The 491,983-nt window shown below is 38.4% G+C and overlaps 8 protein-coding genes and 3 pseudogenes across 15 annotated transcripts in view; 6 read left to right on the top strand and 5 right to left on the bottom strand.

The window, feature by feature from the left end:
* CASR (calcium sensing receptor) overlaps positions 1 to 26,024 on the top strand; it is a 27,472-nt gene extending 1,448 nt beyond the window's left edge. Inside the window, exons 2-6 of the mRNA XM_077117560.1 lie at positions 1,398 to 1,704; positions 8,230 to 9,114; positions 18,943 to 19,173; positions 22,113 to 22,236; positions 24,191 to 26,024. Coding sequence (XP_076973675.1) covers positions 1,398 to 1,704; positions 8,230 to 9,114; positions 18,943 to 19,173; positions 22,113 to 22,236; positions 24,191 to 25,704 — 3,061 coding nt within the window. The 3' untranslated portion in view covers positions 25,705 to 26,024. The remainder of the gene's footprint in view (positions 1 to 1,397; positions 1,705 to 8,229; positions 9,115 to 18,942; positions 19,174 to 22,112; positions 22,237 to 24,190) is intronic.
* LOC143647835 (V-type proton ATPase subunit E 1 pseudogene) lies at positions 15,354 to 16,043 on the bottom strand (annotated as a pseudogene).
* A 33,360-nt stretch (positions 26,025 to 59,384) lies between the features above and the next one.
* LOC143647834 (V-type proton ATPase subunit D pseudogene) lies at positions 59,385 to 59,964 on the top strand (annotated as a pseudogene).
* A 36,867-nt stretch (positions 59,965 to 96,831) lies between these two features.
* CSTA (cystatin A) lies at positions 96,832 to 109,354 on the top strand. Its single transcript, XM_077117558.1, has 3 exons — positions 96,832 to 96,960; positions 105,398 to 105,499; positions 109,120 to 109,354. The coding sequence occupies exons 1-3, from the start codon at positions 96,895 to 96,897 to the stop codon at positions 109,246 to 109,248; spliced, it is 297 nt and encodes a 98-aa protein (XP_076973673.1). The 5' UTR covers positions 96,832 to 96,894; the 3' UTR covers positions 109,249 to 109,354.
* A 43,227-nt stretch (positions 109,355 to 152,581) lies between these two features.
* Positions 152,582 to 182,864, bottom strand: MIX23 (mitochondrial matrix import factor 23). Of its 4 annotated transcripts, none has more exons than XM_077118161.1 (6): positions 182,748 to 182,821; positions 172,565 to 172,721; positions 171,669 to 171,794; positions 166,930 to 167,076; positions 161,678 to 161,737; positions 152,582 to 152,888 (listed from the first exon to the last, which is right to left on the bottom strand). In XM_077118161.1, exons 3-6 carry the CDS (start codon positions 171,777 to 171,779, stop codon positions 152,838 to 152,840), a joined length of 369 nt encoding a protein of 122 aa, XP_076974276.1. In that variant the 5' UTR covers positions 171,780 to 171,794; positions 172,565 to 172,721; positions 182,748 to 182,821; the 3' UTR covers positions 152,582 to 152,837. The 4 variants fall into 4 exon arrangements, with proteins under 4 accessions (XP_076974276.1, XP_076974274.1, XP_076974275.1 ...); XM_077118159.1 differs by having other exon boundaries at positions 172,569 to 172,721; XM_077118160.1 differs by lacking the exon at positions 172,565 to 172,721 and having other exon boundaries at positions 182,748 to 182,864.
* Positions 182,865 to 183,691: 827 nt separating this feature from the next.
* FAM162A (family with sequence similarity 162 member A) lies at positions 183,692 to 222,044 on the top strand. 2 transcript variants are annotated; one of them, XM_077118157.1, is made up of 6 exons: positions 183,692 to 183,815; positions 192,936 to 192,985; positions 212,596 to 212,718; positions 216,265 to 216,373; positions 219,395 to 219,503; positions 221,772 to 222,044. In XM_077118157.1, exons 2-6 carry the CDS (start codon positions 192,976 to 192,978, stop codon positions 221,862 to 221,864), a joined length of 444 nt encoding a protein of 147 aa, XP_076974272.1. In that variant the 5' UTR covers positions 183,692 to 183,815; positions 192,936 to 192,975; the 3' UTR covers positions 221,865 to 222,044. The 2 variants fall into 2 exon arrangements, with proteins under 2 accessions (XP_076974272.1, XP_076974271.1); XM_077118156.1 differs by lacking the exon at positions 192,936 to 192,985.
* A 56-nt stretch (positions 222,045 to 222,100) lies between these two features.
* WDR5B (WD repeat domain 5B) lies at positions 222,101 to 235,872 on the bottom strand. Its single transcript, XM_077118155.1, has one exon. It carries the CDS (start codon positions 225,567 to 225,569, stop codon positions 224,577 to 224,579), a length of 993 nt encoding a protein of 330 aa, XP_076974270.1. The 5' UTR covers positions 225,570 to 235,872; the 3' UTR covers positions 222,101 to 224,576.
* Positions 235,873 to 237,895: 2,023 nt separating this feature from the next.
* On the bottom strand, positions 237,896 to 387,147 carry KPNA1 (karyopherin subunit alpha 1). 3 transcript variants are annotated; one of them, XM_077118153.1, is made up of 15 exons: positions 382,242 to 382,257; positions 381,600 to 381,684; positions 363,821 to 363,954; positions 316,323 to 316,430; positions 287,394 to 287,493; positions 285,303 to 285,397; positions 278,477 to 278,608; positions 275,730 to 275,818; positions 275,197 to 275,296; positions 274,574 to 274,737; positions 273,685 to 273,763; positions 269,499 to 269,624; positions 261,928 to 262,055; positions 239,679 to 239,857; positions 237,896 to 238,300 (listed from the first exon to the last, which is right to left on the bottom strand). In XM_077118153.1, exons 3-15 carry the CDS (start codon positions 363,947 to 363,949, stop codon positions 238,113 to 238,115), a joined length of 1,617 nt encoding a protein of 538 aa, XP_076974268.1. In that variant the 5' UTR covers positions 363,950 to 363,954; positions 381,600 to 381,684; positions 382,242 to 382,257; the 3' UTR covers positions 237,896 to 238,112. The 3 variants fall into 3 exon arrangements, with proteins under 3 accessions (XP_076974268.1, XP_076974267.1, XP_076974269.1); XM_077118152.1 differs by lacking the exons at positions 381,600 to 381,684; positions 382,242 to 382,257 and adding an exon at positions 386,960 to 387,147; XM_077118154.1 differs by lacking the exon at positions 382,242 to 382,257 and having other exon boundaries at positions 381,600 to 381,698.
* LOC143648324 (large ribosomal subunit protein uL6 pseudogene) lies at positions 354,115 to 354,696 on the top strand (annotated as a pseudogene).
* Positions 387,148 to 394,984: 7,837 nt separating the features above from the next.
* On the bottom strand, positions 394,985 to 433,699 carry PARP9 (poly(ADP-ribose) polymerase family member 9). 2 transcript variants are annotated; one of them, XM_077118149.1, is made up of 11 exons: positions 432,569 to 432,769; positions 428,782 to 428,885; positions 427,113 to 427,149; positions 424,010 to 424,857; positions 421,449 to 421,676; positions 419,843 to 420,061; positions 414,914 to 414,974; positions 411,201 to 411,581; positions 407,631 to 407,770; positions 406,840 to 407,014; positions 394,992 to 400,872 (listed from the first exon to the last, which is right to left on the bottom strand). In XM_077118149.1, exons 2-11 carry the CDS (start codon positions 428,794 to 428,796, stop codon positions 400,571 to 400,573), a joined length of 2,406 nt encoding a protein of 801 aa, XP_076974264.1. In that variant the 5' UTR covers positions 428,797 to 428,885; positions 432,569 to 432,769; the 3' UTR covers positions 394,992 to 400,570. The 2 variants fall into 2 exon arrangements, with proteins under 2 accessions (XP_076974266.1, XP_076974264.1); XM_077118151.1 differs by lacking the exons at positions 427,113 to 427,149; positions 428,782 to 428,885; positions 432,569 to 432,769 and adding exons at positions 427,005 to 427,080; positions 433,155 to 433,699 and having other exon boundaries at positions 394,985 to 400,872.
* On the top strand, positions 433,051 to 442,179 carry DTX3L (deltex E3 ubiquitin ligase 3L). The gene is made up of 5 exons (XM_077118148.1): positions 433,051 to 433,522; positions 434,455 to 434,666; positions 436,707 to 438,449; positions 438,874 to 439,091; positions 439,959 to 442,179. Exons 1-5 carry the CDS (start codon positions 433,339 to 433,341, stop codon positions 440,026 to 440,028), a joined length of 2,427 nt encoding a protein of 808 aa, XP_076974263.1. The 5' UTR covers positions 433,051 to 433,338; the 3' UTR covers positions 440,029 to 442,179.
* The last annotated feature ends 49,804 nt before the right edge of the window (positions 442,180 to 491,983 follow it).

Here is a 491,983-nt window from a genome sequence, read left to right as displayed (position 1 = left end):
CAAAACTTCCAGAAGGGGTCTAGCACTTTTCCTCAGTCTTCCTGATGACTGGAAAAATGAAAATGAATACTAGGGTTGTTCCAACAAAACTGGACTTCTGTTCATGTTCTAATGAGAGCTTGCCAATTTGACATTTTTTCTCATGAATGCGGAGAAACTAAGTGCAGAATTTCACTGATGTTGATTATATCTTCCACATAACCCATGTTATGTGGACAAACATCCTTTTTGTTGCACCATTCTGGACAGTGTTGAGGATGTGCCACATATACCTAAGACCAAGCAAGAAGCTTGCTCTGAAATAATACCTTTTAAAAAATTATATTTTAAAAAAGATGAAATTATTTTAGTAGTACAGATGATGTAAAGCAAAATCCTGTATTATCTTTGAATATCTTTGCAGATTTAAAATAAAATCAAACAAATAAACAAAAGAAACATGAAGAAATACTAGAAAAGATGACTAAGGGGAAGTGTCATTCTAAAAGTCAGAACAGGGCCGTTAAGAACCTGAATAATCTAACGGAGTATAACAGATCACATTTCTTACCTCCTGTCATTGCATCCAAGAATGGAATCCCACAATCTAAAGGGAGAACCTGAGGAGTTATGTTTTCTCCTTTGGGTGCTGCTACACTGATAACACACATTTATTGAGCCCTCACACTGAGCCAAGCCCCAGGCTAGTGAGAACCAGTCACTGACCCATTTCTCTTTGCTAATTTGCTTAACTTCATTTAAAAAAAAAAAAATTGTTTTCTTTGAAAACCAATGCATGTTCATTCTTTAAAAAAAAGAAGTGAATAAACTGGAAGTACACAATTTTAAAACTCATCATTCCACCACCCAAAAATAAACAGGAAATAATAGCTTTCCTATGAGTATTTGGTTTGGTTTGTCTTTAAAAATGAGATTTCTCATCTACCTCTCCCCTTTGACCTCCAGGCATGTCATAGTCTAAATTTGTGATTCTACAAATCTGAGGTTGTTTTTGGGCTCCCACATATTGAAATCCTAATCAAATTTGTATTTTCCTTGGTCCTTTTTTTTTTCTTTTTTAAATTCGAGTACCTGCCATTAGCTACTTCAGATTCTTTACTAGCTGAGGCAGATATTAGTTTTTGATGGTATTACTAGTAACAGCTTTCATTATTATTGCTCCGGAATTCTAAGAGAGGTTCCATGCTGAGAATGGACGTAATCGCCTCATGTCATCTTCCGCACAGCCACCCTCTGAGGTAGGTGCTATCCCCACTCTGCAGAGAGGACCTTGAGACTCAAAGAGCATAACATCATGAAACCAGGGAGTAATTGAGCCAGGGTTCACCCCCAGCTTTGCCCTGTCCTTACTCTAAAATCATTGACCACCATTTTGTTCAATTTCTTCTTTCTTCCAGGTATAACTTCCGTGGGTTTCGCTGGTTACAAGCCATGATATTTGCCATAGAGGAGATAAACAGCAGCCCAGCCCTTCTTCCAAACATGACACTGGGATACAGGATATTCGACACTTGCAACACCGTTTCTAAGGCCTTGGAGGCCACTCTGAGTTTTGTTGCACAGAACAAAATCGATTCTTTGAACCTCGACGAGTTCTGCAACTGCTCTGAGCATATCCCCTCAACTATCGCCGTGGTGGGTGCAACAGGCTCGGGCATCTCCACGGCGGTGGCAAACCTGCTGGGGCTCTTCTACATTCCCCAGGTACCCACCCCTGCTCAGATGGGACCCTGGGGGCGGGGGCGGGGGCGCAGGAGAGGAAGGCCTGCAGGGGGAGGGCCACCAGGGCCCATGCATTTTGATATTTTTCCATGTCTGGCTTTAAATTGGCTCAAAAGACTTTTTGGAAATGGGATTTCATCAGTGCACTGAATCATGACCATCTGGGATTTTCAAGCCAAGTACGACATGAGTAGTTCTAAAGGTCTTGTGCTACCACATAGCCAAAGCTATAAAGCTATAAATTCACACAACTGAACATGTTTTTTACCTAACTCACTTTTGTAACCCCATTAATTTGTGTATATAACCAAGTCAGTTTATTGGATTTTAAGTAAATTTTTCATTTTAGAACAGTTTTAGATTAACAGAATTATTGCAAAGACAGTATAGAGAGTTCCCATATACCAACAACCAGTTTTCCCATTAACATCTTACTTTGGTATGGTTTTTGCCACGATTAATGAACCAGTATTGATACGTTATTATTATTTTATTCATTCAGATTTCCTCAGCTTTCTCTAGTGTCCTTTTTCTGTTCTGATCCCATCCAAGATACCACATAACGTTTAATCATCTTATCTCCTTAGGCTTTTGTCGTGGTCTGACAGTACCGTAGACTCTCCTTGTTTTTGATGACCGTAACAGTTTGAGCTCTACTGATCAGGTAGTTTGTAGGACATTCCTCAGTTGGAATTTTTCTAAGGTTTTTCTCATGGTTGCACCAGGATAATATGTTTTGGGAGGAAGAGATCTGATCACATCAAATCAGATCTGATCACATCAAATCAAAGAGACATACTATCATTATGACCTTGCCATTGATGTTAACCTTGGTTGCCTGGCTTGATGGAGTGATTATCAGTCTTCTCTACTGCAAAAATTGCTCCTGTTTTTTCTCCTTTTCCATACTGCACTCTTTGAAAGCAAGTCACTTGACTTCTATCATCCACCATCCACGTAGGTAGTTGCTCAATTCTAGTACAGATGACAGCAGAGCCCACACCCCCGTGGGAAATAATTGTTTCAACTAGAGAATACAGTTATTATGTGTAATTCCTTTAATTCCCTGTTCATTAGTCTTACAGCCAAGTTACTTAGGTCAACTCCTTACTCTCCTCCCCACCCCCACTCCATTTCAGTGAGGTTGTTTCATATATTTAGTTTCTTTTGTCACATTCTGTATTCCATCCAGCCACCCCCCACCCCAACCTCCAAAATGATTTTTTTTTAATTTGCATTCATGAAAGTTTACTATTTGTGATGTAAAGCTCTGTGGGTTTTGAAAAATGCTTAATGCCTTGTATTCAAATTAGAATACCATACAAAATGATTTCATCACCCTAAAAAAGTCCCTGAACTTCAGCTATTCAATCCTCCCCTCCCCAACAATCCCAGCTCCTGGGAACCTATTTACCCTCTCTACAGATTTGATTATAATCAGTCACTATGTAGCTTTTGCAAGCTGGCTTCTTTGACTTAGCGATATGTATTTAGGGTTTATTCGTGTTTTTCATGACTTGATAGCTCATTTCCTTTTATCACTGACTAATATTTTATTGGATCCTTTTATATTTAAAGACACGGGTATAATTCATTGAAAAGCGGTTGTTGGTATTTTATGGGCTTGATTGCTTAAGACACAGGTTTTTTTAGCTAACGTAGGTTTTTATTCATTTAGCAAGCAGATACTATGCCTATACCACCAGATAAATGAGTAAACTCACCAATGATTGTTTTAACTTCTTAAAAAGTGACTTTAAAGTCATATAAACCCAGTTCAATGTCAACAACGTCGACTAGACTTTCACTACTCTTCCAAAATTCTTTTAAACATAGCTGTTATAAAACTTTGTATTCAGCTATTTATTTCTTACACCATTCCTTTGGTAAGTGAGTTTTCTTCTGCTTTTACTAAAAAGGAATGAGACCACATTGTTACCAGACAGAGACAGTAGATTCTTTGCCTGATGTGCTCAGTGACCAATTCCTGAGACGCTAACATTTTAAAGAGAGAGTTTATAGCCAGGCCTTTCAACCCCAAAATCTGTCTCCCTGAACTGCAGTAATTCTGATAGTTTTATAGTATCAAAAGATGGGCAGATTTTAGATCTTGAGCACAATGGCTCCAGAAAATATAATTAGAGGTGATCTAATTATTGAGCATGCATAGGTTAATTACATGCTTAGTCACCAAACATATGTAAGAAAATGGCAGCCTTAAAATGATAATGGGTGTGATTTTGTAGTATTATATTGAGACATAGGTGATTTATAGGTTAAAGTCTAAGCTACTGTGCATGTCAGCCAGGCCCATTTGGGTTAGATCCAGCTATGGTTATCAAGATCACTTTGGATTTGGGATGGATTAGTTCTGAGCTGACACAGGGCCCTTCATTAATAAACATTAGGGGCTGTCTTTAGTGATCACAAGACTCCAAAGTTGAAAAACCAGAGAAAATGGGTACAAGTGAGGGTCAGCCACAAGATTTCTACAATCACAAGGGCACAAGCCTAGACTATCATCAGAGATATAGAGGCTATACTCCCATCAGAGATCAAGGCAGCTGGATTACAGTTCGGAGATTTCAGGTATTGCCCCCTGTCAACTCCAATATACCCGCAAGAATAAAAGGAATATCTATATAATGATTCAGAAATTATAATCATCCCTTAAATCCTAACTTCTTGGTTACAACATAATGTAAATCCCACCTTTCAAAACCAAAATATCATGTTCTGATCCTATTTCCTTAAAGGACTCCGCCTCTCTAACATCTGGTTCAAAGTTCACCTCAAGAAGGAAGCAAAGCATATTTTCTCACAAAACGGGAACTTAATAAATCATTGTCATGCATGTTCTAGAAATGGAGAATATTCTATTTCATTCAACAAATGCTTATTAAGCATATATGAATAGGCAGTCTCCACCCTGTGGGAACTCAGCCTTGGTGGAAAAATGGTTGCGTTTTCAGATATTAGCAGTTCACCTGCTAATATCTGAAATGTTTTAAAGCACTTTATAAGTGCTTTAAGAAACATTTGTTCAAAGTTGCATATTATTTTCACCAAAAATAAAAAAAAAACAGCAAACTCTACATGCCATTTCAAAACCTGATCCACCCCCACCCCCAACACCAAAGCAAACCTTTTTTCATGTTAATGTTTATGGATGCATGACATCATTTTATAATACTGAAAAATTGGAAACAACCTAACTGTCCATAATGGGGGATCAACTCAATTGTGATACATCCCTGAAATCAAATTTTAAATTACATTTAGAAGCACCTTCGAAATCTTTTTTCAATGATTAATATTTAAAAGTCATGAGTACATTTGATGAATTCACATTTTTATGTTGAGAAGTCTGTTTCATGGGTCGTAGATGTCATCCCTTTACATACCCATGACTGACAACGGAGAACATCTTGTCATCGTTTCCCGGATCCTCACTTCAGGGAATTAAAGGTGCTTCCCATGGGGAAGCCCCCGCTCTGTCACTTTTGTGCTAAGGCGATCTGACAAAGTCCACATTCATAAATGTGAAGGGCATCTTTTAAATTTGACACATTGTGCAGTATTATTTTAAATACACACTTAAAATAAGCCGTTGTTACCCCAAGGCCAACAGGCACAAGATGTCATTGTCATCAGGGGAAGCAAGAGCATGAAGGGGAGGGTTTTGGTTCTTTGTGTTGAGACCTTGTCTACTGATTATCAGTCAAACCGATGTCAGTTTATCTACAGCACTGTTTCTCTGCCATGGTTGCTTGTTGGAATCGCTCCAAGAATTTTAAAAATGCGAATGCCTGAGGTCCACCGCCACCTGCAAAGATTCTGATTTAATTGGTCTGAGAGGCAGCCTTAGCCTCTGAGGTTTCAGCAGCTCCCTAGGTGATTCTAAGGTGTAGTCCTGGTTGGAAACTTCTGCCCTGAAGGGTGCGGGCCAAGGCCCACTGATGTTTCTTATGCCAGTTTCGCCACCTTGTGGATGGAATAAGCATACCACTTAGAACCAGTGTGGTTAGAACAATTTTCTGAATCATTCATAAAATTCTCCCCACTTACATTTAAAAAGTGTTTGTGAGCATTTAAGGTGTTTTTTTTTTTAAGTAGGGATGGACACCACTGTATTTGTCACACTTTTCTAGTTTATTTTCTTTTTTAAAAACTAGACAAATGTTATATTCTTTAAAAGAACCTATCCATGAGAGAAATTTTTGTTTTTAATTTGTAATTCCTTTAACACCCTTTTCGATCCATTTTTCAAAAGAAGATAAGGGAGCAAGTGATAGTGGATGGATTTACAGAATGCCCAGGTAAGACTTGCATTTGCTAAAACCTCATTCGACTTGTCAACAAACTATAACGTCTAAATCAATTACATAATTTGACCACCTGCTTCATGAACTTCCATGGTAGACTAAGAAGGTGCTTATCCTTATTCTGATAAAGGGACATTTTTACAATATAGTGTCCAAAATCAGAGCTCTCAAGAGAAAAGCCATGCTCGCCCTCAGCAAACTTGGCCCATTTGTTTTCATTGGCCAATGCCTTTACATGTTAATGTAGAAATTATTCATTGATAAGCAGAAACATTTTGGAAAAATTCATTTTAGAACACTGTACATAGAAAACTACTTGTTTCAAATGGTGAGAATTATTAGAAAGGCATTGCAGTCCATTCTTCCAAATTTCTTCAACCTGTTTTTTATGAGTTCAAAACCTCTCCAACAAACTGGAGAACAAGAGATATTAAGCACTCTTCATGACATAGCAGAAATTCCACTTAGCATAAAATCGTTCTGACTTTAGTTTTTCAGAAGAAATTGTCCAGTAACTTGGAAATTCCTAACTGGGGAACCACAATTCAGTGGACTATTGCAAATGGATGGGCCAAAACCTGCCAGGACACTGATCACCTCAAACTCTGGGGGGTCAGGAGGAAGCGGGGTGATCATAACACCCCTACAGGGTTGATCAACCCCTTCCATTTTACCCCATTTTCTACATATGCATGGTGTAAAATAGTCTGAGAAACTTAGCACTAACTGAAGCTTTACACCATATGTGGCTACTTCTTATTATCAAAGGGAAGGCTTCCTTCCCCTTGGGAAGAGTGGTCCCTGCCCATGCTTAGATGTAGAACTGGCCAGATTTTAATAAGTGGAAGCCAGCCAAGACAGCTTCTCCAGGGCTCCTGTTCAGCCTCTGTAAGGTTTTGAGATCCACATAAAAGCCTGTCAAGCGGACCTAGCCGTCACCTGAAATGAGACAGCAGAAGGCTGGGTGCTGGTTGAACACACTGAAAAGCCATGAGAGGAAAAGATGTTTTCCTGTTGCTGTTTATTGAGGTACACCATTGTTATTGTGGTGCATGGGAATTGAGCCTAATGGGTCCAAATGGCTAATTGAGCTTAAATGATAAACATTTCTCAGAAATGACTGCAATTGAGGTTACTTTTATCTAAAGCACATAGGAGGTGAGGGCTAGCAGCGGGGAGGGGGAGTAGATGGAGGGCAGGAAGAGAGAAATTAGGCAGAATAGGAAAAGGAAACTCCTGGGGCTCTCTGAAGAAGAGAGAGTTGTGGGTTATGGACCTAATTCCCGATTCCTCCCCGAGATGAGTAATGGACAAAGTGTGCATCACAGGAAAGGGGAAGTCAGTATGCTCAGACCAGAATCTGGGCTCAAAAGCAGATCCTGAATATGTGGAAATATTATAACCAACAAGGCAGCATAGAGAAGATGAGAAGAAACTAGAGAACCGTGTAGCAGTTCTCTTCTTGAAAGGAGACATTGATCCTACTGTGGGTGGGTTGATTTTATGGCCAGGCCCATTTTTGAAGGTAGAATTGTGAAGAAAAATCTAAAAGAGTTTATATGTGGGAACATATATTCGTGCATTCCCTAGGAATTTAGACATCCCTTGCACCCTTTATGCTAGATAACAGCCACTGTGATTTATTGAGCACTGCCATTTTGAGTCCGGCACTGTGCACATACTTTGTTACTTAATATTCATGAGAGTACTGCAAGGTAAGTATTAATATCCCCCATTTGATATTACAGATGAGAAAATGAGGCTTTTAGTGTTTGGGCAGATTATTCAAGGTCAATTCTATAAGTGGCAGAGCTGAGATTCAACCTCAAATCTGTTCTGCTTTGAAAGTCTAGCAGTTTTTCTCCTTGCATACTGCCTCCCTGTAGGGTTCCCCCTGGAGTACGTGCCCCTGCCCACTTTCTTACTTACACACATGTGCACAATGGGGTGGGCCTCTTGCCCTATCCCAACTCACATTAGGAATTAGAATCCTCCCCGTTGAACTGACAGTTGCTTGAGGGAGCAGAAGAGATTTTGATTGCCCTCACCCTTTCACCGTGTTTGCAGTGGACGCTGTGTTTGATCAATTAGATTCACAGATGTCCGGAAAGCAATCTCCACAACAGCCTTGGCGCTCCTCTGGCATCTCACTAGCTCAGTCTGTGTTCTTGGGTCCTTCCAGGTCAGCTATGCCTCCTCCAGCAGACTCCTCAGCAACAAGAATCAGTTCAAGTCCTTCCTCCGCACCATCCCCAATGATGAACATCAGGCCACCGCCATGGCAGACATCATCGAGTACTTTCGCTGGAACTGGGTGGGCACAATCGCAGCTGATGATGACTATGGCCGGCCGGGCATTGAGAAGTTCCGAGAAGAAGCTGAGGAAAGGGACATCTGCATCGACTTCAGCGAACTCATCTCCCAGTACTCTGATGAGGAAGAGATCCAGCAGGTGGTAGAGGTGATCCAGAATTCCACGGCCAAAGTCATCGTAGTTTTCTCCAGTGGCCCGGACCTGGAGCCCCTCATCAAGGAGATCGTCCGACGCAACATCACGGGTAGGATCTGGCTGGCCAGCGAGGCCTGGGCAAGCTCCTCTTTGATAGCCATGCCTGAGTACTTCCATGTAGTCGGAGACACCATTGGATTTGCTCTGAAGGCAGGGCAGATCCCAGGATTCCGGGAATTCCTGCAGAAAGTACATCCCAGGAAGTCTGTCCACAATGGGTTTGCCAAGGAGTTTTGGGAAGAAACATTTAACTGCCACCTTCAAGAAGGTGCTAAAGGACCCTTGCCAGTGGACGCCTCCCTGAGAGGTCACGAAGAAGGTGGTGGCAGGTTAAGCAACAGCTCCACTGCCTTCCGCCCTCTCTGTACCGGGGATGAGAACATCAGCAGCGTCGAGACCCCTTACATGGATTACACACATTTACGAATATCCTACAACGTGTACCTGGCGGTCTACTCCATTGCTCATGCCCTGCAAGATATATACACCTGCCTACCTGGGAGAGGGCTCTTCACCAATGGCTCCTGTGCGGACATCAAGAAAGTTGAGGCTTGGCAGGTAAGCCTGTAACCTTGAGAGTGTGCTCCGTGTAATGAAACAGAGTTGGACTAATTGAAGCAAGAAAAAAAAAACAGTTATCTCAAAAAAGCAGTATCTAAATGAGGCCACTAAAGGTAGCCTTTGGTTCAAATTGCCTTTTCAACTATCTGCACAATTGACTTTTGCCTAACCCCTTCTGAAAATAATTTGATAATGGATATTTCCAAAGAAGCGCTGAAATCGTTATCATAGAATAAGTGATGTAAGGCAAAACAAAAAACAGAAAGAAAAACAAAACAAAACAGGCATGCCTGGTGATAGAGCCTTATCAGAAGTCAAGTGGAGTTGAACTTTCCAGGAGTTGCTGGTACTGCTTTATGTTAGGGGCAGCTGAATTGGGTGCGAGTCAGTGGACATGGCAGGGAGATAAAATAATGTCGCTGAGGCCAGAGAAGAGAATAAGCCCTGAATCTTCCCTATACTCTCAGCACAGGATGTGGGCGAGAAACAGTAGGCTCGTTATCTGTATCCCGTGTTATCTGTGTGCACTAGGTCCTTTGTGCACTTTATTTTCCCTCTGTACTAAGAAGCTGTGTCACATGTAAGAGCTGAAAGTCCTAGACAAGAGGGGGGTTTCTAGTCTCTGCTCTTTGACTTAATTCAGCTGGTCCTCAGAGTGTGTGCCAAAGGGTGGTTCCCATTTGTGCTTATAATTAGTCACCATATGACTTTAAAATTCTTTAGAGGAAATACCCTAAAAGGCCAGAAGATGGGAATATTACCACATAAAAGGGAATGTCACCATCTATGTGTGTGCATATTATATGTACTTGCCCCTCTTTCCAGATAAAATGTCTTCATCAGTGTTTATTTTTCTTTGTGAGCCTGCAGTTCTCTTTGAGTCTATATATCAGGTTCTATATTACTTTCTATCAGCTTTTTTCCTCTCTCTTCCCCTTCATTGGTACCTCCATCTCTTCATATCCCTCCCTAAATAAAATAAATTGAAAGCAAATTATAATGAATTGTAATCTCAAGTAAAATTTTATATTCTCTTTTTTGATGGAAGTATTAGTTCCCACTTTTAAAATTCTAAAAGCAGAAGAGTGCTCTCTCTGGGGGGAAAGACCTAAACTATCTTTTAACTTGGGTTTCTTTTTTGCGGATAAGTGGTGATCAATTTAAATATTCCCATGCTTACTTTTAAGGATAAATGGTTTACACATCCACCCAGTTATGTGAATTGAAAGCAAGGAAGGTATTCGGCAGAAAATAAGGTATTCAGATGCTAAACTTACACGGCAACAGGCTAAAGGAAATATTAAACATACTTACAGAAATGGCTTAGTAAGCAAATAATTGGCTATTAAAGGAACAGGTACAATTTTTAAAACCCTAATATTTCAAATGATATCTACTTTCAACTATACAATTCAGTGGTATTAATTACATTCATAATGTTGTGTCACCATCACCACCAACCATCACCAGAATTTTTTTCATCTCTTCAAACAGAAATTACATAGCAATTAAGCATTAACTCCTCATTCGCTACCCCCACCCAGACCTTGGGTAATCTAGATTCTGGTTTCTCACTTTATGAGTTTGCATATTCTAATTATTTCATATTGGTGAGGTCCTACAATATTTTTCTTTCTGTATCTAGCTTATTTCACTCAATATGATGTCTTCAAGTTTCATCCATATTGTAGCATGCATCGGAACTTCATTCCTTTTTTTTTCTTGCCACGGGCAGGCACCTGGAAATGAACTCAGGTCTCCCGCATGGCAGGTGAGAACTCTGCTACTGAGCCACCGTGGCCCACCCAGAACTTCATTCCTTTTTTATGGCTGAATAATATTCCCTTGTATGTATATACCACATTTTTGTAATCCATTCATCTGTGGATGGACATTGGGGTGTTTGCAACTTTTGGCAATTGTGAATAATGTCTCTATGAACATTAGTGTTCAAATATTTGTTTGAGTTCCTGCTTTCAATTTTGGGGATATATACCTAGAAGTGGGATTGCCAAATCATGTAGTAATTCTATACCAAACTTTCTGAAGATCCAACAAACTATTTTCCTCAGCAGCTGCATCATTTTACATTCCCACCAACAATGAATGAGTGTTCTTATTTCTCCACATCCTCTCCAACACTTATTTTCCTTTATTTTGTAGTTGCCATTCTAGTGCATGTGAAAGTTTATCTCATTGTAGTTTTGATTTGCATTTCCCTAATGTCTAATGATGTAGATATCTTTGTACATACTATTGGCAATTTGTACATCTTCTTTGGAGAAATGCTCATTTCATTGAATTGTCTGTCTTTTTGTTGTTGAGTTGTACAAGGTGCAAATTTTGACTAGAAAATATTTCATGCTCAAGTCACTTTATTTACACACCTACTGTGAGGATGAAGCACTGTGCTGCTGTGAGGGTTAGGATTTGAAGCAAGGCAGAAAATAAAAGGTGTCATTTAAGACAAACCTTGAAGGGCAGGTAGCATTCATGGACATGGGGAAGGGCTATTCCTTGAAGAAAATGTCAAACACAAAGGTGGACACACACCATAAGGTACATGAATGTCAAAAACATGCTGAGCAAAAGGATCAGACTGAGTGGTGCATACTATGTGATTCCGTTTATATGACATTTATCTCTAGAGATGAAAACCAGACCAGGGGTTGCCTGAGGTTAGGAGTAGGGGTGAGGATTGCCTGGTAAGAGGTACTCGGGAACATTTTCAGATGATGCTAGTGGTGATTACATGATATTTACACTTGTCAGAAATCAGAACTATGCAACTTACTGCTCTTTTCGAGCAACTTCCAGCTATTACTCTGATGTCATTGCACTGTGATGATTCAAACTTCCCTTTTCCTCAGGAAAGTAGTGGAATTTTCATAATCAGTTTGTCCCATGGTTTTAATGTTTACTGAGTGTTAAATGTATTTCTACAACTGAAAACATGACATGCAAAGTCTATTCAGTTACAGCTTTCAAAGGACATATTTCCCCAGAAAGATCCAAGACCCTCCTTTTTCCTTTACAAAAAGTTAACATTTTATCCTGTGAAAACTATAGTGCTTCTAAAATGTCTTCCTTTCCACTCTTAAGTAAATCTTTTAGCCCATCTTAAAATAAATTACGCTATTGTTTCCTCGTTTGTTTGTTTTAATCTAGAAGGTACTTTTTCTTTTTTAATCAGAACACAAAAACATAAGTTACAGTTACACCTCTGTAACTGTACAACACAGAAGGAGAAACTGTGTTGGCCATGGTTCCATAGTGACAATTTTTAGGATTTCTTACTTTTTATATATAAGTGTAAGTTCCCACCAGTTATATAAAAGCTTTAATTTTTGTGGTCCTTAGTGAGAAGTCTTTGAAAATGTGAGTCCTAAGCTTTTTACTTTATCTGAAAGTTCTCATTGCTTGTTTGTTTGCTTATTTTTTGTTTGAATATAGAACTTAGATCTTCCTGTTTTCAGCCTGAATCAGCATAACTCAACCTGTTTGCATTGGCTAGAACTTCCAAGAGAATGTTGAATTAGTCCCTGTCTTGACTCTGATTTTAGAGGGAAAGTATTTGTCTTTCACCATTAAATACGATGTTAACTTCAGGTTTTTCATTGATGCCTTTCATTAGGTTGAGAAAGTTGTCTTCCATCCCTAGATTGCTGAGAGTTTTATCAGGAATGGAGGTTGGATGTTATCAAATACTTTTTCTATTATCTATTGAGATGACATATGTTTTCTCTTTTGTAGTGTGTTAATGTAGCCGAATGTAGAACAACCTTGAATTCCTGGGATTAAACCTCACTGGATCATGATTTATTTTCTTTTTTGTATATGGATGGATTCTATTTGCTAAAATTTGGTTAAGAATTTTTGCTTCTATGTCCATGAGGGAAATTGGGCTGCAGTTTTATTTTCTTGTGATATCTTTGGTTTTGGTCCAAATAAGGCTGGTATCATAGAGTAAATTGAGAAGCATTGCTTGCTCTTCAATTTTCTGGAAGAGTTTGTGTAGAATTGATAGTACTTCTTTTTTAAATGTTTGGCAGAATTCATCATTGAAACCATCTGGACCAGTTTTCTTTTGGGGACAATTTTGGACTACAAATTCAATTTCTTCAGTAGCTACAGGGCTTTCCAATGATCTATAAGTCAGCTTTGATAGTTTCTGTCCTTCAAGACTTTTTCCACATCATCTACATTGTGTGGAATTGGCTACAGTTCCATTAATTTTATTGAGCTTCCCAAAGAATCAGTTTTTAGTTTAGTGATTTTCTTTATTATTTTTCTGTTTTCTATTTCATTGATTTCTGTTCTGATCTTTATTGTTTCCTTGTTTCCACTTTGAGTTTAATTTGCTCTTCCATTTTTAGCTTCTTAACTTTGAAACTAAGGTCACTTATTTGAGACCTTTCTTCTTTTCTAATGTGGATATTAGTGCTATAAATTTCCCTCTAAATATTGCTTTAAAAAAGCAATATTTAAAAAATATTGCTTTAAAGTTGCATCCCACAAATTTTGATATGCTATGTTTTCATTTTCATTCAGTTAAAAAATATGTTCTTTCTTTTTCATTTCTTCTTCAACTGATGGATTATTTAGAAGGGTATTACTAGTTTCCAGTACCTGGAGATTTTCCAAATATCTTTCTGTTATTAATTTCTAATTTAATTTCAATCGAGTCAAAAAAAAACATACTTTTTATGATTCAAATATTTTTAAATTTACTGCAACTTGTCTTATGACCCAGAATATGATTTATCTTGATAAATATTCTGTATGCCCTTGGAAAATATATGTGTATTCTGCTATTATTAGGTTGAGTGTTCTATAAATGTCAGTTAGGTCAAGTTGATTGATAGTGTTGTTCACGTCTGTTTTTTTTTTTAATTACATCGGGGGGATTTTTTTCTTCATTAGAGAATTTATGCATTACAGAACAATCATGCATAATATACAGGATTCCCATACACCATCCTATTATTAACACTTAGCATTGGTATAGAACCTTTGTTGCAATTGATGATAACACATTTTCACCATAATGGTACTATTAACTATAGTCCATGGTTTAACTTAGGATTTGCTGTTTGTGTTGTGCAGTAAATCCACCACTGAATTTTGAGTCTTGAGTCTATCACTAAATAATTGGACCATCTTAAAGAACTGAATTTGCTGTAACAGAGTTTTTCTTTTGCACCTCAATTCCTTCCCCGATGAGGCTGCTCTAGAGAGAAATCACGTCCCACAAGAGGGGTCAAGTCTATTAACAAAATGCCTGATCCAGAAGTTATGGGCATTAGTCCCCACCTAACCTAAAATTCAGATTAAGGAGGAAGAAGATGGTACTAAGATAGTGGCCTCTTTCTCTGGTAAAATGAGACAGAGTCAGACAGACCCAAATTAAAATTCTAGTTCTGTCATGTATAAACTGCAAGACCTTGGGCAGCCCCTAGCAGTTATGTGAGGAAAAAATAAATGGGGATTGGAGAAAGAAAAGGCGCTTGTGAAAAGAATTAGGCTTAGCACGCAGTAACTTCCCCAAGCCCTTAGTTTCCTTTCTTCGTTGACTCTGCTTAAGCTAATAAAATACTATCTCAATTAAGTTGTAAATTTTTGTAGAAGACAGATAATGGAAAATGGGTCTTTTCTCAGTATCTCAGTAAGGACTTTTGTCTTTAAACCATTAACTTGTAATGCCTTGCAAAAAAAAAAAATAGATCCACATAAACTTTTTGTTTTAATAAACAAAGCTCATTTTCATGACTTTGATTTTAAATCAGGTTTACACATAAAGAAAACTTCTAAGCTCAGAAGGGTTAACAGTGAAGTTACTACAGCTAAAAAGGATGCATGCCCCACAGGAGTTTTAAACATAAAGACAAAATTCCAGATATATCTCTAGACTAGATTATAAGAGCTAGAGAAGAGTGGAAGACTCGGGCAAGTTCATGTAATCTCCAACCAATTCCTTCACCTCCATGCTGCAGGACAAACTGAGAGTTGTATTAGTTTTAAATGAGCTAGAGGTAAGGTCCTGATCATTTTAAGTGAAACTTTCTCCACTGCTAACAATTAGGCCAAGGGCATCCACTACAGAAAGGCATTCTATTGACAAAACCATAACAATATTAGGACAGCAAAGAGGAAGTCACATAGATAATCTTAGTTCTTCAAATATCAGAAACTTGCATATTACAGCAACAGAAGATGGAATTCCATCTCCAAAAGGCTTAGTCCAAAAACTTCCTGTTGGCACTTGCACCAAACAAGGCTTCCTGTACGTCTCGCATCATTTGCTGGGCTATGAGATCCAGCTGGCTTTCTAGGGTATTGGAAATCCTTATTTTATGATCTCCAATATAGATCTCAACACCACTAGCTATATCTTCAAGCAAGTAGATCTCCTGATCAATTTTCACACCCACATCTTTTTTTTTTTTTTTTTTTTGATGGCAACTTTGTACATAGGAATTGCTTTGTGCACCGCAGCCTTAACCGGAAGGAAATCCTGTTTTCTGCAATGAATAATCATTCAGGGCTCCAGCAACTGGTACAAACCCTGGAGTCCATCCAGCAGCACTTGGTACCTGGTTTGTATCTTTTGCCACCTTGCTGAGTCTCTGCTTTGCTTCATTTAGTAGGTTTGTAATAAGGTCATCTCTGGCTCTGAGGACTTTGAGCCTTGTTTGATTCATCGGATTGGACATATGAATTTTCTTTTGCTGCTCAATCTGCTTTTCTTTCTTCTCATAATATTCCTTAATCTTCAGCCTTTGGGTTTGCACAAGTCAACTTTTCTCAATGTTGAACTCTTCTTCTGCCTTTACATCTATTTCTTCTGCTTTCTCATTAGCTTCTTGTTCAATGAAAGCCATCATGTGCTTAATCTGCTTTTGCACCTCAGCATTGCTGAGGGCCATGGCAAAAGCAGTGCTAACCTGGTGGGCAAGAAAATCAAGTTTAGATTTGAAAAGAGCAGTGGAAAGAATGGGAGAAGAAAACCCCTGTTCAAGTCTTTACTGATATTCTGTCTACTTGTCCTTTCAAAAACAGATACCATATTCACCTTATTTTTCTCATTTCTCCTCAGACTGGTGAAAATTTCACCATGGACATCACTAGTCCACCTAGCAGTGCTGGAAAACTACACATTTAATATGTGTTCAATAAACCAAGCACTCAACATAGCTTGAGCAACCACTAAAATGTAGATCCTCTTTAAACCACTGCAGATATAGAGAGGAATAAGACAATTCCTGCTTTAGAGGAGCTTGCTCTAATAAATTGTGGGCATGGAATTTCTAGCCACAAAGATCGAAGGGTGCTTCCTTTTCCAGATAAAATGCTTGCATTGCTCCCTCTTTCCTTCTGCCTAGCAGCTCAGGCTGGATTTGTCATTTTTCATTACTCAACTCTGGATACCAACTACCCTAGTGGATACCTACTTATCAAGGTCCCTGCTGCCGAACGTCAGCTCCAACAATGAAATCATCATTGGATTTTTAAAGATATCTTTTCATATCTTTTAATTCTTAACAGCTTTATTGAGATCTGTAATTCACAAACAATATAGGTCATTCATTCAAAGCCCAGTTCAGTGATCCAACCAATCCAGTGGTTTTAGTATATTCAGAGTTGTGTAACCATCACCACAATCAGTTTTAGAACATTTTTCACCATCTTAAAAAGAAACCCTTTAACTATCACCACCAACCCTCCCCCCTATTTCTTCCCTTCTCCCCACCCCTAAGCAACCACTAATCTACTTTCTATTTCTATATATTTGCTTCATCTGGATATTTCATATAAATGGAGTCATAAAATATGTGGTCTGGGTGGTGCGATGGTGGCTCAGTGGCAGAATTCTCGCCTGCCATGCCACAGTCTCGGGTTCATTTTCCGGTGCCTGCCCATGGGAAAAAAAAAAAACAAAAAATGTGGTCCTTTGTGACTGGCTTCATTCACTCGGCACAAGATCTCCAAGGTTCATCCGTGTTATAGCATGTATCAGAATTTCATTCTTTTTTCTGGCCTAATAGTATTCCATTGAATTCCATTTTATGTATCCATTCATCACTTGATAGACATTTGGGTTACTTCTACCTTTTTGGCTATTGTGAATATGCGGCTATGAACATTCACATACAAGTTTTTGTGTGGACAACTGTTTTCATTTTTCTTGGGAACGAGAACTTCTGAGTCAAATGGTAAACCTATTTTTAACTTTTGGAGGAACTGCAAAACTGCTTTCAATAGTAGCTGCACAATTTTGTATTCTCACCAGCAGTGTCTGAGGGTTCTGATTTCTCCACATTCTCTCCAGCACTTGGTATCTTATGTCATACTTCTTGGATATGAAATCTAAGCTCTTTTGCCTCAGCTCCTTTTTGTCTTTCTCTGTATTTTCCCATTCTCTAGTACATCCACACTTGAAAAGTTGATGTCTGAGCTGCCCCTGTAACACATCACATTTATTCCTAAGTCAATATCCTTGCCCTCACTAACCTCACCTTCCTTCCCCTCTGTCTTTTGCCAAACCCTGATGATGCTTCAAGCCCCATTGACCATTCCAGCACTTTTGAACTCCATTTCTTCTGAATTTCTCAGTTAATACCCTGTATTAGCCCTTAACTTAATATTTCATCTTGCACTATTTGCTAATTCATCTGCTATCTATATTTTATATTTTGTCACCCTAATCTATATGTAGGCTCCATGACAGCTGGATTACCATGCCTTGCATTTCTGCAGCCTGGTTCAGAACACATATGCATTTTCTATAAATATTTTCTGGTTGATTGATGCCAATAGTATATAATCCTAGTCCTGTATTTATAATGAGTTTTTTAATGAAAACTTTAAAAATGTAATTTTTGATAGTTTTTGTGCCCTCAAGTTAGCATTGTGGTGGAAATCTCCAATTCGTGCCAATAGCAACACAAGTTTACAGCAATTGAAGACCTTCAAGTCATTTGTTTGTCCAGTCTTACCAGTGTTGCAAATGACCTTTTAATCATGAAATGGTCTTGTTCCAGCTTCTCTAGATATTCTCCCACTGATGTCTGAAGGGTTTCATTGCAGAAAACCCACAAACAGAGAAAAAGGGAAAGGGCAGCTTGCCTGGCACGTTAAGAACCAGAATTGAAACTTGAATAAGAGGAAGAAAATTGATGCTAACCACTCTAGTTTAATCTTGCATGCAAATGATGCTTTTAGAATTATATTTAGTTAGAAAATATTACTGACTTCTGACAAACTTTTGCCATGGACATTCTAAACAATTTATATTGGAAGCAGGTGCAGTAGCAAAAATGACCATATTTAAATCCCAGCTGTAGCACTTACCGTTGTATGACTCGGGCAAGTAACTTGACCCCTCTATGCCTTGTGTTTCTCATCTGTAAAATGAAAATAATCCTAGTACCTACCCGGAAGGTTGTTGTGAGCAGTATGTGTATTAGTGTTTGTCAAACATTAGTACAGTGCCTGACAATATGAAGTGTAAATAAATGTTAGTTCCTACCTCTCCATTCTTCTTCTCTCCTTTTTCTGATGACAGAATTAGCATGACATACGGAAAGAATAGTGGAAGCTGTGTGGTATGGATAAAATGTTTGTGCTGACAAGTAATTTTAGGTCCCTGGCGCCAAAGTATGGAGAGGTTTGGAAGCTACCTAGAGATGTCCTACCTGTGGGAGGTAGGAGAGGCATGACAATGGCACGGAGAAGGGTGCTCATTACTTTTCTGTATACCCTGCATAGCCATCTGTGGCAGCCTTGTGGCTTGAACTCAGAATATTCATCTCTGTTCATCTTTAGGTCCTGAAGCACCTACGGCACCTCAACTTTACCAACAATATGGGGGAGCAGGTGACTTTCGATGAATGTGGGGACCTGGTAGGCAACTATTCCATCATCAACTGGCACCTCTCCCCGGAGGACGGCTCCATCATGTTTAAGGAGGTCGGGTATTACAATGTCTATGCCAGGAAGGGAGAGCGGCTCTTCATCAACGAGGAGAAAATCCTGTGGAGTGGGTTCTCCAGGGAGGTACGTGCTGTCCATCAGAACTGCATATGTCTCCACTGCAGGCAGGAGCCTGTGCTGGCCTTTGGGAGGGCCTTGGGCTTCAGCACTGGACTTCCAAAATGAGGAGTCCGTTCCCTCAACTCAATTCTGCATTTTCAGGGCTCATGTGAAATCCATGAGAATTCAGTGTAGAGAGGAGAGAACCTGAGCCCCATGTCTTCTTAATACATTAAAACAAAATTTTTTTTTTTTTTGCAACCTTGACATCCTCCGCAGCTAGCAACAGTTCCTTTGGCTAAGACTTTCCCCAACCACAGCAAAATGTTTGAGAAAACATAAACATCACTCAAGGCAGTGGCTCTCAGCTGAGGGGATCCTACCTACCTTTGGTGGGGGGACAAGGGAAGAGGGTGGTTTTTGGATTGTCAGGATGATGGGGAAATGCTAATGGACTTAGCACTTGGGGTCCAAGCATGCTGAATATCCTGCATATGTGGGACAATCTTGCATAAAAAATTGTTGTCCCTCCCCCAATGCCAGTAATAGCTACCTAAAGACACTCGAGTCAGAAATAGAGTTGGACAAAGAGGCAATCCTCTTTAGGAGTGAACAGCTAAGATGAGTCAGTCCCTGCCTGTTCTACTCAACTCTCCACCCCAGCAGGGCTTTTGCACTTCCTGATTTTACTCCACTATCACTTGCTCTAGACGTCTGAGCCTGTAAGGGAACAATTTTGTAGGACGAGGCAGAGAAGGATTGTCCCCAAGGCAAAAATAGGAAAGAGGCAAGAGGGGTACTTAAATTGCATTTCTCTAATTTAAGTCCATTCAGTCATCCCACTTCTGTCCCCCATTCATGCACCCTCACCAGTTCAAGCAGCATTTGGCCTTCCCGGGAATTTCTCTCAGATGTTTTACATTTCTGGAATTCTTTGCTTCTCTCTGTAGGTTTTCCAGGGTTGATTTTGCTGAGAGGAACCAGAAATCTAAACTTATATATCATCTCGGCAGGAACTGGAAAGCCAAGTACACTTTTTAAGACCATGGCTTTACCTTGAAAATGACTCCTTGATTTAAATAGAGTGAAAAATAGTTATTATTGTGAAGAAAGAAATATGTCTGAATTACCCTGGCACCCTGGAGAGGCCACGTGATAAAACTCATTTGGTATATGCTCATCCTTATAACCAAGGAGAAATCAGGCTCACATTATGAGCGATACCCTGCTCTGTGGAAGCCTGCCAGTACGGCCTCCCAGTTCCCCTTTCCCATGAGCAACGTGGCCTCAGAAACACCCATCTTTATCTAAAGTTAAAAAGATTTCTAAAACAATCAAGCACTGGACAAGTCCATAGAACCCGTGGTTCTAGAGAAACTCTTTCAATCATTTTTCCCCCCCAAACAAGGAAGAACTCTTTGCAGTAGCACCATGCTGAGTCACATTGGCGCCTAAAGCCAGTAACACCGATCCTGTCTTTATTTTGATTTTTGATATTTTGTGCATCACAGATTTGCTTTGCATCAATTTTGATTTTTTTTAAATATTGCATTGAAATATTATTCTTCTTGACCTCTGGATTTTTGGGTGTCCCCTTAAATTTTGCAGCCAAGACAAAAGCCTCACTTGTGTCACCCTAGTCCCAGCTCTGCTTTGCAGTGAAAGGCAGGACTGTGAGCATAACATTAAGTTTAAAATTCCAGGCATCTCTCATTCGTCAGTCTTATTATCAAATAAGACCCATCTGATAATGAGCCATCACCCAGCCACATGTTTAGCAAAGCCTAGTAATCAGGATACAACTGCCTGTTTTGTTTCACACTTGGCCAAACCAGGTATCCTGCTAATGGGCTTAGGGCAACAGCACTTAGTAATCGAAGATTAATGTGATTAATTACATGCTTTTGCGTTGCCTTTCTGAAATTATATCATAAAACTGGGACTTCATGGAGTAGTATTGACACAGGGAATCAGGAATGACTGCAGCATGTACATACACCTGATTTATGTTTGAATCCAAGACTAGCACCGAGATGAACATTTACTTATCAGGGCTACTGCTTTAAAAATTCATGCAACACACACGCAAAGAATTGCGGATCATGAGCCCAACCCTTAGCAATCCTTGAGCATCACGTGTTAGGGGATAAAAGCTCAGCAGCATCCATCCTAGTGTAGAGATTCACATATGGATGGGGTCCCGCTTATGGCAGTTTCTCTGACACACGTCTAAACAAGTCAGAGCTTGGAGAAACCCAGTTGGCACATGGGCTGTCCCCTTTCTAGTGCCTGAGCCTATCCTGCACAATCCAGTCATTGAGTGCAAAAGAACTAGAAAAAGCACTGAACTAGGAGCAGAGGAGTCTCACTCAAGGGGTGACTTTAGATAAGTTGCCAACCTCTCTGAGTCCTGATTTCCGCCCCTGAAAAGTGGGAATCACCCTGTAAAGCCTAAAATAAAACTGCAAGAATGACAATTCTTGCAGAGTTCAGAGTCTCATTTCCAAGCAAATTTCCTCTCATCTCAGCACGTCCCCACGTGACTGTCACTGTGTGTGTGGGTTCATGTCCCTACAGCTTTTACTTTGTCTCAAGCTTTTGATTCCATGTTAGATAAGCAGATGTCTTATTCTGGGGCCTGGAGGGATGGGTTGGGGAGACTATGTAAGCAGGTGTTTTGGTCACTGTGTAGATTCCCAGCAATTAGTCATCCTAGAGTCCTAGAGATGTGTCAGTGTGTGTGTTTGTGTGTGTTCGTGGATGCCCAGAGGCATTTCCCCCTTTCACAGAGACAGAGAGCACAGACCTTTGGACCTTCCTCTGCCTGGAGCCTGCCCGGAGCCTACCACACCAGTCCTTGTGCCCAACCCCTACTCCCCCTTGCCTATGGCAGCCCGTCTTAAAGGCCTGTAAGACGGAGCCTGAAGCTGCAGCCACTCACGCTTGTGCTCTTTGTCCTCCAGGTGCCCTTCTCCAACTGCAGCCGAGACTGCCTGGCAGGGACCAGGAAAGGGATCATTGAGGGGGAGCCCACCTGCTGCTTTGAGTGCGTGGAGTGTCCTGATGGGGAGTACAGTGACGAGACAGGTAGGGGCAATAGCTGCGCTTGGTCCACTTTGGGGGCCCACGGTCAGTGAGGCCCTTGGAAGGGCTGGGCCAGGCTGGTACTTGGCGCAGTTTCTCATTTAACAAGGATATGTCTGAGCATAGCACTGAGCACTGAGCGGGGGATAGAAAAGGGATGTTAGATGTTTTAATTCCATAAAACTTATAAACACACCTGTCTTTTACTCTGGTTCTGCTCTCCTTTATATTTTTCCTTTTTTATCATTCAGTGGCCTTGAGTAGACAAAGCTCTGCCTGTTCCAGGCTCCAGAGTTAAGAGGCCATGATAGCTTGCCTGTTTGGTGCTTGGCATTGTACAAGTTTCGAGAATTAAACAAGTTAATATTGATAAGGCACATGGTAAGTTCTAGGTAAATCTTTGTCAAATAAAATCTTCATCGGCACATTGACAGCACCCTATAAATATTAGCTGTGATCGTTATTCTGTCATTATCTCATCCTATCCTCACCACTGTAATGGCGTGCAACTTCCATTTTACAGATGAGAAAATTCAGGCCCAGAGAGGTTAAGGAAGCTAACAAAAGTCACACAGCTAGTAATTGCAGGGTCAAGATTCTCATCCAGATCTCTGACTGCAAAGTCTAGTCTCCTTTCACTTCCCAGAACTGCTCACTGCCTGGGACATTATGAGACCTAATAAACATTTGTTGATTAAATGTGTCTGCAGCCTCCCTCATTAGGAACCCTTACATGTGGAGTGAGGAAAGCACAGACCTACGCGTGGGCTTCACTGCCTTGATTTAAGAAGAAGTCTACTCTGGCCGGGCATATCTACAAAGCCCACCCATATATCCAAAATAAGTCAGACTGAGTTTGAATCATTCTATGAGATCATGCCAGACCTCCCTGGTGTTCAGGGCAGCCACCCGTCACCTCTTCAGCAAAGTTGCTAATTCTCTGCTACAAATCTCCAGCTGGTATTGTTAAAAGAAATATGTTCATCCTTCCCACCAACATGCAAAAGGGAAACCAATAATAGGACCATCAAAAGCGCCTGAAATTAGCCAAGTAAATTATTAAATGTGTCAGGTTCAGCATAATTTTTGGTAGTTTTTACAGTTTGCTATAGCTGCTGGAATGCAATATACCAGAGATGGATTTGCTTTTATAAAGGGGATTTATTAGGTTATAAATTTACAGTTGTAAGGCCATGAAAATGTCCAAATTAAGGCATCAACGAGAGGATACTGTCACTCAAGAGACGCCGATTGCTTCCAGGATTCCTCAGATGCATGGCAAGGCACATGGTGACGTCTGTGGGCCCTTCGCTCCTGGGTTGGTTTCAGAATGGCTCTCTCAGCTCCTGTAGGTCCTTCTGGCTTCTGCTAGGGCATTCTCTTTCTTCAAGCATCTGTGGGTTCTCTCTTAGCTTGTCTGGGGCAAACTCTGGATTTCACCTCTTAGCTTAACATCTCCCAGGGCATTTTCTGTCTCCAAGAGTCTATGCAAAATGTCTCCCTCTTAAGACCCACCGTGAATGGGCAGGTGTACATCTCCATGGAAACAACCTAATCAAAAGGTCTCACCCTCTATATAGCTGAGTGTCAATAATGATTTTGACAGATCACAACTGATACATTTGTTAATTAGATGATAAACTCATTTTGAAGCTCACAAATAAAAAGATTTCACCCCCACTTTGTTGGGTCACATCTCCATGGAAACAACCTCATCAAAAGGTCCCACCCAACAGTAGGCCTGCACCCACAAGATCAGATTAGAAAAACATGGCTTTTTGGGGGTACGTAACTGTTTCACGCCAGCACAGTAGTGTAAAAATCACAATTATCTCACCAATTAAAAAACGAAGTGGCCACATCCAGTACCAAGTGTACTCTGACCAGCACAGACACACACGTGCATATTATAATCTATGCCACACAGGAACTAACACTTCACTGGGACATTTTACAGATGCAAGTGCCTGTGATAAATGCCCTGAAGACTTCTGGTCCAATGAGAACCACACTTCTTGCATCGCCAAGGAGATTGAGTTTCTATCGTGGACAGAGCCCTTCGGGATCGCACTCACCCTCTTTGCCGTGCTGGGCATTTTCCTGACAGCCTTCGTGCTGGGTGTCTTTATCAAGTTCTGCAACACGCCCATCGTCAAGGCCACCAACCGAGAGCTCTCCTACCTCCTCCTCTTCTCCCTGCTCTGCTGCTTCTCCAGCTCCCTGTTCTTCATCGGGGAGCCCCAGAACTGGACCTGCCGCCTCCGCCAGCCGGCCTTCGGCATCAGCTTTGTGCTCTGCATCTCATGCATCCTGGTGAAAACCAACCGCGTCCTCCTGGTCTTTGAGGCCAAGATCCCCACGAGCTTCCACCGCAAATGGTGGGGACTCAACCTGCAGTTCCTGCTGGTTTTCCTCTGCACCTTCATGCAGATCGTCATCTGCGTGATCTGGCTCTACACAGCGCCCCCCTCAAGCTACCGCAACCATGAGCTGGAAGATGAGATCATCTTCATCACGTGCCACGAGGGCTCGCTCATGGCGCTGGGCTTCCTCATCGGCTACACCTGCCTGCTGGCTGCCATCTGCTTCTTCTTTGCCTTCAAGTCCCGGAAGCTGCCGGAGAACTTCAACGAAGCCAAGTTCATCACCTTCAGCATGCTCATCTTCTTCATCGTCTGGATCTCCTTCATTCCGGCCTACGCCAGCACCTACGGCAAGTTCGTCTCCGCCGTGGAGGTGATCGCCATCCTGGCGGCCAGCTTCGGCTTGCTGGCGTGCATCTTCTTCAACAAGGTCTACATCATCCTCTTCAAGCCTTCCCGCAACACCATCGAGGAGGTGCGCTGCAGCACCGCGGCCCACGCCTTCAAGGTGGCCGCCCGGGCCACACTGCGCCGGAGCAACGTCTCCCGCAAGCGATCCGGCAGCCTCGGGGGCTCCGTGGGATCCACCCCTTCCTCCTCCATCAGCAGCAAGAGCAACAGCGAAGACCCCTTCCCGCAGCCGGAGAGACAGAAGCAGAAGCAGCAGCAGCAGCAGCAGCAGCCCCTGGCCCTGACCCAGCAGGAGCAGCAGCAGCAGGCCTTGACCCAGCAGCAGCTGCAATCGCAGCAGCAGCCCAGATGCAAGCAGAAGGTCATCTTTGGCAGCGGCACGGTCACCTTCTCGCTGAGCTTTGACGAGCCCCAGAAGAACGCCGTGGCCCACAGGAATTCCACACACCGAAACTCCCTGGAGGCCCAGAAAAGCAATGATACTAGACACCAGGCGCTCCTCCCGCTGCAGTGCGGGGAGTCGGGCTCGGAACTGACCATCCAGGAGGCAGGCTTGCAGGGGCCCGTAGGTGGGGACCACCAGCCGGAGCCGGAGGGTGCCGAAGAGATGTCCCCGGCGCTCGTAGTGTCCAACTCACGGGGCTTTGTCATCAGTGGCGGAGGCAGCGCAGTCACGGAAAACATACTGCATTCCTAAAACGGAAGAAGCCTGGTTCAGAGAGAACCCAGAGATTCCGACAGGGATGAGGATGCCCCAGACTCCTCTCCTCTGAGGAAGGAGGGACAAAAGACACATCGAACACCTCGATTTTAGTTGCACTGTTTTAAATGACAGTGAATTGATGAATGCTCCATTTAAAATTGAAAGAAAAAAAAAAAGCTGTGTATTTCCTTGTCGGATTTGCCAGAGTATTGAAATTGCTGTAATCCTACTTGCCATTCACCCACTCCCAATTTTCTTCGCTGCGCTATGCCTCCCGACAGCTCAGAGGCAAAACAAGGCTTTAAGATACCCCCTTCTCCATCTCTGTCTCTCTCTCCCTCTCCTTCTCCTTCCCCCTCTCTCTTTACATATTGAAATGTCTGCCCTGAAGATCAATCATGGACAGCCTGACCCAATGGAAAAAGCATGCAGATTGACAGGACATCAGATTTGCCACCACTAGAATGCAGAGTCTGAAAGACAGAATGTCACCGATGCTGCCTTGACCATGGAAGGAACTTTAAATGTTCAAAAAAAAAAAGTAAGGTGAATGTGTCCCTCCTATTTATGAAAACCATGAGATATTTGGTCTCCTACTTGCTGCTGCTGTTGTGTCGCCTTGAAGGTTAGCGCTCCTCCTGTACTAATAATATATCTGGTGTTGTCCAGAACGTGGTAGTAATGCCATGTTTAGATTCCAGGATCACAAGAATCACCTCAAATTGTTGGGAAAGGACTGCATGCATCCAATGAGCTGTATCTGTAATTAATTTTACTGTCTGTAGCTTTATCCTTAAGAAAATGCTTCTATTGTAATAGCCCCTGGACAGTATAAACAGAAAAATGCCACAGTCTAGTTTATATAAGGCAGTATTATTGAGCTCCATTTTCCTTATCAACCCCACCCCTGTGAGCTGAGCCCTACATGAGCTCTTTAATGGCTCCAAGGAAACAGGAGCTCTCTCCGTTCCTGCCCCAGCAACTTCCAGAAGCCAGAACCTGCCCCTGTGGAGACTAAGCTGTCAGTAATTGGCTTCCGAACAGTTGTTGGAGTAAGAAAGTGGGTTCCGAGAGGGCACTCACCCAGGCATTAGCCTGGTGCTCAAATCCCCCAAATGCCGTAACTATGTTCTCTTCAGCTGTGGACTCTGCCCCTGGGCAGTTAAAGAGGCTCTGGGGCCAGAGAGGCAGGGCTCAAGCCCTGGCCTTGTCACTCGGGAGCTGGGTGACCTCTGGCAGGGGGCCTTCACCTCTCAAAGCCTCAGTTTCTTTGTCTCTGAAATGGCGGTAACAATCATTCTTTTCCCCCAGAGCTCTTGTGTGGATTAAACGCGATCATGTATGCAAAGTACTTAGCATGGTGCCTAGCACATAGCAAGCACTTAATAAATATTAGTTAAGTACTATTACTGATATTGTCGTTACTTTTTTCACTTTCTTAGAAAACAAAACTTCTTTTCTTGACCATTCAAATTTGCAATGACTCTCCCATTGACCACAATAATAAGCCTAGGAACTCCAAATTCTTAGTCGAGGGGGTCAACACTGGGAACACTGGCCCACGGTGGAGAACCAGAAAGGCTGGTCAGCCCCAAGGGCCCTTGGCTGCCCCCGTGTGACTGCGGGGCCTGCGCCCAGGTCAGCAGCACCAAGGGAAGACTCGCCACCGGGCAGCAGTTTCTGACTTGACCCTTTCTAAGTGCCACTGTAGCAATTAAAGCTGCCTGGAGCCTCAAATTGTATTGCTCTTGGTGACTTCTTCCTGGGATGACCTTCTTCCAAAGGGGTGCTTTTCGGTAAGTTTTAAGGTCATTGGTTGACATGAGGGTTGTCACCTTAGATGAGAAAGTCTTCGAGGACAGCACACGGCAGCATGCCGACGGGATGCAGAGGACCCGAGTGAGGGCTCTGCATCTCAGCCAGAAAGTTCGCCAGCCCCAGGCCCAGAAATAGAGCCAGGTCATGCCTCTGGGCAAGGCACAGAGTTAAGTGAGAATATATATTCAACCCTTTGCTTGGTCTTTTTTTAAAAAGAAAAAGGAAGAAGAAGAAAAGAAAAATGCTAGAAGTTTAATGGCTTGGTGCCTCCATTTCCTGGCTGTCTTCACAACTACCATGAAAGGGGTTGGCTTAAACAAAGGGAATTTATTGGTTCAGGCTTGCTTCCTTCCCAGTTTAGTAGTGTTTCTGGCTGGCCAGTGTTCCTTGGGGTTCCTCGGCTTTCCCCATCACATGGTGATGTCCCCTCCTTCCTCTTTTGGATTCCATTCACTTGCAGCTTCTTGCTTCCCTGTGACTTTTTCATCTTTGGTCTTTTCTAAAAGGCCTCTAATAATAGGATTAAGACCAATCCTGATTCAGTTAATTAAAAATAACATCTTCAAAAGGCAATGTTTACAATGGGCTCACAACACTAGAATGTGTTAAGAACACTTTTTTTTTTGGTGGAGGTGGTGGTACACAATTGGTTCCACACTTGGTTTTTATCTTTTATTTTTTTGTTTTAGGTACCACACTTGGTTTTTAATGTGCCAAAATAGCTATGTGGAAACAGCCTCAACAAAATGTCACACACTCATCTTTTCAGGGTTTGACGTCAATATAGAGTTCACCCAAGCAGCCAATAGGAAGAAGGATTAGCTTAATTAGGAAAATATGCAACATTTACATTGAGTTTTTATTTCACCATGTGCTTGCAATAAGGTATCCTCTCCAAGTATTTTTTTTTTTTTTGTATGCTGTATGCTGTATGGAGGGATCACATTTCATTATTTTTCCATGCGAGTTTCCCATTATTGCAGCACCATTTTGGTGAATTTTTGTTTGTTTGTGTTTGGGGAAGTGCATGTCAGGGAATCGAACCTGGGTCTCTCGCGTGGCAGGCGAGAATTCTCCCAATGAACCACCCTTGCATGGTCTCTCCAAGTATTCCTGTCAGAAAGGCACACTAGACATCATTGATTTAATGCATACGAAGCAGGCTCAAATCTCAGCACAAAAGCTGGGGAAAAAATATTTTTCTATAACAATCTAAGTCCTATCTGAAAACTCCCATCGAGTCTGGTGACAAAAACTTACTCTTCATCAAATCAGGGTTTTCTCAGTAATTTCAGAGTTTTTCCTCAATCATTCCCCAAATGTTTTGGGGTCAATTTAGAGATTTTTTTTTTCCTTCCCTCTTCTGGAAGGGTTTTCAAAATATATGGGGGTTGGGTTTCCTCAATCATCAGCAACTCACGTTGACGTCTCTGAGATAATAAATTTTGTCCAACCCCCAGTTATTGTTGCCCCTCCACGCTGGCATTCTCTGTGTCCAGCCAGGACATCCATGAGGGTTTTCACAACTGCATTTCGTTGTCCCAAATGCTATACACTGGCCGGGCCTGCCAGCTTCTCAGCATCTCCTTGTCCATCACTGGGACAAGGGAACTGCCTAGAAGCTCTAGAAGCTCTCAGACCCCACCTGCCCCAGGCATCCCACACTGCCATGCCCACTTGGCTGCTGCCTATCCAGGATGGCATGGAGAATTCACGGAGCCCAACAAGCTCCCAAGGCACCGCATAAGAAACAGGGCACAGATCTTCAAACTCTATAAGCAAAAAAAATGGTCCCAAAGATGTGCACACCCTAGTCTCCAGAACACATAAATGTGATAGTGGTAAGGGGGAAATTAAGGCTGCTAATCAGCTGCCCTTGAGATGGGGAGATTATCCCAGATCGCCCAGGTGGACCCAAAGAAATCACAGTGTCCTTAGTAGTGGAAGAGGGAGGCAGAAGAGTCAGTATCAGAGATACAATGTGAGAAAGACTCAACCGGCCATTTCTGGCTCTGAATGTGGAAAGGGCATGCAGGAAGCCTCCAGAAGCTTGAAAGGGCAAAAAAAAAAAAAAAATGGAGTGTGCCCTAGAGCTTCCAGAAAGGAGTGTAGCCCCGCCAACACCTTTATTCTAGCCCAGTGTGATCCTTCTCAGACTTCTGGCCTCCAAAACTGTAAGACAATAAATTTGTTTTGTTTTAAACTGCTACGTTTGTGGTCATTTGTTACGGCAGCAACAGGCCACTAATCCAGCATTTTATCATTGTCTCCTCTCCCTCGGCTTCCCAGCTCAGCACAGCCCCCTAGGGCCTTGCGAGAGGTCCGTGACCACTGTCACTCTGCTACTCGCCTCTCCAGCTGGCTCGCTGGCTCTCCTCCCAGGAGGAGAATACTCTTTTCCTTCAAATCTGTTTGAGAAAGTTTAAACCTTACATACCGAGTCTTTCTGGGCTTTGGCTTTTGAAAATTAACACCCATGTTCTCTTAATCTGTGATCTTTTAGTAGCAGAAACCTGAATGACAGTAACTTCAACAAAACTAGAAGTTGTTTTTCTCATTTTCTTATATAAAAGAAGTCAGGAGGTAAATATATGATCACCTTCTAATCCCTTTTCTTTGAAAGACTCCTTAGGGGTTCTATTGGCGGTGGGCAATTGCTTACCTTGCCTTTGAAAATAAAAGATGAATTATATAGTTACGAAGGATTTTCACTCAAGTGAAAGAGTCTCCTAGAGGGTTTGAAGAATTCACATTGGGAATTTAGAGATAATGATCAGCTTTTAACATCATCACTTTGAAAGTCCCTATGATGGTCAAAAGTTCTCTGTGTTAGTTTTTATTCTGGAGAGGTTAGGGCTACCTACTTGAAGTTTAATTTGATGGCGATGTTGTCATTTTCTGTTTGGCCTAGCTAAAGTAATACACCTGTGGGCTGGCTCAGCCTGAGGCCAGAGTTTCTCTTTTCTCAGGTCCTGCATTTGAACTCATCAGTAATTGAAAGACAATGGAATATCAAAAAAGGATGCTGGCTAATCTCTGGAGGGTGGCCTGCATTGCTCTGAGGCTGACCAGTCATTTGAGGAGTCTGTTGGAGGCAAAGGCATCCTCCCCACTGGGTGGGATTGAGATAGGTGGGAGAAAGTTGTTGTAGTGAGAGCTCTGGTCTCCAAGACACCCTGGATCTCCTGAATCAAATCATGGAAAAGTACTACGGGGTGAATGAAGAAATTTGAATGGAATTTTCTATTATAGTCAAGACATAGGGTAGAGATACAAGTTCAGGGTAGGACCAGTCACCACAATAAAGGTGCATCCCAAGGATAGGGAAGGAGCTTTAGCCATGGGGGGAACTGCTCAGCAAGTGGAATAAGAGATGGAGAACTACTGGATGCAGGCAAAGAGGGGCAGGAGACTGAGCAGAAGCAGCGTGAAGATGCACCGTAGGGACTGGAGGGAGAATTATGCCTCAGGCAATAAGAGGGAGTAGGGAAACTGCCATAATTTGCCAAGGCTACCATAACAAATCCAACAGACTGGTTGATTGAAACAACAGGAATTCCTTCTCTCACAGCTTTGAAGCTAGAAGTTCAAGATGAACGTATTGGCAAGATCGTAATTTCTCTGAAGTCTGCAGCATTCTGACGGCTTCTTGCTGACAATCCCTAACACACAGTTCTACTTCCCTCACATGGCAGTCTGTCTCCTTCTGTTCCACATTCCTACCAGTGTGCCCACATTTCCTCTGCTTATCAGGACTCCAGTCACATTTGATCTAGGCAATCAAATATGAGTCAGTTTGGCCTCATCCTATAGGATCTTCAAAGATCCTATTTATAAATGAGTTTAGGACCAGGGTTTGGACCTGAACGTGCCTCTGTGGGGGGCAGAATTCAATCTATAACAGACCTTGTCCTCTGGTGGGTCGAGCCCTGCACAAGACTGGAGGGAGCTTGGAGTGGGGTTAAGGATACTTGTTTATATCCAGTGCCTGATTCGCGGATGTGAGCTATGTCACCAGCTGGTCTGTCTCTGAAATTTGGACACTAGCCACCTGGGTAACTGCCTAGCATGAGAGGCTAAAACCAATAAAAGCACTTAACTCTAGGACTCAATTCCCAGTACATAGGGAGAAACTGCTTGTAAGTAGTGCAAATACGCAAGAAGGAGCTGAAGAGATAGAAACTCAAGAATAACCCTTGGGAGTAGTAGAGGATTTGATCCCTCACAAAAGCATCAGGAGACATTATTGGAAGAATGTGACTGATCTCCTTGACGTCAACTCAAAGATATAACCATTGCTCAAAACTCCCTGGTTTAAAAAATAATAATAATGCTTTTTTTCTTTATAACTTCTAAAATATACAAACTATAAACAGAGATTACTGCCTGATGGCATGCTAATGAGTGATCTTTTCTAAATCTTGAGTATTTTCTATACTCCCCAAATATTATGCATTAATCACAAAATTATATCAGAAAAAATAAAGAAAAGAATTTTTAAAAAAACCGTAAACAAATTTTAAACATAGAGGTTTTCAAAAATCTCCTTATTTGGTCGGTCACCACTCATAAAATTTTGCTGGAGCTCTAACTGGTCCCAGGACTTTAATGGAACTATTTCTTATTTGTTTCGTTTGCTCATGGACAGGATGAGTACATAGAAAGTGAAAAAATAAGAATGGGATCCTAAGCAGTATAGCAGATACGATATATGCTCTTGGACGAGACACCAAATCCTTTTTTGTCTCAGATTCTTATGTAGAAAGGGTAGACTACTACCTACCATAATTAGCAACCATGGCTGTTTGCCAAATGAAATAATCGATATGGAAATGCCACCTTCGGGAACATAGGAAAAATGCAGACAATCATTAAAGCACAGATGGTTGAAATTTAGAGTGTTTGCTTTTAAAGTACCATAGAGTTCAAGGACTTTTTTTTCTATCAGATTTTATAATTAGGAAATGATAAAATTCACTTTAGCTAGCTTAAGCAGAAAGGGATTTGTTATAGGATAGAAGGAGGCTTATAAAATTCTGGAAGGTCCAGCGATCCAACCTTAGATGCCACACAATCAGAAGCAATGCAGCCAGAAGAAAAACCCAATCATTCTATGTTTTAGTTTGTTAATGTTGCCGAAATGCAACATATCAGAAATAGACTGGCTTTTTTTTATTTTTTTCTTTTGCGTGGGCAGGCACCGGAAATCGAACCCAGGTCTCCGGCATGGCAGGCAAGAACTCTGCCTGCTGAGCCACTGTCGCCCACCCTAGACTGGCTTTTAACAATGGCGAATCCTTAGCTTATAAGTTTATAGATATGAGGTCATGAAAATGTCCAAATCAAGGCATCTACAAGATGATACCTTCTTCTTGAAGACAGGCTGCAAGCAATCCGGGACTCCTCTGGCAGACAGCAAGGCTCATGATGGTGCCTGCTGGTTCTTCTCTCCCTTTCCCCAAAAGACCGGCTACCAGTGATCCTCGCCTCCTCTGCCACATGGCATCTGCTGGTCTCTTCCTTCTCTTCCAGGTTTCATTGATTTCACCTTCTGGCTGCTCCATCTGTGGATTTCTTTCTGAGCGCCTGTGTGAGACCTTCTCTCTCACCTTCTCCGTTTCTCTTATTTTCATCTCTTATAAAGGACTCCAGTAAGAGGATTAAGACCCAGCTGGCATGCCTCTACTCAGATAACCTCATCAAGAGGTCCCACCCACAAGAATGGACTAGCTTTAAGAACATGATCTTTTCTGGGGTAAATGACAGCTTCAAACCATCACACTCCATCCAGCTGCTCTGACAAAAACCTCCAGTGTCTCCCCTGTCTTTCATGTAGCACCCATGACACAGGGAGCCTGACATGACAACTTTCATCCATCTGCTCAAGAAGAACCAACCCCTCTGCCATTGTGCTTAGCACCCCTCACATCAACTTTCTGCATCGCACGTCGGTCACATGCAGAACCCGAGCTGCAAGAGAATCAGGAAACTGTAGCTTTGGCTTTGCAGCCTCTATGGTAAAGGAAGACATGTTAGAAGGTCAGAGTGGGTGATTAAGGAGCCAATCTACAGTATCTACAACCCAGAAAAAAAGTATGTTCAAGATCAAACACAAAATGGAAAACATGCTCTCCTGAGAAGAAACAAGCAAAAACATGATTCCCTCTCATTTTAACAGCTGTGTATATCAGAAAGCTATTATGCTGAAGAGAGAGCCACTTCTGGCGTTTACGGTTAAGAAAGAGAGGGCTGCTGTGAGATGAGAGAGAGCAGACCTGGCAAGCACTGCAGGGGAGGGCACTGGAGGGTGCAGAAGGGGAAGTGGGAATCATTGTGTTTTGTCATAAGCCTGTTAGTTCTGCTGGCATTTTAAGTGATATGTGTGTTAAGGTTCTCTACAGAAACAGAACCAACAGGAGATATCTGTAAATAGGAGATTTATAAAAGTGTTTCACACAATTGTGGGAACATAAGAGTCCAAAATCTGTAGGGCAGGCCGTGAACTGGCAGCTCCAATGAAGGTCCTCAATGAAATCCCAGGAGTGGGTGGCTGGCTGAAGCAGAAAGAGAGAGTCCTTTTTCTGAATTCTCCTTAAAAACCTTCAGGTGATTAGATTAAGCACCACTCATCGAAGAAGACACTCCCCTTAGCCAACTATAGATGTAATCAGACTGGCTGCAACCAACATGCTCATGATTTAAGTTCATGAAATGTCCTCACAGCAACAGATAGTCCAGCACTTCCTTGACCAAACGAGGCACCATCACCTGGCCAAGCTGACACATGAGACTGGCCATCACAACCTGCACACATTATTTGTATTTATGTTACTGTGTATTCATGTGTGTGCATCTGTATGTGTAACTCTATGTGTCTGTGTCTATATATGATTCTGCTTAATTGCCTGGAGAAAAACGCATCATCGTTTAGTAGTGATTATGTCTAGATGTTAGAATTAAGAGTGATTTTATTTTCTTCTCTGTATTTTTCTGTTTTCTTGCCTTCACTTCATTCCATAAGCAAGATGTATGTTACTTAGGTTGTTGGATGTGATAATGACATCGTGGTCATGTTTTTTGTTTGTTCTCTTTTTTTGACCTTTTATTAGGAAATAACTTCAAACTTACAGAAAAGTTGCAAAAATAAAAATGGTATGTGGCTTCCAGACCAAAAGGGGGAAAAGAAATGTAACAAAACAAGGTATCTGTGGTGAAGAGAGTTCAAATAGAGTCAAGAGGTTATTCTAGAGGCTACTCTTATGCAAACTTCTGCTAATATTGCTAATTGCCATGGTTTGCTAACCCCCAACCAACATCATTCTTGCTAACCCTAAAGAGCACCTTAGGCTCTAACAGAGACACTACAAAAGTTTCATACACTAAGTTTACTTTCCTGATACCTATAACCTCCAGAGTGTTCCTTATCCAGATAAGCCCTGAAACCCAGAGGGGCCAGCCTCTCCAAGAATATCAACTAGTTCCACCCCCTATCCTATATTGTCAACACCCCTTTGCAACACAAAAAGTTAGAATGACCTTCTGGGAAGATGGCAGAATAGAGTAGGTTGAGTTCACCCTTATTTCAAGGAACATCTAGAGAAGGGAAAGAAAAAAGACCAGGAAAGCCATCCCAGGGTGTGAGTGACCTGGGAAGGTCTTCTACAGCACATAGAGAGGCCCTGGTTGAAAAAGCAGAAGTGAGGTGTGGAGAACCGGAGACCAGGCAGCCGGTGCCAACAGCCTAACTGTCCTTTTCCAGAAGGAGGTCCGGAGTCATCAGGAGTGTTCCGACAGGGAGACAGGACAGAGAAGTAAGCAAAACCCAGTTCCTTGAAAGCACTACCCTCAAAAGCACCGCCCCTGCCCCATGACATGACTCCCCCCACACCCCACACACGTGAACCCTGTCACCCACCCCGCCACCGTGCTCCAAGCACCCCCGTCCCCATAGCCTTCCCCATGCATCCCCACCCCACACCCACCCCATGCATGTGCACAAGCCTGTCCCAGCCCACCCCACCTCTCCTGCGCAAACACACAGTCTACCCCACCCCCTGGCCCTTCCTGAGACCTGCATACCCTCGGCCAGCCCCTCCACCCAACTCCCACTCTGTCACCTGCAGGCAGTCACTTGTGTACCTGGGCTACAGAAGCTCACCTTCATTCCCGGGCCACACCCGCACCCAGCCCATTCAGTCCCACAACTCTGCCTGCCCACCCCCCAGCTCTGCACACGCCCACATCAGCATGTGCCCCCCCGAGACTCATGCACAAACACGTGCTGACACACACCATGCCCCCTCAGCTGTGGGTGGGCACTGACCTGCACATCCAGGCCACACCCACCCCCAGCCCATGCAGGCACAATCCCTCCCCTCTGCCCCTGATCTCTGCACACGTGCACACCAGGGTCCCACCCAACAGACCCTCAGACACACCAGGGCCATGCCCCCCAGACCCATACACACCACGGCCTGTCTCCAGATCCATGCACTGGCACAGCCACATCCTCCCTACCCAGGTATCCATGCATTGACCTCTTAACCCTTCACCCCACCACCCCCTGCCCCACACACGTGCACACCCTTGTCCCACCTTGTGGCACAAGTGCCTTTCTCCCACACCTGGCAGGTGCTTTCGGGCACATCTGTACACATAGCCTCTGCCTTGCAGAAGCAGGCACCCCTACCCCACCCCACACCTGCAAATGTGGACCCACACCAAGGCACCACCCACCCATCAACACTCACCCCTGTCACACATCCCAAAACCTCCATGACTTGTGCCCTACCCCTACACTCACGCATCTGCATTCTGGTCCCCTGGTCCCCTCCCCCTGTGCAAGGACACATTTGTGCCCCAACCTCCCTGTGCCCCAACTTCTGTGCCCTGTACCCCACACCCTGACACCCACAACCCACATGCTTCACATGCCCACCCACATCCTGCTCACATACCAGCCTCAGCACAGCTGCTCAGCAACCCCATCCACCTCCTGCCACACCCTACCTCTGTGTCCTCCATGCTGCACCCTGCTCCTGCACTCTGAGGCCTAAGTGAGCTGCACCTCATCCTCACGGCCCCTGCACCACACTTCCAGAACACCATGACTGACACACACCCAGTGTTCACAGGCACCAGCATAGGGACCCCAATCCATGGATATACCAGCACCACAACCCATCACCATACTGTTGTGCCCCTTCCCACACCCCACATCCTGCTCCATACATGTCCCACAAATACAAAGCTTTAGACTACTGAAGGAAATCAGTATCCAAATTAAACTATTAAAATATTTACATGCCATGAAGACAGCAGAAGATCATTAACCATATGAAGGTGCAGACAGATACAGTCCAGTGTAATGACCAAATTAAATGGTGGAGGAGACACAGACTTTGAAACAACTAATCAGAGATATTCATATAACTTTACTAAATGAAATCAGTGGGATGGCTAATGACATAAAGGTGATCCAGAAGACACTAGAAGAGCATGAAGAGGAATTTGAAAGAATAAATAGAAAAATAGAAGATATCACAGAGATTGAAGGTGCTGTAGACCAAATAGAAAATATAGTAGAGACACACAACAGTAGATCTGAAGAGGCAAGAGAAAAAATAAGTGAACTAGAGGACAGGACAACTGATTTTGAACACACAAAAGAGCAAAAGATAAAAATATGGGCAGAAAGATGGAAAAAAATGAATTAGATCTCAGGGAAATGATGGACAAAACAAAGTGTGCAAATGAAATAATTATCAGCATCCTAGAAGGAGAAGAGAAGATTAGGAGACTAGGAAGATTAGTGGAGAATATAATGGGGGAAAACTTCCTTATACTTATAAAAGACATTAATATGCAAATTAAAGAAATCCAACGAATGCCAAATAGAATAAATCCAAATAGGCCTACCTCAAGACACATACTAATCAGTCTGTCAAATGTTGAAGAGAGGCAGAAAATCCTGAAAATGGCAAGAGAAAAACATTCTACTACATGCAAGGGAAACCACATAAAACTGAGTTCAGACTACTCAATTGGCACTATGGAGGCGAGAAGACAGTGGTGTGATACATTTAAGGTCTTGAAAGAGAAAGACTTCCAGCCAAGAATTCTGTACCCAGCCAAATTGTCCTTCAAAGCTGAGGGAGACACTAAAATTTTCACAAACAAACGTTGAGAGAATTTGTCAACAAGAGTCCATCCTTATAAGAAATATTAAAAGGAGTTCCGCTGGATGAAAAAAAAGACGGGAGAGGGAGGTCTGGAGGAAGGCACAGAATTGAGGAGTACCAGTAAGGATAACCTAAGGATAAAAGGAGGAAGAGGGAAAATTATACATAGATATATATATATGACAAATAAAATCCAAAGGATAAGATGGTGGATTCAAGAAATGCTTTTACAGTAATAACTGAATGTTAATGGACTCAACTTACCAATTAAAAGACACAGATTGGCAGAATGGATTAAGAAATATAATCCAGCTATATGCTGCTTACAAGAGACTCATCTTAGACATAAAGGATGGAAAAAGATGTTCCATGCAAGCTGTAACCAAAAAAAAAAAGGAGTAGCTATATTAATATCAGGCAAAATAAACTGTAGATGTAAAGACATCATAACAGATGAAGAAGGACACTATATATTAGTAAAAGGGACAATTAACCAAGAAGAAATAACAATCATAAATTTCTGTGTTCCACGTCAAGAACCTCCAAAGTATATGAGACAGGCAAAACTGAAGGGAGTGATAGATGTTTCAACAATAATAGTAGGAGACTTCTATACACCACTCTCCTCTATAGATAGAACAAACAGACAGAAGATCAACAAGGAAGCAGAAAATTTAAAATTTTTGATAAATAAATTAGACCTAACAGACATATATAAGTCATTACACCCTAAAACACCAGGAAACACATTCTTCTCTAGTGCTCCTGGAACATTTTCTTTATAAACTTAAAAACATTAAAATTATTTAAAGCATTTTCTCTGGTCACAATGGAGTGAAGCTGGAAATAAATAACCACTAAAGGATAAGAACTTTTACACATATATGGAGATTAAATAACACACTCTTAAACGAGGAATGGATCAAAGAAGAAATGCTAGAGAAATCAGTAGCTATCTGGAGATGAATGAAAACAAGAATACAACATCTCAGAGCTTATGGGATGTGACAAAGGCTGTGCTGAGAGGGAAATTTATTGCCCTAAATGACTATATTTTAAAAGAATAAAGAGCAAAAATCAAGGACTTAACTGTTCACTTGGAGGAACTCGAGAAAGAACAGCAAACTAACCCCAAAGCAAATATAAGAAGAGAAATAAGAAAGATTAAAGCAGAATTAAATGAATGGGAGAACAAAAGAACAATAGAAAGAATCAATAAAACCAAAAGTTGGTTCTTCAAGAAAATCAATAAAATCAGCAAGGCTGACAAAGAATAAAAGAGAAAGGATGCAAATAAAATCAGAAATGAGAAGGGGTGCATTACCACAGACCCTGAATAAATAAAATAAATCATAAGAGGAAACTATGAACAACTATATGCCAACAAACTAGACAACTTAGATTAAATCGACAAATTCCTGGAAACACACAAGTGGGCTACACTGACTCAAGAAGAAATAGATCTCAACAAATGAATCACAAGAAAAGAGATTCAAGCAGTCATCAAAAATCTCCCTACAAAGAAAAGCCCAGGACCAGATAGATTCACAGTGGAATTTTATCAAACACTTCAGAAAGAACTAACACCAATCCTGCTCAAACTTTTCCAAAAATTTGAGGAAAAAGGAACCTTGCCTAACTCATTTTATGAAGCTAACAACACTTTAATATCAAAATCAGGTAAAGATGCTACCAGAAAGGAAAATTACAGACCAATCTCCCTAATGAACATGGATGCAAAAATTCTCAACAAAATACTAGCGAGTTGAATCCAACAGCACATTAAAAGACTTATACCCCAAGTGGGGTTTATACCAGAAATGCAAGGATGGTTCAACATAAGAAAATCATTTCATGTAATATAGCACTTTTACACATTGGAAGGGAAAAATCATATGATCATCGATTGATGCTGAAAAACCCTTTGACAAAATTCACCATCCTTTTCTGATAAAAACACTTCAAAAGGTAGGAATCAAAGGTAACTTTCTCAACCTGATAAAAGGCATATATGAAAACCACATAGCCAATATCATACTCAATGGTGAGAGGCTGAAAGCTTTCCCCCTAAGATAGGGAATGAGACCAGGATGCTCTCTTTCACCACTATTATACAACATTGTGCTCGAAATTCTAGTGAGAGCAATCAGTCAGGACAAAGAAATAAAAGGCACCCAAATTGGAAAGGTAGAAGGAACACTTTCATTATTTGCAGATGGCATAATACTATACTTGGAAAATCCTGAGAAATCCACAACAAAGTTACTTGAGCTAATAAACAAATTCAGCATGGTGGCAGGTTATAAAATTAATGTGCAAAAATCAGTAATGTTTCTATACACAAGCAATAACCTAACTGAGGAGTCAATTAATGAAGAAACTCCATTCAAAATAGCAACTAAAAGAATCAAGCGTCTAGGGATGAACTTAACAAGGGATGTAAAGGACTTGTACAAAGAGAACTACATAACATTGTTAAAAGAAGATCTAAATAGGTGGAAAGACATTCTCTGCTTTCATGGTTAGGAAGGGTAAATGTAGTTAAGATGTCAATTCTACCCAAATTGATCTACAGACTCAATGCAGTACCAATCAAAATTCCATCAACTACTTTGAAGACATGGAAAAACTAGTTACCAAATTCATCTGAAAGGGAAAGAAACCCCAAATAGCTAAAAGCATCCTAAAAAGAAGAATGAAGTGGGAGGATTAACAGTCCCCAATTTTGAAACTTATTATAAATCCACAGTGGGTAAAAACAGCATAGTACTGCCACAAAGATAGAAGTATTGACCAATGGAAGTGAAATAAGAGCGCAGAAATAGACCACCAAATCTATGGTAAACTGATCTTCCACAAGGCCCCCAAATCCACTGAGCTGGGACAAAATAATTGTTTCAATTATCAATAACCAGAAGAATGAAGAGGACCCGTACCTTACACCCTATACAAAAATTAACTCAAATTGGATCAAACACCGAAACATAAGAACTAGTACCATAAATCTCCTAGAAGAAAATGTAGAGAAACATCTTCAAGACTTAGTAATAGAAGATAGCTTCCTAAACTTTACACATAAAACACAAGCAATGAAAGGGAAAAAAGATACATGGGAACTCAAAATTAAATGCTTTTGTGACTCAAAAGACTTTGTCAAAAAGGTGAAGAAGCAGCCACTTCAATGGGAGAAAATATTTGGATATCACACATCGGATAAAGATTTGATATAGTATTTACGTAGAGAAATCATACAACTCAACAACAAAAGAACAAGCAACCCAATTATAAAGTAAGCTAAAGATATGAATAGATATTTTCTGAAGAGCAAATACAGGTGGCTTGCAAGCACATGAAGAGATGTTTATTCTCATTAGCTATAAGGGAAATACAGATCAAGACTACAATGAGATGCCACTTCACACCTGTAAGAATGGCTGCTATTAAACAAACAGGAAACTACAAATGTTGGAGAAAATGTGGAGAAACTGGGACACTTACGTACTGCTGGTGGTGCATATGGTATAGCCACTTTGGAAAACAGTCTGGCAGTTTGACAGAAAACTAAATGTCAAGTTGCCCTATGACCTGGCAATAGCACTGTGTGGTATATACCCAGAAGAGCTGAAAGCAGGGACACAAACAGAGATTTGCACACCGATGTTCATAGCAGCACTATTAACAATCGCTAAAAGATGGAAACAATCCAAGTGCCCATCAACAGATGAGTGGATTAACAAAATATGGTACATAGATACAATGAAATGTTATACAGCAGGAAGACAAAATGATGTCCTGAATCACATGACAAGATGTATGAGCCTTGAGGACATAATGCTGAGTGAAACAAGCCAGATGCAAAAGGACAGGTACTGTATGATTCCAGTTTTATGACCATAGTAAAGGTAAAATCAGAGGCTTATAATACAGAATATAGTGGAACTGGAGATACACAGAAGCTTGAGATAGGTGAATAACTTGCTAATGAAATTGAACTTAATTGTAAGGGAACAGACAGAAGTGAAGGTGGCTCACTAGTGGGCCTATAAGTAATAATATCATATTAAAGTTGAATATGATGTCATATAGACTCATGTGTCCCACACAGTTAACACTACAAATATGAATAAGTTCTTTAATGAAATACTGCAAAGGCATGACTCTTGTACAAAGAATGTATAATTTCAGGGTAGGGGGGAAATGATATTGCATGCTCTGGTCTATGTTTAGCAAGAAAACATCAACAATACCACAGAAATATTATGGGTACTTGATGGGGGAAGGGACAAGAGTTAGGGGAGGTTTGGATTTTCTAATTGGTGAGTGTCCTAGTTTGCTTACTGCCAGAATGCAGTATACCAGAACTGGAACAGCTTTAAAAGGGGGGGGGGGGGGGGGGGATTGGAGATTTATTAAGTTGCAAGTTTACAGTTCTAAGGTGATGAAAATGTCCAAATTAAAGCAAAACTATAGAAATGTCGGATCTAAGTCATCCAGGGAGAGAAACCTTGGTTCAAGAAGGTCGATGAAGTTCAGGATTTCTTTCTCAACCGGAAAGCCACGTGGGAAACATGACGAAGTCTGCTAGCTTTCTCTCTAGGCTTCTTGTTTCATGGAGCCTCCCAGGCGTGTTTTCCTTCTTCAGCAGCAAAGGTCCTTGGCTACAAGGCTTTCTCCAAAATATTTCCTCTTTTAAAGGATTCCAATAAAGTAATCAAGACCTACCTGGAGTGGATGGAGTCACATGTCCTTCTAATCCAAGCTTAATACTCATTATTGGACAAGTCACATCTCTGTGGAGATAATCTAATCCAGGTTCCAACCAATAGTGCTGCATCGGGATTAAAGAAAAGCTGCCTTCACATGATGGGAATCAAAACTAAAAATGGCTTTTCTAGGGCACATAACACAGCATAGAGAGGATGTGTTGATTGGCAATCATTCTCTTGGGAACAATGAAATTATCTGAAATTGAGAGTGTTGATAGACTGTTGACTTTGGACATTATAATGAGGCCCAGTAGGTAGAGGTGGCTGAAAGATGCACTGACTGAGAAGTAGATGGCGTAAACATTCGATCAAACATGGTGCTGCTGCAAAAAAGAATGGAGCTGGGAGGCTTGCAATGATGTGAATGAACCTGTGGAACATTTGGTGAGGCAAAATGAACCAGAAACAAAACAGCAAATATTGTATGATCTCATTTAGAAAATATTTATACAAAAGCTGGGCCCTTGGTTGTAAGCTTTTATACCAGTCACATTTAGTCTGGGATGGCACTTGTTATTTCTGGATTTTGAGGGGCTGTTTTATATATGTATAATCTGGTATTTAGAGTTAAGAATGGAGCCAATCAGGTGAGGATTAAGGTAATTCAGAATACAGGGGTAAGGAAGACATTACCTGTGTTTTAGAACTTCACCTACTTTTAAGACCAAAGGAAGAAAGTTTTATTATGTCCAGAACCTAGGTTTTCTGTAGCGCATGATCTAACTCAATTTATCTGGATAGATCATTAAGCAATCCAAACACAGGGAGCCCAGGGTAAGAATGAGAGCCTTCAGTCCTGTATAGCTTAATGTAATGCCTGGATACATCCCAGAATATAGTAAGCAGAAAATCAAAAAGTATTGGCAAAAATCCCTCGAGGGATGGGAGAAAAATTATGAAACTATTATACTTTACCTCTGGGGAAACCCTGGGCACTGTGCCAAACATTACAGACACCCAAATCAATAGGCCAAGTTCTTGATCTTGAGGTTCGCTCTTGTGAATCTTCTGTAGCAGAGAAGGTTGGCCTACCTATAGGTGTACCTAAGAGTTGCTTCTGGAGGACCTTTTTTGTTACTCAGATGTGGCCTCTCTCTAAGTCCAACTCTGCAAGCGAAGCCATTGCCCTCCCTTCTATGTGGAACATGACATCCTGGGATGAAAGCCTCCCTAGTGGTGTGGGGGATGACCCCAGAGGATGAGCCTGGCCCTGGCACTGTGGGATCAACCATGCTATCCTGACCAAAAGGGGGGAAAGAAGTGTAAAAAATAAGGTATCAGTAGCTGACAGAGTTCAAACAGAGTCAAGAGGCTACACTGGAGGTCACTCTTACACAAGCTACAGTTAGACCTTGCTACCTATCATAACTTGCCAAATCTCAAGTGAAACCATTCCTGCCAATCCTAAAGAACACCTAGGGCATTATACTAGATCCTACAAATGTTCCATACACTAGGGCAACTCTCCAAAACCTACAACCTCTAGATGGGTCCCTGGACCAGATAAGTGTTGAAATGCAGAGGGGCCAGCCCTTCAAAATATCAGCTAGTTCCATCCCCCTATCCCATATTGTCAACAGCCCCTTCCAACATGAAAAAGTTAGAGTGGGAATAGTCCAAATGCCCCTAAAGAGTGGGAGAAAGATCAAAGGTGATGCTGGGGAGTTATACAGAGAAGTCGGGTTTAACAAATGAATTTGAGTGCTGAGTCATTATGCTGATATTTCTTTTAGCCTCTAGTACCTTAGAGCAGCTAGAAATAAGAACCTAAAATTGTGGAATTGTAACCCATACCAAGCTTTGAAGTCTGTTCTACAGTTAATTGTTGCGATGTACTTTAAAATCTATTGCTTTTATGGATACGTGTTATTTTAAGAGAAGGAGGAGCATAACAGAGAAGGTAGGGCTTAACAAATGAGTATGACTGCTGAATCAATATATTGATATTTCTGTTGGTCTCCAGTGTCTTGGAGCAGCTTGAAAAATAAATGAAAATTCATGGAACTGTAACCCATACCAAACTTTAAAAATCTGTTCTATAACTACTTGTTAAAATGTATTTGGAAATGTATTGCTTTTCTGTATGCATGTTATATTTCATTTTTAAAAAGTTAGAATGGGCATAGCCCAAAGATCCCTAAAACTTAGGAGAAGGATCAAAGCAGAAAGAGAAGTTATAACAGAAAAAATAGGATTTAACGAATGAATATGACTGCCAAATCACTATATTGATATTTCTTTTAGCCTCCAGTGTCTTGGAGCAGCTAGAAGGAAAAATATGAAATTGTGGGATGATAGCCCAAACCAAATTCTGAAACCTCTTCTGTAACTATTTTTTAAATGTATTTTGAAAATTATTGCTTTTTCTTTTTTGTATACATCTTATATTTCACAATAAAAATATTTTTAAAATAATAAAAATAGTATGAAGAATACTTATACCCTCTCTACTCAGATTCACTTTTTATTATTATTTTGCCCCCGCTTGCTTTGCCACTTGTACTGTGGTTATGTTTTAACAAAACACAATGCACTGAAGTATTTATGGGCAAAATCAAATAATGTAAAGGATTTGCTTTCAAATATTACAAGGGGTGGAAATAAGTGTGTGGAAGGGAAGATAAAACAAGGACAGCAGAAAGTTAATGGCTGCTGAAGCTGAGTAATGGGTACAGGGGGGATTCAATTTTCTATTCCCGCTACTGTTGTTGTTTTTTTTTTATTTCCATAACGAAAATTAATGTTTTACAAAATACAAAAGTTTAAAAATGAATTCACCAGTTTAGATTGTAAGCTTTCAGACTAGACACATTAAGTCCAGACTGGTGATCATTATTTCTGGATTTTGAGAGGCTGTTCTATATATATATAACCTGATACTTATAGATAAAAATGAAGTCGAACAAGTTGGGGTTAAATTAACTCAGAACATAGGGGTAAGGAAGACAGTGTCTAATTTTATAACCACACATACTCTTTGAGGCCAATGGAAAAAAGGTTTATTTGATCTGGAACTGAAATTTTCTGTAGTGCATAATCTAATTCAACCTATCTGTATAGCTCATCTGAACAACTGAAACACACGGAGCACAGAATAAGAAAGAGCTCCTTTAATCCTGTATAGATTATTGTAATGCCTGGATACATCCTAGAGTATGTTAAGCAGATAATCAAAAAGTATTGGCAAAGTCCCCTGAGGGATGGGAGGAAGAATATGAAACTATTAAGCCTTAACATCAGGGAATCCCCTGATACTGTGTCAAACTTTAGAGACACCCAAATCAACAGACCATGCCCTCGATCATGAGGCTTACTCTTGTGAAGCTTATGTAGGCAGTGGAGAAGCTTAGACTACCTATAAGCATGCCTAAGAGTTACTTCTGGGGGACCTCTTTCATTGCTCAGATGTGGCCTCAGTCTCTCTAAGTCCACTCTGCAAGTGAAATCATCACCTTCACCCTACGTGGGACATGATGTCCAGGGTAAAAGTCTCCCTGGCAACATGGGAGATGACTCCTAGGGATGAATCTAGACCGAGCACCGTGGGATCAACAATTTCATCTTGACCAAAAGAGGGAAAGGAGTATAATTAATAAAGTATCAGTGGCAGAGAGAGTTCAAATAGAGTCGAGAGGCTACTCTGGAGGTTGCTCTTCCTGCAAGCTTCAAGTAGACCTTGTTGTCTGTCATAACCTGCCAACCCCCAACCAGGACCATCCCAGCCAATCCTAAAGGACACCTAGGGCAATATATGAGATTCCACAAGGGTTTCAGGCACTAGAGTAACTTTTCAGAAACCTACAACCTCCAGATGGGTCCCTGGTCCAGATAAGTCCTGAAACTTAGCCCAGCCTCTCCAGAACATCAGATAGTTCCACCTTCCTACCCCATATTAGTGACAGACCCTTCCAATATGAAAAATTTAGAATGGCCATAGCCCAAACATCCCTAAAGAGAGGGGTGGAAAGAACAAAGGTGATGGTGAAGTTATGCAGAGAAGACAGGATTTAACAAATGAATATGAAAGCTGAATCATTAAATTGATATCTCTATTAGTTTCCAGTGTTTTAGAGCAGCTAGAAGTAAAAACCTAAAATTGTGAAATTGTAACCCATGTCAAACTCTGAAATATGTTCTACAAAGAATTGTGGTGCTGTACTTTGAAATTTATAGCTTTTTTGTATATGTTATTTTTCACACACAAAAAAAAGAAGGAAAAAAGTTGATTGTGATGAAAAAAATATTTAAGCCCTCTAGCCACCTATATTCTGGAGCACCTGGAAAGAAAAATATGAGAGGATTGTATGGCAGCCATGACAAACTCTGGGATCTGTCCTGTAACCACTTGTTAAAGAGTGCTTTGAAAACTATTGCTTTTTTTTTTTCAATTTTTTTAAATTTTTTATTAATTAAAAAAAATTACAAGAAACAAACATTACCAACACATACACTCAGCTATTCACAACATCATCATATAGTTGCATATTCATCATCATGATCATTTCCCAGAACATTAGCATCAATTCAGAAAAAGAAATAAAAAGACAACAGAAAAATATAACAAACAGAAAAAAAAAATTTACAGGCCATACCCCTTATCGATCCCTTTCATTGATCACTAGCATTTCAAACTAAATCTATTTTAACATTTGTTCCCCCTATTATTTATTTTTATTCCATATGTTCCTCTCATCTGTTGACAAGGTAGATAAAAGGAGCATCAGACACAAGGTTTTCACAATCACACAGTCACACTGTGAAAGCTATATCATTAGACAATCATCATCAAAAAACATGGCTACTGGAACACAGCTCTACATTTTCAGGCAGTTCCCTCCAGCCTCTCCATTACATCTTGGATAACAAGGTGATATCTACTTAATGCATAAGAATAACCTCCAGGATAACCTCTCTACTCTGTTTGGAATCTCTCAGCCATTGACACTTTGTCTCATTTCACTCTTCCCCCTTTTGGTCGAGAAGGTTTTCTCAATCCCTTGATGCTGGGTCTCAGCTCATTCTAGAGTTTTTCTCAATCCCTTGATGCTGAATCTCAGCTCATTCTGGGATTTCTGTCCCACGCTGCCAGGAAGATCCACACCCCTGGTAGTCATGTCCCACGTAGACAGGGGGAGGGTGGTGCATCTGTTTGCTGTGTTGGCTGGAGAGAGAGGCCACATCTGAGCAACAAAAGAGGGTCTCTTGGGGGTGACTCTTAGGCTTAATTTTAAGTAAGCCTGACCTATCGAAACTATTGCTTTTTTATTTCTTTGCTTTGTATATATGTCATACTGTACAATTAAAAAAAAGTTAAAAATCAAAAAAGAAAATGAATTCATCAACCACAGCAAGACTTCACTCTTTGACTGGTCCTACTGACACAAACGAAGTCAGTCAAAAACTTGCACGAACAAAAAGAGCCTTCAAGTCATCAAGCAGCTAAAATTTAGTTGAAAGTAAAAATATTAAAATAAATTTGAAATATTTAAAATAATGTAAAAATAATTCTTTTTCTAGATTATAATAAAGAAGTCCTTCAATTCAACAACAAAAACATAAACAGCACTATTTTGAAAATATGCAAAGTACTGCAATAGACATTTCTCCAAAGAAGATATTCAACTATGAGCACACAAACAAATTTGAATATCATTAACCATTAGGAAAATGCAACTCAAAACTATAATGAGATGCCATTTCATGAGCCCTAGAGTGGTTACTATTTTTTTAAAAAATGGAACATAACAAGTGTTGGAAAAGGCATGGAGAAAGAGGAACACTTATACATTATTTGTGAAAATGTAAAATGATATAGCTACTGTGAAAAAAAAATAGTTCGGAAATTCCTCAGAAAGTTAAATCTAGAATTAACATATGACCCAGCAATCCTACTTCTAGTTATTTACCCAAAAGATTGAAAGCAGGAACTTAAGAGATATTTGCACACTAATGTCCATAGCAGCATTATTCACAATTGCTTAAAGATGGAGGCAACACATATCCATCAACAGATGAATGGACAAACAAAATGTGTTAAACATATAGTGGAATATTATTCAGCCATAAAAGGGAATGATGTTCTGATACTTGCTACAGCATGAGCAACATGAATGAACCTTGAAGAAATCATGTTGAGTGAAATAAGCCAGACAAAAAAAGAGATATGGTATGATCTCACTTATATGCAATATTAGAAATTTTATGCTTAATTGGTTCAGAGTTTCTGTTTGGGGTGATGGAAAGGTTTTGTTAATGGATAGTGGTGATGATAGCACAACACTGTAAATGTAATTAACACCATTGAATTATATGTTTAAAAGTGGTTAATATAGGAAATTGGGGGGTGTATATGTATTATCAGAATACAACTTTTTAAAAACCATAAAACTGCACAACACAAACAGTGAATCCTAATGAAAACTATGGGCTAAGTTAATAGTATAATTATAGTAATATTGTTTCATCAATTACAACAAAAGTTCAACACCAATGCAAAGTGTTGATAAAAGGAAAACTGTGTGGAGAGTATATGGAAACTCTGTACTATCTGCATAATTTTTCTGTAAACCTACAACTCCTCTGATAAAAAAAAAATAGATCAATATATTCTCAAAAGCAGTGGGGACAACCAAAGCAATAGGCTGAGCCGCCAATCTTGGGGTTTGTTCATATGAAACTTAACCCTGCAAAAGATGGGCTAAGACTACTTAAAATTAGGCCTAAGAGTCACCCCCAAGAGAACCTCTTTTGTTGTTCAGATGTGGCCTCTCTCTCTCTCTCTCTCTCTCTCTCTCTCTCTCTCTCTCTCTCTCTCTCTCTCTCTCTCTCTCTCTCTCTCTCTCTCTCCCAATACAACAAGCAAACTCACTGCCCTCCCCATCTCTACATGGGACATGACTCCCAGGGCTGTGGACCTTCCTGGCAACGTGGGACAGAAATCCTAGAATGAGCTAGGACTCAGAACCAAGGGATTGAGAAAACTCTCTCGTCTGAAAAGGGGAAGAGAGAAATGAGCCAAAATAAAGTGTCAATGGCTGAGAGATCCCAAACAGATTTGAGAGGTTATCCTGGAGGTTATTCTTATGCATTAAACAGATATCACCTTAGTTAAGGCATAACAGAGATGCTGAAGGGAACTGCCTGAAAATGTAGAGCTGTGTTCCAGTAGCCATGTTTCTTGAAGATGATGATGTATAATGATAAAGCTTTGGCAATGTGACTGAGTGATTGTGAAAATCTTGTGTCAGATGCTTCTTTTATCTACCTTATGGACAGATGAGTAAAACATATGGATTAAAAATAATAAATAATTGGGGAACAAATGTTAAAATAAATTTAGTAGATTGAAATTCTACTAATCAATGAAAGGGTATGGTATGTATGAATTTTTTCTGTTTTCTTTTTATTTCTTTTTCTGAATTGATGTAAATGTTCTAAGAAATGATCATGATGAATATACAACTATGTGATTAAAAAAGAATGTTCATATTGTATGTTGATTGGTTTTATTAATAAAAATTAAGAAAATACATAAATAAACCAGTAAACAGCATATCAGAAAGGCTTCCCTAGAACTCAAAGACAAGTCTCCCTGGATCATCTGACATTTGATCTAATTATGATCGTATCCTTAGATGCATCAATTCTTGGTTGGCTCAGTTTTTCTGGATCATCTTCTGGCAAAATGTTGAAAAGTTTTTAAAAGATCTTTCTTAGCCTTTGAGCCAGTAATTTCTCTTTTATGCGCATAGTGCTAAAGAAATAATCCAAAAGGCAACAAAGTTAATTAGTACCCACAAGTTCAAGCTAAGGCTGTACAGTGAGTTGCTACTTGATCCAAAATGAACAGAAGAGCTCCATCATGGCTGGCATCCCAGGAAGGCCAACTATTTAGGTCAAGATCAGTGGATGGCAGCACCACATGCCCCACTTTGCACTGGCGAGGAGAAACCCTGCGCTGTTTGAGTGCTGAGTATTTATACACAGAGGGAGGTGACCCTGCCACTGAGAGGGCCTAGCTGTTTATTCCCAGTTTACAAGTATAATGTATGGTCAGGCCCTTTCATTAGACCTAACATCTGCATACAAAAAGAAAAGGAGGCAGATATAGGTGAGGGCTGGGCGATGGCTGCCAGCAGTCATCTAACATCCCCAGCCTTCCCCTAAGCCTCTCAACCAGGCCTTGCCTGTCCTCCTTCTTAGCATACACAGCATAAGCCCACCTTCACCACAGATACAAAGCAAGAGACACATCGGACCTACAAACTTATGATTCTCAACAATGTTGATGGTAACGATTTGGGAAGGCCAGTGGCTGCAGCACATTAGGAAGGCTTCACCTCTGTATCCTATTACTATAGGCAGAGTGAATAGGCCCATCTGGAGTAATGGTTCATCCATACCCTGCCACCCCTACCCTCTCACCAACCTGGGAATCATATGGATGGTGTAATGGAGTGAAAAGTGGGATAATCCTCTGAAATTGACAGAAAAGGAGAGTCCAAGTGGTGAGTCCTTGATCCCCCTTTCAGGGCCAATCCTTATCTTGATAGGTATAAAGAGCAGATGCACAGCAAAGCCTGGATTCCTTTCCCACCCTCATCCCTTCCCTGTGTTAGGAAACAGGATAAGGCTTTGTTTCCCTTCTGGAGAACAGCAGAGTTCAGCTTCCAGAGGGCCCAAGTAAGGCAGACAATGCATCCAGGAAAAGAGTTACCAGGGTGTACTCACTGAAGTTCTTTGTTCAGGCAACCTTGCATTTCTCCACAATGTCAGCTGCCTGTGGGTAATGGTGACATGGAAGAGCCATCAAACTCCATGAGCCTGGACCCATCATTGTGTGGATTATGTAGTAAAGTGGGGTCCTTAGTCAGACGAAAAGTCATCTGGGTACCCCAAAAGGTGGCAAAGTCATTTTTCCAAAGTATCTGTAGATGTAGTGCAACCTCATGGTGAATGGGAATGGCACAATGTAGCCCCTCTAGGAATAGCACTAAATGCCCTTTTTGGGCTCTGGCTTTTTGTCAACATCTCTCCCATTAGTAAGTGGCAGAATGGGCCTCTTTTAATAAGAGAGGCACTCTGAGTTCCTGGAATTTCCACATCCAGTTCAGTGGTGGATCCACCCAGCAATGGAAGCAGCCATGGGAAGCACCCAGCAATGGAAGCAGCCACATTTCATTTATGTCACTGTGCCAGTTTAAAACTATTATATACTCCAGAAAAGATGTTTTAGGATGTTTTAATTATGATCCAATCTTATGGGGCCAGACCTATTGTTTAGGGTGGGAAGTTTTGATTGGATTGTTTCCATGGAGATATGACACACCCAGTTATGGGTATGACCTTTTGATTAGATGGAGATGTGACTCTACCCATTCAAGGTGGGCCTTGATTAGTTTACTGGAATCCTTTAAAAGGCAAAACATTTTGGAGAAAGCTCAGGGCCAACACAAGACCCAGACATTTGGAGATGCAGAAAGAAAATGCCCCCAGGGAAGCTGTTTGAAATCAGAAACCAAAGACTCTAGCATGTACCAGACACTGCTTTCCCAGCTGACAGAGGTGTTCTGGAACCATCTGCCTTTCTTGAGTTACAGTATCTCTCCCTAGACAAATTCTACCAACACGAAAACCCTAGGCAAAAGAGATAAAACAACCCCTAGAATAAATTGAGCAAGAAAATCAGATACCCCAACACCAACAGAAAACCATGATTCATACCAGTTTGAATGAAGATATGGCCCAACTAAAGTAATAAACACCTCAACTGAGAATTGAAACAACCAATTAATAATGTTAAAACAGATCTTCAAAATAAATTCATTGAGCTGAAAGAAAATATGGAAAAAGGCATGAAGAATATAAAGAAGACATAGGTGTCCACACAGAATAACCTGAAAGCTTAAAAGAACAAATAGCAGAACATCAACTAGTGTCATCCCCCTAACCCATATTATTGACAACCCCTCTCCAACATGAAAAAGTTAGAATGGGCATAGCCCAAATAACCTTAAAGAGTTGGTGAAAGATCAAAGGTGATGGTGGAGTTATACAGAGAAAGTCAGGTTTAATAAATGAGTATGATTGTTGAATCATTATATTGATATTTCTTTTAGTCATCAGTGTCTTGGAGCAGCTAGTAGCAAAAACCTAAAATTGTGGCATTGTAACCCATACAAAACTCTGAAATTTGTTCTACAACTAGTTGCTGTGGTATTCTTTGAAATTTGTTGTTTTTCTGGTATATATGTTAACTTTCACAAAAAAGAAAAAAGTTACTGTGATGATGAATGTACAGCTACATGAGGACACTGTGAACCATTGATTGTCCTCTTTGGATGAGTACATGGCATGTGAATATATAATACATATCAATAAAATTGCATTAAAAAGCAAATGGCAGAACTCATGGCACAATAGAAGAGATGAAAAACAAAATGGAGACATACAACAGCAGATTTGAAGAGGCAGAAGAAAGGATTAGTGAACTAGAAGATAGGACATATGAAATTCTACAGACAAAGGAACAAATAGAGACAAAAATGGAAAAATTTGAGCAGGGTCTTGGAACCGAAAGACATCTTGAAGCACACAAATATACACTAAGTTCAAAGTGCGAGCAATAAAAGAACAACTAGAAAAATGGGAACTCTTTAAAATTGAACAGTTCTGTGCATCAAAGAACTTTGTTAGGAAAGTATACAGGCAACCTATGCGATGGGAAACAATATTTGGAAGCCATATATCAGATAAGGGTTTAATGTCCAGAATGTATAAAGAGATCCTACAACTCAACAACAAAAAGACAAACTATTTTAAAATGGGTAAAATACATAGATGCTTTTCCAAGGAGCAAATACAAATGACTCAAAAACATGAAAAGATGCTCAACATCCCTGGCTATTCATGCAATCAAATCAAAATTTGATTGCAATCAAAACCACAATGAGATATTATTTCATACCTGCTAGAATGGCCATTATCTAAAAACCAGAAAACAACAAGTGCCAGAAACTGTGTAGAGAAAGAGACACATTTATTCACCCACCGTTGGTGAAAATGCAGAATGGTGCAACTGCTTGGGAAGGCAGTTTGGTGGTTCCTCAGGAAGCTTAGTTTAGAATCGCCATATGATCCAACAATCCCATTATTAGGTATATATTTGGAGGAAATGAAAACAAGACATGAACAGACATTTACACACCAATATTTATACTGGCACAATTCACAATTGCCAAGAAATGGAAATAGCTTGAATGTTCATTAACAGATGAATGGCTAAACAAACTGTGGAATATGCATACACTAGAATATTACACACTAGTAAGACAGAATAAAGTCATAAAGCATGTAACAACGTGGATGAAACTTGAGGACATTATCCTGAGTAAAATTAGCCAGAAACAAAAAGACAAACACTTACTGTTTGGTCTCACTAATATGAGCTAACATTAATGACTGAATTTTGAGGGTTAAAGTTGAGACCACAGGTTTTATGGAGATTAAAAAAAGGGAAGAGATTGGGCACTTACTGCTGAAGGAGTACAAGATATTGAACACGACTGATTATACAGATCCAGAAATGGATAGCACAATGCTATCTGATGGTAGCATAATATTCTAAGCACGCTGAATGAAGCTGACTATTGAGTGTAGTTAAGGGAGGAGGGTTGGGAGCATGTATGACACCAGAAGGACAGATAGAGAGTAAAGCCTGGGATGGTATAGCTTAACAATTCCTAGAGTGAACAATGATGGTGATTAAATGTACAAAAATAAGAATGTTTTTGCATGAGGAAGAACAAATGAAAGTCAACATTGTAAGGTTTTGAAAATGGGATGGTATATAGAAAAAACACAATCAATGCATACTAGGGTCTATAACTAACTGTAATATTGCAATATGCTTCCATTGAATACAGCAAAGGCAACATGCCAAATGTAAATGTCAATAAGCAAGGGATATGGGGGAAGGATTTGGGATTCTTTGTGGAAGAAAAGGAATTGTCCTCATATAGATTATGGTGGTGAAGGCATGAACTATGTGATTATACCAGGCACCACTGATATTTTTACTTAGATTGGATTGTACGATGTGTGAAGAAAACTGTTTAAAAACGAACAAAGACACAGCTGCTGGAGAAAATGTGCAGAGAGAGATGTACCTATTCACGGATGGTAGGGAAGTAGAGAGGTGCAGTCCGTCTGGAGGGCAGTGTGGTGGCACCACAGGAGGCTAGGGGTGGGGTTGCCATATGATCCTGCAACCCCGTAGTTAGATGTATACTTAGAGGAACTGAGAGCTAGGACACGAATGGACATTTGCACACTTGTGTTTATGGCAGCAATGTTCATGATTTGCAAAGGATGGAGGTGACCTAGGATACATGACTGAAAAATGGAAGGGGTAACTGTGGTGTATACATACAATGGATTATTGAGCACCTGCAAGAAGGAAAGAAGTCAAGAGGCATGCAACTAAGTGAGTGAAACTTGAGGACAGTATTATGAATGAAACAAGCCAGAAACAATAAGACAAATATTATTACTCCTCATAAAGTTAAATTGCACATTAAATTTATATGGACTAACTTTAATGTGCAAACTCTGAGAACTAAATTCTAGAGCATAGGTTATCAAGTGAGGCCTATTGTAAAGGTTCCTAGATTATAAACTCTTACAGCAGCCACATCTATTCTGGAGTTGTAATTGTAATTTCGAAGTTATGAAATGCTGAGCTCTTTTTGTATAACCTGGTTGTTCTCTGGAACTTCGGATACTTGTGTGATACTTGAGACTCAGTGCTAGAGTTCTGCAGCTATAAAAATCAGCATTATCCTTTACAGCAATTGTCATAAACACTGAAAAAGTGATCATACTTCAATTACAGATCTGAATGAAGCTGATCCAGATAAGACTAAAGGGTAAAGGGTGATATTGACTGTATTTTAAAACTTCAATTTTCTGTGCGAGACCAAAGGAAGAGATTATTTGGTGCAAAATTTACATTTTTAATAGCACACCATCTACTCTAATAGTGTCAGCTTATTCAAAAACTATGATTGTATGGGACCTTGAACAGGGAGTGAGATCCTGTTAGTTTGTGCAGACTGGTGACATGCCCTGATACATTCAAGAGAAATCTGGACAGAAGATAAAAAGTATTTATAAAGTCCCCTTGAGGGGCTGGGAGAAAAGGTGGAAATATTAAACTTCCCCATCTGGGAAGACTTGATATTCTTACAATCACTGGGGACTGTCAATTTGATGGGCCAGGCCCTCCATCTTGAGGCTTGCCCTTGTGAAATTTATCCCTGCAAAGGAGAAGCTAAGCCTACTTATGATTATGCCTAATAGACACCCCCAGAGAACCTCTTTTGTTGCTCAAATGAGGCCCCTCTCTCTAAGTCAATTCTGCAGGTGAACGGACTGCCCTCTCCACTACATGGGACATGACTCCCAGGGGTGTAAATGTCCCTAGCAACATGGGACATGACTTCTAGGGATGAGCCTGGCACTGGTATTTTGGGAATGAGAAAGCCTTCTTAACCAAAAGGGGAAAGAGAAATGAAACAAAGTAAACTTTCAGTGGCTAAGAGATTTCAAATACAGCCAAGAGTTAATTCTGGAGGTTATTCTTATGCAGTATGTAGACATCCCCCTTTCAGATTCTGCTGTATTGGAGTAGCTAGAGGGAAATGCCTGAAACTGTTGAACTGTAAGCCAATAGCCATGAGTCTTGAAGATGACTGAATAACTATAGTGCTTTTAAGATATGACTGTATGATTGTGAAAATCTTGTGACTGACACTCTCTTTATCCAGTGTATGATGAGTAAGAAAAAGAACAGACAAAAATGAGTAAATAATGGGGGGGTCTGGGATATTTTGGGTGTTCTTTTTCACTTTTATTTTTACCTTTATTCTTATTTTGTTATTGTTTTGGAGTGATGAAAATGTTCATAAATTTATTGCGATGAATGCACAGCTATATGATGATACTGTGAACCACTGATTGTACAATTTGGATGATTATATGGTATGTGAATGTATAATATATTCAATAAAACTGCATTAAAAAAAACGGGGGTCTGTGAACTCTTATTGTTCCCTCCTTCTGCCAAAGAGACCAGACAACATGTGTCTGGGTGGCAGAAACCCATAGTTCAAATGGAAATCCAGGCTCTAGAGGTCCTAGAGGTAAGGGAGCTGGAACAGCTGCTTATACCTCCTGTGGGGCCTGCTCCTCCTCTGTTCCCAAGTGGAGGAGGATACCTGTTTCCCACGTCACCCAATACAGAAGTGCCAGAAGGATACCAAGAAGAGGAATATGCTGAGACCAATATGCAAATAGCCCAGCCAACTGCGGAGCTTCCTTGTCTACAGTCAGCCACCACTCGCCTTTCCACTGGCCACACGAGGCCACTGTAGGCACAGACAGTGGAATAGAGGACACCACAGATACAAGGCCCTTTGTGAGCTCAATAAGGTCCTTTTCCCTATCTGGGGGGAGGTGTCACCACTGTTGGATAAGGTGGCAAGAAGGTGGAAGGACTGGGGGCATGCGGTCTGTCACTCGTCCAACCATAATGGTCAGAATTTGTTGGTTTGGGGAAGCGTATCTGGCAAGCATCGCTGGGATGGACAGTGGTGCAAAATAGCAATCCCTAGAATACATTCTCCATGGGAAACACGACACCGGGGCAGTCCTCACGGGTTCAAGCAGAGACCAACTGAGAACCTGTCTGGGTTGTGCCACTGGGAGGCCTGCGTCCTGGGGGAGAGCACTGAGACAACCTCTGGGATCCTGTGATAAAAACAGGAAAGAACCCAGATGCTTAACACCTAGGTAATGGCTGAGGAAATTGCACTATAACTGCATTGTGGACTAGCTCATAAACATTACAAATGACAAGTGTGTGGACTATGTCAAAACATTGAGTTTATAATAACAATAAGGGAGAAAGTAGGACACTGAATGGCATGTCTGCATGAAATATCGTAAATGAAGTTTCATTGAAAAGGAGGAGGAAATTAGAGTTCATTATTCATTTACTTTATTGAAAAATGGAGGGGAGGGAAACAGGAAAAGACGAAGAAACATAGTTTTTCTGAGGTGTTTTAATTACTATGTAAATAATTATAAAGCATGGGTCATAGTAGACAGGAGACTGGGAGAAATCACTTATGGGCTTTTCAGCTAAAAAGCAACAGAATTCTTAATTAGATGGGCTGTGCCGAATGCTAATGCTTCCCCACACCCTCGCTAACATTAAGTGACCTTTAATAAGGTGAAACATACAAGGAATACTTTTCAAAATCACTTTCTTTATTAGACAGTGTGGTCAGTAAACTTTAAGCCAGAACAAATCGAACGTCATTACTTTCCCCCAATCTCTCCCCTTTTCCAGTCTCACTCACTACCCTCCTCCCTTCCGCTTACCACGCTGATCAAGTTCTGTTCTCACAACTGTAACAATCATGCACTAAACAAGCAAGAGATTGTTTGGAATATGATCCTAAAATGACTTTAGTTTTGTCTCCCGCTATTCACCTGTATCTGCTCCATGAAGCTAGTTCTCTTGCCCATAACTGAAAAACTTTGGTATGACATTTATCACTCTTAGGGGGTAAAAGGTTCAAATCTGTAATTAAACTGTCCAATTTCATGTTTCAGTGCAAACTCTGAATTTGGTTTAATTTAGGCCTCCTCCCTTTCCTTCAGCTCAGATCTCCTGCTCAGGGGAAAGACAGTGGTCAGGAAAGTGAATGTAACTAGTTTTTTCCCCATTTACCCTTTTTTGCATTATTCCATTTCCTCCCTATGCAAGAGATGAAGAAAAGGTAAGCAGGACACGGAAGTCCCTTTATTGACTGGCACCCCGCAGGTGTTTATAGCTGACTCTTTCACACATGGATGCTTTCATGCCTTTATTGGAGAGACCCTCCATTCTGGGAACCCCTGTCCTGCGGTTCCCTTAATGGGGTGGTATATTCTCCCTGGCTCAGCACTTATTCCTAACCATCCCGCAGTGTCTGTAGCTTCCCTCTGCTCGCCCCTCCTGGCTTTCCTCTTGGACAGGCTCTAAGAACTGGTAGAAGAATGAGCTCTAAATTCCCACTGCTCTGGAGCCCTTCCCCGGGGAGTAATGGCCACTAGGTAGACTAAATGAGGCAATGTAGGTACAAGAAACAACACTCAGTTTACTTCTCCTGACCACAGCCCTTTCGTGGCAGAGTCAACCCATCTGCAGTGCCCAAAATGTCTTTGAGCTCTCAGGATTCTATGATCACTGTGATTTGCGATTAAAGGCCATTCCCACGTTTAGTCCAGTGCATAAGGCTTCCTAAATGCCTTCCCAGACCTTTCCCCAAGGTAGAGATGGTGGCTTTTCCCATAATCATTAACTTGCTGGCCTCATTATTAGGGAACCCAAGAGTAGAGATTTCAGAGTTGAACTGAACCCTCTGATACATTTATTTAAACTCTAGCTGTTTCCTTGGCTCAACTCCCTGTTATCTATTTAAGATTCTAGAACTTCTTCCCTCTTTTCTTGTCTGACTCCTCCATTAAATCCCCTAAGTTCACCAAGTAAAAGCATTTTAGTTCTACAAACTAAACCCTCAAACTTTTCCTTTCCCCATAGCTTTTATTTCCATATCTAATCGATAATATCCAACAACTTTTCATTTGCCACTTCAGAAAAAACTCACCAACATTAGCAGGAGAAAATTTTAATGCATTTAATGAAACATAATGAAACTGATTTTTTTTTGAAAGACAAGAAAATATTTATTTAAGTCAGAAATCAAATTTCCTAAGTAATCATTAGCAGTTATAAAAATTATCATAGGTGCGAGGACTGGAGCTATTACAGCCACGGTCGCCCAGCAGGGACCTAACAGTCATCCTCAGAATGTCGGGCAAAGACCAAATTGAGATCTTTCCCTCGCTAATGGCACAGACCATCATGAAGGCTCGATTAAAAGGAGCACAGACAGGTCAAAACCTCCTGAAACAAAAATCTGATGCCTTGACTCTTCAATTTCGGCAGATCCTAAAGAAGATAGCAGAAACTGAAATGATGATGGGCGAAATGATGAGAGAAAGAAACTGCCCTTTCACTTGCTGAGGCCCAGTTCACAGCTGGGGACTTCAGCGCCACAGTCCTGCCAAGTGTGAAGAAAACCCAAGTGAAGATTCACGCAAAGACACAAAATGTAGCAGGGGTTACCTTGCCAGTGCGTTCAAACATTACCATGAAGGGACAGTTATGAACTGATTGGTTTAGCCACAGGTGGGAAACAGCTGGCCAAGTTAAAGAGAATTTATGCCAAAGCAGTGGAACTACTTTGTTATGTAGTTCCACTGCTTATGTCATCACAGAGCTGGATGAGAGAGCTCAAGAAGAGTTCTATAGGTTAAAGAAAATATAGGAGAAGAAAAAGATTCTCAAGGAAAAATCCGAGAAGGACTTGGAACAATAGAGAGCGGCTGGGGAGGTGATGGGGCCTGCTAATCTTCTAGCTGAAGAGAAGGATGAGGATCGATTTGAATCATTTTTCTTGCTCTAGTCCTTTCAGAAGCCCTAATACTGACTCCATTTTAATTTATGGTACATGAGTGGTATGTGTGGCTATGCATTTTTTGGCCTAAGAGTTTCATTGGGGGTCAAGTTTCCCTGAGCATCAGTTTATGGGATTACTTTTGCAGAATCACATTTCAGCAAACATTATCACAGATAAGAGAGATTTGTAGAACCTTCCCAAGAACTTAGAATAGAATTTACTAAGCAGAAGTGTCACCCTACTCCATTTACATGTGTGTTGCAGGTGGTCTGCTTAACAAGCATTTTAATAAGTAAGCCTTTAGAACATCAGTGGTCTCAAGCCAACAACTGCATATGTACTCTTTGTGACTACTACTCACTTGCAAACATCGATACTGTTGTCTGAGATTGTGGCCGTCATCCTTGTGTTACTGTGGTACTTCTCTCCTCAAGCTTTATGAATACCTTCACTTATTTTTCTTTGCATGACAGGTTTCTGGTCTCATATGTCATGGGACTTCTACCAATTTAAGTATGACTTTAGCGTAAACAAAGTAAAATGATTGATTTGAAAAAAATTATCTGCACTTAGAGGGTTGTTGGAACATTCCCTGGCTCCAAGGCCGCTGGAGAGATTCACCATGTAGCGTTAAATCTCAACCGTAATGGGTCTGAACTTCAATGGTTAATGATTCACTTTATATCTGATCTGAGCAGACAATCCAAAAGAAGATGTATGTGACTCCACCTACATTTTTATAGATTGTTCTACTGTACCTTTAAGTGATGGAAGAAGAAACTAGAATTTAAGATGTGGAGTTGAAGTGAGTTATAAGATTAAAACCATTTGGATTGTCTAATAGCAGCCAAAGAAAACATTCACTTCCTTATCAATACCAAACAAAACTGGCAGGTGAAAAAAAATCTGACTTCAGTTACACCCAATATACAAATTAGAAGCATTCTCCAAAACCAATTTGGGGGTCTGCCTGGCTATAAGAATGTAATTTTGCAATAAAATCCTTTTAGTGACTCTTTTATTAAACTCTTTTGAATGGGGTTTATTAGGGATTGAAACATGTCACTCACAAAAGGCATGTTCAGTTCCCATCCCCTGGTCCTGTGGTATGAGCTTATTTGTAAATAGGACTTTTGAAGATATTATTAGTTAAAATGTGCCCAAATTGAATGAAGGTGGGCCTTAGTCCAGTATGGCTAAAATCCTTATAAGCAAAGGAAACTGGACAAAGAAAAAAATGCCACGGGGTACAGTCAACGGACCTGGAAGAAAAAGGAGAAGACGCTGCCACGTGCCCTGCCATGTGATAGAAAAACTAAGGAACCCCAAAGGTTGCTAGCCAGCAGGAGACAGCTACCCAGGTGGAAACAAGGCTTTTGGCTTCTGAAATTGTGAGCCAACAAATTCTTGTTATTAAGCCAACCCATCATATGGTATTCATTTCAGCAGCCAGGAAACTAAAACAGGGTTCAACATAGGATCATCTTTCACTGAATTCCAGTGCAGAGCAAATAAATAAGGTTGCACTTATTAAAAGGACCCTTGTGAATAACTCACAGCTTTATGTTTATCAGGTCACTCACTAACTGTGATAAACAGAATAATTGCTCCCAAAGGTTTGCATATTCTAATAACCTATAAATATGTTAAGTTACATGACAAGGGGAAATTAAGGTTGCAGATGAAATTAAGTTTGCTAATCAGCTGACACTGGGATAGAGAGACTATTCCAGATTATCCAGGTGGGCTCAAAATAACCTGAAGGGTCCTTATAAGTGGAAGAGGGAAGCAGCAGATACATGGCACAGTCAGAGAGAAATCTGAAGATGCTACACTGCTGGCCTTGAAGATGAAGGAAGGAGCCATGAGCTAAGGAATGCAAGCAGTCTCTAGAAGCCGGAAAAGGCAATGTATTAGTCAGTGTTCTCTACGAAAACTGAACCAACAAGAGATATCTATAGATAGTATGAGATTTTATAAAAGTGTCTCACACAACTGTGGGGATGCACAAGTCCAAACTACATAGAGCAGGCTGCAAGCTGGCACTCCAGTGGAGGTGTTCAGTTAGTTTCCTAGGAGAAGCTGTCTGGCTGATGCAGAGACTCTCTTCTGAGTGCTGAAGTCATCACCGCTCCTTTAAAAGCCTTCAACTGACGGAATTAAACATCTCTTACTGTGGAAGACACACCCCTTAGTTGATTGTAGATGTAATCAGCTATAAATGCAATCAAATAACTGATCATTTAAATCCACAAAATGTCCTCACAGTAAGGCCAGTGCTTGCTTGACCAGACCACAGGGAACCATCACCTGCCCAAGGTGACATATAAACCTAAACATCACAGGCGAGAAACAGATTTTCTCTTAGAACCTCAAGAAAGAAATGCAATGCTGCCATCACCTTGATTTTGGCCCAGTGAAACCCATCTCAGAATTCTGGCCTCCAAAATTACACAATAAAACACACAAGGAAACCACAATAAGTCTGGGCTGTTTTAATCTGCTACAGATGTGGTCATTTGTTAGAGCAGCCATGAGAAACTAATGCACTTACCCTTTTGGGGTCCCACTTTCCAATGTGTCAACAGAGGGAGCACTTTCCTTCTCTGATATTCTATGATTACAAATCTTCCAAACCACGAGATATTCGGTCAGACCAGAAGATTTTGTGGGTTCAAACCACAGGAACTGCTGAAAACTTTCACACGGTAAAAGGAATTGGTTGTCACAAAATTAATTTGAAAATAGGCTCTCAGAATTAAATGGAACTACAAGGAAAAAATCGGACAAATTCAAAATTTTAGACATTCTACAGGACAAATGTACTGGTCTCTTCAAAAAGTCAATATCAGAAAAAAAAAGACCTTTTTAGTATAAGAGTCTAAATAGACAAAGCAACCAAATGATATGTTTGAAAATGTTGGATGTGGGGAAAAACTGGGAAATGTGAATAGGGACTATCTTTTAGATGAAATTAATTAAGTATTGTTAATTTTCTTAGGGGTGATAATGTGCTTATGTAGGAAAATATCCTCAGTTTTAAGGGATGCATACTCAACGGCTTAGCCATAATAGGTGACAATATCTGCAACTTCTAAATGTTTCAGCAAAAAAATATAGACTGATATATATTAAAATAGATATGGCAAAATGTTAATAATTGTTGAAATTGAATGGTGGTATAAGGATGTTAGTTACACTATTATTCTGAATGTGTGAAATTTTTTAAATAAAATCTTGGGGAAACAGTTTTTGAAATTTATAAATGTTTATTGAATTATTGCTTAAAAATTCACATTTTTTTGCTTTTTTCCTCTTATTTTTTATTTTTATTTATTAATTTAAAAAATTAACAACAAACAAACAAAAACATTAACATATCATTCCATTCTACATATATAATCAGTAATTCTTAATATCAACACATAGTTGCATATTCATCATTTCTTAGAACATTTGCTTCGATTCAGAAAAAGAAATAAAAAGACAACAGAAAAAGAACACTTTTTTGCTTTTTAAATACTCTCTGTGTAGAACTTTCTTCCCAAAGCTATTTGTAGTAATTCAAATTTGTGGCTACCGCATGCACAGACAAGTACCATCATGTGTCAACTAGTTTAAATGAGTTTCCAGTTAGAAAGCTGATGGGAAAAAAGTGACATCATTCTATGAATCAGTGGAAAATTACTGCCCTCTAAGTGAAGAAAGGCTTGCTTGGTGGAATGGGGAATTTTGGTCTCAACAGATCAATCAAACATCATACAGAGATTTTCATTTCTTGATTTTTGCCAATAGAAGGGATAAAAACGAAACTTTGAAAAAGTTTGAAAAAAGAAATGGAAACTTACGGGAAAGTTAAAGTAGGCAGGTACAAAAATTATTCCCTAAATTCAACAACCCATAATCAGTAGCAGAAAGAAACTGCAAGAAATTTGCATTGCCAAGTTTGGCTGGAGTCCAAAGCTGTAGCAGCCAGTTCCTGTTCACGTATTTCTGCACATCATAGGGAATTGATAAATAGTATTCTAGTCAAAGTCTGTCGAAGTCTAGAGATAAAAACAGGATTAGCCAGAGATAGAAAGAAAGATAAGTTAATTAGTTTGCTTTTTTATATACCTTCTTATTAAAGAAGTTTAGGATTTATAGAAAAAATATGCAGTAAATACAGAGTGCCCATACACCCTCCCACCTTCACACACAGTTTTCACCATTATTAACATTTTGCATTAGAGTGGCACTTTTGTTACAATTAATGAAACAATATTATTGTAATTATGTTATTGACTATAGCCCACAGTTTGAAATAGAGCTCATTCCTTGTGTTTATACGTTCTTAGGATTTAAAAAATTTTTAATCTAATAGCATTTATACAACCTAAACTTAATTCATTTGCTTTTTAAACCATAAAAAATTTTAATTGGTTAGTACTGGTATCTATTTGATTGAAACAGAACTTACTAATTTAACATTTTAGTAAAAGATATGAATAATGTGTTTAAATTTTATTTGAAAATCTACGGTCAAACTCTACAATGCAATTTATGCAGGAAATTATAATTCCTTTTCATTGTGGATGGCATAGTCAAGATATCTGCTACCACCTGGTGGAGTATAACTAAATGACAGTAAAAGCCTGAGGTGAGAGGGTAAAGAGATCATCAACCTCTAGTTTAAAGTAATGAAATTCCTTCTAAACCTTCTATTTCAGAGCTCTGTTTCTGATATTGATGCATAAACATTTAACTTCTGCTATTATGGTTACCAAATATACCCAGTTTACTGGGCAATACAAACATGATGGCCTGCAAACCTAAATGGTTTTACTTTACTCCAGTTATTGTCATTGACTGTCTCTCTTTTTTTGTTTTTTTGTTTGTTTGTTTGTTTTTGGTGGGAGGAGTCCCCGGGCATTGTTTATTTACTGCCTGTTGTGTTCCAAAAAGGACACAGGTCATTCTCAAAACTACATGCTGAACAGTCAGATGCATTTGCAAAAAAAAATGAGAGTAAGAAAATTAGGATAGGAGCAAATTATGGTAGAGAAAATAGAGGAAGAGAGTTCTGTATATATATACAAACATAAACTTGGGTCAAATTTTGATTGTAAATCTTCTTGCAAGTAGTATTAAAAGGAAACAAATCCTGCTAATTTTAAAGGTTCCCAGGGCTTAAAAGGTAAAAACAAATTAGTTGCTCCGATGTAGTACAATTATTCCTGATTTAACATAATAAACATTTGTATAGTCAACAGAGCACTGAGTTTCCCACAGTTCTATTTCTTAAAATAACCTTCAGAATATCCCATTGCCATCATACCAATCAATTTATATTATGGAGAACGACATATATGAAAATATGTATCATTCTTTTCAAAAGAAAAAAATTTTTCTTGTGTTCTAAAGCAAAAAAGAAAATACAGACAAATATAAATATTCTGCTGTGGTAGTTTTAAACACATGTCCACAAATCCTTTAATTGCCCTCCTCTCCTTGATTGTCCTTCTCCTTGAGTGAAAACTAGACTTCGTGATTCCTTTTTTGTTTGTTTGTTTTAAACCATTTTATTCATATACCATGCAATCCACCCAAAATGTACAATCAACGGCTCTTGGTATAATCACATAGTTATGCATTCATCACCACATTCAATAAGTGAATATTCTCACTTCTCCAAAAAAAATCTCATATCCCTTATATCCCCCTATTATTGATGCTTAACTTTGGTATACTGCCCTTATTGCAACTGATGAAAGAATATTACAAAGCCACTGTTAGCTATAGTCCTTAGTTTGCATTAATTGTACTTTTTACCATATCCCATCCTATTACCACCTTGTAAGAGTGATGTACATTTGTTTTAGTCATTGACCATCTCTTAACAACATTGTGGGCAAAGTCTATGTCTTTCTGGTCACTTTCATTTATTTAAAAAGTCTGGCCTAGTTTAAAACATGTATTTCAAATCTATCCCCCTATCCTTTCTCCCTCACCTGGCCAACTTTGGCCTGAGAGACTTAGACTGAGAAATGGCCAGGGTCTGTTCTTTCATTCCCACTTGCCTCCCTCTTCTGGGTATGAGAGATGGAGAGTAAAACCTGCCTCTGACTGATATGGCCCCTCTTGCAGCCCTTTCTTGGCTGCCTCTGCTTTCCTGACTAAGACCAACTGTTTGCTGATGCCCACCGAGTGATTTAGACCAACTGGCACATAGAGCTTGTGCTGGTTTGAAAGGATGTATGGACCCTAGAAAAGCCATGTTTTAATTAAAATCCCATTTCATAAAGGAAGAATAATCCCTACTCAATACCGTATGTTTGAAACTGTTATCAGATCATCTCCCTGGAGATGTGAGTTAATCAAGAGTGGTTGTTAAACTGGATTAGGTGACGACATGTCTCCACCCGTTTGGGTGGGTCTTGATACATTTCTGGAGTCCTATAAAAGAGGAAACGTTTTGGAGAATGAAGGAGATTCAGAGAGAGCAGAGCAGAATGACATAGCCATGAGAAGCAGAGTCTACCAGCCAGTGACCTTTGGAGATGAAGAAGGAAAATGCCTCCTAGGGAGCTTCATGAAACAGGAAGTCAGGAGAAGAAGCTAGCAGATGACACCATGCTCGCCATGTGCCCTTCCAGATAAGAGAGGACCCTGACTGTGTTCACCGTATGTCTTTCCAGATGAGAGAGAAACTCTGACTGTGTTTGTCATGTGCCTTTTCACTTGAGAGAGAAACCCTGGACTTCATTGGCCTTCTTGAACCAAGGTATCTTTCCCTGGATGCCTTAGATTGGACATTTCTATAGACTTGTTATTGGGACATTTTCTTGGCCTTAGAACTATAAACTAGCAACTTGTTAAATTCCTCTTTTTAAAAGCCATTCTGTATCTGGTATATTGCATTCCAGTAGCTAGCAAACTAGAACACCTACTAAACAGCTTTGGGATGAAAGGGAAATACAGACTAAGATTACAGAATTTTCAAAAAATAATGGATTTTTAAACACTATAAATTACAATCTATGGGATAGATTTGAAAGTGATCTGAGGAAAGTTCATAGTCTTAAATATGGCAATAAAAATGAAAGAATGAAAATAAGTGAATTAAATTCTCAAACTCAAAAACTCCAAAAATAATATCAAAGTAACCACATGAAAGGAAATATTAAATTTAAAAGCCAAAATTAATGAAGTAAAGAACAGAAAAATAGTAAAACTATTTATTTCGAGAGCTTGGTAATTTGACAAAATTAACAAAATAGACAAACCTCTGCTAAGCTAATGAAGGAAAAAAGAGAGAAGGCACAAAAAAATAATAAATGACAAAGGGGAAATTACCATTGAAAAGGAGAAAAAAATTTTAAAGCATAAGCAACTACTTTGTACATCACTATGCAAATACATTTGAAAACTTAGATGAAATGAATAATTTCCTACTAAAATACAGTCAATCAAAATTGACTTCAGTAGAAATAGAAAATTTAAACAGACAAACTTCTACACAAGAAATAGAAAAAATCATCAAGGAACTACTATAAAAAAGCACCAAGCTCAGTTTTATAGGGAAATTCTACCATATCTTCCAAGACCAGGCAGTCAAAGTACAACATAAATTATTCTAAACAACAGAAAATTTCCATGTCCAGGAATATAGCGTAATTCATTATTACCAATAGTAATAAGGTAATAAGTAGAAAAATTACATGAGGCTATCAATTAATGCCGAAAAAGTATTTGACAAAACTCAACACCTCTTCTTGGTTTTTAAAAGTGCTCAAGTGGGTTCGGTTACCAGTGTCTGCCTATGCAAAAAAAAAAAAGTACTCAAGAAGATAGAAATTAATGGATATTTCCTTAATGTAACAAAACATACACATCTTAATCCTAAAGCCAGCATCTTACAAATGACATAATAGTTTATCTGCAAAATCTTAGACAATCAATTGTAAAACTAGCCAAACAAAGAATTATAAAGTTAGAAGGATATAAAACTAATATACAGAATCAATACTTTTATATACAATAACATAACAACCAGTTAGAAAATATAATAGAGGAGAAAGTCCTATTTACAATAGCAACAACAAAAGATAAGTTCTAAGAAATAAAAATACCAAAATTTTGTAAAATCAACATTAAGCAAACTAAAACACTCATAAAACAGACTTGAACAAAATGGAAAGATATTGTACGTTCTTGAATAGGATCACTAACATAAAAAGATGTCAGTCCTTCTAGAGTTAATTATCAAATTAAATAAGATCTAGATACCTATAAGCTCTATTCTGGAACTAGACAAGTTGATACTAAAGTTCATATGGAAAAGTAAACATGCAAAATTAGCTTTTAAAAAAACTGAAAAAGAAGAGCTACAAGAGAAGACTGGCCCGACCAAACACTAAAATATATTATGAATCCTTTATTCTTAAAGTTTGATATTGGCACATGAACAAACAGACAGATTTGTATAATAGAATACAAATTCTATCCAGAATTAAGTCCAAGTATATATGGAAATTTAGAATATGATAAGGTGGCACTTAAAAAATCACTGGACTGTCTCTACTCAAAGGACATGAGGACAAGGACACAAACAGACATTTGCACATCAATGTTTATAGCAGCATTATTTACAATTTCCAAGAGATGGAAACAGTCGAAATGTCTATCAACAGACAGGTGGCTAAACAAACTGTGGTATATACACACGATGGAATATTATGCAGCTGTAAGATAGAATACAGTTATGAAGTATGTAACAACATGGATGAACCTTGACATTATGCTGAGTGAGATTAGCCAGAAACAAAAGGACAAGCACTGTATGGTCTCACTGATATGAACTGACATTAGTGAATAAACTTGGAGAATTTCGTTGGTAACAGAAACCATCAGAAAATAGACATAGGGTAAGACATTGAGTAATTGGAGCTGAATGGATACAGATTGTGCAACAAGACTGAATAAAAACTCAGAAGTGGACAGCACAATACTACCTAACTGTAATACAATTATGTTAAAACACTGAATGAAGCTGAATGTGAGAATGATAGAGGGAGGAGGGCAGGGGGCACAAATGAAATCAGAAAGAAAGATAGACAACAAAGACTGAGATGGTATAATCTAGGAATGCCTAGAGCGTATAATGACAGTGACTAAATGTACAAATTTTAAAAATGTTTTTGCATGAGGAAGAACAAAGCAATGTCATTACTGCAGGGTGCTGAAAATAGATGGTAATTAATATTTTAAAATTTCAACTTATGTGTGAGACTAAAGCAAAAAATGTTTATTTGGTACAAAATTTATATTTTGACTAGTGCATTTCCTAATATAACTTATGTAGATAGCTTGGTTGAACAACATAAGTACATGGAACCTTGAGTAGGACACAAGATTTTGTTGGTTTGTCCAGAGGATGCCCTGATGAATCCCAGAGTGATTTGATCAGTGAGCGGAAAAGTATTTGCAAAGTCCCCTTTGGGGAATGGTGAGAACGGGGAAAAATTCAACCTCCCCAAGTTAAATTCTTGATATTCTCACAAGCAGTGTGGACAACCAAAGCTATAGGCTGAGCCCCCAGTCTTGGGGTTTGTTCGTATGAAACTTAACCCCACAAAGGATAGGTTAAGCCTTCTTAAAATTAGGCCCAAGAGTCACCCCCAAGAGAACCTCTTTTGTTGCTCAGATGTGGCCTCTCTCTCCAGCCAACACAACAAGCAAGGCGTTGGTGTTGTGTTGGCTTATGCTCCTTTTATCTACCTTGTATGGAATAAAAATAAATAATAGGGTGAACAAACGTTAAAATAAATTTAGATTGAAATGTTAGTGATCAATGAAAGGGAGGGGTAAGGGGTATGGTATGTATGAATTTTTTTCTGTTGTCATTTTATTTCTTTTTCTAAATTATATGCAAATGTTCTAAGAAATGATCATGGTGATGAATATGCAACTATGTGATGATATTGTGAGTTACTGGTTATATATGTAGAATAGAATGATCATAAGTTAAGAATGCTTGCTTTTTTGTTGTATTTTTTTCAAAAAATTTTAAAATTAATTTTTAAAAAAAAAGGGCTTTAGAGTTCACCATGTTGGGGAACATCTCTGAGGGGTACATAATTAAAACCCAGAAGTTTCAGAGTGAATTAGAACGCTGTGATGTATTTTAACAATGGAGTAATTGAAAGCCATGAGGATAGGACCAAATTGTATTTGTGAGTTTGCATTTCTTTATATCTGGCTTTAAAATTGACTAAGTAATCATACGTGCTTATCTTAAAAAGTAAAAACAAACAAAAAAAACCCCACAGCTCTGTTTTTATTTTCTAACAATTGATGAGTCGCAGCATTATGATCTCTTTAACCAATGATTCATGTTTAAGTGGTTGGAATTTAAGGTTCACTAAAACCATGAGATCCTGTGATACTAGGATAATTCTATAATAGCTCTGTTAGGGCCATAACCAAGGTGCCATTGGCCACTTGGTGGCAATATATCCCAATTGCACGCAAAGTTCTTACAAAGTAATAAACAGCCTGCTAATAGATTTGGACACTCTAACTTACAGAGGCAGGTCACAAGATGCTTTCATTTAAAAGGTCAGCAAAATGCTGAATGTTCTTTAAAAAGGCATTAGAAGACAAGCAAAATATAACCTGTCTTTGTCAAAAATAGTTGTGGATGCACTCTTGAAAACTCTACTGAAAAAGCGCTTTGGAGCTAGAAAAGTTTTCAGGGAACAGAGAACTCTCATATAATACTGATAACTAAGATGACACAGTCTGAAAGGGGATATCATGAGTAATTTAAGACCCTATTAATTGTTGAGATGCAGTTTGAAATTTATTGCTTTTATGTATATGTGTTATTTAAAGAGAAAGAGGAGTATAACAGAGAAGATAGGATTTAACAAATGAGTACGACTGCTGAACCATTATATTGCTATTTCTGTTGGTCTCTGGTGTCTTGGAGCAGCTAGAAGAAAAAATGAAAAACTGTGGAACTGTAACCCATACCAAACTTTAAAATTTGTTTTATAACTACTTGCTAAAATGTACTTGGAAAGGTATTGCTTTTGTGTATATTTGTCATATTTCACAATAAAAAAAGTTTAATAAATAAAGGCCTTATTACTATTTAACCATCTGAACAGTAACTGATTTGAACTAGTCAGTTACCCTTTTAGGACAACAGTTTCTTTAGGATCAGGGTATCAGCTCACTTTTTCTCGGTGAACCAGATATTCTCTGTTGCAAATATTCAACTCTGTCTTATAACAATGAAGCAACAGTATTAGATGCATAAACAAATGAGCATGGCTGTGTTCCAATAAAACAGTATCTACGAACACTGAGATTTAATTTTACATAATTTTTACATCATGAAATCTTCGTTTTTATTTTTTTCAACGATTTAAAAATGTGAAAACCATTCTTAGATTGCAGGCCATACAAGACCAAGCAGTGGGCTGGATCTTGTTCTCAGAGTGGTATTTTGACCAGCTCTAGATGCTAAGCTACCTTCCAGCTCTGTATCTCCGTGTTGATTAAACTGCTATTGATTCCCATTTAACCAACTCTGGGGTTATATTTCACTCTGCACCTTCCTTTACAGCCCGAAGTATGTTCTCAAGCTTTATTTATGCATATTTACTTTATATAAGAATTTTTAATTTTTCACATCTTTTATATAGCTCATGTGATTTTAAAAATAATTATCCTTTCATGGTGATGAATATACAGCTATGGTATGATATTTTGAGCCATTGATTATTCACCAAGTATGGAATGTTCATATCTTTAGAATGTTCGGGTTTGTATGTTGTTTTGTTTGTCAATTAAAAAATAAATAAAAAACAAAGACATAGCATTTGCAAAAGTTCTATGCAAATGTGGGATACTAAAAATAATAGTAATAATAATTATCTTGGTCTTTCAAATATGTATATGTAATATAGGTTTTTAAACTCCCCATGTCCTCTCTCTTCACCCCACCCCATCCCATATACCAAACCTCACCTCATAGACATAACCACAGGCATCCTCACACATCTGAGAATCTATGGGCCACAGTTGCTTAACCTTGAAAATTCCTAGTCAGGAAGCCCCCCAAAAATCTCACTTCTCCTATCTGTCATAAAAGTACAATCAGTTTTCCACTAACTGTTGTAAATTAGAATTTCTAACCTAAACTTACCGCTAAGAAGTTTATGGAAAAACTAGCTCCAGGTAAGACCTTAACTTGACTCCCTCTCAGTCTTGTCTTTCTTCTACATGATCAGAATCCAAAGGAGAGGGAGAAAGAATACATGCTTTTGTCCTTTTCCCCTGTTCATCTAAGACCATGAAACACCCGTCGTCTAGCCAAGATCTGATCAGCTCGATAACCAAATAACTGGTTAAAACAGCATCAAGAATGAAGTGTAGGGAGTTTACGGTTGTGTTCAGTCTGTGCAAAGTGTCTCTAAATTACATAGGAAAGAAAGAAATTAGCTGCTTTTAGACCCGCACCTGGTGACAAGTATTTCGGTTTGCTAAAGCTGCCAGAATGCAATATACCAAAAATGGATTGGCTTTTACAAAGAGGACTTATTAGTTTACAAAGTTACAGTTCTAAGGCCATGAAGATGTCCAAATTAAGGTATCCAGAGAAAGATAACTGAAGAAAGGCCACTGGCACCTGGAGCACCTCTCAGCCAGCCGGGAAGGCTCGTGGCTGTGGCTTCTGCTGATCCTGGTCCGCTGCTTTCAGCTTCTGACTTCAGGGTCCTCTCTAGGCTTCTCCAAGACGAAATCTGGATTTCATCTCTTAGCTTAGCATCTCCAAGGGCATTTTCTTTCTTAGCTTCTCCAACATCTGAGCATTCTCCAAAATGTCTCCCTCTTAAAGGACTCCAATAAGCAGATTAAGCCCCACCTTTAACAGATGGGGTCCCATCTCCATGGAAATAACCTAATCAAAAGATCTCACCCAAGAAATGGGTCTGCTCCCACAAGATTGCATTAAAAGAACACAGCTTTTCTGGGGTACATAACAGTTTCAAATTGTAAAACTATAAAACTCCCCCTGGAAGAAGATAGGGGTTAGATAAATAAGTCTTTATTAAGGAGTCTCATGGGGAAAAGGAGAAGTCCTGGGGACATGAAGACTGAGTGCCCATGGTGAGCCAGGGGCCTTACCACTTTTGATCACATCACATCACATAGGCTGTTCACCTTGTGAAGGACAAATGGGGACTTGTGGATGAGAGGTCTTAACTGACTTAACCTGAGATCACCTAAGTACCAAGTGATCTCCAACACCTCCCTAGAAAATCAACCATCTGTTCATTCTATTGTCTATCTCTGTCTCTATCTATCTATCTATCTACCTAACACATTCAAATCACATCTTATCTCATCTCATCCCTTCTCTTCCCTATAAAATATTAAGTCACTTATGTTTGAATGATCAAAGTTCCCTGGGAGTAAATTGGCCAATCTGAGCACGTCATAAGACTGCAGAGAGGAGTTGGCCTCTGGGAATTACAAGTTAATGTAACCTGCATTGTTCTTTTCTGTCCAATTTATTGTCACAAATATAATTATAGAAATGCTACTTTGGCCAAGGAGAATAGAGTTCAGTTCCTAAATACACCAAGTTTGAACCTTAGATCAAGCCAGACCCTTAGAGGTCTACACAAGCCACTGTTTTGACACTGTAAAATGTGTCATCATGATTCTGCATTGAAACTTCATATAACAAGCTAAACTGTACTTTCAAGCTCTAAAGCAAATTCTAAAGTTTCTAAATATTGTAAGTTAATTCATAAAATATCTAAATCATTGCTTTATTCCTTTGAAACAGTGTGAAGGAATAGTAACTATTTTGAAATAACTCAATGATATTATCAGAATTTGTCTGGACTATGCCTTATAAATCTGCCCCATAAAATTATATGCCCCATTAAAGTATGTACTTGGATTTGAAGCAATGTAAAGTGACATTGCCTCCTGTTAGTACTTTTAGTAAGATTTTTGGAAATTTTATTAATTTCTACAGAAAATAGAAAAGCTAATTAGAGCAGGTATCACCCTCAACCCATAAGTACAAATATAAAAGAAATGTAACTTGACTCTCTATATTTCTAATTTGCACATTTTACCCCACAGGAAAACTTAACCTTAATTCTTTGGAAGCTCCCACCACTCCCTTCAGATTGTGTCATTGCTCCAGAATCTTACAAAAAAGATGCCCAAAGATGTAGGAATTGGAGCCAGCATCTGTTTCCAAATCTTAGGTAGAGCTATGGGCGAAGTCCACCATTCCAGTCAGCATGCCTCTTCTGGTCCCGCCCCACAGCCAGACACGGTATTTTTTATTTTTTATTTTTTGCATAAGCAGGCACTGGCATGGCAGGCAAGAACTCTTCCTGCTGAGCCACCGAGGCCCGCCCAACACGGGTGTGTTTTTAAGGCTGCCTAGGATCCCATATGCCTGGACACACCTCGAAGTTATTTCCTCTTTGGGGTTTTGCCAACCACACACCTTTGCTCCAGGACCTACAAATTCCTGTACATTCATCACTTTCCTTCTCCCTGGCGATAACAATCGCTTTAAAACTCACTTCAGTTTCAGGTAGACACCTTGACTATCCTCTTCCCATTCTAAGATTTACCCTCTTAGAAACAGAAGCTAGAAAGTCTTGCAGACTTCTGCTTTCTAACAGCCACATCCCTCTCTTGAGACAATAAACACAGGGTTGACCACTGGTTTGAATGGGGGAAGGGCAAGCGAGAAGTATAAGAAGAATAAAAAAATTGTTAAATATATAAAATATTTTCTGGCCACATATTTATTTTTCAGTTTTTACGTGGTTATTAGAAGGCTTGCTTGCACACTTTTTGTGCCTATCATCATCCTATCTGCTGACATAGTCAGCAAATTTACTTTCCATTTCTGACCCCATTTTTCTTAATTTAGTGTTTCTCTCCACTGTGGCCCTATATTTCCATAATACCAAGGATCAGAGCATCTGATCATCTCAACTAAGAAAGGTAGGAATATGATTCCCTAAAGTGGTAGCATGCCCTAATCAACCAATTTATGTGGACAGGAGTTCATTTATATAGAATGATGTTCATCACAGCATTATGTATACTAAAAAACAAATAGAAATACCCAAATGCTCAATTGTAGAGAAAAAAGAGTAAAATCACATGATAAAATGCTACATAACTTTTAAATGTCAAATAGTAGAAAATATGTGATAATACTGGGAAATGTTCAGGATAAAAATAATAAAGGCAGTATGAACTACACAACCATAATTCTATAAAGCAACATCCCTGAATAAAGTCTACAGAAAAAGGCTGGAAATTCCTCACTAGAATGTTGAAAGGGATCTCTGAGGGTGGGACTATGAGTAAGCAGGATGGTCATAATTATTTATTTCCATATTGTCAAATACTTCTACAATGTACATGCGCTGCTTTCATACTGAGAAAGTTATTTTTAAAACTTAAAGCGTTTATTGAGTTGTATCCATACACCATATATATGCCATGCCTCAATTAGAAGTTTTTAAAGATAAACAAAAGCCAGGATCCTTCAACACTGAGAATAAAAAAGAAGAGAAACCTCTTCTGAGAGCACCTAAGTCCCCGTGTTGGGCTTCCTTACTCACCAAAGAAATCTTTTATAATAATAAGATTTCTTAGCTATCCCATGGAAAACGTGCTATCTTATTGTTTTTTTAATTCTGAAATATTAATGTGCATCATAAAAGTATTTTGCAAATAATGTGTATACTTATTACTGATCCAAAAAGGAGGCTGCATTAGAACTGCATTGTCTTCCCACGGTTGATTACAGAACCAGGAAACAGCCTGGACATCTCAGTTAGGTCATGAACATCCTGGTTCACAGTTGAGTCATCAAGAACCTGTTGGGGATGAATAAAACTGTGCAAAAAAAAAAAAAAAGAACCTATTGGGTAAAAATCTGGTGTGACTGCTTCTCCCGGCCCTTGACTCCACCCTTTGCCGGCAAGCTCTGGTCTGCCTCGCCTTCTTGCACAGGCTTGCAGGACAATAATGAAGAGTGATGGCCCTGAGAAGAAGGACTGGCACTTGTCCCCAGGTGTGTTTAGTGAAGAATTATGAATACAAAGGTTCAAAACTATTGATCACATCGCTGAATCTGAACTTGGCTTCACATATAACCACTTTATTATTCTTCTTATGCCTCGATCACTTATCTTGAGCTCCATCTGGAGTTCTAAAGTAGTTTGCATCCATCCCCTATGCCATGCCTCGTGGTCCTCTGCCTGGTTTTGCTGTGCAAATGGCATGGCAGAGGGGGCCCACCACCACAATGCGTGCTGAGAACTATAACCTGGTTAATGCTCTTTTACAACTTATCTCTTCCGCTCTCAATCTTCAGTGAAAGCCTCAAAATTATATCCTGGGTCTCTACATTTGATTAACAAGGAATTTAACTTCCAGGACTTTCACCATCCTCGATTCATTCATTGATTCATTGATTCAACTATTTATAGAGTGCCTGGAATGTGTAAGACACTGAGGATGAAATGTTGAACAAAACAGACATAGTACCTGCCCTCATGAAGCTTATGGTTTAGAAAGATGCACAGACCAAAAAAGTCCAAAAACAAAATAAAATCAAGGTAATCCGAATACACTGTGGAAAGAGCGTCGATAGAGGAATTATATTAAGAAGCGTTACAAGAGTACACAGCAGAGGCAAACGGATGGGAGAGTAGGAAATGTACCTCAGGGAAAGGTCCCTCTCAGCTTCACCTGGGGGTTAGTGGAATTGGCCAGGCAATGGAAGTACAGGGAAGGGATTCTAGCATGAGCAAGGAGGCAGGAGAGAAAAGCACCCTGAGAAGGCCTGGCAGGAACTAATCAGACAGGTTTGCAAGTCACGTTCAAGAGTGAGAACTTTATCCTAAGGGTCCTAGGAAAACATAATGAAAGGTTTTAATTAAGGAAATAGTATGATTAGAATTGCCTTTTAGAAAAAAATATGTGATGGTCGCATGAAAAATGGATTGAAGAGGTAGACCGGAGAAGCTCTTGCTCTTATTCAGGGGAGTACAGGCCAGGTGGAGAGAAGCAGAGGCCATCTAGAGACGTGAGGAGACAGGACTGACAAGAGCTGGTAACTAGTGGACTACAGAGCTGAGAGTGAGGGAAGAGTGAAAGAAAGATGACACCCATCTTTTTGACTTGGGAAATGGGAGGATCTGAATGCAACTAGCTCCTTGGGGATTTTATACTGATCAGTTGGCCACTCAAAATTACTTTTCCTGAACTATAATTCAACCTTGTATTGTTGGTATATAAGAAAGAGAATTTCTAAAAGTCCTGTGGAATTGCATGTACCACAGGGCTGTGTTGACGAGAGTCCTCACTACTTTACATAATCTTCTCTTTTCAAGACCTTGAGATCAGGAAATAGCTGTGCTCATCTTGAGACACTTACTTGCTTTTATTTTCTCTTCACCATGAATTATGTAACTTATCCTGTTTCAGTCTTTGCTTTGGCTCCAACGATGTTAAGAGCCAAATCTGCAGCTTACTTTTGGCAACTAACCCCACATTAGAGCAGCTGGCATTTGGTATAATAACCCCACCCTAACTTCAATTGTAGTTTTCTTCTTACCCTTATTTTCCTTCCTTCCTCCAATCCCAATTTCCTCAATTACATATGGCACAAATTTTTCTCGTTGCTGTCTCTTAAGCACCCAGGCATACTGATTCAAATCCGTTTTTTAATATTATACAGATAAAACAGATAATCAATTCAAGAAGGAAAATTCAAGGTTGTGATTAAGGTTGTGTGGGTTGTGTTCAAAGCCAGTTACCTAAAGAATGATAACCAGGGCCAAATAAGGATTCCATTTTCAATTTCCAAAACTGCTCCAGTTGTTCCACAGTTTTCAGGAGGAACTAGAAGGGTGGAACTCAAGCAGGAAGCGTTGGGTATAATTCAGCAGGGTGATGAAAGCTTTGATGGAGTGTTACCTTATAAGCAGCAAGAAAAGGTGACTTTCTGAAAAAAAAACCTTGTGAAGTCGGAACTGCCAATGTGCTTGAGTAATTCCTTGCAATGTTGCCCCTAAGTTCCTGTGCAATAAACCTTAAAGCTGGAGGCTTCCAGCAAAGTATTACGCCAGCCTAATGTTGGAGTTGGGTTGCTACTGCTACATTTCAGTCCTTAGAAGACCCTCTGTAAGAGTACAGTATTTTCAAATATTAACAGATATAAATTAAGAAAAAGTTCAGAGTTTGACCCTGCCTTTCCTGCTCCCCTAGGGTAGCTGAATCAGTATAATGGAAAAGAAGCAGTAAAGGAATTTAAACTGAAAATAACACAGAAGGTAAAAGAACTCTGCAAACAGGTTGTGATGAAATATTGATCACCCTGGCATTTGATTGTTGACGAGGTGGTGCTTTGACCACCATCTGTCCCCCTGCGGACCAATGAGCTTCTAGGCACTGTACCTTCCCAGGCACAGAATTGGCAGCTTAGTAATGGGGAATGGGCCTTGGGCTAGGACAAACGCTAGTCAGGACCAGCACATTGCATGCCCCCAGTTGAGTGTACTATAATAGGACCCCAGAGTCGCTTTCATCTACCTCAATATGTATGCCACATGTTGCCAGCACATGCTTTAGCTCTTTCCTTGAGCTGTTTTCATTTGTTATATCTTCGTAAAAATGGCTTCCGTCTAACAATGGGCCACTCTTACAGATTTCCACTTTTTTACCTTCCTACTGCATCTGTAAACTTAGGACACCATCTTTATAAATTGGTGGGCCTCCATATTTAATACACATCAGAATCACTTAGGGGGCTATTTTAAAATGCAGACTCTAAGGTCCATCCCCAAAAGATTGTAATTTAGTAAATCTAAGCTAAGACTCAGGAACCTGCCTTTAGCAAACATCCCAGGTGACTCTAGTATAGCTGGTCCCCAGATCCTACAGTGAGAACCACTGCTAAGCCAAATCCTGCAACATATTAATCAATGCCAAATGTCAGACTCATAGACTAACACCAAAAAGTCTTTGAGAGCCTGGCCCTGTGTATATGCATGAGTGTTTGGGCCCATTTTTTTCCAGGGCAGAAGGTGATACAAAGTCATGCTATGATCTCAGTGTGTATTTGTGGCAAGGGCAGAATTTTCAGGTACAGCAACTTGTATAATAATACTCCACCCTGGCATTTATTAGCCACCTTCATAAAAATTGACTAAGCCGGTTGCAGTATTTCCATGCTCTTTGATGAGTATCCAGGTCAGATAAAGCCCCTTCAACTTCCTTTCTTCTTCCCTCAGAGGGCAAAAGTGCAACTCAGTTTATAGGCCAGGCTACTGAGTAAAGGTCTGAATGACCCATGAGGTCATACAAGCTTCTCTGCATTGTCCCAAGAGTATTCAAAAGTTATTGGGGTTGTAGAGATCACTAGTTCTTTTGTCCTATGGAGAAGAAAAAGGATCATGGCTACACGTACTTTGAAGTGAACCAAACTGTGGTTGCTGAAAGAGTTATTTTGTAAGGATATTTGACAACCTTGTTTCTACAACCCTCCAAACCATGCTCCCACCCCCACCCTTAGTGTCCTAGCACCCATGGGGGTACCCTAGGGCAGGCATAGGACTTAGACTCGTTGGATTTAGCTATTTTAGTCTCGCATTCAGTTGCAGCACATCTGCAGAAGCCTCACTGAAGTTAGCAAGACTAAGATTATGGAAGCAGATACGGATTAAACACCCTTCCCTCCTAGTCTCAGCCAATCCCCCTCAATGAAGCTCCATGACTTCCACTGGAAGGTACTAATCCCTAACTCATGAAGGCTTAGAGCTCACTTTTTGGGGATCTCTTTGGGGCCTCATTTCCTCTGGCAACCATCCTAATGGACAGCCAGAGCCCTCAGTGGGCAGAGACAGTATTTCTTTTTTTTTTTTTTTTTTCTACTAGCCTTGGCTAGAATTTTTGCTTTTACAATAGAAACCTTTTTCTTGTAGTTTCAGGAATATTCCATGGTCAGAGAAGTCCAGGCAGTCCTGGAAAACTCCAAGTAGCTGCAAATGTTATGGGCCAATTAATTAAGATGTGGTTGCCTAAGAGATATTTGTTTCATACATACATTATACTTAAAAAAAACAACTTTATCACTCGATTAAGGATAATCATTAAAGAAGATTTAATGCAAACATTTACCAATCACTAAATTGTATATTTAAGTAGAATTTATAATCTAGAGCAAAATTTATATAAATATAAGTACCTAAAGAGAATTGGGTACATTTCTGTTATATTTCCAACTCTTCTCTAGTATTATTTAGTCCAATATTGCTTTCCCTCAAATATTAATAAAACTACCTCTGCATAATACTGCAACTTCTGAATTGCCATCCTTGCCAACTCTGAATTGTTGGAGCAGCTAGAGGTGGGTCCCAGGGAGGTAGACTAGATACTTGTGGTTTCACAATTCAGAACAAGTTTTTAAATCAAGGAAACGTTAAGCTTTCCAACTACAAAGGGAAGTGATCACTTATCTGATATGATTCATCAATACTATAAACACCCTTTTACCCCAAAATGTATTTGTTCACTCATGTGTTAAATTTCAACACTGTATTTCTTCATCTCAAATCACTTACTCCAGCAGAAATTTGGATTCCCATGGAAAGAGTTAGGTTGTTAGTCATCTGTACCTGTAGGGAAAAGATCCGTAGATACTTTTCTAAGAGGAAGTTTTAATTGATGAGCTAGGGAATAGATGAGTACAGTAACACCTAAGGGTTGGGAAGCGGTAAAAACCTGAGAGTCTGCGAGCTAGCCTCACAATTTTAGCTATGGCAATCCCTAAATTCAGATAGCCTCGATTTAACTTAATGCCCTTATCAACAAAACTATAAACACAATAGGACTACCATTTGTAGGAGCAAAGGAAGAATAAACTTCACAAACATTTATCATTTTCTTCCACATACCTTACTCTTTGACTTTTGACACACTTTGCAAGATACATGATGTTGCTGCCTTTTCCCCTTTCTGTTGGCTTGTCAGACCTGGGGCAGTGGGGGGTAGTCAAGTGGTGAGGTGCTTAATAATAATCCCTTACATGAAGCAGACATAGACCCATGGTCATACAGTATATTCATTTTCAACAAAGGCATCAATAAAAGCCAACTGTGGAAGGAAAGATTTTTTTTCAGTAAGTAGTATCTAAGCAGTTCACTATTTGTAAAGAAAAACAGAAGAACCTTGATATTCTTTCTCACACCATATGGAAATTAATCCCAGATGGATCATAGATTTAAATATAAAAGCTTAAATCATAAGGCATAAAATGAAAAATTTAGGAAAATACATTCTTGAACCTTGAGATAGGCAAATTCATGAAAGAAAAAACAGGCTTCATCAAAATAAAAAATTGCTATTCATCAAAAAACACTCACAGAAAAAAAAAGGCAAGAGTGGAAGAAAATATTATGTGTGTGTGTGTGTATACATATGACAAGGAACTCACATCCTGATTATACAGAGAACTTTTCCAAAAAAAATTTAAATTTAATGAGCAAAAGATTTGAATAGATACTTCATAGAATAAGATATCCAAATGGTCAATGAGCACATTAAAAAGCCCTAAACCTATTATTTACCCGAGGAAAGCAAATTAAAGTCACAATGAGATATACCATGCACACACAAGAATGGCTAAAATTTACAAAAACGATTGACAACTGACAATACCAAGTGCTGGGAAGGATGGAGAAACTAGAACACTCATGAATTGATGACGGAGTCTAACATAGTGCAATCACGTTGGAAATTACTCGGCAGTTTCTAACAAAGTTAAGCATATACCGATCCTATGTCCTAGGATTTCTACATCCAGGTATTCACCTTAGCAAAATGACTTATTCATAATAGCCAGAAACTAGAAACAGCCCTAATGCCAATTAGTAGGAGAATGAATAAACAAATGTGGTGCATCCATATAATGAAATACTACATAGCAATAAAAAAGAAAAAACTATTGATAAATGCAACAACATGGATGAATCTTAAAAATATTACGGAGCACATAGAAACTAAACACAAAAGAGCACCTGCTGTATGAGTCCACTTAAAAGAAGTTTAAAAACAGGCAAAACTAGTGGTTGAGTGGGCAGCAGTGACTGGGAAGAGATATAAGGAACTTTCTGGAATGATGAAAATGGTCTATAACTTGTTTCATGGGTGTATACAAATGTAAAAATTTATTGAGCTGCTCATTTAAAATATGTGTATTTTTTTGCATGTAAATTATGCTTCAGTTTTGAAGAAAGAAAAAAAGGAACATAACCCCACCCCATCCCATCCCCGGAACTCCAAAATATGTGCAGCCCACATAGGAACTTGGAACTCCCAGCCAAGGAGACCCGGATAGGACTGCCTCAGCCCCAGGTCTCCGCTGGGGAAAACCCCGTCTCCCCAGGAGCCAGGCTGAGCTCCAAGGGCCCATGCTCATGACTGCCTTTGGTTCACTCTGCTTTGTCCCAAGCAATTCAAACGTGAAACTTAGCCAGTGACCTCCTCCTAAAAAAAAAAAAAATCCACTGGACATGTATTTTGCAAGTTGAATCAACTTTTTACAGTCTGGGGTCACAGAAAGGGGTCTCACCATGGAGTACAGCCACCTGGCTGTCTTCCCCCTCTCCTCCCGGTGTAGAGCAAAACTGCCCTTTTCTCAAACCACAAAGCCAGCCACAGGGTCTCAGTAGCCACCCTAAGGTGGTCTGGCAAGGAAATTCTTTTGTAAGAATAGAGTACTTCCTCTAAAAAAGAATACTGGGAAAACAGGTTTGGGGGGGGGTCCCTCCGCCCCTGCCCGGATCCCCGGGGTCTCCTCTGCCAAGCCACTCTGGTGGAAGCAAGGAGGGAAGCGAGCCCACCTTTCTCTCCCCCTTGGAGTCTCTGGAGGGCGATTTGAAAACGCACTGCACTGAGCTTTCGAGGAGGAAAGGACTATAACGAAAACAGAGTTTGAAAAGAAATTCCAGTGGCCGCGTGTATAAAGAGTTGGAACAGAGAGAGAGAGAGACCAGAGCAGGGTTTCCAGGCAGGTTCCACGGGTGGCGTCAGGGGGCCTCACGGGGCGTTCCTAACCAATGCACGTCCGCGGGAGCCCCTTCCCCGCCGAGGAGGTGCCCTCGCCTTCCCCCAATCCCCCACCGTCACAGCTGCCTGCCTGGCCTGGCGCGGATTTCAGACCCGCTGTCAGCTCCCTCAACCCCAGCATCTGGAGGGACCAAGGCTGTTTTTCTCTCTCTTGACCAAGCGGCCCGCCTTCCTCCTCCCAGCCCTCCCCGCCTCCTCCCCAGGCCTGACGACCTTGAAATCAACCTTGCAGCTGTGAACTGCAAGAAAAACAACCCGGATCGTGGGGTAGGGGTGGGGTAGGGGACGACTTCAGACCGCAGTTCATCTAAATATCAAACTCGCCCCCAACCCTCCACCAACCCTTTCACCCACAGGACCCAGGTGCCTGAGGGGCCCTTGCTGGGGAAGCTTCTTATCTCCTCCTCCCCTCCCAGCCTCTCCCACTGCAGGAGGCCTAATTACCACGAAGGAAAACCAACCAAGGGGTCCCAATGGCAACCTCCAAATCCCTCACCTCTCAGTCATCAACACTCCTTGCTGTCTCCCAGGGCTTTTCTTCCAACCCACTCCCAGCACTTAAAAAGTGGGCTATTACTTGTCTCAAGAGAATTGAGTTCTATTCTTTCTCCCCTCCTATAACAGCCCGTGGACAAGGCCATCCTGGCCTGTTTCACTGTCCAGTGCAGTTTTTTGACAGTAACAGCTCCTCCTCGGAGGCTGGTCCTGCAGTTCTCCACAGGACCCTGGCCCAGTCCTGATAGTAACAAGGAAACGTCCAACTCTGTCGTCCTCTGAAAGGTATAAGAACCTTACTTTTATCACTGGTGTGCCAGAAGCAACCACCTGTTATTTTGTCTTAGAATTTAGTGAGCAATTTCTTTACCTGGAAGGAGGAGAACATACCGAAACTTGACTAAAGAAGTTTTTACTTTGAGGCTACGTGCAGGTGGGCTGAAGCTTAAGAGGGAGACAGCACTGAGCAGGGGAAGAGGTACAGCTTATATAGGATGGTGGGTGGGGAAAGGGAGGTGGATTTTCATTGTTTATCTTGGGAGTGAGAAATTGGCAGGCTGAGCTGGACGTTATGGCAAAGCTGCCAGGGCTGTAACTGCCAGAGGGAGATGTTGGATAAGGGGGGACTACCACAGGAACGCAACTGCCAGAGGAGGAAGCAGGGCCACTCATGCGACTGCCATGTGGGCTGGGGCAGGTTTGGTTTTGCAGGGGGCCTCCTGGAAGTTATGGGGCAGGGTACCTAACATTTAGAATCTGTAAAAATTAAAAAGATTAGCAAGTTAAAAAAAAAATAAAAACTATAAAATTTCTAGAAGAAAACAGGAGAAAAACCTTTGTGATGCTGGGTTAGACAGAGGGTCCTTAGATACATCAAAAAGTATGATCCATGACTCAGTGGCATAGTTTTCGCCTGCCCTGCCGGAGACCCAGGTTCAATTCCTGGTGCCTATCCATGTTAAAGAAAAAAAAAAAAAAAGTATGATCCATGAGGAACAAATTGATAAACTGTACTCCTTCAAAATGAAAACCTTCTGCCTTTCAAAAGAACTGTTAAGAGAGTGAAAAATCAGGGCCACGGTGGTTCAGCAGGCAAGAATGCTTGCCTCCATGCCAGAGGACCCAGGTTCGATTCCCGGTGCCTGCCCATGTAAAAAATAAAAAAAATAATAAAAAAAAAGAGAGTGAAAAATCAGGTCATAGACTGGAAGTATTTGCAAGTCATATATCTAACTTGTATCCAGAATATATAAAGAACACTCAAAATTCAATAATAAGAAAAGCAAGCCCTCCCACCCCCAAAATGGACAAAAAGCTTGAATAGATATGTCATTAAAGATAAACAAACTGTGGTGCGTCCATCCAATGAAATACTGCTCAACTATATAAAGGAATGCACCCTAAATACATGCAACAACACGGATGAATCTCAAAGTAATTATGCCGAGTAAAAAGAGTCATATAAAGAAAGAGGCTATACTGTTTGGTTCCCTTTATATAAAACTCTAGTAAATGCAAACTAATGTACATTACATGGCAAACAGAGGACAAAACAATGGATGTTTGGGGAGAGAGGGGAAGGGAGGGCGTGGGAGGGAGGGATTTCCAAGGGGCATGAGGAAACTTTTAGGGGTGGTGGATATATTCATTACCTTGATTGTGGTGATGGTTTTATGACTGTGTATCTATTCCAAAACTTTATCAAATTGAACATTTTATGTAACATTTTATGTTACTGTATGTCAATTATACCTGATATGTAGCTGTTAAAAAAAGGTTTGAATTCAAAATAAAACACTTAGAAAATCTCAAAAGAACTGGAAACCAACTCTAGTCATCCTCTAAGCCCAGCTCTACCTTCTCGTCTCAAATACCTTCCCCAGCTGCCCAGGCGGGGTTAGGTCAGTTATGGCATTGTTGCTCTAGAACTGCAGGCATTGGTCGTGGCTTTATCTTCCTCTCTGAATTTTGAGCTCCATCTCCATGTTCCTGGCACCTGCCAAAGTGTCTGGACTATGGTGGGTAAAACAGTCAATCACAGCGTGTTTGCTCGATGTTTCCCCGCACCAGACGCATGATACGTCCTGGGTTACATGGGCTTTTGCCAGTTGATTTAGAAAGCACCGTGCAGATGGTCCCTTCTGGGGAAAATGTCAAGCTCCCTAAATCTGACTTATAAGCAAACTTTGTTCACCATTGAAAATAATCTGCTTTTGAGTATAAGCATCAGGCTCATGAGTAAGTTAGAGCAAGCAGAGCTGCTGATGATCCCCTTACCTCAGGACCAGGAGGAACCTGTCTATGGGGAGAGTGATTGCCACGCTGCTGACCCTGGCCTTTACTCCCCGTGGGTGCTCCCCAGAGGCTCTTGTGTGTACACTGTGGCTCCTCACCCAGTTTCACTCCTAACCAAGCCCACATGAATCTGCTGGGAACAACACCAGCTCAGAGCTCTGTCTCCAGAAGTGCCCAACCTCTAATGCTGGTGGATGGACAAGGAGATGATGAGAGTCCCACGGGAGTCTGTCTGCAACCAAAAAATCACTCTAGGAGGATAATCACCCCTCTGTCTTCACAGAGCACACACAAAACCGCTCCTTTCTCTTGGCCCCCAGTCCAGGGTCACAGGTCAGTATTAATCACCCTCAGGACAGCTCTAAGATTACCCGGGGAGATGAGGAGGTTCAGCAGAGAGAGCACTGCATAGGGAATCAGATGGCCTGTCCCCGGCCCAGCTCTGCCGCTGATTGGCATTTGTCCTAAAGCAAGCTACTTCTCGTCTCTCAGCTTCAGTGTCCTCAGATGTAAAAAGAAAGGCTTAGAAGTTTTGGTGATGAATGGTGCTGGTTGTAGCACAACATTGTAAATATAATTAATGCCACTCAACAGTGTACTTAAAATGACAAAATTTTTGTTGTATATATGTTATCACATTTTTTAAAGCAAAAAACTATAGATGAGTGGCAGGGGTGGAGCGTGAATAGGTGGAGCACAGAATTTTTAGGATATTGAAATTATTCTGTGTGATACTGTAGGAGTGGATACATGACATCATGCATTTGTGAAAACCCAAAGAACTGTATAATACAGAGTGAACCCTCGCGTAAACTATTTTAGTTAATAACAATTCATTAATACTGATGCATAGGCTAGAACAAATATACCACACTAAAGCAAGATGTTAGTAATAGAGGAAACTGTGAGTCGAGGTCTACGGGAACTATCTCTACTATCTGTTCAATTTTCTGTAAACCTAAAACTGCTCTACAAAATAAAGACTATAGTCGTTATTAAAAAAAAAACAACTGATTCTAAATCAGTGGTTTTGTTTTAAAAAATGAGTGTGTGCTGCAGACCTCTTTATTTAACTGATTTTCCCATAAAATCCCACTTTACAAAAAAAGTAAGAGTGTCCAGTTGAAGCAGAGGTGGGGAGCCAGAGTCCCATTTTTCTGCTGCTTCTGCTTCAGAACCATCTTCTCCCAGGTGGCCCCTGAGACATCTCCAGTTTCCAATTCCCATATTAGAAAATGGCTCTATTGAATAAGATCTACGATCCATTCCAGATGGAGAACTTGAGTTCATGTGTTCATTCAACAAACATTTATTGAACATTTACTATGTGCTTGGGCATTCTATGAGGCACCTGGACGACAAAAGAAAAAAGACAGACGGGGCTCCTGTCCCCAAACAATACTTGCAGTCTAACAGAGGAGAAAGATAAAGGCAATCATTTATTCATTTGGTAGACATTCATTGAATGCCTATCTTCCTGCCAAGTGTTGTTTTAGGCTTAGGCTCTAGGTATAGCAGATATTCCAGGCAAAAAAAATAGAACAAAGATAAACAGTATAAGCACAGATTGCTAATAACACTATTAATAAAACAAAGAAGGTGATGTGATCGAGGTTAGTGATAGATGGGAGAAGGCCTCTTTAGAAGATACATTTCTGCTGAACTATAAGAACGTGGGAAAGAGCATTCTTGGCTTGCAGAGCATCAAGTGCCCAGAGGCTAAGGATGGGGAGACCTTGGAATGTTCTGGGAATGGAATGAGGCCAATGTACCTGGAATGTGTTAGGCGGAAACGTCAGGAGATGAAGTTGGAGAAAAGCAAAGACCAAGTCATGCAAGCCTGGTATTCCTTGGTGTGGCTTTGGATTTTTTTTTCCCTTAGTTCAGTAGGAAAATATTGAAGGACTTTTATCCAGGTGAGTAATACCATCTGATTTTTGCCTGCAAAAGCTCACTCTGACTTTGGGGCCCACACTGCCATGGGGAAGGACGAGAAGAACGGAATCCACCTCTTTGGAATTTTCCAGGCAAGAGAGTCTGGCCCTTTGGGTACGAACAGTGGCAGGAACAGACAAGGATGAGGTAGACAAAAAGATACATAGTATCTTTTGAGCAAGAAAAGCCAGAATTTTTCTGATGGATTAGATAGAGAGATAAAGCATAACTTCAAGGTTTCTGAGCAGCTAGGTGGAGGGCAGAGCCCTTTACGGAAGGGTGGAAGCCTCTGGGAGGAGGCGGTTACAACCCAGACTGATGGCTACGGTATGACCAACTACAGAAAATGATTCATACGCAAAGTCACTACTTCGGGCCCAGATCTTAATGACCTCAACTCTAAATCTTTCCAGAAGCTTCCAGACTGCAAAGCTGACCAAACCGAGCCACTCCCTCTCCCCTGCTTTGATCCTCCACACTGATATTTATTTTTAATATTTCAGTATTCTGGTCTATCACTCCTCCTCTTGCCCATGTCAGAAAGAACTGTGTCCTGGATCTTACTCCACTTATTGATTCTCTCTTCCTTGTATGATGAATTACAGAGAAACAGAAGTTCATATCAAAAGTAGTAAAGACGCACTTTAAGTGTTTACCCAGATAGTATGAATGGAATAACTAGATCCTTATGATTTGCAGCAAAGAAGTTTATCAAAACAAACCATTTTTAAGATAGCAGCTATCATAATTCAATTTAGTCGAATACGTAAGTTTACATTTTTAGAGCATCAAGCCTTTTGTTGAAGTAATAATAATTTGCTGGATCCATAAAAACCAGTGTAGGAAATTAGGAAGTTCAAATTAATTTGATTTTTGATGAGAAAATAACTAGCTTCCCAGAACAAAACTTAATTCCATTAAAGTTCATCAGAAATTGCTCAAGCATTTTATCAAGAAGGGTAATTTTTTTCCAGAAAGAGATTACAAATTGTCATGCAAAATATCCTGCTCTAGACCATATTTGAATTTCTTTTTATTTTGTAGTAATTAAAATAATTACTGCCATAGGACAGATTCTTGTAATTCATAGGAAAGAAACCAAACAAATTGAAATTGTTGATGTCAACACACTAAGACTAACAGATTCAAATTAAACAAGACCTATACCTATCCGACATTGCTTCTTGCTCTTTGTGCCCCAAAAGTCATGGGCATTTTAATATTCCCCAACTCCTTCTCCTTCCTCATCTTTACTGAGCAGGTAATGACCATCTTTTATTTCACAAGTACTTTTACAAAACACTATTGAATTTTTATAACTAAGCCTATCATTTCTCATTTCCACATTACATTAGTAAAGCCTTGATTAAATAGGAAAGCTCTTCATTCTCCCAGCTTTTGCCTGAAAGAAAGGGAGAGATGGTTTTCTTTTCCTGGTTATATTTTTGTATCTCCAATATTGACCTCCTTGCTTAAACCTGTTCTTTGTTCTGTATTCCCAGATTCTATTAATAGTACAGTCATCTTCCTCGTCATCCAAATAAAATGCCTCAGTCAGTCACCTGACTTGCTTTTCCTTGTCCCTCCCTCCTTACCTTAATAAGTTGTTCATTACCTGTCCCATTTCTTTTGCACATTTGCCACAACATTGGGTCAGGGGCTCATGAACTTTTAATTGTTTCATTGTGGGTATCTCGTACTTGATCTTTCTGTCTCCAGGTCTCCCTTCCTGCAATCCAGCCTACACATTGCTTCCAGTTTTATCTTCCAAAAGCACAAATGGTTTCTGTGCAGCTCAAAATTTTCAGTGACCTCCACTCCCTAACAACTAAAGTGTAAAATCTTTTCCTAGTTTCCCATAAACTCTTGTCAATCAACTGTACCTCCTCCTTTCACCCTTCGCCATGAGCACAACCACTCCTCCCCTTGAGCACACCCTTCAAATGGGGCCTTTACAACCATGTTTAAAGCAATAAGGTGATGCAACAGTAGCTAATAACCTAATGAAAAAACATTCCAGGAAGCTGTATAAAAGTGAGACAAAAAGACACATAAGAATGTGTTCAAAAAGTAGTGCTTTTTTTGTTCCAGTTTTTTTGGGGGTGTAATTTACATGCAATAAAATCCACCCATTGTATAATTTTGGCAGTTGTATACTGTAGTCTATATGCTACCACAATCCAGATATAGAACAGTTCCATCTCCCTAAAACGTTTCCTTGTATCTCTTTTCAGTGGAGTCTCCCCCTACCTCCAAGTTCCAGGCAACATCTAATCTGTTTTTTGTCGCTATAATTTTGCCTCTTCCAGGATTTCATTTAAATGGAATAATACAATACATAGCCTTCTGTGTTTGGCTTCTTACATTTTACTTCCTTCCATTTTCACTTGATTTTGAGGTTCACCGATGTTATTGAATATAGTAATATTTTTGTTACTTTTTATTGTTGAATAGCATTCTACAGTATGGATATTCCATAATTTGGGGTGTTTTTTTTTTGTATGCTATATGGTGGTGTCACTTCATTATTTTTCCATGTGAGTATCCATATTTTTATTTCAGCACCATTTGTTGAATTTTTTTTTGTTTTTGTTTGTTTTGCTTGTTTGTTTTTTGGGAAGTGCACGGACCAGGAATTGAACCCCGGTCTCCTGCATGGCAGGCGAGAATTCTACCACTGAACTACCCTTTCACATCCCTCCCATAATTTGTTTTTATCCGTTCACCCCTTGATGGACATTTAGGTTGTTTTCAGTTGTTGGCTATTACAAATAATGTTGCTATCGACATTTCTGTGTAAGTCTTTTTGTAAACATATATTTTCATTTCTCTTGGGTGAATTCCTAGGAGTGAGCATCAATAACAGGGGCCTATAAGATATATGGGATTTTGTTTTCCAGAGAAATGAAAATGTTCTCGTATAGATTATGGTGGTGAATGCATAACTATGTGATTATACAAGAGCTGTTAATTATACGCTTTGGACAGATTGCATGATGTGTGAATTAAACAGTTAAAAAAATTCCTATGAGCTGTTAGGCACAGGGTCGTTAAGGATTCCACATGAGACAGCAAGTCAAAGATTAACAGATTTATTGAAGGAATAAAGTATGGAGGAAGCAGGTGGGAGAGTGAAAGGAAGAACGTAGGTAGGAGCAGGAAGAAAAAGAAAACAGCTCCAGGTCTTTGTTCTGGGAGCTGTGTTTTAAAGGGAAAGTGACACCAGGAGGGGAGAGTGCCCACTAGGTAGTGTGCTGACCCTTGATTGGATGGGGGCTTATTGACTTAGGGTATGACGGATTGCTGATGTATTCTCCTTTGATGTGTAGGTGCATGTATCAGGCAGGGTGAGATGCTGGCAGGCGAGGGTGTTAGCAGCAGCACCTTCTAGAGGATATAGTACTAGCTAGTATGGCAGTTGGTGCATATCTGGGTCCTTGGACCTGCCAAGGACGCTGAGGAGGGGGCTGAGAGAGCTCTGCATCAAAAGTTCCTTTTGCTCTTAGAATTCTTTTTCTGAACTCCAACAGAAGTGGAAATGAGGTAAAGGTAGCTTTACTATTATAACATACTGCCATACTGTTTTCCAAAGTGGCTGTACCATTTGCATTTCCACCAACTGGATGAGAGTTCCAGTTGTTCCACATCACTGCCAACACCTGGTATTAAAAATCTTTTTGATAACTAGTCCAGTGAGCCTGTAGTGGTATATGATAATGGGCTTAATGCATTTTTCCCTCTCTGACCATGATTCGACCCCTACCTACCACTGCTTCCCAGCCCCCACCCCCTACTCCACCTCCTCTGCGATTGGAATTAAGCTTCCCTCTGCCCTTCACCCAACCTTCACTCCAACAAACCATCACCTATGCTTAACCCAATTTCCTGTCTCTATATACTGTGACTCACTCTGCCCATTAAATGCTTTTTTTTTTTTTTTTTTCTGCAACTCTGCAGGTCCAAATTCTACACATTCTCAAAGCCCAACTCAGATTCTCTCTCTCCCAGGAAGATTTCTTTGACCTTCCCAGTTGGAAGCAAACTCTCCTTTCTTAAAACTCCTATTGTAGCACGAAAACCAGGAACGAGGCCGCAGGCCTCCAGGAAGGTTCCACGAAGTTAGAACAGACTGAGACTAAGGATCCGTAGTTTCAGGAAGCAGGTTTTATTTACTATGGCCATAGGGCTCAGGCAGTAACCTCTGAAAGTCTGAGCCCCGAACAAAAGGCAACCTTAGCTTTTATAGACTCTTTGACATGTTAAAGACAAGGTAAACAATTGGCTGATTTAAGTTGGGAATGGCCCAAAGCTGAACCATTAAGGGAGGGGTCCCTACCCCAGAATGTCTTATCTTGCCTACTTGCAGCTTCACCAGTTCCTGAAGGCTAGGGAAGGGGGTTTCTATCCCAGGAATGTGTCTTATGCTTGCCTGCAGTTTTATCCATTCCTGAAGGTCAGGAGAGGGGGGTTGAGGATTTTCCACAGAGAGCACAGCTGAACTAGAAAGGGGGGAGGCCTGCCTGCTACACTATTGCACTTCTATACAAATCTTTGGACATTTAACCATTTTCAGCCTTGTAATATACTTATTAGTGCAGCCTTGTAATATACTTATTTTCTAATAGACTAAAAGTATCTCAAGGGCAGGGAATCATATAGCCAATTAAAAACAACTTTTCCTTCAAATCCTTTGAAATGAGAAACAGTCTCCTTCAAGAAGTTTTTTCTAATCAAGCCTATCCAGTTCCAATACCTTCATATATACCCAGTAGTTATATACCTGGTCTTTCTAACTTATACATAGTTTGCAGTTTTCAGCTTTGATGCGATCTTTACTTGGGTCGCTTCTTTCTTCTCCTTTAGAGTATAAACTTCCGAAGGGCGGTGCTGTATCTTTCATTTTCTTCACTCCCTCAGTCTGTAGACTTTCTTTATACCCCTTTAATGATACCTTTTGTAAAGAAGGATTTTTATAAAGCTTAACAGTAGCTAATTTTTCTTGCTTAATTTAGCTATTTACATATATTTTAGCTTCTGAACGATAGAAATATCCAGCAAAAGCATTTGTGTCATTTTATATTCACTGCTATGCATTTGGTGTTAAGAATTGTAAAGAAAAGAGTTATGGGCCCCATCAGGCTAAGAAAAACAACACGGAACTTCCCAGGGGCGGTTATCTGCTGCCTTGGTTATGCAAGGTTATCTGCTGCCTTGGTTATGCAAGGTTATCTGCTGCCTTGGTTATGCAAGGTTGTAACTGCCAGAGGAAGTTTATCTAAGAATGCAACTGAGAAGGTTGAGTAAGGGAGTTTTGCACAACGAGACAGTTGCTTCTTGCATGAAGCAGCTCCCATGACTCATGCGCGAAAAATGTTTGTTATCTGCTTCTTGCAAAATGTTTGTTATCTGCTTCTTGCAAAATGCTTGTTATCTGCTTCTTGCAAAATGTTTGTTATCTGCTTCTTGCAAAATGTTTGTTATCTGCTTCTTGCATGAAGCAGCACCTGTGACCCATGCTCGACCCTCACCACCCTCCTCCTACCCCTTAAAAGCTTCCCCAAACCCAGGCTCGGGGCTCTCTGTTCCTGCGTGTTCAGTGAGCCCCACGCATGTGTGGTAAATAAACCCCTTTGCGTGTTGCATGAGAGAACGTCTCTTGGAGTCCTCCTTTGCGTGGCAAAACTCTCGAATTCTTACACTTTAAGTGTATCAATTAGAATACTTTGGGGGGCAAGTAATAGAACTTGTGGCTTAAACAATAAGGACATTTATTATCTTACTTAACAAGAAGCCTGGACTAGACAGCCGCAGTACAAAGACCCAATAATATCCTTGTCAACCAATCAATAAACTAAGCTGCAAGGCAACAAACTGCATATATATTTGGGACCTTAGAATTGCAATTCAGGAAACACAAATTTGGGTAGCAACCCAAATAGTGTCTCATCTTGGTATTTCCAGGCAAGGGTTTTTAAAAAGAAAGATTACATACATTGTTTGTGATTGGTGGATATCCAATTGTCCTTCAGGTTAGAAAGTTCACTGAGTTCTTTATCTTGTGGTTCTATGGTGCCTGGATATCCTTGGGGTTCTGAGGAATGCCGTTGCTTGAGGCTTTGCACACTGTGGCAGTTTGTGAAATCTGGCTGAGATTTCCTAAGAGTAACCTCCAGAATGACCTCGCACCTCCATTTAAAAACTCTTAGCCATAGCAACTCTATTTTGTCTTATTTCTCTCAACATCCTCAAGACCCTCTTTCCATATTTCTGCTGCCATGCTCAGGATATAAACAAATATCCCTGCATAGTCACAAGATAACTTGCAGCAGCTACAACCATCTCACCCTCATGGAACAATTCCAAAAGCTCAGAGGGAAGGAACAGGATTAACTAAAGATTAAATGAGAAGAAGTATATAAAGCGCTTTGCACAACATCTGAATTACAATAGGTATTCAATAAATGGTCGATAATTTTAATTACAGGGGTTTTAACATCTTCTGTTCCCTATGACCTATTTTAAAGTTAAAATCGCCAAAATAAAAACAGTACATAAAATACAAAGAAAAGGCTGAATTTTTTTTTTTTTTTTTTAGAAAAAGAACATTAAAACCTAATGATAGCTTTTTAAAGCTCCTCACAAGCAATAAAAGCTCATTAGCATCAACAACAAACAATGGGTGAATTCTTCCTAGGTGCCAGGTGCTTACACCTGGTCAGCAAAGTTGGGGCAGACAGAGTCCCCGACTGGAGAACATTTACTTCCTCTGGAACTCTGTAAGTATTAAACATACTTCTGGATTAAGGTGGTTTTTTGTGCACATTTTTGTAACTGAGAAATTAGAATTTGAGGGATATTTTAATTACTGAATCATTACATAAATGTTCCTTTTGCTTTTGGGATTTTGGAGTAGACAAAGGAAAGCACCCAGAAGCCCTGAACTATAATTAAGCTGTTTGGGACATCCAGAGGGATGATAAAAGCTCTTATCTTTTACCTGTTGCCTGAGTGGCTATGAGAACTGGAACCCCACTATCTGGTTAGTCTCTTAGAGGCCTCAGTGCTAAGGAAAATGACCATTAACCAGCCTCAGCACCTTACGTTTGTAAATTATATCCAATGGGCTCTGCTATTGAAAAATAGATAGCTCTGCCTTCTTATGTTAACTTATGCTAACAGTGTGTACTTTTCAGCTCTGCTAGGCCCTGCCATTGAAGGATAAGATAGCTCCTGTCAATTTATGTTAACAATGTTTTCTTTTCTGCTTTGAACTTCCTGTTAACACTATTATTTTTTTCTGCTTTGAATTTACTATCTGAAGTGACCTCATCGCCCTTGTTAGAATCCTTAAAACCCTCGAATCCCCTTTGTTCTGGGAGACAGATTTGGGGCCCTTAGGCTGTCTGCTCTCCTGCTACCTGTGTAATAATAAATGCTCTCTCTCTTTCAAACCCCGGTGTTTCGGTAATTGATTATTGAGCTCGCCAGGCAGAAGAATCCACAGCCTTTGTCCGGTAACATTATGAAACCCTCCCTCCCTCCCTACTCAAAAAACATAAGAATGTTGAAAAAAATATATTTTAAATTAGCAATTTAAATAATCGACTTTGAAAATGAGAAACTGGGAGGAAATCCGTGGTAGTCACTTTAAAAGCTAAAGTGAGGTAGGTCCAGCTTCACATCATAGGGACTGGACTTTCAGTATCCTTGTGGGATTGGGAGGTAAAGTAAAGGCTAAATATAGGGACCTGGGGTTTCTGCCTAAGGCCAGAGGGGGAATTCATTGCCCTTTCCTGACCCAGAGGTCATGATGTATCTTCCGGCGTGCCCTGGACCACAAGCATCCATCCCTGGCCATGGGTGCAAGCGCAGCTACCTCGGGAAGCCCATAACTCCAGACCTACAGCAAAAGCTGGAGACAAGCCCAATTTCCAGTGTCTTCATGGTTCAAGAACTCTAAGCCAAAACAGAACTGGTTTGGGGCCTGTGTACTACAGGATCGCAACCCAGCCTCACAGAAGAGACTGCCGTAAAGATAATTCCTGTGGCAGATGAGCTCACAGACAAGACTTACGCAATTTATGAGGATGTTGAGTACTGTAAAGACATCCTGAATAATTCCAACTCAAGGAATGACAGACAGCAGAGGAATCTTATAGGCATTTAAAAAAAATCTATATTAATTAATTGCATATTTGATTAATTAGATAATTAACATCAAGATATTAATTGTTGTGCTTTGCTTTTCTGTACCTCCTTGTTAGAGATGCTTCCCCCATAAGTCAACTATAGCAGTAATATGTTTTTTCTTCAGAAAAAAAACTACCAAACAAGATGGGAAGCAAATAGGACAAAATGTCAAAAATTTTCATTCTAGATGGTGGGAGTATAAGTGTTTGTTATTTTATTCTTTGCATTTGTGTGTATTTTGAATGTTTCTAGAAACGTAGATAAAAATAAAGTACAAATATCCAGCCAAGGTTTCCAGATAAACCCTTTCACTGTCTGTATAAAGTGAGGTAAATTCTAACCATCAGCCTTGATGCTATTAAGTATTCCTTAAAAAAAAAATACAGTGTTGTGTTGGAGGCTTTAACACATTTGGAAATTCTGGTTGTAGCTTCAGGATGCAACAAGACGGAACCATTGTCAAAGAAAAGGCAGGATGTTCGAGTCTCCTTATAGCAGGACTGTGTGTACACACTAATTTGTTCATCACCAACCCCAGTTCCTTAAATTCATATTACCACGTTTTGTTGGGGAATCAGGAAGAATTGCTTCAAGACATACTGGTTTTTACTGTGCCTTTCTGTTCTCTGTGGAGACGAAATCATCCCATAGGCGGAGCTTATGAACAAACACCCTCTTTAAAAACCAGAGTCTCCTTGCTTACCTGATCATTTGGTTCCAGCATCCTGCTGTGCAAAGAGACAATTAGCCAAAATGATGCCTGGAGGCTTAACCGAAGCTAGACCTGCCACTCCAGAAATCCAGGAGATTGCTAATGAGGTAAGTTGATGTGTCACATGAGAAGGTTTGATCCAAAATCTTGGTTTCCTGGGATGGACTTGAGGTAAGAGTGTAAGTGAGCATGAAAACCAGAACCCTGGCAAACGGGTGGTGGTGTGCAGGCTCCCTTACAGCTAAAAATGTTTTTTATGTGAAACCTCACTTTTTATGTGAAATCTCAACACCGTCAGGGGGACTCAGCAAGTCACATCCCTTCTGTGAACCTCAGCTTCCCTATTTATAAAAGAGAAATTTGTATTAAATCATCTCTAAAATTCTTCCAGCTCTCACAGTGTGTGGTTCTAGGATTACTAATTCAGTTTTCGATGAAACTTTTGTAATCTCCTAAGTAGAGCTAACATGTAATTAAAATCTAAGGTTGTTAAATATTTGATGAACTAGAATTCAAGTGCACTGGATGGAAACTTTTAAAAATGGTTTGAATGAAGAACAATATTGTAAAGGTGACCAACTTAAAACTTTTGATAGACAGTGTTTTAATCTAAGTAGAGAAAAGAAGTGGCATAGTCTGTGGTGATTTGGTGATTCCAAAGTTAATTTTGGTAAAAATTAGACTCAAAGTTTTTGTTTGTTTGTTTGTTTTATATATACATATATATATATATATATATATATATATATATATATATATATATATATATATTATTGAGATAACTTCACTCACCATACAGTCCATCTTAAAGTATGCAATCAGTGGCACACGATATCATTACATAGCTGTGTATTTATCACCATGATCATTTTTTTTTTGGCCTTTAATAAAAGGGGATTTATTTAGTTAAAAATGTATAGTTCTTCAGAGGAAGGGCAACTAACTTTCAACTGAGGTTCTTTCTTACGCGGGAAGGCACAGGGTGATCTCTGCTGACCTTCTCTCCAGGCCTCTGGGTTCCAACAACTTTTCCTGGGGTGATTTCTTTCTGCATCTCCAAGGGCTTGGGCTGAGCTGCAAGTGCTGAGATGAGGTATACTGAGCTGCTTGGGCTGTGCTACATTGACCTCTCTCTTTTTTTTTTTTAAATTTATTTATTAATTAAAAAAAATAAAGAACAGACAAACAAAAACATTAATATGTAATTCTGTTCTACATATAAATTCAGTAATTCTCAATGTCATCACATAGTTGCATATTCATCATTTCTTAGAACATTTGCATCAATTCTCAAAAAGAAATAAAACAATAATAGAAAAAAAAAAGATTATACATACCATACCCCTTACCCCTCACTTTCATTTACCACTAGCATTTCAAGCTAAATTTATTTTAACATTTGTTCCCTCTATTATTTATTTTTATTCCATATGTTCTACTTGTTTCTTGACAAGGTAGATAAAAGGAGCATCAGAGACAAGGTTTTCACAATCACACAGTCACATTGTGACAGCTATATCATTATTCAGTCATCCTTGAGAAACATGGCTACTGGAACACAGCTCTACATTTTCAGGCAGTTCCCTCCAGCCTCTCCATTACATCTTGAATAACAAGATGATATCTACTTGATGCATAAGAATAACCTCCAGGACAACCTCTCAACTCTATATGGAATCTCTCAGCTGTTGACACTTAGTCTCATTTCACTCTTCCTCCTTTTGGCCGAGAAGGTTTTCTCAATCCCTTGATGCTGAGTCTCAGCTCATTCTAGGGTTTTTCTCAATCCCTTGATGCTGAGTCTCAACTCATTCTAGGATTTCTGTCCCACGTTGCCAGGAAGGTCCACACCCCTGGGAGTCATGTCCCACGTAGACAGGGAGAGAGTGGTATCATCATGATCATTTTAAGCCTATCTTTATCACTCCAGAAAAAGAATAGAGAGATAAAAGAAAAAACCCAACATCCCATACTCCTTACCTCTCCTGCTCATTGACCACTAGTATTGCAATCTACCCAATTTTTTTTACCCCTTATTCCCCGCTCCCCTAGTATTTATGTATATATTTTTGTCCTTATTTTTTTACTAATCTGTCCATAGCTTGGATAAAGGGAGCATCACCACGAAGTTTTCACAATCTCATGGTCACATTGTAAAAGCTATATACTTATACAATCATCTTCAAGACTCAAGACTACTGGAATACAAGAACTCAATGTTTTTAGTGAGTTGATACTTTTTTGAAAGATTATTTGATTAGCTACCACCTACATAATAGAAATTATTGTATTGGCTACTATGTGACAGGAAAACACATACCAATCACTGTTTTAAGTATATAATTTTTTTACCTTATTTGCTTTTATCATTATTTCTTGTTTTTTGCTGAAACTTCACTCCATAACACTGTTTGGCAACAAAATCAACATGCTGTGTGAGTGGAAGAGCTGGGATCCTCTGAGCTAAGGAACACTGGAAAGCTCCATGGGGCTAGATGCTTGGAATTGCACTACTCATTCTTTGGGGCTAAATATTTCCCTTTAAATATATATATATATATGTGTGTGTGTATATATATATATATGTGTGTGTGTATATATATATATATGGAGCTTTTATTCTCTTGGAGAGGTTAATATTGCCATTAATACCTTCATTTGACTCCTCGTATCAGTCAATGTTCACAAACTTGAGCGTGCACATGAATCACCTGGGTCCTGTGAAAATGCAGATTCTGCTTCAGTGCAGTCTGGGGTGGGGTCTGGGAGGTGCATTCCTAGCAGGCCAAGATGCGGCTGCCGTCCACTGACCTCCTGAGCCTTTACGAAGACCTGATACATGACACCCTTAGAGGGCTACCTATGGGAGACGGGGTTTTCCAAAATCACAGTGCTGACATAAAAGTTCTTCATTTAATTTCTCTGTCCCTATCAGCGTGCTTCTTAATAGAATGTCAGCTGAAAGAACCCAGCGAGGGAGGGAGGGTCAGAAGGAAGAAAACAGTCATCCCACAGCATAGAGAAAGTATCAAAGAAAAGTGATGCTTTCATGTTCGAAGTCATCAAAATGAAGGGGGGATGATGGATGAGGTCAGAAAGAGCAGAAAGTCAAATAAAGGCTTGGGTTTGGGAAGACAAACATTTTTGAATGTTTCCCCCTTCTGAAGATAATAGAGATCAAATGGGTAGTTGCGGTATCATGTATTAAAGGAAGATAAAGGTACTTGTGTCCAGAGTACACTTGGGAAAAAAACTTTCCAACATTCAGTGTATTAGTTAAGGGCCATTGCTATACCCTTCTCCTGTACTTTTTCCTATTTGGGAGACAAGTCGTCATGAAGGAAAACCACCATGGTCTTTTCATTCAAAAAGCACTGATTATGTACCCAGTACTATGTGAATTGTGAATTACTCTAGGGCAAGGTAAAAGAGGAGACATAAAGATGCTCCCTGCTTTCTGGGAAATTTACAAAATAGTTTAGATGGATGACATACAAAGAAATAAAGAGAGATACAAGGCCCTATCCATGAAAAACCCATAATACATGTAAATAAGAGCCAAATGAAAGCACCTAAAAGCAAAATTCTCTGGATCATTATTGGTAATTATTATCCTAAATTTTATTTAAATAACCATTGGATGAGAATTCTGAGTATGTTTGTGTGTCAGAAGGAAATACTATTTTAATAATTACTTTCAGAAATAAAGGCTCATATTACACACACATATATCTACATCCACACACACACACACCCACACCCACGCATACCTAAGTCATAAACCAGACTGCCCAGTAGCATTCCCGGCAATACCCACAAACCAGGATTTTTTGTCTGCCAGGACGTCACATAAAACCTCATCTGCCTAAACTCATGGGCACTCCCTGGTGCCCTCTCAACACAGCCTCCCTATCAATCACCTCTCCACACCCAAAGAACCTGCCATTCAGCCACACCAGAAATCTTCCAGGCACTCACCCTCTTATCTTCATTAGAACATGCCAAAGCCCACTTGATCAACATCCAGCCTGGCCCCATGGTGTGTGGTTTTATACTTCTCCACCCCTGATTTTCACGACCCAGTGAGCTGCTGGTGATCCAGTCCTCAATTAGAGGTCACTCCCACCATCACTGCTTCCTCCTCCACTGAGTCAGAGGGCTTTGCTCAAGGGAGACGCAGGACAACAGAAAACTTGCCCATCACAATTCTAGGAATTCATGCCAAACAACTGCAACAAGACACCAGAGTGACCAGAAAATCCTTTCGGTCATGTCCCATTGGTGCTTTTCTAGAAACCCCACAGTACCATCTCTCTCCTCAGTTTTTTAATCCCCTCTTCAGTGGCCCCTTCAGAAGGATGTCTCAGTTCCTGCTTTTCTTAAAAGTCTTCTGACTTTTAAACTAAGAGTTCTTTAAACTAAGAGTTCTTAGTTTACCTTATCTTCTGCTTGATCTCCTTCTTCCCTGCAGTTTTAGACATCTATCCTCCTTTCTTCAGCCAGCCCTTCCTCCCACATGCCAAGTGCCATCATTTCCCACCTTCTGAGTCCTTGCCCCAAACTATCCCTTCTCTCACTACAAACTGAGACAACGCATATCCACAGATCACCTCTCACCAGCCCAGCTGTCCTTTCACGTTACGACCCAAACTTTCCTTCATCACTCTGGAAAGTTCCCAAAATACGGCCTCTTCTTGTTACCACGATTATCTCCTAAATTACATATAGCCCTAATGTTTCTGCAGAAAGATTATAGATTAGGAGAAACACCTGGGTGTTGGCTGCAGCATGGCTCGAATTCTCTGGTCCCAGAAAACTAACAACTCCCCCAGACTCATGCTCTGCAGCTGTGTGGAGAGCCCAAGCAACCCTGGATAAATGTATTTTACAAGGTACTCCTTCCTGGTCTTCTCCTTTCCCTGGTTGGGGACTGAGCAACAAACCATACTGGAGCCTCCAGCATCACAGCCACCAAAATGCACCATAGGCTGAGGAAGTTGAACGCCAGCTGGGCTCAGTGTGAGGCCTCTCTGTGCACCAACAGGCTGCTGCCCATTCCCAGCTGTCCTTCATTCTTTGTTGTTACCCTTTCTCATCCTGTTAGAAATCCTGGAGGGTCTTTCAGCACTAAGCTACCTTTGAAAACTCCAGGTGTTACTGGCAAGCTCTTTCCAACTCTTCTTTTTTCTATTCCTCGGCATAAATCTCAGCACCCTAGATCTGTAGCATATGACATTAGAAAAATACAAAAACGGTTTTACTAGAAATAGAGAGTAAGACTACAGATTATAAGTACAGGAACCAGAAATCATAGCACACAATCTGACAAGGGCCTATGCACTTAAGAAAACAAACTATGGGCCTTTAAAACCAACCCTCTCATGGAAAATTCTGGACTTGCGAGCTGCATGGATACAGTGGAAAGGCTCCAAATAGATTTGGATCTATCTCTGGAACAGATAGAACTGGAAACTTATGATACATGCTAAAAAAAATAGTCACTAAAAGACTGAAAACCAGAAAAGGGTTTTCACAGAGAATTGCAACAGACAAATCAGATACAAGACATCAGATAGGAAATTTAAGATAACGATATTAATAATTTTTCAACCTTAAGCAGTCATGTTCTCCTCACAACTTCAGATTCCTCATTTATAAAATGAGGTTTAAATAGATCATTTTTGGGTTAGAGATTAACCTTTTTCAATCTGGCTCCTAACCTGCCTGGTACCTACTGTTGGCTACCCCTCCTTTGGGAACTCAAAAGAATTAGGATGGAGGAACAACGAGACAGCAATCCCCTTCTTTGTGTAGTTTCTCTCTGAACACTTGTTTTCTCCTCTCTCTCTCTTGCCCCCCACCTCTCCACCTCTCTGTTCTCTCTCAGTCTTTTGCTTCTTCCTTTCTCTACTTTGAAGCTTTACTTTCCATCTCAAGAAAGCAGTCACATTCTTCTCATAAATTCTGAAGTTTACAGAAGAAACAGAGTATTTTGATGCTTCAAAAGGAGTCTGGGAAGTCAAAGAATTTGCAAATGTCTGACTCTTTTGGGAGCAGTTCTGGTACCTAAACTGAGCATCTCTAGGAAAACGATTCATAGCATCTATCCACTGGCCACCGGAGAACCAAAGATGCACTGAAGGCCCAATTAAAGCTGTATTTGCACTGGATAGACTGAAATACTAGTGGTCAGTGAGAGGGAGGGGCAAGGGGTATGGGATGTATGAGTTTTTTCTTTTTCCTTTTTATTTCTTTTTCTGGAGTGATGCAAATGTTCTAAAAATTCTCATGGTTATGAATACACAACTATGTGATGACATTGTGAGCCATTGATTGTACACGATGTATGGACTGTAGGTGTGAAGATATTACAATAAAAAAATAACTTTTAAAAGCCGTATTTGCACATAAAATGCTTTAGTGAAAAGACAGGAAAGCAATTTATTTCCTTCTCCCTCTAAATGAAAACAGAGGATTGAAAAAAAGGCACAAACTCACAAACATAAAGAGAGCATGAACTAAGCAAACACCATCTCAAAGATGTGAACAAAGTTTTGGAATTGGAAAACAGCTAAACCAGCTGGGTGGTTGTTGCTGAAGTTTGGGGTGGCTGTGGCAATTTCTTAAAATAAAACAACAAAAAAGTTTGCCACATTGATTGACTCTTCCTTTCATTAAAGAAACAACCTCAATGTCCATATATAGAATAGTGATTGAATAAGCTGTGGTACAGCCACAAAATAGAGTACTATACAGCTGTACAAAAGCATGAAAAAGATCTTACGAACTGATGTGGACTAATTTCCAGTATATATATTGTTAAGTGAAAAAAGCAAAGTATAAAAGAGTATCTATGGCATACTACCGTTTGTATCAGAAAGGAGATAAGAAAATATGCATTATCTGCTTATTTGTGTGAGTAGAAACTTAGAAAAGCTAAATCAGAAATCAGTGAAATTGGTTACCTACAAGGGATGGATGGAAACAGGGTAGAAGGATGAAGGGGGCATGACACTCCTCTGAATATACCTTTGTGTAGTTCTGACTCTTAGAAGCAGATATGCTTCATACACCCAATAAATAAATAAATGATTAAATCAACCAGAATGTGGGGGAAGCCAAAATGGAGTACCAACTGTAACAAATGAACCACAACAAATGAAATGTAGTACAAATCAATAAAATTACCACACTAAAAGAGGTGACAAAGAAAGTTAACCTAACAAATCTTGACTACAATACACAGCATTAAAGGCAAAAGAACTATACCAAATAATGTACTTTGGTTAAGAAATTTATTTTTCATGTAAGGATGGTTTAGCAATTCTGAAGTGATTTTATGTGTTTATTAGGACTAAGTTAATAAATAAATATATTGTGAATTATGACAACCAGGCTTCTCCCTGTTGGTGAAAGAAGTTATGAATAAGGAAGGGGAAGAAGTGGGGGAGATGTGTGTGTGCGTGTGTTTGTGTGAGTGTTTAATTTCCTTACATATATTTTGTAGTTCTTTCCACTGAAAGGGCCTAGAAGCAATGACACTCAGTAACAGTGAGCATTTCGGCTCCAAAATCTTGGGATCACAATATAATTCCCCAACAAAAGGAACCAAGGTTCCTTGGAGAAATGGGTGATTCCAGGGCTCAGGCAGGGAAAATTCAAGAAGAGTTATGTGACAATTTAAAAATGCTCATAGAGTGATGGAGGCTTGATAAAATGACACAAAAGCCACTTGAAGGAGCTCCACATTGCCAAATCTAGGATAATTTGAGCAATGAAATAAATAGCAGTGGATCATAACCCATAGAATAAAAAGAAATATCCATGAGTTTATCTATTATCAACAAATAATTGAAATAATTAATTAATTAATAAATGGGGCAAGGACAGCTCTTCATTACAGTAGAATCTCAATTAATATGAATGATAGAAACAGAAAATCACCATTTGGTAATAAACCACTGTAATAACTCTTGTAGGCAAGAATCATCAATGCATGTTAAAATTAGTAGATAAAAGAATGGTGAGAAAAGATAGTTGCATTGTCTCACAAAATACTTATTAATTATAAAGAGAAAAAAAAAAGTAACTTTACAATGGAGAGACCCAGCAAACACCACATTAGCATAACCAGCAAAGAAACATGTAGCCCCTGAAGGTTGCACTAAGAATTCAACCTCATTTTTGTGGTATTTTTAACCAAAAATGTACTACTTCAATCTAATCATTAGAAACGATTGGACAAAAACAAATTGAGGGACACCATATAAGTTAACTAGCCATACTCGTCAAAAGTGTCAAGGTCGTAAACGAAAAGGAAAGACCGAAGGGTTGATCCAGATTGGAGGAGTCTAAGAAGACCTGAAAACTAAATGCAATGCAGGATCCCAAATGGGGATTTCTTTTCTGTTGAAACACTGAACATATCTCCACAATTCTCATTATCATATTTGAAGATGTTTAGGAATATGAAGTTTCCACATTTGTGAATCACATCAACAGAGTCCAATAGAGCTTTGATGACTTGTTTTTTCTTTTCCTAAGATAAAGCCACAGCTTGAAGCAAAAACGAATGAGACTTATAAAGAATTTAAAGCTGAAGTGTATAAAAGTCAAGTGGTCGCTGGGACAATTTTCTACATTAAGGTTAGAGCTCAACATCTACTTTGACACTGAAAAGATTTTATATTTCTCATTTTAAGCACTGTTCTCTGTTTCCACTGCTGTGTAGTTTGTTCCTTCTGGTTGTACTAAATCAGAATGTCTAGTTGATGTCTCCCGAGTGGTAGAGTCTCAATTCTGGCAGACTATGGTATACTTATACCATCCTTTCCTTATGAAACTAGAAAGCTTTCTCATATATTCGAGAAATTGTCTAGAAAAAAGATTTCCTAACATTTTAGGGTATAATGGTTTGGTTTATGACCACGACTGCCTCATGTGTAAGGCAGGAAATTACTATTTCCTGAGCTACCTGAAAGCATGGAGCTAGACTAGATGATAATTTGAAGTTGGTTCCACCTCAAAGCTCTGTGTTTCTATATGTCTAAATTAAATGGATTTGAGGAACGACTATATCATTAGCTGGAAAGAAAATTTATACCTCTTTTGCCTTTTGAATTAGCATTTTGATTCATAGAATTTAAGAAATTATTTTTGTAACTCAAGTAGATTCAATTTGTGGCACTCTGTATATTTTAAAGTAGTGGAGTATTTAAAATACTTTTAAAAGTAACTTTATAGCAATACCAAAAATATAAATGATGCATTTATCCAGTATTAATTGAAGTGAATATTTATGAAGTCATTGAGAAGGAACCAACTCAGCAAATCAGCCAGGGATATTTTCATCCTTTTATATTGAGAAGCTGAGAATTCTGATTTTAAAAATCATAACAGACACCCAACCTTTACTTAATCATTTGACCAGGTCTGACATTTCTTTTTAGCAATTAACTATAATTATATAGATTTTTTTTAATTTTCAGCAAAACAAAAGTAGAGCTAGCCAGCTCAGCATAAAAAGTTACAATATTGGGTTATGCAAATGGGTCAGCCCAGTTCTGTCTAATTCGAGCTCCTAGTGTATGCCAGGCCCTGGAAGACATATGAAAGATCCTGTTGTATCCTCAGAAAACTAAGGCACCATTTCCCCCTTCTCTTGACCTACTCTTTTCATATCCAGAAAAGAAAGTTCTCCATTAAAAATGACTTTGATCTTTTGTAAACCTACAATTTCTCTAATTAAAAAAAAAAATTTAATGGCTTTGTTCAAAGAAATAGTCTGTCAAAATTCCATCACAAAATTGGGATTGTTGTTTTAATAATTTTGTGATTAGTCCAAGACATAAGGATGTTTCACATATCAACTCTCATTCATTTCTTTAAAAGCTCATCAGAAAACTATCTTGAAATTTTCTTCCCTTGGCCTCATGCCCTCTCTTAACCACAGTCTCATCTCCCCATTCCCCAGTTTTCCACCCCTCACTTCCCTTCTGCTATTAATTTTTTCCTACTGGATTATAACATGTGATCCCAATTCTTCCTCCTTACTTCCTGGCAGTCTGGCAGCTGATCCTGTGTTCTGGACAACTCCCTAAAATTAAGGTCTTGCCAGTGATGTGACATTTTCTTTTCTCCTCCAGTATCTGTCAAGAGGCAGGTAGTAGAAGGAAAGAATTGTAGGCTTTGGTGTCAGGCAATCGTGGGTTTGAATTCTTGTTCTAATGATTCTATTACAAAACCTGTGTGACTGCAGCTCCTCCTCTTCTCTGAGCTCACACAGTGGGAGTAATCGGAATTAAATGAGCTAGAGGTGTACTAAGCACTTACAATGTACCATGCACTGTTCCGAGTGCTGTGCGTGTATCACCTCCTGCACACCTCATGACAAATTTAGGAGATCGATATTATCATTTCCCTTGTGTTACTCATAAGAAATCTGAACCCTCGGGAGGTGAAATAACCAACAAAGTTCAACTATAAGAGCAGAGTTAGGATTCGAACCCAGATAGTCTGATGCTTAACCACTGGCTGCACTGCTGGTAATTATGTGTGCAAAGGCTGATGCCCTGTTCTGAACACAAAATAAATGCTTTTAAAAGGTTGCACTGTCTTGGGTGGTACAACAGTGGCTCAGTGGCAGAATTCTCACCTGCCATGCTGGAGACCCAGGTTCCATTCCCGGAGCCTGCCCATGCCAAAATAAAATTTAAAAGGTTACACTGTCTATAAACTGGTATTTCTCTGGAACTTTGGGTAACTGTGTGACAACTAAGACTCAAGAGTTAGAGTGTAGCAGCTCTGAAAGTTAACAGTACTTCATACAGCAACTGTTAGAGAAGCTGAAAAAGAAATCAGACTTCAATTAGAGTTACAAACGAAGCTGATCTGGTTGGAACTAAGATAAATCATAATACGGGATAAAGGATGATACTGTCTGTATTCTGAAACCTCACCTTCTGTGTGAGATGTTTATTTTGTTCAAAACTTAAATTTTCTGTAGCACACAATCTAACTTTACCTGTCTGGCCAGTTCGTTTAAACAACATAAAACACATGGAGCCTAGAATAAGGAATGAGAACTCATAATTCTCTATAGCTTAATGTGATGTCTTGATATACTCCAGAGTATGTTGGGCAGATAGTTAAAAAGGTATTTTCAAAATCCCTTTAGAACTGGAGAAAATAAATATGTGACTATTAAAATTCTCACCTAGGAAATTCCTGATACCCTCACAAGCATTAGGGACTCCCCAATTAATAAACCAAATCCTCAATCTTCTGTAATGAGAAGCTAGGCCTACCTATAGTTATGTCTGTGGGTCACCCCCAGAGAACGTCTTTTGTTGCTCATATGTAGCCCCTCTCTCTCTAAGCCCAACTCTGCAAGTTAACTCATTACCCTCCCCACCATGTGGGACATGATTCCAGGGGTGTAATTCTCCCTGGCAACATGGGTCATGACTTCCAGGAATGTGCCTAGTCCTGGCATCATAGGATTGACAGTGCCTTCCAGACAAAAAGAGGGGAAAGAAATGTAACAAAATATAGTATCAGTGGCTAAGAGATTTCAAATAGAGTAAGGAGGCTATTCTGGAGGTTACTCTTATGCAAGCTTCAGCTAGATATTGCAAATTGCCATGGTATGCCGAACGCTAACCACAATAGTCCTGAAAATCCTAAAGAATACCCTGGACTCTCTCTGAGACTCTAATAGTTTCACTCAGTTAATTTTCAGGAACCTAGAACCTCCAGATTGTTCCTAGGCCAGATAAGCCCTGAAACCCAGAGGTGCTACTATTTCCAAGTACATCAACCAATTGCATCACCCTACCCCATGTCAACACCCCTTCTCAACATAAAGAAGTTATGCCCACATATTCCTAAAGATCAGGAGAAGGGTCAAATGAGAGGGAGGAGTTGTAGCAAAGAAGATAGGATTTAACAAATGAGTATGACTACTGAATCATTATATTGATTTTTTTTGTAGTCTCAAATGTATTAGAGCACCTAGAAGGAAATACCTGAAATTGTGGAGCTGTAGCCCATACCGTATTTTGAAGTTTGTTCTATAACTACATGTTAAAGTGTACTTTGAAATCTGTCAAAGATTTAATAATGCTTGTCCAAGAACAGTATTCAAAAAACCAAGAAGAGCTTATTGTCCTCTTTATAGGCCTGGAGAGTTTTTACTTGATGTAGATCCATGTGGATGAATTTTTCTGTCTTCCTCACTCTCTCTCTATTTTTCTTTAACCTTTCAGGTACGAATATCTGATCATGGTTATGTTCACTTGAAAGTATTCCAAAGTCTTCCTGTACAAAATGAGCCTTTGACACTTGTCGGTTACCAGACTGGCAAAAGCAAAGATGATGAACTGTCGGCCTTTTAGCAGCATTTCCAAAAGTAGTCTGATTCCTTTTACCGGCTATGGATTCAGGGTCCTTGTTAATAAATATAACTAGCAGAAAATAAACATCGCCTTTCAAATAAATGTATTTCTCCAACTATTGTTCTTTTATTTTATTAAAGAGGAATTTCCCTTTCTTTCTCAAAATCAATGCTATTGGTTTAAAGTAGAAATTCCATACAAATTGATGTCATTTGGAAATTTTATAAATATTAGCAAGGTCTAATGCAACTGTGATGGTTTGGAGACATGTGTACCCCAAAAAACATGTTCTTGAACTTCATCCATTCCTGGGGGTGTGAACCCATTGTAAATAGGATGTTGTGATGAGGTGACTTCAGTTGAAGTGTAGGTTTTAATGAGGATGGGTCTCAATTGTATTACTGGAGTCCTTTATAAATGAAATGAAATTCAGACAGACAAAGAGAAAGCCACAGAGGGAGCAGCCAGAAGCTGAACAAAATCAGCAGAACCTGGAAGAGAAGGAACAGGCCAGGAAAGGCTGCCAGGTGCCTTGCCATGTAATGAGCTAAGGATCAAGGATTGCTGGCAGCCAACCCCAAAACACCAGTCTTCAGGGAGAAAACATTGCCTGGATGACACCTTGATTTGGATTTTCTTTTAGCTTCAAAAACATGAGTGAATAAATTCCCACTGTTTAAGCCAACCCACTGCACGGTATTTGTTTGAGCAGCCAAAGGATCTACAACAGCAGCTGACCTTGTAGCACCACTCCCTCTCCCACCACAGTCAGGCTAGACCATGGGCTGCCCGTGAACCCACCTCCTCGTTCCCTGTGGCTCCCGAAAACCCAACATTCCTTCTCCACCCTCACATTTAAAATTAAACTGGGTTTCTAAAAAATAGGTTTTTATTTTGAAACAACCTCAAAGTTACAAAAAAAAATCTTTTTTCCCTCTGGACATTTGAAAGTAAGTTACCTACAAGAATGTTCCTTTGCCAAAAAATCCTTTGATGTGCATTTCCTACAAATGAAGACATTCTCATATATAACTACAATACAAACAACCACCAGAATCAGGAAATTAATATAATACATTGTACCATCTAATCCTAACCCCATTCAAGATTCCCCGGCTGTCCCAATAATGTCCTTTATTACAAAAATATCCCAGTGTTCAAAGCCGTGTGTTCCATTTAGTTGCCAAGTCTCTTTGAGCACTTTTAAACCCAGAAGAGTCCCTCAGTCTTTTCTTGACTTTGATGACCTTGACAATTTTAAACATAATGGGCTAGATATCTTGGAGAATATCACTCAGTTTGGGCTTCTTCAATGTTTCCTTATGATTAGATTAGAATATCACAGAACTGGTGCCATGCTCCATAGACTTCATGATTCCCGTTTGTCCTATTGCTGGTGATGTCAACTTTGAGAACCAGGTATAGTGGGTCTGCCAGCCTTGGCCACTGTAAAAGTTTCTTCTCCCCTTTTGTAAAAGTATTTCATTGGAAGGTACTTTAAAACTATGTAAATATTCCATTCCAAATTAAAAATTTTTTCTTCCTATCATTATAATCTCATGAATTCCTATTTTTCAGTGGGTTATAATCTATAACTATCTTAATTTTATCCTTCAAATTGTCCCAGATTTGACAGGAAGAAGCCCCTTCAAACTAGCTCCCCTGCAGCCGCCCAGATCCACAAAGACTCACACCCTCACCCCAACCCTCAGCACCTGTGCCCTGTCCAAGCCTGGCAGGTGCTCGCGTGTGCATCCCTACCACATAGCCCCCAGAATGCACATATCCCTGTCCGGTCCCCCCACGCGTCCCACACACGTGCAGAACGGTGCCCCACACCCCCACACCTGCGTACCCGTGGCAGGACCCCGCCCACCCCATGACTAGCGCATATGCACTCCGCCCCCTGACCCATGCCCCACAACCTCCGCGAGTTGTGCCCTTGCCCTGCACACGTCTGCCTCTCATCCAGGTCCCCCTGGACACCCCTCCTGCCAACAAGCAGGCACCCATGCCCTGCCCCCATTGTGCCCTGACCTCTGTGTCCCAAACCTCACACCCTGACACCCACAAACCCCGTGATCCACACATCCACCCGCAACATGCCTGCACATGTGCCCATGCACCTGCTCATGGGCACCATCACAGTCCCCGGATCCACCTCTCGCTGCACCCTGCCTCTGTATCCTCTATGCCATGCCCTGTTCCTGCACTCCAAGACATGCCTGAGCTGCATCTTGCCGCCACAGCCCCTGCATCACCCCCGCACAACCCTGCACCCCATTCCCCATGCTCCCAGGCCCCAGCGTAGGGTCACAAACACACACCTATCCCTATACCACAAGTAGTCACTGCACTGCTGTGTCCTGCCCCACACCCGGCATCCTGCCCCATACCCATAGAAAAGTTCAGAATACTGAAGGAAATCAACTTCCAAAGTAACTCTATAAAGATGATTACATGCTTCAAAGGCAACAGAAAATCACAAAGCATATGAGGATGCAGACAGATATAGCCCAACCTAATGATTAATTAAACACCAGAGGAGACACAGCATTTGGAACAACTAATCAAAGGTGTTCATACAACTCCACTAAATAAAATCAATAGATTGACTAATGACATAAAGAAGACACTAGAAGAACATAAAGAAGAATTGGAAAGAATAAATAGAAAAATAGCAGATCTCCCAGAGATTAAAGATGCTGTAGACCAAATAAAAAATATAATAGAGGCACACAACAGCAGATTTGAACAGGCAGAAGAAAGAATAAGTGAACTAGAGGACAGAACAATTGATTTTGAACACATAAAAGAGTAAATGATGAAAAAGATGGAAAACTTTGAATTGGATCTCAGGGAAATGATGGACAAAACAAAGCACATAAATATAAGGACCATCAGTGTCCCAGAAGGAGAAGAGAAGAGTAAAGGGCTTAGAAGGTTAGTTGAAGAGATAATGGGGAAAAACTTCCCAACCCTTATAAAAGACATAAATATGCAAATCAAAGAAGCCCAATGGATCCCAAATAGAACAAATCCAAATAAGCCTACTCCAAGACACATACTAATCAGTCTGTCAAATATTGAAGAGAAGCATAAAATCCAGAAAGTGGCAAGAGAAAAACGATCTACTACATACAAGGGAAACCAAATAAGACTGAGTTTGAACTACTCAACTGGCAGTATGGAGGCAAGAAGGCAGTGGTATGATATATTTAAGATCCTGAAAGAGAAAGACTTCCAACCAAGAATTCTGTACCCAGCCAAATTGTCCTTCAAAAGTGAGGGAGAGACCAAAATTTTCACAGACAAACAAAGGCTGAAAGAATTTGTCAATAAGAGACCTGCCCTACAAGAAATACTAAAAGAAGTTCCTTCAGCTGAAAAAAAAAAAGACAGACAGATATCTTCACACTGATGTTCATAGCAGCATTATTCACAATCGACAAAAGATGGAAACAATCCAACTGCCCATCAACAGACAAATGGATTAACAAAATGTGGTGTATGCATACAATGGAATATTATGCAGCAGTAAGATGAAATGACATCCTATAGCATATGACAAGATGGATGAACCTTGGAAAATAATGCTGAGTGAAATAAGCCAGACACAAGAGGATAGATACTGTATGATTTTGCTTTTATGACAATGCTAAAGATAAACTCAGAGGCTTATACAAAATATAAGGGGCTTAGAGATACACAGAAGCTAGGCAGGGTGAAACATTAGCTAATGAGGTTGAACCTAAATGTAAGGTATTGGATAGAAGTGAAGGCAGTTTATTTGTGGTTCTATAAGTAATGTTGCCCTTATTGAAGGTGAGCATTACTGAAAGGGGTTGTATACAGCTATGTATCCCACCAATTAATGCTACAAATACAAATTAATTCTTGCATGAACTACTGCAAAGGTATGAATCTTGTACAAAAGTGTATAATATCAGGGTATAAGGGGAAATCTGTTATTGCAGGTGTATTAGTTAGGGTTCTCTAGAGAAACAGAACCAACAGGGAACACTTGCAAATATAAAATTTATGAAAGTGCCTCACATGACCGTAGGAACGCAGAGTCCAAAATCCACAGGGCAGGCTGCGAAGCCGATGACTCCAATGGATGGCCTGGATGAACTCCACAGGAGAGGCTCACCAGCCAAAGCAGAAATGGAACCTGTCTCCTCTGAGTCCTCCTTAAAAGGCTTCCCATGATTGGATTTAGCATCACTAATTGCAGGAGACACTCCCCTTTGGCTGATTACAAATGGAATCAGCTGTGGATGTAGCTGACGTGATCATGACCTAATCCTATGAAATGTCCTCATTGCAACAGACAGGCCAGCACTTGCCCAATCATATGAACAGGTACCACAACTTGGCCAAGTTGACACCTGTCCCTAACCATGACAGTCCACCCCTTGTCAACTTGGCACATATATATATGTATATATATCACCTTAGACCATACTTAATTTCCAAATGAAAACAAATAAGCACACATTTTTTCTTTTACCTGACAATACTCAACTGTCCTGCATATAACTGGAAACACATTAAATCTCTCCAGAATAGCTTGCAAATCCTTGGGCAACATTCATCCTTAAACTTGATATCTTACAACTTAAATAGTATAACAAAAACAAAACAGCATTACAGTCCTCGTTTCTATAACTGATCACGTGGTCGAAGTTCATATTTATCACTACCTTCTTCCACTACCCATTCCATGTTCCCTTTCCCCTCAGCAAGCACTTCAGCTGGCCGTGGTTCTTTGCCTGGTGGGGTGACCCAAACCTTCATTCCTGAAGTCTCAGAGCCATTAGTGGTCCTGCCTGGATTGTGTTGTTGCAGTTTTCCATTGATTTTAATCACAGGGCATGGTAGTACTAATAGACGCCCCAGGGGATCTCCTATATTCCAAGAAAACTCTTCTTTACTTCCATTATGTAGCTGCAGTCCTACTTCCTTCTGATAGTCAGGGTCAATTACCCCAGACAATAATGTAATCCCCTTCTTGGTGTGTTGATCCAGAGGCATAAGTAGCCCAAAGTGGCCAGGTGGCAATCTTAACTTCCAGTTCAGTGGTATCACTGTTGTTTCTCCTGGAGAAAGCACACCCCGTTTTGGAACTAAAACCTGTAGACCAGCAGAACTCAGGGTAGCAGGGACAGGAAGCAAAAATTTTCCTAGTGGATCACTAGGAGTAATAGTGAGTGGCACCACACCCATTTCCACCCCTTGGTTCCTGGACCCATGGATCCTGGCTATGGGAGAAACAGCACCATACAGTGGACGCTGATTCAGAGCATACACAGCTTCCTGGAGAACATTACCCCAGCCTTTCAAGTTTTTGCCACCTAGTTGGCACCGTAATTGAGTTTTCAAAAGGCCATTCCACCATTCTATCAATCCAGCAGCTTCTGGATGATGGGGAACATGGTAAGACCAGAGAATTCCATGAGCATGTGCCCATTCCCGCACTTCATTTGCTGTGAAGTGTGTTCCTTGATCCGAAGCAATGCTATGTGGAATACCATGACGATGGATAAGGCATTCTGTAAGCCCACGAATAGTAGTTTTGGCAGAAGCATTGCGTGCAGGGAAAGCAAACCCATATCCAGAGTATGTGTCTATTCCAGTTAGAACAAATCGCTGCCCCTTCCATGAAGGGAGTGGTCCAATGTAATCAACCTGCCACCATGTAGCTGGCTGGTCACCTCGGGGAATGGTGCCATATCGGGGGCTGAGTGTGGGTCTCTGCTGCTGGCAGATTGGGCACTCAGCAGTGGCTGTAGCCAGGTCAGCCTTGGTGAGTGGAAGTCCATGTTGCTGAGCCCATGCATAACCTCCATCCCTACCACCATGACCACTTTGTTCATGAGCCCATTGGGCAACAACAGGAGTTGCTGGGGAAACAGGCTGACTGGTATCCATAGAACGGGTCATCTTATCCACTTGATTATTAAAATCTTCCTCTGCTGAAGTCACCCTCTGGTGTGCATTCACATGGGACACAAATATCTTCATGTTTTTAGCCCACTCAGAAAGGTCTATCCACATACTTCTTCCCCAGACCTCTTTGTCACCAATTTTCCAATTATGGTCTTTCCAAGTCCCTGACCATCCAGCCAAACCATTAGCAACAGCCCATGAGTCAGTATACAAACGCACCTCTGGCCAGTTTTCCTTCCAAGCAAAATGAACAACCAGGTGCACTGCTCGAAGTTCTGCCCACTGGGAGGATTTCCCCTCACCACTGTCCTTCAAGGACATCCCAGAAAGGGGTTGTAATGCTGCAGCTGTCCACTTTCGGGTGGTACCTGCATATCGTGCTGAACCATCTGTAAACCAGGCCCGAGTTTTCTCTTCCTCAGTCAATTCACTGTAAGGAACTCCCCAAGAGGCCATAGCTCTGGTCTGGGAAAGAGAAGGTAATGTGGCAGCAGGAGTGGAAACCATGGGCATTTGTGCCACTTCTTCATGTAACTTACTTGTGCCTTCAGGACCTGCTCTGGCTCTATCTCGTATATACCATTTCCACTTTACAATAGAGTGCTGCTGTGCACGCCCAACTTTATGGCTTGGTGGGTCAGACAACACCCAACTCATGATAGGCAACTCAGGTCTCATGGTAACTTGGTGGCCCATGGTTAAGCGTTCAGTCTCGACTAAGGCCCAGTAGCAGGCCAAAAGCTGTTTCTCAAAAGGAGAGTAGTTATCTGCAGCAGATGGTAAGGCTTTGCTCCAAAATCCTAAGGGTCTGCATTGTGATTCTCCTATAGGGGCCTGCCAAAGGCTCCAGACAGCATCTCTATTTGCCACTGACACTTCCAGCACCATTGGATCTGCTGGATCATATGGCCCAAGTGGCAGAGCAGCTTGCACAGCAGCCTGGACCTGTCGCAGAGCCTCCTCTTGTTCAGGTCCCCACTCAAAATTAGCAGCTTTTCTGGTCACTCGATAAATGGGCCGGAGTAGCACACCCAAATGAGGAATATGTTGTCGCCAAAATCCAAAAAGACCCACTAGGCGTTGTGCCTCTTTTTTGGTTGTGGGAGGGGCCAGATGCAGCAATTTATCCTTCACCTTAGAAGGGATATCTCGACATGCCCCACACCACTGGACACCTAGAAATTTTACTGAGGTGGAAGGCCCCTGTATTTTTGTTGGATTTATCTCCCATCCTCTGACACGCAAATGCCTTACCAGTAAATCTAGAGTAGTTGCTACTTCTTGCTCACTAGGTCCAATCAACATGATATCATCAATATAATGGACCAGTGTGATGTCTTGTGGGAGGGAGAAACGATCAAGGTCTCTGCGAACAAGATTATGACATAGGGCTGGAGAGTTGATATACCCCTGAGGTAGGACAGTGAAAGTATATTGCTGACCTTGCCAGCTGAAAGCAAACTGTTTCTGGTGGTCCTTACTAATAGCTATTGAGAAAAAAGCATTTGCCAGATCAATAGCTGCATACCAGGTACCAGGGGATGTATTGATTTGCTCAAGCAATGATACTACATCTGGAACAGCAGCTGCAATTGGAGTTACCACCTGATTGAGTTTACGATAATCCACTGTCATTCTCCAAGACCCATCTGTTTTCTGCACAGGCCAAATAGGAGAGTTGAATGGGGATGTGGTGGGAATCACCACCCCTGCATCTTTCAAGTCCTTAAGAGTGGCAGTAATCTCTGCAATCCCTCCAGGAATACGGTATTGCTTTTGATTTACTATTTTGCTTGGTAGGGGCAGTTCTAGTGGCTTCCATTTGGCCTTTCCCACCATAATAGCCCTCACTGCACGAGTTAGAGAACCAACGTGGGGATTCTGCCAGTTGCTCAGTATGTCTATGCCAATTATACATTCCGGAACTGGGGAAATAACTACAGGATGGGTCCGGGGGCCCACTGGACCCACTGTGAGACGGACCTGAGCTAAAACTCCATTGATCACCTGGCCTCCATAAGCCCCCACTCTGACTGGTGGTCCAGAGTGACGTTTTGGGTCCCCTGGAATTAATGTCACTTCTGAACCAGTGTCTAATAATCCCCGAAATATCTGATCATTTCCTTTTCCCCAATGCACAGTTACCCTGGTAAAAGGCCGTCGGTCTCCTTGGGGAAGACTTAGAGGAAGGTTAACAGTATAAATTTGTGGCAGTGTAACAGGTTTCTTCCCCATAGGGACCTGGCCTCCCCTTCATTCAAGGGGCTCAGGGTCTGTAAACTGTTTCAAGTCTGGAAATTGGTTAAGGGGCCTTGACTCTGTGTTTTTGTAATTCAGGTTAGACTTCCGTTCCCTTGACCTAGAACTCTTTTGTTTATACAGCTCCAACAAGAATTTAGTAGGCTGCCCTTCTATTGTATTTCTAGGCACCCCATGATTTACTAGCCAATGCCACAAATCTCTGCGTGTCATATAATTTTGATGCCTCCTTTGAGTTTGTTGTCTATTATAATACCCACGTCTACCCTGTCTTTGGTGATTAAGTGCTGCCACCTGGCTTCTGCCAACTCGGGATCCTGTCATCCCCATTGTGTTTAAGGATTCCAGCTCAGTGACAGCAGTTCCTACAGTAATATCTGGCCTACAGAGAAGTGCAACCACAGAGCTCTTGAGGGATGATGGTGCTAGTCTCACAAATTTATTTCTCACTGTTCTGGTAAAAGGTGTATCCTCTGGACATTCCTGGGGTGTAAGAGCAGGCTTTGCATGATAAATCCACTCTAACATCCCAATCTCTCTAAGCCTCTGGATCCCCTCATCTACATTATACCAGGGCAGTTCTGGCATTTCAACCTCAGGTAATGTTGGCCACCTTTTGATCCATGTTTCAACCAACCACCCAAACAAGCTGTTAACACCTTTTCTAACTGCTCTAGCTATAACATTGAATGCAGAATCTCTGCTTAGTGGGCCCATATCAATAAATTCAGCCTGATCCAGCCTTATATTCCTCCCACCATTATCCCACACTCTTAAAATCCATTGCCACACATATTCCCCTGATTTCTGTCTATATAAATTGGAAAACTCACACAGTTCTTTTGGAGTATAACGTACCTCCTCATGTGTGATACTTTGTACCTCACCTTTAGGGGCCTGTTGGGACTTTAGTCTAGTTATAGGTCTAGAAGAAATGAGGGGTGGTGGGGGTGGGTCATGAAAAGAATTAGAAATATCTTCCAAGCCATTTGCTTCAGGGCTTTCATTTGCAGTTTCATCTGGTGAAACAGGATTAATAACTCTAGGGCTAATCCCTTCAGGAGGAGGTTGGGTGGCCAATTCCTCAAGGCAGGCTGGAGGTGGGGCGGCTATGTCCTCAGGGCAGACCATTACAGGGTTATCTAAAGAAGGCTCAGCATGGTGTAGGGTTTCAACCTCACCCCCAACATCATTATCAATCCATATGTCACCATCCCATTTTTCAGGGTCCCACTCCTTTCCAATCAATGCCCTCACTTTAACAGCAGACACCATGCAAGACTGAGATTTCAGTTTACGTTGTAAAGTTGCTACTCTAACAATAAGATTCTGAGTCTGATTTTCAGAGATCTCAAGTCTACGGCTACAGGAAATAAAATTTTCCTTCAGGATACTCATAGAAACCTCTACATCTTTCAGACGGCACTTAAGCTTCTTGTTTGAAGCCTTAAGCCCATCCCTTTCACCCTTTAATGTAGACAGTGTATCTAACAACAACCAACCAACATCTCTATAACTCTTATTTCTACAAAATTCTGTAAAGGTGTCAAAAACATTATCCCCCAGAGTCTGGCTTCGTACAAGTGAAGCATTAGGAGAATCGAAAGATGATATTTTGACTATCTCCTTTGCCAACTCAGTCCATGGATTGGGAGTGTCATTCTGATTACGGGAATCAGAGTCCTTAGTGTCTCTGAGCCCAGTCAGAGTAGAAAACCATTCATAAAAACCCATTTTTAAGATTCTGTTCCTTAAGAACCACTCCCGGTACCAAGATGTATTAGTTAGGGTTCTCTAGAGAAACAGAACCAACAGGGAACACTTGCAAATATAAAATTTATGAAAGTGTCTCACGTGACCGTAGGAACGCAGAGTCCAAAATCCACAGGGCAGGCTGCAAAGCCGATGACTCCAATGGATGGCCTGGATGAACTCCACAGGAGAGGCTCACCAGCCAAAGAAGGAATGGAACCTGTCTCCTCTGAGTCCTCCTTAAAAGGCTTCCCATGATTGGATTTAGCATCACTAATTGCAGGAGACACTCCCCTTTGGCTGATTACAAATGGAATCAGCTGTGGATGTAGCTGACGTGATCATGACCTAATCCTATGAAATGTCCTCATTGCAACAGACAGGCCAGCGCTTGCCCAATCATATGAACAGGTACCACAACTTGGCCAAGTTGACACCTGTCCCTAACCATGACAGCAGGCTATGGGCTATGTTTAATGGGAAAACAGCAACAGGTCCATAGCAATATCAGGGGTAAATAATGGGTGGGGGAGGGATAAGAGTTAAGGGGAGGTTTGGATTTTCTATTTGGTGAGAGTATGTCTATAGGTTATTTTTCTCTTAGAAGGAATGAAATTGTCTAAAATTGAGAGTATTGGTGGACTGTTGACTTCAGACCTTGTACATGATGCCCAACCATTGGGCAATGGTTGAGGTGGCTGAAGGAGAATGGTGAACTGTGATGTATACATAAGATCAAATATTGTGCTGCTGCAGAAAGGAATGAAGTTATGAGGCATACAACATTGTGAATGAAACTGTGGGACATTTTGTGATGCAAAATAAGCCAGAAACAAAAGAGCAAATATTGCATGGTCTAATTTATATATATATATAAGTGTATTAAAATATATAAATTATATATATTTATATAAATATAAAATTGTATATTTACATATAAAAATTGGGGCCTAGATTGTATGCTCTTATAGGAGTCACATTTAATCTGAAGTGGCAATTGTTATTTCTAGATTTTGTGAGATTGGGCTATAAATGTATCACCTGGTATTTCCCTGGATCTCTGGCATCCATGTGATTCTTAAGACTCAGGCGGGAATTCTGCAGTTCTGAAGGTCAGCATTGCCACATACAACAACTGTTAAAGAAGTTGAAAAAGAGATCAGTCTTCAATTAGAGATAAGACTGAAGCTGATCAGGTCAGGATTAAAGTAATTCAGAAGACAAGGGTAAGGAAGACATTGTCTGTATTTTAGAACTGCACCTACTCTATGAGACCAAACGAAGAAAGGTCTATTTTGTCCAGAACCTAAATTTTCTGTAGCATATAATCAAACTCAACCTATGTGGATAGATAATTTAAACAACCCAAACACAGAGAGGCCAGAATGGGAATGAAAGCCTGTAACCCTGTATAGTTTAATCCTGTAAACCCGGATACATCCCAGAGTATGTTAAGCAGATAATAAAAAACTATTGGCAAAGTCCCTTGAAGGATGAGAGAAAAAATATGGAACAATTAAACTTTACCACCAGGGAAATCCCAGATACTCTCTCAAACATTAGGGACTCTTAAGTCCCTAGGGCAAGGCCCTTGATATTGAGGCTTTCTCTTGTGAAATGTTTATGCAGTGGAGAAGCTTAGCCTACCTATAGGCATGCCTAAGAATTACTTCCAGCAGACCTCTTTTGTTGCTCAGATGTAGCCTCTTTCTCTCTAATCCCAACTCTGCAAATGAAGTCATTACCCTCCCCACTAAATGGGACATGACATCCAGAAGTGAAAGTTTCCCTTGCAACATGGTATATGACTCCCAGGGATGAGCCTGGCTCTGGTACCATGGAATTGACAATGCCATCCTGACCAAAAGGGGGAAAAGAAGTGCAACAAATAAGGTATCGGTGGCTAAGAGAGTTCAAACAGAGTTGAGAGGCTACTCTGGAGGTCACTCTTATGCAAGCTTCAGCTACACATTACTACCTATCACAGTTTGCCAAACCCAAACCAAAATTATTCCTGCCAAACCTAAAGAATACCTAGGGATTTATCTGAGATTCTACAAAGTTTCCCTGCTGTTCTAGTTTGCAAGCTCCCAGAATATGGTATCCCATGGAAACCATTGAATATCTGGTTTCTTTCTACCCAAGAGTTCACTTCTCAATTTCTCTCTTTCCTCTTGTATTTTACTATAAGTCTCAAGGAGCAGCCAGGCTACATTCTCCACATTTAGTTTGGAAATTTCTTCTGCTATATCCAAGTTCATCACTCTCAAATTCTGCCTTCCATCTACAAAGAATGCCTTCTTTCCAGTTTGGAACAACCTGTTCATCATTTCTGTCTAAAGCCTCATCAGAGGTATCTTTAGTGTCCACATTTCTACCAACATTCTCTTCAAAGCATTCTCAGCCTTCTCTATCAAGCCCCTTACAACTCTTCCAGAATCTTCTCCTTAACCATTTAAAAAAGCCATTCCAACATGCTTGGTATTTGCAAACTGCAGCACCCCACTTCTCCAGTACCAAATTCTGTTCTAGTTTGCAAGCTTCTGGAATGTGATATACCTGAAATGGAATGGCTCCTACAAGGGGGAATTAATTAAATTGCAAGTTTACTGTTCTGAGGCTGTGAAAATGTCCAAATTAAGGCAAGGGTATGGAAATATTCAAATTAAGACATCCAGGAAAAGATACCTTGGTTCAAGAAAGCCGATGATGTTCAGGGTTTCTCTCTCAGCTGGCAAGCCATATGGCAAAATCTGCTTTCTCTTCAAAGGCTTCCCTGGGGCTCTGTCCTTTCTGTTGGTTCTGTCAGTTCTGATGGCTCTTGTGGCTCTAAAATGGGTCCCTCTTAAAGTTAGCCACCCCACCTTGAATGGGTAGAGACACATCTCTATGGAAACCATTTAATCAAAAGTTACCACCCATAATTGGGTAGATCACATCTCCATGGAAACAATAAAAAAAAGATACCACCCAGCAATACTGAATGAGAATTAAAGATATGGCTTTTCTGGGGTCCACAACAGATTCAAACCAGCACACCTGCACTAAGATTACTTTCCAGAAGCCTACAACCTCCAGACAGTTTCCTAGGCCAGATAAGTCCTGCAATGCAGAGGGCCCAGCCTCTCCAAGAACATCAACTAGTTCCATCCCCCTACCCCATATTACTGACAGTGCTTCCCAAAATGAAAAAGTTAAAACAGGCATAGCCCAAATAACCCTAAAGATTGATCAAAGGAGATCAAAGGAGATGGTGGAGTTATACAGAGAAGGCAGGGTTTAACAAATGAGTATGACTACTGACTCATTATATTGATATTTCTTTTAGTCTCCAGTATCTTGAAGCAGCTAGAAGTAAAAATCTAAAATTGTGGAATTGTAACCCAGATCAAGCTCTGAAATCTGTCCTACAACTAATTCCTGTGGTGTGCTTTGAAATTTATTACTTTTTTCTGTATACGTTATTTTTCACAATAAAAAAATTTTAAGTAATAATGGAGGGATAAGGGGTATGGGATGTTTGGGGTGTTCTTTTAAATTTTTATTCTTATATGTATTTTTTGGAGTAATGAAATGTTCAAAAATGGGTTGTGGTGATGAATGCACAACTGTATGATGATACTGTGAGCCACTGATTTATACTTTGGATGATTATATGTGAATATATGTCAACAAAATTGCATTAAAAATAAAAACAAAACAAAACAAGAGGTAATGAAGGGGAGGATGGCTAAATGGGATAGGCTGATTCACCTCTGCTCTGTGGAATGAGGAAGTGACAGAAAAAGGAATGGGACAGAAGTTCCAGGATGCAATGAGAGAGCATCTTCTACAATATGTAGGAAGGTCCTGGATGAAAAAGCAGAGGAATTGGGATGGAGAGAACAGGGCGAGTGTGCTTGGTCATGACTCTACTGGGGACAAGAGCCAGTGCAGGGGAAAGCTCAGGTCCCAAAGGAATAGGGAGCTTCTGCACTAGCTTGGGAGATCTGTCCCTGTGGTTCTGCAGCTAGGAACTCTCACAGGGAACCCAGAAACAAGCTTTCCCTTCTCATAGAGACCATCCAGCTACTGCACAATGCCTACTGCTTCCATTTATTTAGGGAGGCCCAAAGCCCTTAGGAATGCACAGAGAGGCAGGAAGTAAGCCATGTTCTGTGCTGTGCCCTGCACCCTGTACCCTGAGGCACACCCCATTCTATGTGCCCTGCACCCTGTGTCCCACCAAACTGGCAGGCATTTTAGAGTTGACTGTGGGCAGAGGCAGTTGAAATACCCAATCCCATGGCCCAAAGTTCTTCCAGGCAAAAGCATGTTAGCTACCAGACCATCAGGCCTACAAGTGGAATCTCCATTGAGGTACACATTAACCACTCCCCACCCTGGGGCTGGTAGCTTTCATCATGCACCAGGACCAGCAGACCTGGTTTGAATTACACTGGGTCCCCATCCAGCTCAGCCAGATGTGCAGTGTGGAGAGGCTGGCCTGAGGAAAAGAGGAGGCCCAAGAGCGCCATCTGCAGGGAAGAAATGGAAAGTGCAGTCTGACAACCTGCTTGTTTAGTTTTAAACAGATCCTCAAGTAGAGTTGCAACCTATGCTTGAGGTACATGCCTTGGTTTCATGGGGAATGAATTAAAAACCAAAAGGTGCAAAAGGAGACCTTCAATGAAAACACAAGTAAACACAAAACCTCAGATGAGTGAGGGAAATCAGCTTTCAAAATAACTTTATCAAAATAATCAAATGCTTCAATCCAATAGAAAATCACAAAGAATATGAAGATGCAGGCAGATATGTCCCAACCAAATGACCAAATTAAAACACCAGAGGAGACACAGAATTTGGAGCATGATTCAAAGATATTCATACAAATCTCCTAAATAAGTGGGTTGGCTAATGACTAAGGGATATCATGAAGACACTAGAAGAACATAAAGAAGAATTTTTAAAATATTTTCATTGTGAAATATAACATATATACAAATAAAATAAAGAAAAACAATATTTTTTTTTACATTAACAGTAGGAAACTTTAATATACCACTTTCAATAACGTATAGGCCATCCAGTAGAAGATCAGTAAGGAAATACAATACTTGAATAACACTGTAAATCAACTAGATATAACCAACACATATAGAACACTTCATGAATCAACAAAAGAATGGATTTTTCTCGAGTGCACATGGATTATTCTCCAGTATAGATCATATGTTAGGTCACAAAACAAATCTCCATAAGATGAAAAATATTGAAATCATATAATATATCTTCTCCAACCACAACAGAATAAAGCTGGAAATCAATAACAGATGGATAAATTGAAAATTCACAAATATGTAGAAGTTAACATACTCTGAAACAATCAATGGGTTAAAGAATAAATCGCAAGGTAAATTAGGAATGATCTAGGGTGGGCCACGGTGGCTCAGCAGGCAAGAACGCCTGCCTGCCATGCCAGAGGACCCGGGCTCGATTCCCGGTGCCCGCCCATGTAAAAAAAAAATAATTAGGAATGATCTTGAGGTGAATGAGAATAAATGAAATCACAACATATCAAATATTCCACAGCATTTTTTTTTAAAAAGAGAAGCTATAAGTTTACAGAAAAATCATGCAGAAAGTACGGTTTCCATATACCCTCACTCATATGCAGATTTCCCTCTTATTAACACTCTGCATTAGGGTGGTACCTTTATTACAACTGATGAGACAATATTATTATAATTATATAATATTAACTGTAGTCCAAATATATATATATATATATGCTGTATGGTGGGGGTGGGTCACATTTCATTATTTTTCCATGTGAGTACCTCGTTATTGCCGCACCATTTGTTGAATTTTTGTTTGTTTGCTTGCTTGAAAAACAATAATTTAAAAAATACATTTCAACAAGTAGTTACAGAAGAGATTTCAGAAAAATGATTCAGTAATCATCCTCATTTTTTAAACTTATTTTCTCTGTTACAACTCCTTCTTCTCCTTTGATTCTTCTCCCAAATTATGGTGATCTTTAGGCAATTAATATTCGGCCTTTTTTTCATACTGAGGAGTGTCAACACTGAGGGATGGGGTTATGTAGTTAGTTGATAATCTTGGAGAGGCTGGTTCCCCTGGGTTTCAGGATTTATCTGGCTTAGAAACCCTCTGGAAATTATAGGTTTCCGGAAAGTAAATTTAGTGCATGACACTTCAAAAGTGTCTCATTTGTAGCCCTACATGTTCTTAAGCATTAACAGGAGTGATGTTGGTTGACGTTTAGCAAATCATGGCAATTAGCACTATCTAACTGAAGGTTACACAAAAGTAGCCTCCAGAATAGACTGTTGACTCCATTTGATCTCTCATAGCCACTGATGCCTTTTCCCTCTTTTGGTTGGGAAGATATTGTCAATCCCACAGTGTCAGGGCCAGACTCATCCCCAGGAATCACACCCTAAGTTCAAAGAGACCTTCATTCTTGAATGTTATGTCCCATGTAGTGGGGAGGCTAATGATTTCCTCAAAGAGTTGGCCTTAGACACAGAGAGGCCATTCCTAAGCAACAAAAGTGGATTCCAGGAAGTAATTTTTAGGCCTTGTTATAGGTAGTGTTAGCTTCTCTACTACAGAAATAAGTTTTATAAGGACAAGCGTCAAAATCAAGGGCTTGGCCTATTTTCTTGGGAGTCTCCACTGGTTAAGAGGGTACCTGGGGCTTCCCAGATGGGAAAGTTTAATAGTTCCTTTTTTTTTCCCTTTGGCCCTTCAAGTGACTCTACAAACACATTTTAATTATCAGCCCACCATAGTCTGAGAAGTATTGGATTACAACAAACTACACAGAATTACAAGGTCTTGTTTCTGTTCTGGGCTCCAGGAGCTTGGGTTGTTTAAATGAGCTATACAGGCAGGTTGATTTAGATTGTGTGTTACAGAAAATTTAGGGTCTAGGCATAATAAATCTCACAGCCTTTGCTCTCATAGAGTAGGCAAAAGTCTAGAGTACATATACTATCATCTTTCACTGTATTCTCATTTACCTTAGTTCTAGCCAGATTGGCTTAGTTTTTATCTCTATTTGCATGCCTCTGGATGTCCTTCCTTTCTGTAGTTGCACTGTATTCCATCAAATAAATGCATCACGTTCATCAATCTGTTTCTCAGTTATTGAACCTTTTGGCTCCCTCCACATGTTAAGCATCATGGATAAAGTACAAAATAAACAAACCATGTCTTACAGTATCTTTACTTTGTTGTACAATCAGCAGCACTCTCAATTTTAGAAAATTTTCATTGGTCCATAGATACAAAGAACCAACAAACAGCCTCATGAAATATCAAATCAAAACTACCCCTTAACACTTGCTCCCCTTCCAATTAATTGCCCCTGGTAGTGCTGTGGTACTGTTGAAGTCTACCTTTTAACTATTGGCCTTAGCATGCAATTTTAGTTTTCCCTCATACTCATCTAGTATTGACATTTTGTCTGATATCAAACCATTGCAATAGTTCATACAAGAACTTGTTTATAATTATAGATTTAACCAGTGGGACACATGGTACTATCAATCATATTCACCTTCAATATGGCAATGTTACTTATAACTCTGACTTATTAGTTATCATTACTTCACTCCATTCCCTTGCATTGAGTTCAGTCTCATTGGGTAGCCTTTCCCCCACCTTTAGCTTCTGTGTAACTCTAAGGCTGCTATATTCTACACTGCAACTATCTGAGAGTACATTTACCAGAGTCATAATAGTGAAATCAGACAGTATGTGTCCTTTCATGGCTGGCTTATTTCCCTCAGCATTATGTCTTTAAGCTTCAACCACATTGTCATTGCTCTGGAACCTCATTTCACCCTACTGCTGCATGATATCCCAACATATATATATACTACATTTTGTTTATTGGACCATCTGTTGATAGGCACTTGGATAGTTTTCATCTTTTGGCAATTGTGAATAGTGCCACTATGAACTTCGATTTGCAAATTTCTGTTAGTGTCACTGTTTTCAGTTCTTCTGGGTAAATGCTAAGTATTGGTATTGCCAGGTCATAGGGTAACTCAATATTTAGTTTTCCGAGGACTGGCTAAACTGTTTTCCACAGTGGCTGCATCATAATACATTCCAATCAACAGTGAATATTATTCCAATTTCTCTACATCCTCTCCAACATTTGAGTTTCCTATTTCTTTAAGGGCAGCCATTTTTATAAGTGCGAGGTGATATCTCATTGTCCTCTTGATTTGCATTTCCTTTATAACTAACAAAAATGAGTATCTCTCAATGTGCTTTTTAGATATTTGCATTTGCTCTTTGGAAAAATGTTTAGTCTTATCTTTATTCCAATTTGTAATTGGGTTGTTTGTTCTTCTGCTGGTGAGCTGTATAATTCCTTTATGTACACAAGATATCAAGCCTTTATCTGATATGTGGTTTCAATTATCTTCCCCCCACTGAGTTGACTTCCTCTTCACTTTTTTTGATAAAGTCTTTTGAGGCACAGAAACTCTTGATGTTAAGAAGATCCCATTTAACTATTTTTCACTTCAGTGCTCGTGCTTTAGGTGTAAAGTTTAAGTTATCTCCTAATTAAGTATCAGTGGCTGAGAGAGTTCAAATAGAGTCAAGAGGCTACTGTGGAGGTCACTCTTATGCAAGCTTCAGTTAGACATTGCTACCTAGCATAACTTGCTAAACTCCAACCAAAACCATTCCAACCAATCCTAAAGAACACCAAGGGTAATATACATGATTCTACAAAGTTTCTGTGCATTAGGGTAACTTTTCAGAAACCTACAACCTCCGGAAGGGTCCTTGGACCAGATAAGTCCTGAAACCTAGAGGACCCAGCCTCTCTAGAACATCGGATAGTTTCATCTCCCTACCCCATACTACTGACAGCCCCTGCGAACATGAAAAAGTCAGAAGTGGCATAACCCAAATTCCCCTAAAGAGAGGGACAGAAAGATCAAAGGTGATAGTGGAGTTATACAGAGGAGGCAGGGTTTAACAAATGAATATGACTGCAGAATCATTAAATTGATATTTCTTTTAGTCTTCAGTATCTTAGAGTAGCTAGAAATAAAAACCTAAAATTGTGAAATTGTAACCCACACAAAACTCTGAAATCTGTTCTACAACTGATTGTGGCATTGTGCTTTGAAATTTATTGCTTTTTTTGTATTTTTGTTATTTTTTCACAAAAAAGAGGAAAAAAAGTCAATTGTGATTATAAAAATATATATTACTAGGCAAGCCACAGTGGCTCAGCAGGCAGAGTTCTTGCCTGCCATGAGGAAGACCCAGGATCAATTCCCGGTGTCTCCCCATGCAAAGAAAAAAATATATACTTATTTCTTCTAGCCTCCTATATTCCTATACTCTGGAGCAGCTAGAAGGAAGAATTTGAGAGGATGGTATGGTAGGCTATGACAAACTCTGTGTCTGTCCTGTAAGTACGTGTTAAAGAGTGCTTTGAAAATGATTGCTTTTATCTTACTTTACTTTGTATATATGTTATATTATACAATAAAAAACTTTTTTAAAAAAAGGAGCTACCTCCTATTACTAGATGTTGAAGATGTTTTCCTACATTTTCTTTTAGAGGTTTTATAGTATCGACATGTAGATTTAAGTCTTATGGTACTGACATGTACATTTAGGTCTTTAATCCATTTTGAATTCATTTTTTGTATGGGGGTAAGGTAGGGGTCTTCTTTTATTCTTTTGGCTATTTATATCCAATTCTCGCATGCTCATTTATTAAAAACATTATTCTGGACTTCCGGAGAAGATGGCGGCTTAGTAAGATGCACGGGTCTTAGTTCCTCCTCCAGAAAAGCAACTAAAGAAACAGAAACAATACGAAACAGCTCCCGGAGTCACGACAGAGACCAAAAAGACAGCGTACCCCATTCTGGAACAGCTGAATGGGCAGGGAGAATCTGCTGCGGTGAGCTACCCGAGGGGCGCGCGTTTTCCCGGCCGGGTCGGCTGGCGACTGGGGTCCCCTCCACGCATGTGGCTCCCCGGTCTGACTGGGAACGTTGGATAGCGGGGCCCTCCCGTCACGCTTGGCGTTTCGGGCCAGCTGGGCAATTAGGACCGGCACTCTCCCAAGCCGCGGCGGCCAGCGACCCCCACCTCCACGCGCGGTTTCCCGGGCCGACTGCCGTGCAGACAGACGAGCGCCACGAGCGCCACCTACTGGGCAGGAAAAGAAAAACAGAGCCCAGAGATTTCACAGAAAAACCTTTCAACCAGCTGGGTCCCACACCCAGGGAAATCTGATCAAATGCCCAGACACCAGCAGAAAATAATGGATGACGCTCGGAAAATTGAAGATATGGCCCAGTCAAAGGAACAAACCAATAGTTCAAATGAGATACAGGATCTGAGACAACTAATGCTGAATATACGAACAGAAATGGAAAAATTCTTCAAAAACCAAATCAATAAATTGAGGGAGGACATGAAGAAGACATGGGCTGAACAAAAAGAAGAAATAGAAAATCTGAAAAAACAAATCACAGAACTTATGGGAGTGAAGGACAAAGAAGAAAAAATGGAAAAAACAATGGATACCTACAATGGTAGATCTAAAGAGACAGAAGCTACAATTAGTGAACTGGAGGATGGAACATCTGAATTCCAAAAAGAAACAGAAACTATAGGGAAAAGAATGGAAAAACTTGAGCAGGGGATCAGGGAACTGAATGACAATATGAAGCGCACAAATATACGTGTTGTGGGTGTCCCAGAAGGAGAAGAGAAGGGAAAAGGAGGAGAAAAACTCATGGAAGAAATTATCACTGAAAATTTCCCAACTCTTATGAAAGACCTAAATTTACAGATCCAAGAAGTGCAGCGCACCCCAAAGAGAATAGACCCAAATAGGCGTTCTCCAAGACACTTACTAGTTAGAATGTCAGAGGTCAAAGAGAAAGAGAGGATCTTGAAAGCAGCAAGAGAAAAACAATCTGTCACATACAAGGGAAACCCAATAAGACTATGTGTAGATTTCTCAGCAGAAACCATGGAAGCTAGAAGACAGTGGGATGATATATTTAAATTACTAAAAGAGAAAAACTGCCAACCAAGACTCCTATATCCAGCAAAATTGTCCTTCAAAAATGAAGGAGAAATTAAAACATTTATAGACAAAAAGTCACTGAGAGAATTTGTGACCAAGAGACCAGCTCTGCAAGAAATACTAAAGGGAGCACTAGAGTCAGATATGAAAAGACAGAAGAGAGAGGTATGGAGTAAAGTGTAGAAAGAAGGAAAATCAGATATGATATATATAATACAAAAGCCAAAATGGTAGAGGAAAATATTATCCAAACAGTAATAATACTAAAAGTTAATGGACTGAATTTCCCAATCAAAAGACATAGAATGGCAGAATGGATTACGACCCAGCAATACCACTGCTAGGTATCTACTCAAGGGACTTAAGGGCAAAGACACAGACGGACATTTGCACACCAGTGTTTATAGCAGCATTATCTACAATTGCAAAGAGATGGAAACAGCCAAAATGTTCATCAACAGACGAGTGGCTAAACAAACTGTGGCGTATACCTACGATGGAATATTATGCAGCTTTAAGACAGACTAAACTTATGAAGCAAGTAATAACATGGATGGACCTAGAGAACATTATGCTGAGTGAGTCTAGCCGGGAACTAAAGGACAAATACTGTATGGTCCCACTGATGTGAACCGACATTCGAGAATCAGCTTGGAATATATCATTGGTAACAGAGACCAGCAGGAGTTAGAAACAGGGTAAGATAATGGGTAATTGGAGCTGAAGGGATACAGACTGTGCAACAGGACTAGATACAAAAACTCAAAAATGGACAGCACAATAATACCTAAGTGTAATGTAACTATGTTGGAACACTGAATGAAGCTGCACCTGAAATATGGTTTTTTGTTTGTTTGTGTGTTTGTATCTTTTGTTTTTGTTTTTTTTCTTTTTCCTTTATATATATATATATTATTAGTATTATTATTTTAATTCTCTTCTCTATATTAACATTCTATATTTTTTTCTGCTGTTTTGCTAGTTCTTTTCCTAAATTGATGCAAATGTACTAAGAAATGATGATCATACATCTATGTGATGATACTAAGAATTACTGAGTGCATTTGTAGAATGGAATGATTTCTAAATGTTGTGTTAATTTCTTTTCTTTTTTTTGATTAATAAAAAAATTTAAAAAAAAACATTATTCTGTCCCAGTCCAGTAGATTTGGAACTCTTATCAAAGATCAATTGTCCATAGATTTGGTGTTCTATCTCTGTACTCTTGATTCAATTGTGTTGGTTGATACTTCTATCTTTGTACCACTACCATGTTATTTTGACCACTGTGGCTGTACAGTAAGCTTTAAAGTCAGGAAGGGTTAGCCCTCCCACTTTGCTCCTCTTTTTTTTAGGATATCTTTAGCAATTTGGGTCTTTTTTCCTTCCAAATAAATTTGATAACTAGCTTTTCCAAGTCTTCAATGTAGGTTGTTGGAATTTTGATTAGTATTGCTTTGAATATGTAGGTCAATTTGGGTAGAATTAACATCTTAACTACATTCAACTTTCCTATCCATGAGCATTGTATTAGTTAGGGTTCTCTAGAGAAACAGAATCAACAACGAACACTCGCAAATATAAAATGTATAAAGGTGTCTCACGTGACCATGGGAATGCAGAGTCCAAAATCTGCAGAGTAGGCTGTGAAGCTGATGATTCCAATAGAAGGTCTGGATGAACTCCAGGAGAGGCTCACCAGCTGAAACAGAAAGAGCCTGTCTCTTCTGAATCCTCCTTATAAGACTTTCAGTGATTAGATTAAGCATCACTCATTGCAGAAGACACTTCCCTTTGGCTGATTACAAATGGAATCAGTTGTGGATGCAGCTGACATGATCATGATTTAATTCTATCAAATGTCCTCATCACAACAGACAAGCCAGCACTTGCCCAACCACCACTTGGCCAAGTTGACACATGAACCTGACCATGACAAGCATGGAAAGCCTTTCCAACTATTTTGGTCATTTTTTATTTCTATTAGCAATGTTTTATAGTTTTCTACAAAGCCTTGACATCCCTGGTTAGGCTTATTCCTAGATGCTTGATTCTTTTGCTTGCTCTTTTGGATGGATTTTTTCCCTTAATTGTGTCCTCATGTAGTTCATTACGATGTGTTTAGAAACTTTACCGATTTTTTTTGGCATGGGCAGGCTCTCAGAATTGAATCTGGGTCTCCAGAATAGAGGGCAAGAATTCTGCCACTGAGCCACTGGTGCACCGCCCTTTACTGATTTTTGTACATTAATCTTGTATCCCGCTACTTTCCCGAATTTGTTTGTTAGTTCAAGAAGTTTGTCAGATTTCTCAGGGTTTTCCAAGTATAACATCATGCAAATTGCAAAATTCCTTATTGAAAATAATGAAAGTTTTAATTCTTCCTTTTCAAGTTGGGTGCCTTTTATTCCTTTCTCCTGCCTGACTGCTCTGGCTAGAACTTTGAGTACAGTGTTCAATAATAGTAGTGAAGATAGGCATCCTTGTCTCAGTCCTGACCTTAGGGGGAATGCTTTTGGTCTCTCACCATTAAGTTTGATGCTGGTTAAGGGTTTTTCATATATGCCGCTTATGATATTGAGGGAGTTTCCTTTGATTCTTACCTTTTGATGTGTTTTTATCAGAAAAGGATGATGAATTTTGTAGAATCCCTTTTCAGCATCAGTTGATATGAACATGTGATATTTCTGTTTTGATTTGATAATGTGCTGTATTATATTGATTGATTTTCTTGTGTTGGACCACCTTTGCATTCCTGGTATAAACCCAACTTGGTCATAATGTGTAATTCTTTTAATGCATCACTGGATTCAATTTTCCAGTAGTTTGTTAAGAATATTTGCATCTTCCTGGCAACTGGCTGGGAAGACAGAGTGCATGGTGTGGAGTTGCTCCTGGTGTGTGTTGGGTCATGTTTGGTACCAGTGCACAGGGTGGAGGAGCCAATTGCAGTGCCTGGGTGAGCAGCTGATCACAGCACCTGGCACTAATTAGATCCACCATCACTGCACCTGACAAGAGGGCTGTTTTCAGCACCTAGCTGGATGATAGCTCCCAGCACCCAGGGATGTGGCTTTTCGTGGGGATGATTAAGCAATGTCTTTGGGCTCCCCACAGGCACTTTAGCTGCAAGGCTGTATGAGGAGGTTCCCCTAGCCAGCAGCTTGGTCAAGCTGGAGCAGAGGGACAGTCAATTTCCTCAGATCTGCACTTCCCCAATTGCCACTGCTTGCCCCAGATAGCTGTCACAGCTGATCAAATTAATCCTGCTCTCCCCATCCCTATCTCCCTACTTCTTTCCTCCCTATAAATATTGAAGACCCTTTTTGATCACTCACCCCCCAGGACTGCGGTCCTGGTCATTTTTTCCTATCCCCTATCTTGTTTATGGAGCATGGGTGAATCCAGCCTACCCTACTCCATCATCTTCCCATAGAGAAGAATTTTAAAGAATAAGTAGAAAAATAGCAGATTTCATAGAGACGAAAGATATTGTAGACCAAAATAAAAATGTACTGGAGATACATAACATCAGATTTGAAGAGCCAGAAGAAAGAAAAACCAAACTAAAGGACAGTACAATTGAATCCAAATGCATAAAAGAATAAAAGGCAAAAAAGATGAAAAAATTGGAATTGGGTCTCAGGGAAATGATGGAAAACACAAAGCACCCAAATATAAAAATCACTGGAGTCCTAGAAGGAGAAAAGAAAAGTAAAGGGCTGGGAAGATTAGTTGGTGATAATGGGGAAAAACTTCCCAACCCTTATAAAAGACATAAATATGCAAATAAGGAATCCCAGTGAACCCCAAATAGAATAAATCCAAATAGGCCTACTCCAAGACACATACTAATCAGACTGTCAAATATTGAAGAAAAGCAGAAAGTGCTGAAAGCAGCAAGAGGAAAGCAATTCCCCACATACAAAGGAAACTACATAAGGCTGGATTCAGACTATTCAAGAGACCCCATGGAGGTGAGAAAAAACTGGTGTGATATATTTAAGATCCTGAAAGAGAAAGACTTCAGTAAAAAATTCTTTATCCAGTAAGGATGTCTTTCAAAAGTGAAGGAGAGGTGGTTCAGAGGTAGAATGCTTGCCTTCCATGTGGGAGACCTGGGTTCGATTCTTGGACCATGCACTGCCCCCCCCCAAAAAAAAAGTAAGGGAGAGTTTAAATTTTTCACAGAGAAACAAACCTGAAAGAATTTGTCAACAAGAGAACTGCCCTATAAGAAATACTATAAGGGAGTCCTGTTGGCTGAAAAATAAAAGGCAGGAGAGGGCAGTGTGGAGGAGGGCAGAGAATTTAAGAGCACCAGTAGGGGTAACATAAAGGATAAAAAAGAGAGAAGGAAAATTTATATTTTGACTATGCATTTCCTAATATAACATCTGTAGATAGTTTGATTGAACACCATAAGTACTTGGAATCTCAGGTAGGACCTGAGATTTTGTTGGTTTGTCCAGAGTGATGCCCTGATGAATCCCAGAGTGATTCGATCAGTGAGTGGAAAAGTATTTGCAAAGCCCCCTTCAGGGAATGGTGAGAACGGGGAGAAATTCAACTTCCCCAAGTTGAATTCTTGATATTCTCACAAACAGTGTGGACAGCCAAAGATGAGCCCCCAGTCTTGGTGTTTGTCCATATGAAACTTAACCCCACAAAGGATAGGTCAAGTCTACTTAAAATTTAGGCTTAAGAGTCACCCCCAAGAGAGCCTCTTCTGTTGCTCAGATGTGGCCTCTCTCTCCAGCCAACACAACAAACAGACTCACCACCCTCCCCGTCTACGTGGGACATGACTCCCAGGGGTGTGGACCTTCCTGGCAACGTGGGTCAGAAATCCTGGAATGAGCTGAGACTCAGCATCAAGGGATTGAGAAAAACCCTAGAATGAGCTGAGACTCAGCATCAAGGGATTGAGAAAACCTTCTCGACCAAAAACGGGAAGAGTGAAATGAGACAAAGTGTCAATGGCTGAGAGACTCCAAACAGAGTCAAGAGCTATATCCTGGAGGTTACTCTTACGCATTAAGTAGATATCACCTTGTTATTCAAGATGTAGTGGAGAAGCTGGAGGGAACTGCCTGAAAATGTAGAGCTGTGTTCCAGTAGCCATATTTCTTGATGATGACTGAATAATGATATAGCATTCACAATGTGACTGTGTGATTGTGAAAACCTTGTGTCTGATGCTCCTTTTATCTACCGTGTCAACAGACGAGCAGAACATATGGAATAAAAATAAATAATAGGGGGAACCAATGTTAAAATAAATTTAGCTTGAAATGCTAGTGATAAATGAAAGCGAGGGGTAAAGGGTATGGTATATATAATCTTTTTTTTCTCTGTTATCATTTTATTTCTTTTTCTGTTGTCTCTATTTCTTTTTCTGAATTGATGCAAATGTTCTAAGAAGTTATGAATATGCAACTATGTGATGATATTGAGAATTACTGATTATATATGTAGAACGGAATATGTTAATGTTTGTTTGTTCTTAATTTTTTAAATTAATAAATAAATAAATTTTAAAAAGTATTGGCAAAGTCTTTTGTGGGATGGGATAAATAATATGGAACTATTAAACTTTATTAGCAGGGAATCCCCTGATACTGTGTCAAACATTAGGGACACCCAAATCAATAGGCCAAGCCCTTGATCTTGAGGCTTGCTCTTGTGAAGCTTATGTATGTAGCGGAGAAGCTTAGCCTACCTATAGGTATGCCTGAGAGTTACTTCTGGAGGACACCTGTTGCTCAGATGTGGTCTCATTCTCTCTAAGTCCAACTCTGCAAGTGAAATCATTGCCCTCCCCCCCCCAATTAGAGCATGGCATCCAGGGCTGGGAGTCTCCTTGGCTTTATGGGAGATGATTCCCAGGGATGAGTTTGGCCCTGGCCATGAGATCAACAATGCCATCCTGACCAAAAGGGGGAAAAGTGTAACAGGTGGGGTGTCAGTGGCTGAGAGAGTTTGGGTAGAGTTGAGAGGATGCTCCAGAGGTCACTCTTGCACAGGCTTCGGTTGGACATTGCTACTTATCACAGCTTGCCAGACCCCAACCAAAACCATTCCAGCCAATTGTAAGGGACACCTAGGCCAATATATAGATATAGGATTCTGTGGGGATTCCATGCACTAGGGTGGCTTTCTGGGGACCTGAGGCCTCCAGATGGATCCCTGGACCAGATGGATCCTGAGACCTGGAGGGGCCAGCCTCTCCAGAGCATCGGCTGATTCCATCTCCCTTCCCCATATTATTGATGGCCAATTCCAACATGAGAAAGTTGGAATGGGAATGGCCCAAATATCCCTAAGGACTGGGAGAAGGATCAGGGGTGATGGTGGAATTGTGTGGAGAGGGTGGGGTTTGGCAGGCGAGTGTGATTGCTGGGTCATTGTGTTGATGTTTCTTTTGGTCTCCAGTGTCTTGGAGCAGCTAGAGACATAGGCCTGAAATTGTGGAATTGTGGCTCATGCCAAACTCTGGAATTTGTTCTCTAATAGTTTGTTGCACTGTGCTTTGAAATTTGCTGCTTTTGTGTGTGTATGTTGTTTTTCACAGGGGAGGAGGGGTAGGTCAATTGTGATGATAGAAGAATACTTGTCCCTTCTAGCTGCCAAAGTTCTAGAGCAACTAGAGGGAGGAATCTGAGATGATGGTGTTGTAACCGGTGATGGATTCTAGGATCTGTCCTGTGGCTGCTTGTTGAAGAGTGCTTTGAAGGCTACTGCTTTTTTCTTTCTTTGCTTTGTATATATGTTGTATTGTGCAGTGAAAAAAAGTTAAAAAAAAATATATTAGAAACAGTTCTTCCCCAAGGGTACCCAGCCTTTTCTTCATTCTAGGGGCTCTGGGTCTATAAACTGTCTGAAGTCTGAGAATTGATTAAGAGGCCATGACTGTCTGTTTTTGAAATTCAAGTTAGACTTCTGTTCACTTGACCAAGAATTCTTCTGCTTGTACAGCTCAAACAAGAATTTAGTAGACTACCCATCTATTTTTTTTCTTTGTATACTGTATGGCAAGGGTCACATTTCATTCTTTTTCCATGTTGTAGCGTGAAAACCAGGAACGAGGCCGCAGGCCTCCAGGAACGTTCCGCGAAGTTAGAACAGGCTGAGACTAAGGATCCGTAGTTTTGGGAAGCAGGTTTTATTTGCTATGGCCATAGGGCTCAGAGAGTAGCCTCTGAAAGTCTGAGCCCCGAACAAAAGGCAACCTTAGCTTTTATAGACTCTTTGACATGTTAAAGACAAGGTAAACAATTGGCTGATTTAAGTTGAGAATGGCCCAGAGCTGAACCATTGAGGGGCTCCCACCCCAAGAATGTCTTCTTTTGCCTACGTGCATCTTCACCAGTTCCTGAAGGCTAGGGGACGGGGTTTCTATACAAGGAAATGTGCCTTATCTCACTTGCCTGCAAGGAGAGGGGGTTTGGGGATTTTCCACAGAGAGCACAGCTGAACTAGAAAGAGGGGAAGGCCTGCCTGCTACAATGTGAGTATCCCCTTAATTGCAACACCATTTGTTGAATTTTTGTTTTTGTTTGGCTTTTCATTTGTTTGTTTGTTTGTTTGTTTGTTTTTTCGGAGAAGTGCATTGCCCATCAATTTTACTTCTAGGTATACCCATGATATACTAGCCAATGCCACAAGTCTCTGTGAGTCAAATTATCTTGACTGCTGCTCTAAGTCTGCTGTCCTTTATGGTGGCCATGCCCATCTTGTCTATGGTGAATAACTGTCACCTGACATGGCTTCTGCCAACTCTTGATCTGATCATCCCCATTGTGTTTAAGTTTTCCAGCTCAGTGATAGCAGTTCTCACAATAATATCTGACCTACAGAGAAGGACAACTACAGAGCTCTTCAGGGATAATGGAGGTAGTCTTATGAATTTATTTCTCAAGGTTCTGGTGAAAGGTGTGTCCTCTGGACATTCCTAAGGTATGTGAGCAGGTCTTCCATGATAAGACCACTCTAATAATCCAGTCTCTCTAAGCTTCTGGATCCCCTCATCTACATTGTACTGGGCAGTTCTGGCATTTTGACCTCAGGTAATGTTGGCCACCATAAGATCATTTTTCAGGCAACCATCCAAACAAACTGTTAATGCCCTTTCTAACCCTTCAAGCTACAATACTGAATGCAAAATCACTGCTTAATGGGCCCATATCAATAAATTCAGTTTGATCCAACTTTATATTCTTTATACCATTATCTCACACCCATAATATCCATCCCCACACATATTCCCGTGTTCTCGGTCTGTATAAATTGGAAAACTCATGCAGTTCTTTTGGCATACAGCGTACTTTCTCATGGGTGACACTTTGTACCTCACCCTTCAGGGCCTCTTGGGACTTTACTCTAGTTATAGGTCTTGAAGAAAAGAGGGGTGGTGAGGGAGGGTCATGAAAAGTAATATGTGTCTTTCAAGTCAATTACCTCAGGATATTCCATTGTATTTAATCAGGTGAAACGGAATTAGTCTTTCCAGACAGAGGAGTTAGGGCTGTTTCCCCAGGGGAGGTGGTTACAGGGTTAGAAGTGTTAATCTCATTAAGTAGAAGTTGAATGGCAGACTCCTCTGTAGAGACTGGAGGCTGGGAATCTATTTCCTCAAGACAGGCTGGAGGTCAGGAAGGTCTTTCCTGAGCTCAGTGCAGTACATGTCTCTATCTAGCAAAGGCTCAGCAGATTCCAGGGATCTCTTCTCCCCATTGCCATCATTATTGAGCCATATATCACCATGCCACATTTCAGGATCCTATTCTTTCTCAATCAAAACCCCTACTGTAACAGCAGACACACTGCAAGGTTGAGATTTTAGCTTATGTTGTAAATCTGCTACTCACACAATGAGGCTTTGCATCTGGTTTTCAAAGATTTCAAGTCTGTGACCACAGTGTTAGGTCTAGCAAAAGGAGCTTCTGATGCAGAGCCCTTCAGCCCCCCTTCTCAACATTCTTGGAAGGTCCGAGGATCCAGATATGAACCAATTGCTATACTGGTTGGTGTTGTATTCTCCAGACAAATGAAGACATCCCAGACAGCTAGAAATATGGTCATAATCTGTTTCTGTTGATAATGCCCTCCCCTGTCAGTGCCTCACTCTGCATAGTGGGCCAGCACCTCAACAATGTATCTTAGACTAAGTCAATAAGCCTCTTTGTTAGTGCAGTCTTTCAGGTGCAAATTTTTCTTTTAAAGGATGGCTCCCTGGGTGGGGGGTGGGGGGGTGGGAGGTCTGAGCTACTTTCTGCAGACCTCTGTGTTGGTGGCTCCCTTCTTCTTCTTCTTTTTCCCCATTTTCTCTCTAATAAATCTTTAACTCGCTGTCTCATGTGGAATCCTTTATGACCCTATGCCTGACACATGGAAAATAAGATTTTCTTTCAGGGTACACATGGAAACTTTTACATCATTTACACAGCATTTAAGGTGCAAATTTGAAGCCTTCAGTCATCACTATATCCAGCATAACTAACAACAACCAGCCAACATCATTAAATCTCTCAATTCCACAAAACTACATAAAGGTATCAAAAGCACTCTCACCCATAGTCTTGCCTCATAGAAACATACAATTAGCAGAATCTAATGGTGATATTTTGAGTATATCTTTTTACAATTTATCCCATGGACTGTCAGTGCCAACTTGATTATCAGAAACAGAGTCATTATTGCCAGTGAGTCTAGTCAGGGTAGAAAACCAATTGTAAAAACCCATTTTTAAGATTCTGTTTCTCAAGTACCACTCCTGGTACCAAGCTATGATAGTCAGGGTTCTCTAGAGAAACAGAACCAACAGGAGAGATCTGCAAATATGAGATTTATAAAGGTGTCTCATGCAAACATGGAAATGGAAAACTCCAAAATCCATAGGGGAGGTTATGAAGCTGGCAGCTCCGATGAAGGGTCTGGATGAACTCCACAGGAGAGACTCATTGGCTGAAGGAGAAATGAAAATCTCTCTTCTCCCTTAAATGTCTTCAACTGATTGGATTATCTCATTGTGGGAGACAAGTCTTAGATGATTGTAGATGTAATCAGCTACAGATGCAATCAGCACACTCATGATTCAATTAAACAGACACAAAATATCCTGCTGCAAAGATCAGGCCAGTGCTTGCCTGAGCAGACAAATGGGTATAATCCCTTGGCCAAGTCCACACCAGGACCTAACCACAACAGTGGTCAATAAATCATCTTATACTCCTTAAGGCAGTGATCTTTGAGCAATTCAGTTTATTCTCCAAAAGTTGTTTGTGATTCTCAGGGTAATGAAAAGAAAGTAGACCTACAACTGGATATACTGTTGAGGAAAGGGCATTTGAAGTTGGTTGACTATCAGGGCTTATCAAAATAAAGACCATGCGCCCTCCTTGGCCCCCCCAAAAAAGTAAAAGATAGCATATTGAGAGAAAGAAATGAGACATGAAATGATAAATATTATATGATCTCACTGATAAGAAATAATTAGAATAAGCAAACTCAGAGAGTCAGAATCTAGAATACAAATTACCAGGGGACAGGGTAGGGGTGGGGAATAGGGAGCTAAGGCTTAAAATGTTCAGAGGTTCTATTTGGGATGATGAAAAAGTTTTGATAATGGATGGCAGTGATAGTAACACAACACGATAAATAAATAAATAAATAAATAAATAAATAAATAAATAAATAAATAAATAAATAAATAGCTGGTCCTTTTTAGTGATACTGAAACAGGACAAAATAGGACAAGTGTAAGTCCCTGGTTTCCTATTTAACTCTGAATGAGTTATCAGACAACTAAAAGTTCCTTGTTTCTTATCTAGCTCAAAGAAACTAACGTAATTGCAAACTTCACCTGTCAACTTCCAGGGACAAAAATTTCCCTTAAAGCCTGGAATTCTCCAAAAACCACTGAAACCTCCCCAAAATATAAAAGCTTATAAAATTCTGGCCCCAAAGCAAACTCTTAGCTAATGATAGGAAGCAAAGTTCACAAAGATTGTTAAACATTTGCCCACAGACAAATTTTAGGTATGTGACAACAAACCATGAATTCTGCTAGCTATTTACTCCTAGAGAGAAGAAAACACTTAATAGTGAAAGGTTACTATGGAAACCAACTCCCAACAAAACTTTCCAATAAAACAAGCTAGCCCACTCCAATCAGTGTGTGTCCCTCCCTTGGGCACATCTACATCAACATCTTTAATGTGTGTTCATTCTTTATTTATTTATTTATTTATTTATTTGGCGTGGGCAGGCTCCAGGAATCGAACCCTGGTCTCTGGCATGGCAGGCAACAATTCTGCCACTGAGCCACTGTTGCACTGCCCTAAACTCTTGTTTTTTTTTAATTTTTTATTATTATTACTATTTTTTTACATGGGCAGGCACCGGGAATCGAACCCAGGTCCTCTGGCATGGCAGGTGAGCATTCTTGCCTGCTGAGCCACCGTGGCCTGCCCTAAAAACAATCTCTTTTTTTTGTCTTTTTCCACATGGGCGGGCACTGGGAATTGAACCTGGGTCTCCGGCATGGCAGGTGAGAACGCTGCCAGTGAGCCACCGTGGCCCACAACTTATCTTTTTAATAAACTTTACTACTCATTCCTACTGACCTTCTCATCTTCAAATTCTTTTAGTTTTGAGGCTATTGAACCTGGATCAGGATTCAGCTGGCACCAATGCCAGCCGGGCACCAATTATAGTACCATACTGCAACTAAATAAAAAGTCGCATTTCTGAAACATTTCTCCCCCCAAATGTGAAGTGGAATCTGAGAGCAAAATTTGGACTCTGTGATAAAAAATTACTTTGCCCAAATCCAAAAAGAGACTGAAAGAATGTAAAGGGACTCAACCCTGGTTTCCTATCAGGCACTCCCAGAATTCTTTGCCAAAGACCATGTTTTTAAATGACTGAATTTGGGTCAAGTGAAGATTCAGAGGGTTATGCATCTGCCAAAAGTTGTAGGCAATGCCTACTTTGTTCTCTCAGGAACAAATTGGCTGGCTAAAGGAATAAAGTGATAATTTTCTGCCTGCATTCTCATTTGGGAGAGGCCAAAGATTCATCCTGGGCCTCCTTTATAGACACAGTGGGGAGTTTCTCACAAGGAGCTATTCTGATGCTTCCCCGATGCTCTAAAAGAAAATATGGGAATGTATTGGAAAAGGAAAAAATATCATAGTGTCAATGGATCATTCATAGAGGGAGATACTGCTTGGCCATCTAACTCATTGGAAATGTGATTGGCTCCTTGGATTCAAGAGCACTTAAGTTATTATAGGTAACTCAGGGATTTATCATAAAGAAGCGTCTGCTTAGGAATCCGGGAAGTGCCAAACAATGCAGCTGCAGGAAGAAGAGGGACCCACAGGGTCTTCTGATAAGAACTAGAATCTACAGCAGCTCCGAGAACTTGAGGAGCTGTGGCAGTGGCTTTTACTATATGGCTCCACCATTAAGGGGTCTCAGCTATTCCCCAAGCTATTTGCATCCCTCTCTCTCTGTCCCCTTCTCCAGCCCCTGTCCCCAGCTCCAAGTGGGGTTCTCACTTTCTACTCTTTATAACTTTTCTTTGCTTAGTAGTGTCTATTGCTACAACTCCTGCTTACTCAAAAGGTTGTCTGTCATGGTACCTATTGCACCTCATCACCTCTGTCCTCAAAGCTTCATCTCCCACTTCTAACTACCGCATCCTCTAAATATTTCTTAGTTCAAAGCTATGAAGAATTTGCTTGTCCAGATAATCTATTTGTACCAGGCCATGTCGTAGGAAACTGGCCAATCTAAGATTTGGCAATACTAAGGCTATTTGCCCAGCCCTGGTCCAATCAATTTAGTACAAAATGGGTGCTCTTTTGGGAAGAGCTGTCCATTGAAAAGTCTTCCCTATAAAGGGCTGTGGGAGTGGCAGATGTCTGAGACATATATAGCGGAGCAGGAAGAATGTCTTTTCCATGCAGGGTTATCCAGCTTGTTGGAGAAAAGGTATGATAGCTCCTAATAGAAATACTTTCTCCTTAGAGAAATAAGGGGGATCTGTTAGGGTGAGAGAGAGATTTAGTGTGGCTTGAACAATTAAGCAAGGAGAGAACTGCATTCACTTGTCACAATATTTTAATGACGTCTGAACTGAATCCTTAGGAACTAAGTAATGGATAGGTCCTGGTTGGGTTAGCTACTAATTGCCAATTCATTCATTTTTGGTAAAGGTGATGATTTTGCCCTAAATCCTTCTACAGTAATGCCTGGCTTAGTCTTCCCCATTTTTTCCTTATTTTAGTCTTCCAAGGTTCTTCTCCCAAATGGAACAATCACATAAAGTACTTAGAACGGTACCTAAGTCATAGTAAGCACTCAGCAAATGAATTATCATTGTTATTATATCATCCATTCATTGAAAAAATATTTGAACAGCATATTATTTAGGTTGTAATCAGCTACATGTAAGAGAATGCCAACTATAGAGGATTAACCAAATAGGTTAACCACTACTGTTTCACCTCTGAGTGAATGGATAAAAATCCCTCCCCCCACATTGCCTGTTGGGAGACAAGTAGCCAGGACTAAAATGGCAGCTCCACGATGCCATCAGGAATCCAGCCCACTTCTTTCCTTCTGTTTGGCCATGATAAACATATGGCATTTATCTTTATCACCTCAGAAGCAAATACATAGTCTGTATCCTTGTCACGTCCAGCCACCTTAATTCACATCTCAGGTAAAAAGGAGGAGAGGGCAATAAAAAGGAAAGGACAGTGCTTTCATCAGGAAAGTAAAAGTAAAAGCTTTTCAGAAATTCCCCAGCAGACCTCTGCTTATATCTCATTAACCAGTACTGTCTCATTGCTACTTGGTGCTGAAAGAGAGGCTGGGCACACTGCCCCTCTAAACAAAATCAGGGTTCTGTTGGTTTAGGATTCTGTAGGAAAGTAGTAGTGTCTCACAGCCTCTCTATCCCAAACACTGAGAACTAGCCTTCGAGAATCAGTGGGGAAAGGACTAAACCAGCAATTCAATGGTCTGATAAGTATCATGATAGAGGAACTATCATGCGAGCACATAAATAGGACACCTAATTTATATCTGTGAGGTCAGGAAAGCGCTGCTGGCAGAGGTGAGAGCTGAGACGTGAAGCACAGGAAGTAGTTGGTCAGGGAAGAGAGCGTGCGCAAATGCTCAGAGGTGAGATTGAGTCTTTTCTGTGAACAGAGTTTTTTGGTATTGTTGGAGAATTGTGTATATACTTTAGAGAGCAGTGAGGTTGGAGGAAAGTAAAGGCTAGAGCATGAAGAATTCCACAAACCAGTTTAAGGAATTTGTACTTACTTTTAAGGCAATGACAAGCTACCGCAGGAATTTAAGTAGAAAACAGATTTTGCTTGTTAGTGTTTAAAACTGGAGTGGAAAGAAGTAAAACTATCACTGTTTGCAGATGATATGATACTATATGTCGAAAACCCGGAAAAATCCACAACAAAACTACTAGAGCTAATAAATGAGTACAGCAAAGTAGCAGGTTACAAGATCAACATCCAAAAATCTGTAGTGTTTCTATACACTAGCAATGAACAATCTGAGGGGGAAATCAAGAAACGAATTCCATTTACAATTGCAACTAAAAGAATAAAATACCTAGGAATAAATTTAACTAAAGAGACAAAAAACCTATACAAAGAAAACTACAAAAAACTGTTAAAAGAAATCACAGAAACCTAAATAGATGGAAGGACATACTGTGTTCATGGATTGGAAGACTAAATATAGTTAATATGTCAATTCTACCTAAATTGATTTACAGATTCAATGCAATACCAATCAAAATCCCAACAACTTATTTTTCAGAAATAGAAAAACCAATAAGCAAATTTATCTGGAAGGGCAGGGTGCCCCGAATTGCTAAAAGTATCTTGAGGAAAAAAAACGAAGCTGGAGGTCTCACGCTGCCGGACTTTAAGGCATATTATGAAGCCACAGTGGTCAAAACAGCATGGTACTGCATAAAGATAGACATATCGACCAATGGAATCAAATAGAGTGCTCAGATATAGACCCTCTCATCCATGGACATTTGATCTATGATAAGGCAGTCAAGCCAACTCACCTGGGACAGAACAGTCTCTTCAATAAATGGTGCCTAGAGAACTGGATATCCATATGCAAAAGAATGAAAGAGGACCCGTATCTCACACCCTATACAAAAGTTAACTCAAAAATGCATCAAAGATCTAAACATTAGGTCTAAGACCATAAAACAGTTAGAGGAAAATGTAGGGAGATATCTTATGAAACTTACAATTAGAGGCGGTTTTATGGACCTTAAACCTAAAGCAAGAGCACTGAAGAAAGAAAGAAATAAGTGGGAGCTCCTCAAAATTAAACACTTTTGTGCATCAAAGAACTTCATCAAGAAAGTAGAAAGACAGCCTACACAATGGGAGACAATATTTGGAAACGACATATCAGATAAAGGTATAGTATCCAGAATTTATAAAGAGATTGTTCAACTCAACAACAAAAAGACAGCCAACCCAATTACAAAATGGGAAAAAGACTTGAACAGACACCTCTCAGAAGAGGAAATACAAATGGCCAAAAGGCACATGAAGAGATGCTCAGTGTCCCTGGCCATTAGAGAAATGCAAATCAAAACCACAATGAGATATCATCTCACACTCACCAGAATGGCCATTATCAACAAAACAGAAAATGACAAGTGCTGGAGAGGATGCGGAGAAAGAGGCACACTTATCCACTGTTGGTGGGAATGTCAAAGGGTGCAACCACTGTGGAAGGCAGTTTGGCGGCTCCTCAAAAAGCTGAATATAGAATTGCCATACGACCCAGCAATAGCATTGCTAGGTATCTACTCAAAGGACTTAAGGGCAAAGACACAAATGGACATTTGCACACCAATGTTTATAGCAGCATTATTTACAACTGCAAAGAGATGGAAACAGCCAAAATGTCCATCAACAGACGAGCGGCTAAACAAACTGTGGTATATACATACGATGGAATATTATGCAGCTTTAAGACAGAATAAACTTATGAAGCATGTAATAACATGGATGGACCTAGAGAACATTATGCTGAGTGAGACTAGCCCAAAACTAAAGGACAAGTACTGTATGGTCCCACTGATGTGAACCGACATTAGAGAATAAACTTGGAATATGTCATTGGTAACAGAGACCATCAGGAGTTAGAAATAGGGTAAGATAATGGGTAATTGGAGCTGAAGGGATACAGACTGTGCAACAGGACTGAATACAAAAACTCAAAAATGGACAGCACAATACTACCTAATTGTAATGTAATTATGTTAAAACACTGAATGAAGCTGCATCTGAGCTATAGTTTTTGTTTGTTTGTTTGTTTTTGTTTTTTGTTTTTTTATATATTTTTTTATTTTTTATTTTTATTTTTTCTCTATATTATCATTTTATTTCTTTTTCTGTTGTCTTGCTATTTCTTTTTCTAAATCGATGAAAATGTACCAAGAAATGATGATCATACATCTATGTGATGATATTAAGAATCACTGATTGCATATGTAGAATGGAATGATTTCTAAATGTTGTGTTAGTTAATTTTTTTTAATAATAAAAAAAAAAACTGCAGTGGAAAAATCAATCTATGGCAATTATCTTTAAGTGCCAGAGTATTAATTGCCTTTCTTCATTCACCAGGGGATCCATAAATTCACCTTGGCCAAGTTCCCTCCGCTTTGACAGGGGTGCCCTGAGCTGGGAGCTATCTTTGCTTTAACCGCTTATTAACACTTTGGGTTTCACCTACAACATATGCTCTGGGAATAAAATTAGGCTTTGTTTGGAGAGGCTGTCCTTGTCAAGAATGATGGCCTTATTTATTTTCAATGTTCATGCTTGTGATGGTTAGGTTTTGGTGTCAACTTGGCCAAGTGATTATGCTTGTCTGGTAAGGCAAGCACTGGCCTGACCTTTGCTGCAAGGATATTTTGTGGTTGTTTGATTAAATCATTGATGTGCTCATTACATCTGTGGTCTTCTAAGGCTTGTTTCTCACAATGAGATAATCCAACCAATTGAAGGCTTTTATGGAAGAAGATAAACTCTTTTCTTCTTCTGCCAATGAGCCTCTCTGGTGGAATTCATCCAGACCCTTCATCGGAGCCGCCAGCTTCACAGCCTGTCCTACAGATTTTGGAGTTTTCCATTTCCATGTTTGCATGAGACATTTTTATAAATCTCATATTTACAGGTCTCTTCTGTTGGTTCTGTTTATCTAGAGAACTCTGACTAACACAATGCTCAATTCTGTAAGAATTTTTGTAAAAAGGTGAGTCAAGTCTTCTACAAGGCTAAGTACACAGAGAGGCCATGATGAGTAATCTAAGTGATCTCCAAACATCGATTAGATCACCTACTCTAGGCAAAATATTCATTTTTCTTTATTTAAAATAGGACCACACAATTGGCTTATCTCCTAGTTTACAGGTTATTCCTGGATGGTCTTAAGTAGTGTGGCATATTAGCAAAGAATACTGTAGTAGCACTCGGTACATTATTGTTCCGTTTCTCAAACTTTTATAGACACAATTTATAAAACAGAAGGACTTTTGAAGACTGGAGTGCTTGGCCTGCAGTTGAAGAGTGGTCTGTGGCTCCCACTGCTCTGGCCACCGAAGGGATGGGAACAAGCACTGAGTGGGCTTAAGCTGTTTTTCCCCAGCTCTTCTGTTTTTCTTTTAATTTTTTTTTATTGTGAAATATAAGATTTATATTTTAAAAATTTTCAAAGTACATTTTAACATGTAATTACAGAACAGATTTCAAAGTTTGGTATGGCTTGCAGTTCTACATTTTCAGGATTTTCCTTCTAGCTGCTCCAAAATCCTGGAAGCTAAAATAAATATCAATATAATGATTCAGCAGCCATACTTATTAAATCCTATCTTCTCTGTTACACACCTCTTTCTTCTTTGATCCTACACCCAATTTTAAGGGTTTTTGGGCTATGCCCATTCTAATTTTTCCATGCCGAAAAGGGATATCAACAATATAGGATAGGGAGGGTGGAATTCGTTGATATTCTTGGAGAGGCTGGTCCCTCTGGGTTTCAGGACTTATCTGGCCTAGGAACCCTCTGGGGCTATAGGTATCAGGAAAGTAAACTTAGTACATGAAACTTTTGTAGAGTCTGTTAGAGACCTAGGTGTTCTTTAGCATTAATTAACAGGAATGATGTTTATTATGGCAAATCTTGGCAATTAGCAATATCTAAATGAAGCTTGCCTATGAATAGCCTCCAGAATAGGTTCTTGACTCCATTTCTTAGCCACTGATATCTTATTTTGTTACATTTCTTTTCCCCATTTTAGTCCAGAAGGCATTATTGATCCCTTGGTGCCAGGGCTAGGTGCAACCATGGGGGGAATTCCCCGGGCTCTTAAACAGAAAACAGAAATAGTCTCGCTGGGAAATAAATATTAATTTCTATAAAATAGAGAGAGAGAATGACTAATCAGAAAATGACTCCTTTTACTATTTTACTTATTTGATACCATTTTAATCTCTAGCTATATCAGCTTTTCTCCAATCAGCTGAAAATAGTCATTTGCAACCTGCTGTCCATCCACATTCCTGATTCCTTGCTTTTTTTTCTCCATAGAATTTTATTACCTCAGCATCCTATACAGTTTAACTGTTTCCTATAATCTATCTCCCTTCACTAAAATTCTGAGGATAGATATCTTCATGTTTTTGGTTAATAGTGCCTAGAATATATAAAATACTTGTTGAGTCTGAATCATATATACCCCACATGAGCCATTAATCCGTGTTCTTGTGATTGTGAACCCATTTGTAAATAGACCCTTTGAAGATGTTATTATTAGCTAAGGTGTGGTCAGATGAATCAGGGTGGGTACTATCTATAACACTGAAGGTCATATAAAGAGGAGATTCAGATGCAGTTCATCACAAGACGCCAGTAGTCAGAAGCCAGAGCAGACAGAGAGTAAGCCATGGGACAGAGGACTGCCATTACCAGAACACTACTAACCCCGGACATCTTGATTCTGGACTTCTAGTGTCCAAACTGTGAGCCAATAAATTCTTGTTGATTAAGCCAACCTGCTGTGTAGTGTTTGCCACAGCAGCCTTAATAAACTAAGACAGCACTCAAGAAATATTTGTTGAAAAAAATTGCAAGTGCATTTCATCAGTTACCTGATATGACTGTCTTCCATCCTGCCAATGGAAGGCCAAACTCATTCCTCATCTTTTGTGCATTGTTTCTTTCTTTCTTTTCTTTTATTTTTTTTTTTTGCTGAGTACTACTACCTTATTCTCTCAGGCTGCTTTACCACAGAATTGGTTGGCTAGACCAACAGGAATTTTTTGGCTATTTCAGGTTTGCTGCCTTACAGGGTCAAGCATTCTGGGTGGCCCCAAATCCTTGGGTTTCTTGGTTTTCCCATCACATGGTTATGTCCTCTTTCTCTTCTAGGCTCCGTTGAAGAGAAAATTCTGGCTTACCATTCCTGCCTGTGGCTTTTACTCTAGAGGCCCTTTAATAATTGGATTAAAACCCATCCTGATTGAGTTGGCCACACCATAACTTCTTCAAAAGATCTTATTTACAATGTGTCATCCACAGGAATGGGATTGTTTTTATTTTCCTCTCTGGGGTACATAATTCAATCTACCTTACTTACCTCTCTATTCTTATTTAAGCAACAAAATCAAATCAACAACTATAAGACAGTTTCAGAGTGATATACATCTTTTTATGAGAGTTTAAATGCCATTCATCACAACCTAAATATGCCAGTTTATACTAATACTCACTCAACAATGCATTCTTGCACATTTTTCTTATCTGTTGTAGTGGAATGATTCAGGGATCCTATTAAAATAATTGGAGTAGCAATACACAGTATTTTAGAACTAAATGGAATCCTGGCAAGCCTGTTATGAATTCCTTCCAAGGATGTGAATGTCCTCCTGAGCAATAGCCTTGGGATCTGTGTTATGTTCTTGCATTCATCCCTCAATCCACTTATCCCTTCCATAATTATTAAAAATCAACTACTTGTCAGGCACCATTTATTATACACAGAAAATTCCTTTCACTAGGAAACTTTTCCTGTTAACTATGAGCACTTTATAATTTTATTGTTCACTTGCAAGAGTATGATCTGATGAGGGCTGTACTGAAGACACAGGTCTACCAATGACCTAGTTGGTGGTTCAAACTGTCCCAGTCAGGTGACTTGTATTAGATCATTGTCAGGCAAAATTGTAAAACAGCCATTTCTTACCCTAATCCTAAAGACTGAATATGACATATTATCCCTATGATTGTTATGTTACATGGTAAAAAGGATTTTTCAGATTAATTAAGGTTATAATCAGCTGACCTCGAGTTACTCAAAGGCAGGATTATTCTGCTAGGCCGAACTAAATCACATGAGCCCTTAAAAAGTTTTGTCTGGCTTGCAGGAGAAGTCAAAGTCAGGAGAGTCCAAGGGTGTATGAGAAGGATTCAATGCACTGTTGCTGACTTGAAGAGCCATATGTCTAGGAATGTAGGAAGAGAGAGCTAAGAGCAGACCCTGACTGCCAGTAAGGAAATGGGGATCCTATAGTCATATAACCACAAGGAAGTTCTGCCAACCAACAGAATGAGTTTGGAAGCAGACTTTTTCTACCAGAGACTCTAATAGATTAGAGTCCAGCTGGGCTGATATCTTGATTTCAGCTTGGTGAGGCCTAAGCAGAGAATCCCATTCAGACAGCCCAAACAGATCTACTGATTTTGTGAAATAATAAACAGAACTAGTTTGTGGCAATTTGTTAAGTAGCAACAGAAAACTAATACAATTATCATGTACTAGAAAGTGCTTTTTTGCAATGACCAAATACTGCAATTCCAGCAGGAATTCAGAATTCTGCAGTTCTTTTGAATTTTACTTTTTCATTATCCATGGAAATATTTCCCAGGGAAAAATTCCCACAAATCTAGTTTTTACTTCTGAAAACAAGAAAGATTAAGTCAATACCAAGAGAATGCTTGTTTGGATAGTATCCAGCTTATAAATCCCTTTACCTTAAATGTGGTAAACCCACAGACATGACATTCAGGGATGAAAATCTCCCTGGTGAAGTGGGAGATGACTACCAGGGATGAATCCACACCTGGCACCGTGGGATCAACAATTACATCCTGACCAAATGGGGGAAAAGAAGTATAATTAATAAAGTATCAGTGGCAGAGAGAGATCAAATAGAGTGGAGAGGCTACTCTGGAGGTTGTTTTTACACAAGCTTCAGGTAAACCTTGCTACCTATCGTAACCTGCCAACCCCCAACCAGACCATTCCAGCCAATCCTAAAGAACACCTAGGGCAATTTATAAGATTCCACGCACTAGAATAACTTGCCAGAAACTTACAACCTCCAGATGGGTCCCTGGTCCAGAAGTCATGAAACTTAAACCAGCATCTCCAGAATATCAGATAGTTTCATCTCCCTAAGCTGTATTAGTGACAGACCCTTCCAAAAGCAAAAATTTAGAATTGTCATAGCCCAAGTAACCCCAGTGAAAGGTATGGAAAGATCAAAGGTGATGGTAGAATTATTCATAGAAGATAGGACTTAACAAATGAATATGAATGCTGAATCATTAAATATCTCTTTTAGTCTCCAGTATTTTAGAGCAGCCAGAAGTAAAAACCTAAAACTGTGAAATTGTAACCCATGTCAAAGTCTGAAATATGTTCCACAACTAATTATGGAGCTGTGCTTGGAAATTTATAGCTTTTTTGTAAATATGTTATTGTTCACAAAAAAAGAAGGAAAAAAAAGTAGATTGTGATGATTAAAAAGTATTTAAGCTCTCTAGCCTCCTATATTCTGGAGCAGCTAGGAGAAATATGACAGGATCATATGGTAGCCCATGACAAACTCTGGGATCTATCCTGTAACCACTTTTTGAAGAGGGCTTTGAAAACTATTGTTTTTTTATTTCTTTGCTTTGTATCAATGTTATACTATACTACAACAAAAAAAGTTAAAAACAAAAAAAGTGGTAAACCCAAAAAGACAAACAATGGGATAAACTCACCAGTGACCAAAAAAGGTCCACATTCATGCAAATAAATTTGTAAAAATCAGGAAGTTTAATATGAATCAAATCAGATACTGAAATTGTGTTCAAATTCTCTTACAAGATCTTACTGCTATAACTTGGAAAATAAATAAATATTTACACTGAATCAGAAAATTATTTTAATAGTTAAAAAACTTTGTTTTTTCTTTTTACAGAATCAGTATAAAATAGCAGTTGATTTCTCCATAATTATTAGAATTATTTATATGTGAGGTCTTGGCTAAGTGGGGCTGAAATCAACAAAAGGTCTTGGACTGTTGGCTCAGAAATCATCCTAGGAAGCCCATCCTCTTGAGTGTTTGCCATGCTTAGCTCTTCTGAGATGACCAGGCCCTTTAAAAAAAGTATCTCTCTTCATTTATTCATTCTTTGGAGGCTTAAAGTGAATTCGGCAGCGTTCATTAAACACCTAAGATATTAAAACAGAAATAAAAACCATTTTGTCACGCCATATAAATCAAACCTAGAATTAAATGACATTTAGCATGGTCCAGGAGGATATTACCACTTTTGTCACAGGTCAACAGATTTAGGAAATGGGTTTTCTCACTAGTTCAAACCAACTTACAAGGTGATGAGTGCACAAAAGACCTTGTCTATAAGACAATTTTAATATTTTAATACATTTATTCAAGTAAAAACCATCAAGTACCAACTCATTCAGTAAATGACATTTTACTTCCATATTCTGAACACATCTGAAATGTCTAATATTCTTTTTTAGACAAGAATAACTAAATTAAGTTTAAGATCACTCTTTCTTCTATTATTTTAAAATAAATTGTTATTTAGATATTTGTTAATCTGCCTTTCTGAATGGTGCCATATGCTTCTCACACGTTGGTATAATTGACAAGTAGACCAGCAATTCATAATAGCTGAATTGTGTGAATTTATACAACTTTCTGTTCTATTTACCTTGCTTCTTAAAAATCTTAACAAAGTAATATAACATAAATGTTAAAACAACACTAACTAAATGTCAATATGGACTGGTTAAATAACATTTTTGGCCCAGTCATTCAAAGGAATACAATGCAAACTTAAAAACCAATACAGAAATTCTTTATGTTCTGATTTGAAAAGACTTCTGGGATATATTAAGGTAAAAAAGAACTTTCATTCATATAACAAAGGAAAGCATAAATGTATTTATAAAATTATAACAGGCATAAAATATCTGAAAATATATATCCTCCCAGAAGGAAGAGAAAGTGGACAGCTGAAGGAAAGGGAGGAAAGGCAGAAATTTTACTGCATATCCTTTAATATAAGAATACTTTTTTTTTTTAATTTTTAAAAATCTAAATGAAATTCTTACCAGGATTTATCCCCCATACTTCACTGATGTACAGAACAAATTATTTTCAAGGTTAAAAAAAAAAAAACAGCTTGGTTTCTACAGAGGTGTTTCACACAGCATCTGGTGACCTCAAACAGAATGAAGGATCTTACAAACTGAGAAAATCACATTTTTGGTGACATTTGTTGATGGCAACAATCCTTTCTAAGCAGTTCAAAAAGGGCTGTTTTCCTTCAAAACTAAGCTCCCTGAGAAGATGACAGCTTAGTAAGACGCGCAGGTCTTAGTTCCTCCTCCAGAACAGCTACTAGGGAAGTAGAAACGGTACAGAACAGGTCCTGGAGCCACGACAGAGACCAAGAAGACAGCGTACCCCATTCTGGAACGGCTGACTGGCTGGGAGAGTCCGCTGTGGTGAGATCACCGAGGGGCACGAGCTTCCCCGGGCCGGGGCGGCAGGTGGCCAGAGTCCCTCCGTCCCTCCTTCCCGGGCCGGCTGGGAGAATTGGAAAGGCATTCCCCTCAAGCCGCGGTGGCTGGTGCCCCCCCCGCCACGCGCGGCCCCCCAGACCAGCTGGGAGAATTGGATCGGAGATCCCCCAAGCCGCGGAGACCAGCGACCGGGGTCCTTTCCAAACACGTGGCTTCCCGGTCCGGCTGGGAACGGTGCATAGGCACTCCCCCAAGCTGCAGCAGCCGGCGCACCCCTGCCACACTTGGCGCCCCGGGCCGGCTGGGAAATTTGGACAGGCGTTCCCCCAAGCCGCAGAGGCTGGCGCCCCCCCACCAGGCTTGGCGCCCTGGGCCGGCTGGGAAATTTGGACAGGCGCTCCCCCAAGCGGCGGAGGCCAGCAACCCTCCCCACGCACGGATTCCCGGGCCAGCTGGGAGATTCGGAATGGCACTTCCCCAAGCCGCTTTGGCTGGCGACCCTCCCCTACAGCGAGAGTTTTCCAAACTTAAAGGACCCACAGTATCTTTTACTGGTGGGACCCGCAGAAAGACGAGTGCCACGAGCGCCACCTACTGGGAAGGATAAGAAAAACAGAGCCCAGAGATTTCACAGAAAAATCTTTCAACCTGGGTCCCACACCCAGGGAAATCTGATTAAATGCCCAGACACCAGCAGAAGATAACGGATCACGCTCAGAAAAGTGAAGATATGGCCCACTCAAAGGAACAAACCAATAGTTGAAATGAGATACAGGAGCTGAGACAATTAATGCTAAATATACAAACAGAAATGGAAAACCTCTTCAAAAAGAAAATCAATAAATTGAGGGAGGACATGAAGAAGACATGGGCTGAACGAAAAGAAGAAATAGAAAAACTGAAAAAACAAATCACAGAACTTATGGGAGTGAAGGACAAAGTAGAAAAGATGGAAAAAACAATGGATACCTACAATGGTAGATTTAAAGAGACAGAAGCTAGATTTAGTGAATTGGAGGATGGAACATCTGAATTCCAAAAAGAAACAGAAACTATAGGGAAAAGAATGGAAAAATTTGCACAGGGGATCATGGAACTGAATGACAATATGAAGCGCACAAATATACGTGTTGTGGATGTCCCAGAAGGAGAAGAGAAGGGAAAAGGAGGAGAAAAACTAATGGAAGAAATTATCACTGAAAATTTACCAACTCTTATGAAAGACCTAAATTTACAGATCCAAGAAGTGCAGCGCACCCCAAAGAGAATAGACCCAAATAGGCGTTCTCCAAGACACTTATTAGTTAGAATGTCAGAGGTCAAAGAGAAAAAGAAGATCTTGAAAGCAGCAAGAGAAAAACAATCCATCACATACAAGGGAAACCCAATAAGACTATGTGTAGATTTCTCAGCAGAAACCATGGAAGCTAGAAGACAGTGGGATGATATATTTAAATTACTAAAAGAGAAAAACTGCTAACCAAGATTTCTATATCCAGCAAAACTGTCCTTCAAAAATGAGGGAGAAATTAAAACATTTTCAGACAAAAAGTCACTGAGAGAATTTGTGACCAAGAGACCAGCTCTGCAAGAAATACTAAAGGGAGCACTAGAGTCAGATATGAAAAGACAGAAGAGAGAGGTATGGAGAAGAGTGTAGAAAGAAGGAAAGTCAGATATGATATATATAATACAGAAGGCAAAATGGTAGAGGAAAATATTATCCAAACAGTAATAACAGTAAATGTTAATGGACTGAACTCCCCAATCAAAAGGCATAGACTGGAAGAATGGATTAAAAAGCAGGATCCTTCTATATGCTGTCTACAGGAAACACATCTTAGACCCAAAGATAAACATAGGTTGAAAGTGAAAGGTTGGGAAAAGATATTTCATGCAATAACAACCAGAAAAGAGCAGGAGTGGCTATACTAATATCCAACAAATTAGACTTCAAATGTAAAACAGTTAAAAGAGACAAAGAAGGACACTATCTACTAATAAAAGGAACAATTAAACAAGAAGACATAACAATCATAAATATTTATGCACCGAACCAGAATGCCCCAAAATAAGTGAGGAATACACTGCAAACACTGAAAAGGGAAATAGACACATATACCATAATAGTTGGAGACTTCAATTCACCACTCTCATCAATGGACAGAACATCTAGACAGAGGATCAATAAAGAAATCGAGAATCTGAATATTACTATAAATGAGCTAGACTTAACAGACATTTATACGACATTACATCCCACATCAGCAGGATACACCTTTTTCTCAAGTGCTCATGGATCATTCTCAAAGATAGACCATATGCTGGGTTACAAAGCAAGTCTTAACAAATTTAAAAAGATTGAAATCATACACAACACTTTCTCGGATCATAAAGGAATGAAGTTGGAAATCAATAATAGGCAGAGTGCCAGAAAATTCACAAATACGTGGAGGCTCAACAACACACTCTTAAACAACGAGTGGGTCAAGGAAGAAATTGCAAGAGAAATTAGTAAATATCTCGAGGCGAATGAAAACGAAAACACAACATATCAAAACCTATGGGACGCAGCAAAGGCAGTGCTAAGAGGGAAATTTATTGCCCTAAATGCCTATATCAGAAAAGAAGAAAAGGCAAAAATTCAGGAATTAACTGTCCACTTGGAAGAACTGGAGAAAGAACAGCAAACTAACCCCAAAGCAAGCAAAAGGATTAGAGCAGAAATAAATGAAATTGAAAACATGAAAACAATAGAGAAAATCAATAAGATTGATGGGCCCTTAGCAAGATTGACAAAAAGAAGAAGAGAGAGGATGCAAATAAATAAGATCAGAAATGGAAGAGGAGACATAACCACTGACCTCACAGAAATAAAGGAGGTAATAACAGGATACTATGAACAACTTTACGCTAATAAATACAACAATTTAGATGAAATGGACGGGTTCCTGGAAAGACATGAACAATCAACTTTGACTCAAGAAGAAATAGATGACCTCAACAAACCAATCACAAGTAAAGAAATTGAATCAGTCATTCAAAAGCTTCCTAAAAAGAAAAGTCCAGGACCAGACAGCTTCACATGTGAATTCTACCAAACATTCCAGAAAGAATTAGTACCAACTCTCCTCAAACGCTTCAAAAAAATTGAAGTGGAGGGAAAGCTACCTAATTCATTCTATGAAGCTAACATCACCCTCACACCAAAACCAGGCAAAGATATTACAAAAAAAGAAAACTACAGACCAATCTCTCTAATGAATATAGATGCAAAAATTCTCAACAAAATTCTAGCAAATCGAATCCAACAACACATTAAAAGAATTATACATCATGACCAAGTAGGATTCATCCCAGGTATGCAAGGATGGTTCAACATAAGAAAATCAATTAATGTAATACACCATATCAACAAATCAAAGCAGAAAAATCACATGATCATCTCAATTGATGCAGAGAAGGCATTTGACAAGATTCAACATCCTTTCCTGTTGAAAACACTTCAAAAGATAGGAATACAAGGGAACTTCCTTAAAATGATAGAGGGAATATATGAAAAACCCACAGCTAATATCATCCTCAATGGGGAAAAATTGAAAACTTTCCCCCTAAGATCAGGAACAAGACAAGGATGTCCACTATCACCACTATTATTCAACATCGTGTTGGAGGTTCTAGCCAGAGCAATTAAACAAGAAAAAGAAATACAAGGCATCAAAATTGGAAAGGAAGAAGTAAAACTATCACTGTTTGCAGACGATATGATACTATATGTCGAAAACCCGGAAAAATCCACAACAAAACTACTAGAGCTAATAAATGAGTACAGCAAAGTAGCAGGTTACAAGATCAACATTCAAAAATCTGTAGCATTTCTATACACTAGCAATGAACAAGCTGAGGGGGAAATTAAGAAATGAATTCCATTTATAATTGCAACTAAAAGAATAAAATACCTAGGAATAAATTTAACTAAAGAGACAAAAAACCTATACAAAGAAAACTACAAAAAACTGTTAAAAGAAATCACAGAAGACCTAAATAGATGGAAGGGCATACCGTGTTCATGGATTGGAAGACTAAATATAGTTAAGATGTCAATCCTACCTAAATTGATTTACAGATTCAATTCAATACCAATCAAAATCCCAACAACTTATTTTTCAGAAATAGAAAAACCAATAAGCAAATTTATCTGAAGGGCAGGGTGCCCCGAATTGCTAAAAGTATCTTGAAGAAAAAAAACGAAGCTGGAGGTCTCACGCTGCCGGACTTTAAGGCATATTATGAAGCCACAGTGGTCAAAACAGCATGGTACTGCATAAAGATAGATATATCAACCAATGGAATCGAATAGAGTGCTCAGATATAGACCCTCTCATCCATGGACATTTGATCTTTGATAAGGCAGTCAAGCCAACTCACCTGGGACAGAACAGTCTCTTCAATAAATGGTGCCTAGAGAACTGGATATCCATATGCAAAAGAATGAAAGAGGACCCGTATCTCACACCCTATACAAAAGTTAACTCAAAAATGCATCAAAGATCTAAACATTAGGTCTAAAACCATAAAACAGTTAGAGGAAAATGTAGGGAGATATCTTATGAAACTTACAATTGGAGGCGGTTTTATGGACCTTAAACCTAAAGCAAGAGCACTGAAGAAAGAAAGAAATAAATGGGAGCTCCTCAAAATTAAACACTTTTGTGCATCAAAGAACTTCATCAAGAAAGTAGAAAGACAGCCTACACAATGGGAGAGAATATTTGGAAACGACATATCAGATAAAGGTCTAGTATCCAGAATTTATAAAGAGATTGTTCAACTCAACAACAAAAAGACAGCCAACCCAATTACAAAATGGGAAAAAGACTTGAACAGACACCTCTCAGAAGAGGAAATACAAATGGCCAAAAGGCACATGAAGAGATGCTCAATGTCCCTGGCCATTAGAGAAATGCAAATCAAAACCACAATGAGATATCATCTCACACTCACCAGAATGGTCATTATCAACAAAACAGAAAATGACAAGTGCTGGAGAGGATGCGGAGAAAGAGGCACACTTATCCACTGTTGGTGGGAATGTCAAATGGTGCAACCACTGTGGAAGGCAGTTTGGCGGTTCCTCAAAAAGCTGAATATAGAATTGCCATACGACCCAGCAATAGCATTGCTAGGTATCTACTCAAAGGACTTAAGGGCAAAGACACAAATGGACATTTGCACACCAATGTTTATAGCAGCATTATTTACAACTGCAAAGAGATGGAAACAGCCAAAATGTCCATCAACAGACGAGCGGCTAAACAAACTGTGGTATATACATACGATGGAATATTATGCAGCTTTAAGACAGAATAAACTTATGAAGCATGTAATAACATGGATGGACCTAGAGAACATTATGCTGAGTGAGTCTAGCCAAAAACTAAAGGACAGATACTGTATGGTCCCACTGATGTGAACCGACATTCGAGAATAAACTTGGAATATGTCATTGGTAACAGAGACAATCAGTAGTTAGAAATAGGGTAAGATAATGGGTAATTGGAGCTGAAGGGATACAGACTGTGCAACAGGACTAGATACAAAAACTCAAAAATGGACAGCACAATAATACCTAATTGTAATGTAATTATGTTAAAACACTGAATGAAGCTGCATCTGAGCTATAGTTTTTTTTTTTGTTTGTTTGTGTCTTTTTTTATTATTATTATTTTTATTTTTTTCTCTATATTAACATTGTATATCTTTTTCTGTTGTTTTCCTAAATCAATGCAAATGTACTAAGAAATGATGATCATGCATCTATGTGATGATGTTAAGAATTACTGATTGCATATATAGAATGGAATGATTTCTAAATGTTGTGTTAATTTCTTTTTTTTCTTTAATTAATAAAAAAAAATTTCTTTTGTCAGCTGCTATGGACTATTATAAAAACAGAAGAAAAATCTACAGAAAGGGCTTCTAAGGGACTGGCACTGTTCAATTTCTTAAGTTGGGTCATAGATCCATGAATGTTGATTTTATTAAAAATTTTTAAATTCTACATATTATATATACTCTTTGTATGTATATTTTATAATGAAAAGAAAGCATGCAGAAATTATGACACCTTCTGGTCCTTTCCTCAGATAATTTAACTAACTCCAGTTCCTGACACTGATATCACTCTGGAATTCCTAAAGCTCAGATTGGAGGAGGCTTCAAATGAGTCGTCTTTATATAATGGCTGCTATGACATATAAACTTGGCTAAACTTCTCCCTAATCTACTTTTGCTGGCCTATTACACCATAGTTACAATTTCTTCTTTTTAAAACTAGTAAGGGCCTTAGTTTCTGTGGGATGGATAGAGGATATTTTCTCTTAAAAAATTTTAATCCAAAATGCTTCAGTCTTGCCACTACAATATATTTAACATGTATTATAAGCCTCTGCACTGGGTTTTTCAAGCCAAAAGTGCATTATATACTCTCATAACTAATCTCAGCCCAAGAGTAAATATTTTATCTCCAGAGACTATAAATGGACAAATACTGTCAAAATATTTCATCTAAGTAAGAGACACCTTATCACGTTGGTGTGAAGAGCAAGAATTGGAAATCTTAACCAAAAATCTTGGCAAAAAAATGTGATAAAGTAAAGCAATTTGTATTTTGCAATTTATTCATGGCTTAGCAAGTTGGTATATTCTAGCTTGCTATTTAGTTAACCTCATTCTATTAAGTTCAAAGGATAAAATGCAGAATTTTAAGTTTGTTCATTCAGATTTAACAAATTTTGTTTTTCTGGAAATCTTCAAAGTTTTAGAGAAGGGTACATGGATGTATCTTTTCAGAAAACCAATATCAGAATTTTGTGATTTTTAACTATATGTTAAATTCTGAGATCTGGTTTCCCAACCTAGTTCCGAAATAGAGCGCTGCAGGTGGTAATAAGGAGCATGTACCTGTATCAGCATTAAAAATTTCTTTTTGTCAGTTACATAATGACATTATGCATTTAAAGAAAGGTACCATGATCAAATATATTAGAAGACAAGTACTGCCAAAGGGCAGCTAAATGATATGCAAATTTATGGAGAGTACCTGGGGTCAGAATGACCAATTTTAATTAATACTCTCCTTGGATCTGAAGAATTAATTAATGACTTTGAATATCAAATGTACTTACAATTAATATAATGAGACATATGGAATGTTCTCCAATCCTTTTAACTTGACAGGTTATACAGTTCTGCTGAATGACTGTAAGGCTACTTTTTGTAAGATGGCTCTATAAAGATGCTCATCCAAAAAAAAAGAAAGTTAAAATACTCATTTACTAATAAATATGTGATCGCTATTCTCCTCAGAGCCTCAAGGCATTCACGGTTCCTTTACCCATGGTCTCTTTTTGCTAATACAGCTTGGTTCTAACTTCTCACCAAGAACCAACATTATACTGTACCTTCCAGCTCCTGTCATTGACGACTTCTTCAACATTCAGTTCTGACTGCATCCATTTCAACTGCAAGAAAAGGAACAAAGTAAACTATTATGAAAATTTAAATCAAAGAACTAAAACCAAACACTTTTAGTTTTCCCAAAAAAACAACTGCTACACCTGCATTCCTTGTCTGTTAATGGAACCACTCAACCTACGTTTTGGATCCTTCTTTGACATAGCCATCTCTCCCTGTATCTACCTAACCAATCACTAAATTTCATACAGTAGTGGTTCTCAAACTTTTCTGCATATCATAATCACCTTGAGAACTTAAACAAAAACCTCGAAAAACAAACAAAAACTCAAACCCTAATGACCAGGCAGTTCACAGAAGAAAATATACAAATGGCTAGTAAATATACAAAAAATATGCTCAATCTTAATAATGTAAAGGAAATGCAAATTAAGTTATAATATGACAAACATGGAAAAGTCTGATAATACCTAATATTAGTCAGGGTGTGGGAAAAGATAAACACACACACAATGTATCAAAAGTATAAAGTCACATGTACTTCAATCCAACAATTCCAGTTCTAGAAATTCATCTTACACTACAGATTTGCAAACAATTCCAGTTGTAGGAATAAAAAGGGCAAGAAAGTGGCAACTTGATTTGGGTGGATACATTAAGGAAAAAGAATTGGGAAAGGAAAAAGGGAGAGAGGGAAGGAGAATACACAAGCCCAAGTGATCTAAAAGGCATGAGTTTGACCACACCTTGACCATACAGCCAGAGAACTGAAGCTAAAAACTGCTTAAGTCTTTCTATCTTTTTTTTTATAACTGCCAACCTAACCACTCCACCAGGAAACTAGCTGATACCACTGCCCAGAACAGAAGGCAGCGTCCTTCATATTCCTGTCATATCTGGTCAGAAGTTACCTGAAAAGAAAGAAGCTAGCTAGTTCCAGGAAGAGCGTTGGAAACTTAGGAGAAAAAACTATATGAATGACAGGTTAATGCAGCCAAGAGGTTAAAACCAGAATAATTTCCTCGGCAAAGTCAAGAAACCAGGCTGAGATTAGGGAGGAAAGTGGCAGATCTAGAGAAGATCTAGGCAATTATGGAGTCTGCAACCCAGGCCACAGAACCTGATCAGTTAGAAGAACAGCTCAAACAAGAGATCTGAGAAATTTCCATGTAACATGGATAAGAATGGAACTTGGTAGTGATCTGGTGGTTCCTTGTAACCTCAGAACTAGTATCAGAGCACAGGTAGAAAGATATGACTGAAATTGTGAACAAAGAGGATAGACTCCATTTTTGAACCCTGGTGCCATGCTGTACAATAATAATGACCTGAAGAAGCCAATCTACTTATACCAAAGTAAACTCAGTTTTAGATTTTAATCAGTTATATAATGCCAAAAGTGATGAGCATGCCACTATTCTATCAAAGCCTGGACTGACTGTCAGAGGAGTACAATTTCAAACAAAGAACAATGACTAACAACATGCCACTAAGACATTCTTCATAAATGCTGTGCTGATTTGAAATGATGTATGTACCCTAGAAAAGTCATGTTTTAATCCTAATCCCATTTTTTAAAGACAGCATTTCTTCTAATCCCTATTCAGTACTGTATGTTTGAATCTGTAATTAGATCATCTCCCTGGAGATGTGATTTAATCAAGAGTGGTTGTTAAACTGGATTAGGTGATGGCATGTCTCCACCCATTTGGGTAGTCTTGATAAGTTTCTGGAGTCCTATAAATGAAGAATGAAGGAGATTCGGAGAAAGCAGAGAATGCTGCAGCACCATGAAGCAGGGAGTCAGTGACCTTTGGAAATGAAGAAGGAAAACGCCTCCCAGGGAGCTTCATGAAACAAGAAGCCAGGAGAGAAAGCTAGGAGATGATGATGTTCACCATGTGCCCTTCCAGCTGAGAGAGAAACCCTGACTGTGTTCGCCATGTGCCTTCTTACTAGAGAGATAAGACACTGAACTTCATCAGCCTTCTTGAACCAAGGTATCTTTCCATGGATGCCTTAGATTGGACATTCTATAGACGTGCTTTAATTGGGACATTTTCTTGGCCTTAGAACTGTAAACTAGCAACTTATTAAATTCCCCTTTTTAAAGGTCATTCTGTTTCTGGTATATTGCATTCTGGCAGCTAGCAAACTAGAACAAATGCTAACATGTATATAAAAGGCTGTCATGTAGAAAAGGTTCTACTTCTGCTTAACCTATATATAGCTCCAGAGGGAAGAACAATAAGTACACATAGAGAAGCAGAATTTTGCAGTGTATAAGAAAATCTTTGAACAATTAGAACTGTCCAAAAAGAGAGCATACTGTCATAGAAGATAATGAGTCTTCATGGCTAAACAAAAGGTGGAAACCACTGGTCGTGCACACTGTAAAGAGAATTAATGCAGCAAAAAGGAGTCAAAAAGGAAAGAAAGAATTGCTACTGTCTACCAGCAAATATGCTAATCTTAACAAATTTAATCATCACCACAAAAACCTAAGAAGTTACTAGATATCAACTCCATTTTACAGAACGAAATATCAGAATCTTCGGAGTAATAAATTTACAAGCTACAAAGCTACCCAGTGGCAGAAATGGGATTTATTTCCTTAGAGCTGTCTGCCTTCATAATCCATATTTTCTTCCTATTCTAGAACACTGGAGCTATTACAGCCAACTACAAATATAATTTCATCAGTTCCACCAATGAACTGTCACCTCTGAGATTGTTGTTTTTAAAGCTTTCAGTCTTAGAGGTGAATCTCTTTTTTTTTTTTATTATTTATTAATTTAAAAAAATTAAGAACAAACAAACAAAAACATTAACATAGTGAACCTCTTCTTAAGGTTCACTAATAGGTGATAGCAGTTACATAATTCCAGCAAGGAATGTGTTTTATCTGAATCAAGGATGAAGGCATTCACGTAAGGGAGTGGGGATTTTTGGACTGGCATCTCTGTAGATAAATAAAACATGCTCACTAAATAATCAGAATATAACAATTAATCACAACTTAACAAAAAGACATGAATCCAGAGTCAGAAAAGATGAGTTAATGTCCCAGTTCTACCACTTACTAGCTGGCAACTTTGGGGCTATCAGCTAGTATTTCTGAGTCTCAGTTTCCTCACATAGAAAATAAAGAGATAAAGCTAGAATATTTCTAAGAGCTGTCTCTTTTTGACTCTATAATCTTCATAAAAAACTTGAAAACCAAAACAAAAAATTCACATTTCCTTTTTTACATAAGTACTGCTTATGGTTACGCACTAGCCCACTACAAATCAGGCTAGAAAGCTAACCTTATATAACCAATTACTTTCTAAAACCTCTCCTTCTAGTAGTTATCCTGTTGTTTCTCTCTGGGCTCTTAAACACAGGAGCAGAACCTGAGGGCTGACATAAACACTCCCAAACACTCACTCAGTGGTTTAGATTTTTGAACTTTGCTCTCCACTAACAGGAGTTACTCTATCCTCTGTTTGACTTAATTTACAGTGATTTTTTTCAGTTTCTCATTTAACAGCCCTACCCTGCAGTTGCTTTTGTCAACACCTTCAAGAATCTGTTAAAAAACAAAATCCAAAATTACTTAGATTTTAACTAGTTTTATGTACATTAACTATAAGCCTTCATGAACACTGAGGGTAGGATACAATAAACATGATAGCATAAGTTCCGAGGAACCCACCACTGCCTGAAGAATAAGCAGATAATGGCATAGTGGGCTGAAGTTGTACTCATGAATACAGCAGCAAAGACAGTAAATGCATCCTGTTTCCACTGAGCCATAGTTTAAGCAGTGGGATGACTGACAAAGTATAACAGTCTGGCCTATGTACCTGTGTGTTTCTACAAGGTTTACAAGGTTATAGGGTTTCTTTCTCTTTCCTGCCAAAGAGCTGAGAGATGAGATGGTGGTACCTCATAGCTTAGGCTTTTTGAAGTTTGGCCACATCTACTAAACAAAAGGCAAACCTTACAACTGCACACTATGAAAATCCACCCTGGATTTTTAGTCATCTGACACAAGGATCTGTATGTGAGCAATTGTGCCACCTTAAAATACGGACATGATTTTGGTAAGTGTACAGTGACCATGTAAGTAAAAGTTACTGTTCTTAGGAAATAACCAATTCATTTAATGATATAGGGGTGAAATGAGTCCAAAATATCCTCAAATGGTTCAAGAAAATAAATGTGTGTGTGCGCGTGCAGAGAGAGAGAAGGGCAAGAAAATGAAAATTAGGAGAAAAAAGTACATGAACGACAGGTTAATGCAGTTAAGAGGTTAAAACCTACTTATAAAGTAGGTGGGGCAAATGTAAACAACAGATGAATATAGGTAAAGAGCACATGGGTGTTTCTTGTACCATTCTTGCAACTTTTCCGTATTTGATAGTTTATCAAAATAAAAAGTTATCCCCAAAACCCTCCTTTTAAAAGACAGCAACGCATTCTACATATTAAATATGCCATACAATTCAAATGTTCTCTTGACATATCACATACAAGGGCTATAAAGAAGAGTTCTATTGCATCAACTCTATTCTGAGAGCCATAACCTATCTATGTTACAGTTGACTTTGGGATAATAAGACTTCCTCTAACACAACCCTCAGTGGATATACATTTTTTTTAAAAAAACAAAACATGGCAGGGATGCCAGGACAAACTGGAAACAAAGGGGTATTCAATAAAGAGCCAAAGATCCAAGCAACTTCTACACAATAGAGAAATGAATTACGATGAGGTTATAGTGTAACTGATTATATTTAATCAGAATTGTATTTTTTTATGGCTAAAGAGGGTAATATTCTGAAGTCAAATAACCTGTATTACGTTTTAGCAGATTTCTACAGAATGAAACCAGAAGTAAATATTTTCAAAAGAGAAATATATTAAAAAATGTTTCTTTTCAAGTTAAGAGGTAATTTCCTTCCCAAAAATTTCTGATATGGTGTTACTGCATATTGATCCCTTTGTCTCTAACAGTCTGGGAATAAAAGAATAGAAATAAATTATTACATGCTTATTTTAGTTAAAGCTACCACATTACATCCATTTGTGAAATACACATTAATTTACCAATTGATATCTAAGTATCTTCTGGTAATTTTTTAAAGTAATGATCATATTTTACTCTAAATTTTTCACATTAAAAAGTTTATTTATTTTGAAGGCTAAATTTGGAAAAACTTTGCCTCAGAAATGTAAATTCTATTCAACTTACCTTTGTCTGTTCTTTTCTAAGTTGCTTTAATAATGCTAAATTGTCCAAATTTTTTTCTCTCTCTTCTCGGAGATCTTTTACTACTGCTGAAGTCTGAGCTATACAATGTTTTATGACTCTGTCCCTACTGGCATGAGCCGCCATCAACTAAAGGAACAAAGGAATGAAAAGAGAAAAATCACATCAATTTATCAGAAGAGAACAGTGTGCATAGTAAGCTAAATCACCTAAAAACAGATAAAGAGCTACCCATCTCTGAAGGTAGAAGATAGAAGGTCAAAGGGTTGTCTTCTTCTTCAATATGCTTCCAGCATTTTCCCCCATTCTTCTCCATTCCCCTCACTTAGCTTTTCTTTTCAGTCTTCTTTATCCTATATCCCACTCTCTCCCCATTATTCTACCCACATTTTCCTCTAACCTGTAACTACTGTCAGACACTTTCTGGGCCACTTCTTGTGCTTCCTATCTTTTTTAATCCTTTCATATTTTTTCCAGTATCACATTGTCACCAAAAGAAAGAAATTATAAACTAAGTAACATATAAAATTTCTTAACTACAATAAAGAAAAATAAAGAATATTACATTTATCTAGGTAAGACAAAGCCCTTTTCAAGATTTTAAAGTTTAACATTATTAAGGAAAACTTACATATAAAGCACAATTAATGGTTCCATCAATGTGTGTGTTGATTGAAAGTAAAGACGTTTGACAGAATCCTTTAATCACCTCCATCTCAATGTAACAAATCTAATACAACAGATCTCATCTATTTTCTGCCTTGATATACGAGGTATGATGGTCATGTTCCAAATGGCCAAATTTTGATGACACCCCAAAAACTGGACTGGGCAGAGGGCAAAGCAAAATACTAAATGCAATTAATGGTGCATAAATAATGCCAGTGGACCAAATGTAAGTAAAGATACTAAATGTAAGTAAAGCATCAATCAATTTGCTCCCTCTGAAGAAAGCAGATACCAATGGCAGTGTTAGTGATGCTATAACAAGAACAACTTAACATGGCCTAATTCATATTTTAAAAGTAAGTCTTTAGTAAACATTTGAGCTGAAACTATTTTTCATAATAAATTATTCTATATAAATCTCTCAAATGATCACATCAGGACTTTATGGTTGAGAACTGGTGGACTAATATATCCCAGTAAAGAACAAATTTTTGCATTGCCAGAGTGTAATTCTAACAATGCATTACTTATAAACTATACCCAAGTAAATAGAAAGAAATTAAGTTGCCTAAGAAACATTAACTGCACCTTTAGTAAATTTCTTTTATACGCTGATTGTCATTTGTAACATTTAGGATTCACAAGGGCAGCTCATATTTCGTTGGCTAATACACTGCTTTCATTACTTGTTTATTACTTCAGGTGTAATTAGAGGAAATTATGGAGCCAATAGAGTAGGAAACTACTTTTCCCATAATAGAGTAAGAAAAGAGCCATCCTCAAAGTTAAGAAACTCTCTCTGTAGCTGTGTAAGACTAAGTATTTCCACACTTCTGCTTCCTCTTTTGTAAAATTATGGATTATAATTAAATAATGTTTAATATCCTTTCTAACTCTAAAATTTAGGGGCTATTCAACTTAATACACAGTTCACATCAGATGTTATTTAATCATTTTGAAATTTTGTCTAACATACAGCAACTGGAAAAACAGTACTACTGTCAGCTAGAAGCCTATCATAACAGTCTAATTTTTTAATCTGCATTTTAAAATCAAACATTTTGTACATTTATTGAAAAGCTCAACATTTTGTCATTCCCTTGGGTCTCCTTCACCAAAAGTTTTCTTCACTTTCTTGTTTGGGCTGTCCTGCACAATTCCTCTCTCTAACTTGGCTCCTTTTTTGGGGATACACTTTTTTAGCTACAGATCACCTTCCTGTATTTACCTGCCTACCTTTCCTTCAGAGTAGCCCCACTGTGAACACATTCCCACATGAACAGAAATTACTGGGCAAATTATTTTCTACTCTGTATTATCAATTATGTTAATCTGATTTTCATTTCTATAAAATTTACAATTCAGTGGCATATGCAGGAGGATCACACTTGGACTTGTATATACGTACATCAAATAAAGACGTATGATAACCAATAAAAGACTGTGGCATTACCATACTAAATTAAAAATAATAGGACTAAACAAGGCTTAGCATACTAGTAATTCAGATGTTGAAGACTTAGTCACATTAGAATAATTTCTGATATATAAAGTGCTAAGGAACTGGAATAAAATTTACTAAGAAACTCAGTGAAGCAAAATCCAAGTCCTCTAGTTAACAGGAAGAAGTCCTGAATAATAAGAACACCATATACTTTCTTTAATTTGGGGTAAACAATTTTGAAATGAAGAGTTTTGGGGTGGAGGAAGAGGATGATTCAACAACTAATCTAAAGTGAGTATTACCTAGAGCTTCCCAAGTTTATTATGTTTCGCTACGACTATTGAGAACTTATTTTATCTAAAATTTTTACCTATACTCCTTCAATCATTTTCAAATAATTCTTTTTATGTTTAAGAGAAAGATAATGTCAGCAGTTTCTCTGATTATAGTTATTCAGTGTTTTCCTTGCTACAACAAAGGCTGATTCTAAATTAACTTAAGTTTCCCAAATATCACCTGTTTTAGATCTTGAAAATGACTCTGATTTAACCATCATTAGAAGTTCATTTACTAAAGAGATGCCTTTAAGAATTACCCTAAATCAATAAGTACGACAACAATAATAGCTTTGCATTTGCAAAGCACTGTTTTTATTTTTTTTTTGTTCATTATTGATTTTTATGTTTATATTGGGAGTAAACGTAAAGCTAGAAAACTTTCATGGACTGAAGGTGGTATGCTCTAATAAGGGGACTCTCACTGAAATTATTTTTAGTAAGTATATTTTTAAGATTGGAATTTCTAAAATTAATGCTTAATAATAACTTTGCTCATAATCTCCTATAAAAAAGTGTTATCATTACAGAGTACAAATATTCTTTCATCCAGCTATTAAAGGAAGGGTCCGGGGATAAATCAGGCTGACCATGAGGAACTTGGATTTATCAGAGTTCATTTCTTGACTGAGACAATATTTAAGGGAACCCAGCAGCACTTAATGGTATGTGTGTTCTGCTGCATGCTCAATCCCTGCCACAAAGCTACTTGATAAACAGTCCTTTACATGACATTCATATTGCTGGATCCTTACAGGATACAGACACGGACAGAGAAAAACCCAAACACATATGCAAGGATATTCAAAAAAGAAAGATACCAAATATAGTATGCAAGGTTATCGGGATAAGAAATAATAATAATGATAATAGCAGCAGCAAACACAAATGTAAAACATTTAGTGTAAGTAAGCATTTTATATTAACTCATTAAATCCTCCAACAAGCCTATGAACTAGGTACTATTATTATACCATTTTGCAAATAAAGAAGTAGCAGAGGTGGGATTTGAACCTAAATCTGGAATCTGTGTAGCTAATCACCATAAACATTTAAGTTAATGACAAGATTGTGAATAGAAACAATTAGAGATAAAAAATATTATATAAGTAATGGGTGGGTTGGAGAGAGTGATTATTAAAGTGACCACAAGTTTCTAGTTCTTTACATAGATATCCTTCAAAATTAAGTGAATCAGGGTAGGCCACGGTGGCTCAGTAGGCAGAGTTCTTGCCTGCCATGCCTGAGACCCAGGTTCATTTCCCAGTGCCGGCCCATGCAAAAAAAAAAAAAAAAAAGTGAATCATCAAATAACTTCCTAGTAAATTTGGACTTTGACCCACACTTCCTACTTCCAATACTGGATTTTTGTCATTAAAGCCCACAATCCTATAATCTTCTCAATCCACAAGAATTACCTGATCATTCAATAAAATAGCATACTTCAATACAAAAGTAGAACAAAAATATTAGCAGTTAATGCTTTAAATTTCAATTACTATAAATAAGCTTATTCAAAACTTTTTTTTTCCATAATTGAGAAATGAACTTTAGGTTTTAATACATTCTTTATAATACAATGAATCCAAATAGTAATCTGTAGAAGAGCTTAAACAGCAAGTTTCATTTAAACTTTAGCTTCTCCCTCAATAAAAGGATAAAAATAAACTACAAAAAATATTTGGCTACATCTCTATTTTCTTGTGTTTTGGAAATTAAAAAGAGATAAAGGGAATCTTTAAGTGGCAATGAAAAAATATACACTGTATTCGAGAAGCCAAAGGCTCAGAAAGGAACAACTTATCTGGCTTTCCTTTTCTCCCAATCCCCAAATGTTTTGTACCCCTTTCTGATGAATAAGGAAAGAAATAAGATATAGAAGGTGTGACGGCTCCACAGAACTGATCCATTAAAAGTCCTTGCTCCTGTTCCAATGTTCCATTTCTCTGTTTCATTCTCTCCCTCATTCCACTGTGCATTGGGTTTGCTTACGTTATAGGCTATAATTACGTTAGAGGCTATAAATGAGGAGGCCAAAAAATAACTGCTCCCAGTCTTTAAAAATGCCTCTTCACAAATTTGTACTTAAGATCACGCATTTTCTTTCATCTGAAAATACCAGACCAAAACATATACACCCTCAGGTGCAGACACGGCAGTATGAAGATGTCATTCTTACACGAGGTTTAATTATACGGCAACCAATTTCTTATTTTACCTACAAAGAAAGGTATAAAAGAAGCTTGAAAGAAAGACTCAAAAGATACACTTACAGACTCATAAAGTTGTTTACAGGTTTGGCCGGCATCAATTTTCCCTGCAAAGGAAGCTGTTGGAACCGTAGTGTTTAATTCGTGTACTATTCTGTCATCAATTGTCCTCATCACCTTGAGTAATTCCTATATATATTTAAAATAAAAGAACAAATAACCTGAGTGGAAAGCTAAATGAGAAAAAGCATTTAAACAAAAAATAAAGCCTAGGTTATTTTACGATCCTTTAAATTAGGACTGGGGAACCATGTCAAACAGAGTGGTAACCACAGGGAAATCTTTATTCTAAGAATGATGAGTTACATAATAGTAATTCTAACAATGGAAACCAACTTGTCTCCTTTACTCAACTGTGATCCTCTTAATGGTAAAGACTGTTTTACTCAGTTTTGAATCCCATTTGCTGGTATGGTGCTTAAGTAAACAGTAGGTGCTCTTTTCAACTTCAGCATACGGCCAATAAAAGGCTCTACTGTATTTGACTACCATAAATTCTCCAAAACGATGTAGCATAATTGCTTGCTCTATTTCCTCTTTTCTTATCACTCTAAAATGTGGTACTAGTAGAAAAAGTTCAGAAAGATATACAAGAAAGTATTAATAGCGGATAATTTGCAAAAATCAACTTACACTATTTTAAATTTTTAATTTTTCACCAAGACCACATATTATTTTTGTAAAATAATTAGTAAAACAAAACATCTGCTAGAAAAGACATCTAATATCTTCATGGCTTTCTTATTCATAGATCAAACAGGAATTAGTTTTACCTTTGCTTAGTAGCCCTACCTCACATTTCCCAAAAGACCCTCCCAAAAAGCCTCTAAATACCAAAAACCAACAAAAGAAAAATAATACCAATGGTGAGATTTAAAAAAAGACTCTGGTGAGTATACCTACAATGCAGTTCCTTTTTCCTCCCCACATTTTGATTATGGCACTTCTTTTACTTGTCACCAGAGAAAGGCTAGACATCAGCTACTTTCTATCTTCAGCTAACAAACTCTTGAAACGGTTTCTAGTTGAATTCTCTTCTCGTTCTTTTTATTGTTTCTTAATTTTATAAAAAAAATCATAATTAATGAGAAATCATCAAGAAAATGGAAGAATATAACTGTGGATATATACCTATCATTGAAAAGATCCAACAAGTTGATATTGAACATTAAGGCATATTAAAAATGACTTTACTTGATCATTTATCTCTCTCCACATACCATCCTCTCCTTTCCCTTGTCAAACTTAAACTACGATCTAAACCAACTCCTTCATTTCTTTTCCCATCCATTTGTTAAAATAGTTATATAAATTTAATTATCACTTTCATTTAAAAAAAATGAAAATAAAAATCATCCATAGTTAACCATTACCAATATTTTAACATGTCCTTTTATTCTTTTTTTCTACACTTACCTATCACTATTTCTACAAAACTGGGAGATACTATATAGCACTTTGCATTTTTGTTTAGTTTTGTTTTTAAACTTTTTATTTGGAAATAATTTCAAACTTACAGAATAGCTGCAAAAATAATACAAAACCCACACAAAGAACTCCAACATATCCCCTGCCAGATACCCAGATCCACCAATTTTAACATTTTGCCACATTCATTGTCTCATTCCATCATCCAACCATCAATCTATTATCAATCCATCTATCTACCTACCTCCCTGTTTATCCACTTATCAATCTGTATTCTGAACATATGAAAGTAGGTTGTACACACCATGGTCCTTGAACACATAATACTTCCATGTACATTTCCTAAGAACAAGGATATGCACCTATGCAACCTCATAAGTAGTTATCAAGTTCATATGTAACATTTTAAAATCTTGCTTTATGAAATTATATCACGAACATTTTGTCTTTGTACTAAAAATGTCTTAATGACATTTTTAAAAGCTGCATAAATATTCTATCTTCTGGAGGAACCACAACTTATTTGGCCACTTTGCCATTAATGAACATTTGGTTGTTTCCATTTATAATAACCATTTAGTCAATTCAGTCTAAGTTTGCAGCTAGATTCTGTTATCATTCCACTGATTCTTAATTAGCAAATTTAATGGTCTTTTCTCCACTTCATTCTAGAAGTAAAACATCTTGTAGAAGGCTAGCCTCATGATTCTGAGTCAATAAAACAAAGGCAAAAAATAAATACATAAATAAATAAATAAAATGAAGGCAAATAATGTGTCTAAAATCAAACTCATTATTTTAACCCTTCTTCCTGTATCTTTCTATTTTTTGTTAACAGTATCATCTTTTTCTGTAAATTAGAGGTCTCAGGAGAGAATCTCAGCATATTCACTAAGCAGCCACCACGCTAAGTAACATGCTATATATACTGAAGGATATACAAAATCAGTAAATGATAAATTCCAAAGAAATGCACTAGTTAAGGAGTCAAAAAAATAGGCAAGCAATAGACAGGAACCCACCTTGTCAATTTAGTTATTAAAACAAATCTCCTTCAAAATCTTCTCTTTCAAAAACCTATTAAATTGAACTGATCCTCTTAGACCAAGTATAAGACCTACCTTTTGGAAAAAAACCTTTCCTTAGCTTTGAGAACTCTTACCAATCTTTCTTTTTTCAATTTTTGCAGCAGTTAAGAGTTTTACAGAGCATCCATTTATCATCTCACTCTTCATTCAAAAAGTATTTACTAATACAAGGTATTAATAAAAGTGTCAAATATGGGAACCCTGTATTTTATGCACGACTTTTCTGTAAATCCACAAATTCTCCAATAATAATAATAATAATAACAATTTACTAATGCCTACTATGTGTGTCAGGTAGTGAATAAACTAGTAAATGTTCTTGCTTTTATGGAACAAGTACCCCAATAAACAAGATAATTGCAGATGCCGAAAAGCACTAACAGAAAAAAAAACAACTAAAAAAATCTCTTGGAAGAAGTAACATTTGAGTTGGAAGTAAAAAATTCTGAACAGGAACAAACTTTGTATGTTTGAAGAATTAAAAGAAGGCAAGTAGTCCTGAAGTAAACAAAAGAGAGTGGTAAGAGGTGAGGTCAGAAGACCATACAGACCATGAAAACGACTGAATTTGTTCTAAAGGCAACAGGGTTTTAGGCAGAGGAATGATGCAATATGATTAATTTTCTTAATTTTTTTATTATTATTATTATTTTTTACATGGGCAGGCACCGGGAATCGAACCCAGGTCCTCTGGCATGGCAGGCAAGCATTCTTGCCTGCTGAGCCACCGTGCCCCGCCCTGATTAATTTTTTTTAAATGACAGGCTGCTGTGTGGAGAATGGATTATAGAGGGAGGAAAATGGAAATAGGGAGACCATTTAGGGCACTACTATAGTGATCCAGGCAAGTGTTAATATTAGTTTGATAAAGTGTGGCAGTAAATTAGGGAGATGAAGTTAGATTCAGGGCATATTCTGATGTATAGCTGATGAACTGGTAGTGGGGGTTGAGTAAAGTAAACAGGATGGTAACTGAATGGATGATGGTGCCAATCATCGGTGGGAAGAGGAGAGACTGGGGAAGGAAAAGATTCAGAAGTAGTGGGAAGCCCAAGAGTACTGTTTGCAATACAGAATATTTGATGATATTAAGGATTATTGTTGTTTGGGTATAGTATTGGTATTGTGTTAAAAAATTATAATCTTTTAGAGATACAGACGGAAAATATCTACAGAAGAAAAGATATACTGTCTGGGATGTGCTTCAGAATAAACTGGTTGGGGTGGGATGAGTGGTAGCAGTACACAGATAAAACAAGAATAGCTGTAAACTGATTGTTAGAGTTCGGGGATGGGTACAAGGGAGTTCTAGTACTATCTTTCCTTTTGTGTATATTTGAAATTTTCCATAATAAAAAGTGTTGTTGTTTTTTAAGTTCTATTTTGGATATGTTAAGTTTGAGATCCTTTTTAGATGTCTGAGTAGAAAAGTTGAGTAGAAAGTTGAATAAACCTGTCTGACATTAATCAGGGCTGGAGTTCTATTAACAAAATGATACGTAAAGCCATGGAACTAGAAGAGATTGACTCTGGGAGGCTGTAAGGAGCAAAGGGGAGCCAATGATAAGGAAGGTACTCCAGCATCTAAAAGTAGAGAAGGAAAACTGTGATGTCACAGAAGTCAGAAGAAAGCTTTTGAGGAAGGAATGCATTCAATTCATTAAGAAAGATATGGATAGAAATTGACTTTTAGACTTAGGATGGGAACCATGAGTGGCCCTGACAAGAGCTATTTCAATAGACTGGTAATGGACTGAAAAGTTAATGTGGCTTATGCACAGAGAGTAAGAGAAAACATGATACAAAATGAGGCCCACTATTTTAGGTTATGTTACAGGATTTAGGTCTTTTTTTCCTGAGAGTAATGGGGAACCAGCAAACTGAGGCTGGTGTGAGATTACATTATCAGATTTGTGTTCTGAGATGACTGCTCAGGATAAAGTGTGGAAAACTGATTAGAGGAAAAAGACTACAGGCAAAAAGAAGTTAGGAGGTTATGTGGCAGGCCAAGTAAAAGATTATGCAGCTTAACAGTCCCTAAGGTTTTTATTTACTCTGAACTTTAACCAGTTTTGAGTTTGAACATTAGCTATACATTCAAAACTATAGCCAAATTTCCCTCCAATAAAACAATTTGGACATATTGTTAAGTTCCTTATATGGCAAAGGGAATTTATGTGGTATACCATCTAATGAATAAACAGATTTCACAATCTTATTGCTGGAACCTAGAAATAAGGATTACCAAATATATCAAATTTCTCTGTGTGCTAGACAATTATCAATATATGACCTACAGCTAGGCTTTCAATAAGGTAAACACTAGTAACATTTCTAATTAAATAACATTAAACATTTAGTTACTCAGCGACACTAGCCCCATTCCCAGTGCTGGAGTCACATGTGGCTAGTGGCCACCACATTAGACAGCACCAATATAGAACATTTCTACCATCATAGAACGTTCAACTGGACAGTATTGAATTCTAGAAGATATAATGACTATCTCTAATTGGTAATGTACTGGTTCAGGGAGAACTGTGAGCTATTCTAAAATGTCACATAAAAGACACCAGAAAAGCTAAAGTTAAGGGGAAAAGGAGGTAAGATATAGGAAGAGATTTCTTTCAAAATTGGAAAGGGAAAAAGAAAAGAACGAGAAACCACTTCATTACAGTGCCAAAGCCCTTAGGGTAACTCCAAGAGGTCTAGAGAAAGCATGAGTGGCGCTCACAGACTGAGAACAAATGAAGGTGTATGCAAGCACAAGTGTTCTACTGCTGTTAATTCAAGTGTATCATATTATAGAATTACTGATATCTATTTGATGCTTAGCCCAATGGCATTCCCATATCCCTCATAATCCACCAAAAAATATACAGAAGGCATCCTTGAACATACATTACACTCCTTGAACATAAGTCCACAGAAATAACACAGAAACACAGACCTGGAACCATAATCAATTTCTAAATGTCAAAGCATACGTAAAGATGACTCTCCAACTCTCTCTAAGTCCAACTCTGCAAGTGAAATCATTGTCCTCCCCCTACGTGGGACATGACATTCAGGGTTGTGAAAGTCTCCCTGGCGATGTAGGAGATGACTCCCAGGGATGAATCCATACCTGGTACCGTGGGATCAACAATTCCATCCTGACCAAAAGGGGGAAAAGAAGTGTAACTAATAAAATATCTGTGGCAGAGTTCAAACAGAGTTGAGAGGCTATTCTAGAGGTTGCTCTTATGCAAGCTTCAGTTATACCTTGCTACCTATCATAACCTGCCAAACCCAAACCAGGAACATTCCAGCCAATCCTAAAGAACACTTAAGGCAATTTATGAGATTCCACAAGGGTTCTAGGCACTAGAGTAACTTTCCAGAATCCTACAACCTCCACATGGGTCCCTGTCAGATAGTTAACCTTAACTATCTTAACTTTCAGATAAGTCCTGAAACTTAGCCCAGACAGGTTTCAGATAGTTACATCTCCCTACCCTATATTAGTGACAGACCCCTCTAATACGAAAAATTTAGAATGGCCATAGCCCAAACAGCCCTAAAGAGAGAGGGATGGAAAGATCAAAAGTGATGGTGGAGTTACACAGAGAAGATAGGATTTAACAAGTGACTATGAATGCTGAATCATTAAATTGATATCTCTTTTAGTCTCCAGTATTTTAGAGCAGATAGAAGTAAAAACCTAAAATTGTGGAATTGTAACCCATGTCAAACCTTGAAATATGGTTTACAACTAATTGTGGTGCTGTGCTTTGAAATTTGTAGCTTTTTTGTATATATGTTATTTTTCACAAGAGAAATAAAAAAGGACAAAAAGTCGATTGTGATGACAAAAAATTATTTAAGCCTTCTAGCCTCCTATATTGTGAAGAAGCTTGAAGGAAAAATCTGAAGAGGATTGTATCGTAGCCCATGACAAACCCTGGGATCTGTTCTGTAACTACTTATTGAAGAGTGCTTTGAAAACTATTGCTTTTTTATTTCTTTGCTTTGTATGTATGTCATAGTATAGAATAAAAAAAGTTAAAAATATAAAAAAAGATGACTCTCCAAATTCTGTATTGCCTCCAGCTTCTCCTACCTTTTATCCTCCTCAAAACAAGAAGAAATTCTGATGTATGGTTGACTTTTTAGAATTATTCAGACATGTCTCTTAGATTTTCATTTTATGTCTTATCTCTAATCATGGGGTGAAAATCTCATCTTTGAAGGCAATTCAGGTATTGAAGGAGTGCCCATATTTAGTAGTAAGGAGGAACAACCTTTCTATTGCCCCTACAATTATACTATACTCTATTTCTAAGGTTAATTCTAAAATAAATTCCTTTTATTATTTCGAGTGCCTTTTAGAGTATATGAGGGGTGAGGTTAGGGGTGACACAACACAGCGTACTCCAAAACTTCTGAAACTTCGCTAATTATTATTCTCACCAGCTGCCTGAAGGTGCCAGAAGTAGATCACATTTGCATGGTACTCTTTTTCAGACAGACCAGGTTCCTCAAACCCCATTTTTACAGCAATGCTCATATTGTGCTTCCCCCAAGCCACAAACAGCCTTGCACACGACTGCCAGAATCCTATCATTCAGCACCCCCAGGGACAGGAATGGGTATATTGTAAAAGGAACCATCATTGATGCCACAAAAGAATCTGTTTAGTTTGTACTAAACTACCAGATAATTACAAATTAAAAATCATGTGTAAATGAATGAATATTCCTAACACAAACACAAGGCCTCTAAACATTCTGGGAAGAAATATTTATGTGATTTTGTCCAGATGATATTAGAACTGGGTCTCAGCTAAGGTCAGGAGGAAGGATTTCAGAGAGCAGCAACAAATGAGATAGTACAGAAATGACAAAGAGAATGACGTGTTCAGGGAAAAGCCAGTAGGCCTATCTGATTGGATGGTACAGTTCAAACTTATGTTGGAGGAGGTGGGAGTGTGGAGGCATGTATGAAAATAAGGGAAGTGGTAAGAGATGGCTAGAAAGAGGCACTCTGGGATTGAATTTTAAATGGTCTTGAATACCATGGTAAGTAGTATAGACCCAGTCATTTAAACCTGAAATTAGATGTCTTATTTAGAAGATTACGGAATTATAGAGATCAGATTATTATGGATATATTAGAGAAAGGGGCGACTTTAAGGCAGAAAGCTCTGTTGGAAAACTAGGGGCAAAAATGATAATGTCTGAACAAAGACAGTGACAGTAGTGATGAATCTTCCTGAAGCACCTCTTTGGTAATCTCATTCCCCCCAGCTCAAAAATGACTACCTAATCCTCACATTTGGCATTCAAAGCCTTCCACAATCTAGTTCTCGTCTTTTGCATAATCTCAGTATACCCCTGTGCAAATCCCGTATTCCTGCAATGATTTATTTGCTATTTTCCCCAAATATATACAATCTTCTGCCTAGAATTCCCTTGGTTCTGTCCACCTAAGGCCAACACAGTTAACATGTGTTAAATTGTTTCTCTTTGAACTACTAAAGCATTTATTTACATTCTCAGTATCTTCTACATGTTTTATATACCTACTTAGATTAAGTTCCTTGCTTTATAATCAATCTACTGGGTGTCCCAAAGTGCCCGGTACCTAGTAGGTATCCAATAAAGGCTTGAGGAGTAACTGTTAGACTGGGATTCTAGACACTCAACTGTAAACATTTTTCCTACGTTTTTTTTTTTGGCATGGGCAGGCTCCGGAAATCAAACCCAGGTCTCCAGCACAGGAGGCAAGAACTCTGCTGATGAGCCACCAGTGCACCACCCTCTACATTTCATTTCATTTTGAAAAATAGGACACTTTCCAGCAGTACTAAGCCCAATTTTTATCATGGAAAAAAATAAAAATTGCAAAAATTTAAAACTCTTTGAAAATCCTTAAACTTTAAAATATGCACCTATGTTGAAAAAAATCAGAACAGTAGTGGGGCTGGGGTAGGGATAGGGTCAGGGACTGACTTGAGAAGGGGCATAAGGGAAGTTTTAGAGTTGATGGTACTATTCTCATCTTGATGAGGGTTTGCATTACAGGTTTATGAGTATGTCAAAACTCAAATGGGTGGTGAGGCTCAGTGGCAGAATTCTCACCTGCCATGCCAGAGACTGGAGTTCAATTCCCAGTACCTGCCCATGCAAAAAAAAAAAAAAAAAGAAAGAAAACTCATCTATAGTAAGCTTAGGATTGGTCTATTTCACTGCATGCAAATTCTACCAAAAGTAAACAAATACTGAACTCTAATTAGATGAATGCTGTTATATTTAGCAGTGAAGTGTAACTGATGTCTACAACTTATCTGGAAATTCATAAAAAGATGAATTATAGATCAGTATGAAATAAGTAAACAGAGTAAGTTGTTAATTGTAGAATCTAGATAGTGGTATACAAGCGTCCATTGTATAATCCTTTAAGATTTCTTGTAATGTATGAACATTTTCATAAGAATTCTAAGGAAAAATGTATACAATCTTAAAAATAAAGAATATGTGACTTCCTGTTTTTCCTCCACAGCATTCAGTGCATTGCTTTTCACAGTTAGGATATTTACATACAAAATATAATGCTAAATGCTTTAATAAATAGAAACTTTTATTAATAAACTGTGAGCATACAAGTTAAACTTTTAAACCACGTTTTACAATTAATTTTACTAAATTGATCTAAACCTAAATGTTTTATACTAAAATTTTGCATTTGTACAGCACCTTCACTTATGTTCTTATGTGATTTTGAGACAGTAGGGGCAAATAATCTCATAACCATTTTCATGAGGTTAAATGACATATCAAGGCCAGCTCTGGAATACCAGATCTTCTGACTTCTCACTATAAAACATATTTCTCTGGAAAAATCCTAGAGAATCTACCTAAAAACTTCACCCGGTTTCACTAATGAAACTCATTTTATGATCTTTTCATTTATGTTACCACTGTGTATAGAATGGTTTAGAAAGACATTCTAGTTTTGTCCCACTTACATCTTATCTGCATGCTATTTAAACACTGTTGGATGCTTTAGTAGCAAAAAGAAATCCTTTGAAATCTGATTTTCAAGATTCAAAAAAGCATAGACATGGAAGCAATTTTAAGTTAATACAATCTTCTTATTTTACAGATTCAAAACTTGATTCCTAGTGCCTGTCCATGCAAAAAAAACAATAAAAAATTTGCTTGATTTCCAAAGGGGTTAGTCAGGTGATTAGCTCAAAGCCACAAAATGTTAATGGCACTAGAAACCAGAACTCCTAACTCCCTAACTAGGATGCTTCCCTATAAGCTTTAATCTTCCGATGTTCAATTGCCTGAGTTCATTAATTCAAGTTAGTTCACAGTACTAACACAAAGAGCCAAAGATCTACAAATGGGCTGGCTCCCCTTAAATATTCCATATACCTTAAAATCAAGCAGTCTTTTCTATTCTATTTAAAGTTTTTACAAGTATATTAATTAGTTGGGCATTCTTTCACATTTGTTGTAAGCTGCTTAGGTGCTGATCAGGTCTGAGGAACAGCTGAACTGAGGAGGGTGAAAGTAATGGTGGAAAGACCCTACATGAACTTCTTTGGCCTACTGCTGTTCGTCAAATAATTTCGTCTGTTGAAGTCATCTTAAGGAATACCACTACCTACAAAACGGCTCGAAGCACAAAGTTTATTACACATACGTGGAGACGTGAAACGTGTTTTTCATTATTTTTAGTTTTAAAATGCTATATATGTAAAAGTATATATACTTTTTTTTTTTTTTTTGCATGGGCAGGCACCGGGAAACGAACCCGGGTATCCAGTATGGCAGGCGAGAATTCTGCCTGCTGAGCCACTGCGGCCCGCCCGCAATATTATTTTTAAAGTCAGTGATTTTTCTGTAACTCGACAGCAGCACATTTATGTCGGCATTGAATTGATAACTTCCACAGCAACTTGGACAAAAATCCTATTCATGACTGAATTAAAAGGCTTAGACCTTTAACGTTTGAATATATAAAAAAATACAGCCTTTTTCTTAAATGTTACATTTTCTATAATGGTTAGGAAAGCAATAGCACCCGAGCAGGTACTAAAATCAATCGTTCCTCCAAGCCTTCAAACCTTCTATCCCACCCAAATAACAAGTTGTACTAAATTTGTTTTGTTTTATCAAGTAAGGAAGTTCTCCTCCTTCATTTTCTTCTCTCCCAAAAAAGCTGAACTTATAAAAAAAAAAGTGGGGGGGAGTCTGGGAGCTAAATTCGGGGGATTACTACAAGTGAGTTGCATTCCCTAACCCCGAGCCCAAGCTCAGCTTTACCGCCACGGAACCGTCTGGACTTCCCAAGTGCGGCAATTCAAGCGCAGGGAGAACCATGACCCCCACAGAGCAGACTCGGTTCCTAAGGCCAAGCCTGCGCCCCCCATGACCTCCAATGGCTCAAAACAGGAGCCTTACACTGCCCGCTTCTTCCACAACTGTTCCACACCTCCTCCCAGCCAAAACAGGGTACAGAGTCCGAGAACAAAAGGAAGGACACGTCTGCCTCACGAAGAACACCCCATCACCTGGAACTCGGCGAACTCCTCACAGTTCACACCGCCACTGGGCGCCGCCATATTGGACAAGCGCGAGGCCCCCGTCGCGGGCCAATCACCGCGGAGCAAAGGTGTTCGCGAATCTGCCTGTCAAGAAATATTCGGAGAGAAATCCGCGAAGAATCTGAGTTCTAGGCTTCTTTTTCCTTATCCCATCTGCTTCGAGCACTGTAACCTGGTACCCTTTTCCTTCCCTCCTACTCCTTTAAAAGGGCGTGCTCATTTCAATTCTATTTTCTAACCCAAAGGGAAACATACTCTTGGTCGCAACATAAGGTAGTTCGAAGAGGCTATCTGGAATGCAAGGGAGGTTTTTCTTAGTTCTCCCAATCCACTTCTGCCGTCCGTCTTTAAGGTAGCTGTGCTTTGTTCAAGAACTTGGGACCACTGAAAAGTCAAGAAAAAGGGCATTCCCGGCAGTGTGGGTTGAGTCAGGTGCTTAGTGGTGGAAATAAGATGTCCAGTTTTTAAAAAACTTAAAAATGGGAAACAAACATGCTAGTTTCCCAGATTAGACTGAGAGATGACCCCAAAGCCAAAAAGAGATGGGAAATACTGGGACCTATGATCCCAATCATGTGTTTTTGATAAAGGCCTTATTTGCTGAAAACCCTGGAAGAAAAAATACCGAAACACTGGTTATATCTAGGTAATGTTATTTCGGGATTTACAGCTCACAAAAGTTCGACAAGGAAAACATTACTTTTCTTTCTTGAACCGGTACTTTCTTAATTAGTGAGAACGATGTGGCAAACGCCCATGATACCAACACTCCACAAAAACATTCTTCCCATAAAGACTCGGTGCCAATGCCGGAGCCAAACGAGGCGCGGCGCTCGCACGTTGTGCGCGTCGCGCACGTCCCGCTCTCCCGCCCCCACATCCTGCGCCCCGCCCACCCGCGCGGTCCATGGCCCGCCCTCCCGGGCGATCGGTGACCTTCTTCACTCTCGCGCCGCCGCGGTTCCCCGAGGTCTGGTGCTGGTCCGCGGAGTGACGAGGCCATGGAGACCCTCCGCGGCCTGCGCCTGGCGGCGGGTGAGACGCGGGTCCGGTCGGGGGAGGGCAGGGGGTCAGCCCGGGCTTTGTAGGTGGAAGAATTCTGCGGTCTCCCCGGGCCCCGGAGTTGCGAAGGTCCACTGTGCATTCCTTCAAGTTGTTCTGATTCTTAACCCCTTGGTTTTGGCAGTAATGGGAGAGAGCAAGGGCTGAGGAGTAGATATTGGGGGCCTGTCCCTAGTGGCCCTCGCATCTGCTTTTCCATCATTCACCCAGCTCCCACCAATTTAAAGAGCCTTGCTCTATCCCCGACCCCATCCCAGCTACATTCCCTAGCCTTCTGCGAGCTCAGAAGTTATGCACCTGTCATCATTAGAACGCCACATTCAACTGTTCACCCTAATGTATACTTGAGCCTCCATCCCACCCTCCTACCCCCATCCACCATCCCAGACCTTACGCCTCCTTTTAGAGAAAACCTCGAGTCTGGGCTTTCATACCCATTTTAGTCTGATTAGGCAAAGAATTTAAGGTCTCACAGAATGATATAAATTATTTACTTAAGATGGGGGATACATTACTTTTAAGCAATTCTATAATTAAGTACTATGGATTTCTTGGAGGGAAGTGTTATATATATGCAGAATCCGCATTTTGTTTTCTTAGTAGCCATTTGTGTAATGGGTATTTGGGAATTAGACCTTAAATCGTCTTCTTGGGGAACCAGCATACCCTTGGCTTAATAGTAGGCACGGAGAAATCATGGTGATTGTATCTTGGCTCTTTTTTTAGGCACCACAGCAAATCATTCTTTTGGTCACTTTTATGAATTTTGTTAAGGTGTAATGATTTATTTTCCATGTTGCCAAATTATTAAAGGAAGAATAGTGCAAACTTTGCTGTTGAAATAATGCAAATGTTGAAAATGTAAATGAAACAATGTCATAATATGTAGCAAATACTGGATAGTTGAACAAGTTTAGTTTGTAGCAAAATTATACTTTAAATGGCTCATCTTGTGTGTCAGTGAAGTATGGACTAGAAAATATTTCTCAAACTGGAAATATTATTTCCTTTAAAAGCAAAAGCTCTCTTCCCGCCCCCCCAAAAAGAAAGCCCTGATACTCTTATTGATTTCATTGGTTTATTCAGCTTTGCTGGCTAATTCGCCTAAAATCATTTGTATGCATCTTGTTAACTGTTATAAAGCTTTTCAACAAGGTGAGTGAAAGAATCATTGTTCTGCAAAAAAGCTAAAACAGACCAGTAAAAAGGACTTTGACTACAAAGAACTAAGAAATTGTGTTTTAGAATGTATGTACCATGCAAATCCAAATCCTCTCTGCAGACTTCTTCTTATGTTTTAGAACTTCACAATTGGCCACTAAGTCAAAACAAAATTCCTTGAGCAATTTACGAACAATTTATTTTATTCCAGAGAGCAAATTTGTAATGGAACACTGAGTATGTTAAATGAGCAACTCTTTCCAGATTATCTGCTCTTTTGTGATGTTTTGTGAGCAACTTCAAAAGATCCTCTTTCACCCACTTTTGCTCATTTAATAGTTTAAGTACTTTAATACATAATTTTTATTTGATTTCTCATAGCAGTCCTCTGAGCTAAGTCTTTTATCATCCCCTCTCTGTTTTACAAATGAGGAAACTAAGGTCAGAGAATTAAATGACTTGTCCAAGATCTCTTTGCCAGAAAATGCTTGAGCCAGGAGAGTAGTCAGCGACTTCTAATTCTGGAACTTATGCTCTTTTCTTTGTTCAAGATGCTTATTAAGTATCTCTGTGTATATATATTTGTCATGACTTATTAGGTCTCTGTTGTGAAAGGGGAGAGTCATGAAATGAATTTACATGTGAAATGAAAGCACATATTCATGTGCCATTGACTTTTCAAGGAAAGACTGAATCGGCAACCTTAACCAGAAGAATGGCAAAGATGAAATAGAAATATAATCTAGGCAGTTCTCACTTATTCAGAAAGTAATAGTATATACCTCACTGATTGAGAAAGACATCAAGTACTCTGGGTGAAGGGCATTTCCAGTAGCCGAAGCTTAATCCTTTAAATGATGGACCTTTGTTATGACTGTTTCTGTTGGAAATCTTGGCTATATTCCCTTAACAAACACAGTATAGCAAAGATAATGTGGGGTTTAATGAGTTTGAATTCTTGTATTGTTTTGTAGATGTAAATAAAAGTCAGGGTTGTTAACTTGAGATTCTTGTACCTTTCCACAGATGACAGCTCCTGTGAACCTCTGAAATTTTATTTAAACATTTATGATTATATACCTGTTTATTGAAGAGAGTCCATAGCTTGAGCAGTCTATATCCCAAAAAGTTAAGTAGTACTGATACAGATTATTAGGAACTAAATGGTCACTAACCCACACTACTGTGGGTTCCATAAGGGCAAAGAAAGGGTCTGATTTCTTTTTAGCAAATCTTCAGCACTTTCCAGTGTCCAGCTTATAGTACACAGGAAATAAATATTTTTGGACAAGAGACACTAGGAAATATCTTGGAACATGCTACAAATATAAAATGAGTTTTCACACTTTTCTCCAGAAAGTAAAATGAAATAGATGTAACTTCCAGAACTTTTTTATGCAAAATAATTATTAGATCAAAGAAATGGAATGACCTTACAAAATGTTTCATCAGCCTTCAGAAAAGTTTTGCTTCTCTAGGCTCCTTCGATTTGTCAGCAAATTTTTAAATTAGTCTATTATTATTGCTGTTATTATTGTTACCAATGCAATGGACTGTGGATGGTTTCCTTGTCAGTTTCATCCACATCCAAGAGCATTAGAATGGTGAGATATCTTAAAAATCAAATAGTCCAGTCTTCTGCTTTTACAAAAATGAAACTAAGGCACAAGAAAGGACAGGCCACCTCTCTGCGTGGGACATGACCCCCAGGGGTGTGGACCTTCCTGGCAACGTGGGACAAAGATCCTGGAATGAGCTGAGACTCAGCATCGAGGGACCGAGAAAAACCCTAGAATGAGCTGAGAATTAACATCAAGGGATTGAGAGAACCTTCTCGACCAAAAGGGGGAAGAGTGAAATGAGACTAAGTGTCAATGGTTGAGAGATTCCAAACAGAGTCGAGAGGTTATCCTGGAGGTTATTCTTACGCATTAAGTAGATATCACCTTGTTGTTCAAGATGTAGTGGAGAGGCTGGAGGGAATTGCCTGAAAGTGTGGTGCTGTGTTCCAGTAGCCATGTTTCTTGAGGATGATTGAACAATGATATAGCTTTCACAGTGAGACTCTGTGAATGTGAAAACCTTATGTCTGATGCTCCTTTTAGCTACTATATCAACAGAAGAGTAGAACATATGGAATAAAAATAAATAATAGGGAGAACAAATGTTAAAATAAATTCAGTTTGAAATAGTGGTAAATGAAAGCGAGGGGTAAGAGGTATGGTACGTATAGTTTTTTTTCTCTATTATCATTTTATTTCTTTTTCTAAATCAATGCAAGTGTACTAAGAAATGATGAATATGCAACTATGTGATGATATTAAGAATTACTGATTGTATATGTAGAATGGAATGATTTCTAAATGTTTTGTTTGTTAATTTTTTTTTTAATTAATGAAAAAAAAAAAAAAGAAAGGACAGGCCACATAAGTGTGAAGCTGGAACATAACCAGAAATTCCTCTCTCCCATTCTAATTTTATTTCCATTAGTTCTGTTCCTTTATTGTTTTTTTGTTGTTGTTTGTTTTTGCTAACAAACCCTTAGTGAAAATATGGCCGGCCCATCTTTTACCACTCCAACCTTTGCGCTGGCTTATCACCTATCTCCAGGTCTTGTCAACATGTTTTTATTGAGTGCATACTGTGCCCTGTATACTATACAGTGTTTTAATCATTGAAAGCTCTAAAACAAGTTGCCCCTCTTCCTAGATCTAGAGTTTATTGCACTGAATAAAAATACTTATATAATACATCTAGAGAGTTTATACAAGACAACATATATTAAGTTCTATATTATAGACTAAATGTAAGTACTGCAGTGGTGTCCTCGAGTTGGTTCTTACTAGCTTTGTGCAAATCTCTTTCCAATTCCATGTTCAATGATGTTACATTTGTGTCTTGATATCTGCCATAGAGGAAGTTATTAAAAACACTGCCTCCTTAGAGCCAGTAACCACTGGCTTCAGGAATTTAGAAAAAGGAAAAGTAGAGAATTATCACTGAAGGTTCCATTGAAACTGTTGGAAGGGATTAGAGAGTGGTATGAGCAGAGGCAGGGGTAGAAATTAATCTGGAGAGAGTGTAAGAGAAGAAAAGATTGCCTTGGATTTGGATTGGGAGGTAATAGGAGATAAGTTGTGACTTTTTGAGGAGTTTTAACTATATGTAATTGGACACATAGAAGTTGTTGAACAGGAGAAATCATCAAAAAAGCATTTTTGGAAAAGCTTCATCAAGATGAATGTCTATTTGACAGGATATTCCAGTATTCAGTGTATAAAGTGGTGATGGAAATTATGAAAAAGGAGTACATCTAGAAGTTATTTAAATAAATTATTAGTATGATTTGGGGGACATTGAGTAATTTAAGAAAGGACTACAGACTCTGAAGTTTTTAAGTATGGAGGACTGGAGAAGTGTTGTCCCATTATCTGAAATAAGAAAATTGGGAAAGGATACCGGTTTGGCAGAGAAGATGGTGTATTATGGAGTTATAGATGGTAATGAAACCTCTCAGTAGAGGACATGACAGCTGAGGACAAAGGACATGTAAAATTATGGAAGTAAAGATATGGAAGCCATCAGTGTAGAGCTGATTGTTAAAATAGAATGGATGAGCCCTCCCAGAGTGTAATGTGTAGTGGAGGCAAGGACTGAACCTTGAAGGTCTGGCATCATTTGAGGAATAGGAAGTAACAAAGGAGACATTAAAGAATATAGAGCTGCAGATGTGGCCTCATTCTAAGCCCAAGTCTATAAGTGAAATCATTGCCCTCTCCCCTACGTGGGAGACATGACATCCAGGGGTGAAAGTTTCACTGGTGGTGTGGGAAGTGACTCCCAGGGATGAATCTGGCCCTGGCACCATGGGGTCAACAATGCCATCCTGATCAAAACGGGGAAAAGAAATGGAAAAAATAAGGTATCAGTGGCTGAGAGAGTTCAAATGGAGTTGAGAGGCTACTCTGGAGGTCACTCTTATGCAAGCTTCAGTTAGACATAGCTACCTATCATAACTTGCCAAACCCCAACCAAAACCATCCCAGCTAATCCTAAAGAACACCTAGGGCAATATATAAGATTCCACAAGGGTTCCATGCACTCGGTTAACTTTCCAGAAACCCACAACCTTTAGATGGATCCCTGGACACGATAAGCCCTGAAACCTAGAGGGCCCAGCCTCTCCAGAACATCAGCTAGATCTTTCTCCCTACCCCGTTAGGAAGATATGATAGCCCCTTCCAATATGAAAAAGTCAGAATGAGCATAGCACATATACCCCTAAAAAGTGGGAGAAAGATCAAAGGTGATGGTGGAGTTATATAGAGAAGGTAGGGTTTAACAAACAAGTATGATTGCTGAATCATATTGATATTTCTTTTAATCTCTAGTATCTTAGAGCAGCTAGAAGTAAAAACTTAAAGTTATAGAATTGTAATCCATACCAAACACTGAAATCTTTTCTACAACTAATTGTTGCGATGTGCTGTGAAATTTATTGCTTTTTTGTATATAATTTGTTTTAAACAAAAAAGGAAAAAAAAGTCAATTGTGATGATAAAAAATTATGGATTTCTTCTAGCCTCCAATGTTCTGGAGCAGCTACAAGGAAAAATCTGAGATGGTGGTATGGTAGCCCATGACAGACTCTGGGATCTGTCCTGTAACTACTGGTTAAAGAGTGCTTTGAAAACTACTGCTCTTTTCTTTCTTTGCTTTGTGTATATGCTATATTATACAATTTAAAAAGTTAAAAAATATATATATATATAAAGCTGGGAGATGAAGTGAGAGAAGGTCATGGAATAATTTAAAGGAACTAAGTCTTTGTAGAAGGATGAGATCAGTAGAGTTGAATGGTCACAAAATTGGGAAGAGAAGAGTCAATTTAGCTAATGATGAGAATCTAAAAAATACATTGTCCTACTAGAGATTTCTAATGTTGTTAGAATAATTTTTAGTAAAACATTTGGGGGAAGAAACATTGTAGCAAAATAGAGTTTGGGTGGTGTTCTAGTTTGCTAGCTGCCCTAATGCCATAAACCAGAAATGGTACGGCTTTTAAAAAGGAGAATTTAATAAGTTGCAAGTTAACAGTTTTTAGGCTATGGAAATGTCCCAATTAAAGCAAGTGTATAGAAATGTCCAATCTAAGGCATCCAGGAAAAGATACCTTGATTCAAGAAGGCCAGTGAAGTTCAGGGTTTCTCAAGTAGAATGGCACGTGGCGAACACAGGTTTTGTCTCGCATCTGGAAGGGCAGATGGTGAACAAACTGTTACCTGCTAGCTTCCTCTCCAGCTCCCCAGAAAGCGTTTACCTTCTTCATCTCCAAAAGTCACTGGACTCTCTGCTTCGTGGTTCTGCAGCATTCTCTGTTGTGACTTTCTCGTGGCTGTTGTTCTTCTCTGCTCTCTCTGAATCTCGCCTTTCTCCCAAATGTTTCCTCTTTTAATAGGATTCCAGTAATCAAGACCCACCTGAAAGGGTGGAGACATGTCTCCACTTAATCCAATTTATCACCCACTCTTGAGTGAGTCACATCTCCATGGAGATAATCTGATTAAAGTTTCCAACATACAGTACTAAACAAGGATTAGAAGAAACAGTTGCCTTTACAAAATAGGATTAGAATTAAAACATGACTTTTCTAGGGTACATACATCCTTTCAGACCAGCACAGGTGGTGAGGTGAAGTTGGTAGATACATGACACTCAATCATTTAAGCTGTAGAAAGGAGATTAGGATTGTATTTATAGGACTTGTTGAGAACAAGTGAATGTTTTGTCTAATTTAGTGAACCCTCATTGTTACTGGGGTTTAATGGGTCAGGAATTTTTATAAACTGCTGATAGAAGTATAAATCAATTCAGGCTTTTTGGAAAGCGTCTTTATGTGTATATATAGAGAGAAAGAGGGAGGGAAAGAGAACCTTAGTTCATATCCTTTAACCTTTGTACTCTTTAACCCTCTACTTCTAGGATTCTATTATAAAAATTAATCAGAAATGACATCAAATATTTATGTAGAGAAATATTCATTGAAATATTAAAACAGTGAAAAATGGGAAACAAATCCAGTTGTAGGGAATGATTTAAATTCATGTTATATTCACACGTTGGAACGTTTTACAGCTATCAGAAGTCTTTTTTTGACAGATGGCTCAGTGGAAGAATGCACACCTGCCATGTGGGAGACCCAAGTTTGATTCCTGGCCCATGTACCGCCTGCCCCCCCCCCACCCCCCGCAAAAAAACAGTGTTTTTAAAATTAATATATTGGGAAAGTGTCTGCACAACTAAGATATAGTGTGGATCTGATTTTGAAAAATGCAAATGTTGTGTATAAATATAGGAAAAAGTCTAGAAAGAGGTACACCAACTTATTGTCCCTGGGTCATGGTGTGATTATGGATGGTTTTATTTTCTTTTATACGTTTTTTACTTTCTAGATTTTCTCTGATGAGCAGTATAAAATTAACAAAGTGATAAAAAAAATTTTAAGATGGGGGAGACAATGTTTGGCAGGAAGGAGACAGGAAAGGAAGAAATTGGAGATTGTGAGTTAAATTTGGTACAGCATCCCTTAGTAAGAGGGAATGTGGTTAGAAAGGTTCGTTAGTTCAGAGTGAAGGAAGCTCTGTGTTCTGAGGGTGCAGAGGAGGATGAGAAAATAGATGGGGGAATGGGAAACCGGGTTCTCCGACAAAGCCAGTTTAGGTCAACAGTTAAGACTGAGAGGAGAGTTTTCAAATAACCTCTGTTGGGAGTGGGCTGAACTTTTTTTTAATATAGTCTCTCTCGCAGCTTACAAACTGGCCAGCTTCCAAAAGTTTGTTTATGAATCTGTTTTTTTTGCATTCTGAAAGTTCTTTCCCATAGACAGAATGTTTCAAATGGTAATTATGGTTCTAGCTAGCCCACCCAAGCACTTAGGTCAGTCTGTTGTGTCCATTTTTTCTCCCTAGTATTTTTCCACACCTGTTGGGTGTTCTTCATTACCAGGGCTAACCTATTTCCTTTCTACAGCCCCCTCCATCTCAGTGTTGTGACAGCCACCTGCGTCGTTCACTGTTGCTTCCTTTACTCTGCCCCCACTGCCCACCCCAGGCCTGTCCTGCATTCTGTACCCAGATTTATCTTCCTAAAACTTTGTATTGTCTTTTCCCTGCTCAAAAACTGCTCTGCTCGTTTGACAGAGCCTCTTGTGGGACATGGTAGACAAAAAGGGCTCTCACTGGTGGGGAGCATGAATAGCTACAGTACCCAAGGACAGAAGAGTTAGGCCACTTAGATTCTGAGAATGGAATGAAAACTCCCGTTTCCCTAAGTGGCATAATTGGCATAATTTAATCATTTCAGTTTTTTGCTAGGTCTACTGAACAGTTACAAACATTTAACATACAATTTCATCATAATCACAAAGTACAGTATTGATTAGTGTTTGTGTATGGATGGACTTTGTTGTCCTCAGAATAAGCTTTTCCTTCCTGAGGCTTAAAATTGATTCACAAAGCAAATGTTCAGAGTTCTTTCCTCAAACCTGCCCTTTCCTGCCACAGCAAACATTATAATACCAGACTATATCTTGTTTCATTCTAAAAGTATTAACTAGGCATTTATGGGCTAGCGTGAGAACTAAGTATTTAGATGAAATAATCTTAACCGTGGAACTTGGGGAAGGAACACTGTTGCCCCAGAAAGAAGTCCTCTCTCACCGCAGGTCATGATCCCGCTGGTCTTTTGGAATACTAGGAGAAAGGAGGGAGGTGGCCAAGCAAAGTCTCACAGGTTTAGCCAGTAGCAGGAGCACCAGCTCTGTGGGCTCTGGTCATTCCCTGTAAGATAAGCAGAGGTTGAGTGTGTTTACCCAGAGGGGTGGCCAGGTGCTGTGGAGGAGGTATGTGGAAATAAAGTTTTTTTTTCCTGCAGAGATGAGGTGCTAAAGCGACTGGACAACAGTTCACACTCCATGTCATCAGGTACTCAGTATTGTATTTATTAGTGACTTCATGCTCTATAAAATCTGAACCCAGACTGTGTTTGAATACACACCACAGGAATTCCACATGGTTTCAGTGTAATGAATTACCTTTTGTTGATATGCAAAAGTTAGAGATAAAGCACAGATTCTTTTCAGTGAATTAAGTATGTAAAAGAGGCATAAATGTACCCTGGGCACCTGGCCTGTGCTCACAGGGACGCCAGCTACTCCTGATTTTCAAATTTGGCAGCACATTAGACTTATCGGTGATTTAAGAAAAAAGATTGATGGCAGAGTTCTACTCCCCAACATGGGATTTACTTGGTTTGGGATGGGCCCCAGCATTGGGTTTTTTAAATGTACTGTGGTGATTTTAATATATGATGTGTGAAAACCACTTTTTAGAGCAGTGGTTCTCAAACTTTAATATGCTTAAGAATCATCTAGAGGGCTTGTTAAAACAGATTTCTAGGCTCCATCCCCGGAGATTTGATTTGAGAAGTATAGGGTGGGACCTGAGAATTTCCATTTCTATCAAAATCCTTGTTGAGGCCAAATGGCTCTATTCTCGACTCTAGAGTATGTGGTATTAGTTAGTCTCAGTGTGTATGGCACACAGTCGGTACTCGGTAGCTGTTAAATGAATATGGGTGTCTGTTTGCTTCTTAAACTTTAGTGTTTATGTAGATCACCTGGATATCTCATTAAAAATAGGTATAAGATAAAAGAATGAGTTATAATGAATGCCCAAGTATCCATGATTTTTTTAAAATTTATTTTATTTATAAATGTACCAACATACAAACATTCTTACCATATGATCATTCCATTCTACATATATAATCAGTAACTCACAATATCATCACATAGTTGTATATTTATCATCATGATCATTTCTTAGAACATTTGCATGAATTCAGAAAAAGAAATAAAAAGACAACAGGAAAAAATCCACGCAGTATCCATGATTTTAAAAACATTTAAATAAACTTATTTTGGAATAATTTTCATTTACAGAAAAGTTGAAAAGATAGTACAGAGTTCCTACATACCCCTCACGCAGTTGCCCCTAATGTTATCATTTTATACAACCATGATACATTTGTACATTACTGTTAGCTAAAGTACAGATCTTATTTGGATCTTACCAGTTATTCCACTGATGTTGATCTTCTGTCCCAGGATCCAGCCCAAGATGCCACATTGCATTTAGTTGTCATGGTTCCTTAGTCTTCTCTGTGCTGTGACAGTTTCACAGTCTTTGATTTTCATTACCTTCACAGTTTTAAAGAGTACTGCTCAGGTAGTTTGTAGAATGTCCCTCGGTTTGATTTTGCTTGGTGTTTTTCTCATGATTAGACTAGAGTTATGGTTTGGAAGAAGAATAGTACAGAGGTGAAGTGTCTTCCTTATCAGATCATATCACATGACTTGACTGATGGTGTTAGCCTTGTCTATTCAGTTAAGGTGGTGTCTGCCAGGTTTCTTCATTGTAAAGTTACTATTTTTTCCCTTCCGTACTCTATTCTTTGTAAGCAAGTTACTAAGTCCACCCCACACTCAAGTGGAAAGTAATCCAGGAGAAAGGAGTATGTAAATATATTATTTGGAATTTTTCTGGAAGGAATATTTGTCCCTTCTCCATTCATTCATTTAGTTATTTATATACATCAGTATAAATTCCTGTATATTTTATACTTTGGGTTTTAATCCATTACCACATTATTTATGTTGTTGCTTAAATTCCAGCTTTGGTCATTGGGAACTCCTTAAGTTTGGTTCCTGTGTCCCTTTCGCATGCCCCTATTGTTTTGTGTTTTGAGCACTCCCTTACTTTCTGACACTTCAAGATGTTTCAGGCTCGTCTTGTATTTTCTCTATCCCTGCCTAGCACTGGCCATTTGCTATTTAGAGAATAGCAAATTTTACTATGGAGAATGCTATTTAGAAACCAAGTTCTGGGTGCTGAGGTGCTCATTTTTATTGGGGTATCACACTTCTAGGCCCTCTCAATGGATAGAGCTGGGAATTAGTACTGTATGTATCTGTCTCTCTATATATTGAGCATAAATTCATACTGATATTTGCAACTCTAGTCCAGCATCACAGGACTCATTCCAGCCTTACTTTTGGAACTTCTTTCTCTGACTGAGAAACCCGGCTCCCATTATCTACCATCTATTTATGTATTTGTTTAAACCTGATATTTATGTAAAGTAGTTTCAGAATTTTTAACCCATGTCCCTGTGAGAAACAGATTTACCAACTAGTGGACAATGTTTAGGTATAGTTATTTATCTTTAGCCTTACAGTTTTCAGTCAAACACAGTTTTCCAAGGTTATTAAGGTCAGCTTTTTTTCAACCCCACTAAAGTTATGAGGTGAGGTTATGTCACACATTTGTAATACAGTTAGATAAATTTGTCACAGGTTGCATCCATCCAGAGATCTTCAGACCTCTTGGGAGATATTTAAAAATTTGCATGTGTTAAAACTCTTTGTGATTTACAGTTTAATGAGTTTGACAAATGCTGTGATGTACATTTTAAAGTAACTCGTTGGCAGGCATCATAGCTAGCAGTGAGTGAGATGCAACACACCTGTCAACCGACCGTGACACTTGTTCCAGAAACTAAATTAGATAATCTTCAAAAGGTCCCTTTCTCTTCCAGCAGTTAGTGAACCTTCATTTATCATTACTGGTTCCCACATATTGGACATGTCATGATCCAGAAACACTAAATTTAGATGATCTTTGAAAGGTCCCTTTCTCTTCCAGCAGTTAGTGAACCTTCATTTATCATCACTGGTTCCCACATACTGGACATGTGATGGGAAGGTCTTGAAAGATTTTGAGAAAAAAGGCATTCCCATCTCTTTCTACTGTCCTCCCTGGGGTTGGAAAGGTGTTTTTTGGAAAGGAGGGGATTAGTAGGGCAGAGGGCAATACTTGAAATCAGCCTTACCCTAGCCAACCCACTGCAGCCTTCAGGGAGCAATAATACCTTGAAGGCACTCTTTTTCAAATTGTGAGTCCCAGACTAGCAATATTAGCATTACCTAGGAACTTGTTAGAGATGTAGATTCTCAGGCATCAATCATACCAACTGAATCAGAAACTCTGGGGATGGAGTCCAGTCTATGTAGTAACAAGGCTTGCAGTTGTTTCAGATACATGCTGAAGTTTGTGCTTTAGCTAACCTCTACTCTTGAGATTAAGCAGCCAGTTGCCAGTCAGTGCCTTAGAGGAATCTGTGAAGCCTCATATTGACTTCCTGCTAGGACTCTGGGGATGAGGAACTGGTCATCATAGGATAAGCTGCAAGTGCAGCCAGAGGGTTAAAGGGCTGTTTTTCTTTTTGTTGGTTTATTGTTTTTAATTGTGATCCACCAGAGGATGGAAAATTTCTGGATTGGATGACTGGCAGAATATTTTCTAACTCTTTGAGAGAAAAAGAAGGTCATAATAATAACACTAAATCTTGTTTATATTTTTCATTTTATTGTAATTGCAAAATAACTTCCAAAATCAAATCAAGCACTTCATATTTTGTAGTGATGTAAATTTTTAAAAAATTGTTTTTTATATTGGTATATTATTTCTGAGGTGTATAATATTTCTTATTTGTGCATATTTTATTTGGTGCCTTAAGGAGATAAATGTTATTCACAGTTGAGGGATGGGAGAAAGAGTATGGAACTATTAAACCTTACCATCAGGGAATCCCCTGATACTGTGTCAAACTTTAGAGATACCCAAATCAATAGGCCATGCCCTTGATCATGAGGCTTACTCTTGTGAAGCTTATGTAGGTAGCAGAGAAGCTTAAACTACCTATAGGCATGCCTAAGAGTTACTTCTGGAAGACCTCTTTTGTTGCTCAAATGTGGCCTCACTCTCTCTAAGCCCAGCTCTGCAAGTGAAATCATTGCCCTCCCTGCTACATGGGACATGACATTGAGGGGTGAAAGTCTCCCTGGTGGCATGGGAGATGACTCCTAGGGATGAATCCAGACCTGACACCATGGGATCCACAATTCCATCTTGACCAAAAGGGGGAAAAGAAGTGTAATTAATAAAGTATCAGTGGCAGAGAGAGTTCAAATAGAGTCAAGAGGCTACTCAGGAAGTTGTGCTCATGCAAGCTTCAGTTAGACCTTGCTACCTATCATAACCTGCCAACCCCCAATCAGAGCCATTCCAGCCAATCCTAAAGAACACCTAGGGCAATTTATAAGATTCCACAAGGGCTCCATGCACTAGAGTAAATTTCCAGAATCCTACAACCTCCAGATGGGTCCCTGGTCAAGATAAGTCCTGAAACCTAGATCAGCCTTTCCAGAACATCAGATAATTCTATCTGCCTATGCCATATTAGTGACAGACCCTTCCAATATAAAAAATTTAGAATAGTCATAGCCCAGACACCCCTAAAGAGAGGGATGGAAACATCAAATGTGATGGTGGCATTATACAGAGAATATAGGATTTAACAAATGAATATGAATGCTGAATCATTAAATTGATCTCTTAATATTTTAGAACAGCCAGAAATAAAAACCTAAAATTGTGGAATTGTAACCCATGTCAGACTCTGAAATATGTTCTATAACTAATTGTGGTGCTATGCTTTGAAATTTATAGCTTTTATATATATATGTTATTTTTCACAAAATAAAGAAGGAAAAAAAGTCGATTGTGATAATAAAAGAATATTTAAGTTCTCTAACCTCCTATATTCTGGAGCAACTCAAAGGAAAAATCTGAGAAGATCATATGGTAGCCCATGATATACTCTGGGATTTGTCCTGTAACTGCTAGTTGAAGAGTGCTTTGAAAACTATTGCTTTTTTATTTCTTTGCTTTATATATATCTTTTACTATACAATAAAAAAAGTTAAAAATAAAAAAAATTATTCATAGTCAGTATTTAGTATAATCAGAAAAAGTTGGCAGCTGTTTTTGATCTACCTCACCACACGCCCCCACCTCTACCTAGGTACCTTTCTGACTTATGTCCTACTTCTTTTCCAGTTGTTCACTTTGCTTCCACCACACCAGCCTCCTACTTATGGCCCCTAGAACCACTGTAGGTAGGGCCTTTACACTTGCTTTTTCCTCTGTTTGGAATATTCTTTTACTGACAAAGCTAGCTCCTTCACTTCCTTCAAAAGTGGTCTGAAAATTAATTATTTAAAAGAGGATTTCCCTGGCTACCCTGTCTAAAATTTTGCATATGCACTCAATTTCATACACACCAACTCTTCGTATCCCTCTTGTTTATTTTTTCCCTCTGGGATTTACTATCTGACATATTATATATTTCATTTGTTTACTTATTTAGTTTACTTTCTCTCCAGCAGAATGTAGGTTCCATTATGGTACAGCTTTTTATCTATTTTGTATATTGCTTAGAGCAGTGCTTGGCACATACAAAATTATTTGTTGATGGAATGAATGAATATTTCCAGACATGTAGTAACATAAATGATAGTGGGAGTGTTAGTTTGCTTAAGTTGTTATCACAAATACCACATGATGGGTTGGCTTAACAACAGAAATTTATTAGCTTACACGTTTGAGGCCAACAGTAGTCCAAAATCAAGATATCAGCAAGGCTTGCTTTCTCCTAGGTCTAGCATTCTGATGCTGGCTGCTGGTGTTTTAAATAGTACTAAAAAAAAAGAACAAGTCCCAGGTTGTTACAGACAGAGGAGGTGTCTGGGCATGAAGAGGAGGCTACCCCACTCCTCCTTCTGTGGATCCTTCTTTCTAGATTTTCCGTGTTGACTGTGCTGAGTCAACTCCATTTCACTTGGGCTTAGACCCTGGTGTTGAATCATTTGAACACAGTCTCGGTGTTTCAGCCGCAGGGCTGGAGAGGATGCACTTTCATCTCTGGAAAGCCTGATGCTTCCTGCCCTGTGTACCGACAGACTTGAAGTATCCTCTCCTGCAGCCTCACACCTATCCAGAAACATCCCCAGGACCCACCATGGAGGAGCCCATGGCTCTAGGACAAGTCAGACCATGTCCATATTTGTTCAACTACTGGTTTTCTGGTTGTAATGAATGCAGAGAAAGACAGTTGTCAGCTGAGCTATTGACAATGCTGCTACTGGAGGCACTGATCTTCAAAGATGTAGCTATAGACTTCCCTGCAAAGCGTGGGCTCTCCTGGATATATCCCAGAGAAAATTATTCAGAGTTGTGATGGTAGAGATTATTGATTGTTTGGTTTCAGTGGGATTTCAGGTCTGCAGATCAAATATATTTTCCCAATTGGAGCAAGGAGGGGAACTGGAGAGAAGGAATAGGATTTCTCCAAAAGCAGAGTTCAGTCAGAGAAAGTGGCATTAAAAAGCAATAAATAGGGCAGTGTGACGGTGGCTTAGTGGCAGAATTCTCACCTTTCGTGCTGGAGACTAACCATATACAGTATCTGTAGGAAAGACATCTACTCTTGTCATTGGGATGTCACATTATAAAGATCCCTTTAAATGTAATGATTTGCAAGAATTCACATACAGATCCACAGTTTCAACATGTGTTAGCTCACAAAGGAAAGAAATCCTGTGTCAGCGAACTGTTTGGAAAAGCCCTCAGTAGGGACTCGTCATCTTTGCCTCAATGTAAGAAAGTTCACACTAGAAGTAAATCATATAAATATCATCTAAGTGGTGATGCCTTTATTCAAACTTTGGCCTTAGACAATACAATGAGTTTGACATTGGCGAGAAACCGGTGAATGCTCTCTATATTGGAAAGCCTTCACTGATCATTTACCTTTAGGGAACATGAGAGAATTCACACTGGAGAGAAACTGTGAGAGGACATACTCTGGAGGGAGAGACCATATCTGTCATCTGTGTGGGGAAGCCTTCTGTAATTCTTTTCTTCTTAAAGAACACAAGTGAACTCACAATTGGAGAGAAACCCTATGCATGCTCCCAGAGAATCCTTTGGGAATCTCTGTCCCAAAGCTCTCATTCATTTGTTTTGTCCTTTGCTGACATATTGAGGAGAAACCTTTGAATGTGGTCTGTGTGGGAAAGCTTTCACTCATTCTGGCCTTAGATAACATGAGATGACTCACACTTGAGAGAAACTGAATGTGATCAATATGGAAAAACCTTAAATTTATTTTTGTTACTTTAGGCAAAAATTTTACTTTATGAGAGAACATAAATTGGAAGGGAACCCTATAAAAGCCAGTATTATAACCTTAGGTGATATGACATCATTCAGTAAAAATGTGGTGAATATAGAAGAGATGTCAGCCATAGAATTAACCTTTAACATACCACGGAACTCAAACACTGAAGAATCACTGTTTATAATCAACATGGAGGAGCTTTTCATTTTCCTTACTAATTTGGCTAATCTAGGTGAACTTGTAATGGAAAGAATCTATGTGAATGTCATCTATGTGGCAAAGCCTTCTGTTGATGGCTTGGTAGTATACAAAATGAGTGAACTCACAATATAAATGTAATAAAAGTGGAAGAGTCTTCATTTACCACTTTTAAGTCATTAACAGACCAGATAAATCAAATGTAAGAGAAATTCTGTCTGTATTTGTGGGAATGCCTTAACTTACAATTTATTCTTTAAATGAAATGAATTAACTCCATAGGAGAGAAATGCTAGTTTTATAATCATTGTAAACACAACCAATTAGGCAAGCACAACCTTGGTGTGAAAAAAAAAATCATGACATGCCATATAATTCATGCTGTAAAAGTTATTCAGTGAATAGATAGTCGTTCATATTTTAAAACTTCAACTTCTGTGTGAGTGAGACTAAAGCAAAAATGTTTATTTGGTACAAAATTTATATTTTGACTAGTGCATTTCCTAATGCAATTTATATGGACAGGTTAATTGAACACCATTAGTACATGGAACCTTAAACAGGGCATAAGATTTTGTAAGTTTGTCCACTGTGATGCCCCTATCAACCCCAGAGTGATTTGAACAGTGAATAAAGAAGTATTTGTAAAGTCCCTGTGCTGGTTTGAAAGGATGTATGTACCCTAGAAAAACCATGTTATAATCCTAATCCCATTTTGTAAAGGCAGCCGTTTCTTCTAATCGCTGTTCAGTATTATGTTTGAAACTGTAATTAGATCATCTCCCCTGAGATGTGATTTAATCAAGAGTGGTTGTTAAACTGGATTAGGTGGAGATGAGTCTCTACCCATTTCGGTGGGTCTTGATTAATTTACTGGAATCCTATAAAAGGAAACATTTTGGAGAATGTGAGAGATTTTTGAGAGAGCACAGAACGACGTAGCCACCAGAAGCAGAGAGTCTACTAGCCAGTGACCTTTGGAGATGAAGAAGGAAAATGCCTCCCGGGGAGCTTCATGAAACAGGAAGCCAGGAGAGAAAGCTAGCAGATGACGCCGTGTTCTCCACATGCCTTTCCAGATGAGCGAGAAACCCTGATTGTTTTCACTATGTGCCTTCTCACTTGAGAGAGAAACCCTGAACTTCATCGGCCTTCTTGAACCAAGGGATCTTTACCTGGATGCCTTAGATTGGACATTTCTGTAGACTTGTTTTAATTGGGACATTTTCTCAGCCTTAGAACAATAAACTAGCAACTTATTAAATTCCCCTTTTAAAAGCCATTCTGTTTCTGGTAAATTGCATTCCAGCAGCTAGCAAACTAGAACAGTCCCCTTCGGGGAATGGCAAGAAGGGAAATTCAACTTCCCCACTCGAAGAATTCCTGATATTCTCAGAAGCAGTGGGAACACCAAATCAATAGGCCGAGCCCTCAATCGTGGGGTTTGTTCCTATGAAATGTATCTCCACAAAGGATAGGCTAAGCCTACTTAAAATTAGGCCTAAGAGTCACCCCCAGAGAACCTCTTTTGTGCTCAGGTGTGGCCTATCTCTCAGCCAACACGGCAAGCAAACTCACTTCCCTCTCCCTTTCTACATGGGACATAACTCCTAGGGGTGTAAATCACCCTGGCAATGTGGGGTCAGAAATCCTAGAATGAGCTGGGACTCAGTATCAAGGGATTGAGAAAACCATCTCGACCAAAAGGGGGAAGAGCGAGATGAGGCAAAATAAAGTGTCAGTGGCTGAGAGATTGCAAACAGAGTCGAGAGGTTATCCTGGAGGTTATTCTTTTTTTTTTTTTTTTTTTTTTTTTTTTTTTTTTTAAAGGAAAGACAGAGAGAAGGAAGGAAGGAAGGAAGGAAGAAAGGGAAACATTTTTAAACATTTTCTTGTTTTATTGTATTTTGTTTTTCCGTTTTTTGTTACATGGGCTGGGGCCGGGAATCGAACCGAGGTCCTCCGGCATAGCAGGCAAGCACTTTGCCCGCTGAGCCACCGCGGCCCGCCCTGGAGGTTATTCTTATGCATTATATAGTTATCCCCTTTTTAGTTTAAGGTGTATTAAAGAGGCTAGAGGGAATTGCCTGAAATTGTAGAGCTGTGTTCCAGTAGCCATGTTTCTTGAAGGTGACTGTATAATGATATAGCTTTTCCAGTGTGACTGTGTGATTGTGAAAACCTTGTGTCTGATGTTCCTTTTATCTGTGGTATGGACAGATGAGTAAAAAATATGGATTAAAAATAAATAATAGGGGGAACAAATGTTAACAAAAAGTTATTCAATGAAATAACGAGAAATCCGTACAGCAATTCTTGTAGGGTATGTAGGAATTCACACTATGTAAAATACTCTCAATGTCATAAAGGAAGGAAAGTCTTCAGTGAGCATTTATTCTTTACTAGCATTAATGTTCTTCTACTGAGATGGCAGCAATCCTGAAGTTAAAATAGGTAAACCTTCAGCTTGGATTTCATCTCAGAAAACTCAGAACTGGAAAACAAAACGCTTTAGAGATACCCAATTCAGTGAAGAATCCAGAATTCTGAAAAAGCCTTATGATTGAAAATATGTAAGATTGTGAAGTAACCTGGAAATATTGAAATGAATTTGGTAAGAATATGAAATGAAATTCAACTCAATAGATTAATATTTACATATATAGAAGCATAAAAGTTGTTGCTGAATAATAAGTTGGCCAAATTCAGTTTTTTTAAAATATAGCTTTAAATACAAATATTTGGGTCAGTCAGAAAATAACTTTGAATGCAAACAGAAACATTTAGAACAGAAAATTATGTGTCTTGAACTTATTTTAATGTTACAACTTAAAAATACCTATTAGGGATATAAATAAGCATGGGGATAAATAAAAGTTTAAAGTCTGAAGGTACATAAATGCTCTTGTCTAATGTAATTTATTATTGGTATAAAAACTTAGGAAGGGGAGTGGGGGCAACTGTGGCAGAGTTCTTGCCTGCCGTGCTGGAGACCCAGGTTTGATTCCAAAAAACTTAGGAAGGAATTAAAAATTAAATATTTAAAGAAGACATTTCAGTCTTTGAGAATTATACATACATTGACAAGAAAATTTCCCAGAATCTAGAATCTGGCAGTGTCATTCTATACATCTGAATTTCATTGCAGAAGGGCTGTTGTCAATAAGAACAGAGATTATGGCAAACAAGGGCATGGAAGTACGTTGAAGGGTAGGAAGTGTCTAACTTCCAGAATGCCTTAAATAATTATCCTAATTTGTGTAACCATAAAGAACTCCCCTCTTAAGGACAGGCAGAACACTGTTTGGCAAAGCCAAGAAAGTGGAAAGAAGCCATAAGACTCTGATTTAGTGCATGTTTCCCAGACACAAAACTTATGAATCATCAAATCATCACCTGGGAGTGACTCCCCACCCCTCTTATATACGTGCGCAGAAGGCTAAGAAAGAAAATGATGACTCTCTCTTTACTACCAGAATGACCTAGTAGAAGCACCTGTTTGTTCTACTCATTTATAATTATAATTATCTTTGTTTCTCGTGGGAAAATGAGAACCTAGAAGATTTTAATTAATTAGCCCATGTATTTCTGAAGGATTATGCAGTGCCCTCATCTATCCCCCTTTATTTCTGTGCTTTCTAAAAAAATATTTCTTACTGATGGATATTCAGGTTCAATAATCTTGGCCCCTATGTGTAATGTCTCTTAAACTCATCCATTGTGTTTACTCATGTAATATAATCTGCTAAATCCTGAAAAGAAAAAAAAAAAGGAATTGACATTTAGAGTGCCTGTTGTGTTTCAGTTATCTTGCAAATGCTCACACATCTGTTTTTCTATTTAATTGTCAGATCAGGCCTGGTGAAGTAGATACTGCATTTTCCACATTTAAAATGAGGAAACAAACTCCGAGCAATTATAATTTACCTACTTCTTTATAGCGTGTACTTGCTGCCACCAGGTGGCACTGATGTTGCGGTTGCCCAGTCTGCAAAGCTTTCTGGGTTTAGAGAAAACTAAAATGAGGCCCCTATGAAATAAATAAGACTGCAGGTGACCACAAGTCTTTATGCAAATAGAAGGTTCCGACTTTTGGAATGTTGGAGTAATGACCTCTGAAAATTCATTCCTCCATAAAAGCAACAAAAACTATGAACAATACGTAGAAATTAACACATTCCTACAAAACCAGCAGGCCAAAGAAGAAATCACAAAGGAGGTAAGGAAATACTTAGTATATACCCAAACTTATGGGATGCAGATAAAGCAGTGATTAGAAATTTATAGCTGTAAATACCTGTACAAAAAGAAGTCACATCCATAACTTAACCTTCTGCCATTAGAAACTAGAAAATAAAGAATTAACTAAATATAGAGCAAACTAAACTCAAGCAAGCGGAGGAAAAGAAATAATAAATATGAGCAGAAATAAATGAAGGAGAGGATAGAAATACGGTAAAGGAAACTAACAAAGGTAAAAGTCAGTTCTTTGAAAACTTCAACAAAATTTTAGCTAGCCTGGCCAAGAAAAATTAATACAAATTACTAAAATCAAGAATCAAATAGGGACATTATCACTGATATTACAGAAATGAAATGAATTATGTGGGAATACTAAGGACAATTGTATGTCAAAAATTAGATAATCAAGATGAATTGGACAAATTGCTAGAGAAACAAAACTACCAAAACTGAGTCAAGAAGAAATAGAAAATCTTAATAATCATATAACAAGTAAAGAGATTGAATTATTAATTTAATAACTTCTTACAAATAAAAGCCCATACCCAGGTGATATCAGTGGTAAAGTCTACCAAACACGGAAAAATTAGAATGAATTCTTCACGAACTCCAACAAAGAATAGAAGAGGAGGGATCACTTTTTAGTTTATTTCATGAGGCCATATTATGCTAATACCAAAATCAGACAAAGATATCTCAAGAAAAGAAAACTATAAATTCAAGTACTTTATGAATTTAGATTCAAAAGTTTTCAAAAAAAATACTAGTAGAATGGGGTCTAGCAACATATTAAAAACACTGTACATCTTGCCCTAGTGATATTTATCCCAGGAATGCAATGTTGGTGTAAGATCTGGAAGTCAATATTATTCACTGTATCAGTAGAATAAAGGACAAAAACACATGATTAAATCAGTAGACCCACAAAAAGCATGTAAAATATCTAACACCCATTTGTGGCACAAACACTCAGTGTTGGCATGAAAGAACTTTCTCATTGGAAACAGAAAATAAAGATACCGATAAAGGGCATCTATGAAAAGCCCATAGCTAACGTCTAACTTAGTGGTGAGGACTGGAAGCTTTCCCCTAAAATCAAGTACAAGACAAGGATGTCCACTCTCAACGTTCCTATTCAACATTTAGTGGAAATTCTATCAGGGAGATTAAGCAGGGAAAAGAAGAATAAACAGTACCCTGATTGGAACCGCAGAAGTAAAACTATTTCTCTTTGCAGATGACATGATCTTATACATAGGCAGTTCTATGGAATCCACAGGGAAAAAAAACAAATCAGGGAACTATTAGATCTAATAAGTGAGTTCAGGAAGTTTTCAGGGCAAAAGACCAATATATAAAATTTATTTGTAATCCTGTATTCTAGCAGTGAACAATCTGAACATGGAATTAAGAAAACAGTTCTATTTATAACAACATCAAATAGAATAAAACATCTAGGAATAAATTTAACGAAGTGCAAGACTTGTACACTGCAAAGTACAAAACACTGTTGAAGGAAATAAGTCCTAAATAAGTGGGAAAACTCCCAAAAATCATGGTTCACAAGACTTATTTTTTAAGATGTCAGTACTCCTAAAATTGATCTACAGATTCAGTGTAATCCCTAATAAAATTCCAACTTGATGAACATTTATAAGCTAATCCTTTTATATGGAAATTGTGGGGACCCAGAATGTCCAAACCAATCTTTTAAAAGAACAAAGTTGGAGGACTGATTCTTCCTGATTTCAAAACTTACTACAGAGCTACAGTAATCAGAACAATGTGGTACTAGCTTAAGGGCAGCCATATAGATAGACCAGCGGGATGGAATTGAGAGTCCAGAAATAAACCTTCACATTTATGTTCAATTGGTTTTTGACAAGGATGCCAAAGCAATCCAGTGGAAAAAGAATGGTTTTCAACAAATGGTAGAAGTACAATTGGATTTCCACATGCAAAGTAATGAAGTTGGATCCCTTCCACACATAATACATCAATATTAAAATAGTTTTTATAAAAAGTTAAAATTATAAAATCCTTAGTGACAGGATTAAATCTTAATGACTTTGGATATGACATAAAAACTGTAGTGGTGAAAGACAAAATAGATAATTGCATTTAATCAAAATTTAAAAGTTTTGTACTTAAAAGGACACCATCAATAAAGTGAAAAGACTACTCATAGAATAGTTGAAAATATTCCCAAATCATATATCAGAGAAGGGACTTAGTTACAGACTACACAAAGAACTTTTACGATTCAACAATTAAAAGAAAAGTAGCAACTAAAAAGTGGGGAAAGCAACTGACCAGACATTTGTCCAAAGAATATGAACAAATGGCCAATGAGCACATGAAACGATACTCAATATTATTAAACATTATTAATGGTTGAAAACCAAAACCATAGTAAGATACACAAAAGCCGATAACAAATGATGGTGAGGATGCAGAGAAATTGCATTGCTGATACAAATGTAAAATGTAGCCACTGAGAAAACAGTCTGGCATGTCCTCGAAAGATTAAGCATAGAGTTACTATATATGACCCAGAAAATTCACTCCAGCATATACCCAAGAGAAATGAGAATATATTTTTACACAAATATTGTATGTGAATGTGCCTAGCAACAATATTTATAATAGCCCCCAAATAGAAACAACCCAAATGTCCATATGCTCATGAATACTTAAACAAAATGCTGTTTATCCATACAATGAAATATTATCCAGCCATAGAAAGGAATGAGGCACTGGTACATGCTACAACTTGGATGAACTTGAAAATATTATGTGAAAGAAACCATACTTAAAAGGCATTTTGAGACTCTATTTATATGAAATGTCCAGAATATTTAGATCCATAGAGACCAAAAGTAGATTAGTGATTGTCAGGGACAGGAGGGAGAGGGAAAGTGGGATGATAAAAATGTTCTGAAGTTAAACTATGGTGATTGTTAACACAATTCTGAATATACTAAAAATCAAAGCACTGAACACTTTAAAAGGGTGAATTTTATCTTTTATATTTTTCTGTGAATTATATATCAAAAAGTGTTATTTTAAAATCTTTATACAAACACATTCTCATGAGAAGTCCACAGTAGTTATTGTTAAAATTGTTATATTCAAAAGTTTTTTTTTGTTTCTTTGTTTTTATTCAACATAACAACATACAGACACAAACATTCTTACCACATGATCATTCCATTCTTGATATATAATCAATAACTCAAAATATCATCACATAGTTGTGTATTCATCACCATGATCATTTCTTAGAACATTTGCATCAATTCAGAAAAAGAAATAAAAAGAAAACAGAAAAAAAATCATACATACCATACCCCTTACCCTTCCCTTTCATATTTCACTAGCATTTCAATCTACTAAATTTATCAAAAAGGTTTTTTAACAGTAAGACAGAAATGTGTTTCTCACCAGTTTGGGGAGGCCCACCTCTGAAACATATTTTACTCCTTTTCCCTCTCCCACCTCCTTTTACTGCTACAAACACACAAGGCTACAAAGATATCCAAATAGGAGTTTGTAACTCCAGAGGTTCAGACTTTTTATCAGGTAAAATGGTAAAAAGGTAAAAGAAATTTACTGAAGTAAAAGTACTTGACATTTCCTGTGATTTTTTTTTTTTTTTAATACATGGGCAGGCACCAGGAATCAAACCCAGGTCCTCTGGCATTCCAGGCAAGCGTTCTTGCCTACTGAGCCACCGAGGCCCACCCTTCCTATGAACTTTTAACCACAGAGCTATTAAGACACACTGAAGGCAAGTCCAAGAACATCATGGAGTGCCAGTACCCTGGTCAGATTTATCACTGGTACCTCTCCACCTTTCTTTTTTGTTCAGTTCTACTTCACGGTGTCCTTTTTCTTTCATATCTTGGGAACCTAAGGTTCTGATGTGGTCTTCTGCGTCTTAGAAGCCTATACCAGATCTGGTCTCTCCTGTAGCATAACCCCATACTCTAAATTATTCTCTTGTTCTCCTACCCTTGTTAAAACTATTTCTGGCTGTCTCTGTTTTTAATTCTGCTGATTGTCTATTGATTAAAATTATTTGTGATAATGTAAAATGGTACAACCACTCTAGGAAGGCAGTTTGGTGTAGAATTGCCATATGATCCAGCAATCCTATTACTAGGTATCTATTCAGAGGACTTGAGGGCAAGGACCCAACCAGACATTTTGCACACTATTGTTTATAGCAGCATTATTTATGATTGCCAAAAGATGGAAACAGCCCAAATGTCTGTCAACGGATGAGTGGCTAAACAAGCTGTGGTATATACATACTTACTATGAAATATTACAGAGCTGTAAGACAGAGTAAAGTCGTGAAGCACATAACAATATGGATGAGTCTTGAGGACATTATGCTGAGTGAAATTAGCCAGAAACAAAAGGACAAACTCACTAATAGGGACTAACATTAATGAGTGAACTTTGAGAATTTGAATTTAAGAACACAGGTTATTATCAGGAGATAGAAATTGGGTAGAGATTGGGCAATTGGTACTGAAGGAATACAGATTGTGCAACAGAACTTGTTGTAATTCAGGAATGGATAGCACAATAGTACCTGATTGTAGCATAATAATTTACGTACACTGAATGAAGCTGAATGTGAGTATGATTGAGGGAGAAAGGCTGGGCACATATGAAACCAGAAGGAAAGATAGAGGATAAAGACTGAGACAGTATAGTTTAGGAATGCCTAGAGTGGATGATGATGATTAAATGTACAAATAAAAAAAATGTTTTTGTGAGAGGGTGAACAAATGCCAACATTGCAGAGTGTTGAAAATTGATGGTATATGAGAAGATGTACAACCAATGCAAACTGGGGTCTGTAATCAACTGTAACATTGTAGTATGCTTCCACTGAATGTAACAAAGGTATTATGCTAAAACTAAATGTCAACAGGCAGAGGGCATAGGTGAGGGGTATGGATTCTTTGTGAAAGGAAAGGAAATGTCTTCATATAGATTATGGTGGTGAAGGTATGCATGCCTATACACTTAAATTGGATTGTATGATGTATGAATAAAGCTTTTTAAAAATAGAAACAAGTGCTAGAGAAAATGCATAGAAAGAGATGTACGTATTCACTGTTGGTAGGGAAACTGAGGTGCAACCTCTTGGAGGGCAGTGTGGTGGTTCCACAGGAGATTAGGGGTAGGGTTGCCATATGATCCTGAAACCCGGATTTTCAGTATATACCTGGAGAAACTGAGTGTGGGGACACAAATGGATATTTGCACACTGGTGTCTATGGAGGCAGTGTGTATGATCCACAATGGATTGACATGGCCTAAGAGTACAATGACTGAGGAATGGAAGGGGGAACTATGGTATATACATATATATGGTGGGCTACTGAGCTGCTGGAAGAAGGAATGAAGGTGTGAGGCCTACAACTAGGTGCATGAATCTTAAAAGCTGTATGTTAAATGAAATGATAGGAACAAAAAGACAAATATTATGCCCCAATCATATGGGCCAACAGTAATATAAAAATTTGGTGAACTGAAGTCGAGTACATGGGTTATCAGGATGGGGACTATTGTAAAGTGTAATAGATTGTAAGCTTTTACAGTAGTCACATGTATTCATGAGTTCTAACTGTTATTTCTAAATTCTGAGATACTGAGTTGTTTGTTTGTAACCTGGTCATTCCCAGAAACTTCGGATATTTATGTGACACATGAGACTCAGAGTAAAAGTTCTGAAACTATGAATGTCAGCAGTACCCCATAAAGGAACTGTTTAAAGAGTTGAAAAAGTGATCAGAGTAGAGATATGAATAAAGCTGATCTGGATAGGACTAGGGTAAATCAGAATATAGGGTAAAGGATGATATCATCTATATTTTAAAATTTGACTCCTATTGAGACCCAAGGAAGAGATGTTTATTTGGTGCAAAATTTATATTTTGGGTAGTGCATTTCCTATTTTAACTTGTATGGTCAGTTTAGTTGAACACCATAAGTACATGGAATCTTGAATAGGGCATGAGATTTTGATGGTTTGTCCAGGTTAGTGTGATGCCCCGATAAATTCCAGAGTAATTTGGGCAGTGAATAAAGAAGTTTTTGCAAGGTCCCCTTGGGGGACTGGGAAGAAAGGAGGAAATATTCAACTTCCCTATTTGGAGAATTTCTGATCTTCTCACAAGCGGTGAGGACAACCAAATCAATAGGCCAAGCCCTTGATCTTGGGGTTTGCCCCTATGAAACTTACTCCTACAAAGGATAGGCTAAGCTTACTTAAAAGTAGGCCCCCCAAAACCTCTTTTGTTGCTCAGATATGGCCTCTCTCTCTCTAAGTCAACTTGGCAGGTGAACTCACTGCCTTCTCCCCTACGTGAGACATGACTCCCAGGGGTGTAAATCTCCCTGGCAACACAGGACAGAAATCCCAGGATGAGCTGGGACCTGGCATCAAGGGATTGAGAAAATCTTTTGACTGAAAGGGGGATATGAGAAATGGGAGAAAATAAAGTTTCAATGGCTGAGATACTTCAAAAGAATTGAGAGATTTTCCAGGAGGTTATTCTTATATACTATACAGATATCCCTTTTTAATTTATGGTACATTGGAGTGGGTGGAGGGAAGTACCTGAAACTGTTCAGCTGTGTTCCAGTAGCCTTGATTCTTGAAGAAACTGTATAAAAATATAACCTTTAAATGTGACTGTGGAAGTGTGAAAACCTTGTTTCTGTTGCTCCTTTTATCCAGGGTGTGGACAGATAAGTGAAAAAAAAAATAGGGTATGGACAGATAAGTAAAAAAATATGAATTAAAAATAATAATAATGGGGGGGCTGAAAGGTAAGATAAATTGGGTAGATGGAAATACTAGTGGTCAGTGAGAGGCAGAGGTAAAGGGTATAATGAGTTTTTTCTTTTTATTTCTTTTTCTGGAGTGATGCTAATGTTCTAAAAAATGGTCATGGTGATGAGTACACAACTATGTGATGATATTGTGAGCCATTAATTGTATACCATGTATGGAATGTATGTGTGTGAACATCTATCAATAAAAATATTTAAAAAAATTATTCATGGTAATGTTAAAGGTGAAAATTGCTAACTAAAACTAATCCTTAAATATATACCATTATTTTAAGGAGGTGTGTATTTCCTAGTTTTTTTGGTTGTATTAATTGTATTTTTGTACATTTTTGAAGAGTTAATGTCATCTTGAGATGCATACTGAAGTATTTAAGTATAAATAATGATTTTGGAATTTGCTTTAAAATAATCCAGGGGTGAGGATCAGATGGGATTTGGATGAAACAAGATTGGCCATATTGGCCTTTGATAATTGTTGAAACTGGGGTCTTGATGGAGTTTGTAATACAATTCCCTACTTTATATGTGTTTGAAATTTTACATTAAAAAAATTAAGCATATATATATATATATAATACATACACATACTTATACTTTATATAGTTATATGTGTTTATATAAGTATATAGCTTTAAAATTGCACGTAATTCATGACTATATCTAAAGCTAATTTCTAATTGGAGAATTGTGGCTTGGAAGGAACAAGGCTTTCTGGACCCCTTGCTAGCCATTGCAGCCGCTAGAAGTTGCCACACTAGTATTGGCAGCTTGGTCACCTGGCGTATCACCGTGAGAGGTTGTTAATCTTTACCTAAACACCCCAGGTGCCGATGTGTATAACGTTTCCAGCAGAGCCTTTATTATGACAGGATACATGTGAGAAGTACTTATGTAAAATTTACAGCTGATAAAGTTTTTCCATTGTAAATTCTTAATTTCCTAATCAGCAAAACATGTATATTCTAAAACAGTAGCAAGCATAGTACCTTAAATAAATGTACCTAATATTTAGTGTAATATATTCCGTTTTTAATGAGTTGATTTTTATGAATAAAATAAAAGTTGCAGGTATTTCTCATTTTGAGAAAATATCAAATTTTCTTTCTCTGAAACATTTCCCTGTCTCTTCTAGGAAGTTGTTTAAGGTTATGTCAAAGAGATGCTTCCTCATATCTAAGGTTCACCAAGAACACTAATTTGAAGAGAATAAGTGGATTTTGCACCAAACCACAGGAAAGTCCCAAAGCTCCATCCCGTAAGTTTTTATTGGTTTTTTCCACTTATGAACTAAACAACTCCCCCCAAATCAGACAAGTTGGAATCAAAAGAACCTAAAAGAGAGGTAATCCTAGTGGTTCCCATCATACCCTATCAAGCAGGTCAGGCCCCCCAAATTGTACTTATCCTGGGCTGTACTTACATGTAGCAATGATTTCTTTGGCATTTTCATCTGTTTCTTACTTCAAGGGTTGGACTGGAGCTTTTTGGAGGAGAATATATGCACCAAAGTAAATAATTGTCTAGAAATTATCTGTTCAGGGATCCCAAAGATGGATCAAAGAAAGAATTAATGTTTTACTTAAAATATAGCCAGGATTAAGCTCTGGCGTGGGCATTAACTCTAGCTACGGCCAGTGGTGCCCCACTTAACATCTCATTAGTGTTACCACTAGAATAAGATGGAGCATAATATATAAAATATAGTGCCAATATATGCCAAATATTGGCACTATTTGCCCCATTGCTTCTTCATAGAAGTACACCTGGACCAGGCAGGTCTTCATTAGTAGAGAGGAACCATCCCGAAACCATCCTATCAAGAGCTTACAAATGTTCAGACCCTTTCACCTGGTACCTCACTTTTGAGGCTCTATCCTAAGTAATAATCCTATACTGTATATGGAAAAAACTTTGAGTATAAAGATGTTTCCATTGTTTATGTATAATGAGATTAGAAATGAATCTGTCTAATCTGTTAGATCTACTATTGGAAATGGTGTTTTCAAAAACCGTGGAAAATATTTGTTCTGGTATCAATGGACAAATCCAGAGACAAGATTTTATAATGTATATTTTATACATTACTTTATAATGTTTATCATGCACGGGCATGATATACACATTAATTATACCTAAGCACACACTTGCATACATGCATACTTATGGGGATATGACTTAGGAAACACATAAAAATAAAATGTAGGAGTCGTGCATGATAATATAATTATGGGTGGTTCTTATTTTTTCTTTCACATCTGTGTTTTCTGAATTTTATTTAATGGGTATATATTATTTTAAAATGGGTGGGGGTGGGGGAACTATAGAGAGAATTGTGCCCAGTACTAGAAGGATTAAAAGATAGACTGCAACATTTCTACGTATCTAAATCTCTTCTTTTGTTTTTTTCTGTATTTTTTCCTGGTGACTTTCCTGTTCTTTTGCTGTTGTCTTCCAATTAGGTGAAAGGAGCAGCATAAGCAAAGGGATGGGAATGAGTATGATGTGTAGGTGACAGTCAAGAAGATGGTATCACTGCAAGAGATGTAGGTAGTGATAGATGTTGGATTAGATTATTTCCAAGGTCACTTTCTATCCCTGACATTCTCCGATTCTCTAATTTTTTCTGCTCCTTGTCTTCAGTGACTTCTCTTTTCTCTGGAAGACTTGCTTTCCCTTACATCCTGTGGTACATTTCTTGTTCATCTGCCTCTTTGGCAACTTCATTTTCCTTGGCTGCTTTTCTCCTGATCCCTCTGTTTGGCCGTATCCTAAGGCTAAGTCTTTGGCCTTCTGCTTTTCTTTTCTTTTTTTAAATTTATTTAGTTATTAATTTTAAAAAATTAAGACAAAAACATTAACACATTCTGTTCTACATATATAATCAGTAATTCTCAATATCATCACATAGTTGCATATTCATCATTTCTTAGAACATTTGCATCAATTCAGAAAAAGAAATAAAAAGACCACAGAAAAAGAAATAAAACGATAACAGAGAAAAACAAAAAGATTATACATACCATACCCCTTATGCCTCGCTTTCATTTATCACTAGCATTTCAAACTAAATTTATTTTAACATTTGTTCCCCCTATTATTTATTTTTATTCCATATGTTCTACTCATCTGTTGACATGGTAGATAAAAGGAGCATCAGACACAAGGTTTTCACAATCACACAGTCACATTGTGAAAGCTATATCATTATTCAATCATCATCAAGAAACATGACTGCAGGAACACAGCTCTACATTTTCAGGCAATTCCCTCCAGCTTCTCCACTACATTTTGAATAACAAGGTGACATCTACTTAATGCGTAATAACCTCCACGATAATCTCTGAACTCTGTTTGGAATCTCTCAGCCATTGAAACTTTGTCTCATTTCCCTCTTCCCCCTTTTGGTCGAGAAGGTTTTCTCAATCCCTAGGTGCTAAGTCTCAAATCATTCTAGGGTTTTTCTCAATCCCTTGAAGCTGAGTCTCAGCTCACTCTAGGATCTCTGTCCCACGTTGCCAGGAAGGTCCACACCCCTAGGAGTCATGTCCCACGTAGACAGGGGGAGGGTGGTGAGACTGCTTGTTGTGTTGGCTGGAGAGAGGCCACATCTGAGCAACAAAACAGGTTCTCTCGGGGGTGACTCTTAGGCCTAATTTTAAGTAGGCTTGACCTATCCTTTGTGGGGTTAAGTTTCATATGAACAAACACCAAGACTGGGGGCTCAGCCTATAGCTTTAGTTGTCCACACTGCTTGTGAGAATATTAAGAATTCAACTTGGGGAAGTTGAATTTCTCCCCGTTCTCACCATTCCCCGAAGGGGGCTTTGCAAATACTTTTCCACTCACGGATCGAATCACTCTGGGATTTATCGGGGCATCACTCTGGACAAACCAACAAAATCTCATGTCCTACCCAAGATTCCAAGTACTTATGGTGTTCATTCAAGCTATTTACATAAGTTATATTAGGAAATGCACTGGTAAAAATATAAATTTTGTACCAAATAAATATTTTTTGCTTTAGTCTCACACATAAGGTGAAATTTTAAAATATAAATTGCCATCTGTTTTCAGCACCCTGCAGTAATGACATTCCTTTGTTCTTCCTCATGCACATTTTTAAAATTTGTACATTTAGTCACTATTATTATACTTCTGTTTTTCTTTTTACCCTTACCAGCTCTCCCTTTGCACCAGTGTATTTCTACAACCCTGACTTATTAATGAAACCAAATAAAATCTACTCATGTAGCATAAATTCCCTTCAGACGCAATAAATCTAAAATGGCATAATGTGCTTCCCTTTTCATTGTGCAGATTAATCTTCCTAAAATGTTAAATTCTTCTGTGCTTCAAAATATAGTTGATATTTTATGTCAGCAGTTTCCCAAATCAGGTCTAAATTTCTTAGCCTGGCATTCAAGGTCTTTTATAATCTGAGCTTAACTTTCACATTTTCTCCTTATTCTATGAAGTCAGCCCAGCTCCTCAGTGTTCCCTTCTTAATTCATCCTTATCTTCGTTTCTTTGCTCATGGTGTCCTTTAAATTTTCACTTACTAGCGCTTCTATTGGGAAATAATGGTTTTATTTTAGCTCTGTCCTCATGGAGTTTTGGACTCTAAGTTAAGAAACAAGACATCCTAAGAAATTCCATTCAAATAAAGCTCTAATTAGCTTCAGGTTCCTCATGTTTCTGTTAAATGAATAGCTAAAAAGCACAAACAGCATTTTTTCTGTTGCTAAAGTTGAGTCATGATCTCAAAGAAATAAGATTTTTGTTTTGATTTCTTCTTTTATAGACTCTTACAGCCACAGAGTGCCATTACACAAGCCTACTGATTGGGAGAAGAAGATCCTGATATGGTCAGGTCGCTTCAAAAAGGAAGATGAAATCCCAGAGACTGTCTCGTGAGTGTTGAATTTAGGATTAAGAAGCATCTTTACTTTTTACTGATCTGTTTTAAAAGAAAAGCAGTTCTTGCATTCTGACCTCTTGAAGACTTTCAACCAAATTTTAAAACATTTTTCATTTCTCTAAATTCTTTCTTTTTGGAAAATACTTGGAATAAAAACAGTATTAGGGAATCTGTGCCTTATCACTAATATATGTATATAGTTCTTGAGACGAGCTGTCACATATTCTGGAGGCAACTGATTGTTTAATCTCCTGGCTGCATAAATGTGACTAAACAATGATGTTCCATTTTTTTAAGTTTTTTTTTTTTTTGGCATGGGCAGGCTCTGGGAATCAAACCCAGGTCTCCGGCATGGCAAGCGAGAATTCTGTTAAGTTTGTTTTTAATCTGGGTAAATCAGTTAGTTGAAATTCACTCACATATTCAGACTTGGACATAAAAATATTCAAATTCAACACAGTCTCTTACTGGGATCTAGGAAAGAGTAACTTTTGTCACCAACTTCCTTAAACCCAGCTCTGGCTGTGATCTTGGGACTTTTTCCAAGTTTATAGATTGTGTACAGTTTCCTTGAGCCCAGAGTTTCTCAACCTCAGCACTATTAACTTTTGAATTGGATAACTCTCTGTTCTAGGGGGCTGTTCTATGCATTTTAGGACGTTTAGCAGCATCCCTGGCTTTAGGCTACCAGATGCCAGTAGCACTCACTCACTGTAGTAATCAAAAATGTCTCCAGTCACATGTACACTGGGGGACAAAATGTACCTCAGACATTGCCACCTGTGCCCTGGTTGAGAATCACTGTTCCAGCCTGATGGTAGAGGCCCTGATTAATTGGCATCCTGGCCAGGATCCTGTTCCAAGACAGGGACTTCAGAGTTAGCTCCTGGAAGGTCCCTTACAGAAGGTATCTTCTGGCTTCTGGTTTCAAGTCAGAGTTGAAAAAAATCTGGTTCATTAAGGTTATCTTTTCCAGAAAGATAGGTGTTATTATTTACTTTCTGTTTACAACAGTTTTAACATAGCCCATCTGCTTCTAATAGATAATACATATTTTCACTAGGATTATTTCAACAGGAGAGCTATATAGTCCTTCTTAGCTCCAGTGACTATATTCTCCTGGGAAAAAAAAGCACACCAGAACTAAGAACAACATCAGTTCTTGCCTAGGTTGTAATTTCCCTTGAAATATCTCAGGAGAAAACCAGCTGTATATACCCATGGCCCTAATAGGTGCTGTATAGACTTGGCTTTGGAACACCTTTACCAGTCTGTCTTGGTGGCTCCAAGAGCTCCTGAGGCCCGAAGTCCTGCTGAGTGAGTCACTCTGCAAGGCTCTCGTCTGGGCCTGGGCAACTGTTCATCCTTCTGCTGATAGTTCTGCAACAGGCTCTGTTAACTTGGCCATTGTCATAGCTTCCTGCAGGGCAACTTCATGGCCTTATTTAAATGCATTTTGCTTTTTAAATATTCCTTCAAATGTAAAATATATCACATTTCATGAGGATCACAGTATTTCATTTGGAAATGCCAGTTCATATAAAAATACTATCAGTGTGGATGGTTAGTTAGTGGTTAGTGGGTAGGATCTCAGATACTCTTGATTGAGCAATCCACTGTCTTTAGCAGCTGTCTCCAATTTGTCCCACTCTGCAGGGCCAGCTTCAGTGCCTGAAGGATCCCATCTGTATTGTCGCCTTTTACATCATGGCAAAGGGTCCTCCTGTCCCCACTGGCAATGTCCCAGATCGTGTGCATCCTTCAAAGCATTTTTAAAATACCTTTTTCCTACCTGATTTAACAAATAATGTATATTAAAAATCTGGAAAACATAAATAAAAATCATTCCAATCACTTATCAATTATCGAGTAGACCAAACATTCTCTATCCTGGGCCTCATTAGGATTCCATATGCCCAGCCTTAAGGCTGTACCAGGCACCCAGGTAATAGAACTGTGCTCCATTGGAAAGGTCTTTCCTCCTACCTACAGAATCACCAAGGTGGAGCAGCTCTCTCTTTTGGCTCTAGCCTCTTAGCTTTTGCACAAAAATGATAATCCAACCCTCAAGCTTTCTGTTAAGGCACATGGCTCTGTATTTAGGGGAGAGTTTAGAAGAGCTACACTTAAGACACTTGCTGAAAATGTTCCAAGAAATGATCATGATGATGAATATGCAACTATGTGATGATACTGTGAATTACTGATTATATATGTAGAACGGAATGATCAAAATAAGAATGTTTGCGTTTGTTTGGCATTTTAAAAAAAATTAAAAATTAAAAAGACACTTGCTGAAGAGCTTGATCTTGGGGTCACTGCCACTCAATTTTAGCAAAACATTGGTTAAAAGAAAAATATTAAGAAAGGAAATATTAAAGGATCTTTCCATTGTTCTAGATATTCTAAAATATCCCTAATTTGAGGCATAGAGCAAAAAAGCTAGCTATGTAGAGCACATTCAATTCTTCCCATGTATTCATTTTTTCTGAATTGTGCTTTGTATTGAGTCTTAGGAAGCTGATTGCAGTTTTCTGTTTTAAGGACGTGGATCAGACAATCCTTATATATTATTTTCTTCATGAGAGCCCCAGGGAGCTGGGGCTGCTAGTTTTCTCAGGATATTTTAAATTATGTACCCAACCAGATTTCACTTTTAGCATTGGCTGTTATAAACCTGAGAGCCAAAATTGGGGTTCACCATAGGAAGTGTAGATTAATAGGCCCTGTAATTCTTTTTTGGCCCCATTCTTGGCTCCATTTTCTATCTTCACACTTTCTTCTTTCCTTTTGTCCTACTTTAAATCTGTGATATCTTATTGTGTCATATATAACTAGAGTTATGGAATTATTTCATCTCCTCAAAGATCCTACAAGATTTCCTGATCCCACGTTGATTTATATTTATAACACCATTGCACTACTGATTTGTGCTACACAGAACTCGGTATCTTACTGGCAATTTCAGAAAGAGAAAAGTTAATAACATTCTTTCATAATCTTGTTGTATTAGGTTTGAGATGCTCGATGCTGCAAAGAACAAGGTCCGGGTGAAGATCAGCTATTTAATGATTGCTCTGACAGTGGCAGGATGCATCTTGATGATTATTGAGGGAAAGAAGGTGAGTCTGGATTTCCTCCCTATCTCTATATGTTTTCCATAAAGGACCTGTAGGGAAGCAGGGATTGACCCTTGTATTGACTCTCTGAAAAGAGGAGGCTGCTTTCTATATAAGAAATTATTAAAAACAAAATAAGACATAGCAGGGACAAACCTAGGATATCATGCTTGGGAATGAATAGCAAATCCTAACTTTGCTATGGTGAAGGAGGGCTAAATTACCTTTCTGTCGTTTAAAAAAAAAGTCTCACTAATGTCATACTTAATGTGAACCAAGAAGTCTGACACCGACATATGTGGTGATCATGTGTTATATTTTTATAAAGCACTTTCAGTACCTGGGCTTATTTATTCTCACCATAGCCACCTCAGTTATGGTGAGCACTGTCATCCCTGCTCATACTTAAAGTTCAGCCAAAATGGGCCATGTGTCTAAGGACAGTAATTCCTAAATGGTATAGAAGAATTCAAGTCCAGAAATCTTGATAATGATGAATAGCTATTATTAATTGAATATTCACTGTCACGGGTGCTTTGTCAGCTCTTATCTCCTTTGAACTTCACAAGAACATTAGTCAGGTACTGTTTTTATGACCTCATTTAAGGATGGGGAAACTGAACCTTAGGTTCAGTAACTTGCAAAGCTCACACAGCTTCCTTAATGGCAGAGCCACACTTTGAACATAGACCTGTCTAGTTGAAGTAATAATTGCTCCCATTTACGGAATGCCTACTCTGTAGCAGGTACTGTTTTCTCATTTAATCCCCACAAAAACCCTAAAAGTAGGGAGGGTTTTACTATCCCTGTTTTATGAAGGAGAAAGTATGAGGTTACCAAACCTCATTATACTATCTTGTAATTAAGACACAGTAATTATTTTTATATTCAGCAGCACTGGTCAAGCCCTTATTTTATTACTATATCTAATTCTGTATACCTGTACAGCTTCCATATGGATAGAGATTATTTATAACTGTTATCAGATACTAGAAACATTCTTCTACAGACCCAGTGTTAATTACCTTTATACTGTGAATCCAAAGTAAAAGGAAATGAACTTGAGGCCCTCTTTGAGGTCCTATTGGAGTCCTTTGACCATTTTGGGCTGATCTCATGGGAACACTAAGGCCCACTGTGCTGATCTGGGTGAAGTTCTCTTGAAAACTGTGTGTGCCCTACTTTAGTTTTTTTTTTCTTTCTTTGATCCTTCATGCTTAGTTCTCAGGTTGAAACCTGCAGAAGTATGTGAAAGCAGTGCAGGAGTTTCTAGAATTTTAAGAAATTTGCATACTTATTATATTGAATTAAAAAAAAATTACTCCCCTGTGATTGCTTCTTACAGCATCCAGAGTATATGCTGTGTAGAAAATTGCCCTCCTGATCTATACCACAAAATTGTATTTCAATCTTTAATAGAACTATCCAGTTCCAAATTGGTAAATGCTACTGGAGTGGGGTGAATTGAACTTGATGTGATTTAGAAGAGAGGATTTGTTGTATGTTTTGTTCTCCTCACCATTAATTTCCCATTCCCACTTGCCTCCCTATACCTAATTCTTTACATGTGAAAATACTTAGATATAAGAAAATACTGGCTTCTAGATGCTAGTTTCACTTACCTTATAAAAATTTTGAAACTGGCCTGTTTATGTTTACCTCTCAGAAATAAAACAGTTCAGGTGGAGGGAAATAAGGCAAAAGCATTGTTGCCTTGCCCCCACTGCTGTTTGCTCTGAGGATGGAGTATTAATTAGTGAAGAGACTTCCAGGAGTCACCAATGTCAGCATTTTGGTAAAGTTTGAGATTCCCAAAGCTGAATATTTTTGGTAAGAGGAAGAAGGCACTGGAAGTGTGTGAAAGTATGCAAATGGGTAGGAGAAGGAGAAATGAACTGGAGCCAACAATGGGAAGGGAAACGAGGAAAAACAGATTGAAATGGAAGTAAGGAGATATTTAACATTAAAACAGAGGAAAAACGGAAAGACTAGGGATAAAATATAAGGGAAGAAAACAGGCTAGAAGGTTTAAAGGGGCCAGGAAGGAAAAGAGGTTGGCGTTTCTGTCTTGTGCTTGATGCAGAAGTTGCTGTATCATGAGCTATTGGAGGAAGCAGGGTGCACATGAGGGCGCTGCTGTGCCCAGAGTCCAAGCAGCAGACCACTGCTCATCTGTATTGCCATAGCTAACCTGCTTTCACCAGTGCAAAATCATGACATCCTCCCCAAAATGGTGTAAGAGATCACTTGTTAAAATTTGTTTCCCTTTAGGCTGCTAAAAGAAACGAGTCTTTAACAAGTCTGAATTTACAAAAGAAAGCTCGCCTGAGAGAAGAAGCAGCTATGAAGGATAAAGCAGAGTAGCAGAGATACCCATGCTGACTGTATTCTGAAAACCCCAGAGGAAATGTTGCAGCGGCAAGACTGTATTGAAAAGAATTTGGTATAATGATCCATTTCATAAAAGTATGGCTTGTCCAAACTTACTCCATTTACTGGCTTCTGCTATAGGGGTACCAATAAATTTTTTTTAAGTATAACTTATCAATGTTTAATGGCTTCTGGAGAAAATGAAAGAATGAAAAATGAAACAACTTACTTCAGTTTTAATAATAGCTCTTCTCTGAGAGTCTGGTAGCATATCATTTATTCCCATTACCAAAGTGTTTTCTCCCAGAGGTCACAATGTTTGTTCTGCTTCTTTCATCTTTCTCTTCTCTGTACTCGCAGACCACGAGCACTGTCATCTTAGGGCCTGCCAGCAGCTCTTAAGAGAACCATTTTTTTAAAAGTCCTGGCAACGTGATGAAGGTGGTCTGCCTGTAAGTTCTGAGGACTTAGAAATCCCAGCATCATAGTGTTGTTTGGGGCTGGCACAGTCACCTCTTCTGCTTGTCTTTTTCCTGCTGCTTTTGCACTAAATTTCTCAGCTGTGAAAATCTAATGTACTTTCTTATTAGTGTTGAAAGGTAAGCATTTGCATGTGGTTTGTATCTCATTTAAAGTTTGACTTCAGGATACTAAATCATCTCATATAGATGCTGATTTCTACTTTAAACATTTCATTTATTCCCAGTTTCATGAGTAGTAATGGATGACAAGTCCTCACAGCCATCCCAACTTGCTAGTTCTCCCCAGGGCGTTATAACAGAGATGAGAAAGTATTATATGCAGCTCTTTGGGAACATAAGTTTAATTAATTATTCAGTAAAACGTAATGCACTACTCTATCAATAACTTCATAATTATCTAATGTTGTTTATGATGTCTCTCTGTAATCTTTCTTTTAGAGTAATTTGACCTCAGTTTCTTTATAGATATGAAGCTGGAGGTTATCACTTTGGCTTTCATCAAATAGCACTGTTTCTTGTATATTTTAGTGATTAAGGTTTTCCTGCTTATTTTGGAACACCATCTTACCTAAACCAATGTTTTAGACATGAGTAAATTTTAATGTGGTACTTCAAAAATTACTTTTCTTTCTTCAAAGAACAATACCATTTTTGACTTCAGAAGAAGCATTTAAAAGTGTTGTATCTTTTATAAAAAATATTTCATTACACTAAAGCTTACAAATGTTACCATGCAGCAATAATTTATAGTCATTTTTCATTTTGTCTTTCTTCTTTTCAGTAATTTATAGTGACTCTTTCTTTATATTATATTGGTCAGCATTTCAGAGCTGCCCCTACTAATTCCACTTTTCTCAGTACTTTCCCATATTAACCTTTTAGCAGTCGTAAGTAACTCTAGTATCTTATATTCTTCACTTGTCAAACAAATCACATTTAATAAGGGCTATTATAAGGTATTATTATAGAATAGAAAAAAAGGCAGCTTTTCCCGTGTTGCTTTCAGTTCAATTATTTTTGTATGTTTTAATTTCTAAATTTGTTTTGCATATTTATCATGTCTCTGTAGGTAAAGTAGGTAAAAGCTATTTTCTATTACTTTATATTTCTTATAACCCCTAAAAATAAAAATAAAATTAATATTTGATGCCTATTTTTAATAAACAAAAATAATAGTTTTGAGAATTATTAAATTTTATTGAAATGAGGAAAGGATTGAATGAATGAAAGTTTAGGTGGTTATCATTCATTGTCATTCATCAAACATTAGTCGAGTCCCTTCTCTATATGAAAATTGAGGCTACAAGAATAAAACATACTTCTGACTCCACAGACCTCATGAGTTAGTAGAACTATGGCAAATGAAACAATTACAAAGCAAACTGGTAAATGATAGTTTGAATCTGACAGCAGAATCAATAGAAAGAAGCAGGAAAACCTAACTCAGCTGTTCTCTGTGGATACAGGCAGGCAAGCAGTGATGGCTTCACAAAGTGGTGACTTGTAGCTCAATATGAAAGATGGATAGAACTTAGTAGGCCAGACACATAATGAAGGACAGCAACCTCCCAAGACATTTAGCTTCCCTGGAAATCACAATGGGGCACAATCTGACAAGGCAGTAAAGAGGTCCTTCGGTAAAGCACCATTTTTCTCTTTTTTTAAAATCTTGATAAAACTTAACATTTTAACACTCACGGTATGAGCCTGATCATGACTTATTTTTCACAATTTACAGACTTGATTCCTTGAACCATTACAAGTCCTGTCGCATCAAGTATCATTTAAAGTGTGCAGGTGGTACCTACCTGCATCTCTAATTCTCTACCACTATCCCAGGCTTATGCCCTGATCTCGCAAACAGAAATCTTGGAATGATTCCAAACTCCCTTTCTCTCCTCATTTAATCAACCATCCTGTCTTGTTAACTTTTCTTCTTAATATTTCTCAACAGACTCTAGGCTAGTCACTTAGAGGAATGTAATGGGAAGCTGTCCAGGACCATACACAAAAGATTACAATCTGAAGTCTTAGGTTCTGGATTTGCTTTTACAACTATATTGCTGTGTAAATTTACATTATGAGTCTTAAGATCCAAGACAATTTCAAAAAGAAATAGAAAACTATGTCATAATCAAAAGAAACCATCTTTTTAAATATCCAGGTCTTTTTTTTTTTTGCCAACTTAGGTCTAAAATCAAATTCTACTTGATATTAAAAAGGCTTAGGAGTCACTCCTCCACAGTTTAATTGCTTTGTCATTCCCTAAACCTGCTGATGCAATAATGTTTTCTGTAGGATGACAAGCTGCTGAGATCACAACATCTGTATGACCTTGTAATTTCTGTACAATCTCTTTAGTCTGAAGATTCCAAATGTAAACTAGATGATCCTCGGACCCAGACACAATCCACTTTCCACCAGTAACTGAAAAATTAGCAAATATGCAATATTTCTCATTTTTATGACCAGTGTATGTCTTTAGGCATTTTCCTCTGCTATAATCCCATAGTTTAAGAGTACTGTCCAAAGTTGCAGTGAGAATGTATTTACCATTAGGAGAAAATTTTGCAAAAGAGACAGGAGGGTTATCACGATCAACAAGCGTTTTTAAACACTGACCTGATGCAGCATCCCATATTTTACAGAGACCATCATAGCTACCTGACACTATCAAGGACCCACTACAATTAAAATGAACAGCAGAGACTGGGTCAGAATGAGCAGACAAAGTCTTGAGGCACTTTCCTGTTTTCACCTCCCATATTTTCACACTCTCATCAAAGGATCCTGAAATGACAAGGTTGGATGAAGGGTTGAAATTACAACAGAAAACGTAATTACTGTGACCCTTCAGCGTTTTTAAGCACTTTCCAGATCTCACATCCCATATCTTCAGAGTTTTATCATCTGAGGCAGAAACAAGGTGACTGGAATCTGATGACCAGGCAACATCTGATATTTCCAGATTGTGACCATACAACGTTTTATCACATTTTCCATCATAGGCTCCCCAAATTTTAATTAGTGTATCAGCAGAAGAACTTGCAAGCCATTCTCCATTAGGACTAAATTTAACTGATGACACTGCTTCTGTATGTCCCAGCAGAGTACATCTGAGAGCATAGTTCGGCTTTTCAGGCACTTGCTTCTTCCAACTGGCTGCTGAGGAGAGGGTCGACTCTGCGTTGGCAATTCCTGACTCCTCAGTGGCCATGGCTCTGAAACTCCAGGTCAGTAGACTTACTAGGTATCCCGCACTGAACTCGGCAGTCCAAAATTCTGTCTTTTTGCCCAGCCAAATGAAGATAACATCAGACTTCAAAATGCACAGATTTTAGTAATGATATCTGGATCGTCTTTAGTAGATAATCAGCAGCACAGTTTTGGACTACTTCAGTATTTCCTTTCTTCCTTTGTAAAGAAGCATTTAAGAAATAATATTAAAAGGGTCCTGTCGGCTGTCCGCAAGTACGGTACTAAGGCTAGGTATTTTGTTTATATATGTACAAAGTCATTAAAAGCGGGGCGGGGCGAGGCATCTCTACAGAAAATATCTCCCTTTCCCCAGCCCCAAGATATTTTAAAACATCGAGCAATCCTACCAGGCAGACAGATTTTATGAACTTGAGGATTAATGAATCACCGCTTTAAACAGAAGATTCTGAAGTTAAAAGAAAACCTTCGTGACCACCAAAAAACGGGGATCAGGCCGCCGGCTACTTTCCGGGGACACAAGCAGGTCTGCACAACCGCTTTCATTAGTAAACAAGCAGGAAGCGCAGCAGGACGCACGCGCGAAGGGATGACGAATGGGAGAAGCCTGCCTGCGCCTGCGTCAAAGGAGGCGCAGTAGTTTTCTTCCAGTCTTCCTCTCAATCACCATTGTTCGCTACGCACCTGTGTTCTTTAATTGGGTTATAAGGGAAATTAACCGATCTTGTTCCAGAGCTGACTGCGTAGTGTGGCAAGCAATGAGTCTTTATTTCAAGGAATTCATATTTCTCTTTTGGGAACAGAGTGCCATGGGAAAGGACTGAATTTGTCATTCCCCTTAGCCGCAGGAATAAGCTCGCGTTTGACCTGTAAGCTGAGAGAACTGCACACATCTGGGAAATCCTGCTAACGTCGGTCCATCGTGACGCCGGTGACCGCAGCGCCCCCCCGTGTGAGCTCCTGCTCCGCAGGTGACGGTTGTGAAGAGCCTGGTGGCGCTGGGCCCTGCTCAATGTAAGGGAATTTATGCCCAGATTGTAAGACTCCTAGTTGAAAAGTTTTCCCTGAAAACGTTTAGGAAGGGATAGAGAACCTGTCTTTTTGACAGCTTTAAATACCGATACTTATTTATCATGACATGGTAACGCCAGGAGAGAAAACACAAAAAAGGGAAGGTTTGTTTAGCACTTCCTGATGGTTTAAACTTCCGAAGAAAACTAAGAAAAGGAAGTTGGACTCTCCTCAGATTTTTTGGCCTGAAACTAAAAAGAGACAGAGGTTGGTGGCATGGGGTGAGAAATGAGAAAGGTTACTCTCTCTTAATTAAGCTTTGGAGCGCTTCAGCTAGTTTTAAGAAATAATGGCCTCGAAAGTACTTTATAAATACATGCTGTTCAGATGAGTATTGCCTTAAAATCTAGAATAGGTTTGCCAAAGAAATGGAAGCTAGACTAGTTTCTCTATCTTTGTTTTGCTCGGTAAGTATAGCCTAAGAGAGGCAGTAAATGTTTAAACAGTTTTCCTGGTAGATTAAGGTCAAGAAGCAGATAGCTCTCATGATGCTTTCTGTCAGTCAAAGAATTAAAGTAAAATATGCATGTGGGGATAGTCTCCTGTCCTATACGTATTAAGGGTAATTGAAAGCCTTGTTTAATAGAGCATAGGCAGGCTAATCGACTTTAGCAAAAACCTCCTTACCTCAGGACCCTAGTACTCAAGTTTGAAATTAGGTCAGTAGCTTTATTTTTAGTTATTGCAAATAAACAGTATAAACAATGGGAACGTGCTGGGGATGGGAAGAACATCTTTAAAATAGTTCGAAGCGTCCATTTATATGTATTAAATTAGCTACTAATTTTGGCAGAACTTTCGTGGACCTCCCTGTGTACCATTTGAAAACTTTTTTTCCTTCACAATATCTTAAAGATCAATTCTGACTAAACCCTGAGTCATTCCTATCCCATCTGCCTCCCACTGACAGCAATTAGTATTGTTTTTACTGGGAGGCTTAGAAATACTCTCAATTCTGCATCAGTTGAAACTTTTAGAAAGAGTTTTTATTAATTTATTAAAAGTCACTCAGAGGGCAGAGTTTAAGCTTTGTTTTCAGTGAATTTGTAACTGTTCTATGCACTAGAAAAGTTTGGTGGCTTGGAGCTATGTACCCCAGAAAAACATGTTCTTAAACTTAATCCATTCTTGTGGGTGTGAACCCTTATAAATAGGACCTTTTGATGAAGTTACTTCAGTTACGGTGTGGCCCCGCTGAATTGGGATGGGGCCCCATTGGATTGGGATGGGTCTTAATCTTATTACTGAAGGCCTTGTAGAGGACACACAGAGATAGACCCAGGGAGAAGCCAGAAGCTGGAAGTGGACGGATCCTGGAAGAGAAAGAAGCCGGGAGGACTGCATATAAGTTGCCATGTGACAGAAAAGCCAAGGACCAAGGATCATTGCAGCCAGCCCCAGGATGTCAGTGTCTTCTAGGAGAAAGCATTACCTTGATGACCCCTCAATTTTGTTTCCTAGCCTCAAAACCATGAACCAATAAATTCCCCATTGTTTAACCAACCCATTGCATGGTTATTTGCTTTAGAAACCAGGAAACTAAAATAAAGAGTTAAAGAGGAAACTAGACAAGGCGAACATGTGAAGTCTGGGCTAGGATAAGATATTGGTGATGAAGTATATTTTACTCACTGGAAATATCACAATCAAGGGGAGAGGGGGCACATAAGAATCTGCTGATAGGAATATCCAAAAATGATTTTTCCTCAGATTCTCTCAGAATTTGAAGAAATTTCCATAATTAAAATTTATTTCTTGATGTCTGGGATTTTACTGTTTACAAATAGAATCAAGAACTTAGGTACAGAAAAAAAAAACCTATGAATACAACTAAACTCTTGTTTATTCATTAGTCATGTTTGGATATTAATATGTAGTCCTAACTTTCTAATCCTTATGAACTAGGATTAAGAATTTCATAATTTACTTCCTTGGAAGGAGGGCAAGTACAGTGTGTACGAGCAGGGAATACAGGTAAATCTAAAGTGACAGAAACCACAATTAGGGAGACCGTATTTGAGTTCCCAAGCAAAATCTCTTGCAAGGCCCTTTTAAAAATTTTTTTTTCCTGCTCATCAAATGGGTGATTTGGAACTTTTCCTCCCTGTGAAATCAACTAGTTTTCTTTATATTTCCCTTAAAAGTCTTAGAATTGAAAGTCATTTCTCAAGGTTGGCTCCCCTTATCCACCAGTAAAGTTTACAGATATTTTAAATGCAATTCATATTGCCACAAATGGGGCATTATATTGTTTTACTTTTGTTTTTAGTGTGCCAGATCTAACAATGTTCTGGGGGTGATTCCTATATTAAGCCCTACCAAATCTCTACCAAATCTAGTTTGCGTGTCAAGCATAATAAACCCATGTACCTATTCAGTGATTTAGGGGCATTAACTTAAATATATGGAAATCCTGTTGGTCTAAATATGGGGTGGCCATGTAACTTATCCAAACTGGGATATTTTTTACTTTATAGTCACTGCTGACTTCCAAAGACTTCCCAAGAGGAGTCTCTTCATAATTACAACTTAATCTGGGAGAATTCCATGCTCTTTTTCACATGGTAGTTGACCTAGCCTGCCCAGGTCTTCCTCAAACCCTGTACTGTTCTCTCCCCACAACTGTGGCCTTCTCGGTTTCTATGTTCTTTCTTACCCAGCACTCCATCTTAATGATGGCTGACAAATGCTGGGCTCAAGTGTTATGATAAGGCAGTGATTGTTATTGTGGAAACCCACTGACTAGACTCCACTGGCTTCCTATGGGGTAAGTGGATGTGGCTAAAGGAATTTACAGATTTTTATTCTTCACAAAAACATTCAAGATCACAGAAATGACCACATATTGGCTTTAAAATCAGAGAAAAAGTTATTCAAAATGGCAAGGGACATAGGGTCAACAATCATTGAAACTAGCTTTAATAAATTTGTAAATCCAACACATTTTATACTATAGATGGAGCAGTGACGTCTGTAGGAACTACGGCTACTTTTGTGTTAAAATTTTGTTTTCTTTTCATGAAAAATGGCTGGTCAGCGGAATCTCTCCAAAATCTGGAAGAGGAACAATCATAGAATGAAGAAGTATACCATCTTTCTGTTTCTATTCATCTGCCACTTAAAATAGAGAAATAAGAAGCATGCGGTGATATAACAAGTTGTAAAAAGAAAGAATCCCTGTTTAATAACCCAAGACAAGCAGCAAAAATATAACTGGCAAAAAAAAATTTTTTTTTCTTAACTTTAAAATATGCCAGAAGAGATTGATGAGCTAGTTTTGGTATAAATACTTGGATCTCACTATATTAGTTGCCTTAGGAATATGCCTATCAACTTTTCTCAGGGATGTAGACTTTTTTTTACAAATAGACCTCACTATGACAAAGCTTGCTCTTGTAAATTTCAGGTCAAATATGTCTCCTGAGCACTGACAGAGAAGTAAATTGGTGAAAAATGTGTGTACATATGATCGAATATTGTGCTGCTACAAGAAGGAACAAAGTTGTGAGGCATGGAACATTGTGAATAAACCTGTGGGAGACTTGGTGAGGCAAAATAAGCCAGAAATAAAAGAGGAATTATTGTATGGTCTTATTTAGAAAATACTTAGAAAACAGAGGCCTGGATTGTAAATTCTTAAAGCAGCCACATTTAGTCTGGAGTGGTAACTGTTATTCCTGGATTTTGAGAGGCTGTTTTATATATGTATAACCTGGTATTAAGAGGTAAGAATGAAGCTGATCAGGCTGGGATAAGGTAATTCAGATGACAGGGATAAGGAAGACATTGTCTATATTTTAGAACTTCATTTACTCTTTGAGACCAAAGGAAGAAAGGTTTATTTTATCTAGAATCTAAATTTTCTGTAGTACATAATCTCAGTTAAATTGTCTGGATAGATCACGTAAACAACTCTAACACAGGGAGCCCAGAATAAGAATGAGGGCCTTTACTCCTATATAGCTTAATGTAATGCATCCCAGAGTATGTTAAGCAGATAATCAAAAAGTATTGAAAAAAAAGTATTGGCAAAGTCCCCGGAGAGATGGGAGAAAAAATGAGGAACTGTTAAACTTTGCCACCGGGGAAACCCTTGATACTGTGTCAAAAATTAGGGACACCAAAATCAATAGGCCAACAATTGAAACACAGGGAACATAGAATAAGAGGTCCTTTAATCCTGTATAGATTATTGTAATGCCTGGATACATCCTAGAATAAAAATCAAGCAGATAATAAAAAAATATTGGCAAAGTTCCCTGAGAGATGGGGGAAAGAATATGGAACTATTAAACCTTACCATCAAGGTAAGGTTTGATGTGTCAATACTGTGATACTATGTCAAATTTTAGGGACACCCAGATCAATAGGCCATGCCCTCGATCATGCGGCTTACTCTTGTGAAGCTTATGTAGGTAGCAGAGAAGCTTGGACTACCTATGGGCATGCCTAAGAGTTACTTCTGGAGGACCTCTGTTGTTGCTCAGATGTGGCCTCACTCTCTCTAAGCCCAACTCTGCAAGTGAAATTATTGCCCTCCCCCCATGTGGGACATGACATCCATGGGTGAAAGTCTCCCTGGTGATGTGGGAGATGACTTCCAGGGATGAATCCAGACCTGGCACCGTGGGATCAACAATTCCATCCTGACCAAAATGGGGAAAAGAAGTGTAGTTAATATATTATCAGTGGCAGAGAGAGTTCAAATAGAGTCAAGAGGCTAGTCGGGAGGTTGCTCTTATGCAAGCTTCGGTTAGACCTTGCTACCTATCATAACCTGCTAACCCCTAACCAGGACCATTCCAGCCAATTCTAAAGAACACCTAGGGCAATATATAAGATTCCACAAGGGCTCCATGCACTAGAGTAATTTTCTAGAAATCTACACCTCCAGTTGGGTCCCTGGTCCAGGTAAGTCCTGAAACCTAGCCCAGCTTCTCCAGAACATCAGATAGTTCCATCTCCCTATGCCATATTAGTGACAGACCCTTCCAATATGAAAAATTTAGAATGGCCATAGCCCAAACAACCCTAAAGAGAGGGATGGAAAGATCGAAGGTGATGGTGGAGTCATACAGAGAAGACAGGATTTAACAAATGAATATGAATGCTGAATCATTAAATTGGTATCTTTTAGTTTCCAGTATTTTAGAGCAGCTACAAGTAAAAACCTGAAATTGTAAAATTGTAACCCATGCCAAACTCTGAAATACGTTCTACAACTAAATGTGCTGTGCTTTGAAATTTTTTTTTGCATACATGTTATTTTTCACAAAAAAAAAGGAAAAAAAAGTCAACCGTGATGATAAAATATTTAAGCCCTCTAGCCTCCTATATTCTTGAGCAACTAGAGGGAAAAATAGGAGAGGATTGTATGGCAGCCCATGACAAACTCTGGGATCTGTCCCTAACTACTTGTTGAAGAGTGCTTTGAAAACTATTGCTTTTTTATTTCTTTGCTTTGTATATATGTTATACAATAAAACAAGAAAAAAAAAAAAAACCAATAGGCCAAGCCCTTGCTCTTGAGGCTTGCTCTTGTGAAGCTTATGTACGTAGCAGAGACATTTAACCTACCTATAGGAGTTACTTCTAGAGGACCTCTTTTGTTGCTCAGATGTGGCCTCTCTAAGCCCAACTCTGCAAGTGAAATCATTGCTCTACCCCCTATGTGGGACATGACATCCAGAAGTGAAAGTTTCCCTGGTGGCATGAGATGACTCCCAGGGATGAGCCTGGCCCTGGCACTATGGGATCAACAATGCCATCCTGACCAAAAGGGGGAAAAGTAGTGTAAAATAAGGTATCAGTGGCTGAGAGAGTTCAAATAGTCAAGTGGCTACTCTGGAGGTCACTCTTATGCAAGCTTCAGTTAGACATTGCTACCTATCATAACTTGCCAAGTCCCAACCAAAACCATCCCAGCTAATCCTAAAGAACACCTAGGGCATTATATAAGATTCTACAAAGATTCCATGCACTAGGGTAACTTTCCAGAAATCTACAACATCCAGATGGGTCCCCTGGACCATTTAAGTCCTGAAATGCAGAGGGGCCAGCCTCTCCAGAATATTGGTTAGTTCCATCCTCTTAGCCCATATTATCAACAGCCCCTTCCAACATGAAAAAGCTAGACTGGGCATAGCCCAAATACCCCTGAAAAGTGGAAGAAAGATCAAAGGTGATGGTGGGGTTATACAGGGAAGGTAGGGTTTAACAAGTATGATTGCTGAATCATTATACTGAAGTTTCTTTTAGTCTCCATATCTTAGAGCAGCTAGAAGTAAAAGCCTAAAATTGTGGAATTGTAAACCATACCAAACTCTGAAATCTGTTCTACAACTAACTGTTGAGATGTGCTTTGAAATTTAATTGCTTTTTTGTATACATCATATTCTTTACACCAAAAAAAAAACAAAAATTTCTGTCTTCTGAAAGTAAATATATATAAAATACTTAAATGTTTAGACACTTGCATGTTGTTAGTTCTGCCTTCAAACAATAAAGGAATTCCTTTGAGCTTTTTTTTGTAGTAAGTATCCTTTACCAATATTGCAGAGGCATATTTCTTAATTCATTTAATTAGTATTTACTGAATGTCTACAGTATGTGCAAGGCACTCACCCATGGCCTGACAGACTTCTTTCAAGTACAAAGAATCATTAGAGCTATGACAAATCCATTTCAGAGTACTATAAAAGAGGACCCAGAGTGAGCAAAATGACCTGAGAGTATGAAGTACTCAATAGCCAATACATTAAAAAGTAGTCTTTCAAACTTTTGTTAAAAAGTTTCCTTTAGAAGGAAGTCCGTTGTGTTAAATTTACACCTGTGGTACTGCTTTCTAAGGCAGCAATTTTTCATTCGAAAGCTTTCTCTCTGTCAATTACCTTAATTTGTGTTTAAAGTGGAAACATGTTTCTGTGAGTTAGACACTGTGTTCCTAAGGCCAAACCAATCATTTACATACCAAGCTTTCTTTTTTTTTAAACTTGTTTTTACACCTATCTAGTCCTATGAATTTTTTTTTTCTGCATGGGCAGGCACCGGGAACCGAACCCGGGTCTCTGGCATGGCAGGTGAGAACTCTGCCTGCTGAGCCACCATCACACCGCACCCTATGGAATTTTAACACCACATAGGGGGAAAATGTTTGGGCTTAGACTATATAACACCAGAGTATATAACCTAAAAGGAACCAATACCCTAATTTAATCACGCTAAGAGTGTTGATGGTAAGGAAGAGTCAGGAAGTACTGTCCTTCCAAAATTGCTGGTCCCAATGAGGCTGCTGAAAGTTTAATTCTGTGAGTTCCTGGACACAGAAGCATCCCATGACTTCAGCTTTCCATCAGATACAGAACCTGCCCTGCCCTTGGTAGGGCTCTTCCCCTTAGACAGCTAGTGTCTATGAGCTGTGGCCTAGAGGCAAAGTAACTTCTTTTAAGTCTTTATATAACCATCTATAAAATAGGAGTAATTATCCACCTCAAAAAAGGGTATAGGATTAAAAGAAAAAAAAGTCCTTGACTACGGACCTGGCATACAACAGACACTCAAATAAAAACAAGCTGCCTTTATTGCCTGTATGAAAACAGACTGGGACTTCTTTTGTTAACCTTTAGTTGAAAATAGAATGGAGGATAATAATGGAAGGTGGTGACAGAAGCACAACATTGTAAAATAACTTGCAACTGGGCAGATAAATATTTTATCTGCTCACCTCACAACAGAAAGAAATGGTCCTATTCTTTGAGCACAGCAAAAAACTCAAATTTGAGACTTCCATATATAGGTACACTTGTCTCTTTTCCTTAGGAATTCAGTTTGACAAAGCAAATTTTGGAATGTAGGAGGTGGCATTTGGTATATAAATATGAAAAGCAAAAAAATGTCCCTTTCTAAAAGATCCCTTTTTTTTCCTGAACATTATCCTGAAACCACAATCTTCAATATACATAAAAAGTCCCAAGCCTTGAAACAGCTATAACAACCTGCCTATTGAAATGAAAAAATTCACAAAACTAATCAGCAATAAAGAAAAGATATCCTTTGACCCAAGGAAAATCCTTTCACAATGCAACCCTAAGTTGAGGAACTAAATAACAGAAATGTTTATTTAGTACTAGAGAAATAAATTTAAAGTAGCCTGTGGGTGGCCATGTATAATAAAAGGATGTAGTTGACTAAACTTGGTTTATAAAATATACTACAATTTTTGCTTAGGCAAAATCAGCAGCAAACGGAACAACCCAGCTTTATTATGGGACAATTGGAAATATTAATTTCTCTGATAATAAAGCTAATGCTAGAAAAAGGATCCAGAGCCCAGTAAGCTTTATCTGGCAAGTGGAAAAAACAATCCTAAAGCAACAGTGTTTTAAAAGGCAGGACAACTGCCAAAGTTAAAAAGGGTCCTGATCGTGATGAGAACATGACTGAAAATGTGCTATGGAGAATTGTGTACCCTAAATCTCACCTTTCTTCATATGTATCAACATGTATCATCTTTACCTTCCCAAGTATTTCTCAATCCAACCATATCTAGCTGCTAGTCCTTAAAATGAAAGGTGCTTTTACTTCCCAAATGTTTTCAATGTTTTTTCTCCACCTAAGTTCTCATTACAATGAATATACTTTCAAAGTTTGTAGGAGGAAAAAAAAGAAAAAAGGAAAGGAAAAACAAAACCACTTTCCCCTATTAGGATATAAAACTGCAAATGAGTTTTCTCAGTTTTGAAATTAACATGCTTTTGTAAAATTAACACATTTAAAATATTCAATAAACTGAAACTAAGTTAACTGAATGTGCCAGGCAGAAAACTAAAAAAGTAAAAACAGGATTTACCATTAAATGTTGTTTCTATTACCAAATGTCATTTCTATTACCAAAAAGACTGCTTTTATCAATACCAATGAATTCCAAAGAGTCCAGTTATAGGGGGATTTAACTTTTAGCAAATTCTAATCTTTTAAATTAAAAATCATGTTATTGCAAAAAAAAAAAAAAATTAGCTCAGATACCATGGATCATTAACCTCTAAGACAGGACCAAGATAAATTCCTGTTCTAGACAGAAAATAGACCACATAAGTTAAATGGACTTTCTTTGCTTTAATTCACTTAATGAGACACCTGCAATTGCTAGCAAAAACTTCTAACATACACTACATTTAATAACTTGAGGAGACAACTTTGTGTGCTTTATATTTCTTCCATTCAAACTGGTTTATAAAATAAACTGATAATTTTTAACTATCCAATAGATGGCACATAATTTAAGGAGCATCCTATAGAAATGATATCAGTAATTTGCAATTAAGAAAAAATCAGCCACAAAAAAGGAAAAAGCTAAAAACAAGATTTTTACTATGAATCAGTGCTTCTATTATCCTTCCAAAAGAAGTTATATTTAATGTGAATTAAAGGCAACATTGAAAGTTTTTCTTTAAATTAACCACCTAATTTATCCCTAAAATTACAAAGAATCAAAGTCTTTTACAGGTCAAGTGCAGTAAACTAAAATGTTCTTTTAGCACAAAGCAGCACTAGAAAAAGTAACAGTTACAGATGGGAGGTGACTAGTTTTGCATTGGCTGCTCCATCAATAATAGACAGACATCAGATGGTATCCATCCCAGAGCACAGACACAACTACAGACTAGATGTGAAGAATGCGTCACACTCTTGGCTGGTAAGTGTCTTTGTCTTTGAATCTTTCTTGGTTGAATGAAGTGGAATTTTTTTTTTAAGTTTAAATCAGTTCACTTAAGTTGGCTGCTTAAATAACATCATGATGAGGTATGAAAGCTCTGAATATTCCTAACATTCAGCAGGATTTACCAGAGATAGCTTGTCAGGGGCAACTTCTAAATAGTTTACACTTTGAAGTTACAATGAATTCTAAAAGAGTACAAGTCTGAAAAAGTTTACAAGGGTATGCTCTGCAACTTTTCCTTAGGAATTCAGTTTGAATAGCACACCAACAAAAAAATCTTCTTTGATGGTGTGTTCCAATATTGAGTGTCAAGATGGCCAACTAGCACCAAGAAGTCAGATTGAACTCATTTTCAGTTCTCTTGGCAATTAAGCTTATTTTTCATTCCGTCCAAGCACAAATGTGGATCACTGAACACAGTACTGGAAGCGCCGTTTGCAGGTACAGACTGTAGTCATCATTAAATGAGCCAGAAGATGGACACTGTTATTATTTTATAGGGACAATTCTAGGTGGGGGTGAAATAAAATTAGGGAACAATGAGGTTATGAGAAAAGATCACTGCCTTTACTTGAATACAGTCTGTGTTGAGAAGATGGTATTAGTTTAAGATGCGGATGCTACATCAGAAGGATCATATATGAGTGCATTAAAATCAAGCTGAACTTGATTAAGAAAAAAAAATCCCTAACTATCTTTAAAAGTTAAGTGTTATCTGCCATTCACAGAGGGAAAAAGCACCTAGGATGAACTCCAACTTAACGAGGTCCATGATCAGGACCACAAAGCCTGAAACATTTGCTTTAATGCAGAAACACAGTCTCTAGTCACACTGGTTGAGTTTAGGGGAGATTAGAGGTTATGGGGTGGTTTTTCTTTCTTTTTTTTAGTTTTAATTCAGTTATAGGAGATGTTTTTTAATTACTAAGAATTCTAAATCTTCATACCAGCATTAGAATTGAACCACTTTCAAATCCTAAAACACATAAGATCAAAGAGAAGCAATAACCATACAAATTAACATGTGCCCCTCTCCTTTCTGCTCCGAGGGAACCTGCAAGCCAGTATCATATTTAAGAGTCAAAGTGTTAATTCTTCAGCATTCCTGACAACTAGAAAGCACATTCACTGAAGGCTGAAGGTGAGGGCCTTGATGGTAATTAACTTTAATATCTGTGAAGAATGGCGCCAAGAGGAAGAAAACCATCTCATCTCAGTAAGGATTAATGCAAATTTGGCTGGAAAAAGCCACCAGGTAATCCAAGGGTTCACTGTGGAAGAACTCATGAAAAGTACTTTGAAGTATACACAACCGTTCTAAACATTTCCCATGTTGCAAATAGTTGTGTGAAATTCAAGATAAAGGTTTAGTCTCATCTCTTAATGTCACTATTTTTCCCCACTTTAAAGGGAATGAAGAGGAGTCCTCTTTTTTTCCCCCCAAAAAAGGGAGCCACATTAATGTAAGTATATATTCCCATGACTCATATAAATGCAGATCTCCAAAGCCTAGGGATTTTCCATAAAACAGTGGGCCGTTCTGTTTACCCTTTTATTTAGAAGGGTATTCCACCACAGAGAGCCAGAGGTTTTCCAGATGTGTGTAAGAGAGCAAGTGCGCAAGACAAGCAAATGAGCGCAAACAGTATTATGGAAAACATTTGAGAAGTTAGCTCCATGAGGACTGTGGGCTCCACAAGAGGACTCGACTGGGTAGCCTGGTCTGACACAGGAACATGAAAGCAGAGTATTGCTTCAAAGCTGGAAACCTTCCATAGGAGCCTCACACTGCTGGAAGATGTACTGCTGTTGGCTAAGGTCGACCTGGGGAGCAATGCTGCTGTCTTCATCCTCAGTCCCGAAGTAGTGCTCAATAAGATCAAAAGCCTTCTGATAGATCTCTTGGTTTTCATGACTCTGTAAGAACTCAATTTTATCCAGACCTAGAAGGAAGAATGAGGGAAAAGCTGTGGTATATTTCTTGGAAATTCCAAGGAGACTGTATTTTGCCATAGTCTCCTTCTTTGATGTAAAGAAAAGACCATCTATTTATATCTCATAAATATTTTCTAATAACATAGAAATTATTGCTTGGGCTACTCTGAAAGCTAGCATTACAAACTGACATCTTAAACACATATGCCAGCAACATCTAATAGACAGAAGCCGCAGTTTCCATAATAGCCATCACATCCAGTGCCCACGGCCAGGAGCAGTGGTATTCTTACTGGACTATACCTGTGGTCTAACTCTTGGCTCTGGTTCTATCTAGCCTTTGAATTATCCAATATCATTTCAAAAAATCTATTATTTCCTTAAATCAACCAGAATCAATTATTATTGTTTACAATGTAAAGTCTGTCTAAAACAATTAGTTAACTAGTCCCTTTAATTAGCAAATTTAAGCACATCTGAGCTAGGCTTTCTATCACTTGTAGCCAACAGCACCCAGCACAGTGACACAGCAATAAATGTTAACAATGCTTAGAGAAAATAAACACAAACACACACACATACACACACACTGAAAAGATACATAAAAACGTAAATTACAATTATCTCTATGGAAAAGATCTCTGGAAACTAACTTTTTAAAAATATATACTTTTCAAAATTTCTTACACTAAGCAGAAAGAACTTTCAGAATTTGGTTTTTTAAAAAATCATAAACTGTTAAATTCACCTAGGAAAACTATTCTGTATTATCTGCTAAATTTGAAGATGAACATACCCCATGACTCTACGACCCCTAATTCCAATCTCAAGAATAAACAAACCCTAGAGCAGGGGTTTTCATCATTGGCTTCACATTAAAATCAATGAGGGAACTTTAAAAAAAAAAGGTTAAGTGCACTGGTATACCAATGATAATGGGTGGAGGTGGGACTGAGATGAGAAGAACAAGGAGACCAAAAGCAGAGTGATTTTCAATATGAAAGGCTTAGAAACCCCACAGAGGCAGGACACAGGAATTGGGCGATGTAGTTCAAAATTAAAATTCTAAATGTTGTAAGAGAAAAACAGGAAAGTAAGGCATCCCAGAAGTTAGATACAGATGTTTTGGGGGTTCGCAATGACTGCTAAGAGCCAACAGTGGTCATAAGGGCAAGGGGAATCAGGAACCTAGGAAGACCCTAAAAGCCCAGTGTAAAATGGCTGAACTGAAGGATACTGGCTTTTTTCTCTTCACACATACATGCTTTTTCCAATTTCGCATTCTAAACATTTTATAAGCTTGCTAATGATAGATGTGGAAAGGCCAGAAAAGGGGGGGGGGGGGGGGAGAATTTCAGGACAATCTACTAAAACACTCTAACTTACCGTAAGCTTCTTCAATCAAAGCACAGTAAGGGTTAATGCCAGTGCCGTTCCTTTTGGCTTCTTGTTCTCCAAGTCTCAGGATATTTTCCAAGCCATTTAGAGCAACCTGAACAATCTTAGAGTCCATAACTGTGAGGAGATCACAGAGTGGCTTGATACAACCCAGTTCCACTAGGTACCTAAATTAATACAGAGAACAATTTAGTCAAATGAAGCTTTTACTTTCTAATACTTGCACGAAATTTGTGGAGGGGTTACCGTCAAACTCATCAAAGAGATAAAAAGCAGGCACCGTTCAACCATACAAAATGCTGCTTAATCACAAACTAATTATTAACCAAAAACAGTTCTCTAGATATACCATTGCCATTCCTCTCTCCCTTCACATTTTGGACTCCAAGGAACTGGAATATTCTCTTACTTTGAATGGAGTAGTTAAAAAAATAATATATTTGCTATTAATTTATTCTTATCTTCATTGTCTAACTGCTCAAACATGACACACTTGGTGCTATATAAGCCAGCACAGGCTCAACAAAACAATTCTTTGGAATGAGATTAGAATTTTACTAATGTAGGTTGTGAGAAGACTGTATGGAAAGAATAAAACAAATGTAAGGAGGACTTCAGAGAAATTCTTTTTAATAAGCAGAATTTAAGGTTTAGTCCAGAGTAATAACAACGAAACTGAGACACATGATTATAGCATCAAATTATAGCAGATATTCATGCCATTTTTACAATACAACAATAGGTTGTATTTTATAAGATCTGTGATAAAGTCATTTTGGAATTTACTGCCAATGCTAATCTCTTTATTTCTCTCTTGCACGGTTTTTTTTTTTTTTACTTACACACACCTCACTTAGCTACACTATCACTGTCATATGTAAAAATATTAATTATTCCATAACAAATATCTAGTCATCTAGTAAGGACTCAAATTTCCCTTAAAAAAAAAAAAAAGATAGGTTTGCCTGTTTGACCAAGCCCTTAATCTTGAGGCTTGCTCTTGTGAAGCTTACATACATAGCGGAGAAGCTTAGCCTCCTACAGGTATACCTAAGAGTTACTTCTGGAGGACCTCTTTTGTTGCTCGGATATGGCCTCTCTCTAAGCCCAACTCTGCAAGAGAAACCATTGCTCTCCCCCATACGTGGGACATGACATCCTGGGATTAAAGTCTGCCTGGCAGCTGAGCCCTGGCACCGTGGGATCACCAACACCACCCTGACCAAAAGTTGGAAAAGAAGTATAACAAATAAGGTATCAGTGGCTAAGAGAGTTCAAATAGAATCAAGAGGTTACTCTGGAGGTTACAAGCTTCTAACTAGACATTGCTATTTGTCATAATTTGCCAGCCCCCAACCAAAATCCATCCTAAAATTCCTGAAGAATACCTACGGCATTATATAAGATTCTACAAAAGTTTCCTGCACTAGGGTAACTTTCCAGAATCATACAACCTCCAGATGAATCCCTGGACCAGATAAGTCCTGAAATGCAGAGGGGCCAGTCTCTCCAGAACATCAACTAGTTCCATCCCGCTATCCCATATTATCGGCAGCCCATTCCAACATGAAAAAGTTAGTATGGACATAGCCCAAATACCCTAAAAAGTGGGAGAAAGATCAAAGGTGATAGTGGAGTTATACAGAGAAGGTCAGGTTTAACAAATGAGTATGAGTGCTGAATCATTATATTAATATTTCTTTTGGTCTTCAGGATCTTGGAACAGCAAGAAGAAAAAATGAAAAATCATGGAACTGTAACCCATACCAAACTTCAAAATTTGTTCTGTAACTACTTGTTAAAATGTACTTGGAAATTTATTGCTTTTATATATGTTATATTTCACACACACATACACACACACACGCAAAATATTAAAAAAATTTGCTTATCTGAATCAGGATTCAAGTGAGGTCCACATCTTGTCCCTGTTGCTTTTAAATTTCTTAATCTATATACTATACTCCCCACCCATCTCCTATTCTTTCCTTTGTATGTTCACTCTTTTTAATTGTTTTGCAATTTATAGGTACAAGAAACTGTTTACCCTATCATTTCCTATGTACAGATTTTTTATATCACTTAACATATTCCCCTGTCCTTTGTATTTCCTATAAAATAATAGATAAATCAAGAGACTTGATCAGATTCAGGTCCTTTTTGTAAAGAGTACGGTATTGGTATTTCATTATTTCCTTGGGGCTAGAAAATGGAGGCATTATAATTTTATCACTCTTTAATGATTATCTGAAATACCTCTGTAAAGAAAACTTCACCTCACCAAATATTTGATCACCCCAAGATAGAGCTTACAATAAAAGACAGGATAAATGCTTGATCTTTTATTTACGAATTTTCAAAGTAAACTTTCCAAACATGCTTCAAAGACAGCCAACAAGGTTCTTGTGTTTTTAAATTTAACACAATTTCCATAGCTGCCTTCTAAAATAAGACACAGCAGGCAACTGCATATTTGGCTAAACTTGTTTTCTGAGACATTAACATCATAAAAATAGTTTTCATTAATTAAAATCCAGATCCAGCATTAAATTCCTCTCTCCCAAAAGTCTGACCACAAAAGGAATGCAGCGAATAGGGTGAAATCAGTTTAGTTTTCATACTCATTGAGTTAGCTGGGAGACCTTTACGTGATTTCAACAATATAGTGCTGAGTTTAGAACTCTTAAATGTGTTAGATACATTCGAAATGTCACAAATTTGCTTTTTTTAATCTTTGGTTAAATATTGTTAGTCTCACTGGAAAATTTACTAAAAAGGAAAAAGTACAGATTGTTTTAAATTTATTCCTGAATATGCTCAAATATGTCAGAAATTTTCCTTTAGAAAAGAGGGAGTTGCCTTATATGTGAGTCTTTCCATAATCTGTGATACTCCAGGGCTTAGCTACTTTATTTGAATAAACATATTATCCACAGAAAACAATTTGAAATAAATCTTCATCAATGTTAGCATGAGGCAATTATAAAGGTCACCTGACAGATTCAGGAATGAAAGAGGAAGCAAGAAAAACACTGGTGAAGATTTAGTAATTACTACTGGAGGCATGTTGTTATAAACAAGCTTTTTAAAGATCCCATTTAAAAAACAAACAAAAAAACACACAGTGATTAAATTGGATATACACCAGAAAGAATGAAAACAAATAAAACCCAACTGTGTCAATACCATATTATGTAAATGAGTTACCATGGGTTGGGATAAAATTTCTCCATACAGACATTCAAGCTTTTTATGTCATACAACTGGAATGGAAGAAAAGATAGAAAAGATGATGTGACCTAGAAAACTGTTACACGACCAAAAAAAGTCTCAGTACCACAGCCAGAAAAGACAGAAAAAACATACCACTGTTTATTTCCTCACTCTTTTTCTAATAAAAGTAATAACAGTTTTAGGGAAAATATCTCAAATATTTGGAATTAAAAGTAGGTAATAAATTTTTTAAACTTTTTTATTGTAAAGTATAACATATATACAAAGCAAAGAAATAAAAAAGCAATAGTTTTCAAAGCACTCTTCAACAAGTGGTTTTACAGAACAGATCCCAGAGTTTGTTATGGACTACCATATGATCCTATCATATTTTTCCTTCTAGCTGCTCCAGAACATAGGAGGCTAGAGGGCTTAAATATTTTTTTATCATCACAATTGACTTTTTTTCCTTTGTGCGTGAAAAATAAAATATATGCAAAAAAAGCTATAAATTTCAAAGCATAGCACCACAATTAGTTGTAGAACATATTCCAGACTTTGACATGGGTTACAATTTCACAATTTTAGGTTTTTACTTCTAGCTGCTCTAAAATACTGGAGACTAAAAGAGATATCAATTTAATGAGTTCAACATTCATATTCGGTTGTTAAATCCTATCTTCTATGTATACCTCCACGATCACCTTTGATCTTTCCATACCTCTCTTTAGGGTTATTTGGCCTATGGCCATTCTAAATTTTTGATATTGGAAGGGTCTGTCACTAATATGGGGTAGGGAGATGGAGCTATCTGATGTTCTGGAGAGGCTGGGCTAGGTTTCAGGACTTATACGGACCAGGGACCCATCTGGAGGTTGTAGGTTTCTGGAAAGTTACTCTAGTGCATAGAACCCTTGTGGAATCTTATATATTGTCCTAGGTGTTCTTTAGAATTGGCTGGAATGGTCGTGGTTGGGGGTTGGCAGTAGCGTTACAAGGAAACTAGAGGGAACTGAAGCCTCTGGTACCTATAGTTGCAGCAAACATTAAACAGAAACCAGCTCCTAGCTAAATCAACATAAAATCTCACACTAAAAACCTAATTACTTCAGTTCCTATTACCCATTACCGTGCCTGGCTTTCAACAAAAATTACAGGGCATGCTAAGAAGCAAAACAAAATAAACAAAAAACAGCCTAAAGAGTTTGTCAAAGCAAGCGTCAAAACGAGAGTCAAAGGTAACACAGATTTTAGAATTATCAGACAGGACATTTAAAATAGCCATTTTTATTAACACGCTAAGGGCTCTAATAGAAAAAAGAGACAACATGGAAGAACAGATAAGCAATGTAAGCAGAGAAACAGAACTTTAAGAATGAATAAGAAATTCTAGAAATCAAAAACACTGTAACAGAAATGTAGAATGCCTGTGATGGGCTCATGAGTAGACTGGTGGATACAGTTAGGGAAACTTCCCAAACTGAAATGCAAAGAGAAAAAAGGAGGAAAGAAATGAAATACACTAAGAAATGTGGGGGGATCCACCATCTTATCCTTCCCTTTCTCCTCCTGCTCCGGCAGGTCTCCAACCACCATCGTGCCCTCTTTTGCCTTCACCGGCTCCTCCGCCACCGTCCTCGACAGCCTTGCTACCCTCACCTTTCCTCCTTCAGAACAGCTACTAGGGGAGTAGAAACGATACAGAACAGCTCCCAGAGCCAAGACAGAGATAAAAAAGACAGCGTACCCCATTCTGGAACAGCTGACTGTCTGGGAGAACCAGCTCCGGTGAGATCGCCGAGGGGCGTGGGCTTTCCCAGGCGGGACAGCAAGCGGCCGGAGTTCCTTCCTTGCTCCTTCCCAGGCCAGCTGGCAGAATTGGGAAGGCGGTCCCCTCAAGCCGCGGCGGCTGGCGCCCCCACCACGCAAGGCCCCCCGGACCAATTGAGAGAATTGGATTGGAAATCCCCAGTCCGCGGAGAACGGTGAGCAGGGGGGTCCCTTCCAAACACGTGACTCCCCAGTCCAGCTGGGAACGGTGCACTCTCCCGGGTTGCGGCGGCTGGCACCCTACCGCCACGCTTGGCGCCCCGGGCCGACTTTGGGAAATTTGGTTGGGCGCTCTCCCGGGCTGCGGCGCCCAGCGACCCTCCCAGCGTTCGGACCCCCGGGCCGGCTGGCACAGTTCCAAGCCGCTTCGGCTGGCGAACCTCTCCCACGGCGAGAGTTATCCAAAGTTAAAGGACCCACAGCATCTTTTACTGGTGGAACACGCAGACAAACGTGGGCCACGAACGCCACCTACTGGGCAGGATAAGAAAAACAGAACCCAGAGATTTCACAGAAAAATCTTTCAACCTGTTGGGTCCAACACCCAGGGAAATCTGCTAAATGCCCAGACGCCAGCAGAAGATAACGGATCACGCTCAGAAAATTGAAAATACGGCCCAGTCAAAGGAACAAACCAATAGTTCAAATGAGATACAGGAGCTGAAACATCTAATGCTGAATATACGAACAGAAATTGAAAACCTCTTCAAAAACGAAATCGATAAATTGAGGGAGGACATGAAGAAGACATGGGCTGAACAAAAAGAAGCAGAGAAAAACTGAAAAAACAAATCACAGAGCTTATGGAAGTGAAGGATAAAGTAGAAAAGATGGAAAAAACAATGGATAGCTACAATGATAGATTTAAAGAGACAGAAGATAGAATTAGTGATTTGGAGGATGGAACATCTGAATTCCAAAAAGAAACACAAACTATCGAGAAAAGAATGGAAAAATTTGAACAGGGTACCAGGGAATTCAGGGACAATATGAACCGCACAAATATACGTGTTGTGGGTGTCCCAGAAGGAGAAGAGAAGGGAAAAGGAGGAGAAAAACTAATGGAAGAAATTATCACTGAAAATTTCCCAACTCTTATGAAAGACCTAAAATTACACATCCAAGAAGTGCAGCGTACCCCAAAGAGATTAGACCCAAATAGGCGTTCTCCAAGACACTTACTAGTTAGAATGTCAAAGGTCAAAGAGAAAGAGAGGATCTTGAAAGCAGCAAGAGAAAAACAATCCATCACATACAAGGGAAACCCAATAAGACTATGTGTAGATTTCTCAGCAGAAACCATGGAAGCTAGAAGACAGTTGGATGATATATTCAAATTACTAAAAGAGAAAAACTGCCAACCAAGACTCCTATATCCAGCAAAATTGTCCTTCAAAAATGAGGGAGAAATTAAAACATTCTCAGACAAAAAGTCACTGAGAGAATTTGTGACCAAGAGACCAGCTCTGCAAGAAATACTAAAGGGAGCACTAGAGTCAGATACGAAAAGACAGAAGAGAGAGGTATGGAGAAGAGTGTAGAAAGAAGGAAAGTCAGATATGATATATATAACACAAAAAAGGCAAAATGATAGAGGAAAATATTATCCAAACAGTAATAACACTAAATGTTAATGGACTGAATTCCCCAATCAAAAGACATAGAATGGCAGAATGGATTAAAAAACAGGATCCTTCTATATGCTGTCTACAGGACACACATCTTAGACCCAAAGATAAACATAGGTTAAAAGTGAAAGGTTGGGAAAAGATATTTCATGCAAATAACAACCAGAAAAGAGCAGGAGTGACTATACTAATGTCAACAAATTAGACTTCAAATGTAAAACAGTTAAAAGAGACAAAGAAGGACACTATATACTAATAAAAGGAACAATTAAACAAGAAGACATAACAATCATAAATATTTACGCACCGAACCAGAATGCCCCAAAATACGTGAGGAATACACTGCAAACACTGAAAAGGGAAATAGACACATATACCATAATAGTTGGAGAATTCAATTCACCACTCTCATCAAAGGACAGAACATCTAGACAGAGGATCAATAAAGAAATAGAGAATCTGAATATTACTATAAATGAGCTAGACTTAACAGACATTTATAGGACATTAAATCCCACAACAGCAGGATACACCTTTTTCTCAAGTGCTCATGGATCATTCTCAAAGATAGACCATATGCTCGGTCACAAAGCAACTCTTAACAAATTTAAAAAGATTGAAATCATACACAACACTTTCTCGGATCATAAAGGAATGAAGTTGGAAATCAATAATAGGCCGAGTGCCAGAAAATTCACGAATACATTGAGGCTCAACAACACACTCTTAAACGAGTGGGTCAAAGAAGAAATTGCAAGAGAAATTAGCAAATACCTCGAGGCGAATGAAAATGAAAACACAACATATCAAAACTTATGGGACGCAGCAAAGGCAGTACTAAGAGGGAAATTTATTGCCCTAAATGCCTATATCAGAAAAGAAGAAAAGACAAAAATGCAGGAATTAACTGTCCACTAGGAAGAACTGGAGAAAGAACAGCAAACTAATCCCAAAGCAAGCAAAAGGAAAGAAATAACAAAGATTAGAGCAGAAATAAATGAAATTGAAAACAATAGAGAAAATCAATAAGACCAGAAGTTGGTTCTATGAGAAAATCAATAAGATTGATGGGCCCTTAGCAAGATTGACAAAAAGAAGAAGAGAGAGGATGCAAATAAATAAGATCAGAAATGGAAGAGGAGACATAACTACTGACCTCACAGAAATAAAGGAGGTAATAACAGGATACTATGAACAACTTTATGCTAATAAATACAACAATTTAGATTAAATGGACGGGTTCCTGGAAAGACATGAACAACCAACTTTGACTCAAGAAGAAATAGATGACCTCAACAAACCAATCACAAGAAAAGAAATTGAATCACTCATTCAAAAACTTCCTAAAAAGAAAAGTCCAGGACCAGACGGCTTCACATGTGAATTCTATCAAACATTCCAGAAAGAATTAGTACCAACTCTCAAACTCTTCAAAATAATCGAAGTGGAGGGAAAACTACCTATTCATTCTATGAAGCCAACATCACCCTCATACCAAAACCAGGGAAAGATATTACAAAAAAAGAAAACTACAGACCAATCTCTCTAATGAATATAGACAGAAAAATCCTCAATAAAATTCTAGAAAATCATATCCAACAACACATTAAAAGAATTATACATCATGACCAAGTAGGATTCATCCCAGGTATGCAAGGATGGTTCAACATAAGAAAATCAATTAATGTAATACACCATATCAACAAATCAAAGCAGAAATTTCACATGATCATCTCAATTGATGCAGAGAAGGCATTTGACAAGATTCAACATCCTTTCCTGTTGAAAATACTTCAAAAGCTAGGAATACAAGGGAACTTCCTTAAAATGATAGAGGGAATATATGAAAAACCCACAGCTAATATCATCCTCAATGGGGAAAAATTGAAAACTTTCCCCCTAAGATCAGGAACAAGACAAGGATGTCCACTATCACCACTATTATTCAACATCATGTTGGAGGTTCTAGCCAGAGCAATTAGACAAGAAAAAGAAATACAAGGCATCAAAATAGGAAAGGAAGAAGTAAAACTATCAGTGTTTGCAGATGATATGATACTATACATGGAAAACCCAGAAAAATCCACAACAAAACTACTAGAGCTAATAAATGAGTACAGCAAAGTAGCAGGTTACATATCAACATTCAAAAATCTGTAGCATTTCTATACACTAGTAATGAACAAGCTGAGGGGGAAATCAAGAAATGAATCCCATTTACAATTGCAACTAAAAGAATAAAATACCTAGGAATAAATTAAACTAAAGAGATAAAAAACCTATATAAAGAAAACTACAAAAAACTGTTAAATCACAGAAGACCTAAATAGATGGAAGGGCATACCGTGTTCATGGATTGGAAGACTAAATATAGTTAAGATGTCAATCCTACCTAAATTGATCTACAGATTCAATGCAAATACCAATCAAAATCCCAACAACTTATTTTTCAGAAACAGAAAAACCAATAAGCAAATTTATCTGGAAGGGCAGGGTGCCCCAAATTGCTAAAAACATCTTGAGGGAAAAAAACGAAGCTGGAGGTCTCGCGCTGCCTGACTTTAAGGCATATTATGAAGCCACAGTGGTCAAAACAGCATGGTATTGGCATAACGATAGATGTATCGACCAGTGGAATCGAATAGAGTGCTCAGATATAGACCCTCTCATCTATGGACATTTGATCTTTGATAAGGCAGTCAAGCCAACTCACCCGGGACAGAACAGTCTCTTCAATAAATGGTGCCTAGAGAACTGGATATCCATATGCCAAAGAATGAAAGAAGATCCATATCTCACACCTTATACAAAAGTTAACTCAAAATGGATCAAAGATCTAAACATTAGGTCTAAGACCATAAAACAGTTAGAGGAAAATGTAGGGAGATATCTTATGAAACTTACAATTGGAGGTGGTTTTATGGACCTTAAACAGAAAGCAAGAGCACTGAAGAAGGAAATAAATAAATGGGAACTCCTCAAAATTAAACACTTTTGTGCATCAAAGAACTTCATCAAGAAAGTAGAAAGACAACCTACACAATGGGAGATAATATTTGGAAATGACATATCAGATAAAGGTCTAGTATCCAGAATTTATAAAGAGATTGTCCAACTAAACAACAAAAAGACAGCCAACCCAATTACAAAATGGGAAAAAGACTTGAACAGAAACCTCTCAGAAGAGGAAATACAAATGGCCAAAAGGCACATGAAGAGATGCTCAATGTCCCTGGCCATTAGAGAAATGCAAATCAAAACCACAATGAGATATCATCTCACACCCACCAGAATGGCCATTATCAACAAAACAGAAAATGACAAGTGCTGGAGAGGATGCGGAGAAAGAGGCACACTTATCCACTGTTGGTGGGAATGTCAAATGGTGCAACCACTGTGCAAGGCAGTTTGGCGGTTCCTCAAAAAGAGAATATAGAATTGCCATACGACCCAGCAATACCATTGCTAGGTATCTACTCAAAGGACTTAAGGGCAAAAACACAAACGGACATTTGCACACCAATGTTTATAGCAGCGTTATTTACAATTGCAAAGAGATGGAAACAGCCAAAATCTCCATCAACAGACGAGTGGCTAAAGAAACTGTGGTATATATATACGATGGAATATTATGCAGCTTTAAGACAGAATAAACTTATGAAGCATGTAATAACATGGATGGACCTAGAGAACATTATGCTGAGTGAGTCTAGCCAAAAACTAAAGGACAAATACTGTATGGCCCCACTGATGTGAATGGACATTCGAGAATAAACTTGGAATATGCCATTGGTAACAGAGTCCAACAGGAGTTAGAGACAGGGTAAGATAATGGGTAATTGGAGTTGAAGGGATACAGACTGTGCAACAGGACTAGATACAAAAACTCAAAAATGGACAGTACAATAATACCTAATTGTAAAGTAATCATGTTAAAACTCTGAATGAAGCTGCATCTGAGCTATAGGTTTTTTTTTGTTTGTTCATTTGTTTTTTTTTTTTTTTACTATTATTACTTTTATTTCTTTTCTCTATATCAACATTCTATATCTTTTTCTGTTGTGTTGCTAGTTCCTCTAAACCGATGCAAATGTACTAAGAAACGATGATCATGCATCTATGTGATGATGTTAAGAATTACTGATTGCATATGTAGAATGGTATGATTTCTAAATGTTGGGTTAATTTCTTTTTTCCATTAATTAATAAAAAAAAAAAGAAATGTGGGGAAATTACAAAAGGTGTAACATACACATACTGGGAATTCTAAAGGAAGAAAAAGAGAAAGGAGCAGGAGATCTGATGCAACAATGGCTGAGATTTTTCCAAAACTTAATGACCCACAACCAACCACAGCTCCTGGAATATCTATGGCTGAGACTTTTCCAAAACTAGTAACACACACCAAACCACAGGTCCTGGAATATCCAAGAACCCAAAGCACTATAAGTACCAAAAAATCTACACTTACGTATGTCACATTTAAAATGCTAAAAGACAAAGACAAAAAGAAATGCTTAAAAGAAGTGGGTGGGTGGGGGGTGGGGGAGGACAATACAACTTAGCTACAGAGAAATAAGGCTAAAAATTAACTGGACTTCTTAGTCAGAAACCATGCAAGCAAGAGTGGGGTGAAATATTTAAAATGCTGAAAGAAAAAAACCACCACGCTAGAATTCTGTAGCCAGTGAAATTACCCTTCAAAAGCAAAGGAGAATTAAAAACTCTCTCAGACAAATAAAAATTGAGAGAATTTGTCACCAGTAAACTGGCCTTGCAAGTTCTTCTTTGGTAAAAGAAGTTTTTTCAGAGAGAAGGAAAATATGTCAGAAACTTGGATCTTCAGAGAAGGAATAAAGGAAGGTAAAATATTTTATATTTTGATCTTATTCTTAATTAGTCTAAGAGATAACTGCTTGTTCAAAGTAATAAATAGCAAAAATGTATTGGGTGACGACAGCAAATGGATAAATGAAATGAAATGACTAACACCAATATTATAAAGGATGCAGGGAGGAACTGGGAATACTCCATTATAACACACCTGTATTACCAGTGAAGTGGTATAGTGGTATCTGAAAATGGACTTAGATTAGCTGTAAATATATATTACAAACCTTAAGTCAATTACTGAAAATATTTTTAAAAGAAGTATAATGAATATGCTAAGAGAGGAGAGAAGAATGAATCATATAAAACGACCAACTGCTAAAAACATCTTGAGGAAAAAAAACGAAGCTGGAGGTCTCGCGATGCCGGACTTTAAGGCATATTATGAAGCCACAGTGGTCAAAACAGCATGGTATTGGCATAGAGATAGATATATCGACCAATGGAATCGAATAGAGTGCTCAGATATAGACCCTCTCATCTATGGACATTTGATCTTTGATAAGGCAGTCAAGCCAACTCACCTGGGACAGAACAGTCTCTTCAATAAATGGTGCCTAGAGATCTGGATATACATATGTAAAAGAATGAAAGAAGACCCGTATCTCACACCTTATACAAAAGTTAACTCAAAATGGATCAAAGATCTAAACATTAGGTCTAAGACCATAAAACAGTTAGAGGAAAATGTAGGGAGATAGCTTATGAATCTTACAACTGGAGGCGGTTTTATGGACCTTAAACCTAAAGCAAGAGCACTGAAGAAAGAAATAAATAAATGGGAGCTCCTCAAAATTAAACACTTTTGTGCATCAAAGAACTTCATCAAGAAAGTAGAAAGACAGCCTACACAATGGGAGATAATATTTGGAAATGACATATCAGATAAAGGTCTAGTATTCAGAATTTATAAAGAGATTGTCCAACTAAACAACAAAAAGACAGCCAACCCAATTACAAAATGGGAAAAAGACTTGAACAGACACCTACCAGAAGAGGAAATACGGATGGCCAAGAGGCACATGAAGAGATGCTCAATGTCCCTGGCCATTAGAGAAATGCAAATCAAAACCACAATGAGATATCATCTCACACCCACCAGAATGGCCATTATCAACAAAACAGAAAATGACAAGTGCTGGAGAGGATGCGGAGAAAGAGGCACACTTATCCACTGTTGGTGGGAATGTCAAATGGTGCAACCACTGTGCAAGGCAGTTTGGCGGTTCCTCAAAAAGCTGAATATAGAATTGCCATACGACCCAGTAATACCATTGCTGGGTATCTACTCAAAGGACTTAAGGGCAAAGACACAAACGGACATTTGCACACCAATGTTTATAGCAGCGTTATTTACAATTGCAAAGAGATGGAAACAGTCAAAATGTCCATCAACAGACGAGTGGCTAAAGAAACTGTGGTATATACATACGATGGAATATTATGCAGCTTTAAGACAAGATAAACTTATGAAGCATGTAATAACATGGATGGACCTAGAGAATATTATGCCGAGTGAGTCCAGCCAAAAACTAAAGGACAAATACTGTATGGTCCCACTGATGTGAACGGACATTCGAGAATAAACTTGAAATATGTCATTGGTAACAGAGTCCAGCAGGAGTTAGAAACAGGGTAAGATAATGGGTAATTGGAGTTGAAGGGATACAGACTGTGCAACAGGACTAGATACAGAAACTCAAAAATGGACAGCACAATAATACCTAATTGTAAAGTAATCATGTTAAAACACTGAATGAAGCTGCATCTGAGCTATAGGGTTTTTTTTTGTTCTTTTTTTTTTTTTTTTTTTTTACTATTATTACTACTTTATTTCTTTTCTCTATATCAACATTCTATATCTTTTTCTGTTGTGTTGCTAGTTCCTCTAAACCGATGCAAATGTACTAAGAAACGATGATCATGCATCTATGTGATGATGTTAAGAATTACTGATTGCATATGTAGAATGGTATGATTTCTAAATGTTGTGTTAATTTCTTTTTTTTTTCCGTTAATAAAAATAAAAAAAATTTTAAAAAAATTTAAAAAAATGACCAACTGCAACCAAAAAAGGCAAAAAAAGAAAAAAATACGTAAAGATAAAAAAGAAAAGAACAAGTGCAATGAACAGATAAGCTACAAATATGGTAGGTATTAATTCAACCATCTTACCAACCACTTTAAATGTGAATGGTCTAACTATACCAATTAAAAGACAGAGACTGTTAGAGTAGATAAAAAACAAGATTCAACAATATATTGTCTACAAGAAACCCATTTTATATATAAAGACACAGATAGACTGAAAGAAAAGGGATGGAGAAAGACAAATCACGCTAACATTTATCAAAAGAAACCTGGAGTATAAAATAAATTTGGTAGATGGAAATACTAGTGGTCAATGAGAGGGAGAGGTAAGGTGTATGCTATGTATGAGTTTTTAATTTTTTGTTTTTATTGTTCTGGAGTGATGCAAATGTTCTAGAAAATGATCATGGTGATGAATACACAACTATGTGATGATATTGTGAGCCACTGATTGTACACCATGGAATGGAATGTATGTGTATGAAGTCTTCCAATAAAAACGTTAAAAAAAAAAAAAAAAAAAGAAAAAACTGGTGTAGCTATGTTAATTTTGGACACAGCAAGTAGACTTTTTTGGGGGTAAGGGGGATACATGGGCTGGGAAGAAAGCAGACTTTAGAACAAGGAAAATTATGAGGAATAGAGAGCGACATCATATAATGAGAAAGGGATCAATTCTCTAAGGAGACAACAACAGTGTGTCAAATACATGAGGTAAAAACCGATAGAAGTGAAAGGAGAAACTGACAAATACACTAATATAGTTGGGAGACCTCAATTCCCCTCTATCAGTAACTGACATATTCAGGAAGTAGAAAATCAATAAGAATATACTTTAACTGAACAGTATAATCAATCAACTGGATCTAATTGATAATTGTACTATACTTCATACAACAGCAGAATACACATTATTTTAAAACTCACACAGAATATTCACGAAGACAGAACACATTCAGGGCCATGAAACACTTTAAGAAAATTAAAAGAATAGAAAGCATGCAAAAAGTATGCTCTCAGACTTCAATGGAATTAAACTAAAAATAAGTAACAGAAAGAAGGCTGAAAAATCCCCCAATATTTGGGAATTAAACAACTCATGTCTAAATAATATGTGGATCAAAGAAGTCTCAAGAGAAATGTAAGAATATTACAGACTAAAGAAAATACAACTTATCAAAATATGTGGGATGCAACAAAAGCAGTGCTTAAAAGGAAATTATTAGCATTAAATGCATATTTTAGAAAAAGATAAAGATCTAAAATCAATAGCTTCCACTTGGGAAGCTAGATAAAGAAGAGCAATATAAACCTACAGTAAGCAGAAGAAATAAAAATTAGAGCCCGAATCAGTAAAATTAAAATCAGGAAATAAACAAAAATTAAAGTTGGGTCTTTTGAGAAGAGACCAATAAAAGTGATCAACATCTAGCTAGGCAACTAAGTAAAAAGAGAAAAGGTACAAAGTACTAATAACAGAAATGAATGAGGGACCATCACTATTGATCCCATGAACATTAACAGGATAATAAAGAAATAATATGGCCAATTCTATGCCCACAAATTTGATAATTTCGATGAAATGGACCAATTTCCTGAAACATACAAGCTACCAAAATTCACCCAAGATGACACAGATAATCTGAATATCTATTAAATAAACTGAATTGATAATTAGTAACCTTCCAAAAAAGAAATCACCAGGACCAGATGGTTTCACTAGCAAATTTTACCAACCATTTAAAGAAGAAATGGTACTAATTCTCAACATTCTCTTTCAGAAAAAGAGAAGCAGAGGGCATACTTTCTAACTCATTCTATCAGGCCAGTATTACCATAACTCACTCTGTTAGGCCAGTATTATTCTAATACTAAAGACATTACTGGAAAGGAAAACTAAAAACCAATTATCCTGAACATACAGGCAAAAATCCCTAATATTAGCAAACTGAACCCAATATTATATAAAATGAATTTTATATATATATATATATATATATATATATATATATATATATATATATATATATATATATATATATACCACAACCAACTGAAATTTATTCCAGGTATGCAAAGCTGGTTCAGCTTTCAAAAATCAATGTAAGCCCCATCACATCGAGAGGTTAAAGAAGAAAAATCATATAAATCATCTCAACAGATGGGGAGAAGCATTTGACAAAATTCTATACTCGAATATTCATGATAAACTCTCAACAAAATGGAATAGAAGGAAATTCTTCAGTTTGATAAAGAACCTCTGCAAAATGATGAGAATCTAGATATTTAGGGTGGTGGAACTATTCTGTAAACTTTAAAAATGGACACATGATATGCATATGCCAAAACCACTGGAACTGCACAATACAAAGAGTGAACTATAACATAAACTACAGACTTTAGTTAATAATGTGTCAACATTGGTTAATTAATTATAACAATGTATTACATTGATAGGTGCTTCTAATAATAGGGAAACTGTATGGTGTCTGCTCAGCTGTTCTGTAAATCTAAAATCATTCTAAAAAATACATGCTATTAATTTTTTTGAAAAAGTAGTTTTAAGTTACATTTAGTATTATTACACAAGAATATGAATTTAATACCAGGGTGTCTAGGTTTAACTATTTCTTGACAAATGAGACCTATATGTCCTATGAACAGAACAGGTCAATGATCCATGCTTAAAGCCATTTCTAACTATTTCCTCTTCCTCACACCAGTTTTTATTCACCATAACCTGTTAACCATCCCCTCAATATGTTTCCATAATTCTTGTTTTCCTTTAAAAAACAAAAAGTCTCCTTTTGATTGTAAAGAAATATATACATTTTTTATAGAAAACATTGAAAAACACAAAGTAAAATTAAAAGTACCCAAAGATAACCTTTATTAAATCCCAGCTCTATGAAATATAAGCTTGGCAACTGGGAATATCACTTGATTTCTCTGTACCTAGTTTCCTCATGAGTAAAATGGTGATGCATTATTATAATGCCTACCAACTTCATAATATTCTTGATACTTAAATAAGTTCACGTAAATAAAGAACTGAGAACAATGCCTGACACCCAGAAAGCATTCAATTAAATGTGAGCTACTTAAAAAGAGTAGGATACTGATTATGTATGTTGTTTTATTTTGTTTATTTTTTAATTAATAAATAAATTTAAAAAAAAGAGTAGGATAAATCTGAGTATAAAAAACATTGATGTCAAAGAACCAAGGAAAGAATGTGAAAACTGTTGTCAAATATGGGTGTGAAAAAAGCACATTTCTAGATTTATACATTATTATTTTAAGTACATGCATTTCATTTATAGCCCTAAAAGTTTTATATTCAAGTTGGCAAAACAAAGAAACAAATACTTTTAAAAACTTTTCACTGAGAATAATGATAACATGACAATATTTGAGCTTGTTTTATAATCAACCACTTGTTTTCTCTAAGACGTAATTTTCTCTTTAGTTTTTTAACACTGTTATATCTTTATTAAATGCAAAAAAGAATTCAGAAAGGATTAAGTTATAGACAACCAAAAAAACTCAAAATGTAAGAAATTTAAAGCTGAATCTACAAAAACCTTAAGATGTATTGGCCAATAGACAATTCATTCAAAGAAAATGCTGAATTCAGGAAGCCCACAGGGGCTTTGTCATTAAACCTCTTCTTGCTACTTTGAGGATTCTCTCATTTTTGGTATTTGACATTCTGATTAGTGTATGTCTTGGAGTAGTCTATTAGGATTTATTCTGTTTGGAGTATGTTGAGTTTCTTGAACATGTATAGCTATGCCTTTCCTAAGAGTTGGGGAATTTTCTACTATTATTTTCTCAAATACTCTTTCTGCCCCCTTTCCCTTCTCTTCTGCTTCTGGAACACCTGTATGTTTGTGCACTTCATGCTGTCATTCAAATCCCTGAGATACTGCTCAATTTTTCCCCTTCTTTTCTCTTATATGCACTTTGGTTGGTAAGATTTCAGTAATTCTGTCTTCCAGCTTGCTGATTCATTCTTCTGCCTGTTCCAATCTGCTGCTGTATGCCTCTAGTCTATTTTTAATTTCTTCTATTTCTTTCATTCCTATAAGTCCTGTTATGCTTCTTTTAGTATTTTCAAATTCTTCTTTCTGCTCACCCAGTCTCTTCTTATTATCCTTTATCTCTTTAGCCCTATTTTCCTTCATTTCCTTGAATCAATTTAGGAGGTTTGAACATCTTTGATTAGTTGTTACAAATTCTGTCTCCTTTGGAGTTTTAATTTATTACTTTGCCTGGGCCATATCTTCCTGTTTCTTAGTATGGCTTGTAATTTTTTGCTGATGTCTAAGTATCTGATTATCTTGATGAGTTTACTCTGGAGGTCAGTTTCTCTCTCTAGCCTAGGGTTTTCTTGTGGGTTGGCTTTGTGATAAGGCTCTTCTTTGGTATTTGGTTCAACTTATTCTAGACCTTTAGCATAGCTAAAGTCCATCCTCCAGGGCAGCTAGTAAACAGCCAGAAACTGTCTGTTTCAGCTCTTCTTCTGATTCTTGCCCTGTATATATGGTACACTTTTTGAGACTGCACTATTTGTACAGTTGTTTCACCCCCAGGGAAAGTTTACTTTCCTCTGTTACTTCTCTGGGAATGTTGATCTATTCTGTTTGTTCTTTAACCCTACTTTCTTGTCTCTAACTGCTTTTGCCCTGGAGGGAAAATTCTGGGAGGCAGATCACCCTGGAGAAGACTTTCCTAAGTCAGTACTTCCCAATCAAAACAGGGATAGGGACCCATGAAGGGGGCACAGATTGGCTCCCAAGTGCCCTAGGGAGGAGACCAGAAAGGATACCAAATGTCTCTTTGATAGCTCCTGAATATGTGCTTTCCTGGCCTACCCAGTAGATGGTGCTCTTCAACAAACTGTTCCCCACAATCCCAAGGAGGTTCTGTGCTTTTAAGTCTCCATCAACTCTGTCCCTATGAGGAGTGGTGCTGAAACAGAGGTTGCTGGTTGCTTTTGTCTGGGATGAGCTGAAAACCCAGCTTAGAGCCAGGATCCAGCAAACCTCAATCAGTGTTCAGCCGTGCTCCCACCCTAGTCACCCTTCAGCAAACTGTTTCCTGTATCCCCGAGAAGACACTGTACTGCACCTTCAAATCAGCCCTGCTTCTATCGGTCAGGGGTTGGGCTGAACAGAGGCTACTGGCTGATGGCTGCCCTCAGAGCCAGGACTCAGCAATTTGAATTCTCTCAAGTGTCAATCAATGTTCAGCTATACTCTCCTCCCTGTTCTTGGAGAAAAACTACCATTCAGCAAACTGTTCCCTGCAGCCCTAAGAAGGTACTAGGGCTCTGAAGCATCCCTGCTTCCAACTGTTGGGGATGGGGTTGAAAAAGAGGCTGCTGGTTGCTTCTGTGTTGGGCATGTTAAGACAACAACTGGGACCCAGCGATTTGAGTATGGTAATCATAATCTGTGATCAGTGCTCGGCCATGTCCCGCACCGACCCCGTTACTGGAGAAGAGGACTTCTATCTCCCTTTCTGGCAGCAGCAGCCAGCCAAGGACTGGATCCCGAGGCAGCCTGCCACATGAGTGGAGGATGGACACCAGCTACTACTGGTGTGAGAATGCTACTCACAGTTCTACTGGCGTGAGAATGCTACTCACTGCAGTTAACTGGTTTCTTCCTTCTTCTCTTTCCTGGATGGTATACAGTGTTATTCTGGCCTCTGGAGCCCCAGAACAGTTTTCAGACAGTTTCTGGCTGTTTACTAGCTGCCCTAGAGGATGAACTGAGTCCTGGAGTTCCCTATTCCTCCATCTTTCCCTATTCCTCCATCTTTCCCTATATTATTTTGAGAATAGCATTATATGAAGGAATATAGTTTGAAGAACTGAAAAGAGTATTGAAGAACAGCAAACAGCACAATGCTATGACTGATGTACGGGAATAGTTCCTATAGGTGACATAATCACTGGCTGTCAAGGCTAGCTGATTAATTTAACAGAAGAGATAGCCCATAAAAGTTTTTTGTTAAGGAATTTTAATACTTAGAATTTTAATCCAAGAACACATGATGTGGAAAAAGTGACTGAGTTAGCTTTCTAAAATGTATGTCTCAAACCTGAGAGCTGATCTAATAGGTAATTTTATATCTAGGCATTCCTTTCAGAATTAGAAATTTATGGGGAAGAAATAAAGATCCTCTAGAATGAAGTAAAGTGAGTTTTGAGAGACTGAATAAAGTCAGATTTCTTTTGAGGAGCTGCAAACTGTGTCTAAAACTGTCTTCCTCACATAGGATTTGCTTGCTGTGTCCTGAATTTTTAATTAATAGTACCACCATCTTCCCCAGTCACTTTGACTTCTCCCTTTCTTTTGTGCTTGCTTTATTGCCTGTCACCATGTCCTGCAGATCCTTCTTTCCTATATCTAATGGACACGCTTTGCCTCTTAAGTTATCATCTTGGTCTTGCTCACTAATTGCACATACAACTGCAATGCCTCTTAACTGCTTTTTTTCTTCTCCTCAAAGTACTATTTTCTTCCTATCACTCTCATGGTTAAAAACTCTCTAAATCTTTCCAATACCTATGACCAAAGCCTTCATCCCAGTATTCAAAAGTCCATCAATTACTTAATTCCACACCCCCACAAAAGAATAACCTATAGCCAGATTGATGTGCCTGCTCCAATAGCATTTACTGTGCACTTTCCCTCATAATATTCCCACTTCTGAAATTGCCAAATCTCTACCAAAATTACAAGTTTCATCTCTTGGAAGAAAAACTGACTTAAAATTTACTCTAACTCCAGGCAACACTGCCTGTCTCCCATTTTAGGAAACATAGAATGTATTAGCATTTCACTGCATTCCACCTAGAACTGTAGATATTTCCAAATTATTCTTGTTGATTATGGCATCCAAATCCTGTCTCCTCAACAAGAATGTGCATAAGCTGCAGAGATGTTTAATCAGTGATGGAGTCAATTTAATTTCAATTTGAACTACAATACTTTTGTAATAAATCTTTTCAAGATAACTCTTCATTTTATTATGAAGAAACTGTTAGGAAGTTAATAATTAACTTCATTAATGTATATAGCTATGCTGCTTTTTAAAAATGGATAGAAGCCATTCTATTCCTAACAGATCAAAATATTCCTGAATATTTTCTAATGAAAGATGTAGTATTTTAGAAATGATCTTAAAATTTTAAGAAGAGAAAACTTCAGAACAAATGGTATAAAAAGTTTAATATTTTAATTAAGAAACAAATTTGGTATATAAACCTTGGGACAATTAATAATTATAACTCTGAGTGTGAACATAAAGTTTGACTATTCAGTGTTCAAATAGCTATCCTGTATTACTTCATATTAATGATATCTGGTGGTGGCATACTGAGATCATAAGATCCCAGAACCATAATATTAGGAGGTTGTAGAAGACAAAGAAGCTTCTGAAGACCTCATGACATATTCTTTGAATAATCTGTCCATGATGAACTTCACTAAAATAACTACCATAAATGTAAATCTGTTTGTGATTTTACGATTTTATTATATGTAGGTATATATTTCTTATCTTTCCTATCTATCTGATCAGTTTGGAGCAATCTGTTAGATCTTCTTTAACTTTTTCGTTTTCAATACCCAATACAGCACTAAAAATAGCATTTATTGAATGCCTGTATTATCCCATTTGATATACACGAAATTTTTTTTTCACTGAATCCACAAGCAGCAATATGAGAAGTAGCTATGTTTCCCTGATATTACATAGAAGGGAAGAGTAAACGCTTCTTAGTATTCATTTAAAACCATCTTTTCTTATCTGGATTTCCCAGAAAGAAGGTTCAGGCAGGCTGTGTCTAGATTCCATTTTTCTCTTCATCACTGTTGTATTTTTCTATATAAAATAATGGATGTCCACAGTTTGGTGCTTAATTATACGATGTTCTTTTGGGGAACTGATTCCTGTCTATATTTATGTCTTCTCTAGCCAGTAAGATTATGAGCTATAGCAAGAGGGCTATTTAAGTCTCAAGCTAATACAGATCTCTCCCTGAGTACCAAAGTCCTGTGGAAAGCATCTGCCTATACTGAATTTGGCACTTCACTACAGGACATACTTCTCGTTTACGTCTGGTTCAATTCAATTGCTAAAACCTCTACAGTAGAAACAGCAAGAGTTAGCTATCAATGTTGGGCTCTGAGGATCTTACAAATAACCTTCTAGTCTACCTGGATGTTTGTGACCAAGTAGTTCTGGAGTAGATTAAAGCCACCCTGTATGCATTTGAATCGCAGCAAACTTCAACTATGCCTTACTTCTCACATCCCAGAAGTACTGTCAACAAGAAGGAAAAATATAGGACTTATATACATTTGAATCTAATTATGACACGAAGGAAAGTCTTCCAGAGGACTGAAATTGAACATTCTTATTTAATAAGATCCTCTCACTCACCTTATCCTCAAATGTAGCTAATCTTCCATTCTAGGTAATGCTGGGGAATAGGAGAGGCAGTTGGGAAAGATGGGAGAAAAAAATTTTTCCTTTAAATCACAAGACATTACCTGGCTAGTACTTACTTGATCTGTTCAGCTGATCCTCCAGAAGTTGCATTGGTGATGGCCCAGGCTGCTTCTTTCCTTGTCCGAAACTCAGCAGTTTGCAAAATACTAATGAGGGCTGGAAAAATATTGGCATCTATCACAGTCTGAAATTCAAGAAATGAAAAAGGAAATTATTTCATGATATTTGGGGATGGCTGAGATGGAGAATTTTTTTTAATTAATTTAAAAAATTTTTAAAAAAAATATGACAAGAAAAAACACATTCTTAACATATGATCATTCCATTCTATGTATATAAACAGTAATTCACAATATCATCACATAGTTGCATATTCATCATCATGATCATTTCTTAGAACATTAGCATCAATTCAGAAAAAGAAATAAAAAGACAACAGAAAAAAATGCATACATACGATATCCCTTACCCCTCCCTTTCACTGATCACTAGCATTTCTTTTTTTTTAAATTTTTAAAAAATTTTATTAATTAAAAAAATTACAAGAAACAAACATTCCCAACACATACACTAAGCAATTCACAATATCATCACATAGTTGCATATTCATCATCATGATCATTTCCCAGAACATTAGCATCAATTCAGAAAAAGAAATAAAAAGACAACAGAAAAATATAACAGAAAAAAAACACTTTACAGGCAATACCCCTTACTGATCCCTTTCATTGATCACTAGCATTTCAAACTAAATCTATTTTAACATTTGTTCCCCCTATTATTTATTCTTACTCCATATGTATCTCTCATCTGTTGACAAGGTAGATAAAAGGAGCATCAGACACAAGGTTTTCACAATCACACAGTCACTTTGTGAAAGCTGTATCATTATACAATCATCTTCAAGAAACATGGCTACTGGAACACAGCTCTACATTTCAGGCAGTTCCCTCCAGCCTCTCCATTACATCTTGGAAAACAAGGTGATATCTACTTAATGCATAAGAATAACCTCCAGGATAACCTCTTGACTCTATTTGGAATCTCTCAGCCATTGACACTTTGTCTCATTTCACATTTCCCCCTTTTGGTCGAGAAGGTTTTCTCAATCCCTTGATGCTGGGTCTCAGCTCATTCTAGAGTTTTCCTAAATCCCTTGATGCTGAATCTCAGCTCATTCTGGGATTTCTGTCCCACGCTGCCAGGAAGGTCCATACCCCTGGTAGTCATGTCCCATGTAGACAGGGGGAGGGTGGTGAGTCTGCTTGCTGTGTTGGCTGGAGAGAGAGGCCACATCTGTGCAACAAAAGAGGTTCTCCTGGGGGTGACTCTTAGGCTTAATTTTAAGTAGCTTGACCTATCCCCTGTAGGGTTAAGTTTCATATGAACAAACCCCAAGACTGGGGGCTCAGCCTATAGCTTTGGTTGTCCACACTGCTTGTGAGAATATCAAGAATTTAACTTGGGGAAGTTGAGTTTTCCCCCATTCTCACCATTCAAATATTTTTCCACTCACTGAACAAATCACTCTGGGATTCATCAGGGCATCACTCTGGACAAACCAAAAATATCTCATGTCCTATACAAAGTTCCATATACTTAAGGTGTTCAATCAACTATCTACATAAGTTATATTAGGAGATGCACTAGTCAAAGTATAGATTTGTACCAAATAAACATTTTTTTGCTTTAGTCTTACACATTAGTTGAAATTTTAAAATATTAAGTACCATCTATTTTCAGTACACTGCAGTAATGACATTCTTTTGTTCTTCCTCATGCAAAAACATTTTTTAAATTTGTACATTTAGCCACTATCATTACACACTCTAGGAATTCCTAGATTACACCATCTCAATCTTTATCATCTATCTTTCTTTGTGATTTCATTTATGCCCCAGCCCTCCTCCCTCTATCATTCTCATATGCAGCTTCATTCAGTGTTTTAACATAATTGTATTACAGTTAGGTAATATCTGTCCGTTTCTGAGTTTTTATATTCAGTTCTGTTGCACAATCTGTATCCCTTCAGCTCCAATTACCCAATATCTTACCCTATTTCTATCTCCTGATGGTCTCTGTTACCAAGGAAATATTCCAAGTTTATTCACTAATGTCAGTTCATATCAGTGAGACCATACAGTATTTGTCTTTTTGTTTCTGGCTAATCTCACTCAGCATAATGTCCTTAAGGTCCATGCATGTTGTTACATACTTCATAACTTTATTCTGTCTTACAGCTACATAATATCCCATCTTATGTAAATGTCACAGTTTGTTTAGCCAACTGTCTGTTGATGGACATTTTGGCTGTTTCCATCTCTTGGTAATTGTTAATAATGCTGCTATAAACATTGGTGTGTAAATGTCCATTTGTGTCCTTAGCCTCGTGTCCTTTGAGTAGAGACAGCATATAGATGGGTCCTGTTTTTTAATCCATTCTGCCAGACTATGTCTTTGGATTGGAGAGTTCAATTCATTAACATTCAGTGTTATTACTGCATGGGTACTACTTTCTTCTACTATTTTGCCTTCTGGATTTTATATGTCATATCTAATTTTCCTTCTTTTTACCTTTACTCATAGTCTTCCTTTCTACACTCTTCTCCACACATCTCTCTTCTGTCTAAGTATCTGTCTCTAGTGTTCCCTTTAGTATTTCTTGCAGAGCTGGTCTCTTGGTCACAAATTCTCTCAGTGATTTTTTTGTCTGAAAATGTTTTCATTTCTCCCTCATTTTTGAAGGACAATTTTGCTGGATATAGAATTCTTGGTTGGCAGTTTTTCTCTTTTAATAATTTAAATATATTATCCCATTGTCTTCTCGCCTACATGCTGCTGAGAGATCTGCGCATAGTCTTATTGGGCTTCCCTTGTATGTGATGGATTGCTTTTCTCTTGCTGCTTTCAAGATCCTCTCTTTCTCTTTGACCTCTGACATTCTGATTATCAAATGTCTTGGAGTATGTCTATTTGGATCTATTCTCTTTGGGGTATGCCGCACTTCTTGGATCTGTAATTTTAAGTCTTTCATAAGAGTTCGGAAATTTTCAGTGATAATTTCCTCCATTAGTTTTTCTCCTTTTTCCTTCTTTTCTCCTTCTGGGACACGCACAACACGTATATTCATGCACTTCATATTGTCTTTCAATTCCCTGAGGCCCTGCTCATATTTTTCCATTTTTTTCCCTATAGTTTCTGTTTCTTGTCGGATTTCAGATGTTCCGTCCTCCAGTTCAGAAATCCTATGTTCTGTCTCTCGAAATCTACCATGGTAGGTTTCCATTGTTTTTTTCATCTCTTCTACTGTGTCTTTCATACCCATAAGTTCTGTGATTTGTTTTTTCATACTTTCAGTTTCTTCTTTTTGTTCTTTCCTTGCCTTCTTTATATCCTCCCTCAATTCATTGATTTGGTTTTTGATGAGGTTTTCCATGCCTGTTCGTACATTCTGAATTAACTGCTTCAGCTCCTGTATGTCATTTGAATTGTTGGTTTGTTCCTTTGACTGGGCCATATCTTCAATTTTCCTAGTGTGATTTGTTATTTTTTGCTGGTGTCTAGGCATTTAATTACCTTAATTAGTTTATTCTAGAGATTGCTTTCACTTCTTTTATCTTGGGTTTTCTTGCTGGATGAATTTGTTCTTTGACATTCCGTTCAGCTTTATCTGGACCTTTAGCTTAAGTTTTGTTTAACAGAGAAGAATTTTTCAGTTCTTGTTTTCTTGTTTCTTGCCCTGCTTGTGTGGTGCCTTTCCCCAATAAACACTTAGGAGGGTCTACTTAGATATTATAGACCCCAGCCAGATTTTCCCAGACCAAACTGGCCTCCTATCAGGAGAAAAGAGTCACCTGCATCGGTTTTCCCTGAGGGTGAGACCCAGCAGGTTGAAAGACTTTCCTGTGAAGTCTCTGGACTCTGTTTTTCTTATCCTGCCCAGTATGTGGCACTTGTCTGACTGCAGGTCCCACCAGCATAAGATGATGCAGTACCTTTAACTTTGGCAGACTCTCCCTGCTGGGAGCATGGTAGAGACAGAGGAGAGGTTGTAGCCTGGTTTTAATGGCTTCAAATTACCAAGCCCTGGTGTGTGAATTCCTTGATGGAGGGATTCCACCTGGGTGGGGCTTCACCCCTTCCCTGGGGAAGGCACAAGCTCCAAAAGAGTTCACTTCTGCCTATGCCTGGGGCAGTTGCAGCCTGAAAAGTCCTGCCGCTGTATCCAGAGGCAGTCAAGCCTTTGTAGATACACAGCGACAAAAACCTGTTTCCTTCTTCTTTTTTTTCCCCCTTTTTCTGTCAGTCCTGCCTTCTTTTCACCAGGGCAAAAATCAGTAACCTCCACTTTGATCAGGTTCACCTAAGCTGGGGGCCTATTTTTAGTAGTCAGAATTTGTTAATTAGTTCCACAATTGGCGTTTGATTGTGCCCAGTCCCTGCTGCTGGTAAAGTCCTTTCCTTTCCCCTTTGGGAAGCAGCCTGCGGGGGAGGGGCATTGGCCACCACAGCTTTGGGAACTCATGGTTCTGGGGGGTGCTCACGGCCGGTCCAGCTGGTCCAGACTGGGGTACGCTGTCTGTCTGGTTACTATCGTGGCTCCGGGAGTTGTTCTGTACGGTTTCTGGTTATTTAATAGTTGTTCTGGAAGATGAACTAAAATGTGCACGTTGTTAAGCTGCCATCTTGACCCGGAAGTCCCCCAACACTAGCATTTCAAACCAAGTTTATTTTAACATTTGTTTCCCCTATTATTTATTTTTATTCCATATGTTTTACTCATGTGTTGATAAGGTAGATAAAATGAGCATAAGACACAAAGTTTTCACAATCACATGGTCACACTGCAAAAGCTATAACACTAAACAATCATTCAGTAAGAACATGGCTTACTGGAACACAGCTCTACATTTTCAGGCAGTTCCCTCCAGGCTCTCTGTTATGCCTTAACTAAAAATGTGATATCTATTTAATGCATAAGAATAACCTTCAGGATAACCTCTCGACTCTGGAATCTCTCAGCCATTGACACTTTATATTATCTCATTTCTCTCTTTCCCTGTTCAGACGAGAAGGTTTTCTCAATCCCTTGGTGCTGAGACCCAGCTCATTCTAGGATTTCCGTCCCATGTTGCCAGGAAGGTCCACACCTCTGGGAGTCATGTCCCACGTAGAGAGGGGGAGGGCAGTGAGTTTGCCTGTCATGTTTGCTGAGAGAGAGAGGCCACATCTGAGCAACAAAAGAGGTTCTCTGGGGGTGACTCTTAGGCTTAAGTAGGATTGGCCTATCCTTTGTAGGGTTAAGTTTCTTATGAACAAAGTTCAGCCTATAGCTTTGGTTGTCCACACTGCTTGTGAGAATATCAAGAATTCAACTTGGGGAAATTGAATTTTCCTCCTTTCTCACCATTCCTCAAAGGGGACTTTGCAAATACTTTCTTATTCACTGTTCAAATCACTCTGGGATTTCTCAGGGCCATCACTGAGGACAAACCAACAAAATCTCATGCCCTACTCAAGGTTCCATGTACTTATGGTGTTCAATTAAGCTGTCTACATAAGTTCTATTAGGAAATGCCCTAGTCAAAATATAAATTTTGTACCAAATAAACATTTTTTGCTTTAGTCTCACACATAAGTTAAAATTTTAAAATACTAATTACTATCAATTTTAAACACCCTGCAGTAATGACATTCCTATGTCATTTAAAATTTGTACATTTAGTCACTATCACTATATACTCTAGGTATTACTAGATTATACCTTATCAGTCTTTATCGTCTTTCTTTCTGATTTCATTTGTGCCCCCAGCCCTCCTTCTTCTATCATTCTCCCATTCAGCTTCATTCAGTGTTTTAGCATAATTGTATTATAATTAGGTAGTATTGTGCTATCCATTTCTGAGTTTTTACAATCAGTCCTGTTGCACAATCTGTATCCCTTCAGCTGCAATTACCCAATATCTTACCCTATTTCTATCTCCTGATGGTCTCTTTACCAATGAAATTCTCCAAGTTTATTCACTAATGTCAGTTCATATCAGTGAGACCATACAGTATTTGTCCTTTTGTTTCTGGCTAATCTCACCTAGCATAATGTCCTTAAGGTCCACCCATGTGGTTACATACTTCATAACTTTATTCTGTCTTACGGCTGCATAATATTCCATCGTATGTGTATACCAGTTTGTTAAGCCACTCGTCTGCTGATGGACATTTTGGCTGTTTCCATGAGACCGAAAATTTTATGTTGTAAATATGTTACCACAATTTGAAAAAAAAAATGCCTTTAATGCTAATTATAACTTTCATGCTAGAGTCACTAACAACACCCCTCCTTCTGTTAAAATGAAAATTAGAAGGAGTTAAGTCCTCATTAACCCTAACCTTTTGGCTATACTTTTGTATCACTGGTAACAGGCTCCCTACAATCGGTGACTTTGTAATCTCCTAATTTTCTCCCTGACTTATTTCTCCTTCATTGTCCTCATTTATCCCACCTACATTATCAAATTATAAAAATTCACTTCTCTGTTCCTCTGCTAATCTCGCTTCTCTCAGCCTCAACTTCTGCATGTGTGCTATAATTTTCCAGTTCTCATCTCTCAAAGGAGCATGAGCTCAGGATGGCCAGCAGCTTGCTTTAGAGGTTAACTATTAGAGGTTAACTAGTAAACGCGAACATCATTTGCTTTCTACATCAGGTCTCCTTACAAGCCTCTCTAGTTCACAAAGGCTATTTGTTTATTCTAAATTCAATTAGTCACCAATGAAAATAACTTTTTCATTCTCAATTTAAAATATCCTGAATCCATCTTGTCCATTCCTTTACTGCCATCCTATTCCAACCATCACCTCCAAACTAGGTTATCAGAATAACATTCTAGTTGGATGGAATACCTTTACTTAATCCCTCCCATATACTAACACTAAAGAAGTCTTATTTTCTTCAAGTTTTTCCTTGGTTCAAGAACCTAAAATTGCTTCAAATAATTACCTGAGAATCCATGCATAAAAGCCTGGCGAGGGCAGCCAATCAACTGCAGCTGAAATCACCACCTATTATGCTACAGTTGCTACAGTCATCATCTTAGTTCCCACTCAGCATTCTTCGGATGACTAACCATACTTTCCTGGTCAAGAACTCTTTCTATTACAAACCAGTGAAGGAAGCAAGCAATGTTTAGTGGAAGACACTTAATCCTGGTCCTGTTATTTACTAAAGGTGCCCTTGAGCATCATTTTATTTCTCTAAGCCTGTTTAATTTGTAAGTGAAAATGTTGGATTAGATGTCCACTATAATTCCATTCATCTCAAAGTCCTATGAATCTGTGCTTTATCTTTTCTAAACCACTCCAACCTGGATCATCAAATATTGGAGTTATCAAATCTTTAAATATTAGAGTCACAGGGAAAAACCAGGGCCCAAGTATAAGTTTCAAAAGAGTTAATAACTATAAATTAGGATAAGAAAGTAAGAAATAGACAATGAAACAAGATAAAAATGTCAGAATTTGAAAGCTCAGGGGCTTTCAAAGAAATCATGAAAAAAATATATATTTTAAAGGCTGATTAAAAAAACTATTTTTCAATAAAAATTTAGTAAGACAGTTGATATTTTATTACCTGGATTTGTGCCCTATTTCCAGCAGTGATATTAGATATTGTCCAACATGCTTCCTTTTTGATAGATTCCTTTGGGCTACTCAGCAGATGCAATAAACTCTGCAGAGCTGAGCAATTCAAAATTACCTAAAAGAAAAAAAGGGAAAATTTTACTTGCTGTATTGGTTCAAGTAAATCTTTATAATTCAGAGACGGTATATTAGAAAAAATATAGGAAGAAAAATAATGCCTCCACGTAAGAGTTTTAGAAACAAGTAAACAGTTTTAAATATGTAAAAAAGGATTGACTAAAAAAATAAAAAGGATTAGCTATTAAAAATTAGTTTCTAAGGGTATCAAATTGGATTCACTGTACACATCCACAATTGCTAAAACTGTACTTGATAAGGCACAATAAAGAATGTTAGACTTAGTAATGAGACAGAACTACTTATATTTGTACAAGATTTTAAACTTCTTTCAGATGGGTAAACATGAAGTCAGTAAGTAAGCAGTGTTCTCAGGTTTTTAAGTCATCTGATAACTCTACCTGTTAGTCAATGAACCAATACACACTTAATAAGCACCTTCAATGTGCTTAATGAAATGCTTTACAGAATGCAGAAATAAAAAGGATATGACCCAACTATAAAATGGCTTGCAGAGGTAAATGAGACAAGACAAATAAACATGAAGAAGATGATCTCTCTTACCAGACACTAAAATCATAAAGATACAATGATGAAAGAAGTATGTGGTGGGCTCAAGAAACAATCACTAAATACAGAATAGATATTTATCCCAGAAACAAATGCAGGTATTTATAAAGAATTAAGTATATAATATAATTAATCCTCCAATGACTGGTGGTTTAACAGATGGTTGTAAAATAAACGGTTAACTAGCTAAAGAACATTTTTTGCATCAATTCTTAACCCTATCACCAAAACAAAATTGTAAGTAATTTAAAAGAGTAAATATGAAGAAAAGAAACCATAAATAAAAGAAAATATAAATATATGGCTTATCATAGGATGGTGAAAGACTGTCCAAGCATAAAAATTTCACATGTCAAAAATCATAAGAAAATTAAAATCACACTATATAATGTGAAAAAAAATATTTGCAACAAATAAAAGGGTTGCTAACCTCAATATGTAAGTTGGTAAGACACTAAAATTTTAGTAGAAAATTACCTCACAAGTAATGAAAGAAAATGTAGATTAAAATGAAGTCATAACAGTAACTTATAGTTAAATGGGTACAATCTCTAAAATCAGTATGATATCAATAAAATTTTTAAAATGCACACAATTTGCCACAAATAATTCTACTTCTGGTGTGTCTACCCAGAGATTATAAAGCTCACAACAGAATGTTTAGTGAACACTATGAAAAGAAGAGTGCATAAAACTGTACAGACTACAATAAATGTGTTAGAAAGTATATATATATATATATATATATATATATATATATATATATATGAATAAGAAAAAAGATTAGAAAGAAATACCATAAACAATGATAGTATCTTTAGGTAGTGGAGTTATTGATAACTTTTTAATATCTTCACATTTTCCTACATGCCAAATTTTCTATAAGGCAAAATATTTTTATAATCTGTGGAAAAATAAACTTTTAAAAGCAAGATAAAGAGCAGTATAAGAGAAGTTACAAAACAATTTTGATAACACCAAATAAAGTGTCAAAATAAACACACAGAAGTTGAAGACAATACTTGGAGAGAAGCAATCAGAAAAGAAGACTTCATGGCAGGGTCTTGAAACACAGATAGGATTTTATAAGCAAAGAAGGAAGACACAGCAGATACAATGGCTGTAAATGAAAAAGTGCCATAATTCATAAGACAAGAATGCACCAGTGAAGTTACAAGGAAGTATTCTATACCCAAAGATTTGTAATAGGCCAGAAAGAAGAATGAGGCTAAAATTCAAACTCCTTATAGTGTCTTTCAAAGTTCTTTTACCCATTGGCACTAAAGAAACTCACTGTTTCTAAGAGGAAAATAAATAATGTGAACAAGGTTATTTTAAGAAAGGATAAGCTGATACTAGGCAAAAATAAATTGAGAGCTTTAATTGCTTGGGAGAACACAAAGCAAACTAGGTGCATACAGCAACAACCCTTGTGTGTGAGCAGACATGGACCAAAATGAGGTAATCAGGTGTGGCTCTAGCAACAATAAGAATCAACAAGACTTGGTGACTTGTTATACACAAAGATGAGAGAAGACACCAAGTATGACAGCAAAGTTTCAAATGTGGGTGAATAAGTGAACAGTTTCATATATCACTGACAGATATAAGAAATATCAGGACTTAGAATTTGCTTTGTAGGGAAAGAAGATAAACTCTGAGAGTCAAATATGAGGCATGCAAACAGAAATATCTAACAGACAACTGGAAACATGGAACCAGAACTTGCGAGAGATCAGAACTAGATGTATGGATTCAGAAATTCATTCATTCAATAAATACTTTTTGAGTTTCTACACATGGTGCCAGATTACGGAGGCACAGTAATGAACAAGATTGACACAGTTCCCCTCTAGAAGCAGAGACAGAATACAGTGTGATAAGTACTATGATGGAGTGTGAATATATGAGGTAGTGGTCAGTGCAGAGATGAGGATTTTCCACACAAAGGGAAAAAAGTGTGCAGACATTCAGAGCTGAGACTGAGCATTGCTAACTCAAGGAATAAACATGGTAAGACAGAAACTATTAGTAATGGTAAATATTTGACAATTTCCTTTTTTTAAAATAGCAAATACACTTACACAGTTCAAAAATTCAGAAAGTATAGAGGTTATATAGTTAAAAGCCTTCTTTCCATTCCTTTACTCCAGCCACCCACTTCTCCACCAAAGACAACTAATGTTCTTAGTTTCCTATGTATCCTTCCAGGGAAATTTTATACAAATACAATCAAATATATATTCTCATTCCCTCCCCTTTTTCTTTTTACATAAATGGTAACATCTTCTATACACTGTTCTGTCTTTTTCTTCTTTCTAAACAATATGACCTGGATATTTTCCATATCAGTAATATAGAAGTTTCTTTATTTTGTTGAATAGACTCCTCTGTATAGGGGCCAAGATGTGGGAATGGTACAAGAAATGTCTCAACTAAGCACTGGCAGGGATGGATAAAGATGGAATAATAGAACTTAGTGACTGATAAGAGAGATGGAGGAGAGGGAAGAATCAAGCTGATGTCTAGGTTTATGGCCTGGGCAACTATTAACGCCATTCACTGATATAAGGAATATTAGCAGAGGTCCAGATATAAAGGGGAAAACAATGAGTTTCCACGTGAACATGATAAAGCAAATATTAGAGTTGAAAGAAACCTTAGTGAACAAAATCAGAGATGAGAAAAGTGACAACATTAAGTATCTTGTTCAGAGTCAGAGCTGGTTAAAGAAGAGCTAAGGCTAAAATGTAACTCCCAATTCTCAACCCACAAAGGTGTTATCAACAAAGGTTATAATGAAAGTTGTCAATAAGATTGATGAATGAAGCTGAAGGACTAACTCCTGGAGGGTGTTTTCGATTAGAAGGGAAAAGGTATTTGTCAAAGAGAAATAAATGGTCAATGAGACAAGAAAACCAAAATACTTCAATATCACAGAAATCTAGGAAGATTATTTAAAGATGTTGTCAATGCAGATGAGAGATCAGGGAAATCAACTCCAACTGGTATGCTTTGGTACAGCTAATGAGCTGAGCAGGTGGTGATGTCAGAAAGTCAAAAGAAACTGTAAAGTGCAAGAATTCTCCTTATACAAGAGACTTGTACATGTACAAAAGGGAAGAAACTATCAGAGAGGATGAGATGAAGTGACAGAGATAGAGAAGGGATGCTTCTAGAGGTTTTATTTTGCTGCTCACAAAAAACCATTTCAACTATAAAGAGTAGTTGGAAACAAAGATCTGTGTGCCCAATAGAAAAAGTCAAATTACATAGGCACTCAAAATTGCCACAAGTAACAGGTTAGGATAGAGATACTGAAGGTGTTGAGAGTAGTTACCTGAGTCAAGACATTAAACATACATTAATGAAAACAGTATGTACATCAATTTCCCCTAATAATATGGAGTTAAATTTATCTTAGAATTATGGTCATGGGCTCAATATACTTTTTTTGAATAGAATAAAACTTAAATAGTCATTTATACCTGTGTCTGAATATCATCCCCTGTGACAATGTTTCCTACAGCTCGCAAGGCAGGAGAAACCACTTTATAATCATTATGCCTACAACCATAAAAAGAAGTGTTATATTTAACATCCCAAGAAGAACAGCCTTTCCCCTTATTTAACATTTTTGGCTTAAAACTACAAATGTTTTCTAGTAATTTTTTTCCAGCGTCTTAATCACTTGGATTTCAAGTTTTCCCTCTCATTCTTTAATATGTTTCATTTTCCTTTTACTTGTTTCTCTATGATTGCTGAGATAATGGAAAGCAATAATTAACATTTATACAGATAGCACCTTTCAGTTTTATAAATTATACAATTTTTGCAGGGGTGAAAACATGTCAACAGCTGAACTAACTTAAAAGTGAAAGCCTGGCTTCAGACTTCAAATACTAAACTCTTCCTAATAAATCTCTGTTGCCTTACAATAATAATAACAATAATAATAAATAAAAATAATAATAATAAAACCTCCTCATAGCCCTTTATACATCTGAAGACAGATATTCAATTCTGGCAGACTGTAATCTGAATATTCTTTAATCTTTCCTACAGGTACTATTTTCTCTCCTTGTTAATAAGATTGATCACTCTTTAAAAAACTTTGTCAGTTCCTGCACATTTATTCTGAGATCCAATGACTATTAGTTGGAACTATATAGTCAGTTTTCCAAATGTTTCTGCTACAGGACTGCTAACAACAGAGGAGGGTGAGGTTCTTTATATGCCTCAAAAAAACAAAAAGATTTGGGCATTAAAATAACAGTAACAAAAGTCAGCAGCCCAAAGCACAAAAAACACAATGTATAATCAATTACTAACTGAACCACTCCAAAAAAATCAGACGCTTTCTTAAAGATAGCTTACATCAGCAGTTCCACAAGTCTCCTACAGACGCCTGCATCAATGACTGCTTGAATTTTATCATTAGGGCCATCTGATAGATATGAGAGCGCCCAGCAGGCATCAGCCAGCACATCAGTGTCACTGACAAAGAGCAACCAGGAAAGCACATTCAGACAGGGGGAAACCTGCAAAAGGAAGGTGATATAAGTTATGCATACTATTTGTGGACTCTCGGTTTTCTTTGATGAGGCGTCAAAGCCCAAGTAAACTAAATTCAAAGAGCAAAGATTCAAATACAACTCTTAAGAATGAGAGTCCTTGGCAAAAACCACTTTGCAGTTTTTGAACGGAACTTTCAAAAGTACTAAAGCTAGGGAATTCCGTATTTTAGATATTTGTTATGAATAATAAAAAGTACTAGGTTTTAGGATCAATTCAGGGCTTTTTACAGGGAGTAAAAAATTACTCTAAATCAAAAACAAACAATAACCAAAAAAAAAACCCCTGCTTCTCTAGAAACAAACCAATTTCTAACCTTATAGATTTTGTTAAAAATCTTATCTCTTTTAGTTCACATTAAAATTGGATGCTATGCTCTTTTACTTGTGCTTTTTCTACTAATTTTCCACAAGCATAATTCTTACCTTTGCAAATTCTGGAGGTGGACTTTTTCCTCTACAGAGATTAGACAAAGCCCACACTGCATTCCGGGTCATGGTCAGACGGTTTTGCTTTGAAAATAACCTATAAGCATGATGATATAATTGTAAACCATTTGACAGATATTAATTCTCTGACAGCACAAGCTAAATACTAAACCATTTAATTCTACTAATAAACAGATGTCCTCAAATAACTTTTCCTCAGAACAATGAAGCTTCAATAATTGTAATTCTCAAAATTCAGAATTTTGGCACTGGAAAGAAGAGTACTTGAAGAAATGACCACAACAAACTAACAAGAAATTATCTGGATTGGAAAATAATACTAGGAAATCCAAAATCCTATCAACAGATGTACTGTTTTCTGATGAACCTCCCAAGGTTTTATTACTACAAAAAAAAAAGAAGAAATTCAAAATCATTTCCAAAGATGTACTGCTTTCTAAGGAACCTCCCAAGGTTTTATTACTACAAAAAAAAAACAAAACAAACAGAAGAAAGAGAAAGAAACTTACTGCAACAGTGGAGGAAGGATATTGCAGTCTAAGACATAATCCCTGCACATGGTACTATCTCCAGCAATGTTACCAAGAGCCCAGACTGCCTGAGAAAGAATTACTCATTAATCATGGGTTAAAGCGTAATCCCCTCATAATTCTTTCAAAAATGATGCCAGCATATCACAACAACTCTTTACATACAGTAATTAATCAACATATTATATATAGACATTAACTATTAACATTCCTAAGTTTAATAATCAGGGAGTCAAATGACATTGTGGTGTGGCTGGGGGAAGAAGACCAATAATATTCTACTGTACAATATACTGAAGGAAATGTGAATATTCATGCCAGTAAGCTTATTAAGGAAAGGGATCATTTCTCATATTCTTTATCTCCCGATTCCCACACCTACATATGTTCTTGGTACTTAACAGAGATTAAAATGGCTTACCTAGCTGGGTAAAAATACATGTTAATCATCCAGTTAGTTATCTGCAAGGTTAACTCCCAGGTCTCTAGTTTTTGAGTACAGCCAATAGTGTGGATGTGTCAAATTAAGCTGGAGGAGTCTCCCTGCACTTGTGGAACTGATCAAACTGCAATCTCCAGCTCCAGTCTGGAGCCAAAATTTTGAATTTTTTATAGGTGATATATTTGGATTCTTCTCAATGTCAAAACAGTTTAGCAGAGTTCACCATCAGGTTGTATAAGAAGATACGTTACCCAACAAGACACACTGCAATGAAAAGCTTTACATACCAGCTGAGTTAATAGCCTTACTTGGCCATGAAGACTGTTGTGTGGCTCCTGGTAGTTCCAAGCCCATGATTAACTTTTCATGGACTTGAGAGCCATTAAATTTCAAGGAGTATTTGTGGAGAAATTTAGAGGGCACCCTAAGAATATACTTATGAGTTTTGAGTCTATTTATGGGGGGAAGTCCCTATGGAAGGTCTCTTTTGACTAGTCAAGTTTTCCCCCACACTGCATAATTCAGCAGAAACTAGATGAGCTTGGAGTGTAAGTGAATGGAACTGACACTCTGTTCTCTCTACCTAAAGGCCAACTCAATAGCAAGCAAACCCTTAGGCAGCTTAGCTTGAAGACACACTGTTTACCCTTATTTTTCTAAGAGATCAGTGGGAACCTCTTGGATAAGCCTATTGGGATCCATCTAAATTATCTGATGGTTTGATTCAGGTATAGCTATATAGGGAGTTAATCCAGCTACATCAATAGTTAGCTTATACACCAGAAATAATTTTCACATACGCTCACTGGCCTGTGAAGTCTAAGATGGGAATTTCAGGATGGAAAAGCACAATTTAAAGCTTCATAGGAGTACATACGCAGTTATTTCTGACCAGAACTCTAGTTTTGCAATATGACCAAAATTAAGGAGTATCAACAACGATCAGGCTCTAGCAAGATAAAAGGCAAACTTTAGACAATCCATCCATTTCTACAGCAAAATTAAAGTGAATGTGTGTATCTACTTAAAAGTTAATAAAAGTGACTTCCACTTTCTGGTCTGTCTCAGAATTGTCTTAAAATTATTATCATTATTACTATTTTTTGCATGGGCAGGCACCAGGAATCGAACCCAGGTCTCTGGTATGGCAGGTGAGAACTCTGCCACTGAGCCACCACTGCCTGCCTTATTTTATTTTTTTAAAAACTTGGAACCCCATTTCAAATCTTGCCAACCTTGGTTCAAAGGTCCCTAAGAGATTACTATTAGAATTAATGGTGATTTGTTAAAATGGCAAATCCTTTCATTTTTATTTTTAAAAAATTTTAAAAAGGGGAAGAAGGCCCTATTGCCTTGATAGAAACAACCTTGGCATTTTTCAGCATTAATGTAAAAATAACATTCCTATGACACATTTTCAAAGAACTACTTTCTTATTTACTGAACGAAGTAAAACATTGCTAAATGTGCTTTACATGATTATGCCACTGTTGAAAGTTATCTGCACTGTCATAAAGGAATTTTATTTTAAAATGCATTTTAAGCTGGCTGACATGAGAAAACAGTTAAAGAATTTAAGAGCAAGCAAAATGCAGATAATTTTATTAAATTTTAGGTGTAAAGGATATATTAATTACTTTGTGATGGTTCCATGGTTGTACCCATATGTCAGCACTTATCAAATTGCATACTTTATATATATAGTTTATTGGATATCAATATTGCCGCAATAAAGCTGTAAAAAATACTTATTTACCACTGATTTATATTTACAAATTTGATAAAGGGGGCTGTGATAACAAGTTCATGCTTTTTATATATTTTTTAGGTCTCTCTACATATATGTATACCTATATACACACACACCAGAGGCAGATATGTGATATGTACATCATAGGGAATTTTGTTCTCCTGTATGGCAGGCAAGAACTACCTGTGTACCCTGTGTTTTCTACATCTTTTCCTTCATGAAAGCTGCAAAGACCTGTAGTTCAATCAACCTAGAGAGTCCTACAAGAAAAAGTTCTATCAGTAACTATTTACAAGCTCTAAAAAAATGTTTCTATATGGCTTAAAGAATTTCAAGGTTGGAAGGGAAAAAAATAGTTAAAGTGTCTAGGAAATTCTGCTTATATCCTCTACGAAATTCTCTACTTTAAGTTTAGATTTCTAGAATAGTCCCACGAATTGCCATGACCAAGAGGTGAAATGAGGCCCTGACTTATATAAGACCAAAGGGAGAAATTGCATTCTTTCATCTGCTTCTCTTTATTTGATTTTTTACCTGCTCCTGGACATCTTCAAACTCTGAGCTGAGCAACTCTATGAAGATGGGAACAGCACCTGCCTGAATCACAATCCGGGTCTGCAGAGAATTCCCTGAAGCAATATTTGTCAGTACCCAAGCTGATTCAAACTATAAAAATAAAAATAATTTTTCATTAGAACTTAATATCTGGTTTACTTATAATAAAGTTTTCTGTACATGAAGGAAAGAGTCATTCAATCTATCAGTTGAATAACATGTATTAATTTTAAAGAAATTCCCAGAAGAAATATCTCAGCCTAGAGGAATATTCAAGGTATCTAAATTTTCAAATCAAGGGCTGACACACAACCAGAAAAAGGAGGGAATTCTTCATGTGCTGATATGGAAATCTCCTGAGGAATGAATACAAAAATCAAATGCAAAACAGCATACATTAAGATGCTATCACAATATATTTCTAAAAAAGTTTCGAAAAGAATACACACATTAATTTACTTATAGTACAAAATATCTCTGGAAGATAGCATGAGGAATTTCAAATACTTATTGACCTTGTAACTAGGAAACAAGAGTGAGAAAGACACTTTTCACTGTAAAGCCTTATGTACCCTTTTGGACTTGTACCATGTACATGACCCAACTTAACAAAAAACTTTTTTTGAAGGAAGAGAAAAGTAAAATGGAAAGAGAACATTAATGTTAAATGTGTAAAATATAAGCACAAAGAAAAAGGCAAAAGATATCTTAAATAAGGAGGTCAAAGTGAATTAAGAGGCATACAATTAATAAAAATTGCCACTCGAGAGCATAAGAGCTTCCAATAAAAGAAAAATCTCCAAACCAAAGTACAGAAATAAGATTATCTTTTCAAGACCATTACTAAAAGGGAGAAAGGTGAGTAACCTGAATAATTAAAGCAATGGTAAACAGAAGACACAAAGGGAATTAATTAAAGCCAAAAAATTATAGCATATTAATTTTATATATCCATTTCTACAGTAACTTGACTCTTCAGCTTAATATTAAGAAATCAAAATGAACTCTTACATTTCTATTAGATAAGGTTTCTTAACTGAATTTTGAGCTTGTTTCCTTCTCTCCTTTTATCTTCTATTTATTTCTTAATGAAGTACATATGCAAAAAAATAAAAAGTTCAGTGGTATGCTTGTTGAACATAAAACTGTGACCCAAGTTAAAAGGCAACTGTCACATGAAAAACTAAGTCATTTATCTCTGGGCGTGGGGAAAGATGAAAGAAATGGGAAGACAATTTGATTAGCATAATCTAGAGCTCTATGAATGACAGCAAATTCATAGAAGACTCTTAAAGAAGAAAACGTTCAAAGAAACTATAAGTGACAAACACATGAGCAAGATGAAGAGGACGAATAGCCTAGCTGGACACTGATATTAAAACAGCAGGGAGGCCCAGAGTAAGAGCACCACAGTAAAAGGGCTTCGTTTGTGAAGCTCAGGAGACTTATAAATTAAACACTGAATATTACCAAGTAAAAACTTATCAGACATCAGGTCTGTAATTAAACTTCTGCTGAAATGAATGCTTGAATCCTTTTCGATCTGTCTGAATTAAAACTTTACACTTGTACAGTACTCTGTATTTTGAAAGCAGTATTCACATACTCTCAAGTGATCCTCACAACAGCCATTGCACAATGGTAAACAGAAGATATAAAGAGATTGGTAAACAGAAGATATGAATGCAATCAGAGAAGTAAGGTTTCTGGCCTTTCTAGTTTACAAATGAAGAAAGTGTCAGAGAGAAAGATTCAACAAGCTAACAATTTGAGCAATGTTACACAGCCAATGAGAAGTACTAGATTACAGTCTTGTAATCTAGTGAGCTATGAAACCCAGCCAATCCTCTTTAAAATACACACCTAACACTGCCATAAGAATCTTCAGTTGCTTGTAATTTTGGTACAAATGGCAAGAAATTTTGAATAGCAGTTTGCCAAGTTATTTGGTGGATGCAAAACGAAAAGATGGTTCACTTAAAACACATTTTCTTTCACTTACAAGGACAACTAATTAGTAAAACAGAGACAAATGATTTGTGTATAAAAGCAAGCTGTCCTACTAAAAGGCAGACTCAAAAGTTCAATAGCCATTAGATAATTCAGAGATAAAGTCAGAGAAATGACAACTGTGAGAAATACCAATCTGGAAAGAATGAATGAGATCAACACACATACTTATCTATTCTGAAAAGAAAAAGTATTGCAGTAAGATTTTGATGTAAAAGAAATGCTTATAATAACTTGAGTAGATAAATGTATGGTAAAGAGTTATTAGTGAGAAGAAATTACTTGGAATGCTAATTGGAGCCAGAGTTCAAACTGCTGTCTTATGAGGCTTAGCACAAAAATTTCTCAGACGAAATGAGAGTGAATTCCACAAACTGCTCAAGTGAATAAAAGGGAGAAGCAAATCAAAACTGAGTGATAATTAACAATTAGGAAAATGAAGAACACATGCATAATAGCCCAAATATGGATGGAATAAAATTTGGAAATTAGGACACCTCAGCAAACCAAAGAGTATGCTGAAATTACGTTTATTACTAAGAAGTACATGATGATACCCTCTGAATGCAAAGAAAGTTCAAGGCCTCTCTTGGTAAGAATGGGAATAAAAAAATAGTTTGCCATTACCAGGGACAGAAGTAGACAAACTTGTCCACTATTATAATAGTGCCATTGAGACGATTATCATGTGGATTCACGCATTAAAAGTACATTAACACACACACACACAATGTGTGTGATTTCCTATACCCACATGCATATGTATATTGTGTACGCACATTCACTCCTGTGAGTATAGGCCCATGTTAAAGTGTTGGAAAAAGAAACTTTCAAATGTATTTAATGTGTAAGTATGTTCCTATAAAATTGGCTTAACTCTGAATTATCTAGCTTCCATTTCGTAATGGACTTTTCATAATGTTTTAAGCTGTATTTCACTGGGTTCTGGAGTCTTTTTTTTTTAACATGGGCAGGCAGCGGGAATTGAACCTGGGTCCTCTGGCATGGCAGGTGAGAACTCTGCCTGCTGAGCCACCGTGGCCCACTCTCTTTTTTTTTTTTTTTTTTTAACGTTTCAGTGCTGGGTCCCAGATTACAATTTAACATGAAAGAAGAGTTGTGAAATGGGAATGCTCAGAACTGACAACAAAACAATTTCATATCTTATAATAGAAATAGCCAAAAAAAGCATTCACGTAAGTAACAGTGAATCTTAAGAGTAAATTAGTAATATGAAGAAACGAAAAAAAAATCTAAGATATGGTATCATTTGAATAAATAAATGGGGCCAAAATAACGATAATTTTAGTTTATTTTTGTTGTTTTTAACTATTATATTCTTAGTGTTCCAAGTCTGGCATCATGCAAGGAGACAACCTGTCATGCAGCTGTGATTGCTTATAAAGTTTAATTCTGCTATGATATTCACTGTCCAGAACTTGCTAACTAAGGCTAAAAATTGAGAAATCTGAAGGGGTACACTGAAGACTTGATGTTTTTTCTCTCCCCTCTCTCAGTCTCTACCTTCTGGTGCTCAGTTCCTTAAATAAGGAAAATGAGAATCCAAAGCTGAAGTACTTCTGACCTCCTATCAAGTTTCCCACTCCAGGTTGAGGTACGCCTGGTTCCCTTTCTCCATTTGGATCAGGACTCTGTTGCTGGCCACTTTGCCGGTTCCACTCTGGTTCCTAGCAAATGCCAGGCTCACCTGGAGAGCAAGTGAAAAGAGAGGCTCACATCAGAAAAATAAACCCAGATATCAAACTCTGTAGAGAACAGTGCTTGAGTCATCTGAGCAACCTTCCAGGAAAGATAGAGGGATCAATGGAGATGGAAAAAGATGCATGAGGATGAAGGATTACTGCAGTTTATCATATTAAGTTTTTAGAGGGGACAAGAAAGACAGCAAAGGGGAAACAACCAATTTAATTCAAATTAACAATTCTAAAAGGAGTACTTGTCTACTATTTGGATCTAGGAAGCAATTTACTTGTCTCTAGAATTTTTATAAGCTTATTGGGGACACAACATTTCAGCACTGCAAAGGACAGTATAAAGATGTTGGGCCTGGATTCAAAGAACCAAACAAAGTGGGCTCAGTGAACATAAAAAACGGTAGACCAATCTCATCTCAAGGGCTCAAGTATGTATGAGATTTAGATGTCACTGAGCTTCAGAATGCCCTTAGATAAGTCCTAGATTCCACCCATGTTTATCTTCTGTTTGAGGACAAGTAAGTACCTGCAGAGCACTGACGAAAGTAAACATTTCTCTCTCTGGTTTGAGGTACCTCACTGATTTGAGGATAGAGGAAACCTTTCACTAGATTTACGGTTTTTCATCTATGAATAAAGGGATTAAGTCTGTCCACATAATTTACTCGTGAGTTGAGCCATAAAATTTCCTTTTGACATCATACATTATGACTCCCTGGAGAGAAATGGCAAAAGCCCCGTTCCAAAGATGGACCATATATTTCTAGTAAGCAGGTAGGAAATACTGTACTTTATACCTTAGTACTTTCCAAGAAGACAAAAGAAGGAGTACCTTCCAAGCTTTCCAGGGCATTTTACTCTAATTATTTGAAGAAGTGCCAGAGCATGAAGCCTCCTAGCCCTATAGCTTCCCTCAGTAAGCTTGCTCTTCCCACTCTGGGTGGTCAAGGTTACTCATTAGTCACAATGGACAGAAAAGACATTTGTGCTTAAATATGCACAGAAAAAAAAGCTAGATATAATTAAATAATTAACAGGTTTGTTATTTCTCAGAGTCTCTGGACAGCTAAGGTGAAAATCATAAGGTAAAGGGATCTGGGCCACATGCCAGGCTCAAGATCACTTGAGAGGACTCATTTATCAATTTTTCAATCTAATTATCAGTTTACACAAAGGTGGAATCTTGGAATTTAGAGAAGAAAATCAGAAATTTCTGAAGGCTTTTCATCTTCAGATGTATTAAAATACATGTTCTAGGATTACAGAATACCAAATCAAAATGATGGAGAATTTACATGCGTTAGCCAGAATGGACTGTCTTAGAGAACATACTGTAAACTTAGGAGAGTATTTGAAGAATGAACACATGGGAAAGATCCATCTCTCTGACTTTTTTCATTTAGGTCTGGGGGATTATACCATCTTTCATTAATACATTAAAAGACTGGATCTCTGCAACCACCTTTATTAAAAATTGCTAGATTGAGGAAAAAATATACAGTATCTCTCTTGGCTACTCTCGTTCACTGAGATAGGAAAGAAACATTTTCTCAGCATGAACAAAGTAATAATTTTCCCTACCTCCCCTCTTCCTAAAAAGGATTTCAAATGTTAAACTGCAGTAAATAAAATTCCTCCATTTGGTTCCTCTGGTTCTCTTGGCAGGTTGCTCGGGAACTCAGGCTCTGTTCTCTGCAGTGTTGGTTGTCTGGATTCCTTTTTTTTTTTTCTGAGAAAAGTCTTTCTTTCCTTGCTCTCTAGGTGAACCTGGTGTTTTTCAGGTGCCTGGTGATCCTGGCTTTAGATGGGAATCAGAATTGTAATCCAGATGCCAGCTAGCAAAACAGAATCTGAACTCAAATGAACCTAGAAATTGGTAAGTGTCAAACTGGAGAAGAAAAAGCTGATGGGACATTGAAGTACTCTACCTTCTCTGGATTTCTTGTTTTACCTCTGGAAGGAACTCATTACCGCAACAAAGAGTATAAAGAAAGAAAAAGATGGATAGGGTGGGAAGAAAGGAAGAGAAAATATGAAGATGAAGCATCAAGTCTTATGAATTATCTAACAATGCTCTAGATAGTAAGGGACCTGAGATGAGGAGATATTATTTACAAAACTGCCCTAATCCTTACATGGGATCAGCCTTACAGAAACAAGGGTGAGGGAACAAACAAGGGGGTGGGAGGTTTATTTTTATGATATAAATATAAACAAATATTTATTTAGGAAAAAAAAATCCTATCTGTGACCCATTCGGTATTTAACCAAATTTTATAGTTGTATTGCAGAGTCTCTCTAAAGGATCATAGCTCTTTAGATTAGACTCTACAGGTAAGAATTCAAGGATCTCCTTTATCTGCTAAAGAATACAGATAATGATTCAGTTGGTCATGTAAGGAAGTCTTAAACTGGAAAATCGCCAGTTCACTAAAAATCCAATTTTGTTAAGGAAAAAATAGTATTTTAAAATCTCAAGACAACTTTCAGGATAAGTCAGTTGACAACTGGTCTCTTTTACTGTGAAGATTATCCAATTTAGGAGTTGTGGAATATCTTCTAAGAACCTCCATATAGTACAGTACGGATAAACTAAATTAACATAGAAGAATGTACAGATTCCTGACAAAACTTTCTCCTTGTCAGCAGTTTTAGGAAGAGAAAGAGATTAATTAGGAACAGGTTTCAAGATTAGTGCATCTCTGATCTATGCCACATTGTACAAGCCCAAGAAAGCCAACAAGTATAATTTTAAAATCCCTAAAACCAAGTTTATATAGCCCACAAACTGGTTATTATCTTCTAATGTTTCCTCTGCTGCAAACATTTCCCTATTAGACAAGCGTTACCCAAAATCACCATAAACAATTTTCAAGTGATTAAAAACGGTAAGAATTTTAAAGAGCAACATGAAGGCCTGAATGTTAACAAAGCTGCAAAAGCAGCTTTGCAATCTGGTTGTCAGGAGTATTACTGTAAACAAATTAGTCCTTCATATAGATTAAAATTAGTAACAAATTCGTGTACATAAGTTTGCAAAGAGAATTAAGATAAAAAGCAAAAATGAAAATGGTTCGCACCTGCAGTGTACAATTTTCTTTTCGTTTGAGGAACTCCACAAACCTGGCCACTACTCCTGGTGTGCTGATGACTTCATCAATAGGGGGATTGGGCTCTGTTTCCCGATAAAATACAAGGAAAGAAGAAAAACAATCCTTTGATCTCAATGCAAGGACTTTTATAGCTCAAAATTAATTCATGACAACTCACCCCCCTCTTTTTCCCCCATCTTTCATGTTAGAAATCCACAAAAATATATAGAGACTTGAGTTCGGTCACTTTGGACTAGGATAACTTGAAAGTTTTCAAAAAGAAATTAAGCCTTATTATGGAAATGAAGGACAAACAGAATTCTTAAAAATTAAAATTACTATCACCACTATTTTAGAAAATTTAGAAAGAAGGAGGAAAAGCTACCAAAGACTTAATATTCTGATATACTTCCTTCCTTCTAGCCCTTTTTTCTACATGGGCTTTCAGTCTGTTTTCCTTAACACAAACGTTCTTAAGAAACTGCTTTAGGGGATTCTGAGTATGCTTGGGAAGATTTAATTTTGCACCTTTAGTGGTAAGTAGGGGCCAGAAAGAATTCACTAAGGATGACATGCCAAATTAATTTCATTTTCATTTATGGCAATATCTTATAAATAAAGTCATTCAATTAAACCTTGCTGACTGAAAAGCCTAAAATGTCATAGGCAATCAGCATGCTAATTTTAGTCAGAGATTTGGCAAAGATTTTTCATGACATTCATGTGTATTGCCAGAGAAATGGCAGTTGGAGATTCTTAGCCAAGCCAATGAACTAACTGAAAGAGGTGACTAATATAGGTCAACAATAATTTGAAGAGGGCTCTAATAACATGTCATTTGCCCGGTTCAAGATTTTTATCAACCATTTAGATAAATACAGCAAACAAACTTGAGAATTACAATAAAGATGAATCAGTTAATATGCAGTGTAGCAGAAATTAACACAAAGGAGAACAACACGCCAAATTTGGCAATAAAACAAGGATAAAGCAAAATTCAGCAACTGATTTTTTTAAAGCAATTTTAAAGCAAAACAAAACAAAAAGATAAGACCTAACAATGCATGTGGAAAGGTGCTGGGTAGCTTAGTTGGCTGCAAATTCAATGAAGCATTACTATGCCATGAGTTTCAAAATAACAAATGCTATTCTGAACTACATTCTTGGAATGTATAATCTCAGAATAAGGAAGGTAATCTATTCCAATACCCTACAGTAATCAGAACATGTCATATTTTTAAAAGGGATGCTGGTAAACCAGATCTGATGTAAGAATGTAGTAGGATAGCAAAAGGCTTTGAAAAGCCACATTATGTGAGACACTCTTAGGCTCAGCATGCTAAAAAGAGACAAGATTATTTTAGAGGGTTGGTAAAGCACACATGATAATGTCCTTCAAATATTTACTAGATTATCATCCAAAAGACATGAGGTTTTTTTTCGTGGTGGTGGTGGCAGTTTTATAATCCAGTTAATCTCAAGGACTATATGCGTTTTTTTCACTAATGACTCTAAATAACCTTAAGTGATTATAGGTTGTGTATGTGTGTGTGTGTTGGGGGGGTGGGTGGCTTAGTCAGCTCGTTTAAGCATTTATTATCAAAATTCTAATATGGTTCAGAGTTCTCTTTACTTGCCAAAGATGGCAAGTATTATATTTCATTCTACAATTATGTAATTGTCTACAAATAAATCAACATTTAACATTAAATGGTAAACTGCTAACATTAAAATAAACAATTATTGTTCCTTCAAGTGATATTTTTTAAAGTTTTTTATTAAAAAAGGGTACAGTTTCTTAAATCAATGACATATCGACTACTACTATTATCACTATAACGTCTTTCATAAGATAGCTGAGGGAAATAAAAGTAATGCTTGCTGGTCCTGGTAAGATTTTACAAACAAATAAGGAAACCCAAAACATTAGGCATTGCTCACAATTACACATATTTCTGTATGTGGTCTTTCCTTCTGTTGACAGACTCCAAAACTAAGTTATCTGTGGTATGAAAAATAATACAGTAAAGTAATATTTTAGATATATATTAAAATATACTCAACATTTCTAGAGCTCACCTTTCGAAAGCAATTTTCTGAATTTCTGTGTTGCTGAAAGCTGTTGCTCTGGGCTATTGGAAAATATCATTTCAATCATATCGGAAGAAATGACACTACCCTGGGATCACAAACAAAAAGCAAATACATTAAACAGTTAATCTTAAGTCAGAGGAAAACAAAGATAGTATAAGTCGTAGCCAAATGATTAATCATAGTTCTCTAGAAGTATAATACAAAGGTAGGATGATCATTACATGTAAAAATGTATGAGATGATTAATAATGCAACACTTCAAATCAACTTCTCTATCATTAAAAACCCTACAATAGCTTGAAAGTAATCTTAGGGGGAATGCCAAGACAAGGGACTTATTATTCAGATATGGGAACAGAGATCATGGAGTATTAGGAACTCAAGTAGTCCTTGCATTCTGGAACAGAGAGAGTATAACTGTAGTAAAAACAAATCACACTTCTCCTGATTCCTATCAGACCTGAGAAGCTTTTCCCTAGAAAATAATTTGCCTCCCAAATCACTCTTAAGAGTAAAGAAAAAAATTCTTCAAATACAAAGATGCAAAAAAAAAAAAAAAAAAAACCAATACTGGAACATAAACAATTACTCTTAATATTTTAAATAACAAAAAATCAATTACTGAATACACAAAAAATTACTTATTATACAACCTTGACATTCCTGAGAGATACATCTCAAGATCACTGTGAATTCCCAGACTGACAAAAGATGACTACAGTGTGAAATTTTTGTACTAGTCAGAAGTTGTATCAGTTGCTTTGTATTGTTTCCATAAAGAGCAGAGACTTAAATCAGATGACATTACCTATTCAAAATCCACAGCATTTAGAAAAATATCCTACCTCCTACACAGGTCTTCAAGATATGATCCCTGTCTATCTTTCTGACCTCATCTTGCATCCCTTGCACACTACACTGCAGTCTTTCTGACCACCATTCAGTACCTCAAAAAATAAAGTTCTCTCCTGTCTTATGACTTTGAACTGTCTGCCTGAACTGTTCCTTCTCTTTCGTGCTCATCATATGGGTGGCTGTTTCTTGCCCTTCAGTTTTCAGATTAAATGTTAATTTAAAAAAAGGCTTCACATGACCTCTAAGTCAAAAGCAGTAACTTCATTTATATCCTATCACCCTATTTTAGTTCTTTGTCCGCCACTTTTCACGATTAGATGTATTTCTTGGTTATTTATCTATTGCTTGGATTCCGTCAGTAGATTGAAAGCTCCTTAAAGCCAAACATCCTGTCTACTTTACCATACTTTTCAATAACGCTGGCATAAAGTAGCTGCTAAACAAATATTTACTGAATAAGTATAGAATGGTTTTGTATAGATCGCAGATTCTAGCTACTACCAAATTCAACAGCTGACTTCAATTTATTTAAAATTTCTATTTTATTGCATTATTAAACTTCTCAGCATTCTACTTTTCTCCTATTCTACTAGAACTTTTCAAGTTTCCCACTGCAACCCATCCCCAGACTTAGCAGTTAATTTTGTTCTCAGGGCCATTGTGACACTGAAAAGTTCCTATCATTTCACCTAAAACCTAAGAATCCCCACAGGGGAAAATGAAGTATTCTCCTCTTAAAAAGAGTCAGAAGAGTAATTACTTTTTAATTGGCAAGACATATTTCTAATATACAAAGGTACCTATATGATGATCTTTCTTTCCAGGGCAAAGGAATCAAGGAAAGGGTAAACCAAGGCTATCATTTTAATTACTGCCAGTAGCCTTGCAGGGGAACAGTCTACCTTTTTAGATCTGGATGACTGTAAGGCTATCCATCTTACCTCAAAAAATAGGCATTTAGGGTGAGTTAGAAAGAGTATTCTCCTTGAATTTAAGGATTTTTTAAAAAAGTATTAGAATAATTAAAGAATGTTAATTATGATTTTATTTCATTTAAGGTTTGTTCTATCTATAAATAAGGACCTCTCTTTTTTGTTCTATCTATTTAAGTGCATTTTGTTTGCCTTAACGTTCTTCTTTTACTTTTTTTAAAAAATGTATTTATTAATTTAAAAATTAAGAAACAAAAAAATAAAACGTATATAATCAGTAACTCACAATATCATCACTTAGTTGCATATTCATAATTTCTTAGAACATTCGCATTAATTCAGAAAAAGAAATAAAAAGACAATAGAAAAAGAAATAAAACAAACACAGGAAAGAAAAAAAAAAGATTATACCTATCATACCCCTTACCCCTCGCTTTCATTGATCACTAGCATTTCAAACTAAATTTATTTTAGCATTTCTTACCCCTATTATTTATTTTTATTCCACATGTTCTACTCCTTTGTTGACAAGGTAGATAAAAGGAGCATCAGACACAAGGTTTTCACAATCACACAGTCACACTGTGACAGCTGTATCATTATTCAATCAACCTCAAGAAGCATGGCTACTGGAACGCAGCTCTACATTTTCAGGCAGTTCCCTCTAGCCTCTTCATTACATCTTGAATAACAAGATGATACCTACTTGATGCATAAGAATAACCTCCAGGATAACCTCTCGACTCTGGAATCTCTCAGCCAGTGACACTTTGTCTCATTTCCCTCTTCCCCTTTTTGGTCGAGAAGGTTTTCTCAATCCCTTGATTCTAAGTTTCAGCTCATTCTAGGGTTTTTCTCAATCCCTTGATGCTGAGTCTCAGCTCATTCCAAGATCTCTGTCCACGTTGCCAGGAAGGTCCACACCCCTGGGAGTCATGTCCCACGTAGAGAGGGGGAGGGTGGTGAGACTGCTCGTTGTGTTGGCTGGAGAGAGAGGCCACATCTGAGCAACAAAAGAGGCTCTCTTGGGGGTGACTCTTAGGCCTAAATTTTAAGTAGACTTGACCTATCCTTTGTGGGGTTTAAGTTTCATATGAACAGACCCCAAGACTGGGGGCTTGAAGCTAGTATCATTTTAATACCAAAACTGGGTAAAGATGCTATAAGAAAGGAAAACTACAGGCCAATCTCCCTAATGAACATAGACACTAAAATTCTCAACAAAATACAAGCAAATCGAATACAACAACACAATAATAGAATTTTACACCATGACCAATTAGGGTTTATGCCAGGAATGCAAGGATGGTTCAACACAAGAAAATCAATTAATGAAATAAGGCACATTAACAAATTGAAAGGGAAAAATCACATGATCATCAGACAGGACAAAAAAATAAAAGACATCCAAATTGAAAAGAAAGAAGTAAAACTTTCATGTGCAGATAACATGATACTATACTTGGAAAACCCTGAGAAATTTACAATAAAGTTACTTTAGCTAATAATTTAAGCAAGGTGACAGGATATAAAATCAGTGTACAAAAATCAGTAATGTTTCTATACACAAGCAATGACCTAACTGAGGAGTCAGTTAAGGAAAAATATTCCATTCACAATAGCAACTAAAAGAATCAAACATTCAGGAATGAACTTAACTAGGGACATAAAGGATTTGTTCACAGAAAACTACATAACATTGCTAAAAGAAATCAAATAAGATCTAAATAGGTGGAAAGCATTCCCTGCTCATGGACAGGAAGGTTAACTATAGTTAAGATGTCAATTCTATACAAATTGATCTACAGATGCATCACAGAACCAACAAAGTTACAAACAACCTACTTTGAAGACTTGAAAAAGCTAGTTACCAAATTCATCTGGGAGGGAAATAGACCCCAAATAGCTAAAAGAATCCTAAAGAAGAAGGAAGTAGGAGGATTAACACTCCCTGACTTTATGGTCAACCAATTATTGACGAGGCCCCCAAACCCACTGAACTAGGACAAAGCAGTCTTTTCAATAAATGGGTGTGGTAGTTAAGTTCAGGTGTCAACTTGGCCAGGTGAAGGTGTCTAGTTCTGTTGCTGTGGACATGAGCCATTGGCATGTGATGCTCATCTGTCACTGACTACATCTGTGGTTGGCTAGGGTGACTGCCTCCTGTAGTCTTAGTTTAATTGGCTGGATGATTAAATGAGATAGCTCAATGCAGCACAGCCCAAGCAGCCCAGCATATCTCATTTCAGCACTTGCAGCTCAACCCAGAACACTGGAGATGAAAAAGGGATCACCCCAGGGAAAGCTGTGGGAACCCAGAAGCCGGGAGAGAAGGCCAGCAGAGATTGCCCTGTGCCTTCCCGTGTAAGAGAGAACCTCAGATGAAAGTCAGCTGTCCCTTTCCTCTGAAGCACCATAAGTTTTTACCTAATAAATCCCTTTTTATTAAAAGCCAAACCATCTATGGTGTGTTGCATTCTGGCAGCTTTAGCAAACTATAACAATGGGCATGGAAGAACTGGCTATCAAAAGCCAAAAGAATGAAAGAGGATCCTTACCTTATACCTCATATAAAAATGAACTCAAAGTGGATCAAACAACTAAACTAGCACTCATCTAAATCAAATGCTTCTGCACCTCAAAAGACTTTGCCAAAAATGTGAAGAGGGAGCCAAGTTATGGGAGAAAATATTTGGAAATCACACTTTGGACAAGGGATTGATATCCTGTATACATAAAGAAATCATACAACTCAACAAAAAAAGAACAAACAAGACTATCATGAGATACCACCTTACACCTATAAGAATGGCTGCTATTAAATAAACAGGAAATCACAAATGATGGAGAGGATGGGGAGAAATTGGGACATCTATACACAGCTGTATAGAGGTACAGGCCACTATGGAAGAGAGTTTGGCGGTTCCTTGGGAAACTAAATATCCAGTTGCCCTATGACCCAGCAATAGTACTACATATATATACCCAGAACCACTGATAGCAGTGACAAAGACAGACATTTATACACCTAGGGTTGAGTCCAGCTCTGGCACTGTGGGACCAACAATTCCATCCTGACCAAAAATGTGAAAATATGTGTAACTAATAAAATGTCAGTGGCTGTGAGAGTTCAAATAGAGTTGAGAGGCTGCTGTGGAGGTCACGCTTACGCAAGCTTCAGTTAGACACTGCTACTTATCATAACTTGTCAACCCCCAAAACAAAACCATTCCAGCCAAGCCCAAAGAATATCTAGAGCAATATATAAGATTCTACAAAGGTTCCATGCACTAGGGTAACTTTCCAGAAACCTATAACCTCCAAGTAGGTACCTGGACCAGATAAGTCCTGAAACCCAGAGGGCCCAGCCTCTCCAGAACATCAGCTAATTCCATCTCTCTGCCCCACATTACTGACAGCCCCTTTCAACATGAAAAAATTAGAATGGGCATAAGCCAAATATTCCTAAAGAGTGGGATAGAAAGATCAAAGTTGATGGGTGAGCTATAAAAAGAAGGTAGGATTTAAAAAATGAATAGGATTGCTGAATCACTAAATTCATCTTTCTTTTAGCCTCCAGTATCTCAGAACAGCTAAAAGTAAAAACCTCAAGCTGTGGAACTGTTACTCATATCAGACTATGAAATCTTGTTTTACAACTAATTATTGTGTGTGCTTTGAAATGTATTGCTTCTTTGTATATACATTTTTCACAAAAAATGAAAAAAAAAACACATCAACTGTGATGATAAAAAAATATTTATTCCTTCTAGCCTCTCACATTCTGTGGCAGCTAAAAGGAAAAATCTGAGATGATGGTATGGTATAGCCCAGGAGAAATTCTGGAATCTGTCCTGCAACTATATGCTGAAGAGTGCTTTGAAAACTATTGCCTTTTTCTTTTCATGCTTTGTATATATGTTACATTAAAGAATTTAAAAAGTTAAAAAAAAATGAGGTATCAGTGGCTGAGAGAGCTCAAATAGAGTCGAGGGGATGCTCTGGAGGTCACTCTTTTTTTTTTTTTCTTTTTTTATAGTAATAGTATAACACATATACAAACCAAAGAAATAAAAAAGCAATAGTTTACAAAGCACTCTTAAAAAAGTAGTTACAGGATAGATCTTAGAGTCTGTCATGGGTTATTATACAATTCTCTCCTATTTTTCCTGCTAGCTGCTCCAGAATATAGGAGGCTAGAGAGCTTAAATACTTTTCTATCATCACAATCAACTTTTTTTCCTTCTATTTTTGTAAACAATAACTTACAAAAAAGCTATAAATTTCCAAGCACAGCACCACAATTGTAGAACATATTTCAGACTTTGACATGGGTTACAATTTCACAATTTTAGGTTTTTACCTCTAGCAGCTCTAAAATACTAGAGACTGAAAGAGATTATCAATTTAATGACTCAGCATTGATATTCACTTGTTAAGTCATATATTCTGTGTATAATATCACCATCAACTTTGATCTTTCCATACCTCTCATTGGGGTTTTTTGGGCTATGGCAATTCTAAATTTTTGATATTGGAAGGGTCTGTCACTAATATGGGGTAGAGAGATGGACCTATCTGATGTTCTGGAGAGGTTAAGCTAGGTTTCAAGACTTATCTGGGCCAGGGACCCAGCTGGAGGTTGTAGATTTCTGGAAAGTTACTCTAGTGCCTGGAACCCTGGTTATAAATTATAAATTGCCCTAGGTGTTCTTTAGGATTGGCTGGAATGATCCTGGTTGGGGGTTGACAGATTAAGATAAGTTGCACAGTCTACCTGAAGTTTGTATAAGAGCAACCTCCACAGTAGCCTCTGAACTCTATTTGACCTCTCTCTGCCACTGAAACTTCATTAATTACACTTCTTTTCCCCCATTTGGTCAGGATGGAATTGTTGATCCCACGGTGCCAGGTCTGGATTCATCCCTGGGAGTCATCTCCCACGTTGCCAGGGAGACTTTCACCCATGGGTGTCATGTCCCACGTAGGGGAAAGAGCAATGATTTCACTTGCAGAGCTGGGCTTTAAGAGACTGAGGTCAACAGTCTCTTAAAGCAACAACAGAGGTCCTCCAGAAGTAACTCATAGGCATGAGTATAAGTAATCTAAGCTTCTCTGCTACCTACATAAGCTTCAGAAAAGTAAGCCTCATGATCGAGGGCATGGCCTATTGATTTGGGTGTCCCTAAAGTTTGACACAGTATCAGGGGATTCCTTGATGGTAAGGCTTAATAGTTCCATAATCTTTCTCCCCTCCCTCATGGGACTTTGTCAATACTTTTTGATTATCTGCTTAATATACTCTAGGATGTATCCAGGCATTACATTAATCTACAGGATTAAAGGACCTCTTCCTCATTGTGTGCTCCCTATGTTTCAGTTGTTCAAATGAGCTATACAGATAGGTGAATTAGATAATGCACTACAGAAAATTTCAGTTTCAGATCAAATAAACCCTTTTTCCATTGGTCTCAAAGAGTATGTATGGTTCTAAAATATAGACACTGTCTTCCTTACCCCTATGTTCTGAATTACTTTAACCCCAATCTGTTCAGCTTCGTTCTTATCTCTAAATATCAGGCAGGCTATATATATATATAAAATAGCCTCTCAAAATCCAGAATTAATAATCACCACTCTGGACTTAATGTGTCTGCTCTAAAAGCTTACTGTTTTCTTATAAGCCTTTTCTAAAGGTGATCATACCATTCTTGCTCTTTTGTTTCTGGCTTATTTTGTCTCACCAAATGTCCCACATGTTCATTCACATTGCTGTATGTCTCAGAACATTGTTCCTTTTTGTAGCAGCACAGCCCTTGTTCGTAACTATACACCATCATTCACCATTCTACTTCTCCGTGAGTGCATCCTTTAGCCACCTGCATGCATCCGGCATCATGTAGAGGGCCCAAAGTCCACAGTCCATCAACAATCCCAATTTTTGATTGTTTCATTACTCCCAAGAGACAGAAAACCAATAAACACACCCTCATCAAATAGGAGATCTAAACCTCCTCTTAACTCTTGTCCCTTACCCCATTATTTACCTCTGCCGTCGCTATGGTAGCGCTAATGGTTTCCTTTTGAACATAGCTCACAGCATGCAATAGCACTTTTCTTCCTGTACCTGGACTTAAACACTCTTTATACAAGAATCATATCTTTGAAGTAATTCTTACAAGAACTCATTCATATTTCCAGTGTGTGGGTCAGTGCAACACATAGGTCTATACAACCCCTTTCAATCTTGTTCATCTTCAATATGGTAATATTACTTCTAGACCCACCAGAGAATCACCTTCGCTCCTATCTATCCCCTTACATTGGCATTCACCTTCATTAGCTAAAGGTTCACCCATCTCTATGTATCTCTAAGTCTCCTGTATACCTGATTATACCTTTATGCTGGTCATGAAAGTGGAATCATACAGTATTTGTCCTTTTATGTCTGGCTAATTTTGCTCAGCATTATGTCCTCAAGGCTCAACCATCTTGTCATGTGCTTCAGGACGTCATTTTGTCTCACTGCTGCACAATATTCCATCGTATGTATATACCACATTTTGTTGATCCACTTGTCTGCTGATGAGCATCTGGTTTTTTCCAACTTTTGGCAATTGTGAACAATGCTGCTATGAACATTGGTGTGCAAATGTCTGTTTGTGTCGTTGCCTTCAGCTCTTCTGGGTATATACCAAGTAGTACTATTGCTGGTTCATAGGGCAGCTCGAAATTTAGTTTGCTAAGGAACTGCCAAACAGTCTTCCATAGTGGCTGCATCACTGCATATTCTTACCAGCAGTGTGTAAGTGTCCCAGTTTCTCCACATCCTCTACAACATTTATAGTTTCCTGATTGTTTATTAGCAGTCATTCTTATAGCTGTGAGGTAGTATCTCATTGCAGTCTTGGATTGAATTTCCCTTACAGTCAGTGAAAATGAGCATCTCTTCATGTGCTTTTGAACCATCTGTTTTTGCTCTTCAGAAAAATGCCTATTCATATCTTTAGCCCATTTTATAATTGTTTTTTTGTGGTTGAGTTACATGATTTCTTTGTATATACAGGAAATCAAACATTTGTCTGATATGTGATTTCAAATATTTTCTCCCATTGAGTTGGCTGCCTCTTCACCTTTTTACAGTCTTTTTGAGGTGCAGAAGAATTTGATTTTGAGGAGTTTCCATTTATCTATTTTTGCTTTTGTTGCTTGTGCTTTGGTGGTAAGTTTAGGAAGCTACCTTCTATTACTAGGTTTTGAAGATGTTTCCCTATATTTTCTTCTAGAAGATTTATGGTGCTAGTTCTTATATCTAGGTGTTTAATCCACTTTCAGTTAATTTTTGTGTAGGGTGTAAGACAGGGGTCCTCTTTCATTCTCGTGGCTATTAATATCCAGCTCTTCCATGCCCAATTATCGAAAAGACTATTTTGTCCCAGTTCAGAGGATTTGGGGGCCTTGTCAAAAATCAGTTGACCATAGATTTGGTGGTCTATTTCTGCCCTCTCAATTCGATTTCATTGGTCAATGCCTCTGTCTTTGTGCCAATACCACGCTGTTTTGAACACTGTGGTTTTATAATGTTTTAAAGTCAGGGAGTGTTAATCCTCCCACTTCGTTCTTTTTTAGGGTGCTTTTAGCTATTTGGGGTCTCTTTCCCTCCAGAGGAATTCGGTGGTTTGCTTTTCCAAATTTTCAAAATAGGTTATTGGAACTGTGTGGATTGGTGCTGTGTTGATCCTGTGGATCAATTTAGGGAGAACTGACATCTTAACTATATTTAACCTTCCTATCCATGAGCAGGGAATGTCTTTCCACTTATTTAGATCTCCTTTGATTTCTTTAAGCAATGTTATGCAGTTTTCCATGTACAAGTTCTTTACGTCCCTAGTTAATTTCATTCCTAAGTACTTGATTCTTCTGGTTGCTACTTGGAATGGAATTTTTTCCTTAAGTAATTCCTCAGCTAGTTCACTGCTTGTGTATAGAAATACTACTGCACATGAAATTTATATCCTGCCACCTTGCTGAACTTGCTTATTAGCTCAAGTAACTTTGCTGTCGATTTCTCGGGATCTTCCAAGCACAGTATCATAGGATCTGCAAATAATGAGAGTTTTACTTCTTCTTCCCAATTTGGATGCCTTTTATTTCTTTGTCCTGCCTGACTACTCTAGCTAGAGCTTCTAGTACAATGTTGAAAAATAGTGGTGACAGCGGGCATCCTTGTCTTCTACCTGATCTTAGGGGGAAGGCTTTCAGTCTCTCCCCATTGAGTACGATGCTGGCTATCATTTTTCATATATTCCTTTTATCATATTGAGGTAGTTACCTTTGATTCCTATCTTTTGGAGTGTTTTTATCAGGAAAGGATGCTGAGTTTTGTCTAATGTTTTTTCAGCATCAATCGAGATGATCATGTGATTTTACCCTTTTGACATGTTAGTATTAATTGATTTTCTTGTGTTGAACCATCATTGCATTCCTGGTATGAAACCCACTTGGTCATGGTGCATAATTCTTTAAATGTGCTATTGGATTCGATTTGCTAATATTTAATTGAGAATTTTTACATCTATGTTCATTACGGAGATTGGCCTGTACTTTTCTTTCTTATAGCATCTTTACTTGGTTTTGGTATTAAAATGATATCATCTTCATAAAATGAGTTAGGTAGAGTTCCTTTTCCCTCAATTTTCTGGAAAAGTTTGAGCAGGATTGGTGTTAGTTCTTTATGGAATGTTTGATAAAATTGCCCTATGAAGCCATCTGGCCCTGGCCTTTTCTTTGCAGGAAAATTTTTGATGATTGATTGAATCTCTTTGCAGGAAAATTTTTGATGATTGATTGAATCTCTTTACTTGTGATTGGTTGAGATCTATTTCTTCCTGAGTCAGTGTAGCCTGTGTGCCTCCAAGAATTTGTTAATTTCATCTAAGTTGTCTAGTTTGTGGGCGTATAGTTGTTCATAGGATCCTCTCATGATTTCTTGTATTTCTTCCAGGTCTGTGGTGACACACCCCTTCTCATTTCAGATTTTATTTGCATCTTCTCTCTTTTTTTGTCAGTCTTGCTAGTGGCCCATCAATTTTATTGATTTTCTCAAAGAATCAACTTTTGGTTTTACTGATTCTGCCTATTGTTCTTTTGTTCTTTCATTCATTTATCTCTGCTTTAATCTTGGCTATTTCTCTTCTATTTGCTTCAGTAGTTTGCTGTTCTTTTTCAAGTTCCTCCAGGTTTGCTCTTACATCCTTGATTTTTGCTCTTTCTTGTTTTTAATAGAGGCATTTAAGGCAATAAATTTCCCCCTTGGCACAGCCTTTGCCACATCCCATAAGTTCTGATAAGATGTATTCTCATTTTTGTTTGTCTCCAGATAGCTACTGATTTCTCTAGGAATTTCTTCTTTGACCCACTGGTTGTTTATGAGTGTGTTATTTAATCTCTGTATATTTGTGAATTTTCTCATTCTTTGGTGGTTATTGATATCTAGTTTCATTCCACTGTGATCAGAGAAAGTGCTTTGAATAATTTCAGTATTTTTAAATTTATGAAGACCTGTTTTGTGCCCCAGCATACGATCTATCCTAGAGAATGTTCCATGAGCACTAGAGAAGAATGTATAATCTTGTGCTTTGGGGAGCAATGATCTATATATGTCTATTAGGTCTAATTCATTTGTCAAATTATTTAACTTCTCTGTTTCCATGTTGATCTTCTGTCTGGTTGTTCTATCTATAGAGGAGAGTGGTATATTGAAGTTTCCTACTATTATTGTTGAAACATTTATTGGTCCCTTCAGTTTTGCCAATGTCTGTCTCATGTACTTTGGAGCTCCTTGATTGGGAGCATAAACATTTATGATTATTATATCTTCTTGGTGAACTGACCCTTTAATTAGTATATAGTGTCCTTCTTTGTCTCTTATGATGTCTTTACATTTAAAGTATATTTTGTCCGATATTAGTATAGCTACTTCTGCTTTCTTTTGGTTACAACTTGTGTGGAAGATCTTTTTACCATCCTTTCACTTTCAATCTATTTGTATCCTTGTGTCTAAGACGAGTCTCTTGTAAGCAGCATATAGCTGGATTATGCTCTGTAATCCATTCTGCCAATCTCTATCTTTTAACTGGTAAGTTTAGTCCGTTAACATTCAGTTATTACTGAAAAGGTGTTTCTTGATTTCACCATTTTATCTTTTTTATTTTATTTTTCAGATATATATATTCTTTTCCCTGTTTCTCTTTGTATTCTTTAAATTACCCTTAGGGGTACATTTCAATTCTATGCCCTCCTCCAGACCTCCCTCTCCTGTAGTTTTTCTTCAGCCGGCAGAACTCCTTTTAGTGTTCCTTATAGGACTGGTCTCGTGTTGACAAATTCTTTCAGGACTTCTTTGTCTGGGAAAGGTTAAATCTCTCCCTCAATTTTAAAGGACAATTTGGCTGGGTACAGAATTCTTGGCTGGAAGTCTTTCTCTTTAAGGATCTTGAGTATATCATACCACTGCCTTCTAGCCTCCAGGGTGCTAGTTGAGTAGTATGAACTCAGTCTTATTTGATTTCCCTTGCATGTAGATTTTTTTTCTCTTGCCACTTTCAGGATTTTCTGCTTCTCTTCAATATGTGGCAGACTGATTAGTATGTACCTTGGGGAAGGCCTACTTGGAGATACTCTGTTTGGAGTTCTTTAGGTTTCTCTGACTTGTATATTTATGTCCTTTATGAGGGTTGGGAAGTTTCCCCCCATTATATCCTCAACTATTCTTCCTAGCCCTTTACTCCTCTTTTTCTCTTCTGGAACATCAATGATTCTTTTATTTGTGAGCTTTGTCTATCATTTTCTTGAGTTCCCATTCAATTTTTTAGATCTTTTGTGCCATTTATTCTTTTGAGTATTCAAAATCAATTACCCTGTCCTCTATGTCACTTATTCTTTCTTCTGTCTCCTCAAATCTGGTGTTGTATGCCTCTAGTATGCTTTTTATTTGGTCAACAGAGTCTTTAATCTCTGTAATTTCCATTAGTTTTTCTACTTATTCTTTCAAATTTATCTTTGTGCTCTTCTACCGTCTTCTTGATCTCCTTTATGTCATTTGCTATCCCACTTATTTTATTAAGCAGAGTTGTATGAACATCTTTAATTAGTTGTTCCAACGTTTGTGTCTCCTCAGGTGCTTTAATTTCGTCATTAGGCAAGGCTGTATCTGTCTGCATTGTGATATTCTAAATGATCTTCTGCTGTCTTCATTGCATGTTGCATTGTGATATTCTAAATGATCTTCTGCTGTCTTCATTGCATGTAGATATCTTGATTGATTTACTATGGGAGTTGATTTCTTACAGTAGTCTAAGGCATTGTGTTTGTGGGATGGTTGTACAGCAGGGAGCAGGGCACAGGGTGAAGCACTCAGTACGGTGATTTGTCTTAGGGCAGGTATGGTCACAGATTTGGGGATGTTATGCTGATGCTTATGAACATGGGTGCCCAGAGGCCAGAGAGGATGTAGCTGTGCGGGTGCAGTGGTCTGGGGGATGTAACCCTGGTGTACACTGGTTTAAGGCATGGGGTCCTTTGTGAACATGCGTAGAGCTGTGGCAGCAGGTGGGCGTTACACCTTCATGGATTGGGGGCAGATGTGAGCTGGCTATGCAGGTTGGAACTTTCTCAAAGCTGGGAAGTGAGGCTGAGGGCTGTGTGCATGCGTGGTTTTAGGACTACTGTAACATGCAGTTTCCAGAGCTGAGTGATGTGATTGGGGGCCCATGCGTGGGCCTGGGAGTACTGTAAACGGATGTGCTGAGCTCAGGAAGGGTGGGGTGAGGCTGTGTGACACTATGGATCAGGGGGGCAAGGGTAGCCTAGGTATGGAGGTTAGTGCCCACAACCTTTATGTGCTGGCAACAGCCTGTAGGGAACATGGAGGGGGAGGTAGTGCTTGGGAGAGGTGTAGGAAAGGTGGGTTAGGCTACATTTGGGGTGGGGCTGTGGGGAAGGTATGTGTACTGGGGGCTGGTGGGGTGAGGGCAACTGGAGTGTGGGGAAAGATAGCAGGTGAAGGGGTTCAGGTGTGTGGGGTGTCGGATGAGTTCCAGTCATGGGCTATACCAAGGTGGGTAGCATGACCAAGGAAGGCGGCCTGGCTTACTCACTAGTCCCGTGTACCCATCCATGCACTCCTGCGGGTTCCACTGCTCTATGTCTCCACACCAGGCTCCAGCTTCCTGCGTCTCAGTTCCTCGGCCTCTGCAACCAGGGATGCCACATGTGGTGCAGAAGGCTCTCCCAGGTCAGCCACACTCCCGAATTGCTGCCTCAGTTGCCCTACTGTCCTTTCTCTTTTTCATGGAGCATGGCTAATCTCAAGCTGTGCTAGTCGGCCATCTTCCTGGTGGAAGTCACTCTTAACACAAGCTTCAGTTAAACACTGCTGCCTATCATAGCTTGCTGAACCCCAACAAAACCATTCCTGCCAATCCTAAAGAATACCTAAGGTATTATATAAGAGTCTACAAAAGTTCCATGCACTAGGATAACTTTCCGGACACCTACAACCTCCAGATGGGTCCCTAGACCAGACAAATCCTGAAACCTAGAGGGGTCAACCTCTCCCGAACATCAACTAGTTCCAAACTCCATCCCATATTATCAACAGCCCTCTTCAATGTGAAAAAGTTAAAATAGGGATACCCCAAATACCCCTAAAGAGTGGGAGAAAGATCAAAGGTGATGGTGGAGTTATACAGAGGAGGTAGGGTTTAACAAATGGGTATGACTGCTGAATCAAAATATTGATATTTCTTTTAGTCTCCAGGATCCTAGAGCAAAGTCAAAACCTAATGTTGTGGAATTGTAACCCATACCAAACTCTTAAATCTGTTTTACAACTAATTGTTGTGCTGTGATTGAAATTTATCTCTTTTTTGTATGTATGTTATTTTTCACAAAAAAGAAAAAAAAGTGATGATAAAAAGTATACATATTCCTTCTATCTTCCAACATACCTGAGCAGCCAAAAGGAAAAATCTGAGATGATAGTATGGTAGCCCGTGACGTACTCTGCGATCTGTCCCTTAACTACTTGTTGAAGAGTGCTTTCAAAACCGCTTTTTCCTTTCTGTGATTTGTATATATGTCACATTATACAATAAAAAAAGTTAAAAATATGCAATCAGGTCCTATCTCACACGTACTAGAATAGCTATTGCAAGGAAAAAAGAAAATTACAAATGCTGAAGAGGACGTGAAGAAAGACACACATTTAATCACTGTTGGCAGGAAAGTATAATGGTGCAAGCACTTTGGAAGGCAGTTTGGAAGTTCCTCAGAAACTAAGTATAGAATTGCTGCATCATCCAGCTCTGCTGTTACTGAATACCTATTTAAAAGAACTGGAGGCAGGGATACAAACAGACAATTTGTACACCAATGCTTATAGTGACCTTATTCACAATTGCCAAGAGATGGAAACAGCCCAAATGTCCATCAATGGACAACTGAATAAACAAACTGTGGTATATACATATGATCAAATCTTACACAGTTATAGGACTGAATAAAGCCATGAATGAACCTAAGGACATTATGTTGAGTGAAATTAGCCAGAAACAAAAGGACAAATCCTGTATCGTCTCACTAATGTGAAGTAACATTAATGAGCAAACTCTAAAGAATTAAAGTTTGAGAACACAGGTTATCAGGAGACAGAAAGCAGAGATTGGGCATTTGATGCTGAAGGAATACAGAATGATCAGCAGGATTAACCGAATAGATTCAGAATGGATAACACAATACTGTCTGATGGTAGCACAATATTGTAAGTACACTGAGCAAAGATGAGTATGAGTATGGTTGAAAAAGGAAGGCTAGGGGTAAGTATGACACCAGAAGGAAAGACAGAAGATAAAGACTAGGTCTGTATAACTTCGCAAAACCCAGAGTGGTCAATGATGGTGATTAAAATACAAAAGTAAGATTGCTTTTGTATGAGGGAGAACAAATTAATGTGGACATTGTAAGCAGTTAAAAATGGGTTGTTACATGGAAAAAATACAATCAATGCAAACTAAGTCTATGGTTAACAGTAACACTGTAATATGCTTCCATTAAATGTAACAAAGGCAATATACCAAATGTCAATAACAAGAGGGATATGAGGGAGGAGTATAGGATTCTTGTTTATCATTTGTTTTAATTTTTATTCTTCTTTCTTTTTTTTTCCTTTTCTCTTCTTTCTTTGCCAAAGAAATGGAAATATCCTCATAGAAATTGTGGTGGTGAATGCACAATTATGTGATAATACCAGAAACCACTGACTGTTTACTTAGGATGGCTTGTATGGTGTGTGAACCGTTTAAAAAATAAACAGAAAAATACAAGTGCTGGAGAAAATGTAGAGGGAGGGACGTACTGGATGTACCTATTCTCTGCTGATAGGTGAGTAGAATGCTGCAGCCCATCTGGAGGGCAGTGTGATCTCCACAGGAGGCTAAGTATAGGTTTGCCATATGACCTTGCAACCCCATATTATGCATATATGTGGAAGAACTAAAAGCAGGGACATGAATGGACATTTGTGCACTGGAATTTAGGACAGCAGTATTTATGATCTGTAATGGATGGAAATGGCTTACAGATACATTGACTGATGATCAGAAGGACAAACTGTGGTGTATATATACAATGGAATATTGAGTGGTGCAAGGAATAACATTGTGAGGCATGCAACTAGGAGAATGAACCTTGAGGACAGTATGTTGAATGAAATAAGCCAGAAACAAAAAGACAAACATGATAACACCTCACTAATGTGGACTAACTATAATGAGCAAATGCTGAGTATCGAATCCGAGAGCATAGTTTATCAGGGGAAGGCTTACTGTAAAGGTTCCTAGATTGTAAGCTCTAATAGTAGTTACATATATTCCTGAATTGCAACTGTTATTTCTAAATTCTGAAATGCTGAGTTCTTTTTGTATAACTTGATCATTCCCTGGAACTTCGTGTATCTGTGTGACACCTGAGACTCAGCTAGAGTTCTACAAACTATGAAAGTCAACATTACTCCATATATCAACTGTTTAAAAAGTTGAAAAGGAGACGAGACATGAACAAAGCAGATATGGTTAGGACTACAGTTAAGCAGACTAAAGGGTATAAAGGATGACCATTGGCTATGTTTTAAAACTTCAACTTCTGTGTGAGACCAAAGGAAAAAATGTTTGCTTAGTCCAAAATTTAAATTTTCTGTAGAACACAATCTGATTTTACCTGTCTGGTCAGTTCATTTAAACAAACTTATTACATAGAACCTAGAATAGGAAATGTCTTGCTACTCTGTAAAGGTTATTGAAATATCCCAATGTTAATGTATTTGAGTATTTTGTGCAGAAAATGAAAAAGTATTTGCAAAGTCCCTTGAGGAAACAGAGAAAAAATGTGCAACTATTAAACTTCTCCACCTAGGAAATTCCTGATACTCTCTCAAGCATTAGAGACTCCCAATTTCATAAATCAAGCCCTTGATCTCAAGACTTACCCTTATAAAAATTATTTCTGAAATGGCAAACCTAAGCCTACTCAGAATTATGCCTAAAAGTCACCCAAGAGAAACTCTTTTGTTGCTCAGATGTGGCCTATTTAAGCCAAATAAACTCACTACCCCATCCCTTTGTGGGATATGACTCCCAGGGGTGTAAGTCTCCCTGGAAATGTGGGACATGACTCCCAGGGATGAGTTCAGTCCCTGTGTCACGGGATTGATAATTCCTTCTTGACCAAAAAGGGGGAAAGAAATGAAACAAAATGAAGTTTCAGTGGCTAACAGATTGCAAATGAAATAGAGAAATCATTCTGGAGGTTACTCTTATGCAGACTTCAGCCAGAGAATGCAAACTGCCAAGCCCTGAACAACAGTATTGCTGAAAACCTTAAAGAATATCTTGGGCTCTAAAAATAAAAATTTAACTTAGTAAGTTTATTTTTTCAGAAACTTATAGCCTCCAGATGTCTCCTATGCCAGATAAGACTGGAAATCCAGAGGTACCAGCTTCTTATGAACATCAACCCGTTTCATTCCTCTACCCAATAAGGCTGACAACATTTTCAGCATGATGAAGTTAGAATGGTCATTGCCCTGATATCTCTGAAGATTGAGAGAATGATCAAATGAGAGCAAGGAACTGTAACTGAGAATTTACAATTTAATAAATGATTATTGTATTAAATTTAATTATATAGATAATTCTTTTTTAGTTAAGTGTATTACAATAGCCAGAAGGATATACATGAAATTGCTGAACTATAATACAGCAGCCTTCACCTTTGTAAATGATTATATAAGCTTTCATATTGTGACTGTGTGATTGTGTAAATGACAGCCTCTTTATACAGTGTATGTGTAGATGAGTAATGAAACAAAGACATGCAGGAAAAGAGTAAGTTGGCTATATGGGGAAAACGTACCTCTATGTAAATTATGGACAACAGCTAACAGTACTACCTTAATAATCTTTCATCAATTATAACAATTCTGTTAAAAAAACAGAATAACAAAAAAAGTGCTATCAATTATAACAAATTTTCTTCACGAATACAAGTATCGGTGGTGTGGAGATGTAAAGGAATCCTGAATTTTATGTGTGACTGTTCTGTAAACCTACAACTTTTCTAATGAGATAAAAAAGACAGCGTACCCCATCCTGGAACGGCTGGCTGGCTGAGAGAAGCAGCTCGGGTGAGATCGCCGAGGCGCGCGGGCCTTACCGGGCGGGGTGGCAAGCGGCCGGAGTTACTCCCTTCCCCCTTCCCGGGCCGGCTGGGAGAATTGGAGAGGCGGTCCCCTGAAACAAAGACGGCTGGCGCCCACACCACGCGCAGCCCCCGGACCAACTGAGAGAATTGGATCGGAAACCCCCAGGCCGCGGAGAACGGTGACGGGTGGGGGAGGCCCCTTCCAAACCCGTGACACCCGGGGAACGTGCACTCTCTCGGGCGGGCCGCTGCCGCTGGCGCCCTCCCGCCACGCTTGTTGCCCAGGGCCGACTAGGAAATTAGGACGGGCTCTTTCCCTGGCTGCGGCGACCAGCAACCCTCCCTGCGTTCGGACCCCGGGCCGGCTCAAGCCGTTTCGGCTAGCAAACCCCCAGGACGGCGAGAGTTTTCCAAAGTTTAAGGTCCCACAGCACCTTTTACTGGTGGGACCCGCAGACAAACGGGTGCCACGAGCGCCACCTACTGGGCAGGATAAGAAAAACAGAACCCAGAGATTTCACAGAAAAATATTACAACCTTGCTGGGTCCAACACCAAGAGAAATCTGAATAAATGCCCAGACGCCAGCAGCAGAAGATAACTGTCCACGCTCAAAAGATTGAGAATATGGCTCAGTCAAAGGAACAAACCAATAGCTCAAATGAGACACAAGAGCTGAGACAACTAATCCTGAATATACGAACAGAAATGGAAAACCTCTTCAAAAATGAAATCGATAAATTGAGGGAGGACATGAAGAGGACATGGGCTGAACATAAAGAAGAAATAGAAAAACTGAAAAAACAAATCACAGAACTTATGGAAGTGAAGGATAAAGTAGCAAACATAGAAAAAATAATGGATAGCTACAATGATAGATTTAAAGAGACAGAAGATAGAATTAGTGATTTGGAGGATGGAACATCTGAATTCCAAAAAGAAACAGAAACTATCGGGAAAAGAATGGAAAAATTTGAACAGGGTATCAGGGAACTCAAGGACAATATGAACCGCACAAATATACGTGTTGTGGGTGTCCCAGAAGGAGAAGAGAAGGGAAAAGGAGGAGAAAAACTAATGGAAGAAATTTTCACTGAAAATTTCCCAACTCTTATGAAAAACCTAAAATTACAGATCCAAGAAGTGCAGCGCACCCCAAAGAGATTAGACCCAAATAGGCGTTCTCCAAGACACTTACTAGTTAGAATGTCAGAGGTCAAAGAGAAAGAGAAGATCTTGAAAGCAGCAAGAGAAAAACAATCCATTACATACAAGGGAAACCCAATAAGACTTTGTGTAGATTTCTCAGCAGAAACCATGGAAGCTAGAAGACAGTGGGATGATATATTTAAAATACTAAAAGAGAAAAACTGCCAATCAAGACTCCTATATCCAGCAAAATTATCCTTCAAAAATGAGGGAGAAATTAAAACATTCTCAGACAAAAAGTCACTGAAAGAATTTGTGACCAAGAGACCAGCTCTGCAAGAAATACTAAAGGGAGCACTAGAGTCAGATACAAAAAGACAGAAGAGAGAGATATGGAAAAGAGTGTAGAAAGAAGGAAAATCAGATATGATATATATAATACAAAAGGCAAAATGTTAGAGGAAAATATTATCCAAACAGTAATAACACTAAATGTCAATGGACTGAATTCCCCAATCAAAAGACATAGATTGGCAGAATGGATTAAAAAACAGGATCCTTCTATATGCTGTCTACAGGAAACACATCTTAGACCCAAAGATAAACATAGGTTGAAAGTGAAAGGTTGGGAAAAGATATTTCATGCAAATAGCAACCAGAAAAGAGCAGGAGTGGCTATACTAATATCCAACAAATTAGACTTCAAATGTAAAACAGTTAAAAGAGACAAAGAAGAACACTTATACTAATAAAAGGAACAATTAAACAAGAAGACATAACAATCATAAATATTTACGCACCGAATCAGAATGCCCCAAAATACGTGAGGAATATACTGCAAACACTGAAAAGGGAAATAGACTCATATACCATAATAGTTGGAGACTTCAACTCACCACTCTCATCAAGGGACAGAACATCTAGACAGAGGATCAACAAAGAAATAGAGAATCTGAATATTACTATAAATGAACTAGACTTAATAGACATTTATAGGACATTACATCCCACAACAGCAGGATACACCTTTTTCTCAAGTGCTCATGGATCATTCTCAAAGATAGACCATATGCTGGGTCACAAAGCAAGTCTTAACAAATTTAAAAAGATTGAAATCTTACACAACACTTTCTCGGACCATAAAGGAATGATGTTGGAAATCAATAATAGGCAGAGTGCCAGAAAATTCACAAATACGTGGAGGCTCAACAACACACTCCTAAACAACGACTGGGTCAAAGAAGAAATTGCAAGAGAAATTAGCAAATACCTTGAGGCGAATGAAAATGAAAACACAACATATCAAAACGTATGGGACGCAGCAAAGGCAGTGCTAAGAGGGAAATTTATTGCTCTAAATGCCTATATCAGAAAAGAAGAAAAGGCAAATATTCAGGAATTAACTATCCATTTGGAAGAACTGGAGAAAGAACAGCAAGCTAACCCCAATGCAAGCAAAAGGAAAGAAATAACAAAGATTAGAGCACAAATAAATGAAATTGAAAACATGAAAACAATAGAGAAAATCAATAAGGCCAGAAGTTGGTTCTATGAGAAAATCAATAAGATTGATGGGCCCTTAGCAAGATTGACAAAAAGAAGAAGAGAGAGGATGCAAATAAATAAGATCAGAAATGGAAGAGGAGACATAACTACTGACCTCACAGAAATAAAGGAGGTAATAACAGGATACTATGAACAACTTTACGCTAATAAATACAACAATTTAGATGAAATGGACGGGTTCCTGGAAAGACATGAACAACCAACTTTGACTCAAGAAGACATAGATGACCTCAACAAACCAATCACAAGTAAAGAAATTGAATTAGTCATTCAAAAGCTTCCTAAAAAGAAAAGTCCAGGACCAGATGGCTTCACATGTGAATTCTGCCAAACGTTCCAGAAAGAATTAGTACCAATTCTCTTCAAACTCTTCAAAAAAATCGAAGTGGAGGGAAAACTACCTAATTCATTCTATGAAGCCAACATCACCCTCATACCAAAACCAGGCAAAGATATTACAAAAAAAGAAAACTACAGACCTATCTCTCTAATGAATACAGATGCAAAATCCTCAATAAAATTTCTAGCAAATCGTATCCAACAACACATTAAAAGAATTATACATCATGACCAAGTAGGATTCATCCCAGGTATGCAAGGATGGTTCAACATAAGAAAATCAATTAATGTAATACACCATATCAACAAATCAAAGCAGAAAAATCACATGATCATCTCAATTGATGCAGAGAAGGCATTCGACAAGATTCAACATCCTTTTCTGTTGAAAACACTTCAAAAGATAGGAATACAAGGGAACTTCCTTAAAATGATAGAGGGAATATATGAAAAACCCACAGCTAATATCATCCTCAATGGGGAAAAATTGAAAACTTTCCCCCTAAGATCAGGAACAAGACAAGGATGTCCACTATCACCACTATTATTCAACACTGTGTTGGAGGTTCTAGCCAGAGCAATTAGACAAGAAAAAGAAATACAAGGCATCAAAATTGGAAAGGAAGAAGTAAAACTATCACTGTTTGCAGACGATATGATACTATACGTCGAAAACCCGGAAAAATCCACAACAAAACTACTAGAGCTGGGCGGGCCGCGGTGGCTCAGCGGGCAAAGTGCTTGCCTGCTATGCCGGAGGACCTCGGTTCGATTCCCGGCCCCAGCCCATGTAACAAAAACAAAGAAACAAAATACAATAAAACAAGAAAATGTTTAAAGATGTTTCCCTTTCTTCCTTCCTTCCTTCCTTCTATCCTTCCTTCCTTCTCTCTGTCTTTCCTTTAAAAAAAAAAAAAAAAAAAAAAAAAAAAAAATACTAGAGCTAATAAATGAGTACAGCAAAGTAGCAGGTTACAAGATCAACATTCAAAAATCTGTAGCATTTCTATACACTAGTAATGAACAAGCTGAGGGGAAATCAAGAAACAAATCCCATTTACAATTGCAACTAAAAGAATAAAATACCTAGGAATAAATTTAACTAAAGAGACAAAAAACCTATATAAAGAAAACTACAAAAAACTGCTAAAAGAAATCACAGAAGACCTAAATAGATGGAAGGGCATACCGTGTTCATGGATTGGAAGACTAAATATAGTTAAGATGTCAATCCTACCTAAATTGATTTACAGATTCAATGCAATACCAATCAAAATCCCAACAACTTATTTTTCAGAAATAGAAAAACCAATAAGCAAATTTATCTGGAAGGGCAGGGTGCCCGAATTGCTAAAAACATCTTGAGGAAAAAAACGAAGCTGGAGGTCTCGCCTGCCTGACTTTAAGGCATATTATGAAGCCACAGTGGTCAAAACAGCATGGTATTGGCATAAAGATAGATATATCGACCAATGGAATCGAATAGAGTGCTCAGATATAGACCTCTCATCTATGGACATTTGATCTTTGATAAGGCAGTCAAGCCAACTCACCTGGGACAGAACAGTCTCTTCAATAAATGGTGCCTAGAGAACTGGATATCCATATGCAAAAGAATGAAAGAAGACCCATGTCTCACCCTATACAAAAGTTAACTCAAAATGGATCAAAGATCTAAACATTAGGTCTAAGACCATAAAACAGTTAGAGGAAAATGTAGGGAGATATCTTATGGATCTTACAACTGGAGGCGGTTTTATGGACCTTAAACCTAAAGCAAGAGCACTGAAGAAGGAAATAAATAAATGGGAACTCCTCAAAATTAAACACTTTTGTGCATCAAAGAACTTCATCAAGAAAGTAGAAAGACAGCTTCACAATGGGAGACAATATTTGGAAATGATATATCAGATAAAGGTCTAGTATCCAGAATTTATAAAGAGATTGTTCATCTCAACAACAAAAAGACAGCCAACCCAATTACAAAATGGGAAAAGACTTGAACAGACACCTCTCAGAAGAGGAAATACGGATGGCCAAGAGGCACATGAAGATGCTCAATGTCCCTGGCCATTAGAGAAATGCAAATCAAAACCACAATGAGATATCATCTCACACCCACCAGAATGGCCATTATCAACAAAACAGAAAATGACAAGTGCTGGAGAGGATGCGGAGAGAGAAAGAGGCACACTTATCCACTGTTGGTGGGAATGTCAAAGGGTGCAACCACTGTGGAAGGCAGTTTGGCGGTCCCTCAAAAAGCTGAATTTTTTTCCCCCCCCCCCCCCCCCCCCCCCCCATAGAATGCCATACGAAAGCAATTACCATTGCTGGGTCTACTCAAAGGACTTAAGGGCAAAGACACAAACGGACATTTGCACACCAATGTTTATAGCAGCATTATTTACAATTGCAAAGAGATGGAAACAGCCAAAATCTCCATCAACAGAAGAGTGGCTAAACAACTGTGGTATATACATACGATGGAATATATGCAGCTTTAAGACAAGATAAACTTATGAACCATGTAATAACATGGATGGACCTAGAGAATATTATGCTGAGTGAATCCAGCCAAAAACTAAGGACAAATACTGTATGGTGCCACTGATGTGAACGGACATTCGAGAATAAACTTGAAATACGTCATTGGTAACAGAGTTCAGCAGGAGAGTTAGAAACAGGGTAAGACAATGGGTAATTGAAGCTGAAGGGATACAGACTGTGCAACAGGACTAGATACAAAAACTCAAAAATGGACAGCACAATAATACCTAATTGTAAAGTAATCATGTTAAAACACTGAATGAAGCTGCATCTGAGCTATAGGTTTTTGTTTTGTTTTGTGTTGTTTTGTTTTGATTTTACTATTATTACTTTTATTTTTTCTCTTATTAACATTCTATATCTTTTTCGGTTATGTTGCTAGTTCTTCTAAACCAATGCAAATGTACTAAGAAATGATGATCATGCAGCTATGTGATGATGTTAAGAATTAATGATTGCATGTGTAGAATGGTATGATCTCTGAATGTTGGGTTAATTTCTTTTTTTCCGTTAATTAAAAAAAAAAAAACGAAGGGATAATTGGAGATGAAGGGATACAGACTGTACAACGGGACTGGATATAAAAACTCAGAAATGGACAGCACAATACTACCCAATTGTAATGCAATTATGTTAAAACACTGAATGAAGCTGCATGTGAGGTATAGGTTTTTTGTTTTTGTTTTTTTTGTTTTTTTTTTTTATTTATATTATTGTTTTAATTTTATCTGTTTTCTTTTTATTTATTTTTCTAAATCGATGCAAATGAACTAAGAAATGATGAATATGCAACTATGTGATGTTATTAAGAATTACTGATAAAAAAGTTTGGCACTTGGGCCACTTGAAAAAAAATCAATTGACCATAAATCTAAGGATCTATTTCTGAACTCTCAATTCCATTGATAAATATGTCTACTTTATGCCTATACGATTCCGTTTTGACCACTGGGGCTTTATAAAATAAAGTACAGGAGCATGTGTCTTCCAACAACATTCTTCTTTCTGCAGCTTCTCTCTTTTTCTCTTTGTCAATATAGTTAAGGGTTTGTTGATTTTACTGATCTTCTCAAAGAACCAAGTTTTGGTTTTACTGAGTTTCTCTATTGTTCTTTTGTTCTCAATTTCATTTCTTTTCCACTCTAATCTTTGTTATTTATTTCTGTTCGCTTTGTGATTAGCTTGCTGTTCTTTCTCTAGTTTCTCCCATTGTTCAGTTAGGTCTTTGGTCTTTTAGGGCCATGAATTTCCCTCTCAGCACTGAGTTTTCTGCACTCCACAGGTTTTGATATATTGTATTCCCATTTAAATTCGTCTCGAGATACTCACTGATTTGCCTTGCCATTTTTTTGTTGACTCATTGATTGTTTAAAAGCATGTTGTCCACCTCCAGACATCTGTGAAATTTCTGGTTCTCCAGTTGTTGCTGATTACCAGCTTCATTCCATTATGATCAGAGTATGCTAACTTCAAACCTTTTGAATTTAATACCTGTTTTGTTCCTCAACATGTGATCTCTCCTGGAGAATGTTCCATGATCACCTGAGAAGAATGTATAACCTGCTCTTTTGGGGTGAAATGTTATATATGTCTGGTAGATCAAGTCCATTTTTATGTTATTTAGGTTCTCTGTGTCCTTTATGATGCTGTATTTAGATATTCTAACTATTGGAGAGAGTGGTGTGTTGAGGTCTCCCACTATTACTGTAGAGACATCTATTATTCCCTTCAGTTTTGCCTGTGTTTGTCTCATGTACTTTGGGATACCCTGATTAAGTGTATAAATATTTATGATTGTTATTTCTACGTGGTGGATTTTCCCTTTTATTAATATATAGCAGCCTTTTCAGTTTCATAACATTTTTGCATTTAAAGTCTATTTTATCTGAGATTACTATAACTATCCCAGCTTTCTGATGGTTCCTGCTTGCATGGAACATCCTGTGACTTTCAACATGTTTGTATCTCTGGGTCTAAACTGAGTCTTTTATAAACAGTGTATAGAGTTAGATCACATTTCTTTAGCCATTCTGCCAGTCTGTGTCTTTTGACTGAGAAGTTTAATTCATTAATAGTCAGTGTGATTACTGTAAAAGCCATCCTTACATCGATCATTTTATCCTTTGGCTTTTATTTGCCAGATTTATTAATTTTCTTTTTATCCTTTCAGTTACCCTTACTTATAGTCATCACTATACTCTCTTCTAAGTCTCTCTCTGCTATCTTTCCTTTTCAGCTGTCAATACTCCCTTTAGTATTTTTTGCAGGGAAGGTCTCATTAACAAACTCTATCAGATTCTGTTCATCTGTGAATATTTTAAATTCTCTCTTGCTTTTAAGGTCAGCTTTGCTGGATAAGGAATTCTTAGCTGGCAATTTTTCTCTTTAGTATCTTAACTATCATACCACTGCCTTCTTGCCTCCATGGTATCTGGTGAGAAGTCAGCACTGAGCCTTATTGATCTTCCCTTGGATATAGTGAATCACATTTTTCTTGCGACTTTCAGGATTCTCTCCTCTTCAGCATTCGACAGTCTGATTAGTATGCATCTTAGAGTAGGTCTATTCGGATTTATTCCATTTGGAGTACATTGGGCTTCTTAGGTCTGCATATTTAAGTCTTTTATAAGGGTTGGGAAATTTGCAGCTATTATGTCCTCAATATTCTTCCTGGCCTTTTACCTTTCTCTTTTTGTTCTAGGACATCTATAATACAGATATTTGTGTGCTTCATGTTTTCAATCATTTTCCTGAGACCTGGCTCAAATATTTCCATCTTTGTTTCTCTCTCCATTTGTTTACTTGCTTGTTTGAGTTCAGTTGCTCTGTCCTCTAGTTCACAGATCCTTTCTTCTGCCTCTTCAAAGATGCTGCTGTCTGTTCTAGTGTATTTTAAAATTTCATTTACAGTATCTCTCATTTCTGTAAGATCTGTTATTTTTCTATGTAGTCCTTCAAATTTTCCTTTGCTCTCCTATTGTGATCTTAATATCCTTTATCTCTTTAACCATCTTGTTGAAATTATTTACGAGATTTGTTTGACCATCTTTTGATTAGCTGAGCCAAATTCTTTATTTCTTTGGACTATTTAATTTGTTCATTTTTGTTTCTTAATGTGCCTTGTCATTGTTTGCTAGTTTTTCAGCATCTGATTATCTTGATAAAACTATTTTGAAAGTTGGTTTCACCCTAAGATTTTGTTGTTGATTGGGTTCATGTTGAAAGTCTTCTTTGGCCTTGGTTCAGCAGTATCTCTCAGCCAAACCAGGGATATTATCCCATGCGAGGGGTGCAGACTCATACAAAAGGGTCCACAATTTCTCAGTCGTAGTTTCTCTGTTTTTCATCCAGTCTTCCTTATATGCTATAAAAGTTCATCCCTGGTCTCTTCAGCCCCAGAATCACCACTTTAATCATTCCTGCCTGTTCTTTGGGTGCTTTTGGTAGAGGAGTGAGTTCTGCCTGTTTTTATTCAACCATCTTCCTGGAAACCTCCCAACTTTGACAACTTTTATAAATGTATTGGGTATGACAGTTAATATTCTGAAGATCCCAAATGTAGGAATAGCTAAAACCAAAGAAACACCGACAGAGGACAAATCAGATGCCATAAAGATACTGTGAGGAGAGTCCTAGTAGCTAAGGCCATTTAACAAGAAATGTTGTAGAAATTTAGAGAACAAAAGGGCTCAAAACACTTCATATTATTTTATGAATCGCAACACATGCCACAAGTAACATAAGGTGTTAACAACAGGGTGATAGGGACTTTGATTTTTATGCACAATTCTTCTGTAAACTTAACAAATTCTCTAATAAAAATAAACAGATATTAAAAAAAAAAAACCACCATTGAAAACCTGATTTTCTCCAGGGCCTAAAACAATTCAGCACAAAATGATAGTGGTAGCTATTATATCTACATCCACTCTAATTCAAAGTGAGTTATACTACTCCCCTACCAAATCCAAAAGGAAGCTGGTCCATATAAATTGGAGCTTTATAAAGTAAAAAAAAGAAAATACATAAAATAGTATGCATAATATGCCATCATTTTGGGAAAAAGTGGGGGGATAGAAAATTTATTTTTTATTGTATCAAAAGATCTAAAAAAAAAAAAAAAAAACAGAATCTAGTAACATGGTTGCCACTAGGGAAAGAAAAAGAGAACTGAGATAGAAAAAGGTATTTTTCACCATATCCTTTTCTTTTAAAATCATACATGCATGTGTATGTGTGTATATACACATACCTCTACTACAAAAACTTAAAAATTACAAGAAACTGGAATTCTAGGTAAATCTATGCCATATAAATGAGGTACAATTTTAATCTTTTTATGTAACTTTTAAAAATTTACAAAATGGATTACAAGAGAAAATTCCAGTACTCATGATGTGGAACCAATTTTTATAGTTATATAAATGTCCAATTTTGTAAATAAAATGAATAGCAAAATTGTGATTTCATTGGAAGTATCTCTTGCCATTCAACTTTTAAGAAATAAATTTATCTTATAATTATTGCTTTGTTTCATAATTAAACTAATCTTTATAACTAAGTTTTGTTAAACTATACTTTGTTCAAAATATAATGAACATTTAGTGAACCATGAGATTAAGTATAAGTATATTGTTCTTTTTTAAATGAAATGCCAAACACTTTTTGTAACTCTCTAACATTTTTTTTTAAGTAAAAATGAGAGCTACACCTCACATCTTTATCAGAAAAATAATAAAAATAGTTCTTTTCATTATTTCACTTACTGGTGCCATCTCCATGTTATTAATCTGGGCCTCATGGAAACCTCCATCTGACATAACCTCTTCTTCTGTTTCTTCCTCTGCTGTAGCAACATTTCTTCGCTTGAATAACTGGAAAAAAAAAAGAAACAAACAAAGAAAAGACTGTTACATAAAACATTCACTCTTAAAAAGAAATAGGACCCCTGGAGAAGATAGTTTGGCAGTTCCTCAGAAAGTTAAGTATAAAATTCCCATTTGAGCCAATAATCCCACTTCTAGATCTAGTCCCCAAAGAATTGATAAGAGGGACTCAAGCAGATATTTGCATGCCAGTGTTCATACTGGCAGTTTTTTCACAATTACCGGCAGTTCATTCACAATTGCCAAAAGATAGATGCAACTTAAGTGTTCCATCTACCAATAAGTGGACAAACAAAATATGGTACATACATGTAATGGAATATTATTTAGCCATAAAAGGAATGAAGTGCTGACATATGTGGCAGCACAGATGAACCTTGAAGACAACATGATTTGTGAAATGAGCCAGACACAAAAGAATGCATATTGTATGATATCACCGATAAGACATCCTTAGAGGAGGCAAATTCATTGAGTGAAAACTAGAATACAGGTTGCCAGGGATTGGGTTCAAGGTAGAGAATGGGGAGTTAATGCTTAATTTGTTCAGAGTTTCTATTGGGGCTGATGGAAAGTTTTGGTAATGGATGGTGATGACAGCAGCACAGCATTCTGAGTGTAACTGACACCACTGAATTATATATTTAAATTTGGTTAAAAGTGGAAAATTTAGGTTGTATATATATATATTACCAGAATAAAATTTTTAAAGAAAAACTTAAAAAAAAAATTGGACTATATACAATGCAAACAATGAACTCTAATGTAAACTGTGGACTCCAGTTAGCAATATAATTATTAAAAATATTGTTACTGCCATGTAACAAAGATACTACACCAATGCAAAGTGTTAACAATAGGGGAAAACTCCATGCGTGAGTCGGGGTGGGGGTGGCATATAGAAACTGTATTTTCTGTATGGTTTTTTTTTTTTAACCTACAACTTCTCTTAAACAAAAAGAAAAAAAAAACAAAAAAGTCTGTGATTAGACTGTGATCTTTCTATCTGGTTTCACACACCAAAGAATGGCCATATGACTATCCATTGGGGAGGGAATAGGCCTCATTAAAACTTCTGCAATTTGAACGTCATAAGTACTTGGAATCTAAGGTAGGACATGAGATTTTGTTGGTTTGTCCAGAGTGATGCCCCGATGAATCCCAGAGTGATTTAATCAGTGAATGGAAAAGTATTTGCAAAGTCCCCCTCAGGGAATGGTGAGAGCAGGGAGAAATTCAACCTCCCCAAGTCAAATTCTTGATATTCTCACAAGCAGTGTGGACAACCAAAGCTACAGGCTGAGCCCCCAGCCTTGGGGTTTGTTCATATGAAACTTAACCCCACAAAAGATAGGTCAAGTCTACTTAAAACTTAGGCCTAAGAGTCACCCCCAAAAGAGCCTCTTTTGTTGCTCAGATGTGGCCTCTTCCTCCAGCCAACATGACGAGCAGTCTCACCACCCTCCCCCTCTCTGTGTGGGACATGACTCCCAGGGGTGTGGACCTTCCTGGCAACGTGGGACAGAGATCCTGGAATGAGCTGAGACTCAGCATCAAGGGATTGAGAAAAACCCTAGAATGAGCTGAGAATCAACATCAAGGGATTGCGAGAACCTTCTCGACCAAAAGGGGGAAGAGGGAAATGAGACTAAGTGTCAATGGCTGAGAGATTCCAGAGTTGAGAGGTTATCCTGGAGGTTATTCTTACGCATTAAGTAGATATCACCTTGTTGCTCAAGATGTAGTGGAGAGGCTGGAGGGAACTGCCTGAAAATGTAGAGCTGTGTTCCAGTAGCCATTTTTCTTGAGGATGATTGAACAACAATATAGCTTTCACGATGTGACTCTGTGAATGTGAAAACCTTGTGACTGATGCTCCTTTTATCTACCATATCAACAAAAGAGTAGAATATATGGAATAAAAATAAATAATAGGGGGAACAAACATTAAAATAAATTTAGTTTGAAATGCTAGTGTAAATGAAAGCGAGGGGTAAGGAGTATGGTATGTATAACTCTTTTTTCTCTATTATCGTGTTATTTCTTTTTCTGTTGTCTTTTTGTATCTTTTTCTAAATCGATGCAAATGTTCTAAGAAATGATGAATATGCAACTGTGATGATATTAAGAATTACTGATTATATATGTAGAATGGAATATCTTATTGTTTTGTTTGCTTGTTGTTAATTTTTTTAATTAATAAAAAAACTTCTGCAATTTGTTGTTAATCTCACATTTAAAAATTTCTATTTCTGTCTATATTTTATCATATATAACTTGCCTATGTAACTTATAAATAAATATACAGATCTTGAATTGCATAAAAAAAAAATAGGGATGGAGTTCTTAAAAAAATCATTTTTCAAATTCCAATGCTGTGCCTACTCAAACATTTCTCGATGAAAAACTATTCCAGATTTCTTCAGTCTTATAATCTAATATAATTAACCATCATAGTATGTTATTATCAATACTTGATAAGGTAAAATTCACTGAGGCCTCCTACTGCATGGCATAAAATGAAGCTTGGAAAAGGGGGATGAGACAGGCTTGGCCACTTCTGCCTTTCCTCTATGTGAAGCAAGAGAGAGAGAATATTTTACCAATTCATCATTAAAAATCAGAATAAAGTTGATGTTAGTATGACTTAATACTTCCCTCCAAAAACCTCAAGGATTAAGAATTGAGGCTTCCTAACCCTCTCAATCTGTCCAGTAACCAGTGAAAACAAATGACTACTGCTTGAACACACTCTTTTCAGGATCCATTAATTTGCATAGGCAAAGGAGAACAGTACTTTCTACAGACAGTGCACTAACCTACTTTCCATTAAATCGTCAAGAGTCCTGGGTGGGGGCGGGCCACAGTGGCTCAGCAGGCAAGAATGCTTGCCTGCCATGCCAGAGGACCCAGGTTCGATTCCCTGTGCCTGCCCATGTGAAAAAAAAAAAGAGTCCTGGGTGGTACTTCTGAATCCAGCCATGATAGACTAATACTAATTTGTCATCCCATCTTAAACAACTACAAAAGCAAATCAAACACATAAAATAATGGGTTTCAGCCACTGGACAGTAATCTTGAAAGAACAGAAGAAATAACCTCAGCCCCATGAGTGTCCAAGACCCACTGCCTTGACAGTTTCCAGGCTGTAGTGTGGAGAGGGGGAATCCAAACAGAGCCCAGGGATTTCCTGAATTGAGACAGAATAATCCAGAACTGGGCAGGTGAAGACACTAAAATTCACAGGCCAGAGTAATGAAGAGGAGAAATCTCCACAGAGAAAACTCAAAGATCTTCAGAGATCTAATTTCTTCCAGAAATGGTGCTAGGAAACTGGATATCCAAACGCAAAAGAATGAAAACAGACCTCTAACTCATACCATATACAAACGTAAACTAAAATAGATCAAAGAACTCAAAATATTAAGAGTCAGAACTATAAAACTCCTAGAAGGGTGCATACGAAAGCATCTTCAAGATCTTGTATTAACACTGGTGTTTATGGTGGCAGTGTTCATAATATGCAGTGGATGGAGGTGGCCTAAGGGTACATCAATTAAAGAATGGAAGGGGGACTACTTCCATACCTTAACTGCAGACTACTGAGAGGCTGCAAGAAGGAAGCTGTGAGACATGCAACTAGGTGATGATGGTAAATGAAATGTTACGAACAAAAAGACAAATAATCATGCTTCAATCATAAAAACTAACTATAATATACAAACAAGAGGAATTGAAATCAAGAGCATAGGATATCAGCTTAAGGCCTATCGCAAAGATTCCTATATTGTAGGCACTACAGCAGTGACATCTATTCCAGAGATGTAACTGTTTTTTCTAAATTCTGAGATACTGAACTACTGGTGTATAACCAGGTCATTCCCTGGAACTTTGGGTATTTCTGTGATACGCAAGACTTAGAGTTACAGCCCTGAAGCTATGAAAATCTGTATTACTCCATATAACTAATTAAACAGTTGAAAAAGTGCTCAGACTTCAACTGGAGATAGGTATGAAGGTGATCTAGATAGGACTAAGGTAAAACAGAATACAGTGTAAAGGATGATATAGTCTATATTTTAAAACATCAACTTCTGTGTGAGACCAAAGGAAGAGATGTTTATTTAATGCAGAATTTATATTTTTCGTGGTTCAATATCTAATTTGAGTTGTGTGGTCAGTTTTTCAAACACAATGATTATATGGAATCCTCAATGGGAGTAAGATTTTGTTAGTTTGTACAGGTCAGTGCGATGCCCCGATATAGCCCAGAGTAATTTGGGCAGACAATAAAAAAGTATTCGCAAACTTCCTTTTGGGGACTGGGGAGAAAGGAATAAATATTAAACTTTCCCACCTGGCAAATTCCTGATATTCTCAAAAGCATTGGGGACAATCAATTTAATAGGACAAGCACTGGATCTTGGGGTTCACCTCTATGAATACTAATTCCTGCAAAGGAGAAGATAAGCCTACATAGAACCCTGCCAAAGAGTCACCACCAACGAAACTATTTTGTTGTTTAGATGTGGCTTCTCTCTCTAAGCCAACTGGGCAGGTGAACTCACTGCACTCCACACTATGTGGGGCATGACTCCTAGTGGTGTAACTCTCCCTGGCAACATGAGACAGGATGCCTGGAGATGAACAAGGACCTGATATCAAGGGACTGAGAAAGCCTTCTTGACCAAATGGGGAAAGAGAAAAATGAGGCAAAATAAAGTTTCAGTGGCTGAGAGATTTCAAAGAGTCGAGAAATTATCCTGAAGGTTATTTTTACGCATCATATAGATATACCTTTTTGGTTTATGGTCTATTGGAGTGGCTGGAGGGAAGTACTTAAAATTGGTTAACTGTATCCCAGTAGCCTTGATTCTTGACGATGACTGTATAACTAAACAGCTTTAACAATGTGTTGGTGTGGTTGTGAAAACCTTGTGTGTGACACTCCCTTTATCCAGGCTATAGACAGATCAGTAAAAAATAAGGACAAATGAACAATGGGTGGTATAAGGGGTAAAAAAAAATCAGGTAGACTGCAAAATAGTGGTCAATGAGGGGGGGGGCAAGGGGTATGGTGTGTAGGGTTTTCTTTTATCTCTTTCTTTTTTTGGAGTGATACAAATGTTCTAAAAAAAGATCCTGGTGATGAATATACAACTATGTGATAATATTGTGAGCCACTGATTGTATTCTTTGAATGGATTGTATGGTGCATGTAAATTAAAAATTTCATGCTTCATATGATTTTATCATGGGGGTAAAATGATAACCTAAAGAAACAGAGAAATTATTCCCTGTTTTCCATTAACAGTTTAATATGCAGAATATATAAAGAAATTCTTCAACTCAACAACAAAAAGACAACCCAATTTAAAAATGGCCGAAAGACACTGGATGAAGGTGTGGCCGAAGGGTATAATGACTGAGGAATGGAAGAGGGAACTATGATGTATACATACAATGAGCGGACATAAAAAGGAATGAAGTTGTGAGGCATGCAACTAGGTGTATGACGCTTAAGGACTGTATGCTGAATGAAATGTCAGCAACAAAAAGACAAATATTATCATGCTTCAATCATAGGAACTGACTATAATATAAATCAGAATACAGGGTAAAGGATGATATTGTCCATATTCTAAAACTTCAACTTCTGTGTCAGACCAAAGGGAGAGATGCTTACTTAGTGCAAAATTTATATTTTGGGAAGTGCATTTCCTAATTTAACTTGTATGGTCAGTTTAGTTGAACACCATAAGTCCACAGAATCTTGACTAAGGAGTGAGATTTTGTTTGTTTGTCCTGTTAGTGTAATGCCCCCATACATCCCACAGTAATTTGGGCAGTGAATAAAGAAATATTTGCAAACTCCCCTTGGGGGATATGAAACTTAATTCCTGCCCAGGATAGGATAAGCCTACTTATAATTATGCCTACGAGTCACCCCCAGAGAACCTCTTTTGTTGCTCAGATATGGCCTCTCTCTCTAAGTCAACTTGGCAGGTGAACTCACCACCTTCCACCCTATACGGGACATGACTCCCAGGGGTGCAAATCTCCCTGGGAACATAGGACCGAAATATGGGTATGAGCTGGGACCCAGCAACCAAGGGATGGAGAAAGCCAACGTGACCAAAAAGGGAAAGAGAGAAATGAGGCAAAATAAAGTTTCAGTGGCTAAGAAACTTCAAACAGAGTTGAGAGGTAATTCTGGAGGTTATTCGTATGTACTATATAGACATACCTTTTTAGTTTATGATACATTGGAGTGGTTGGAGGGAAGTACCCGAAGCTGTTGAGCTCTGTTCCAGTAGCTTTGATTCTTTAAGATGATTGTAAAAAGATATGACTTTTACAATGTGACTGTGGGAGTGTCAAAACCTTGTGTATGATGCTCCTTTTATTCAGGGTATGGACAGATGAGTAAAAAAATATGGATAAAAAAACAAATTAATAATAGGGTAAACAAAGGTTAAAATAAATTGGATAGATAGAAATACTAGTGGTCAATGAGAGGGAGGGAAAATGGTATGGTAGGTGTGAGTTTTTTCTTTTCTCTTTTTATGGAATCATGTAAATGCTCTAAAAAAATGATCATGGTGATAAACACACAATTATGTGATGATATTGTGAGTCACTGTACACCATGTACAGAACGTATGTGTGTGAAGATTTGTCAATAAAAATATATATTTTAAATGGGCTAAGACTTGAAGACACAGTTCTCCAAAGATACAAAGACAGCTTTAAAAGCACATGAAAAAAATGTTCAACATCATTAACTATTAAGGAAATACAAATCAAAACCACAATGAGATAGATACCAACTCAGACCTCAACAAAATGGCTACCGTTAAAAAAAAAAAAGAAAGAAAATTACAAGTGTTGGAGAGGATGTGCAGAAATAAAAATACTCATTTATTGCTAGTGGAAATGTAAAATGGGCAGCCGCTGCGGAATAAAATTTTGTAAATACTCAGAAATTTAAGAACAGAATTACCATATGACCTGAAAACCCCAGAAGAACCGAAAGCTGGGACACAAACACATATTTGCACACTGATGTTCATAGTGGCATTATTCACAATTGCAAAGAGATGGAAGCAACTCAAGTACCCATCAACAGATAAACAGATAAAATGTGGTGCATACATACAAGAGAATGTTATTCAGCCATAAAAAAGAATGAAGCCCTTATGCATGTAAAAACAAAGGTGAATCTTGAAGACATTATACTGTGTGAAATAAGTCACATAAGAAAGGACAAATATTGTTTTATCTCTCTAACATACTAATTATAATTAGTAAACTCTTTAAGAGTTAGAATCTAGAATACTGGTCACCAGGGTAAGCAATTCTCTTATTCCATTCTCTTACCAGAATGGGATAACACAATGGGAGTTAATTCTTGAATTTGTACAGAATTTCTACTAACATTGACTGTAAATATTTTGAAATGGATGATGGTGATGACAGCACATCAGTGTAATTAAAAGCAGTGAATTATATAGGTAAACATAGTTAAATGGGGAAATTTTATATCATACATGTTACTAGAATAAAAATTAAAATATAAAGCATAGAGCTGTATAACACAGTAAGCCCTACTGTAGATAATGAAGTATAGTTTACAGCATGAATCATATGTCATGAATCATAACAAATGAATGAGACAAATATAAGGTGTTAATAATAGGGTGGTATGAGAATTGAGACACAGAGAATTGGAGACTGGCCAGCTAGTACAAACAGCATACCATGTCCATTTTGAGATGGAGGCCCGGAGCTATCAGGAGCAGACAATCAGGGAGACAGGGACAAGAAAGTAAGACCTTATTCTTTGAACGCGCTACTCTCATGCACACTGCCCCCATGACCTGCGTCTCCCCAAACACCCCACGCACCTGAACCCTGTCACCTGACCCCCAACCATGCACCAAGCACCCCCGCCCTAACCCAGTTCCAGTACATCCTTACCCCACACCCCTTCCCCATACATATGCACAGCCTGTCCAAGCCATACCCACCTCTTCCATGAAAGTGCACAGCTCGCTCTGTCTCTCCTGATACACATATACCAATGGCCAGCCTCTCAATAACCACCTCCCCATCCCTGGCCCCTGCATTTGGTCACCTGCACATCTGGGCTGCAGTCACTCACCTTCATATCCAGGCCACACCCACACCCAGATCATAAAGTCACTCAGCTCCACCTTGAGCTCTGTGCAAGCACACATCAGTATCTGGGCCCGCAGATATGTGCAAACACACACCCCCATATAGGTCATGCTCTCTCACCTTTGGGCAAGCGCTGACCAATGCATCCGTGCCACATCTGCTCCTAACCCAGCAGGCAAAATCCCACCCTCCTCTATGCATATACATACAAGGCCCTGCCCCACAGACCTGCACACAGGCACAGCCACATCCTCCCTGCGGGCAGCTATGTGTCTGTGCACAGACCTCTTGACCTCTGCACCCCCAATCCCTGCCCCATACATGTGCACATCCTTGATCCACCCCATGGCACAAGCGCCCTTTTGCCACCCCTGACAGATGTTCTCAGTCACATCTGAGTCACAAAGCTTTCGCCCTGCCCTAGTGGGCACTCTTACCCTACGCCACCTCTGCACGTACAGACCCACACTACAACCCTGCCTAACCACCATCACCCACGTGAAACATAAGAAACAACCACCACGACCTGTGTCCAGACCCTACTCACTTGTGCATCTGCATCTTAGTACATCTGGACCCTCCCCTTGTGCGAGGACACACCTGTACTCCAACCACCCTATGCCTCTACTTCTCTGACTTGCACCCTATACACTAACACCCACAAGCCACACACTTCACGGGCCTACCTGCATCCAGGCCACATACCAGCCCCCAAGCATCTGCTCAGCACCCTCATGTACCTCCCACATATACGACATCTGTGTCCCCCATGCTATACCTGGCACCTGGGCTCCAAGGCCTGACTGACCTGGACCTGGACCACACAACCCTCACAATGCATAACCACAACACAGTGACCAGAATCCCATGTTCACATGGATCAGCACAGAGCCCCAACCCATGCATATACCTGAAGCCCCAACCCATGCATATACCTGAACACTCATCAGTGCACTGTTATGCTACATACCAAGCAACGTGCTCCACATCCATACCAAATGTGCTGGTCTGAATCTTTAATCCTCAGAAAAGTCATGCCCTTTAATCCTCATTCAATATTGCTGAGTGGGAGCATGTTTTTTTTTTTGCTATGCCTCAATTTTTAAAAAAATTTATTTATTAATTTAAAAAAATTAAGAACAAAAACATTAACATATCATTCCATTCTACATATATAATCAGTAATACTCAATATTCTACATATATAATCAGTAATACTCAATATATCATCACATAGTTGCATATTCATCATTTCTTAGAACATTTGCTTCAATTCAGAAAAAGAAATAAAAAGACAACAGAAAAAAATAAAACGATAACAGAGAAAAAAGATTATACATACCATACCCCTTACCACTCGCTCTCATTTATCACTAGCATTTCAATCTAAATTTATTTTAACATTTGTTCCCCCTATTATTTATTTTTATGCCATATGTTCTACTCATCTGTTGACAAGGTAGATAAAAGGAGCATCAGACATAAGGTTTTCACAATCACACAGTTACACTGTGAAAGCTATATCACTATTCAATCATCATCAAGAAACATGACTGCTGGAACACAGCTCTACATTTTCAGGCAGTTCCCTCCAACCTCTCCACTACACCTTGAATAACAAGGTGATATCTACTTAATGCATAAATAAACCTCCAGGATAACCTTTCAACTCTGTTTGGAATCTCTCAGCCACTGACACTTAGTCTCATTTCACTCTTCCCCCTTTTTGTCAAGAAGGTTTTCTCAATCCGTTGATGCTGAGTTTCAGCTCATTCTAGGGTTTTCCTCAATCCCTTGATGCTGAGTCTCAGCTCATTCCAGGATCTCTGTCCCACGTTGCCAGGAAGGCCCACACTCCTGGGAGTCATGTCCCACGTAGAAAGGGGGAGGGTGGTGAGTTTGCTTATTGTGTTGGCTGGAGAGAGAGGCCACATCTGAGCAACAAAAGAGGCTCTCTTGGGGGTAATTCTTAGGCCTAAATTTTAAGTGGACTTGACCTATCCTTTGTGGGGTTAAGTTTCATATGAACAAACCCCAAGACTGGAGGCTCAGCCTATAGTGTTGGTTGTGAGTGGGAGCATTTTGACTGTTTCCATGAAAATGTGACCCACCCAATTGTGGGTGGTAACTTTTGATTAGATGATTCCCATGGAGGTGCGTCTCCACCCACTGAACGTGGAGTTGCTTGCTGGAATCCTTTGAAAGAGGAAACATTTTAGAGAGAGTCCCCTTTTTGGTAGAGTCATGTGAAAGCCAGCAGAAGCCACCATGTTCATCATGTGCCCTTCCAGCTGGGAGAAACGTTGAACGTTGCTGGCCTTCTTGAACCAAGGTATCATTCCCCAGATGCCTTAAATTGGACATGTCTATAGACTTGCTTTAATTGGGACATTTTCTCAGCCTTGGAACTTTAAACTAGCAAATTATTAAATCCCCCTTTTTAAAAGCCATTCTATTACTGGTATATTGCATTCTGGCAGCTAGCAAACTAGAACACCAAACATATAAAACTTTAGACTACTGAAGGAAATCAACACGCAAAGTAACTCTGCCAAGATATTTATATGCATGCCACAAAGACAACAGAAGATCACTAACCATATGAAGATGAAGACACAGCCCAGTCAAATGGCCAAATTAAAACACAGGAAGAGACAGAGTTTGCAACAACTAATCAAAGATGTTCATATAAATTTACTAAATAAATGCAGTGGGATGGCTAAGGATATAAAGGGGCTTGAGAAGACACTAGAGCAGGCCAAGATGGTGGCTTAGGGAGGAGTGCAATTAAATTCATCCTCCAGAGCAGCTAGTAAATAGCCAGGAACAGCATAGAACAACTGCTGGGGCCATGTCAGTGACTGCACACACAGCGTACACCAGTTTGGACCAGATGGACCAGCTGCAAGCCCACCCAGAACTGTGAGCTCCCCAAATCAAGGTCGCCAGCGCCCCTCCCCCACAAGCTGCTTCCCAGAGGGGAAAGGAGAGTTTACCAGTAGTAGGGGCTGAGTGCAACCAAACTCCAATTCTGGAATTAATTAAAAAACTCTGACTACTAAAAATAGGCCCCCAGCTCAGCAGAACCTCAAGTAAAAGCTGAGGTTGCTGGTTTTAGCCCTAGTGTAGCGGGAGCAGGGCTGAAGGAAAAAGAAAAAAAAACTGAGTTTTTTGGATTTGAAAAGATTTGGGCCCTGAAGGAAAGAAGAGGCACATGGGACCTGGAGATACACAATGTACCAACTGAAGCTCTTGACTGGCAAACCCGAGGAACAGTGGGTCCTGCTCTGAAAAGGATTTTTCTCTTTCATTTTAGTGGCTGTGCTTCTAGGGTTTAACTACTCGCTGGATACACGGGCAAGGCTTCTGGGCTTCCGCTGTCCCAGGCACCGGCAGAATTAAGCTTGTCTGAGTGTTTGTCTGGAGATTGTGCCTTTCCCAGGAGAGGGGTGGGGCCCAATTCAGGTGGAATCCCTCCCTCAAGGAGTTCAGACCCCAGGGTCTGGAAAAGTGAAGCAATTAAAGCCAGAATACAATCTCTCCTCTGTCTCCACCACACCCCCAGCAGGGAAAGTCTGCTTAAGTTAAAGTTACCGCATCACCTTACGCTGCTGGAATCTGCAGACAGACAAGCACCACATACTGGGCAGAATAGGAAACAAAGAGCCTAGAGCCTTCATAGGAAAGCCTTTAAATCTGACAAGTCTCACCCTCAGGGAAAACTGATATAGGTGACTCTTTCCTCCTGAGAGGGGGCCAGTATGGTCTGGGAAAATCTGGCTGGGGTCTATAACACCTAACTAGACCCTCCTAACGGGGAGGGAGGAAGGCAAAATACAGGCAGCCAAGAAACAAGAAAACAAGAACTGAACAATTCTGATCTGTTAAACAAAACCTAAGCTAGAAGTCCAGAATAAGCTGAACAGAATGTCAAAGAACAGACAGACAACAAAGTCATCCAGCAAGAAAATCCTAGGTAAAAAAAGTGAAAACAATCTCCAGAATAAACTAATTAAGGTAATTAAATGCCTAGACATCAGCAAAAAATAACGAATCATACTAGGGAAATTGAAGATATGGCCCAAAGGAACAAACCAACAATTCAAAAGAGGCACAGGAATTGAAACAATTAATTTAGGATGTTCGAACAGACATGGAAAACCTCACCAAAAATCAAATCAGTGAACTGAGGGAGGATATAAAGAAGGCAAGGCATGAACAAAAAGAAGAAATCGAAAGTCTGATAAAACAAATCACAGAACTTATGGGGATGAAGATGTAAATATATCATCCCACTGTCTTCTCGCCTCCAAGGTTCCTGCTGAGAAATCTACAGATGGTCTTATTGGGCTTCCCTTGTATGTGATGGATTGCTTTTCTCTTGCTGCTTTCAAGATTCTCTTTTTCTCTTTGACATCTGACATTCTGATTAGTAAGTGTCTTGGAGTACGTCTATTTGGATCTATTCCCTTTGGAGTATGCTGCATTTCTTGGATCTGTAATTTTAAGTCTTTCATAAGAGTTGGGAAATTTTCAGTGGAAGAGATGAAAAACACAATGGAAACCTACAATGTCAGATTTCAAGAGGCAGAAGATAGGATTAGTGAACTGGAGGATGGAACATCTGAAATCTAACAAGAAAAAATATATAGGGAAAAGAATGGAGAAATATGAGCAGGGACTCAGGAAATTGAATGACAATATGAAGTGCATGAATATACGTGTTGTGGGTGTTCCAGTAGGAGAAAAGAAAGGAAAATGAGGGGAAAAACTAACGGAGGAAATTATCACTGAAAAGTTCCGAACTCTTATGAAAGACTTAAAATTACAGATCCAAGAAATGCAGCATACTCCAAAGGGAATAGATCCAAATAGACGTACTCCAAGACACTTACTAATCAGAATGTCAGATGTCAAAGAGAAAAAGAGAATCTTGAAAGCAGCAAGAGAAAAGCAATCCATCACATACAAGGGAAGCCCAATAAGACCATCTGTAGATTTCTCAGCAGGAACCATGGAGGCGAGAAGACAGTGGGATGATATATTTACATTACTAAAAGAGAAAAACTGCCAAACAAGAATTTTATATCCAGCAAAATTGTCCTTCAAAAATGAGGAAGAAATTAAAACATTTTCAGACAAAAAAATCACTGAGAGAATTTGTGACTCTTTCTCAATGTGAGTGAGATTCTGAAAACCTTGTGTCTGATGCTTCTTTTATCTACCTTATGGACAGATGAGTAAAATATATGGATTAAAAATAAACAAATAATAGGGGGAACAAATGTTAAATTTAGTAAATTGAAATGCTAGTGATCAATGAAAGGGAGAGGTAAGGGGTATGGTATGCATGAATTTTCTTCTGTTTTCTTTTTATTTCTTTTTGTGAACTAATGCAAATGTTCTAAGACATGATCATGATGATTAACATACAACTATGTGATGATATTGTGAATTACTGATTATATATGTAGAATGGAATGATCATATGGTAAGAATGTTTGTGTTTGTATGTTGGTAAATTTAATAAATTTTTTTAAAAAAGAAGACATTAGAAACCATAAAGATTAATTTGAAAGAATAAACAAAAATAGCAGATGTCTCAGAGCTTTAAGATGTTGCAGATCAAATTAAAAATATACTTGAAACACACAACAGCAGATTTGAAGAGGGTGAAGAAAGAATATGCAAACCAGAGGACTGGAAACTGATTCTGAATACTCAAAATGGTGAATGGCAAAAAAGATGGAAAATTCTGAACTGGATCTCAGGAAAATAATGGACAAAACAAAATGCACAAATATAAGAATCACTGGTGTCCTAGTAGGAGAAGAAAAGACTAAAGGGTTAGAAAGATAAGCAGAGGATATAATAGGGGAAAACTTCCCAAGCTTTATAAAAGACATAAATATACAAGTCAAAAAAGCTCAAGGAACTCCAAATAGATTAACTCCAAATAGGCCTATCCTCAGACACATACAAATCAGTCTGTCAAATGTTGAAGAGAATCAGAAAATCTTGAAAGCAGCAAGAGAATGCAATCTACTACATACAAGGGAAACTATATAAGACTGAGTTCAGACTAATCAACTGGCATTATTGAGAGAAGGCAGTGATATAATGGAAGAGAAAGACTTCCAGCCAAGAATTCTTTCAAATTGTCCTTCAAAACTGAGAGACAGATTAAATTTTCACAAACAAAGGCTGAGAGAATACATCAACAAGAGACCAGTTTTATAAGAAATACTAAAGGGAGTTCTGCCAGCTAAAAAAAAAAATAGACAGGAGAGAGAGGTCTGGAGGGGAGGGCACAGAATTAAGATTATCAGTAAGGACAAAAGGAGAAAAAGGAGAAAAGAAGGAAGGAGAAAAAGAGAAAGAAGAAAAAGAACATACAGATCTGATAAATAATATCCAAAGCATAGGATGCTAGATTCAAAAAATGCCTTTAGAGAAATAACGTTCAATGCTAATGGACTAAACTAATTGACAAGATACAGATTAGCAGAATGGATTAAGAAATATAATCCAGCTATACACCGCATACAAGTGACTCATCTTAGACACAAGAACAAGAACACAATAGATTGAAAGTCAAAGGATGGAAAAAGATGTTTCATGCAAGTTGTAACCAAAAGAAAGCAGTAGGAGCAATACTAATACCAGACAAAACTGACTTTAAATGCAAAGACATCATAACAGACAAAGAAGGACACTATATATTAGTAAAAGGGACAATTAAGCAAGAAGAAATAACAATCAAAAATGTTTATGCTCCCAATCAAGGCATTCTAAAGTACATGAGGCAGACATTGGCAAAACTGAAGGGAGCAATAGATGCTTCAACCATAGTAAGAGACTTCAATACACCACCCTTCTCTATAGATAAAACACCCAGACAAAGGATCAATAGGGAAATAGAGAACTTAAGCAATTTGATAAATGAATTAGACGTAATAGACATATATAGGTTGTGACACCCCAAAACACCAAGAAATACATTCTTCTCTAAAGCTCATGGAACATTCTCCAATACAGATCACGTGTCGGGACACTTTATAAATTTAAAAACATTGAAATTATTCAAAAATTTTCTGATTAAAATAGAGTGAAGCTGGAAATCAATAACCACCAAAGAATGAGAACTTTTACAAATATATGGAGATTAAATAATACACTCTTAAACAATGAGTGGGTCAAAGAAGAAATTGCTAGAGAAATTAGGAGCTATCTGGAGATGAATGAAGACGAATATATAACACATCAGAACTCATGGATACAGCAAAAACTGTGGTGAGAGGGAAATTTATTGCCCTAAATGCCTGCATTAAAATGAAACAGTAAAAATTGAAGACTTAACTGCTCACCTATATGAACTTGAGAAAGAACTGCAAACTAACCCGAAAGAAATAGAGGAAGAGAAGTAATGAAGATTAAAACAGACTTAAATGAATGAGACAAAAAAAGACCACTAGAAAGAATAAATAAAAACAGAAGACAGTTCTTCAAGAAAATCAATAAAATTGATGGGCCACTAACAAAGCTGAAAAAGAGAGAGAAGAGGGAAATAAAATCAGAAATGAGAGGGAGGTTATTACCACAGACCCTGAAGGGAAAAAAAAATCATAAAAGGATACTATGAACAACTACATGCCCACAAACTAGACAAGTTAGATGAAATGGACAAATTCCAGGAAACACACAAACAAGCTACACCGACTCAAGTAGAAATAGAAGACCTCAACAAACCAATCACAAGTAAAGTGATTCAAACAGTCATCACAGATCTTCCTACAAAGAAAAGCCCACAGTCAGATGTCTTCACAGGAGAATTTTATCAAACAGTACAAAAAGAAGTAACATCAATTTTGCTTAAACTTTTCAAAAAAACTGAGGAAAAAGCAACACTACCTAACTCATTTTATGAAGCTAACATCACTTTAATATCAAAACCAGGTAAAGATGCTAAAAAAAGGAAAACTACAGACCAATCTCCCTAATGAACATAGATGTGAAAATTCTTAAAGTATTAGCAAATTGAACCCAACAGCACATTAAAATAATTATGCACCACCACCAAGTGGGATTTATACCAGGAATGCAAGAATGGTTCAACGCAAGAAAATCAGCTAATATTTTTGTACTGTTTGACAAAATTCCCCTTTGAACATATCTGGTTGTGGGCTTTTCTTTGTAGGAAGATCTGTGATGACTGTTTGAATCACTTTACTTGTGACTGGTTTGTTGAGGTCTTCTATTTCTAATATATTAGTTGATTTTCTTGCGTTGAACCATCCTTGCATTCCTGGTATAAACCCCACTTGGTTGTGGTCCATAATTATTTTACTGTGTATTTTAATACATATGTGCTGGTTTGAAAAGATTTATGTACCCTAGAAAAGCCATGTTTTAATATAAATCCCCTTTCATAAAGGCAGAATAATCCCTATTTAATACTGTATGTTTGAAACTGCAATCAGATCATCTCCCTGGATGACGTGATTTAGTCAAGAGTGGTTGTTAAACTGGATTAGGTGACAACATGTCCCCAACCACTTGGATGGGTCTCGATAAGTTTCTGGAGTCCTATAAAACACAGAACATTTTGGACAATGTAAGAGATTCAGAGAGAGCAGAACGACATAGCCACAAGAAGCAGAGTCCACCAGCCAGCGACCTTTGGAGATGAAGAAGGAAAATGCCTCCCGGGTGTTTCATGAAACAGGAAGCCAGGAGAAGAAGACAGCAGATGACACCGTGTTCACCATGTGCCCTTCCAGATGAGAGAGTAAACCTGACTATGTAAATCATATGCCTTTCCAGATGAGAGAGAAACTCTGACAGTGTTCACCATGTGCCTTCTCACTTGAGAAAGAAACCCTGAACTTCATTTGCCTTCTTGAACCAAGGTATCTTGCCCTGGATGACTTGGACACTTCTATAGACTTGTTTTAATTGGGACATTTTCTTAGCCTTGGAACTGTAAACTAGCCACTGATTAAATCCGCCTTTTAAAAATCCATTCTGTTTCTGGTATATTGCATTCCAGCAGCTAGCAAACTAGAACACACAGTAAAAAAAGTTAAAAAAAAATATATACACACACACACACACACACACACACACATATCTATGTTTATTGTGAAATAGCACAATAAAAATATGTTAAAAAAAGAATCAAGGCTTAATAAAAAATAATGGGTGGTATAATGAAAAAATATACCTAATATAAACTATGGACCATAATTAGTAGTATTATTTTAATAATTTCTCATCAATTGTAACAACGGTAATTCATGTTTCAAAAAAATTATTACAATTACAAAAACGTACTACCAGCATTGTAACAAATGTTCCACACCAACTACAAGGTGCAGATGGTGGGGTGTTGTACAGGAATCCTGTATTTTATGCATGATTGGTCTGTAAACACGCAACTTCTCTAACAAAATTTTTTTTAAAAAAGCTGATATAGCTCTTTATAAATGAAGAGGAGATTGACAATTCTAGATCATATGATCAATTTAAATATACAAAGAAGTAACATGCTTTATGCTCCTCATGACTTAACGGTATAGGAAGTACAAAGCACCACCTAAGCAATCATTTTGCAAAAAGAATAATTCTGATTCTTACTAAACTTTTACACAATAACTACTAATCTGCAGAAGTATGGGGCAAAGGAATATATTAAATGACACCACAAAATTACTTCCAACATTTCACCTACATTGTCTAGTTTATTAGCATAAAGTTTGTTCATAGTATCTTCTCACTACCTCCATTATTTTTGTGGGGTCAGAGGTTGTCTCTTCTTCCATTTCTGATCTATTTATTTGCATTCTCTCTCTTGTTTTTGTCCACTGCAGTAAGGGTCCATCAATCTTATGATTTTCTCATAGAACCAACTCCTCCTTCTGTTGATTTTCTGCATCATTTTCATTTATTTATGCTCTAATCTTTGTTATTTCTTTCCTTTTCCTTGCTTTGGGGTTAGTTTGCTGTTCTTTATCTAGTTCTTCCAAGTGGACAGTTAATTCCTCGATTTTTGCTCTTTCTTCTTTTTTGATATAGGCATTTAGGGCAATAAATTTTTCTCTTAGCACTGCTTTTGCTGAATCCCATAAATTTTGATATGTTGTGTTTTCATTTTCATTTGCTTCAAGATATTTACTGATTTCTCTTCTAACTCCTTCCCTAACCACTGGTTGTGTAAGAGTGTGTTGTTGAGCCTGCATATATTTATGAATTTTCTGGGACTCTGCCTATTATTGATTTTCAACTTCATTCCTTCATGATCTGAGAAAGTGTTTTATATCATTTCAATCTTTTAAAATTTGAGACGTGCTTTGGACAGCACATGGTCTATCCTTGAGAATGATCCACGAGCACTTAAGAAAAAGGTATATCCTGCTGTTGTGGGGTGTAATGTTCTATAAATATCTGTTAAGTCTAGTTCATTTATTGTATCATTCAAATCCTCTGCTTCTTTATTGGTCCTCTGTCTAGATGTTCTGTCCATTAATGAGAGTGGGGAATTGAAGTCTCCATTATGGTAGAAATGTCTTATTTCTCTTTTCAGTGTTTGCCTCATGTATTTTGGAGCACTCTGGCTCAGTGCATAAATATTTATGATTGTTATGTCTTCTTCTTGAACTGTTCCTTTTATTAATACATAGTGTCATTCTTTGTCTCTTTTAGTTGAAATGGACAACTTTCTAGAAAGGCATGAACAACCAACACTGACTTGAAAAGAAATAGATGACCTCAATAAACCAATCACAAGTAAAGAATTGAATTAGTCAATAAGAAGCTCCCAAAAAAGAAAAGTCCAGGACCAGATGGCTTCACATGTGAATTCTACCACACATTCCAGAAAGAATTAGTACCAATCCTGCTCAAACTCTTCAAAAAAACTGAAGAGGAGGGAAGTCTACCTAACTCCTTCTACGAAGCCAACATCACCCTCATACCAAAGCTAGACAAAGATATTATAAAAAAAGAAAACTACAGACCAATCTCTCTCATGAATACAGATGTAAAAATCCTCAACAAAATTCTTGCAAATCGAATCCAACAGCATATTAAAAGAATTATACACCTTGACCAAGGATTCATCCCAGGTAAGCAAAGATGGTTCAACATAAGAAAACCAATTAACGCAATACACCATATCAACAAATCAAAGCAGAAAAACCACATGATCATCTCGATTGATGCAGAAAAGGCATTTGACAAAATTCAACATCCTTTCCTGATGAAAACACTTCAAAGGATAGGAACTTTCTCAACATGATAAAGAGAATATATGAAACTCACAGAACACTATCCTCAATGGGGAAAAACTGAAAACTTTCCCCCTAAGATCAGGAACAAGACAAGGATGTCCACCATCATCACTGTTACTCAACATTGTGTTGGTAGTTCCAGCCAGAGCAATTAGACAAGAAAAAGAAATATAAGGCATTAAAATTAGAAAGGAAGAAGTAAAACTCTCACTGTTTGCAGATGATACGATACTGTATGTCGAAAAATCCACAGCAAAACTACTAGAGCTAATAAATGAGTACAGCAAAGTGGCAGGTTACAAGATCAACACTCAAAAATTTGTAGTGTTTGTATACACTAGTAATGAACAATCTGAGTGGGAAATCAAGAAAAAATTCCATTTACAATTAAAACCAAAAGAATAAAATATTTAGGAATAAATTTAACTAAAGTGACAAAAGATCGATATAAAGAAAACTACAAGAAATTGTTAAAAGAAATCACAGAAGACCTAAATAAAAGGAAGGGCATACCGTGTTCATGGATTGGAAGACTAAATATAGTTAAGAGGTCAATTCTACCTAAATTGATTTACAGATTCAATGCAATAACAATTAAAATCCCAAAAACTTACTTTGCAGAAGTAGAAAAACTAATAACCAAATTTATCTGGAAGGGCAGGGTGCCCCAAATAGCTAAAAATATCCTGAGAAAGAACGCTGAAGTCAGAGGTCTCAAGCTACCTGACTTTAATTACGAAGTTACAGTGGTCAAAACAGCATGGTACTGATAAAAATATAGATATAATGACCAATGGAATAGAATAGAGTGTTCAGATACAGATCCTCTCATCTGTGGACAATTGATCTTTGACAAGGCAGTCGAGACAACCGACCCGGGACAGAACAGTCTCTTCAAAGGATGTTGCCTAGAGAACTGGATATCCACATGCAAAAGAATGAGAGAGGATCCATATCTCATACCCTATACGAAAATTAACTCAAAATGGATCAAAGACCTAAACATTAGATCTAAGGCCATAAAACTCTTAGAAGAAAATGTAGGGAAATATCTTATGAATCTTATAATAGAAGGTGGTTTCCTAGATCGTACACCCAAAGCAAGAGCATTGAAGAAAGAAAGAAAGAAAAGAGAATGCCTCAAAATTAAACACTTCTGTGCATCAAAGAACTAAAGACAACCTTCACAATGGGAGACAATATTTGGAAATGATATATCAGATAAGGGTGTAGTATCCAGAATATATAAAGAGATTGTTCAACTCAACAACAAAAAGACAAACAATCCAATTACAAAATGGGAAAAGACATGAACAGACACTTCTCAAAGGAAGAAATACAAATACACTTCTCAAAAGAGGAAATATAAAATGGCCAAAAGGCACACGAAAAGATGTTCAACTTCCTTGGCTATTAGGGAAATGCAAATCAAAACCACAACGAGGTATCACCTCACAACCACCAGAATGGCCATTATCAATAAAACAGAAAATGACAAGTGCTGGAGAGGATGTGAAGAAAGAGGCACATTTATCCATTGTTGGTGGGAATGTCAAATGGTACAACTGCTGTGGAAGGCAGTTTGGCAGTTCCTCAGGAAGCTAAGTATAGAGAATTGCCATATAATCTGGCAATACTGTTGCTAGGTATCTACTCAGAGGACATGAGGGCAAGGACACAAACGGACATTTGCACACCAATGTTTATAACACCATTATTTGCAATTGCCAAGAGAGGGAAACAGCCAAAATGTCCATTAACAGATGAGTGGCTAAACAAGCTGTGGTATATACATATGATGAAATATTATGCAGTTGTAAGACAGAATTAAGTTATAAAGTAACAACATGGATGGACCCTGAGGACATTATGCTGAGTGAGATTAGCCAGAAACAAAAGGACAAATACTGTATGGTCTCACTGATATGAATTAACATTAGTGAATGAACTTGGAGAATTTCAGTTGGTAATAGAGACCATCAGGAGATAGAAATAGGGTAGATACTGCATAACTGGAGCTGAAGAGATACAGATTGTACAATGTAAAAATTCAGAAATGGATAGCATAATACTATCTAACTGTAATACAATAATGTTACAATACTGACTGAAGCTGAATGTGAGAATGACAGAGGGAGGAGGCCTGGGGGCACAAATGAAATCAGAAGGAAAGATAGACAATAACGACTGAAATGGTATAATCTAGGAATGCCTAGAGTGTACAATGATAGTGAAAACGTACAAATCAAAAAATGCTTTTTGCATGAGGAGGAACAAAAGAATGTCATTGCAGGGTGTTGAAAATAGATGGTAATTTATATTTTACAGCTTTAACTTACATGTAAGACTAAAGCAAAAAATTTTTATTTGGTACAAAATTTATATTCTGACTAGTACATTTCCTAATATAACTTATGTGGACAGTTTAATTGAACACCATAAGTACATGGAACCTTGAATAGGGCATGAGATTTTATAGGTTTGTCCAGAGTGATGCCTCGATAAATTCCAAAAGAATATGAACAGTGAATAAAAACATATTTGCAAAGTCCCCGTGGGGGAATGGCAAGAAAGGGGGAAAATTCAACTTCCCGAAGTGGAGAATTCTTGACATTCTCAGAAGAATGGAGACAACCAAAGCAACAGGCTGAGCCCCCAATCTTGGGGTTTGTTCATATGAAACTTAACCCCGCAAAGGATAGGTTAAGCCTACTTAAAATTAGGCCTAAGAGTCATTCCCTAGAGAACCTCTTTTGTTGCTCAGATGTGGCCTCTCTCTCTCTCTCCCAGCTAACACGACAAGCAAACTCACTGTCCTTCCCCTCTCTATGTGGGATATGTCTCCCAGGGGTATGGACCTTCCTGGCAACGTGGGACAGAAATTCTGGAATGAGCCAGGACTCAGTATCAAGGGATTAAGAAAACCTTCTCAACCAAAAGGAGGAAGAGCAAAATGAGACAAAATAAAGGGTCAGTGGCCGAGAGATTCCAAACTGAGTTGAGAGGTTATCCTGGAGGTTATTCTTACGCACTAAATAGATAACATCTTTTTAGTTAAGGCGTAATGGAAAGGCTGGAGGGGACTGCCTGCTCTGGAGGACAAACTAATCCCACACCTTGCTAAGCCGCCTTTTTGGCCCCAAACCCACCTAATCCAGTTTAACCCCCACTCTTGATTGAGTCACATCTCCAAGGAGATAATCTAATGTAAATTTCCAGTATACACTGCTGAATAGGGATTAGAAGAAACAGCTGCCTTTACAAAATGGGATTAGGATTAAAACAAGGCTTTTCTAGGGTATATACAACCTTTCAAACTGGCACAAATGGGTTCCTTGATCAGAAGCAATGCTGTGTGGAATATCATGATGGTGGATATGACATTCTGTAAGTCCATGGACGGTAGTTTTAGCAGAAGCACCGCACGAAGGGAAGTCAAAGCCATATCCAGAGTTTGTATATAGTCCAATTAGAACAAATAGCTGCCCATTCCATGATGCAAGTGGTCCAATGTAATGAACCTGCCACCAGGTAGCAGGCTGATCACCTCTGGGAATGGTGCCATATTGGGAACTGAGTGTGGGTCTCTTCTGCTGGCAGACCGGGCATTTATCAGTGGCCATAACCAAGTCAGCCTTGGTGAGTGGAAGTCTATGTAGCTGAGCTCAAGCATAACATCCATCTCTACAAACATGACCACTTTATTTATGAGCCCATTGGGCAATGAAAGGAGTGGCTGGGGAAAGAGTCTGACTGGTATCCACAGAACGGGTCATCTTATCCACCTGCTTATTAAAACCTTCATCTGCTGAAGTCACCCACTGGTGAGCATTCACATGGGACACAAATAGCTTCATGTTTGTTATCTACTTAGAAAGGTCTTTCCACATAACTCTTCCCCAGACATCTTTGTCAGCAATTTTCCAATCACGCTCCTTCCAAGTCCCTAACCATCCAGTCAAACCATCAGAAACAGCCCTTGAATCAGAACACAAAAACACCTCTAGCCAATTCTCCTTCCAAGCACAGATGCACCATTCAAAGCTCTGCCCAATGGTAGGATTCCCCCTTACCACTGTCTTTCAGGGACATTCCAGAAAGGGGCTGCAGTGCTGCAGCTGTTTACTTGCAGGTGATGCCTACATTTCATGAACAACCATCTGTAAACCAGGCTGTTTTCTCTTCCTCAGACAACTGACTGTAAGGAATTCCCCATTAGGCTATGGTTATGAGCTCAAAAGGAGAAGGTAATGTGTCAGGAGTGGAGGCCATAGCATGTGAGCCACTTGCTCGTGTACCTTACTTGTGCCTTCAAGACCTGCTTGAGCCTTATCTACCATTTCCATTTTATAATGCAGTGCTGCTGTGCACACCCAACTTTATAGTTTGGGGGGTCAGACAACACCCAGCTCATGATAGGTAACTCAGGTCTCATGGTAACCTGGTGGCCCGTGGTTAAGTGTTCAGTCTCTACTAAGACCCAGTAGCAGGCTAAAAGCTGTTTCTCAAAAGGAAAGTAGTAATGTGCAGCAGATGGTAAGGTTTTGCTCCAAAATCCAAAGGGTCTGCATTGTAATTCACCTGTACAGGCCTGCTAAAGGTGCTGCACAGCATCTCTATTTGCCACTAACACACACAGCACCACTGTATCTGCTGAATCATATTGGCCCAAGTGGCAGGGCAGCTTGCACAGCAGACTGAACATATCGCAGAGCCTCCTCTTCTTCCAATCACTACTCAAAACTAGCAGTTCTTCTGGTCACTCGGTAGGTAAATAGCTGGAGTGGCACATGCAAATGAGGAACATGTGCTCAAAATCCACAGACGCCAATTAGGCATTGTACCTCTTTTTTGGTCCTAGAAGGGGCCAGATGCAAAAGCTTATCCTTCACTTCAGAAGGTGCATCTCAACATGTCCAACGCCACTAGACACTTAGAAATTTTACTGAGGTGGAAGGCCCCTGTATTTGTTGGATTTCTCTCTCATCCACTGACAGACAAACGTCTTATCAATAAATAAGTCTAGACAAGTTGCTATTTCTTGGTAACTAGACCCAATCAACATGATATCAATATAATGGACGTCTGATGTCTTGTGGGAGAGAAAAACGATCAAGGTCCCTGCAGACAAGATTATGACATAGGGCTGGAAAGCTGATACACCCCTAAAGTAGGATAGTGAAGGTATTCTGCTGGCCTTGCCAGGTGAGCACAAACTGTGTCTGATGGCACTTATCAACAGTTATTAACAGCTACTGAAAAAAAGCATACACCAGATCAATAGCTACACAATAGGTACCAAGGGATGTGTTGATTTGCCCAAGAAGTGGTACCACATCTGGAACAAGGGCTGCAATTGGAGTCACCACCTGGTTTGGTTTACAATAATCTACTGTGATCTTCCAAGACCTATCTGTTTTCTGCACAGGCCAAATGGGAGGTTGAATGGGGATACGGTATGAACCACCTGTGCATTCTCCAAGAATCCAACACTGCTTCTAATTTACTATTTTGCTGGGTAAGGACAGTTCTAGTGGCTTCCACTTGGCCTTTGCTATCATAATAGCCCTCAGTCCACAAGTCAGCAGACCAGTGTGGGGATTCTGCTAGTTGCTGACTATGTCTATCCCAATTATGCATTCCAGAATGGGGAAATAACCACAGAATGGGTTCTGAGACCCACCAGACCCAATACAAGACAGACCTGAGTCAAAACTCCATCAATCACCTCACTTTGATAAGTCCCTACTCTGACTGGTGGACCAGAGTAATGTTTTGAGTCTCCTGGAATTAATGTCACTTCTGAGACACTGTCTATTAATCTCTAAAAGATCTATCATTTCCTTTTCTCCAATGCACAGCTACCCAGGTAAAAGGCCATAGGTCTCCTTGGGAAGGCTGGAAGGAAGATTAACAGTATAAATTTTTAGCAGTATAACAGGGCCCTACCCCAAGGGTACCTGGCCTTCCCCTCATTCAAGGAGTTCTGTCAACTGTCTCCAGTCTCGGAATTGATTAAGGAGCCCTAACTCTCTGTTTCTGTAATTCAACTTAGACTTTGGTCCACTTGACCTAGAACTCCTCTCCTTATACAGATCAAACAAGAATTTAGTAGACTGCCCATCTATTTTACTTCTAGATACCCCATGATCTACTAGTCAGTGCCATAAGCCTCTGCAAGTCAGATTATTTTGACTACTCTTTGAGTATCTGTCCATTATAGTAGTCATGCCCGCCTTGCCCTTGGTGATTAAGTGCTGCCACATGGCTTTGCTCATTCAGGATCTAATCATCCTATACGTGTTCAAGGATTCCAGCCCAGTGACAGTTCCCACAATAATATCTGACCTACAGAGAAGGGTGATGTATTAGTTTCTTAAATGCTGCCAGAATGTAACATACTAGAAATGGAAGAGCTTTTAAAAAGGGAATTTATTAAGTTGGGAGTTTACAGTTCTAAAGCTGTGAAAATGTACAAATTTAAGGTACCAACAAGAGGTTACCTTTGCTCAAAAAAGGCTGATACCATACAGAACACCTCTGTCAGATGAGAAGTTATGTGGCTGGCAACTGCTCGGGCCTTTGGGTTCTGGATACCTCTTTCAGCTGGGAAGGCTTATGGCAATGTCTACTAGCTTTCTCTCACCAGCTTCTTCAACTGGCTTTCCCCAGGGGCGTTTTACTTCATCTCCAAAGGTCTCTGGCTGTGTGGGCTCTGTTGGTTCTGAAGCTTTTTCCGAAATGGTTCCCTATTAAAGGGCTCTATTAAGCAACTCCACCCTGAATAGGTGGAGACACATCTCCATGGAAACCATCTAATCAAAAGTTACCACCCATAACTGGGTGGGTAACATCTCCACACAAATAATCAAAAAGACCTTATCCAACAATACTGAATGAAGATTAAAGGACATGGCCTTTCTCGGGCACATAAGTTCAAACCAGGATAGGCGACTATAGAAGTCTTCAGGGATGATGGAGCTAATCTCACAAATTTACTCCTCACAGTTTTGGTAAATGGTATGACAGCAGGTCTTTCATGATAAATCCACTCTAACATTCCAATCTCTCTAAGCCTTTGGATTCCCTCCTCTACACTATACCAAGGCAGTTCTGGCATCTTGACCTTAGGTAATGTCGGCCACCACTGGATCCAAGCTTCTGCCAAACACACAAACTGTTAACACCTTTTCTAGCCCCTTAAGCTATTAACACTGAATGCAGAATCTTTGCTTAGTGGACCCATGCCAATAAATTCAGCTTGATCCAACTTGATATTCCCTCCACCATTATCCCATACCCTTAAAACCCATCCCCTCATTTCTGTCTATATAAATTAGAAAACTCATGCCATTATTTTGGAACATGGAAGACATCCTCACGAAACACACTTTATATCGTACATTTCAGGGCCTGTTGGGATGTTAGTCTCGCTACAGGCCTTGAAGAAAAGAGGAGGATGGTGGGGGTGGTTTCTGAAAAGAAATAGAAATATCCTTCAACCCAGCTACCTCAATGCATTTACTCCATACAGTTCTAGCTGGTGAAACAGGATTAATTTCTCCAGACAGAGGAATGAGGGCTGATTCCTCAGGGAAGGTGCTTACAAGTTTAGCAGGTACTAAGGATTCATCTTTTTAGGTGGAGGTTGGATGGGAGACACCTCAGGGCAGATTGGAGGTCCGGAAGCTGTTTCCTCAAGGCAAGCTGAAAGTTGGGTAGCTGCCTGAATACAGGGTGGAGAATGGGTGGCTGTTTCCTTAGGGCAGGCTGGAGGTGGGGGGGGGGGGCTGTTTCTTCAGGTCAGACTATTAGAGTTCATCTAGCAAAGACTCAGGAGAATCCAGGGTTCCAGTATTCCCTTTGCCATCATTATCAACTCATATGTTCCTACTTCAATTTTCAGGATACCATTCTTTCCCAAAATGCCTTTACTTTAACAGCAGACACACTACAAGGTTGAGATTTCTATTTATGTTGTAAAATCTGTTGCTCGCATAATTAGATTGTGGTTCTGATTTTCAGAGATCCCATGTCTACCAGCACAGGAAAAAAGATTCTCAATCAGGGCATACATAAACTTTTTTTTACTTTTTAACGTTTTTTATTGAAAAATATAACATACATACAAAGCAAAGAAAGAAAAGCAGTAAGTACTTACAGACAGATTCCAGATTTGACATCGGCCATCATTCCATCATCTCAGGTTTTGCCTTCCAGTTGCTCCAAAATGCTGGAGGCTAGAAGGACTATTACTATACTGATTCAGCAGCCACACTTGTTTCTTAAATTCTATTTTCTCTGTTATATACACCTCCTCCTTCTTCTTTAATCCTTCTCTCAATTCACATGGATCTTTTTAAAAACATTTTTTTATTATTGAGAAATCTTCACATATATAGAGTACTCCCAAAGTATACAATCAATGGCTCACAATATCATCATATAGTTGTGTATTGGTGACACCATGATCACTTTTAGAACATTTTTCTTTTCTTTTTTTTTTTTAATAATTAAAAGCAACTTAACTAACACAACATTTAGAAATCATTACATTCTACATATGCAATCAGTAACTCTCATATCATCACATAGATATATGGTCATTATTTCTTAGTATATTTGCATCGATTTAGAAAAAGAAATAGCAAGACAAGAGAAAAAAATGATAATATAGAGAAAAAAATAAAAACTGAAAATACAAAAAATATATATAAAAAACAAACAAACAAAAAACTATAGCTCAGATGCAGCTTCATTCAGTGTTTTAACATAATTACATTACAATTAGGTATTATTGTGCTGTCCATTTTTGAGTTTTTGTATCCAATCCTATTGCAGTCTGTATCCTATCCCTTCAGCTCCAATTACCCATTATCTTACCCTGTTTCTAACTCCTGATGGTCTCTGTTACCAATGACATATTCCAAGTTTATTTTTTAATGTCAGTTCTCATCAGTGGGACCATACAGTATTTGTCCTTTAGTATTTGGCTAGTCTCATGCAGCATAATGTTCTCTAGGTCCATCCATGTTATTACATGCTTCATAAGTTTATTCTGTCTTAAAGCTGCATAATATTCCATCGTATGTATATACCACAGTTTGTTTAGCCACTCGTCTGTTGATGGACATTTTGGCTGTTTCCATCTCTTTGCAATTGTAAGTAATGCTGCTATAAACACTGGTGAGCAAATGTTCGTTTGTGTCTTTGCCCTTAAGTCCTTTGAGTAGATACCCAGCAATGGTATTGCTGGGTCGTATGGCAATTCTATGTTCAGCTTTTTGAGGAACCGCCAAACTGCCTTCCACAGTGGTTGCACCATTTGACATTCCCACCAACAGTGGATAAGTGTGCCTCTTTCTCCACATCCTCTCCAGCACTTGTCATTTTCTGTTTTGTTGATAATGGCCATTCTGGTGGGTGTGAGATGATATCTCATTGTGGTTTTGATTTGCATTTCTCTAATGGCCAGGGACATTGAGCATCTCTTCATGTGCCTTTTGGCCAATTGTATTTCCTCTTCTGAGAGGTGTCTGTTCAAGTCTTTTTCCCATTTTGTAATTCGGTTGGCTATCTTTTTATTGTTGAGTTGAACAATCTCTTTATAAATTCTGGATACTAGACCTTTATCTGATATGTAATTTCCAAATATTGTCTCCCATTGTGTAGGCTGTCTTTCTACTTTCTTTTTTTTTTTTTTTTTTTTATTAACGGAAAGAAAAAAAAGAAATTAACACAACATTTAGAAATCATACCATTCTACATATGTACTCAGTAATTCTTAACATCATCACATAGATGCATGATCATTGTTTCTTAGTACATTTGCATCAGTTTAGAGGAACTAGCAACACAACAGAAAAAGATATAAAATGTTAATATAAAGAAAAGAAATAAAAGTAGTAGTAATAGTAAAAAACAACAACAACAAACAAACCAACAAGCAAACAAAAACAAAAAAAAAACCCTATAGCTCAGATGCAGCTTCATTCAGTATTTTAACATGATTACTTTACAATTAGGTATTATTGTGCTGTCCATTTTTGAGTTTTTGTATCTAGTCCTGTTGCACAATCTGTATCCCTTCAGCTTCAATTACCCATTGTCTTACCCTGTTTCTAACTCCTGCTGAACTCTGTTACCAATGACATATTTCAAGTTTATTCTCGAATGTCCGTTCACAACAGTGGGACCATACAGTATTTGTCCTTTAGTTTTTGGCTGGATTCACTCAGCATAATATTCTCTAGGTCCATCCATGTTATTACATGGTTCACAAGTTTATCTTGTCTTAAAGCTGCATAATATTCCATCGTATGTATATACCACAGTTTGTTTAGCCACTCTTCTGTTGATGGAGATTTTGGCTGTTTCCATCTCTTTGCAATTGTAAATAACGCTGCTATAAACATTGGTGTGCAAATGTCCGTTTGTGTCTTTGCCCTTAAGTCCTTTGAGTAGATACCTAGCAATGGTATTGCTGGGTCGTATGGCACTTCTATATTCAGCTTTTTGAGGAACCGCCAAACTGCCTTCCACAGTGGTTGCACTCTTTGACATTCCCACCAACAGTGAATAAGTGTGCCTCTTTCTCCGCATCCTCTCCAGCACTTGTCGTTTTCTGTTTTGTTGATAATGGCCATTCTGGTGGGTGTGAGATGATATCTCATTGTGGTTTTGATTTGCATTTCTCTAATGGCCAGGGACATTGAGCATCTCTTCATGTGCCTCTTGGCCATCCGTATTTCTTCTTCTGGTAGGTGTCTGTTTAAGTCTTTTTCCCATTTTGTAATTGGGTTGGCTGTCTTTTTGTTGTTGAGTTGAATAATCTCTTTATAAATTCTGGATACTAGACCCTTATCTGATATGTCATTTCCAAATATTGTCTCCCATTGTGTAGGCTGTCTTTCTACTTTCTTGATGAAGTTCTTTGATGCACAAAAGTGTTTAATTTTGAGGAGCTCTCATTTATTTCTTTCTTCAGTGCTCTTGCTTTAGGTTTAAGGTCCATAAAACCGCCTCCAATTGTAAGTTTCATAAGATATCTCCCTACATTTTCCTCGAACTGTTTTATGGTCTTAGACCTCATGTTTAGATCTTTGATCCATTTTGAGTTAACTTTTGCATAGGGTGTGAGATACGGGTCCTCTTTCATTCTTTTGCATATGGATATCCAGTTCTCTAGGCACCATTTATTGAAGAGACTGTTCTGTCCCAGGGGAATTGGCTTGACTGCCTTATCAAAGATCAAATGTCCATAGATGAGAGGGTCTATATCTGAGCACTCTAATCAATTCCATTGGTCGATATATCTATCTTTATGCCAATACCATGCTGTTTTGACCACTGTGGCTTCATAATATGCCTTAAAGTCAGGCAGCGTGAGACCTCCAGCTTTGTTTTTTTTCCTCAAGATACTTTTAGCAATACGGGGCACCCTGCCCTTCCAGACGAATTTGCTTATTGGTTTTTCTATTTCCAAAAAATAAGTTGTTGGGATTTTCATTGGTATTGCATTGAATCTGTAAATCAATTTAGGTAGGATTGACATCTTAACCATATTTAGTCTTCCAGTCCATGAACACGGTATGCCCTTCCATCTATTTAGGTCTTCTGTGATTTCTTTTAAGAGTTTTTTGTAGTTTTCTTTGTATAGGTCTTTTGTCTCTTTAGTTAAATTTATTCCTAAGTACTTTATTCTTTTAGTTGCAATTGTAAATGGAATTCGTTTCTTGATTTCCCCCTCAGCTTGTTCATTGCTAGTGTATAGAAAAGGCACACATTTTTGAATGTTGATCTTGTAACCTGCTACTTTGCTGTACACATTTATTAGCTCTAGTAGTTTTCTTGTGGATTTTTCCGGGTTTTCGACATATAGTATCATATTGTCTGCAAACAGTGATAGTTTTACTTCTTCCTTTCCAATTTTGATGCCTTGTATTTCTTTTTCTTGTCTAACTGCTCTGGCTAGAACCCCCAACACGATGTTGAATAATAGTGGTGATAATGGACATCCTTGTCTTGTTCCTGATTTTAGGGGGAAAGTTTTCAGTTTTTCCCCATTGAGGATGATATTAGCTGTGGGTTTTTCATATATTCCCTCTATCATTTTAAGGAAGTTCCCTTGTATTCCTATCTTTTGAAGTGTTTTCAACAGGAAAGGATGTTGAATCTTGTCAAATGCCTTCTCTGCATCAATTGAGATGATCATGTGACTTTTCTGCTTTGATTTGTTGATATGGTGTATTACATTAATTGATTTTCTTATGTTGAACCATCCTTGCATACCTGGGATGAATTCTACTTGGTCATGATGTATAATTCTTTTAATGTGTTGTTGGATTCGATTTGCTAGAATTTTGTTGAGGATTTTTGCATCTATATTCATTAGGGAGATTGGCCTGTAGTTTTCTTTTTTTGTAATATCTTTGCCTGGTTTTGGTATTAGGGTGATGTTGGCTTCATAGAATGAATTAGGTAGCTTTCCCTCTGCTTCAATTTTTTTGAAGAGTTTGAGGAGAGTTGGTACTAATTCTTTCTGTAATGTTTGATAAAATTCACATGTGAAGCCGTCTGGTCCTGGACTTTTCTTTTTAGGAAGCTTTTGAATGACTGATTCAATTTCTTTTCTTGTGATTGGTTTGTTGAGGTCATCTATTTCTTCTTGAGTCAAAGTTGGTTGTTCACGTCTTTCCAGGAACCTGTCCATTTCATCTAAATTGTTGTATTTATTAGCGTAAAGTTGTTCATAGTATCCTGTTATTACCTCCTTTATTTCTGTGAGGTCAGTGGTTATGTTTCCTCTTCCATTTCTGATCTTATTTATTTGCATCCTCTCTCTTCTTCTTTTTGTAAATCTTGCTAAGGGTCCATCAATCTTATTGATTTTTTCATAGAACCAACTTCTGGTCTTACTGATTTTCTCTATTGTTTTCATGTTCTCAATTTCATTTATTTCTGCTCTAATCTTTGTTATTTCTTTCCTTTTGCTTGCTTTGGGGTCAGTTTGCTGTTCTTTCTCCAGTTCTTCCAAGTGAACAGTTAATTCCTGCATTTTTGTCTTTTCTTCTTTTCTGATATAGGCATTTAGGGCAATAAATTTTCCTCTTAGCACTGCCTTTGCTGCGTCCCATAGGTTTTGATATGTTGTGTTTTCATTTTAATTCGCCTCGAGGTATTTGCTAATTTCTCTTGTAATTTCTTCCTTGACCCACTCGTTGTTTAAGAGTGTGTTGTTGAGCCTCCACGTATCTGTGGATTTTCTGGCACTCTGCCTATTATTGATTTCCAACTTCATTCCTTTATGATCCAAGAAAGTGTTGTGTATGATTTCAATCTTTTTAAATTTGTTGAGATTTGCTTTGTGACCCAGCATATGGTCTATCTTTGAGAATGATCCATGAGCACTTGAGAAAAAGGTGTATCCTGCTGATGTGGGATTTAATGTCCTATAAATGTCTGTTAAGTCTAGCTCATTTATAGTAATATTCAATTTCTCTGTTTCTTTATTGATCCTCTGTCTAGATGTTCTGTCCATTGATGAGAGTGGCGAATTGAAGTCTCCATCTATTATGGTAGATGTGTCTATTTCCCTTTTCAGTGTTTGCAGTGTATTCCTCATGTATTTTGGGGCATTTTGATTCTGTGCATAAATATTTATGATTGTTATGTCTTCTTGTTTAATGGTTCCTTTTATTAGTAGATAGTATCCTTCTTTGTCTCTTTTAACTGTTTTACATTTGAAGTCTAATTTGTTGGATATTAGTATAGCTACTCCTGCTCTTTTCTGGTTGTTATTTGTATGAAATATCTCTTCCCAACCTTTCACTTTCAACCTATGTTTATCTTTAGGTCTAAGATGTGTTTCCTGTAGACAGCATATAGAAGGATCCTGTTTTTTAATCCATTCTGCCAGTCTATGTCTTTTGATTGGTGAATTCAGTCCATTAACATTTAGTGTTATTACTGTTTGGATAATATTTTCCTCTACCATTTTGCCTTTTGTATTGTATATATCATATCTAATTTTCCTTCTTTCTACACTCTTCTCCATACCTCTCTCTTCTGTCTTTTCGTATCTGACTCTAGTGCTCCCTTTAGTATTTCTTGCAGAGCTGGTCTCTTGGTCACAAATTCTCTCAGTGACTTTTTGTCTGTAAATGTTTTAATTTCTCCTTCATTTTTGAAGGACAATTTTCCTGGATATAGGAGTCTTGGTTGGCAGTTTTTCTCTTTTAGTAATTTAAATACATCATCCCACTGTCTTCTAGCTTCCATGGTTTCTGCTGAGAAATCTACACATAGTCTTATTGGGTTTCCCTTGTATGTGACAGATTGTTTTTCTCTTGCTGCTTTCAAGATCCTCTCTTTCTCTTTGACCTCTGACATTCTAACTAGTAAGGGTCTTGGAGAACGCCTATTTGGGTCTAATCTCTTTGGGGTGCGCTGCACTTCTTGGATCTGTAATTTTAGGTCTTTCATAAGAGTTGGGAAATTTTCAGTGATAATTTCTTCCATTAGTTTTTCTCCTCTTTTTCCCTTCTCTTCTCCTTCTGGGATACCTACAACACGTATATTTGTGCACTTCATATTATCATTCAATTCCCTGAGCCCCTGCTCAAATTTTCCCATTCTTTTCCCTATAGTTTGTGTTTCTTTTTGGATTTCAGATGTTCCATCCTCCAGTTCACTAATTTTAACCTCTGTCTCTTGAAATCTACCATTGTAGGTTTCCATTGTTTTTTCATCTCTTCTACTGTGTTTTTCAATCCCATAAGTTCTGTGATTTGTTTTTTCAGACTTTCCATTTCTTCTTTTTGTTGATCCCATGCCTTCTTCATGTCCTCCCTCAATTTATTGATTTGGTTTTTGAAGAGGTTTTCCATTTCTGTTCGTATATTCAGAATTAGTTGTCTCAGCTCCTGTATCTCATTTGAGCTATTGGTTTGTTCCTTTGACTGGACCATATCTTCAAGTTTCCTGGTGTGATTTGTTATTTTTTGCTGGCATCTGGGCATTTAATCAGATTTCCCTGAGTGTGGGACCCAGCAGGTTGAAAGACTTTTCTGTGAAGTCTCTGGGCTCTGTTTTTCTTATCCTGCCCAGTACGTGGTGCTCGTCTGTCTGCGGGTCCCACCAGCAAAAGATTTTGTGGCTCCTTTAACTTTGGAAGACTCTCGCAGCTGGGTGTGTGGTGGAGACAGAGGAAAGGTTGTAGGTTGGTTTTAATGGCTTCAAATTGTGAAGTCCTGGGATCTGAATTCCTTAAGAGAGGGAGTCCACCTGAGTTGCGTTTCACCCCTCCCGTGGGGAAGGTTCAGGTGGTAGAGAGCCCTAAAAGCAGCCTGTTTCTGCGTTTGGGGCAGCTGTAACCTATGTAATCCCAGCACTGAGCCCAGAGGCAACGAAGCCTCCGTAGAAACCAGCCGCAGAAGGCTCTGTTTTGCCCCCTTTCCTCTTTTTCAGCCCAATCGGCAACTTACGCCTTGATCAGTTTCGCCTGAGCTGAGCGCGTATTTTTAGTAGTCAGAAGTTGTTCCTTAATGTCACTATTGGTGTTAGGTTGGGCTCAGTCTCTACTACTGTTGGAGACTCTTTCCTTTCCTTCCAGGAAGTCGCCTGTGGGGGAGGGTCGCCAGCTGCCGTGGCTTGGGGAACCGCTGTTCCGATGCTCCCAGCCAGCCTGGGAAGCCGCGTGTGTGGAAGGAGCTGTGGTCACCGGCCACCGCGGCTTGGGGGACCGCTGTTCCGATGCTCCCAGCCAGCCCGGGAAGCCGCGTGTGTGGAAGGGGCTGCGGTCGCCGGAAACCGCAGCTTGGGGGACTGCTGTTCCGAGGCTACCAGCCGGCCCGGGAAGCCATGCGTGGGGGAGGGTCGCCAGCCGCCACCGCTTGGGGAACCGCCGCTCCAAAGCTCCCAGCTGGCCCGGGAAGCCACATGTGTGGAAGGGGCTCCAGTCGCCACGGCTTGGGGAACCTGATCCAAAGCTCCCAGCTGGCCCGGGAAGGAGGGAGGAAGGGGCTCCGGCCGCCAGCCGCCTCGGCCCGGGGAAGCGCGCGCCTCTCGGGGACCTCACCGCAGCAGAGTCTCTTAGCCGGTCCAGATGTTCCGTAATGGGGTACGCTGCGTGTCTGGTCTCTGTCGTGGCTCCGGGAACTGTTCTGTACTGTTTCTAGTTCTTTAGTAGTTGTTCTGGAGGAGGAACTAAGACCCGCGCACCTTACTAAGCCACCATCTTCTCCGGAAGCCCCGAACATTTTTCTTTTTTGGCTTTGAAAAGGAGGAATCTAATAAGTTGCAAGTTTACAGCTCTAAGGCCCTGAAACTGTCCCAATTAAAGCAGGTCTATAAAAATGTCCAAATTATAGCACCAACAAGAGGTTACCTTAACTCAAGAAAGGTCAGTGAAGTTAGGGTTTCTCTCAACTGGAAAGGCACATGTTGAACATGGTGATGTCTGCTAGCTTTCTCTTCAGCCTTCTCATTTCTTTTTAGAACATTTGCATCACTAGGGGATCTGAAGGTCCCCACAGCAACTTTTGGAAAGTCTTGGCTAAGTTCTGATAAAACTCCTGCAGCCAGTTCTTCTACAGGTTTTCTGGGTCGTCGAACAGCAAGTCCACACTGGGGGCCTGGGGCAGCCGCCCCTGCCAAGGCTCAGCCTGGCCGATCTCAGCTGGGGGTTGGCCCCAGGGCACACCACAGTGGATGGAGGGCTGGGTCTGGCTGGCAGCACGGCCTCACTGGCTCGCTGCTGCGCTGTCGTGCTGTGCTGTTGGCAGGCCCTCAGTGCGGCCCACACGCAGCCATTAGGCTCCTCCAGCCGGGAAAGTTCCCACAGCTGCGGCCGCCACCTCATGCTGAGGGCGTTTCCGCTATACATAAACTGTTAAATCTTTCATACAGCATTTAAGTTGCAAATTTGAAGCCTTCAGCTCACCCCTTTCTCTCACAACCATATCCAGCAGGTTGTATCTAAGAACAATCAACCAACATCATTACACCTCTTAACTTCACAAAACTGTGGGGGTGTCAAAAACACTATCACTCAGAGCCTTGCCTCATATAAGTATATAATTAACAGGATCAAATGGTGATATTTTGCGTATCTCTATTGTCAACTCATACCATGGTATCTTGATTAGTGCAATTGAATCATTAGTGCCTTTGAGTCTAATCAGAATAGAAAGCCGATTGCAAAAAACCATTTTTAAGGTTTTATTTCTCAAGAACCACTTCTGGTACCAAGCTGCATTAGTCAGGGTTCTTTAGGGAAGCAAAATCTAACAGGAGAGATCTGTTAATATAAGATTTTATAGACGTATCTCATGCAACTCCGGGGATGCACAAGTCCAAATTCTATAGTACAGGCCACAAGCTGAAAGTTCCAATGAAGGTCGTTGATGAACCCTCGAAGAGAGGCTGGCTGGCTGAAGAAAAGAGAGTGATTCTCTCTTTTTAACTTCTCCTTTAAAGCCTTCAGCCAATTAGATTAAATATTATTAATTGCAGGAGACACTTCTCTTGGCTAACTGCAGAGGTCACCAGTCATGGATGCAATCAACATGCTGACAATTTTTTTTTTTTTTTTTTTTTTTTTTTTTTTTTTTAAAGGAAAGACAGAGAGAAGGAAGGAAGGAAGAAAGGGAAACATCTTTAAACATTTTCTTGTTTTATTGTATTTTGTTTTTCCATTTTTTGTTACATGGGCTGGGGCCGGGAATCGAACCGAGGTCCTCCGGCATAGCAGGCAAGCACTTTGCCCGCTGAGCCACCGCGGCCCGCCCTGCTGACAATTTTATAAAGCAGCTTTCTGGTTTATTAAAAAGCCATAAAATGTGCTTACAGTAACAGTTAGGCCATTGCTTGCCTTGACCATCACCTGGCCAAGTTGACACATGAACCCAATCATAACAGGCTATAAATCAAATCTCAATAAATTTAAAATACTGAAATCATACCAAGTATGTTCTTAGACCACAATGGAATAAAGCTAGAAATCAATAACAGAAAGAAAACTGGAAAGTTTACAAATATAAAGAAATTAACAACTATTAAATAGGTCAAAGAAGAAATCACAAGGAAAATTAGAGAATAGAGATGATTTTAAAATTTACTACAAAGCTACAGCAACTAAAACAGCATAGTATTGGCATAAAGACAGATAACATACATCTCTCTCTGCCTCATTTACTGTAAGAATGAAGACCATGCTCAGCAACCAGACTGTCGAAATTCCAGAAAATGTTGACAAGACACTGAAGGGCCACACAGTTATTGTGAAGGGGCCCCGAGAAACCCTGCATAGGGACTTCAAGCATGACAATGTAAAACTCAGTCCATTTGGGAAGAAAAAGAAGAGGCTTCCAGTTGACAAATGGTGGGGAAATAAAAGGAGCTGGCTACAATTTACACTATAGGTAGTCATGTAAAGAACATAATCAAGGGTGTTGTTACACTGGGCTTCCATTACAAGATGAGGTCTATGTATGCTCATTTCCCCATCAATGTGTCATTCAGGAGAGTGGATCTCCAGCTGAAATCCAAAATTTCTTGGGTGAAAAATACATCCACAGAGTTCCGATGAGGCCAAGTGAAGTGTTGCCTGTTTAGTATCTCAAGCCCAGATCGATGAGCTAATTCTGACCGAAAAGGTATTCAACCTATCAAATTCAGCTGCTTTGATTCAGCAAGCCACAACAGCTAAAAACAAGGATACAAGAAAATTTTTGGATGGTATCTATGTCTCTGAAAAAGGAACAGTTCAGCAGGCTGATGAATAAGAAAGATGTCAGGACTTGTGGAGCAATGGAAACAAGAAACCAGATCTATCTGATTTTAAAGAGGCAATAAAGCTCATCTGTTAATTTGAAGGGAAAAAAAAAAAGACAACATTTGAACTAATGGAATAGAACTAAAAGTCCAAAAACAAATCCACACATTTACTGTCAGTTGATTTTTGACAAGAGTCCCAAGGCTATTCAATGAAGAACAGGGTCTTCAACAAATGGTTCTACAATAACAGGAAATCCACATGCAAAAGAATGAATGTGAGCCCCTACCTCTCATCATACACAAAAATTAATTCAAAATGGATCAATGACCTAAATATAAAAGCAAATACCATAAAATTCTTACACGAATAAATAGGGAAATATTTTCTGGACCTTGTACTAAGCAATAGATTTTTAAACTTTGCACCCAAAAAACAAGAAATAAAAGGAAAAGTAGAATAACATGGACATTATCAACAAGATGAAAATACAAAACTACAGAATGGGAGAAAATATATGGAAACCATATGTGCTAGTCTGAAACTGTTACATACCCCAGAAAATTCATGTTCTTTCTCCTAATCCAATCTTGTGTGGCTAGACCTACTGTTTAAGTGGAAACTTGGATTTGTTTGTTTCCATGGATATGTGAACCACCCAATTACGGGTTGGCCCTTTTGATTAGATGGAGATATGACTCCACTCATTTAAAATAGGTCTTGATTAGTTTACTAGAGTCCTTTAAAAGGGGAAATATTTTGGAAAAACCTCAGATGCAGACACAGACGTATGAAATTGCAGAAGCCTCAGGAGACACCAGGCACTGAGAGAGGTGACAGAAGTTAGACAGCAGAAGCGCCATAGGTGCAGACATTTGGAGCTGCTTGGAGTGCCAAAGGAGATGCTGAAGTGCCAACAGAGAGAACAGACACCTAAACACAGATGTTTCAAGATACAGACCCAGCAGACATTGTCGTATGCCTTCTTGTGCTGCTAAGCAAGCCAGAAGGATCCACAGGGGCTGAGAGAGCCATTTGAAACCAGAAGCCAGGAGAGGCTACAAATGTCAGTCACATGCTTTCCCACGTGACAGACATTGGCCTTCCTTGAGTCATGGTTATCTTTCTCTGGATGCCTTCGTTTGGAAATTTTAAGGCCTTAGAACTATAAACTTGTAACGTAATAAATTCCCTTTATAAAAGCCAACCCATTTCTGGCATATTGCATACCAGCAGCTTTAGCAAACTAAAACATCATGTATCTAATAAGGGTTTAACATCCACAACTCAACGACAAACAGACAAGCAAACCAACATTGGTCAAGGACATGAACAGACATTTATCCAAAGAAGCTATTCAAATGGCCAATAAGTATATGAAAAGATGCTCAACATCATAGGCTGTTAGAGAAATGCAAGTTAAAACAATGAGATACAAGTTCACACCCACTAGGGTGGCTATTTAAAAAATTGAAAAGAACAAGTATTGGTGAGGATGCATAGAAATATAACCCTGATACACTGCAGATGGGAATGTAAAATGGTGCAGCTCCTGTGGAAACAGTTTGGCAGTTTCTCAGAAAGTTATACATAATATTACCATATGTCCTGACAATTCCGTTTCTAGGTATATACCCCAAAGAACTGAAAGCAGGGATGCAAACAGATATTTGCAGCTCTGTGTTTATCATAGCATTATTCAGAACAGACATAAGGTGGAAGCAACCAAGTGTCCATCAGTAGATGAATGGATAAAAAAATGTGGTATAGCCACAAAATCAAATATGCAGCAATAAAAAGAAGTGAAATGCTGGTACATGCTACAACATGGATTAACCCCAAAGACATCATGTTGAGTGAAATAAGCTGGACATAAAGGTTTAATATCAGATGATATCTATTATAGGATATGCAGAATAAGCAAATTCATAGAGACAAAAAGTAGAATAATGGTTATCATGTGTGCCGGCTCAACTGTGTTGTGTACCCCAGTAAAGCCATGTCCTTTAATTCCTATTCAGCATTGCTGGGTGGGACTTTTCTGATTGTTTCCATGGAGATGTCACCCACCCAATTGTGGGTGGTAACTTTTGATTAGATGGCTTCCATGGAGATGAAACTCCACCCATTCAAGGTGGGGTTACCTACTAGAGCCCTTTAGGAGAGAACCATTTGGGAAAAAGCTAGAAACCACCAGAACCAACAGAGCTGACAGAGCCAACAGAACGGACAAAGCCCCAGGGAAGCTGTTGAAGAAGTCTTATCAAACGGGGAGAGAGGCTAGCAGACATCGTCATGCACCTTTCCAGCTAAGAGAGAAAGCCTGAACATCATCAGCTTTCTTGAACCAAGGTATCTTTTCCTGATGCCTTAATTTGGACATTTCATAGCCTTGCCTAAATTTGGACATTTTCACACCCTTAGAACTGTGAACTTGGAACTTAATAGATTTCCCTCTTTAAAAGCAATTCCATTTCAGGTATAGCACATTCCGGCAGTGTGCAAACTAGAACACCATGGCTAGGGAGATGAGGGCAATGAGGAGTTAATGGTAAGTAAGTGTGAGTTTTGGTTTGAGATAATGAAAATAGTCTGGAATAGACAGTGGTGAATGTTACACAGTAAATGTCAAAGAACTATCTACTTAAAACAGCTAAACTGATTTTTATGTTATATATATTTTGTTACAATTAAAAATAAATAATTTTTTAAAAACAGGATTGTAAAATAATGGCATTTTCAGCTATGCAAGAGTTCAAAAAAATATGTCTCCCACATACCCTTCCTCAGAAAGCTACTAAAAGATGTGATTTAGGAAAAGAGGGGGTAAACAAAAGAGAGCAAAACATAGGATCAGAGAGAAAAGGATCTTCACAAGAGATGAGAAATTTCCAGCAAAGGGGAGGCCTAGGACAACAACTATGTAGCAAGCCCACAAGACAATCAAAATTGATTAGACATGAAAACAGAAAGGTAGAAGGAGGTCATCTTCAGAAGGAAGGAAAAAATGGATCTGAGTGATTATCTTGGAAGTTTAACCAACTGGAAAATCAGATGAAAAGTAAGAGAATAGGTGTAGGATGGAATGAAAACACAAAAGCAGAAATTCAAAGTAAGCCAAGTAGGTGAAAAGAGAAAAAAGTACAAGAAAGGAAATTTAATCACAGCTCATGTAACTCAGCTCAGCAACCAACAATGCTTACATATTGTAATATAACCATATGAGGAGAATTAATGTAATGGGAAAACTGATATAAGACCTTACATTTTCACCGATTAGCTATGCATACTATTTGGAAATACAGCAGCTTAACTATACTCAACAGCTCAGAAGGGTGAAAGAGACTTACTTGGGAAGGACACCAGGAACACTGATAGCATTAGTTTCAAGTACTTTAGCACTGACTTTTTCAACTGTGCATGCATTACTCTGAAAAAAAATAAATTTTTTTAAAAGAAAAAAATGCCTAAATAATCATAATTTGTATACCTACTTATAGACTTCACACTGTCAGACTTTGCCAATCAAGTTAATTGATGAGTAGAGTTAATCATCAAATAAGTTTATCAACTCTTTCACTTCAGAAGATATTTCCTGTGACTAACAACATTAAACAGACTTCCATTCTTCATCCTAAGATTTTGTGAACTTTTTATCGGGACTAATTACCTATTCACACTGAGTTAGGTAAGAATCTATTTAATTCTCAGTATTTAACTATAAATGTAAAGTGTTCATCTTTCTGTGAAGAAAAACTGTAAACACTGGCTCTATCAGAGTTAACATCCACTCGTCAACTGTTTTGCCAAAGTTAACTTTGGTTTGGTCTGTCAATATCAACGGGATAGAGATCATATAATCAGTGCTATCTAGATAACAGATATGCTAAGTAAATCTATGCTGCTTTGAAAATATCATGTATCCCAGAAGAGCCATGTTTTAATTGTGATTCAATCTGTGGAGGCAGCTGTTTCTTTTAATCCCGATTCAACACTGTAGGGTAGAACCTTTGATTAGGTTATCTCCATGGAGATGTGGTGAGCCCAATTGTGGGAGTGACCTTTGATTAGATGGAGATGTAACTCCACCAATTCCAGGTGTGTCTTGATTAGTTTATTAGAATCCTTAGATTCTAATAGAATGACAGAGCAGATATAGACATTTGGAAAATGGTTACTTGAGAGAACAGAGACACAGATGTTTGGAGATGCTTGGAGCCCAGCAGACATCACCATGGGACGTTAAGCAAGCCAGAAGCTGGAGAGAGGCAAGGGAAGTCAAGAGATGAAAGCCAGTCCTGGAGAAGCAAGGTGAGAAAGCCCCACAGGAACACAGGCTGAAAGCAACGGAGCCCAGGATGCCAGCCACATGACTCTCCTGCTAACAGAAGTGTTCATGACCCACTGACCTTCTTGAGTGAAGGTAACGTCTTGTTGACCCCTAATTTTGATACCTTCATTTCCATAGAACTGTCAACTTGTAACTTATTAAATTCCCTTTATAAAAGCCATTCCATTTCTGGTATACTGCATTCTGGCAGCTTGCAAACTAACACAAAGCCTCAATCTCTTAAAAAGATGGCCTAAAAGATACAGTTATACTTTGTGTATTTGGCAGCATCAATTCCCATGCTATGCTCAAATCTAATGGTTCACAGGTGGATTAAGCCAGTGACTTTTCCAGAAAGATGATAAAGAGATGATCATTGTTGTTCTGTCACGATGAAACATAATGAAGACGCAACTAAAAGCCAAAAGGAACACATCCTTTTATGAATAAGTGGTTAATTCTGCAAAGATCACAAAGCAGACTGTCAGAACACAAACCTTTACTTCATTCCATATAAACTCTATTACAATCTTACTAACTCTCCCTGCCACCCCTATTATCTGGCCACACCACAGCTAAATAATAATAATGAAATGTTTCCAACATTTACAGCACTGACAAATAAAAAACTGAGGTTGTTAATGTACTCTTGGATTCAAATAACTAGATTTTTCTAGTACAGTGTTTCTCAAAAGAAGAATAAGTATTTTGGAAACTTCCCACCATAAGTGTTAAAAAATAATTCATGACAGTCAACCATATTTCTCAAATCATTCATTTGCCCTCATGGAGCTTTTACAGTGTGGGTCAAATGGTCTTTCCTGGTTCAAAATTCTCTTTATAAAAGAGAGTCACCTAAGCCGTCTGTCTTTAAACATCTTTGCCAAACATGACATCCAGGGGTGAAAGTCTCCCTGGCAGCGTGGGAGATCACTCCCAAGGATGAGTCTGGCCCTGGCACCATGGGATCAACAATGCCATTCTAACCAAAAGAGGGAAAAGAAGTATAATAAATAAGGTATCAGTGGCTAAAAGAGTTCAAATAGAGTCAAGAGGCCACTCTGCAGGTCATGCTTATGCAAACTTCAGTTAGACATTGCTACCTATCATAGCTTGCTGAACCCCAACCAAAACCATTCCTATCAATTCTAAAGAAGAATCCTAGGACAGCACATAAGATTCTACAAAAGTTCCATGCGCTACAGTAACTTTCCAGAGACCTACAACCTCTAGACAGGTCCCAGGACCGGGTAAGTCCTGAAATACAGAGAGGCCAACCTCTCCGGAACATCAACTAGTTCCATCCCGCTATCTCTTATTTTCAACAGCACCTGCCAAAATGAAACAGTTAGAATGAGCATAGCCCAAATTCCCCTAAAGGGTGGGAGAAAGATCAAAGGTGATGATGGAGTTACACAGAGAAGGTAGAGTTTAACAAATGTGTATGACTGCTGAATCATTATATTATAGTATTGTTTTAGTTTCCAGTATTTTAGAAGTAAAATCCTAAAGTTGTGGAATGGTAACCCAAACCAAACTCTGAAATCTGCTCAACAGTTAACTGTCGCAATGTGCTTTGAAATGCACTGCTTTCATATAAATGTTATTTTTCACAAAAAAGAAAAAAAGGTCAAATGTGATGTGAGATTTTGTTGGTTTGTTCAGAGTGATGCCCCGATGAATCCCAGAGTGATTTGATCAGTGAGTGGAAAAGTATTTGCAAAGTCCCCTTTGGGGAATGGTGAGAACCGGGAGAAATTCAACTTCCCAAGTTGAATTCTTGATATTCTCACAAGCAGTGTGGACGACCAAAGCTATAGGCTGAGCCCCCAGTCTTGGGGTTTGTTCATATGAAACTTAACCCTGCAAAGGGCAGGTCAAGTTTACTTAAAATTTAGGCCTAAGAGTCACCCCGAAGAGAGCCTCTTTTGTTGCTCAGATGTGGCCTCTCTCTCCAGCCAACACAACAAGCAAACTCACCACCCTCCCCCTTTCTACGCGGGACATGATTCCCAGGGGTGTGGACCTTCTTGGCATCGTGGGACAGAAATCCTGGAATGAGCTGAGACTCAGCATCAAGGGATTAAGAAAACCTTCTCGACAAAAAGGGGGAAGAGGGAAATGTGACAAAGTGCCAATGGCTGAGAGATTCCAAACAGAGTTGAGAGGTTATCCTGGAGGTTACTCTTACACATTAAGTAGATATCACCTTGTTATTCAAGATGTAGTGGAGAGGCTGGAGGGAACTGCCTGAAAATGTAGAGCTGTGTTCCAGTAGCCATGTTTCTTGATGATGACTGAATAATGATATAGCTTTCACAATGTGACTGATTGTGAAAACCTTGTGTCTGATGCTCCTTTTATCTACCATGTCAACAAATGAGTAGAACATATGGAATAAAAATAAGTAATGATTTTTATTAATTAAATAATAAATGATATGTTAATGTTTTTGTTCTTAATTTTTTAATTAATAAATAAAATTTTAAAATAAAGTCAAATGTGATGATAAATGTACAGCTATATGATGAGACTGCGAACCACTGACAGTACACTTTGGATGAATACATGATATGTGAATATATAATATATATCAATAAAAAATAAATAAATGGACAAAGGACAGATTAGAAAAAGGAAAAAAAAAAGTCCGCCAGAAGTGATGAACCATTTGTCTTAAGCATTTTAAGGAGGACAAGGTAAGGGTAAATCTCAGGTGCTTTTTCAGATTTCTCAGGCTAAAAAAGATTGTTAAGAATTGATGTACTAAACATGTTTATGAATAAAACAGATTTAGGGGTTTGAACATATTATCTGAGATTCTTTAACACACTATAGAAGAAAGAAATGCAAAAACAGACAGACATGAAGCACATGGTAAAATGGTGACAGCAATTAAATCCTAAAAATTGGTTTATAGGATTCAGTATCTATTATTTATTTTTGTATATGTCTGAAAACTTTCAAATTTAAGTTTACAAAGAAAAGTAATGTTTTATTGGTCATTCAAGAGTTCTATAACAAATATGTTCATAAAATCCTAAGGAAACAGCAATTTTAGGAAAAAAAAGACTAAAAATAAATAGGTCAAAATGTTAAAGTGTTTATATTATAATGGGGACCAGAGATACATCCCTATCCTTTTTTTTAAATATTTTAATTGAGGAATTTTCACACACTTACAGTCCATACATGGTATACACTCAATGGCTCACAATATCATCACACAGCTGTGTATTCAACACCATCATCTTTTTTTAGAACATTTGCATCACTCCAGAAAGAGGAATTAAAAAAAGAAAAAACTCATTCATCCAATATCCCTTACTCCTCCCTCTCATTGACCACTAATGTTTCAATCTACCCAATTTATCTTACCCCTTATCCCTCTTATTACATATTTATTTTGTATCCATATTTTTTTTAACTCATCTGTCCATAACCTGGATAAAAGGAGCATCAGACACAAGGTTTACACAATCACACGGTCACATTGAAAAAGCTATATATTTATACAATCATCTTCAAGAATCTAGGCTACTGGAACAGAGCACAGCAGTTTCAGATACTTCCTCCCTTTAGCCTCTCCAATACCATAAACTAAAAAGGGATACCTATATAATGCATAAGAATAACCTCCAGGATAACCTCTCAACTGTTTGAAATCTCTCAGCCACTGGAACTTTTCTCACTCCTCATTTCTTATTTCCCCTTTTTGGTCAAGAAGGATTTCTCAATCCCATGATGCTAGGTCCAGGTAAATCCCAGGAGTTCTGTCAGGGAGATTTACACCCTTGGGAGTGATGTTCAACATGGTGGAAGGCAATGAGCTCACTTGCCGAGTTGGCTTAGAGAGAGAGGCCACATCTGAGCCACAAAAGTTCTCTGGGATGACTCTTACGCATAATTATAAGTAGGTTTAGTTTACCCTTTGCAGTAACAGGTTTCATGGGGCGAAACCCGAGATGGAGGGCTCAGCCTATTGATTTAGTTGTCTCCACTGCTTGCAAGAATATGAGGAATTCCCCAAATAGGGAAGTTGAGTACTTCCTCCTTTCTCCTCAGTCCCTCAAAAGGACTTCGCAAATACTTTTTCATTCACTGTACAATTACTCTGGGATATATCGGAGTATCACATTAACCTGGACAAACTAACAAGATCTCATGCCTCATTCAAGATTCCATGTACTCGTGGTATTCAATTAAACTGACCATACAAGTTAAATTAGGTAAAACGCTACCCAATATATAAAATTTGCTCCAAATCAACATCATTCCCTCTGGTCTCACACAGAAGTTGAAGTTTTAAAATATGGACCGTACCATTCTTTACCCTATATTCTGATTTATCTTAGTCCTATTCAGGTCAGCTTCATTACATCTCTAGGTTGAAGTCTGATTCCTTTTGCACCTTTTCAAACAGTTCTAATGCTGACTTTCCTAGCTTCCAAGCTCCAACTCTGAGTCTCAGGTGTCCATAAACACCTGAAGTTTCTGAGAACAACCAGCTTCAATACAAATACCACAGTACCTCAGAATTTACAAATAACAATTACAACTCCTGAATGCATGTGATTACTTTAGGAGCTTACAGTCTAAAACCCTTTACAATAGGCCCTAACCCTATTCTTTTATTACACTTTTTAGTAGTTCAGCCTTTCCCTGCCAAAAAGTGTTGACTTTCTCCTGGAAGTTGTGTATATAATAAACTTTGTTGAAAAAAAATTATCCTAAAGAGTAGGTTTCAGGTTTAAAACGAACTATTAATTTATTTTAAATAAATCAATAAGGGTAAAGGATTTACCTGCTCTTCTCTTTTCTGCTTGCGTAACTGAAGTCCTTCTTCCTCCCTCCTTCTGCGCATCTCATCAGGATTCAAGGATTTATTCTTGTAACTTTTCAGGCGAAAATTCTCTTTTCCTGGGGTGGTCATGATTTCTACAAAGTTAAGTGGGGGGATAAACAGATGAGCTAACTATATTGAGATTGCTATTCCAAGAGCTCAGCATTTTAAAAATGTGCATACCAAACCACAACCTCACAGAGACCCAGGAATACTTACTTCGTGTCTCTATGAATTTCTACTCTGGACATCTCCAACAAATGAAATCATGTATATGTGGTCTTTTATGCCTGGTTTCTTTCATTTAGCATGTTTTCAAGGCTCATCCTTGTGGTAAAATGCACGAGCATTTCATTCCTTTTTATGGCCAAATAATATTCCATTGTAAGGCTACACCACAATTTGTTTATATATTAATCAGAGCATGAAAATAACCACTTCCTGTTTATTAAGAGTAATGCTGCTTTAAACATTTGTGGATAAATTTTTGGGTAGACATATGATTCCAATTCTCTTGGAAATGTCCAAGGAATAAAACTGCTGGGTCATATTGTTTTTCAAAGTGGCTGGACCATTTTAGACAGCAAAAATGTTTGAGGGTTACAACTTTTCCACATCATCCCCACTCTTGGTATTGTCTTTTTTTTTTAATTTTTAAATATTTTTATTAGAGAAGTTATGGGTTTAGAGAACAATCATGCATAAAATACAGGATACCTATATACCACCTCACTACCACACTTTGCATTGGTCGTGTGGAATATTTGTTACAATTGATGATAGCACACTTTTCTAATTGTACTATTAATTAAAGTCCACAGTTTAACTTCGGGTTCACTGTTTGTGCAGTATTGTTCCATGGATTTATTATTATTTTTTAAATGCCAAAAAACACCAAGCAAATGCAAACATTCCTATTTTGATCATTTTGTTCAAATATATAATCAGTAATTCACAGTATCATCACATAGTTGCATATTCATCATCATGATCATTTCTTGGAACATTTGCATCTACTCAGAAAAAAAACTGAAAACAGAAAAAAAATTTATACATGCCATACTCCTTACTACTCCCTTTCATTAATCACTAGCATTTCAAAGTAAATTTATTTTAACATTTGTTCCCCTTATTATTGATTTTTATGCCATACGTTCTACTTGTCTGTTGACATGGTAGATTAAAGAAGCATCAGACACAAGGTTTTCACACAGTCACATTGTGAAAGCTATATCATTATTCAATCATCATCAAGAAACATGACTGCTGGAACACAGCTCTACATTTTCAGGCAGTTCCCTCCAGTCTCTTCATTACATCTTGAATAACAAGGTGATATCCACTTAATGCTAAACAGTAACCTCCAGGATAACCTCTCGACTCTGTTCGGAATCTCAGCCATTGACACTTTGTCTCATTTCACTCTTCCCCCTTTTGGTCGAGAGGATTTTCTCAATCCCTTGATGCTGGATGTCAACTCATTCTAGAGTTTCTCTCAATCCCTTGATGCTGAGTCTCAGCTCATTCTAGGATTTCTGTCCCATGTTGCCAGGAAGGTCCACACCCCTGGGAGTCATGTTACACGTAGACAGGGTGAGGGTGGTGAGTTTGCTTGTTGTGTTGGCTGGAGAGAGCAGCCACATCTGAGCAACAAAAGAGGCTCTCTTAGGGGTGACTCTTAGGCCTAATTTTAAGTAGGCTTGACCTATTCTTTGTGGGGTTAAGTTTCGTATGAACAAACCCCAAGCCTATAGCTCTGGTCGTCGACACTGCTTGTGAGAATATCAAGAATTCAATTTGGGGAAGTTGAATTTTCCCTCGTTTTCACCATTCCCCAAAGGGGACTTTGCAAATACTTTTGTATTCACTGTTCAAATCACCCTGGGATTTACCGGGGCATCTCTCTGGAAAAACCAAAAAAATCTCATGTCCTACTCAAGGTTTCATGTACTTATGGTGTTCAATTAAGCGTTTTACATAAGTTATATTAGGAAATGCCCTAGTCAAAATATAAATTTTGTACCAAATAAACATTTTTTGCTTTAGTCTCACACATAAGTTGAAAGTGTAAAATATTAATTACCATCTATTTTCACCACCCTGCAGTAATGACATTCCTTTGTTCTTCCTCACGCAAAAACACTTTCTAAAATTTGTACATTTAGCCACTATCATTATACACGCTAGGCATTCCTAGAATATACCATCTCAATCTTGATCATCTATCTTTCTTTCTGATTTCATTTGTGACCCCAGCCCTCCTCCCTCTATCATTCTCACATTCAGCGTCATTCAGTATTTTAACATAATTGTACTATAGTCAGGTAGTATTGTAGTATTCTGCTGTCCATTTCTCAGTTTTTACGTTCAGTCCTGTTGCACAATCTGTACCCCTTCAGCTCCAATCACCCAATATCTTACCCTATTTCGATCTCCTGATGGTCTCTGTTACCAGCAAAATTCCCCAAGTTTATTCATTAATGTCAGTTCATATCAGTGAGACCATACAGTATCTGTCTTTTTGTTTCTGGCTAATCTCACTCAGCATAATGTCCTTAAGGTCCATCCATGTTGTTACATACTTGATAATTTTACTCTGCCTTACAGCTGCATAATATTCCATCATATGTATATACCACAGTTTGTTTACCCACTCGTCTGTTGATGGACATTTTGGCTATTTCCATCTCTTCACAACTGTAAATAATGCTGCTATAAACATTGGTGTGAAAATGTTTGTGTCCTTGCCCTCATGTACTCTGAAGATAGCTAGCAATGGTATTGCCAGGTCACATGGCAATTTTATACTTTTAGCTATTCGGGGGACACTGCCCTTCCAGACAAATTTGGTTACTGCTTTTTCTATTTCTGAAAATTAAGTTCTCAGGATTTTAATTAGTATTGCATTGAATCTGTAAAACATTTTAGGTAGAATTGACATCTTAACTATATTTAGTCTTCCAATCCATGAACACGGTATGCCCTTCCATCTATTTAGGTCTTCTGTGATATCTTTTAACAATTTCTCGTAATTTCCCTTGAACAGGTCTTTTGTCTCCTCGGTTAAATTTATTCCTAAATATTTTATTCTTTTGGTTGCAATTGTAAATGGAATTATTTCTTGATTTCCCCCTTAGACTGTACACTGCTACTGTATAGAAACACTACAGATTTTTGAGTGTTGATTTTGTAACCTGCCACTTTGTTGTACTCATTTATTAGCTCTAGTAATTTTGCTGTGGATTTTTCGAGGTTTTTGACATATAGTATCACATCATCTGCGAACAGTGAGAGTTTTACTTCTTCCGTTCCAATTTTGATGCCTTGTATTTCTTTTTCTTGTCTAATTGCTCTGGCCAGAACTTCCAACACAATGTTCAATAACAGGGGTGATAGTGGACATTCTTGTCCCTGATCTTAGGGGGAAAGTTTTCAGTTTTTCCCCATTGAGGATGATGTTAGCTGTGGGTTTTTCATATATTCCCTTTACTATTTGGAGGAAGTTCCCTTCTATTCCTATCCTTTGAAGTGTTTTCAATATGAAAGCATGTTGAATTTTGTCAAATGCCTTTTCTGCATCAATCGAGATGATTGTGTGGTTTTTCTGCTTTGATTTGTTGATATAGTGTATTACTTTAATTGATTTTCTTATGTTGATCAATCCCTGCATACCAAGGATGAATCCTATTTGGTCATGATGCATAATTCTTTTAATGTGTTGCTGAATTCAATTTGCTAGAATTTTGATGAGGATTTTTGTTTCTATATTCATTAGAGAGACTGGTTTGTAGTTTTCTTTTTTTGTAATATCTTTGTCTGGCTTTGGTATGAGAGTGATGTTGGCTTCGTAGAATGAGTTAGGTAGTTTTCCCTCCTCTTCAGTTTTATTGAAGAGTTTGAGCAGGATTGGTATGAATTCTTTCTGGAATCTTTGGCAGAATTCACATGTGAAGCCATGTGGTCCTGGACTTTTCTTTTTGGGGAGCTTCTTTTTTTTTTTTTTTTTTTTAGAGAGAGGGAGGAAGGGAAGGAAAGACAGAGAGAAGGAAGGAAGGAAGGGAAACATCTTTAAACATTTTCTTGTTTTATTATATTTTGTTTGTTTGTTTGTTTTTTACATGGGCTGGGGCCGGGAATCGAACCGGGGTCCTCCGGCATGGCAGGCAAGCACTCTTGCCCGCTGAGCCACCGCGGCCCGCCCCTTTGGGGAGCTTCTTAATGACTGATTCAATTTCTTTACCTGTGATTGGCTTGTTGAGGTCATCTATCTCTTCTCGAGTCAATGTTGGTTGTTCATGCCTTTCTAGAAAACTGTCCATTTCATCTACATTGCTGCATTATAAGCATAAAGTTGTTCATAGTATCCTGTCATTACTTCCTTTATTTCTGTGGGGTCAGTGGTTATGCCTCCTCTTCCATTTCTGATCTTATTTATTTGCATCCTCTCTCTTCTTCTTTTCGTCAATCTTCCTAAGGGTCCATCAATCTTATTTTCTCATAAAACCAGCATCTGGTTTTGTTGATTTTCTCAATTGTTCTCATGTCTCAATTATTTATTTCTGCTCTAATCTTCATTATTTCTTTCCTTTTGCCTGCTTTGGGGTTAGTTTGCTGTTCTTTCTCTACTTCTTCCAAGAGGACAGCTAATTCCTTGATTTTGCGCTTTCTTCTTTTTTGACATAGGCATTTAGGGCAATAAATTCCCCTTTTTAGCACTGCCTTTCCTGTGTCCCATAAGTTTTGATATGTTGTGTTTTCATTTCCGTTTGCCTCAAGATATTTACTGATTTCTCTCGTAATTTCTTCCTTGACCCACTGGCTGTTTCAGAGTGTGTTGTTGAGCCTCCACATATTTGTGCACTTTCTGGCACTCTGCCTGTTATTGATTTCCAATTTCATTCCTTTATGATCTGAGAAAGTGTTTTGTATGATTTCAATCTTTTTAAATTTATTGAGACTTGCTTTGTGACCCAGATATGGCCTATCCTTGAGAATGATCCATGAGCACTTGAGAAAAAGGTGAATCCTGCTGTTGTGGGGTGTAATGTTTTTTTAAATGTCTGTTAAGTCTAGCTCATTCATTGTATTATTCATTTCTCTGTTTCTTTATTGTACCTGTGTCTAGATGTTCTGTCCATTGATGAGAGTGGTGAATTGACTTCTCCAACTATTATGGTAGATGTCTCTATTTCTCTTTTCAGTGTTTTCAGTGTTTGCCACATGTATTTTGGAGCACTTTGGCTCGGTGCATAAATATTTGATTGTTATGTCTTGTTTAACTGTTCCTTTTATTAAGACATAGCTTCCTTCTTTGTCTCTTTTAACTGTTTTACATTTGAAGTCTAATTTGTTGGATATTAGTATAGTTACTCCTGCTCTTTTCTGATTGCTATTTGCATGAAATATCTTTTTCCAATCTTTCACTTTCAACCTGTGTTTATCCTTGGGTCTAAGATGTGTTTCCTGTAGACAGCATATAGATGGCTCCTGTTTTCTAATCCATTCTGCCAGTCTTTGTCTTTTGACTGGGGAGTTTAATCCACTAACATTTAGTGCTATTACCGCATGGGTAGTACTTCTACTATTTTGCCTTTTGGATTTTATATGTCATACCTAATTTTCCTTCTTTTTACCTTTACCCATAGTCTCCATTTCTACACTCTTCTCCACACCTCTCTCTTCTGTCTTTTCATATCTGACTCTAGTGTTCCTTTTAGTATTTCCTGCAGAGCCAGCTCTTGGTCATAAATTCTCTCAGTCATTTTTTGTCTGAAAATGTTTTAATTTCTTCCTCATTTTTGAAGGACAATTTTGTTGGATATAAAATTCCTGGTTGGCAGTTTTACTCTTTTAATAATTTAAATATATCATTCCACTTCTTCTCGACTTCATGGTTCTGCTGAGAAATCTACACACAATCTTATTGGGCTTCCCTTGTATGTGATGGATTGCTTTTCTCTTGCTGCTTTCAAGATTCTCTTTTTCTCTTTGACATCTGACATTCTGATTAGTAAGTGTCTTGGAGTATGTCTATTTGGATCTATTCCCTTTGGAGTATGCTGCATTTCTTGGATCTGTAATTTTAAGTCTTTCATAAGAGTTGGGAAATTTTCAGTGATAATTTCCTCCATTAGTTTTTCTCCTCTTTTTCCCTTCTCTTCTCCTTCTGGGACACCCACAACACGTATATTCATGCGCTTCATATTACCATTCAATTCCCCGAGTCCCTGCTCATATTTTTCCTTTGTTTTTTTTCCCTATATTTTCTTTTTCTTGTCAGATTTCAGATGTTCTGTCTTCCAGTTCACTAATCCTATCTTCTGCCTCTTGAAATCTGACATTGTAGGTTTCCATTGTTTTTTTTTTCATCTCTTCTCCCGTGCCTTTCACCCCCAGAAGTTCTGTGATTTGTTTTTTCAGACTTTCGATTTCTTCTTTTTGTTCATGCCTTGCCTTCTTTATATCCTCCCTCAATTCACTGATTTGATTTTTGATGATATTTTCCATGTCTGTTCGTATATTCTGAATTGTTTCAACTCCTGTACTTCATTTGAATTGTTGGTTTGTTTCTTCCACTGCGCCATACCTTCAATTTCCCTAGTATGATTTGTTATTTTTTGCTGATGTCTAGGCATTTAATTACCTTAATTAGTTTATTCTGGAGATTGTTTCCACTTTTTTTACCTAGGATTTTCTTGCTGGATGACTTTGTTGTCTATCTGTTCTTTGACATTCTGTTCAGCTTATTCTGGACTTCTAGCTTAGGCTTCGTTTAATAGATCAGAATTGTCCAGTTCTTGTTTTCTTGCCCTGCTTGTATGTTGCCTTCCTCCCTCCCCGTTAGGAGGGTCTAGTCAGGTGTTATAGACCCCAGCCAGATTTTCCCAGACCAAAATCTCCTGTCAGGAGGAAAGAGTCACCTGCATCAGTTTTCCCTGAGGGTGAGACCTGTCAGATTGAAAGGCTTTCCTATGAAGGCTCTGGGCTCTTTGTTTCCTATCCTGCACAGTATGTGGTGCTTATCTGCCTGCAGGTCCCACCAGCATAAGGTGATACAATACCTTTAACTTCAGCAGACTTTCCCTGCTGGGGGTGTGGTGGAGACAGAGGAGAGGTTGTAGTCTGGCTTTAATTGCTTCACTTTTCCAGACCCTGGTGTGTGAACTCCTTGAAGGAGGGGTTCCACCTGAGTTGGACCCCACCCCTCTCCTGGGAAAGGCACAGGCTCCAGACAAACACTCAAACAATCTTAATTCTGCCTATGCCTGGGGCAGTGGAGGCCCAGAAGCCTTGCAGCTGTATCTAAAGAGCAGTCATGCCGTACAAACAGCCACCAAAATGAAAGAGAAAAATTCTTTTCAGAATAGGACCCCTCTTCCTTGGGTTTCCCAATCAAGAGCTTAAGTTGGTGTGCTGCTCTGTGTATCTCCAGGTCCTATGTACCCTCTCCTTTCCTTCAGGGCCCAGACCTTCTCAAACCCAAAAAAAGTCCGTTTTTTTCTTTTCTTTTTTCTTTTTCCTGCAGCCCTGCCTCCCTCTGCACCACGGCAAAAACCAGCGACCTCAGCTTTTACTCAAGGTTCAGCTGAGCTGGGGGCCTATTTTTAGTAGTCAGAATTTGTTTAATTCCATAATTGAAGTTTGGTTGGGCTCAGCCCCTGCTATTGGTAAACTCTCTTTCCTTTCCCCCTCTGGGAGGCAGCCTGTGGGAGAGAGGAGCCAGCCCCCATGGCTTGGGGAACTCACGGTTCTTGGTAGGCTCGCAGCTGGTCCACCTGGTCCAGACTGGTGTACACTGTGTGTCCGTTCACTGAGGTGGCCCCAGCAGTTGTTCTGTACTGTTCCTGGCTATTTACTAGCTATTCTGGAGGAAGAACTAAATCCCACACCTCGCTAAGCCGCCATCTTGGCCCTCTAAAGGTTAAGATAAATTGAGTAGATTAAAATACTAGTGGTCAATGAGAGGGAGGGGTAAGGGGTATGGTATGCATGAGTTTTTTCTTTTTTATTTCTTTTGCTGGAGAGATGCATATGTTTAAAAAATAATATACAGCTATGTGATGATACTGTGAGCCCTTGATTGTACACCACATATAGAATGGTTGTATGTCAAGAATCTTTCTATGTTTGTTTGACAATAAAAATATTTATTTAAAAAAATTCTACACAAAATAAGCATCAGTTACCCATTCTCTACCATCATTCTATTTTCTGGTAGCCTATATCAACTCCATGAGTTTGTTCATTACATTTAATTCATATTAGTGAGATGACACAATATTTGTCCTTTTGTGTCTGGCTTATTTCACTCAACACAATGTCTTCAAAGTTCATCCAAGCTGTCACAGCATCACGCTTTCATTCCTTCTTTCAGATGAATAATATTACATCATGTTTATATGACAATTTCTTAAACCGCTCATTGGTTGACTGATTACTATTATCTTTTGGCAATTTTGAATGCTGCGATGATCAACCATGTACATACAACTGCTTGCCTCCTTGCTTTCAGTTCTTTTGGGGGTTACTCGGTCATTATGGTATATTAAAATTTCTGAGGAATTATCAAAATGTTCCACAGGAGCTGCACCATTTTACAATCCCACCAGCAGTAAATAAGCATTTCTATTTCTCCACATCCTCTCCAACACTTCCTGTTTTCTGATTGTTTAACACTGGCCATTCTAGTAGGTATAAAATGATATTTCATTGTGAAGTTTTGCTTCTCATTGTGGTTTTGATTTGCATTTCCCTAACAGCTAGTGAAGCTGAGCATCTTTTCATGTGCTTATTGGCCATTTTTATGTCCTCTTTGGAAAAATGTTTTTTCATCTTTTACTCATTTTTAAACTGGTTTGTCTTTTTATTGTGGAATTAAAGGATTTCTTAAATATTCTAAATATTGAACGTTTATTGTTTGTGTTTCAAATATTTTTTCCCATTGAGTAGGATGCCTATTCACTTTCTTGACAAAGTCCTTTGAATACTTTTGTATTCAGTTTTGAAGAGGCCACCTGTGCTGGTTTGCAAGGATGTATGTACCCTAGAAAAGCCATGTTTTAATCAAAACCCCATTTCATAAAGGTAGAATAACCCCTATTCAAGACTGTATGTTTGAAACTGTAATCAGATCATCTCCCTAGAGATGTGATTTAATCAAGAGTGGTTGTTAAACTGGATTAGGTGATGACATGTCTCCACTCATTTGGGTGGGTCTTGATAAGTTTCTGGAGTTCTATAAAAGAGGAAACATTTTGGAGAATAAGAGATTCTGAGAGAGCAGAGAAGGACGCAGCCATGAGAAGCAGAGTCCTCCAGCCAGTGACCTTTGGAGATGAAGAAGGAACATGCCTTCTGGGGAGCTTCATGAAACAGGAAGCCAGGAGAAGCTAGCAGATGATGCCATGCTCACCATGTGCCCTTCCAGATGAGAGAGGAGCTCTGATCGTGTTCACCATGTGCCTTTCCAGATGAGTCAGAAATTCTGATTGTGTTCACCATATGCCCTTCCACTTGAGAAAGAAAACCTGAATTTCATCGGCCATCTTGAACCAAGGTACCTTTTCCTGGATGGATGCCTTTCATTGGACATTTCTATAGACTTGTTTTAATTGGGACATTTTCTCAGCCGTGAACTGTAAACTAGCAACTTATTAAATTCCCCCTTTTAAAAGCCATTCTGGGCGGGCCGCGGTGGCTCAGCGGGCAAGAGTGCTTGCCTGCTATGCCGGAGGACCCCGGTTCGATTCCCAGCCCCAGCCCATGTAAGAAACAAACAAACAAACAAAATATAATAAAACAAGAAAAAATGTTTAAAGATGTCTCCCTTTCTTCCTCCCTTCCTTCCTTCCATCCTTCCTTCCTTCTCTCTGTCTTTCCTTCCTTTAAAAAAAAAAAAAAAAAAAAAAAAAGCCATTCTGTTTTTGGTATATTGCATTCCAGCAGCTAGCAAACTAGAACACCACCTATATGTATTTTTTTCTTCCATTGCTTGTGCTTTACATGTGAGATCTAAGAAACCACCTCCAACCACCAAGATGCTTCCCTACATTTTCTTCTAAGAATTTTATGGTCCACGATTTTATATTTAGATCTTTGATGCATTATGAGTTGTTGTATAAGGCGTGAGATATGGGTCCTCTTTCATTTCTTTGCATATGGCTAGTCGGTTCTCCCAAGACCATTCATTGAAAAATTGTTCTGTCCCAGCTGAGCAGACTTGGCAGCCTTGTCAAAAATTAATTGACCATAGATGTGAGGATCTAGTTCTACATTCTCAATTTGATTCCATAGGTCAACATATCTATCTTTATGTCAGTATCATGCTGTTTTAACCACTGCAGCTTAGAAATATTCTTTAAAACCAGGAAGTATGAGTCTTCCAACTTCATTCTTTTTCAAGATATTTTTGGCTATTTGGAGTCCTTGTCCTTTCAAAAAATGTGATAACTGGATTTTCTGTTTCTTCAAAATAGGCTGTTGGGATTTTGCTGCACGTGTAAATCAATTTCGGTAGAACAGACATCTTAACAACATTTAGCCTTCTAATCCATGAACAAAGAATGTCCTTCCATTTATTTAGTCTTTTATTTCTTTTGACAATGTATTGTAGTTTTCTGTGTAACAGGTCCTTTACATCCATGGTGAGATTTTTACCTAGATTCTTGTTTCTTTCTGTTACCATTGCAAATGGAATTTTTTTTCTTGATTTTCTCCTCCAATTGTCCATTGCATTTAGAAACATTACTGATTGCTCCATCTCATGGGAATATCTGCCAGGCTCTGCAACTCCAAACATGTGTCAGCTCTGAAGCGATTTGTCTCCTGGGGCTTCTACATTTCCAAACTTCTGCATCTGCATTTGCATCTATTTTAGCTCTCTCCAAAATACTTCCCCTTTTAAAGGACTCCAGTAAACTATTCAAGACATACCTTAACTAGGCAGAGTCACATCTCTATTTAATCAAACGGCCATACCCACAAAGGGGTGTGCCACATCTCCATGGAAGTAATCTAATAAAAAGGTCACACCCACAATTCAATGGGTCAATCTCCATGAAAACAAACTAACCAACGGTTTCCACCCTACAATACTGAATCAGAATTAAAGGACATAGCTTTTCTGGGGTACACAATACTTTCAAACCATCACAATTACCTAGATCATTTTATGAAGCCAACATCACCCTAATCAAAGACAGATAAAGATATTATAAAGATATTACAAGAAAAGAAAATTACAGCCCAATCTCTTTAATGAATATAGACGCAAAAATTCTCAACAAAATGCTTGCAAATCAAATACAACAGTATATTAAAAGAATTATACACTAAGACATATAATAGTCACTATTAAACAATCAGAAAAGGTGGGTTTTATTCCAAGTATGCAAGGTGGTTCAACAACAATATACCTTGTTAAGAAACTGAAGTAGAAAAACCATAATATCATCTCTATTGATGCAGAAAGGGCATTTAATGAAATCCAGCATCTTTTCTTGATAAAGACACTTTGAAAGATAGGAATCGAAGGAAACATCCTCAACATGATAAAGGACATATATGAAAGCAGCCATAACTAACACTGTACACATGATGAAATAATGAAAGCTTTCCCCCTAAGGTCAGGAATAACACAAAGATGCCCGGTCACCACTGTTTTAACATTTTGCTTGTTTTGTGTTGTTTGTCTTAGTGTTTTTTAATCAGAGGATTTCTTTAAATATTTCGAATATCAAACCATTATCATATATATGGTTTCAGACGTTTTCTCCCTTTGTGTAGGCTGTCATTTTACCTTCATGATGAAGTCCTTTGAGGCACAAAGTTTTTAATTTTGATGAGGTTCCATTTATTTTAACTATTCTTTTTCTTTTGTTGCTTGTGATTTCGGTGTAAAGTCTAAGAAACCACTGCCTAACACAAGGTCCTGAAGATGATTCCCTTTGCTTTCTTCCAGGATTGTTATAACTCTGGCTCTTACATTCAACTCTTTGATCCATTTAGGGTTTATTTTTGTACCTGGTAAGAAGTACAGGTTTACCTTCACACTTTTGCAAATTGACATCCAGTTTTCTTTTTTTTTATGGTAAACCTTAACAAGCAAACACATAAACATTCTTCACACACAAACATTTTATGGTAAACAACCAATGGCTCACAATACCACATAGTTGAGTATTCACTACCATGATAATTTTTTTGAACATTTGGATCACTCCAGAAAAAGAAATAAAAATAAAAATAGAAAAAACTCCTACATACTGTACCCCTTACCCTCCCTCTCATTGACCACTAGTATTTCAATCTTCTCAATGTAACCTCTATTTCCCCATTATTTGCTTATTTTCATCTATTTTTTTTACTCATCTGTCCATACCCTAGATAAAAGAAACAGACACAAGGTTTTCACAATCACACAGTCACAGTAAAATCTGTATCATTACATAGTCATCTTCAAGAAATATAGCTACTGGAACATAGCTCTACAGTTTCAGGTACTTCCTTCTAGCCACTCCAATATACCATAATGTAAAAAGCAGTTATCTATATAATGTGTAAGAATAACCTCCAAGATAACCTCTCAACTCTGTCTGAAATCTCTCAGCCACTAACACTTTGTTTTGTCTCATTTCTATCTTCCCCCTTTTGATTGAGAAGGTTTTCTCAATCCCTTGATGCTGAGTCCCAGCTCATCCCAGAACTTCTTTCCCACATTGCCAGGGAGTTTAACACCCCTAGCAGTCATGTCCCACATAGGGGGGGAGGGCGGTGAGTTCACTTGCTGGGTCAGATTAGCGAAAGAGAGAGGCCACATCTGGGCAACAAAAGAGGATCTGTGGGGGTAACTCTCAGGCCTAATCTTAAGTAAACTTAGCCTATCCTTTGCAGGAATAAGTTTCATAGGGACAAACCCAAGATCAAGGACTTGGCCTATTGATTTGGTTGTCCCCACTGCTTATGAGAATATCAAAAATTCTACAAATGGGGAAGTTGAGTATTTCCCTTTTTCTCCCCATTCTCCAGTGGAAATCTGCAAATACTTTTTTATTCACTGTCCAAATCACTCTGGGATTTATAGGGGCATCGCACTAACCTCAACAATCTGACAAAATCTCATGCCCTATTCAAGATTCCATGTACCTATGGCATTCAAGTAAATTGACCATACGAGTTAAATTAAGAAATGCACTACCCAAATATGAATTTTGCACCAAATAAACATCTTTCCCTTTACTCCCACACATGAGTTGAAGTTTTAAAATATGGATGATATCATGCTTTACCCAGTCTTCTGATATACCTTAGTCCTATCCAGATCAGCTTCATTCATATCGCTACTCGATGTCTGATCACTTTTTCAACTTTCTGAACAGTTTCTGTACAGGGCACCTGTACAGAAGACTTTCATAGCTTTCATAGCCTTCATGTATGAAGACTTTCATAGCTTCAGAGTGCTAACTCTTAGTCTCAGGTGTCACATAAATACCTGAAGTTTCTGGGAAAGACCATATTATATGCAAACATCTCAGTATCCGAGAATTTAGAATTAACAGTTACACCTCCTGAATATATATGACTGCAGTAAGAGCTTACAAGCTAGGACCCTTTACAATATGCCCCAATCTGATATTCCATGCTCTCAACTTTAGTTCACATAATTGAAGCAAAATATTTGTCTTTTTCTTCCTGACATTTCATTCAACATACAGCTCTTAAGGTTCATTCATCTAATTGCATGCCTCACAACTTCATTCTTTCTTGTGGCCTCTCAGTAGTCCACTGTTATGTATACACCATAGTTTCCCCCTCCATTCCTCATTCGTTGTAGCCTTAGGCCACCTCCATTCATTGTGGATGAAGAATACTGCTGCTAGAAAAACCAGTGTGCAAATGTCCATTCATGCCCCCCCCCCACTCACTCCAGGCACAAACTGAGCAGCGGGGTTTCAGGGTCATATGGCAAACCTACCCCTAGCCTCCTGTGAAACCACCACATAGTCCTCCAAGAGGCTTGTGCTGGTTTGAAAGGACGTATGTACCCTTGAAAAGCCATGTTTTAATCAAAATCCCATTTTGTAAAGGCAGAATAATCCGTATTCAATACTATATGTAATTAGATCATCTCCTTGGAGATGTAACCCAGTCAAGAGTGGTGGTTAAACTGGATTACGGAAGATGTGTCTCTACCCATTTGGGTGGGTCTTGACTGATTTACTGGAGTCCTATAAAATGAAGATGAAGAAGGAAAATGCCTCCTGGGGAGCTTCATGAAACAGGAGAGAAAGCTAGCAGATAACACCTCACTCATCATGTGTCCTTCCAGCCGAGAGAGAAATTGTGACTTTCACCATATGCCTTCTCACCTGAGAGAGAAACCCTGAACTTCATTGGCCTTCTTGAACCAAGCTTTCCCTGAATGCTTTTGATTGAACACTTCTATAGACTTGTTATAACTGGGACTTTTTCTCGGCCTTAGAACTATAAACTAGCAACTTATTAAATTCCCCATTTTTAAAAGCCATTCCGTTCCTGGCATATTGCATTCCGGCAGCTAGCAAACTAGAACAGGACTGTACCTCTCAATTCCCTACCAACAGTGAATAGGCACATCTCTTTCTCAACATTTTCTCTAGCACTTGTTTTTCTCTGTTCATTTTCAAACAGTTTTATTCACACATTATACAATCCAGTTTAAGTGTATAAATATGCCTTTGCCACCATACTCTATCTGATTTCCTTTTATTTCACAAAGAATCCATACCTCTTTCCCAATCTCTCCACCTGCTGACATTTAGTTTTGGCATAGTGCCTTTGTTATATTCACTGGAAGCATATTACAATGTTACTGTTGACCATAGATCCTAGATTGCATTGACTGTACTTTTTCCCATATACCATCTATTTTCAACACCCTACAATCTTAACATTCTTTTGTTCTTCCTCATGCAAAAACATTTTTTAATTTGTACATTTAATCACCATCATTGTACACTATAAGCATTCCTAAATTATACCATTTCAGTCTTTATCCTCTATCTTTCCTTCTGGTTTCATATATGCCCCCAGCCCTTCTCCCTCTATTACACTCACATTCACTAACATGAGTTTTTGAAGAGACTATTCTTTCCCAATTGAGTTGCTTTTCCCAATTGAGTTGGCCATAAATGGAAGGGTTCATTTCTGAGCTCTCAATTCAATTCCATTGGTCTTTATGTCTGCCCTGGCCAGTCCCACAATGCTTTCATTACTGTGGCTTTGTAACAAGTTTTAAGATTGGGAAGTGTGATTCCTCCAACTTTATTCTTCTTTTTCAAGATGGGTTTAGCTTTCAGGTCCCTTACCTTTCATATAAATTTGATGGCTGGCTTTTCCATTTCTGCAGAGGTTATTGGGATTGCACTGAATCTGTAAAGCACTTTGGGTAGAACTGCCAAACCGTGGGATTTTCATAATATCCTTTATATGCTGAGGTAATTACTTTCCATTCTTCTTCTTGAGCCTTTTCTTCATGAAACGTGTAATATTTTGTCAAGTGTTTTTCTGAGTCTATTGTTATGACAGGTGATTTCTATTTTCTATCTACTGATATGATGTATTACATTAATTGGTTTTCAGATGTTGTACCAACTTTCCATTACTCGGATAACTCTCTTGCACGTGGTGTATAATTCTTTTTATATATTGCTGAATTCAGTTTGCTAGCATTCATAAGAATGGTCTGTGGTTTCCTTATTGATTATAAAAAGGGAAAGATACTTTGATAGTGGGGAAGCCTGGCAGATACCACCTTAACTAACCGGTCAGAACTGCCACCAGCAGTAATGGGATAAATGGACATCCAGATGTAATGCACTAAGAAGAACATCTCATCGCTTGTGTGGTAAAAAGCCAAAACTGTATAATCCAAATGTAATAGTGAAGAAACACAAAATGAACTCTGAGGGAAGTTCTACAAGAAAATCTGTAGATTTTCTCTAAACTTTCTAAATGCCAATGACATGAAAGACATAGAAAGTAAGGAGTCATTCTATATTAAAGGAGGCTAAAGAGACCAAAGAACCAAGGGTAACATATGAACAGAGAATTTCTTTTGCTATAAAAGACATTATTGGGCCAATTATGAAAATTTGAGTAATATCTGCCTGGAATAATAACCCATACCAACCTCTGAAATCTGTTCTACAACCAATTACTGCAATGTACTTTGAAATTTATTGCTTTTATGTGTATATGTTATTTAAAGAGGAGAAGAAAATAAACAAATAAATGAAGAGGAGGAGGAGCATAACAGAGAAGATAGGATTTAGAAAGAAGTGTGACTGCTGAATTATCATATTGATATTTCTGTTGGTCTCCAGTGTCTTGGAACATCTAGAAGAAAAACTGAAAAATCATGGAATTATAACCCATACCAAATTTTAAAATCTGTTCTAACTACTTGTTAAAATGTACTTGGAAATTTATTACTTTTTTGTATATGTTATTTTTCACAATAAAAAAAAATTTTTTTAAAAAGTATTGGCAAAGTTCGAACTGCAGAAAAAAAATATGGAACTATTAAATTTTGTCACCAGGGAAATCCCTGTTACTGTCTCAAACTCCCAAGTTAATAGGTTTGATCTTGAGGCTTGCTCTTATGAAGCTTATCTCTGTAGCAGATAAGCTAAACCCACCTTTAGTTATTCCTAAGGGTTACTTCCAAAACACCTTTTTGCTGCTCAGCTGTGGCCTCTCTCTCTAAGCCCAACTCCGCAAGAAAAATCGTTACCCTCCTCCTTACGTGAGTATCCAGGGGTGATAAGGTAGGACATGACTCCCAGGAATGAGCCTGGCCCTGGCACCATGGGAATGACAATTTCTTCCTGACCAAAAAACGGAAATAAACTTAACAAAATAAGGTATCAGTGGCTAAAAGAATTCAAACAGAGCTGAAAGGCTATTATGGAGGTTACTCTTTTCTTATGCAAGCTTCAGCTAGGTATTGCTATTTGCCATGGTAGCCAAGCCCCAACCAAAGCCATTCCTGCTAACCCTAAAGAACACTTAGGGCTCTCTCTGAGAAGTTTCAAACACTAAAATTACTTTCCAGAAACCTAAAACCTCCAGATGGTTCCTAGGCCAGATAAGTCCTAAAACCCAGAGGGGCCAGCCTCTCTAAGAACATCAACTAGTTCCATTCTCCTAGCTCATATCATTGATATTCCTTTCCAACATGAAAGAATGGGCACAGCCCAAACAGCCCTAAAGATTGGGAGAAGGATCAAGGGAGAAGGAAGAGTTATAACAGAGAAGACAGGATTTAACAAATGAGTATAACTGTGGAATCATCATATTGCTATTTATTTCAGTCTCCAGTGTCTTAGAGCAGCTGGAAAGAAAAATCTGAAATTGTGGAACCACAACCTATACCAAACTCTGAAATCTATTTTATAGCAAATTGTTACAATGTACCCTGAAATTTATTGCTTTTTTTGTATATGTGCAATATTTCACAATAAAATATGTTAAAAAAAAATGACTGGACAGCCATAAGGTTACCAAATATCCAGGAAAACCTTACCTTTGCTCCTAGAGTTGCCATAGCAAAGTACCACAAACTGCATGACTTAATACAACAGAAATTTATTGTCTCACACTCTGGAGGTTAGAACTCCAAAATCAAGTATCAACAGACAGGCTCTATCTGAAACCTGCAGAGAAGAATTCTTCCTTGCTTCTTCCGACTGCCGGCACTTACCAGCGATCCTTAGTATTCCTTGGCTCTGTCTTCACATGGATTTCCTGTGTCTGTCTGGGTCTCTTCTCCCCTTCTTATAAGAATACTAATTATATTGGATTAAGGGTCCACCTTATTACAATATGGCCTCATTCTAACTTAACTAATTCCACCTGCAATGACTCTATTTCTAAATAAGGTCACATTCACAGATATTGGGAGTTAGGACTTGAACATATCTTCTGGGTGGGGGGCACTATTCAACTCATAACAGCCTCGACTGAAGACAGCAATGGAAAGAAAGAAACAAAGAGGCTTGGAGGAAATGGAGCACTGAGGAAAGCGAAAGAAAAATAATATATTTATGTATCACTAATATCCTCAGAAGGATTACAGCATCCATGAAACAATATAAAGATACTGTAACATAAGAATAAATGTGAAGAAGTTTAAAATATAGATAGAAAAAAATTTTTTTAATTCAATAGAAGGGTTGGCAAATAATGCTGAGGAAATCTTGCAGGAAATGAAAAAGAAAAGATCAACTTAAAATTCCAAATACAAATAGTACAAATTCCAAAAAGAAAGAACAAAGAAATTGATGAGGAAGAGATTATCAGAGAAAATGCATCAAATTTAGAATATTTACTCAATGAAAGATACAATGGGGTGGGCCACAGTGGCTCACTGGCAGAGTTCTTGCCTGCCATGCCAGAGACCTGGGTTCAGTTCCCGGTGCCTGCCAATAAACAAAATTAACAGAAAGATGATGGGCTGCGAGAAGATATTTTCCAAGTTTAAAATCCATAGACCATTACAATTTAACCTCCCCAAGGAACTTCAGCAAACTAATAAGGCAGGATACCCAAAGGGAAGATGAAAAATCAGAAATTATCAAACAGGAAAACAAAAATTGATTAAAAAGAGAGGCTCAAACTCTTTAGTGATGAGTTTGTAATGATAAAAATATAAACTGAATGAAAATACCACTTTATATTCATTAAACTGGCAAAAATTTGAAAGTTTAAAAAGAAAAAGTACTGGAAAAGGTGTGAGCAAACATGTCTGCACTGCCACTAGCACGTAAACTAGTTCTTCCATTCTTTGACCCAGGAATCCTACTACTAGGTATATATTCCAGAGAATTTCTCACACAAGTCCATAGGGATGTACAAATAAAAGTATATTTACCACAGCATATTCGTGATGGCAGAAAGGCAACTCAGGTGTTGTGCTGGTTTGAAAGTGCTGTGTACCCAGAAAAGCTATCTCCTTTAATCCTGATTCAATACTGTAGGGTGGAAATCTTTGATTAGTTTGTTTCCATGGAGAATGACCCACTCAATTGTGGGGGTGGCCTTTGCTTAAAAGGTGATGTGACTCTGCCCATTCAAGAGGTCTTGATTAGTTTACCGGAGTTCTTTAAAAGAGGAAACATTTTGGAGAAACCTCAGATGCAGAAGCCCCAGGAGACACAGATGGTTGGAGTGCCAACAGAGAGAACTGACACCTAGACATGGATGTTTGGAGATGCAAAGCCCAGCAGATGTTGCCATGGGCCTTCCCATGAGATGTTAAGCAAGCCAAAACCCAAAGTTGTGTTCCAGAGGAGCTAAGTGAAAGCCCAAAGACTTAAAAGGAAACCATGGCATCAGAAGCTGGAAATGGAACCAGGAACAAGGACCAGCAGACACCAGCTATGTGCCTTTCCATGTGACATACACTGGCCTTTCTTGAGTCAAGGTAACTTTTTCTGGATGGCTTAGTTTGGACATTCTTATGGCCTCAGAACTGTAAACTTGTTAATAAATTTCCTTTTTAAGAGCCATTCCATTTCTGGTATATTGCATTTTAGCAACAGTAGCGAACCAATACAAGTGTCAATCATTAGGGAATGAGAAGTAAAATGTGGTAGATTCACATCATGGAAGTCTACATCAGGCACAACTATATGTACAAACAACAAACAGAAAGATCCCCAAAACAATGGTGAGTTAAAAAAAAAATAAGAAGCAAGACAAAGTCTATAGCACAACAGATAAACTAAACCCACACATAAATACACTCCAAATATATTTCACAATGATACATATATAATCAGAGTATCTATCAACCACAATGGAGTGGGTGCCTATGGGAAAGGACAATGAAAGCAGGGCTCAGAAAAGAAAGAAAAACAATTTTAAAACAACTTGTACTGGCTAATGACAGCATGTCAAGAACTGAAAGGCATAATTAACTCTAAAATTCTTTCTACCTGAGATTCAGAAGAAAACATAATAAAAGAAATATCCCAGAACTAAAGGCTATAAATTCCCCTCTTGTAAGGGCCCATGGAGTTCACTTAACTGAACAAAGACCCATACCAAGGCACATCACCATGAAATTTCAGGGGTTAAAAAAAAAAATTCCTAAAAACTTGGGAGGAGGTCACTTACCAATAAAGAAGAAATACAATGGCTTTGGCTTTCAACAGAAGCCAGAAAATAACAGTGCTATAACTTCAAAACTTTGAATAAAAATAACTTTTAGACTAGAATCTTATGTGATGAATAAGCAGACTTATTCTTGTACACGAAGGGCAGCATTATTCTTGTTATGTGAAGATAATCCCCGTCATCCACATGCTGGATTACTGGCTGCTTTCAAGAACTGTCCCAGTTAGTCTACAACAATAGAACTATTTTTTCACTTAGGTTTGTTTTCTAGGGTTGTACTATCTTAGAAATAACAACAACTGTATATCCCATCAGACTTTATCCAGGCTTTTTCACTGACCTCAAAATTTTCTATTGCAGGCTTTTTCTGACCCCCATCCTGCCCCCACTCCCACCCAGATGACTTAGGACAACCTCCTACTCACTGCAGCAAGACAAGAGTGAAATCGCCCCAAATCAGCTAATTTAACTGTTTACCTTTTCCAATGTTTTCTCCATTTTTATGGCTGAATTCATAATACCCTAAAAAGTACAGAAAGCTCTTACAACAAAATAAAAAGGAAAATGAGATTTTTTTAGTTTGTTTGGTTTTTTCTCTTTACAAGAGATTTTTAAATTCACTAAATAATCTTTATTTGCATGACCAACCAAAAGTCATAACTGCACAGTATTTATATTCTTTTAAAAAAAATTGATGGACTTACAAAGGCAGAGACATCACAAAAAATGATCAAGACTTTATTTTTTCATTAATTCAACACTGCTAAAATGCTGGAGACAAAAAGATAATTCTTATCTTGAAATGAAAGGGAAAAGATAAAATATGGAAGAGCAAAAGAGAACAAAGAACAAAACAACTGAGCACAATTCTAGACTATTTAGCATAAAGTAAGTTATAATATAGTTGAGGCTAAGGAAAATTACAAAAACTGAACACAAGTTAGCTCTGATGAGCCTCCTGAAAGCCAAAGTATAAAAAGAAGCAGGATGACTTACAAAACAATCATGCTCTAATAAAAAGCAGTTATTTGCTTAAAACAAAGAAAAAGTCCTAGCACTACACTCTTTAGATGTTGTCTCTAAGGTCCCTATTTTATAAGAAGTAAATTAGAAACAGTATCTTGGACAGCAATGGAACAAGATTTTTTCCGTGTTGTCCCTTCTTATATACCCAATCCTAGGTAAAAATCAAGGTGCAAAATATTAATAGTTCTGTGAAGAAATGTTGACAAGAAGCTAAAGTAACATAATGCAAAAAGTATAATGATTTCAAGTGATGGGTTTATTTCTGTCATTGGGTTTATTCTAGGTTTCTACAAATGTAATATTTTGTTTCCCTGCTGGACTCTAAGCTTCTCAAGGCTTATGTTGTCTGCTTCCATTTAATAATATGTCATGCAGATATTATTTGTATTGCTAGTCTTCCCTGCTACACTGTAAATGCAATGAGGACAGGGACAATATGTCTTGATCAGGACTATATCCCCAGCTCCGAGCAAAGAATCACTCCATAGTATTTGCTGAATGGATTAAAAAAAGAAAACACAACCAAGAAGTATGTAAGCAGAGGGGTAGGTCTTAAAATGGCAGTGATTTGGGGTGGTAAAACTGGTTCCAACAAAAGCTGGTTGACCTTAAGTAAGTTAATTTCTCTGACATACAATGTTTTCATCTGTAAAATAGGAAAAGTTAGTATATCATCTATTTCAGAGTTATTACAAGCATTAAATACGTAAATAAAATATGTAAGGTATTATAAGCATTAAATATGTAAATAAAAGATGTAAAAAAAAAAGCTCAATAAATATTAATTCCTGTACTTTCTCTCAAGACCTCCATCTTAAAATCATCAGTACCTTCCAAGAATAATTTTTTTTCAATAAAAGCCCAATACAGCACATTCGCACTTTTCTCTGGGAAAGAAAACAAAAAAAAACAAAATTTTATCTCTTTAATCTTTAAAATGGGAGGAGGGTGGAACAACTTCTGGTTATTTTCAAAATATTACAAAAGCAAGAACAATGTAAAGAATTAATCTTGAAACAACTACTGCTAAGAAATAGGGGGTTGGGGGAACCGTCAATTTTTTTTTTAAAGGATGAAAAGCTATTAATACAATTTAACACTTTTAGAAAAATATTTTGCAATTGCTTCTAAGTTTAAGCCTTACCCTTTCCTTTATAAGTGGAACATTAAGTACATTCACTCCACCCTAAGTCGTTCCTTCGTGACATGACAACTTCCCCGACTCCACTCGTCCCTCAGTTTTCTCCTCACATTCTGAGCTTAATCTTATACTTCGCTGTTTCCCCCGTTTCACCACTTACATACGATATGAACACACGAAGTTCTGTAATTCCTATAATTACCACACCCCTGTCAGCCGCTTCAGGCCCATGTTGTTATGACATTTGTAAACTGCAGTCCCGCTCACCCCACCCCAACCTCCGGCTCCGGCTATAACTTGTGAATTCCCAAGATGGTCCCTTCCTGTCTCGGTGAGGATTTTTACACGCCACCCCGACACTTTCCTGCCTCTGTCACAGTACTCTGCGGCGCCCACCCCCGCCCCTCGCCGGCTCGCGCCCAGCCGCGGCGCAAGCTCCGCGCGCGCCTACTCCCCGCCCCGCTGACTCTGCGCCCCGCAGTCCCCGTGCCGCTTCCAGCTCCGCGGCCGCGCCGCCCCGCCTCGACCGGCGCTCCTGACGGCGATCACACTAGCACTCCCCACCCCCACCCTCCCCTCAGCCGGCCGCGCGGCCGTTAGGACAGCCGGGCTCGTGACGCACGGACACGCCAGGAGTGCCCGGCCTCAGAGACCCGAGCTCGAGACCCAGCCGGCGCCCGACCTCGTCCCCGGGCCTCACCCGGGTCCCTACGAGAACTGCCCGGGTTCGCCTGCGGGAGGGGGAGGGGCCGGGACTACAGGGTCCCCGCACTCACCAGGCTCAAGGCAACCGATCCCGGTGCCAGTGGTGGAGCCGCACGCTCGCCGGCCGTGCCTCTCCTGCGCAACCCTGAGGAGCTGGTCTCGCGCCTCAGCGGTGCTCACCAGGCCTCTCTCTCCGCCGCCGCGCACCGAGGAGCAAGACCCTGATCAGCCGGCGTTCGCAGCGCGCTTGCGTGAAGGGACCAGCCCACGCGCCTGCGCGGGTCCCACCACTTCCACCGCTGCAGAGGCTGCCGGGAGATGTAGTCTGCCTAAGATCTTACTTGACCCACCACGCCATTAGTCCCGAATCAGTACGGAGTTGGGGGTCCGGGAAGGATCTCGCTGAGGACGAGGTTTGTAGTCAATGGAAAAGGTTGGAGAATCGTAGAAGAGTGACAGTGAGACGGTACTTCTTACGCGGAATTGCAAAATCATGTTTACAAACCTGTCTTCACTAAGCTCTTCGAAGGGCGGATAGAGCCCCACTCACTCCTTTATATCTAGCCTCCAACATGGTAGATACCTAATACATGTTTACTGTACGAATGATGGAATGATTGAAGCACGGGGGAGTATTTTAAAAATATTAAAAGTGAGTGGCCTCACGTCTAAGAAGGCGTTCGCTTGCTGCACGTTTGCAGGAATTGTGGATTCCATTTTTAATTCTCTTCCATCCTCTTTACCTGATAATGTATGAATAAATGATTTGTTTTTTAAATTAAGAAACTAAGTGAAACAAAACACTGGTTTTACTCTCACTAAGTACTCTCAAGCGATAATTTGAGGCAAATAATTATTAGTTAAATGTGGGGAAGCAGTGGCTCCAAAAGAAAAAATGAAGCCACCTCAGCAGAGGTACGAAATAGAAAGTCTCACAGATGACGTGGTTTATCAAATCAATTTTATGGAAACGCCGAGAAACTAAGGAAAAGAGATGGATGGTGTAGGTTAGCACACTTATAAGTGGTAGAGGGTGGGCACTGGGGAAACCTGCACTATCTGCGGTTCGTATGTCCAGGACAACGTCCGTATCTCCCGGATCTGTCTCTGCCACGTGAGCCTTCCCACTGACAATATATTTACGTAGATAAGAACTGAAGTTTGAACAAGGGAGCTGGGGCAAGACAACGTGTTCTATGGGAGACACTTAGGGATTTGTATGCCTGCTCAAACTAGGGTAAGAGCAGATCACCTTATTCCAGTCAGATACTTGGATTGTTCAAAGGTGGACTTCAGTCTTTGTGAAGGCTAGTTCATTTCCAGTTCGCTCTTACACCCAGCTATGGTATAGCTCCCAAGTGTTGCAACCAAACGTCTGGGGTATTACCAGGGCCTCTCCTTGGCCCCACATACCCACCTCTTTAAAACAGCTCAAAACTCAGTTTTTTGGTCACTTCTTTCAAAATTAGTAGGCACATCAAGTGGAAAAGAGGTGGCAAATGTCAGACACACCTCTCATGACTTCCCTTTACTTCAGATTTTGGACCCACAATTTTTTACATTAGTAGCTTTTCAGTGCCTTTATGTTTTTTCTTTTAAACTTTTTTTTTAATATAACATGCATACAAACGAAAGAAAAGCAATGATTTTCAAAGTACGCTTCAACAAGTAGTTACAGAACAAATTTCAGTGTTTGTTATGGTTTACCATTCCACTATTTCAGATTTTTCCTTCTAGCAGCTCCAAAACACTGGAAGCTAGAAGAAACCACCCCCTTTTCTTTCTTTTTTTTTTTTTTTTTTGTGAAAAATAACATATAAACAAAAAAGCAATAAATTTCAAAGTACGTTGCAACAGTTAGTCGTAGAACAAATTTCAGAGTGTGGTATGGGTTACAATATCGCAATTTTAGGTTTTTACTGCTAGCTGCTCTAAGATACTGGAGACTAAAAGAAATAACAATATTTTAATTCAGCAATCATACTCATTGGTTAAACCTGACCTCTGTATAACTCCATCATCACCTTTGACCTATCTCCCACTCCTTAGGGATATTTGGGCTATGCCCATTCTAACTTTTTCATGTTGGAAGGGGCTGTCAATAATATGGGATGGGGGATGGAACTAGTTGATGTTCTGGAGATGCTGGCCCCTCTGCATATCAGGACTTATCTTGTCCAGGGACCTATCTGGAAGTTGTAGGTTTCTGGAAAGTTACCCTAGTGCTTGGAAGCTTTGTAGAATCTTATATAATGCCCTAGGTATTCTTTAGGATTGCTGGAATGTTTTGGGTTGGGGGTTGGCAAGGTATGGTAGGCAGCAATGTCTAAACTGAAGTTTGCATAAGAGTGGCCTCCAGAAGTAGGTCACTATTTGAACTCTCTCAGCCACTCATACCTTATTTGTTCCACTTCTTTTCCCTTTTTTGGTCAGGATGGCATTGTTGATCCCACAATACCACGGCCAGACTCATGCTGGCAGGAAGACTTTCACCCCTGGATGTCATGTCCCACTTGGGGGCAGGGTGGGGGATCAATGATTTCACTTGCAGAGTTAGGCTTAGAGAGAGAAAGGTCACATCTAAGCAACAAAACACCTTTGGAGGTGACTCTTAGGCATACCTATAGATAGGTTAAGTTTCTCCACTACATACATAAGTTTCACAAGAGCAAGCCTCAAGATCAAGGGCTTGGCCTATTGATTTGGGTGTCCCTACTGTTTGACACAGTATCAGGGGTTTTCCTGGTGGTAAAGTTTAATAGTTTCATATTTTTTCTCTCATCCCTCAGGGGACTTTGCCAATACTTTTGATCATCTGCTTAATATACTCTGGGATGTATCCAGGCATTACATTAAGCTATACAGGATTAAAGGCCCTCATTCTTATCCTGGGCTCCCTCTGTTGGATTGTTTAAATGATCTATCCAGACAGGTTGAGTTAGATTATGTGCTTCGGAAAATTTAGGTTCTGGACAAAATAAACCTTTCTTCGTTTGGTCTCAAAGAGTAGATGAGGTTCTAAAGTATAGACAATGTCTTCCTTACCCCTGTATTCTGAATTACCTTAATCCTGACCTGATCGGCTTCATTCTAATCTCTAAATACCAGGTTATACATATATAAAACAGCTTCTCAAAATCCAGAAATAGTAATTACCACTCTAGACTAAATGTAACTTCTATAAGAGCTTACAATCTAGACCCCTGTTTCCTTACAAACCTTAATGTTTTTATATTGTGTCCAGTTATTCTCAGTGTTGGTCCAAAACAACAGTATGCTATTGCTAGAAGAATTTCTATATATATTTTAATTTTACAAAAGTATCATACATATATGGTCTTACATAAACTACTATCTCTTGTACTATATCTTTTTGCATTTTGAGAAACTGAAAAATTATAGAACACTTTTGCTATTACAAATAATGCTGCTATGAACATTCTTATACATCCCTACTTATGTACAAGGAAAGTACCAGATCCTAGAATATTACGTCTTTAACTTTATTAGATGTGTTATACAGAATTCTGAGGTGGTCCCCAATTACTCCAGCTCCTGGTGTTGCCTTTTATAATCCTCAGGTTTTGAGTGAGAACCAGACAAAGATGATGGGATGTCACTCCTGTGATTACATTTCACTGTGTAACACTTTGCCTTAGCAGATTGCTTGAGACTTTCCTGCTGGCCTTAAAGAAACAATCTGCACTGCCATGGAGAAGACCACATAGCAGGGACCCAGGTCACTGGGTCCTCAGGGAAGCCTCCAGCTGGCAACCAGTAAGAAGCTGGAGACCTCATTCATACAACCACAAGGAAATGAGTTCCGCAAACAACCTGAGCGCTTGAAAGCAGATTCTTCACTGGTCAAGCCTTCAGATGAAAACACAATCAAGCCATCACTTTGACTGCAACCTTGAGGGACCCTCAGCAGAGGACTCAGCTAAGCTGCATATGGACTTCTGATATACAAAAACTGTGAAATAATAAATGTGTTTAAGCCACTAAATTTGTGGCAGTTTGATACACAGCAGTAGAAAACAAATGCATTAGGTATTGCTGGATTATTTCACAGTGTGGTTGTACCAATTTATACTCCCACAAGCAATATATGATTGTCTATGATTGTCTTTTCTACACATTCTTGCTGACACTAGCAAATGTCTATTTTTATTTTTGCCAATCTGATGGCAGAATAAATAATACATTTGTGTTATTACTATAACATAAAAACATGAAAAATAGTTGCTTCCTTTAAATTATGTGCTACTTTGCTATATGAATGCTATTTAAAAAATAGCAATAGGACTAGTTAAATGTAGTAACTAGAAGGGCTAATTAAGTAAATAATATATGTGACAAAAATATAACAATTTTTATAGTTTGTCCTATTGTATAGCAATTTAATTCTTTATTGCTTATTTAAATTTTGTAGGTATATTATTATGTATTCTTAATATATATAAGTGTAATACTTTTAAAAAGAGTGTAAATATAATAGAGCTAATTTAACAGATATTACCTATATTTAATAAAAAATAACAATGGCATGTTTCTATCCCATGAGGCAGTGGGATATTTTTGCTCTTTCTGTTTTCTTTTCCATTAATACTTCTCTGAACTGCTCAGAGCCTTTAGGACATCATTATTTTCTTTTATGTATCAGTAAAACTGAATACAGTCAAATGAAAAATTTTGACTTGCAGCTCTTCTCTAATGGCTACATTGTACTGATTCTGATGTCAAGACAGCAAGCTAAATATGCTCACCACAAAGGTGTTAGAACACAGAATACTTAGGATTTTACTTACTTATACAGCAGATTTATAAACTTGAAGGAATTAGTCTCCAGCTCTTCAAAATGTTCAGCCACTTTGTATGTAAAAGCTTGCTTTATCAAACCCGATGTTTGTCAATCAGATCCTTTACATCTATAAATTATAAATTAATGTAGCCTATCTGTGTCTAAAATTCCCATCACTCTGAAGGACACTGAATGTCAACCTCTCTTCCCCAGGGAAAATGATTTTGAAGCAAAAAGGTAATCAGAACTTGTAAAATAGAAGCTAAATTCCAAATAAATTTATACTTTTAGTAAAGAAACTTGGAAATTTCTGTTTAACTTGGTTGTCCTTTCCTGGGGACATTTCTTGTTTCCAAAAAAATTAGTCCTTTTTTTTTTTTTGGTTGTATGAATATTTGTCCCATGTAACATTAAACAACTGAGGTGCAGTCATTCCATCTTTTTCTAGGCTCTTGATAGCTTCTTCAAAGATTACCAAACAGTTTTGGAGAACCAGCCTATACATTTCTGTTTTACTGTAATGTGTTTCTCCTTTCTCATCTTCGATGTATTTCCCAATTGGAGCAAGACATTCTTTTTGTTGCACTCTTTGGAAGATACGATTTTATGGCAGGCCAATATTACAACATCTGTTCTGTGGCCAGCAACAATAGCCATCTTGTAGGCACATATTTAAAGAAGCTATACCCTTACATTTCTATGAAGTAAAAAAAAATCTCTTTAAGTATCTCTGCACATTTTGAGGCAACTGAAGTGATCAAAAACTTTCATTATGATAACCTCCATATCACAAGTAAGAAAATCACACTCTCCTTTTAACTTGCAGTGTTGGGTACAACATCTGCAGGACATACAGCAGGTGAGATATTTTCATTTTCTTTGATAATAAATTTAAACACTGAATGGAATTTGCCAAAATTAACATTTGCACTGAAAGCAGATAAATGAACCAAAACTATCTGTATTTTGTTTGATGTTTTTGTGGTTTCACTAAAATCTTAATAGACATCAGGGAGATGATATGAAACTCCATTTTTGAAATCAAGTACCTAAGAACTAGGGGGGACATTTTTTTAACTAAAAAATGTAACTTTACTCAGTTTCATAGAACAATCAAGAGCACCATATAATAATGCACGTTTGTTCGTGTGATAAGCTCAAGTTAATTCAGCAGCCACCAATTTCAACTGAGCATTGTTGTCTTCTGGGAAGACTAAAACCTTTTGACTGATTTGAAGTACCTGGCTGTCTCATCCTGAACTTGTGAGATTCAGTCTCTATACGTGTTTTCATATCCTTCTTTGCCATACCAAACCACAAATTATTTTTTCTGCATATTGTACAGTATGCTTTGTTATTTACCTCCATAATCCAGTTGCATTAACCTTCCATTTGTCATTAACATTAAATAATTGTTGAGTTTGCTTTCTTGGTGATATCTGGGTCATGCTAGTGTTGGTATTATAACAATTCTCATTTTCATTATCTGAACTCTCATAATGTGTTCACAATATTGTTAAAAAATCCATGAACACAAACCACAACAGTTCATCCACAGGAATAGCCAAAGATGAACTGTTAATACTTATGATTACAACTCACTTAAATTTCCCTTAAGTGATCAGTCCCTTGGAGTGATTCAAAAGTGGATGATGATCTGTTTATTATTGTGAACTGCAAATCATGATTGCCAACATCAGTAGTCCAGAGAAAACAGCAACGGTGACTACAAAAGGCAGAAAGTCTGTGCCATATTCATTCGACATTAAAAACAATATTCTTTTGAGCCCCAATTTTTCAGGCCACCATATGGTTTTGTACTTTCCCTATTCTGCACCCATTAAGAAAACCTGGACTTTCTGTGCCCTGGGAGGGTTTCCAGGACATGGGACTTTAGATGCTAAAACTCAGTTGAGGCAATTCAGTAGATCACCATTCCCCCAGATCTCTTTTATCTGGCCAGTACACCCATTTCCCAGCCATTGCGACTGTTGGCTGATAACTCCCTAACTGCCTGCTTCTCTAAAGAATTACCCTAGGCTTAAAAAGAGCCATTTTACTCAAAGACCTCCACCTTGCACTCCCCAGGCCAATAACTGACATAAAGGCTAAAAAGGCCAACCCTTGCCACAGGGTATGATTTATCTTAATGATGCAATTTATACTCCAGTGACTTCCTTAGAATCAGACTGAAACTAGTTGTCAGCTAGGACTCTTGCTTAGCTTTTCCTCCTGCCCTATACTTTCTTCTTTACTCCCATGCTCCAGAGAACACTCCCCACAGAATTATTTGAACAAAAATCTCCAACTCTGCTTCAAGGGAAACTGACCTAGGACAGCATCCAAATTTATTGTTTTCCATTTCCTTACCCAGTTGTTTAAGACCATTTATTGAGATTGGTCCATTGCTTTTCCTGCGACCTACAATTATATCTCTATTATTCAGTATATACATATGAATAAAAATGTGAGAAAAGTATATTGAAAAGTATGAAAATAGTCTCATGATACTCAGAAAATAAAAAAGAGCCAGTGAGCAAAAATTCAGGCTTCAAATAGCAGTTTTGATTTGGGTTAGGAAACCTGAATAAGACATCAATTGTTTTCTTTATCACATTCTGACTTTTAAATGGCATTTAGCTTCTAATTATAGTCACTGAGAAATTTTTAATGAACTATAAAATTATTGACGTCATAAAACCTGCAATGTGAAAAGGTATATCATAAATCTTGCATGAAAAATAATATACGCGTGTATATGTGTGTGTGTGTGTATATATATACATACGTATATATATATATATGTAATAGAGATACATGTATCTTTCAAATTTCCAAACAGCCCAGGTCTGTTTTGAGGCTTTTTATTCCAATCAATTGGCATTCTTGTCTATCCTTGTAGCAATAATACATTATTTTACTGTAGTTGTATAGTAAATCATTATATGTCGTAGATCAGGTCACCTCCACTTTGTTTTTGGTCTTTAAAATTGCCTTAGCTATCCTGGACCCTTCTTTTTTATATAAACGTTAGAATTACCCCATCGATTTCTATTTTAAAAAAACCTTGTCATGATTTTGATTGAAATTGCATTGAATTGATAGATTAATTTGGGGGGTATAGACATCTTTATTAAGACTTCCTCTCAATGGAGGATATGAAGTTTCATGAAATTTCATGAAGTTTTTGTACATCTTTTGTAATATTTATTTCTAGTTAGCTTTTTGTATTTTTGTGGCTGTTGTAAATGCTAACAAAGATTTCATTACATTTACTACCCTTATGTAAAGGAATGCAACTGATTTATATATAATTTCTACTAAAACCTTGCTGAGTGCGCTTAATTCTAATAATTTGTCTCTAGAGTCTCTTGAACTTTCTATAGACAATTATATTGTCTATGATTAATAACAGTTTTATTTCTTCATGTTTAGTCTTTTTTTTTTAATCTGCTGGACAGGATCTGCCATTCTGTACTGAAGGTACGTAATGATAGAGCATTCATTGCCTCATTCCCGATTTTGAAGAGAACGCTTATGTTTTACTGTTAAATATGATGCTTGCCTTAGGTTTTTTATAGATATCTTTTTGTGAATTATCAGATTATTTTTCTTTATCAGTTGGGATGAGCACACCTTTTAATATATTAATATAAGTTACATTAACAGATTTTCTAAAATTTTACTTGCATTTCTGGGATAAGCCCAACTTGATTGTGTTTATTTTTGTATACAAAATGGAATTATATTTGTTAATATTTTGTTTAGGATTCATACATCTATTTTCATAAGTTGACCTATATTTTCTAGTCTTATATCGTTGTCTATTTTTTATATCAAGGTTATAGTAGCCCTGAAAAACAAGGCCATGAGTGTTCATGCTATTTATCTGTTCTCTAGATTTTGTATTAGATTAGAATTATCTGTTCGAAAATTTGGTAGAACTCACTAGTAAAATCATCTTAACCTGTTGCATTTACTTGTTTGCGTGGTAGGTAATAACAATTTCTTTCATATTGGAAATTTCAGTTCTCTATTTTCCAGTCATTTTTGGTAAGTTATATTTTCCTAACTTTCAATTTATTAGCATAGTATTATTACCTTTAAATCTTTGCTTGGTTAAATCTTTCTTTTTATTCCTAAAATTGTCTATTTATGCCTTTTCACATTTTTGATCAGTCTTATCAAAGGTTTGTCAATTTTTTTGATCTTTACAAAAAAACAGCTTATCACTTTATTGCTTCCCTCTACTTTATGGCTTTGTTTCTGTTTCATTATTTCATTTTAATTTTTATTCTCCTTCTTTGAGTTTATTCAGATTTTCTTAAATTGTATTTGGATGCTTGACCATTTATTTTCTCTAACATAACTTCTAAGGTTATAAATAATTTAAGTACTATTTTAGCTTTATTTCACCACTGGTATTAGTGTTTTCATTATCACTTGGTTCTAAATAATAATTTCTGTTTTCGTGACTTCTAAGGTATTTTGAAGTGTGTATCTCATTTCTAAATATATACCTTTTGTCATTGAAGAAATATTTACTTCTATATTTACTTAAAAGGGAAGTGATACTTATTCCCAATATTTTTTCAAACAACCATAAAAACAAATATATGTATTTTTAAGCTATTGTCTTTTATTGATTTCTAAGTAAATTGCATGGTGGATAATGGTCAGAGAAAATAGCCCAATTGAAAATGAGTCCTTGAAACTGCTGAATTTAGAATATAGTCAATTTATTTAAGTGCTCAATATATACTTGAGAACAATATATACTCTAATTTTGGGTACAGGGTCCTAAGTTAGATAAAACTTTGTTCAAATCTATATTCTTACAATTCTTTTTAACTGCATCATCTACTAATTACTAAGAGAGGTGAATTAACTCTAGTGATTTTGTCAGTTTTGCCTGTAATTCTATGTTTTGTTTTATATGGCTTGAGGCTATGTTATTAAATATATACAGGTTTAGAGTTGTATACATTCCTGTCATTATCAGGTAAGCATCTTTATCCCTTGTGACACTCTTTAACTTAAAGTCTATTTTGTCTGAACTTTCTTTTTGTTAGTGTTTGGTAATTAAATTTTTTCCATCTTTTTATTTTCATTGTTTGTATTTTAATGAATTTGTTATGTCTCCTGCAAATAGTATGTACTGTAGTTGGGTTTAAAAAATCTGCCTATGACTTAATTAGCAAGTTTATTCCAAATTACACATATTTTGATCACTGATACATTTGGAATTATTTCTACCATTTTGTGTTCTGTTTTCTCATTTTTTTTTGCTTCTTTCCCCCCACTTCTCTGCCTTTCCTGTCTTTTTTGACCTTTTAATTCCACTTTTTGCCTACTCTTTGGAAGTTATATACTTCATTTCTCTTTTTTAAATGGATGTCCTTAAATTTTGGCCTCCACACTAAATGTAATATCTCTGTTCTCCTCTTGAACAATACAAGGACTTCAAAACACTGTAACTGTAGTCACTACCCTACTATCTAACATGGTTCATTTTTCAGTATTTTATTTTGGTCTTATTTTATTCCCCAAATTAGACAGTCTTATTACTGTTGTTTTATAAAGACAATGATTGCTTAGATTTACCCATATTTATCAATTTCTTTGATCATGCCTCTTTGCAGCTTAGATTTTCCTTTCCTTTTCTCTTCCGGAAATATATCCTTAAAGATTTGTTACTTAAATGAGTCTGTGTTGGTAAACTCAGTTTTTGTTGGTCTGAGAATGTCTTTGCTCAAAAACATTTAAGTAAGTAAAAATTTAAGTAATTATGGAATTCCTTAGAAAATATTATACTAATGTTTCCAGGCTGACATTGTTGCTGTTGAAAAAATTATTTATTCATTATTCCTGCCATAACTGATGACCACCACTTTTGTGGCTTAAAATCACGCAAATGTATTATCTTAGAGTTCTGTAGGGCAGAGGTCTGATTTCACTGGGCTGAAATCAAAGGTCAACAGGCCGCATTCCTTTCCTGAAGCTCAACAATACATTTCATTGCTCATTCAGGTACTGGCAAAATTCAATTCCACACAGTTAAAGGACTGAAGCCTCCATTTCCTTGCTGGCCATCAGGTCCTAGAAGCCTCTCTCTGGTCCTTGCACACAGCACCCTTCATTTCAGAATCAGTCCAGGGCCTCAAATCCTTCTCATGCTGCCTCTCTCTAATCTAGTCAGGAAAGGTTCTCTGCATTTAAGATCACATTATCAGATCGGACCCACTGGATAATCCATTAAATCTTCCCATGTGAAGCATCACCTTAATCCTATCTGTGAAGTCCCTTTTGCCGATTATGGTAACATATTCACAGATTCAGTGGATTAGGGAGTACACAGCTTTAACTTTATTCAGGAGAGGGGAGGATTAGCCTACCTACAAGAAGTATGCCGTCAGTCTAATTGTCAGTCCTTTGTAGATAATTTGACTTTTCTCTCTGGCTCCTTGGAAAACCTTTTTTGGTGGTCCAGTTTCACTATGGTTTCTTGATATGGATTTCTTTTTATTTATCCCTGTGGACATTGTCTCACCTCCATTCTCTTTTGAAATTCCTAGTAAGCAATGCTAGATCTTTCAAATTTGTCCTTTCACATTCAGCTCTGTGCAGCACATACACCTTACATGTGTGTGTGGACACCTTGGCCCCCATGCTCAGCCCCCATTCTGCAGTCATCCTTTGGCCATTCTTGGTGCGGACTTTATACACTGAGGGGTAGAGACCCAAGAAAGAGGCCCAAATGTTTGGGCAGGAAATTTTGGGGTTCTGGATACCAGGTGAGTGGTCTATAATTGATGGGCATGTTCTCTTGGCCCTGTGGACTCCGTGCCTAGTGAGAACAGACACAGCTGGAAAAGGGTTAAAGTGGGGCCCTTCAAGCAAGTGTCCCAAGGCAGGGATCCAAAAGGGGTCCCCTCATTCCCAGGCTCAAGAGGAGTGCTATATAAGACAATAAGCAGCGTCCCTTCAAGAGGGAGAATGCTGTTTCAGGTTAAGACAAGGAGAAGGAGGAAGTATTCTGTGTAAGAGGTTGAAGATATGTGAGAATCAGGAGAGTCTGGAAGTAAACTAGGTAAATATGGTGTGCTGGTTTGAAAGGATGTATGTCCCCTAGAAAAGCCATGTTTTAATCTAAATCCCATTTCATAAAGGCAGCATAATCTCTATTCAATACTGTATGTTTGAAACTGTAATTAGATCATCTCCTGGGAGATGTGATTTAATCAAGAGTGGTTGTTAAGCTGGATTAGGTAACGACATGTCTCCACCCATTTGGGTGGGTCTTAATAAGTTTCTGAAGTCCTATAAAAGAGGAAACTTTTGGAGAATTAAGGAGATTCAGAGAGAGCAGAGAATGCTGCAGCATCACAAAGCAGAGTCCACCAGCCAGCGACCTTTGGAGATGAAGAAGGAAAATGCCTCCCGGGGTGCTTCATGAAACAGGAAACAGGAGAAGAAGCTAGCAGATGATGGCGTGCCAGCCATGTGCCCTTCCAGATGAAAGAAGAACCCTGACTGTGTTCGCCATGTGCCTTCTCACTTGAGAGAGAAACCCTGAACTTCATCAGCCTTGTTGAACCAAGGTATCTTTCCCTGGATGCCTTAGATTGGACATTTCTATAGACTTGCTTTAATTGGGACATTTTCTCAGCCTTAGAACTGAAAACTACCAACTTATTAAATTCCCCTTTTTAAAAGCCATTCTGTTTCTGGTATATTGCATTCCGGCAGCTAGCAAACTAGAGCATACGGATTTGAAAGCAGTCAAGAGAAGCCTAGTGAAATTAGCTGGACTTCACATTCCAAATGGAATAAGTTCAAACTAGAACCCATTCACAGTGGATTCAGCCTTTACAAGAACTATTCTCTCTGCCTAAAGTACTTTTCCCAGTCTGCTCCAAACTTATTGCATCCCTTATTTGTCCATCTAATCCCAACAAATTCTTCAGTTCTTAGTTTCAATTTTATCTTCTTTAGAAGGCCTTACCCCCAACTCCTGATTAATTTAGACTTCTTCCCTTAAATTTTCTACACAACTGGTAATTCCCCTTTTGTTTTACCCAATCACACTTATAGTTAAGTTATCCACATCTGTCTTTCTGATTATTCAGGCTAAAAGCTTTATGAGGCCATTTGTCTTGTCCAGAACCACATCTATACCCAGCACCTAGTAAGGGACTGGAACACATTTAGTGACCAATAAATATTTGATGAATTAATAATTTGGCTTCATAATGCCTGAATGGCATTGCCTGATATGGCTGAATCTAATCAGAATTTCAGCAGAATATCAGCCTTTTCATGTCCTTCCACTTCAAATAATTTAATTTTATACATAATTTTTCAGAACCAGTTATTCAGAAAAAGGTCATTTATTTTGGTATCTAAAGCACTTTATGAGCATCTCTAGAAAATCTACTACCTTGCTGTCCTAATGTGTTACACTATCATCATCTTGGAAAACAAAAGGCTTGGATTATATACTAGAAAAATGTCCTCATTACATGAAAAACTTTTTTGACGTCATCTATAATAAAGGAAATGAAAAGGACACTACCAGAAGAGGAAATGGTCTTAGAGTGTTTTAGTTGGTATTTACCCACCTCAGCCCCAAAAGATGAAGGCAAAGATGAGGCATAAAGATGCTTGTATGTGGCTACTCTTTTCAATAATGTAGTCAGTTTACAAAAATAATCTATAAACCACTCTTCAAAATGTTGGTGGTCAATATTTGATTAGTTGCCCTAAATCAAAGCCATTCCTGTTGTTAAAATTATGTGGAGGTTAATATAAAGAGCTACACTTGGGAATCTCCCCCTAAGGGCTGCCATGGGGCACACATCATCGGTCCTGATGAATAATCCTAAGATCGTGCATGATCCTGGGTGCAAGTCCACAAATATTGGGGCATAGCCTGCATGCCATTAAAAATAACAAAGGTCTCAGGGCTGGAGACACTGTCAACCACACTGTCATGACTCTCTATAGCTCCAGGACTCAATGGTGGGGGGACAAAATTTAACTGATGACCCTGGCAGAAGGAGCCTGTGAGTACTTCAGCCTCAAACACATAGATCAGCTTATCTGTAGCAGACCTTTTCTTGGCCTGGTCTGCTAGGTTTTTGAGGTTCTTGGTGAAGTATATGCCAGCTCCATATTTTGGATCTGATAAAAGAAAAAAAGAAATTAAATGTTTATTATGATCTGGTAAATCATATTGTCTTTTTGAGTACAAAATACGTATTCCCTCTCTAGTCCTCCAAATAATCACTTCCTCCTGGTCTCAAGTCCCTGTGTCCATAACAAAGACATCCAAAATTGTTTCCTTGACACAAGTTATTATGATAATAATATAATAGTTTACACTTAAACATACTATTAGAGTTCATAGAGAAATCTATTATTTTCAAAGCACTTTTACACTGATTATTTTCAATCTGCGATTTAACAAGAAAAATCTGAGATTGTGACTCAAATCAACATTATCAACTAAGCTGCTGACAAAGCATAAGGCGGGAAGGTTCTTTTTCTCTTAGAACAATGCTGACTCCTCAAGCTACAAATGGGGTATCTCTAGAAATCTGGAGAACAGAACTAATGAAATTAGCATCTAATAAGAGAAGGAAGAGTGTCTCCCAAATTCATGAACAGCATATCAAGAAAAATATGGCAAACTAAGGGGAATGCTGAACATACAAAAGCATCAGCGTGCACACTGGATTGTTTAAGAAGAGAGATGCTGGATCTGTGGAATACAGACATTCTGGTATTCTCTACTATGTGGGGATAGGTCTCCAGTTTGCACCATGGCCTGGCAAAATACTCCACAAAGAATCATCACATGCTTTTGAGATAGGGCCATGTTCACCAGGCAATTTTCAACCCATCGGTCATCCTGGGACACCAAGAAGGGAGTGCCCTAGAGTCAGATACAAGTATTCCGACCATTGGAAATGAATATTCTCCATTCTAGTACAAATGCTTGATCTGTCTCATCTTCTCCAGAGTACTAAGAATGGTCAGGAGCGTGAGGGCCAAACTCTAGACCTCAAAGTAATCCCTGTTCAATGCACTCTGTATACCTAAGAGGAGGAAAAAATATTAAATTTTAATATTTTTTCATTCCATTTTCTCATTCCTTTTTTCTTTCTTTCCTTTTGTCTTTCTTTACATTTATTCAGGATTTAAGCAAACACTACTTTATATTTAGGCTCTAGAGCAGCACTGAACAATAGAAATGCAACGTAAGCCATATACCTAACTTTAAATTTTCGAGGAACCAAAATTTAAAAACATAAAAAGAAACAGTTGAAATTAATAATGTTTGTATTTAATCCATTATATACAATATAATATTTCAACATGTAATCAACAGAAAAAGTTAAATAAATAAAGATATTTCCTTTTGAGGTAGGTCTTCAAAACCCACTGTCTATTTTACACTTACAGCACATCTCAGGGCAGATTAGCCACATTTCAAGAGCTCAAAGCCCTTGACTAGTGGCGTTCATATTGACCAGCACAGTTTTAGAGCTTCAACAATGACTAAGCTGCCTCAAACAACAGTATTCTTGAAAACCCTAAAGAGTACCCTGGGTTCTAGCTAAGACTCTATAAATGTTTTTCTTAGTAAGTTTATTTTTCCAGAAACTTAAGGCCTCCAGATTGTTCCAAGGCCATATAAAGCCTGAAACCCAGAGGTACCAGTCTGTCTGAGGACATCAACGAGTTTCATTCCTCCACCCCATAAGGTCAACACCCCTTTCCAGCATCAAGAAGTTAAAATGGTCATTGCCCAAATATCCCTGAAGACCGAGAGAACAATCAAATAAGAGGGAGGAGGTATAGTGCAATTTAATGTGGGAAAATAATAATTTGGGCTAAAAATAAAAGATTTTCTTTCCTCGGAATTTCTTCTTGTGCTTTGTTCCGCCACTCACTGAGTTCTTGCTGCTTATTATGTCAGGGGCAAAAAGGATACTGTTGGGAAGAAAGTCAATTGAATATATATATATATGTATGTATGTATATGTCTATATTCAAGATTATACATACGTATTTATAATTGCTTTTAATATCTTGAAAGGCAGAATTTCAGAGTTAGGCTCTCTGAGACAGAAAAAGGTTTCTGTACACCAAACAACTCAAAGTCTGAAGGATTCAGAGCATTAAGTTTATACCACAAATGACAAAGGAAAGAAAAATACAAGATATTCCAAACGCAGTTTTCTCGCCTCGAGGCAGTTAAAAGTTCTTCCAGCTGGTGCGAAGAGAAGAATCAAAGAGATGCGACTCGGGCTTTTGCAGACTCTGAGAAGAGGCTCATTTCCCTGCCCCCCCCTTGGAGAGAACCCTAGGGGTCAAGATTGGGAAGAACAGAAATCTCAGAAAAACCGGGAGGACTGCTAGAGCAGAAGGGACCACTGCCGGACTCTGCGCGGTGCCACCTGGAGCAGCTCCTGCACCCAGCCTGTAACTGAGTAGAGAGCAGCAGTGGCTGGGGAAGATGTCCAGAACAGGCAAGGACTGCCCTGCAAGACCCTACATCTCAGCTTGGAGTGTTCACATATTCAGAGATTGCCTGTGCCACAAAAGGGGCACAGGCAAGGCCTGGAAAGGGATTCCTTCAGCATGAAGAAGATACAGTGTGGCCTATGTGAAACCTACCTAAGAGCAAAGGGCACCCGAATTTTAAGTACAGGTGAATACTAATGACCCAAGCCCAGGGTGGCTTATCTAGCAGAGGGCATGGGGGCGTGGCACAGAGGACAGACAGGGACCATGAACCAGTCCACCACAGCGCCTCTCCTTCCATCAAAATCCTCTCAGGCAGAAGGTGGGAAGAAGAGGCGAAACATTGCAGGAAGTGAATTTACATCCCCCAAAGACTAAGAAAACCCTTGGGAATGACTGAGTTCATCTCAAGATGGAGTTTTCCATCCCCATGGGCATGGAAGCATGACAGCTGGATACAGTTCAGTTATAGAGCCATTTAAAAAGTCCTACAATTGAGTTTTGTGGGGCTGTAAATTTTTGTACTTGTTATAGATGTAGTAATAAAGAAACAGAGGAAGTACAGGAAAAAAAGAAGGGGAAAGTGTCAAGCAGGAGATGCCATTTGAAGCAAGAATAGAAGTTTACAGAGCTAAAAAGGGTGAGGAAGGCAGGCATTCCAGGTAGACGGGAACAGTGCATTTGAAAACACAGAGACATGATAGCATAAAACCTCTTCAGGGTACTTCTAAGAGTTCATCACTAGAGTATTAAGGAACATGACAAATAATGTGGCTGGTAAAATAGTGTGGGTAAGGCCTTATGTGCTCTGCTAAGTTTTTTTCTGTTTCGTTCTTGTCTTGAAGGCAACTGGGAATACAGATGTTAAGCAAGAATGTAATTGTTTAGTATGATAATTCTGGTGTGATAGGGTGGATTTTAAGGCAGGGAAAGGATCGCAATAGTCAAAGGCAATGGGATTGGCTATAGAAGGTGAAGGAAAGGAAGGAGTGGAGATGGTTTAGGAGACCTAGTAGGCAGATGGTGATGATATTTAGCCAGGTTGGGGATATAAGAAAACAAAGAGCACACTTCTTAGGGAAAAGCATGTGAAAAAAAGAGTTCAATTTAAGGTATGCTGACTTTGAGACTCCTGTAGGTCATTTAGGCAAAGATATCCAAAAAACAATCAGAAATGCAGACCTTCATGGCAGGAGACAGGCAGAGTGGGAACACAGCAAATTTAGAAATCACCATTTTAGAGACAGGAAGGGGGACACTGTAGAGGAAAGAAGAAAGGTTTGCTTCAGAACTCGAAAACATTTGAAGGATAGGTAACAGATGGACTCACATTATGAGGGCAGGAATTCTGTGTGCCCAGCATGGAGCATAGGGACTGGCTCTTAGAATATGCAAAATAAAAACTCATGGAACAAATGAATCCAATAAAAGAAAATGAGAATGTGTTGGGTCCTTCTTGCTGCTTTCAGTCAAATCCTACATGCAAGAGATGAACTCAGAATAGAGCTGGCTGGACTGCAAGCAGAGAGAGAGAGAGAGGGAGAGAGAGAGAGAGAGAGAGAAAAAAGCTTCATTAACAGAGGCCCCCTCTGCCTTTGGGCAGCCATCTAAAATGACCGAGAGTCCCATAATTTGGAACCGTATAGGGTTGAAAAAGCCAAGAGATTTTACACTCCAAGTGAAAACTAAGTAAGAAAACAGTTGATAAACAGCTTCCATGGTTGCTAAGACTGGTGTTCCCTGGCTTTCTCAAGCACTTTCAGTTACGAGTTCTTACCATTCCACAGCAATGAGCCCACTAGCACAGGTCAAATTACGTTACTGTTTTCCCCACTAAGTCTGCTATCTGACTTGCCTCAAGTCATCAGCCCTTTTGCCTTATAAGGGGTCATGGAGATGGGCAGAGCACAAAGGATAGTAGGCAAAAGACCAGAATCTTGAGGCTTAAAGACCATATGGAGATATAAAGACTAAATAAGTCCTGATACCTGCGCTAAGTTTTTAAAGCAATAGTATTGCTGAAGAAACCACAAGGCTGGCTGTCAATAGCCTGAGAGTATTATAACCGCTGAGGCAATCTCTAGATCCCTGGAAGAGCCCCAGCAGGCTGTGGGCTTCTAGAGCATCTTCCCCAGGCCTGCCTTAGAAATAGCCAGCAGGGACAATGCATAAGCAAGATTTTCCCTGAAGGCAAAACAAGGGGCTTCTCCACTCCCAGAACAAAGTGCTCACTATTTCTGTCCAGCAGGATACAGTAAGTGGCTTAGGCCAGTGATTATTGTGTGCTTCCCTTCTCCTTTTCAGAAAGGGAGCTTTCATTGCAGTTTTCCTGCTCCTTCTCATATCACTATATAATGAGTGAGTTGGGGGCGATAACTTACTTTTAAGCTTGAAGATAGAAAGGCTTGCATGGACTGGAGGCTGTTGAGACTGGATGAGACGCTGAGACTGTCTTCCTTGGAAACATGATGTGTATCTTAAATATTTTAGACAGATGTGTATCGATGTTGGCTGGGCAATTAGTAGTGTCTGGCCCAGGATTAAAAAGAGGACACTCACTGGATTTTGGAAATAGGATAGTCATGATTTTAGAGTAGTTTAATAGTCCAGGAAGGAAGGCAGAGACTAGGAGGGAGGGCAGAGACTCCAGTTACAGTGGTTTCAGGAGCAAGTGAAAGTTGTAGATTTTTAAGACTGCCAGTGAAGGGACCATTGACTATCACTTTCCTGGCTACAGGTAAAGACTTCTTGGTAGAGATTCATGTATCTATTTTTTACCCCCTTTGGTATTGTCTATGTTCAATTTTTACACCAATGCTCTCTCTGGGCAAAAAAGATGATTTCTAGACCCTCAGCTTTCTAGAAACCCAGACTATCAGAATTGACTCCACAGTAAGGATAATGCTACATATTTTGAAAAGTAAAGATTAAATGCCACATATTTAATGGACCTGGCAAAACCAAGCTCTATTGCTCAGTACCCCTCTGCACTTACGATTATTACTAAACTTAGCCTCCCTGGCAGAGATCGAAAGCCAGAGTGTTTTCATTGGTGGGTAAAGAGAAAAGGGGATGATATAGCAATTAAGTATGCAATACTTTTGTACAACTAAAAAGAGGCATGAAAGCTCCATATAGAACTTTCATGGCTGAGATGTGTCTTAAGATGTTATTTATTTCAACTGCCTAATTCATTCACTACCAGGCTACAGGAAATGAAGAGATGGGGGAGAAAAGGCCAACTTTATTAAATTCAGGAAAACACCTGTTTAGTTAAGGGATGTGGATGGCTCAGTGGTGCTGATTATTTTGGTAAAAGATAAGTGACAGACTAACAAAAGCTCCAAGATGTTCTCTGCAGATAGAACACAGGAACACAGAAAAGAGAGAAACAGTGAACTGTAGATTTCACACTTTCAATAACATAAAAACCTATCTTCAACAAAAGATAGGAAGGAAAATAAGAACATGACCCTTTCCAAATGACTTAACCTCTATATCTCAGTCGCAAATGAGCCCATCCCCAGAGCAACACATGTTTTAGTGGTGAGCCATCTGCTGACATCTGCTCACTAGCTCCCACATGCACCAGCCCCGGTCATGATGACTGCCACCTACCGCAGGGCACTGAGTACATTCTCTGGAAGCCAACTCTGCATACCACATTGCAGAACTGGTGCGGGACTTGCTGAAACAACCTCTGGCTCACAGGGTTACTATGCGTTCTCCTTTTCATCAGTTTCTTCTTTCTTTCAAAAGCAGTCATGAGAATCACATTCTCTATCTTCTCCACCTGTATAACCCAAGGAAACGAAAAACTGAAAAGGAGACCAGAGACCTGCTACTCAATTTGCCTGTTACACTGCTTCAGATATAAAGATGCTTATGTGCATATTATTTAGCATGCAATTTGCTTTTCATATAAAGTTGCATAGAAGTCTCTCCTGCCGCCAACCCTCTCCTAGTTTGGCTTCTATCTTTTCAAAGCTCTGTCCTTTCTTTGATACATTCATTTTATAAAAATTCATTGAGCCACCACTACGTGCCAGACACTGGGGATGAAGTGGTAAACAACATGGACATAGTCCCTGCCCTCTTAGCAGTTTAGTAAAGAATAAAAATAGGGAAACAGTGACAACACGGTGTGATAAATGCTATTCCGTTTCTTTTATTGTGCTCTAAAACAGGTGGACAGCTTTTTTTTGGATCTTGAATCTACCCTTTTTGTACATTCTGACATTATTTCTACCTCCTGTTTCCTCCCGATGACCTTGTACTTGCCCTTCCCTGCTCTCCATGCAGTTCCAGGTCAATGAGCAGCTACCTACGAGTCATCAGCAGGTGAACTTTTCTTTTGGCCAGAGAACTAAGCTAATGAATAGAAAGAAGAGTCCCTTTATTAGACATACCTTTATAACCTGCAAACCACATTTTTCAAACCGTTTCTTCTGATCCTGAAGTTCCTGGGTCGAAGGCACAAGAACTCTCAGAAAATTAATGCTTTCTTTGATTTCATTCTGGCTTTTTGGTTGCTGGCCAGCCCATTGTCCTAAAAAATGATTAACACAAAATTTGATCTCAATACCTGTGCGAGAGAAAAGATTTGTAAGAACTGAAACAAATTCTAGAAATTTGGAGGAATTTAGCCAGCTTAAATTGTAGCCTCAGACTGCTCAGGACATGCAAGGAGAGCGATGATACCCTGAGAAGTTAAAGGAGAAAGTGGAGGCGTAATCTGTCCTGGGATCATTTGGTTTATGAGGCTGAGGGGATATGAGGAAAAGAAGAGTATTAATATATACCAGACATACATAATCCTGTCATGATGCTATAATTGTGGTGCTCACAGGAAATGTTAGTATTTCTAGTCAGGATATCTATCCACAAAAACAAACAAGCATAACATTAAGGAATGATGGAAAACAATATGACATTTATATAACACTTAGGTTTTCGAAGAGATTTCACATCTGTATCTAATTTGATCATTGCAACATTCCCATCACCACTAAAATAGCATAATTTACAACTAAGGAAATTGAAACTCAGAGAAGTTAAGTGACTTGCCTAATATCACAAGCTAGTAAATGCAGGGCCAAGATTATAAACCTGGCTTTCACCAGTGCTTTCCTTAAGGAGGGCTAAGCAGAGTACTTGAAACATACCACCCAACCAAGAAAAGCAAATTTTGGAGATTAAGGTTATATAACATCATTGTTCTTGTCTTTCCTCCCTCCTTTCCTCGTTCCTTCCCTCTTCCGTGCCCCTCCCTTTTCTCCTTCTTTTTTAAATTCAAGGGACAACCTACTCTTGTCCAAGGGAGCTCCTTATCGGACTAAATATATAGATGGACAAATGGAAACCAAAAAAGGACTAGTTTTTTCTTGGTTTATTTTCCATTTGACTTAGGACAAAATATACTAAAATAACCTATTATCCAGCACATTATCTAATTGAGTGGGCTCAGTTTAATCATGAAAAGCAGGCGATAAATCGAGAGAGACCTGCTAAAGGGAAAACTCCAAAGCAGAGGAACTCAAAGCAAGGAAACTTCAAAGGAAGAGACTATAATCTAAATTTGGAGAGCACGAGCTCACATTCATAAAGTATAATATTCGAGTTCAGTTCAGTTCACTTGAGTTCATTAAGACATTTACCATGCTCCTACCACATGCCAGGCACCCCGCTGGACACTGGGGACCCAAAGATCCACAAACTCCTGCCATCAGCAGTGCTCACCAGGCAGGATTAAAAGAGCAATACAAAAGAGAGGCGATGTCTAATTTCTATTTTTAAAATTGTATTGTATTGTTTGGATATTTGATGGATATATTCGCCATACTAATAACTCACTTCAAAAATATTCATTTTGTTACTGGAGATTTTAATTTCATTAAGAGGAGGTGAGTGTATGAACCTGCAAAATGCTGCTGCAGAATAATTATGCTTAGTCATCAACTATCAAAAACGCCACCTTGCGGCAGAACAAAGGACTAACATGACGCTAGATTGCCAAAGGCTGGGAGAATGGGTCAACCTCATGAATGAAACTGTACTGACCCAAGTTTTTGGAAATCAATGTTTCTTTGTCACCTGTCCTCTTGAGAAGTATCAGCATCAGTTCAAATATCCACATTCATTACATTTCAAAAGCTAAGTGGAAATTGTAATCTTGGGTCTCATTCTTGAACATTATTATTTTTGTCTTGGTTTCTTGACTGGATTTTCTGTGGAATGTTGATGCCATATTTATTGTAATCGCCCCCTCACTTTGACTATTTCTGCCTGAATTATTTTTACAAACACATGGAGAAAAGAAGGTGTGCTGGTTTGAAACCCAAACACAACCCTGGTTGTGTACCCCAGGAAAGTCAGGTTCTTTAATCCTCATTCAGTATTGCTGGGTGGGATCTTTTTGATTGTTTCCATGGAGATGTGACCCACCCAATTGTGGCTGGTAACTTTTAATTAGTTTCCATGGAGATGTGTCTCTACCTATTCAAAATGGAGTTGCTTACTGGAGTGCTTTAAGAGGGATCCATTTTGGAAAAAGCTTCAGTGCCGATACGGCCCGCACAGCCAGAGATCTTTGGAGATGCAGAAGGAAAACACCCCCGAGGAAGACTTATGAAATGAGGAAAGAAGCAGACATCGACATGTGCCTTCCCAGCTGACAGAGGTATTCCACATGGCATCATTACCTTGTGTGAAGGTAATCTCTTGCTGGTGCCTTATTTGGACATTTTCACAGCCTTAGAGCTATAAACTTGAAACTTAATAAATTCCTTTTTTTTAAGTCAGGATGTTTCTGGTATATTGCATTCTGGCAACTTTAACAAACTAAAACATAAAGTGTCCTTTGAAATTTTACATTTGAATTTTTGTATCTCCTACTAAATCCCTTCTCCATATAACAGCCAGAGTGATCTTTCTAAAACACAGCCTGATCTTATCTTGACTTTACTTAAATTCTTCAAGACTCCTTACTTGTTTTAAGAAAAACAACTCTTTCATGCAATTTATAAAGTCTTGCATAATCTAGGCCCTGCTACAGTCTTATTTCTTAAGATTTTCTTTGTGTGAATAACAAACTTATTCTTCAGTTCTCCATTTATGATCCTTCCTCTGAGAAGTCTTCCCCTGCCCTTCCAAGTCTGAGTTAGGTTTCTCTCCCACATGCTCCCAAAGCACTTTGACCCTCCTCTATCATAACTGACCTGTTTGCTTGTCAATATCACCAATTAGATTTGTAGCAGGGACAATGTCACCCTATTTATCACTATATCCCCAACACCTAGCACAATGTTTGGCACATAACATGGGTCCAATACACATTAGTTAAATAAATGAATGAAACAAGTGTCAGTCTCCTAGGATGGCATTTTAAATGGTATAATTTCCTAGTTAGTTTTATGGCTATGTTAAAAGGATCTCACCCAAAGTCATGCTGATGGGTTCAGCCCCACTGAGTTATATTTGAGCATTTCTCATAGCAGTGAATAATTTACTTTCATAAGTGGGCTCAAAGTAAGTAATTTTAGGGTTCCCGATGCTGCCCGGAACAAACAAATGCAATAAGCAATAAAAGAGATGAATTAATCAGGTGGAATGTGCCTACACTTGAATGTTACATCTGCAAAATTAGGAATGTATTTATTTTCTCCTAGTCTCCGGGTTGGGTTACTCTCCACTTTCCATGTAATTGCCTCTTAAGCACTTCATGTCATAAGTAAACCCAATCCAGTGTGTGTGTATGTGTGTGTGTTTCATTTACTAATAAATAACCCTGATGGTAGAAAAAAAGTTGAAAAAAAAAAGTTCAGAAACCTAACCTAGTGGTTCTGTGACCTAACACTAATCAGATTCTCTCTCTCATTTCCCATTCTCTCTCTTCTTCACATAAACATATGCATTTCCATGGCCAAAAGAAGGAACAGTTCAGAGAGCTGAATTTTCTAACTTTATAGAAAGCTACTCACCTGAAAAGCTCCAAAGGTCACGCTCCTTTTTTCTTGCCATTTCCTCCTGAACTTTGCACAGCAAATGTTCAATGTTCAGAACCGCCTCAATTAGGTCAGCCTGGGCTCCCTTAATCTCTAATTTTGCCTTTCCTGGACTGATAATCTCCGAGAGGGAGACACTTGAAGTTTTCTGGAGCTGGGATAAAATATCATGTTCCTTTTTTCCAAGGTAGAGGATATGACCATTCTCAATGCAGTGGTGATCCTGCATGGCCAGCATCCTGTGAATCCACTCTTCGGCCTCACACATCTCTTCCTTGTCAGAGCCCATCAGATTGATGGCAGGAGATCTAGCTTCAGGCCTATTTTCACTCCTCTCCTCCCCGGACCACTGGAGGACTGAAACAACTATCATAAGCAACCAAGAAGGCAGGTGGGTTTGAATACAATTTAAAACACAACACCATGGCCAGCGTTTACCCTGAATATACTGTCACCCTTGTCAGCAGTTAATAGCCCCAATTAAGAACCCATCTCTGAGTGCTGTCCACAGACATCTAAATATATAGTTACAGTCTGCTTGGGAACACAGTTTCATGGGTAAGGAGTTGACTTCATCATGTCTTACCCCTGCTGTGTTTCATTTGTCGATTCACAAATGAGTTCACCTTGTGATCTCACCCTGGATGTTAACCTACTATTTCCTGCTAAATGAGATTTTCCTTAACCTCTTGCTACCGACTAGTTTAAAATCAAATATCTCTGAAAAGCATAGAGCTTAAAGGGTGAAAATGCTTTTTTAAAAGAATAACACTTATTTTCAATTATAAAAATAATATATCTTTATTGTTGAAAATAAGACTGGTATCAAAATATAATGAAAAACTGGAATGTTATAATATAATTCCACTATCTTGGATTCCTTCATCTCTTATCTGTGCATAACAGGACATCTCCTGCTGTTTAAGGGTAGAGTTGGGCATCACCTCTCCCCACCTTCATAACAAGCATTTGGAGCTTGGCTGCTGCTGCTGAACATAGTATATCCCAGAAAAAAAAGGAAAAGGGACCTGATTCCAACCCAGCCCATTTATACCTCCCTCCACAAGGAGTAAAGATAAGTGTGATATGATGGGTAAGGTGACTTAGAACCAAAATTGCAAAAATGAGCAAATGGACCAGCTGCTAGGGAATTCATAGGTGAGGCAGTATCTGGAATATATACACAATTCTCTCAAATCATTAAGAAAAAAGTAACCTAGTTGCTAACCGGGCAAAAAATTTCACAGAAAAGGAAGCACAAATGGCCCATATTCTTATCTTCATTGGTAACCAGGGAAATGAAAAATCTCTCACCAGACTGGCAAAAATTCAGATCTGATAATATCAAGTGTTGGGGATGATGCAGAGCAACTAGAATTCCTAAACATTAATGATGGGTGTAAAATTGGAACAACCACTCCTATAATTAAAGAAACCTTTGCAGTTGTGTATCAGCAAATGTGTACCAGAAAGTTCACATTCTTGTTTTTAACTGGAAATGACCCAAGTATCCTTCAACACTGTAATATTATTAAAGCAATGAAAAGGAATGGATGAATCTCAGAAATGCATTTTGAGAGGAAAAAGTAACCTGAACATTTTCTATGTTTTAGGCATTGTTCCAAGTACTTCAAATGTATTTTATTCAGTCCTCATAACCCTATGAGATAGGTACAATTGGGAGTCCCATCTTAAAACTTATTTAGAGAATTATTAAGTAACTCATGGTCATAGGGCTAGTAAGTAAGGGACATGGGACTAGTAAGTGTAGGCAGTTTGACTCCAGTGCTCACACTGGAAACCATCAAACAATTCTGCCATCCAGGGAGTGATCCCAGGATAATAGTGGTAATTAGAATTAGTATCTTTTCCCTGAGTGAAAAAAAAAAACTATTAAGTATCAGGACAGACCTAAAAGTAAGAGGGAGATGATGCTCTCTCTCTGAGTAAAAAATAAAAGTCAATGTTTTAAACAATAGAAGTGACAGGGGTTCTTAAATCGGAGGCATACTATTTTTAACCCTTGTTCTGCCTGGGAGGTTATTATTACTTTTTAGAAAAAAATAAAAACAAACACAGTGCTACTTCATTTATCCATCATTATCAGGAGAGATGAAAGATAACTAAACTATTCAGATCACCAAAGGACACCCTTTTAACACCAAAACATATTTATTTTAAACTATTTCTTAGCCAAATATCTCTCATGAAGACATCTTCTCTGCCTTCCTAACTAGTTTAACCTTTCCTTGATGATCTGAGATCATCATTATTAATGGCAATTATTGTCCTGTGCTACAATTTCTTTTCAGTGCCAAGAATTATTATAGTAAATGGTTAAACTTGCCCTCATTATTCAGATTAATGACACATAGACATTTGTATATTCCTTTCCTATATTATTCTCACCTAAAAATGCTACTCTTATCTAGATACCCTTGATTTCCTTTTGGTTCCCCAAACACTGCATTTCTTTGTCCCCGTGAGTTTTCTTCACCTTGGGTGAAGAAACACGTATCTGCTATGGCTAAAGTCTTGCTATCCTCAAAGCCCAGCTTAGAACCTTCTTGTCCATGAAGCCAGTTTTGATCCTTTCTGGTCTGAAGGAATCTCTCCCTCCTCTGGACCAGCTGGTGAGTTTGCCCATCCTCTCATTCATAATTATCCCCTGGTATTTGTTCAATGCTTTGCACCTTCCAGAAGGTTTTTACATAATAATCTCCAATGATACTCAGAGTAGTCTGTCATTAATATCGTGATAAATAAACAGGCTCATAGGAGGCACCAAATTAAACCCTTAAAGTTCCCCCTTCTTCACTTTCAGCATTGCTGAACCACTAAACATCCATAAGTGAACTCTTCTACTAAACTGTATAAGCAAATTATTTTGACCGCATGGGAAATATCCAGTTTCCATTGCTAGCTGGATATCTAGTGTTCATCACACCTATAGACTACTGTAGATTAAAAGACAACTTCAGAAGTTCACATCTTAATTGTGATGAAGCAATTGCTCTCAATCTACTCAAACTCAACTAAAGGAATGGAGTTATGAAACCAAATTAACCCTTCTCCAGTCCCCAACAACCAGGATTGATTTAATCCAGTGATCACCAAACCAGACTCAGAAACAAAATTGCCTAGGGAACATTAAAAAATGTACATGTTTGGCTCAGCCTCAGAGTTCCTGAATCAGTCTTTAGTTGGGGGCTTATATATTTTTTTGCTTTTTTTTAAACTTTTCATCATGATTCCAGTGACAAGTCAGATTTGGGAAGCATTGGGTAACCCATTTATCTGGTACTTCTAAACTGTGTTTTCTGTAATTACTAATGAGTAACCCCATTTAGCTTTTCAAAGCAGAAAGAGTGACTGGCTTAACCAGCTCATGGAGGGTGGAACATTTTCTTAGAAAAAAATTACAGGCATCTCTTATTTATTTGTGAGTGAACTACCCATACTGGATTACCTGCTGCAACTTAGCCTCTCTCTCTCTGTTCATATCATGAAACTAGACTAAGCAAGAACAGAATCATGGTTAGGTACAGAGCAGGTTGGTATCTGAAAAGGAGCACAAAGAAATACATTCAGCTTATTTATTCTTCTTCTTCCCTCCATTAGTTCAGATGATCAAGAGTTGAATGAGCTCATGAAAGGAGACTCAAATTCTAGGCCCAAGAATATCTTACCACTGAAGTTGTTAAGCCTCAGCTGCTTGAACTTAATCCTGGCCATTTCAGAGCTGAATCTCTATAAGAGGCAAAACAGAGTAGGGAGTCATAAGGAAGGCTGATATATCCATTGCCATTAAAATCCTTCTAACTGCACATACCACACTTGACCTCACCCCATCTGTGGCTCCCAACTGCCACTGCCACAAACCCCAAACCACAGATACACACTTTGGGAAAGCTCTAGGGAACAGCAAGTACAGCACCACAATCTATTAAACATTTAGGGGTAACAAGTATAGGAAAAATGGAAAGAAAACCAAAACCTGGAATGGAAAAAGGTATGGAATGTCTATTCCAAAGCAAAATATGTTCATTTATTCAACAGTTATTAATGCCCTGCTTTTTAAACATTTGGTTGGCACCAAACTAGGAGGTGTGGGTATATTGATAAAGAAGTCAAATGTAGGTAGAAGTTCTTGTAATCAATAAAACACAAATTCCTTTTAACAGTTACATACACACCAAAGTTTGTCTCTAGATTGAAGAAATGATCCATTTTATGTGAGTTAATTCCTGAAAAGAATTGGCACATAATAAATGTGTTTGCTATTGGTACAATTTTATCATATGGCAGTCTGTAGACAAAGATTTGTGCATTTGGCCATGCAGATCCTTTCACACAGCATCTACTTGAAATAACTCATCTCTCCTAGATAGTAAATAATGAGGCAAAGCCTAGATTTTGCTTTGCATCTGAACTTTAACAATGACATTTCCTAATCTGTAGGACATTTTCTTCATAAGTTGTATTTGCAGCTGTTATTTCCAAGCAAAAAGCCCTCAATTTTACTATATTCTGAGGTCATTACAGAGCATTCTCCCTTTTGTCCCCTCTAAGAACTTGGAAATAAAATAAATGAGCTAACATTATCTGCTGATAAACAGACAAATAACAGCTGCCATATGCAATGGATAAAAATCAGCTCTCTTCAGAAGTCACTTTAAAACTGAGGATGAATCATGGGGTTAGAAATCATTAGGCAAGGCTTTGGAATTGAATGTGAAAGAAAGCTGTAAATCAGTAGAGGTAACAGAAGAAAGTGCATGGATAACAAGCAAATGGGCTTCAAGGGGATTGGAAAAGTGGACCCAAAAGGCAAGAATTTGGCAGTGTTTGCCAGCTCTGGGCAGGCGTGACTAGCACCTGATGTGAGGGATGTCAATAGCGTGTTCTTAGATGTTCCTTATTCTGAGACATCATGTCTGGCACAAAGTAGATTTGCAATAAATATCTGCTAAATAAACAAATGAATGACCACCACCACTTATACTTAACTCCACCCAGGACTCTTATCATCGTGAAATACTGGTGGACACAAGTATTTCAGTCAGCTGAGGACTTATTTACTCACTCTAAATTCACGAACTGGAAAATATAATATCACTTTATTGTGGGTCTGATGTAGGTTGGTCTTCCTGAGCCAGGTCAACTCTTGATGTCTAGCAAATCCATTTTCCAGAATGTAGGGACCTTGCCAACTTAATGCCACTTATGAGAACCTATATAAATTGCCCCCTAATCTTTCTGTATAGTATATCTGTTCTAGTTTGCTAGCTGCCGGAATGCAACACACCAGAGTTGGACTGGCTTTCAATAAAAGGGGATTTATTTATTTTAATGTATAGTTCTTCAGAGGAAAGGTAGCTAACTTTCAACTGAGGTTTTTTCTTACAAGGGAAGGCACAGGGCAATCTCTGCTGGCCTTCTCTCCAGGCCTCTGGGTTCCAACAACTTTCCTGGGGGTGATTCCTTTCTGCATCTCCAAAGGTCTGGGCTGAGCTGTGAGTGCTGAGATGAGATATGCTGAGCTGCTTGGGCTGTGCTACATTGAGCTCTCTCATTTAAGCACCAGCCAATGAAATCAAATATCATTCATTGCAGCAGGCACACCTCCTAGCCGACTGCAGATGTAATCAGCAACAGATGAGCTTCACATGCCATTGGCTCATGTCCACAGCACCAGAACTAGGCACCTTCACCTGGCCAAATTGACACCTGAACCAAACTACCACAATATCCTTCATTACAAGCCTTATTTAGGAAGAAAAGATGTGCTTATCAGACCAGAGGTATGATTATGTGTGCACATGTCATAACTCCATTGGATATAATTTAATGTTCATGTCCAAAATGCCTGAAGGGCTCTCCAAAACCTGCAACCTCCAGATGAGTCCCTATATCAGACTGAAATGCAGATGGGCCAGCCCTTCCAGAACATCACCTAGTTCCATCCCCCATCCCATATCATCGACAGCCCCTTCCAATATGAAAAAATTAGAATGGAAATAGCCCAAATATCCCTAAAGAGTGGGGGAAAGATCAAAGATGATAGTGGAGTTATACAGAGAAGGTCGGGTTTAACAAATGAGTATGAGTGCTGAATCATTATACTGATATTTCTTTTAGCCTCCAGTACCTTAGAGCAGCTAGAAGTAAAAACCTAAGATGGTGGAATGGTAACCCAGACCAAACTCTGTTCTACAACGAATTGCTGCGATGTACTTTGAGATTTATTAGTTTTATGTATATATGTTATTTAAAGAGAAGGAGGAGTATAACAGAGAAGATAGGATTTAACAACAACAACAAAAAAGCCTGAAGGAGTGATCGATGTTTAATGTGTGATGTAAATTACTATGTAAGACAGTGCTCTCCTTTGAGTTACAAAACTGGAAGGTGTATCATCTCTCTGTTCTTGTTTAGTAGTTCAGAACACAGCCTTTGGGGGTCAGACAGACCCAGGTGGAACCTTGGTTTGGCCACTTGACTAACTATGTGCATATTAACCCAGAGGGTAATTATGTAAAATGGGATGTCAACAGTGGCTTTGTCACAGGATTGAGGAGAGAATGAAATGAGACAGCTTCTTAACACAGTTCCTGGCAGACTCCATACATGGTAGTTATTTTATTATTAGCCCCTAGACGATCCCACAGGATCCCACGGTTGATCTTTTCGCTTCTGTTGAACTGCCAGGTAATTTTTGTTTGTGTGTTAGGAAAAAAAGAACTTTCTTCTTCTAGACATGGTTAATTTCTTTTGTGTGGATATGGTATTTATGAAAAGCTCAGGTTTGTATTATGATTATGGTACTTTATGAGCAGTGCAGAGATGTTCAGGGTTCCTATTTGGGTCCAGTGATAGTCCTCGACTTCTAGGGAACTAGTGAACTGAATTCTAAGGACAGGATAACTCATTCTATCAAGAAAGGGAGCTACTTCATTGGATGCTTCATCTCCATCTTGCCCATCAACTGCGGAAGAGGCAGAGTGGCATACTGAAGCGACCTTACGTTGGTTTCATGGATGCCCACTGTGTGTGTCTCTTCCCAATTCTGCATTCAAGAATGTCATGTTGGTAGCTTGAAATCAGCCACAGAAATCAGCAAACACTACAATTCTTGTGCCCCTAGGCAACAGCAGGCACAAGACCCTTTACACTTGTTCCAGGAAAGAGCCTCCTGGAACAAGTATAAGTTAGTTTCCTTGTAGGGAGAGATGAAATGGCAACCACTCACCTAGAAAGAGGCCAGGAGGTGGGAACTAATGTCTGGGAGCCTCTCTCTGCCAAGCACTGAGCAAGGCCCTAACTACCCAAAATCCAAACAAATGCCTGGGAAGTCTCACTAGTTGACAGAATCACAAAACCTATGCTGTGAAAACCTGTTTTGGGGTGCTGTATCTTATTTCATTTTCTTTTGATTCTTTCTTGTCATCATTGAAGTTCTTTTTGAAAACGGCAGCAAAGGGAGAATAAAGCAAAGAGATGGCACTTTAAAGGCAGAACAGCACAGCAATACATAATAAATATGCTGAAAATATCAGGACCTATTAACGTGTTAGAAACTCATCTAGATCAGGCCACTCTAAAACAAACAGCTGAAATAGAGTAAAAACTAAAGACGCTGGACACACAGATCTCTGCACTCAGATACACAGACACACTTCCCCAACACACATGTCCCTCCATTTTGGTGGGACCACACAACATAGTTCTTTCTGAAATCACCTACAGAGAAGTCAAGAAAGAATATATTGATGTGAGGGCAGTTCTGGGGATATGGCAAAAGTAGCCAGATATACCTCTTCTGTTAAAGAATTTATAACCTAGCTGGGAAGCAAAGATACTAAAAAATTCACTTAATTTAGTATCCAATTCAGTACTTAATGAACTATAGCTCAATACAAATGACATAATAATATTTAACCTTCATGGAAGGCTTACTGTGTGTCAAGTACTATTCTAAGGGTTTTATATGTATTAACTATTTAATCCTCATAACAGCTTCATAAGATGGTTGTTATTATGTCCATTTTAAATATGAGGAAACTAAGGCACCGATAGGTAAACTAACTTGTCCAGTAAGAGACAAAGCTGACACTAATTGGGGATTTGGGAGGGGAAATCGATCAGAGAGGAGAAAGTGAAGCATTTGTTTTAAATATGTTGGATTTGAGATGGCAGTCAGACATCCAAGTGGAAGTGAGAGAGGGTCAGGGATGTGACTCTGGAGCTGGCTCAGAAGATAAGATATTGTAGAGGTTATGGCAGAAGTCCTAAGGACAATTGTGCTTTAGAGGGAGAAGAGAGAGGGGAAGCAGAGAACCCCAAACTGAAATTGCAGGGTTGTATATCTATAAGGAACAGGGGGAAGCATAAATGCCAAAAGAGGAAAAGAGAAAAAGTCAGGTTGTAGGGTAAATATGTCTTCTATAATGACATTCTTTACTAGTCAGAGGTGGGCAATATCTAAAAATTAAATTAGGATATCACTACACTGTACAACACCGAGCCTCCTGCTTTACATCGGAGATACTCAAAAGATGTTGTTGAATGAACTGGGGAAGGAAAGAACCATGAGCATTTCTGAGATATCAACTTACCTCATATGTCACCAGTTCTTCTGGAAAGATTACAAACTTTACAAGGAATTGTGTTTTTGAATGTTTTTTGGCAAATATTAAAACTTCATCAAACATAATCTCTGCTGCTGAATTCTTCCACATACCAATGTTTCCAGTTCCAAGGGCAGGAAAGGAAATGGAAGTTAAATTTAGCTCAAGGCACTTTTCCAAACACTGCTTTACTGCATTTTTCAATGTCTGTGGGAGAGACACAAATTTGAGTGAAAAATAAGACTTTACATTCCTCTTGACTCTGCCCAGATATCACAAGACCAGATCTACTCTCTGTCAGAGCCATGCCCAGGTTTCCTCAGAGGATGGAAAGGTCCCACTTAGTAGGGAGCCCATTATACCTACAAAACTGGATGCTGAGAAATGAAAGGGCAAAGACGATGAAATACTGAGTGGTCCATTTTGTGCTATTCAAGACATTTGGGTACTATGGTTTCTCCCAGTTTATGTAGCTTTGCCCATCTCCCAGGACAAAGAGCCAACCATTAGTTTATCCCCACTTACTTGCCACTTCCAGGTCAACATAAAGAGCTCTTGGATGTTTAATAAAAGAGGTAGAGGTTAAAGTAAGAAAGAACATCTATTCAATGTTATTAAGATCTATCGTGTAACAGCTCCTTGAGAAATGCTAATATTTTAAAATTTTCCATAAACTTTTCAACATTCAAATTGAATACTAATACAGGAAGGCTGTGAAATGGCCTTGGGAAAACTGAGGGGAAGAGAATGATTACAGAACCAATTTGGGATGAGAGAGCTCTTTAGCCAGGAGAGGACAAGAAATGGTGAAAAAATGTAGACAAATGCAGAGAAGGCGATTAACTTTCCCTCTCTCTATAACTGAGTGAGATCCCTATTTTCCAATGCTTGTATTTTATGTGTCTCAGGGTGGAGAGTGGATGAGACACGGATGGGAAGAGACCACAGTCAATGGAGAGATTTGGCGAGAATGATACCGGAAGGGGAATTCCAGCTCCTCCTGGAATTTAACACATGGAACAAAATACGGAGAGGCTGACCAGAACTCAGTGCTCTCTGAGGTATCCCATACCCACTAAAGAAAAGGCCCACAGGTCCCTGACTGTGGTGAGGCAAACGGGTACACAGAGTGACAGGGCCATGATGCTTTACTGTCTATTTCCAGTTTACCCACTTAAATTTCAGACGTGTGTTAATTAACATTTTTCTTTTGCAAGGGTCACATTTCATTCTTTTTCCATGTAAGCATCCCCTTATTGCAGCACCATTTGCTGAATTTTTGTTTGGTCTGGTTTTTCATTTGTTTTGTTTGTTTGGGAAGTGCACGAGCCAGGAATCGAACCCGGGTCTCCCGCATGGCAGGCAGGAATTCTACCACCAAATTACCCTTGCATCCCTAGGTAACATTTTAAATTAAACTTTTTAAGATAATTTGTGATAACTATACTTGTCCAGTAGTTCAGATTTTCACAGGACTGAAAATGGGAACTAGACCACTTGACAATATTTCAGGAATGTAATGACACGGTAGAAATTCAACAAAGACTGCATAGGTTATGGGGCTACAGGAAAGAGAAATTTATTTTGACCTTACCAGATGTTTTTCATGGAATCCTGAAGGCCACAGTACGTGGTATACATATTGGCAGAACAATTTAAATCCTTTTGTGACTAGTACCAAATGGGAAGCTGGAGATGTTTTAAATAGCTTTTCAATAAATTCTATTTCCATTTCATCTCCTGCTTGCCGCAGAATTGATTTTGATATATGTCCGACTTGAAGACCATCTTGTGCGTTTACAGAATTAACAATTACATCTGTCTGCAAAGGAAAGTAAGGCACAGGAGTCATTGTTAAATTTCTCCCTCTTAAGTGACTCATGCAAATCTTTATTTCCCTGAAGAGCTTTAAAAAATATTTTCTGAAGATCCTAAATCTACAAAAATAACTTTTAAAATGGATAGAAACTCCTGTTTTTAAAGAGTTATTATTTAATTGCCACGAAGCTGTTTGCCCAACTCAAAATTATGTAATGTGTGTAGATGGTGTAATTTTTATTGCAATCATCTGTCAGGCCTTCCCGGCTTATGTCTCCCATATTCCCAGATTCTGGGCATTCCCTGTGATTTGTTTAATAGCTCTTTCAGTAAATGGTTTTGTTCCCTGCCCCACCACCATCACATTTTGCTATTTCCGTGTGATTTTGTTTTGTTCTGCTGTGTTTTTATTTTTTATTTTTTTTTAGTTTATTTATTGATTAAAAGAATTAACAAACCAAATAAAATATCAACATATATAATCAGTAATTCACAATATCTGCTGTGTTTTAAACAGAGAGGAAATAATATTAATCAGGAAACTGCTACCTCCTACCATTTTTATTTTAAAAAATAATATAGTACCTGGCTAAATCCAAATGATGAAAGAAGGTCTTCAGTGAAAAGTATGCCTTCCACAAACCCTGCATCCCAGGCTCCCCAACCACCCATCCTAGAGGGAACCGTTTTACCATTTCTTCGTCTGTCCTTTCAGAAACAGACTGATACACGATGGCTGTATTTTAAGTAAAATTATCTCCTAGTTAGCTCTTAGGGTTGAGCTAAAAGGGACTGTGTCCTTCTCCCTTCCCCCACCTCCCTGCCCCCATACCCAAACTCTCCTATCACCCTACTCCATCACCCCAAAGGCTTTGGCTCCCTTTGGTGGGTGGCTTAACTATTTCTCGTGGATTTAATGAATGCTCTACTTAGAAAGTACAATCAGAATTTTGAATTTGTAAAACTCATAATGTGGTCGGTAACTAATAAGTAGAACACAATTTCAATTAAAGGATAAGTTATTCAACTAGGATGTTTCTACTTTAATTGTAAATTGGCATATTAATGACTTCTCAAATATTTCATTTCCCAGAATCGAAGGCCTAGCACCTGGGACTGCCCCACTTTTCCCTTTAAATGTCTCACAGGCAAATGACATTCTTATAAGTGGTGTTTTTCCCTTATGATTAAGTCTATTCGGTTGTGGCCACGGCAGTCTTAAATGTGACATCACTGATCCCGCAAGAAAGAATATGGCATTATATACTTTCTCCCCCTCTTAGCAGTCCCTGTGTCCTTGCTGTTCCTATAATTATTTATCAATAATTTGCTGCGCACCTAGATGCATGCCCAAAATGGGCCCTGGAGCTATGAAAAAGCCATGGTCCCCATCCTTAAAGTGTTCTCTGCCTAGAAGGGGAGCTGCAGCAGCCCAGAAAGACCGAGGCAGACCGAGGCTCACTGTTAGCCTGACTCCCTCCCCTCCCTTTCAGGACCTTGGCCTCGGTACCCAGTGAACCCCAGCAAAGTGCCACGTTACACTTTGTAGTCTCCATACCCTCTAGCATAGAGCTGTATGCTCAGAATATGAGTTAGAGCCCCAGCTGGGTCCCCTGACTCTATTCCCACCCATTTTATTTGCTGTCTCTTTATCACTCCCTCTGTGTCTCTCTGATTAAGTCATTCTAACTACCCGGAGGGCCTCCCCTCCTGCCAATTCATATCCATCACAACTCGAGTCATATTAAAGAGAATCTTTCTTGATCCACTAGATACCATTCTTATTACAAACTTACCTACTGTTCATAATTATGAATACATTTTGTATTAAGACTTTTTTTTACTACTGATAGGTTGATTTAGAAACCTTCAGAAAGTTTGTCTCCTCAACTAGTATTTTCAAATAAACAATTTTTTACACGAAAAGAATATAATTAGATGTTAAGTTCTTTGGGATCAAAGATTATTCTATTTCCTCACAGTACCTAGGAATAATCGCAATAGCAATGATAATTATAAAAACGTTTCATATGCCAGCACTAGCCTAAGCACTTTACGTATACCAATTCCTTCACTCTCACCACAGCTCTAGGACATAAGTGCTATCACTATCCTTATTTTTCAGATGACAAAACTGAAGACCAAAAGAGAAAGGAACTGCAGAGCTGAGATTCAAATCCAGATGATTAGGCTCTGAAGTCCACACTTCTAACCTCAACAAGATGCTTTCTATACAATGTTGCAAATAGGATATACTAAAAAAAAACTGAATCTGTAATTAACAATTCAGGGATCCCCTTTGGCAGAGCAAGAGAATGAATGGAAACAAAGACTTACCCCCTGCAGTTCAATGCGGCCCTGCACAATCTGGAGAGTCAGGTTGTTCACAACCATGGTATTGGAAGGAAGGGTGGCTTCTTGACTCACCAAAGATCCCAGCTCGTGCCCCCCTAGGATTTGTTCTGAAGCAGTTTTTAAGGCAGCAACAGTCGGGTCCTCATTGCTCACCAGATGAATTTCTTTCAAACTCTTGGCTGCCTGCTGCTTTTGGAAATAAAGCTTGATGGTCTGCACGATGGTCTGTGTACACAAATCCAGAGGGAACTGGAAAATCCCAGAGCTCAGGGCTGGAATTGCTACTGTCCTAATGTACAGATTTGAATGGATGACATGCTTCAGAATATTATTAATGGCCGTTTTCAGCTCATCAACACATCTCCGACTATCCATTGCCTCCCACTGAGGCCCAACAGCATGGATAATCTGTTTGCAGGGAAGCCTCCCAGCTCCAGTGACAGCTATCTGACCAGTCGGGATTTTACCGAACGTGGCAACAAAGTTACGGCTCTCCTCGTCGATTTCAGGGCCGCCAGCTTTTGCCAGGGCCAGGGCCAGGCCTCCCCCGTGCCGAAGGTTTCCGTTGGCTGCATTTACCACAGCATCCACCGCGTGTCTGGTCAGGTCAGCCTTCCAGACAGACACCTCGATCCCATTAGCCAGGGTTTTTCTGAAGACTTTCGCAGACTTGGTGTTACCTTCTGGGGCTGGAGGGAGCAGGGTAGAGATACAGCCAAACTTATTCTGGAGGGCTTCACACAGCAGACTCTCTTTATTTTGTAAAATTTTGAAGTGGTGGTGATTAATAGGAATTTGCCAACCATAGTTTTCTTCAAGAGTGTTAGCCTCTGAAAAAGGAGAGAAGATAAAGAAATAAGTAAGCAGTGTAATTAAAACCACTTAATTATCCATTTGAATGTGGTTATAGGGGAAATTTTGTGTTGTAAATATATTACTAGAATAAAAAAATTAAAAAAAAACATTGGACTAGGGGTGCATGGGCAGTTCAGTGGCAGAATTCTCACCTCAATTCCCAGCCCATGCACTCTCCCCCCATCAAAAAAAAAAAAAACCCACAGGACTTACAAAACAAACAGTGACCCCTAACGTAAATATGGACTATAGTTAATGGTGTAATAATATTGCTTCATCAACTAACAAAAGTACGACATTAATGCAAAGGGAGGGAAAACTGTGTGCATGTATGTGGGGGTGGTATATGGGAACTCTATTTTCTACGTGATTTTTCTGTAAACCTATAACTTTTCTAACAAAAATTTAAAAAAAAAAAAGAAATGAGCAAGTGTTCCTCTGAAATGGATGTAATTCCAGGACACAAAATTTCCTTTACTTCCAGAAAGGAGGAGAACTTCTTCTAGCCCCTTTCTTTATTCTTCTCACTGAGCCATAAAACTAGGCCAAAAATATCCAAGAGTTTTTAATGGTAGGTTACCAATGAAGTGCTTAGTCTTGTGCCTGGCAGATAGTAAGGAAACAGTAAATAGTAGCTATTATGATACAATGACAGAGGTGAGAAACCTGTATGTATGGGCAGCTCATGAATTTTTAAAATCTATGTCAAAATAGTGAGCTTGGGCAGACTCATGCATAAGGGACAAATACCAGAAAGAACTTATGAGTCAAAAATATGTGGAGGTTTTATTCATAACTTTTTTGCTTTTATTGGTATCTTAGTTTGGGTTCTTGTAAAAGCAGCCCCTGAGACAAGATTTTAGTTCAAGCAGTTTATTTGGGAGGTGATCTCAGAAAAACAGCAGGTGTGGTGTGGGAAAGTAAGAAAGGGCATGGAAGAAAATGAATAAAAAGTGTATTATAAGCAAATGGAGCGTAACTCCACTGGGGAACTTTAGGACCCAGTGTAGATCACACGCCTCAGAGTTATACCACCAGTGGGGTAAAGGAGCTGGGATATTTGTCCAACCTCTATGTCATTGGTTGAGGTGCTTCTGGGGTCATCAGTTCAGCAAACAGAGCCCCTGACAGTGTCTGCTAAAGTAAGTAATCTCTCACAATATTCTGGTTTTGTGGCACAATTTTAGTGGAACTGATTGACTTAAAAGCATTTACTTATATGGCAGACAAGAATTTGTGCCACTCAAATTCCCCCTGCAATTTGGTTATGAAAGGGGGGAAATGTGATTAGCTGACAATCTCCAGCTTTAACCTCTTCAGGGTCTATTCAGATTTCAAGCCAGGGTCATAGTATTCTCAGGATGGACCTGTCAATAATTGAGCAAGACCACTGATGCCCAACATGGGACACCAACATGGGCAATCTCAGGTTGGCAGATACTCTGTCAGTTCATCACTAAGGTCTGATGCTTCCACCTGCCCAAACCTGCTTCCCTCCCTTTTCCTTTCACAATAAACATTCTGCACTCCTAACTCCACTCCACCTTCAGCATCCCGGAGACCTGACCTGAGGTACTGTATTTCATGAAATCCAAAACATCATTATTATAAGCCACTGAGAAAGGAAAATGATGCCAATTAAACCATAACACACCACTGCCTGATAGAGGGTAGTCTTGTTTCAGAGATGTTAAAATGTGAAGAAAAAATAAAAAAAAGGACACCTTAAAATAGATGAAATGTGGTAATTACATTTTTATTTCAACTACCATTACTAATCTAAGTTACCAAGAAAGAGCTCTTATGACCTCATTTACCCACTGGAAGCAATAAGCTAGTAATTAGCCCCTGTTGGCCTGAACTTTAGTTAAAAATCTCAAGTGGGCCACCCTTAGGATTACGCAGTCTCCATTTGGCTCGTACAGCCTGTGTTGAGAATGAGGGCAATCAGTGGGTCACCTCTTCTGGCCACTTTCAATTGTAGAGCTGTGTTTCTTTGTGGGCAAAGGGAAGAGCCAGTAGGGCCCTAAAAGAATATGCCTGCTGGTACCTCAGTGCCTCTGAAGCAATCCCACATCTAAAGCACTTGCTGGGGACTCTACAAGGTCCTGCAATCACGTACCAGAGCACTTGTTGGGGAGGCATTCTCTTTTTGCATTCCCCTTTATCCACTGGGGAAAGATCTGAGCAAAGATTTTCTGAAACAAGAGTGAAAGCAAAGCTATCGTACCTGATTTGTAAGCATTGTAGGCTGCTTCTCCAGAAACCTGTGAAAAATGAGAATGGTTTCAAAAAAATTTAAACAAAATGACTATCAATTACTGATAACAAAAATAACTGAATAAAAACAAAGCAAAAGAAACCCTGCTAAAAGCACTGGATTGGGAAGAGGGGTTGCTTTTTCATCTTGGGTGCCTGAAACATTTGAAATATGGAATGTTTAGCAAGCAGAGATCCTACCCCACTTCCCTAGAGGCCAGTGAACTTCTGATTTGAGATGAGATGAGGGGTAGACAAGGCCCAAAGATCAAAACCAAAATGACCGCAAATTCTCAGACTAGCCTCCAATCTCTGAAGGCTTGTGAGGTTTCTGAAGACAGAGGGCATGGAGACATGAGCCTTGTCAGCTACCCGTCCCCAGCCACCAGTTAGGACCCACTTTCAATGATCTATTTCATGACACAGCCTTGATGTGAAATTTTCAGATAAAACAAATGAGATGCCTCTTCTCTATTCTCTTGTTCTTATTCTTCTGCCATCTTTCAAAAGCAGAAATGGTGAATGAGTGAAGATAATCAAAAACAATAATGAGGTAACATTTAAAAATCACCCACTCTTACACTGATTGTTGATTAGGTTAGCCTATTCGTTCTTTCTTTCTTTTTTTATTATAAAGTTAGTTCCTTTACTGTCTCCTTCCCTAGTTCCTCCACCAAATATTCTTACCTTGCTTAATTTTACAAAGCACAGAACATCTCCAAACAAAGTTCCTTCACCCACTGTATTAACTTATCAATACATAAAAGGGTGAAATTGTTAAAGCATGACTTTGATATCGAACTAAATCAAAATGTAATATTGACTTAGGCAAGAATTTATAGGTCCCAGAAGATGATCTCATCTGATCATGTCGATAGGATGAAGTGGCACCAGCCCCCCAAATTTCAAGCAATATGATGATGTTTCAAAGTGGCTTAAACTCACTTCCTAACAATACACAGCACATAAGAAGGATAAGAGACTTCATTTATTTATTTATTTTTTTACTCATGAACAAGAGAATGGGTAAGTAAATTATAATATGTTCATTCAATGGAATACAACTTAGCAATTAAAAGGAAAAAAAAATGACCCACTGGTATTTGCACATGTATAAATCTCACATATATATACATTTTTTCAGGTGTCATGTTGTGAGAGCTTTATTAATTACTAATCAGTGAATGTCATTAATTCTTTTTTTCAGATGATTAAAAATCTCTTACAGGTTCTCACTAAGAGCAAACAAATAATTCAAGAAACATCATTTTAACAGAGTGAAAATCAAATTCTTGTTTTGCAAGAAGACACATCTGACAAGAAAACTATTAAGAATCTTATTAACCTATAACATATTAGCCAACCTTAACCACAACCATAAAATTCACTTCCAACAAGACTTCTACAACTTTCTATATCCATCCATTTTGTCCTACACATTCTAGATTAGCTTATTCTTGATTTATCATTTTCCACAAGGTGCAAATAAAGAAAAACAGGGAGAAAACATTTATTGGGCTATCAAAATTAAACAAGATTATCAGGTCTAACTGAAGACCCCAGATTTCTTGCTTTTAATAGGAAGAACTATTCATGTGCTGATCCAGATTCATAACTTTTTTACATTTATGCTTTTTTACCATGAAAGAATCCATCCTCCGGGTTCCTAGGGTCTTTAAAGGTTTATATTCTTCTTTTACGCTTGTGAGCGTGGACTGCAGCTCCCAGATACAGCGACCCACTTCTAGGAACGAACAGAAAGGATGCAATAAGCACTGACCAGCATCTTAGGGAATTTGGTAGAAATACCCCATAGGAGGGCTGAACATGGTTTTTGATCTTGAGCGGTTTCCAATTTCATTGGTGAAGATGGACATGTTATTTGGCTGTTGTTGTTACTACTGACCTTCTAGTCTTCACGAGGGGTTCCAACTGAAACCATTACGGCAGTTCAGGGAAGGGAAAGAGATGTATGGGCTGGAGCAGGGAAAGTTTTATGGAGTAGGTGAGACTAAAGCCAGGCCTTGAAGGATGGAACAGAGTTATACATAATTAGATGAGGCAAATGTTACAAAGTGGTGAGACTGGGCACAGTGTTCTAAGAACAGCGAGGAAACCAGCTTCATGAGTGAGCAAGACCACTGGAGAGTAAAGAACAAGGAAACTGAGCATGTGCCTGTGATGTGGCGTATTACTGAGTTTGTGATAAAGACCCTTGATCTAATTAGAAAGGGAAATATGTGGATAAAAATTATAAACTCTGAGAAAACTTATATTTTAGTGTTTTCCACATCAGTAGTAGGAATTTATGATTGCAGATTTTTAGAAGAATAAGGAGGAAGATACTTAAAGTCACAGTTGCTCACACTTATTGTTACATGGCCTCTGAAATTATTTCTAAGGTCTTTGCAATAGAAAAATGCTGCAAAATGATCTGCAGCATTAGAATATTCTTATTTTTACACATTGAGGAACAGCAGCAGCGCAATCGCAAAATGCAAGGATAAGATGCATTTGGGCCTCCAGAGGGCACTGCTGTTTTCAGGAAAGAAGAACTTGGATGTCTGCTTTTTGTTGTGACTTCTGGTGGACTTTTGCTTTAGCTATTATGGCACTTGTTTTTGTCTTCACAGGCCTTAAAGGCTGAGGCTAGACTAGGCAGTGATGGTGGTATTCATTTAACCCTAAAGAAATTAGAAACAAGGAGCATACTCCCTCTGCCCCAGTCATTTAATCTCTTCCATTTATAAAACAAAAATAGCTACATAAGCCATCCCAACTTTCCAACACTACTTCCTACTGTGTTTCTCTGACTTCATGTTCAGCGAAACTTCTGGAAGAAGAAGGTGACTCTCCCCCGTTCACCTGCCCACTCAGATCATTATTGTCTGGCTCCCCACCTTACCCCCCAGCACTCCTCTGAAACTGCACATTGGTGACCTTCCTGTGGTTAATCCCAAAGGTTATCTTCTATCCTAATCTTTACTCGACCCTTCTCTACAGCATTTCATTCTTTGCCTCTTGATATTCTGTTTTCTTGACATCTGCTTACCATCTCCCTTGCTTCCCCTGTTACCTCTCACTTTGCCTTTTGAGGTCTTTTCTCTGGATACACTTCCGTCATCCACCCCTTAGTCATATGTCCCAGGATTCAGCCAGAGAAGCACTTCTCATCTCTTTCTACACACTGGCCAGGGGGTGATCTCAGCCATTCCCATGCTACAATCACCAACTGCAAATATGACTCCCATAACTATATCTCTAAGTGTGCTGGTTTGAAAGGAAGTATGCCCCCTAGAAAAGCCATGTTTTAATCAAAACATCATTTCATAAAGGTAGAATAATCTCTACTCAATACTGTATGTTTGAAACTGTAATCAGATCATCTCCCTGGATGATGTGATTTAGTCAAGAATGGTTGTTAAACTGGATTAGGGGATGACATGTCTTCACCCATTTGGGTGGGTCTTGATTGGCTTATTGGAGTCCTATAAAAGAGGAAATATTCTGGAGAATGAGAGATTCAGAGAGAGCAGAGAATGCTGCAGCACTACGAAGCAGAGTCCACAAGCTAGCAACCTTTGGAGATGAAGAAGGAAAATGCCTCCCCGGGAGCTTCATGAAACAGGAAGCCAGGAGAAAAAATAGCAGATGATGCCTTGCTTGCCACGTGCCCTTCCAACCGAGAGAGAAAATGACTGCGTTCGCCATGTGCCTTTCCAGATGAGAGAGAAACCCTGAACTTCATCGGCCTTCTTGAACCAAGGTATCTTTCCCCGGATACCTTAAATTGGACATTTCTATAGACTTGTTTTGGTTGGGACATTTTCTCGGCCTTAGAACTGTAAACTAGCAACTCATTAAATTCCCCTTTTAAAAAGCCATTCCGTTTCTAGTATATTGCATTCCGGCAGCTAGCTAACTAGAACACTAGACTAGGGCTCTCCTAAGCCTCACATTTTAACTCCAGTTGGATGTTCTATAGAACCCTTAAACTTAGCTTCTGCAAAACTGAACCCATTATCCCTTGCTCCCTGCCTGGCCTCCTCTCCCAAACATACAAGTTCTGTCACCTGGATTCCTCAGATCAGGAAACGCTATACCATTTACCCACTCAAGTCAGAACCCTAGGACTTGTCCTTGAATCTTCTCTTTTGTCCCATATCCAAAGGGTGACTGGGTCCTGACCACCTAAAAATGTGGTTATCCTGTTTGCCCACTGGCACTGCCTCACCTCAGGGCCCAAAACCAGCTTGCTTGAGCTAAAGCAATACATTCTTATTAAAGATTTAAATGCATCTGATTTTACATTTTATTGTTTGAATAGGTATTACACTGACATGGTTCAAATTCAGAAAGTGTCAAAGCCCCCTTCCTATCCCACTCCTACCCCCTCACTAAACTGCCCTCCAAGATGCAATCAAAGTTATTTATTATTCGTCCCCTATAACCTTCTAGAGGCATTTTTACATAAAAGGCAGTATCTAATACACACTCTTCTGCATTTTGTCTTTTCCACTTAATGCATCCTAGGGATCTTTATATTAGCACATAGCTTCCTTATTGGTCCTAATTCTCATTGCATTTCATTGTATAGATACACTAAATAATTTACTAGCCCCCTATTTATAGACATTTCCAGAGTTCTGAATCTTTCCCTATCATAAACAAGGCTGTAAAGAACAACTATGTACATAGATTACTTCACACAGTTCCTGACATGTCGGTGAGGCAAATTCCTAGAAGTGGAATTGCAGAGTCACTAAGTATATGCAATCGTGATTCTGAAAACACTGTCAAATTGCTCTCCATAGAGCCTGACCAATTTCTAGTCTTGTCAGCCATGTGCAAAACTTCATCTCAGGCCTCTCTGCCTCCATTCACCCCTGCTTAGAAACGTGTACTCCACAGCCTTGCCAGCACTACCTTTCTAAAAAGCAAATCTGGCATGTCACTCTCCTGCTTCCCCTGCTTACAACACTTCAGTTTCTCCCCACTGATTTTCAAGGCTTTTCACCATCTGTGGTGTCCAACCAGCCACAGGTGGTGACTGAGTACATGAAATGAGGGCAGTCCAGATTGAGATGTGATGGAAGTGAAAGATGGAAGCTGCCTACAAAACTTAGCATGCTAAAAGAATATAAAATATGTAAGTTTTTACATTGATTTCACCTTAAAATGATCAAACTGGATACACTGAGTTATATAATGTATCATTAAGATTAATTTCACCTGTGCCTCTATACTTTTAAAAACATGGCTGTGAAAATGTTTAAATAGCTTATTTAATAGACTTGCATTCTATTTCTACCGCATAGACTCTTCTTCCTCCCATCTCACCTCTTCCCAGGTCTCAGGATTTCCTCTGTGCCTAGGATGACCCCAACCTCTCCACACCCCTCACACTCCCCACCCCATCTCCAATACCCTTATTAAGATTCGGCTTGAAACTTCCTCTTGGAGGCCTTCAAGAGATTTTCGTTCTTTATTCTCCACTCGGCCTCCCTCGACCAAATCCTGAGGTCAGGGCCCCTCACTCATCTCGACTCCCCAGTACACACAGCAATGAGCAGTTCGGTGCTGTTGGTCAAATCAAGGAGCGATGGCAGGAAAGCCCCCGTAGCTAGCCTAAAGGATATAGCTGGAGGGAGATAACGGTTAAATGGCATAAAACAGTTGAACGAATTCAAATCTAAAAAAAAAAAAAAATCGGCTTTAATTGGTTTTAGGCTGAATTCAGAAGGTGAAAACCGTTTTAGCGGCAAATAATAGTAACAACGCCAATAAGAGTTCCAAAAACAAACAAACAAAAAACCCCGCAAACACACGAGAAACTTATTTTCTTTGACTTAAGGGCCTGAACAGTTTGCGTCGTCGCACAGGGAGGCCTGGCCCCAGGTCCCCGGCACTCGTCCGCGCCCCTCGCCCCAGCCTGCCCGGGGGGGAGCCGCGAGCGCCTGGAGAAACCGTCCCTTTCCAGCACCCACGGCCCGAGGAAACCCGGTCGACTCACCACGCGGACGGCCACAGCGGCGATGACAAAAGTAAAGGGGCGAAGCGGCGCTGCCGAGAACTGGGAGGGATCTCCCGGGAAGCGAAACTGAAACTTAGCTGCCGGAGTCCGCGGGGCGGGGACGCGCGCCTTTGCCCCAGTCCAGGCCCCAGCTGCGTCCCGGAGCGGCCAGACGCGGAGAGCCATGGCCTCGGCCCCCAGCCCCCCGTCCCCGCTCCTCGTGCGGGTGTCCGAGCCGGGTCTCCGGCTGCACCGAAAGCTGGAAAGCTACTTCCAGAGCAGGATCTCGGGCGGCGGAGAGTGCACCGTCCGACCCCTCGGCGAAGGCGCCCCGGGCATCTTCCGGGTGGAGTTCAGAGAAAGGGCGGGTGAGCTGCGGACAGCAGGGGCGCGGGCCCGGGGCTGGGGGCGCAGAAGCAGACCTGGGAAGCCCAGCCCTGCCGATGTCCAGGAAGATATATAGTTCGCGATAAATCCGGGAGAGAGTAGGAGGAAATATGGCAGTGTTTAATAGGAAACAGGAACTGGGGCCTCCTGCTCTGCCTGGCTCCTGCTGCCGAGAGACTCAGCCTCAGAGCGGAGGATTGTGCCCCACATGTCCCCAGTCCATCATTTGATTTGATCACGCCTTAAGGTTGATGCTTTCTAGTATTCTCGTGCTGGCTCACCTTATATTTCTCCACTCTCATAGGGAGCTTTTTTCCTCCCTTATACGCCTGTCAGCTGCTGTTCTTGTCATTTAGATATTCCACTTTTATGCTTTAAATAATGATTTCATTTTTTGGAGAATTACGTGAGTAATATATATTCCCTATCCAAAAGAAAGAAAAAAAGGAAGAGAATTACTCACCTTTTAATGCCACCCCTAGAGAGAAGCAATGTGAACATTTTGGGATATTTCCCCCCAGGCTTTTACTATGGATGTCTGCAAACACATATGGATATTTACAGAATTCTGAGTCTACACTTTTGACTTCTGCTTTCTTCACTTAACTTTCTATATTAAGCAGTTTTCCGTATCATCGAAATGGGAGACTGGAGACCCAGTTTCAGAAAAATGATTGTAAGGAGTGAATGATGTCCCATTATCATTAAGCTTTCATTTCTACGGTAAAATTTGCAAGTTGCCCACTTCCGAGTCCTCAATGGCTTCCCCCCTCATTCCTTACTCTGTACCCTGCCCTGGGTCCTTAGGGGTCCTGGGCAGGGTACAGAGGCATGAATAAAAGGATTATTTGAAATCACCCCATTCTTCCTTCTGTCTGTGTTCGTGTGTGTGTGTTTTATGTCTCCACTAAAGCTAAGGAGAGAGTGTTGGAAAAAGGAGAGCACCAAATTTTGATTGAAGAGAGACCTGTGACCATTTTCCTGGAACCCGCTGAAAATCCAGTAGAGAAGAGTGTGACACCTAGAATGTCTTCACCAGCACAGTCCCAGGCAGGGGCGCTGTCTGGAGAGAAGCATCCAGAAGAAGGACATACACCTCATGCTGTGGATTCCTGTGTCCAAAAGGTAAGTGCTGAAAGAAAGAACTGGATATGTTCCTGCAACGTCCTCTCCAGTCATCACACCTATTCGTTATTCGCCGGATAATCATTTGTTGAGGGTCTGTTAAGAGCCAGGTACTGCTGTAGGCATGAGGGCACAGAAGTGAACCCAACAGACAAGGTCTCTGTGTGATGCAGCTTGTATTGGGGTTGGAGAATTGCATAGAAAGACAATAAGCAAGTAAACAAAATACATAAATGAAACAATTTCAGAGAGTGATATGTGCTAAGAAGAAAATAAGGTTTTACCTTAGGGTGAGGAAGGAAAGGATGAGGTGGTTTTACTTCCTACTAGAAGTCAGAGAAAACTTCTCTGAGGAGGTGACATTTGGGCCAAGGCTTGAATGACGAAAGGATCCACCCATAGATAGATTCAGTAAATTAGTAGATATCGAATGCCTACTGTAGGGCAGGGACTATTATAGGAGGGGGGAATACAGCCAAGAACATGACAGGCCCTGAAATCAGGGATCTTACATTCTAATGAGGGAAACTGACACTAATACTAAACGAAAAGATAAAAAATGAAATGTCTGCAAGTGATAAGTTCTAGGAAGAAAAACCAGAGTAAGTGACAAAGAGTAACAGGGCTAGTATGTTAAATAACATATCATGAAACAACTCTCAAATGAGGTAACATCTAAGTAGAGACATGAATGAAGTGAGGAAACTAGCTAAGTGGCTTTCTAGGGGAAGAATATTCTAGAAGGAGGGAAGTGTCAGTGCAAAGGCCCCGTGACAGGAGCTTACATCCCGAGTTCCAGGAGCTTCAAGGAAGCCACTGTGGCGGGAGAGCAGGGAGCAAGTGGGAGAACGATAGGAGAGGAGCTTGGGGAGATGCCCAGGATCCAGGTCTTATGAGATGAAGGCCATGGTAAGGAGTTGGGAATTTTTTTTTTGTATGCTGTATGTGGGAGGTCACATTTCATTCTTTTTTCCATGTGAGTATTCCCTTATTGCAGCATCAATGGCTGAATGTTTTTTGTTTGTTTGTTTTCCCATGTGTTTGCTTGTTTGTTTGTTTGGAAAGTGCATGGCCCAGGAATTGCACAGGGGTTTGGATTTTAACTTACATGTGATGGTTTCGAGCCAGAGGAATCAGAGGATCTGATTTACGTTTCTTAAAGATCACTCAGGCTGCTTGCTGTGCGGGAGCAGAATGTAGGAAGGGGCTAGAGTAGAGCACAGAGTCCAGTCAGCCGTGGTTGCAGTGAGCCAGGTGAACGATTATATGCCCTTGACTTGGGTGGTCCAGATGGAGGTGTAAGGAGTGGCTGGATTCAGGAAACATTTTGAAGAAAGAGCTAAGGAAAGGACATCACATAGAGAGGAAATAGCTGTGCAGAGACCTTGAGGCAGAACAAAAAATTAAAAATTTTGCTTTTCTCTTACATTCAGTTTGCTTCTGTTCTTTTTTTTGTAATGTGATGTCTCTTGTATATTTAAACTTACAAAAGCCAGGGTTTATAGGGCCCAGTGATACCGCGTGCAGACAGGTAGTTTTTTTTTTTTTTAAAGGTAGGGGAGGGGTGAAGAAGAGAAAAACAATAGTAGGAAAAAATAGCCTTCTCAGATCTATGGCTCCCTTCCAGCTCACAGAGCTTTTATAGGAAACTCAGCAACTTATTCAGAGAGCAGAAGTGTCTTCTCTCCACTCCTGCTTCCCAAGGTCAAACAGAGAGTCGAAGCCCTAGAACCCAGACTTCTTGTCCAGGGAGTTTTTAAAAAAATGTTCATCCCCAGGCCCTACTGCAAAGCGGTTGCATCTGAATCTCTGGGGATGAGTCCGAGACCTTGGCTTTTTTTTTTTTTTTAACTCCCAGATAATTCTAATGTGCAGACAGGGCTGAGAACCTCTGGGCTGATGTTACATTCTCTTGAAAGGAGTTACCCCATCCTAGGGGAAGGCTTAGTAGTTATTTCTCTAATCCTAGGCATTTTCCTGAAGAAAAGACCGTAGGCCTGGACATCTGAGAGATTTGATTTGTTCCTTTTTATATTACAGATATTTCTTACAGTAACAGCTGATCTGAACTGTAACCTGCTCTCCAGAGAACAGAGGGAAAGCATAACCACTTTCTGTCCCAATGTCAAAAAAATGGAGGGTCGTGATGGAATTGAGAAGGTGTGTGGCGACTTCAGAGATATTGAAAAAATCTATCACTTCTTGAGTGAACAACTCCTGGGAAGTGAGGAGGAATGTGAATCTGCCCCTTCACCAACAGAGAGGGAGCCACCCGGGCAGCAGGATTGGAACAGTGGCATTTTTCCTTCTAACCCAAAAACCAGGTCAGAAGTAAAAAGCTACAATTTTGAAGTACCCTTGCTTTTTTTTGAATACTTTAAATATACCTGTCCTGATAAAATAGACTCAATAGAGAAAATATTTGGTATAAACATCAAAACTCAGGAAAGTTCGCCAAATATGGTCTCTTTAGACTTCACCTCAAGTCCGTCAGGTGACCTAGAAGCAGCTCGTGAGTCTTTTGTCAGTGAGTTTCAGAAGCGCGTGGACCACCTGAAGCAAGAATGTATCCCTTTAGAAGACAGTAAGCAGGCAAATAAACTCAAACAGGAATTGACTCACAAGTTTACAAAGCTCCTTATAAAGGAGAAAGGAAACAACTTAATTCTCCTTGGAACCCAAGGTGATATTTCAGCTGCCACACATTTTCTTGCCTGCAAAATATCTGAAAGTCTTGTCAAGGTACCTGTGAAAATATTGGCTCCCAAATGCATGAAGAATGGAATTGAGGTTGACTCAGTTCGCTACAAGCTTTTAGAAGCTGAATTACTCCAGGAGATATCAGAGATAGAGCAAAAGTATGACATTTGCAGCAGGGTTTTGGAAAAAACTTACAACGCAAAGAAAACCTGCATTGTATTTGAACCCAAGGACAAAGAAGGAGACCTGTCTGTGCACGCTTATGCAAGTTTCATAGATGCCTATCAGCTTGCCTCATGTCAGCTGCTGAGAGAAGTTATTTCCCTGAAACCTTTAGGCAAGGAGAGAAATCACTTACTTGGGACTAAGTTCACTGATGACTTTACAAAAAGGCATCCACATGTACACTTTGTAGTAAATCAAGAGTCAGTGACTCTGACTGGTTTGCAAACTCACCTTGCAAAAGCAGTACAGTATTTCTTGAAGTCAGGAGGAATATTGGTTGGAGAGAAATGGATTAAGGATAATGAAACACCCATGGACATTGATAGTAATGATTCAAAAATGACTTCGCCTCCATTCAAGGACCCTGCCAGTTCTAGGGCTTGGGAAGTAGACGAGAAGGTATCACCCATGGACATTGAGAGTAATGACTCAAAAACGGCTTCACCACCATTCAAGAACCCTGCCAGTTCTGGGGCCTGGGGAATGGACAAGAAGGTATCACCCATGGACATTGAGAATAGTGATGCAAAAACAGCTTCACCTCCATCCAAGGACCCTCCCAGTTCTGGGGCCTCGGGAGTGGACAAAGAGATGAAGGACAAATGTGCCATCTGTATGGAAACCATTATTAACAAACAAGTACTACCAAAGTGTAAGCATGAATTCTGCCGCCCTTGTATCAGCACAGCCTTGTCGTATAAACCATTCTGTCCTCTATGTCATGCTTGTTATGGGGTCCAGAAAGGGAATCAGCCAGATGGAAACATGAGTGTCACTTCCTTACCAGCAAGACTTCCAGGTTATGAATCCTGTGGTTCTATTATGATTCATTATAGTATGAACGGAGGCACACAAACAGTAAGTATCTCTGGGTCTCTGGGTTTTTTTTCCACCTTGCTAATATTACCAGAGCAAAAGGCTGTCCTATTGCCTGTTTAGGCAATGGATTTCCCGTGGCATTATTTCTAGAACCACATGAAAGGTCTTGAAATAGTTAAAATGTCACAAGGGTTGTTTATAACTTAGGTAGGTTTTGTGTCTATTTCTCTAGGCAGCAAAAAGGTGGGTGAGTATATGTTAGCGTGGGGGCAGTTGGGAGGGTAGATAGTATTCCCAGCATAAATTTGGGAAAGGAGGAGAAACATGGATTATTGGGGCTATGAACAAATCTTCAATGCTTTTCTTGTTTTTAAGCTGCTCTATCTGCAAATGAGCACATCTATACCTATGGTAAAATTTAGACGGGCATATTTTCATGTGGCATTTTCTTTTCTTCATACAGAAAGAGCACCCACACCCAGGAAAGAAATATTCTGGAATACAACGAACGGCATTCTTGCCTGATAATAAGGAAGGAAGGGAAGTTTTGAGTCTGCTTCGGAGGGCCTTTGATCAAAGGCTGATATTCACCGTGGGGGAGTCTCGAGTATCAGGAGCCTCAGATGTCATTACATGGAATGACATCCACCACAAAACATCCATGTTCGGAGGGCCAGAGAAGTAAGAGTCTTTTGAAATGTAATTTTGCTGAGCTAACATTTAAAGTTCATGAAATAAGCCAATTTGAGGGTGTTAAATAAAAGGAGACTTTATTTACAGGAGTGGGATTGGGTATAATAAAGTATTTTGAGAGATACTAATCTGGGATGATAATCTCAAAAGCAGAAATAGTGGTTCCCGTCACCTTCTATTCTAACCACAAAATTACAAAATGCCATACAGTTATTAAAATTTGCATAAAAGGGCGAGGAACTTCAAAACCCAAGATGAATGGTGTCTAAATCAATTTAATTTGTGATTTCATGTCTATTTGAAGGATAGATCCTAGAACTGTTATCTACTTTACTTTCTTCTAGATCACCCTTCCTTCTACCTTCTCCCATCAGCCAATAGAGACCCTAGACTCACTTAGCTAATAGGCTCTAGAAAAAGTCCTGGTTTTAAGGACAATAATGGTGATGGAATCTGTTTTACAGGCAGCCCAGTTGTTCTTTATGAAACTCAGAATACTTCAGACACAGGATATTCAAAAAGGATTACATCCTGAAACTTTTGCAAATCCCCAAATTAGAAGATCCTACAGTAGCATGAAATACAGTATATTATGACTTTATGAGAGTCATTGCTAACCATGAACTGAGCATAAAAAAAAGAAAAACCTTGTCAGGAGGCAGATGCTGGGCCAACAGCTAGGTTCACTCACTAATGACTCACAGCTCCACACTTAGAAGTGATTACCCATCATTCAGCTTCAGGATTGTTTCTGAATGTTTACAGCACTGAATGTTAAGCATTCAGACGCCGAGGATCTACCATAGAGATTCTTAGGTATTTGTGATGATGCTAACGGGCTTTTGCCTTCTGCAGGTACGGCTACCCTGATCCTGATTATCTGAAACGTGTCAAAGACGAGCTGAAAGCTAAAGGAATTGAGTAAGAAGACTGCTGGAAGGATATTTCAAGCCAAGTTTTCAAAGACATTAGTTGAGGAGGCAGAGTAGAGACCAATCGAAGTTCTTATGTTGAAACATCTTTTAAAGATTTTCATCTCCAGAAGTGTGAGAGTAAGAATCTGCTGGTTCGTCATTTCTGGAGTGTTGCTTTTTATGGAGGACGGAAGTCCCAAAGGGCTGTGTAATTTTGCTGCAGAGGTGTCATGCCTCATTCTTGTGTCATCCTTGGGGGCAGGGGGTAGGGTGAGGGCAGGGGCTGTAGATCTGAAATAATTTTCTGTGCTCTTCGGTTGTACTCCTAGCCTATCAGTTTTCTTTTCAACCATCTCTAGGGGGGTGGTCCTTTAGTTTTTTTGTTTGTTACTCTGTTATTTCTTTCATCTCTGCCCATGCAAGTGAAACCCTAGTGTGAAAGGGGAGTAGGGGCAGGGGGGTGAAGTTTAGTTATGGAAAATTAGAGACCCAAATTCCCCTTCCTCCCCCATGGCCAGAAAAGTGTCCAGAAGTAGAGATTGGGCAACCTTTTGTACAAAATGGAATGAGGCTATTATTTTTAATGATATCTATGTCATTACGAGTCTCTGCCTGGCATGTAGTTGGTGCTAAATCAATTTTGTCTGAATCAGCTTCCTGTAACCCAGCAGAGGGTTGTATGCTCCCCAGATCTTTGGCATAGTCCAGAGTAGGGAAGCCATTTCTGGACTCCTTAGCACGAATTAGAAACTGAGTTTCTTACTCAGAAACACTTGGCATCTCAAGCCTGTCCAGGCCCCAACTTGGCCCTGTTCCTTCCTGATCCATGTAACCTGCAATTCCCCTGCCTTAGTAATGTTACTCATTTCGGGACATTTTTTCTTCTGGGTATTATTGTACTTTTGAGTATACTCGTTTCCAGTTTCAAAAGTTAAATAACCTTACTTCAGTTTCCATAGCCTATCATTTCCACAGTAATGTAGCCCTCACTGTAGTTTTTCATCTCTTTTCAATGTCTCACCATGTCACGTTTTCCTCCTTAAAATCTTTCTACCCATAACTCTTTCTGGACAGAGGGAAAAAAGCAGAGAGCTGAGAATACTGTAGGCATATATGCCACGTCAGAGTTTACATTTAAATGACTCTCCAAGCCAGAAGAAAGCTATCTGGTTACCCATGTCCCAGTCTCCCTCCAAAAATGGTGAACAAGATGTCTTGTTCATTTCCTAAAGATACACATACACACAGATAACTTTTTGGTCTCCTAGATCAGACAATAAGAGCTCATATTTATTGACTGTTTATTTTGCCCCCTTTGTAAGAGTTTTACATCTGTGTGATTGATATGGTTAGTGTCCCCATTTTATAAACAAGAAAACTGATGCAGGCAGAGGATGGATGACTTGACAGAGGTCACATATGGAGTAGGTGGAAGTGCTGGGGGTTAAGCCCGATAGTCTGCTTCTCCTCCATGAAGCGGGCAGAGGAGTATCCATTCTTCTGGGCCTCTCCCAAAAATGGATTCCTGAGTAGTGCTCAAAGTACATTTTTTTTTCCCAAGGAAGTCCTATTCACAGAACTTAAAAACCCAAAAACTTTTCTTTTGTCCAGAGAGTTGAGGAAGTTTGGGCTGAATAAATATATCATTATTTTCTATCAGACTATTTGTTTAGTTTTAGATTCATTAAAGTTGTTTGCCCTTACGATCAACTGACTCTTTTGCATCTATCTACTGATCTTTTACCTACGTTTTGCTCCAGAAAAGCAAAAGTTTGGTTTCTGTTAGACTTTTGGATCCCTGATTGCAGTGTGTGTGCATATGCAAGTGATCATGCCATGTGTGGCTGGTAATCACTGGATTAGTGCTTTTGCTCTTTGGAAGGTGGTATCATCTTAATCTGTTCAATAAAGTTAAACCCATATCAGGAATAGATATCTGTGTTCTTTCCCCATTCCTTTTTTTTCTTCCTTAGGTTGATATTTAGGCATTTCCCACAACATATTAAAGTATACCGTGTGCATGAACATCTTTGATTGATTTTGTACACACAATGTGTACTTGTTTGCTAAGTATCACACTGGAACTCAAACAACCATAAATTTCACTGCTACCATTTTCAGCTGTGAAAACCACATTTCTCAATATTTTTCCTTCTTGACACTTCAGTTACTACATAGATAAAAATAGTCTGCAGGTCTCATCCCTTCTCTCCTCCTAGAGAAAGTAGATGTAAAACCCTATCAAGCTATGCTTACCTTCTCCTCACTTCTAGAGTTTCTGATTCACCCCCCTGACATAAGTGCTGGATGGCTCACTGAGCATCAGAAAATCAGGTGCACCCTCCACTCCAAAGAAAGAAGAGAATTAAAAAGCAATATTGAGATATATGATGTTTTCCAAAAAAATAGCATCAACGTAGTCTTTAGGAGAAAAATTAGACCCTTGTTGGGCTTCCTTACACTTAGCTTATAGTTCAGTAATATTTTTGTTTTGATTTCCATATGGGCTTTGGGCACTATTTCCTTTTTGATCGATTGGGTCCTGAGCCTGAGGTAAATGCAGAGCCTGAGGTCAAGATTAAGATGCTAACAATTTGTTTGGGAGGTGCAGGCCCAGGGCAGCGAAGGTAAGGACAAAAAGGGAAGTGAGGCAAGGTAAGATGCCATGCAATGCAATACTATGGGAAACCCCCTTGGCTAGTGCTTCATAACCAGCCTTGAAATGATACAAGAGGTCACTCAGCAGCTTTATTTACTCAGCATATGAGCTGAAAAAGACCCCAGAAATCATCTTGTTGAAACTCCTCGTTTTACAGAAGCGGAAACGGAGTATTATATCCTAGGAAAACAACAATGTAAACTGTATTACATTTGTAGTACATTAAAGCATAGCCTGTGGCTCCTCCCTCTCCTGCATCCCTCAGGCTCATTAATCACCAGTCCTGCCTCTTCTTCACTCTCAATCTCTCTGCTCAGTTGGGATGCTCTTAATTCTCTCACCAGAACTACTCAAATAACTCCTAATGATTCTCTCTGTCCCCACCTCCCTACCTCTTTCCACTTCAAACTACTTTTTGAAAAAAACAGCTCTGATCTCATCAGTCCTCTGATGTTTGAGAGCAGTGCTTCTCAAACTTGACCTTGCATCACCATTACCTGGAGACCTCAACACAGTTTCTGACTGAGTAGGTCGGACGTTGGGCCCAAGACTTAGCATTTCTCTTCAGTTCCCAGGTGATGCTCATGCTGTGGCTGGTCAGGGAAACACATTTTGAGAACCACTGGCCTAGAAAATGAAATTCAAACTCCACAGCACTATCATTAGGTATTTCTAATTCTGCTTTGCTCACCTCATGCCCCAAAGAGCCAGTCATTCAATCTGGAATGCCCCTCCACCTCATTTCCTGTGTTCCCTCAAGAAATGTCCTATTCGTTCTTCAAGGACTCACTCAAATGCCACCACTGTAGAAACCTCCAAATTACAATGAATCAATATTTCTCTATCCCTAATACTGACATGTATCTCTATAAAAGCAGGTGTGATATAAAAATCCACCCTCCACCCTGCTTTCTGCCCTAAGGGTGGTACAGGGGTGCTGATATATAGAAAGTGCATCATCTCCACTCTGCCATCCCTCACTGTGCCTACACTTGTCATAGTAATTCCTTTATTAAAGTCCCTCAGTTACCCATCTTGGTATGCCATCTGTATCCTGCCAGGACACTGTGATACACTGAGGAAGTGTGTATTAGCCTGTTTCTTCCTTTTCCCTTCCCTTCCATCCTCATCCCAGAGGGAAGGGATCAGTCTCTAATTCATCCTTATAATCTTAACACAGTGCCAGGAATATCAAGGGCCTTCAAAGTGTGTTGGTTGAATTACGTAATTATATAAGCACTTAGGATAAAGGAACACCTGTTTAGGGGCAACAGAAAATAAAACAGTATATTTTTCTGAAGATGCGAGTATAGGGGAAATGGGGTGGAGTAGGAGTGGGATGCTTAGTAGAAAGGGGAACTTAAATATTGAGTTTATTTAACTTTACATGCCAGGCACTTTTCAGACTTTATCCAATTTAACCCTGTAAAAAGGGATTTTATAAAGCTTAACAGTAGCTAATGTTTCCTGCTTAATTTAGCTATTTACATATATTTTAGCTTCTGAAATATCCAGCAAAAGCATTTGTGTCATTTTATATTCACGGCTATGCATTCGGTGTGAGTTAAGAATTATAAAGAAAAGCATTATGGTCCCCATCAGGCTGAAGATAAACAATCTGGGACTTTCCCAGGGCGGTTATCTGCTTCTCGCCACCCCCATGACTCCTTGCGCCACAATTACTTGTTGTAAAACTGCGGGTATCTGCTTCATGCAGAAAGCCACTCCCATGACTCATGCTCAAAAAATGCTTGTTGTAAAACTGTTCGTTATCTGCTTTTGGCAAAACAGCACCTGTGACCCATGCTCGACCCCCACCCCCCTCATCTTACCCCTTAAAAGCTTTTCCAAACTCAGGCTCGGGGCTCTCTGTTCCTGCATGTTCAGTGAGCCCCACGCATGTGTAATAAATAACCCCCTTGCGTGTTGCATGAAAAAACGTCTCTTGGAGTCTTCCTTTGCGTGGCAAAACTCTCAAATTCTTACAACCCTTGTAAGAATGCTATGAAAAATGTTAGTTATGCCCACTGTATAGATGCAATTGGCAGAGTTCACACAAGGAGTGAATTGCAGGACCTGAATTTTGACTCAGGATTTGTCTGACAACAATATCCATCCCGAAAGGGTGCCCTAATCCCGAGGCAGCGGTTTGCAACCCCCCAGAGGACCAACAGCAGCGGAAGCGGTTTTCAATAGAAATGAAAGCGAAAGAAACTAAAGGTACAAGCCTATGACCCGGGCGGGACCGCAGTTCCGGCGGCCCAACGAGCAGAGCTAAGGATGGTTGCGCCCAGCTCCTTCCTGCTGCTGATCTACCGGTCCTCGGTTCCTAAGAACTTGCACTTGCGCACCGAATTGCAGGTGTACTCCCTGAGCCCAGAGAGTCAGGGAGGAGGGAACTGAGTGGTCCTCCCCAAGCCCCGGGGTCTGCCCGGCTGCCTGGCGCGCTTCTCGCCAGAGCAGTGAGAGGCGTGCGGGGAGGGGTCGCGGGACTGGTGCGGCGGAGGAGAGTGGGCTGCTCCACCCCAAGTCCCTTAGACTCCGTTCTTCAGTGGAGGCGCTGACCACCCTGAGCTGTAATCGCCTGTCCTGGCAGATTCGGTCTTTCTCTAGGAGACAGATTCGGTCTTTCTCTAGGAGTTCTCCATGAACTTTGTTCTTTATCTTTTATATAAGTTATGACTATTTCCTCCCAGTTTGAGTTTGCTTTTGGCGTTTCTTTTTTTAATACATGGGTAGGCAATGGGAATCGAACCCAAGGTCCTCTGGCATTCCAGGCAAGCGTTCTTGCCTGCTGAGCCACCGTGGCCCGCCCTGCTTATGGTGTTTCTTTTGCCACACAAAAGGTTTTTGTTTTTAGTTTTTAAGTGCTAAAATTCACCAATCTTTTATTGTGCTATGTGGACTTTTTGGTCATAGTTTAAAAGCTTTTCCCTACAATCCAGCAATTAGAGGAATAGAGGAATTCATCCATATTTTCTTCTGGTACTTGTATCGCTTTATTACTGTTTTTTTGTTTGTTTTTGTCATTAGATCTCTGCATCTATTTGGAGTCTATTCTTGTTTGTGGTTTGAGAAATGGATTTTATTGTATCTTTTTCCAAATGGATATCCTGTTGTCCCAACTCCATTTATTTAAAAGCTTATCATAGCCCAGGGATTTAAGATATCATCTTAAATCTTATTTTTATATGTTGTTGGGCCTATTTCTGGAACTTCTGTTTACTCCATTGACCTGTTTATTCATTGGAGAGGCTTTGTAGTATGTTATAATGTCAGAGCTAGTCCCCCTGCAGAGCTCTTCTTTCTCAGTGTTTTCCTAACAAATCATGTGAGTTTATTTTTTCCATATGAACTTTAGGATCAACATGTCTAGTGTCATAAAACAGCTTCTTACTTATTGCATAAAATTTATAAAGTAAGTTACAGAGAGCTGACTGACATCTTAGTGATGTTGAGATGTTCCTCTAACCAGGAACAAGTCATGCTTAATTTTGTGTCTTTCAGGAGCATTTCTTGTTCAGTTTGTTTCTAAATATTTTATCTTCTCTCTTGCTATTGAAAATGAGGTTTCTTCGTTCATTTTATCTTCTAATTGTGTATATGAATGCTATTGAATTTTCCCTTTACTTTTAAAATTAAGGTATAATTTACATATAACAAATTCATGCTTTTTAGTGTACAGTTCTGTGAGTTTTGACAAGTGCGTACAAATGTATAAGTACACCCACAGTCAGAATATAAGAGTTTCATTACACCAAAATATTCACAATCAATCCTTTTTACTCAAGATGTGCCCCTGGCAGCCACTGGTCTGATTTTGGTCCCTATAGTTCTAGAAAGTCATATAAATGGACTCATGTAGTATTTAGACATTTGAGCCTTGCTTCTTTACTTAGCATAATGCAGTTGAGATTCATCCATGAAGTTGCACAAATCCGTAGTTTGCTATTACTTTCTAATTTAATTCCTTTGTGATCTGAGGACATACTTTGTATTTTTGCATCATTCAGAATTTATTTGTTGAGATTTTTAATAGCCCAGAATATGGTCTATCTTAGTTAATGTTCCATGTGCGTTTCAAAACAAAGGTCCATTGTGCTATTGATGGGTGGAGTGTTCCATAAATTATGTCAATCAGATCAAATTGGCTGATAATCTTGTTCAAGACTTCTAATATTCTTACTGGTTTTATGTCTACTTGGTATCTCAATTATTGAGAGAAGATGCGGAAATCTCCAACTATAACTGTGGACTTGTTTATTTTTCCATGGAGTTCTATCAATTTTGTCTCCATATATGTTGAAATTCTGTTATTAGGTATATAAATGTTTAGAATTATTTGCCCTTGATGAATTGATCTATTTATCATTATGAAATGACCATTTTTACCATAATATTGTTTGCAGGGAAATCTGCTTTCTTTGGTATTAATATAGCTATTCCAACTTCCCTTTGATTAGTGTTAGCATGTTATGTCTTTTTCCATTGTTATACATTTAACATAGTTATGTCTTTATACTTAAACTGGGGTTTTTTGTAGGTAGCATATAGGTATATCTTGCTTTTTAAAAAGAAATCCTAATGATCTCTGCCTTCTGTGTCATTTCTGGGTAAATTTCAATTGATTTATTGTTATTATTATTATGCATCATATAGTTCTTCTCCTCTGATAATTTTGGATATCAGACAGTATGAATTTTACTTATTGGTGCCTAGTTATTCTTGTACTTTAAAAAATATTCTTGAGATTTTACTTGGGTCACTAAGTTACTTGATAACAGTTTGATCCTTTTGAGGCTTGCTTTTAAGTCTTTGTAAGGCAGATGAAAAAATTCGTGCAAGGATAATTTTTTCCACCACCAAGGCAAAACTTTTGGGTACTCTATCCTATATCAGATGAATGATAAGGTTTTTTATGCGGCTGATATGAATAGCAACTTTTTCTAGCCCTTTCAGAGGTAAAGACTCAAGAAAGACTCTCGGTAGACATCTAAAGCCCTTTGTGCAGCTATCTCCTCTCTAGTACTCTGCCTGCCTTGTAAATTCTAGTCGTTTTTATTTCCCTGAAGTCCCAAATCTGTCTCCTCAACTCAGCGAGGCTGGGATCCCCTTTCCTACGCTGTGGCTTGGTATCTCTCAAGGCAGTCAACTGGAGCAATTTTGGGGCTCACCTCATTTGTTTCTTCTCTCCCAGTAATCATTGTCCTGTACTGCCTGTTGTCAGAGGTCTAACAACCATTGCTTCATGCATTTTGTCCAGTTTATTACCTGTTTAAGGTGAGATGTTAAACCTGTTACTCCATATTGGTCTGAAGTAGAAGTCTTAAAGTTATTAATTTTGTTTGTTTAACTTTTTTATTGTTTAGTATAACATATATGCAAAGCAAAGAAAGGAAAAAACAATAGTTTTGAAAGCACTCTTCAACAAGTAGTTACAGGTCAGATCTCAGATTTTTCCTTCTAGCTGCTCCAGAATATAAGAGGGTAGAAAGAATAAATATTTTTTTATCATCACAATCGACTTTTTTTTCTTTTTGTGAAAAATAGCATATATACAAAAAAGCAATAGATTTCAAAGCACAACACCACAATTAGTTGTAGAACATATTTCAGAATTTGGCATGGGTTACAAGGCTATTAATTTTTGTATGCTAATTTCATATCTTGTTGCAAGCTGAATATTTTAATTGTTTGATTTTTAATCATTGAATTTAGGGCTTTCTGGGTATATATCATTTCATCTGCAAATAAAGATCATTTTATTTATTCTTTCTTTACTTTTATGCTTTTATTTTTTCCATTAACTCTAATTGCATTGCCTAGTACTTCCTGAACAATGTCAGATAGAATGGAAGATCGTCACCACACTTGCCTTATTCCTTTCTTTAATGGGAATACCTGTGTGATTTTCCAACTAAGTAAGATACTGGCTTTAAGACTGTCTATATCTTATTATGTTAAGGAAATATACATCCATTTCTGTTTTTTCAAGAGATTTTGTTAGGAATGGGTGTTGGATTTTGTCCACAGCTTTTTCAGTATCCATGGAGATATTCATATTGTTTTTCTCCTTAGACCTATTAATATGCCAAATTGTATTAATAGATTTTCTAATATTGAACCATCCTTGATATCCTGATTTTTAGGTAATTCATATTATGGTGCCTTAAACATTGATATTTCTAAGGCCATTAGCATAATAAATTCAGCCTTTTATGAATCATTTGATGGCAGAACATTTTGATCTATCATGTGGAAGTTATAACCTGTTAGCTCCATTTGCATTTTTGGAACTTTAGACCATTTACTTTCCTGGCTGAGGAAAGTGTCCTTTGCTCCAGTGTGTTAATTTTAGCCTGCATTTCTTAAGTATCTTTTCTGCTGTAGCTGTCTTTTTATCTTTATTATTGTTTTAATATTTGATGTGAATCGACTTAAATTGCCATTTATAGATCTTTTCTGTTTCATTAATTGAAATCTTTTTACCTTTATACAACTAAATAAAGATAGAATTTGATTCAATGATTTTTGAAGAGTTTAAAGTTAAAAACTCTAACCCATCAGAGATTAAGTTTATTGGGGTGTAGGCATAGGTTATGAGGTAGGAAGTGATATGTAATTTTCTTTATGATGAACCAGCTTTCCAAACAATATTCATTAAATTGGGATTCATCTTTTCATTCTCTTAGTCCTCTTACAACTTCATATGTGACTTTTTTTATATATAGATTAGGGCTTATTTCTGTTGTATATCCTGTCATATTATCTATTCTTAATTTGGACCTATTTAGTTGACAACTTTCACTTAAAGAAGGATTTTAAAGTGTAGTATGCCACGTCCCTTGTTTCATTATCATCTTGTCAAATTTCAGAATTTACTACATTGGTGTTTTAATTTGGATTGAGTTAGAGGCTTTATTTATTATATCTATAATTTAATATAGAGAATGTTATTGCTTGAAATGTATTTATCTCTCTGGTTTTATTTTTACCATTAAAGTTTAGTAGTTCTCTTTACATGGTCTCATATATCCTGTCTATATATTCTCTAGAAATTTATTTATTAATTCATTTTTTGGTAACAGCTTTATTAAGGTATAATTTACAAAGCCATAAAATGTACACTTTTAAAGTATATGATTCAGTGTTTTTTAATATATTCACAGAGTTGTGCAACCATCACCTCTATTTTTAGAAATTTTCATCACTCCAAAAGAAACCCCATACCCCACTAGCAGTTACTCCCCATCCGTAGACCCACCCACCCCCAAGTCTCTGGTAACCACTAATTTACTTTCTGTCTCTATGGATTTATGTCTTCTGGGCATTTCATATAGAAGGAATCATACAACCACAAACAAAAGCAACAGAAAATCTTCCCATGACCCAGTTTCCATGTTAGCTACAGCATCATTTCTTTGTCTCCCTTTGCAGCAAAATTTCTTGAGTTCATCTATACTCATTTCCATTTATTCTTCTCTCATTCTTTCTTTTTTTAAAAGTGTTTTTTTTACTGTGAAATATAACATATATATTAAGAAGTAATAGTTTTCCAAGTACATTTTAACAAGTAGTTACAGAATAGATTCCTAAGTTTGTTATAGGTTACCATTCCACATTTTCACATTTTTCCTTCTAGGTACTCCAAAACACTAGAAGCTAAAACAAATATCATGATAGTGATGCAGCAGTCATACTCGTTTGTTAGGTCTTACCTTTTCCATTATAACTCCTCCTTCTCCTTTAATCCTACTCCCAATATATGTCTTTGGGCTGTGCCCATTCTAATTTTTTCATGTAGTAAAGGGGTATCAACAATATAGGATGGGGGATGGAATTAGTTGATATTCCTGGAGAGGCTGGCCCTTCTGGGTTTCAGGACTTACCTGGCCTGGAAACCCTCTGGATAGATTTCAGGAAAGTAAACTTGGTACATGAAATTTTGTACAGTCTCGGTTAGAGCCCTGGGTGTTCTTTAGAGTTAATAGGAATGTTGTTAGTTGGCATATGGCAAACCATGGCAATTAGCAAAATCTAGTTGAGGCTTGCATTAGAGTAGCCTCCAGAATAGCCTCTCGACTCCGTACGAACTCCCTTAGCCACTGAAACCTTATTTTGTTGCATTTCTTTTCCACCTTTTGGTCAAGATGGCATTGCTGTTCCCACAGTGCCAGGGCCAGGCTCAAACCTGGGAGTCATGTCCCCATTTTCAAGGAGATTTTTCATCTCTGAATGTCATCTTCTCACTCTTTCTTTTTTTGCAATTGATGAATCTTTTTTTTTGAAAGATAACAACATACAAACATGAACATTCTTACCATATGATCATTCCATTATTGGTACTTAAACAATAACTCACAAAATCATCACGTAGTTGTATATTCATCACCATGATCACCTCTCAGAACATTTGCATCAATCCAGAAAAAGAAATAAAAAGAAAAATACTCATACATGCCATACCCTCTACCGCTCCCCTCACCGATCACCAGCATTTCAATCTACTAATTTTATTTTAACATTTGTTCCCCCATTATTTATTTATTTTTTAATTGATAAATCTTAACATACAAACATTCCATACATGGTGTACAATCAGTGGCTCACAATATCATCACATAGTTGTGCATTCATCACCATGATAATTTTTCAGAACATTTGCATCATTCCAGAAAAATAAATAAAAAGAAAAAAGAAAAAACTCACACATACCACACCCCCTATCCCTTCCTCTCATGGACCACTAGAATTTCCATCTACCCAATTTATTTTAACCTTTGTCCTTCCTATTATTTGTTCACTCTCCATCCATATTTTTTCTTCATCTGTCCATACCCTATATAAAAGGAGCATCAGGCACGAGGTTTTCACAATCACACAGTCACATTGCAAAAGTCGTATCATTACACAATTGTCTTCAAGAATCAAGGCTACCGGAACACACCTCAACAGTTTCAGGTATTTCCTTCTAGCCACTCTAATACACCATAATCCAAAAGGGATATCTATATGATGCATAAGAATAACCTCCAGGATAACCTCTTGACTCTGTTTGAAATCCCTTAGCCCACTGAAACTTTATTTTGTCTCATTTCTCTTTTCCCCCTTTTCATCAAGAAGGTTCTCTCAATCCCTTGATGCTGGGTCCTGGCTCATCCCAGGATTTCTGTCCCACATTGCCAGGGAGATTTACACCCCTGGGAATCATGTCCCATGTAGGAGGTGGAGGGCAGTGAGCTCACCTGCTAAATTGGCTTAGAGAGAGAGGCCACATCTAAGCAACAAAAGAGGTTCTCTGGGGGTGACTCTTGAGCCCAATTTTAAGTAGGCCCAGACTATCCTTTGCAGGAATAAGTTCCATGGGGTGAACCCCAAGATTAAGGGCTCGATTTATTGATTTGGTTGTCTCCACTGCTTGCGAGAATATCAGAAGTTTTCCTAATGGAGAAGTTGAACACTTCCTCTTTTCTCCCCAGTGCCCCAATGGGACCTTGCAAATATGTCTTTATTCACTGCCTGTGCTGATTTGAAAGGATGTATGTACCCTAGAAAAGCCGTTTTAATCTTAATCCCATTGTGTAAAGGCAGCTGTTTCTTCTAATCCCTATTCAATACTGTATGTTTGAACCTGTAATTAGATCATCTCCCTGAGATGTAATTCCATCAAGAGTGGTTGTTAAACTGCATTGGGTGGAGATGTGTCTCCACCCTTTTGGGTGGGTCTTGATTAGTTTACTGGAATCCTATAAAAGAGGACACATTTTGGAGAATGAGGGAGACTCTGAGAGAGCAGAACAACACAGCTACGAGCAGCAGACAGCCCACCAGCCAGCGACCTTTGGAGATGACGAAGGAACATGCTTCCCAGAGAGCTTCATGAAACAGGAAGCCAGGAGAGAAAGCTAGCAGATGACGCCGTGTTCGCCATGTGCCCTTCCAGCTGAGAGAGAACCCTTGACCATGTTCGCCATGTGCCTTCGCACTTGCGAGAGAAACCCTAAACTTCATCAGCCTTCTTGAACCAAGGGATCTTCCCCTGGATGCCTTTGATTGGACATTTCTATAGACTTGTTTTAATTGGGACATTTTCTCGGCCTTAGAACTATAAACTAGCAACTTATTAAATTCCCCTTTTTAAAAGCCACCCCGTTTCTGGTATTTTGCATTCTGGCAGCTAGCAAATTAGAGCATTGCCCAAATTACTCTGGGATATAATAGGGCATCAGACTAACCTGGACAAACTAACAAAGTCTCATGGCCTATTCAAGGTTCCATGTACTTATGGTGTTCACCTAAGCTGACTATACAAGTTATATTAGGAAATGCACAACCCAAACTATAAATTTTGCACTGAATAAATATCTCTCCCTTTGGGTTCACACAAAAGTTGAAGTTTTAAAATATGGACGATATCATCTTTTACCCTGTATTCTGATTTACCTTAGTCCTATCCAGATCAGCTTCATTCATATGTCTACTCAAAGTCAGGTCCTTTTTTCAGCTTTTTGAACAGTTCCTGTATAGGGTACTGCTGAATTTCATAACTTCAGAGCTCTAACTCTGAGTCACATAAATACCTGGAGTTTCTGGGAATGACCAGATTATAAGCAAAAACTCAGTATCTCAGAATTTGGAAATAACAGTTACAATTCATGAATATATGTGACTGCTGTAAGAGTTTACAATCTAGGACCCTTTGCATTAGGCCCCAACTTGATATCCCATGTTCTCAACTTCAGTTCGCCAAGTTTTTTTTTATCATAGTCCATATGAGTGAGGCATGATAATATTTGTCTTTCTGTTTCTGATATTTCACTCAACATTCAGTCCCCAAGTTTCATTCACCTAGCTATATGTCTCACAACTTCACTCCTTCTTGCAGCCAGTCAGTAATCCATAGTATGTTTACACCATAGTTCCCTCTTACATTCCTCAGTCGTTGTACCCTTAGGCCACCTCCATTCATTGTGGACTGTGAACACTGCCACCATAGACAACAGTGTACTAATGTCCATTTGTGTCTCCACACTCAGTTACTCCAGGTATATATTGAGCAACAATATTTCAGGATCATATGGCAACCCCAACCCTAACCTCCAGTGGAACACTGCCCTCCAAGAGGCTGCACCTCTCAGTTCCCTACTGACAATGAATAGGTACATCTCTTTCTCTGCATTTTCTCTAGCACTTACTTCACTCTGTTCATTTTTAAACAGTTTTATTTACACCTCATACAATCCAACCTAAGTATGTAGAAATGCCTTCACCTCTATACTCTATCTGAAGACATTTCCTTTTCTTCCACAAAGAATCCATACCCCTTCCTCATGCCCTCTGCCTGTTGACATCTAATTTTGGCATAATGCCTTTGTTACATTCAGTGGAAGCAAATTATAATATTACTGTTGACTGTAGACCCTAGCTTGCATAGATTGTACTTTTTCCCATATACCATCTATTTTCAGCACCCTGCATTATTGACATTCATTTGTTCTCCCTTATGCAAAGGGAGATGCAAAGGTGATTATTTGTATTTAATCACCATCATTATCCACTCTAGGCATTCCTAAATTCTCAGTCTTTATCCTGTATCTTTCCTTCTGGCTTCATACCCTTCTCCTTCTATCATACTCACACTCAGCTTCATTCAGTCTCTCATTCTTTCTTAAAACCACTCCAGACAGACTTTCATCCTCACCCGTCCACCAAAACTGCTCTTGTCAAGATCACCCATGACCTCCACATTGTTCTACTCCATAGCCATTTCTCAGTCCTCATTTACTTGATTCCTTGTCAGCATTTGTTACATTGATTGCTCCCCCTGCCTTGTACGCTTTCTTCACTTGCTGCTAGAACACCAGGCTTTGGTTTTATCTTCTACCACAGTGATTTCTCATTCCAGTCTTTCTTCATTCATTCTCTTCCAACCTCTTAATATTGGACTCGATCTTTGGTTCTTTTCTCCGCTTTGTCTACACTCATCCTTGGAGATCTAATATTGTCATTGTCTAATGGCTTTAAATACCATCTATGTGCCCATACCTTTCAATTTATATATCCAGCCCAGACTTTTCCTTGAATTCCAATGTCTGAGACCACTGCCTACTAGGTTTTTCACTTGGTTTCTTTAAGCATATGGAATAAACAGGGGAGTGCAAGGGTATTTCAGTGGTAGAATTCTCGCCTGCCGTGCAGGAGACCTGGGTTCAATTCCCGGTCCGTGCGCTCCCGGTTAAAAGCTAACAAACAAAACCAACCAACCAAACAAAAATTCAACAAATGATGTTGTGGTGAAGGGGTACTCATATAGAAAAAATGATCAAATGTGACCCCACCATACAGCATACAAAAAAAAAAAAAGCATATGGACTAAACATAACAACATGCCCAGAACACAGCTTCTCATTCTTCCAGTTCCCGCCCCACTAACCTTCCCTACCCACGGGCTTTCCCATCTCAGTTGATAACAGCTTCCAGTGGCTCGGACCAAAACCTGAAATTCATCTCGACTCGTGTCTGTCTCTCATAATCCAAATCTAGTGCTTCAGAGCACATTATGCGTTTGGAAAATTGAATAAGCCATCTTAAGGGCACTAGCAATCTCCCCCCAAAACTTATCATGCCACAAAGTAGCTTACATTTTGGATAATGTGGCCAAATAAATACCTTTTTTAAAATAGACATATCTCAGCCGCATATCCTCTCCCAAATGTGGTGCTTAGAAAGAGTTGGTGAGACCCAAAAGTGCCCCTGAAACTCTAGGTGGGGACAGAGGATGGGGCTGGGAGTGAGTGAGCAAGGTCCAGAGGAGAGAAGCAGAAATTAGGCTCTTCCTCACATAGCTTCAGATGGAAATCAATGAAGCAGGAAAGACAAACATTGAGAGACTATTTAGACCAAAAAGAAGCTTAATTTTCAATAGTGCTTTTATAAGTTAGTACTCTTAACACTAGGGCAAACTCCATCCTGATCACGCTTATGACTAAAAAGATCATAAACTCAATATGGCAATGAATTGATACCCTGGAAAATCTTTATTGATTATCTTGTGAGGATATAAAATTTTAGGACTTATATTCTTTACTTAGCAGGTATTAACTTAACAGAATTCTACATGAAAAATTGTAGAATTCTTAGGATTAATACCAATCTCCCACACTTGCAGAATTTGAGACTCTTCTCTCTCACAAACTTGTCCTCTAGTCTTTAATGCTATTGTTGGCATCTGGAGAACTTTTTTGTTTTTTTTGTCTTAACAGTTTGTCATGGCTAAACTCTAGTAAATTGTTAATGTCGAGACATATTCAACATTTCTACAGATAATATGTGCAAGTTGGGTTGCTAAGAATCTCAAACTGCACTCTAGCCATTAGTGAAGTAAGGAAACCAGTAGGAGAGACAGAGAGATACAGAGTATGGCTCAGCATTTTGTGACCTTCTTTTCAACCACAAATCACCATAAAAAATATATTTTATATCCTAACCCTAACATTATGTGAAAACAAAAATATTTGTTGCAATGTGGAAAATTTCTTGCAAAGGAATGGATCCACTCCATTTTCTATTCTATTCCATTCTATTACATATTTTTTCAGTATTTTTCAAGACCCTCAAAATTCATATTACTGGCATAGTGGCTACAGATTGGTTTTCAACTTGATTTTGCCAAGAAGTGTTGGGTGGGTAGGTGAAAGCTTTAGCCTTATACCCACCATATTTTCAGCTTACCTCCTCAAGCCATTATAAGAATGTATACAATCTATATTAGTTATCTATTTATTGCCTTGTAACAAGTTACCCCCCAAATTAATACCTTGAAATAACAAACATTTATCATCTCACACATTTTTTTGGTCAGGAATTTGGAAACAGCTTGGCTGGATGATTCTGGCCCAGATTTCTCTTGAGGTTGCTAGCAAGATGTTGGCTGGGGCTGCAGCCAATTAAAGGCTTGATAGGGATTGGAGGATCTGCTTCCAAACTCACTCACATGGCTGCTGGAAAGAAGCATTGGTTCCTCATTGGCTGTGGGACAGATGACTCAGTTCCCTCTCCCTGGGGTTGTTCATGACATGGTAGCTAGTTTCTCCCAGATTGAGTTATCCAAGAGAGAGACAGAGAGAGCACACAGAAGTGACATACCATCACTTCTGTCACATTTTATTGGTCACACAGACCAACCCTGATATAAATGGGAGAAGTCTATGCAAAGGTGTGATCACAAAGAGGTGAGGATCATAGGGAAATATCTTATTTAAACATTCCTAGTAAAAATTGTGTACTGCCTAAGGATATAGAGCTTCAAGTCATGTTTCCTTCATCACCTCCTACCTCTAACCAGATTGTAATACACTGGAGATTTTTAATAGATGGTAACTGATTGGTTTGGAGGTACAAGAACCCAGGTCCCTTGCCTCAAAGTGGAACAAATTCTGTGGTGCAATTTATACTCTAGAGCTCTGTCTGGGATCAGACAGAGGCCAAACTAAAATGAAAACTATATTCTTGCTTAGCTTCTTCCCCTTCCTATCCTTGACTTCTTACTTTTTAAATGAGGCACATGAATCCCTATCTCAGGCTATGCTCCTAGGGGAAGCATATACTAATTGTATGGCTTCTTTTGATTACAGCACACAATTGTTTTTAATTTTTTTTTTTTTACTCATAATGATTCTTCTTAAAAATGGGCCTAAAATATTGACTTTACTTCTAATGGGTTATTTTTGAATACTCCACTGAAATTTTTTACTATTGCTTGTATTTATTGAACTTCTGAGAACCAGAATTTCCAGGGCAGTGGGGGGAACACTTCCTCAATAATATAAGGACTCTCAGTGGGAAAATCAGATTAATTTTACAGAACGTCACTTCAAAGTAAGCATGATGGTACAGATCTATCCCATTAGGTGAAGATTACCCTCATTAAATTCGTGAATGTCACATCTTTTATTGAACTGCTTGGCAGTGGTGCCGTTTTAGAAAGACAGACTGTATTTTAGAGTTTCGTTATTATCAGCATTTCTTTTTGTGCCTTAAGCACTTATTACACTTTGAAACATTACAATTTTGATTATGTCTGGACGAGGTCTGCCCGTTATTTTTTACTTTTTTTAGTGGTGGACACCTACTTGGCCAAAAAAGCTTACCTTCAATGAAAGTTCCATTTCTATTGTTCTCTTAGAGCACAGCCTTGTTTAGAAAGGAGAAGCACATGAGAATGTTGCCTCCTGTTGAAACGGAGCTCGAAGGATATTAAGGAATGATGAGAAAGAAAGAAAGGAAGGAGAGAAAGAAAGACACAGACGGGCTCAGGGGGTCTGAAGCTTGAGTTTACTTCAGAGAGACTTCAGACAATTTTATTCTTAACCAGATCCTGGTTATATACCACAGGATGACAATAGGCATGCATGCATTTCCTGAGGGAACAAAGTTCTTATCTTTCAGTGTTCTTCCTTCATACTTAAAATAACCATTTGGGGTAAACAAACATTCTCTTCCTCCCAGGCTGCTCTACATAACAATATCCACAGTTTACTGCCGCCATCCTGAGGCCAGCTGCTTTCAACAAATTCTGCAGGTCTTGTTTTAACCCTTGGCTCCTACATTTCCCCCTTTTTATTTTATAAGCCAGGGTGACCGTGCCTGTCTTAGGTTGCCCTTAAGCTCTGAAGTAAGGGTCTTACCCGTCACTGGCTACCAGTCAAGCTTGCTGACTTTGATTTGGGAGGGAGCCAAGAGTTTTTGCAAAAGTCACATTGTTAGCGTGGTTTCGCTTAGTGACTGTGCCTGTCTTAGGTTGCCCTTAAGCTTTGAAGGAAGGGTCTTACCCATCATTGGCTACCAGTCACGCTTTCTGACTTTGATTATTTGTTGTTTAACACAGTGAAGGAGGAAGAGAAAGAGTATAAACAGCCCCAAACCTAAGATTTTTTAGCTCTTGGGTAAGTGATTGTGTAACATTACCTCCAAAGGCTACATGTAAATTATTCTGAGATAATTCTAATACCCCTTTTTTGTAATTCTAAGATATCAGGACTTAAACTATTTGAAAGCCCCAAAAGATGCCTTTTTACCTTTTCCCATTCTATTTCAGATAGGTTATCTGTTAAAAGGGGGTAATACAAAAACTGCTCTCATTCCATTTACTCTTTAAACTTTGTAAAAAATCTAAATTATACATTTGATCTCCAATATGAACCAATGTCATTTCTATATCATTTAGTCTATTATTAATTTGCTCATCAATGAGATTGTCTATGCCACAGTCCACTGGTGTTTTTCTAACAATGTTGCATCTGTATAGTTTGATGCAATGCAGTTCCAGCGACTGCAGCCACTGTGATGCTTCCAATGATTCCAATGACAGCTGCAATAATGAGTCCAATTAGTCTCTTAGTCTTTTTTAGATATTCTTTTGCCAAATGGATCAGGACTTGTGTTTCTGGAGAGGATTACCAGGATCTTGACATCTGCACCAGCAGCCAAATACCTCTTCTTCTCCTTGCTGCTACAATGGTCTCACTTTTCTGCAATATAAATGCTTGGAGACAAGTGAATAGAGAATAATTCTCACAATTATAAGTTTGATTTCCTGTATGTATATAGTGTTTATGGTGGCTATTTAGAGAGAAGTTATAGTTACTAGAATACGCTATAAAAACTGGTCCCAGTCCTAGGAAAATTTCCCATAAATTTCTCTGACTAATGTATTTATCATCCCAAATTTTGGCAGAAATCATCCTCTATGTATTAAACTCTAGTTTAGCTTGCCTGTCCATATAATCTCAGTTATCTTCAAGTTAGAAATGGGAGACCCCACAGGGGCCGCATCTCTTACAATTCCATAGGAATCATTAATTATGATAACTGCTCAATCCATATGACATAACTGCCATCCATTCCAACTTTCTTTCCCATCTAACAGGCAAGTATCCTCTGTTTCCATAGAGTTATGCATACAGGTCTTTCTAAAAATGGAAGAATTAAATTTGACACCAGTTTTCTTCTTACTGGACCTGGGAATCCTAAACTTGTATTCAGATTATTTTGGTAAAGTTGGATTGGCCCATGTTAGGGCTCAGAGATAAACCCAATAAGTATAAATATGTCCCTGTCCTTCAGCAATTAAAGTTATATGTCCTATAATATACATTACCCATTTAGTTATTTTCGTCCGGGTTGACATGTCTGGGTTTTATTCTCTTTGAGGGAATCCAAACCGAGGTTCCGTCATCTGCAATGACAAGAGCAAATCCCCTACCCCCACACCTTTACCATTCCTGGTTTCCATAAATCATCTTTAACATCTTTCCAATATATTGGCTACAGCTGCAGTTCTGTTTGGGTTGTATCATTTTTCTTTCCCAAATTACTAAAATGTTGTTCTGCAGGAGTCTGTGATGAATTATCATAAATGTTTAAAAAATTTAAAGTAAACAGTGGTTTTGCTAATTGATCTTTTGGTGTACATATTTTCATAACATCATCCTGCTCATCATCTCCCCCTTTTTGTTTCAAGAGCATAGACTTTAGCGTCCGGTTTGCTCGTTTAATAATTCCTTGCCTTGAGGGATTATGTGGAATTCCTGTGATATGAGTAATATTAAAAGTAGTACAAAATTTATGAAATTGTTTTCCTGTATAAGCAGGACCATTGTCCATTTAATAGATTGAGGGCATCCCATAACAGGAAAAGCATTAAGTAAATGTGATCAAACATGGCAAAAACGATCTCCAGATTGTGCGGTAGCCCAGATGAAATGAGAACAAGCGTCTATGATAACATGTACATACTGCATTTTACCAAAATGTGAAATATGAGTAATATCCATTTGCCATAATTCATTTGCTTTTTGACCTCCAGGATTAATCCCTGATGCAAATGGGAGTGTATTTAAAGGTCCACAGGTTTGACAAGTCCTAACAATGTCCTGAGCTTGCTGTTTAGATAAAGACGGAAATTTCTTTCACAGCCCTTTGCTATTGATATGAGTCAATTTGTGAAATGTTGTGGGATCTTACATTACCCCCACAAGAGCATCTGCTTCCTGATTTTGTAATGACAAAGGACCTGGAAGATTGGTATGAGCTGTTTATATGCATGATAAAAAGAGGATTAATTTGACTTCTGACTAATATTTGTAAATGTAAAAACATTCAGGAGAGTTCATCTCTTTCAAACAAAGAAGCTGTCTCAATGTGAGTAACTGTTTGGCAAACATATTCAAAATCAGAAACAATATTAAGAGATTGTGGAAAACTTTGCAATACTTGAATTACAGCTGCTAATTCAGTACGCTGGGCTGAGGTATAAGGCATTTTCTAACTTGTTTTCCACTGGGGTGACATATGCAGCCTTCCCATTAATATTATCATCAGTAAAGACAGTAATAGCTAGCAGGGAAGCCGGAACTATTTTAGGCAAAATCCATTGCTTTCATTTTTTTAAATTGTAAAAGTTTTTACATAGCAAATGATTATTCATTTGTCCTTTAAAGTCACTTTATGCTATTTGCCAGGAGGTATTGAAAATATATAGACTTTGAACCTCTTCCTTTGTGAGATCACACACTATGCGATTAGGATCATGACCTCTTAATTGATAATATCTTTGGTGACCTTTGGCTATTAAAGAAATAATCTTTTGCAAATACGTATTTAAATAATTTTTGTCAATTGTTTGGTAAAAAAATCCATTTTAAAACACCATCTTGCTAAAATAGGCCTGTGGGAGATTGCAAGGTAAAGAAAATAATAAAATCAACAGGCTTTTTTAGATCTATTTGAACAAGCTGTCCTTTTTGAATGCATTGTTCAATTAATTGTAACTCTCATTCAGCTGCAGCTGTTAACTGCCTTTTGCTTAATAAATCAGAATCTCCTTGTAAAATATCAAACAAGTTTTGTAACATATAATTAGGAATCCCTAAAGTGGTAGGTAACAAAAATGAAAGCAGAGTGTCAATAGTGACGTGTACCCATAGTAAATGACCAGATTTTTTAAATTGAATTCATTGGATTGATTGAAAAGGAATGCAGGAATGTGGATTCTTTATAATTGGTTGTGCATTTTTGCTAATTTTAAATTTATTGCATGCAGTTTTTATGATATTTTCTCACAATAGTGGCCAAATTCCGGTTTGCTTACATGACCAGGCCCAGTTGGGTCCTCTGGGAACTGGCTAGGGACCAAGAAGAGCTTCCTGGGACCTAGATATCTTTATTAAAGTACACTTCCTTCTGGGGGATAGTCAGTCCTCCCAGCTAGAGTGTACATTTTAACTATTTCTTACCAAGGTCATGTGATAGCAACATCAGTTGCATGTAATGGCAACATCAGGTGAACAAAAGACTCCACAAGTATATTTTTTCCTTGCATTCAGCCCTCAAATCTGATCTGCTCCCAAAATAAGACATGGTTGTTTTAGGATAAATTTAGTTTATACATATGTAGTTTATATAAAGACTGGACAAAGCCTTAAGATATTTTGGCTTAAAGGAATATAGGTATTTATATGATTTGAATATGATTTAGCCAGTAATAGATTCATTTATAGTAACAGTACTTAGATTAATAGATTAAGCCACCTGGTTTAGGGCAAGAAAAGAAGCAGTTTTTGCCAGTATAATGATACCCAGGAGAAAATTAGTATTTTTTATACAGATAACAACATGATAAAAGTTAACATGTTATTTTGATAAAACAGACTCTTTGCTTTTTAACTAATTATTTAGAAAAAAATTTTTTAGATCTTTTCATTAGAACAGCCTAAGAGTCCAAGAAAACATTGTCATTTTAGACTCATTAAATCTTTCTTGATTTTAACCATAATTTCCATTTTTGCAACCCCTCACCACTTATTATATTAGTTTAGGCTTTGTCCTATATTTTTCTCATTCAGTAACAGTTATTCATTTTAGGATAAAACTATTCTGTTTTCCTATTAATAAAAATACATCTTTCATACTTAAATCATTACTTTGAACAAATATTTTACCACACATAATTACCATCAAAATTAAATTTGTTAGAATAATGTTAAATACTTAAAATACTTTAATGTTTCAAATATGCATTAACTATCAATATATAGTTTTTAACAAGAATTTTTAGTTTTAAAGTTCTTAAAATATATTTCTTTTTAAAGTATGAATAGGAGCTAAACTCATGGCCAGTTTCCAAATTGCTGTTTGTTGAGAATCTAAGTTAACAAAAGGAAATGGGGTTACTATTCTTTGTCACAGATTTTATTTGTAGCATAAGTATAATTTCAGTAGAATAATTATTTAGATTAAACCAAGGTAATTTAACAGAACACTTTGAGTCAGAACTACAGTCCTGAATTGCATACCCCTTAGGGGACCGATCTATTATAATTCTACAGGAACCATTAATTAGTACTGACTTTTGTTCGGCATGGCATTGTTCCTATTGAATATTTTCTGACTCAGGTGTATATGAATTTTTATATAAAGGCAGTTCATATTGAAGTAAAGTTTTTATAATTACGCATCCCATCTTAAGTTATTTATTTGCTGTCCTTTTCCCTTGCCTCAGGTTTACACTTCTGTATTTTTATTTTGAAGATATTTTTTTAAGAAATAGCTTCTTTCTTGAAGAAGCTTTTTTAACCTCTTTTTCCCAACTAGAGTTACCTTGTCCCTGGCTATTATTTCCTGGCTGTGTCATCTTTATGCTATTAACTATTTCCCTTTACTATTTTCTTCCTAACAACAAGAACATAGTTTCTTTATTTTTCCTAAACTCCCTTCTGTTATTGCCCCATGTAGCCTCACTGTATTGTCATGGAAAACTGTTTTCAATTCAGAACTTTCTTCACTTCTTTTCCCTCAATGTCTCCCATCTCACTATGGGGAGTCTGCTTTAGACTCTTCTCTGCTTTATCCACAAAGTCTTTTTCTTTAAAATACAAATAACTCTTAAACTTTATTAGAACCTTATTTTAGTAATGGCACCTTAATGATGTTTTCAACACACAAACATACAAACATACATACATACATACTCCATACTTCTCCAGCCACCTATTGTGATTACCCGTTACCCTGATGATCCAAGGAAAATGCTTACTTACCAATATGACTCGATCCCTCTTCTATCGGCTGGACACACGTGCCTCTAATGAGGCTTTTCCTTAGTTCCTTAATATTGATTTGGAGTCTTCTTCTTCGAGCCCCACATTGGGCGCCAGATGTTGCTTCCTGTTGAAACCAAGCTTGAAGGATATTAAGGAATGATGAGAAAGAAAGAAAGGAAGAAGGAGAGAAAGAAAGACACAGACGGGCTCAGGGAGTCTGAAGCTTGAGTTTACTTCAGACAGACTTCAGACAATTTTATTCTTAACCAGATCCTGGTTATATACCACAGGATGACAATAGGTATGCATGCATTTCCTGAGGGAGCAAAGCTCTTATCTTTCAGTGTTCTTCCTTCATACTTAAAATAACCATTTGGGGTAAACAAACATTCTCTCCCTCCCAGACTGCTCTACATAACAATCTCCACAGTTTACTGCCACCATCCTGAGGCCAGCTGCTTCCAACAAATTCTGAAGGTCTTGTTTTAACACTTGGCTCCTACATGAGAAAGTTGTAAGAAGCATTTATAGTGGCCCTGGATCCTCACATATATAAGCTCTTACAGAAAAAGCATCACCTGATTATAAAGATAATAAATGAAATAATAAAATGAAAGGGTGTTACTTTGAGACAACGTGGCCCCAAGTCAACTGTAAGAGACTGGAGGTAACCCACAGCCAGCAGCCACCTGACTCACTCAAGGAATATCAACGGTCAATTTAATTGAAACCTGGAGGGAATATGTTCTAAAAATTAACCCACATCATGTCTAAATATCAAGTCACCAAACTTAATGTGAAGCTAGTGGAATGAAAGGACTTAAAAAGCAGTATAGAGGATGAAAGAATTTGTACTGATTCTGTTAGGTTGATGGTCAGTCATAAGAACAGGAAATTAGAGGAAAAACAATTTTTCAGAAAAAAACCTAAAAGGTTTTCTAGTCGTCACAACAGTAGTTTGAAGAAGACTTTACCAAAGGAATTCGTAGTGTGAGATGGTTAGGTTCTGGTGTCAACTTGGCCAAATGATTATGCCCAGTTATCCGATCAAGTAAGCACTAGCCTGACCATTGCTGCAAGGACATTTTGTGGCTGGTTGATAAACAGGAAGGCTGGCGTATTAAGTCACCAGTTAGCGGTGTATTAAGACACCAGTTAGTTGATTGCATCTGTAGCTGATTACATCTGCGATCAACTAAGACATGTCTCCCACAACAACATAATCCAACCAGTTGGAGACTTTTGATGAAGAAGAAAGACTCTTTCACAGCTTCTTCAGTCAGCGAGTCCCTCATGTAGAGTTCATACAGACCCTTCATTGGAGCCACCAACTTCGCAGCCTGCCCTTTGGATTTTGGTGTCTTCCATTCCCACGGTTGCATAAGACATCTTTATAAATCTCATATTTACAGATCTCTCCTGTTGGTTCTGTTTCTCTAGAGAATCCTGACTAATACAGAGATCATTGACAATATTTTCACCAAACATAGCAGACTCCATGCCTCAGAGTATAAAATGAAAAAATTACATTCCTGACCAGGTCAACAGTATTGCTCAGAAGTCCATTCCCAGACCTTCTGGAGTTTCTTATTTCTTACAGAAAGTGGAGAGTGAAGAGTTCTCTGAGACAGTTTTCTTGAAAAAATATTTTTTAATGGATAAATCATAACATACAAACATTCCATACACGGTGTACAATCAATGGCTCACAATATCATCATATAGTTGTGTATTCATCATTATGATCATTTTTTAGAACATTTGCATCACTCTAGGAAAAATAAAATAAAATAAGGAAAAAACTCATATATCCCATACCCCTTACCTCTCCCTCTCATTGACAACTAGTACTTCCATCTACCCAATTTATTTTAACCTTTGTCCCCCATTATTTATTATATATCCATATTTTCTACTCATCTGTCCATACTCTAGCTAAAAGAAGCATCAGATGCAAGGTTTTCACAATCATACAGTCATACTGTAAAAGCTATATAGTTATACAATCTGTTCAAGCTCACGGCTACTGGAATACAGCTCAACAGTTTCAGGTACTTCCCTCTAGCCACTCCAACACACCATAAACTAAAAAGGGATATCTATATAATGCATAAGAATAACCCCCAAGATAACATCTCAACTGTTTGAAATCCGTCAGCCACTGAGAATTTAGTTTGTCCATTTCTTTTTTCCCCCTTTTGGTCAAGAAGGCTCTCTCAAGCCCTTGAAAGCTCTCTCAATCTCAGTCTCATCCTAGGATTTCATTTCCATGTTGACTTCCTCTGGAAGTCATATCCCAGATAGCGGGGGAGGGCTGTGAGTTCACTTTCTGGGTCAGCTTAGAGAGGCCAGTCTCTCTAGTCTCTACAGAAATAAGTTTCAAAGGGGCGAACCCCAAGATTGAGGGCTCGGCCTATTGATTTGGTTGTCTCCACTGCCTGCAAAAATATCAAATTCTCCAAATGGAGAAGTTGAACACCTCCTCCTTTCCCCCCAGTACCCCAAGGGGACCTTGCAAATACTTCTTTATTCAACTATACAAATTACTCTGGAATATATCATGGTATATATGGGGCATCATACTAACCTGGACAAACCAACAAAGTCTTATGCCCTATTCAAGATTCCATGTACTTACAGTATTCAACTAAGCTGACCATACAAGTTAAATTAGGAAATGCACAACCCAAAATATAAATTTTGCACCAAATATACATCTCTCTTTTTGGGTTCACTCAGAAGTTGAAGTGTTAAATATTTACCCTGTATTCTGATTTACCTTAGTCCTATCCAGATCAGTTTCGTTCATATCTCTACTCCAAGTCAGATAACTTTTCCAACTTTTTGAACAGTTCCTATATGGGGAACTGCTGACTTTCACAGCTTCAGAGCTCTAATTCTAAGTCTTAGGTGTCAGTTTCTGGAAACGACCAGGTTATAAACAGACAGCTCAGTATCTCAGAATTTAGAAATAACAGTTACAACTCATGAATATGTGTGACTGCTGTAAGAGCTTACAATCTAGGACCCTTTGCAGTAGGCCCCAACTTGATATCCCATGCTTTCAACTTCCGTTCATTGAGTTTGAATATTATAGTTAGTACTTAAGAGTGAGGCATAATAATTTTTATCTTTTTATTTCTGACATTTCATTCAACATATAGTCCTTAAGGTTCAATCACCTAGTTGTATGCCTCACTCTCAGTCAGTCTTTTTTTCTTTTTTAAATTAATTTTTAAAAAAATGTAACAAACAAATGCAAATATTCTTAACTTATGATCATTCCATTCTACATATATAATCAGTAATTCACAATTATGCAACTATGTGAACAATATCTTCACATAGTTGCATATTCATCATCATGATCATTTCTTAGAACATTTGCATCAATTCAGAAAAAGAAACAAAAAGACAACAGAAAAAAATTCATACATACCATACGCCTTATCCCTCTCTTTCATTGATCACTAGCATTTCAATCTAAGCTTATTTTAATATGTTCCCCTTATTACTTATTTTTATTCCATACGTTTTACTTCTCTGTTGATAAGGTAGATAAAAGGAGCATCAGACACAAGGTTTTCACAATCACACAGTCACATTGTGAAAGCTATATCATTATACAATCCTGTTAAAGAAACATGGCTATTGGAACACAGCTCTACACTTTCAGGCAGTTCCCTCCAGCCTCTCCATTACATCTTGACTAACAAGGTGATATCTATTTAATGCATCAGAATAACCTCCAGGATAACCTCTCAACTCTGTTTGGAATTTTTCAGCCATTGACACTTTATTTTGTCTCTTTTCACTCTTCCTCTTTTTGGTCAAAAATATTTTCTCAATCCCTTGAGGCTGAGTTTCAGCTCATTCTAGAATTTCTGTCCCACATTGCCAGGAAGGTCCACACCCCTGGGAGTCATGTCCCACGTAGACAGGGGAGGGCAGTGTTTGCTTGTTGTGTTGGCTGGAAAGAGAGGCCACATCTGAGCAACAAAAGAGGTTCTCTTGAGGGTGACTCTTAGGCCTAATTTTAAGTAGGCTTGACCTATCCTTTGTGGGGTTAGGTTTCATATGAACAAACCACAAGAATGGGGGCTCAGCCTACTGCTTTGGTTGTCCCCACTGCTTGTGAGAATATCAAGAATTCAACTTGGGGAAGCTGAATTTTCCCCCTTTCTCACCATTCCCTCAAGGGGACTTGGCAAATACTTTTTTATTCACTGTTCAAATCACTCTGGGTATTTATCAGGGTATCACTCTGGACAAACCAACAAAATTGTATGCCCTACTCCAGGTTCCATGTACTTATGATGTTCCATTAAGCTGTCTACATAAGTTATATTAGGAAATTCACTAGTTAAAATATAAATTTCATACCAAATAAACATTTTTTCTTTAGTCTCACACATTAGTTAAAATTTTTAAATATTAATTACCATCTATTTTCAGCACACTGCAGTAATGAATTCCTTTGTTCTTCCTCATGCAAAAACATTTTTAAAATTTTTACATGTAGTCACTATCATTATACACTCTAGGCATTACTAGATTATACCATCTCAGTCTTTATCATCTATCTTTTTTTCTGATTTCATTTGTGTCCCCAGCCCTCCTCCCTCTATCATTCTCGCATTCAGCTTTGTTCAGTGTTTTAACATAATTGTATTACAGTTAGGTAGTATTGTGCTATCCATTTCTGAGTTTTTACAATCAGTCCTGTTGCACAACCTGTATTCCTTCAGCTCCAATTTCCCAATATCTAACCCTATTTCTATCTCCTGATGGTCTCTGTTACCAATGAAATTCTCCAAGTTTATTCACTAATGTCAGTTCATATCAGTGAGACCATACAGTATTTTTCCTTTTGTTTCTGGCTAATCTCACTCAGCATAATGTCCTTAATGGCCATCCATTTTGTGACATACTTCATAACTTTATTCTGTCTTACAGCTGCATAATATTCTATCATATGTATATACCAGTTTGTTTAGCCACTCGTCTGTTGATGGACATTTTTGACTGCTTCCATCTCTTCACAATTGTAAATAATGCTGCTATAAACAGCAATGGGTGCAAATGACCATTTGTGTCCTTGCCCTCATATCCTCTGAGTAGATACCTAATAATGGTATTGCCAGGTCATATGGCAATTCTATATTTAGCTTCCTGAGGACCCGCCAAACTGCCTTCCACAGTGGTTGCACCATTTGACATTCCCAACCACAGTGGATAAGTGTGCTTCTTTCTCCACATCCTCTCCAGCACTTGTTGTTTTCTGTTTTATTGATAATGGCCATTCTGGTGGGTATGAGATGATATCTCATTGTGGTTTTGATTTGCATATCCCTAATAGACAGGGAAGTTGAGCATCTTTTCATGTGCCTTTGGCCATTTGTATTTCCTCTTCTGAGAAGTGTCCGTTCAAGTCTTTTGCCCATTTTATAATTGGGTTGTCTGTCTTTTGTTGTTCAGCTGAACAATCCCTTTATATATTCTGGATACTAGACCTTTATCTGATATATAGTTTCCAAATACTGTCTCCCATTGTGTAGGCTGTCTTTTTACTTTCTTGACAAAGTTCTTTGATGCACAAAAGTGTTTAATTTTGAGGAGTTCCCATTTATTTTTTTCTTTTCTCAATGCTCATGCTTTGGGTGTACGATCTAGGAAACTGCCTCCCATTATAAGATCGATAAGATATTTCCCTACATTTTCTTCTAACAGTTTTATGGTCTTAGATCTAATGTTTAGGTCTTTGATCCACTTTGAGTTAATTTTTGTAGAGGGTGTGAGATATGGATCCTCTTTCATTCTTTTGCATGTGGATATCCAGTTCTGTAGGCACCATCTATTGAAGAGACTGTTCTGTCCCAGGTGAGTTGGCTTAACTGCCTTATCAAAGATCAATTGTCCATAGATGAGAAGGTCTATAGCTGAACACTCTATTCGATTCCATTGGTTAGTATATCTATATTTATGCTAGCATCATGCTGTTTTGACCACTGTAGCTTCATAATACGCCTTAGAGTCAGGTAGCATGAGACCGCCGACTTCATTTTTTTTTTCCTCAGGATACTTTTAGCTATTCGGGGCACCCTGCCCTTCCAGATAAATTTGGATGTTGGGTTTTCTATTTCTGAAAAGTAAGTTGTCAGGATTTTAATTGGTATTGCATTGAATCTTTAAATCAATTTAGGTAGAATTGACATCTTAACTATATTTAGTCTTCCAATCCATGAACATGGTATGCCCTTCCATCTATTTAGGTCTTCTGTGATTTTTTTAAAACAATTTCTTGTAGTTTTCTTTGTATAGGTCTTTTGTCTCTTCAGTTAAATTTATTTCTAAATATTTTATTCTTTTGGTTGCAATTATAAATGGAATTTTTTCCTTGATTTCCCCCTCATATTGTTCATTATTAGTGTATAGAAACAGTACAGATTTTTGAGTGTTGATCTTTTAATCTGCCACTTTTCTGTACTCATTTATTAGCTCATGTAGTTTTGCTGTGGATTTTTTGGGGTTTTCAACATATAGTATCACATTATCTGCAAACAGTGAGAGTTTTACTTCTTCTTTTCTAATTTTGATGCCTTATATTTCTTTTTCTTGTCTAATTGCTCTGGCTAGAACTTCCAACACAATGCTGAATAACAGTGGTGATAGTGGGCATCCTTGTCTTGTTCCCCATCTTAGGGGGAGAGTTTTCAGTTTTTCCTCACTGAAGATGATGCTAGCTGTGGGTTTTTCATATATTCCCTTTATCATTTTGAGGAAGTTCCCTTCTATTCCTAACCTTTGAAGTCTTTTCAACAGGAAAGGATGCTGAATTTGTCAAATGCATTTTTCTGCATCAATCGAGATGATCATGTGGTTTTTCTGCTTTGATTTGTTGATATGGTGTATTACATTAATTGATTTTCTTATGTTGAACCATTCTTGCATATCTGGGATGAATCCTACTTAATCATGATGTATAATTCATTTAATGTGCTGCTGGATTCGATTTGCTAGAATTTTGTTGAGGATTTTTGCATCTATATTCATTAGAGAAATTGGTTTGTAGTTTTCTTTTTTTGTAATATCTTTGTCTGGCTTTGATATGAGGGTGATGTTGGCTTTGTAGAATGAGTTAGGAAGCTTTCCCTCCCCTTCAGTTTTTTTGAAGAGTTTGAGCAGCATTGGCATGAATTCTTTCTGGAATATTTGGTAGAATTCACATGTGAAGCCAACTGGTCTTGGTCTTTTCTTTTTGAGGAGCTTGTTAATGACTGATTCAATTTCTTTACTTGTGATTGGTGTGTTGAGGTCATCTATTTCTTCTTGAGTCAATGTTGGTTGTTCATGCCTTTCTAAAAAGTTGTCCATTTCATCTACATTGTCGAGTATATTAGCATAAAGTTGTTCATAGTATCCTCTCATTACTTCCTTTATTTCTGTGGGGCCAGTGGTTATGTTGCCCTTTCCATTTCTAATTTTATTTATTTGCATCCTCTCTCTTCTTCTTTTTGTCAAACTCACTAAGGGTTCATCAATCTTATCGATTTTCTCATAGAATCAACTTCTGGTTTTGTTGATTTTCTTGATCATTTTCATGTTCTCAATTTCATTTATTTCTGCTCTAATCCTCATTATTTCTTTCCTTTGGCTTGCTTTGGGGTTAGTTTGCTGTTCTTTCTCTACTTCTTCCAAGTGGACAGTTAATTCCTCGATTTTTGCCTTTTCTTCTTTTTTGATATAGCACTGCCTTTGCTGCATCCCATAAATTTTGATATGTTGTGTTTTCATTTTCATTTGCCTTGAGATATTTACTGATTTCTCTTGTAATTTCTACTTTGACCCATTGGTTGTTTAAGAATGTGTTGTTGAGTCTCCACATATTTGTGAATTTTCTGGCACTCTGCCTATTATTGATTTCCAACTGCATTCTTTTATGATCTGAGAAAGTGTTTTGTATGATTTCAATCTTTTTAAATTTATTGAGACTTGCTTTGTGACCCAGCATATGGCCTATCCTTGAGAATGATCCATGAGCACTTGAGAAAAAAGTGTATCCTGCTGTTGTGGGGTGTAATGTTCTACAAATGTCTGTTAAGTCTAGCTCATTTATTGTATTATTCAAATTCTCTGTTTCTTTATTGATCCTCTGTCTAGATGTTCTGTCCATTGATGAGAGTGGGGAATTGAAGTCTCCAACTATAATAGTAGATGTATCTACTTCTCTTTTCAGCGTGTGACTCATGTATATTGGAACATTCTGGCTCAGTGCATAAATATTTATGATTATTATGTCTTCTTGTTTAATTGTTCCTTTTATTAATACATAGTGTCCTTCTTTGCCTTTTTTAACTGTTTTACATTTGAAGTCTAATTTGTTGGATATTAGGATAGCTACTCCTGCTCTTTTCTGATTGTTATTTGCATGAAATATCTTTTCCTAACCTTTCACTTTCAACCTGTGTTTATCCTTGTGTCTAAGACGTGTTTCCTGTAGTCAGTATTTAGATGGGTCCTGTTTTTTAATCTGTTCTGCCAGTCTATGTCTTTTGATTGGGGAGTTTAATCCATTAACATTTAGTGTTATTACTGTATAGGTAGTACTTTCTTCTGTCATTTTGCTTTTTGGATTGTATATGTCATATCTAATTTTTCTTCTTTTTACCTTTACTGATAGTCTTCATTTCTATATTCTTCTCCACACCTCTCTCTCCTGTCTTTTCCTATCTGCCTCTAGTGCTCCCTTTAGTATTTCTTGCAGAGCTGGTATCTTGGTCACAAATTCTCTCAGTGATTTTTTGTCTGAAAATGTTTTAATTTCTCCCTCTGAGACAGTATTAAGCAAAGAAAATGTATATTCTTTTTGAGCTAGATCAGACTGGAAATAGGTTTCATTTCATGGTTTACTTTTGATCAAATGAGAGTTTTTACCTGGAGGACTATGATAAGACAGAAAGTGAGGCTCTGTCTGGGTTGATTACTAAAGAGTGCTGAGACCAATTAACAGTGTTACAGGTGCAGCAGTGGTGATACTTGCCATGTTTTCACCCTTTCTAAGTATGAGAATACCATCAGGTAAATGAGCGCCTCTCCTCAGATTCTGTAAAAGCAGAACTCAATGGGGTGTGAGGAGACTTGAATCAAGCACTGTGTCTTTTATTAGCTAGTAGTTTTACTCTGAAGAAGTGACTTCCTCCCATTGCACACATTTCCTTTTCTGAAAAATGAAGTTTCCATACTAGATAATCTATGATGACTGTTTTAATTCTAAAATTCTATGACTGATTAATAGTCAAACCATAAATGCATTATAGTGGAGGACTCAGGAATGTGTCTTAGTTTGGGTTCCCCCAGAAGAGAATCTTGAGACAAGGGTTCAAGAGCAAATGGTTTAAGAAGGAAGTAAAGGACACTGATTGGGGTATTATCAACCCAGTTATCACTTAATCCCACTGAGGAAACTTTGGGAGTCACTATTGAACACATAACTCATAGTGAATTCTATCTATGTTGGCAAGGGAGCTGTGGGGTATTTTAATACCAATTCACTTCAATCACTGGATGAAGGCTGAGGGTGGAGAAGCTTAACTTATCTGCACTTCCTCTTTGCCACACAGGCAGGAAAAGTGGGTTTTGGCATTAGAGAAATCCTTAGGCAGAAATTTTCAGGGCCAGGAGATATGGATGGAGTTTACCCTAGGATCATTTGGGGAATAAAAAAAAAAAGCATTAAATTGTTAAATATAGCTGATGCATTTGTGTTATTAAATACAGTTGTTATTCAAACATTTTAAGAATGCAATATCTGCTTTTGAAACAGAGCTGAGTTATGAATTGAATTAGAGAAAGTCTTTGAAATCTAATAGTTATTTTCTTTTGGACACCTGTAAGGAAAGTCTTCAGATAGGCACTGCTTTGCAATGCTTCATTGCTTTTTTCCACAGTTAAGGGTCCAGTTAAGCTGCAAAGGTTATCTTTCAAACAGAAACATTCTTTCCTTAATCCAAAGAAGGTCTGAGCTTCATGTTAATAAGGGAAGATGTATATTTCTGGGTAGGTGGAGGTAACTCCACTAAGAAACAATAGGATTTAATTATTTGGTTTTGTTATCTAGGGTCAAGGATTAAGATCATATAAATTTGAGAAGTTAAACCACCAAAGGTTCATGCAGGGATATACTTACCACCTCCTACATCCTTCCACATGAGTGCATATGGTTTAACCAAGTTTAATCACAACTCAGACTGTGCTAGTCCATCTTTTTTTATTCTCTATAACTGATCTTGATCTACTTCAACCCAATCCTGTCTCTCTTTTGCTCCAATGAACATTAAGGGAGAAGACAAGATTATACCACGCAATAAAATCAACCTTTACACCCTCCTTTCTTCTCAGCACTTACCAGAAACACAGGCAGAATGAGGAGGGAGAAAGAGATTACCAGCTGTGCCAGTCTGAAACTATTATGTACCCCATAAAAGGCACATGTTAATCCTAAACCAATCTTGTTGGGCAGCCATTTCTTTTAATTCTGATTCAATATTGTAGGGCAGAAATTTCTTATTAGATTATCTCCCCGGAGATGTGGCATGTTCAGTTGTGGGTTTGACCTTCTGTTTAGGTGGAGATGTGACTCCACCCATTCAAGGTGGGTATTGATTGGTTTAATGGAGTCCTTTAAAAGGGGAAACATTTTGAAGAAGACTCAGATGCAGACACTTAGAGAATAGTTGCTTCAGAGCTGATAGAGACACAGATATTTGGAGATGCTTGTAGTGCCGATAGAGAGAGTCAGATGCCTAGGCATAGGAGAGCCCAGCAGCCATTGCCATGTGCTTTCCCATAAGAGCTAAGCAAGCCAGAACCCAGAATTGTGTCCAGGAGGAACTAAGTGAAGGTCCACAGATACTTAGAGAAGAAACCACTGGGCTCAGAAGCTGAAAGCAACAGAACCGGGAACAAGGACTAGCAGATGCCAGCCCCGTGTCTTTCCAGCTGACAGAGGTATTCAGACAGCATTAATCTTTCTTAAGTGAAAATAACTTCTTGGTTGATGCCTTAATATGGACATTTTATGGCCTTAGAACTGTAAACTTGTAACTTATTAAATTCCCTTTATAAAATTTGATCCAGGGCGGTGCAACATTGGCTCAGTGGCAAGAATTCTCACCTGCCGAGCTGGAGACCTGGGTTCAATTTCTGGAGCTGCCCATGCCGAAAAAAAAAAAAAAAAAAAAAAGCCGATCCATTTCTGGTATATTGCATTCCAGGAGCTTAACAAATTTATATACCAGTGCAGGTGTTAAGTGCTCAGCGTGGCTCTTGCCTGCCTCTCCCCTTCTATCACTTCCTTTTCCTTGGAACCACCAAGTAGCATGAGATGCAGGACCCATATTCTAACTGTAGTTGATATCCTTGATACTCAATCTTGGCTGCACAACAGAATCATCAGGAGAGCTTTTAAAATATGGTCCAGATACTACCTCCATAGGTCTTAATTTTAATTGGTTAAATATGTGGTTGAGACATCAGTAATTTTTTTAAAGCATTCCATGGGATTGTAATCTGAAGCTGGAGCTGAGAATTACTAGTTCGTATGTTTCTTTATAACTTTCTAGTCCCCAACAATTTTTTTTCAAAGCAAAGTTAACATTATTGTCATTGTTGATATTAGTAATATGCTTTTTTAGAGTTCTTTTGTATTTTATGTGCCTAATAACCCCAAGAGGTCAAACAAACTAACAAACACTACAGTACTTTCTTCATTTGTAGGTATAGAAAATGAGAACCAAAGAGGAGGGTATCTGGCACAGGGTATCAAGCCCAGGAGGGAGCAGACTTTGTCTCCCGTGGGATTTAGTTCCCCAGATTTTGACACTGTATATTTATCTGCAGATAGCACAGATTAAACACTAATGGAATGAGAACTCTACTGAAAGATTTAGAGATTCTTATGGATTATGAACTCCTAGAAACATTCTTTGGGGTTTTGCTGCAGCTAATAAGATGGTAGAAAGAAGGTGCTTTCCTCATTTCTATAGAGTAGATGGAATCCATAGACTCCTTTGTCACAAGGATTCCTAACTTTGTCCTCAGATCTACAGGTTGAGAAGTTGAGTTTTATCATTGTATCCAAAAGGCGATCTGATCTGCACTAATCAAACTCAATAGGGACCTATTTATGGCTCTAGAATTCTAATTATTTAATTTGTGATGGGAAAAATAATTACCATGGTTACCTGTAATAGCTCTGTAGCTGCCTATTATGAGATTGCTTGGTGAGTATAATCAGAACAGGAAAGAACTGGATGACATAAAATCACAATGAATTTCTTTTCCACTCTAGGAGTTAGCAATACCACTCCACTGACCACCAGATGATCTTGCATAATCAGATGGGTCATTATGATCCTGAAATGGAAAAACTGGACTTTCTGTTTGCACAGGTCCTAGTGACCCCTCAATTAGTTGTTGTCATGTAGAATGGTTTTAGAAGGGGGCGCTTACAAAACCTAACTCACTCAGGCAGATTCCTCAACCTGCTCGCCTGGGTAGAATGTTAGTTACACTCGGGAAATAAAGTAAATCTGTACTGATGTTTGCTGAGGAAATTCCTAACTTGAACTGCAAGCCTTTAATTAAAAAGTCTCTGAAGTAAGCAGAAACCTACTGAGAGCCATTGTTTCTAAATGATGTCAGACTATCAGTGCTCCAAAGAATTGGATTACTATTTCTTAAGGACATTGTTGTGGTCAGTAACTGTTTATTTCTATTTCCAGGCATTTTTAGATGAATTCACTGTATGGTTGAGTGGAAATCCCAGCAAGGATAGAAGTTGTTCTACTGAGGAAATACTTCCCTTTGCTTAGTAACTCTTCAGTGGTAGTTGAAGTCCTGTAGAAGGAGGCAAAGCTAATTCACATGAATAATAAATCAGTGATGAAGGAGACGTTAGAGCATGTTCCATTGACTGGGCATATAAGGGCCTAATTGTAGCCGTGTGGGCTAAATCACTGGAAATGAGGCCAGAGTTGTTAAGAAATGACAATAAAAAATAACTAAAATGCATATGGCACATGAAATGTTATTGATTGCTTACATATATATTATATTAGTTAATCTAACAATTACTTTTGGGCAGGTGGTTCTGCTGCCATTCTGTAAACGTGGACAGGGAGATTGAAAGAGTTTAAGGGATGAGTCGAAGTGACAGATGTAAGTGGTAAAACCTCAGAGTATACAGAAGACAATATGCCGACACATTGCAAGTAATTTCCTCTGTGCATCCTTAATATTGCTACCCCAGGAAGATCTCACGTTTGGAGTTGGTGGACGGTTACTCAGCATTGGACAAATGACCTAGCTACTTTGAGACCACTTCCTTTCCTATAAAATGATAATAAAAGAATCTCCCAGAGATGTTATCAGCGTGAAATGAGATAATTACCTGAAAGCACTTTGTACTATCACTTCCTTTCTCATTCCTTTCTCATGACACTGCAGCAAACTCTGGAGACAGATTAATCCAACCAGATGTTTCTGCTTCATCTTGTTCAACTAAAAAAGAATGTAGCTACTCCAAATGCCACAAAGCATTATTTTCTAATTTCCTTAAAAAAGAAAATCTAGTAGTTTAATTGGGTAGGAGATGATGCAATGTTCGGATTCTACTCAGAAGGAAAGGAAACAGAGTGGGAGGAGAATAAGGTGTAATGTTTGTCCTTCCTCTAAGAGCTAGCTTATTCGTTTATTCATTTTCTTTCTTTTCAGGTCTCTAACCCTGGATTCAGAACCTACAAAATGAAAACTGGTGCAATTACTTTCCAGGTTCCTACTGGAGAAATCACCAAAGAAAGAACATATATTACTGTAGACTCAACAACATGGACATTCACTCTGAAGTCAGGTACTTTACTTAAACAATTTACCTGACTGTAACTACTAAAAAGGTTAAACTCTGGAAAGGAAATTGTGGTCAATACTGCCCTGAGTAGACAGAAACAGATGGAAGCTGAAATCAGAAAGAACATGGATAAGCTATGTTACTTATCACTGTGTGGCCTTTGACAAGTCCCCTAACCCAGAAGAGAATTAAATGGGGTGTGACTGAAGAAAGGGCTTTGTACTATGCTTGAAATAGAGTAGGCATTTAGTCAGTATTGGCTCTCATCATCTTTCTAGTTCTGAAGTATCAAAATTCCACATTTATTATTAATAAATTTGAAGTTCCTCTATTTTTATTTCCTCAGTTGGCACACATCTTACCTCCTGTAGCTGTTCTCTACTGTACACTATACTGACCCAGAAATGAAATCAGCCCCTTTTCTTGATTTTTCCAAAAATGTTTGACCACACCCATTGCCATAACACCTTTGGCATACCCTCCAACATATTTATTTATAACATATACATTTACACTTTTACTAATATATTTTATATACTATAAAGCATTACATTTTAAATTAAAAAGGCAAGAGAAAAATAAATAGAAATTTAAAAATTTTCTAGATCACAAAATATTGTGGAACTTAGTATGCAGAATGAATCTGTAAAATATCCATTCAATTTATGGGTCATTCAATTTACTGGTCATGCAAAATGCAGACATAAAGAACATTCAATTATTCGAAAAGTGGTGAATTGAACATATGCATTCATCTCTCGTCTCTTTCAAAATTCCGTTAAAGCGACAGTAAAGAAATTAAAAAGTATAAACCCATGAGGAAAAAGAGATTTGGAGGAAAAACAGCAGCGAACAAGAGATGTCAACACATTTTTAGAAGATGGGAAGCAGATAACTGGGGAGAGAACTGACATGGAATAGAGGGAGCTGGTTCTCTGCAGGAGAGAACAGCAGCCCCTGGAAACACAGGAATTGGAGGTACTTGGAAAGGGAGGCTACAAGCATAGAGATTAAAGCAGAATGGGATGAAATTCTGTATAAGTGGCAGTAGACCTGTAGATTCTGTCCCTCATCCTATGCACCATAATTTCCCCTGCTCTACCCTAATAAGAGATGGGAGTTTATTCTCTAGAGAAACTGAAACAGAAAGATTCTGGACTCAGGGCACCAGGTACAGGTGAGATGATGGTGGGAAGCCAGAGGGAAAACTATTGCAGTGAAAGTTTCTATACTGAACAGTGATGTGCCCAGCTCCCTCTCCTGGCACAGTGCACAGAATAGTAGCCAGGTTTACGCCCTTTCAACACAAGATTAGACAATTATCCTGGAGAAAGATACCGCTCCAAAGACCAATACTGCCTGCTCACCTAAAGCCCACCGCTAGACAAGCCTCTTGCTTGCAGGGGACCCACTATGACATAGGAATGGACTGGTGAAGATCACCTGACATCAAGGAAGCCTCCACCATGGCAAAGACAGAGACAAAAACAAAGGAACTAAAAAAGAAAAGAATTTTTAAAAAAGGGACAATTCACAAATGCACAAAATCAGGGACATATGATAAAATAACTAACATTTATTTAGTGCTTTCTATGTGCCACCTTCCGTGGTAAGCACTTTTTGTGCATTATCTCTTTTAAGGTTCAAATAACCCTGTGAGGAGGGTATCATGCAGTCTCTGTGTTACAGATGAGTAGTCACACATGAGGGGTGGAGTCTGTATGCCAAAATGCAGTGTCTTGGAGCAGCTAGAAGGAAAAACCTAAAATTTGGAACTGCAGCCCATACCAAACTCTGAAATCTGTTCTACAACTAGTTGTTACAATGCACTTTGAAATCTATTGCCATTTTTTTGTATATATGTTGTATTTCACATTAAAAAATGTAAAAAACAAAAACGTAAAGTCCATGTTTTTAACCACTCATCCCAAGTTGTCTTTAGATGATGTGACAAAGTGGTAAAATCATAACCCTGATTAGAAGAGTCACTGAATTGATACTATTTGTTGAATTGTGAGAGAAAAAACAAAATTAAAGGACATTAGCAAAAGGCTCAATTTTATTACAGTTTTGAAATTCATGCTTCTCATTAGTATCAGAACATTTATTTTTATATTTTAATTTGTCTTTATAAAATAATAAGTTTAGAATGCAAAAACATTCAAATAACTGCAGAAAACACTGCTATACAAACAAACTACAAAACTGCAGGCACTGAACTTTCAGCTTTTGGACAGTGCTTTCATGATGTGGATCAAATTGTTTATATACCAGTCATCGGATGAAGGTTGTTGAGGAAAAAGTGGTTAGGGTGGGTGAGGGGTTGATGTATTATGCTAACTCACTAAAAGGGTGAGGTGAACAGGAATCTAATATAAAAAGCCATAACCCCTTATTGAATTTTAACTGTTGCTTGTTACCATCAACATGTCTTATTTAGGGGTGTCCAAAGCAATTTTAGATGGTCACCCAAAGTCATATTTTCATACTTAAAGTGAACTTTTAATTAAAAAGCCAAGAAACCTACACTTTTAGCTACAAACTCAATGTTTTCCCTGTATTTCCACCCCCAAAGACAATGCACTTTTTTATGAGTCTTGAAAGAATGGCTTTCTCAGTGATACATAATTGAGACAAAGCGCTAAGACTGTGATTATTTTGGGTTGACTCTTTTGAATCTCTCCTTTCAGTTCCTCATTCTCTTTCCCCCCTAATTTGGAAGTGGCGCAATAAGAAGAGTGTGGACATAAGAAGAGTGTGAACTATCTCGTGTTTAGAAGAGACTCCTTCAGCTTCGTAAGATTTAATGGGATCAGTGCAGAAGCAAGGAGGAAGGAGGCCCTTTTGAGTAGATTATCCCCACAGAGATGTGGCGCTCCCAGCTGTGGGTGCAACTTTTTGATGAGATTATCCTCTTGAAGATGTGGTGTGCCCAATTGCAGATGTGGCCATTTGGTTAGATGGAGATGTGACTCTACCCATTCAGGGTGGGTCTTGATTAATTTACTTGAGTTCTTTAAAAGGGGAAACATTTTGGGGATGCAGACTCCTGGAGAGCAGTTGCTTCAGAGCTGACAGAGACACAGATATCTGGAAATGCTTGGAGTGCCAACAGGAAGTCAGATGCCTAGACACAGGTAAAGTCCAGCAGACATTGCCATGTTCCTTCCCATGAGATGCTAAGCAAGCCAGAACCCAGAGTTGTGTCCCAGAGGAACTAAGTGAAGGCCCACAGATGCTTAGAGAGGAAACCACTGGGCATCAGAAACTGGAAGCAATGGAACCAGGAACAAGGATGAGCAGATGTCAGCCACATGCCTTCCTAGCTGACAAAGGTGTTCTGGACGGCATCAGCCTTTCTTGAGTGAAGGTAACCAGCCTCTTGTTGGTACCTTAATTTGGATATTTTATACAGTCTTAGAACTGTAAACTTGTAACTTATTAAATTCCCTCTTTAAATCCCATTTCTGGTATATTGTTTTCTGGCAGCATTAACAAACTAATATAGTATCTTCCTCTTGATGCCTTAATTTGAACATCTTCATGGCCTTAGATCTGTAAATTTGTAACCTAATAATACCCATTGAAAAAACCAACCTATTTCTGATATATTGCATTCCAGCAACTTTAGTAAATGAAAACAGGGGGTAACAATTTCCAAAATCTTTATATGTTGGAACTTAAACAGGAAGTCCCTGCATTTAGCTCTTTTATTCTTTTTTATTTCCTTCATTCCTTCCTTTGGTCACCTACAAGTATTTAAAAAATAAATAGATAGAACATGTGCTAGTTTGAAAGGATTTATATACCCTAGAAAAGCCGTGTTTTAATCCTAATCAATCTTGTGGGAGCAAGGTTTCTTTTAATCCCTATTAAAATAATGTAAATTGGAAACTTGATGTGCTGGTTTGGAATGATGTATGTACCTTAGAAAAGCCATGTTTTAATCCTAATCCCATTTTGTAAAGGCAGCTGTTTCTTCTAATCCCTATTCAGTATTGTATGTCTGAAACTACAATTAGATCATCTCCCTGGAGATGTAATTCAATCATGAGTGGTTGTTAAACTGGATTAGATGATGACACGTCTCCACCCATTTGGGTGGGTCTTGATTAGTTTCTGAAGTCCTATAAAAAAGGAAACATTTTGGAGAATGAAAGAGATTCTGAGAGAGCAGAGAATGATGCAGCCATGAGAAGCAGCATCCACCAGCCAGCAACCTTTGGAGATGAAGAAGGAAAATGCCTCCCGGGGAGCTTCATGAAACAGGAAGCCAGGAGAAGAAGCTAGCAGATGACATTGTGTTCACCATGTGCCTTTCCAGATGAGAGAGAGACTCTGACTGTGTTCGCCATGTGCCTTCTCACTTGAGAGAGAAACCCTGAACTTCATCAGCCTTCTTGAACAAAGGTATCTTTCCCTGGATGCCTTAGATTGGACATTTCTATAGACTTGTTTTAATTGGGACATTTTCTCAGCCTTAGAACTGTAAACTAGCAACTTATTAAATTCCCATTTTTAAAAGCCATTCCAATTCTGGTATATTGCATTCCGGCAGCTAGTAAACTAAATACTTGATTAGGTTATCTCCATGGAGAGGTGACTCACCCACTTGTGGGTATCAGCCTTTCATTAGAGGGAGATGTGGCTCCACCCAGTCTTGATTACTTTACTGGAATCCTTTAAAAGAGGAGGCATTTTGGAGAAGGTTTGAGATTCTAGGAGAGCAGCAGAGATATGAGAACGAAGAGAGAGCTGCAGAACCACAAAAGAATGATGAGAGAACCACACAGTCTACCAGCCCACGACCTCTGGAGATGAAGGAGAATGCCGCATGAAACAAGAGGCCTAGGGAGGAAGCTAGTGGACGTCGCCATGTTTGCCACATGTCTTTCCAGTAGAGAGAGAATCCCTGAACTTCATCGGCCTTTCTTGAGTGAAGGTAACCTCCTGTTGGTGTCTTAATTTGGACATTTTTATAGACTTGCTTTAATTAGGATATTTTCTTGGCCTTAGAACAATAAACTAACAACTTATTAAATTCCCCTTTTTAAAAGCCATTCTAGATTCTAGTTCTGGTATATTGCATTCTGGTAGCTAGTAAACTAGAATAGAATACCAGAAATAAAATTAATAAAGAAACAGATATTCCGGATAAGTCCATAAACCAATTAGACCTAGTGAATATGTACTGAACACTCCACCCACCAATAGCACAATACAAAATCTTCTCAAATGCATATGGAACATTTTCTAGCAAAACCATATTTGGGGACACAAAATAAATCTTGATAAATGTAAAAAATTAAATCATAAAGTATCTTTCCAACCACAATGGAATGAAACTAGAAATTGTTAACACAAGAACACCTGGAAAATTTACCCATTTGTGGAAATTAAACAATACCTTCTTAAAATGGGTCAAAGAAGAAATCATAAGGGAAATTGTAAAATACTTTGGGATAAATGAAAACAAAAACACAACCACCAAAATGTATGGTATGCCATGAAAGTTGTCCTAAAAGGGAAATTTATAGCTATAAAGGCCTACATTAAAAGGAAAGGTCCAAAAAAAAAAGAAAAAAAAGGGAAAGTTCTCACATCAATAACCGAATTGTATGTCATAAGGAAATAGAAAATGAAGAGCAAACTAAATCCAAAACTACCAGAAGGAAAGAAATACTAAAGTTAGAGAGGATGTAAATACAATAGAGTATAGAAAACCAATAGTTCTTGGTTGAAAACCAAGAGTTCAAGAATTGGTACTCTGAAAAGCTTACATAATTGCCCAAACTTTTGCTATACTAAGAAAAAAAGAGAAGAGACTCAAGTTATTAAGAACAGAAACAAAAGTGGGGGAAATAAGAAGGATTATAAGAAAATAGTATGAAGAAGTATGTATCAATAAATTGGATAACCTAGATGAAATGGACACATTCCTAACAATACACAAATTACCAAAACTAACCCAAGAAGAAATAGAAAATCTTAATAGACCTATAATAAGTAAGGAGATTGAATCAGTACCAAAAATCTCCCAAAAAGAAATGCCCAGGACCAGATGGCTTCACTAGCAAATTCTACCAAAAAATGTAGAAAGGAATTAACACCGTTATTCTCAAACTCTTCCACAAAATTGAAAAGAGGGAACAATTCATAACAAATTCTATGAGATCAGCATTAAGCTGATGCCAAAGCCAGATAAATACACAAGAGAAGAAAACTGCAGACCAATGACCATTATAAATACAGATACCAAAACTTTGAACAAAATAATGGCAAACCAAATCCAACAGCACCTTAAAAGGATTATACACAATAACCAAGTAAGATTTATACCATGCAAAGGTGGTTCAATATGAGAAAAATGAATCAATGTAATGCATCACATTAATAGAACGAAGGGACAAGAAAGCCAAACAATCATCTCAATTGATGGAGAGAAGGTGTTTGACAAACTTCAACACCCTTTCACGAAAAAAATAAAAACACTCATAAACTAGGAATACAAGGGAGCTTTCTCAACATGATAAAGGGCATATATGAAACACTCACAGCTAATATCATACTCAACAGTGAAAGACTGAGAGCTTTTCTCCTCAGATCAGAAACAAGAAAAGAATTCCTGCCCTTGCCATTTCTGTCCACCATAGTACTAGAATATCTAGCCAGAGCAGGTAAGCAAGAAAGAGAAATAAAAGACATCCAAACTGGAAAGAAAGTAGAAAAAAACTATCTCTTTTTGCAAATGACATGATTTTATATGAAGAAAATCCTAAAGAATCCACAAAAAGACTGTTAGAGTTAATAAACAAATTCAGGAATGTTCCAAGATACAAAACCTATGCAAAATAGTAGTTATATTTCTATACACTAACAATGATCAATACAGAAAGTACATTAAAAAACAATTCCAGGGTGGGCCGCGGTGGCTCAGCGGGCAAAGTGCTTGCCTGCTATGCCGGAGGACCTCGGTTCGATTCCCGGCCCCAGCCCATGTAACAAAAACGGAGAAACAGAATACAATAAAACAAGAAAATGTTTAAAAATGTTTCCCTTTCTTCCTTCCTTCCTTCCTTCTATCCTTCCTTCCTTCTCTCTGTCTTTCCTTTAAAAAAAAAAAAAAAAAAAAAAAAAAAAAAAAAAAATTCCATTTATGACAGCAACAAAAACAATGAAATACTTAGGAATAAATTTAACCAAGGAGGCGCAACATTTGTACAATGAAAACTACAAAACATTGTTGAAAGAAAAAAAATCCCAGAAAGAAACTAAAGAAAAGGTAAATAAATGGAACGACATCTATGCTCATGGGTGGGAAGATAATATTATTAAGATGTGAATGCTAATGAAAGTGATGTACAGATTCAGTGCGAACCCTATCAAAATCCCAACAGCTTTTTTGCAGAAATAGAAAAAGGAATTCTGAAACTCATATGGAATTTCAAGGGAATCCTAATACCCAAAATGATCTTGAAAAAGAGGAATAAAATTAGGGGGGCTGACATGTTCCAATTTCAAAACATACTACAAAGTTCCCACAATCAAAAATGTGTTATTGGAGGGGAGCGGTACACAGTTAGTGCAATGGTAGAATTCTCGCCTGCGGGAGACACACCGGGTTCAATTCCCCACTCATGCACCCAAACACACACACACAAAGTGTATTATCAGCATAAGAGTAGACATATGGACCACTGGAATAAAATTGAGAGTACAGAAATAAAACCCTATATATATATATATATATATATATATATATATATATATATATATATATATATATATATGTTCAACTGATTTTTGACAAGGGCGCCAAGATCATTCATAGGGAAATAACAACGCCTTCAACAAACAGTTTGGGAAAAGCTGTATTTCCATGTGAAGAAGAACTAAATTGGACTCTCATCTAAAACCGCATACAGAACTTAACTTGAGATGGATTAAAGGCCCAAATTTAAGAACTAAGACCCTAAGACCTTAGGGGGAAAAAACATCTGGCTAAATCTTCATGATCTTGAATTTGGCAATGGTTATTAAATATGATACCAAGAGCACAGGCAACAAAAGAAAATGCAGACAAATTGGTTTTTATAAAAGTTAGCAACTTGTACATCAAAGGACACTATCTAGAGAGTGAAAAGACAAAGTAGAGAATGGGAGAAAGTAGATCGATGCAAATCATATATCCTATAAAAGTTTAATATCCAGAATATATAAAGAACTCCTACAACTGAACAACAAAAAAGCAAATAACTCAATTTAAAAATGGACAAAGGACTTGAATAGACATTTCTCTGAAGAAGATGCACAAATGGCCAATAAGCACATGAAAAGATGTTCAGCGTCATTAGTCGTTAGAGAAGTATAAATTAAGGCCCTGATGAGATATCATTTCACACCTACTAGGATGTCTCTCTCTATATTTTTTTTAAGAAAACAAAAACAGAAAATAACACATGTTGGTGAGGGTATGGAGAAATTAGAATCCTCATGAATCACTAGTGGGAATGTAAAATGGTGCAACAACTGTGGAAAACAGTTTGGCGAATCTAGAAAATTAAACAGAGAATCACCATTCTGATCCTGCATCCCACTCCTGGGTATCTACCCCAAAGAACTGACAACAGGAACACAAACAGATACTTGTACACATGTGTTCATAGCAGTATTATTTACAATAGCCAAAGGGTGGGAAAAACCCAAGTGTCCATCAGTAAATGAATGGATAAAATGTGATATATATATATACATATATATATATATATACACATACATATATACATGTATATTTACATTCTTGGTAATGTCGTTTGATATACAAAAGCTTTTAATTTTGATGAAGCCCACTATAATCTAGATCTTTAATGATCATGAAATATAAAAGCATAGGAAATAATTTATAAAAACAAAAAATACAATGCAGTAAGATAGACAATGAAAAAACCTTCCAAAAAAAAAGCATGAAGTAATTCATAGAAACATGATTATACTCTTTAATGATTAAATATCATCCATTCACTCAACAAATTCTATCCTATTCATTCAAATAAATAATTATTGACTATATGTCTGACATTACACTAGGTACTGGGAATAAAGCAATAAACAAGATATATAGGGTTTCTGCCCTCAAGGAGCATATAATTTAGCAGAGCAGAGAAACATTAAATGAGTAATCACAAATTAATTAATTAAAATTGTAACATGTATTACAGGAGAAATTGAGGGTAGAACAGGTTCTATCTAACTGAAGTCTTAACTGAGTCTGACAGTTCAGGGAAGTTTTTCCTTTAAAAAAAATTTCTTGGCTTTAAAATATGAAAGGTAAAATGAAAATGTTTAAGGTGAAATAAACCCTTGTTACAAGGTGGCATACATTGCTAGGGACAGACCAGCCCTCTCACCTAGCACAACCAGAAAATCTGACCCAAATAGATAAATCATCTATTTTAAGGCAAGGGAAAGCTGCTAAGTCAACAGGAACTGAAAAGACAGTGATTCTGGGGAGAGTGAAACTTGGAGAGGGAGAGCTGACTTCAGTGACATTGCCCAGGGGTTATTTGCTGATTCTGGGCATGGGCCAGAGGTTGACCAGGCCTTGCACCTATGGAAGGGGCCACTGCTGGGAGACAGAGACTGGCAGAGCTTTTGGAGGAGACTTGGGACATCTCAAGCACAAAGCCGATTTCCCCTCAGAACATCTGTTGCATTCTGGAAATGCACGGGACTGGAATCTAAAAACTGAAGTGCAAAGCCACTGAAGCAGAACAGAGCCTTCAGCCATCCTATGCGACAGAGATTAGAATTCTAAACTCACCACGGGGAGGGTATGGAGAGTGCTCCTGGATTTCCTTTGAAAAGCCCAGAGAGGCAGGAGTAAAATCAAAGTAGACTGAGCCTTATCGGGGCTGCAACTTAGCCTCAGCAGCAGCTCAACCCATTATTGGATTTAGGTGATCAGCTTACCTATTAGAAATAAAGAGCTCTCATAAAATGATAATAATGTTTATTTTAGATCAGAAAATAAATGGAAAATAATATTTTTAAATATTCCAGATTCAGAAATAGTCATGATTATACGAGACCAAAGGGAGAGATGTTTATTTGGTGCAAAATTTGTATTTTGGGGAGCATATTCTCCAATTTAACTTGTATGGTCCATTTAGCTGAACACCATAATTACATGAAATCTTGAAAAGGGTATGAGATCTTGTTGGTCTGTACAGGTTAGTGTGATGCCCTGATACATCCCAGAGTAATTTGGGCAGAGAATATAAAAGTATTTGCAAAGTCCCCTTGGGGAACTAGGGAGAAAGGAGGAAATATTCAACTTACCCATCTGAGGAACTCCTGATATTCTCACAAGCAATGGGGACAACCAATTCAATAGGCTGAACCCTCAATCTTGGAGCTTGCCCCTATGAAGCTTATTTCTGCAAAGGAGACACTAAGCCTATTTATAATTATGCTTAAGATCACCCCTGGAGAGCCTCTTTTGTTGCTCAGATGTGCTCTCTCTCTCTAAACATCTACATGGGACCTGACTTCCAGGATTGAGCTGGGACCCAGCACGGGAATGAGAAAGGCTTCTTGACCAAAAAGTGGAACAGAGAAATGAGACAAAATGAAATCTCAGCAACTGAGAGATTTCAAACAGAGTACAGAGGTTATCCTGGAGGTTATTCTTACATATTATACAGATTTCCCTTTTTAGTTTATGGTGTATTGGAGTGGCTAGAGGAAAGTACCTGAAACTGTTGAACTGTGTTCCAGTAGCCTTGATTCCTGAAGATGATTGTATAACTATATAGGTTTAAAAAAATAGTCATGTTGAGAATAGGTACAGCTCAGAATTGGTGAACACTATAAACCAGGGCTTTAGCTTTTTAAAAAATGCTATTTATCATTAAATATAACATATATACAAAGAAAAGAAAGAAAAAGCAAAGATTTTCAAGGTACACTTCAACAAGTAGTTACAGAGTGCCGCGGTCCAGCCGCAGCAGAGGGAACGGGCTTGAAGGTGTGGAGGGTCGTCGGCGCGAAAAGAACACCAAGAGACAGCTTAGAGAATTTTCCTTTGAGAAGAGTTGCTTAGATTTATTTTTGCTTAACTGATTTTATACCCTTATTCTTGGCAAGGAAACAGGTATCACAGAATCATGGTTGTGTCATGGCTTACGTTTTAGGTAAAGTTACAGGTTCAGGGAAGCAAAGCGAAAGTACACGTTCTGATTTTCTTAGGAAAATTTACACAAGATTTTAATAGCAGCAAGATATTGGCTTAAACCACAGACATTGTATTTGCAGTTTTCTGAGTTTAGACTTTCTGTTTCTATTATTTTACAGGTGAGGCTATATGTCAAGACCTATTTTAATCTGGTTAAAGGTTAGCTTGTTTTGATTAAAAGGTTACATTGTTTACTTAGATTTTTTATTGTTTTATAGCAATGGACCGGTGCCGTGGTGGGGAGTAAATTTCTAGGATGGCTCAATGCAGGGTTTTTAAATTGTAAGTGTTTACTTTCTATGGGGTACTTTTCTGTGACTTGTTCTAAAAGCACTTCTGCCTGCTGTATTTGCAGCATGACTTGCTTAATGGGGGCGTCCCAACCTAATTTTTTCCAAACAGTCATTAACAAGGTTTTGCAATTTGTACAATTTGTATCATTTTTTCCAATTCTTTTGCTTTCTGATTCGTTTTGATATAATGCTTGGAGCACAACCAGCAACAAGAAACACACAATTAGTGTCGTTAATCCCAGTATTTTTCTATTACACCATTTTATGCCTCGTCCTCTTTTGGGGCGTTGAAGGCCTTGCCTACCGCCCTTCCTTCCAGGGAACCGTGTCAAACTGGGGAGGAAAAAGAGGACGCGGCAACAGAGCAGATTTCAGAGATTATTATGGGCTACCATTCCACTATTTCAGATTTTTCCTTCTAGTGCTCCAAAACATTGGAGGCTAGAATAAATATTTTTTCTTGTTTGTGAAAAATAACATATACAAAAAAGCATTAAATTTCAAGACGCTTTGCAGTAATTAGTTGTACAACAAATTTCACTTTGGTATGGGTTAAAATTCCACAATTTTAGGTTTTTACTTCTAGCTGCTCTAAGATACTGGAGAATGAAAGAAATATCAATATAATGATTCAGCAATCATACTCGTTTGTGAAAACCTACCTTCTCTGTATAACGTCACCATCACCCTTGATCTTTCTCCCAATCTTTAGGTGTATTGCCCATTCTTCATTTTTCACGTTGGAAGGGGCTGTCAGTAATATGGGATAGGGAGATGGAGCTAGTTGATGTTCTGGAGAGGCTGGCCCGTCTGCATTGCAGGGCTTATTTGGTCCTCAGACCCATCTGGAGGTTGTAGGTTTCTGGTAATTACCCTAGTGCATGGAACCTTAGTAGAATCTTATAGAATGCCCTAGGAGTTCTTTAGGATTGGCAGAAATGGTTTTGGTTGGGGTTTGGCAAGTTATGGTAGGTAGCAATGTCTAACTGAAGCTTCTGTAAGAGTGACCTCCAGAGTAAGTCTCTCAACTATTTGAACTCTCTCAGCCACTGATACCTTATTTGTTATACTTCTTCCCCCCTGTTCTAGTTTGCTAGCTGCTGGAATGCAATATACCAGAAACAGTATGGCTTTTAAAAAGGGAGAATTTAATAAGTTGCTAGTTTACAGTTCTAAGGCTGAGAAAATGGCCCAATTACAACAAGTCTATAGAAATGTCCCATCAAAGGCATCCAGAGAAAGATACCTTGGCTCAAGAAGGCCGATGGAGTTCAGGGTTTCTCTCTCAAGTGAGAAGGCACGTGGCGAACACAGTCAGGGTCTCTGTCTCAGCTGGAAAGGCACATAGCGAACACGGCATCATCTGCTTGCTTTCTCTCCTGACTTTCTGTTTCATGAAACTCCCTGGGAGGCATTTTCCTTCTTCATCTCCAAAGGCCGCTGGCTGGGGGACTCTGCTTCGTGGTACTACAGCATTCTCTGCTCTCTCTGAATCTCTCATTCTCCAAAATGCTTCCTCTTTTATAGGACTTCAGAAACTAATCAAGACCCACCCAAATGGGCAAAGACATATTTCCCCTAATCCAGTTTAACAACCACTCTTACATACGGTATTGAATAGGGATTATTCTACCTTTACGAAATGGGATTTTGATTAAAACATGTCTTTTCTAGGGTACATACGTCATTTCAAACCAGCACACCCTTTTTTGGTCAAGATGGCATTGTTGATCCCATGGTGTCAGGGCCAGATTCATCCCTTAAACCAGGGCTTTATTTATTGTTTTGTTGTTTGTCTAGACCTAAGAAAGTAGTGGAGAATATTTAAAAGTGCATCATGTCTATAGCCATTACATTGTAAAGGGCAAAAACAATTGAGGAAATATTCTTTCAGGATTTGAAAACTATTATCCAAATAGTTTATACAAAAAAAGAGCTCACATCACTGATAAATAAGAGAAGTTCTGACATTGTTCATCTTCATTGTTTCATTTTCATTTTGATTGTTAATATAAATAAAAGTATCAATAGACATTTTTGATGGAACTATACTCACTCATCAACTGTAACCACAGATTGGCTACGGATGCAAGAATTTGGCAAAAATCTTTGAAAGTATTCTGTGAGAATCAATTGGCTACTTGGAATTTACAATAAACCTGTATTGTATATTTTATTATTATTTGCTATAAAATCTTTATATCAGGAGAATTTATAATAAACACACACAAGTACGCAAATTTTTCCCCAGAGAGCTGACTGTTAAATATCTAACAACACATTAGATATACAGTGGAGATCCAGTGTGGTTTGGTGCGTTAGAAAAAATTTTGTACATTTGTAAGGTTAGTAATGAGAGTAAGTCCATAAGGTGACTAATTCTGAGGACTGGAATTTTTAGAATGCTCAGGTGGTAAAAGGGAGGGTAGCTTACGCCATTTCTTCTGAGGCCCGGGGCAAAGGAAAACCATATCCTGTTTCCAGGCACTGTGCCAGGAGTTCCAGGAACAAAGCAAGGTGGCATGGGGGCAGGAAATGCCCATGACTCACTGCCTCAGGACAGAGGGAAAGCAACCTTTTCCCCATCATACACTTCAGTGGGAGAAACGGGGAGCCTGATACTAGATTATAGAAGTTTACAGAGAGGTTGAAGGGGGAAAGTTAGATGAAGAAGGAAGTTTAGTTCGAACATGCAGACATGGATTGTTATGTATTAAAATGAACTGTAGCTAAGAGGTGGTCAGCAATGATGCTGGAGGGCACTTCTCCTTTGG

This window comes from Tamandua tetradactyla, chromosome 10 (assembly GCF_023851605.1).
Source record: "Tamandua tetradactyla isolate mTamTet1 chromosome 10, mTamTet1.pri, whole genome shotgun sequence".
In the NCBI taxonomy this organism is placed as follows: domain Eukaryota; kingdom Metazoa; phylum Chordata; class Mammalia; order Pilosa; family Myrmecophagidae; genus Tamandua; species Tamandua tetradactyla.
This window is presented reverse-complemented; position numbering and strand designations above follow the sequence as displayed.

Excerpts from the sequence above, each read along its gene's own strand:
- PARP9 (XM_077118151.1), bottom strand. The coding sequence starts at position 433,340 with ATGGCTCTCCGCGTCTGGCCGCTCCGGGACGCAGCTGGGGCCTGGACT. Across the intron at positions 427,081-433,154 it reads CCGCTGTGGCCGTCCGCGTG|AAAATCTTTGCTCAGATCTT; the intron begins GTGAGTCGACCG and ends CTCTTGTTTCAG. Across the intron at positions 414,975-419,842 it reads AAGAACTGGTGACATATGAG|AGATTCAGCTCTGAAATGGC; the intron begins GTAAGTTGATAT and ends TGCCTCTTATAG.
- WDR5B (XM_077118155.1), bottom strand. The coding sequence starts at position 225,569 with ATGGCCACTGAGGAGTCAGGAATTGCCAACGCAGAGTCGACCCTCTCC.
- CSTA (XM_077117558.1), top strand. The coding sequence starts at position 96,895 with ATGATGCCTGGAGGCTTAACCGAAGCTAGACCTGCCACTCCAGAAATC. Across the intron at positions 96,961-105,397 it reads TCCAGGAGATTGCTAATGAG|ATAAAGCCACAGCTTGAAGC; the intron begins GTAAGTTGATGT and ends TCTTTTCCTAAG. Across the intron at positions 105,500-109,119 it reads GGACAATTTTCTACATTAAG|GTACGAATATCTGATCATGG; the intron begins GTTAGAGCTCAA and ends TTAACCTTTCAG.
- DTX3L (XM_077118148.1), top strand. The coding sequence starts at position 433,339 with ATGGCCTCGGCCCCCAGCCCCCCGTCCCCGCTCCTCGTGCGGGTGTCC. Across the intron at positions 433,523-434,454 it reads GGAGTTCAGAGAAAGGGCGG|CTAAGGAGAGAGTGTTGGAA; the intron begins GTGAGCTGCGGA and ends TCTCCACTAAAG. Across the intron at positions 439,092-439,958 it reads ATGTTCGGAGGGCCAGAGAA|GTACGGCTACCCTGATCCTG; the intron begins GTAAGAGTCTTT and ends TGCCTTCTGCAG.
- KPNA1 (XM_077118152.1), bottom strand. The coding sequence starts at position 363,949 with ATGACCACCCCAGGAAAAGAGAATTTTCGCCTGAAAAGTTACAAGAAT. Across the intron at positions 316,431-363,820 it reads AGCAGAAAAGAGAAGAGCAG|TTATTCAAGCGAAGAAATGT; the intron begins GTAAATCCTTTA and ends TTTTTTTTCCAG. Across the intron at positions 238,301-239,678 it reads TTTGATTGAAGAAGCTTACG|GTCTGGATAAAATTGAGTTC; the intron begins GTAAGTTAGAGT and ends TCTTCCTTCTAG.
- FAM162A (XM_077118156.1), top strand. The coding sequence starts at position 183,782 with ATGGAGACCCTCCGCGGCCTGCGCCTGGCGGCGG. Across the intron at positions 183,816-212,595 it reads CGGCCTGCGCCTGGCGGCGG|GAAGTTGTTTAAGGTTATGT; the intron begins GTGAGACGCGGG and ends TGTCTCTTCTAG. Across the intron at positions 216,374-219,394 it reads GAAATCCCAGAGACTGTCTC|GTTTGAGATGCTCGATGCTG; the intron begins GTGAGTGTTGAA and ends TTGTTGTATTAG.
- MIX23 (XM_077118159.1), bottom strand. The coding sequence starts at position 172,643 with ATGTCTAGCCTTTCTCTGGTGACAAGTAAAAGAAGTGCCATAATCAAA. Across the intron at positions 167,077-171,668 it reads GTAAACAACTTTATGAGTCT|TTGATGGCGGCTCATGCCAG; the intron begins GTAAGTGTATCT and ends TTGTTCCTTTAG. Across the intron at positions 161,738-166,929 it reads TTAGAAAAGAACAGACAAAG|TTGAAATGGATGCAGTCAGA; the intron begins GTAAGTTGAATA and ends CTTTTCTTGCAG.